Genomic DNA, 576,716 nt, shown 5'->3' with positions numbered 1-576,716 from the left:
AAGGGTTCTAAAAGAAGCATAGCCCAACAGTCACCCTGGACGCATACTTCAGAAAGCAACCTCTGTGTTTTCTTTTTAAATCTTTTCCAATCAAATTGTGTCTTTTCTCTTTAACACTTGTCACTTAGATCTTTATCTTAGTAGGTCATCTCAAAAGTCTCACATGCTAGAATCCAGAGAAAGAGAGAGAGAAGCATCGCGGACATTTATCGATGATACAACTACTTAATATCCTCCAGAGTGGCTCCCACGTACCCATTCACATGAAAACAGGACCCGACAGGAACTTTAAAAGGATCTCAAAGGAGAAGCCATGGCGGGTGTGTGTGTGCAATAACCCACAGTCATCACTGCCCTAATAGTATCTGATCTGAACCTGGCATAGCTTCAGAAAAAGCCATGTGTTCAGGCTAAAACAAGAATGAGAAAAAAGGAGAACGTTGCTTTCTTCTAATGTGGTAAATAGGGCATGAAGTTTTTATAGTTTGCTGGTAGAACCGGTTTTACAAGTTTTCTACTTACCCATAGGGCTTAGCCTTAAGGGAGTAAAAGATTTTTTATTCAGGAAATAGCTTAAGACTTCTGGTAGAGTGTTTAAACTCAGTATACAGAATAAAGATCTATATTAATGTGGTTGTGTCTACATTTATTGGGACGAAGTTTGAAACTGAAACTATTACATTTGAAAAGTTTTTCACGAGTGCCATACTTCCCACTTCTGTATTTGACATGAGGAAGTGCTAAAAGAAAGCTTCCTACTTTTGTATCCTTTTTACGGGCCCCCTTGTTATGAAGTTTTGGTGGATTCCTCAGATTCATTTCAATTGCTCTCCCAGATTGTTTAATATAAATGGCAGGAGATGATCATTTGATGGATCCAGGTCTTGATCAGTTTGAGAAGAAATGGCTTTAAGTAAGAAGCCCCCACACAGTATCAATGTGTGTGCACCTCTCGGTGAGTGTGTGTGAGAGAGAACCAGGCCAACAGCTAGGGACAGAGAATGTGACACAGGGAAAGGAGGCAAGGAGACCTTAAGGCAATGATATCTTAAGGCAATAAAATGTTCACCATGTTATATCTGTGCTTTTAAATTTCCTTTCCTCTCAAGTTTCAGTATCCCTCAACGGACTTGAGGTGTCTTCTGAGTGTGGCCGCCTTTGCAGACAGTACTGGGGGGAAAGCAGAGCAAGGGATAGATGAGGAGAAAAGGAATACACGTGTGTTTGTAGGTCAAGTTCATCTGTTCATACCTCTCTCCTAGTTCAGTTAGCGCGAAGCGTTCTTACACTGATTCTTTCATTTAACAACTTGTCTGCTTTGACGAAGACAAATCAGCTTTGGCTTTTGGTGACCCCTAGGGAAATATTCTATATCTAGTGGTGAAACTGATTGATTTTATTAAAACCACTGTGAAATCTCTGCTTCCTCAGGAAGAAAATTATATTTTTCTTCACTGGAGATTGAGTAAGAGAAAATAATCTGAATAAATATTATATATCATATTCAATTTATAAAGATATAAATAGAGTACAGAGATTGCCTTTAGAATTCAAGTTTGAAACTATATATTATATATATATATGTGTGTGCATATAGTGCACATATTCTTAGTGGAGAATACTAATACAATCATAAAAACTTAATAAGTGAGTCTTTTATTCACTCACAGATTAAGAGTTGTTTTGTTTTGTTGTGTGGTTTTATTTGTTTGTTTTCTTTTTTTTTTTTTTTACGTTTAAACAACTTTTTCTGAATCAGGAGGAAAGTGCTTTTGTTCCTTTTTTCATCTGAGGAGCTAAAATTTAATCTTGAAAATTTGGCTATGCAGCTGGCTAGCTGCTGGCTTAACAAAATCTCCCTCACTTCCTCTTCCACAAGGACCTCTCTGATACTTCAGTTCTATCCTGTCCAGCAGTTTTGAAGTTCTAAAACAATTACAAAATTTTCTTGTCTCTAACGATTTTTGGAGACTGGGAGAGCTCAGGTATGCCAGAAAGGCATTTGAAAGGAACAAGAAGTACAAGCGTTGGCTTTGTTCCATTCAAATTAGGGTAGCTGCCTTACTGCTGATTTTTTTTTTTTTCCTAGTAAAAGCTGTTTCTCTACATTTTTCCTATCCCCTAAGTCTTAGCCTTTTGGATCACAGAAAAATGTGACCACCCTATCAACAAACGACCCATATTTTTGTTAAGTCGGTGGAGGAGAGTAGAACTGATTTCTTACTACTGAAAAGAAGCCGTTGTCAAAATAAGGGATGTGAGCAAGACGGGGAAATCAGCCCGTTGCTACCATCACTCAAGCCAGGCTTGTCCTCGGCATCAAAACTAAAGGGAGACGCGGCTGGAAATGAAAACTCTTTACATACTTCGTTTTACTCAGCTCTTCTTTCAACCTCTTCTTGGAAGGAGAGCTTGTTTTGTGTTTCGTTTTGTTCTGTTTTTCTAAGCAAGGAGCCGCGGGGGTTATCTTTTCTTGGGCAAGCTACGATCTGTCACGTTGTCAGAGCAGACAGATGAGGCTGAAGAGGACTCTGCCTCCCAGAACCAGAGAGCAGGGCTGTGATTTTTTGCTCACGACAAGACCAACAGGTACTCCTTGGGGGGAGCAAGCAAATAAGTTCCCATGTCTTTTGCTGAACCAGAAATTAAAGCACTGATTTTAAAATTATACATATGACTTCTGGAGCCATGCCAAGAACCCTTTTCTCATTTTAGTGTCGCTCATGGTTAGTTTGCTTGTTATGTGACATTTTTTAAAAGCCATGAAACCAGGCAAAGAATGGAAAGTCCATAATGTGGTCCTGTGGGGATACCGCTGCTTCAAAAGCAAAGATGTGTATTAAATATCTATCAGCAGGGATTAGAAGGAGTCAACTATTTAAAGCAGAAGGCGTATAATCGGAAGTGTTTCTATGTGTCTTTTCTCTCCAACTTCTTATTTTGAAAATTTAAAAACATTACAGAAAATCTCAAGTATGGTACAATAAAATGCATATATAGATCTGAGCTAAGAGGGTAGCCACTTCCCATATATGGCTATTGGCTACTTCAAAATTTGGCTAACCCATGGGCTCCTGGGTGGCTCAGTGGGTTAAGCCGCTGCCTTCGGCTCAGGTCATGATCTCAGGGTCCTGGGATCGAGTCCCACATCGGGCTCTCTGCTCGGCAGGGAGCCTGCTTCCTTCTCTCTCTCTCTGCCTGCCTCTCAGTGTACTTGTAATTTCTCTCTGTCAAATAAATAAATAAAATCTTTAAAAAAAAACAAAAACAAAACAAAAAAAAACACAAAATTTGGCTAACCCAGATTATGGTGTATTGTTTTATACGCCTTTCCCAAAATAAACACCTCCTAAAGTTTTCTGAAAAGTGAATAGATACCTGGGTTCTAAACCAAGAAGATAAAAAGCACACACACACATAGAACATATAAATTATACACACACACACACACAATATAAATTCATACTAATATTTGTGAAGAACACATATTTGTGTATCACTGTGTACGTATGTTTAACTGTGGATCTAGACTTCAAAGCATGGAGAAGAAAGTGATTGTTTGGAGAGCTTTGAGATGAGGGTTTATGTATCCAGCTTCTAAAAGGTGCTTGATATTTCTCCTAAAGAGTGGACCCAGGCCCAGTACATTTATTTATTCTCACATGAAATAGAATATGTCAGAAATAATAGAGTCTCTGTTTTTTTGGTAAAATAAAATAAAAGTAAAAGTTAAAAACCAGAAATCTTAAACATTAAGATGTCTATTTTTGGTGCTTATGATTTTATAAGACAGCTTATCTCTAACACTTGCCTCTTTGAAGGCTTCTTTGTTTTTCTACCTATTCCAATGAAAGCTAAAATATAGGATTATTAACATTTATTTGGGATCAATTCTAAATTTAATAATCAATATCCAAAGATTCACCATTGGCAAATCAATGAAGTCACTAAAGAAAGGTCAGTCAGTGATTTTGAACCTCTTTTAAGCTGTTCCCATATAAAATGGAATTAGAGTGTTTAATAAGTAAATAGAATATACCCAAATGATGGATGGCCTTCCCTTCTGAGTAGTCTCTTCCCTTGTAAGATGATTCTTTCAAGCAAGTGTTTTTTGTGGGGTTTTTGTTGCTTTGTTTTGTTTACTTTTTTTTTGTTTTTGTTTTATTTATTTTTTATTTTTTTTCCAATTTATTTATTTTCAGAAAAACAGTATTCATTATTTTTGCACCACACCCAGTGCTCCATGCAATCCGTGCCCTCTATAATACCCACCACCTGGTACCCCAACCTCCCACCCTTCCGCCACTTCAAATCCCTCAGATTGTTTTTCAGAGTCCATAGTCTCTCGTGATTCACCTCCCCTTCCAATTTACCCCAACTCCCTTCTCCTCTCTAACATCCCTTGTCCTCCATGATATTTGTTATGCTCCACAAATAAGTGAAACCATATGTTTTGTTTTCTTAAGTAGGCTCCACACCCAGCTCAAAGCCCAGCTCAACATTCAATGCAGGGCTTGAACTCATGACCCCGAGATTAAGACCTGGACTGAAATCAAGAGTCAGCTGCTTACCCAACTGAGTCACTTAGGCACCCCTGAAAGTGCCTTTTTCTCCCTCAAAAAGCACATTGCTATTATTACCCATAAAAGTGCTGTACCATGCTTCTTGGTAACTGGCTTTGAATCTTGCAAACTGGCAGACTTGGTTAAAACCAAGTAGGATGATAAGATTGATAAAACTTCCTGTATTAGTCAGCTCAGGCTGCCATAATAAAACAGCATAGACTGGGTAGCTTAAACCACAGACATTTATTTCTCACAAACCTAGAAGTTGGGAAGTCCAAGATCAAGGTGCTGGCAAGTCAGGTTTCATTCAGAGGCAGAGAGAGAGAGGGCTCTCACTCTTCGTTTTAAAGACCGCCGGTCCTATTGAATTAGGACCCCACTCTTGTGACCCCATTTAACCTTAATTTCCTCCTAAAGGACCTATCTCTAAGAATAGTTACATTGGGGGTTAGAATGTCAATATATTAATTCTTTGAGGGACACAGTTCAGTCCATAGCACTATCTGAATTTTCAACCCCTGAAAGGCAGTAATTATACAAAGGCTACTTTTATGCCTGTGTGCTTCTGGCTTAAATAGTCCAGAATATACTTCTAAATAAAAGCTTTAAAAATTTGTTATGTTGTGCCAGCCTTGTTTGAAGAAATAGGTAAACCACTTCTTTGTTTTTTTAGTTAACAAAGAAATATATTTCCTTTGCAGAAAACTGGGAAAATGAAAAAAAGAATGAAGAAAATTGAAACAATTGTATGTTACTAAAATTCTCAGAGAATCGCATCTTCCCAGTATCTTTTTTTTCTTTTTTTAAAGATGTATTTATTTATTTGAGAGAGAGAGAGAGGGCTAGAGAGCAAGAATGTGTGCAAGCTGGGGGAGGGGCAGAGGGAGAGAGAGAATTCTCAAGCAGACTCCTCATTGAGCATGGAGCCTGACCCAGGGCTCGATCCAGGACCTTGAGATCATGAGCTGAGCTGAAATCAAGAGTTGGTTGCCTGAATGATTGAGCTACCCAGGTGCCCCTCCCAGTACATTAAAAAAAAAAAAAAATACAGAAACTTGGAATCAGAGGCTCCTGGGTGGCTCAGTCAGTTGAGTGTCAGATTATTGATTTCAGCTCAGGTCTTGATTTCAGGGTCATGATTTCAAGCCCCATATTGGGCTCCATAATGGAGCTTACTTTAAAAATAAATAAATAAATAAATAAATAAAAAGAAAAACAAAAAACAAACAAGACCAAAAACATCTTGGTATCATATAGATGAGAAATGTTATGTGTCCTGATCTTTTCCATTTAAAATTACATCATGAGCATATTCCAAATTAAATAATTACAAAAGCAATAATTCCAAATCTCTTTGAGGGATTTTTGTTACTTTCACTTCTCATTGTTGTATATAAGAGTCCATTAATCTTTGCTTTTATTTATTCATCCTTGTACATAAATATTTGCTGCTGGTCTGTGTATTTCCTTAGGATAATTCTCAAAGAGAGAAATTACTAGGTCAGAAGATATTAATAATTGTTAGACACTTGATTCATATTGCTGAATAGCTCTCCTACAAAACTGTATCACATGAAACTCTCACATGATATTTGAGAAGAACAAGTTCATTTGCCAACACTAGCCATTTTGCTTAAAAACATCTTTCTCAATTTGTAAAGGAATCTGCATCGGGCTTTATTTGGCAAGTAAGAATGGACTATTTTTTTGAATCTGCTTATTCATTCTTTTCTCCTTTTTGTGAATTGCCTATTCCCATCCTTTACCTGCTTTTCCTTTGAGAAAGTCCTTTTTCTCACTGATTTGTTTTTTTGTTGATGTCTTCTTTTTCAACCCTTTGTTCTGTAACATTGTAATATACTTTTTTTTTTTTTTTTTGGCCATGTTTTCTTTGACTCTTGATTTTGTGTGCTTTATAAAAATATCTATATCGGGGTGCCTGGGTGGCTCAGTTGGTTGAGCAACTGCGTTCGGCTCAGGTCATGATCCCAGACTTCCAGGATCGAGTCCCGCATCGGGCTCCCAGCTCCTTGGGGAGTCTGCTTTTCCCTCTGACCTTCTTCTCTCTCATGCTCTCTCTCATTCATTCTCCCTCAAATAAAAAAATAAAATCTTTTTAAAAAATCTATATCTGTGTAGTAAATCTATCCATCTTATTTTGCCTGGAGTGGTTCTTGAATTTTCTACAGAATGTCTCAGTGTGTTCATTAAAACACAGATTCCTGGGCCCTGTCAATTGGGGTTATTATTCACTGATCCTCTCGGGTAGCCCTGGCAACTGTTGTTTCCAAGTAACCCAGCTGATTCTAAATGAATTGGTTAATAAACCACACTGTGAAGCACTGCTTTGCAGGTTCTTGCTTTGTATTGATACTTAGTTTCTCTCAGTCATGTCATATAACTAGCTAGGTATATTTTCTTCTATTTCCTCACGTTTTCATTTTTCTACATCTGTCTGTTTGATTCAGCTGGAATGTACTTTACTATAAGCTTTACGACAAAATAGTGAAGCATTTTTCCTAGCACAATTTATTTACTAACAACCCAACATTTCCCCAATAATTTACAATTCCAAATTTACCGCTTTCTACAATTTTATAGATATTTGATTGTATTGCTGAGCTTGTTTTTTCTCCATTGATTGATCTCTCTATTCCAGCATACTGTTTTAATTATTCTATCCTTTAAGTAGTTCTGGTACTATGAGAAAATGTCCTCTTCCATTACTCTTCTCATTCAGAAATATTTTGGCAATTCTCACCTGTATAATTAAAAAAAAATAGTTTGGCAAATTAAAATAATAAAACATTTTTTCTGGACTTGTAGTTAATCTGTAAAATAATTTGAGGAAACATCACATTTTTTCAACACTGTAGCTTCCCTAAAACGTATATTTCTATTTATTTATAGCTCTTTTTTTTTTTTTGCTATGGTCTGAATGTTTGTGTCCCCTCCAAAAGTCATCTGTTGAAATCCTAACCCCTAAAGTTGATAGTAGTAGGAAGTGAGACTTTGGGAGGTGCTTAGGTCATGAGGGAGAATAGTGCCTCATGAAGAAGAATAGTGCTTTAAGAAGAAGGGCTTATGAAGAGAGAGATCCCTTCGCATCATGGGAGTATATACCAAGCCAGCTCTGAATCAGGAAGGGACTTCCCACCAGAAGGCATGGTATACATATGTAATATTCAGATACTTATCCAATGGGTAAAGATGGGGCTCATTACTTTAAAGCTGTACCATTTTGATATCCTAGTAATGATAAAAAGTATCAGTAACTTAAAAAAAAAATTCAATAGTAGTTTAATGATCTGTTTTTTTCCTTCATAAAATTCATGTTAGTCTTTGTTCAGATACTGAATTTACCAGTTCTCCTGATGTATAGGACTCAGAAAGAATGCTTCTGTTTTTACCTAAAACGCTATTTTCTAGATACCAAAACATAGGAAAAAATTTTTTTTTTTTTTTTAAATTTTTTTTTTTTTTAGTTTTAGCTGGTTTGGGAAACCCTCCTAATAGAGAGCTGGATTATATTTCAATGTTCTAGTTTTGAAAAATTGTCATGGTTGGCACTGCCCTTAAATCGAAAACTGGTCATTGCTTTCCCTCTATCCATTTATGGAAAAAAGGGTTCACTTAAAAAATTGTAAATAAATACATACAATAAGATGTGTTTCTTAATAGTTCAGAACTTCATTATACTGTTAAAGTTCTTCCAAAGCAGGATAAAATTTAGTTTAAAGCTGCAAAAAGAAAAAAAGAGAGAGAGGAATTTGGGATGCTGAACAGAGGTGGATCCCTTCCTGGTGGCCTTCACAGCAGACACTCCCTGCTTTGTTCTGTTTCCTCGTCTTAGTCTGATCTGTAGCCTTCCCATGGGCATCTTCGTCTGACTGGTTTCCTACCCTTCACCTGTGGCCAAAGGAAGAGGAAGAAAGGCTTATTCTCAGATTGAGGACTCTTGGGAAGTAATCCTGGACTGTAGGTGATGTCAGACTTCACCGCCAGGCAATGACAGCAATGGAAGAAGTGAAAGGAAAACATGCCAAAATGGAGTGTTCAGGGATTTTCCAACTCATCTTTGGGATGGGGATTTACAAAGAGATTTTCTTATTCCTAAGGATATTATAAAAACAAGAGGAGGTAAGAAGCCTCATTGCAGACCTCCAAGGGAACATTAGCCTTAGGAACATGGATGAAAGAATGGTTAACTCTGAAAGGGTAAGTGAGGCTTCTGAATATTGTTGAGTTTCTGTGTGGCAAGGAAAGATGGCCAGTAGGTTGGCCCATGGAGCTTTCAAGAGGTTCCCACTGGAGACATGAACTAGAGAGGCTCTGACAAGGAACATTAGAATGTGAGAAACAGTGTGAAGGGTCCTGAAAAGTGTGTGGGAGGAGTCCTGGAATAATACGGGGTGTTAAAAACCCCTGGACAAGAGCATTTTAAGAAAATGTTGAGTGAAGACTAACGGTTTGCTTGATAGCATCTAGATTAGTTTCCTATGGCCGCCAACACAAAGTACTGGGAAATGGGTGACTTCAAACAACAGAAATGTATTATGTCAAGGGTCTGGAGGCTGGAAGTCTGAAAACAAGGTGTTGGCAGGGCTGTGCTCCCCCAGCAACCTGAAGCAGATTCCTCTCTGGTATCTTCCTGGCTTCTGGTGGTTCACTGGAGATCTTTGGTGGTCCTTGGCTTATAGCTCTATAATTTTAATTTCTGCCTTTGTTGTCATGTAACATTATCCCTATTTATGTGTATGTGAATATGTGTGTGTGTGTATGTGTGTGTGTATTAGTATTTATGTCTGTATCTGTATTTATATATAGGGAGAAACACACACATATATATGTGTATGTCTATATATAGACGTAAATACCAAATTTTTAGTAAATCAAGATTGTTTTCTATTAATATAAACTCCTAAGCTATTAATATAAACTCCTAAGCTATTCCAATCAGTGTGAAGACACTGACTTGATATAGGCTAATTAGATTCTCTGTATATAGGTTTACATATATGTATATATGGAAATATAAAAATTTTCCCATGTTTTATGCTATTTCCTCTTAATATTATGCAGTTACTAAGGCAGACAATATTGTCATAAGATGAAGGTCTGAAATGAGGAAGGCATCTGCAATTTATAGTCTAATATATCTTTTTCCTTCAGAGTTTAGAAAATCATCTTATTTGCTTTTTCTATGACTAAGTAAATCTGTTTTATTAAAATCCTATTTCTCCCCCTGAACTTTCCAGCATAATGAAAACCTCTGAGAAATTTAAGGTTTTCTCTGCCAAATGTAGTGCCTGTATTTAAATATTTGTGAGTATATACAGTCTATGTACCCTCTAAAACACGCATAGAATGTGTTTTATTATTTATTAATGACTATTTTGATTAATTAAACAGATTCTCGAATTGTGCATCACTTTAAGGTTGTTTGATTTACAATAGTATTTGGTTTCACTGATAACGTGCATCATGAAAACACTTGAAAATGTGATCTTATTTCCTTCTTGTAATCTCTCCTCAGGAAAGTAAACAGGAACTGTCAAAGACATACCCAGTGTGTCTCAGAGGCTACATCACTGGCTCCGTCCAACTCTCAAGTGTGCCGGGCATTTTTCCTTTTAAGGACAGTGAAGTCATCTCCATAAAGGCCACGGTGTCAGGCACAGGGAAGCCACTGCCAGGAGGAAGGAAGCCATTCCCTGACCAGGGTCAATATTGCCCCCAGCAGGAGCATCTCTGCAATGGAAGGTTTCACTTAACCACCCAGCAGTTTGAACAACAGGGACGCGGTCCATCCGGAGACAGAAACTCTGTTTTCACAAACAAGTGAACAAAACAACAGAAGGATAGAACAAAATCCTTATCCTTTGTTAGGAGACTCCAACAAATCCTCTCGGATTTGACTTGCAGATTCTAGCTTGACTTGCACGTTCTTCCTTGATGTCCTTTCCACGGGGCCATGAGGCATTTTCTGTTACCCTGTGAGCTGGCTGCTGGGACTTTTCCACATGTCTCATGACTCTTAGCGAACCTTCGTTTTCATTTGGCTTTGAGCTGGGCAGGCTATGGTTTCTCAGGTTTAGCTTTGGGAAGGTGCCCCCTACTGGGCTTTGGGTGATGGAAGAACTTGAGGACCCCGGAAGGGGAGCTGCAGTAGCTGCCCGTGAATGTAACCTGGACTTTGGAACCTTCTGGATGACACAGTTGCTTACCCGTCTTGTTATCAATCTGGAAATCTAGTCAAGCGCTACATTTCCAGTCCCCTGACTATCTCATGACCAGCTTGTCGGTGTTAGGTAAAGTTTTGTCCAGAAGACTGCTATAAAGTTGTTGACTGGACCCAGTGTTGGGAAAAGTCAAGCGCGTTCTGGCAGCTTTCATCACACGCCACCAACTCCGAGAAGTCAAGGGTATTATGGAGAATAGTAATGTTTTAAAAATTGACTCATGAGGGGCACCAGGGCGGCTCAGTGGGTAAAGTCACTGCCTTTGGCTCAGGTCATGATCTCAGGGTCCTGGGATCGAGCCCCACATCGGGCTCTATGCTCATCAGGGAGCCTGCTTCTCCCCCCACCCCCCCCCCCCTCTCTGCCTGCTGATCTGCCTACCTGTGATCTCTCTTTCACTCTATCAAATAAATAAAATGGACCCATGAGCTTGCCTGTGAGTAACCAACTCGTCTCTGATCTAACAGAGGATGTCAAATGGCCCAAAAGGCCCTTCCTGAGAGTTAGTGACAAGAGGGATGGAGAAGGGGTCAGTCATGTAAGAGAAAGTCTGGACAAAGGCCAGATCAGTACCAATGAAACGATCAGTCTCTCTGCCCTTTTCCTACTTGCCCCAACATTTCACTCAGCAGAGATTGGAGCAAAATGCAGATAAGTGATATAGATAGTTTGTTCTGAAATCACTGTCTGTCACTGTCACAGGGCCCAAGCTTGCCATGAGAATCCTTGCGTATCATTCATCGTGCTTTCTTTTGAAAATGTAACTCAGTGTAAGTGATGTCATTTCTACTGCTGCACTTACAAATGGGCTTTGAGTATTTAATTGCATAGGCTAGATGTTAATATTTCTGTGTGGCTTGTAAGAGAGGTCATTATGATATGCAATGTAGCAAAATATTTGTTTTATGTTAAGAGAGAAATACTCCATCATTTTTATTTACATTCTTGTGCAACTTGGGTCAGGCTGCCCTAAGGAGTTCTATTTTCTAAAGAATAAGACTGTGGAATGACTTCATCAGAGATTCCAGTTCAGGAGTGAAACAAATATAGCCTTAGGACTTCTGCTAGCATACCACCCTTAATTTTCTAGAACACGGGAAAAAAAAGTTATTATATATAATATTGAATAAAACTCTGATCTATTATTTTATTTTTAAAGACATCCATGAGTTTGAAATAATCAACAAAAACCTTTTGCTCTGATAAGACACACATAACAAAAATAAATCTATTCGTGATGTAATTTTAAATGCAAGTTTAAAACAAGTAATATATTTTTTTAAATATTTGTTATGAACAAAGAACAATAAGTTACCAAATTGCCTTTAGGAATTTATGTTGCTATGTGTGTATTTATTCCAATTAAAGGGAGATATAATACATCAAAAATAATGATAGGAAGCTAAATTATGTCTTAAATATAAGTAAGGAAAAAGATGTTTCTTTTTTTTCCTTTTTTTTTTAACATTTTATTTATTTATTTTAGAGAGAGACAATGAGTGAGAAAGAACACAAGCGGGGAGGGGGGGCATCAGAGGGAGAGGGAGAAGCTGACTCCCCACTGAGCAGGGCTGTATCCCAGGACCCTGAAATCATGACCTGAGCCAAAGGCAGATGCTTAACCAACTCAGCCACCCAGGCACCCCAGGAAAGAGGTTTTTCTTCCTTTTTTTTTTTTTTTTTTTTTTTTAAGAAGCAAAAAGGAGAGAAAGCAAACAGGCTTTCAGTTCTGAAATGGATAAGTCATAGGCATGAAAGGCAGAGCATAAGGAATAGAGTCAATGTTATCGTAATAGTGTTGTATGGTGACAGATGGTAGCCACACGTGTAATGAGCACAGCTTAATGAACAAAGATGTCGAATCTCTGTGTTGTACACCTGAAACACATTGGGTGTCAACTACACTTCAGAAATTAAAACAGAAACAAATCCAAATAGGGTAGAAATTAGAGTGGCCAGCAGGGGGCTACTTTTAGGTTTCTTTTTTCCTTAAAGAGCTAGCCAAAAATAAATTTTACTCTTTAATTTTATAAATCAGGTATAAAGTCTAAACAAAACAACTTTTTCTTCTCTTTCGTGTACTCCTCTCTTCTACTTCCTTTCCCACCACCAAGACCGGTAACATGGGATCCCAGAGTCCTGGCTACTGCTGCCTCTGAACCCACCAATTAAAATTCTATCTTTGAAAACTGCCCAGGGGAGGATGATGGGCTTCCCACCAGACAAAAATTACAATTAAATTAAGAACAAAGGAGCATATTCTGGTTTGATGATTTAAATGGTAGTGACAGAAACCTGGTATCACCCCGAACCATTTGGGAAGAACTTTCTGGAACGATGGGCTTCAACAATAGTATAAAAAGGCAGTGAAATGGCCATGTGATATGACATTTTATAGTGCATGTTTTCCCAGGAATTTGAGAGTGTGTGAAAGGCCTCCAGGACCAGCAGGCAAATTTTGACCCATTTTGGAATATAGTTTCAAATCATCTTCCATTTCTTTGATTTGTGTGAAGCCTATCCTCCTATTTACCTCCTTCTTTGGGCCCATTTCTTAAAGGTAAGAAATGTAGGCTCAGTGAGTTTAACAACAGTGCAGAATAATTCTCCAGGTAGCGAACTGAAAGGTAAAATTTTGGCATTTGTGTTATCCAGGTGAAATCTCAAGAGAAATTGAAAGTGACCTCATGTAACATTTCTAATAAAAATTGGGTTCTAACAGAGGAGGCAAGCAAGACAGTCATAATAACCTTGAAGTCAGTGATTCCCGATTCAACACCCAATACATGAAATCATGTTAGGATTTTGTTTTAAGTCCAAGAAATTGAAACTTTGACTGTAATGATAACTCACAACAGACTGATTTAGAGTCATGTTTCCCAAACTGGGATACACAGCAGTGAGACATGGGTTACTGAAACCCCAGGAAGGCCTGCAGCTTCTCATTGTGCCAATTTACATGAGGACTTGGAATAAAAGATGAGTGATTTTGCTGGCAAAAAGATATTCAAATATTCTTATGCTACCTTGATAGGGCTATATTATGAAAGAGAGTATAAAATTCAAGTGATTCATCTAAGATAAAATATACCCTTCAAGAGATTTTGAAAATGCAAAGGCATTTATAGTTTGAACCCCCACTCCCAACCCCATCCTAGATACATTAATTAGATAAAGGCTTTAGAAACCAAACTACCAGATTTATCATCATGGCTTAGTGGTTGATTGATGTCATTTAAGTTTTCACATATCAGTACAATTGGTCCCAGCTTTGAACACAATTGAAGAATTCTTAGAAAATAAGGATTATAGAGTTGAATATTGCCTTAAACCATTCATGTAGATAAAGCTATGAACACCACTATTGATGTGTTTGTTCAAAGTCTTTGGATCTGAGAGGAAAAGGCGGAGGTGTTGGAAGCAGAGATCTCACAACAATGATGAGAACATAACTGTGAATTATATGTGCTTGCATAGCTTTGTCTTTCATCAGACCTTACTTTTCAGGGTTAGCCGTCAAAACAGGGAAGAAATGTATTTTTATTACTGGATGATTTAACCAGTGTCCAAGATTATGACTTATAACCTTGAATTTTAAGACTGTCTAGAGGCATAATTGAGCCTAAAATGTAGTCATTTCCTTCTCTGGTTCTAAAAGAAGTCAGTCAGAAAAGAACTCTGTTATCTAGTTATGGTTTATAAAATAATTCCTGGGAATGGTATCACAATACAATTTATTTGATCCAAATTAGTCCTCAGTAGCTATCACTACAACTGTCCTAAGGAAAAGATGCCCTTTGGTATTATAAGGAGACCCTGATGAGCATTGAAGGAAATGTGCAAAAATAAAGTCCCCTTTCTTTTAAAAAATGCTATCTCATTCTCCCCTTCTTTTAATTTTTTTTCTTTGCTCTTTTTATTCCTTTTCTTTTGTGAGTGGGGATAAAGAGTGTAAGTTAATGTATGTAATCATGCATTCATTGAACATGGCTGTCTCTCGAATTTTTCTTGCCTTGTTATTATATTGTTCTGGAAAACTTTGACAGAAAATATTAAGAGGAAAATGAATGAAAGATCAGTTAGTTGCATGGGACTAACTTTTTCTTTTTTTAAAAAAGACTTTATTTATTTATTTGACAGACAGAGATCCCAAGTAGGCAGAGAGGCAGGCAGAGAGAGGAAGGGGAAGCAGGCTCCCTGCTGAGCAGAGAGCCTGATGCAGGGCTCCATCCCAGGACCCTGAGTTCATGACCTGAGCTGAAGACAGAGGCTTAACCACTTGAGCCACCCCGGCACCCTATGGTACTAACTTTTAATTAAAACATTTGTGGGCTATTCATATACAGATACACAAAGACTTAGTGTCAATGAAGAGGTAGCTAGTTTTCTTCCTTCCATATTCCCTCATCACCCTTGGTATATTTCCTAGCAGTTTGTCCTGGAAACCTCTTAAAAAAACAAACAACTCTATACTCAATCAATTACATGCTGAAAAAGAGCCTTAGAGATTAATGATAAATTGATTATATTAGTGACTCGAACTTTTTGTGGAAAATTATTTCATGCCTTTTGGAAGTAACCTCCCACCCCAATCCTAACTTGGCTGGATGACTTACTTTGACCAATAGACTTACAGCTGACTTGATGCAAGCAGAGGTTTGAAACACACCTGTGCATTTCTGCTTCCTTTAGTGAAACCCTGCCACTGCCATGAGAATATGACCTGGCTCTCCTGCAGGAGAGATGTGAGAGGAGTCCAATGAAGGAAAGCCAAGTTTTCCCAGTGATGCCATCAAGATCGGCTAACTGCATTGATACAGTTGCATGAATAGGCCTAGCTGGTATCAGCCAACCCCTTAGTTGAAAGAAAGGAATAAGTGAAGTTTGCTTCAGCCATTAAATTTGGAGGAGTTCCTAAGCAACATTAGCAGAGCCATACAGGACATTTTGCTTCAGCCTTCCATTGTAGAGGTGAGAAAATTGAGGCTTGGGTTTACATTTTCTCCAGCTTTACAGCGCTATTAAATCCCCCATGTGTTAGAGTTGATGGTGTGAACTCTAGCCCCACATTACGTAAAAGCCCAAATACCTAATAATTGATGGACTATTCAGTCCTCACCAGATAATTCCAGTTAATAGCATAGTAAACAATGCTGCCTAGAATAGTTATGGCCAATATTATATGTAAGATTAAAGATTCTGTCAAGACTAAGTGATGTCTTTCTTTGCGGAAATTGTGATTTCTGTGGAGGTATTCTCTTGTACAATGGAACAGTCTGTTAGTGTGCACAACTGCATTTGTGCTTAAGGGGTAAACCCTCTGAAGCACGTTACAGCTGTCATCTAGACTGGACTGGTTTCCAATTGATTTTAAGTTGCAATTCAAATTGCTGTCTTTCATGTATAGCAACTATATTGTTTTAACTCTTGACTCTCGAAAGCTACTGGAAATAAATTTCTAAACTTTGGTACTGGAAGAAATGTTACCCTGGAATATTTGTAAAGGTAACAGCATATGAGTTAGGATGGTTCTTTTCAGTTATAACTCAAGTTTTCAGATTTAAACTATGAAGCATTCTACTGAGTTATAGCTCTTTTATGTCAATATATTTGGATTGAGAAGGATAGATTCAGAATGGTTTTCTCTTCTGATAGTTTGATGTTTAATGTCATTTCCTTTTATTAAATGTATCCTTATTTTCTTTAATATTCTTAATATTTTGATCTAGTATATTATTAACTACATAATTTTTCTTCTTTTTGGTTCGGGAGGTAAGAGATGATACTGCCATGCCTTTGAGGACTAGGTTTTTAAAACTTACAGCACTGGAATTGATTCACTCTGATTTTCATTTATTTGTTGAGTGTGTGCCTTTGTCCCAATATTGCAGAACTCCTTAGTATACCACAATAAATCTGTATTTATGCTTTATATTAAATGTATAAATTAAATTGATTTCTCTAATCTTTCTCTGTGCTAGCTTAGGTTAGTTTTTTATGTGTGTGATAATATTTAAAGAATTTAAAGGGAAAACATGTAAAAAAAAATTCAATCAAGAGGAAATGTGGGGGCACCTGTGTGGCTCAGTGGGTTAAGCCTCTGCCTTCAGCTCAGGTCATGGTCTCAGGGTCCTGGGATTGAACCCCACATTGGGCTCTCTGCTTGCAGGGAGCCTGCTTCCTCCTCTCTCTCTGCCTGCCTCTCTGCCCACTTGTGATCTCTCTATCTGTCAAATAAATAAATAAATAAGATCTTTTTAAAAAAAGGAGAAGAACAAGAAATGTGCCTAAAAGTTAAAAGACCAATGCTTTCTATCACCAAAATTCAGAGAAGACCACATTAATATCACTGTAGTTATTACATTCTTCCTAATAAGTTATTGAGCACTTCCAACATAAAAGATGAGAAAAAAAACCCATAGAATACTAATTATCTAATAAATACAATAAATTATAATATGTATAAAATATACAATAAATTACCTAAAACTTTTTAAAAAAGATTTTATTATTTATTTGACAGACAGAGATCACAAGCAGGCAGAGAGGCAGGCAGGGGTGGGGGGTGGTGGGGAAGCAGGCTCCTTGCTGAGCAGAGTGCCTGATGTGGGGCTCGATCACTAGGACCCTGAGATCATGACCCGAGCCAAAGGCAGGGGCTTTAACCCACTGAGCCACCCAGGCACCCTACTTAAAACTTTTAACAACACAAATTTAGTATCTCAATTTCTGCAGGTCAGGAATCAGAAGAACTTAACTGGGTCCTCAGCTTAGCATATCTCACAAGCCACTGTTATGGTGTCATCTGGGGCTATGGTCTAATCTTGAAAGTCACCTGAAGAAGGACCCATTTCCAAGCTTAGTCATGTGGTTGCAAGCAGAATTTAATGGCTTACAAGCTCTTGGCAGAGGGTTTCATTTCCTCACTGACTATTGGCCAGAGGTCAGCCTCAGTTTCTTAAACCCATGGGCCTCTTCAACATGGGTCTTACTTTGTCAAAGCCCGCTAGAGAGAGAATCTGCAACCAAATCACTTAAGTGACATCTCATCACCTTTGTTATGCTATATATGAGAGCAGGTCACTAGGTCCAGCCCACATTCACAGAGTTCACACAAGAGCATGAGATTATATAGGTGATAGGAATCATTGAAGAACTTCTTAGAAGTCTGCCTAGCATTACTGGAGCATCCAATTGTCTTAAGATTGTTTCCCTTTCATATATCCATCTTTAAACTTAATTTTTCTTAACTACAACATTGAATTACATATACTCTAACATCACGGACAATGTGATCATCATATTATACCAAAAAAATTATATAAAATTTTCATGAAGTGGTCGAGCATTTAGTTCTGGAGTAATCTAGCAGCATTAGTGAAAATGCAGAGTGTTCAATAGTGTGCTAGGATGCTGATTTCAAGTTTCATTTTACCTGTGAGTTGTTCACTTCTATAAAAAGAGTGATTTCTATCTTTTTGTTCTGCTCCAGTGTGTGTCCAATAAAATACAGAAAATAATACTGAAAAATAGAGAGATGCAAAAGACCAGCGTGATCTGCACTTACACTGCTATTTCACACAATGTTGGAGAAATAAGTTTCTTAAATTCTCACTTGTGTATCACTTTGCAACAGCTGGAACTACAGAGTTAATAAAGTTTTTTTTATATGACATTTAGATGTGAACAGTTTCAGATATTGAGATTTCTCTGTAATTAACTATATAGGTTCTGATAATATAAGGAGCTAGTCATTCCAACATAAACTGGCACAGAAAAGCAGAGCAGAGTCTATATTATGAAGGAATCTAAACCAGGCTAGGCAAGATATATTTTTCTTCTCCTTACTTGATTAGGGTTTTTCATAAACTCCCTAGTATAAGGTTGAGGCAGACATTACTAATCCTCATAAATATCCAGTTCTTTCCCTCCAACCTCATGGAAAATTAGAACTTATAAAAGTTTGTTCAGTTATGCAGGATCATGTGACTTTATGGCCAAAGGACCATAAATCTGAAGTGATATGTGTCACTTTCTAAGCCAAAGTATAGAAGAGTAGGTCTGAAATATTCATGTATTCTCTTCCTTCTGCTGTAGCAATCGGTGATTTTCAAATGCTGCAGTCTCTGTCAATGTGAGTCCTTGACTGACCATATAAAGGAAAGCTTATGCACCATCCAGTGATGGACATGTGCTATGTCTAAAATGATAACTTTCTTTTCATGTTAAGAACCTTTTTCTTAATGTTCTATTGTTGCCGTAGCAGATTACTAAGCAATGCAATTTATTATCAGATACTTCTAGAGGTAAGAAGTCTTAAAACCAATGTTTTGTTAGGGTTGTGTTCTATTTTTTTTTTTAAGATTTTATTTATTTATTTATTTGACACACACACACAGAGATCACATGTATCCAGAGAGGCAGGCAGAGAGAGAGAGGAGGAAGCAGGCTCCCCTCTGAGCAGGGAGCCCAAAGCGGGGTTCGATCCCAGGACCCTGAGATCATGACCTAAGCCAAAGGTAGAGGCTAACCCACTGAGCCATCCAGGCATCCTTAGGGTTGTGTTCTTATCAGATGATCTGGGGAAGCATCCATATCCATGCCTTTTCCATATTTTAGGGGACACTTACATTCCTGGCCTTGTGGTCCCTTTCTCTACCTTCAAAGCTATCAATAGAACATCTTCAAATCTCTGGTCTCTGTCTCTGTTTCTTTTTTTCTTTTTCTCCCCCTGTTTCTGCTTCCATTTTCACATTTCCTTATTTGACTCTTATCCTCCTGCCTTCATATTATAAGAACTCTTGTGATTACATTGCCACATTGAGATAATCCTGTGTAATTTTCCCATCTCAAAATCCTTAACTTAATCTGCAAAGTCCCTTTTGCACATAAAGCAACATATGCATGGGTTCTGGAAATTAGGATATGTACATAATTGAAGACATTTAGCCTACCATATCTTTGAATTTAGTGGTTTATGTGTTACTGTAGCATAGCTTAGTGTATGCTGAGTAACGCAGAAGCCAGTGGAAGTTAATAACAGAACTTCATTGTGCATTAACTGTAGTATGAGTATACTTAAATTAGCTATTTAGTGGATTCAACTAGTCTCAATTTTTCTCTATGAGCTTGCAAATGACACAACTAGCTTATAAAAATAGGTATAAAATATACGACACTGATAATTGTGTATCACTTTTAGATTTCTGGTTTCTAGAGTTGCGAGAAGAGATAAACACCAAATACAGAAAAACAAACTTTATTCCTATTTGTATTTTTATATTACACATTATTTTTTATATAACTATATTTGAAGGAATTATAATGTAACTTAGGATATTATGTAAGTGATCTGAAATGATAGTGAAAATATGGTTCTAAAGTCTATTTCATAGACTTTAGATCATAAAGTCCATGATTGCAATAACCACATTTTGTTTATTAGGTTGTTCTCCTATCTGGACAAAAAGGCTTTTTAGTCTGCGTATGATATCTTATGATTTGCTCCCCATTGTGTAATTACTTTCAGTTGTATTATTATTTCTGTTCTGGTAGGTGGAATATTATGATATGAAAGGCCTCATTAATTTTTTTTTTTGCATGTGTGGGCAGTTATGTTTAAGACACAGGTACATCAGGCATGTGATTAGGGTACATGCAGCAAGACTGCAAATGGAATTTTATGGGCTCAGACCTTATCTCATGTAAGAGAGGAACTCAGTGGGAATGTAGCTTGCCTCAATTTTTATCATTTCAACTCCAGAAGATGTTACTATATTTTTTGAAGATCTATTTATTTATTAAAGAGAGAGAGAGAGTGAGTGCGAGTACCAGTGAGGGGAGGGGCAGAGGGAGTTGGGGAGAGAGAGAATCTCAAGCCGGCTCCATGCTAAGTGCAGAGCCTGATGCGGGACTTGATGCCATGACATAGAGATCATGACCTGAGCCAAAACCGAGAGTCAGACACTTAGCCAACTGAGCCACCCAGGTGCTCCCCAATTCCAGAAGATTATTAATTCAATGATTCATTTATTAATTAATTCACCCATTTATCCTTTTGACATTCCTTCAGTATCCACTAGGAAAACACTGTAGTTTATTTGTAAGGATATAGGTTTTAGAGACAGACTGACACTTAAGTTTTAATTTCAGCTTCACTACTTACAAATTGTATCCACTTGGGTAAATGTGGTCCCTCTGACCCTTAGTTTTGCCATTTGCAATTATGATAATAATGTCTATACTTAAGGATGAATGTGAAATTAGAGATAATGTACATCCACACTTGGTAAATTATAGGCATTCAACAGGTGGTAATAGGTTGTTGAAACAATGGTTGTAATCAGCCAGAAACTGGGATGCAAAGATGAGAACCACATAATCCCTACCTTCAAAAAACTACAGAAGGAGCAAATAACCACAGTGCAGAATACGGGTACGATCAAGCTATGTATCAGAGAGAAGAGAGTGATTTAGTCTTTGGGAATGTCATAAAAGGGCTCACATGATAGGTTACATTTGCGATGGTTAAGAGATGTGAATTAGGCATCTGAGAGAATAGACATAAGAGCAATATGTGTAGTTACAGCAAATGCAAAAGAGCAGGGAACATACAAGAAACCTCAAGTGATTTGGTTTGTCTAGAGAATAGGACTCTCCAAAACTCCTCCTTCACCATCTTGCTCTTTCAAAATTCAGGTGTAGCATCACCTGTCTATGAATCTTTTCCTAATATAAATGGACTCAGAAAAATCACCTACTCTTTCTCTCATGCTCCCACTGTACTGAATAGATACCCCAAACACATAGTCCCTTCCATTTTTAAAAAATTCTGTTTGTTTATTTGTCTTTCCTCTTTACTAGATGATAAATATCACAAGTTCATTGAAAAAAAAATAAAGATTAAGTAATTATAATATTACTGGAGTCAATGAATAAATTAATAGTGGGGCAATGGTAGGAGACTAGAATAAGACTGAACAAGTGTGCTAAGCTAGGAATTTTAGATTTCTTCCTATGGGTAACAAGAGGCATGTAAGGGAGGAGAATAAATTGAGGAGGGAAAGAATGGGTTTTAGGGCATTGTAATTGTTCAAGACAAGAGTTATGGGAGAATGAGAAAAGAGACATATTCAAGGGGAAGAGACATATTCAAGACACATTTATAACTTAGAATGACAAATCTTGGGAGCTGTTTGGTAATGGACATAATGCAAATTCATGCCAGAGGAGAATATTTGGATAAGTTCTCCATATGAAACATGTTGGGTTTGGAGTTTCCATGGAACTCTGGTCAAGAAGCAGTTGTAAATATTTTATAGTACATAGTCAAGAGAATGGCTAGTGCTAGAGAGAAACATTAGGGAACATAGATGAAATGAAACTAGAAAGATAGTTGAGATCATCAAAGAAAGTGTAAGGACTGGGAAGAGAAAGTAATCGAGCAAGGAACCACAAGGAACATCAACATGTAGGCAGTGAAAGGAGAAAACAGCTAGAAGAGCAGACTGAGGGAAAAACAAATAGCAGGAAGCGAAGAAAATTTGCAGGATTTTGTATAACTAAAATTAAGTGAGTTTTGGGAAGGTGGATGTCACTAAACAAAAGTAAAAAGGAAAGAACATAATATTTTGGAAAACATCTCCCAAAATTAACAACTAAGAAGCTGGTGATGACCTTTGTTGCCACATTTTCTTTTTTTGTAGTTGTAAAGGTGAAGCCAAATTAAAATGTTTGAATAGACTCTTTTTCAAAGAAGGATTCTGCATAAAGGGTCTTCTTTAAAGAACACTCTGATCTGGAGGATGAAGATAGGATAGTTATTATAAGATGAGATAGGGCCAAATACAGGCCACTTTAGTACATGTGAGAGACTTGAGCATAATTTTTGGCCTAAGAGAAAAAAAAAAACAAAACAGTACAGAACAACTGATTGAAAATACAAGATAAATACAGGATTACTGATAGATTAAGTTTTATGAGGAAATGGAGCAAGATAAGTGGATACGCTGGACTTCTCCACACGCCTAAGGGCATGGGGAAGAGATTATACAATCAACATTGATTATGAAATGGTCATTAAATGTTAACTCTGTAATATTATTTAGGGCATTTACTTGGAAGTATCGCTCATTTTTTTAGTAAACATTTAGTGAGGTTGTACTATGTGACCAACACTGGAATAGAAGTTCTCACATTTATACCATCATTTAATCTGAAGATAGATCTTTGATCCAAAATAGAAGTCTAACAGAGAGTTTGGAAAGCAAATATAGGAATAACTTTTTGGAAGAAAAGTTCTTAGAATTTCTTCAAACTAAACCTTCTAGAGTTGCTTCTTGGCCTATGCGTAGACTGGCCTGTCTTCTGACATTAGGAAATAACACACCCAGGGTTATTTTTACATATGATGTGGTGGTGGTGGAGGACTGTGTGGAATATTACTGTTTTGTGGCCTTCAGGTCACAATAATTGCCTTTGCTTCAGGAATTTTAGATTTACCATTTTTGGAAGCCCACTGTGTTGACCTTTTCAAGTTGGTTCTGGAAAGCCACCCATGCTGTCAAAATGCATTAGAAAATAGACATTTAAGTTGAATGATGCTTGTACTGTAAAAATAAGGACCAAGGTTTCTTATTCCAGGTTGATAATTCTTTCCAAGAGGTCATAGTCATCTTCATATGAGATGTAGTTTGAACTTGAAATCAGAAAATTTAATTTGTATGGGAATTTTATTCTGATCGTGTAAGAACAGTAATAAATACTTATAAACTTTCTCTTTCATACTCTTTTGAAAGGAATTAAGTACAAATTAACTAAATAATGTATTTAATAGATGAGAATTCTATTCCCTTAATAATGTTTGGTTAACATAAATTCTCATTTCAATGGTCTGTGTAAGATAAATTAATTTATTTTCATTTACTGAGCCTTATCCTGCCATATTTATTTATGTAATGGCTAATCTATAATCTCATTTTAATATCAACCAGAGTGCTCTGTTTCTATTAATCTTTTGCCTTTTCTTCATTCCTTCCCTGTTCCTGTTCCTCTATTTCTTCCAGTAGACATCCTATTTATTTGCTACCTTTAAATCTGTTGACCCTGAATTAAAGGTTTAGCAACTGTGGTGGGCAGTGGGTTGGGGGGGAGCGGTGAGGGATGATGAGGTCTCACTTTCTTCACTTAGGTAAATGGCTGAAGTTAGGGACTCATCTGCCTAACTTAAAAGGAAAAAGGGAGGGGAAGAAAATAATTCTATGAGAAGAAAAAATGAATTTCTTTAGAAAACATAAATGGAGTCTTTGAGAAACAAGTGGAAAATAAGAAAGTTTGTTGTGATAATGTTTATTTAGACAGGTGTGAGTGGTCTTTTTCTGTCTTCTTCATGGCCATAAAACTCCCCTAGAGAAGGGATTTATGACAGCTTCATTCTTTTGGAAGGCTCTGCTTTTAAGCAGATAAGAGGAATTCAGGAAAAGATTCTTTACATTGCCATATTCTGGATCCCTTAATTTCTGTTGTCTGAAACTTTCTTGTAAGTTTCACAAATAAAACAGCTAGAAGAAAAAAAAATTGTCCCACATCCCATTGAACCCAGTCTCCCAGTCCTAGGTCTAGCCCACTCTATTTAAATGGTTATGTTTCATTGGCAGCGGTGCAGATGGTGATTGGGCATCCACCAAAGTTAGGGCTTTATAGGGGGCTAACAGTTAGGCATTTGATGAGTGATATTTCTACAGAAACAAAAGAAAAATGAAGATTAAAGGCTGGAATACACTATAAAACAAGGTTGTTGGGGTTTCTGTTTCTGTTTTTGTTGATTTATTTTTCAGTCCATTTGAAGTGTCTTTAGATGATAGAGTGAGGACGATCATGACTGTGTCACAGTCATGGCTATTTCCTAGAGCCAAGTATGAAAGATGTAGGTGTTCCAGTAAAGTTTCTGGGTGATCCACATTGTTATGGTGATAAATCCTTTGCACTAAGTCATCCAGCTTACACTGAACTTAAGCAAATAACTATCATCGTCCTGTCACAGTCCTTTCCGAAAGTCTCTAAGGCAGTATTTTTGGTTGAGGATGAAGTACTTTGATAGCTGATTGTAAGAGCTTTCAGAAAAGCATTAGAGTAAAATAATAAGTACCTGTAAATGACAAAAGACTTAAAATAGCTGTGGTTAAAGATCTAATGAGAGTTCATTATAATGTAATTGAAAAGGAAACTTGGTTATCTATTACATACAACATTTTATCATGACTGATAAAATTATACCAAGATATATGATGGATAACAAAGACATTGTCAAATTTCTAGGAACTTTATATATAATTTCTGAAATACCTATATTGATAAGATATACACATACAAATATAACCCAGGAAGTTTAAGAATCTCTACTTATTTGACAATGCTTCTTATGTAATTTAGCATATCAAATTTAATCCTAATTAGTTTGACATCTTTCTTTTTACAAAGTGAATGAACAACTCCTTGACACTTTTTTTGGGTCCCCCTGGGAAATCTCAAATTCATTTCAAGGTCAAGAAGATTCATTTAAAATTTGATTTGAGGAAGTTGTCAAAATGTCAGAAGGTTTGAATACTTGATTTAACAGGATCATAGATCACTAGGAAATGATACCTAGTTATCTATTTAACCAAAGTGATAATAAGAGATTTTAAAAGTAAATATAGGAGGTAACATAATTTAAAAACATAGACAGAGGTCAAAAAGATTTGGTCAAGGACAACATGATAAAGATGACATAAAGCCCAGGAAATTATTCAACAAAACACAGAACCTTTGTTTCCGAGGTAGATTACTAAAAAGGTAAAGAAAACATTTTGCAATCTCTTCTTAGGAGCAGAACAATAACCCAAGAAATCTTTGTCCCTTTAACAGAAAAAAGAAACTAAACTTTAGCTTTGCATTGGCACACTATTAATATTAAAGCTCATTTAAAAACCTTTATAATAAATCCATTCAATCTTGGCTAGTCTGACCCCATGAGGTATTCTCACTTGCTTTCTTTTCTGTCCTATTTCTTTTCTACTAACGCTTTATCACTTTCTATATCCATTCAGGCTTTTGTCCTTCATTTTCCTCTTTCTCATTTTGGAACAACCTTTTAAAAACCTCAAAACAATGATTTTAGGACAAGATTCCCCTCCTTTTTTATTTAATAAAAACATTCTACTTTCTTTGAGTACTTTGCATGGAGTTTTTCCTGCCTTCAATCTTATTATTCTTAGTAGTTTCATTTACATATACTGATTAAAATTCTTAAACTTCAGTAACTTTAATTTGTAGAAGAAAAGAGGAAGTAGACAATATGAACTGTCTGTCATAAATCAGCCCTCTCTGCAGCAGATTGGAACATTTATGAATATATCATTTCATAACTACTTTACTGTAAAAATTTTTAATGTAGCAAAAAGAAAAAAAGAACCTGTTTATTAATAGGCCCAAATATCTCTATTCTCTCTGTAAAAATAGGAAGCCAAAAGTAGATAAATTTAAACTTTTATTTAATAATTAATTAATTTAATAATTAATGTTTCAGTATTTTATCTTGTATAGAAATGTAGATATTCGAGGGTGCCGGGTGGCTCAGTTGGTTAATCATCTGCTTTCCCCTCAGCTCATGGTCCCAGGGTCCTGGGATCAAGCCCTGCATTAAGGCTCAAGCCCTGGGATCAAGCCCTCCCTCAGCAGCAAGTCTGCTTCCCCCTCTCCCTCTGCCCCTCCACCAGCTCATGCTCTCTCTCTCATTTCTCTCAAATAAATAAAATTCTTTTTTTAAAAAAAGAAGTGTAGGTACTCAATAGATATCAATAGTTTAACTTAACCTACTATAACTTTAAGTTTCCAATTTACCAAAAAGAATTTGGAAACTACTTCTTAGCAGCTATATTATAAAATGTAATTATTGTTGAAATAAAGTCTGAGAGATCACTGACTCAGTTTTATTAAAATCAAATCTGTAATCTTAAACATCTAATAGATATAAATAAGCTTACTTGACTAGTAAGCCCAGGCAGAATAAGAGTTGTATTTCTGCATGTACATAATGCTGACACTTCTGAAGGCAAGCAATTTTTATTAAGTCAATATTACCAAACTAGTCTTATTTAAAATTTTTCCAAATCATGGGGCACCTGGGTGGCTCAGTGGGTTAAAGCCACTGCCTTCGGCTCAGGTCATGGTCCCAGGGTCCTGGGATCGAGCCCCACATCGGGCTTCCTGCTCGGCGGGGAGCCTGCTTCCTCCTCTCTCTCTATCTGCCTGCCTCTCTGCCTACTTGTAATCTGTCTGTCAAACAAATAAATAAAAATTAAAAAAAAATTTTTTTCCAAATCATGAGAACTTCATAAACATTTGCGTTAGTTTCCATTTGTGAGAGTTTTAGGAATATTTAATTTATAAGTACTTTTTTTTTTTTAAGTAGGCATAGATGGAGTGGGAGAAGAAATCTTTTGTGTTGGGTGTCTGCAGTTTTTATAGTTCAAGATTGAGACCTAGCTGAGAAGACTTAGAAGAGCTCGATTGAAAAAGCTGAGGCCTACTGGGTTACTGTTTAAATTTTCCTTTCTCTTAAGTGCAAGATAGTCCTTTTCTCAAGGTCCTAGCTTTTTACACTATCTACAGTATCTTGAGATGAATGGGGAAGGGTTTCTGGTTGGTAAGAAAAATGAGTGGGTTTTGTTACTCCTAGAGTTATATTTCTGTTTCTACAAAGACTCGATTTATATGGTAAAGATTATTGATTTTAATTTCTCATTTTTATTGCTTTCTTGCAAGCAATTTTCAAAGACTCGGTTGGCAGTCTCAACAATAACACAAAGGGGCTGACCTGCCCATCCAGAATTATTATAATTATTACTAGATTTTTTTTTTTTTTAAATTTCAGGAAGAAGATTTCCAACTATTACCGAAATTAAAAGATTTCTGTGTTCTGAGGCTTCTGAATTTAGAGGTGTGTGTCTTTGGAATGTTTGTATATGTCATTACAACAAAGGCTCTAAAATATATTTTCTCCTTTTGCATACATAATTCTACTTTCTCCCAACTAACATTTGAAGGGAAAGCTTATAAAATAGCTCTTGTCAAGGCCTCAATATTGCCTATAACTAGGTCAACTACTGATTTACAGAGGTTCTGGAAGAGAGTCTGACTATTTGTTATTTTGGTGAGGAGAGTTTTTGGCTTGTTACATAACTACAGTAAAACTGTGGGTGGGAGGGTTTATGGTGGGTTTGGATTTAAATTTTTGTTCTAAATCTGATTTCTGCTCTTTAATTTTGTCAAGAGAGTATTTTAGGCCAGACATGGTACTTTTGTCCTTCTTTCAATTTGATCTTCTCTTAAGTACCAGTAAAACATTGGTATAGCATAAGAGATCTTTGCCCTTTAAAAATTCTTTTAAATATAAAAGTTTCGGGGCCCCTGGGTGTCTCAGTTAGTGAAGCAGCTGCCTTCAGCTCAGAGTATGATCTCAGGGTACTGAGATCAAGCCTCCACATCAGGTTCCCTGTTCAGTGGGAGGTCTGCTTCTCCTTCTCCCTCTGCTGTCCCCAGATTTTGCCCCCCACCAAAAAAATAAATAAACAAAATCTTTAGAAGTTTTTCTAAATTAAATGGTATGTTATCTGGCCATTGATGATTTAGGGTCTCCAAAGGTATAAGTGTTCCAAAATGTGACTCAAACCAATAAGACTTTTACTTAACCATGGACACAATACGCATCTTCCACAAGGATGCAGAAGGCACAATCCTCATGATTCAAAGTCACTCCCAAAGATAATTTAAGAATAAGAAAGAGACTTAGATGAACTTGAGAGCCAGCAATAGTCTGTCCGACACCAACTGCAAATGGAATGCCCAGGCCACCCATATTTCTGGGCAGCCAACTATAAATTCTTAGGGCTTCCCAATCCCTTTGCGCACAGCCCCAGGATGCAGAAAGTCACAGGGAGAGTGCTCTCATGGATCCAAGTCAAGCTATCAGGACACAAAATAAGACACAGAGAACACAATAGCTGTATCTGGGTGGAAAAGGATCAGTAACAAAAGAGTACTCAAACCAAGAGTCAAAATGCCCAAAGTACTAGTTCCTTCAAGTGTTTTCTCTTGCTAATTGAAAGCCTGGAAAGAAAAGACAAAGAGAGGCTCTTACTGCCCTACCCTGACTTGACCTTAACAGAGTTCCAGAAGTCTAACTATTAAGGAAATTTACCTTTTCTGACTTAGAGATCCCAAGGTCTCGGCTGCAGTCTCCAGAGTAACTGATAAATCCCAATCATCCAATCCTCATTACCAAACTATCAGAGAGGAAGAACTTTTCCTCTACTCAACTATGTGCCTGAAAATTAACCTGACAAAAGACAGACTGGCAAGGAAAAAAAAAAAAAAGTTTATTTGTATTGATATGGAAGCACATACAAAAAGTGGCTCACTAAATGACTGAAGTTAGTGGCATATATATTTAAATTAAAATATGAGAGGGAGGGGTGAGAAAAGGATTCTGGGATGAACAGATGAATTTCTTTAGGAAAAACAAAATGGTGCTTGGAAGAACAAATAGCAGATAAGAAAACTTACGATATTGTTTGTTCATGCCAGTGCAAGTGGTCTTTTTTCATCATCTTCATGGCCATAAAGACACCCTGGAGAAAGGATTTATGATGGTTAAATTCTTTTAGGAGGCTCTGCCATTAGGCAGATAAGAGGATTGTAGAACAAGGTTCTTCACGGTGCTATATTCTGGATTTCTACCACAAACCCATTACAGCTACTGCCCACCTGGACTCCCATGATTGTCCTGTTCTATAATGCAAGACAGAATTCCCTAAAGTCTCATACCTAATGACAGTGAAGTCTAATGTATTAAATATAACTTATACTATGTATATTTTAAACTACTGGGTAGTTGACCTAACTAGATTTTTCAGTTATATATATTTATTTTTAAACCGTTATGTGCTGCAGGAAATACAGAAAAGACAAAGCAGTTCAGTTTAGAGTTTCTTCCTTGAAATGTGTTTCTTCTTTTTCTTATGTAAAGAGAGGATAACAATACCATTCTTAGAGGATTGATAGAAGATCATGAGATAAAGAAGGATGAAAGAACTTGGCACAGTGCCTGGTAGGTAGTAGGCATTCAATCCATTTTCAGCTGAATCTAGATCTAGTTGAACCCAACTTCTCATCATGGCAATAAAATAATCCGTTATGTTTTGTTTTTGTGTCCATCCGTGCCTTGGTTTACTTTTAACATAGTTTTAATTACAGCAGAGATATAATAGTGCATTAGTATATTCTAATTTTTTCACTTAACATTATTTGATATATGTTTACACTGCATTAGCACCATGTTATCCCTTTTAAGGTCATTACCCTATGTTGTCACTAAAACTCAGTCAAGTGGAATCACAGTCATTTGCAAGTGCTAGTTATTTGTTTGGCAAGGTGGAAGCTTATACTTTTAGACCATAAATTAATGACTAAGTTAATCTCCCTTTTTTAATTAAGAAAAGTCAACTAAGCATAAATGCTGATTAAACAGACAATGGTACTAAAAGCAGCATATAGATAATATATGTTACACTAATTACTTAGCCTGTGTCTTTCCAGGAAGAGTAAAGAACGAATCAAGGTGATTGTCCGAAATGTACAGGCATAAAGTCTAACAAAACAATATTTGCCTCAACCATATCTGTGAGTTTTTGCAGGAATTATCCATTTAACTGGTTCAATAATCCGCTCATCTCCTTAGAGTTTTAACCTTTTTTTTTTTTTTAAGATTTTATTTTTTTATTTGACAGACAGCGATTACAAGTAGGCAGAAAGGCAGGCAGAGACAGAGGGGGAGGCAGGCTCCCTGATGAGCAGAGAACCTGATGCCAGCTTGACCCCAGGACCCTGGGATCATGACCTGAGCCCAAGGCAGATGTTTTAACCCACTGAGCCATCCAGGCACCCCCTTAAAATTTTATCTAAACCCTCTTTGTTCAGTTACTTAAAAAAAAAAAATCATGTTTTTCCTTCGCTATTTTATACATGTAAACATTGAGAAGATAAATAACAAAGAGTTGACTACTAAGCTCTTTATAGGAGATGCTGAGAAGAAAGGCAAAACACAAAAAGAAAATTTCAAATTGCTCACATTATTTTGGGTGGAAATTCTTTAATTATTCTTGGTCAATATTTCTCAGTCTTGAAACAAACCTTAAGGAATCAGCATCCTAAATTATTTCTGTAGGGTGTAAATTCATCTGCTGTTCCTTCACATAAGTTATTTATTTTTAGAAAAAAATCAATTTTGAAGTTGAGATTTTATCAGGCCAAAAGGCAGTTTAAATCCAGTGATGAAAGTGCTATGTCTCATTCGCACTCTCTATCAGTTTGAATTCAGGTATCTGTGAACCTCTAGAATCTTCGCTTTTTCCCTCATATCCCAGCACCCTTATGGTCAAAAAGGAAAGGGATATAACGTTTGTTGTCTAAATGCCAAACATTAATTGAATCATTTAATGGGTATTGATACTAAAGAAAAAGAATAAAGAGAAGGCATTTCAATCCTCTCAAAGAATAAAATAGCGTATACTCCATTCATTTGGTATTCGACTACATTTGGCACTTACTCTTTTTCTTCTTGCTCTCACTGTTTATGTTCGAACATCTAAATGCATTTATCAGATTGCCTTTGGAGACTGCCTGTGAGGATAGGGATTTGCAATCCGTTTCAAAGATCACAGCATCTTGTTACAGAAAACATTCATACTGTTATGAAAAGAAGTAGTCTATGCTAAAAATATACAAGTGTCACTTGAAATCTAAGCTTTTAAATAAGAACGAGGATATCTGGCCATTCTCCTGGTCCCTAAACTACCACAAGTCTGGAAATGAAGAAATCTTCCTTAGCAAGTAACCAAAAAAGTATGCAGTATAATAAAACCTAGCTAACTTACCCTCCATTGATTAAAAAATGTAAAACCATCTTCAAGAGCTGAAGTTTAGTTTATAGTCATTGATTTTGTAATACAAACTTGTAAGAGTTTAGAAACTATAAATAAGGGTTAAGTGAACAATATCTTCAGAGGACTTTTGCAAAATTTCTTCAAATATGAAATAGGACACAGTATTTTCAAGGATTTATCTATTCTGACCTGCTCATTACCTGGGATATATGTCTCCTTCAACCCAGTCTTGATCAGCTCATATTATGAAGGATTTTATTATACATTCTATCTTCTGCCAGGAATGTTCTTTTCCCAGATACTCATGTGACTTGATTCTTTATTTTCCTTTAAGTCTTCACACAAATATCACCTAGATCAAATAGCATCCCTGCTGTCTCCAGGGCACATTCTAGCTCTCACCCTGTCTTATTATATTTTTTTCTCCTTTGCTCTTATCACGTATTTGTCATTTTGTGCATTTGTTTATTGCCTCTCAACTTCCACTAAACTGTAAACTTTATAAGAGCAGGGACTTCACTGGTTTTGTTCATTCTTTGTTCCCACTGCCTACAGTAACTCCTGGCACAGAGGAGGTACACAACGAGTATTTGTGGAATGAAGGAACAAATAGAATTTGCTTGACTCTGATGCAAAAAAATTGACTAAAGAAAAGACACCCATTCATAAATAACTGATAGAACATTAACACAGAAAAAGACCCTTTCTATTTGTGCCTGATGTTCTTAAATCTATTTGTTGTTTGTTTTTTGCTGGACTTGAAATGTAGGCATCCAGCCAGGAGCCTGCATGCTGACTAATGAGAAAGAGATACAGATCTAGCCCAGCAATATTCATACATTCTATATGCATTCATTTTTCTCTAGTGACATTTTAATATATTTTGGTGAAGATATTCCCAAGATAATGAAGATATGTCGAGGGAACATTGAAAGTGATGAGTCTTTTTTTCCATTATCAAAGACAAATACAGGTGTGTAATATATGCAGAGCATTGAAAGTAGGGAAAGAAAATGAGAGAATCCCAAGTAATGAAAAGAAATTAAAGCTCTCCAGTAATGAAAAGGAAGGCCAAACTGAAAACATAAATCTCTAGACTCAGCAAGGATTTATGCTGATGTGGAGTGAGTGGACCAATGGCTTTCATGATGTGATTCATTTTGAAAAAATGTCATTTCCACTGCCAAGTAGAGTTCATGGTTTAGTGAAAATTTCATCTTCGGTCTAATCACACGAGCCAAATTCTGGCCCCATTTATTCTGATATGAGGAATGAACTAATTCTTGGGCTTATTTGTGAGATTCTAGGAATAATAACAAGGAGGGGTGGTCACAGCTAAGGTTAAGATCTTAGTATATTTATTTGTATTAGGCCTTACGCTATACACTGGAACTTGTGTGCAATATGACATTAATAACACAAAACCCACTTAATCCAAGACTATTTTATACTTTTTCTAAATGACTGAGAAAGATATCAACTCACTTACATTGCAGTCCTGATGGTCAGCCTGTAGGATATATGACCATGCATTATTTATAGCAGAAGCTCGTAGAATAGCAGCGTAGGGGAGAATGTAGACAGGTCATTTTCAAGCAAGACCAAATCTGTGTCAATTTAGAGAGATTTTGCCAGATTTTGGGATTGGATTTTAAAGAACCACTATCATTGATCCAAAAAAATTTTTTTAATTGATCATGTTATAGTAAATTAAATAGGACATATCCTCTAATACTGGATATATAATAGCAAAATTAGGGCAAGTAGTTCACACAGTTTATACCTGAGGGTATTGATGATTAAAATGAATCCAGCTATTTTCTTGAAAGGAGGGGAAATCTCTCTGGTTGGTAAATTAGGTAGTAGTAGCTAATAAAAAAAAGGACGAATGGATAAGGAAGATGTGGTCCATATACACTATGGAGTATTATGCCTCCATCAGAAAGGATGAATACCCAACTTTTATAGAACATGGACGGGACTGGAAGAGATTATGCTGAGTGAAATAAGTCAAGCATAGAGAGTCAATTATCATATGGTTTCACTTCATAACAAATATCATGGAGGACAAGGGGTGTTAGAGAGGAGAAGAGAGTTGGGGTAAATTGGAAGGGGAGGTGAATCATGAGAGACTATGGACTCTGAAAAACAATCTGAGGGGATTGAAGTGGCGGGGATGTGGGAGGTCAGGATACCAGGTGGTGGGTATCACAGAGGGCACAGATTGCATGGAGCACTGGGTCTGGTGAAAAAATAACGAATACTGTTTTTTGGAAAATAAATACATTGAAAAAATTAAAAAAAAAAGTCATATAGTGTAGGCCATCCTACACTGGTCTGCTCTATCTTGGGTGTCACATATTATGCAGTAAAATTTGACTTCAGTATTTTTCCAAAAATTAGGAATTGGCTATTTAATTCGGTCACTAATAAACTGATGTCTGATTCTTGTGGCTGGAATAAGTAAATATTCACAGAAGTAAAGAAGAAAAAATGGAAGCCAAAGAGTAGATGTAAATATATATGTACAGGACTGCAATAATGTTGGTTGTTTTTGAACTGAGATCTAGGTCAGAATTGGGACTGCTTAGTACAGTCCCAGATGACAACAGCCATTCAAAACGTCTTCTGCTGAAAAATTGTCTACCCTATCATCTGTGGGAAAGAACTAAAAGCTATAAAGTTGACTCAGCAGGTATTTCGAAACTCAGTAGGTAAAGTTATTATACTCAATATTTTAACACTGTTATAAACCAAAATGTCCTTCTCTGGAGAGACCCTCTATATGTATATCTGCCAATAAGTCTCTCAATTATTATTGTAGATTTACCCAGGTTTTGTTTGTTTACAGAAAATGGTACACATTGATTTAGGAAGACATCTCTTGTTTCAAGCTTTAATCAGTATTTCCATTTTCTCTAGTTTGAATTCTCCCAAAGTGCTCAAATTCCAAAAGCAAACATAGAGTATGAAAGAATGAATCCGGATCTAAAATGCAATATATGTTTGAAATCTTATTCTTCTTATCAAATGATAAGAAGAATCAAATTCATCTTATCAAATGAGTAGAACTTCGGCTAACATAAATAGAATGTCTTCCAGTATGATATTTGATCAATATAATATTCTTTCCTTTCTAAAGCTAAAATTAATTTAGCTATATTGTTATTGGAATGAAATATGCAGAATAGAAAACAAAATATAATTAAGCCTCAATAAACTTTCAACACGACTTTCTCTAACAGTTGCATATGAAAAGAAAAAAAAAAGCAATATAAAGGCTTGTTTTCCTGAAACACCATCTGTTATTTTTGTTTGAATCAAGCTCAATGCTCAAAAGGTTGTGGATACTGTGCAGTAATTAGCACCATTATGGGAAATGTTGTTACTTCTATGTATTGGACTTTCCCAATTATACAAATACAGAATTCCAAAATGATCTCTTTTATCAGAGGCATAACTAAATTCCTTGCTTGCACTGTAATATCAGCAAAGTTAATATTGGATTGTCAGTTTGTGCGCTCTGAGATGCAAATAAAATACAAGCTTGTTTTGCATATTTTCCATCTAATTGTTGTTTTCTTTATGTCATATATAGGGAGACTGAAGAAAGTGGTCATGAAATTGCTATCAAATACCTATAAATTATATTGATTTCTCTACCTTAGGGAAATTAGTTTTCTTATAACTAATAAGAAAATTAGATTCCTTTCCCCAAGGGGAGGCCAACAAATTTCAAGTACTTTTATATATCGCATAAATATCAGTAAATGCTTTGTAATGTCATCTCCCCTCTGTTCTTTGGGAACGGTAGTCCAGAAATATTTAGTTCATGGCATGTGGTTATAGATATTATACATGAAGGCTATATCTGTTCTTTAGCTTACAATTCAAATGACGAATTTAAGATTCATCGTTCTCAAGCATTGCTCTTGTGATATTTTTTAAAAAATTAATCTTGAATCAAAACCAGATAGAAAACTAAATGGGGTTTAAACATAGGCCGAAACCACTCAGATTAGGGCTTTTACCCTATGAATTCCGAGAGTTGAACGTTTGAAAGTTCTCAAGGCTCTTTAGAGTGCAGCAGGAGTCTGGCCATGAGTTTCATCAGGACCACTGCTATATCCGAGATTGCCACCTGGTTAAGTCATCTCACGATAATGATGAGAGCTAATGTAAGTGTAGACTTGGCATGTACTGAATGCTTTATTTAAGTAACTCATTCAATTATGATAACAGATTCCTTAAGGGAAGGTGCCATTGTTATCTCCATCTCAAAGGTGAGAAAAAGGAAATTCTCTGTGGTCCCAGGATGTAAGTGGTAGATCAGAGCCATGGCAACCTGGCCTCAAGGTGAGTCTGTGCTCTTGGCACCTACCGGAGATGGCGGTTAGCAGCTGAGGTTTGCCTTATGGCCATCTTCATGGGCAGACATCATGAAGGAAGGCCAGCGTGTAAGTCAGGGCCATCTCTACAACAGTAGTAAGCCCTTAGATGGCACTAGTTCTACATTGAACACTTTACATACATCAGTTTAATCTTCAAAACACTCCCCCCATTAAGAGTAAGGAATTCCCTTAATTTTTACTTTATAGTTGTAGAAAGTGAGACGCAAAGAGATGGAAGAGCTCGGTTATCTCTGCACTATAGTGGCAGAGACAGGCTTTGAATTCAGGCAGTTTGATTCTACACTGTATATATTCTTTGTCGTTATGGGATATTGTATCATGTCTTGGACATTTCAGACCTTCAGTAAATAATGGGTAAAATTCAATTTGTGGGAGTTAAATTTAGAAGAAAGAGGAGGAAACATGAACTGCCTTTTAAAAATTAATATTGAAGAAGCACCTGGGGGCTCAGTTAGTTAAGTGTCAGCCTTCGGCTCAGGTCGTGATCTCAGGGTTCTGGGATCAAACCCCACAACTGAACCCCATAATCAGGCCCCAGTCATCAGCTCCACATCTGGCTCTGCATGGCTCCCTGCTCAGCAGGGAGTCTGCTTCTCCCTATCCTTCTGTACCCCTCCCCCAGCTATTGTGGTAGCGCCCTCAAAAATAAATAAATAAAATCTTTAAAAATAAACAAAATAAAATTTAAATTTAAGGAAAAAAAAGGAAGAAATACATACAGAAAATCAATGAGAGTAATATACGGGCACTCTATAATTTAATCTACATTTACCCTCATTTTAGTACTTGTTACAGGTTGAATTGTATCTTCCACAAAGTTGTATGTTGAAAGCCTAACCCTGAGGACCTCCGAATGTGACCTTATTTGGAGACAGGGTCTTTGCAGAGGTAATCAAGTTAAGGTGAGCTTTGTAGGATGGGCCATGATCCAATATGACTGTTCTACGTTAAGAGAAGGAAATCTGGACACAGATACACACTGAGGGAAGACAATATGAAGACATCTAGAGAGAAGATAGCTATTTACAGTAGAAAGAAAGAAGTGTGGAACACAAAAAGCCCTCAGAAGGAACCAACCTTGTTGATTAAGTTTGTTTCAGACTCCTCCTCCCTGGAACTGTGAGACAATAAATTTCCATTGTTTAAGCCACCCAGCTTGTGGTACATTGTTAAAGCAGCCCTAGCAAACTGGTGCAGTACTCTTGGATCAAAATGAGCAGAAAATCATTTCAAACAGCTTAGCTAAAAGATAGAATTTCAGGAAGGATACTAGGACATCTCATGGACTCCAAGAAAGTCTGACACCCAGCCTCCAGTGTACAGAGACTGGAGGGTCCCAGAACTCTGGCAGCATTTCTGAGTCTCATTCTCCCTGCCTCACAGGCTATAGCATCTCTAATTTTTCTATTTTTTCCTTTTTACACACACATGACTGCACCAAAACCTACAATGGGTATCTGTCCCCCCAAATTAACAAAAATATTTATTAATAAGTTGAAATCTCGATTCTGAACTCAGAAGAGATAGACTCTGATAGGCCTGAACTGAGTAAAGTGTCCATCACTATTTCAATTCACTATAGTCAGGTAGTAGGGCTGTGTAGGGTAAACATGGCTTTTGGGAGCAGGGCCCTATTATGTTTCTTATGGGGTCTAGTCACTTTTATCATCCCTAAAAAATTTTATTAAAAATTGTGTTTTATGATCATAGCGAGGTGGAGATTATTGCCAATTAAACATTTTCTTTGACATGAAATTAATTTTTTTCTTTTTGATTTTAAAGAATGAAGACATTTTCATAGTCCCCTAAAAGTGTTGTGGTCCCTAAACAGTAGGGCTATTCTGCCTAATATTGCTTTTTCGATGAAGTCTTCTTAGAGAAAGAGGAATCTAGATAATTACACGTTCCTATTTAGCTAGTCTTTCTTTTTTTTCTCCTTTTTTAAAAGATTTTTTTTCTTTTGTTATTTTTTATTTCACAGGGAGAGAGATCGCAAGAGAGAGCCAGCACAAGCAAGGGGAGCAACAGGCAGAGGCAGAGAGAGAAGCCGACTTTCCACAGAGCAAGGATCCCAGGATCCCAATGCAGAGCTTGATCCCTGGATTCTAGGATCATGACCTGAGCCGAAGGCAGATGCTTATTTGACAGAGCCACCCAGGCACCCCCAGCGAGGCTTTTCAAAGTCTTTCCCAACACTTTTTCAATAAGACACTTTTAACTTGTGTTGTTGATTATGATGCAACCAATACTAATGTTGGAGAGGATATTTTCCTTGTATGTTCCTCAATGTAAATGCCTTTCAGATTTATAACCAAAAGTTTTTAACTTCCAACACCTGATTCCTATATGGTCTCAAGGGTGTAGAATAATCTTGATGCTTATGAATGGAAAAGACTTGGGGTAAATTATTTAAGCTCTTGGACAAAGCTGAGTATTTTCAAATCCCTTCTCCAATACACAGGGTTATATTTTATTAGCTATATGCATGATAACAATTCACTGAAGCATATGCCATTAGTCCATCTTTCATAAGTAAAATAAATCAAGAAGTCTACTTATTCACTAGGAAATACATATATCTTGCCTTTAAGATGACATTTAATTATGGGTCAAATTGAACAACTGTAGAGGTATATTTTCTATACTAGAGGCATGAAGAGGCTTCTAAAACTTGTTCAACTTCTCTAACTATTATGTGTCACTTTCGAGTCCTTTCATCTATGCTAGCGATAATGATAGAAATGAAATAACAAAGACAGGATGATAAGTGGGCAATTATTTTCTGAGTTTCAAATCTAATAGGTTGCTCGTATGACTTGATTGAGAATAAGCATTTCACCTAAGTGACTATTTCAAGAGGGACTACTATCATGTGACTTGAAATACCAGGGAAGCACATTTTGAAATACCCAGGAAAACCATCACAGCTCTTATAGAGTTGTGGGTTACAGAAGAAACAATAGTTTCACAGAAACTGGGTGGCCTATTTTGAGAAATCAAATCAAAGTAAGGTTCTGTAAAATGCCATTAGAGTTATACCTTGGAGCCATTGTAGGTGTTAGCAGGTGTTGGTTACTCAGTGCCTTTTTAGGCTATATGCACAAATGTACACTGCATTCACCTTGACAGCAGAGGATCATCCTCTACAATAATAAGTATGAAAAGGTAGAGCAGAATTATTGTTGCCTTGAAGTCTTACTCAGTCTGGCACCATGATGAATTATGAGGGTTAATTTTATATGTGAACTTGACTGGGCCACAAGCTCCCGGGATATTTTTTCAAATATTATTTTGGGTGTGTCTGTGAGGGTGCTTTTGAATGTGAGTAATGCTTGAGTTGGTAGACTGAATAAAGTAGATTATCCCCTTTAACGTGGATGGACTTCATCCAATCGGTTGAAAGCCTGAATCGAACAAAAAGTCTAAGTCTAACCCTCCCTCCCACCGGACTGTTTTGTGCGGGGGCATCAGTCTTTCGTTGGCCTTCAGCTTCAACTAAAACACTGGTCTTTCATGGGTCTTGAGCCTGCCAGGTTTTATACTGGAACTGAAGCATCAACTATGCCATCAGCTGTCCTGGGTCTTCAGCTTGCAGTCTGCAGATCTTGGGACTTCTCAGCTTCGGTAATCACATGAGCTAATTCTATATAACACATTTCTTCATACATAGATAAGATATATGTCTGTCCGTCTGTCTATCATCTCCTATTGGTTCTGTTTCTCTGGAGACCCCTAATATAATAAGTACATATTGAGGAAAGCTCAGTCTAAATTCCTGCCTTGTAACCTACAAAATATTCACTCTTTATAACTTGGCCAAAGTGAGACTAGCCTATTGTAGGCTATCGAAAGGATTTATTAAGAAAAAAAAAAAGTTGTTATGACTCCCATGATCAGGCATCATTTCAGAGCAGCAGCTTTTGCTTCAACCTAGTCATCCCGTTCAAAACTGAACTAGATTAGAGCTTTCAACCTAGTGGGTTGCAGCACACTTCTGCATTGTTTATAGGATACCATGAAAAGATGAAACTCCAAGGGTGCAGCTGAGAGGCAGCGGAGAAGGTGGGTCAGGGAAGGCGCACCTGCTCTGAAGGCGTCCACCGGAAGCAGCGCCCTCCTGCGTCCACCGGAAGTGGGCCCTGTGCAGACAGGGAGGCGCCATTGAATGGCGCCACAGCTGAGGGAGACGTGTGTGTTAACCAAGGTAAAGCTGGAAAGCGAGCTGAATGAGTGGGAGGCTGACCGTGCCCTGGCTGGCATGTAAGGCGCCATGGCACTTCGGCTACGAGGGCAGCGCCTGGATCTTGCTGGGAGTGTCTTCTCAGGAACTGACCAAAGGAGATAGCGTCTTTGGGTTCTCCCAGTATGGCGAGATTGTTAACATGAATCTCACGCGGGCCCGGAAGACAGACAAGTTTCAAGTTCAGTTTTACCCGCTACGAAGACCAGTCGAGTACAATTTTGGCCGTTGACAATTTTAATGGACGCAGGTCCCTCACGTGTTCCGTTAACAGCCCCCCTCAGCTTCAGAGGGTGCGGGTGACGTGACCAGAGAGCTCTGGGGGAAGGGCTCTGGGGCTCAGACCGCCCTCATCGAGTCCATCTGAAATCCCCAGTGACGAAACACTCTCAGAACAGCATAAATTAGAAAAACAGAAAAGAAAGAAGACCAGAAAGGAGGTCGCTGTGTGAGGGAAAGATGAAGTGGGACAGACTGAGCAACCAGCGTTCCTGCTGCCAGAGGCCACATTAAAATGAAGAAAAGCGTCCCAGGTTCCTTCTTAAGCCTGCCCCGGTGAAGTTGGGGTCTATGGCAAGTCAGAAGCCCCAGTCCAGGTGCTCTGAGGCCGCGGGCAGCTTAGAGCAGTGTGCGGAGTGGGGGGCTGAGGGAGGAGAAGCCGGCGTGGGAGTCCAGCCGCTTTCCACAGGTGGAGGAAGTGGGGAGAGAGCCCAGGTAGGGGCAGAGATGGAAGCTCAGAGGCATTCTAGGAGGAAGCACAGCCCCAAACATTCTCCAATCCCCGGGACTTAACTGCCAGACCAAAGCTGTGGCCTGCTCAGTTCTTCATATTTTTAAAGAAAACATGACATTTAAAATACTATGGGCTGGAAGTCGTTATTAATTTTATAACTGCTGTAAATAAAGTAACTGGGACAGAATTTTCTTAAATTTTGAACCACCCCCCACCCTTTTTTTTTTTTTTTATCCTGGAGCCATGTAGAATTTTACAATAGTTGTGAAATTACCTTACTGAATTTGTATGGCTTCTTTTGTAAGCTCCTCAAGATTTTTTTTTTTTTTTTAAGATTTTATTTATTTATTTGAGAAAGAGAGAGTGAGAGACAGCAGGGGCAGAGGGAGGGGCTGAGGGAGAAGCAGGCTCCCTGCTGAGCAGGGATTGTGGGGGGCGCCCGACAGGGGACTCAATCCCAGGATCCTGGGACCATGACCCTAGCCTAAGGCAGATGGTTAACTGTCTGAGCCACCCAGGCACCCGCTCCTGTAGATTTTGCTGCCTAAGATTTTTAAGAGTGGTGACCTATAGTTGTTCACCATGCAGGAACCACTCCCATGGTATCCTGCTAACATACTACTATTTTCTGCCAAACAGGATTTGCAAAAGGTTAAAAGCACTGAACCAGATAACCTCTATAGTCTGTTATAGTTCAAGCTTCTCGGGCTACAGTGGGAGAATTTCAGCCAATGTAGAGGGGATTTACTGCTATCATACAGTTTTTCTTGTAAGTAGTAAAAAATATTTAAAATATTTAGGGTCCTGCTTTTATATGATTTTATGTTTTTAATAGTAATAGTAGGGTTTTGTTTTTCCCCACTGTAACTTTAGCTAATGATAAAGGGCAAAGGATATTCTTATGGGAAGGAGTATCAGTTGAAGTACATAATTAATCATGGGGGATTGAAAGTAGATATCTGTCATGGCACATTCTTGCTATTTTCTACTTCATATGTATATATACATGTATATACATACCATCTATCTATCTATCTATATATATATATATATAAAATTCAAGAAAGTATATTTTATTCTGTCTCGCAAGAAGTTGTTTTATCTGCTAGAGAGCTTGGGATATGTAAAATGATAAAGCATAATTGGAAATGCAAAATGTTTCCTGGATTCTGTTAGTATTTGATGTTTGATTGATGAGTGTTTCATTCCCATTTGCAATTTCATATTCTGCATATGGACAGAACTCCGTGTATGAACTTGCAGAGGTTGCTACTGCAGATGGAAACCTTAAGCTAACCTTTTGGAAATTGCCTGTCCATTTTAAATAAGAAAAAAATCCCCAAATTCTTATATATCTTGAATGATTTTGAATATTGCAAATTTGGGTCCATCATTCTTTATACAGGCATACCTAATTGTGTTCGTAAATACTGTGCTTTTTAAAAATTGAAGGTTTGTGGCAATCCTGCACTGAGCAAGTCTAGTAGCACCGTTTTTTCAATAGCATTTGCTCACTTTGTGTCTCTGTGTCAAATTTGGAAATTCTCACAATATTTTAAACCTTTTCATTATTATTGTATTTGTTATGATCTGTGACAGTGATTACATCTTGCTGAAAGCTCAGAGGATGGTTAGCATTTTTAGCACTAAAGTATTTTTAATTAAAATATGTGCATTTTTTAGACATAATGTTATTGTATTTTTAATAGACTACAGTATAGGGTGAACTCGCGTTTATATGTACTAGGCAACCAAAGAATTTATTTGACTTGCTTTATTGCAATATTTGCTTTCTTGCTGTGGTCTGGGGACCCACAATATCTCTGAATTGTGCCAGTTTAAGAAATGTGTTTGGCCTACAGATTTTCTTTAAAAAACTCTTAATAATTTTGCATTACTCTATTCAGAAGTTACCAGTACTATAAGCAATGGCAGCATTGCTAATCCACATTTACTCATGAATAGAAATTTCTGTAGTAGACATTTACTATGGATTTTAAAGATCTTTTGTTTTTATTTAATTTTTTCATAAAACTAACTAAAAATAGAAAGATCAGAACTCTTTTCATATTTCCACATTTACTTCTAGTATTTGCCCACATATGTGAGTATTTTATATAGTTGCTCATCCTTCATTTGTTTATTTATTTGTTCATTTGTTCATTCAAGAAATATTTAAGTTTCTATGAAATACCAGGGGCTATAATGTAGTTGTGGATATGAAAATAAATGTGACACAGTGCCTGGCTGCAGGGGGTCAAAATACAGTGGAAGAAGTGTACATGCAAGCAATAAAATTAGAAGTATGTGAAGAATGTGCTAGAATTGTGAAAGGGAACACAGATGAGTGACTGGGGCAAATTAGGTGAGAAAAGACATTGTGGGCAGGGATTCTAATATGTGTAGAATCCAGGGAAGTTACAAAGTTCAGTGTAAGTGGTAACATGGAATCCTACACATAACAGTGAGAAATGAGGCTGTTGAAAAAGGGATACAAGAAAGTTCTTGCATGCTACCCATGCTATTTGAGCTTATCTTACTTTGAAGAAATCGATGATTTTAAAGAGAGTAACATGATGAGTAGATTTCTGAAAAAAAAAAAACACATGGTGGGAAGGTGGAGCAAGAATTAGGTTGGGGGAGGAACTGGAAGAAGAAAAAGGAGTAGGAAGGCAATTGCTATAGTTTAAGGGAGAAATCATGAGGGTCTCAACTGTGGCAGTGTGGTACAAGAGAGAGAGGAACTGGGGACTAATACAGATTCTAGGAGATAATATTGCAAAGAAGGGGAAGACTCCCACATTTATGTGATATACAAGCAAAGTATGTGTGGTAGCGAGGGAGTGGAGGCATGCGGGGTGATGACAGAGAAGGTCATGTTCATTTTGCTTCTTGTTGAACTCAGCGAAAATAATGGCTTGATAGTTGGCACAGACTTAGGTGTGCTGGGTGGCTCAGTCTGTTAGGCATCTAACTTTGGCTCTAGTCATGTTCTCAGGTTCATGGGATCAAGCCCTGAATGGGGCTTCATGCTCAGTGGGGCAGTCTGCTTCTCCCTGTTCCTCTCTCTCTGCCCCTCCCCGCAGTGTGTGTGTGTTCTTTCTCTCAAATAAATAAATCAAATTCCAAAAAAAAAGAAATAAAGAAAGAAAAGAAAAGGTGAGAGGTAATCAAATATAACAGCAACTTCAAGTAGTATCTTTTGGTTGAGATATATATATATATGGTGGTATAGTACATGTTACCATAACTTTAATAACTACATAATATGCCATCTAGTAAATGCAGAATAATTTAGCAAACATGTAAAAGTATTTTTGCCCTAAAATAGCAGAGCATTGAATGCATTTGTGCATATGGGTTTTTGGTGGTGTTATGCTATTTTTATAGGATAAATTCTTAGGAACTGCATCATTGGGTCAAAGAAAATGAGTGGTTTGAACTTTTTGGTTTTTCTAAGCCATTTAGCATCATTTATGTGATATTAGGGAATGGATTCAGAAATAAAGAATTTAGCAGGTGAAATAAAATAACAAAATTCTGAACTGAAATTCATAACCTTGGTGAATGTGCCTAAGTTTACTGCATCTTTTGATTCAAGGTTAATCATTTTTCTCAAATATTCTTTCAAAATAGAGGTGGTTCTAGAGTTTGACTTCCAGCAAAAGACATTTTTTTGACCTTATAATATTCCTGCTTGGGCAGTATACTTATTTATCTTGTTATTTAAAGTCTTTTTTTAAAGATATTTATTTGAGAGAGAGAAAGACTGATTAAAAGAACTAGTGGGGCAGAGAGAGAGAAGCAGACTCAGTGTGGGTCTGGATCCTAGGACCCTGGGATCATGAACTGAGCTGAAGGCAGATGCTTAACCGACTTGAGCCACCTAGGCACCCTATTTAAAGTCTTAATAGAAGGAAGCAAAATACTGGTAAACTAATTTTATTCTTAAACCTGTAAGATGAGAATAAAATTGACTATCATTTGAATCTTCATGTGTGGAGTCTTTGGTAGCTACCCAGATCACTTCATCAGGAGCTGCCTCTGGTTAGAAGAGCGAGCAGGTTATATTTTTGGAGCTTTGTATTCAAATGGAGGAGTCCATTCATTGTCTAAAATATGTAACATTAAGTAACCATAGATACTAAACAGAAGATAATCCATGAGTTAAGTAACAATATTTGTTATCAAAAATGGCCACTTTATAGAATACATAATCTAGGGCAACTCTGTTGCATAAAATTCAGTAATTTGTGCTGAAGTAATCAAGTTACCTTGACAGGCCTATTGTTGATTTTACTGTCTTCTTGCCTCCAGTATTTTGCTTTTCATTTGTAAAAGATGAAGAAGACACATAATATGAGTTTGGCTCATGTGTCTGAATATGGCTCCACAGGGAAGACTTGATACAGCTGAAGCTATTGCTTTTTAGAGACCTTTTATTTTGAGCAGCTGCCTTAACAGCTTTCATCTTGTTATATGAGCTATATCTCTGCAATGGGAAGAGATAGATACGACTGAGCAATACTTTTGGACTAAAACTTAAAATTGCAAAATCAAAAACAGCGATGGATGTCCCTGAAGTTATATTTTTATAATATGTGACAGATACACAATTTTCTTATCCAGTTTTAAAGCATTCCCTTAATCCCCAGAGATTTTTGTTTTGTCTCATTCACACAAACTATTTGCCATAAACTATTGCATTTTGGTTTAGTATTTTGAGTCCTTATCCAGAAGGCATCTCAAAGGGCTCATCTACAAAAATAGATTCCAGAGCCACTCACGCTGAAGGACAATTCAGTACTTCCTTTCCTCTTGTGCCCCAGTATATACATGAAAAACCTCAGTTCATAAGCTGTTCTTGTAATATGAGAAATGAATTATGCTTGTTTATCTAATCGTGCTTAACCAGAGGACTAGAATGGAGTCAACCGTAGCTTTATTTGTGAGATGTGGCAAGAATGGCTTTTAGTTTATAATATCTAAGCTAGATTCCAGCACCTAGAGGTGCTGGCAGTGTCAGCACCTCTCAGACATTCTTCATGCCTGTGAGTTTAGAAATGTATATATTCTCTAAAAGTACCAGTAACATACAAAAATATCACATATCACTCCAGGCCACCTTTACAGAGTTGCAGTGGGTATAATTAATAACAGTTACATTAGTGTTTGTTTGACCCCTTATGGCTGATGGACTCAATTTACTAGTTGCTTTGGTATATTCAAGCAATAATCCAAATTTTCTTCTCACTTTAGTTAAGGAACTAGTCAGGGAAATACACTTTGATTTTTTGGGAGGCAGAAGTTCTCTCTTAAGTGACAGTCTGCTTGGCCTTCTAAACTAAAGCCTAAATTGAACTGCAATATATTTTCTGGATACTTGGCCTCATTTGATCTTTTACTCTTTAATTGATGGTCAGTTTTTGACTATAAATGCATAGAAGATAAAAATATATCGAACTTGAGTTTGGTCTGTTGAATGAGTGAGGACTTCAGATTTTCCCTTAAAAAGTTTTGAAAGAATAGCAGGCTGTATAGAAGCCAATACAGAGGATATCTGGACTGCAACTCTGAATAGATATTAATGATACCCTGTTGTCCAACACAAATGGCTAAGCAATATTTCAGGGATGTGGGCCTTTTTTGGGGGGCTTATTCATTCCAGCAAGATGGATTAAGAAGATAAGAGGGCTTAGAGAATTCCCCTCTGACAGGGCTTGTCTTTGGGGTCTGCTTGAAACCAGGTTTGTTGGTAGGAAAAGCTTGAGTGACAGGATTAAATGTCAGGGCTATTTCATATTTAAACTCTGAAAAATTTGATATGTTTAAATAGGCTTGAACATAGATTGGACTTGTACAGGGAACCATGTTGGAGGAATAAAAGCACAGAACAGAAACAGATTTGGCTGTGGTATTTTTATATTTTATATATATTTTTATAAGAAGTAGTCACTTCTCAGGGTTTGTATTCTATTTCATTTGATTAAATATGTAATAACTAATATTAAGAATAAAGGTCTTATATTTTTAAACTCCTTAACTGAATGTTTTTATAGGAATGGGCCATCATTTTTGTCCTTAGCAGTTTTAATTAGTAAGTAATGGTTAGCAGACACCGTGGTAATTGTTGAAATATTGTGGGAGTGTCGGTAACAAAGCCTTCTCTTAAAATGCTAGGAATTTATTGTGTAAAGGGTTCTACATTCATTATTGTAGTTTTCTTTCCCATAGTGTTTTTGAGACGTTTCTGGCATGTTACTTCATCTTTTTGTTTGATTTCTGTCTAACAGGACTTTTTTAGTATTTCTCTTACCAGTCATAAGAAAAAGCAAATCATTGTTAACATTAAAATGTTACTTGATTTCAAAGGTGGAAGCCATTATCTTTTCCTATTTTTCCTTATGCTGCAGTGTTTGTAATGTAGTGTTCCCAAAATAATAAGCAACTTTTGGGAAATAAATTTAGAAAAATAGCCAACTAATTTCTCACATAAAATAAACAAAGAAAGGTAGTGCTATCAGATTATGCTATTAAACTGTATTTACATAGTCTATATCTATAAACTATAAACTATTAAGCTCTATCAGTACAACAGTAACTATGCATTATATTGACCAACCAGAATCTATCCATTTTTGCTCATACTGATCTTGCTTTCAGGATGGAGTGAGATAGAGAGAGATTTTCTTCCTTTTTCTGTTGGTTGTGAATGGAAGTCATCAATTTTTTTTCCTGACTTTCATCTTAATGGTTTGAAATAAAGAGTCAGATGCATGGCTTTTCAATTTCTTTTACTACTTTATTTTATTACTTGGTTATTTTAAGGTCAAAAGATTTCCATTTCCAAAATACATAATAGAAATAATAAAGCAGTAAAATTTGGACTTAGATAGTATGGACATTTTTCTTAAAAGTGTCAACATGATTTACAAATGATTAAAAAGGCAGTAAAATTTGAACTTACATAGCATAAACTTTACCTTAAACTGTCAGATACATGATTTTAATGTTACTTTTTTAATCTATCACTAATAATTATTTTTCTTATCAAGAGAGAAAGTGAAATCTAGTTACCTAAGAAGTCGTTAGAATTGGAAACATTAGATATTCATGTGTTAATTCAGTTTCATTTATCTGAAGTTTATATTTCTGCTGTGTTACTGGAGATCAATTGTATATAATCAAATACCTGAAGGAAAGGTGAGGGTTTTCTAGTTGAATCAGGCTCCAAACATCATTTTTATATAAGTTACCTGGAGAATTGACAAAAGTGGTTTCATTTAAAGGCTATTTGTAGGAGATAATTGCTTCAGTTTTCCATTTAGCTAGAATGATCCTGACCATACTGTCCTCTTCTGTTGAATTTTCTTCAAAGTAGGATTCCAGAGTCCCTACAAAATCTGAAATAGTTCTCATTTGGGTAACTTAGCATCCTTACAGAAATCCTGTCATAATTAATTTGTAAAACAATACCTTTACATATCTAAAATAGTTTTTATGAGAAGAATATTCCATAGGAAAAATAGTTCCAAGTGAAAATAATTGGCCTGTCCCTTGGAGAAAATGCTATTAAATAGTATATTAAGAGTACAGATAACATTTTCCTTGTCGTTGTGATCTTTTTTCAATATAAATTTTGGTTTAAGAGATCACTATAAAACAGAATATACCAGAAATAATCAGTCTATAAATGCTTCTTTTGAGGACTATTAAATGAAAAGATACCAAAGGAAGCACTCCTCCGTGTTTATAGAACTGTTTTCCTCCTGAGGAGGCTTGCAACATTGGTTATTTAAGAAGGTATGGCATAAGGTGCTAGAATTGTGATTTTTGCCAGCTAATATTCCCTAATGGCAGTAGACCCTCCAGAAATTGAAAATTAAAAGTGATAATAATATGTTCTATATATCATCAGTATTTCTCTAATATTTATTGTTAAGTATACATAAAGTGTAGCCAGTTGTGATAATCACTACCTTATTTGATACCTGTTATCAAAGATCTTTGAAAACAAAGCTTGTAAGATTACGGACCAACAGGAAGATATTCCTTAAAATGATGGGATTATTTTAAAAATATCCTCCACCAGTCCATCCCAGTGGAAGAGTATCTACATGGGTATGAATATTTGGGCAAAGTGGGTGAAACATTAGAACATAGCAAAATGGTTTTGAAATGTTTTCTTGTTCAAAATGCATTTGTTGCCAGGACATTACTTGTTGATCATTTTATATCCCATTCCCAAGAGTGTTTAAAACACCATATTACAGGCTTCTGATTCCATGTTGGACAACTTTTAAATCCATGTGTAGGTAGTGAATGAGCTGATGAGTAGCATGGATGACTTCTGGATCTCCCCATCCTTAATGGACAGTTCCTTTGTAAAGCAAAGCTAGTCCTGTAGTCTGGTAATAAAGACAGGAACTTCTCTGTTCATGAGGCAGTACAATGGGTAAGGTAGCTATGGAAAGGTATTTGCAATATATTCTCTTTGCTCAGTACTCCTACAAATACTGCTATCCTTATGTACTCCTACAAATACTGCTATCCCTATGTACTTGAATCAGTAGTGTATAATAGAATACTTAGAGTCTTCAGTAGGTTCCTGTGACCTTAAATTGGTGCTTATGTCAGATAATAATTGCCATATTAGATATTGCCATCCTCATCTTTTGCAATTACTTTAATTTTCAAAGTTACCATCCTAGTACTTTTAATATTTTGACATTTCTTTTTTTTTTTTTTAACTTCACTTTTTAGTTGAATATCATTATTCATCCCTGGAGGATTCCTCATGTTGGGGGTTTCCAACTACTCCCCTAAAATGAATGCTTTGCTGGAATAGTTTCATACCATTAAGAATATGGGAAAACAAGCAGCCACTTATCTCTTTTGGCTTTAGCCAAAAGAACTTAAATGGAAGAAATAAACACAAACTAATCTGGTGATACTTTCAGAAAATGCACTAATGACATGAATGCTTATAGGTTGTTGTCATCACCATCACCATCATCACCATCACCACCATCACCATCTCCATCACCATCACCATCATTATCACATGTAGTACTTCCTATGTGCTCAGCACTGTTCTAAGAGCCTACCCATATTAACCTAAAAAGAAGCCTTTGAGGTGGGTACTGTTACTATCCTTTCTTGGGATAAGAGAGACCAGGAGAACAAGGAGGCAAGACTGGTTATGAAACTTCCCCTAATCACCCACTTAGAAGGTGCTAGAGCTAGAATTTGACTTCAGGCAGTTAGGCTTCAGAATCAACCCTCAGTAGTTATGCATGTTACAATGTCTTATCTCCAGGTTTTTTATTTTGTATAACTTTGGGTGGGCAAACATTCATTTGAACTTCCCTATTTTTTAATCCTTTATTAGGGCTTTGAAATTATTTTTTTTATTAATAAAACGTTAGAGTTGCTATAAAACTCCCAGAGCTCCTAACTTTTGAGTTGTTCCAAGCCTTCATTTGTTTCTGCTTGACTCTTCTGAATCCTCACTCACAAAATGAATAAAGCTGGTCGTATAATACTGCCATGTTCAGCTCTCCAAAAATAACCGTTGTGGCACATGACCTATCATTCTTATGGATCTTATTGAATGATGAGCTCAGCTGCTTGTACAAATCATTTTATTTTCCTTCTCCTTTAATACTGTCTATCAGCAAATCAGGAAGCACTATTTCCTTTTGTGGTGTTGCTCAAAATAGGAGGATTTTTTTTTAAAAAAGATTTTATTTATTCATTTGACAGACAGAGATCACAAGTAGGTGGAGAGGCAGGCAGAGAAGAGGAAGCAGACTCCTTGCTGAGCAGAGAGCCCAATGTGGGGCTCGATCTCAGGACCTGGGATCATGACCTGAGCCAAAGGCAGAGGCTTTAACCCATTGAGCCACCCAGGTGGCCCAAAATAGGAGAATTTTGCACTTGTAAAATGTGCTTTCATATCTTAGCCCACTGTTTATTATAAACAAACCCAATAAAAACATGCCATGTTATAACTATTTCTAAATCAGAATTATTTTCCAGATCAGTAAATGCCATGTTATCATTGTCATCGCCTTAACAATATTTTAAAAATCTGAGTTAAGGAAGCCTGGGTGGATAGAATTTAACAAGTGGTAAGAAGAAAAAAGTGACCTCTTGATTGTTAGATCAAATGCAGTTGAATTTTGACCTGCATGTGGTGGCCTTGTCCACAGTTAATAACTAAATTGATCTATTCTTTGTTGATTTGGTCTTTTCTTGTCAGCTTTAATGATCAGTTGTTGCCTTATTGCTCAGGTTGTCATGTAGTTTATTTGTTTTTGTCATTGAAAGATAAAGAATTACCCATCTATCAATCAGGGATATGTCTCAGGTAAAGACAGACAATAAGGAAGATCACTGAGATGAAGAAATCACTGATGTTGAGGAATACAATTTTTTAGTATTTTGTTTAACCAGGTTGGCTACTGATGTTTATCAAATTTCATAGATAATAAATGAGTTGCACATTACTTATCAAGTGCCTCTTCGTATATGGTGATCATCTAGACTGTCTACCAAATCAGGCAAAGAACATGATAGCTTTTGGTTTATAATCTGGAACAGAAAAAAAGCAAAATTTTAAAATATAAAGGATATTTAAATAATGGGTATATTTCTGTGTGGAACAGGAAAGAGATAAATCCATTTTGTGATATCAAAGATCAATTGAGAGGGTTCTAGAGAAGGTCACTTTGCCATATTGTTAGTCAGAGATAATTCATCGATGGGGTATATTTTCAAGAGGAGTTGGAAACAGAGGGACGCGGCTGGTGGTAGGCTTTATTTGGGATAATAAAGACATTCTAGGAATGGACTTTAACATGCGAAGATACAGATGTGGAATGATAGCCCTAGAGGCAAGGTAAAAAGTGGGCCTGGCAATAGACATAAGTAAATAGAAGGTGGAACTCAAAATTGAAGACTTTCCTTAATTCTCTGAAAGAAAGTGGTGTTTTAATGAAGCCAGAGTGCTATGAAGACCCTGTTCACACCTGGAAAATATGTACAGAATGTGTTACATTTAAATTAAAGTTTACATTAAAGTCTCATCCTATAAGAAATTAGTCATTAAGTATATTCTAGAACACTTTCTTAACTGGTGTCTGAAATACCTGGAAAACAATCATTAAAATTTCATTTATATTTGGTTATAGGCAGATCATTTCCTAGAACATTGTCTAAATGCTGCTGAGAGATGTAATTTGACTAGTAAATTAATGGTTTCTGGTGATCTTAATGTTAACATAACATTTGGAGGCATTGCTCATCAGGGGTGCAATACTGTGTTTTACAAGATGCATGAGACAAAGGCACTTAATGAGTTTTGGCTGCACTGCACATATTGTGCACAACTCTGTTCAAACTGTTTCAGGCTTCCTGCCAAGATATGTGGGAGAAATTGCCTAGAAGATTAGTGGAAGAAACGGTCCCATCCCCTGCTGTGTACCCTTGTGATTGGTTTGTCAACAGTTGGAGAAAATTTTGGTATAGACAGTAAACAATTAGTGTCAGTTCAGAGAAATGCTGGACCTCTGCATAAGATTTATGAGAAGAGAAATAGTGACTCCAGTATAGTATTTTCTTCTTTGTGATGAGTGGGGGTTTTAACAGGTAATGGCTACTCCTGATATTCATTATTCATGTCCATTCACATTTTTAATAAAAATTTTCTGTGATAAATTCCATCTGATGTATACTTCTAGAAAATGAATGGCTAGATAGCATTGCAAGTTTAATATTCCTTTTTTGTGTACAATAGCAAGAATTTAAAATTATTCACATCCTTATTAAATTTTACACATAAATAAATAACAATTAAAGTTGTTCCCCATTAATAGTCTACAAATGAAAGTGGCAAATGCTGTTTGTTATCCTACATGGTCTGCTGCTTAGAGGACACACATACATAAACATTATTCCTGAGCTGTAGAATCATTGTACAATTGAAGAATAAATTATCTATAAAATTTGAAACATACACAACTGCAATAGTTTTATTTAATTTTTTTTTTGCAAATTATTTAGTGTATTCTCTTTGTTGGTTATCAACATTTCTTCTTATATGTTATCTTAAAAATATCCATTCTTTATCAGCTTATAAATGTTTTACATAGTAACAAAGCTTAAATTTTTTGTTATGCCATTACAAAATATATTAGCCAACATTTATTGAGTATTTTCTACATACCAGGAACTGTTCAAAGTGCTTTATATGTATTAACTCATATCAACTACAGAGTAATCCTAAGATGTAATTACTGTTACCAACATCACTTTATAGAAAAGTGAGGTACTGAGTAATCAGGCAGTTTTTCCAGCCTCATACCTGGGAAGTGGTGCAGTGAGGATTCAGTCCAGGTAGCCTGACTGGGTCAGACTGGGTCAGTCCTGTTGGTATATTATCGCTTTCAGATTACCGGGAAATAAATGTTTGTGGTAGATAAAATTGAACTGTAGAATGGTTTTAAATTAGAGGCTCCTTCTAAGGAGTACTTATGTTTAGCTTTAAAAAATATAATAGCCAAAATAAGATTTGAAATGATTGTTTGCATTCAGTAGTACTATTACTATTTTTACTATATTAACTATTTTAAGTATATGGTTCAGTAGCATTAATACATTCATACTGTTGTGCAGTTATCACCACTGTCCTTCTGCAAAACTTTTTCTTCATCCCAAAATGAAGCTCTGCACCCATTAAATAATACCTTCCCCCATCTCCTTTTCTTAGCCTTTGGCAAACACTATTCTACTTCATGTCTTTGTATCTCACTTTTCCCTTCTATAAAGTGATGCTGATAATAGTAATTACCTCTTAGGATTATTGTGAGTTAATAATAGGCTTAGCATAGCATGGTCTCTCTTCAGAGCTATGTCAGACTGCAAGGGGGGCACTTGGATGGTGAAGTTCTTCTAAGATGAACCCAACATCATTTGAATTGCTGGCTCTTTCACTATTGTTTTCTGCCCAAAGAGAAACACTTTCATGGTATGGGTGTGGGGTGGGGTGGTGGGGGCTGTTGGTGGGAAAGATGGGAAGGAAGGAAGTTTGAATGAATGAAGGAACGAAACAGATAATTGGTTTATATCAGGATTCCAGGGAGGGGTGTGTATGTGTGTGTGCATGCATGTGCATGTATGTTTGTATGTTGGCAGAGCTTGAGGAGTGAGGGATAGATATATCAGAATCAAATGTGAATTGTTTTCAAACTATTCTTTGCTGCTTTGCAGTTCTTCAGGATCCAAACTAGAGTCTTTGGTGGGGTGGGAGTCTGTCATTTATAGAAGCCCTTTCGTTGGTGTTGGTAGCCCCCAAAGCCCGCCTCCATACAGTTTTACACATTACTGCACAGGCACTTCCATGTCAGTTAAGAACTACTGTACTGACTACATCATCTAAAAAGGAGAAAAAGGGAAAAGCTAGTTCATAGCAGGGTTGTCCATAGCTGGTTACTTTGCAATGCATTTGGGAACATGGAGGCAAGCAGAACTGGGAATTTCAGGTATATCTGAGCTAACAATTTTGGATAGTAATGCCAATAAACAGAGAAAGTGGTGGTAGCTATGAAACATGAACAAACAAAATGAGATTAAAAAACCAAAAAGATGACAGAGATGCACAGAGCTGGTCTAGGAAGCATCCATGGGCCCAGGACTGAGGCCGTGAAGCATAACCCGTGAATTTATGAATAGACACATAGCTAGATACCATGAAAATAAGCAGAAAATCAATTTAACATGTGTTTTAAGACAAACATTGTAATACTTTGCTTTTAAGGATATGATCATTTTACTTTTAGAAGTGTTAAAATAGATTCCTGTGGCTCATCAGAGATGTATGCCTAATTCACTAATCCTTTTAGATGTCTTAAACATGTCTTGAGTATAGTTCAAGCAGAATCACCAGCTTGTCTTGGTTTCCCCAGGACTTTCTCAGTTTCAGCACCGGAAGACCCATGTTTCCAGAATTCCTTTAGTGTTGCGCAGTTGATGATGATTGGTCACCGGAAGTTCAAGACACATTATTTATAACTGTATCTTTATCATTTTATGATGTACATATTAATTATGTTTTCCTACTGTTTTTCTGTTTTCATATTTATCTGTAAGAATAATAAATAATATACAATAAGGTCAACTTTTCTTTGAATTACAATACTGTAGTTTTTGAAGTAGACATTTTTGCTTTCAAAGGAAGAAGGTGGCAAAATGTTACTGAAAGCAATTGCATTTAATGTTTAAAGTGATTCTTCCTAAATTGGATACCTGGCTGGTGACCAGATGTTTTAGGAATGCATCTTAATTAATTATAATGTCTGGCTTCAAAATGCGCATGCATATGTTTGGAAAATCTGTCTGTTGGGCGTATGTATCTTTCTTAAGATAATTCACTCTGATGGAAGGGAAGAGAGCACAGGTGTTAGGATTCTTCTTCTCAGATACAGTTTTGTTCTCAGATAATCATTCAAAACTGTTTGTTTTTTCCTAATACAAGCATTTCCCACTATATATTTACCTCCAAGCTTTGTTTTAGCACCTTCCCACACCTTTTTATACATGTGTTTTTATTTTCATTAAGTTCAAAACATGTTCTCATTTTCCTTTCAACTTGCTCATTGACACATAGGCTATTTAGAAGTATGTTGTTTAATCTCCAAATATTTGGGAGCTTTATAGATCTGTTTCTTGATACTTGATAATTTTGTTATGAATGGAGAAGACACTTGGTATGGTATCAGTTATTTTCATTTGATTGTGGTTGGTTTTGTGGCACAGATTAAGGTCCATCTTGCTGAACGTTCCATGTCGACTTGAAAAAAATGTTGAATTTGCCATTAGATTAAATCAGTTGATACTAAGGTCTTCTAGATCCTTAATGATTTTCTGTCTACTTGTTCTATCAATTACTCAGAGAGTTGTTTTGGAATCTGCATTTATAGTTACAGATTTTTGTATTTTTCCTTTTAGTTCTATCAATTTGCACTTCAGCTCTGTTGCTAGTGTGTACATACTTAGGAATTTTATGTCTTTTTGGTGAATCTAACCCTTTATCATTATGTAAATCTCCCCTTTCTACCACATAATGATCCTTCTTCTGAAGTCCACTTTGATATTAATACAGCTATTTCAGCTTTATTTTGATTTGTGTTCCCATAGTGTGTTTTCCCCATCCTTTTTCTTTAAACCTGTTGGGGTCGATTCCACGTTAAAACATGTTAACCCCCTAGGGCCTGCCTGGGCCTACTTAGCCCAGAATCCATGTTGCCTTGGTAGACATTTTGTTGTTTAATAAATGCCTCAACAGTTATTGATATCAGTTCCAGGTAACTGTTACTAAAACACACACCTAAAATAAGGCCATTTTGTTTATATCAGTTCCAAGTAACTATTACTAAAACACATACCTAAAACAGGCCATTTTGTTGTTTAATAAATGCCTCAACATTTACTAGTATCTATTCCAGGTAACTATTACTAAAACACACAGGTAGGAGACATCCAATCAGCCAAAGCCACATATGCAGATGTCTGCGATTGTGTCCTATAAAAACTAGCCTGTAAGACCAAGGGGCGTCGCTCTCTTCAGAGGCGGTCCTGGCCGGTCAGTCTGACTTCTAATGCTTGGCATAGAATAAAGCTTTATATAACTTTTACTTTGTCTCAGCCTCGTTTCCTTGGCGGGTCAGTCTAACTTCTAATGCTTGACATAGAAAAAGGCTTTGCCTAACTTTGTCTCCAGTCTCCTTCCTTTGATAACGGACCCAACAAACCTATCTTTGTCTTTATTTATATGTAAAGTGGGTTTCTTATAAACAGCATGTATTTGGATTCTGCTTTATCAGTTTAATCATCTCTGCATTTTCATTAGTATGTTTTGATCATTTACCTTTAATGTAACTATTTTATGTAGTTTAATTGAAAGATGCCCAACTTGCTAGTTGTTTTCTATGTGCATCCACTTGTTTTTCTCTTCCAATTTTTTTTTTTCCAATTTTTTGAATTGTTTACTATGATTCAGTTTTAAGTTAGGGTTTCCCTCTGGCTTACAATATGTACCTTGGATTAATCATGATTTACCTTTAAGTAACATTGTAACACTTCATGTATAATGTCAGAAACCATTATAGTATACTTCCAATTCATCCCTCTCAATTTTTTGCTATTGTTGCTACAAATTTTTCAAGCCTAAGAAAAATACAACCCTTGGGACAAAGCTAGTCATACTCATTTATTTATAATGTATAATTTATGGCCACTTTCAAGCTACAAAGGATAGTTGAGTAATTGCAACAGAGACCTTATGGCCCACAAAGCATAAGATATTTACTACCTGATCTTTTAAAGAAAAAGTTTGACAATTCCTGCTTTAGACAGTTATCCTTTTTAGTGTGATTAAGAAAAGAAGATCTTTTATATTTACCTTTATTTTAACCAGTTTCAGCAATCTTCATTTTTTTCCAGGAGATCCAAGTTTTTGTTTTGTGTCATAATCTTTCTTGCTGAAGAACTTCTCTTTAATATTGTAGTTCAGATCTGTTGCATATGAATTCTCTCAGTTTTGTTTAATCTGAAAAAATACTCTTTATTTTTTCATTATTTTTGATGAACATATTTTTCTGGCTTCACATTTATTTTTTTATCTGTCACTCCATAGTCTGGCTTCTATAGTTTTTATCAAAATTTCTGCTCTAATTCTTTCTTTTATTTATTTGTGTATAATTTGGATTCTCCTGGCCCCCTGGTTGTGTTTGGTAATTTTTTTAAGACTTTATTTATTTATTTGACAGGGAAAGGGAGGTCACAAGTAGGCAGAGAGGCAGGCCGAGAGAGAGGGGGAAGCAGGCTCCCTGCTGGGCAGAGAGATGCAGTACTCCATCCCAGGACTCTGAGGTCATGACCTGAGGCAAAGGTAGAGGCTTTAACCCCCTGAGCCACCCAGGTACCCCTAGTAATTTTTCTGTCTTTACTGTTCAGTCATTTGAATTTGATGTGCCTACAGGCAGTTCTTTTATTTTCTCCTGTCTCTTTGTCTCTTTGTTCTCCTTCTGGGATTCCAGTTTTGCTTATGTTAGATTATTTGATATATTCTCATGGTTTTCAGTGCTTTCTTATATCTTTTTTTTTTTCTGTTTCTCTTTTTCTTTGTGTTTTAGTTGGGGTAATTTCTATTGACCTATCTTCAGATTCATTGGTTCTTTTCTTGATTATGTCAAATCTAATGAGTCTCTCAGTCACATTACCATTGACTTTTATTTTTAGCATTTCTTTCAACTCTCATATAATTTCCATTTTTCTGCTGAAATTCCCAATGTTTTTCACCTTTTTTTTTCTTTTTAAGATTTATTTATTTATTTAGTTGACAGACAGAGATTACAAGTAGGCAGAGAGGCAGTCAGAGAGGGGAGGAAGCAGGCTCCCCGCTGAGCAGAGAGCCCGATGCAGGGCTCCATCCCAGGGCCCTGGGATCATGACCTGAGCTGAAGGCAGTGGCTTTAACCCACTGAGCCACCCAGGCGCCCCTGTTTTTCACCTTTTGCACTAGATCTTCTGACATATTAATCATAGTTTTAAAAAAAATTCCCGGTCCAACAATTATAGTCCATCTGTTTGGTTAGTTTCTCATGCCCTATTTTTAAATTTACTGATATTTTCTCTATCAGTGTCTAATCTGCTAAACCTATTCTATGGAATAATTTTCATTTCTCTCTTGATATTTTCTATTTGTTTCCTCATTATGTGTATGTTTTACTTTAAATCTTTCTATACATATATATTTTTTTAATTTTATTTTTATTTTTATTATTCTCAAAATGTTTTTAATCTCTGCTTTACTGTCTGGTAATTCCATTTTTTTTTTTTTTTCATTTTGGGAACTATACCTATTTACTGATTTTCCTTGTATTTCCTTCTTTACATAGCTAGTAACTTCTTATTGGATGATGCCATTATTGAGCTCACATTGTTCAGTCTGGATTTTATGGTCTGTTAATAGAATGCTGAATTTTGTTCAGGTAGACAGGAAATTTTCTAGAGCATGTGGTTAAACATTTGAGACTTGATTTTAAGATTTATTAGGAAAATTCTATAGTGGATGTTTTTTGTAGGACAATATTAGCTACTTTTCATGTATGGTTTTTCTTAATTTTAGAGAATATCTAGCAAGTTTAAAAAGAGAAATATGGTATATGTTAACATATTATAAGGGTTTGCCATCAGAAATTCTCAGTAAAGTACCTATTTAGAAGAGCCACGAGATCTTCATTCATTCATTCCTCTATAAATTATTATTCTCATGAGGACTAGGAAGATATTAACAAGAAGAGGTAAGGCTCATGGATTTTAGAGAAGGAAATGTGCAAAGAGTTGTAGGAATTCTGAAGAGAGTACAGAGTTGGTTTCGGGAGGTGTTAGGAAGTCAGATTCATGAAGGAAGTGCCATTTTAATTGGATCTTGAAGGAAGGAAGGATTTAAATTATAAGCTTTGATGGAGGAAAGAGATTTCAGGCATAGCTAACACATATAAACAATTTTAGAAAAGTGATAAAAATCAGCATGTTGAAGTTGTCAAAAATGTTAGGTGGGGTTATAATAGTACTTAATATGGTTATTGTACATGTAAAGTGAAATAATGCATGTAAAATGCTTACCAAAATATTTAACATGCAGTATATACTAAAATATTGTTTATTTTGCACATATTTGGGAGGGAATATTTGATATTTTTTTAAACTGGAGATGATAAGCTTGTGTATATTCATTTAAAAAATGTGAGTATCTCATCTTTTTAAAGAGGTATTTAAAACCATTGTTACTTTTGCTTCTTAAATTATTAATTTTTTGTTGTCATATTTTCAGGTTAATCATTATTTATTGTGGGCCCTATAAAGAGACATTTTTATCTTAATTTTTAAATTCTGGTTATTACTCAATAATACATGTCATAGCAGTAGACAAACATGCTTTGAACTTGACCTTGAAAGGCTTAGATCAATAATTTTTGAATAATCATATAAAAATAAGTTTATACTTTTTCAGGTATTTATGATTTGCATTTGAAACTTATAATTGATATTTGTCATGTTTGGTGACCTTGACTTTTTGACATCATTTCCAAATATTCAATCACTATTATATAGATTCATGTTCTTGTCATATATCTAGTAATTGATCTGTTCTTTATTATGTTAAACCTATTTGGATTTAGAAGGATGGGCTTCTTCCTAATTAACCTTAGCTGTTATGATAAGATTATATTGCAGATTGACACTGGCAGTTTATTTTATGACACTGTTTATTTGTTGTTCAGGAAAGCACTTAATCATTTAGCTAATAAACTGTCAAATAGATTGTATTGGAAGCCAGAATTTGGCTTTGACAGTGTTTCAAAAACACGTGTTTTGACACAAAATTAGAGAAATAATCATGAAAATCATTAAGTACCTAGGAACCAAATCACATTTAAATCACATATAAAAAACTACATAAGTTTCTTGGACCTTAATATTATGTAATATTAGCAATAAATCAGTGAAGAAGATGCATTACTGTGGTGAAAGAAATACTGTTCATAGGGATTGAGATATCGTAAGAGACATCCATGTGTTCAAGAACACCAGGAAAGGGGACTTGTGATTGATACAAGCTTCTAATAGGGAGGCTAACCTTTTTTCGTTCCTTTAAAGGTAGAGTTCATACATTCTGTAGTATTTGTTGAGCCACTTCTACTTTTGTAGGTAATGAGAAAACAGATATATTAAATAAAACTGTAGATTTCAGGATGCTTATAATTAGAGAAGATGTATTTGTATGAGTAATAAAATGAAAAAATTATCTTGTTCAACCATCTTTATAAGCATAGAAATTTTATGTTATTTTAGCAATTCATAGATCTGGGATTTTATGGTAGAGTTGGGGGCACAATCACAGGTTTTTAAATGTTTTCTTTTTTTTCTACAAAATAAAATATGGTTGTGTCTCTTTTTCTCCTTCTGTGAAATGGGCATTATTAGCATGCCTTTAACTGACTAAATACTTGCAAAGCAAATATTAAGAACATATTTAGGACTCAATATCTGAAGCTCTTAGCAGCATTATTTTAAGTTTTGTGCTATCTGGTGAAGACTGTATTTAATGCTGTAGGAATTTAGACAAGAACATAATTAATGGGGAATGGGTAAACAGATTCTTAGCCACATGGTGGAAGACCACAGAGTACAGCATAGTAGTAAAACTAGGAAATCTAGAGCAAGACGAGTTGCATGTAAATCTTTTGTCACTTACTAACAGTGGAACCATGTACAACTTAGTTATAATTTTAGAAGCTTTAGCTTCCTCCAGTTTATAGTAACAAAACCTATGCTTAAATGTGTCAAGTGCTCAAACTTGGTGTATTATCAATATGCATTATGTGTTAGCTTTTATTACTAACCAAACAATTTGACAGAATCAGCAATTAAATAATGAAGTCAGTATAGCCAGAGGAAAAGTACATTTAAACTAACTTGTACTGACTATATAAAGTTTAATTCTCAAATCTTAGTAATATCAAGGCTAGATTTGCCAAGGCTATAACTGAAATACTAAGGTTTCTTAGTAACAACTAAACATATTCATTCTGACATTTCCTTTCCATTTTACTTTTAACTTTTTCTTTTATATAAAAATATCTAAATGAAATGTTTTTAATAAGAACTTTTTGCTTTGAAAAGTTACCAGTGTGACTAGTATTGAAATAATGTCAATAAGTAACATATGGTAATGGTATAAATATTACACTAGTTTTTTTTTCTATGTTATAATTGTTAAAGAATTGGAAATGTGTGGTGCCTATTGTGTTAGTCTAACAGAAGCAATGGGAACTCAATTTTTTTTTTTAAGATTTCATTTATTTATTTGGCAGAAGGAGAGATCACAAGTATGCAGAGAGGCAGGCAGATAGAGAGAGGGAAGCAGGATCCCCACTGAGCAAATAGCCTGATGCGGGCCTGGATCCCAGGAACCTGAGATCATGATCTGAGCCAAAGGACAGAGGCTCAACCCACGGAGCCACCCAGGCACCCAATGGGAACTCAATTTTATCATTCAATATTGCATTACTCCTTGCCAGCAAAGTAAATTATGTATTACTAGAAATGGAATTTTAACCTCTCACTGTACAAAGGAAAAATTTACATTAATAGATATTGACACTGGTATTGACCTGATATATATGTGTATGTAAATATATATGTATGTGTATATATAAAATTTCTAATGCTTTTAGAAATTATAAAGTATATATTATAAGATATTGATATAAATTTAACACTAAAGAAAAATTGGAAATGAGTAAGGAACAAAGTAAAAACGTTTATCTTTTTGTCCTTTGTCCTTTGAAGAATAAGATCTAATAGATAAAACTTTGAACAATGTGGTATATTAAATATCTATAGCTACATAACAAGTTACTACTTAGCAGCTTATAACACCAAACATTTATTATCTCACAGATTGTGAGTTAGAATCTGGGAGTAGCTTAGCTGGGAGATTCTGCTTTAAGGTCTCTAGTAGTTGCTGTTAAGCAGTTGCCAGGGCTGCATTCTCATCTGAGGGCTTGACTAAGGGAAAAGTCCGTTTCTGATCTCATTCACATGGTTGTTGGCAGGCCTCAGTCTTCATAGAATGTTGCATTGAGGGCCTCATTTCCTTTGTGGCTGTTGGCCAGAGACCTTTCTTGGTTTCCTGTCATATTCCTTGCCTCTCTATAGGGCGGCTTACAACATAGAAGCTGACTTTCCCTAGGGTGAGTGATGGGAGAGACAGAGGGCCCTAGGCAGAAGCCACAGGGTTTTATAAATGAATCCTGGAAATCACTTCTAGTGTATCCTGTTAGTTATACATAACAACTTTGGTATGAAGTAGGAAGGGGCTTCACAGGGGTGTAATAACAGGAGCCAGAAACACTGGGATCCATTTCAAAGACTAGATATCACAGATGGAAAGTGGTGCTCCTTATTAACAAAGAAAGAGTTGTTACCCTACCTTATTTCTGAGGCTCTTGGGGCTATATACTCTGCTTTGGATGGTGATTTCTGTGACAGTAGCCCATATATTCATTAAAATTCTTATCTTACTGATTACTTAGTATAAAAGACAGAAAAGGTTGCTGGTCTGAGCAGACATGTGCTTATTTTTTCTCGTGGCTTTTTCCATAGAACATTTACTCTGTTTGGCCAGTCCTTCAAGGTTCTGAATCTCTCTATAAAGCAAATTGGAAAGACTCCTTATTGTGGATATTTACATAAAGCACTGAAATTCCTTTTATGCCATTTCACCTCTAGAGTGCACCTTTACAGAGCTATTCATCTGCATCCAAGGCTGGACTTTAAAACAGTTCTTTTGCAATTTAGGACCCTTTAGCTCTCTTTTGTGAACAAAAGAGGAATTGGCTAAAACTAGGATCATTTCCAATAGACTGTTTAAGGAAGGTCACAGTTGGGTTATCTCTGTGACCAGTTGACATGTATAATAAGACTTAATGATAAGTTTAACATATCAATCAGTGACTTATCAAAGTGATCATCACACTTTGCTAGCTGGAGGAATTTTGTTTCATTTAAATTGTATATATTTTTCACTTAGAACAGATGAACCAAAGAGTATTTAGGCTTTCCTCCTGATTCAACCAGATTTTTATTTTAATTTCATTTTATTTATTTATTTATTTTTTTGTTCATCCAGGCTCCAGTGCTTACTGTGTAATTGATTCTGGGCATCTGATGCAAGCAAGCCACAACCCCATGGTCTCTTTCCACAAACTGCCTTATTATCTCTCTTCATACGTATTTAGCCTGCATTTTGGAGTTGAATTTAAGTGCTTATGCAAATATATCAAGAGAGTGATGATTGCTTTCTCTATTGCTTTAAGGGATAGATGGCTTGAGAAGAGTGGCAAGAGAGGGCATTCCTTGCCTCTAAAAAATGGGGCTACTCTTTCAGCTTATTTAACTCCATGTGATGGATTTTATTATTGTTCCTAACTATGTGCTTCCTCCCCAAGAGGCATATATCCATTCCTTTTGCCATGCGGCTGCCAGTACCTTCCAATAGGCAGAATATACTTTCCCTACCATTGTTAAGTTTGGCCATCTGACTTTATATGTGTAATAGCAGAAGTAGCCCTCCATCATCAGCCTGGGTTCCAGAATGAGAAAAATCTGGAGCACAACTGAACAGAGTTGCAGCAACTCTCAGACCTGTGAGTGAGAAATGCAGGTTTATTGTTGCAAATTATTTTTAGACGTTAGGGTTGTTTTTTCCCATAACCAAAGCTGATTAATACACCATATATACTATGGAATGATCATGTACTATAATGGACCATGTGGATATGTCATGGCTGCCAACCATAGAACAGCCTGTCTCTTATAAAGAAAGGACTGCTGGCACCATCCATCATTTCACACATTTGAAAGTAATAAGGAACAGCATTTTCAACTGTGAAGAATATTTATAAATGTACATGTTTTCTATCTCTGTATAAAAGAGGATTCAACAGACTAGTTGGTGGTAAGCAGCTTAAGTTCAAAAAGAGAAGTGTGGTATATGTTAATCTACTCTAAGTGTTTGACATTATAAAGTTCTCGGCAAGTACCTATTTAGAAGAACTATGGGATCTTCATTTTTTTCATCCAACAATTATTCCCATGAGAGCTAAGAAGATATTAACGGAAACAGGCAGTTTCACAGATTTTAGAGCAGGAAATTGGTACAAAGGATTGTCAGAATTCTGAGGAAAGAACACAGATTTCAGGCTTCAGGAGGTGCTGGGAAGTCAGATTCACGGAGGAAGGACATTTTAATGGGACCTTGAAGGGAGGAAGGGAGGAAACAGGAATGAAAGGACTGATTGCAGTTATGAAGTTTGTTGGAGGAAAAGATATTTAAGATCAGATCTCTGAGTGTAATGTCAGAGTTGAAAAAATATGGGATGTTTATGAGAAATAATTAGCAGTTTAATTTTAATGCAGCATAAAGCACATGGAAGAAAATAGGTCCAGATGAGAGTGTGAAAAGCCTTGAATGTCAAATGCTTGAGTTCAGGTTTTGATTTCTAGGAAATGAGGAAGCATCAAAGATTTTCGAGTAGGGGTTTTAATGGCTATTGTTATTTCTCATATATATGTGTGTGTGTGTATTTGACTCCATTATCCATTTTTTCTCTGTCCCCTTTTCTAAAAAACATAATATGAAAATTGTTACTTGGGAGACTTATTGAATGGAATAATTGTTGGAGATTTCTGATCCCTGGCAAAGTAATGTTACTGAGTTTTGTTATCATTATTTGCCTATCTATGTAGAAACATTCCTTACTTCCTGTTTGTCGATTCTAAATCTGCCACCTGGTTGCAATCCTCTCTATAATATGATGTCAAACTTTGTGGTTGGACTTGCAGCATGAAGACATGAAATCCTGCAGTGAATAAGAGTAGGTGATGACAGGAAGGGCATAATGGATATTCTGAACTTCTAGTAGCTGTGAAAGGTAATTTTGCTTTCCTCTAAGAAGGCAGCCCAGCCATTTTACGTTTCAAACTAATTGCCTATGGACCATACACATAAGTGATAGAACTGATGTTTAATCTCAGGTATGTTTCTCTCTAAAGTAATTTAAAACCTTACTACTTGCTGATATTGGAGGGAATGGGAATTTAACAGACATAGCAGAACATACCATACATCAGAGTAAGACCAAGATTTTAGTAATTTGTTCTAACATCTAGGGCACTCTGAGTTTTGTAGACTGATTCCAAAGGCAAAATTTAGCATTTTGCTTCCTTAAATCATTTAAGATAAAACTTAGAATGGATAGTATATTCTAGTCTTCTAGGAAATTTTGCTGACTATATAATTTTCTTCATTCTTGGTTATCATTATTTACTTTTCTTTTCCCGTAATTAAGCCTAGTAAAACTGGGAAAACAAAGCAAATATGGGAAAACAAAAAGTATCTCTGAGTCTCTTTCAGAGTTAGCAAGGACAAAATTGAAAAGTGTATATGCCAGTTTCCAAAAGGATCTGGGGTCAGTAGTGATGGTAGTACTAAGAATATCCCAGGTTGGAGGCAGGTAATGGCTTTTCAAGAAAGTAAGTTTCAAGAACAAATATCAAGAACATGTGAGGAAAAAATAGGAGTTTTCTGGGAACTGAACTGAGAACAGGGGATTAGATGATCACATAGGCTGCAGAAAGGCCTCCAGGGTTTTTTTTTCCCCTTTCAAATTTTATTAAAATATAACTTACATACAGTAAGGTGTATCCATTTTAAGTATACAAGTACGATGAGTTTTAGGACATTTATAACTCCTATATACAAAAAAATCAAGACTTGGAACACTTCCATTACCAAATTTCCCCCCACCCCAAAGTAACCATATATCCCTTCCAGTCAGTTCCTCCTACCTGTGGCTCCAGGAGACCAATTAACTTATAACTCACAGTAAAATAGCTTTGCCTCTTTTAGACTTTCATGTAAATGAGGCTATAATACATGCAATCTTTTGTGTGTGTCTTTTGCTCACCATAATATTTTTAAGATTCATCTGTTTTTGCTGCATCAGTTTTTTGGGTGTGTTTTTTAAATTTTGCTTAGGCTTATATTACATTGTATTGATAGACCATAGTCTATTTATCTATTCACCTCTAACTAGTTGTTTCTAGTTTGGGGAAACTGTGAGAATAATATCAGGAACAAGTCTTGGTGGATATATGTTTTCATTTCTGTTAAATAAATACCTAAGAATGGAATTTCTGGGTCACAGCTTTTTCAAGAAACTCTCAAACCATTTTCCAAAGAAGTTGTACATACCATGTTCCTGCTAGCAATGTGAAACAATTCCAGTTGCTGTGCAGCCTCTTCATTACTTGGTATTATCTTTTAAATTTAGCTATTCTAGTTTGCCTGTGTAGCCTGACTTAACATTGAACATCTTTTCATGTGCTATTGGCCATTTGTTTATTTTCAAGTGTCTGTTCAAACCTTTTGGGCATTTAAAATTATGGGTGTATGTATGTGTTCTTATTTTTAGTTTAAGAGCACTTTGTTCTACATTAAAGGTCTTTGTCAAGTATGTGTATCACCTAATCTCCAACTTGTCCTTTTTTTGAAGAGCAGTTTTTATTTTTATGAAGTCAATATATCCACATACGTCAACATTTTCTTGTATCTCATGCTTGTGTCCTGTCATGACATCTTTGCTTTCTCCAAATTTCAAAAATTTCTCTGTTTTTTCCCCTAGAAATTTCAAAGACTGATAAGCTATTTTGACTTATTATTTGTGTATGGTGCCAGGTGATGGTTGAGTTTCAGTTGTTTCCAATGGATATCAGCATCATTTGTTGAAGAGTTCCTTTACCCTATTCATTACTTTGTCATTTATGTTGAAAATCAAGACTATGTATGCATGAGTCTGTATCTGAGTTTTATATTCTATTCTATTGATCTGTATATTTCTTTTTACTATGGTACTATACTTTCTTAATTACTATAGATTTAATCTTTTAACTTCCATCTTTTTACAAAATTGTTTGGCCATTCTAATTTCTTTCCATTTCCATAACAATTATCAGGGTATCTTGTCAATATCTACAAATCAGCCTTCTGGGGTTTTGACTAGGATTTGTTGAATATATAGGTGAGTTTGAACAGAACTAACAATTTAACAATCTTAAGTATTCTGCTTAACGTACATAGCTTATAGCTCCCTTTATTCTCCCTTTACTTCGGTTTCCTTTAATGTTTCTGTTTTATAGTTTTCACTGTACAGGTCTTATGTATCTTTTGGTAGTTTTTTTTTTCCTAAGTACTTTATATTTTTGGATGCTATACTGGTATAATGTTTTTTTCCAACTGTTCATTGCTAGCATACAGAAATGTCATATATATATATATATATATATATATATATATATATTTTCACCTTGCATCTTGTTAAATTCATTTATTTGCTTTTTAGGTGATTCCTCAGAATATTCTGCATAGAGATTATGTCATGTACAAATAGAGCCCTGTATGTCCTATGTTATTGTTCCTTCTAGAACTATGGATGTCTAGAACTACACCATCAAACTGAAATAGCAAAAGTGGATATTCTTACTTTTGCCTTGTTTCAGTGTCATGGGGAAAGCATTTAGTTTTTTCCATTAAGTATATGTTTGCTATAGGTTTTTCAAAAATTCCATTTATTGGGTTTAATAAATTCCTTGCTATTCCTAGTTTGCAGAGGCTTTTTTTTTTTTTTTTTTTTTTGGTAGGGGTATTGGATTTTGTCAAGTACTTTCAGATGACTGAATTTTTTTTTTTTCGCTTATTTTAATCAACCTTACATTCTTGGATGAATTATCGTTGGTTGTTATTATTTGCTTAATTTGGTTTGCTTATATTTTCTCCAGGATTTTTTGGGAGCTAGAATTCTCTTTGTGGGAAAATTTTAAAAATATAAACTCTTGCTTCTATAAATGACATAAGTATACTCAGTTTATTATTTCTTTTTGAGTCAGTTTTGGTAATTTGAGTCTTTCAAATAATTTCCTCACTTATGTTGTCAAATTTATTGTGATAAATTATTCGTAATATTCCCTCATATTTCCCTTTTAACATTAGTAGCTTCTGCATTGATATTCTTTTGATTTTAAAAAATTGGTAATTTATATATTTTCTCTATTTTTCTTGCTAATTGGTCTAGCCGGATCAATTTAATTGATCTTTTCAAGATCTAGTATTTGCTTTTATGGATTTTCCCAATTGATGGTTCATTTAATGTGTTATTGATCTTCACCCTTTAATTCTTTCCTCTTTTTATCTCTTTGGCTTTACTTTTCCTTACTAGCTTCTTAAGACAGAAGCTCTGATCATGAATATTAGAGATTTCTTCTTTTCTTATCTAAGCATTTATAGCTACATATTTCCCTCTAAGCATTGCTTTAGCTGCAACTGAGGTTTTAATAAGTTATACTTTCATTGTTTTTTTTTAGTTCTGATATCTTTTAAATTCCCTTGTGTCCTGAAAAGTGTTTTATTTACTTTTCTCATATTAGGGGACTTTCTAGATCTCTTTTTGTTATTTATGTCTTATTTAAATCTATTGCAGTCAGAGAACATATTTTGATTTATTTTAATATTCTAAAATTTGAACAATGAAAACTGAATTACACACTTGAAAGTGGTTAAAATAGTAAATTTTATTTTATGTATGTTTACTACAGTGAAAAATGTTAGGTATAATTACTGAGTACAATAGTTTTTGAAATTGTTTATTAAGAAAATTGTTGAGATTTGCTTTGTATCTCAGGTCCACTTGGTCTGTGGTAAGTTCCTAGTGTCAGTGTATATGCTGCTGCTGCTAGCTTGACTGTTTGATAACTACTAATTAGGTCCAGTATATGGAAAATGTGTTGTTCATATCTTTTGTATCCTTAGTGATATTCTGCATGAATTCCTAAAAAAGGAATGAAATCAACTCTAATTGGAAATTTTTCTGTTTCTCCTTTCAACTCTATTCTTACCTAGTGTTATTTTGTTTGTGTTTTTGTTTTTAGTTCTGTGCATGGGTGCATGTCCATTTGGCGTTATATATTATTCACGATTGACCCCATTATCATCAAGAAAGGTCCTTTTTTTCCGCGAATGATAATTGTTGTTCTGAAGTCTACCATGAATGGTATTTATAAAACTACTCCAACTCTCTTATACTTAGTAATTGCATGTCTTTCTCCCTATTCTTTTATTTGAATCTATCTGTGCTTTTACATTTAAAGTATGATTCTTTTTTTTTTTAAAGTATGATTCTTAATAGGTCTTTTTTGGTGTGTTTTCTTTAGTCCCATAAGCCCACTTACCTTTATTGTATTAATGTGACTGGGTTAATCTTGTTCTATGTTTTTCTATTTGTTTCAGGGTTTTTTTCATTTCGGGGGGTTTTTGGTTGTTTTCTTTCTTTTCCTATTATTTTTTGGGCTGAGTATTTTTGGTATCACTTTATCTCCACTCAATCTATTACTTGCACCTTTGTATTTTTTTTAGTGCTTTCTTTGTGTTTTAGTTTTCATCATGAGTATTAAAGTCATATTATTATATGTTGTTAGTTATATCTCTTCTCCACATTATGACAATCTACTGCTTTTCCTCCCTCCTGTTCTTTGTACTATTTGTGTTATACATAATTATAAACTATTATACATTTATAACTTCATCATATTGTGGATTTTTTTGCTTTAAACAATTATCTTTATTATACAGTATACTATATTGATGGTATGTGACAACATAGGGCTCTCTAAGACACTCTGTCTAGGGAATCTATGATGCCAATTGTTGAAGAGAGATTCTGACCGTGTTAGACTGAGTTAAGGCAGGGAATCCCCAGCAGCTGGAGAACTCTCTGTTCCTGTTTTGCTATTATTGGGACTAGTGGTCCAGGGCAGTCTTACTCCTTGGGAACAAAGCAGATTATAAGGAATACCACCTTGTTTCTGTAGCCAAATTCATTATTATATCAGGAAAGAAGAGTTTGTAAAAGTGATCATGAGGGGGAGTGTCAGCCCCAGCATCAAAGGTAAAAAAGTAGGTTTCATTGTTAAAGTAACAAGATATCCTGGTTCTTAGGGGGCCCTCTAACCCATTTTTTTTTATGACCTCATACCTGGCAGTTTTCTTCAGACAGAGGTCTGATCCATAACCAGCAGATTTAGGGGTGGAGACACAGAAAGCCATGCTAGTGAACTTCTCATTCCACTCTGGGATGATCTTGCCCACAACACTGGAAGCTCCAGTAGATATAAGGATGATGTTCTGGGCATCTTCATACTGTTATGCCAGTTTCCCAGATTGGCCATCCACAGTCTGTCAGTGATGGTATAGACTGTTATCCCCTTACAATGTCAAAGTCATCCTGGATGACTTTTGTTCAGGAGGCAATGCAGTTGGTGGTGCAGGAAGCTTTGATGATAAGCTTGAGAAAGTTGTCATAATTCTCATGGTTCTGCTATGGAAGCTGGGTTGAGGATGGGAGCATCACAAGTATGGAAGCATCAGTAGAAGGCTTAGAGATGATGACCCTTTTGGTTCTAGCCTTCAAGTGAGCCCCAGGCCTAATAAACTCCACAACATATTCAGCACTGGCACCATTTCATATAATTTTGGTGGCATCTTGCTTCTGGAAGATTAAGATGGCCTTCTTATTGGTGACAGGCTTCTTGTTCTCAGCCTTGATTATGCCACTGAAGTTGCCATGTGTGAAATCATACTGGGACATGTTAGATCATGTAGTTCATGCTCTAAAGGAGATGATGATGATAATTTCCTATTTGTTGAAGTTAAAAAAAGCCCTGGCATACCTGTAATTAATATGGACAAATTTGACCTTAGCCATCACATCTCAGGGATGTGACTGACACTGTACACAACATATGGCTGTTTGTGGACTAGGGGGAGGCAAAGAACATATCATCTTTTAAATAACTTAAAAATAAGAATAATTTTCTTATCTATTTACTGATACTTATTTATTTTTGGTGCTCTTCATTCCTTTGTGTAGATTCAAGTCTGTAACTGGTATAATTTTTCTGTTCCCAAAAGTTTTCTTTAACATTCCTTCTATAGCTGATCTGCTGGTGGAAAATTTTTTAGAGTACATGTTTAGCTGGAATCTTATTTTACCTTTGGAAGGTATTTATGCTGTGGCCCAGGGTTTTAGCCAGCAGAGAGCTGTAGTTTGGGATGAGAATAGAAGCTGGGGCACTTTAGTAGACCTCCAAGCTTTCAGTGATGGTGGAGTCTGATCATGGCACTAATTCAGCTGAGATCTGCTTCAGTTTAAGGTTTGACAAGAAAAAGAACAGCTGCTCCCAATGGTCTACTAGATAAATAAAAATATTACTAGAAAATGGTAATAGTTTACTTAAAATAGGTCAGCAGGAATTTGTAGTATCATTCAAATATTGAATTTTTTTTTTTCCTAGTAAGAAGTTTAGTAGTGTGAATCAGAGCTTAGTTTTCATTCCTGGAGGAGAGCTGGTCTATGTCTGCTTTTCACTTAGGGCTTTCTGTCCTCTCCAAATCAGTGCTTGATGTTCAGGTTTTTCCTCTTAGAAATGCCCATTTCCTTTTAATGTTTTCTCAGAAGTAGGTAGTCATAGCCATTAATGTTTTTTACCTGGGTACCAGGGTAATTTGTCAGTTGTCTGAAGATTATATTCTATTACTAATTTCATTTTAGATATATGAGGGTAATGGTTTATTTATAAAGAATCTTATAATTTATTATGAAAGAGAAGGAGTTTCCCACCTATGCAAGCCCATGAAATGTTCCACTTGCAGAACCACTCAAACTTTATAATGATAAGTTGATGGCCAGAGCTCATGTTATAAAGGAGTATAGTGAGAGACGATGCCACTTTCCTTCATTCTGTGATAGAAGTTTTGCCTATTATAGTTTGAAACTAATCACCATCAGAGAGGCAGTTGGACAGACCCTGGTAGACCCAGCTCTGTTACATACTGGTTGTAAGACTTTTGACAAGATATTAAAGCTCCTAAACCTCAGCTCCCTTTTCTAACATTAGGAGAACCATAGTATTTAGCTCATAGGATTATTGTGAGTTTAATGAGATAACACATGTAAACCACTGAATACAGTGTATGCCAGATTAAGGTAATAAATGTCAATGATTATTTTAATTAGCTTTAATGTTCAGTGAAGGAAATACATGAAATTAAATAAAATTGAATTATATCCATTGTATGAATATCTCAGAAGCATGGAGGGAATACAGGAGAGATAAACAGTTAAATGGACAAATGCTAATGGTTTTCTAATTTAATGGATCATCCTGCTAACTCTAATATAAACAGAATGTGTATGGTTTTTGAGAACTTTTCCTCTATAAACCAGTACTAATGGTACAATGCAATAGAAAGGCCACTGGGCTTTGTGTCAGTAGACTTTGCTTTATCATGTCTCTATCACATCCTGTTACCTAATTTTTGCACATAATCCTGTTACCCTCTTTGGCCATACATGGTAGATAAACCTCTTCTAAAACCTCTTGACAAAAGTGAGAAAGTTTCTGATGCCTTGTCTGGAGGGACCACTGGTAGCCAAGAATAGATGAGGCTACACTTCAGAAGTAAGTAACTGGATGCCACCTATTATGGACTGAATTAAGTCTCCCCAGAATTCATATACTAAAGTTCTACCCAACCTCCAGTACCACCTGAATATAACTATTTAGAGCTAAGTTCTTTAAAGAAGTAATAAAGGTTAAATGAGGTCATCAGAGTGGGCTCTAATCCAGTATGACTGCTATGTCCTCATAAGAAATGAAGATTAGGGCACAGACACACACAGAGCAAAGACCTTGTGAAGACACTGACAGAAGATAGCTCTTTATAAGCCAAGGAGAAAGGCCTTCAAAAAATACCAACCCTGCTGACACCTTGATCTTGGACTTCTAGCTTCCAGAACTATGTGGAAATAATTTCCTGTTGTTTAAACCACACAGTCTGTGGTACTTTGTGATAGCAGCCCTAGCAAATGAATATACCACCTGTTTGCTCCAAGTCTCCTTGGTAGGGCGTTTCTTCAAGAACTTGGGGACTCTATATGGGTAGTGTCACAAACTTATGAGAAATCATCTTCATCCTTCCCTTAAAAAAATAATTAAATGTTTGCAAAGTGGAAAATAGCTGAACTGAACTCACATTTCAAAGGCTCTAAATTTTCCTTTAAGTGCAGAGGTCTGACAATATGTCACAGATTAAAGTCCATCAAGATACGGCAGTGGGGCTACCTTGTGGCTCTTCTCTGAATCTTGTGAACTATGTTTCCTTTATATAGAAAGTTCCCTCTGAAGGAGAACAAAGTAAAGACAGAGACCCTTCTTTCTGGCTTTCAGAGACTGATGTATGAATATTAGATGTTGCTGTATAGCAAACAAGGAAAGTGAGTGTGCCCTCAAGACAAATGTACTGGGGAAGACCTCATGTTCTGAATGTTAAATTGCCAGTTGGTTCTTCTGCTGCCAAAAACAGCAGGTTCATTGCAAAATGTGGTTTGATTGTAATAGCATTTTAAGTTAACACCCAGTTATTTGTTTGCTGTTGCTGCCATGAAAAATTACCACAAATTTTGCAGCTTAAAACAACACTTATTCATTATATCTTAGTCTATGAAGTCAGAATCTGAGATCAGCATGGCTCAGCAAAGTTGTCTCAGCTCAACATCTTACAAAGGCTGAAATCAAGGTATCAGCTAGCCTGGGTTCTTACCTAAAGGTTCTGGAAAGAATGTTCTTTCAAGTTCTTTGTGGTGTTCACAATCCAGGTTCTTGTAGTTGTGGGACTATCCCTGTTTCCTTGACACAGCCTCCTTCATTTTTAAGCCAACAATAGTGGCTCAAGTCCTATTTATGAGCTAAAGAAAGACCTCTGATTTTAAGGGTGCATATGATTAGATTAAGTCCACCTGAATAATCTCCCTCTTTTAAAGTCAGCTGATTAGTAACCTTAATTACATCTTCAAAAAAAGAAAAACATGATCTATTATGTTATGTGTATAATCTAATATATTACTGGGAATAATGAACAAGTTATTGCAGAGACCAAAATTGTATCATACATCACATAAATGATACCCTTTTAGTTTACCTAAGTGAACTTTTATTTCATTTTGGAGTAGTTATACACACATAGGTAACATTTAAATAATGACATTTGATTTCCAGGGATGTACTTGTCTTTGTGTTTTTATTTTTTACAATAAATTCTTTATTTTTCTCTCTGTCTTACAAATCCAGGTCCAATTCAGTTTTTGTCTACAGTTGGACAACTTCACGGTTATCTCTGGGCTAGTCTAGTAATTTGGGCTTGGTCATGAAATACCCGTCTTTAAAGAATTTCAAATATGAATACAGGTAAAGACAATACAATAATCCTTATTAGAAAAACCTTTGTGTCAGTGGTTCTCAAACTTTAGGATACATCAGAATCAACTGGAGAACTTGTTAAAAGCATGGATTGCTGGGCTGCATTCCTGAGTTTCTGATTCAGTATCTATGAGATGGAGCCATTTTTAACAAATTCCTAATGATGTTATTACTACCAGTCTAAGGGCCACACTTTGGAAACCACTTCCTTAGTTTGCTTTATTTCTATTTATCCTACTTATAAAAATCATAAATTTGGGGTACCTGGGTGGCTCAGAGGGTTAAGCCGCTGCCTTCAGCTCAGGTCATGATTCCAGAGCCCTGGGATCGAGTCCCGCATCGGGCTCTCTGCTCAATGGGGTGCCTGCTTTCCTCTTTCTCTCTCTGCCTGCCTCTTTGTCTACTTTTGATCTCTGTCTGTCAAATAAACAAATAAAATCTTTTAAAAAATCATAAATTTGGTGCTTCATGTCTTTGAGGATGCCTGTATTTAATTTACTATAATTACTGTATTTATTTTACACTTACCTCATCAAATGCTGTGCATAGAGTAGAAACCTGGGGAAAAAATGTAACATGGAAAGAAGGGTACCTGGTCATTAATGCTATTTAGGGTATTTTTCCTTATATATGTCATGTGATGATGAGTTTGTTTTTAATCTGTTATTTATTTTCTTGCTTCATCTAAATATGGCTCTATAAATAACAAGCATAAAACAATTAGAGGGTCTGATACCAAGGAACATTTAAGGAAGAAAGTGAATTGTTAGCATTCAAATGTTTCCATGGGAAGTGTGTCCAGAAAAATTTTTTTTTGAATCTTGATTTAAATTTCATTCCTCAACTACTGAACCAATACTCAAAGGAAATATTTACTATAACATTCTCTCAAACTAAAGTTCTTTTGTCAGTGATATAGTTGTCCACATTGAGTAGGGTCACATTTATTCTAAAAAGGTTTTATGGGGGAGAGTTTGCCATAAGATGTTTCATGATGAAAGTGGAGAATCTTCAGCAAATTAGGATACCAATTTTTGCAGATGATAGCTGTTTTTTTCACATTACAAAATTCCAGTGAATGGTAATTATCACTAATTCTGATGAAGATAATATTGATGAAGTGTTTACCATAAAATTGGTTCTCTTAATATATAGTATACTCCCATATAAGAGTAAATGTCAAAATTTGAATCTGTAAATGGAAACAATTAAAATCTATTCTCTGTCCAGTTTGGTGAAGGTGAGGAATGTGCGAGGGCCCTGTAATACGCTAGACACGGACTTTGGAGGACCAGAAGCACAGAAGCAAATGGAAGGGTAGAAGGGGAGAATTCTGACAAAAGAAGGGGGGAAAAGATGATAAAGTCAGTGAAAAGGATTAATTTCCCCTTGCCCAAAGATGTCGTAGTGGATTTCTAATTCTCTTCTCCGACCTATTTCTTCAATATTGCTTTAGCCAATCTGTTCGAACCCTAGTTAGGAAAAGCAGGGATATATATTTGACAAAACCTCTAATATGCCACCTAGAGTTCTTTGAAATCCAGGAAATTTGACTCTGAGAAAATTCTCTACCCTTCCTCTGAGCATGTCTGCTTAGAAGGAAGCAGCACAAAAGGTCATGGGAAAAGGCAAATGGGTTTCATACATCAAGATTGCTAAGGAATTTCTAGTGTCTACATGCAATTTTAATACTTAATTTTTATGTATGTTTTAATAAACTGAAAATGATTTATAATACGAGCTTGTAGCAACAGTAGATCTGGGAGCAATGTTAAAAATTAATCTGTAGCCCAGCCATAGGGTAGATCATTTTTATATAATAGTGACAATGAATTGTCAAGCAGATGAACAAAACCTTGGGTTTACCTCACATCCTACTGATTTGTAAATTCTGGAATAATAACCATAGGAATGTTCCCTTACGTCAGCAAATGTATTGGGTTTTTTTTTTTGGTCAAGGATACTTCTTTGGGAGCTTAGAAGTTTTAAGCAACTCCAAAAGTCACAGAGAGTCTTGCCATCCAGGAAGCCAGAGACAAATCCCTGCTAAGTGCTGCTGTTCATTTTCTTTATCCAAGTTAAAAATTGCTACTATGGATCTTGGAACTAGATAACAGTCATATGCCAAATTTTACCAATAAGTGACCGATCTATGAATGAGAGTGAATTTATATGTGTAGAAATATCTTTCTAATCAAAGTGTAGCAACAGCATAAGGATCTGTGAGGTGAAATAGAAGAGCGCAGAATAGGTATTAAAGTCCTGCCTGATCAATTTGGGATTAATTTGTTTGTTTTATATATGATATAGCACAATTCCTAGTTACATCAGAGGCCTATTCCAGTTTGAAGGTTGTTATGTTTGGGGAGAAGCTGACTTAGCTTCTAAGAGATGTGGTAAAAGAAAGGGAAGAATGAAAGGAGGAAATAAATATGCTATGGCCTTGTGGAATATTCTGGAGAAGATGAGCAATGCTCTTGTTCACCAGCTTCATGAAATACAAAAGCTGGTACTAACACAGTAGAAATACTAGTTTAAAGTGCATGAGATTAGCCAGGTACTGGGCTAGATGTTTACATTTGATTCTAATATCAAGTAATTTGGGGACTCTGAAGCTCAGAGTGGCAGAAAGATTGTGAATGGATTGCAAATATGGTGTATTGGCTTCACAACCCAATCTACATACTTGAGGTGCTGCTGAAATCTGATTGGAATAGTGACCAATGACCTGGATGACTTTTGCAAAAGTCATAGTATTCTTATATGTAAAACAATAGATCATCTCTAAACCTTGTTCAAAAAGGCCTAAAAACATGATTGCATTCCCAGGAAATTAAAAGGATTTCACAAGGGCATTGGAAAAATTTCCTCCACCATTTTCAGGTCTAGAAGTACTTTCCCTGACTTTGTAAAAGCACTCATTCATTTAACTTCAGTTTATGTAAAGACCTTTGGGTCTAAATAGATGAGACATATTAACAAGGTATTATTTTTTTAATTTATTTTGAAAATAATATAACAATAGAAAAATTGGCAGGAGTAATAAATTTCTTGATTTTACTCATCCTAGTTGGCTTATTTATTTTCATTTCCCAGGGGTGTAAGGAGCATTGAGCACGATCCTAATGAAAATCCTGTCACAAATGTCACAGTAACTACCTACACTGAAGTCTCCACTCCAATTATAAGTCTCTAACTGATTTGGGCCCTGCCCACCTCTCCAGTTCATCTCCTGCCTCTCAGATTGAGCCACACTGGCCCTCTTGCTTTGAATACTCCAGGCTCCACTGCCCCAGGACCTCCCTGTTCTCTTTGCCTGTAATGTTCTTCCCATGGAAACTTTCATGGCTTATTCTTTCACTTTATTCAGATACAGACACAAAAGTTTTCTTACTATAGTGGAGTTGTTTGACCATACCAGCTAAAAGAGTGTGTTATATCCACCCCCAATGGCTTTTCTGTCCTTTTGCTCTGCTCTTTCTTCACAGCACTTACTTTTATACTGTATTACACATTTTTTCCTCCTCCTCCCCAACAAACCCCAGACTATAAGCTTCAAGAGGGCAAGGAACATGCTTATCTTATTTTATCAGTGCACTCTAGACCCCAGGACAATCCTGAACAAGCAGTGGCCAATAAATATTGTATATGCTGAACGATTCAACTGAATGGTTGTAACTAATTTTTGTTTAATAACATTTGAGCTGAATAAAAATAAAGCTTTTCATGGGAATGAAAACCCAAGCAAAGGGCTAATCAGATTAATTTTCCCCCCCACTGTCTTTAACTTAAGTAGCCGGCAGAAAAATCTTGGGATCGGGCAACCCGGAGAAGCTGGCATCAATTTAATTACAGAGGAGCCATTTTAAATAGCTGAGTCATTTTGACCCAGTGTTAATGAGGGAAAACTGACATCGCAGCTGGGGCTCCTCTCCTGGTTGTGCTGCTGCTGCCCTGCAAATGTGGTGGGAGCACGTTCCACTGCACCCAGGCTGCCATGCGACAGCAGGTGGTGCCACTTGTTTGGGCAAGCAGGGCATCTCCTGCGGGAAGGTCAGCCACACGGTACCATTATTATGAAAATGTGTAGGAGCCTGTTCTTCTACAGCAGGTCTTTGAGAGGAGAAATGTGTGAGGATCTCAGAGTCAGGAATTTGGGATAAAGCCTGCTTCCTAGGATGTCAGTGCATAGAGTCACTAAATTTATGAGTGATAAAAAAGAGTAAGAGGAGAAAGGCGAGGGAAAGGCCAGGTAACATATGTTCTGTCCCATTATTAACTTATTATCCCTGCATGCTCACATACCTCTGGAGAGGGGGGCTCTTGGGATGCTTCGGCGAGCCTTAGATGCACTCCTAGCATACAGGTTTACTCTCACAATTTTAGAGTGTACTGTGGAAAAAAAATGTTCATTTCTATTAATGACATTTATTTCACAATAGAGTATTTAGCCTATGTTATCGAATGCCTAGTATATGAGAATCTGTGTACTAGAAACTGAGGCCACAAATCATCAGAAAGCACGATTCCTCTTGACAAGGTAAGGTCACGTGAATGATGTTATAAATACCATGTAAGAGATAGGAACAGGATGGTATGGTGTCCCCAAGGAAAGTGTGTCAATGACTGGGGGAATTAGGGAAGGCCTCCGTTAGAAGGTGATACTTGAATATGAAAAATGAGCAAGAATTTTTTCAGTCAGAAATGTCAGGGAAAGGGCATGCTGTGTGGAGAAGGCAGCATGGATCAAAAACAATGAATTAGATTTTGTAAAGGCAAGAATTTTGGTTTGGCTGGAGCATAGGGTATGTGTGTGTGTGTGTGTGTGTGTGTGTGTGTGTGTGTGTTTGTGTGTGTGTGTGTTTGTGTGTGTGTGTGTCCATCCATCCATTTGAGTGGGTTTATCTGCCAGGTTTGTTCATGAAAACCTCAGCACACTTTATACTGCTGGTTTCAAATGTTTGTTTAGGGACTTAGAAGCTTAAACTCATTGGAAGGCTTTGGGGAGATAAAGACTATTTTAGTATGGGATGAGCCCACTCAGAAGGCACTTCAAATCTCATGACCACCCAAGCATCAGCTTGCAATATCAGAAATAATGCTCTCTTTTTCTCTTTACCTTTCCAATTATGGGTGATACCTATCAATGGTAGATTCTAACTCAGAATCACATGGGAGAAGAATATTCTCAGCATCATCTTTGTTCTTAGCTCCTTCAAACCTTCGTGAGGATATAGTGATGATGAATAAATGGGAGAGAAGAAAGTTCACTGAGAGGTAAAGTTGGCAAGAGTCTTACTATAAGACTTACGTGATAAAATATGTGCTTGTACTTCATCTTAGAATCATTGGGGAAATTGGTGAATATCCTAACAGGGAATGAAATGATTAACTAAATTTTAGAAAAAATAATCTATTACTTTTATTGCCAGAAAACTTAATTTATAAATTCAAAGAGGAAAATATAAGGGGTAAAACAAAAACATAACATTTTGGTAATTTTTGTGAAATATGGATTAAAGGAAAAAGAGATAAGAGGCAGAGAGGCCCATTGCTTCCTAAGTTCTTACTTTCCCTTAATAGCCAAATTTTGGTTCTGGGAACATTAATACATCACCAGTATGCTTATGGAAAGAAGAGCACTCTGATAGTTTCCCCTTTCATACTTTTTCAATCCTATTCACCAAACTAGAAACAGAAGTTTATCTCTGCGAAGGTCACCCATGACGAATGCTGGCTGTCTACTAGAAATCTGCATTGCCCTTCCATAGTGTAGAAGTTGCTGTGAAGGAGCTGCTTAACCATGGACTATCCTTCCCAACTCCTTCCCAGTTTACATGGGACAATATGACTGAATTTCTGTTCAATGGAATGTGGGTAAAAGTGAAGTATATCACTTCCAGAATGGGTGCATAAAATCCTTCCACACCATCCGGTGAACTGTTATCTCATCTGCTAGTTGGATGAAACATTGCCAGAATATCTTGGAAACCACATAATAAAAAAAGGTAGAGTCTCCCATGAATTTAGGTCTTAGAACCACCTTAACCCCATTCCAACCGCTGCCACCACCACCAGCTGAACCAGGTGAGAAGATGACAAATATTTCTGTTTTATTAAACCACTGAAATTGTGGAGCTTTTCTGTCACCATAGTTAGTAATACTTTTCTTTTTGCTACTCTGTGGCAATAAGTACCATCCCTTTTGTACTTGATGCTGGTAGCCATTGAAATGAAAATGTCTTTGGGGATTATCAAAAGTGAAGATAAAAAAAACTCAGGATGGTCTGAATATAAGAATTTTGGAGTCATTAGCACATAGGTAGGAGGTAAAATCTTGGGCAGGGGTAGGATGTTTCAGGGAAAATGGGTAGAATGAGAAAGGAAGGCCAATGCAGGAATCTTTAGGAGAAAAGCAGTAAGGGTACAGGCAGAGAAAAGTGGAAGCAAGAAGTGTGGTAAACTACACTCCTTCCTAGAATTTATGAGAACTCAAAGGAAGGAAGACTATGTCAAAACCTGAGTATAAACAATATTTAACTGGAATATAGAGAGCAAAAGTAAAATTGCTGTGCAGTTAGGAATGAAAAATGTGGTGAAGGTAGAAACAAATTACAGCTGATTCTAGAATTTTATCAGAAAGCATGTTCACATGCTTTCGAGGTCAGCAAAATTAGTTCATTCTTTTTTTAAATATGTATTATATGTATTTTTAATTTTTTAAAATTGTAATTTTAGTACAGTTAACATAGTATTATATTACTTTCATGTGTATGATATAGTTATTCAGCAATTCTATACATTACTCAGTACTTATCATGGCAAGAGTACTCTTAATCTCCTTAATCTTTTTCACCCATCCCCCACCCCACTCATCTTTCCCCTGGTAGCCACCAGTTTGTTCTCTATAGCTAAGAGTCTGTTTCTTGGTTTGTCTTTACCTCTCTCTTTTTTTCCTTGCCTGTTTCTTAAATTCTACATTTGAGTGAAATCATGTGGTATTTGTTTTTCTGTGACTGATTTCATTTAGCATTATAATCTCTAGCTCCATCAGGGTTGCAAATGGCAAGATTTTATTCTTTTTTATGGCTAAATAATACTCCATTGTGTATCTATATCTATTCTTATTCACATGTTGTTTATCCATTCATGAATTGAGGGAAACAGGCTTCCATATTTTTGCTATTATAAGTAATGCTGCAGTAAACATAGGGGTATATATACTTTTTGAATTAGTATTTTATATTCTTTGTATAAATTATCAATAGTGTAATTACTGGAACATATGATAGTACTATTTTTAATTTTGGGGGGGACACTTCATACTGTTTCCACAGTGACTATACCAGTTTGCATTCCCACCAACAGTGCACAAGGATTCCCTTTTCTCCATGTCCTCACCAATACTTGTTGTTTATTGTGTTTTTTATTTTATCCATTCTGACAGGTGTGAAGTGACATCTCATTGTGGTTTTGATGTACATTTCCCTGGTGATGAGTGATGTTGAACATCTTTTCATGTGTGTTGGTCATCTGTATGTCTTCTTTGGAGAAATATCTTGTCTTCTGGCCATTTCTTAACTGATGATTTGATTTTTAGGTGTTGAGTTGAATAGTTCTTTATATATTTTGGATACTGATCCTTTATTGGATATATACATTCTCCCACTCAGTAAGTTGTCTTTTAGTTTTATTGATTATTTCCTTTGCTGTACAGAAGCCTTTTATTTCAATGTAGTCCCAATAGTTTATTTTTACTTTATTCCCCCTTGTCTCAGGAGATATATATAGAAAAATGTTGCTATGGCCAATGTCAGAGAACTTACTGCTTGGAATTGTTTGTCTTCTAGGATTTTTATGGTTTCTTATCTCACATTTAGGTTCTTATTCCATTTTGAGTTTATTTTTGTATATGACGTAAAAAAGTGGTTCAGTGTCATTCTTTTGCATATAGCTGTCCAATTGACTTAACACCATTTGTTGAAGAGACTATCTTTTTTACCTTTGCATATTCTTGCCTCTTTTGTTGTAGATTAATTGACCATACAATATTGGGCCTGTTCCTGGGTTTTCTGTTCTATTCTATTCATATGTGTCTGTTTTTGTGTTAGTACCATATTGTTTTGTTTTGTTTTTCTTTTTTTTAAATTTTATTTATTTATTTGACAGAGAGAGAGATCACAAGTAGGCAGAGAGGCAGGCAGAGAAAGAGGAGGAAGCAGGCTCCCCACTGAGCAGAGAGCCCGATGCGGGGCTCGATCCCAGGACCCCGAGATCACGACCCGAGCCGAAGCAGAGGCCCAACCCACTGAGCCACCCAGGCGCCCCAGTACCATATTGTTTTGATTATTACAGTTTTGTAATATAACTTGAAATCTGGAATTGTTACACCTCAGCTTAGTTCTTCTAAGCTTGCTTTATCTATTTGGAGTCTTTAGTGGTTCCATCCAAATTTTAGGAATGTTTGTTCCAGTTCTGTGAAAATGCTGTTGGTATTTTGATAAGAATTGCATTAAATCTATAGCTTACTTTGTGTTATACGGGCATTTCAATGATATTGGTTCTTCTAATTGGTTCTTCCATGAGCATGAAATATCTTTCTGTTTGTGTTTTCTTCAATTTTTTTTTTATCAACATTTTATAGTTTTCAGAGTATAGGTCTTTTACCTCTTTGGTTGTGTCTGTTCTTTGGTATTTTATTATTTTTGGTCTAATTGTAAATGGGATTGTCTTTTCAATTTCTCTTTCTTGAACAGATGCGTTTTAAATATGAGGATGAGTGAAATAGGCTTGTAAGCTGAAAAGGAAGGGCCAATGAGAGGGGATTTTTTGATGATAATAAAGGATGTGGATGTTCAAAAGGCATTGGAGGACACAATAGAATAGTAAACCCACGAGGAGAAGGGCTTTGTCTTGTTTAACACTGTATCCCCAGGCTTAGACTATCCGGCACTAGAAGGCAGTCAAAAAGCATTTATTGAAGGAACATAAAGAGAGGAAGAAGGGAAGGGTGGGAAAGATGAAATCAAGAATACAGATAAAGGTGTTATCTTTAGAAGAAAGGCAAGGCATATACAGAAGGGAATGAGGGAAATCTGGGGAACATGCAGATAATATAGGAGGTGGAGTATGTGACTGATGATTGCTATTTTCTCTGTGAGGTAGGAGGCTATGCCATCTGTTAAAACATGAGTGGGTGAGTCCAGTTGACTGATTTAAAGTAGAATGGTAAAGGTTTATAACAGCTACTGGCATGAATAAATACAGTTATTTACCTGAGTTGAAAATATTAGACAGTCCTAACAACACACAAATTGTGAGCGTTAATTCATTTATAGGAGATTGTTTAAGCACACGTTTATAGACTATAAACCACAGGACAACTGGATACATTTAATCTTTGATAAGATTTGATTTTAGGCTTAAAACCTGAAAATAAATTTGCTTGCATATTATCTAGAAGGAAATTGTATATTATACAATCTCGGACTCTGTGGTGGTCATTATGAAGTTTAGGGTCTGTCTTATTATGATATTATTAGGTGTAGCCTTGTGCAATGATTGCTTTATCATTTTGGGTAAAATTATAGAAAAAATAAATTATCCTTAATTCTTTGAGCAAACAAGTCCTAATGTCTTTTATGAAGAAAACATAAGTAAATAAATTCTATGTGAGTACTTAAATTTTATAGACTGACACTGGCTCTGAATATGTGGATTTCACAATATTGAACATCATGAAGACTTTTATGGCAGTAAAGAGCTTTTATTATTTTAATATACTATCAGGGCATATGCTTTTGGTATACTTTTAATATACTATCAGGGCATATAATTTTAATATACTATCAGGGCATATACTTTTTGATTACCCTTATATATACTGATCTGTATAAAGTTGGACATTCCTTCACTCCCTCATTCAAGGAATTTTTAGTAAACACTTTCAGAGCACTGGGGACATAGTGAAGACCAGAATGACTTGGTTTTTCTGAAGTCATGGAGATGAATACATGAATATTTTCATCAGCTTCAACATGAACTCTTCTCAGATTTTCCCCATAAACAACAGACTCCTACCTCTTCATAATTTATTGAGTCCAGGTTGAAATGGGCTCACTGGTTATGTATGTGCCCATGTCTCATTTTGTTGTGATCGTATGTGAAAAGCAGGGATGTGAGCAAGTCCCAATTTTATTTGGATGGAATATTCTACTAATGTCAATATTAAAGGCTTCATGTTGCGTGATAGACTGTGAGAAGTGGACAATGGAACCTATGTTTGGAGGGCCAGTAGTAACATTTTAAAAGAGGAGGGAAACATAATTGACTAATTTAATGATCTGCAGTGCATATACACTTTTGGGCTGCTGCCCATTAGGCTGGGGAAGTTCAGAGGTAAGACAGTATCACTATCTGTGGAAGTCCCTTTGACTAGCATTGTATTATGATTTTTTGGTGCGTTCTCTCTGAGGACAGAAGATACTCCAGGAAGATAAATTATTAATCTTATCTTGAAGCATATACTTCCCCCCACACCCAATATGGAATGGCTCTGGAACTTAATGCTTCAGCTGAGAGTTGAAAGTTTGAATTTGTAATTTTGTATTTTTATTAGAGAGTTATGAGTTGAGATTAAGAAATCTTTATTTTACACTTAGTATGTGATGATCAATATTTCCTACTATAAACAGCCATGTTTACCAATATAATTTAATTTTATAATGATTACTTTTTGTCACTGAACTGTGTATATAAATAAAAAACCCATTATAGGTTAAAAGATTCTTTCATATCTATAAATAAAGAAATCCATTTTTGGTAAATGCTATAAATTACTAATTTGGGTTTTTTTATAATTTTATTTTATTTTATTTTTCAGTGTTCTAAGATTCATTGTTTATGCATCACACCAGTGCTCCATGCAATATGTGCCCTCCTTAATGTCCACCACCAGGCAGGCTCACCCAACCCCCCAACCCCCTCCCCTCCCAAATCTTCAGTTTGTTTCTCAGAGTCCACAGTCTCTCATGGTTTGTCTCCCCCTCTGATATCCCCTAACTCTCTTATCCTCTCCATCTCCAAATTACTATTTTTAAATAATAATGTGGTTAAAAAACACATAACATGAGATCACCCTCTTCACAGAATTTTAAGTATAATACAATGCTGTTCATATTGTATTGCTAATGATAAGCACAATGTGATATGGTAGATCTCTAGAACTTTTCCATCCTGCATGACTCAAACTCTAAACACATTGAGCAGCAATTTCTCCTGCCATCAGCACCTGGCAGCCACCATTCTACTTTCTGTTTCTAAGAATTTGGTTATTTTACTCATGTATAAGTGACTCCACTGCATATACATGGAATCATGTATTATTTGCCTTCTGTGACTGGCTTATTTCACTTAGAATAATGTCCTTAAGATTCATCCACATTGTTGCAAGTGACAGGATTTCTTTCTGTCTTTGTGGCTCAGTAATGCTCCATTTTATATGTATACCACATTTTAAAAATTTAATCTGGCAATGTATATTTAGGTTACGTTTACCTCTTGGCTATTATGAATACTATTGCAATAAACCCAGGAGTGCAAATATCTCTTCAGATTACTTATTTTGGTTAAATATCCAGTGGTGGGATTATTGGAATCATATGGTAGTTCTATTTTTAATCTTTTGCTTAAATATCCGGTGGTGGGATTATTGGAATCATATGGCAGTTCTATTTTTAATCTTTTGAGGAATGTTCACAGTATTTTCCATAGCAGCTTACAATTTTACATATTCCCACCACTAATGCATAAGGGTCAAGATTTCTCCATATCCTTACAGCAATGTGTGTGTGTGTGTGTGTGTGTGTGTGTGTGTGTGTATCTCCTTTGGAGAAATGTCTATTCAAGTTCTCTGCTCAGGTTATTTTATTGATTGAATGGCTGATTTCTGTTGAATTGTAGGGATTCTTTGTGTTCTTTGGATAGTGACTTCTTATCAGACATATGGTCTGAAAATACATTCTTCTATTTTAAAGGTTGTCTTTTTCACTCTCTTGATTATTTTCTTTGCTGTGAAGAAGCTTTTTAGCCTGATGTAGTCCCATTTATTTTTGTTTTTATTGTTTATGCTTTGGTTGTCATATTCATAAAATCATGCTAAGATCAATGTCATGAAAATGACATTCACATTTTTTAAGGAGTTATATTGTTTTAAGATAGGTTTATGTTTAAGTCTTTGATCCATTTGGAGTTGATTTTTGTGTAGTATAAGGTAAAAGTTCCATTGGTCCATGTGTTTATTTTTTGCTGGTAGCATACTTTTTTATTTACTATTGCTTTGTAGTGTAGTTTGAAATCAAAAGGGCGATGCCTCCAGCTTTCTTCTTCTTCAGGGTTTCTTTAGCTGTTCAAAGTGTAGTTCCATAAAAATTTTAGAATTTCTTCTATATCTGTGAAAAATACCTTTGGAATTTTGGTAAGAATTGCATTGAATCTAGAGATAATTTTGGATAGTATGGGCATTCTAACATTAAGTCTTTGAATCCATGAACGTGGTGTATCTTTCCATTTGTTTGTGTGTTTCAACAAAGTATTACAGTTTTCATTGTAGAGATCTTTCATTTCCTTGGTTAAATTCATTCCTAAATATTTACTGGTTTTGATGCTATTATGTATAGGATAGCTTTCTTTGTTTCTTTTTAGATGTTGGTGTATAGAAATGCCACTGATTTCTGTATGTTGATTTTATATCCTGCAATTTTAATGAATTTCTTCATCAGTTCCAACAGTTTTTTTGCTTGAGTTCTTAGGATTTTCTCTATATAAGATGATATCTACAAATAACAACTGTTTTATGATGCCTTTTATTTTTTTGCCTTGCCTAATTGCCTATAGCTAAGATTTCCAGGACCATGTTGAGTATTAGTGGTGAGAGTGGACACCCTTGTCTTGTTCCTGATCTTAGAGGCAAGCTCTCCATTTTCCACCATTGTTTATGATATTTGATTTGGGTTTGTTGTATATGGCCTTTATTATGTTGAGGTATATTCCTTCTATATTCAATTTTTCAGGTATAGTTTTTTTTTTAAGTTTGTCATTTAACCTTTATGCCAGAATTAAAAGTGATTTACACACCATCATTGCAGTATTACAGTATTCTCTATTTGTCCATATATTTATACTTGCCAGCAGTTTTTCTATGTTTGTATTCCTGTTTAATGCCCTCTTATTTCAATTTGAAAGACTTTCTTTAGCATTCTTGTAAGGCAGGTCCAGTGGTGATAAACTTCTTCAGATTTTGTTTGTCTGAGAATGTCTTTATCTCTCCTTCAGTTTTAAAGAATAGCTTTGTAAGACATAATGTTCTTGTTGGGTTAATTTTCATTGAGCTCTTTGTATATTTCATACCATTTTCTCCCTAGCTTACAGAACTTCTGCTTGGAAATTCACTTATAATCTTTTGGTTCTACTTGCAATTCTGTTGTGTGTATGTGTTGGATGGGGAGTCAAGGAGTTCTGACAGAACACCAAGTAGTTCTCTAGACACTAACAGTCTAGAATTCAACTCAGTTTTGACATTATCTATCTGAAGAAGGCATCAGATACTACAGGTTAAAGTTCAGACCTACTACACCCTCCCCACCCCAACTTCAGATGCCAGTCACAAGTCTAGATTATTACTTATGCTTTTGACAAACCAACTATAGATTTGAGGGTTCTAGTGACCCCCTTCTTGGGTTATGCCAGTTGTAATCCAGGTTGTTACTTGTCTTTCTGACTGACTGGCTATAAATCAGAGGTTCCCCAACCTCCTCCTCAGGTTCAGTTAGTTTGATAGAGCAGCTCACAGAACTGAGAGAAGCATTTTACTTGTTAGATCACTGATTTATAATAAAAGAATATAACTCAAGATTAGTCAAATGGAAGAGATGCATAATGCAAAGTATGGGGAAAGGGCATTTAGGTGTGCCCCTCTCCTCAAATCTCCTTATGTTCAACAATCTGGAAGCTCTCTGAACCCCATTATTGGGGGGTTTTGTGGAGGCTTCATTATAAAGCATGATTGATTAACTCATTGGCCATTGTTGATAGACTGAACCTCTATTTCTCTCCTCTCCCTGGAGTTTGGGGAGTAGAGCTGAAAGTTCCAGCCCTCTAATCACATGATTGACTTCCACTGGCAACCAACCCATCTTCAGGGATCCAAATTTACATCATTAACACAACAAAAGATGCCTCTAGGATTTTCATCACTTGGGACATTTCAAGAATTTTAAGAGCTCTGTGCCAGAAATGGGGACAAACCCAAACATATATTTCTTATTAATTACAGTATCACAAGTCTTGTGGGAGTTCTTTTGTACATGATGAGTCTCTTTGCTGCTTTCAAAATTCCTTCTTAGTCTTTGACTATTGACAATTTGATTAAAAATACACATTTGGTTGGATTTCTTTGGATTCCTTCTAGTTGGGGTCACTTGGGCTTTTTGGATCTTGATGTCTTTTCCCTTTTATATTTAGGGTGTTTTCAATCATTATTTGTTTAAATTGCTTTCTACCATTTCTGTCTTATTCTGGAACTCCCAAAATGGGTATAATTGGTCTCTTTGATAGTATTATTATATATCTCATAGATGGTTGGATAATTTCAAATGACCAATCTTCAGGTGTGCTTATACTTTTATCTGATTGATGAAATCTGATGTTGAACCCTCCAGTAAAATTTTAAGTGCAGTCATTCAGTTCTTCAGCTTTAAGATTTTTGTTTGGTACTTTCAAAATATTTTCTGTCCATGTTTATACTCTTATTCATTCACTCATTGTTTTCTTGAGCTCATCAAGCTTCTTTATGATGCTTATTTTGATGCTTATTTTGAATTCCTATTCAGTTAATTCATGTAACTCTGTTTCTATAGGTTTGTTTTCTGAAGATTGCTTTTGTTCTTTTGATTGGGCCATGTTTCCTTCTTTCTTCATATGTTTTGTAACTTTTTATTGGGATTTTTGTGTTTGAAAAAGCATCCACCAATCCCCGTCTTTAAAGGCTGACTTTGTACTATGAAGGACCTTCACCAATCAGTCCAGCTAGGAATTCTAAAGGCCTCTGAAACCTTTTTGGCAGACAGTACAACTTCTCTGGGCCTATGTGCATAGTTTCTCAAATGCTAGTTTCTATTTCAGGAGCTTGTAATCTTTTGCTCCCTTTAATATCTGTCTGTGGAACTCAGTTCTCTAGTTCTACAGAAGCAAGCTGCCCAGCTTTCCCTTGTTCTCAGTGGCCACTAGGCATCCACGGTATACCAGCTCCCTGTTAGTACCTGAGTTAGATACCAGTCCCCAGACAGCCCACTGAAAAGCCAGAATGCTGGACACTCTACTCTCTTCCTGCCCTCCTGATGGAGTAGCATCAAGTTGTATACCTCCTTTTGAACATGCTGAATTATACCAACCATAGCAAGCCTCCTATCTTTTTCCTATCTTCTGAGCAATCACTGGACATACAAACTATGTTGGTTCTCTCAGTGCTCCAAATGAAGTAAAACAGAAACCACTCCCTTGGGCAGCCTTTTAAGGAGCTGGAATGGCAGATACACATTCCACTCCTCTCCCTCCTTTCTAAGGGAGAATTTTCAGGTTATGCTGTTTCTACCAATGGTGCTGAACTATGGTGACTGCAGCAAGGCACCCACTGCTTTTCTTTGTTTTCAAGCATGCAAAGTATACTAGTTTTGTCAGTTATTTATGTGAGGTGAGACAGAAACCAGTTCCTCAGGTGGCTCTCCAAAAAGCCAGAATATTGAAGGGATGCTCCACTCTTCACTTTCCTCTCTCCTAGTATTGAGTTGTGCTGGCTTGGGATACAGGTTGAAGCAGGTTAAGTGAAATTACTCTCTTACCTATTTAAAAACAGCTGTCTTCAGATTTATTCTTACCTTGGGACTTGAGACTTCTTAATTGGATTCTGGAATTCTCATAAAGGTATATTGGTCCATATGTCATTGTTAAATCAGTGTTTTTGTAAAACCTCTGTAAAACAAGGACTGAGTCATCCTACTAACATTAGTCCTATTACATATTATTTTGAAATATTTCAGTATGTTAAAGCTAATAATTAACTTTAGCCAGATTGCCTATGTCATCAAGTAGCTATCTATCAATCAGACTCTTAACTCTAAAACATGTGGCTAGCCATTGGCATCAAAAGTTCAAGAACCTTCTCTTAGAACAAAAATAATTTATTATTGATTATCAGTTTCTAGCTGTGCAGTCTCTCACTTGATACTGTGAAAGTCTTGTTGGCATTGAAATACAGCTCATAAATAGGAGGTTAGGAGGTAAACACTCTGGGCTCTTCATTTGGAAGCTTTAATCTCACCAGTTTGGATTGACTATTCATTGCCCTGAAGCATCCCTTCCCCAGAAGAAGATGGTTGGAGATTGATATAAAGAAGACATATTCTGGAAAGAGGAATTTTACTTAAGGATGGTGTAGATAAGATTTCAGCAACATATTTCCAAACTCTCTTTAATGTGCAACATGGGATTTTTGCCAGAATTTTAATGGAAAAATTTGATTTTATATCCAGATAATAAGTATAGGAGGGAATTTTAAAGTTAGTTTTTTCTTCTTTCTCCTTTGTTCTGCTTCTAGTAGTCTCTATATTTATTTTCCTTTATATATATTAGTCTACCTTGTTGCCATCTCTTCCTTTGAATGTTTTTATGCATTTTATATTGTCCCTTGTAGACTGTCATGCATGCTCATTGATTCTATTCATTAATTCTAGTTTATCTTACTTCAACGACCAGTGAAGAAGTTCTCCCTTTTTCTCCTTTATCTGACTATCCCTTTTTTCTCTTTGGAATAATTACTTAATACTTACAAGGAATGTCTTGAACGGTAAATCTATAATTCAGACACTGATTTTTAAACAGAATCCAAAGGTTGCATTTGAGGCTGACCCAACTACATATCAGCCATATGCCACTGAAATAACCTATTGTTTATCACTGTTTTACTGTGTTCTTATACAGTTTTATACTGCTTGGGTGTGATCTGGCACTGTTAGCTTATCCACTTCAAAATTAATCAAGCCTGCTGGAAGAGTGTAATTTAGAGAAGTAGCACATGGGTTTGTAAATGCTAACATCTTTAATGTGCTCTGAGGGTGTCTTTTATGTTTTTTTTCTACCCTAGTTTCACCCAAATAAACCGTGAATATGAAAACATGTATCCAAACCCACTCATTTATATGTGGACAAAAATCATTGTATTGTTCAGGTTTCACTGAAATAGCAAGAAAATTAAAACAATAGTTTGTGAATTTCCTTAAAATCAAAGCAAGTCTGTGGCATTTACAAATATTTAAGAATGGTGTGGCATCTAACGTAATGTCTTGATGGTTATTTCCAATATACTTTTCCCTATTTTTTTCATTTTATTGTCAAATAGTTTATTTATTCAGTTCCCTTCTTTCCTTTTTCCCTCTCTGCCTTTCCTTTCTTTCTTCCGTGTTCTCTTCTCTGCTTCAAATACTTATAGAGCATTACCATGTGCCAGAGATTTCATTGATGAATAAGATTCTCATGGAGATGTTTTATAATATACACAAACACTTAGTGAAAAATATATGGTTTTCAGTGGTCATAACTTTTATAAAAGAAAAGTCATAATTACATAATAGAGACAGACAGATGAGGGTAGGGTAACTATTTTCCTATAGAAAACCAAGTAAGACATCTCCAAGGAAGTGATATCTGAGATGTCACTTAACTGACAAGAAATAGCCAACCACAGGAGAACCTGGTCTCACTGTTCTAGACTGATATCAAATAGGAGCTTTTTAGAGTTTAAGGAATACAAAGCAGACCATGAAGAGTGAATGAGGGAGACACTGGAAAGATTAGTTCAGAGATAACCAGGGTTCTGTTCGTGTCAGCTGATAAAGGTTTGAGGAATGGGTTAGATTTTATTCCAGTTGTAAAAGAAACTAGTGAAGAGTTTTAAGTAAGGATATGAGATAGTTTGATTTATATTTTTAAAAGATCACTATGGCTTCCACATAGCTAGTAAGGGAGGTAAAGAATGGAAGCAAGAACTAGGAAACACAACTACCAATATATTAAAATGTTTGTCCTAGAATACAAAGAGAGCCACAGAACTAGAACACTTGTTTCCTGATTCAAAGTACAATCCTTTTTATTGTTTTATTAAATTGAAGGTACACCTATGAGTCATCATCTTTATTTATTTTTCTATCATTTTGTCCTCCAGACACAATATTTCGTCCTACCTTCTCATGTTATTCTAGGAATTATCCAATTATCTTTTAATTTATTCTTTAATGGCTTTACCTCACTAGGTTATAGATGTTTTACTGTTTTTATTAAAGTATCCCTTTTAGTGAGGATAGGCTTAGTGCATGTGCTATATGTTTATTTAAATGTAAAAATATGATTATAGGATAAAACTGAACAGATTAATACCTTCTGTGTTGAGAGAAAACACTGGGAAATAGGACAGTGATGGAAGAAAACGAATTCTTAGTGTTTATGAGTGCTTTTCATAAATGGTTCCTCTTGGTTCTATTTAATTTTCCAGGAGAAAAAGGATTACTTGGTAAAGTAACTCTTGTCTAGAGAGATTAAGGTGTATGTGAGATAATTCATGCACAGTTTTAAAAGGTTGAAGTTTTAGATAAAGAGTGGATACTACGTAACCAGCTTGATGTAAAGTTGAACAGAATAAAACTGTTACAAATCTTCTCATTAATTTTTTTTTCTGTTAACTTGTTTATTCATTAATTTCTCCATTCAGCAAATCTTTATGGAGTAATTTGTGTGTTAAGGGATGGATGCTCTCACATATCTTTGACTTCTGAAGTGCTGATCTTTCTTGGTTTGTCCTTTTCTTATTCCTTGGGATAATGTACTTTCCAGACTTCTTCATGTGTTCCTAGTAATGTAGTTATAGTGTCCTTGAATATTTCTCCCAGACTGAGCATTTCATCATATTTCTTGATCTTGCTTGCACATTATAACTTGGCCCATTTTCTGGAACATGACCTGTCCTGTTTGCTAGTATTTGAGGAATTTTTTCCTGGGTAATTGGCAAGATACATCAAATGTCAACCGTACTGCTAATAATTTTTGTAGTTTCTTTGCTTCTGATTTCTAATGATTGTCTTTTTCTTTTTCCACTGACCAGTTCTCTACTTGAAATCCTGTCTTTCTCCTGAGTAAGAACATTTTATTAGGCCTTGGACCCTAATTCTGTATCTGAGCCAGACTTTTCTGTCTATTCTCTGTACATCACTTACTTTAGACACTTCTGTGTCTTCTTGCTTCACCTCATAAGATGTGACCTTAGGTGGTGGGACATTACCTTCTGCCAAATTATCCAAGAGAGATTCTAAGGTCTTTTCAGACTGTATCACGTTTTCAAAGGAACTCACTATAATCTGTTGTCCCAGTCCTCTACAATACATAAACTGACATCTCTAAGGTCACATATAGCTTTCTGTTTGGTGTATCCAATGGGCATTCATTAGAGGTTGCCATTTGTTTTGATCCTTGATACATTTGTCTTCTCTAACCCAGTTTTTTGTTTTGTTTTGTTTTGTTTTTTTGCTGGTTCTCACATAACTTCTCTGCTTCCTTCATGGTTTCTTCCACATGACGCATCCTTTAAATGTTAGATTTTCTCAGTATTCTATCTTTAAATCATCTATCATTTTAAAGACTCAGTGGGCAATATTGTCCACTCTTATTCAATAGCTATATCCCCCAGCCATAATCCTATGCTTTGGATACATATACCCAACGTTTTGTCAACCATATATCATTACCTTGATCCTAATATTTTGAAAGCTGAATGTGTCATCTTCTCTTCCTAAACTTTCTGTTTAATCATCTTTCTTTTCCACAGTTCCTTTTATCTATCCAGCCATAAATTCTAATAATTTTAATATATAAGTACTTCTTGAAATTTTCTGATCCTTTCACTTTTATCTTCATTACCTCAATTCACAATCACAATCACAAGACAATCACAAGAGTGTCCTTATTGATCTATCTGCCTCTAGTTTTGTCATCTTCAAGCACATCCTTTATAGAACTGCCAGAGAGATCTATTTAAGATGTCAATAACACTACCTCAGGCTGCTACAGAACCTTTTTACAACTTCCCTTTATCTACAGACTAAATTTCAAACTCTTTTGACAGTATATACAATCATCCATGATCTTACATACCCAGTTTCATCTCTTACGATCCACTACCTAAAACTCCGGGCTTACAACATGGAACTACTTGTAGTTTTTTTGCAGGTTTTGCATATTGGTACCTTTTGGTTCTGTGGTCCCATTAACTTCTCCTGCCTGGCTGATTTCCCCCTCTTACCACTCCCCATTACCAGTCATTTACTGTTGATCTTTAGCTTAATATTAATTTCTGTATTTCTTCTGGAATGACTACTCTAACACAGGTATTCCTGTCCATGCTTCCTCTGCCATGGTGAGTTAGATGTCCTTCAGCTATTTCCCAAGGTATATAGTATATAGTCTTAAGTATCTGTTTAGTTATCATAACTTCTTTTGCATTTCCAATGGCCTACTACTAATCACAAATTCTGTTCAGTAAACGTTTGTGGGTTGTTTGATTTTCAAGTAAGTTTATTTCAGTAGGGAAGCAAGATGAATGCTGTTAGTCTCTTGGTACTTATTTTTCTCATTCTTAAGCATTTTACTAAATATTTTTGGAATAGTTATATTGGGAGATTTATTTTCTATGTGGAAGATGCAGTTTGAAAAAACTCAAGTAAAACTGAAATATTCCAAATAATATAAATTTGGTTTCTTTTTAAAGCCCATTTTCCACCTGTTAAAAGTAATAAATATTCATCATAATAGATGACCAGTCTTCTTTCCAACCATTATTTTAATTTCAAAGGAATCAAAAGGATATTCCTTTTCTTGAAAAGTTTGCTTTTATTTTTTATTATACTATCAACTCATTGTATGATTCTGGATGACTTGCTTAACGTTTCTATTTGTTTTTTGTTAAATACTAATATCTCCTAATAATTATTACAGTTATCATGATGCGCAACTTAGAAATTCTGCTATTAAAGCTATTTTTTAGTAGTGTAGCATGATTAATATATACAATGTCCGTGTAATCCTTTAATTTTTTAATGTGATGCTATTTATTTATTAAATACCATTTGCTAAGCACAGCTCTCAAATGCCTTACGTATAACGCATTTAATCTCATGTTAGCCAATAAAGTATTATTATCTTCATTTTACAAATGAGCTAACTCAGATATGCAGTCATCAGGTTACTTGGTCAGACTTACCTCTTTTGAACTGAATTGTGTCCCCCCACCTTCCAAATTAATGTGTTGATGCTTTAACCTCAGGGTAAATGTACTTGGAAATAAGGAAATAAGTAAGGCTAATAAGTCATAAGGTCAGAGCCTTCATCCAGTAGGACTGGGACCCTTGTAAGAAGAGGAAGAGACACCTAGGGATATGTGCATGCAGAAAGAAGGCCAGTGAGGACACAGCAAGAAGGCAGCCATCAACAAACCAGAGAGAGAGAGAAAGAGAGAGAGAGAGATTGCACCAGAAACCAACTCTGCTTGCAGCAAGATTATAGGCTTTCAGCCTCTAGAACTATGAGAAAAGAAATTTCTGTTGTGTAAGCCACCCAGAATATCCTGTGTTAGTCTGCTATGGCAGCACTAACAGGCTAATATAATACCTGGCTAGCAAATAGCAGAGTAGAATTAAACCCATACAGGATGGCTTCAGAGTACATTCTCGGCTATTATACTGTCTTACAAAATTGCCTTGGCATTTCAAGTTCAATTAAAGAAAGTTCATAGTGGTTGTGTGTCAATAAATTTATTTGTTTATTTTCATATTTCTATTTCAAATGCATATTTTCTTTTCAATAATTATTTAGTGTTTCCTGAAAAGCAATTTTGTACTATTTAGTAAATTCTTAAAGAAATCTATACCTTTTATAAGAATATTTTTACCTTTGATATTATTTCTAAAATTAAATCCTTAATAAATAATCAAAAAGTTTGAAAAAAGTAACAGTGAATATCCCAGAAATACAAAGGATTATAAAGCAAATACCATAAAAATTATATTTAATAAATTGGATAATCTAGAAGAAATTGATACACTCCTAGAAATATATAATCTTTCAAAACTGAATCAGGAAGAAATAAAAAGTCTAAACAGACGAATTGCTAGTAATAAAATTGAAGAAGTATCAAAAAACTCCCAACAAACAAAAGTCTAAGACAACATCAAAATAACAAATAATCTCACTTACTTTAAAAGCTCAGGAAAAGGGGAGGAGTCAAGATGGCGGAGAAGTAGCAAGCTGAGACTGCTTCAGCTAGCCGGAGATCAGCTAGATAGCTTATCTAAAGATTGCAAACACCTGAAAATCCATCGGCAGATCGAAGAGAAGAAGAACAGCAATTCTGGAAACAGAAAAACAACCACTTTCTGAAAGGTAGGACCGGCGGAGAAGTGAATCCAAAGCGACGGGAAGATAGACCCCGGGGGGAGGGGCCGGCTCCCGGCAAGCGGCGGAGCAACCGCGCACAAAATCAGGACTTTTAAAAGTCTGTTCCGCTGAGGGACATCGCTCCAGAGGCTAAACCGGGGCGAAGCCCACGCGGGGTCAGCGTGGCCTCAGGTCCCGCAGGGTTACAGAAGGATCGGGGGTGTCTGAGTGTCGCAGAGCTTGCGGGTATTGGAACGGGAAAGCCGGCTACAGAGACAGAGCCGACAGTAAGCTCGCAGCTCCGTGTTACCTTGAACCGGTCGCAGGCACGGTGAGCTCGGAGCGCGGCCGGAGGTCAGGCAGACGGGAGTAACTGGGCGCTGTTCTCTGAGGGCGCACTGAGGAGTGGGGCCCTGGGCTCTCGGCTCCTCCGGGCCGGAGACCAGGAGGCCGCCATTTGTATTCCCGTCCTCTGGAACTCTACGGAAAGCGCTCAGGGAACAAAAGCTCCTGAAAGCAAACCCGAGCGGATTACTCACCCCGGCCCCGGGTAAGGGCGGTGTAATTCCGCCTGGGGCAAAGACACTTGAGAATCACTACAACAGGCCCCTCCCCCAGAAGATCAACAAGAAATCCAGCCGAGACCAAGTTCACCTACCAAGGAGTGCGGTTTCAATACCAAGGAGAGCAGCAGAATTCCAGAGGAGGAGAAAGCCAAGCACGGAACTCGTGGCTTTTTTCCTGTGATTTTTTTTAGTCTTGCAGTTAATTTAATTTTTTCTTTTTCATTTTTTTTTTTTTCTCGCCTTCGGGTAAAATTTTTTTTTTTTTTAACTGTTACCTTTTTCTTTTTTAACGATTTTTTACTAGTTTATCTAATATATATATATATTTTTTTACATTTTTCTTAGGTGTTTTCTTTTTTAAAAAAAAATTCTTTTCTTTTCTTTTCTTTTTTTTTTTTTTTCTTTTTTCTTTCTTCCTTTTTGAACCTCTTTTTATCCCCTTTCTCCCCACTCACGATTTTGGATCTCTTCTAATTTGGCTAAAGCATATTTTCCTGGGGTTGTTGCCACCCTTTTAGTATTTTACTTGCCCCTTCATTTACTCTTATCTGGACAAAATGACAAGACGTAAAAATTCACCACAAAAAAAAGAACAAGAGGCAGTACCGAAGGCTAGGGACCTAATCAATACAGACATCGGTAATATGTCAGATCTAGAGTTCAGAATGACAATTCTCAAGGTTCTAGCCGGGCTCGAAAAAGGCATGGAAGATATTAGAGAAACCCTCTCGAGAGATATAAAAGCCCTTTCTGGAGAAATAAAAGAACTAAAATCTAACCAAGTTGAAATCAAAAAAGCTATTAATGAGGTGCAATCAAAAATGGAGGCTCTCACTGCTAGGATAAATGAGGCAGAAGAAAGAATTAGTGATATAGAAGACCAAATGACAGAGAATAAAGAAGCTGATCAAAAGAGGGACAAACAGCTACTGGACCACGAGGGGAGAATTCGAGAAATAAGTGACACCATAAGACGAAACAACATTAGAATAATTGGGATTCCAGAAGAAGAAGAAAGTGAGAGGGGAGCAGAAGGTATACTGGAGAGAATTATTGGGGAGAATTTCCCCAATATGGCAAAGGGAACAAGCATCAAAATTCAGGAGGTTCAGAGAATGCCCCTCAAAATCAATAAGAATAGGCCCACACCCCGTCACATAATAGTAAAATTTACAAGTCTCAATGACAAAGAGAAAATCCTGAAAGCAGCCCGGGAAAAGAAGTCTGTAACATACAATGGTAAAAATATTAGATTGGCAGCTGACTTATCCACAGAGACCTGGCAGGCCAGAAAGAGCTGGCATGATATTTTCAGAGCACTAAACGAGAAAAACATGCAGCCAAGAATACTATATCCAGCTAGGCTATCATTGAAAATAGAAGGAGAGATTAAAAGCTTCCAGGACAAACAACAACTGAAAGAATTTGCAAATACCAAACCAGCTCTACAGGAAATATTGAAAGGGGTCCTCTAAGCAAAGAGAGAGCCTACAAGTGGTAGATCAGAAAGGAACAGAGACCATATACAGTAACAGTCACCTTACAGGCAATACAATGGCACTAAATTCATATCTCTCAATAGTTACCCTGAATGTGAATGGGCTAAATGCCCCTGTCAAAAGACACAGGGTATCAGAATGGATAAAAAAACAAAGCCCATCTATATGTTGCCTCCAAGAAACACATTTTAAGCCCGAAGACACCTCCAGATTTAAAGTGAGGGGGTGGAAAAGAATTTACCATGCTAATGGACATCAGAAGAAAGCAGGAGTGGCAATCCTTATATCAGATCAATTAGATTTTAAGCCAAAGACTGTAATAAGAGATGAGGAAGGACACTATATCATACTCAAAGGGTCTGTCCAACAAGAAGATTTAACAATTTTAAATATCTATGCCCCCAACGTGGGAGCAGCCAACTATATAAACCAATTAATAACAAAATCAAAGAAACACATAAACAACAATACAATAATAGTAGGGGACTTTAACATTCCCCTCACTGAAATGGACAGGTCATCCAAGCAAAAGATCAGCAAGGAAATAAAGGCCTTAAATGACACACTGGACCAGATGGACATCACAGATATATTCAGAATATTTCATCCCAAAGCCACAGAATACACATTCTTCTCTAGTGCACATGGAACATTCTCCAGAATAGATCACATCCTCGGTCCTAAATCAGGACTCAACCGGTATCAAAAGATTGGGATCATTCCCTGCATATTTTCAGACCACAATGCTCTAAAGCTAGAACTCAACCACAAAAGGAAGTTTGGAAAGAACCCAAATACATGGAGACTAAACAGTATCCTTCTAAAGAATGAATGGGTCAACCGGGAAATTAAAGAAGAATTGAAAAAAATCATGGAAACAAATGATAATGAAAATACAACGGTTCAAAATCTGTGGGACACAACAAAGGCAGTCCTGAGAGGAAAATATATAGCGGTACAAGCCTTTCTCAAGAAACAAGAAAGGTCTCAGGTACACAACCTAACCCTACACCTAAAGGAGCTGGAGAAAGAACAAGAAAGAAACCCTAAGCCCAGCAGGAGAAGAGAAATCATAAAGATCAGAGCAGAAATCAATGAAATAGAAACCAAAAAAACAATAGAACAAATCAACGAAACTAGGAGCTGGTTCTTTGAAAGAATTAATAAAATTGATAAACCCCTGGCCCGACTTATCAAAAAGAAAAGAGAAAAGACCCAAATAAATAAAATCATGAATGAAAGAGGAGAGATCACAACTAACACCAAGGAAATACAAACTATTATAAGAACATACTATGAGCAACTCTACGGCAATAAATTTGACAATCTGGAAGAAATGGATGCATTCCTAGAAACATATAAACTACCACAACTGAACCATGAAGAAATAGAAAGCCTGAACAGACCCATAACCAGTAAGGAGATTGAAACAGTCATTAAAAATCTCCAAACAAACAAAAGCCCAGGGCCAGACGGCTTCCCGGGGGAATTCTACCAAACATTTAAAGAAGAACTAATTCCTATTCTCCTGAAACTGTTCCAAAAAATAGAAATGGAAGGAAAACTTCCAAACTCATTTTATGAGGCCAGCATCACCTTGATCCCAAAACCAGACAAGGATCCCACCAAAAAAGAGAGCTATAGACCGATATCCTTGATGAACACAGATGCGAAAATACTCAACAAAATACTAGCCAATCGGATTCAACAGTACATTAAAAAGATTATTCACCACGACCAAGTGGGATTTATTCCAGGGCTGCAAGGTTGGTTCAACATCCGCAAATCAGTCAATGTGATACAACACATCAATAAAAGTAAGAACAAGAACCATATGATACTCTCAATAGATGCTGAAAAAGCATTTGACAAAGTACAACATCCCTTCCTGATCAAAACTCTTCAAAGTGTAGGGATAGAGGGCACATACCTCAATATCATCAAAGCCATCTATGAAAAACCCACCGCAAATATCATTCTCAATGGAGAAAAACTGAAAGCTTTTCCGCTAAGGTCAGGAACACGGCAGGGATGTCCATTATCACCACTGCTATTCAACATCGTACTAGAGGTCCTAGCCTCAGCAATCAGACAACAAAAGGAAATTAAAGGCATCCAAATCGGCAAAGAAGAAGTCAAATTATCACTCTTCGCAGATGATATGATACTATATGTGGAAAACCCAAAAGACTCCACTCCAAAACTGCTAGAACTTATACAGGAATTCAGTAAAGTGTCAGGATATAAAATCAATGCACAGAAATCAGTTGCATTTCTCTACACCAACAGCAAGACAGAAGAAAGAGATATTAAGGAGTCAATCCCATTTACAATTGCATCCAAAACCATAAGATACCTAGGAATAAACCTAACCAAAGAGACACAGAATCTATACTCAGAAAACTATAAAGTACTCATGAAAGAAATTGAGGAAGACACAAAGAAATGGAAAAATGTGCCATGCTCCTGGATTGGAAGAATAAATATTGTGAAAATGTCTATGCTACCTAAAGCAATCTACACATTTAATGCAATTCCTATCAAAGTACCATCCATCTTTTTCAAAGAAATGGAACAAATAATTCTAAAATTTATATGGAACCAGAAAAGACCTCGAATAGCCAAAGGGATATTGAAAAAGAAAGCCAACGTTGGTGGCATCACAATTCCGGACTTCAAGCTCTATTACAAAGCTGTCATCATCAAGACAGCATGGTACTGGCACAAAAACAGACACATAGATCAATGGAACAGAATAGAGAGCCCAGAAATAGACCCTCAACTCTATGGTCAACTAATCTTCGACAAAGCAGGAAAGAATGTCCAATGGAAAAAAGACAGCCTTTTCAATAAATGGTGCTGGGAAAATTGGACAGCCACATGCAGAAAAATGAAATTGGACCATTTCCTTACACCACACACAAAAATAGACTCAAAATGGATGAAGGACCTCAATGTACGAAAGGAATCCATCAAAATCCTTGAGGAGAACACGGGCAGCAACCTCTTCGACCTCTGCCGCAGCAACATCTTCCTAGGAACAACGCAAAAGGCAAGGGAAGCAAGGGAAAAAATGAACTACTGGGATTTCATCAAGATCAAAAGCTTTTGCACAGCAAAGGAAACAGTTAACAAAATCAAAAGACAACTGACAGAATGGGAGAAGATATTTGCAAACGACATATCAGATAAAGGACTAGTGTCCAGAATCTATAAAGAACTTAGCAAACTCAACACCCAAAGAACAATTAATCCAATCAAGAAATGGGCAGAAGACATGAACAGAAATTTCTGCAAAGAAGACATCCAGATGGCCAACAGACACATGAAAAAGTGCTCCATATCACTCGGCATCAGGGAAATACAAATCAAAACCACAATGAGATATCACCTCACACCAGTCAGAATGGCTAAAATCAACAAGTCAGGAAATGACAGATGCTGGCGAGGATGCGGAGAAAGGGGAACCCTCCTACACTGTTGGTGGGAATGCAAGCTGGTGCAGCCACTCTGGAAAACAGCATGGAGGTTCCTCAAAATGTTGAAAATAGAACTGCCCTATGACCCAGCAATTGCACTATTGGGTATTTACCCTAAAGATACAAATGTAGTGATCCAAAGGGACACATGCACCCGAATGTTTATAGCAGCAATATCCACAATAGCCAAACTATGGAAAGAACCTAGATGTCCATCAACAGATGAATGGATCAAGAAGATGTGGTATATATACACAATGGAATACTATGCAGCCATTAAAAGAAATGAAATCTTGCCATTTGCAACAACATGGATGGAACTAGAGCGTATCATGCTTAGCGAAATAAGTCAAGCAGAGAAAGACAACTATCATATGATCTCCCTGATATGAGGAAGTGGTGATGCAACATGGAGGCTTAAGTGGGTAGAAGAATAAATGAAACAAGATGGGATTGGGAGGGAGACAAACCATAAGTGACTCTTAATCTCACAAAACAAACTGAGGGTTGCTGGGGGGAGGGGGTTGGGGAGAAGGGGGTGGGATTATGGACATTGGGGAGGGTATGTGATTTGGTGAGTGCTGTGAAGTGTGTAAACCTGGTGATTCACAGACCTGGGAATAAAAATATATGTATATAAAAAATATATGTTTATAAAAAATAAAAAATTAAAAAAAAAATTAAAAAAAAAAATAAAAAAAAAATAACAAATAATCTGATTGAAAATGGGCAAAAGATCTGCATAGACATTTTTCCAAAAAAGGCATACAGATAGCCAACATGAAAATATGCACATCACTAATCATGAGGGAAATATGAATCAAAACTATAAGATACCCCCCTTTAGCTGTCCAAATGGCTAGAATCAGAAAGACTAGAAATGACAAGTGTTGGTGAGGTTGTGTAGAAAAAGGAACCCTCATGCACTCTTGGTGAGAATGTAAATTGGGATAGGTACTACGCAAACATGGAGGTTCCACAAAAATTTAAAATAGAGGTATCATATGATCTAGTAATTTTACTACTGGATATTTACCCAAAGAAAATGCAAACATTAATTTGAAAAGATGTATGCACCCTATGTTTATTGCATCATTATTTCCAATAGGCAAGATAAAGAAGTAACCTATGTCCATTGATAGATGAATAGATAAAGACGTGTGTATATATATAGATATTGCAAAAATAAATATTATACATTATTGTATAATATACAACAATATAGCATATGCTGTAATAATATGTAATTATATATATATAATATAATATTACTCAGCCATTAAAAGGGTGAGATCTTGCCATTTGTGACAACATGGATGGACCTAGAAGGTAAAATGTTAAGTAAAATAAGTCAGACTGTGAAAGACAATTACCATATGATTTCATTTATATGTGGAATCTAAAACACAAAACAATTAATAAACAAAAAGCACAGACACTTAAATACAGAGACCAAACTGGTGGTTGTCAAAGGGGAGAAGGGTAGGGAGAGAATGGGAGTGAAGGGGTGAAGGGGAATGGGAGATACATGGTTACAGTTATGGAATTAATAGGTCACAGAGATGAAAAGCACAGCACAGGGAATATAGTTAGTGGTTTTGTAGTAGCATTGCATGGTGACAGATGGTAGCTACACTTGTGGTGAGCATAGAATTACGTATAGACTTGTCAAATCACTATATTGTACACCTGAAACTAATGTAACATTGTTTATCAACTATACTTCAATAAGAGATTTTGAAAGATAGTATTTAATTATCTAAATAATTAAATAGTTATTCAATGAATATACTGTAACTACTAAAAACCATTTTTGGAGACTTTTATTATATGAGAAATGCTTAGAATTTTGTATTTAAAAGGTTGCAGTATTATAAGGGCAGGGGGTTATGGGGGGTAGAGGGGAAAAATGATACAAGATGGGATAAGAAGGGAGACAAACCATAAGAGACTCTTCAGCTCAGAAAACAAACTGAGGGTTGCTGGGGGGAGAAAGGGGAGGGGTAGGGTGACTGGGATATGGACACTGGGGAGGGTATGTGCTATGGTGAGTGCTGTAAAATGTGTAAGACTGATGATTCACAGACCTGTACCCTTGAAACAAATAATACATTATGTGTTAATAGAAAAAAAAAAGTTGCAATATTATATATAGAACCACCCTAATTTTTTAAATTAACCATATATGTATGTAATATATGTACCTACACATACTATATACATATATGTGTATGTATGTATACTATATACTATATATATGTGTGTGTGTAGGTAAGTATGGATGTATGTATCCATATATCCATACACAGATACATGGTAAAAAGAATGACAGGAAATATATTAACAGTTGTTATCTCTGGTGGTGATTTATGGGTGAATTTTATTTTTCTTCTTTATATTATATATATTTTTTACATATTTTTAATTTCTTATGAATATAAAATAGCATGCTTATATTGTTTATTTAAAAAAATCCCAAGTCATATTATTTGAAAAATTTATTAGCTAGTTCAGTGGCTTTTCTGAGTAAATTTTCATTCCTCCAATTACACCACCCAGTTTATTGTCAGACAGCATCAGGCTAGTTTATGTTCTTAAGTTCTGGAACACTGATAGTTCCTTATTATTTCCAGTCAATGTTGTTTTTAAAACTAAACTCAAGGGGGCACTTCTGTGTTATTTGCTTCCTAAAACTGTACAGACTACAGGTGACAGAATCAGTGTTATCTACTTGGAAGGCCCTCTGTTACCTAGAAATCCTAGTTGCCATGATGCTAATGATGACCAAGAGTGTCTTAAATCATGGATGCCTACAAAAACCTATTTTCCTTTGTTCTCTCTGAGTATGATAGTGTTAGCCATTTAGCTTCTTAATAGGCACTGACTCCGTTGGAAGAGCGTGCTGCTCTTGTTCTCAGAATTGTGAGTTTGAGCCCTACATGGGGTGTAGAGATTACCTAAATAAATAAAACCTTAAAAAATAACAACTTAATAGGCTAAATAGCTAATTATTTGAATATTTGGGTTAAATTTGGCTATTTGGATAAAGTAGCTATGAAGAAGAACAAATACATTGCATTTAGAAATACAATTTTCATGATTCTGAACCCTAGAAAACAAGTTCTATATATATCAATAAAAATATCGTCCCTAAAATAAAAATATAAAAATATTTTACTCCTTGCTTCTTCTGTATGGTATGTATATAAGTAAGTACTTTATTAAAATTTTGTAGTTCTGTATATTACTTACCTCCAGCATTCTAAATCCACAAACTCAATGCTACCTTATTACAGTTTTTAAAAATTCTAGAGCACTGTAAAAAAGAGAATATGAAAGCAAAAAAAAAAAAAGAAAAAAAAGAACAATATAAAATAGGGAAGGAAATGAAAATAGGTTGGAGAGAAAATGGTGTGTGGGTGTGGTATATGTAAGATTAATCTCTAAGAATCTAACTAAAATTGCACAATTTAGTGTAATATGTACAGGTGATTGGAAATATCACTTATCTTGCATTAACTACGAAAATTCAATATGGATATGGAATCAGTTTTTCTTCCTTCCTTTTCCTCCCAATAGATGTATATATCTGTAGAGTTTATTTGGGAAGAGAAAGAAAAGGAAGAAAAACTTATCCACATTTTAATACTCTGTGTTTCTAGGTATTCTAATCATGACTCTTTAAGTTAAAAAAAAAATCAAGAGATCATCTAACCATTTCACAGCTCAGTTATAGAAATGGGTTTTCTTCCTAAATTTATTGACTAGAGAGTACACATTCAAGAAAAACATAATGTATCAGATCTCTTCACGAAAACCGCAGGTTAACTGCATGGTTTTGAGCTTTTTGGAAACTTGTCAAAATAAATATCTTGGACATATCACATTATCAGTTGGAAATATTGACCATTAAGGAGTTGCCCCTTTGAAGTGAATTTTCACATAAAAACATGATTAAAATAGAAAGGGATAGGAGAGGGAAATGCTGAACCTGTTTGTACTCTATCTTCAAATTTGTTTCATTCAGTCATTCATATTTACTTGAGTGTTTATTAGTTATTAATCACCTTTTATTCTGATTTTGTTTGGGTATATTAATGTTTAAAATGGATTTTCCTTCATTACTTCAAATATTTGAGGTAGGATGTGTTACTTGGATTTAAGAGGATTTAAGTATGATAACTGGATGCATCACTTATTAACTTCCCAAATATAGCTCACCCAGTATGCAGTGAAGACATATACAATAAAATATTTCAATCAATGAAAGTGACTTATATTAAGAGAGGTTGGAGAAAAAAAACATATGGAATTATTATATAAAAAGTATATAATCAAAGCAAGCATTTTTCAATGGAATATATGTTAAGACCTAAGGCTGCTTTTACTGTATGGAATTATCCTTTCCAATGGGAATTTTAAGGAGATTTTAACTGGAACACAAGAAGAAAGGTAGCAGAAACTTCCAGGAACTTGGAACTAATAAGAATACCTTTTCTTTACAAAATGAGTTCACACTCATGTTAACAACACTATGAGATAGGCAATAAGAAAGCTAAACCAGAGATTTTAATTAGGGGGAGCAGCATGGGGTAGTGGTTTTTAAATTGTATTCTAGATCAGCGCTTCTCAAGTTTATTATGCACACATACCACCTCGGGATCTCTTCAGATGGTAGATACTATTCAGTTAGCCTGGCGTGGGGCCTGGGATTCTTCACTGCTGCTGTGCTCCCAGGTGATGCTGATGACCACTTTGAGGAAGGGCTTCAAAGGTTCTAGGACTGAGTTGTTACTGCTCTGGGTCTGGAAAGGAAGAAGTCCAATGGAAGTCCTTAAGGCTCTGGCATCACTTTGATTAGGCCATATATTGAATTGGCACATCGGATTTTATTTGAAGAATATTTTGCTGCTATTTTTTTTTTTCCTTATCGGTTGGTTTCAGAGTACTGGGAGAGGGGGGACTAAGTTTCTATCATGACTGCAGCAGTATGTCTCTTCAGTCTCACAGGATGTGTTTAGTCTTCAGTAAAGTAAATGAAATCAAAGACAAAAATCTCCAGGATAACTGCCAATACTGTCCATTTGATATTGTTTTTACTGTAAAACTGCTAATGAATGGTAGATTCAGTGGTTAGACCCACGTCTTCCAGGTTTGGGGTTCTTCTCAACATACCACATGTTTATTCATCGATTTCTGGAGGTCAGAAAACAAATACGGCCTATTTGTTCATAGTGAGTAATGAAAGAATCATTGGCTTTGCCAGAGGATTCCATTAAAAATATTAGAGATTAATAGCACATACTGGCAATGAGGGTATGATGAGAGAGGAGAAAAAACTCTTTTCTCTTTATAGCTGATTCTTGAGTGAAAATTCAGGGTCAATGAATCATTAAAATTTTAAACTAGAAGGGATCTGGAAGATTTTCTAATTTGAACATATTTTTGCCCTCACAGAAGTAACTTGTTCCAAGGTCACCCAGATAGTAGAAAAGTTTGAATTAGGCTTTAGGTCTCCTGATATATGAATATTTCTGTACTTCTTTTAGTCCTGTAACAAACCTCCTGCTAGTACTGGTGATGTGAAGCCATTGTGGAAAGTTTCATACATTTGGTTTCTTCCATTATCGCCTCCCAGCTCCAACTCTCCTGCTAGACCTATTATTTGATAAAAATGATATAAATAGAAGCAAAGCAGCAGATACCAGCACCAACAGAAGCCAAAGAATACACAATGGGGAACTGAACATTGATCAGATTACAGAAGTCCTATTTCTTCTTCACAGTAGAAATCGACATCATCATGCCTGCTTCAGATTCTCTGGGGTTAGTGCATTCTGGTGCGGCACCCCTCACTGAGATACTGGGTCAAGGGTAGAATTTTATGATAAGGTAATGTGAAGCCACTGTTAACATAAGAGATGGCATTGAAGGAGACTGAATGAATGCAATCAAAATTTTTTCCAATCCAGTAACAAAAATATTATTATTATACTAATGTACCAAAGTAGTCCATATTTACTGAGAGCATAGTATATAGTGAACTTTCTAAGTGTTTTATACATCTTATATCTTTTATTTCTGAAGTGCATGGAATTTCAAGTCCGTGGGTTGCTAGAGTGATAGTAAAAAGAGATGAAAAGGCCCACAATTAAGCTTTTACCAGATTGATTTTTTGTTGAATTTGCAGTTATTTGACTTAATGCTTCATATCATCTGGTTTCTTGGGCATCTGATGGACACACATCTTGGCCAGGTCACTTTAGACCTCTCACTTTTTATTTGATCTTGTAATGTAGAGTCTGCGAATGATTCTGGTGTCTTTTTCTCTTTAAGACACATAGAACCATTTAAAACATTCAGTATTTTCTGTTTCTGTTCTTTTTCCATCCCACTTCAAGAACGAATATAAACTAAGAAATCTTATTTTAGGTTTACTCATTCTCAATTCAGTACTTTTGACATTAATGCTTGAGATGGTCCAGATTTTGTTGTTATGGCCATCCCATTTTTTTATTGTTTTTTTTTAAATTTTAATTCTAGTGTAGTTAACATACAGTGTTATTTTAGGTGCAGGTGTACAACAATAGTGTGCAATCAAGAGTGATTCAACAATTCTGTATATTACTCAGTATGAAGATTCCTCAGAAATTAAAAATAGGGACACCAGAGTGGTTCAGTTGGGTAAGTGTCAACTCTTGGTTTTGGCTCAGGTCATGATCTCAGGGCAGTGGGATTGAGTTCCATGTCCAGTTCCGTGCTCAGCACAGAGTCTACTTTTCCCTCTCCCTCTTTTCTTCCCCTGCTCTCTTTCTGTCTCTCGAATAAATAAATAAAATCTAAAAAAAAAAAATCAAAAACAAAACTGCCTTATGATCTGGTAATCACTCTACTGGGTATTCATCCCCCTAATTACAAAAACACTAATTAAAAGGGATATATGCACGCCTATGTTTATTTCAGCATTATTTATAATAGCCAAATTATGGAAGCAACCCAAGTGTCCATCAACAGATGAATGGATAAAGAAGATACGGTATACATATTGTCATTGAATTTTAATTTTTTTATAGGAACACTAAGTGTCACTTTAACATATCAAAATAATTGCTTTGCATATATAGTCCCCTCCATTTTTAAATTTGAGTATCATTGACACACAGGATTTCATTAGGTTCAGGTATACAAATAAGTGATTTGACAACTTTATACATTATGCTATGTTCACAAATCTGTTCATACATCTGCTCCATTTCATTGCTATTATGATATTGTTGACTGTTTCTTATACTCTGCTTTTTATTTCCATAACTTACTTGCTTCATAACTGGAGGCCTGTATCTCCCTCCTACTCATTTTGCTAAGGCCCCCCCACCCCTCTCCCTCTGGAAACCATCAAATTTGTTCACTATATTTATAGCTCTGATTCTGCTTTTTGTTTGTTTATTTATTTTTTAAAGATTCCATTTGTGAGTAGAATCATATGGTATATGTCTTTCTCAGTCTGATTTATTTCATTTAGTTTAACACCCTCTGGATCTATCTATGTTGTCTCAAATGGCATGATCTCATCCTTTCTATGCCTGTGTAATATTCCTCTGTGTGTGGGTGTGTGTGTGTGTGTGTGTACACAACATTTTCCTTATCCATTTGTGTATCGATGGACACATAAGTTATTTCCTTGTCTCGGTTATTATAAATAATGCTGCAATTATCATAGAGATGCATGTATCTTTTCAAGTTAGTGTTCTTGTTTGCTGTGGGTAAATACCCAATAGTGCAATTATTGGATCATATGATATTTCTATTTTTAATTTTTTGAGGAATCCCATACATTTTCCATAGTGGCTATACCAATTTACATTCCTACCAACAGTGCATGAGCGTTCTCATTTCTCTACATCCTCACTAACACTTGTGCTTTCTTGTCTTCTTGATTTTAGCCATTCTAACAGATTGTGGTTTTGATTTGCATTTCCCTGATGAGTGATGTTTAGCATCTTTTCATGTGTCTGTTGTCCATATGTATTTTTTGGAAAAATGTCTATTCAGGTCCTCTGCCCATTTTTTAGCTGGATTGTTTTGTTTTGTCTTTTGCTATTAAATTGTATATGTTATTTATTTATTTTGAATTTTAACCCCTTATCAGAAGTATCATTTGAAAATATCTTCTCCTACTTAGTAGGTTGTCCCCCGCTTCCTTTTAAATAGGCTCTATGCCCAATGTGGTTAAAACTTATGACCCTGAGATCAAGAGTCATGTGCTTCACTACCTGAGCCAGTCAGCCACCCTCAGTTGGTTGTCCTTTTGTTTTCTTGATGGTTTCTGTTGTTGTTCAAAAACCTTTTACTTTGATGTAGTCCAGATAGTTTATTTTTTCTTTTGTTTCCTTTCCCTTAGAAGACATATCTAGAAAAATGTTGCTATGGCTGATGTCAAAGCAGCTACTGCCTTTTCTAGAATTTTTATGGCTACATGTCTTACATTTAGGTCTTTAATCCACTTTGAGTTTATTTTTGTGTATGGTGTTTAGAAAGTAGTCCAGTTTCATTATTTTATAGGTAGCTGTCCAGTCTTCCCCGCACCATTGATTTAAAGACTATTTCTTCCTCATTGTGTATTCTTGTCTGCTTTGTCATAGATTAATTGACCGTATAAATGTGGGTTTATTTCTGCTGTCTCTATTCTGTTCTTAACATATAGAACTAAATTCTCTTTTTAATCCATTGTTTATTTGTTGGCTACAAATGCTAAACCTCAAATACCTCCTATATGTGTCCTCTGAAGGAAAGAGTTCTATGACATTGATAACCACTGTGTAAAGTCTATTACTAACCTGTCAATACATCTATGTGCTCCCTATGTCTGGTATCCTGAGTGTTAGAGAATTTTGTCACTAACTACTCAGAGATCACACTTACCTCACAGATTAATGACTAAGTTCCATAAGACTATTCCATTTCAGATATCCATGGCAAGTCTCAGGTTTCCATCTATATTTCTGAGCAGCCAGTTATAAATTCAGGGGATTCTCACAACCCCTCCTGAGATTTGATAATTTGCTAGAAGGGCTCACAAAATGCAGGGAAAAAAATACTATTATTGGTCTATTATCAAAAAAGAACTCAGTAACAGCCAAATGGAAGGGATGTATAGGGCAAGGTATAGGAGAAAAGACACAAAACTTCTGTGCCCTCTCCATGTATGCCACCCTTCTCGCACTGTGATGTGTTTGCCAACCCAGAAGCTCTTTGAACCCCATTGTTTACAGGTTTTTAGGGGTCCCATTAAATACCATTTAGAGGTATGATTGACTAAGTCATTGTCCATAGGTGATGCACTCAGTCTCTTAAATCCAAGGGTGGGGCTGAAAGTTTCAACTCTCTAATCACATGATTGGTGTATCTGGCAACCAGTCCCCATCCTGAAGCTGTGTAAGAACATACCAAAAGTCACCTTCTTAGCATAAACTCAGGTTTGCTTGAAAGGAGATTTTTTATGAATTATAAAAGATAATGCTATTATCCCTATCACTAAGGAAATTCTAAAGATCTTAGAAAATCTGTGCCAGGAGCTATGGACAAGATTTCTTTTTTTTTTTTTTTTTAAAGATTTTATTTACTTATTTGAAAGAGCACAAGAGGCGGAGGGTCCGAGGGAGAAGCAGAGTTCTTGCTGAGCAGGGAGTCCAATGTGGGACTTGATTCTGAGACTCCAGATCATGACCTGAGCTGAAGGCAGATACCCAACCAACTGAGCCACCCAGGTGCTACTGTGGACAAAATTTCTTATCATAGGATAAGATAAGATTTCTTATCACACTAGAGTTTTAAGTTTCTAGGGTCAAGGGTCACTGCATACTTTTTTATTGTTAAATTTTATTTTGCAAATATTCACATACACAAAAAAATACAAAGTTAATGAATGCAGCCACCATGCAGATTAACAAATGAAGTATCTGTGTATTTGAAGTCCTCTGTGTTTTCTGCTCTGATCATGGCCCACTTCTTTGCCTCTTCAGGGAGATCATTGGTGTTAACCTTCCAGTGCACTTGCAACACATGAACTACATATACCCCTAAGCAATATGTGATCATATTCTCTTGTATGTTTTAAGAGCTTATGTAACCAATCTTATACCAGTGTGTTCTGTTATCTTGCTTTTTTCCCTTAACATTTATGTTCCTGAAAATTTTTCACATTGATATGTATAACTGTATTTTATTCCTTTTCTTTGCTGTATAGTATTATACTGTTTGAACATACCACAATTTATTCATACCTTTATTTGTGGATTTTTTTTCTAATTTTCTACTCTTCTAAGTCTTTATACCCCATAATTTATTATGAATGAAAGGTAAACAGTACATACACTATTTAAGAATTTGATTAGGAATTTAATGATAGTAATTAACTTGGGGTGGAACATGGCTCCTGAATGCCCTTTTTCAGCACACAAACACTACTGTTTTGCAGAGTCTCTGCATTACCATCTAGGACAGGACTTAACTCATATTTATATTTGAGTAATTTATTAATGAGTCACAACTTTAATGGTTCATCTCCTATAGGAAAAACTTTGAGAATTGCTTTAAATACAGCAGTTGGCTTGTCGCTGTTATTACTCAGTGCTCCAAAAGACAGGCTCCCCATGGGTGCTGAAGGGCAAAGAAGACTTGTTGTCACTCCACTGTCCTGTATATGGGTATATGTTTTGCTTTTCTGGCATGGCTTAATTTAACCTACTAGAAAACCCACCCAATTGACTTAGATCTATTGGAGTCTCAATATTGAGTACAGACTGTGTGGAAAATACAAAACTGCCAATAAACAAAACAAAACTTCATCAGTGACTAGTTTCCTCCTTTCCCTATGTTTCTAAATTGTGCTGTAAATCAAATAGACAAATGTAGAAATTCAAATGCCTGTGATTTTTTTGTTATTTGGCATTTATCTCAGCAAATGAGGAGATGATGTCATATCACAAGAGAGGTGTGATGATAAGTGCGAAGAGAAGTCATCCCTTAACAAGGGAAGATTAATGTGCTCTTCTAAAATGGAACTATTATATGTGCTGTTTACTCAAAAGGAGTATGAAAAGTGAACAAATGGAGCTGTCAGACAAAGTGCTGATGACATACAAAATATTGAAATAAACAGCTGATGATGCATGAAGCATTGGAAAACACGTTGATACCCCTGTTGGCTTCATTGCTCATTTATTTCCATGTGATTGTCCTCTTCTGAATGTGTTAGAGGTTTTGCTCTGTTAATAGTCTTCCAGATTGGGTCTTCAGGGTGGCAAGGAGTCAAGGAGTTGGGCAATTTTCCATTGACTATAAATTAATAGAGTTAAGAAAGTAAAAGAACTCAAAAAAGACAAATAAGTTTTCATAGTTTACAAGGAATTGTTTTTGACTGAAAATTAATTATATCAGTCATCATGATTATGGAAGTGACTGTGTAGCTACTCAGAAATCTGTTTCTTTTTCTGTATACACGTGATGAACACATCGCTCAACATTCTTTGTAGTTGAGTTAGGTCCATGTGCCTAGTTTAAACAAAGATGATGTGAAAGTAGGTGCTGAAAGTCAACTTTAGAGTCCGTGCCTAAAATCTGCTGTGAGGTCCTCCATTTGCTTGCTATGTGTGTCTGGAAGTGAAAGATCCCCAAAATGGCAAAACCACATAATGGAGGGAACTCAGATCCATGAGTCATCACTTGAAGAAGAAGACAGCCATGAAAGCTGCTCAATACGTTAGAACTCTATGCCTGAGAAACAAAACTTCATATGGATGTTTGTTCGAGCAGTTAGCATTTCTGTCATAATATAGTAAACAAGTTTCATTCAAATTAACATTTTTGTTTTAGATTATTTGTATGATCTACTAGTTTTTAGATTTCTTTAGTTAATATAACTTTAGTTGGATCTTCCCACAACTAAGTTGATAGTTTTAAAACTTTTCTTATAGATATAGGACAAAATCATGAGACTTTAAAATGAACCAAAAAGATTGTCTAAGCACATTCTTCTGGGTTATCTTATTCCATGATTCCATGGATCTCTCTGTGCCTTTTGTTGTCTTTGAGCTAGTTTATAACGCTTGCAGTTGCAGATCACTAATAGCAATGCAAATGATTCTTGTCCATATACATACAAATGAATTTTGCCAGTGAAAATACAACCAATCTCTCTCACATTACATCCATTCCTCCCACAGAATAAGGCAGTTTTGTATCTATTTACAAATGTATTTCAATACCACTGCTTTATATTCGTGGTTTAATAATTTAGTAAATTCGACTAAAAAGTCTCTTAAAGGAGCTCTATGCAAATTAAATTATTAACAAACCAAAAATTGAGCATTACTAAAATTTGTAGAAAAATAATACATTTTAAACTCCTAATACTTTAAGTGTACTTGACTTTAAAAGTTCTTATGGAAGCTAACTTAGAGGGGCATCTGGGTGACTCAGTCAGTTAAGCATCTGCCTTTGGCTCAGGTCATGATCCTGGGATTCTGGGGTTGAGCACCTCATCAGGCTCCCCATGTGATGGAAAGTCTGCTGCTCCTTCTCCCTGTCGCTGATGCTTCACCTGCTTATTCTCTCTCTGTCTCTCTCTCTGTTAAATAAATAAATAAAATCTTAAAAAAATAAAAATCTAACTTAGAAATGTTTTAAGAATTCAAGTTTATATAATAAAGATGAATCTTTTATAATTGAGAGTAGATCAATAATTTTGGCTTAAAAAGAGCTGTGTCTTCTCTGATTTACCATTGTTAAGTAAAGTAAGGTATTCTATCCTATTTAGGTTTTTTTTTTTCTATGCTTTTTCTTTTATTGATCACATAAACCAACATGATTATTATGTGAGGTTTAAGATTATAGAAAAGGTAAATTGGTGTTCACCTGGAGTAATTTTTCTGACAAAAATTTATTTTGACAGTAATTATGTTTTATAACATGTCAGCTTGAAGAAAATTTCCAGGATCTGATACTAGATTGGATGTATGATTATTGGAGGCCTAGAAAATTTCCAAGTGATCTTGTTACTAGTTACTAAGCATATTTGAAGTTCATATTCTTTATTCTCACTTGTATATGCTATCGAGAAGCCATATCTTTTGTGCTTATTATTGGTATGTTCATTTTTGCCCTTTAACGAAAGTATCTAAGATAATTATGTGACGTTAGAAAGTTGTATGATGTGTGTCCATGTGCTTTACTCACCTGCTAAAAGGCTTCCATATGACATTTATGAGCCATCCTCTACCCCAGTTTTTTTCTGTGATTATTTGTTAAGCAGTTTAATTAATATGAATGATTGAAACTACACTGGGAGTATGATAACAGAGAAATGTAACTCTGTGTACTTTATAGAAAAAAGAGGGCTTTTGTTTTAAAGTAGCAGTGTTCAGGCTTTTTTTTTTTTTTCTATTTCCCAAACTCGTTTCATTGAGTTTCATTGAAGATCCCAAGGAGCTTTAGCTTATGTGAGTTATATAGACCAGTATTTACATGTTAGGAATTAAAACAAATATATATAATACTTGCATCTAAGAAAAGCTATGAAATGTGTTACAGTTTTAGCAAAGTTTACTCAATGAGTTTGCTTCTTTGGCTTATCAATTTGTCTTCACCTACAGTATGACTACCTTCTCTGTAGTCTACATAAATTAGCAGAGATTCTGTATTTTTCCTGAATAATTTTCTGTGTGTTCATTGACTTATTTCTCCATTAGGCAAAATGAAAAAAGGAAGAACAAAGATTCCTCATTGTGAAAGAGGTAAGGTTTCTACAAGCATCCCACTTTCCATGTTTATTTTTATTTATTTTGAATTATTTATTTATTCATTTATTCATTTATTTTAAGATGTTATTTATTATTTTCCAGAGAGAGAGCGCCCAAAAGCAGGGGGAGTGGCAGGCAGCGGGAGAGGGAGAAGCGGGCTCTCCACTGAGCAGGGAGCCCAGTGTGGGACTCAATCCCAGGACCCTAGGAACATGACCCAAGCTGAAGACAGATGCTTGACTGAGCCACTCAGGCATCCCTCCATGTTTATTTTTAAGTGTTTTATTGTCACCGTACTTAAATAGGTAACTAAGTGAATGCTCCAGATCACCTCTTAAATATTTTGATTTTTGCTTTCCAAATTCAGGTCCTAAATGTAGAAAAAAATAAAATAAAAATTTCGGTATATTGTGTACTCCCGAACTATCTTTGGGATTTCCCAGAGGGTTCTTGAAAAAGCATAAATATTTATTCTTTTGCTTACAAAGAGGCTAGAACTAATTAGTTCTTTTTGCTACCCTGTTATAAGAGTTATGTGGGAAAAGCTGTTAAATTAGAAGGGACACTCAGTCTTCTCTAGGTTAAACTTGCAAAGGTAAAATGTTATTAATATCAATATTTCAGAAATATATGCTTTATTCGAAGTCTCTGGAAATTTGTCAGTGTTTTGTTTTCCATAATATACTTTAACCTCTCATGAAGCACGGATCAAATTTCTTATGAAATAGTCTGTCAGGTTTTGTATAATTATCAGAGCTCTAGGCTGCTTTATGTGATGATAGAAAGCAACAATGCTATATAGCATTATCTGTCACATTTCAGTTTTTACTTAAAATGTTTACTTCACCACAGCCTTCCTTTTATCCTACGAGTATGTTAAAAATGACAGCTGTCCAAGGGTTTCCCATGCCCTGTGTGTCTTTCTGGGAATGGGGAGATTTCAAGGCCTGACTGATCTTTGACCTCTTCCAGATCTCAGGGCCATGTTCTCATGATGAACTTCGAGGGATGAGCAATGTTTCTTTCTGAAACAAAAATTAAGCCTTACTTACTGCTTTCTATAGAAGCGATGGATTGTCCCAAACACAGTGTTCCTCAGACTGTGACATAAACTCTCTGTGTGCACAGCTTCCATCTGGGCTCTGTCACCCCAGTGGGATCTGGGGACGAGGGGAACTAATGCAATTTTATGTTCACATGCTTGCTGTGATATGAGTAGTAGAGCTCTTTGCCTCCGAACAAGGAGTCGCAGGTCTTCTGCCAGCATGCATAGGACAGTAACAGGGTATCTCAGTAGCTTATAAGTAGAGTGAAATCAAATCCCACCCTCAACAAAAAGTTAGCATCTTCTAAGCCAGTGGCGTTCAACTGGAGATGAACATCACACTTAGGGAAGAAATTTTACACATAGTTAGGCCCTACTCCAGACTTGCTGAATCTTCTTACTTGCTATTGCTGTAATCTTCATATGTTATATGTTTTATCCCTCAAGAACATTATATGTTACATCACAGCTCTAGTTGTATAAATCAGACATAACATTTAATGACATTTTTGAAAACTTAATCATTACTGTTAAGGACCTGTTTTTCGGAATGGTTTTATCATCTTTGTTTTTCATGTCATAGAAACAGTCAGTACTGCTGTCAGTTGCATTATTCATATCCAAAACCTCATCATATTTTCAAATTTGAAGATTGTGTGATTGTGTGTAATAAATTAACCCCAGTCATTAAGTATCTGTTATCTACAAACATGGAGGCTCAGCTATAAAGGATGGGGAAGAGTTTGTGTCTTCACCAAAGGAGAATTTCACCACCTCTGGGACCAGGACTGTTCTTCAAACTGTTGATGTCTGAGAGCTGATTTTACATTGCTTAGAGCAAGGGTTAGCAATCTATGGCCTGCTGGCTGGCCCAAAATATCCACTGTCAGTTTCTGTAAATAATATTTTATTGAAATACAGTCATAAACAGTTATTTATGTTTTGTCTCTGGCTGATTTTTTTTGCTACAATGATGGAATTGAATAGTTAAAATAGAGAACATCTGGCTTGAAAACCTTAAAATATTTACTATGTGAGATTTTATAGAAAAAGTTTGCTCTCAATCTGTACCCATGGATGGGGCTGGATTTTCATGACTGCTTTTTGTTCAAGGTGGTTGGCTTAATGAAACTAGTAATGTAAGATTAAGCAGATCAAGAATTAATTAAATAGCTCTAAATGAAATGATAAAGAAGTTTTTATTATAGTAAATTTTTGTAATATTGTTTTTCAACTTTCTGGATAGATGAAGTCCTATCTTTTTTTTTTTTTTAAGTTATTTGTAGCCCACAATAATTTAGTAAATGCTGTTTTTGTAAACTAAAGTGAAAGATTTTAAATAATAGCTGATTCTCACAAACTTCCTGGAATTCCAAAGTTCCTAGTCTTTACCTTTGATGGTAATATAGTTATGTGTATTGATAGATTCAGTAAAAATCTGTGCTCTGTTTTACATGATTATAATTGGACAAATCAATTACACAGCCAATGCCTTGCTGGAAATATTTTTTTGAGAATTTTTGAGAATAATATACATTTAATCAAATATAATAAATCGCCTTTAAAGAACTAAAGTTGATTCTGTGTATGGAACCAATGACTATTAAGCCTTCTTAGGAATATTGACTCACAGGGTTCCAACCCTACAGGTAGTAAGATGGTCACTTCCTTGCAAGGCATGGACCTTGAAAAATTTGGGGGCCCTTAGAATAGAGGAATTCATTTAAATTTACAAAGTATTACACATGAAATCTGGAGTAGATATTTTTTTGGGTTTGAGTTTCTAGTCTTGAAGAACAAATGAGATGTTTATAAAGGTCAAATCAGAAATTCCTTATGGAAACTCTAGGACAGAAGTTAAGTTTAAAGCCTCAGTGGTTGCTTGATAATGTACAGCTCTAGGTTGGTAAAACAAGCTCGAAGAGGTTTATTACCACTCTTACTGCACCTGTGTAAGTAATGGGACCAGTGCTTTTTTGGTGATCAAGTATAATCCTTCTCTTAGATAATTATGATCTTAAAGTAGAAGGTAATTAGAGACTGTAGTAATGTCTTATTGCCTCTGTAAAAAAAAAAAATCACAAATTTAGTGGCTATAAGCAAAAAAAGTTATGATTCTGAAGTTTTAAGTTCAGAAGTCATAAATGGGTCTCAGTGGGCTAAGATGAAAATGTTAACAGGTCTGCATTTCTACCGGAGGCCTTAGGTAATAATCTGCGTCCTTGTCTCCTGTAGAGGCTTCCTAGGTTCCTTGGCTCATGGCCTCCTTCTTCCTTACATATCTTTTTGTTTTAATTTACTTTTTAAGATTTTATTTATTTATTTATTTGAAAAAGAGAGAGAGAGAGAGAGCAAGCAGGAGGAGGAAGCAAGGGAGAGGGAGTGGGGAGGGAGAGGTAGGGAGAGGGTTAGGAAGAGGAGTGGTAAAGAATCTCAACCCCTGGGGATAAAAATATATGTTTATAAAAAATAAAAAAAATAAAAATAAATAAAAAATAAAAAAAATGTAAATGGAAAAAAAAAAAAAAAAAGAATCTCAAACAGACTTCATGCTGAGTACAGAGCCTGATGTGGGGCTTGATCTCAAGACCCTGAGATCATGACCTGAGTCAAAACTGAGAGTCAGATGCCCAACCAAGCTGAGCCACCCAGGTGCCCCTATTTTGTTCTTATAGTTTGTTTAAAATAATCAGGTTTGCCTATAGAGTTTTCCAGAGTATGTATTTGGCTGATTGCAGCCCTCTGGTACAATTTAATACAAGCTTTGGTCTTCTGCTCATTCTGTAAATTAGTATTTGGTTGTCAGTGTCTTGTTCCATTAGTTTATTAGAGTTCACAAAATTGTGAAATTCTAATTGATCATTCATTTCTTATTTATTAGCTAGAATATTTCTATACAGAGAAATGTCTCCTGATCTTTTATTTGATTATCCAGTTGTATAATTCATGTAGGAGAGAGAGAAAAATACTTAATCTTTTCTCTTTATTTACTGGTTTCTAAAACATATCAATAGATGCCAAAAATCTTTCTGGTAGAATTTAATACTTAATTAGTTAATAAGTTAAAAGCAAATAATTAAAAATACAACAACAAAAATACTTTTAAAATATTAGAAATAGAAGTGTGCTTCTTAGATCAAAGAATATGTATCTCAAACAGAGAGCTAACAAAATACTTAAAGGTGCAAACATAGGTGAATTTCCCTGTTGCATGTAATAAGACAACTTTCTCCAGATTAAAAAAGGGGGGGGGTGCAGGCAAGCAAACAAGATTGTTCACCATTATTATTGTTTTGAAATTCCTAGCCAACACAGTAAGATCTAAAACTGAAATCATCATTTATGTAATGGTATAAAGATTACTCTTCAAGATTAGTATTTTTTTAAAAAATATTTTGTGAATAACTTTCAGTGACATGCATATAAAGTCAATGGCTTTTCTACTTAACAATGAAATATATATGAAATATGTAGATTGTAACATATCTACATGAAAATAAATTGAGAATACATTCTGTTTATAGTAGCATGAAAAGCATTACATATATACTAACAACTTCAACAAAATACATAAAGAAAACCGCAGGATTTACTAGGAAATATAAAAATAAGTCTTAAATTATTTCATACTGCAAAGATACAAATACTATAAGTTTAATGTAATGTTTAATGTTTAACATAATAGATATAAAAAGCTCACTGGGCTTTTTTAACAGGCTGAACCATTATAAAGTTACCTAGAAGAAATAACTTACAAAGATTTAAGAAAACAACAGAGAATTACCTCCTAGATATTGAAATTAATTATAATGGGGCATATATTATAATAGAAAGTTACTGCCCTGACAGTAGGCAGATAGATCAATAGAAAAAGCTAAATGGGCACCAACAGATCCCTACATTTATTAAAATTTAATATTTGCGGAAGATGACATTGTACATTAGGTTGGGAGGAGAGAGATTTTGAAAAAGAGAGATTGACTAAAGTTTTGGGGAAAAAAAATTATAGATTCTTTCCTCATATTGTAGGTCAAAGTAAATTCAGGTGGTTTAAATAATTAAATGTAAAATGAAAATGAGAAAAGTTGGTGAAGGAATGGGAAAAAGATCCACAGATTTAATCATAAAAAATGTAGTACTTCTGAAAATTAACAACTTTATAATCATATATTTGCAACATATTAACAAAGGGTTATAGACTCAACTTACAAAATACTTATAAAAATTAATTAGAAAAATCATGAGCAATGACAATAGACAAATGACAAAGTTATTGAAAAGACATTTTTCAAAGATAGAAATACAAATTGATAACTGGTACACTTAAAAGTGTTATCCAATTGAGAACTATACATTCAGAAAAAAAGGTTACCAAATTAAGAAGGCTGCTTTAAAATAATAATACTCCACATTGGCAATAGTACGGTGAGATATTCATTCCTCATTCTTTGTGGGTATATAAATTGATACAGGTTTTTTGGACATAATTTGGCAATATTTATCAAGAGCCTTAGAAATGTACACATATACCCTTTGACTCAGAATTTCACTTCTGGGAATCTAAAGATTAATGAAGAAGAGCAAAAAAGAGAAAGTGAATTTCTAGATTGGAGAATAATTATATAAAATATTATTATGCTACATAAAATATTATCTCCTACCAGCTTGCAAGAATTGTATGTAACTCTTCCCAACTCTGCATTCAGAGGTATCATATTGACAACTTGAAATTTCCTACAAAGGGAGTCTTTGCTTCATGTATATTAGAAAATGCTAATGTAAGGGCTTTTTTTCCCTCCCTCAGAGATCTACTTGTTAACTATTTACAAGCATGTTACTGATTACAACCGGCCTAGCCCTTTAGAATAATAATCTAATTTTCTTGTTTTATTAATTGGTATATAATTTCCTGTCCAAATTTGCACAATGCATTACTAGCAGAATTAGCATCTTGTTGGGGCAGTGGGTGGCTCAGTGGTCTTGGTTTCAGCAGAGGACATGTTCTCAGGGTTGTGAAATCGGACTATGCACTCAGTGTAAAGTCTGCTTGAGATTCTCTCTCCCTCTGCTCTCCCCACTCCAACTCACTGTCTCTCTCTCTCTCTCTCTCTCTCAAAAATAAATAAATAAATAAATAAATAAATAAATAAATGAATAATAAATAATAAATGGATTAGCGTCTTGTTCTCCAAATGCTTAGGCTAAGAACTTTTCAACTTTAACATTTTACCAAGGGAAGTTTTCTCTAACCTGTTTTAAATCCTCAGACTGAAATAATACTTTTGACTTGTATACCAAGTTCTAGATGAACTTCAGGTGAAATGATGCCTATCTGATCAATTCTGTCAATAGTCCCTGTCAAGTAAAGCACAAATTAATCACAGGTATCTATTTATACTTGGAAATTTTGCTTCAGATTGGCCCTGACACAAAGCATCCATATTACTTGCTGTGTCTCCTATAGGTGTCCAGAAAAATGCTCTATGAGACAATCTTAACATATTGCCCTTGAAGGTATTCTAAGAGTAAATCACAATTGTATTTGCAGAATATGTTTGTGATCAAAATACATGAAGTTCCATTTTCTTAGAATCTCTATAATTGTAGTGCTTATTACATTGACACATCAAAAAGGAGACCAGAGTTTCCATCCATCCGCTCATTCCACAAAAATCTCTTGAGGATGGATGTTGTACTGACCCAGGGCTTGAGTGAACCCTGCAGAACTCCAGAGGCTCACTCGTTTTTCCTAATGACTTCTCGTGGCTGTTGACTCCATCTTTCAGTGAGCTGCAGTTCTTACTGAGCACTGTTGCATCTTAGTTCCAAACAAACAAACAATCTCTTCCTTCTTGTCACAATTGTGGTCTCTGGCAGTCTCTCTGGATGTTACCAGAGGTTTGTTTTTTTGTTTTTTGTTTCTTGTTTTTTTCTTTTGAATTTTTTGAGTTTTTCCATTATTTTCACAATCCTAGTCAACAGGGAAATTGAGGTTTTTTTGGCTTCACTTCAGGGTTTCATGTTTTGAAGACTTACCTTCTATCCTGTTTCACCATTTAAAAAACTGAAATGTGCATTAAGATTACTTTTGTTAATTTCATTGTTGTTAAAATTTACTTTCCTAAGCCCTCCCCCTTGATTCTGATCCAGCAGACCTGGCATGGGTCCAGAATTATGCATTTCATAAACCCAGACTCTGCAGGTGATTCTGATGCAGTAAGTCTCTAACCAGAGTTTAGAAGTTTGGAAGTTTGACATTTTGATTGGTAATAAAAAATTTGAGATGTGCCTGGTTTTCTAATTCCTAACATATTTAAGGCAGAAATTGAAAGAAGATTTGAGAAAAAGAGGTCTTTGAAATGTTCAAAAATAACCTTTTAGATTTTACTTGTTGCCTTACTGTTGAGTTTAGTGTCATTTAGTGTCTTCATTATTTTTATTATTTTTAGTTACAATCTAAAGAATGTAAATATTTTTATCCATAGCAGTTTAATATACTCCCACTATATTTAACTTCATGATATCAGAATTTTTTTTTCACTCTGACTCTAATAAGTCCTGGAAGTCTTTAAGCCCTAAGATGGTGGTAATACCAATAAGTATTTAAATTTACATGGTAACATTTGACCTACTTGGTAGACATATGTACAAAAAGAAATCATAAGGAAATAAAGACTTGGATACTCATCAGCTATTTAGAAAGTGTCAAACACTTGGTAAAATCAACTGTTCTTATTATTTATTTGAAATATGAAAATATGTGTATGTTAATGAAGAACCTATATTCAAATATTAGAACATATGGATCTACAAAATGAAGTCATCTGGTAGGTGTAGCTCTCCTATTTATACACTTTTTTTTCCCTAATCTTCTATTCATCCTTCAGGTTTTAGTTTAGATCACACTTCCTTCTTTCCATTCCCTACTTACTCCTTTTGGAACATTTCTCCTATTCAATTGTATCTGCCTCTTTCCCCATCAGTGGTCCCTTAGATGGAACTGTACCTTGTTTACTACTGCATCTCTGTACCTCTTTACAGGCCCTGGCAGTAATTGTTGCTCTATAAATAATCATTGGACAACAATCAGTCAGCACTTTTCAGCGTTTTTAACAGATAAGCCTCCTGAGGATAGATATTCCATTCCTAGTACTTAGCTCCTCATAAGAGGCACTGTGCAAATATTCCGGAATGAATGAAAAAATATATATATAAGGGCAGCTAACTGTGACATCCCCCAGGGGGTGCTAAAGGTCCAAGTCGTGTTCACTTAGGACTTGAACCTCAGTAAACTTGCTCTGTACCGTTTCGGTTGAATCCAACATTTCTTGAGTGCTGTGGGTTTCCTTAGAATTAAAAGATAACCAAGACTCAGTTCTTGCTCTTAGGGCCTTTAGAAGCTGGTGTGGCAACTAGTGCAGTTGACAGATTACATCAAGATTATCCACTAAAGGCAAACAGCAGGCCTTTTAGGTCATGGAAATTTAAAGGATATTGCAGCACCCAAGACTTTTACTTCTAGGCTCTGCCAACTACTACCACAGACCACCCTGGATCATTTGCAACCATGCCTTGGGATTCCCTCCTTGTTAGGAATTCCACCGCAGGTTGGGACAATTCCTTACCCAAGAATAGATCTAGGATTGATGAAAAATTCAAAATCTCTCTAAAAGCAACTTCCTGTCTTGACTTAGAATCAGTTTCAGAATTGACCAGACCTAATTAGCATAGAAACCTCACCCATCTTGGTCCTATAAGACAAATTATGTATCATTTGATGGTCAGTAGATACATTTGAATTAATGGTCACATGCATTTGGCCATATGCCCAGAAATTTGGGCACCACCCGAGGTGCCTGTGGGGATAATGACCTCTTCCTTGCCATGGCTTTTAATTGCAAATGGCTGTAATACCATAATCTGAACTGAGGTCAGAGGACTGCTGGGTGAAGTTTTCCATAGTGCAATTGCATTTTTGTTTTTCCTGGCAATGATCAAAGGCTTCCAGTTGTGCCTAATTAGAGAGTATGATTTTTGAGTGACCAAGGCTTTAAGTTTATTACCAACAAAACACATACCACATATGCCCTAAACTGAGTTGGAACCTGTAATTCTGGGCAAGAAACTAGTTTGCAAACTTATTTTAAGTGGTAGAAAATTTACAACAGATTTTTTTTTTTTTTTTAATGTTAAAGTGGGAATTAGGTAGAGTAGTAATTCTTAATAGGAATTGCTTGGCTAACTCCCTGTGTCTCACTGGAAATTTATATTGTAATATTAGCTTTTGGCTAATGTATATTCAGTGAACAAGATCTAACCACTGTTTTAGTAAGGACCCCTGTTGAGAGGTAGAAATGGCCATGGGAAATAGCCAATTCTTATCCACCCTTTAGGTACTATATACAAACTGAAATATAACCTAAAGAGCCCAAATGATAAAGGATTAGGAAAGAGAGAGAAGTTAATGCATAATGCTACCTGTGTGAGAAACAGGATATTTGCCTTTTTCATTATGCAAAGAACAACACAGGTGTTTCTAAATAATGGCTGGTTCAACAAAGAATGTGTTCCTTTAATAGGAAGAGCCATATTTTTGTGTTATGCTGGCTCACCACACATTTAAATTTGACATACATTGGAGCACTTCAAATTTATATCTTCATTTCAGCCATTCATTTAGTAGGTCAAATCATCATTATATTTCACCAGTATGGCGGATTTTAATTCATTTAACATTTTAATCTTTCATCAGTTTTTCATTTAAGAGGATTTCACAGCATATACGGGATTTGTATAAATTTGTGTGCAGTAAATTTATTCTTTTAACAGTTTTATTCTTTCATCAGAAATTCATTTAAATGGATTCCACTATATATCACTTCCACTTCCAGTGCAGCTTTAGGTCAGGCTGTAATTGATGCAAAAGCAATGAGGTATTAAAAGAGATAGGAAATATCTGAAATTGGAAAGAGTTCAAGAAGTGGGCTGTTGTAAGGGCATTACACTCCTCAGATAAGGTGGGGAGGGAGAATAATATGGCATTTTGATCTGAAGCCTTCCATGCTTTATAATTTCAATTCTCAACAAAGTCAAAAAGATCTATTTTATCTAAGCTTGTGTCTTTAAAACAAAATTAACTGCTTCAGTGCCCTAAAACAGCCCCCATATGGCCATGTGAATGTGCATGCTTGTCTTTACCATCCATTTGAATTAATGGCACAGCTTCTTTCAGTGAACATTCTATCTCCTCCCTCCCCCCTACCGACATTCATTAAATGACATCCAAGTGATAAACATTAATATAATAAATACAGTAGCTATGGAAATAACCCAGAGAAGAGGTGCATTCTATCATGTTCTCATATGGAAGTAGCTGAAAATCACCAGTAGTGCATTATTGTTGGTGGAAAGAAGCTGCAGTATGAGCGATGCCTTTACCAAAGAGCAGAGGTGCTGGGGCTTGAATTGTGTGCACTGGAAGAGTAAAAGGTGACCTTGAGAAAGTCCTTCTTGCTCATCAGGTCTCTGCAAAGGGAGTGACTGCTTTTATGGCACCTACTGTTATGAGGGCATTATTGTCTTTGATTGGAGAGTGAAAGATGCTAGAGAAATGATAGGTGGCATTCAATATTTATATTGTTAATGTCTCTTTGGGAAGACAGTACCTCAGGAAGAAATGTTCCTAACACACACACACACAAAATGGTAATTTTGTGAGATGATGGGTGTGTTAAATTAACTCTGTTGTGGTAATCATTTCATGAATAAATGTGTATGTGTATCAAATACACAATATACATGTATCAAAACATCATGTTGTACACCTTATCTTATACCATGTTTTATGTCAGTTAAATTTCAATGAAGCTGGGAGAAAAAAAGTGAAAGAAGGAAGGAAGGAAAGGGAAAAGAGGAAAAAGGAGGGAAGAAGGCAGAGTTTTACCTTGTGATATTGTTGTTGTATTTAATTTACTTCTTCATGAGACTGACAGCTGCTTCTGTCTTCCTCTGGTTTTATTGGCACTATAGAGTTCCTTTCACATCAAATGGCTAATAACTGTTTATGGAACTGAATTGAATTGTTCTGAATTGAAGGAAGAAAATCTTAAATGCTAGAAAGATGATCTAAGCCCATCATACCCTACCCGCCATCCCCCCACTAGGTCACAGCATAATCGGATGTTACAAGTGTGAAATCAATTTACTTATCACTGTTTCATAGAGTATGTCCCCTTACTCCATCTGACTAGGGACAGAATGTGGCTGAGAGAAAAAAGTGTTGCACTCAGACTCAACATCGAAATGAGTATTTCTAACAAAAATGATGATTGGTCATGAAAGATTGTGGGAGAGGATCATACCTTATGTCCACGCTGATGTCATGCTGAGCTGTCCTGTGGCTCCTTTCATCATGTTATGGAAGTGTCTAGTTCAGGGCCGGCCATCTGTAGACCTATGGCAGTTCTTATATGGGCATTTACACGTAAGTTTGGGGCAATCACTGGATTTCTCTGTAGTTTCAGGGTAGCTTTCATTGGTTCTAGAACCCACAGGACATTTTAGAATTGATTGAAATACAGAAAGTCTAGTATATTTTCATCTATGTTAAAAAAAAATACAGCTTTACTTTCTATAGTGGTCTAAAGGAAAAAAGTGAGGCAAGGGACAATTTCTACCCCCCACTCCCACCCCCACCCCTCTTACCCCCTACACCACTCCTCCACCCCCTACCCCCCCGGCTTCCAGCACTTCAGTGGACTGCATGCTGCCAGGTCTAGTCAACAGGTTTTCTGGTCCATTTGGGTGAGGACTCTGGTCCTCTAAAAGGTATATATGTGCCAGGAAGTTTATTACAGTAATGTGAAAGCATCTTATTGAAGACTAATTTTATTTGGATCTAACTTATCAAACTTGCTGTCAAACTACAACTGAGAAGGTGAATTTCACTGTCTGGACAATTTTATAACCTTTCAAATGATAATTGCCTGAATTTTTATGCAGGCATATATTGATAGAGACTGACAGATGTTGAAAAGAACAGAGCCACAAGCCACACCATAGAACTGAGGATAAAAATCATCTTTTCAGTCATCCCTCTTCTATTGCTATTTTTGTAATGCTTTAAAACTCTTTCAAATGCAAACCATGAGGCTGGGACCTCATTTATCTAACTGATCTTGCATATGTATTTCCTTTAACTTTGGTGGCTTTTCTGACCAGCATTTTCAGATCAGTGTGCTCATCTAGATGGTTTTCTAGTTCTTACTGTTTTAAAAAAGTATAGATTAGTAAGATCTTTACTTAATACCTGAGTGGTTTGGTTCAGGAAGAGCTAAGATACTCTGCAAATCTGTAGTCATCAACAATTTCACAAACATGGAGCCCATGTCTTAGAGCATTTGAACATCATGAGTGTGTTAATAAAGAATTCTGATTTTTACTTTTAAATTCATGTTTACATGGTGTTATCTTTGCCCCTTCTTTTAGGTTCAGCTTACCTATTTTTTTTTATTTAATTTAATTTTTTTTTCAGTGATCCAAAATTCATTGTTTATGCACCACACCCAGTGCTCCATGCAATATGTGCCCTCCTTAATAACCACCACCAGGCTCACCCAACCTCCCCAGCCCCCTCCCCTCCAAAACCCTCAGTTTATTTCTCAGAGTCTATAGTCTCTCATGGCTTGTTTCCCCCTCCGATTTCCCCTAATTCACTTCTCCTCTCCATCTCCCAGTGTCTTCTGGGTTATTTCTTATGCTCCACAAGTAAGTGAAACCATATAATAATTGACTCTCTCTGCTTCACTTATTTCACTCAGCATAATCTCTTCCAGTGCTGTCCATGTTGATACAAAAGTTGGGTATTCATCCTTTCTGATGGAGGCATAATAGTTCATTGTATATATGGACCATATCTTCTTGATCTATTCATCCGTTGAAGAGCATCTTGGTTCTTTCCACAGTTTTGCGACCATGGCCATTGCTGCTATGAACATTGGGGTACAGATGGCCCTTCTTTTCACTACACCTTTATCTTTGGGGTAAATACCCAGTAGTGCAATTGCAGGGTCATAGAGTAGCTCTATTTTTAATTTCTTAAGGAATCTTCACACTGTTTTCTAAAGTGGCTGCACCAACTTGCATTCTCACCAACAGTGTAAGAGGGTTCCTCTTTCTCCACATCCTCTCCAACACTTGTTGTTCACTGTCTTGTTAATTTTGGCCATTCTAACTGGTGTAAGGTGTTATCTCAATGTCGTTTTGATTTGAATCTCCCTTATGGCTAATGATGATGAACATTTTTTCCTGTGTCTGTTAGCTATTGAACCCTCAACTTTATGGTCAAATAATCTTTGACAAAGCAGGAAAAAATATACAGTGGGAAAAAGACACTCTCTTCAATAAATTGTGCTGCGAAAATTGGACAGCTATGTATAGAAGAATGAAACTTGACTGTTCTCTTACTCCATACATAAAAATAAACTCAAAATGGATAAAAGACCTCAACCTGAGGCAGGAATCTATCAAAATCCTATAGGAGAACATAGGCAGTAACCTCTTTGACATGGGCCACAGCAACTTCTTTCAAGACATGTCTCCAAACGCAAAGGAAACAAAAGCAAAAATGAACTTCTGGGACTTCATCAAGATCAAAAGCTTCTGCTCAGCAAAGGAAACAGTCAACAAAACAAAGAGGCAACCCACGGAATAAGAGAAGATATTTGCAAATGACACTACAGAAAAAGGGCTGATATCCAAGATCTATAAAGAACTCCTCAAATTCAACACACACAAAACACATAATCACGTCACAAAATGGGCAGAAGACATGAACAGACACTTCTCCAAAGACATACTTACTTTGTTTTTGAGTAAGTATGTTCTTGTAGACAGCCTATAGTTGCGTCATGTTTTTTAAATCCACTCTGCCAACTCTGTTTTCTAATTGGTATATTTAGATCACTCATATTGAAGGTAATTATTGATATGACAAGGCTTAAGTCTACCATAGTTTTTCGGTTTATTCTGTTTAGTTTCATACCTCTCTCTGTTCTCGCCCTTCTATGAGTTACTTAACCATTTTAATTCTTAATGGTTTTGAGAACACTTTTTCTATAGTTTTCTTAGTAGTTGCTCTAGCTATTATAGTGTACCTATATAAGTTATCACAATGTGTTAGTTTTGGCATTCTACTACTTCCAGTGAAGTGTGGAAACCTTATTTCATTTAGGTCTCTTTATATTTCAACTCTGAAAATACAATTATCTTAAATATTTTCTATACACATGTTGAATAGATGGTCTTATAATTTTTGCCTCAATGATCAAATGTGATTTTTAAAAAATCATGAAGAGAAGAATGGTCTGCTTAACATTATTTACACCCATTGCATGGTTTGTCCTTCCTTTCTAGAATTTCAAATATTATCTTGCTGCCATTTTTTTCTGTTTAGAGATCTTCTTTATTCTTAAAGATAAGTCTGCTGGTGACAAATTTTCTTAAATTTTCTTTGTCTTTACTTTTTCCTCTATCCCTAAAGGATATATTTGGGGTTGACAGTTCTTTATTTTAAGATGAAAATAATATTGTCCCCCATAGGTAGTATCTTCTTCTTCTTTTTCTTCTTTTTTTTTTTCTTTTTTTTTTTTTTAAGATTTCATTTATTTATTTGGCAGACAGAGATCACAAGTAGGCAGAGAGGCAGACAGAGAGAGGGGAAGCAGGCTCCCTGGTTAGTAGAGAGCCCGATGTGGGGCTCGATCCCAGGACTCTGGGATCATCACCTGAGTTGAAGGCAGAGGCTTTAACCCACTGAGCCACCCAGGCGCCCCTATAGGTAGTATCTTCTTGGCTGCTTTTTTCTCTGACTGCTTTCAGAATTTTGTCTTTGTCTTTAAAATTTTAATTTCAATGTTTCTTGGTGTGGATTTCTTTATGTTTATTCAATTTGAGGTTTGCTCAACTTTTTGAATCTGTAGGTGCATGTCTTTGACCAAATTTAGGAACTTTATAGCCATTATTTCTTCAATATGTTTTTAGCCCCATTCTCTTTCTCTTTTTCTTCTTGCACTCTGATGAAATGAACATTTTTTTCTTTTATTAGTGCACATGTATGCATTGAGTGTGTGTGTTTGTGTGCGTGTGTGTTTTCTTTCTGTTGTTCAGATTGAGTAATTTGTTATTCTAACTTCAAGTTTACTGATTCCTTCCTTTGCCATATTCATTCTGCTATTGAGCCCCTCCATTGAATTTATTTTTAAATTTCAGCTATTGTATTTCTTAGTTCTATGACATTCATTTGGTCTTTTTTATTTTTGGTGAGATTTTTTTTTTCAAGGGTATTTATAATTCTTTGTTGAAGCAGTTTTATGATGGCTATGATAAAATTCTTGTTAAATAATTTTAGTATAGCCTATTTACCTTAGTATTGGTATCTGTTGTGTTTTCTCATTCAAGTTGTAATTTTCCTATCTCTTGTTGTGGCAAATGATTTTCAAATGTATCCTAGAAATTTTTATTATTATTTTGGGTACTCTGGATCCCGTTTAAGTTTTCTGCTTTATCGCACAGTCACCTTCTTCATGTTTTCTATATGTTCTGTGTTTAGCATGCAGGTCCTGATCTACATTTCATGGCCTACAGTTGTACTGACAATTTATCTTTATGAGCCTTTATAGTCTGTTTTTGTCTCTTTGGTTTACCTGCCTGGTGCTGGTTGGTCCCAGATTTTTTGTTTGTTTGTTTGTATTTGTTTGTTTGTTTTTTGATGCCAACCACAAGGCTAGGGACTTAGAATCTTTAGGTTTTTAAGGGAAGGGACATTCCTGTTTATGGGGTAGAGATGGTTCCATGAACTTCCTATTGTTGGAAGGGTTCCCACTCAATTGAGGCTGCCTTGTGAGTTTGGAGGTCAGGGATAATCTTGGCCATGGGGCAAAGAACAATAATCCAGGCTGATTGTTCAATCTGGAAAAGGAACTCAGTTTTCTAGACCATATTCTGCTATTTAGTTGGTGACCAGAAGATGCTGGGCCCAGTTCTCCTTCTACTGGTGCAAATAGGGACAAGGGAAGGTCAGAAGATGCCAGATTGCTATGTTTCCTCTTCTGAGATTTCTAGCTAATTCACCTTCCTCTTTTCAACTTTCAGAGCTGATTTGGGTTATTTTCAGAGTTTTTAGCTGTATTGGGAGAAAAACAGAGAAAGATGAGTCTGTGCCATCTTCTTCCCTTCTGTCTTGTTAAGTGTTCTTAAGTACATATTTTGGTAAGAAGTAATCTTCTATGTTTTAATTTCTGTGCTTTTATGTACTTAGTAACTTTGAATTAAATATTAAGAATGAACTTGTTGGAAAAAAATAAGAAAACTCATCAAAAATGTTTAGTTATTTTCATTTGGATGGTGGGATTATGGGTGATTCTTATTTTCTGCTTTATATTCTGTTATAATTTTTAATTTTTTGAAAACAGTGAACAATATTACTTATTAGTAAAAATATTATTTTTCAAAGAAATTAAAAATCGTGAAAAGGGAATATGTGTTAAGCATTGCTAGACTATAAAGCACTGAGGAAAGTAGAAACAATAGCATCAATATTTTTTATTTTCAAGAACTGGACTCTTGATTTTTTGTGCATCAATATTTACTGGATAACATCTTCAAAACTCTTATTAGCTAGGTAAAAGAGGGGGAGGGGAAAAAAAGATCTTCAAAGCCACAACAAATCTAGCCATAGGGGGTAATGGAGAAAGGATGGTCATTTTAATAAGTTGCTAGGTGAATTGGATATTCATCCATTGGGGGGGGGATATATATCTCCTAATTCATATCTCATTTCTCCCAATTACACAGAAAAGCCAACTGCAGTTAAAGTATAGATCTTCATATTAAAGGTAAAACAGTAAGTCTTTAGAAGCATAGAAGAATATCTTCAAGATCTTAAAGTAGAGAAGTATTTCTTAATGGAATTAAAAATAAAATCAAAACAACTGTATTTTAGACAGAGTTTGTAATCACCTCTAGTTTTTTTATGCAATTTCTGTTTCTGTAGGCCACAGAAAAGGAGAGGACAATAATTAAGAGATGGTAATTGGTGGTAGATGCTCCTTACTTTCTAAACCAATACCCTAGAGTGAGGCAATTAATGGCCTAGGAATCTCATGCTTCTCTTTGACTTTGAATGGCCTCAAAATAAAGATTATTTTGTTTTATATTAGTATACGACTCTAGCTTTCTTCTGGTTACTATTTGCATAGTATATATTTTTCCATCCTTTTATTTTCAATCTGTTTGTGTCTTTGAACCTAAAATGTCTCTCTTGTAGAGAGCAGATAGTTGGATCTTTTTTTTTTTAATTCCATCTACCAATGTGCCTTTGATTGGAGGGCTTTATCCAGCTATAAGGTAGCATTTACATCTACATTTTGATGTTAGTTTCCTAAAGCTTGTGGGTTTTGTTTTTTTTTTTTTTTTGCTCCTCTATTTCTCCATTATTGCCTTTTTTGTGTTATTTTCTAGTGTACTATTTTAATTCTCTTCTCATTTCTTTTTACTATACTTTTTTGAATGGTTGCCCTGGGATTACAGTGAACACTTAGTTTATATCAATCTAGTTCAGATTGATGCCATATTAATTTCAATTCTGTAAAAAAACTTTGGTCCTATTTAGCTGTGTTTCTTCACCTTCCTTTGTGTTATTATTGTCATACAACTCACATTTTTATCCACTATAAGCCCATCAACATAGTTTTATATTATTGCTTTATGCAGTTGCCTTTAAATCAGATAAAAGAGTCAAAATCCAAAATATATGCTTTTTATTTACCTATATAGTTACAGTAATAAGTTCTTGTTCTACTTTTTTTTTTTTTTTTTTTTATCACCACAACCACCAACAAAAACTCTTTTAGCCTGTCATTAAAATACATATTTTGTAAAGATTGGCCCAAGATCAACTTTAGAATTGTCAGAGATAGGAGAATGTAAATCTTAAAGGCTAGCCTATTTCTGGTACAGTCTAGCTCAGTAGTGAAGACAATGTAGTATTTGATGGCTCTCACATTTCCTGTGGCTCCTCTCATATCACTTAAACCTAATTGCATTTGAACTGGAATCTCGACCCATGGCCTGTAACATGAGGATATTATATGTGTGTCGTGAGAAAAGTATTTGATGTGCTGTTCTACATCGTAACAAGCTACTAAAGATTAGAGCCAAGGGAACCAAAGAAACCAAGATCTATAATTATTGTCATTTGTGGGAATTGTTTTAAGAACATTTAGCTATTTTAATCCAATTTTTTTTCTTTATGGTCCTTAATGAAAAGGGTAATATACACAGAGGGCTTCGATCTGCAGCCCTCCTTTCTAATGAATGACTCTTTTTTTTAAATGAGCTTTTATGAGCTTTTTTTCCCCTGTATTTTTTCATGTGGATTCAAGTTGCTGTTTAGTATTCTTTTATTTCAACTTGAAGGACTCTCTTTAATATTTCTTGTAGCAGTAGTGATGAATTATCTTAGTTTTTCTTTATCTAGGAGTGTCTTATTTTTGAAATATAGTTTTGTTGGATATAGAATTCTTGATTGACAGTCCTTTTCTTTTGCACTTCAGATATGTCATCCCACTGCCCTTCTGACCTCAGTGGTTTCTGATAAGAAGTCAGCTGTTAATCTTAATGAAGCTCTCTTTCACATAAGTTATTTATTTCATGTCACTTCCAAGAATCTGTCATGGAGCTCCTGGGGGTGCAGTTAGTTAAGGATCTGACTCTTGATTTTGGCTCAAGTCCTGATCTAAGTGGGTGATATCGAGCCCTGCATGGGGCTGGTGCTCAGCATGGAGTCTGCTTGATATTCTCTCTCCCCTTTCCTCTGCCCCTCCCATTCTCTCTCTCTCTCTTTCTCTCTCTCTCTCTCTAAAATAAATAACTAAATATTAAACAAACAAACAAAAACTCTATCTTTCAACAGTTTGATTATGATATATGTAAGTATGGATATCTAACATTGCCAATAATACTTGTACTAATTTTACTGATTTTACTATGGAAATAATGTCTATTACCAACAAAGTACCAGGTCTTTTCATTAAGTTTCCTAAACAGTGACCTTATATTCCCTAAAGCCTAAGTAAAGATACACATCTGTATCTTCCCTCATATCTAAATGGTATCTGTCTGATCTGACCATACCTGTTGTCAGATGAAGACCAATCCCTTTGACTTTTTGTTTACCATCTGGGTTAGTCTCCTTGTAGGATTAGGACTGCTTTTGTTTTGTTTTCTTTTCTTTTCTTTTTTTTTTTTTAGTTTAAATAAGCTATTCTTCAAACCATTCTTTACCATTCTTCTTACAGTCAGTTGTCCTTGTGCGAATAAAACTGTTGCTGTCATGCATAGCATTATAGGTAACTTGACTTTCCTTCTTCTCATTGACCACCTGTTTTCACATTATCCCTTACTTGCAAGTAGATGGTAACTTCAAGAGCTAAAGGAGCTATTGAAGTGATTGAGAATGCTGAGTAGGATGTAATTACTTAGTGGAAGAGTTGAAAATGTATCACAGTAGTAAAGAGACATGAACTAGGAAGGACAGACCATCTGTTTTCAGCCTTCATTGACTGGATCCCTTTCCTCTCTTCTTACCAATGGCGAATTTCAGTGAGGTCATAATCTGAACCATCTTTCAAAATAACTCTGCTAAGTGACACATCTAGCTCTAAAGTAGACCCTTCCATTTGGAAGGAGATTGATTGTAGCAAGACAGTTTCATCAGGCTTTAGGCAAAACTGAGTCTCACATATGGAAAAATAAACAGATTTCAATGAACTTCACACTAAGCCCCTGATCCTAGTCATTGGTTTACAGAGCATATAATTCTTTTTCACTTTCCTTAGGGAAACTAGAGAATTTCAGATCACAAGTATTCTCATATATAAATAAATTGTTAGTACAAGGGAGAACAAGCAACAGTCAGGCAAGTGAATGAAGTGTGTGTCATAGTATTCTCATATTTGACTCTTTTGTGGTTTGTTTTGAATTGGTTTTGTTTTAGCTATAATGAGGGCTATTTCCAGGAACACTAGTTAGCCAAATTATTGACAAGCTTGATAAAAATAGGCTAGTATGAAGTACCAAGCAGAGGCTACCACACCAACACCAAAACATAAAGCACAGTGATCTTATGTTCTTTTATTAGATTCAGTATTCTTTTGCAGATAGATGTAATTACTGAGGGAAAAGCCTGATATGACTGGTCACCAATAGTTGTTCTCAGACCTGAAAGACTTGTATATATGTTTTTATAGTCCTACTGCAGTGGTCATCAATATTGCTGCATTACTTCTTGTGGTGATTGAAATGCTTTGGTGTCAAAACTAATCACAGCATCGTTCGTAAGTTGGTGTATTAACCAGAGAGGTTTTTATTATTACTGGCTAGAATGGTTACCCATACTTGCAATTTGTCATTATAGAAACTATAGATCTGCCATTTATAAAGTTGTCATGGTTTTGTTATGAGATTAGGCTAACATTTGAAAGTATAGGCAAGAAGGAGCACGTCACATGATCATTGAATATATTCTAGTCCTTCATCAGGTTAGTATTAGGGGTTAGAACATTGATAAAGATGTGGATAAACTGAGAAGGACATTGAAAAGACCAATGAAGGTAATTAAAAGGATGAAAACAGATCTTTTATATAAAGATTAAAGGAATAGGGAATATTTAGTGTAGAGGTGAGAAACCCAAGGGAAGTCTTGATCACTACCTTAAAATTTATTAAAGATTTTTATAAGGAACACACCTAATAGTTATTCTTTCTGTCCATGGGAGACCAAATGAAAAACACATTTAATTCTTTATTTATTACCATTATTATTTCACCTTCTGATTAACTGCTTCGAGAGGTATTAATGGAATTTATATCTCATTACCTAAATCACTCCCTGGCAATAATTTGGACCCTAAGGGTTGTACATTAATTTTTTCAGACCCCAGGGGCACCATTTAGTATTCTTGAGCAGTAATGACTATGTACTAAATGGTATAGAATAACCTGATGATGGCTCATTGATCGTTTAGTTATAGATCAGAAAACAACTAGAGATCATCTGGCCCAGGCTCCTAAGGGGAATACTGCATCATATTAAAAAACATAGGTTTTATTTACTTCTCAAAGCTTTCAAGGGAGGATACTCTATACCCTGTCTCACTGAAGAGAAAGAAACACATACATAGAACTAACAGGCACATAAATTCATTATATACATTTACTGAACATATAAGAGCATGTGATAGATGCTGCTGGTGAGAGAATGGGGAGTGGAGGGAGTTGAGTACAAGAAAAACCCATGATTCTTTTTAAAAATGGACACATTAATGAATAGTGAATGAGAGGAAATGGTTTATGAAGTTCTTAAGTCTAATTTTAGTTCTTCTCACATGATCCAAATTACTGTAGGTGCTTTAAGAAACTTTAATTCATAATTAGTTAAAAATCAAAGTTATATGCTGTGCCTACATAACTCCTTAAAACGGTCAAAGGGACAGATTGAAGTTCAAATAGTAAAAATAACTAGTGTTATCAAGATTAGTGGTAGAGCTTTAAGGAAATAGTAGACCTCTCTCTGTAGAGAGGTTAACCATTATATTTCATTTTATAAACCATTCATATTTCTGTTTTTCCAATAAGATAAATGGGATATTAATTTATGGTGCAAGAGGGAAATGAGTCCTGGTGAATTTTCATATCTTTAGTCATAGATCAATTTTTTTAAATTTAAATATTATTTAGAATCTTTTGCACTATGTCTTGAAAATCACTGTTCTGTGCCATCATTATTTCTTCTATTTGTGAATGAATGTAGGTGGTATCTATAATTCTAGCTTTCTGTTTTGGGAATTACACCTCCAGGCTGATATGCCATCTCAGGATGTCAGAGAACTAGTTCCCGGCTTGCTGCACTCAATTTCTTTCTGACAGCCAAGAAATTTGATTTTTATAATGAGGTGTAAATCATAGAAAGGGGTTGTCTATAAAAGACTTTGGTAGAGATAAGAACAGGAGTATAAGCATTTATGTCAACGGTGCTGTAGGTTAAAAGAGAACATCAGAATTAAGAACACCATCAGAGATTAAGGGGACTTCAGTTTACATGGGTATTCTATACTTATACTGAATATACAGTGAAGGTAAAAATTAGCAGTGGTGTATTTCATGTTCAAATCAACTTTTCCTACAATGGTAGTCAAATGGGCTGTCTAATGAACATAGGAACAGAGGCATGGCACAATCCACATGATAATATTTCACATCCTGCTATAACTTCCCACAAGGCAAGGAGAAAGTAATAGGGGAATAGTCTCCTTTCCTAATCACCCACACTTGAGCATAATTATAGTGTGACATTGCAAAAGACCCTAGACATGTAGAGTGCAAAAGGAGAATTTAGAATTGTGGCATGAAGGGTAATTTTCTTTACTGAGTTGAAAAATTTGCTTGGGTCCGAACTGATAGAGAAGAAGAAGTTTTATTTCAGGATTTAAATGTGATATTGGTATTTTTAGCATTTACTCAACTTTTTATTTTATTATTATCCTTGCATACTTTTTTTTGTATTCAGTATCTCAGGTAGTAGTTAGAAAGGAAATGAATAAATGAGATGTACACCTGGTCATTGTTCTCGTCCTGCCTCCTTCCCTAGCCCCTGTGAACTATTATTAGTTCTTAGTTTAATTTACCAATCAAAAATTGTAGCATTTATTCATAAAAATAAATGTGACATTACTGTGGATACATAATGTTATAGCTATATAATCCCAAAAAGCTAGATAAGATATGATCCAAAATACATATTTAGGTATTTGTATACAAAGTATAAAACACTCACATGAGAATGATAAATTTCAGCTAGTTATTTGGATATTTTATTTATATAACATGAAATATTCAGATATTTAAGAAATATCCAGCTAACTGATTAGAGGTCTCTATATTCCATGCAGCTACTTGGCAATATTTATTGATGTATTGATGTATATATGATGCTCATGTAACAATTACATAGAGATATTTTATGAGCTGAGATAAGTTTGGGTGACAAGAGGAAAATATCTCTTGGGAAATTCTATGTATTTTCTTTTTCCATTCTATGTCTCATGTCAATTTTTCTTTCACCATGGTTAAGGTTTTTTTAAAATTATATTATTTATTTGAGAGAGAGAGACCAAGCACTAGCAGAGGGAGGGGCAGAGGGAGAAGCAGACTCCCCGCTAAGCAGGGAATGTGATGGGGGGCTCAATACCCAGGACCCTGGGATTACTACGTGAGAGGAAGGCAGACTTAACTGACTGAGCCACTCAGATGCCCCCACCATGGTCAAGTTTTAAGGTTAACGTTCCATCAGCCAAGGTTAAGGCTAGGTATGAGAAGTGGGTGTGGATCATGGTTATAAAAGTATCTGAGTTAATATCATTACTTGGACAAATTTCAAGCTCATTGGCTGGGATGCTCTAACTGTAGATTTATTTGACTCTTAAATAACAGTTTGAGAAACTCTAATGTTGCTGACGAGGCTTACAATGATGATTCGCAAGAACAACCTATTTGTTTCTCTATGTTTGCTTGTTGCACATCATTCCTCTGGTTGGATTAGTGAGCAGAAGGAATTGTAAAACCACAGGGGAACAGTTTAAATGGGATAATGCAGACATTAGAGAATGATTAACAGTAATTTTACAAAGGTGGAAGGTAAGTTGCTCATTTTTATGGAAGGGAACAAATGTGTTTGGATGATTAACAAAATAAGACATGAAAAAAATAGAAAAATGTAGCCACTCAATTCTATTTGGGTAACAAACCATATGAGATATAAATGCAAATTCTCCCCCAAATTCACATACTTAACATTATTTAATGTTAAACTTCAGCTAGACTGTGGCAGACAACCAGCACAGAACATAAAAACCACAGTGCTTAAATGCCAGCCATCCTACTCAGTTAAAAGGCAGTTTATGTAATGTGTACTTTTCTTAAAAGTTTTTTTTTTAACCTACATAAGCCAGCTTAATTCAATGCTTAACAATAGCATTTCGATAAAACCTAAACTGCCTTCTGTAACAAATAGGTCAGATAAGTCGCTTAAATTCTGAAAGCTTGTAACATAAAGAACAATATTTTTTTCAGTCATTCATTCCACGTACGTTTAACCTGTATTCTATGCAGAGCACTGTCTTATGGGGGAAATGGCAACGGAATCTATACAAAAGCAGTTTCTTAAGGAAGCTGGACAAGGGCATGCCTATTTAAAATAAGTTTGTTACTATCCAGAGGCACTTGTTTCTCCATCATTTAGGCTAGGTTGGGACCAGCTTTAATTTCTAGAGAGCTGCCACTGCAACTTTCAGAAACAATTTCCCATATCATTCAACTACCTTTTCCTCTTTTCTTCCTTGCCTCTGTTTAGGAGCAGATGAACCCTAAGGACTTCTTTGGAAGCCCTGTCTCTAAACCTCCCTAGCACAGCACCCTACATGGTTAGCCTAGCTCTGTCTTTATTTAATCCATTCTGAGCCATGGTTCTGAAGAACACAGTGATGGTGCTCTGGAGGTTTGGTATTATGAGAGAGGTTCATTCCTAGGAAGGATCAGTATTGTTCTGGAACTGTAAGCCTTTGCTTAAAAAAAAAAAGCGGGGGATGGGGGAGGTGCGGCTGTATGGTCCACTGATGTTAACATCACTTGAGAGCTTTTTAAAAAAGCAGGATATCAGGTTCACATCAGATGTAATGAATCAGAATCTGCATTCACATGCACTTTGAGATTTGAGAAGCACCATAATAAACTATGGAAAGATAAGTGAATTGGAGGAGCCCTCATTTATAGTCTTACTTTGACTTTAATTTAATTAAGGCACAGTTGGTCAGAGTATGGTTTAATGAAGTCTTGTATTCTATACTGTGCAGGCAATTTAGGATAAGGATTATATCTCTCAGCAATGTCTCCCAAATGCCCGGAAGAGTGTTGACATGCACTAAATAGAAACATGTTGAATGAGTTTATATGTCCTGCCCAGCATCAAGTATAGAGTCCTGTCTATGCACAGTATATGCTTGTGGACTACAGATTTGCAGGTAGAATTTGGTATTTCAAGCCCCATTTCCCAATGCCTAAAAATCCATTACCTTTGATCAGATGTATGATTATATATAAATGAAGCCTATTCAGTCAATCTGTAATATTCATTGAGAACTACAACTATTCCCTTTACCAGGAATTTGGAATTAAAGAATTAAAAGACTTTCCTTGTGCTCAAGGTGTTTATAGTCTAGCTCATTGACAGGCATGAAGATATATACTATGGATCTATTTGGATGGACATAAAGAGTACAGTGGAAATGTGAGAAGACAATGTAATTTTTCTGGAGTACACCAAGAATGGCTTCACCTAAAGTGGTTTGACTGAGGACTTGATGGATGTATAGTACATAAAGTTAGAAAAATTTGACAACATTCTAGGTGAAGGAATCAAGGTATAAGAGAGCTTATGAAGTATCTTATTTCTGGTGTTTATGCAAAAAAAGGAGAAGGAAGGAGACATTATACTGCACAAAAAGGCAAGGGCCTGACCCAGCAAACCCATGCATGACTTATAAGTGAATCTGTATATCACCAAGCAGACAGTGCGGGGCCCACTGAAGCATTTTTAACAGAATGTGATGTGGTCAGATGTATATTTTAGAAGGCATCCAGAGCAAAGAGGAAGGATTGCAACTAGAGTCAGAGAGACTAATTAGGAGACGATTGCAGTAGTCTGCATTAGAAATGATAAGAACTCAGACTATGACACAGCAATGATGGGAATAGAGAGAAAGGAAAGAGACCATGCTCAGGAGGTATAAAGGTGAGGAGGACCATAGAGTTCCCAAATTCTTTCAGCATGGGCAAAGTAAGAGTAAATTGTTCTTGGCAGATTTATTTTCACTGCCATAACGAATAGTTACTTGTCATTTTTATCAAGTAAAAGGAAAAACTGAAGGGGTGCCTGGGTGGCTCAGTGGGTTAAAGCCTCTGCCTCTGGCTCGGGTCATGATCTCAGGGTCCTGGGATTGAGCTCCATGGCGGGCTCTCTGCTCGGCAGGGAGCCTGCTTCCCCCTCTCTCTCTGCCTGTCTCTCTGCCTACTTGTTATCTCTCTGTCAAATAAATAAAATCTTTAAAAAATAAAATCAAATAAAAGGAAAAACTGATCTTCTGAGGATCAAAGTTATATTTGGTCTAAGGACCAAAGAAGAAAATTCTACCAAAAATTTCAGAATCAACACAAAATGGAGAGACCCAAGCTACTCTTCATAAAAAGCTAGGCAGAAAAATCATCCTAAAATGCAACATGGTTAGCCTATAATAAGCAGCTAATTGGCTACGAGTTATGATTGATTTCATTTCCTTTACAAGGTGAACAAATATGAACAAGACTTTCCTCACATGTAAGTAGATTTGACTATTGCCTATATAGGATTTAAAGAACAACTTAAAAATCCTCCCCACCCCTGTCCTTACTGGTATCCAAAAGTCTCATCATCAAGTCATAGAACTCCTCCCTTTTCTAAGAGTACGTCTAAAAGCACAGATCGCTCTGCCACACATGATCAGTTTGTAAACCAAATGTCTCAAGATGGTTTTAAAAGGCTCTGCAGCCAGATTTACCAATCCACAAACTGTAGAAAATAAAAATGAAGAGAAGCTACCTACAAAAGTAAGAGAGAAAACTGGAGGTGTTTCTGTAGAATTCTCATCGCCACAATACCTCAGTCTGCACTACTCACTCGCATATTTTTAGCTGAACTTGCTCTTTTTTTTTGAACAATCTAAATAATTGTTCACATTTTCCACTTCCGATAGACACATGCTTATTATAATTAAAGGAAAAAAATGTATTTGGTTGAATATAATCCAAAGCTTACAGCTAACGTACAGACATTCGATACAGGGGACAGAACATTGTAAGATACAATTAAAAGATTGGCTCTGGTTATATTTATCATTGTCTTCTTTTGCATAAAAATAGCCTTTCATTTTTAATGAAAGATTAAAATTTTACTAAACATTGACACTTTGGATAACAGCAACACTAACAAATGGAAATTTTATCTGGCCTGAATTCAGCCTGCAAAAGCCTCTTATTTGTTGTTAAAGTATAACAATTACTCTATCTGGATCAGTTTATTTAGTTATTTTATATTTTAAATATATTAAAAATATGTGACTACCTAATATTACCTGGCTTTGAAAGTTAAGCCTGTGGCTCTGTTCCTTCTATATATCAATTCTGTGAACTTGTTTCACAGACAGGCAGGCATAGTATAAAAAGAGGATTAAGACTGTTTTCTGTATCCTCAACTTTATCAGGGATGACACAGAAATCTCCATCATTCATACAGCCTAGGGAATTCTAAAGCATTAACAATTTATCTGGTTTATATGTCATAAAAGCTAGAAAGTGTATATTTTTAAACCAATCACCAAATCCAACCATAATGCAAAAAGTTGCATTCCAAGTTTGACTAGTACAATTCATGCAGAATAAAAATAGAGGGCATGCTCTTGGAAAAGCTGGTGTCCAATAAATTTGACAATAAAAATCTCATCCCATGGGACGCCTGGGTGGCTCAGTTGGTTAAGCAGCTGCCTTCGGCTCAGGTCATGATCCCAGCGTCCTGGGATCGAGTCCCACATCGGGCTCCTTGCTCCGCAGGGAGTCTGCTTCTCCCTCTGACTCTGCCTTCCACTCTGTCTGCCTGTGCTCGATCTCGCTCGCTTTCTCTCTGACAAATAAATAAATAAAATCTTTAAAAAAAAAAAAAAATCTCATCCCAAGTGGTTTAAAAAGGTATTTGGGGAAACACACTGCTGTACAAGAATGGTACTATCTTTGATGTGTAAATACTTTCTTTCTTTTTTTTTTTTAAATTTGTCTGGATGAACAACATAAGGCATTGGCTTTTGCAAGAAAAAAGTTGTTAACAGCTGCTGATAGATAGATAGATAGATAGACAGACAGATAGATAGACAGACAGACAGATAGATAGTTGATTACCATGGTTTTGGAGTTCTCTCACCTTCCCTTATCATTGGTCCAGAAGATCTGCTCTTAATAGCTGAGTCCAAGCAGGGCTCTAAGGGCTGGCCCTAGTCAAGAAGGAAGGTTTGTTGTTCAGGAATCTGCAGCTCCTCCCCACCTTTTCCTTCTCTTCCTTCTTGCTAACCCTTAATGTATACCTGATGTAGGAAACCTGGTTTCCTTTGTTTCTTACACAAAGTCGAAGGTTTGCTACAGGAAAGGAAAACACATCATTCATAAAATACAGAAAATTAGGTAAGGTGAATTCTATCTTTCCTTCCCTTTCTTTCTCTATTGTTTTTAAAATCCTTAAGGTATCAAAAAGATGCAAAAAAAAAAAAGCCAAATAAATATAAAAATAGTCAAAAGGAAGTTGAGTTTTGGATGAAAAGGGCATTGAAGAAATTGTCCAGTAGTAGAAATGGTTTTAGGTAACTAGACTTTAGATGTCATCTTGGATTCTAAGGGCATGGTCAGGGATTCTTTTGCCAACTTATTTCACAGGCAGATGCCTGAGCCCTGCCATAGACCTCTGAATCAGTCTTTGGATGTTGGGCCTTTAATCAGTGTTGTGAATAAGCCCTTCTGAAACTTTTGTGTACTTCGTAGTTTGAAAACTTCTACATGATTGGAATCAACTGACCTTGTGTGCTTGACAATGACAGTGTCTAAGGCTAACAGTCTTCTTTTCCCTCCATTGTAAATGTCCAACAATTCCATGCAACTTTACAAAGTACCAGACAATTGTTTATCTATTCTCAAATTATCTGTTCCTGAAAATTCTTTCTGAACAAAGAAGGTACAACTCAGTTCTCAACAAAAAATTATCAGTTTCCTGAATTTGTCCCCATTTTTTTATGGTATTCCTTAAATCAACTATCAGGTATCAACTCTCTAAAAAATCAACACAAAATATTTTTACAAAACTGTTCCTTAACCTCCTAGAGTAAGGGAGAACCCTACCTAAGTCTTAGTAGTGTCTGAAAAAGGTTAGTGTTATTTATAGGACATTTATAGGGCTTTAAGTATGGTTTAAGTAGGTCTTAGAGTGGGTGGTTCAAGGTAGGGAACTGATTGGACATGGGCAACATACTAAACTGACATAGCAGTTTAGTATTGGTGTACTTAAGAGGACAAGGTCTTTAAGTGAATCTTGATAAAATAAGCTGAAGTTTGATAAGTGAGTTGTTTGCCCAGGTGAGCAATCTGTTGCCCTGAGAGGAGAGCAAAATAATTGCCCAGACATGTTGGTTTTTAGGAATTTTCTTAAAGCAAACAGCTCAGTTATTTTTTGATTTATTACCCTAAGTTCTTGGACAGGAATTTCCCACAACAGATAGTTGAGTCATGCTAACCCAGGTAGCTTTTGTTTTCACTAACACTTGCTATCTATGGATAGAGGTGGTCTCATTTCTCCAACCAGCAAGGATATAAGAGATCTTTTCTGAGATTTCTTTATTCTAAATTCTTAGTGAACTTGATTCAACAAATATTAATTGAATATTCAGAAAGAACTGGAAAGTGCGAGGTACAGTTACTGTTATTTCCCCCTCCTTCCACACAGATACACACTGACCATTATAAACATTAATAATCAATACAACATTCCTTCCCATTCATCCTGAACTTGACCTCATGCTCTTTTTCAAAGTAGCATTTAAGGCAATCATTTTCAATTCATCAGAGTAGTCCCTCAAATTACAACCTAAGGGACTATGTTAATCATTTGGGGACTATGAAGATGAATTTGGCATACATTGTATTCTTAAGGAGTTTGAAATTAAGAAATCATTGGGTACCCTAAGAACATCACTGTGTGTTTCGGTTAGAGGTAAAGCAAACATGAATGTGTGTAGTATAAAATAAGTACAGATAGAGAGGTGGAGGCCATTCATCCTTGAGGTGAAAATAAGAGTGTGTGACACTTAAAAAGAATGGAGAATAACTAAATCAGGAAAGGCTGGGCATGAAAGAATCACAATGTGCTTCAAGAAGATTATTCATCTGGAAATAGACAAGAGATTCTATAAATGCAGAGAACAAGTACGAAGCTATTGCAAGAACCTCGAAATAACATAATTTAAGAACGGATTAGATCAGTTATAGGTAGATGGAAAGGAAGGGAGAGGCAGGAAGAACTTGCCATAGAGATAGAACTGGTAAGCGTTGACTGCCAGTAGTTAACTGTAAGGAAGTAATCAGAAGACATAAATGACTATTTTATTTTGTTTTATTTTATTTTATTTATTGTATTTATTGTATTTTAAAAATGCAAACTTTGTATTTTGAGGAACAACAAAAATTTAGTTGTTAAATTTGAACAACAGTGAAAAGAAACAGTTTCAGTCAAAACTTAGTACTTACAAAAATTATTTATACTCTTCTCCATGTGACTTTTATGAAATATAAAATTACAGACCTATCCCACAGGGTTATCACATATCCTACACTAGACCAACTATTGGCACTCTGTTGGGAATTCAGTCCTTAAGGTGAAACACTCAGGAATGAAAGGTGGTAGGAGCACTCAAGAAATTTTTGTGTGTTAATACCATTGAATTCCCCAAGATAACCTAGTTCTTTTCTTTTTGGAGAGCTAGTTGTTTAATTCTTCTTAAGCCTATTAGTTATTCAAGGAGAGCTGAAGCCATCATAATTCGTTTTCCCTGTGTTAGGCAATACTGAGATCCAGCAAATATTACTTAGCTTCTTGCTCCAGGATATACTTGTTCCTGGAAGATAAGATTGTGAACCAGTTAAAATTAGGACCAATAGATTGCACATCAAAACTCATTTCAAGGCTCTTGCCTCACTGTGCTCACTTAACCCAAGACTACCATATTATAAATTCTGCCCAGGTAGTTGCTTGACTTGCTGACTTCCTTTATAATCACTATATCCAGACCCTACAACTCTATAAATGTTGACCTCCTTTAGTGTAGTAGGTCTAATAAAGTTATCTTTGCTGGATCAATGGGTTTTTCTGGTAGTCATTTGGGGAACCAAAAGTCAATAGTAAACAGCCAATAAATTCTTTTTTATTTCCTGGACAAACCAGATAAAATTAAATGATATTGCCTGCAAGTGAAAAATTGCTAATTATTTCATGCATTATCATACCTGCTAATAGAATGTCATTTTGTGTACAGCTTGACCCATAAAATTAGACTGTCAATTTCTGGAAGGCAAAAAAAAATAAAAAATAAAGAAATCAAATTGAAGTATAATGGTATATAATGTTAAATCACATAAAATATAAAGAAATAGACCAACTTACTACTTGTGCCATCCCATCAGTCACTAGCATATTGTCTTAGTAAAAGTAGATCCCCAATATCTGTTTGATGATAGCTGTACCTATTGTGCTAAATTTATAAGGTCCCTAACTTTAGATAGAACACTGCAGTAAGCCTTGTTGGAGTGTCACCCATTTCCTCTTGGATTCTCTTTTCATTTCAGTGGAAGGCACCCCATGATTCCTAAATCACACCCTTTGTTCCAGAACTGCCTCAGGGAATTTGCTGCAGAGACAGCCCTTAACTAGTAACTGATGAGCATAGAGGGGTAATTGGCCGGTGTAGTTCCGAGTTCCCCAGGGGGTTGAATTTTAGTGATCCAGTGTGGTACCTCGTTTAAGAACATCCCCTTTATAGACTGCTTTCCCTCTACCACCTTTCCACGCTCCAGTTATGCGGGGAGAGTTATACACAAAAATGACGTTCCTCAAACATGTACACTAACAGCCATGATACTTGCAACTTTTTTTTTTTTTTTTTTTTTTTTTTTTTTTTTTTTTTTTTTTTTTTTTTTTACAGCTCAAAGGCCTCACGTTTATTACCAAACCAACCCACTAGTGCAGAGCTATAGTAACAGAAAAATCTTTCGCTGATAAATGGTATCTATTGGCCAGGCAGAAAGGTGTTTACAGGGTGATGGAATAGAACACATGATCCTCAAGTAGCTTAATTAAATACGTGGTGCCAATTAGGTGTGTCATCACATGATGTGGGACGCCTTAGAGACCCAGCTTGGTTCTCCTCCAGTGCCTCCTCTTGGAGTTGTACCTGATTTTATTACCAGTTTTCATCCGAATCCACTGGGGAATGGGACGATTCTGCTTTTGTTTCTTGGCCAGGAATCGCTTGATCCTGAAAGTCTTGTGAGAAGACATGGTCAATTAACAGCGCGCAGCACACAGCAGGATGGCGGCGAAAAAGAGAAAGGAAGCGATACTTGCAACTTTTTATTTATAGGTAATGGAAATTGATTTTGCCTTAAGTATCTAAATAAGAGGGATTTATTAGTGGGTTATTGGTGTTTACTCCTCAAATGACCAGTAGAGAGATCTCTTGATCAAGCACACCTAAGATTACACATAATTCTTGCTTCAGGTCTGCTTTTGGAGAGATCTCAATGGAAACATGGACCTCTTAAGAAAGTGAGTTATCTTTATCCTTTCATGGCAAAACAGTTCATAGAATTGTACCAAGGATAACTTCTAGTGAAGAGTCTGCTGGACTGTACACTCCCAGCAAGAATGATGTCTGATCAGTCTGATCTGTTGAGTGGCTTGCACAGTGCCTATCACAGAGTAGGTAATCAGTATACACCTGCTAAATAAATCTTCATAATCCAAGTAGCCTGGCCACAGGGCCTGACAATTGCAGGGGCATGGCCATCACAGTAGACTAGAACTGAACCATGCTGAGGAATGAAGGAGGCATTTGTTCAAGAAGTGTTTTAGCCAGTCCACACCTTATAACCAGGATGGATGCTTAGGCAACATGTATTGGGATGTTTGAACCAGTTGTCCGTAGTTGTCCATTCTAACTCTTGCTTTGTCTGTTCTGATCTGTATGGTCTATGCTCTCCTAGGTGTTAACCATTTTCATATGACCCATGCTCCTAACCTTTTTATCAATTACTTTATCTCAGGTGTGCTTAAATCTTACTCTTGAAAGCTGAAGAGAATGCTCTCAATACTTTCATATGTTCTTTATTTTATATCTCTTCTCACTAGTTCCTTAGCATTTCAAAGAGAGCCAGTGCCTTGGCCAAAGTTGTTGCTTGTTTCTGAAGCAATATACCTGATCATACATCCATGCATGTATTTGTTTTTCTCCTTAGGAATTATGTTTCTTATCACTGACTGCATTGGCCTAGTGCCAGTCTACTCTGCGCCATGTTAGGCAGCATAAATACTAGTTTTGGTTGATACTGTAGAAACTTATTTAATGATAACCTGGACAGTTTTAAGTCAGTGCTTAAAGCCAATCATAAGAAAATAATATTTTTGTATCTAATAAGGTAAAGCACTGTGAAAATGGCAAAGGGGACATACAAGAATTCCAACAGTGATCTTTGCCTTCTAAATATATAAGATTCCAATCCAGGTCTGGTACACAGTATTTATGTAACCCCAGGCAAGTAATTTAATCCTTGTGTCTCTTTTACTTACATGTAAAATGAGGGTAGTAACTACTGTGCAGGCTTGTAAATATAAAATTTCAAACACATAAATTCTCCTTAACACATAATAGGCATTGAAAAATGGCAACTGAGAGAATCATCAGTCTAATTGCAAAATTGAGATGTAAAACACATGTAACGGTGTAAAATATCACCTGATAGATATCAAAAGGCAGCTACATTTTTCACATGTACAGAATTAATAGTACTGTGAATTCAGGGGAAGCAGCCATTCTGGGCTGGAGAAATCTGGGGAGGTCTTTTGGAGTAAGTGACACCAGAACTGAGTCTTGAAGAAGGGGATGCTCTTTAAGATAAGACCATGCGAGGTGTGCAAGACTGCCTGGGCCAGGTACCCTTACCACACTGTATTAGGTTTTGGGGCTCAGGGGCTGGGGCCAGGGGCAAAATGAGCCTGTGACTCCCCTCTTTGATCATGAAGAAATTAGATTAAGGTCGCCAAAATTTAACTATAATCATAGTGTAATAAAGTTAAAAAAATAAGAGAGTAATAGGCTAACTTTCATGAGGAAGCAAGCAGGGTAGTAGCAGAGGCTGGGAACTTTGCTGATGAGGTGAAGGCTTATTTAAAGATGAGATGAATATACTCTGTCTACTTTTTGAGAATCAACATTTCTCTATTTATTTTCCTTCTCCTGAGAATAAGCATATATAGAGTGGTCAAAACGAACATTAAAAATAATTTGTTTTCTTATTTTTAATTTTATTTTAAAATAAGACATGATGTCATATCTATTTCACAAATGAGGACTCATTTTCCAGTTCTTTTACCCATTTTATGCAGGACTTTATTTTTTTCCTACCTTAATTGTATGTATTAGTAAGAATGATATTATAAATTATAACTTCATGGAACAGAGAAAATATTTCATGTTTTATATTTTTCATTTGTCTTAAAATTGATCATATTTTTTAGAAATATATTCATACAGAGTCCACTTGAGAGAAACTTCTAGAAATGAGAGTAAATGTGAAAAAACAAATATGTTCTAAACTTATTCTTACAATCTTCATGTGCTATGTAGAGACGAAGGTGTTAACTTTGGTCTTCAGGTCCATTTATATGTTACGGATGTGTCCACTGAATTATAGGTGTGAGAGCCATTATCTCTCAGGAGCACCTTGAAAAAGAGATGTCTAATCTCAATAATGTGACTTTCTGCATTAAATAAATCCACCATGTTCTGCAGTTCTTCGTTCTTAAGGGAAAAAATGTCACCCCCATTCACCTCTTCTGATCTTAAAAAGAAAAGAATATCAAAGAAGTTTGAATTTTTCCTAACCACAATTGATTTTGTTTCATCCTACTTGGTATTCTATATTACACGGTATATGCGTGTGTGTGTTTGTGTGTACACACATGCACGCGTGTGTGTGTGAGTGTGCGTGGTATAATGGGTGAATAAACTCAGGAGAACCCATTTACTGGCCAATGTTTACCATAGAAACTATTTTCCTTCACACTGACTTTACTCTCTATTTCTTATACTAGAGTATATGCTTATTTAAAAAAAAAAAAGCGATTAGCCTGAGAAGTCTAGTTTAATGAACACAACCCTGAGGTAATACTTGGGCAATGCCTAAGAAAGTACTTAACTGGGATTTTGAAAGGCTCAGGAGGCTTCCACTTTTGCCCTGCAGATGAGCTACATTAGAGGAGCATCCTACAGAGGCTGTATTTTTCTTTAAAAAAAAAAACAAACCACCCACTGTTCTACATACTTTAAACTAGTTCTACACTAACAATAATGTGTGCCTTGGCATTTGCAGAAAAGATTCTGACCAACATCTATTCAATTTTGGCATCAGGTCTGTGTCTTCTCCTTTATAATTGCATGCGATACGGTTGATGGATTATATTGAATGATCGTTTGAGCAATGGAAAGTAAAGAGAAAGTGATTTTTTTCTTTAAATTTAACTTTAGCTGACTTCTTTCTCTCTTATACAAACCGGTATTTCCACCGCTACTATGAATTCAGGGGAAGCAGCCATTCTGGGCTGGAGAAATCGGGGGAGGTCTTTTGGAGTAAGTGACACCAGAACTGAGTCTTGAAGAAGGGGATGCTCCTTAAGATAAGACCTTGCGAGGTGTGCAAGACTGCCTGGGCCAGGTACCCTCACCACACTGTATTAGTCTAGTCTAGCACAATCTCTTCAATGAAATGGAAATAAATTCTAGAAAAAGAAGAAAGGTAAAATGACATGTTCACATTAGTGCCCCCAACCAGTCTCTTGGTTTACTGGGTAACAATAAGTTTTTATTTTTCTTTTATGTGTTTATATTTTTACTATTATGGGGAGGAATGTAATTCACAAACCAATAGAGCAGTAGAACAAACAGTTAAACATTACTGATAATAGAGTATTTTCAGACACAAGTCTTATGTGAATAATATATACCTTATTTCATATTTTAATGTAGATATTAAATGATTTAGCTTGAGAAATCCAGAGAAAGTTCCCTAGAGTCAGAATTTTAGAGCTAGAAGTAAATATCGGTATTACTTAGTCTGACTCTATATCAAAACAGAGGACTACAGAGATAACTAGCACTTGGTTCTCATTAAGGGTAGAGATAAGACTAGAGTTTGTATCTTCAGTAAACCATAAAATGATCTTCCTTTCCCTTTAATCACTATCAAAATAATGTAACACTTTCCTTGTTACACTTGTAACACTTTCCTTGTAAACACAGCACTACAAAGTCTTAAATATTGAACACTAAAGGATTTGACCAGTTGGCGTGATCACCCTTGTCTGTGTTTACCAGCTGAATGCTGATTCTTCTTGATATCTGTGAATGAAGATTTCTTCACATTTCCTGACACACTGTTCTTCTATTAATACAGCTAAGAATCGTGCTTCTCTTAGTTACAGTGTCACGTTACTATGCCAGGTTTCAAGTGGGGTCAGCTCTGACCTCAAATGCCTCTCTGGCTTAGACAAGCCAGTCTAGCTCTCTTTGGATATTTTCTTTTTTCTTACCTAATGGGTGTGGGCTGCACCTGGCACTGTATTATTACTTCATCCTATGTAGACCCACAGGCTATTTCAGCTTATAAAGGTCATGTCTTATTTTAGCTAGTTCCAGCTAATTCGTAACCATCAGAAAATGATTTTGAGAGCAGGTTCACTGAAGACCGTATCTATACCACGGCCAAACTTCCAGTGGATTCGGTCAAATTGGTAAAAATCAGTGCAGACGGTTGTTTGGCTTTTTTGAATTAAACAACAGATTAATGTATTGTCTTACCTTTCCATAGTTGTGCTGGATTGTTAGTGAACAACATATGAATATTGTATAAGGGTCTAACATAGGTGGAATGCCACCAGAATTTTGACTGCTTGGATCAAAAATATCCACTAGTAGAACTCCTCCTTGGGAATGACCCCTAGCAGTTTTACAGTCACCTGCTGATAATTTGATTTAAATCACATTTCCTCAATCTGTTGGTGAGGACCATATGCCATTTAGGACAGGATGAAGAGATGCATTTTGGTGAGACATACTGTGTCTCTTTCCTTTTCCAACCTAGCGAGTTTGTCGATGTAATAGAAAAGGATTATTTTTATAGCTTTTAGAACTTGGTGTTTGAAAGCTTTTCTTAATTGGGTTCCATAATTTTAAACAGAAGCCACATGGTAGACAGAAAACTGTAGTGACTAACCTGAGCATGATAGAAAGTAACGCTCTTTTAAATAATTAATAGCTGCTAAAAGGTCCCATGCATTATGGAGCGAGGAGGGAGAAGACTAGATTTAATCAGAAGATTCAGGAAGGAGGGTTGATGAGAGAGATTAATCAAACCAGAGCATGGTCATGCAAGGGACAGGATCAGATGATTCACTCACAGAAATGAGTAAGAGCAAAGAAAGCAGAGAGTAGGGGGAGGGTGACATGATGGAGAAAGTCGCATATGTGGTGGTAGTCAAATGTCAAACCTCATTAAAGAAGTTGTCCACAACATCTCTAATGAGCTGGAAACAATGTGTGACAAACCTGGTTAGAGGCTTTTTTGCACAAATTCAAACTCAGGCCAGGTTGCTCAATGGGTCTTCAGAGAAATTACAAACACTGGAGTGAATCCTAGCCAAGGAGAGCTGTGTTAGCAGACTTCCCCCAACCGCATAACTTTGGCAATTGAGACAAAGATAAAGCTACGTTACCTCCTTGAGGTAATGCTGAATTGGCCTCACCTATTTGTTGCCCCCTGAGAATTGTGACAGAAGACACTAGGGTTAGAGAAACTAAAATAAGCGCAACAACAAAGACCGCAACACGGTTTTTCTAAAATGTCAGGATCGAGCAAGGCCAGGGGCCAGATATCAGTGAGCAGGAGAAGGATTTGATGGAAATCTGTGTTCCTCTGCCAAAAGAGTTAACTACACTGAGCCACCTAAGCCATCTGTATATGCAGAATGACCTTGGCAGAAGTGGAACACATTATTTGTTTCCATGGAAGGTTTGTTTTCTGTTTTTTTGTTTTTTCCCCCTAAGTCAGGCTACATGGTCTAGTGCAGAGGTGTCCTCACTGTTCCTGCCAAGAACTCCTGGGCATCTGGTGAAATGTTGTGAACTTCTTTTGAGTTTTTGATCTAAGTTGGTACTCCATATAAGTTTTAGATTAAGGGATTAAGAAATTCATCAGCGTTCAACTCATTTTTTTTCTTTTCTCTCTCCAACCATAAGTAGAAGGAATGATCTTCTGCCATCAACTTTCAATTATGTCCCTCTCTTTAAGGAAGCCATTAAAAGAACGCCCAGTTTTAATTTACATCAAAATAAAACGTTCCCACTTTCTTGCTTTGTCCATCCTGTACTTTGCTATTCTTTTGTTTCCCACACTACTCTTTCCTCCCTTCCACAGCCAGACAGAAACTCTTTGCTCTCTTGCTTCCCATACCATTTTCCTCCTTTAAGATTTCCTATTGTTCTCACTTAAAGAGGCACACACACCACTTTCTGTTAAAGCAGTTCACTTCTTTCCATCCAAACTTGTTTTTAGAACTTTCGCGCAACTGTCTTCTGTTGTGTGTGTACACCTGTTTCTATAAGTTAAAAATTTATGTGCATTTATATTGTTCTTTGCTCCACCGGTAGTTCGTAAGTTCCTTATGGACAAGAGCGTGATACCCTTCTTTTCTGCCATTGTCTTAGTGGAAGCCTTCTCAATGTTAGTTGATGACTGATCCTGTCTATATACCAGAAATACCATGCTCCTTTGCTCTCCATTCAAGCTTGGGCAGACTCTATTGCTTTGTTCTCAGATTAATCCTTTTTTATTTTTTAGTTCTTCAGGTTTCTATCTCAAGTCTTAAAATGTTTTCCTTGAAATATTCACAAGAGTGATCTCTGTGAGCACACTGTACATGAATTCAGAGTGCCGGGTCATGCTTTGGAAGGTGAAGAGAGTGTCAGACAAGTAACAAACCCGCAGCTCTCTCTTCCACCCAAAAGTTACCTGTGTTTGTGTGCATAACGTTAATTTCTTACTCACATAGTCATCAGTAGCCTGTGTGCCTGTTATTTTGTTTATACTTCTAATGATACCAGAGTATCACTTTTCTGTTGATTAATTATATTGTCTAATTCCTAGCATGTTGCTGCATTCCCAGTCTCTCTTAATGACTTATTGATGACAATTATGCCACCAAACACATTTTCTTTAGCAAATATTTCCAGAGCACAACACACACACACACACACACACACACACACACACACACACACTGTAAATGATGCCATTTTCCACCCAAGCCTCTCTTGAGTCCTAGCCATGATGATGTTGTTATGACAGCCAGATCTCTTGGCCAAAAAGCTCTGAGTACAGTGCACTGAGACTATGTAGACATTTAAATGTGAAGAATTTGGGCCCAAACATGTATCCGTGGGCATGGGAAATATCCACTTCTTTTCAGAATGTCTCAGACTGACCCCAAACAACATTTTTGTGGAATCCTAGCCTCGAGGACCAGTATTAGTTATGTAATTGCTCTACAATCGATAACCCGATCTCTCAGGGTGTAAGCTTAATTCTGAGACCATGGTACTAATTTAAAATACTTGGAAACCTGCAGATAGACAGACTTGAGGATGTATTGACTAAGTTCCTGTTCCAGGAGACCATACGTGTTCCACTGTGCTGAAACTGTCAAACTTAGCCCCTCAACATCTCTCAACTCTTTTCTAATCAAATCTCAACAGCAAAAATAACCAATAATTGAGAGAAAGAAATGAGAATACTGCTCTGAAGTTTTAGTACACTTCTGGTGAGGCAAGAGATAGAAATATTGCTCTTGGGATCCCTGTGGCATGTGAGCTAGAGAACATGTACAAGAGAGCTGTGCGAGATACACCTGCAGAGGGAAGTTTGGATAAAATAATGAAGGAAGATGACAAGTTGATCCAGGCTATTACTTGTATTTTTAATTTGAACGTTATGTGAAGCTGCCTCCCTCAGATGCGGGAGGAGCCTGTTAACAATGCCCCCCAGGCCTTCTGAGTTAGCTTCACTGGGGGTTGTGTTTACCTTCTAACAGGCTGTGGTTCAGGGAAGTTTGAGGACCACCCAATATGCTAAAATAGCAAATAGAAATTTTCACTGAGTGCTGTGTGCTGTACCGGGTGGTGAAATACAAGAGTAAATAAGGAAGACCCACTTCCAGAATTCCCAAAGGCAAGTTATAACACCAAAGAAAGTGAACACAGCTATGTACGCCTATAGAATTTATTTCAACTGTACACCCAAAGACCAAGTTTTTAAGTAGGTCACTTTTAACTTTTTTAAATGGAAATGGATTTTCTTATCAATTAGCTTAATCTAAATAATTTATTAAAAATGTTCTAACTGTTACAGTCAGAATGTTTGGAAAACTTCTTTGCCTAAGCCAGTCTAAGGTGTTGGGGCAGAACTGGTGGGCAACGTTGTGTCTCTGGGACCTCAGATTCTCCTTTCTTTGTTTCTAGCATCTCTCTTGTGTTTCTTCAAGGGTCGCCTGACCTCCTGGCCCTTCCTTTGCTCTCCTGCCAAAATTGCTCACACGATACGGATAGAGTGAGAGTGCTAAGCTGGTAGTCAAGAGAAATGGGGTTGCACTGTGGCTCTGGTACTAAATAAATTATATGGCCTTGAGCAAGTTCCTTGAACTCTCTCTGTGTTTCCTATCTGAAAAAAACAAAGGGTTGGGTTTTAGGAGGGGCAGAGGGAAGTGGAGAAAGAGAGTCTCAAGCAGACTCCCTGCTGAGCACAGAGGCCAACATGGGGCTGGATCTCATAATCCTGGGATCATGACCTGAGCTGAAACCAAGAGTCTGACACTCAACCTACCAAGTCACCCAGGTGGCACCATAAACGTTTCTTTATTTGTGGTAAAGGTGCAATTTATTCAGTGCCTCATTTTACTTTCCAAGAGTTAAGCTGTTTATTTAATAAGCCTATACAGAGATCAGGATGTTCCAGGAACTAATCTAAGAGCTTCACTTTTAAAACTCATAATAAGGCTGCAAAGAACTATTATGATGCCATTAGACAGATAAGAAATTTAAGACACATAACCTGCCCATGGTCACCCACAGAGCAAGCCTGGGTCCACTGTCTGTGCTCTCTATCATTATTCTACTGGCTTATACAGAAGGTCCGAGAACAAGAAATGAAGCAGAATGTGGGCAAGCCGACTCTATTATTTGTCAAAGTCTGCTTAAATTTGGTATACCAGAAAGATATCATAGTAATTTAGAACATTTCTAAAATTATAATTATAATTATATTCTAAAATTTCTGTGAACCTACAGATAGTCCAAACCCTCAGGTGTTGCTTTTGAAGAAACATTAGTCTGTTATCAGGAATATTTACAAAGCATTTTAAATATGTATGGCAATCCTTCACAGAAAAAGCAAAGGGTGAGGACATTCCGAATCTTGAAATAGGAGTTGCAACATTTCTTAAACACCCTCTTTCCCACATGTCTTCCTGTCACACTTCTCCTAGGAATCCTACTCACAAGGAAGGTCTCCCCTGCTCTTCTTATATCTCCTAAATCTCTTCCCCAGCTCCACAGAAATAACACCCCACCAGCAGCCTCAGGATGCTAGCCTTATTTTCTCTCCCTGTATTATTTAGATCATTATACAGTATCTTATTTTCTTACATCCCTTTTAAGAGATCTAAGGGGTACTCTGAGAGAGTACAAATGTAACATGTTGTAGGGATAAATCTTTTTACAGAAGTAATCACTAAGGCCTGTGGCTTACCTGGTTTCCCTTACTGTAGTGCCTAGAATCTTGATTATGATAGGTTTTCTTTAAATTGGAGATTTTATAAAGCAATGAAATGATGAGTTAAGAATAACTCTGATGTGGGAACTACTTTATCTACAACTTAAAAATCTAATAAAATCCAGCACAATTCTTCACAGTAAATTGAATGACAGTTGTTTCTAATGTCAATTACAAGTCTTGCCTTGTGAGTAAATGGCCCCATTTAGCCAATTAGAACTAAGAAAAGAATTTTGTTCAGGGTTGGTTTCAATTGTTAAAATTTTCTACTGCTCAAATTCTACCAAACTTCTTGGGTAACACGAAATTCCGCCCTGAGAGGTTACTTCCTTATTTCAGGTGCCTTTTGCTGTAAGCAGTCCATTCTTGGCCTCTGCTTGTGTAATTGCTCAGAGCGTACTTTTAGTAAAAACTTTCTATCATTCACATTTCTAAAGAGGTTTACTCCCAGAGACATGTTCTGCCAAATACCTGCTATTAATTACTTATTGCCCGGGGTTCAATTTCCCTTGATTGAAACACGGTGTCGAAGCTTTCCATCTCCATCTGAGTTCTCCATCGTCTTGCTCAGATACCTTATGCCTTATGCTTTTCATTCTTCAAGCTTTGACTGAGCACCTATTTATGCTAGACACCTTTGGGCACTGAGATGACCAACACAGATGAAATACAACCTCAGTGTTCTGGAACCTCACCCTTCACATTGGGACAGCTGTACAGACAGACTTCTGTGAAATTATTTGATAAGGGCCATGATGTATTTTCAGGTACCGTGCCAAGATATCAATTACACACTAGCAAGGTGGTAATAAGGGAGGCTTCAAAATAAAAGTGACCTTTAAGTCAAGTTTTGAAAAGGGGGTTGAGATTAGGTAATGAATGGTGTTTTAGAGGCCAGAGCACTCTAGAAGAAGCAGCATGTGTAAAAACATGAAAAAGTTAGACAGTTGGTGCATTTATGACACTAAAAGATATTTTCTGTGGCTGGGCATAAAGTGTGCAGGACAGATGGTGACACTGGGATGACAGAAGCTATTGGGCTAGGTCATGAGGGGTCTTGGACTTCATGCTAAGGTTTATGGCTTTGTCCTGAAGGTATTAACCTTGATTGTACTTCAGGCCTATTTCAGAATCTGAAGGAAACAGAGCAACTTTTCCTAAAAAAAAAGGAATACTCAAACAGAAAAGCTCAAATTCATACAGATTTCAGAACCTTTCAAGTCTCCAGATTAAAATCCAATACTTTAGATGAAGAAGCATTGACTTAGGTGGGAGAGAGGTATGTCCAAAACTCTCAGCAAAGGAAGGAGTTTTATGGTGCTATAGAGAGTGGCATACACAGGATACCTTGGGCACAGACACAATTAAGAGATGGTTGCAGAGAGCCTGGTGAACAATTATGGAGACATACACTGAAACACTGGTCATTGACACTGAGCAGAAGTGACCGTGGCTTTAGAGGGGAGCCCTATTATGGATGTAGTATTGTTAGAAAGTATTAATAAATTAGATGTAGTGGAGAGCAAAGTGGCCCAGAAAAAAAAGTGTAGAAGTACTTGACGCAAAGGCCCCACAAGAAGTCAGTTCAATGTAGCCCGGCTGAAAACTTAGGTAGGTCAGAAGCCCAGAATTTTCCCTTTTGCATTTTTTTTAGATTTCTGCCCTTGCTGAATGTAAGGAGTGGATTCCTTCCTTTTTTCCTTTCTTCCCTTACTTCCTCCCTTCCTTCTTTACCCATTTTAATTAGTCTTGGATGAGTCCAAGTGTCTTCAGGCTTTAAAAGTTCCTCAGGTCCTTCTAATGTGCAGTGAGAATTGCATAGCATTGCTTTAAACTCTCCTTGTGGAAGGTAAGTATTCTCCCCATTCAACATTCAGTACTCGGTTTAGTGGACTTAGGGCCATGGACTGATAAAAGACAACTAAAAAACTGAGATCCTTGGCCACATCTTAAAATGGCAGGTGTTATACCATCTACTGGAAGAAGATGCCAGGTACGTAGGTGCCAAGGTCTTCCACTGCAGGTTTCATGTTCTTTCTATTATACCTCAGAAGGCCCGACAGTCTATAGATTAGCTCAAAATATGCCCTACCAACACACAAATGAGGTAATTCAATGAAGAAAGTATTTCTACTTTATTGCCCAGTTTTTTCAAATTGATGATTTTGATTTTGGCTTTAAGAGGTCATGTGATCTATTTGCTCTGATGGTAACGAGCTGACAGACCCCCCAGAGATGGCTCCTTCCTCTGCTCCAAATGCTCCTTGCTGTTGAAACATTCCATTTTTGCATGACCTCTGTTTTTATACGTGTTACCTGGATGCTCCAAATCCATCTTTGATCTGACAGGTACAGACTGTTGCCATCATCTAACTAAGGAATATCACCAACCCCTGTTAGGTGGGGCTAACCCAGGATCACGAGTTCCTTTTGGGCTATATTACTATTTTGGTCTGTGTAGTGTTGGTGTGTAGGGGTGGGGATGGGGGCTGGCCAATTATCTCAACATTTTCTATTGTTGGAATTTCCCTACTATTTCATGAAAGTAAGTGTTTACAAAAGGCAAGATAGAATTAGAAATTTTATTAAATGTTTTAACTCTCAGAATGGGACTCCTCTTATCAAGTCCAAGCCTATTGCTTGACATTTATATCTTTGAACTTTACGCAGATATTCAGGAATTATTTTTGCTAAACAAGGTAAGTCTGCATAGTGAGCAACTTCATGACAAATAGTTATGGAAGTACTTACCTAAAATGAATTATTTTATGTTTGTAGTTTTGTGACCTGAGTTCACTGCTCTGGTTCAAACTGCTTTATTTAGGACCAAAGACAAACAGGTGCCCTGCAGAGAGGTGTTCAAGGTTGTAGGATTGATAAGTGTACAGCTCACAGTGGGGATTCAGAAGAAGCACCGGTTAGTAGCTGTGGGAGTGTCAGGACAGGATTAGTGACAGAGATAACAACTGAGGCCATTGTTAAACTATCAGGTGTCAATCAGCAAAGAGAGAAGGACACTCTAGAGGAGCATAGACCAGAACAACACATCACACAAGATCAAAGTTCTTCCTGATGGTGTGAGCATTGTGTGTAAGAAGAAGGAAAGACAGCGTGCCACAAGAGGTAAGTTAGGGAGATGTAAAGAAAGCAAAAGACCTTTGTAAGCCATCTGTAGCAGATGCTGTCAGAACTTCACCCATATCCCTTGTACCATAATGAATTCACTGTGTCCTAGTGCTGACTTCAAGCTGTGTATAGGGTTTTACTAGATAACAGAAGGTCATTCTGGCCACTCCTAGTGGGCCAAAAGTGCCGAGGAAAGTGAGACCTCCCTCCCAAGAACATTCTGACTGGAGCTGATATGTATATATCCCAGCAAATGTACCCCCATAGCGGGATAACTAAGACATGGGTTTTGCAGCATGTCTCAGTATTTCAGCAGGATTCAGCTTCAGGCACTCTGCCTTCCTGTCTCGGTATCGGTTCCTCATTCCCTTACTGGCCTTCCTTGTCTTCCCAAATAAACTACGAGCACATAAACCTTTATGTCAAGGTCTGCTTCTGGGAAAATTTAAGCTAACACAACATGATAAGGAGTGCTAGGAAGGGGTTCAGATGTTTTAGATAAAAGTAATTTTGTGACTGATCACCTTGACCAGAAGGGAAAAAATGAAGGGGAGGTGGGAGAGAGTAGAGGCAGCAACACCAGAGAGGAGAGACTTGCTAGAGTCTAAAGAACAATGATAAAGACTGAACTAAGGCACCAGGGGTTCGGAGGATGGAGATAGGTTTGGAGGTACTGCAGAGATTTTATGGGAGTAGATGGGGAGGCAGTAGGATTGAGGTTGGGGGTGGTGGGCTGAGAGGGAATGGTTAAAGGAACAACAGAAGACCAGGAGAAGGGGTTATCCATTCCAGGAGGGAAGAATTAATCAACTGTGCCAAGAGCTTCAGAGATGACACCACAGTCAGTGCCTCTATTGGATTGGGAAACTTTGAATCATAATAACCTTCTGCAAAATCACCTTTCATCCAGAATGATGGGGCTAAAACTCCGATTGTAGCAAAATTAGAAATAGATGATATGAACAAGTGATTATAAGCCAGTCTTTGGAAGAACTTGGCTGTGAGAGGAAGGAGGAGCAAGAAAGTGATGGTTCATGGAAGGAGGCTTAAAGTCACAGAGGACATTTTTAAAGGCAAGGACGGGTTGAGCTGTTGTATAGACTCCAGTGATAGAACAAGTACAGGCAAAAAGGCTGAAAATACACCATTCGTAGTATAATGTCTTTGTTCTGGAAGAGATAGAGGGGGTGAAGGCATGAACACAGCAAGGAGTTTAACCTCACCCTGTCAAGTTAAAGAGAAATTGTTCATATGCCAGATACATGAGAGAATGGAGGAAGTCAGGAAGCTAGTGTAAGAGAAATGGCATCTTCAAAATCGTTCTTCTGGTATTTCGATAGGCATCCCTGAGAACTCTCATTTATGATGGTAGTCAGTGTCTTTGTAGATGCAACCCTAGGTCTGTGTGCTGTGTGCTGCAGAAACAGAAGGGGGATATAACCAAAGATTGGGAGTAGAAAAAGAAGGAAGCCAATTTAGAAAATGGGTCTGTAAAGTTTATGATGCTAACGATTTTTAAACATTTTTGGAAGCAATGGAAAGAAGAATGCAAAGAAAATGAGTTTATTTTCTAAAATGCTTTTTTTGTTGTTGTTTTGAAATTACCATTTGCTAATTTCATCTAAATTGTGTCACCTAAATTTCCCATATTTTGAAAATATGAAGACCACGTTATATATGTAGATTACTACTTAGCACTCCAGCAGCAAACAAGTCAATGAATGTTCTAAGTTTTAATGAAGCAGGTCATTACTTTACATCAACTTACTATCTTCTCTACATTCTACCTAAGATGTGCACACTGATCACCCTAATATCCACCCCTCCTGCAAAAACAGACCCAGAGCTCTCAATATTAATCCTAAATATAGCTCTGCCTGACCTCTGTCTGCTATGGATAGGCTTAGTAGATTTTAGTTTTTCAGATCTTCTTTTTGGTATCTAATTTCCTAAAGTCCAAGAGACAGCTGTCTGGGGCCTGAGAGCTAAGGTGATGAACATGCAGATATCAAGGAAATGGTCTTCTTACAGCAACAGCTCCGTTTAGATCTGAGCATTTCCTCATTCTTGTCTGACAGTAGAGCTTCGTGAGTTACAATATGTGCTGAATTCAGACATGTTCTTTCTTACCGATGGGGGTGGTTAGGGTTAACTTCCTTAGCCTGCTTAAATTTAAGTAAGACAAAATCTAATTGAAGTAATTTCCAGGTTCTAGTAGTCTGACATTTTGACTCTGTATCCTGTAGAAAAACAGGACATACAGATATTTGTAAATTACAATAATGGAAACTAGTAAAACCTTTTTTTTTTTTTTAAGCATTCAGAGAGGGGTTGCTTTTATTTCTGGGCAATGATGCTTTCTATTTTAGCCATTGTTTCCTCATCAGTCTAAGAAAAGTAAGCGTTTTGTCTTCTCTTGCAGTTGGGGTTTCTCATATGAGTATGCTCCTTTTCTGCATTGTAGAACAGGAAGCACAGTTGACTGGTTGACTTCCTTCATTCAGCATCTGCTTGGCTAAAGTTTGGACTTCATAAAACGGGTTGAATCTTTGTGATCCTAGTGATATTGAAGATGAAGCAATTAACCACTTACTTCAAACTATGTTAACGGTGAATCCCAGCAATTTTAACACTGGACACTTTCCCACCCTGAATGAGGGAGGAAGACAAATCTACACAGTAGAATATTGGTGATGAGCCAGGGTCAAATTGGGTCATTTAGGACACGAAGTGGACAGCTCAATTTCTAGCACAGAGTATTTGTAATAACACTGGGTGCCTTATATCAATGTTGTCGAGTGACTAAACTAGCAATTTGCAATGATTTCCAACTTGGAGTACTATAATGTTGTTTGATTTTCTGACCTGCTCTGTCACTTCTACATTGCATGTGGCATTTTTGCGTTTTACTAAGTGACTTTATACTTACAAGTGAGTTTAGCTAAGCAACTACATACCACTGTACTTGCAGATTTTCTTTTTCTTTAAGTTACCTAAAAACCCTCTAATTTGCCTTAAAGGCAGTTTTGGAAATCATTGCATTAGAAATAGAGAACTGTGAGGAGTCCTAGGGACCATCTGGTCCTCGTTCTTATTTTAGAGATAAGGAAACAGGCCAAAAGAGGTGAAATGAACTGCCTAAAATCAAACATCTAGTTACTTGTTGTACTGATTTTGAAATGGTTGTCAATGTTCTTGCCCCGTGTGTCCACATCCATTGCAATGTGACTTTGGAGCTTCTTCCATTAAAAGGAGGCATCTCCTTCCCCACACCTTGAACCTGGGCTTGCATTTTGACTTCTTTTGGCTGACAGAATGCAGAAGAAATAAGGTGTCGGTTCTGCTACAATAGATAACTAACACATAATTTATTTTATTTTACTCTTTGTTTAGCTCCCTGAGTAGTCCAGAAAATCAGCAGTACTCAAAAAAAATTTTTTTTCTCCACTCTGGCTTCCAGCTACTTGGCAAATTTTCAAATATTTGCTTTCTTTGCTTGTATATTGTATAATTTCTCTTACATCTTCTACCTCATGAAGCTTTTTAAGTTTATTCTTTTCTGGTTTGAGTTTTTAGGAACATCTTTAGCTGAGGTGAAATTTTTGACTATACTTTGGGCATTACTTTATGGCACAAAATTTTAATCCACTTAACAGCTTTCAGCACATGTATTTTGTTGGCAGGCAGGTGATGCTGTCAGCTATGTCCATACCAGCTGGCAAATTGCAGCAAGCAAGTAACTCTTGAAATGAATGAGAAAATATCTTTAACCAACGGGGAGGTCAACTAGCTGTGTCTGATAAATTTCAGTTCTTTGTTACCTGAAGCTATTCACATTAGCATAAGACATTATCATATGCTTGGCCTGAATAGAATCATATTATCTGAAATCTTCTGTTTTGGGTGGCTTACTCATTCTTATCTGGGGGGCAGTATGATGTAATAAAATGAGCACTGAACTTTATGATTAGGACTCCCGCGTTCATATTCTAGATCATCTGCACATTAGCTGTGTCACTTTGGGAAAGTCACTTCTCTTAAATCCAGTTCTTTTAATTATAGTTTCCAATTTACTTAGGTTTTTTGTTTGTTTGTATGAGAATAAGGTGAGGCATGCAAACCATTTTGTAAGCTGCAAACTGCAACCTCTCATCTCTAGTCCTCTGAGCTCTACACATTTTTCTTCTGCATATTGGACATTCTCTGCTGGGTGTCCCACATCTAAGATCCATCTCCACATGCACTGCTCAAGCTTTTATTTTCTCCTGACTTCTGAAATTCTATTACTTGGTACTCACATCTTGCCGTTATCCAGGTTTCAAATCTCCAAATAAGTTTTTGGTGACTCTCTCTTATTTATTCCTTGTAAGGAATGTATTCATTTATTTATCCAGCAAATGTTATTTATCTTTACTGCTTACATATATTATGTTATTATGTTATTTATCTTTACTATTTATATATATCTTTACTGCTCCTGCATACTTTCCTTCTTCCAGTCTCATCCCAGTGTTTCAAACCAGAGTTTGCTCCGTCTTATCTGTTTCAAACTCTACTCGTCTTGATTTGGCATCCATCTTGGATCTCTCAGCCTAAACCTTGACCAGATTTGATTCCTTCTCTCTTAGTCTTTTCTTTAGCTCCAGTCACTCCTGTCTCTTGTCTCTGGTAAGAACACCTTGTTCCCAGTCTGTCCTTTGGGACCTATCTCCTACCCCCAATAGCTAGCGGATACTCTAAGCCAATTTGTTCCCACTCCCATCTCCCTGATAGAAGAAGAGACTCCGACATTCTACGTGACACTGAAGGTGTTACCTAATTTTAATCAACATGTTTTCATTTATAAAATCAGAGAGATTCTGACTACCTCACTAGCCCACCATGAAATGAGGTAACACATATGACTGACAGAGCGGAAGCCATCACAACCTAAGAGTTCTTCCCAAGGACCTGGTTGTGATTGCACAATGCCAGATACAATGCTCCTTATCTAACGAATCAAAATAAAAGCAGCTTAGAATCGAATTAGGGAGATGAGAATGAAATGTTTAATGCCATTTGTGTGTATAGATAAAATACGAAATGCAGCGTAGGTGGTTAAGTACAAAGTGGAAAGGTAAGTGTGAAATAGGGTTACTCAAGGAAGACAAGCAGGCAGTGACTTGAAAAGAAACTAATAGATGTGAACTGGTGAAAAGACAGCAGGAAGATGTGGTAGGGGTGGAGAATGACATAGGAAAATACTGGAGAACAAAACAGTGTGACATTGTGCTGCTAGCCTGATAAAATGAGAGGATGGGTTTTATGTTAAAGATCATGTTCAGAGCTGTAGAGTCTTACCAGTCACAGCCGCCTTAAATTCCTGTCCTAGTAACTGAAATATGTGTGAGCCAGTGTTTCCATGAATATCCAAATTTTATTTCTAATAAAAGCTGTGCATTTTGTTGTGTCCTTAGGAACTTAATGAATTTGTAAATTCTTTGACTTATATTAAACAAGTGGTCTCTAAGCCCACTTTCAAATGCATTATTTTAAGTGTGAAATAATTTTGTGGAGAGAAAATTTGACTGCATTTAAGCAACTATCCTTCCAAGGGAAGTTTCCTGTGTTTTATTTATGAACATTAATTGCCTTCCCTTTCTGTGTGAATTGGGCTAGAAAATCGCAAATGTAAAAGTCTTTGGGTTTGTCTAATCCAAGCCCTGCATATTTTACAAATGAGGAGCAGAGAGAGAGAGAGGTTAAATGCCTTTCACAAGGTCATAGTTAGACAGTAGCCAAGATGAAATTTAAACTTCTGTCTAGATTTTCAAACTAATGCTTTAAAAAATTACTGAAGGACCTCGGAGACCCAAGGCAATATCAAAGACAAAGAGCACTGCTGGAGTATATTCACCACCAAATAACAAGACTTGCTCTAAAGCTATCGTAATTAAGAAAGTATAAATATTGGCACAAAGACCAATGGAATGTGATAAAGATTCCGGAAGCGTATCCCCACTGAAATAGTGCCTTGATAAGAGATGGTATGGATGCCACTGTATATCAATAGGGAATCGATGATCTTCCCAATAGACAGTGCTAGATCTATTGGCTATAGCAATGGAAAGCAAACCAAACAAAAAAACAAAACAAAACAAAAAAACCCTCCTTGACTCCTACCTTACACCCAGCACAGAAATTAACTTGAGATAGATCACAAACAATAGATATGAAAACTAAATCAATCAAACTTCCGGAATAAAACATGATGAATATTCTCTTAACCAAGATACCAAAGTCACTAATCAAAAAATGATTATAATGAACAAACTAAATTTAATTGCTTAATTAATTAATAACCTAAGAACTTCTATTTATTAACTGATAGCATTAAAAGGATAAAAAGTCAAGCCACAGGCTGGTAAAAGATTTTTTTTAATATTACATCTCTATATATTTGTCAAAGTTCTCATTAACAGAGGATAAAGAATGCTTACAAATAAATAAGAAAAAAGCAGGTAACTTATGAATGGCTTAAAATTTGGGCAGATATGTCAGCATCAAAATGGCTAACAAACATGAAAAATAGCTCATCCTTGTTAAAAACGCAATTGAAACCCATACACCGGCACAGCTGAATAAGAAAACTAACAATGCCAAGTTTTGAGGATGATATAAAAGGGCTGAAATTCTTCACTGCTGATAGGAGTATAAATGGGTACAATCACTTTAGAAAATTATTTGCTAGTATCTACCAAAACTAATCATATACCTAACCTATGACCCAATTTTCCACTCTTAGTTGTATATCAAAGAGGAATGCATGCAGATAACCACCAAAAGACCACTGTATGCATGTTCAGAGGAGCTTCATTCGTAACAGTGGAAATGAAAAACAAAAAACAAAAAACCACCCATTGCCCATCAATAGTACATGGATCAATAAATTATAGCATATTTACATAATGGAAGACCACACCATAATGAAGAAGAACAAATTACAGCATGGAAGAATGTCCCAGACATAATGTTGAATAATAAGTCAGATCTACATTAAAACTTAAAAAAAAAAAAGCGGAACTAATATATGATGATAGAAGTTAGAATAGTAGTTACCTTGGAAAGGGGTGAAGAGGGTATTCCCTTGGTGGGGGAAGTGGATATGAGGTAGCCTTCTGAACACTGGGGGCTTGATCTGATCCTGGTAGCTGTTGCATTAGTGTGCGTATGCAAAAATGTATTGAGCTCTATTATAGACTTAGAGCTTACCATGTGAATGCTATATCTTAGTTTTTCAAGATCGGCAATGATGTTATTCCCTGAACCAAATAATTCACCATTAAGAAATCTTGGAGAACATTTGCCTTATTTCTTTCGGGCTAGTAAATGCTTGAAATATTTGCTGTTGTCATCCCACCACCATAGCTCCCAATCCTTGACTCGTCATGGTACACATAGGTCATAATGATATTTTAAAGGTTTTTTTTGTTTGTTTTTGTTTTTGTTTTTGTAGATTTTATTTATTTATTTGACAGACAGAGATCACAAGTAGTCAGAGAGGCAGGCAGAGAGAGAGGAAGGGAAGCAGGCTCCACGCAGAGCAGAGAGCCTAATGTGGGACTCGATCCCAGGACCCTGGGATCGTGACCTGAGCCAAAGGCAGAGGCTTTAACCCACTGAGCCACTCAGGCGCCCCCATAATGATATTTTTATGGCAGACTAACACTGTCCATAGCCAGAGGATACAGGCCCAGAATCACTAGACCCTCTAGGGCCTGTCTGGTGGCCTGGAAGTATATCAGTATTTTGGTTTGGCCAAGTCTATGAAAATCTAGGCTGTTTTAGCATTATCAAACCACCCATTGGCATAAAGGCAAATACAGTCAGATTGTTCTCAATAACAATACACAAAGGCTACATAAGCAAAAGGAGAAGTTCAATAGGCAGGCACTGACAGCCCTTTCATGACATGTATTTTTCTTGATCCTAAATTTGAACTATGCCTAAAGCAAAGAGATATGATGTTAAACAGGCATGTGCACTTCCTAGTGTCACCACATCTTATAATGGAAAAGTATTTCAATTTGGGTTGGACAAAAGCAGTCTTCCAGAGTCATCAGTGCCACGTACCTAGTATGGAGTGCTCTCTGAGGCTAGTGATCAGAGCTGCTCTGGAAATCTGTTGCACAGAAGATAAGACTTGTATTTGCTTTTCCCTATCTATATCTTTTCTATTAAATTAAAACTCTAAAAACTACTAATTTTTAAAAAATGACAATTTTATTGTAGTCATAAAGCATTTTTTAAATTGGTTACATTTTTTTTTCATTGAGTTTACTTTTGTCTGTTATTTTTAAACTCTAATTTATTCCAGTTTGCTTACAAAGTTTGTTTTTTTCATTTTATTTTATTTTGTTTTATTTCTTTTCAGTGTTCCAGAATTCATTGTTTATGCACCACACCCAGTGCTCCATGCAATACGTGCCCTCCATAATACCCTCCACCAGGCTCACCCAGCCCCCTACCCCTCACCCCTCCAAAACCCTCAGTTTGTTTCTCTCCCTCTCCAATCACAAAGTTTTAAAGTTGTCTTTCTTTTTTTTCTTTTTTTTTTTTTTTAAAGATTTTATTTATTTATTTGACAGAGAGAAATCACAAGTAGATGGAGAGGCAGGCAGAGAGAGAGAGAGAGAGAGAGGGAAGCAGGCTCCCTGCTGAGCAGAGAGCCCGATGCGGGACTCGATCCCAGGACCCTGAGATCATGACCTGAGCCGAAGGCAGCGGCTTAACGCACTGAGCCACCCAGGCGCCCTAAAGTTGTCTTTCATTCATTACCGTTTTCTACAGAAATTTGAAAAAAAAAGATGAAGAATCTTAAGATTATCCAACTCTAGGACATATGCTCTTTTGAACTTTCTAAAAGCTTATTCCTTGTCAAATTCTACTTTGGTAGCGAGAAACATTAAAAACCTTTACCAAATAAAGGTTGAAGTCTCAGCACTGCAAAATCAACACACTTCTGTAAACCTTTATCTAATATACATGGCTTTCCCTAGCTTTCCTTGACAATCAGTCCCTGAAAAGGCAAAATACTTTATTGTCTATAACAAAAGTGTGTATACTGTTAGAGTTTTCACTCTCCTTCTCTTCTCTCTCTCTTACTGTCTCCCCCTTTCTTTCATTGATACTGGATGCTTACAATTGGGAAAACAATGTTATCTCAGTTGACTAGCTAAGAGATATGACAAATAAATAATTTCTGTGAATGATTTCCAAAATGTAGGTATTTGCATGTTCTACTATTCTAATTATGCCTCCTTAAAATGTGTCACTTTAAGTTTGTGCTTTGTTTATGAAATTTTAGAAATAGGTGAGATAATAAATGATTATTTATTAAGCTAAGACACTTCTTTGCAATGCAAGGACTGTATGATTTATAATTATTTCCATTTCATTTAAGGAAGTGCCTCCTGGAGATAACGTTGGGGTCTCAGAATTGTCTGTAGGATAATTTCATGCAGCAGTCCACAAGATTTGAATATAAACATTGGATTTGCCTCTCTAGCTTGAAGGATTTTTCCTCCCCGCCCCCCCAAGTCTAGTTTAACCATTTTCCCTGCTCTGAAGCATCTATCCCAAGTGTCATGAGCCAGAGAGACTTTAGAATCCTCCAGATCAGAGCTTCCCAGCTGGCGTGCGGTGACATGCTGAGACGCCAGGCAGGGCTATGGATGTGCTGAGATATCATCTCCTTGGAACCTGAAGTGACTGGAGGAGACTTGAAGAAACTTCCATGTGCTTTTGTGTGTGTGCTGTTCTATGAAATATGGTTAGAAAACCTTATTCTACCTCTTTTGTTTTGTAGATGAAGAATTGAAAACCCTTTGAGTTTTGAAGGCTTTGTGAGAGGGTTCCTTCATTCTAAGGCTAGGTGCAGAATCCAAATCTTGTGGCTTTTGCTCTGATGCACTTTGGCCATGACACACTTCCTTTCTTTCTTTTTGGGTGAGACAGTAAAATTTAGTGGCTGCTCTTGGTAAGCACTTGTATTGGAAGGAGCAACCAAACTAATTCATAACAGTTTGCTGAATTCTTCCTGAAATTCACTTTATATACATTGGTATCAACTCATGTAAGAAGACGTTAGGACAGATTCTATTATCACTTTTTTATAGAAGTGGAAATTGGCATTCAGAGAAGTTAAGTGACTTGTCAACGATTTCATAGTAAGTTACTGAATTCAACTGCAGATCTGTCTGGCTCCGGAGCTTATGGTCTTTGCACACTATCATGATAACTACCTGTTGGAATAAAAAGTAATTGTCATCTCTATAACCTAACAGAAATTCTGCCTGCAGAGGAGATAGATAAAAGATAGTTAATTTTCAGTATATGAGAAGAGAAGGAGAGGAGAGTAGAAAATAGGTGCATTCCCTGTGCCTACCAGGACTTAATCTTCTCTCTTACTTGGCGGTGACTTTTGGGGAGTGCATGTCCTGGTACAATTCCTTGAAGATCTTTTACAAAAAGAATCTTAGGATATTTTATTGTTTTTATTGCTTCTTCCAGGCCCATGAATCGGGAAATTTTCAAGTTGAAGGAAAGTATAGAGAGACAAATTTTTACAGTATTATCTTTAGAATCTGCCTATGGTAACAAGTTAGTGGCAAAGAAGAGAGAAAGAAGAAAAGAAGAGAAAGAGAAGTTCTAGACTAAAGAGACTTAAGAGACATGAAACCCAAAGTGACATGTGATCTTTTTTTATTTGGATCCTGATTCAAATGGTGCAAATATAAGAAAAGATTCTTTGTTCTTCTTCTTAAGATTATTGGAGCATTTAATTATGGAAAATGTTTTGGCTATCTTGGCACATAGTAGACCACTTAGTGGCTTAAAACAATTTATTTTCTCACAATTCTGGAGTGAGGTCAGGTCTTTCGGAGATGTCTCTCTACCCCATCGCTATAACTAGGGTGCCTCATCTGGGACTTGAGGACTTACTTCCAGGATTGGCCTCACCCATAGGAGTAGCTAGCACCTGGGTGCTGGTCGTCAACTTGGAGAGCAGCTGTTCTTGGTTCGAGAAGAACCAAGAACTTCGTTCGAGCTGTTGCTAGAACCCCTTATGTTCCTTCATAGAGGTCTCTTCTCTGCTGCTTGGGCTTCCTCACAATAGGACAGCTGGCAGTCCTCCTAAAGGCTAAGTTTAGATCTGGCGCAGTGATATCTCTCCCATACTCCATTAATCAGTGTAGTCACAGCTTCAGGCCACATTCAAGGAATTGGAGAAATAGACTCCATCTCTCTATGGGGGGAATGACATGGGGAGGTATTTGAAGTTATCAAGGAATAATTTTAAAGTGTAGCAATGGTGCTCTGATTGTCTAAGAAAATGTCAAAAAAATCTTAGAGATACAAAGTGAATTGTGTAGGAATGAAATGACATGATGTCTGAGGTTTCAAATACTTGCACAGGAAGGAAAAATGGTTAAGAATAAATGAGATTGATTTTGCAACTGTTGTAATATCTTGATAATTTTTAAATATAGGTGATAGGAATATGGAGGGATTAGTGAACTCCACTTTTGAGTTCATATGAAAAGCTCATCATCAATTTTGTTAAATACCCAGATTTGAAATAGTGTTATAGTTCCTAAAAGAGATTCAAAGTTCTATTCTCATCTGGTTTCGATTTTGATTAAATTTTAATATCTCATCTTCTCAGAACACACTGTAAATAATACTCCTCCAAAGTACTAACTTGGGAAAGCATGCAGAATGGAGACTCTTATAGGGCTGCCGTGGAAGCTATTGGGAAGAATAATAGAGGGCAGTCAAACACAGAAGACTGCTTGACAATGGTGCTGATAGTTGACTTTTTTCATCTAAAAGTCACCATGTGAGAACTTTGTGATTTGAGGTCCTGCATCCGTCTTCAGAACACGAAGGGAAGGCAGTGAAACTGTAGAAAGTTACCATGGCTGACCTCACTGACCCTTGGCATCAATTGTCAATGCACAGACCAGTCCTTTTATGAGAAGAGTAACTCTTCTTGAGGAAGCATTCTCAGATATGTAGTCTGTTTCTTGGAATTCAAAGCATTTTTAACTCACAGCACTCTAAGAGCTGGAGGTGCCAATGTAGTTCTCTAGGCTTTCCTGATTAAAGAACAAGGGACAACTGGAGATGCCTTTTCTGAGGGTATTAGAAATAAATGTAATTTAAAGAAAAATAAGCCCAGGACTGGCTGAAGAAGCAGCATATTTGCAAGGTGAAAATTGAACTTCCCAGCAATTCCACGTCTGGATATGTGCTCAAAAGAATTGAAAGCAGGGATACAAATAGAGATTTGTGTAGCCTTGTTTATTGAGGCATTATTTACAAAAGCCAAAAGGTAGAAGCAACCCAAGTGTCCATCAACAGATGAATGGATAAACAAAAGGTGGTATATACATACAATGAATATTAAAAGTCTTAAAAAGGAAGGAAATTCTGTCATATCCTACAACATGGGCGAGCCTCAAAGACATTATGCTAAGAGAAATAAACTAGTCACTAAAGGACAGATATTGTCTGATTTTACTTCAATGAAGTGCCTAGTAGAAAAGCAAAATTCATAGAGAAAGAATGAAGAATGGCAGATGCCCAGGGGCTGGTGGGGAGGGAGGAGTGGGAAGTTAGTGTTTAATATGTCCAGAGTTTCACTTGTTCCAAGACGAAAGAGTTCTGGTGATGGATGGTGGTGATGGTTAATGACAATGTGAATGTATTTAATGCCACCAAACTGTACATTGTGAAACAGTTACAATGGTAAATTGTTATGTCTAGTTTACCACTATAAAAAGTACTTATTGGGGCACCTGGGTCGCTCAGTGGGTTAAAGCCTCTGCCATAGGCTCAGGTCATGATCCCAGGGTCCTGGGATCGAGTCTCTGCTCAGCAGGGAGCCTGCTTCCTCCTCTCTCTCTACCTGCCTCTCTGTCTACCTGTGATCTCTGTCAGGTAAATGAATAAAAATCTTAAAAAAAAAAAAAAGTACTTATTTCACTATCTTGCCTTATTAAAAAAAAAAAAAACTTTTTTTTTTTTTTTTTTTTTAAATTAATGGAAGGAAATAGAGGGATGGAGAGACACATGGGACACAGCCTCAACCTACCACCTTTGGAGGGAAGGTGATATTTTATATTGAAGGATGGTCTTTTCTTTTTTGTTTTTCCCGAGATTTGCTTTATCTTTTCAATTTAGTTAGCTACGTCTATGATGGTTTTCACTGCAGTTTTCCTTCAGACTTTAGCACTATCATTGCCACCTGTGAAATCTGTTTCCACAGAACATGGTATGTCTCATCCTCTCATTTGAGTAGCAGACTTCCTCGTTAATTTAGAAAATTGTTTGTTCAATAAAGACCTATCTCATTTGATCCTGGTCTCTGAATCCCCTGGATTATGGCAGGGATTTTACTCTATAATCATCTCCCATGAGAACTGCCCCTACAGCTGTGAAGCCAAGAGAGAGCTACAAGGGGTGATCATATTCTCGTAGGCACAGCAACAAGGGACCGGAGCCTACCAAAATGAATCTCTTCTGCTTTTCACTGGTGAGTTTCTTTTCATGCATCATTGATATCTTCATTTTTATTTTACTATATCAATGAAAAGGAATGGAGTTCAGGTATACTCTAAACTTCCTATGTGGTAATTAATTAATACATTTAGGGTTTCATAAAAAAGTCCACATCAAAAAGAAGAAAAGGGTGTTTTTATTAAAGCACTTAAGCCAACTCTATTCAGATGCAAGTAACTTAACTATATATACATATATACGTATACATATATATATTTATCAAAACAATGACTAGTTATTTAACATTTTGATGCTGAATGCCTTTTTATGCTGAATTTCTAAGAATGATATGTAAACAGTATTTTTGAGGAACTATTTTCTTCTATTTATTGTAAATATGAGAAAAATTTTTGCAAAATATGCTGCATTTGGGTTACTTGCTTTGCTTTGAGACATCCTAGGAATCAAAATTTCTTCTTTACTGTGTGAGTAATGAATTCCGTCTAAAGTTGGCTTTGTCAAACTACCATGGAGGCAGCTTCCTGAGTTACACAGTACTGTAAATACGAGGTACAATAGATTATTCCAGTCCTGCAAATGTGCTCATTCAAGGGTAAAAGCACTTCTCAAATTCTTTTTTACATTATTGCTTTTTTTTTTTTTTTAAGCTTAGCCTGAAGTGGATCAGTGGAAGTTAACAGGTAGTCATAGATCTGGAACTACTTTATAACTCTAACCTGCAATTATGACCATCTGCCAATGCTAAAAATGGATTTCAAAAATAATTTTATTCATTTCTCTCTGTGTTTACAGCAGGACATTATGCCTATTCGTTGGTTTTTCAAGATGTGGATGGGAGATCCCTGTCATTTGTGGGAATAAAATGGTTTACTTTGATGTTTGTTTTCCTTCCAAATTGCAAATAAGATTAACATAAATGCCGGAGATGGTGCTGACATAGGTTGTAATACCTAAACAGGAGGCGTTTTAAGCCAAGATAAGGGATTTAATGTTGGAGCATCTTGAAAAATAAAATGCAGTTGTGAGTTGTGACAAGCTGAATCATCAAGTTCTGATTGCCTCTATAGTCCCAATTTACAAAATAATTGCCGGTGCTCAACTTCACTTTGTGCCATATAAATCTGACTGGAGAAATCCCATTTCAGGTGATTTAAGTGGTATTGTGCATTCTTTTCTAGTCCATCTAAAAGAGCTATATGGGGTTTATATGAATATACTTCCCATGGAAATAGGCAGTGTTGTAGCAGAGACGACTGCATTCCAGAATCACTCTGAATGGCTCTATAATCAGTATGCTAATGTTTCTATAACATAGCGTGGCTCAGCAGAGTGTGGCAGACTTTCCTAATCCTGCGATGGAAGCCGTCTAACCATCTAATGAGCATCATTGTCTTTCTCTGTAATATAGGGAAAGGGGCACGTACTCAAAAAGGATTGCTTCAAAGCCATGCCGTGCGGACTCAATCTGACTGCAACACTTTTGTTGTAAAGTTGTCCTTAAACATTTCCTTTTTTGGAAACATATTTGATTAGACGGAACCATCCTGAACACGGAAATATTTTGTTCAAGCATTCCAAAGTTTGTCAAAATTAATTGCTTTCATAATAAAATGTCCACAAGTGACTTGGAAAAACCTCAGAACTATTTTAGGTGCTTTTTATTTCTTCCTGTGGGCTAAATAAATAAAATTGTTCAGTGTATGGGCTCTCCACCAGGGTGCTGTGACACCCTACTGTGTTGTTACGAGCTGCGAAAACGGGGAGAGGTTACAGCTTTCGCCAGGAATTTGTGCATAATTCAAAACATATTTTATCTGCGCCTGTAGGAATGTGACCATATGGGACAGGCATTTAAAATAAAGAGAATAAAAGTCACTGATTTAGTGGAAAGAACAATTTCAAAATCACAAACTAGAGGTGTATATTTATATATTGATCTTTAATTCTGTGGGAAGGAGGTGGTTTAAATATTAAGGTCCACATAAAGATTACCACTAAAGAAAGCCAGAGAAAGAGTTAAACATTCTCTTATTTAAGTGGACGGGGAAATTGTAAATCTTTTACTAAATGGGGTTTTTAAGAGAAATATAAAGCAAACTTAATGAACTACCCATTCTGAACCAAGGATCCTATAAATAATCCATTAAAGGGGATTGCTATTATTTTGGATCTATAAACTCGAAATGGGGTCTATCTTTCAAAAGGGAGGCAGGGATATCCTTTTATGTATGCCACTCTGACTCCAGAATTTTTCTTACGGTTTTAACATTGTGATAAGGCTTTTAGAAGACTTGCTCATTAGAAACAGGATGATTTTCTTGTTGAGCTCATCACATAGTTATTGAGTTTAACATGACTTTGTAACCCAGTAAGGTTACAAATCAATTATCCCTGCACCATTTCTTCAGTGATTTGTAATAATGCTGCTTCTATTTTATTTGGACTTTATTCTATCCCTTTGGTTTCTCTCTACCCCTTTCCTTATAACCGTTCTTTTATATACCTATTAAGGTAATTCTAAGGCTAAGGGAGATATCTTATTCAAAGGAATACCCTCTCCTTGTCCTTCTTCAAAATTTGGACTTCTTAAGTCTTTGTGCTTCTAGGTAAATCTCAAATAATATGAAAACCTTTGATACGATCTTGGTTAAAACAGATTTAATTCCCCATCATCTTTAGGGGAAATTGACTTAATCATGGAGTTGAGCCCTCCCACCCACAAACATGTGTAGCTTTCCATTGATTCAAGTCTTCTCCTATGGACTATTAATATATTCTATGATTTGCTCTATAAAATTCATGCACATCTTTTACTAAATTTCCTGCTAGGGGTCTAAGAATTTTGGTGGCCATTGTGATTATTTGTTCCTAATTTGTTTCTGCTGATTTATAGATGCATTATCGACTTCCTGATACTGATATTGCAAGCAAACAATTTGGCTGAATTTAAAAAATTCTGATAGTCTATGTTTTCCCATACAGATAATCTGTAAGTTTTTCTCTTCTTTAGTAATTATATCATTCTCAAGTTTTGTCTCTCTTCTGTTACATTACAGTCATAATGCTGTAACAGCAGACACCCCAAACTTGTTTCTCACATTCATGTAGTTACTCCTAATTGAGTCTTTCTGAGGCTTTTGATTAATAATCCTAGTGAGATTAAGGAAATCCTGTCTTTTCCTAATTCGCTAAGATTTTATCACAGATGAAGAAGAAATTTTTCAAATTTATTGAAATAATAAGTTTTCTGTTAAATATTTTAAAAAGGCATCTAAACGTTGAAACACCCTTGTATTTCCATATTAAATACTGATTGACCATGGTGTATTTTTATGGAAGCTACTAAATTGAATTAAATTTAAGTGTGTGCATTTCCTTTAGAATTTCTTAAAACTATTTTATAAGTAAAATTGGTCTATAGGTTTTCTTTTTTTTTTTTTTTCAAGATTTTATTTATTTATTTGACAGATCACAAGTAGGCAGAGAGGCAGGCAGAGAGAGAGAGGAAGGGAAGCAGGCTCCCTGCTGAGCAGAGAGCCTGATGTGGGGCTCGATCCCAGGACCCTGGAATCATGACTGGAGCTGAAGGCTTTTAACCCACTGAGCCACCCGGGCACCCTATAGTTTTTCTTTAATTGACGGGAAAATTCTGTCATTTTTATTTTTCTAGAATTCCTGTTAATCTTTTTTTGTCACATCCCTCCACACTTCTACCTGAATGTTCCATATGTTTTCTATTTATCCTTCTATGCTGCACCATGGGTAGACTCTTCAGTATTTCTTAATCTTTTTCAGATTTCTAGACTCAGGTCCAGAGTTAATCCTCATTTTTTAATTTTTTCATATAAATTTATTTGATTATATTATTCATTCTCAAGATGTTGTAATTGTTTATTTTTGTTGCTCTTGAGTGATACTTGTTTCATTGCTGCCTGTTTGGTTTCATCATAGACTATTTATAGTCGGATATTACTTTTTTATTTTACTGTATGAAGATCACATTCTTTCTTAAATTGTTTCTCCATCTATTTTGATTTTAATTTTCTCTGGAACGAAATGCCTTGATTTTCAGATTGTCAGTTCAGTTGGCTCTCTTTCTCAGCATTTAATCCCCTCCCGTGTTTTGGTTAATGTTGAATGCTAAAACTCTTTCTGTTCGCTCTCTCTGTGTCTCTGTCACTGCCTCTCCCTCACCCTCCTTTCCCTTCAACCTACACCCTCCTCCCCCTCTTTCTCTTTCCTCTCCGCCCTCTTCACCTCTCTCCATTTGGTTGTGAGGCAGAGACCTCAAGTGTCTCTGAGTCTCCAGGTTAGAGAGAAGACATATTGCTGGTCCAGGGATTTTTTTTTTTTTTTTACATTTTTTTTTAAGACTTTATTTATTTGTCAGAGAGAGAGAGTGAGTGAGCACAAGCAGGGGGAGCATAGGCAGAGGGAGAAGTAGACTCCCCACTGAGCAGAGAGACCGATGGGAGACACAATCCCAGGATCCCAGGATCATGATCTGAGCCGAAGGCAGATGCTTAACTGACTGAGCCACCCAGGCATCCCTGGTCCGGGAATTTATCCCAAAGTGATAGTTGGTGTATGACTGAGCCAGTGACTGCACCAGCTGGCTGCTTGCTTGTTTCGGGTCCCATTTTGCTGGCTGTGTTGATAAAATTTCGCTCTTCTGAGGGCCCCAGCAGCTATTGGAAGGAGCTTTATTCCCAGCCTCTTTTCTAACTATGAGTTTTGCTGTAGTCCCTGGAGTTCAGCATGGAGTTGCTTTATGTGGTTGATGTCTACTGCACATTACCCCACAGAGCCCAAAATCTGGTCACTACTACCTGTTTGTGGATGGGCACCCAACAGGTTAAAGCTTTACATTCACCCACCGCACTGTGTTTCAGTTCGATTTTCAGTCTCCCTACACGTTTAGGTATCTTAGGGCATATGCGACTTAGTTCTTACTTAAGTCTTTCCCAGTAATTTGCCATGTGATTTGAGGAGAGGTTGTTTAAAATATAAAACTGTAGAGCATTTTAGTTTAAAGTTCTAAAGGTAGATGATGCAAATGCCATTCAATCTTAGCTTATATATTTAAAAAATTCATTTTTAAGAATGAGAACATTTTCAGGACCACACTATCTCACTATCTCTTTTATTATCCTTTCAAGCAAGAAAACTTTCTCATAATCAACAGACATTTATATTAATGACACCATTATCAGCATCCCTAGTTACTAAAGAAATTTCCATATACTGTCTACCTCTCTCCCTTAAGACTTTTCCAAATGACATCACAACTAGAACAATTTTGTCTCAAAAGGAGAAAATACAAGTCAGTTCAGTTAGTAAGTTGGCTTCCCAAATACAAAGAAAATTTAGAGTATAGTTCATAATGGTTTTAAGTGCAAACCATTCAGTTTAAAATTCATTATTCTGTAAAAGAATAAACACAAGTAAATAATATTATTTATTAATATAAATACTGTGAACATTAATGTCAAAGCCTTTATCATGCTTGTGAAATACTTTTGCTATTTCAAAGCGTGTCCTGTGTTTTCATTTTACCCTGATGATTCCTCTGTAACGTGGATGAAACTGCTCCTTCACTGTTAAGGAAGCCGTACAACAGATTGTGTTTCTCCTACAAGGACATAGGACTAATTAGAGGGATATGTGTCTCTAAAATCTGTGACCTGAGAGCCAACACGGTTTAATGTTATCCAAATCGTCCTTCATTTAGTAGTACCTTGAACTTGATGTCTTCATTACGCTTCTTGAGAAACTGCCTCCTTTTGTGCATTGCTCTTCACCACTTGAGTCTTGTTTGAATTGCTGGCTCTGTAGTGAGTGGTGAGAATGCCTTCCTTTACGGTCTTGTTCACTGTTGTAAAATGGTGTACCATTAACTCTTAGTCTTTATGCCCAGGATGATTTAGATAGGATACTTTACGAAAGTGGGTAGATAGGTTCGGAGGCTGTTTAAGGAGGGACCCTGGGTGGCTTAGCCAGGTGGGCAGCTGACTCTTGACTTCAGCTTGGATTGTGATCTCAGGGTCTTGAGATGGAGCCTGACGTCCAGCCTCATGCCCAGTGGGGAGTCTCCTTGGGATTCTCTCCCTCTCCCTCTCCCTCTCCCCTTCCCTCTGCCTGTGTGCTCACTTGCTCTCTAAAATAAATAAATATTTTTTTAAAAAAAAGACTTTTCAAGGAAAATATTTTATTATTTTGTGCCTTATAAATCTCTTTTATTGCAGGAAGGCTCCACGGACAGCTTGTATGAGCCAGTCCCAGAGCAGCAGACTAATCAAGAAAGCACCTCTGTTGGGACTGGTTTTGTTATCTCACCTTTTGGAGAGAGTGGAAAAGCACACGACAATTTCTTCATGGTGAGTGAAGCCCCAAGTCTCATGGATTGCTTCTCTATTATATATTTCAAATCATTTGCTTCATGACACCTGTTAATAAAGCAAAAACCTCTGTTCTCAGAAAGTTCTGCATTTACTTTTGGTTTCTGAGTTTCTCTTCATTGTTGTCTCTTGATGATTTTAGCTTCTTAATATAAACTACCATTTACAGAGTATCTATTACATAAGTTAACTCAGTTAATCATCAAAACAACCTTAGGACAAAGAAATAATTATATCTTTTTTGAGATTAGGAAATTGCAGGAGAGAAAGCAAAATAACTTTTTTATTTTTTATTTTAGTTGTTATTTATTTATATTATTATTTATTTTTATTTATAACTAAAGGCTATAAACTGTGAAGTAGTAAAGCTGGCAGTTAAAGATATATGGGTTTGCCTCAGCAGTTCATCAGTAATGTATTGGTAAACCAGGTCTTTGGGATGGATAGAGGGAACCCCAGATCTGTATGTAGCATTTGCCAATTGCCTTGGTGTAAATGCTCCTACCATGGTCATGTTCAAGCTATCAGTGGTTTAATAACAGACTTACAACACCTGAATATTTATTTGTTCCTTATCTCCAGTGCCAACTGCTGCACACCGCTGGTGGCTTTATAGTCTGTGCTAGTCATTTTATTAAGCTTCTCCTTAAATTTATGGACACACATTGTGAACTTATAAAAACACGAGTATTACTAGAATGCAAATGCAGATAGTTTTTTGAATTATCTTTATAATTACAAGAGGCAGAGAGTTCTCAGTGCTCTGCAAAATTGGCCCTGTCCCTGTTTAACAGTGCTGGCTATTCTCATAGTTGATGGTGCTGTATTTAAATTAATCTCACACTAACAAACTTATTTCACTTCTATTGTGGCTTAGTACAATACAAAATGTCCATGTTTGCTACAAAAAAAGAACTTCCCTATACTTACAGATTTAAATGTCATCTCCTACCCCTACAACCATACTTTTCCCCAGTAACAACACAAAGATGAATATCCACTTCTTTTTTTGTACTAGGTGATGTTATATATGACATTATTTGTGCTGATCTTCACAATAATTTTAGAGAGATTTAGAACCATCAAGAAAGGGGGCACCTGGGTGGCTCAGTTGTTAAGTATCTGCCTTTGGCTCAGGTCATGATCCCAGAGTCCTGGGATTTAACCCAGTATCAGGCTCCCTGCTCAGCAGGAAGACTGCTTCTCTCTCTCCCACTCCCCCTTCTTGTGTTCTCTCTCTCATTGTCTCTCTCTCTCTCTCTGTGTGTCAAAAAAATAAGTAACATCTGAAAAAAAAAATGTAGAGAAAGGTTATATAACTTTCCCAATTAAAAAAAGGATGACCCAGGATTCAAATCCAGAAAAGTACCTTCATGTTTTATAACTACTTTCATACCTACCTATTTTATTCCTTGGGGATATTCTTTGAAACCCTTTTTTATATAGCTTACAGATCTAAGCAATGTCACATCAGTTAGCAACCAAGTTCAATGATAAGTCTCAGTAAGTAAAAATAATCCAAAAAAATTTAGTGTAGTGGAAACTCTTCCCTCAATCTATACCCTTTTCAATATCCATGAATGTGTTGATGTTGACAGATATGCAGAAGAGGAAGCAGCAGTACACTTTACATATTAATGTGAGAGGGTGAGACTTACATGGAGACTCTCAATTGACATTGCAAAATGTTTGTAAGCATTTTTACTGTATAATTAAAGAGAAAAATTGAATAGGCTGAAGAGCCTGAAGATATTTTCTTAAATGTGTTAGTTCCATAAATATGCATGAAAAATAAACAAGTTCATGGCCAAGCAGTCTACTAGAATTTTTATCAAACGTCTTTACATTACAAAGTAGATGAGAATAATGAAAACACGATTTAAATTGCTAGAACTCTCCCTCCATGTATATATACAACATTACACACATATACGTGAGTGTGCATATATATATGCATATCGTGTATATAGTTACATACATCTCTATTTAATTTAAAAATGTATGCATACATATAAGCATCAATGTGTGTGTGTGTGTATACACTTTTGAAAGGCAACCAGTTCAACCACTGATTCTATATTAATTGTTAAATTGTACCAGTCCTTTCACTGACCAGTCCTTCACTGACATTTTATTCCTAATGAAAATGATTCCATAGCTTGGATAAAATAAAATCAATCTTTTGACAAAAATGACATTTAGTGATTTAAAAATTTCCCTCTGAGCCTCTGAAGAGTGGATCAGTTTTTCCTCCTAGTATTCCCACTTCCTTTTTTCCCCCGCCTAATTCAAGGGGAAAAAAAAAAAAAGTTTTGGGCTAGTCTTGACAGTATCAGAAAAAAATTGTTCATTTTGGATTCATGTTCTAGAAATATTACAAAAACACCCCTACAGTTCATGGAGTTATACCTCAAGTTCCCAGTCCTCGATCCAATGTATCTGTAACACTTCCCAGAGAAGAGAGATGTTCTCATACTCAAACTCTTTGAAGCAACCAGACAGCGTAGCTGGTTGTAACAGTGGAAATGAATAGCCCATACCAAAAATACTATCACTTGTCACATGAATTGAAAAGAGAAATCAGCACCTGGGTGGCTCAGCCAGTTAAATGTCTGACTCTTGATTTCTACCCAGGTCATGATCTCAGGGTTATGATATCGAGGCTCTTATCAAGCTGTGCACTCTGTGTGGAGCCTACTTAAGATTCTCTCTCTCCCTCTCCTTGTGCTCCTCCCAACCACCCTTCTCTCTCTTTCTAAAAAACAAAAGAAAGAAAGAAAAGAAAAGAAAAATCAAAATGAAAAAAGCATCCTAGGCTTCCTGGATTCCCTTAAACTATTTTATTTATTCATATTTATTAGTTTTGTGATATAGAAAACACTGTTTTGGGGGGGCACCTGGGTGGCTCAGTGGGTTAAAGCCTCTGCCTTCAGCTCGGGTCATGATCTCGGGGTCCTGGGATGGAGCCCCACGTCAGGCCCTCTGCTTGATGGGGAGCCTGCTTCTCCCTCTGTCTCTGCCTACTGCTCTGCCTACTTGTGATCTCTGTCTGTCAAATAAATAAATATAATCTTAAAAAAAAAAAAAAAAAGAAAGAAAACACTGTTTTAAGCAAGGCATGGAGTTATATAGATGAATATAAAACAATCCAGACTCCGAGGAGATGTTCTGGTGTAGATCGACTCCAGATTTAAGGATTGAATAGGTATTAAAGGGAAAGAAGTTTATTTGGGGATTTTCAAAATATAAAAAAATTAATTGAAGTATAGTTCTCACATATATTATTAGTTTCGGGTGCACAACACAGTGATTTGACAATTATCTACATTACGATACCCTCACCATGGTAAGTATAATTACCATCTGTCACCACACAGAGTTATTACAATATTATTGACTACATTCCCTATATTCTACTTTCCATCCCTCTGACTGATTTTATGACTGGAAATGTATACCTCTTAATCCTCTTTACCTATTTTGTGTATCCCCTGTCCCCTTCCCCTCTGGTAACCTCTAGTTTATTCTTTATATTTATGAGTCTTTCTTTCTGTTATTGTTGTTATTTGTTTTATTTTCTAGATTCCACATTTAAGTAAAATCATATGGTATTTGTCTTCCTGTCTGACTTAATTCACTAACTATAATACATTTATTTATCACTGTTGTCACAAGTGGCAAGATTTTGTTCTTTTTATGGCTGAGTAATATTCCATTGTGTGTGTGTGTGTGTGTGTGTAAGACAGCTTCTTTATCCATTTATCTATCGATGGTCACTTAGGTTGTTTCCATATTTTGTCTATCATAAACAATGCTACAATAAACGTAGGTATGCATGTATCCTTTTGAATTAGTGTTTTCGTGTTCTTTGGGTAAATACTCAGAAGGGGCATTACTAGATCTCATGGTATTTCTATTTTCAATTTTTGGGGGAACCTACATACTGTTTTCCACAGTGGCTGTACCAATTTACATTCCTACTAACAGTGCAAGAGGAATCCCTTTTCTCCACATCCTCACCAGCAATTGCTATTTCTTGTCCTTTTGAGAATACCCATTCTGACTGGTGTAAGATGATATTTTATTGTGGTTTTGACTTGAAATTCACTGATGATGAGTGATGTTGAGCATCTTTTCATGGGTCTGTTGGCCATCTGCATGTCTTCTTTGGAAAAACATTCTTTCAGTATTTGGGATTTTAATGACGAACATCTGAAATATCCAGCTTCCATTTTAATTGCAGTTCCAGGAGGGGTTGGTAGTGGAGAACTGGTCCAAAGTTAAATAAATTTAAAATATAAAGCTTTATTAAATTCTGTGAAGAAGAGTAAGTGAGATCTACTTGTATCTTAGCAAAGCTAGAGAGTTTTGGAGGGCTATTGCCCCCCAAAAAGAAAAATATATGTGTGTGTGTGTGTATGTGTGTGTGTGTGTTTGTGTGTGTAAAAACGTTTTTGGAGTGAATAATTGTGCAACTAAGTAAATATGCTGAAAGAAACTATGCTAATATACCAGTCTAACTAAGATGTAGGCCATTAGGGCTTCATTCTGTACCTATTTTATTACTGCTTTATTATGTCTGAAGCTAATAAAATATCTTGATTTAGAAATAGAGTGAGAATATAAAATGTTTGTACCTCTGCCAACTGAGGGTTAACTGGATTGGTTCTGAATTACCTGGTTTGCCATCTGTATTGACTGAAGTAAGTAAATATTTGTCAATTTTTCCTTCCATTTTGTAACCCATAAATTAAGTTGGTAAGAAATTTAAGCCTTTTCCAAAAAAATGAGCTTTAATGTGAAGTAGGGGCAATGTCCCCATTATTTACATGTTGCACAACTATTCATTCGGTAAATTTTCATAAGCTAAATGAATGAATGAGCGAAGTTCCATTAATCAAGCTAAAGAAAGTCTTAATAACGAAAAATGTATTGAACAGACATTTCTCCAAAGAAGACATCCAGATGGCCAACAGACACATGAAAAAATGCTCCACATCACTTGGCATCAGGGAAATACAAATCAAAACCACAATGAGATACCACCTCATACCAATCAGAATGGCTAAACTTAACGAGACAGGAGACAACAAATGTTGGTGAGGATGAGGAGAAAAAGGAATGCTATTACACCATTGGTGGGAATGCAAGGTGGTGCAGCCACTCTGGAAAACGATACGGAGGTTCCTCAAGAAATTAGAAATAGAGTTACCCTATGACCCAGCAATTGCATTACTAGGTATTTACTTCAAAGATACAAACGTAGTGATCTGAAGTGGCACCGTACCCCAATGTTCGTAGCAACAGTGTCCACAATAGCCAAACTGTGGAAGGAGCTGAGGTGTCCATCAGCAGATGAACGGATAAAGATGTGGATCATACATACAATGGACTATTACACAGCCATCAGAAGGGATGAATACTTGCCATTTACATCTGGAAGGTATTATGCTACGTGAAATAAGTCAATCAGAGAAAGACAATTATATGGTTTCACTCACGTGTGGAATATAAGAAACAGTGCAGAGGATCATAAGGAAAGGGAGGGAAAACTGAAGAGGAAGTCATCAAAGAGGGAGACAAACCAGGAGAGATTCTTAACTAGAGGAAACAAATGGAGGGTTGCTGGAGAGGAGGTGTGGGAAAGGGGTAACTGGGTGATAGGCATTAAGGAGGGCACATGCTGTGTTAAGCACTGGATGTTATACGCAACTGATAAATTATAGAACACTGCATCTGAAACTAATGGTGTAGTATATGTTGGCTAATTAAGTTTGAATGAAAATTAAAAAAAAATAATAACGAGGTAGGTATGATGCAGTGTCAAAAAGCATGAGCTTTGGAATTAGACAAATACATGCTATTTGACCTGGAAAAATTGCTCAAATTCTCTAGACCTCAGTGTCCTTCTCTAGAGAATGGGAACAATCCCCTGAGTAGGTTCAGCTGAGTTTTGGTGCATGGAGACAATCTCCTCTTGATCTTCCTCCTCTCCACACGCAGGAAGGATTTAGCACAGGAGTTAAAGAACCACGAGAAGGACTCCAAACTGCAGCCCGAGGGGGGCCTATATTTTATGGCCATAAGCTAAGAGCCGCTTTTGCATTTTAAAAGATTTGCTTGAACACAAAAGCAAAAGTAAATAAGACTGTGCTGTAGAAGTTGTCTGTGACCTCCAGAGCCTGATATATTTCTATCTGGCTTTTCAGAGAAAAAGTTTACTGACCCCTAGAGCTATGCAGTCACAAACACAAGTGGCAATTGAGTGCTTGAAAAGGGGTTCATCCAAATGCTGGACGGCAGAAGGGGTAAAATACATGCCATTGTTTACAGACTGTCTGTGAAAAAAGTATAAAGCAGCTTATTAACAATTTTTACATTAACTACTTGTTGAAATGAGACTATTTTAGATATACCAGGATACATGGAATTTTACTCATCTCTTAACGTGGCTACTTGATGGTGGCCTCCACGTCTCATCCCACCTTTCAGATATTACACAGATGTTTATATTTGCTAGACTTAAATTACATCTGTTCTCCAGGCTTTAGGGAACTTGCAGAATGTGGTTTTTAGCTTTTTGGCTTCTGAAAGATGAAATCACACTAGAAGGAAGATGAGGGGATTTTAAGTTAATAATACTGTGTCCACCATCTTTCCCTCTGAGACTTTCCATACTTATTATAATTGGCATTACCATCCTCAAAGACCAAAACAAAATAAAACAAAACACAAAAACAGTGTCCTTCCACCTCTGGAACTCCTCTGCAGTGGACAGGGAAGCGGACCAGCTTTCTGAAGATGGCTCTCTTTTGTCTCTGTAGAAAGCAATTTGTATCATTCCTACCCCAGACTTACAGTATTATCCTAACATTTATAGTGAGTTACAACTCTTCTGTAATATTTGGATCTTATAAAGTGATGATAAATTAAGACTTCTGATTTTTTTCCAGTTAAGCTAGAGTGGAATGATTTAAAAAAAAAAAAAAAAGAAAGACTGTCTATTACTATTACATTAAAAACTAAATCACAGGGGCATCTGGGCGACTCAGTCAGTTAAGCATCTGATTCTTGATTTTGGCTTAGGTCATGATCTCAGGGTTGTGAGATCGAGCCCCACCGTGGAGCCTACCTTGAGATTCTCTCCCTCCACCCCTCCCCCAACTCATACAGAATCTCTAAAATACATTTTAAAATCTTTTTTTAAAAAGTCATAAACAAAAAAGCTGCTATAACAAGACTTTGGTACAACTTTTGGCAGTTGTTCTCAAGAGCAGCTGGACATTACCTGAAGACACATATATCTAGAGCCTACTCTGGATCTACCATACCAGTAAGAAGGAATTAAAAGAGCCCCATCCAGTAGAAATACAATGCAATCCATAGATATAATTTTAGGTTTTCTAGTAGTCACATTAAAAAAAAAAACCTTAAAAAATGTAATTAATACAAATATTAATGAGACATTTTACATTCTTGATTTTAAATTCTGACTTTTGTCTAATTTTATACATCTTAAGTCAGATGCTAAAGTGTCAATGTTTAAAGTGAAATCTTGCCCTAGTGAAATCATGAAGATTGTCTATCTTCTGCCCAGCATCAGTTTCTAAGTTAAAATTAATTTAAGTTCAATTAAAACTTAGTTCCTCAGTCACACCAGCCATCTATCAATTGCTCCATAGCCACATGGGGCTAGAAATGTCTTCTGTATTAGGGCAGGACGAGAGGCTTGGAACTGCTAATGGTACTGAAGAATCAAAATAACCACATAATATCATACTCCACTCCACTTAAGGAAGTATAGGTATTAAAGTATAAAAATACTTGATGATAAACATTTAATTCTATACTTGTAGAAGAAGATGAGACAATAGGGAACAGGTGTGTTACCCAAGGAGGAAGCTGAGATTAGTGACTTGTATGGAGAGACAGATGGAGTCAAGACTGGAGTTCTGGCTTCCCCAATACTAATCTCGTCCCTTGGCCACTCTGCCAGAAGTGAGCGTGAGAGAGAGAGAGAGAGAGTGTGTATATGGTATGAATGTGTGTATACACAAGAGTTAGAGAAGGCAGGAGACGGGTGAGTGGCGGAGTGCTTTTGGGAGATAAGTAAGAGGAGCGGAAGATAGGAGAATAAAGAATCTGACCTTATAATATATATGCTAAATATAATCTGATGATACAGAGAACATAGCAGAAAGAACTTGAGATGGGCAATGCAGTTAATAGACTCGAGTTTTATTCCTGCTCCCCAGGCGGCTGAGAAATGTGTGTCCTTGAAAGTGTTATTGCACTTCTCTGACCCTAAATTTCCTAAGCAATAGAATGTGGCTAAAAATGTCTGCCTCTTAGTTTGTAGTGAGGATCAAATGTTTTCACACACGTTAAGCACCTGGCATAATGCATGTTAATGTTCATTTTCCTTCCTTCTGCAAACCCATCACACCAGGGCAGAGTGATCCTTTGATTTAATATCCTTGATTAAATGACTTTAAGTCAAACTCTCACTTGAGCTAGGATGTCGTTTTAAAATAACTGCTCAAAAATAATTTGTAATCAACACTCCTTACCTAAAAGCATTGATTTTTACTGGGCTGGACAAGAAGAAGCAACAGGATTTATTGTTGATGTGCATTAGAACACCCAAGATTTTAATCTCCACAAATTGCCTCAAATCAGGAACACTCAGGTTGAGTGCAATGTTTGACAATTCAGCCCGAGATTTCCCATCATGTGTAGACAGCAGCGAACAAGAAAATCCATCACAGTGAGTCTTGTTTGCCTAATTCTTATCTCAGGGTGGTTTTTGTTTTGTTTTGTTTTTTGTGGGTTTTTTTTTTTTTTTTTTTTGGTTTGGTTTTGGTTTTGGTTTGGGGGATCCATTTTAATTTAAATATTATTTAAATGAGAGTTCAATTTTTTATATATTCACTCATCACCATTTAATACTGATAAAAAGCACTGTAGAAATCAATTAAATTGTTCCCAGCCACCAGATGTTAATGAGAAAGTAATATAGCAGATTCAAAGATAGGCTTTAAAGACAAACAATACAATACATGTCTAACTGTTGGTTAGAGCTCCGCACTAATGAGGCCAAGGTCAGGGGTTTAATCCCCATATGGCCAGTTATTTTTGCTGTGTTCCATAGCCACTGGCAGCATCCGTGACCCCAGGCCACAGTCTTGTCTGTGTGTGCCATTGATCATTAAGGAATCTGGGTTGGGGGACAAGGAGGCACAAGCACGAAACTATTGCCCACTTATGGGAAGAGCAACTCAAGGGATAAACCACCCTGCTGACTGACAGTTCATCTGCCCACAAACAAAGAGTTTCCTTCGCTATAATCAGTCTTCAGGCCAATTGCTTCAGTGCAATTCTCAGCCTTCATCTTGGGATAATTCCGGGGTCAGTGGTAAGAGCCTTATGAGAGAAAACTGATTTCTTGCCTCAGCTTTGTTCCTAAATAGTGTTGAATAAGTCCTTACACTATCTGGATCTCAGTCTCCACCTCTATAACGTAATAGGTTTAGACTAGGTGATCTCTAAGGCCCCTTGCTGCTCTAAAATGTTTCCTTGAATACCTGTTAAATTATTTTCGAGGAAGGGGCTCCTGGGTGTCTCAGTTTGTTAAGCATCTGCCTTTGGCTCAAGTCATGATCCCAGGATCCTGGGATCAAGTCTCACATCAGACTCCCTGCTGAGCAGTGACCCCCCGCTTCTCCCTTTGCCTCTCTGTCTCTCCCTGTCTCATGAATAAATAAATAAAATCTTTTTAAAAATTAAAAAATTAATTGTTTTGGAAGGGGAGTGTTGTCTAACATTAAACACTATTATTTTCCTTTTGGAACTGTGGAAGACAGACTTCTAAGATGTCCTTTAATGAACCTGGCTATCTTAGTCATTGTTCTCTAGAGAAATAGATCCAATAGGTTGTGGAAATATGAAGAAAGGAATTTATTTGAAGGAATTAGCTCATGTGATTATGAGGCTGGCAAGTCAGAAATTTTCAGGAGACGCTGGCAGGCTGGAGGCCCAGGAAAGAGGTGATGTTGTAACTAGAATCCAGATCGAGTCTAGAGGCACTACCTAGAAGATATATAGACTATCTAGAAATAGTCTTCCCCCGTGGGAGACCACAGTCTTTTTGTCTTAAGATCTTCAACTGATTGGATGAGACCCACCCATATTACGGAGGGTAGTATGCTTTACTCAAAGTCTACTGATTTAAATGTAGATCTCATCTCAAAAAAATACTTTCATAGTGGCTTCTAAGCTAGTGTTTGACCAAATATCTGGGTATTGTGGCCTAGCCAAGTTGATAGAAAATTAATCATCCTATCTGCCTTATGATATTTAAGTCCTCGTGTAATCCCCACACTTTTGTGTGATTTGATTCCTGTAGAATTTGGCAAAAGTAACAGGAAGTCGCTTCCATAATTAGGTTACAAAAGACCCTGATTTCTGTCTTGGTAACAGACTGGCTTCATTACCTTCTTGGCTTGAACATCACGATGAAGCAAGATCCCATCAACAGAGGCCCATGTGGTAAGGAACCTAGAGCAGCAGCCAGCCTACTGCCTAGATGCTGCCAACAATCATTCACTGAGCTTAGAAGAGGATTTTTCCCCAGCTAAGCTTTGGATGAGACCTCAGACTTTTAGACCAACAATTTGACTGCAACCCTGTGAGAGATGATGAAACAGAGCACCATCTAAGTCAAGGCCATATTCCTGATGCACAAAAATTGTGAGAGAATAAAAGCAACTGTTTTTGAAGTAATTTATTGCACAATATTTTTATTTATTTATTTGAGAGGGAGAGAGAGAGAGAGAGAGAGCACAAGTGCGGGGGAAGGGCAGGGAGGAGGGAGAAACAGGCTCCCTGTTTAGCCTCAGAACCCTGAGATCATGACCTGAGCTGAAGGCAAATGCTTAACCGACTGAGCCACCCGGTATCCCCACAGCAATATTTAACTAATATGGGGACTAAAATTAATTAGACAAGTTATTAATCAGAATTATTTGCCGATTAACAGATCCATGCTAACTAATTTCATCAGAACAGAATATAATACAAGTTAAAGAGAGCTCAGAATTATCGGGAGGTTGAAGACAGATACCTAGCTGACGATGTAGGAATTACTCTGAGAAGCATCCTACAAAATTTGCTACCCAAGAGAGGGGCTGCTCCTGTCATAATCAGGAAGTGGCCAAATCAAGAAGGCAGTGTCACTGTGGCAGGCTCCAGAGCCCCATTGTCTGTGCTGAGATTTGTTACATTAGAAAATGGATGCCCATAACTTATAATTTGCCCTTTGTCAGTCAGTTTTGTGTAAGTGCCTTAGGTTGGTGGATGTGGTGCGCAGGACCTAAACCCCCACGTCTTATTCAACAAGAGAAGTTTCTTTCTTTTCTTCTTTCTCTCTCTCTCTCTTTTATGCTCTTCCTTCCTTCCTTTCTTCATCCTCTCCTCTTCCCTTCTCCTTCTCCCTCCCTCCTCTTTTTCCTCCTCTTCTACACATTGATTTCAGCTTTCGTGAATGATAGGGATGTCAACTACAGCAGGAAATACACACGCCCAAAATATCTAGAGAGAGACATAAAGAGCTATGTAATTAAATGCTGTATTGGAAGCATCAAGCCCAACTCCTGTAAGAATTCTCAGAAGGAATTTCAAAAGAAAAAATAATATTGTTAAGTAGCCTGAAACTGGGGGATCAAATAAGCCTGAGAAAATTCTCAGCTTTGAAATTTACTAGCTATGTGATCTTGGACAGATTCCTTCGACTCTTCAAGCCCTGTCTCTTCTCTAAAACAAAAAAAAACTGTTATTCTTATTCATCACTTGAGAATAAAAAGTAACAGTACAATTAACATTATTAGCACAGTGGTTGGCACAAAAATAAATGATCACTAATAGGTGTTATCTCTAAGAACATAACTGTGGTTTGTGGTTTCACGGTGCCAGTCCCGCGGGGTTGAAATTTAATATTTAAAGGAAGAACTAGAGTTAAAAGTGGTGGAAGGAGGTGGTTAAGACATTATCATCGCACACTATTCTAGCATCTTTCACAAAAGAGCTTAAAAAGCACTTAAAGCCAAGTGTCTTATAAATGGATAAATGGACACATTGAAATGTGACATGTCATTTTAGAATAGGTGAGTAATGGAAAAGTCAAGGTAGGTGACTCTCGGGTTGGTATTCTAACCACTCAACTGCATTTCTTACTCGTCTCCAAACTATTAAAATTGGGAGTTTTTTGTTCTGTCTCCATATTAGCATCAGCATTGACAGAGCTATTAATAACATAGACACTAAAGGAAGAAAATGAGATTAACAATGGCATCCCATCAACTAGGTCTTCATCAAACGATGAATAAGAAGAGTCAGTGTCAAAACAGGGCATGTAATCCTTTCCTTGATTTCTGGATTGTAAAATGACTCCTAACAAGCTGACATATAAAACACAGATTACCTTCATTAAAAAGACGGCTCTGTTCTCTCATTTTTATTTTTTTACCCGTTATATCTATGATCACATACGGTGATTCTCCTGCCACCAATTCCTGTGCGAACACTTTCTGGTGGTTTTAATTAGTCTCCTCTAGTAAATAGAGACTTATTTTAAAATAAAATGAAATCAATAGATTAAGGTTAATTATGCCTTATTCTCTTTTTTATTTCCTAAGCTTATGATACAATTACTAATTGAATCTAATGAAAGCCATGGTTATCTCTTTAATCATGTTTTAAAGAAAAAGCTGTAAAGCAAAAAAGCCCATTCTCCCTTTAATTTTCTCTTAAAAGCTTTTGCCATCCCTACTGATTTTGGATTGAAATATTGTAGATTAGGAACCATGGCTTGTTTCCGCTGGAGGAGATTGTAAAGTTCTCAGCCACCAACCTTATTCTGCGGATGCAGGGACTGAAGCTCTGTGAAAATTTTTATTTCAGATTTTTACCCATCGTATGTCCTACCGGACTTCTCACAAGTTCCTTTGTCTTGCTGTCATTCCATTTGTGGCTTTGAGGATTAAATAAGATAATGATCGAAGTGTCAGCAAACTGGTGACTTAATAAGCAGTATTCCTTTTCCCCAAACCTGGTGTAAATATAATTTCAGAAATCATGACACATTTGAAGATACTTCAGGAAAGCTCTCTTTTTTAAGAAATCTGGAATGGAATCTTTTTGTAAAGGAAGAATCTTTTATAATGCAAATAACCATCCCCTAGGAAACTTGTTTTGTCATCCCGGATATTTATAGTGCTGTGAGAGGAGTTTGTTAGTTCGGGATTGATAGAAAGCTCGCTTAGCACACCAGTAGACAAATGGCAAAATTTTATGTGATTTACCAGCTCTGTTCCTGATGGATTCGATACGGGTACCTGTGCCTTCTCCAGGCACTACAAGCTCTGTGATCTGCCCTGAGGTGACGGGCCACATGGGGATGCTATCCACCACCTGCTTCTCTTGAGGAAGTCAGGATTCATTAGCTATATAGGGTTGTTACTCTTTGACAGGAGTCGGACAGGCTGGCAAGAAAGTCTACTTTTCCCATCAGGATGAGCTGACATTGCTGCTGCTTCTTCATTGCATTCTCATGGGGGGATGAAATCTGTTTTCCCCGAGAACCGTATCATTATTACAGTAATATACTGGGGGACCTCCAATGTACAGACTGTCATCTAAATTCAGTGGTTCCTGAGATGCCCACTTTTAATTAAATGTGCTTTCATAAATTACTGGGCATTCTTTGGTGATGACGGCAACATCCACAAAATGATTAGTGCCTTTATAACACGTGAGTGTGCTGTCTGTGCACTTGTCTTCAAATAATACTAAATTATTCATATTAATGCTTTGATTAGGGTGTATTTTCTGAGTTCTTTGTTTAGTAGTGGGAAATAACACTATATTTTCTCAGCTTTCTCATTGCCACTCTTCCCCTGGCCAATAGTGCTCATTTGTGAGATCTCTGATCTAAATGATAGGTAGATTTTGTATCTGTGCAGTCAAGCATATAGAAGTAGTATTGGGTGCTTGTTAAGATATCAGACATAAAGGGGATGCCTGGTGGCTCAGTGGGTTAAGCTTCTGCCTTCAGCTCCGGTCATGATCTCAGGGTCCTGGGATCAAGCTCTGCATCGGGCTCTCTGCTCGGCGGGGAGCCTGCTTCCCGTTCTCTCTCTGCCTGCCTCTCTGCCTGCTTGGGATCTCTGTCTGTCAAATAAATAAAATCTTTAAAAAAAAAAAAAAAGACATCAGACACAAAATATCAGTCTTACCACATACTAATTATGTCACCTTAGGCAAGAATCTCAACTGTTCTGTGCCTCAGTTTACTCATCTATAAATTGAGGATAATTATAATAGTATCTACCTCACAGGATTACTGTAAAGATTAAGTGAATTATGATATACAAAGCATTTAAAATTGTGCTTAATACGACATGACTGTTCTGCCATTATTATTCTGCAAATGTATTAAATCAAGAAATGGAAAAGCAATGTGATTTAAAGCCATATTGTTCTTAGCAACTTGCTTTAACCAACTGGGTTGAGACTAGCTACATCTGCTAACATGCGTGTCTTTTGTGAGATCTATTTGATAACTTAGGAAACTTCTCCATCATGGGACTTTTTCACATGTTTGCCCTAAGAGGTATAGGCAAGGAAGAAAAGCTTATGAGGAGTAGGACTCCTTCCCATGGGTGATGGTTTGTAATCCAGTCACACCAACCTCCTCTTTGTTTTGACAACAACTGATAGCTCATGTACCTGCCTGTGTGTGTTTATGTGTGTGTGTGCATGTGTTTGCATGTGTGCCTGTGTGCTCCTTGGTGGCCTTAGGGGCACTGCAAAACTACTCTATTTTATTAACTTTGAAGCATTATAATTATCTTTGCCAGATGTCTCTGAGAATTTTTTTTAAAAAGAAACTTCCATTAATTTCCATGTCTTTTTTGAACATCTGTGGGAACTTTAATGAAGCATAGGAACCTAAGAAATATCCAGAAACAGGCTCATTCAGTTTGGATGTGGCATTCTTAGAATTGCTATATTTTAATATTAGTAAATTGCCATATTTTAATATTAGTAAAGCCATTTTGGTTATGCAAGTGAAACCTCATTCTCTTGAAAGAACGAGTCAGACAAAATAGAAAGTGTGTTAACTTATTTTAATGAGAAGTTATGTATATACATATGTATGTGTGTATTTGTATTATGTTCAACTCTTGCTTTAATATTAGAATTTGATGTAACTAATAATGAATAATTAATTTAATGAGAAATAACATCTATAAGTTTCTTGAATGTGTTTGGCATTGGGTAAGGATTTTATGAAGGCCAGGTCATTTAATCTTCAAAATTAAGAAAGTCATAGACTCCAACAGGATCCTGAAATCCGTAGTCATTGATGGTTGAATATTGAAGAGAAGGACTACTTATAATTCTTCTTTGCATCTAAAACAGTGTCTGATACATAGTACATGCTCAATAAATGTCTGTTGGAACAACTGTGAATGTATGAATGAATTGATTATATAATTCTGAAAGAATATATTAGAATGAAAATATGACTAAGATTTAATCAAAGTAGAGCACTATATGCATGACCCTAGACAAGTCAATTTACCATTTGGGATCTCAGTTTATTCATCTGCAAATCAAAGGTCAGCTCTCTACAGTCTTAAAAGTTCACCATGAGATTTACATCATCACTTACTGCCAATCAATTTCCTCTGGTGCCCAAACACCTTTCACATTTCCATCAGTTAAGGCAACAACAATCCCTGACATATTCACTTCATTTTTCCTTTTTGACTTTGATTTGAAGGTAAGATTTAAGAACCAATAATGCAAGGAACAGACACATATTAGACTCAACCTCAAAGGACAGTCAACTGTAACCACTGCATGAGAACAGAAATGTAGCATTGGGTGTCCAAGATTTCTTTTAAGTGGCCTCTTCTCTTTATTCATTTTGAATTTTTTTTAATTTGACTTAATACGACCTTGTTGCATAACTATGTGAAAATGCTTTACCCCTACAGCCCACTCTCATCTACTTGAATAATAACACATGTTAGACATATTCTTTAGTTTCTGCTGGCCCGTTTATAATAATCTGCCTACATTTCATTTTTTATTTTCCTAACAATGGCCAGGGGTAAAAATTAAATTAAGCCACAAACTCCCTAGTGAATGAAAGGTAAGACTAATGATTAGTGCTTGATTTAGGGGATAATGAAATGAAGGCTAACAGGAGCAAGTTTTGCCTGGTATTTATGGCAAGTGTCAAATTAATGGACTAGACAGAATCATTTCATTGACTCTCTGAAATGGTATCTTCTTTTTGGAGCTCAGAGTAACACACACACACACACACACACACACACACACACACACATATACATACAGATGTAGCTCTAAAAATAAAGCTGTATCTAGTCTTTCCTTGACTTGCCCCTCTAGGAATACAGGGTCTGAACTGTGAATACATAACAGTCTGCTTATGTAAGCAGAAGTCAGAAAGGAAAGCAGCTGCTTTGAGTCTGGTACAAGCAGTACTAAAAATTGCTTAACCAATTCAGTAGTAATCTACAACTAGGCAACACCCAAGGAACAGACATATTATTAATTAAGTAGATGTTCCGCTGTTTGAATGTTCCCCTTCCCTCGTATAATCACACTTCAGACACACATTTAATGTGCTTGACTCTCTCTACCATTTTGCAAGAAGCAGGTTGCCAAAGGAAAACTACATTACTTCTTATATCTTATTAGGGATTAAAAGAAGTTTTAACCCAAAATCTTTTTCTTTTTTTTTTTTTTAATTTTATTTATTTAAGTAATCTCCATACCTAACACGGGGCTCGAACTCACAACCCTGAGATCACTACTCTTCATACTGAGCCAGCTAGGTATCCCTCAAAATCTTTTCAAAGTATCCATTACAAGAAAACTCTTTAACAAAAATCTCCAAACCAAAATGATTCATTACAAGTAAAAATTGGATAACCCAGAATCCTGTAAAACAGAACAGATAGGTAGGCCCTAGAGAACGTTGTGACAATGTATGCCCTAAAAATAACCAACCTCTATCCCCAGTCATATGAAATTCCTTCAGTCTTGTTCCAGATGTCTCTTTACCTCAACCCAGAGCTAACTATATCTCTTTTACCACAATGAGCAACCTCATGTGTTTGACCAGTTTTGTATGGGCTCAATACCTCCTTGTATTAACTTAGAGACTTCACCCAAGTGAAGCAGGAGACCATGCTTGAATAATACCCCTTCTGTCCCAGACTCAAACACTTAGAGCTCCATTGCGCACAAGTTGTGTGAGTCCTCTGGAATTAATCTCTTTGGTAGCATTTTTCATCCAGCACAAAATAAACTTTTCTGTGTAAAACAAAAACCAAAATAATGAGTTACTAATATAATAAGTTAATTTAAAAGAGTTAAAAGTAATGGGACTTGCATGATTGAAAATACAAAAGGTATCTGATGTTTCCCATCTTTCACATTGCAAGTTGACCTTTTGTACTGGTTGGTTGCCTCTAGACTAGGCACATCTTTCTCTGTACTCAAAACAGTTAGAAACTATTTTGAGCACTATGCGATTTGCAATCTGAAAAAAATTATCTACCTTCATACAACAAATTCATTAGACACAAAACAGTGGATTCTGATTATTAAGACATATTTGGCCCAGATTTTGAAGATTATGTAAACAGGTAACTTGCTCCTTCCCAGCTAAATTCCAAATATATGTGAGAGGTAAGTGTAACTAGAAAGATGGATGGCCATCCTCTTTCCTGATGACCCTCACAAAGCTGGTGCTGTTGCTGATGGTGGTGAAAGGAACACAGTTGGCTTCCAGGCTGAGGTGTGGAGCCATCCAGACCAACACTGAAGGAATTTTATAAAAATACAATGGATACAGATGAATTATTTTTAGGACACATAGAGAATTGAAGGAGTGGTCATAGACCATTAGCCCCTCAAAGGTCTGTTGATATCCAACCTCACCTCAGGGTTTGGTTCATGACTCCCAAGTATCCACCCTCACTCCCCCTGTTTCCTGCTAGACGTTGTCCTTTGGATGACTCAGGCATTTTAATTTGGCAAAACCCATTCCTCAAGTTCAGGAATGGAATGTTTCAGCATCTGGAATTTTCAGTGACACTCTACTCAACAGTGACACTCTACTCAACAGCTGGAAATAGGTAATTTAAATTGTCCTTGAGAGTTGAATCTTGACAGAAATTCAATAAATAAGGGTTACTCTGTAGGGGACGAGTTATGGTGGATTTGGCAGTGCTCCGACAGATACTGTCAGCCACTGGAATAATAAAAACAATTTTCCTTTTCCTGATTTTTCATTCACTACTCTTCCCCACTTTTGCGTTTCTGTTTTTCCCATGAATTCCTACCATACCAATCAAACCTCTCTACAGCAGGGTCTGTTGTCTATGATATAGTAGATGTTCAGAAAGCAATTGAACATCAAAAACATAAATGGTTTTGAATGAAGGAGAAGATGAATGATAACAAGAAAATCTGAAGGGTTCTTAAAAGTGCCTGGGAGCAGTTTAAGCTCTTTCAGTGATGGTGAAAGACGTGGCGACATATTCTTCCCCCAAAAGTGTAAGGGATTTTACACAACGTTCAGTTGCTCTGATGAGAAAGGCCAGATGAATCACAGGAGTATTTCGACACACTCGGGGTATTGTGATAGATTGAACTTTCTCAAAAGAAAGTACTATGTGATATAATTAGCATACTCTAGTGCATATCTCTGCCCTTGGTGTTGGTGGGTTGATGAGGAATGGAAACTGAGGTTATGAGGATTTAATTGCATGTTTTTATTTAAAACACTTGTGTTATTAACTGATCAGGGCTTAGAATAAGGAATAAACCCTAGTTAATAAAGGAAGCACTCTACACCTCTCAAAGTTAAAAAGAGAAAAAAAAAAAAAAAAACAAACTTGAACTGAGATTCTATGATATAGTACCAAAATACAGGGAGGAAACACCAGTTACCTTCCTGGGAAAAGGCAAAATGAACTACATTTAGGTTATCCTCGAAGATGAACCATTCTTGAATTCTCCTTCTGATTTCTTGGAGTGGTATTATTTTATTTCATTTTATTTTGTATTTTGTTTTCCAGGAAGTTTCTGACTTTGAGAATGCACAACCAGAAAGAAAGTAAGTCAAGTTCACTTTGTAAGTTTTATGTTGTTAGTTCTATCATGCTGAATGGAATATTTTCGTGGTTTTCCTATCAAAGTGCTTTTTTAAAAATTGTCATGTACAGATCTAGATATGTTTCACTCTGCTACCATTTATCTGTTTATGCTGATGCATTGGAAACCTGTTTTGTGACATTTCTGTCCACAGAGAGGTGAAAATTGAATTTCCAGAAAAAGAAACATGTGTTCAGACTAGGCTCAGATTAAAGTGGGAGCCTTCTCAAAAACATGCTTCTATCAGTGATCTATTAATCTTCTGAAGGGTTCTGCTAATCCAAATAAAAATGTGTTTGTAAAGAGATTTGGGTTATTTAGGTCAGACTTGGCTTTACATTCAGCACATCAAGCTGCCAGAGGATGTGGTACACACGTGTTGCTTAAAGTAATGGGATTTTAACTAATAAGCAGGAAATACATAGGGGCCGGAAGTTGGTTTGTGGGGAAATTTCCAGATTGGTTGCTGATGATACAGAATACCTTCCTTGCACTTTGAATGCTCTGAGACCAAACTGTTCCTTTGTGGAATTCTGTCTGGATGGAGTCTTTCCAGAGGGTCTTGCTCTCCTGCCCCCAAGACACTCTGTGCTTTTACATAGTTGTTTTCCTTACCTGCTCAAAGCTTTGTCCCAGTAAGGATATAAAACACAGCCATAGGAAGTAGGTAATTGGATTAACAGTTTAGAGCACCTGGCAGACAAGGGTAGTTGTCTTTTAGCCACAGTTAACTATTTAAATTACAACAGAGGCATTTTAAGCCTGAGCTGGAGTAAAAAAGGGGTTTTTTGGCACAGCTTATCTATTAATCTTCTGAAGATTAATCATCTGAAAAACTGTGGTGCCTATGCCGGGTCTCTTTCCAGCCCCGGATAAGGAATCACCGATTCCAAATAAAATCCTTATATGAAATGACAGCTATTGGCTTTTGATTGATGCTTCTATCAATCAGAGGATATCAAAACATGCACAGGAAAAAGGGGAATGGATGAGCGGGAAAGCACCTGATGCCGACTAATTAGGATTTTTCAAAACCAGTGAATGTGCTCTTCCGGTTGCGACCCATTAAAATAAAATTGAAGACTCTCCAGGTCCTTAATCCTTGTGGCCACCACTCCCCTGAAGAGATAACATCTCATGCTGTTCTCCACCTCCCTCACCTTACAATACTATAAATAGTTCTTTGGGAACACTTACTCTGCCAAGAGGTGTCCTAAGCCTTTGCATTAACAAATAAAAATAAGTAAATAAAATAAAATGGTAAAGACAAAAATTACATACACAGACTTTTTTTCTTAGAAACTTGAGCTTAAGGAAAAGTGAACGTGGCACTAATTTAATGACTATCAAGAATATAAATAGTGGAAAACGCTCAAGCTACCCCAAAGTTAATCATGGGTACAGGACACGTGTGTGTTCACCCAGCGTGTAAAATAATTAACATGATCGAGTCAGCACAGTCTTATTCTCTGTTTCTGTTTTGGACATTTTATTATGGGAATTTTCAATTATACACAATGGAGGAGATAATGATGAACTAACATCACCAAGCTTGAACAAGTGTCAACCTATAGTCAATCTTATTTTATTTCTACCCATTGACACCCTAGTGCTCCAACCTCCACAATTTTTTTAGAGCAGTTACGAGACACATAATTTTGTATTTGGAGATATATTGCTGAAAAGTAAGCATACACACACACACACACACACACACACACATATATATGTATACACACACACACACACACACTCACAGTGCCGCCACTGCAGTAGAACAAAATAAGAAAAATTGTATAATATGACCAAATATATAGTCACTGTTAAAATTTTTCTGATAGCCTCAAGTGCTTTTTTTTTTTTTAATAGTTAATTTGAATCAGGATCCAATCAGGATCATCGCAGTGCATTCAGTTCATGTCTCTTAATTCATAGGTCCTTCTCCATTGATTGGTTGAAGAAACTGGATTGTTTGTTCTGAGGAATTTTCCACATTTTTTAATCTTGCTGATTGCATCATTGTGGTATTTAAAAAAAGAAAAACAAAAAACATGTTCTTCTATCCTGTATGTTTCCTGTAAATTCTTTAGGTAGTCTCTGGGCTTGATAGTGTTCAAGTTTGATATGTGTGTATGTATTTTAAAAGTAGTTTATCAGTGACTGTAGGCTTCCTGCTGCATTACTTTGGAAGCCCATATATCTGGTTGTCTGTAGTTTTATGACTGTGAACGTGCTTAGTGGGTTCAGATGGTATCAGGCTCAGCTATCAGCATAAAGTTGCCCTTTTAGCCTTTCAATGAAAAGTTTTAACAGCAACTGTTGATTATTGCCCAGATCCATTGTTTCATTAGGGATTGTACATGATTATATTTAGTCATCCCTTCTGTATTTATTGAATGGAATTATTTTAAAAAGAGCTTTTCCATGTTAACTATTTATTATCTTGAGATACAGTCATGTAAAAATGGCCCACTGTTTTTTGTGTGTTTTATGAATGTTGCATGGAAAATTTTCCAAATTGTGTGGAAATTTCCAGGCCAAAGTTATACTTATATTAATTGTACTTTGCCATCTAGGGTCAGGAAAATTCAGGGCTATATATAGACCTTAGTTAGGGGTGGAATGTATTTCTACTCTCAAACGTAGTGCAAGCATGTCTAAGTAATCTAATTTCTGCTTGATTGAAAATATTATTTACTAGGTGTAGACTTAAATATCTGTTTCTTTTATTCTTCTAGGTCAATCCGGAGATCTATGTCTGAAAACGAAGGATTTGGTTAGTAATTTAGAAGATGATTCATGCAGATAATCTGTTCTGTTTCTCTAAAAGTTCTTTTTTTCTGCCACTTCCATACAGCAACAATAAGTGATTAATGAAATCAAATTGAGCGGTCTTTGAATTCTACAGAAGAAATTTTTTTTAAAGGAAGGTGGTTCCATTCTAACTGTAAATGGCTAAGACAAAGAAATCATTGATTTATTCAGAATAATTTCCTTTTACATTAAAAATATAATTCTCTTTGATGGTTTATTGGCTGATTATCCTCCGGCTTCTCAACGTTAGCTTGGCTGACCATGGTCAAGGTGACCTCTTCCGTATCTTTCAGATATATGAATCTAGGAGTGAATAAAAAGAAATAAAAAATATATTACAAAAGACTCTTCCACAGCCTTTCAAACATCAGACCTTTTCTTTCATTTCTGTGGTCATAGTTTTTGTAGTTACAATAAAGGCTTGATGTTTATTTAATTCTGAAGTAAATATCTAATTCTATTAATTACTTTTAGAAAGCTAACGGATAACATCTCTCCTTTTCTTACAGAATATAGTTCACTAAATATAAAGTAGTCATAATGGCAAAGCATCTGGATTAGGGGCCCCTGGGTGGCTCAGTTGGTTTAGTGTCTTCCTTCAGCTCGGGTCATGATCCCAGGGTCCTGGGATTGAACACCAAGTCAGGCTTGCTACTCGGCGGAGAGCCTGCTTCTCCCTCTCCTCCCTACTTCATGTTCTCTGTCAGTATCTTTGACTCACTCGCAAATAAATAAATAAAATCTTTTTAAATATCTGGATTATTGAGGCAATACTTTATTTTTTTAAAGATTTTGTTTATTGGGTCGTGGGTGGCTCAGTGGGTTAAAGCCTCTGCCTTCAGCTCAGGTCATGATCCCAGAGTCCTGGGGTAAAACCCCACATCTGGCTCTCGGCTTGGCAGGGAGCCTGCTTCCCCCTCTCTCTCTCTGCCTGCCTCTCTGCCTACTTGTGATCTCTGTCAAATAAATCAAATCTTAAAAAAAAAAATTATTTATTTATTTATTTGAGAGAGAGCAGGAAAGGGCAGAGGCAGAGGGAGAAGCAGGCTCCCCGCTGAGCGGGGATTCCCCCAATGTGGGGCTTGATTCCAGGACCCTGAGATCATGACCTGAACTGAAGGCAGATGCTTAACCAACTGAACCACCAAGGAGCCCAGGCAATAATTTATTTTTAGTGAAGCTTGTTAAATATGTGGGTGCCCTTTCTCTCTGGTAGAGTCTAGGAGTTGGATGCTCAAACTCAAACTCTTTTCAAAATCCAATCTCCTAGGTAGGATCTGAAAATCTCATTCAGACCCAGTGATGATCATCAAGGGATGCATCTTCAAGAGTGTCTGCATCTTAATGAGGGCCGATATTCCTCAGAGGGCAGCATCCACAGAGGCTGTGTCCTATCTCACTAGTCAAGGCCCTGTGGGCAAGTAGTTTTTAAATACTTTGCCTATCAACCCTGATTTAAATAATGCATAATCTTAGGTAAAAGGAAATAAGTCAAAGTTTTATTTTCCATCAGATTTCTTCTCAGAGCCTGCTATGCAGTTTGTACACACAAGCTATAGCGGTTTCCTTCCTAACATAATTCTTGATGCTCGAGTCCCTTCCTGTAGTCAAATAGGAGAGTAAACAGTGACCTTAAAAACAACACAGACGTGCTGACTTTGTTTCTCTGTGACGCTTTGGGTGTATTATCTCAAATTTGCTTTATCAATATGATGACAGGACGTGTGGAATGATCATCTTTGGTAAAGAGACGAGGAGGGATTCTAATGCGTCATGTTAGCGTGGTTTAGTTCTTCACCGCACGTCCAGGCCCTGCTCTGGGTGGTGGGAGGCCAGAGCCGAGCAAGTCATCGTTCTTCCACTCAAGATTTGAGAGTTTCTTGAAACCACTGCAGTTCGGTGTTCTCTCCACACACTTGATCATTTTGTTACAAATGATGAAGAATGCGGAGGGTGGGGAGACTTGAACTAAGCATGAAAACCTATACGTTCATTCAGGAAAAATCCTTTCAAGAATAATGTAATCACAGACTATCAACAGGTATTTCAATAACAGCATCCTACCGCGTATGCTTGGGTGCTTATGTAGTTTATGGGAAGACATGGGGGCCCGCAGGACACTTGGGGGTTGTCTGTCAGGCACTAGAACTCTCTAGGATGGACCACAGAGCTCTCCTATCTCTTACCAAGTTACAACTGTGTGCTGATCTTGTTTTGATTTCCTACTTCCTACATTTACTGGACAGATGTTACTGTGAATTCTGCTAACCAATCCTCTGCTTTATTTTAGAAAGGAAAACAGTGAGGGACACAATCTGGCAGGAACCCCGCAAGCCTGAGAATGATTCCCACATCAGAAAACTCTGTCAGCTAAAAGGTAATTGCTAAATTCAGTTCAGCTGACTTTGCATTTTCCCAAAGTAGCTTAAAGGGCAGGAAAGAAAAATTTACATCTTTCCCTATTAAAATAAGCAGGGCATTGTGGTCTACTTAAAAAAGGAAAAACAACTAGAATAGGAGGTATATATTATAATAGGATATATACGTGTGTCTGGGTGTGTATAGATACTCATAAACATATAGAAAGGAAGTAGAATCTAATTAGGTTGACTGTTGAAGCAAAGAATCAATTGCAAATAATATTTGAAAGTCTTTAATGTCTGTAAGAATTTTAACATGTGTTAAAAATCATCCCATAGAAAAACCCTCCAAAATAACATCAATATATTAATAGTTGTTAAAACATTTAAGTTTTCCTTAAAAATATAGAAGAGCACCCTTGATTATTAATACAAAATTATATCATTTCATAATTTAAAAATTCCCAAGAAGAGAAAATTAGCAGCCAGGTGTAGAAAACTGTATTAATAATAAATGACTTCAAAATTAAAATTACTTAACTTCGGGAAGGTAATGAATAAAACAAAAAGTCTTCAGAGTTCACAAACATGAACAACTGCATAAAAAGTTGCTTGGTATTCTCCCTTTAATGTTACTAGAACAAAAAAAATTATGTTAGTTATTGATTATTTAAGAGTTTCTAATTTTTAATTAAATATATTTTTAATACCCTGGGACAAAGGGAATTATAGTGCATATTTATCATTAGTTTAGTGATTTGGTTATACATTCTGTCCAGATTTTACCTTTTAAGAGTGCTCTTAGATTTATAAAATAATTATTTATGAAAATAATTTATTTTGAAATATTGCTGTTTTATTCAAGATTATGTAACATTTTGGGAAATAATTTTAATTGAATTTTTAAATAGTTATAATTTTTTCTATGTAAATAAATAGATGAAACATTTTGGAGTTTAGATATTTTCTTTAATCACAACATAGGAAATGTCTTAATAAGATCATGTTGCGATTGGACTGTATCTTTACCTCATGGATGCCAGCTATGTTCACTCACACACTCTACAGACTAGTCAGACATTCATCCACGCCGTCCATCCTCCATCCCTTTAATAAATACATGTGATTTTTAGATTATTGTATATCGATCTATGGATCAAGAAGTTATAACTGTACTATAGATTATTTTGTTATAAATTTTGCCATTTCTTAATAATTCAATTTGCAATTTTTCTTTTTTACAAATAATTTTCTCCGATTTTTTTTTTTTTTTAAATTTAGGAGTCATAGGAAGGTAATTCTATTATAGCCAAAAAAATCTTGGCTTTACAGTATGGTGTTTCTGATTAGAGATGTGCTTTTGTCAGAGGAAAAAAAAAGCAGGCCTTTACAGAAACATTCTCAGCTTTGGTTACTTCTGCATCTTAAGCTACCATATCTTCGCGCGCGCGCGCGTTTGTGTGTGTGTGTGTGTGTGCGCGCGTCTAAAAGTTCAGCTGGCATTTCAGCAGTAGCAGCTGAGTCACAGGACATTTCCTAGGGATTAATGCTGTGCAAGGAAGAGTTGATGGCCCGAGACCAAGGCCATCCGTGCCACTGTAAATTGAAGGGAGGGCCACAAGTTGTGGACTTGAATTTTATGGGTGGAGGAGCTTCATTTGGAAAGCTCAGAGTATTTCTAGGCAATTAGTGCCCTACCCATCAACCCACGATATTTCTTTCTCATTTTTAAACACTACTTTTCAACTGTTAATTGCAAAATTACCGAAGAGAGGTTTACTGTGTCTGAGGATAGGCAGTCTGTCAAGTTGCTATCACCAGAGCCCATTATTTTATTGAACCCATATGATGAAATTCTGAAGGCAGCCTCAATAGAATAGAAGAAAATATACAGGAAATTAAATGGTAGGAGTGGTACTAACTCCTACGGAATCTGTTACTAACTCCAAGACCAAAGGGGAAAACAAGGCCATTTCTCTCCATTTCAGTTTCAATTTCAAAAAGGTGTTTGTTGATGACACATATTAACAACAATTCAGGCCTAAAGAATATCAGGGCCTGATGAAAGAAATGTCCACGGATTATGTTTAGCAAGAATTTGTGCCTGGTGTTTGAATCTATAGATATCCACGTAGCACAATAATATGACTGTGTTATGTCAGTTAAGACAAAATTTACCAGAATACTGAGTGCCAGAAGCATAATATTTTTAGTTTATCTAGTCCATTTCCTTCTTCTAAGAAGAGTTTTATCGAAACCTCCATCTGTGCTGTTAAAAGAGACTACATCTGCAAAATAAATGCAAAATAAATTAAGTGCTCAGGACTTTACGACTAAAGCACGGGCATAGTTTACGTATCAAGGAAAATTAATCTGTAATTCGTGTCAGTTGTATGTTCAGCACCATCAAAGGCAGAATAGTCATAATATTCATTAGAGTAAATCAAGATCAATTTTAAAATTTTAAATTTATGATTTTAAAATTGATTTTGGCCTTAATTTTATGAAGAAACTAAATCAAGCCTGAAAAGAACAAACTTTGAAATCTGTGAATTGGAGTTTACCTAAGATCAAGGTTTGATTTAAGGAGAGATAGTGGTATCAGGAATAAGCTTTTTATATTTTATGCCAGAAAGTACAAAGAATAAAGGCAAAGCAAAATTAAAAAAATAATAATAATAAAAAGGAAGCAGAACGTATTTAGAGATTTTTCAAACAGTGTGACTATGACAGACTATTTCATAAAACAGAAAATAGGCAAAAAAATAGTAATAAAACTTGGCCTGTTAGTAATGCAAGTAAAGGGCTGGATAAGATCAGGAAACATGGTTAGTATTGAGGGGACTATTAATTTCACCCATACTGTCGTCAAATTATTTTAAAAATAAATACTCCTTACGTATGATTTTGATGAGATTCATTACCAAAAATCCTATTATAGGAGGGATGATACTAGGGCCTTCCGGTTTCACATTTGAATTGCCATTGGTCTGAAACCTTCTTTCCTAAATCCTAGTCAATATTATTATTTGGCCTGCCTCTTTGGAGTATGCATGTAAACATTCTGGCTTGATTTTTCCAGACCTTATTAGTTCTCTTCTTTTTTGGCTTGAAACCCTCACTTTCAGGATGGCAAATAGATAAAGTCACTAATGTATTTGCTATTCTGTTTAATTTTCAGGGACCTCCAATTAATTTAAAAATTGTTTCCCAAGACCATGTAATTTAACTTTGGTTAGACTGGATCACAGGAAGGCGTGAGAGAGAAAAGCCCTATTTCACACCTGAACATCCGCTTATCATCTAGGAAGAAACTCCCTGAGCACAGGCTGCCTGTGTGCAGGCCTCTTGCTTCCAAGAAGGACTTTTCTGAATCGAGTGACGAGAACACTCAGTACCTTCGTGTTTTGGACAAATGAGTCTACCTTCAGTTCCTTAGTGGATTTCTTCCTAGGGTTATAGTTTCCTGAGTGTGGTTAGGACTATCTTCATTAGAATCACCTGAAAGCTGATTAGAATTATTAGATTATTTTGCTTTTTAACCTTATCTCATTTCTTCCCCACATCTGCATTCGAGGGTCAGTTGTAGTCTGAACGTGTACGTTGGATGTGCATTCCTATGTATGCGGTCATTTGTGACTCACTTATGTAGTTTCTGCATGTTCTCATGATCTTGTTGCTGCAAAAAAAACCACCCCCAAATGTAATGGCATCAAACAGCATTGTATCAGGCTTGTGGATTTTGTGGGCCAGGAATTCTTTCAGGGCAGGGCTTCATGATATCTGAGGCTTCTCCTGGAAAGACTTGAATGACTGGGGAGGACTTAAATATTTGGTGGCTTGAATCATCTAGAGAGACTTTTTCACTTATATATTTGGCACCTGTTCTGGGATCACGTGCAGGACTCGGTGGAGACTTCCAGTATGTGGCCTCTCCAGGTGACGTAAGCCCTACCCTGGACAAGGACTGGGTTGCAAGAGGGAGGGGCACATGAGAGGGAGCTTCATGCACCACGGGAGGAATGTCTGGAGAGTGAGCATCCCGAATGAACGAGGCAGAAGCTGTAAGGCTGACCTAGTCTTGGCGCGGGGGTGGAGAGTCACAAAGCATCATTTCCACTGCATTGTCCTGTGATAAGTGAGTTACTAAGATCAGCTCAGTTGAATAAGAGGAGAATTGAACTCTGTTTCTTGATGGAGACATACCAAGTTCACATTGCGGAACGTGTGGTGTGAGGGATATTTCTGTGGCCATCTATGGAAAGTACAGCTGCATGTTGCCTAATTCAACTCTTGCAACTTCGTTACTACTCAGGAGCAAATTGCTTCTGTTTTCTAAATATTCTCTTGTAGGGCAATATTCGGGAGATTGCAAATAAATAAAAATGCGTAAGACCACAAGACAAACAGCTAATCTTCATAAAATACTATTTTTCTGATGTCTCTTCCTTAGTTCAAGATCCTCAAACGTCCTCTTTTTTCTACAGCAGAGGCCACAATCTGGTAGCTGTGTAACTGAGTTTAGTAGGTAGTATGCTACTCTTTTATTACTGAGAGGGAAACTGAGTCCCAGAGAGGTTCCATGCTTGCTCAGATACCCAGCTGGCCAGTGGCATTCTTCATTTTTTCTTTGTTAAATTTGTTAATTTGTTAAATTTGTATTTTATTTTGACCTGTTTCTTGTGAGAATAAGATTATCTTTAAGAAAATAAAGATTTATGATCTAGGCAATATAGTACCGTAATAGACTAACGAAAAGTATAAAGAGTATTAAATTGCCCTTAAACTTCTTAAGTCCTGTAGTTTCTGATAATCTACATAACATTTATCTCTTTTCATAGATCTAAATGAAGATGATTTTCTTTTGAGTAATAACATGCATACTTTTCAAGGGAAAAAACCACAAGGCATTTCCTGTCAGGTAATGTGAATAATCAGCGTTTGGCATGTGTTTTGTGAAAATCATCTTGTTACTGAGCTCTGTAGTGTTCTAGATGCTGTGTACAATACTTCGCCTCGTAGCTATTTTGTATTTATATATTGTAGGCTGTTTTTGTAATTGATATGCTTATATCTGTGAATTGGAATATAAATGAAAAAATCAAATGATGACTTGAGTTAATAAACCATTTGATTATGCAAAACATTATGCTCTACAGCCTTTTGATAAGTAACTCTGAGCCTATTAAATTAATGTACTGGGATTTTCTCTGACAAGACCCATGTTAAGTGCTTAGAACTATCTGGTAACCTTCAGTGAGGGGCACGTCCCTCATGTTTTTACGTTTGATATAAAAACATATACTATTATTCCTGACATATCCCTTATAAATTGCATTAATTAGCCCAGGAGTTCAGGCAATTAAGAATGTCTGAACCTTGGGCCTCCCTCATAATAATAACATAACATTAATTAACAGCCCAATAGTTGCTCTTCACCTTGTAATAGAAAAACAGTATATGAGCCAATCGGGCCAACTCAAGCATCACACTGATTTTTGATATTTTTCCGACAGCCCATCATGTTCTCTTTCATCATTCTGATAGTTTTATTAGGAAATTTAGAACCGGCCTTCCTCGGTGCAGTAGAATTAATCCGTTGGAAGACAGGATATAGCGTCTGAATCGGGAGGGACTGAATTGGTGAGGAAAGGAAGCTCGCCTTCCTAAATCCAGCCTGATTTCTGAGGCTGTCGGAGGCCTTCTAACGAGTTAGACAGTGGACCATAACCTGTGATCAGCCACAGTGTCTCCTGGCTGTTCCGATGCTGCCGGGGTGACAGTAGTGAGCTCCTGAGGGGGGCTGCCCCAAATTGCCTTCAACCGGCGTGGTGTCCCACAATGCGTGGTTCTGGAAACACACAGAGCTCTGTATCTTAGTTTGGTCCTTAGTACCTTTGTGATTTGGGGCACTTTACATAATTTCTCTCTGCCTCAGTTTTCATGATCTGTAGAGTCAGGCTATAAAGAACATTCATCTCCTGGCTTAATCAGGAGGTTTAAGTGAGGTACTTTATTAAAGCACTTCCCTTCATGGCTAGCATTTAGGAGATGCTTGAAAAATTCTACTGTGGTTGTCCCTGAGGCTCCTCTCTTCTCCTCTGCCTCCCTCTCCTCCTTTTCTTACTCTTTGCAAGAGCTTCAGGACACTTTCACCAGCACAGCTGGCAGATTATTTCTAAAATCTGCGGTCTCATTCTCCTAAATTTAGATGAGGCCTCAGATATAGTATCTAAGTGAAACATTGTCTGATAGCCAGGAAATAAATGAAGGCTGATTTACAGTAAGAGCTCCCCAGACATGTGTTGTGCCAAGAGAAGTCCTTCTTTAGGTTTTTAGAAGAAAAATAGAACCATCTCTGAGAATGAAGAAAAGGATGTAAAAACTTCTTAGCATAAAAGGGTTAGGGCGCCTGAGTGGCTCAGTGGGTTAAACCTCTGCCTTTGACTCAGGTCATGATCTCAGGGTCCTGGGACAGAACGTGCATTGAGCTCTCTGCTCAGCAGGGAGCCTGCTTCTCCCACCTCCCAAACTCTCCCAACCTCTTTGCCTGCCTCTCTGCCTACTTGTGATCTCTCTCTCTGTGCCAAATAAATAAAATCTTTTTTTTTTTTTAAAGGGGGGGTTAAAGGTAAATCTTTACTACACTAGTTGTTCTGGCATTTTCATTGGCTGAGAAATGATCCTTCTAGAATAGTAACCATCGACTTGTACTGTGTAGTTTATCACTAAAGATCAGTTGAGGGAATTCATAAGCAATGACAGACAAGCTGGAGATACCTAATCTAGAAATTTTCATTTGGGAGTAGAGGTTGGTCTTGTGTATCTTTAATATCTCTCTTCTCATTCATGGTGGGCATTCAGTTGAATTTAACTAATTAAGAAACACTTTTTCTGGTGTGCCTCGGTGGCTCAGTCAGGTAAACGTCTGCCTTCAGCTCAGGTCATGATCTCAGGGTCATGGGATCGAGTCCCACCCACATCAGGCTCTCTGCTCAGTGGTGAACCTGCTTCTCTCTCTCCCTTTTGCTCTCTCTTAAATAAGTAAAATCTTTAAAAGTAAAAAAAAAAAAAAAAAAAGAAACTTTTTCTGTATGACAGAATACTTTTGTATAATGAAGTATTATTTAGTATTAAGAAGTGTTCTGCAAATTATTAACCTATTAACTCCTTATGACTGAGGAAAAGTAAAAGCAGTTTATTTTTTGAAAGGTGGGGCAGAGGGGGCACCATTCTCTGGTGTGAAGGGGCAGACTAGCTTATCAGTGGGATCCATAAGAATGGACTTCGACATAGACTGTGGCCTCTCAATAAGTGAGCAAAAGACTTATCAGAGCAGTGTTTCTCTGGTGTAGCCTGGGGATTGTCTGTATCAGAACAAAGGGACTTAAAAAAAAAAAAAAGAAGAACGAAGAGAGTTGGGTGCTCCTGGCTAGCTCAGTTAAGTGCCCAACTCCTGTTTTCAGCTTAGGTCGTGATCTCAGGGTCATGAGATTGAGCCCTGTGTAGGGCTCCTTGCTGCGGGTGGAGTCTGCTTGAGATTCTCTCTCTCCCCCTCCCAGGCATTTTTATGAGTAAAAGGGTGACGCTAGGTACATGAGCCATGAGACTCTTTGGCATCCAGACAGTGGACAGGCACTGGTCTACAGACATGATGCCCCACACAGTTTCACTTTACAAGTCCAAACTTGGCTCCTGTCTGGTCTGATAAGACAATAACCTCATGGAAAAACCGAAGTTGGCATTTGTTTCCTATCTTGAGAATAATGTATATTCATTGTAGAACTTCTTAAAATCATGTAAAGGAAGAAAAGATTAAAATAATGCATAATATCTTAACAGGGTACATATTTTCACATGGTTGGCCATTTTTTTTTTTTTTAAAGATTTTATTTATTTATTTGTCAGAGAGAGAGAGGAAGAGCGAGCACAGGCAGAGAGGCAGGCAGAGTCAGAGGGAGAAGCAGGCTCCCTCTGCGGAGCAAGGAGCCCGATGTGGGACTCGATCCCAGGACGCTGGGATCATGACCTGAGCCGAAGGCAGCTGCTTAACCCACTGAGCCACCCAGGCGTCCCCATGGTTGGCCATTTTACTGAATATCATTAACATGGGATAAAGTTCATGGGATATAAGATATATTCATACTTCTGATTATCACAGGACTGTGCCTGAAAATATATTTTAGACAATAAAACCATTCATAATACAGAATTTAAACATTAACTGAATTCCCCATCAGGAACCCCTCGACTAGACAAGTTTCCTTCATGTTTTCAAAATAAGAGGAAAGATCTCAGGCCTAGAGAAAAGTGCAAGGAACCAAGGGGCAGGAGGTGGGGGCAGGAAGCGTTTATGGAATTCTCTCTCCAATACTCACTTAGTTCCATGAGTACTTCTGACTACTTGGCCTGGGATAAACTTGCTGGAGAACCCACCTCGCAGGACAAGTGCCGATGGGGAGAGTTTGAAGCAAAGCCAGATGCCCAGTACCGCGATCATTACACCGATTATAGAGAACATCTTGGGGTAACTTGACTCCCAGCATTTATGTTTGTATCCTTGTTCTTATTTGTTCTTTTCTGGCAGCATTCAGTTGATGGCTCAGACCTTTTGTAGCATATTGAAAAGGGTATAAAATATGCAGTAATACAGACTTTGGGCTAATATATTTTCAAAAATGTTTCATGCCTCATTTCTCACGTAAATTCTTAGGTTGCTTTCAGCCTTCAGAGCGTCATTCATATTCATGATAGAAAAGAGGGATAACATTTATTACTTTCAGTGCTGGTGATATTAAGACCTGTCAAGCACCCCCCGACCCAAGACTGCACCAAAACATTTCCTCCCTACACTCCTTCAGTGGAAAAAGTGTTGCTGCATGAATTAATTTTTAAAAATACGCGTGTATGTAAGCGTGGGTTAGGTTCTCTTCTAAAGGTTGGATGACTTCACCACCCATTTCAATCAATTTCGCCTTTGACCTCCTTTCCTATGGAGACTGCAAAGCTTAAGTAGTTGATTTCTCGGCCTCCCCAGTTAGGGTGGTCATGGGATCCAGTCCTGACCAGGGAATTATAGAAATGCCCGGGGAAGGTTTTCTTTTCGGGGGATGGGGAAAGCAAAGCTTCCTGAGGAGAAAGCTTTGTGCTTTGCCCTTTCCCTGCTGGAAGCTGGGACATGGTATTTGCTAAGTTAGAAGCTGTCCTTCCACCACAGGGCAAAAGGCATATGGTAAGAACGGTAGAGCAGTGCGGGGTGACTCAGTCAGTTAAGCGTCTGCTTTTGGCTCAGGTCTTGATCCTGGAGTCCTGGGATCGAGTCCCGCATCAGGCTCCCTGCTTGGTGGGAAGCCTGCTTCTCCCCTCTCCCTCAAAGCTGAACATATTCCTCATAGAAACACGTTATTTATATAACTGCCACTTTTGCTAGTGCCGAGCCCTAATGAGATATTTGACCAAGTCTTGGGCACAGAGTTAGAGGGTGACTCGACTCAGCCCCGACTGTGTGATCTAGACCAGCCTCCTTCTGGGTCATTGGCTTCTAGAGTTGAGAGTTGGTCATTTCGCCCTTAAGAAAAAAATTGGATTAATAAGAAAAACAACTCTTGGCTACATACAGCCCATTGGCAACGTAGAGACTTAAATTTAGAGACTTTAAATTGGTATCCAATTCAGCACACCATTGTTGGAAAATATACCTAGATTAGATCAAAGTGGAGCTGCTTTTTGGTGAGCTTAACTGAGGGGGCTTGTCATAAGGTGACCGGGAAAATACTTAAGGTTACAGTGTGATCCAGAAGAGACAGATCCCCTGTTAGGTTTCATCAGACAAATCTAGGGTGGTTCTAATCAAAGTTGTGAACCAACTGTAAGGCAGGAAAAAAACAGGCCAAAACGACAGATTGTTTACTTACTACTTGAAAGTGTCAACCAAAAAATTGTTAGTTTTTATGTATGATGGAATATAAAAATGAACCAATTATGTTGTGCATCATTCTTATTTCCAAGTTCTTTCTTATCCGCTGTATAACTTTGCTACTGGATTAGTTATCTGTTTTCAAAGTCCCTCTCCCTGCGCTAGGCAGGGCTTTCTGCTTCTTGCTGGAGGCCGTTCGGAGGAATCAGTACCTCATCTTGTTGGCCTTGGCATGTGGCTGCTTGAGTATATCAGAAGGTGGCATTTGGCTTCCCCCAGAATGTGTGACCCAAGGCACAGAGTAAGAAGGAGACCAGGAAGCCTTTTAAAACTTGGTCTCCAAAGTCATATGCCATCACTTCTCCCTTATTCTATTTGTTATAGACAAGTTATTAAATCCAGCTAATACTAGGGAGAGGGGCATTAAGACCCACCTTTTGAAGAGAGCAGTATAAAACAATTTATAAACATATTTTAAAACCACCCAAGCCACCCAATAATGTGACATTATAGATGGAGGAGTTTTCCTATATCCCAAGAGCAATATTATAACTCATTTTGCAGGTAGAAAGAATGTAGAGCTCTATTTGTTAGCTAGAAGAGAGACATAATCTCTTTTTTTTTTTTTATAATTTTTTTATTTTTTATAAACATATATTTTTATCCCCAGGGGTACAGGTCTGTGAATCACCAGGTTTACACACTTCACAGCACTCACCAAATCACATGCCCTCCCCAATGTCCATAATCCCAACCCCTTCTCCCAAACCCCCTCCCCTCGGCAACCCTCAGTTTGTTTTGTGAGATTAAGAGTCACTTATGGTTTCTCTCCCTCCCAATCCCATCTTGTTTCATTGATTCTTCTTCTACCCACTTAAGCCTCCATGTTGCATCACCACTTCCTCATATCAGGGAGATCATATGATAGTTGTCTTTCTCTGCTTGACTTATTTCGCTAAGCATGATACGCTCTAGTTCCATCCATGTTGTTGCAAATGGCAAGATTTCATTTCTTTTGATGGGTGCATAGTATTCCATTGTGTATATATACCACATCTTCTTGATCCATTCATCTGTTGATGGACATCTAGGTTCTTTCCATAGTTTGGCTATTGTGGACATTGCTGCTATAAACATTCGGGTGCATGTGCCCCTTTGGATCACTACATTTGTATCTTTAGGGTAAATACCCAATAGTGCAATTGCTGGGTCATAGGGCAGTTCTATTTTCAACATTTTGAGGAACCTCCATGCTGTTTTCCAGAGTGGCTGCACCAGCTTGCATTCCCACCAACAGTGTAGGAGGGTTCCCCTTTCTCCGCATCCTCGCCAGCATCTGTCATTTCCTGACTTGTTGATTTTAGCCATTCTGACTGGTGTGAGGTGATATCTCATTGTGGTTTTGATTTGTATTTCCCTGATGCCGAGTGATATGGAGCACTTTTTCATGTGTCTGTTGGCCATCTGGATGTCTTCTTTGCAGAAATGTCTGTTCATGTCCTCTGCCCATTTCTTGATTGGATTATTTGTTCTTTGGGTGTTGAGTTTGCTAAGTTCTTTATAGATTCTGGACACTAGTCCTTTATCTGATATGTCGTTTGCAAATATCTTCTCCCATTCTGTCAGTTGTCTTTTGATTTTGTTAACTGTTTCCTTTGCTGTGCAAAAGCTTTTGATCTTGATGAAATCCCAGTAGTTCATTTTTTCCCTTGCTTCCCTTGCCTTTTGCGTTGTTCCTAGGAAGATGTTGCTGCGGCAGAGGTCGAAGAGGTTGCTGCCCGTGTTCTCCTCAAGGATTTTGATGGATTCCTTTCGTACATTGAGGTCCTTCATCCATTTTGAGTCTATTTTTGTGTGTGGTGTAAGGAAATGGTCCAATTTCATTTTTCTGCATGTGGCTGTCCAATTTTCCCAGCACCATTTATTGAAAAGGCTGTCTTTTTTCCATTGGACATTCTTTCCTGCTTTGTCGAAGATTAGTTGACCATAGATTTGAGGGTCTATTTCTGGGCTCTCTATTCTGTTCCATTGATCTATGTGTCTGTTTTTGTGCCAGTACCATGCTGTCTTGATGATGACAGCTTTGTAATAGAGCTTGAAGTCCGGAATTGTGATGCCACCAACGTTGGCTTTCTTTTTCAATATCCCTTTGGCTATTCGAGGTCTTTTCTGGTTCCATATAAATTTTAGCATTATTTGTTCCATTTCTTTGAAAAAGATGGATGGTACTTTGATAGGAATTGCATTAAATGTGTAAATTGCTTTAGGTAGCATAGACATTTTCACAATATTTATTCTTCCAATCCAGGAGCATGGCACATTTTTCCATTTCTTTGTGTCTTCCTCAATTTCTTTCATGAGTACTTTATAGTTTTCTGAGTATAGATTCTGTGTCTCTTTGGTTAGGTTTATTCCTAGGTATCTTATGGTTTTGGATGCAATTGTAAATGGGATTGACTCCTTAATATCTCTTTCTTCTGTCTTGCTGTTGGTGTAGAGAAATGCAACTGATTTCTGTGCATTGATTTTATATCCTGACACTTTACTGAATTCCTGTATAAGTTCTAGCAGTTTTGGAGTGGAGTCTTTTGGGTTTTCCACATATAGTATCATATCATCTGCAAGAGTGATAATTTGACTTCTTCTTTGCCGATTTGGATGCCTTTAATTTCCTTTTGTTGTCTGATTGCTGAGGCTAGGACCTCTAGTACGATGTTGAATAGCAGTGGTGATAATGGACATCCCTGCCGTGTTCCTGACCTTAGCGGAAAAGCTTTCAGTTTTTCTCCATTGAGAATGATATTTGCGGTGGGTTTTTCATAGATGGCTTTGATGATATTGAGGTATGCGCCCTCTATCCCTACACTTTGAAGAGTTTTGATCAGGAAGGGATGTTGTACTTTGTCAAATGCTTTTTCAGCATCTATTGAGAGTATCATATGGTTCTTGTTCTTACTTTTATTGATGTGTTGTATCACATTGACTGATTTGCAGATGTTGAACCAACCTTGCAGCCCTGGAATAAATCCCACTTGGTCGTGGTGAATAATCCTTTTAATGTACTGTTGAATCCTATTGGCTAGTATTTTGTTGAGTATTTTCGCATCTGTGTTCATCAAGGATATCGGTCTATAGCTCTCTTTTTTGGTGGGATCCTTGTCTGGTTTTGGGATCAAGGTGATGCTGGCCTCATAAAATGAGTTTGGAAGTTTTCCTTCCATTTCTATTTTTTGGAACAGTTTCAGGAGAATAGGAATTAGTTCTTCTTTAAATGTTTGGTAGAATTCCCCCGGGAAGCCGTCTGGCCCTGGGCTTTTGTTTGTTTGGAGATTTTTAATGACTGTTTCAATCTCCTTACTGGTTATGGGTCTGTTCAGGCTTTCTATTTCTTCCTGGCTCAGTTGTGGTAGTTTATATGTTTCTAGGAATGCATCCATTTCTTCCAGATTGTCAAATTTATTGCCGTAGAGTTGCTCATAGTATGTTCTTATAATAGTTTGTATTTCTTTGGTGTTAGTTGTGATCTCTCCTCTTTCATTCATGATTTTATTTATTTGGGTCCTTTCTCTTTTCTTTTTGATAAGTCGGGCCAAGGGTTTATCAATTTTATTAATTCTTTCAAAGAACCAGCTCCTAGTTTCGTTGATTTGTTCTATTGTTTTTTTGGTTTCTATTTCATTGATTTCTGCTCTGATCTTTATGATTTCTCTTCTCCTGCTGGGCTTAGGGTTTCTTTCTTGTTCTTTCTCCAGCTCCTTTAGGTGTAGGGTTAGGTTGTGTACCTGAGACCTTTCTTGTTTCTTGAGAAAGGCTTGTACCGCTATATATTTTCCTCTCAGGACTGCCTTTGTTGTGTCCCACAGATTTTGAACCGTTGTATTTTCATTATCATTTGTTTCCATGATTTTTTTCAATTCTTCTTTAATTTCCCGGTTGACCCATTCATTCTTTAGAAGGATACTGTTTAGTCTCCATGTATTTGGGTTCTTTCCAAACTTCCTTTTGTGGTTGAGTTCTAGCTTTAGAGCATTGTGGTCTGAAAATATGCAGGGAATGATCCCAATCTTTTGATACCGGTTGAGTCCTGATTTAGGACCGAGGATGTGATCTATTCTGGAGAATGTTCCATGTGCACTAGAGAAGAATGTGTATTCTGTTGCTTTGGGATGAAATGTTCTGAATATATCTGTGATGTCCATCTGGTCCAGTGTGTCGTTTAAGGCCTTTATTTCCTTGCTGATCTTTTGCTTGGATGACCTGTCCATTTCAGTGAGGGGAGTGTTAAAGTCCCCTACTATTATTGTATTATTGTTGATGTGTTTCTTTGATTTTGTTATTAATTGGTTTATATAGTTGGCTGCTCCCACATTGGGGGCATAGATATTTAAAATTGTTAAATCTTCTTGTTGGACAGACCCTTTGAGTATGATATAGTGTCCTTCCTCATCTCTTATTATAGTCTTTGGCTTAAAATCTAATTGATCTGATATAAGGATTGCCACTCCTGCTTTCTTCTGATGTCCATTAGCATGGTAAATTCTTTTCCACCCCCTCACTTTAAATCTGGAGGTGTCTTCGGGCTTAAAATGTGTTTCTTGGAGGCAACATATAGATGGGCTTTGTTTTTTTATCCATTCTGATACCCTGTGTCTTTTGACAGGGGCATTTAGCCCATTCACATTCAGGGTAACTATTGAGAGATATGAATTTAGTGCCATTGTATTGCCTGTAAGGTGACTGTTACTGTATATGGTCTCTGTTCCTTTCTGATCTACCACTTGTAGGCTCTCTCTTTGCTTAGAGGACCCCTTTCAATATTTCCTGTAGAGCTGGTTTGGTATTTGCAAATTCTTTCAGTTGTTGTTTGTCCTGGAAGCTTTTAATCTCTCCTTCTATTTTCAATGATAGCCTAGCTGGATATAGTATTCTTGGCTGCATGTTTTTCTCGTTTAGTGCTCTGAAAATATCATGCCAGCTCTTTCTGGCCTGCCAGGTCTCTGTGGATAAGTCAGCTGCCAATCTAATATTTTTACCATTGTATGTTACAGACTTCTTTTCCCGGGATGCTTTCAGGATTTTCTCTTTGTCATTGAGACTTGTAAATTTTACTATTAGGTGACGGGGTGTGGGCCTATTCTTATTGATTTTGAGGGGCGTTCTCTGAACCTCCTGAATTTTGATGCTCGTTCCCTTTGCCATATTGGGGAAATTCTCCCCAATAATTCTCTCCAGTATACCTTCTGCTCCCCTCTCACTTTCTTCTTCTTCTGGAATCCCAATTATTCTAATGTTGTTTCGTCTTATGGTGTCACTTATCTCTCGAATTCTCCCCTCGTGGTCCAGTAGCTGTTTGTCCCTCTTTTGCTCACCTTCTTTATTCTCTGTCATTTGGTCTTCTATATCACTAATTTTTTCTTCTGCCTCATTTATCCTAGCAGTTAGAGCCTCCATTTTTGATTGCACCTCATTAATAGCTTTTTTGATTTCACCTTGGTTAGATTTTAGTTCTTTTATTTCTCCAGAAAGGGCTTTTATATCTCTTGAGAGGGTTTCTCTAATATCTTCCATGCCTTTTTCGAGCCCGGCTAGAACCTTGAGAATTGTCATTCTGAACTCTAGATCTGACATATTACCGATGTCTGTATTGATTAGGTCCCTAGCCTTCGGTACTGCCTCTTGTTCTTTTTTTTGTGTTGAATTTTTATGTCTTGTCATTTTGTCCAGATAAGAGTAAATGAAGGGGCAAGTAAAATACTAAAAGGGTGGCAACAACCCCAGGAAAATATGCTTTAACCAAATTAGAAGAGATCCAATATCGTGAGTGGGGAGAAAGGGGATAAAAAGAGGTTCAAAAAGGAAGAAAGAAAAAAAAAAAACAAAAAGAAAAAAAAAAAAAGAAAAGAAAAGAAAAGAATTTTTAAAAAAAGAAAACACCTAAGAAAAATGTAAAAAAGAAAAAAATATATATATTAGATAAACTAGTAAAAAATCGTTAAAAAAGAAAAAGGTAACAGTTAAAAAAAAAAAAATTTTACCCGAAGGCGAGAAAAAAAAAAAAAATGAAAAAGCAAAAATCAAATTAACTGCAAGACTAAAAAAAATCACAGGAAAAAAGCCATGAGTTCCGTGTTTGGCTTTCTCCTCCTCTGGAATTCTGCTGCTCTCCTTGGTATTGAAACCGCACTCCTTGGTAGGTGAACTTGGTCTCGCCTGGATTTCTTGTTGATCTTCTGGGGGAGGGGCCTGGTGTAGTGATTCTCAAGTGTCTTTGCCCCAGGCGGAATTACACCGCCCTTACCCGGGGCCGGGGTGAGTAATCCGCTCGGGTTTGCTTTCAGGAGCTTTTGTTCCCTGAGCGCTTTCCGTAGAGTTCCAGAGGACGGGAATACAAATGGCGGCCTCCTGGTCTCCGGCCAGGAGGAGCCGAGAGCCCAGGGCCCCACTCCTCAGTGCGCCCTCAGAGAACAGCGCCCAGTTACTCCCGTCTGCCTGACCTCCGGCCGCGCTCCGAGCTCACCGAGCCTGCGACCGGTTCAAGGTAACACGGAGCTGCGAGCTTACTGTCGGCTCTGTCTCTGTAGCCGGCTTTCCCGTTCCAATACCCGCAAGCTCTGCGACACTCAGACACCCCCGATCCTTCTGTGACCCTGCGGGACCTGAGGCCACGCTGACCCCGCGTGGGTTTCGCCCCGGTTTAGCCTCTGGAGCGATGTCTCTCAGCGGAACAGACTTTTAAAAGTCCTGATTTTGTGCACGGTTGCTCCGCTGCTTGCCGGGAGCCGGCCCCTCCCCCCGGGGTCTATCTTCCCGTCGCTTTGGATTCACTTCTCCGCCGGTCCTACCTTTCAGAAAGTGGTTGTTTTTCTGTTTCCAGAATTGCTGTTCTTCTTCTCTTCGATCTGCCGATGGATTTTCAGGTGTTTGCAATCTTTAGATAAGCTATCTAGCTGATCTCCGGCTAGCTGAAGCAGTCTCAGCTTGCTACTTCTCCGCCATCTTGACTCCTCCCCCAACATAATCTCTTTTAATAGAAGATTTTACAGAGTGGATTTAGTTGGTTCTTAAGGAACATGGAATGTTAATATGAAATCTACATCTTGGGCTCTGGTGAAATGAAATTAAAATCAGAATAGATTTTCTTACTTTAGTATCCAAAGTCATGCTCGCTGTGTCTGTCTATCTATCTACCTACCTACCTACCTACCTACCTATGTATCTATCTATCCATCTATCTATCCATCACCTTTTAAAGCAAGGAAAAGAGGTTAACTAGTCCCCATTCAACTTTAATTTATACACAGAAAAAGAAATGCCTGGTTCTAATAAATGAATTTTATGAATGAACTATATTCCTTAGCCAAGTTCTTATTTTATATATATATATATATATATATATATATATATATATATATATTATCCCATAATGATCATTTTAAAAAGTTGAAAGGAATTATTGGGGTATCCCTTAGCATTAGTCTCATGTTTAAAAGAATTATACAATTCAAAAAATGGCTTGAAAAAACATTCTGGGGACTTATACTGTGCCAAGCACCAAGTACTAGTTGACATCTTTAAAATGTAACACAAACCTGAAAATGGGGGCCTCCTCCCTCACAAATCCACATCGTACACCCAATGGCAAAGTAAAATTCCATCACTCAGTACTGGCTTCAGTCGTTTCAGCTATTCTGTTGATTTCCACTTTTTGCCTCCTGGTCCTTGGCTACAATTTGTGGGACTTCTGCTTAGCTTTGGCCTTTATAGTAATCAAACTTGCTTCACCTTGATAGAAGTGATAATTTTTGACTTTGAACTTGTTTAAATTCTGTGTCTCCAATTCCTTATGTGTAAAATGGTGATGAGAAAAATTTCTTATGATTGTTAGAAATATTAAATGAAACAGCATATGTATGTTACCCCCAGAAGAGGAGCAATGAGCACTTGTGTCCTCTCCCTAAACTCCTTGAAATTCCATTGTAGGCCTCACCCTCAGAATCAAGTTCAAAGTTCCCTTCTGTTCCGTTGTAAACTCCATCCAATGCCCTTTGCTTAATACCAGGTACATGAATTTTTCAAGTAGATGTAGACAGTAAGGATCTTGCATTGACCAGTACTAAACATAATAAAAAATATCTTATGCTATGATTCCAGATATTACTTAACTCAAATATATATTTGGTTTGAGTTTAAACTCTATCAGAGTTTCAAAAACGATGCCTATTATGTACCTGATAGTGAAGGGCAGGAAGGAAATAAGGTGTAGACGGCTTCATAAACCATTTTCTTGATCCTAACTCTCTTTCTACCAACTTCTGAGTTTGTGGATTTTTGGATCATGTGTTGTGGATTTTTGGATCATGTGTTGGGACTGTAGTAAGAGATGGATGGGGAGTGAATCCACTATATATTTAATGTGTGTGTGTGTGTGTGTCTATAGATATAGATATAGATATAGATATCTATATATATATACCTACACACAGATTTTCATCTTTATATGTATGTATTTGGTGAAATGGTAATCACTGTACTTTGTTAACTTGATGACTATTTAAATTGAGAGAAAAGGATCCTTTCTCCATTATTTTGGCACCTGTGTGGTTTTATTTTTATTTTATTATTATTATTTTTTAGAAGAATGTTAACATCAATCTTGTCCTTTTCTTTTTCTAATGCTAAAGATGGTAAACTTTTTTTAAAAGATTTTATTTTATTTATTTGACAGACAGAGATCACAAGTAGGCAGAGAGGCAGGCAGAGAGAGAGGGGGAAGCAGGCTCCCCGCTGAGCAGAGAGCCCCATGTGGGGCTCGATCCCAGGACCCTGGGATCATGACCTGAGCCAAAGGCAGAGGCTTTAACCCACTGAGCCACCCAGGCACCCCAAGTAAACTTTTTTTTGAAGATTTTATTTACTTATTTTGACAGAGAGAGAGAGCACAAGTAGGCAGGGAGGCAGGCAGAGAGTGAGGGGGAAGCAGGCTCCCTGCTGAGCAATCCCAGGGCCCTGGGATCATGACCTGAGCTGAAGGCAGAGGCTTTAACCCACTGAGCCACCCAGGTGACCAAGAGGGTAAACTTCTAATACTGGAGTCCATCTCATTACCAAAAACATGTAAAACCTGCTGCCTATGAAATGGAAGGAAACTTCTCCCCAAATAATACTATTTAACTGTTTTTTCTGTTTCCCAATAATTTTGATACAGTGAGCATTATTTTCTGTAGTTCTTTATTGCATTTGTCACATGGAAGTGTTTTTAGAGAACATAAAAGACTCATACTTATCGAGAAGCTTTCTGACTTAAGCATAAAGCAGTACCTCTAAAGAAGAATGAGTTTTTAATGTGAAAATGTTCCCCCAAATTCAGCAATTTCTTGTGAGATAAGGAAAATTTTATAGTGTTGAAAAGTGTATCGACTTTCTCTTACCATATTGAAATGCTCAGATCACCTTAACCATCCTCCTTCCCTGGTTGGGCCATTGCTAAACAGAAGTTCAGGGGAAGGACAGGTTTTAGGAGGTATGGAAAATTTCCAGGGCACTCATAGACATCCACACATCTTGTAGTATGTACCTGATAATGAAGGACAGAGATCTGAACCAACTAAGCCCTCTTTATAATTATTTTTCCAGACTTGCTTTTGGGACCATGGCTAACTAAATTAGACTGATTTATTTGATTATTATTTCCTAAAATGTAATATAAATACTTGCAGATTCTGTGGAAATGAGTACCTTCAGTAAATCTTGTTTCGTTATATAGGTTCAAATATGATCGTTTCCAGGTATCTCCATTCACAGGACTCTCTTCCCAAAGATAATTAACATGTTAACATCTAAGTTTCTACAATAGTTTTCTTCTCAACAGTAGTTTTTTGCCTAAGGGGTGATAGCTATTCTAGGTAGGAAGAGGTGATGAAAAGGTACTGTTTAAATATGACTTCTGTTTCCTGAAAAATTACTGTACTCTGCCCTTCGTGGTCCCATGCCTTCTAAGTTTTTAATAACTAGATAAATATCAAAGAGCTGTAAGGAAAAAAAAAAAAAAACCCTGAATCTTGATAAATACAAAAAGGACTTCCCAGGTGATAGTAAAGCTATGCATTTGGAAGGACTAAGAAATAACTTAATTAGAAACCGAATCAAGGAACCAGATCAAGAGACCCAGAGCTACCACTTCCTTTTCAAAGTAAGGTATTGGGCTAGATGAACACAGAAACTTGTTGGAATTCTAATTTAAATATGTGGTTATTAGTAGCCCATTCTTACTTTTCCCTTGATATTCTTCTGAGGTCCAACAGTCGGGTGTAAATAACAAAAATGAGACAGTTATCTAGTGTAATGTCCCTAAACTTGTTAGACAAACAAAGAATTCCTGTGATCAGGCTTATTTTATTGAAGCCCAGAGGTGCGCAGTGGCTCGCTCAAGTTCACGTGGCTCGTCACAAAGCAGAGTATCTCAGTAAGGCAGCCACGCGTCTGCAGACCAGGGCTGGTTCTATCAAACCAGATCATTATTCATTTATTGTATAGATTAAATTATAGCTCCTATATACAATGTTTGTATTCTTTTTTTCCTATGTTATTTCCTACATCCATAGCTTGTTGTATGCTAGGACTCTAGTAGACGCTTAATAAAGATTAATTAATTTGTATGCTGGCACTCAGATTTCCTACTGTGCACATTTTTGGGTCAGCTAGAGGATGTACCCAAAAAGAGAAGCAGTCTTACGAACTGTTCTAGAAACTTCTTCCAAATTTGAGAGCAGAGGATATTACACGGGAAGTAGTCTCTGACTTGTGTAATCCAGGCAGCTCCCAGCTGACTTTGCAAGTGTCTTCTAGAAGAGTGACCCCAACATATGGGTAAATGAGCAAACAGCAGTCTTGGCTCCCCCATACCGAAGTGGGGGAAAGATGACCATGGAGTTGTAACTTCCTGGTGCCATGGAAAATAGAGTCTGTGTGATGCATTATTCCAAGACAGAATTGCAAACACCAAAATCTACTTGAGAGAAAGCAAAAGGAGCCAGAAACCTGTATTAGAACTTGAGTAGGTGATTTGTATTTATATAGTGGGATAAGACTGTTACATAAAAGGCTTTGTTAGACATGCTAAATTACACTGTTCAAATGTGTCTTAATCCTCTAAGCAAGTGCTTTTCCCTTCCCCACATTACCTTATGCAATCTTCTCTCCTGTGAATAACCATCACATTTTATTTGTACTTCTCACATGACACACATTAACCTTTTCCTCCAGATGCTTGGGTTTTTTTTTTTTTTTTTAAGATTTTATTTATTGGGGCACGTGGATGGCTCAGTTGTTACGTGTCTGCCTTCGGCTCAGGTCCTTGGGAGGGAGCCCCGCTTCAGGCTCCCTGCTTGGAGGGAAGCCTGCTTCTCCCTCTCCCACTCCCCCTGCTTGTGTTCCTGCTCTCGCTGTGTCTCTCCCTGTCAAATAAATAAATAAAATCTTTAAAAAAAAAAAAAAAAGAAAGATTTTATTTATTTGAGAGAGAGAGTGAGTAAGAGAGCAGGAGTGGGGAGGGGCAGAGGAAGAGGGAGAACCAGACTCCCAAATTACAGGTGGAATCCAGAATCCTGAGATCATAGCCGGAGCCGGAGGAGATCATAACCTGAGATTATAACACTTAACTGACAGAGCCACCCGTGTGCCCCCCTCCAACTGTTCATTTCAGATATATTTATTGACATATTAAATACCAGGTTTGAGATGTGTAAAATCACTCTGGAGCCCCCCAAACTCATCCTTTTAGTGGAGAGAGCAGGCACAGGAACAGACTACTGTTAAGTTTGGTTTTTAATCAATTATACTAAGCAATGAACATCGCAAAGTAGACAAAATAGCTTATTCTCCTTTCTATCTCCCACAGATTAGGTGCTCAGTAAATGTGTGTTGAATGAATAAATAAATATTTTATAAGTCTTCTAGGAGAATATATTCTATTTCATTCATTCATTCATTCATTCATTCAATTGCCTGCTCAGTGGCCTTCTTTAAAATTATGCTTAACCTTATTTTAAGTATTGGTCCAGTGTTTGTTTAATTTTAATTTCTATTACTGAAAAAATAATAAATTTTATAATTATAATGATATAAGAATAACCAACATCAACATGGCAATTTTTCCACCAGTTATTTTTTCAATCAATTCATTTATATAAATGAATTCTTTTCAAATTGTCTTTTTAGTTAGTTTTAGTTCCAAGAAAGCATTAAAATAATTCACTGAAATGAGACTTGTTTTCATAGGTTCATTGATTGATTCTAGTTCATAATTCTTTTGGTTTTATTACTGCCATTGAGTTACTACAATGTTAACTGATCTTTGTGACCTTACAGATTATCTTTTTGGAGTATGTTTTAAGTCATAAAGAGTAGTCCCTTTTATATAGAAGAGAATGGATATACAGCTTTGGGGTTTTAATAATCTCAGCATTTAAAGCTAATTATTTTGTTTTACCATGAAAATAAATTTCCTCATTTTTATCCAGTCCCTGGGTATCCTTCTTGTCAAGTGGCTGGGAAAAATTCACCGTACAAAAGCTGGGTACTTCTGGTCTGCTTGGAAGAAATAGGTTTGATTATAAAAACCTGTATTCTAAACATATTTTTAAATTATAGAATTTCTTCTAATTATAGGAATAATATATGTTCATTGTAGAAAACTTGGAAAATGCAGAGTATTTAAAGAGAGGGAAAAAGCCACTTAGAGTGGTGTTTGTTCTTTTTATACAAATTTGCATACTGATTTTTCACTTAACAGTGTATTGTGAGCATTAAAAAGTTATTTCTAAAGCCTAAAATTGGTAAATCTTTAGTAATTAAGTGAAGAGTCAGAAGAGTTTGAAACTCAGAAAAACTGTCAATGCAAAACACATGAAACTATCTGAGGTTTCATTTCAGGGAGTTCATTATAGGCTTTCTTTAACATAAACCAAGATATTAATTTGAAAACATCTCTGTATCTCCTGTTGAAAAAATTATATGAAACAGACATCAAGTGAACAGGCTTTTTCTATTTGAATACTTGTTTAAGAGGTCACAAGAAAAGAACAGTTTTCTAATTCAGAAGAACAGAAGAACAAAGGGAAATGATTATACTTCATGCAAAGTCTATCATGTTATTTTCCAACTTCCTTTTCATTAGTGGGATAAAGAGTACACAATTCAGACAGTTAGGTGACCTGGATTTAGTTAGTTTCCGTAAGACTAAGATTCTCCTGTGTGAAAGAAAAGGGATACCATTGGAAAAAAATTAAATTCCCGAATAGTGAAATATATATGGGGAAGAAGATGTATGTGTGTCAATGAGGTATATATATTCATGTATTTGAGTAAATATGTATATGAGTAAATAATATATAAATAAGAAAAATAAAAAATATCTTTTTACATTCATATATATATGAAAGGGGAGATATGAAAATATATGTATGTATGTATGTTGTATATATATATACACATACACACACACACACGTTTCATATATATATGAAAGAGAATAAGCCTATAAATATGAGTGTTTATCTGATACTCATCCTCTATTGGAGAAGCATATTTAATATATAAATCAAAACCCTGGATTTGATTGGTCTTAATGTGGCTGTCATTCCTAGATAACTAGCAATTATGCTGGCTTCTAAAAATCTTGTGAGAAAGGACATTGGATTAAAAGTCAGAATACTTGATTCTCATCCTTGCTCTATTATTGAATTATCTTTCTCTGGGTAAGCCACTTAGCTTCTCTGGTTTTCTCATTTTTTAAATAGGCTGGTAGACTAGATGTCCAATAAGTTTCACCCCAGCTCATAAAATATGGTTGTAGAACTATTCCAATTCAATAATTCATTGATGCTATTTTCTAAAAATTATTCTATCATCCTAATAGTCAAGCAAAGTGTCAGAAAGTGAGGTATATTTAATTTAACACTTCTAACAAAATTTTTACATTATTTAAGGAAGGTGAGTGAAATGAACGAAAGGATAAGGTCACATTATATATGAAAGATGGTATATATGTAGTAAAATATACATATGAAAAATATTTAATTTATATTCATATATAATTGTCATTTTATTGGCAAGAAATTTTAAGTAAACTAAACACAATAATTTTCTCTCCTCTCATTCTCAATCCCTAATTCTGTTTTTCACATCATTACCAGATCAAGTCCCCATTCATTCATTCATTTTGTATTATTACTTCTAACTAATCATTTTATATCATTACTTCTAATACATTTTGTATCATTACTTCTAATTAATATAGAGTACCAACTGTCAAGAATATTATAGGTACTAAGGATACTGCATGGGACCTATATGGAAGGTTATGGTTTCTGCCTTCCTTCAGTTTAGAGTCTATGGGGAAAGAAGATGTTTAACCAATGACACAAAAATATAAATCTGAAGTTGTGGTGAAAGCCAATAAGGTAAAAAATGGGAACCTAATTTGGACTTGGGAGTCAGGAAAGAGCTGTCTGAAAAAACGACATTTAGGATGAAGCCCCAGGGGTGAGTAGGAATTAACCGGTTTAGGAGAATGAGAATAAGCATTCCAGGCTGAGAGAGCAGCACACATAAAAACACGGAGGAAAAAAAGTGCTCTGGAGATTGGTAATCTAAAAGTCATCACCTTGTGAGTATGAAGAGAGTCTAGAGCATAGGTGTTATAGACCCCATCAAGTATTTGGGATTTTATTTAAAGAAAACTGGGAAATTTTACAGTAATTTAAGCAAGATAGTAATATCATAAGATTTACATCTTTCAAAGAGAACTCTAGCATATATTGTGAATCAACCGAAGAAAGGCAAAAGTAAAAAGAAAACCATTTAGAGATTTCGCAGTAGTTTTAATGAGAGAAGTTTTTTTTTTTTTTTTTAAGATTTTATTTATTTATTTGACAGGCAGCACAAGTCAGCAGAGAGGCAGGCAGAGAGGGACGAGGAAGCAGGCTCCCTGCTGAGCAGAGAGCCGGATGCAGGGCTCTATCTCAGGATCCTGGGATCATGACCCGAGCCGAAGGCAGAGGCTTTAACCCACTGAGCCACCCAGGTGCTCCTCAATGAGAAGATTAAAATAGGGTGGTAATAAGGGAAATGGTGAAAAAGAAACAAGTTCAAGGTGTATTCTGGAGGACAAACCAAACTCAGTAATGGGACTAGACCAAATTTAGTAATGGAGAGGTATGTGGCAAAGGTGATAATCTGATTTATAGAATGTGCATGAGGGTAGATGAAGATGGCATTCACTAAGTGGAAGAAGCCCAGAAGAGAATCATGTTTGCGGGTATAGAGGTCAGTCTTGATAGTGCCCAGAAGTCGTTTTAGGTAGACAGTGGCATATTTGAGTCTGAAGCTCTGATGAAAACCTTGGAGAAATAAATTGGGCATCCATCAGCATGTAAGTGGCATTAAATGGAGTCTGTGCGTGTGTGTGTGCTGCGCGCACGAGCGCGCGTACGCGTATGTGTAAGTGAGTAAAGAATGATGGTAATATTAGATGAGGGCCCAGAGTTAGTTATAAAGGAATTGAAGCATTTGGTCTTGAGAGAAAAGGAGTTATCAGCATATAGGAGTTAGAGAAAGAATGGCCAGAAAGGGTGAAAGGAAAACCAGAGAAGCCAAGAAAATAAAGTGCTTCCTGCAGACCATCATGGTCAATCTTGCTGCATATCAAGCAGTAATGGAGTTTGAAATGGTTCATTGGAAAACAAAAGCAGTCTGAATGGAATAGTAGAAGCAAAAGCTGATTGACAGATGTGTGAACCGAGTTGAAAGGCTGAGAATTAGAGGAATTAAGGGAAGCACACACAATGAACTTTCTGAGAAGTATGCCCGGGAAAGGGAGAAGAAAGAGTGGTAAATAAAATATGGTGAATTAAAGATAGATAAGATCAGCGCATATTTGAATGTTTTGGGAGAAAGTCCTTTAAAAAGTAAGATGATCAAAATTCAATAAAAAGGCAAGAAGAATCAAATGGAAACCAAGTATGTCACTCCCTGATTAGAACAAATACATGTTCCTCAACCTGTTCTACAAAAGCGTCCTTGGAGGCCTCTCTTCAGGTTTCTGGCTGATTTTCCACCTTCTTCCCTCTGTTCTCTTCCTTGGGCATGCTGAGAATTCTTCCAGGACCTTCAGCTTTAGAACCTCTGCCCAAGACAGAGCCTCACAGGAGTTCTCTTCCCCCTGCTTTTCGATGAGCTCAACCTTCTCTGTCCTTCAGATCTTAGGGCCGGAAATAGCCTCTCTGGCCATGCACTGAATTCAAAGCAAACACCGTATCTTTACATCCGGTTCCTTATAATTCAGGCCTGGGCTTCTGTATCCTTAGAGAAACCACCCCTCATCACTCAATGTAAATTAGTAACCTCCCCCATCCACACTCAGTCATGCTGCTAATTGTTAGAGTAGCAGATGTCAGATTTTCTTGCTTCTGTATGTGATTATATGTTTATGGTATGCGACTTCCCTCTGGAATGTAGACCGTATGAAAGCAGGGGTCTCATTTTACTTGTTCAATGCCATAGCCTCAGAATGTGTGATAGTTAAAAAAAGAAAGAAAGAAAGAAAAAGAACTGTGATAGTGCCTGACATACAGTGGGGTGTTCAATAAAAGTTTGTTGATTGGTTGAACGGTGAGTTCAATTTATGAGTCAGTCTTCTTAGAAAACATCTAGAAATTTGGCTATTGTGGACATTGCTGCTATAAACATTCGGGTGCAAATATATGTTTATAAAAAATAAAAAATTAAATAAAAAAAAAGAAAACATCTAGAAATTAAAAGGTACATTATTATAAGTTTTAATCAAATTCAGCACAAATACACAGGTAACACATTAGGAGACTCTGGTGAATAACATTATAATTTTGAAAATATTCTAAAGGATTTATTTTTATCTTTTAAAGGGTTCCTTTTTAATTAGATCATCTTAATGATTCTATTGTGTCTTATTATAATATTTACTTTAACTTTCATCCCTCAGGTATGTACTACCTTAATAGCAAGAGAAGGTTTTTAGGAAATACTTTGCTATTAGAAAGTAGTATGCCTAGGGCACCCGGGTAGCTCAGTTGGTTAAGCATCGCCTTCAGCTCAGCTCATGATCCCAGGGTCCTGCGATCCAGCCCCACAACGGGCTCCCCGCTCAGTGGGGAGCCTGCTTCTCCCTCTCTAGCTCCCCCATGCTTGTGTTCCCTCTCTTGCTATCTCTATCAAATAAATAAATAATAACTTTTAAAATAATAATAAAAGAAAAAAAATAAAATAGTCCAGCGTAAAACTTTTACTATGGATAAGCCATTTGGTGGATAAAACATATGTACGAACTCAAGAGTGTATTTACATTCAGCAAAGACTTAACAAGCCAGGTACTATCCTAGATATATGGTATTCAAAAGTGAATAAAACGCAATAGATTGATCTCTATTAACTCAAAGATCTGTGAGTGATTAAAGATACAAAAGTTAATGAGTCTCTGCTTTGAAAAGACTGTAATACAGTTTGAACAAAATAATGAGAGGTCAGTTTGTTTTAACACCTCTGGGCCATGAGCTCTCACTTATATGAATTTAGACATTATACAAAAGCTTTCATTCCTCCTAGGGGCACATCATTAATATGAAATTCAGTTATCCTGGTCTGTAGCACATTTCTCCGTATCAAGTGAGAGTCATTTTCACAAAGAAGGCAGAAGGAGAAGGCAATTTCTGATTTTAGTGTTTCAACGGAGCAATTAAGCATCGGCTGTGATAGGAGGAGGTTGCCATACGAAAGAAGTACAACAAAGAAAATTATCGTGCTCAATGGTTGTGCCATGTCAGCTTATTATTTCTGGAAGGGCCTCAAGGTGAGAAAATGACTCGTCTTGAGTTACAGAGCCTGGGAAACCAAGTAAGTCAGAAAATACTGAAAAGGAATACAGAAGAAAATAATACAAAAATAAATAGCCATAGAAATTGTATGACATAGCTGAGTATGACATTTGGAGAGAGAGGGAAGATTTTTGCATATCTAAGAAAATCTCATCACCAGCCTCCCTGGAAGATGAAAATGATTTCAATATTTTCCCATTTATTTAAGGCAAACAGGTCTGGCTTGCTCTGACAAAACGTCACATTTCCTATTTAGGTGCTTTTATGCAGAGACACAACATCAAGTTTATACTGGTTGCTCAAAGTTATTCTTCAAGACCAAGAATCAGTGCTGAAAATAATGATTGGAAATGTTTGTGTGCCCAAGATCCCCTCTCGCAAACATTTCTTTGGGCTTAGTTTCTCTCAAAGGATTGGAGAGCACTATTATCAGTGTATCTCATTCAAACAGTAATGAGGAAGCATGTCATTCACCTTTTGAAAATTACGGTATTTATTCGGATGTCATTTCTCAGCTCTTCAATGAAAAAAATGAGGCAAAACCATAAGAAGAAATAGGTCGGCGTCCAGAGATTTCTGGATGAAAAGTATTCCTCTATGTATTACCTGATATCTAGTCAACAGCACAGGATACAACTATTTTACCAATTAGTATTCAACTTAACACATAAAGTATTAATTTCCACAATATTTTGAAATTGTTAAGAGTAAGCTATCCTAAATAGAGTAAGTCAAAGCAGTGTGAGTACAAATTTGCCAACTTAAGCTAGTGGGAAGTGTTTCTGTATCTTTCAGAGAAATCTGAGTCATTAAGCAGTATTAATTCTTCTATCCATTCTTTTTGCTATAATAAACCAGTGACACTTAGGTACTAAAACATAATATAGAATGCCCTGGATGTTTTTTTTGGTTTTTTTTTTTTGTTGTTTTGTTTTTTTCTCAGTGTCTATCTTCTAAAATGCAAAAGGCTAGAATAAAGAAAAGGATTTTATTTGAAAACATTTCATACTTGAAATAAAATGCTGTTTTATTGGAAATTTCCACAAGGAAAAATGAAAATCTCTGACTTTTGCTTCTTTGCCTCCCTCAGTCTGTTCCCACACTGTCAAGAAGCAACTTTAAACCTCTCGTTCCTTCTTTGTTACCCTGCAAAGACCTTGTTCCTTTCCACTATTTCACATTGAGCATGGGCGACTCATTTTTAGATGGCTCCAGATTCAATCCATTTTGCAGCATGCTGAAGTTAAAAAAAAAAAAAAAAAAAAGGTAAAGCAACACCCTGCTTTAGTATGACTGGTCAGTTGTAATATATTTTACAAGTTTGAGACCAAAAAATGGTCTGCTTTCAAATTATTGCTTAAAATTGTCCCAGGCTACAGGCTTTAAGGTCACATTATGAATTTTCCCACATTTATGATCTTGACACATTTTATATTTAATCTTTTGTGAAGAAGAATTTGTCTTTACCTTGAGCTGTGTTTGTGCTAGGCCGTAAAATCAGGCGGTGACCTAATGGAATCAACGGGGACGTTCAAGAGACTACAGAAACGAGTCTGGGCCAAGAAAGCCAGGGCCCCCAGTCTGAAGGAGATGAAACCTGCCTTCGTAAATCTCCGTAAGTAAGCAGTCAGAATGCTGCTAGATATTCTTCGAGAAAGAACTGGGGTAGTGCATAGGAAATGAAGGCCATTTTGATAAGGCCGTAGAATAATCATTAAAAGTTGAGGGGTTTTAAATTACCAACTTCTGGGGCGCCTGGGTGGCTCAGTGGGTTAAGCCGCTGCCTTCGGCTCAGATCATGATCTCAGGGTCCTGGGATGGAATCCCACATCGGGCTCTCTGCTCAGCAGGGAGCCTGCTTCCCTCTCTCTCTCTCTGCCTGCCTCTCCATCTGCTTGTGATTTCTCTCTCTGTCAAATAAATAAATAAAATCTTTAAAAAAAAAAATTACCAACTTATTTGTGAAACAGATATATCCTTACCCTACTTCTGAATTTTCCTTTATATACCTCGTATCTCCTTCCCTTCAAGACCAGACTCTGGGACAGAGTGGGAGAAAGAGATAGTCAGGGTCAGCACCGTCCACTGTCCCCATTCTTTGGCCAAAGGAAATGGTATCTTTCAATTTTGACTTGAGCGTGGCAAAATGGCATGTCATACAACTCAGATGTTCATTTATTTTTTTGTAATTGTGTTATGTTAGTCATCATACAATACATCATTAGTTTGTTTTTGTTTGGTTGGTTTTTTAAAGACTTATTTATTTATTTATTTGACAGAGAAATCACAAGTAGGCAGAGAGGCAGGCAGGGGGGCGGGGGGAAGCAGACTCCCTGCTGAGCAGAGAGCCCAATGCTGGGATCATGACATGAGCCGAAGGCAGAGGCTTAACCCACTGAGCCACCCAGGCGCCCTATCATTAGTTTTTGATGTAGTGTTCCATGATTCATTATTTACGTATGACACTCAGTGCTCCATGCAATGTGTGCCCTCCTTAATACCTACCACCAGGTTGTGACAAACACTGTATGCATAAATCTCTTTATACATTGATATTAGAAAAAAATTAGAATGCCAATAGGATTTCAGCCCATGTCCACTGAGATTTCATTTTCTTATGAAAGGAGAATATTTCATTTACTTCCTTATGATGCTCTCTATACACATTACCTCAAAAAATTAAAAAATTAAAAAATATGTAAGAATATAAGCACACCATATTATGTTAATATATATAGGGATTTTTTTAAATTTGTATTTTTCTTAAATATCTTTCAGTATACTATTTGTATGTGATTTTCGGTCATTGTAGTCAAATTGAATTTAATCATTATATACAGCTTCAAAATCTTTGAGGTAAACCTGTCTTTACAAAACAAATCATTTACTATACAAAAGATTACTCTTTAAAGAATTGCAATTGTAGGGGTGCCTGGGTGGCTCAGTGGGTTAAGCCTCTGCCTTCAGCTCAGGTCATGATCTCAGGGTCTTGGGATCAAGTCCCACATCAGGATCTCTACTCAGCGGGGAGCCTTCTTCCCCTCTCTCTCTGCCTGCTTCTCTGCCAACTTGTGATCTCTCTCTGTGTCAAATAAATAAATAAAATATTTTAAAAAATTTATTAAAAAAAAGTTGCAATTGTAAATTATTTTGTGAAATTAAATGATTTCCTGTTTTATCCTGTGGTGTTCGTTTCTACTATATAAAAGGAAATATAATAGGCATAATTTCTACCTGTGCAAAATCATTTGACTTACTTCTTATTTTTCTTTGTCATTCAGAAGATGAAGATGAAACATTGATTTCCTGTATGAAATTAGCCAGATACCAAGAAAAGAAAATTAGTAACGTTAGCACAAGAGGAAAGGAAGAAATGGAGATTGGATGGGATTCTATTTCTGCATCACGGGCTAGATCCAGCGCTTCAACTGGATGCAATTCAGCAGAAATGTTATCCCCCAACGAAGGTGAAGTTCAGATGTGGAACAGCTGGAAGCCGTTTCCAGAAAACCCTCTCTGGACATGTGTTGATTTCCCAATTGCCCAAATTGGACCCTGGAACAACTGTTTCCGCTGCCCTCACCACCCACAACTGAAGTCTTCTTATACAGATATGGATCTCCCACACTCTTGGGTAAGTTTGTAAATGAAAAGAAATGTATCGCCTCATCTGAATGTTTTTACCAGCAGGAAGGAAACAGATAATGAATATGCTAGTCAGTCAAATTTATCAGTGTCAAAAAAGTTTCTAGAACTAGAGTTGTCTTTCCAAAAAGCAATGCAGCTCTTGTGACTTTTGCTATCATGTTACGTGTGTATCTATGTGTGTGTATGTGTGTGTGTGTGTGTGTGTGTGTGTGTGTGCACCTTGTGTTCAAATAATCTACTGCACAATATTTTTTAGAGAATTTTTTTTTTTTTTTTTTAGTTGAAGGCTGTTCATTCAGATCAAGATGTGGATTGAATTCTGTAAATCATTGCTGAGGTCACCAAGTCTCACTGACCAATAGTAGCTAAGTTAAATGAGCATTTTCTATGGGCCTGCCATTCCTCAAAGCACTTTATCATTTTATTTCAATCTCAAAACAACCCTGTAAGGTAGGGAAAGTTATTCTAATACGGATTCCCCCATTTTACAGTTGACAAAAATGAGGCACAAAAAAGTTAGCAACAGGTTCAATGTCACAGAGCTAACAAAAAGTGGAGCCAAGATCTAGAACCTAGACAGTCATATGCTAAGGATCCTGCTTTTTGCTAATATATTATAGTGTTTCCCATATCCGAAACTAGGCCCTAAAGCCATATGACTCGAGAGAAAGAGTATAGACTCCAGAGTTACAAAAAATTGGGTTTGGATTCAAACTCTGCTACTTGTTTGGCTTGGGCAAATTAATTAAAAGCTTTTATCCTAATTTTTTCAATTGTAAAATGGAAATAGTAATATTAAATTCATGAGGTAGTTGAGAAACCAAAACTAGGTAACACGAATATCCTAGGACTTAAGAGTACTTTTTTTTTTCACCTCGATTATAAGTTACTTAAGGCATGTATTTTGTACCTTTATTTCTCTACAGTTCATGGTCATTTGTGCTTGTAGTGACTGTATGGAACAACTTTGTGTTTCTAGGATCCCTACTCTATGCCATTTTGCTCTGAGAATCCATCTCGTACTAGACAGAGGCTGTATTTCATGGTGCATTAGAGCTCTCTGAAGAGGCTTGGAGTCCTTTTCACCTTTTAAGACTTGTATATTAAGTTAGGTCTTTGCAGACTAGAGCTAAAGTAATCTGTGTTCAAAGTACCACATTAAATATTACAGGTGTCTAGTAGCAGACTTGGAACTGATAAAACTGTCCAACATTAGTTATTTTTAGGAAGGTCTGTGCCACTTCCTTAGTCTTCATCTTCTCTTTTGGGGCCACTGGGTTTTGCTGACGTCTTCTTGGAGGACTTTCTTAGAGAGCACCTGGTAATATAATTAGGAACCACTTCTGAAGACTCCCCTTGACAGCTTCAGTGTCAGGATCAAGAATAATGACTAGTTGGCAAGCAGCAAAGCTGTTGTATAAGTATCTAAATTCACATATTTAGAGCTTCTTTCAAGAGTAAATCTGGAATCCTTAATTTGGCAGTTCTGTATTTTAGCACTCTGACCTCAATCTAACCGTTCAGCGCTGTCTATAACTTTTTGTGGATTTCCTGGGCTGGGCTGCTGAACTGAATTATCTGCTTATTCCTAATGACTGTCTTGTACTCTCCTGCCTCTCTGTCTTGGTGTTTATGTATTGGCCTCTGCCTAGCATGTTATTCTTGCTTTTAACCATGACCCTAGCCCTTAAGACTTGGATTACTTTGTTGTCCTTTAGGAAATACTTTCTGGGTCATGCCAGATAGAAGTAATTGCACCTTCCTTTGAGCTTCTAGAGAACTTAAGGGCATTTTCTTTCATTATATATTTATCAAATACATATTGGCATCATTGTAGGCCAGTTTGCAATATTAGCACTGGGGATACAGAGTCAAAGAATACATACACTGCCCCCATCTTCACGTAACTTACCATACTCTACCTTATGGTAGGATGACTTCGGCATTTGTTTATTTGCTATAAGTATTTTATCTTTGTATCCTCCATAGTCCCTAGAATGTGATGGGTCTTAGATTAATATTTGAGTGGCACCTGCTGACTAAATGAATGAAGTTTGAGAAACCAATGGATTTTGTTTCCATAGATCTACATATTTGTGCTTATTTTTCTGTTTTTATTTCAATCCAATTATCCATAAACTCAGTTATTGTGTATGTGTGTCTGTGAATGTGTGTCTAGATTTAATTATATATACATAGTAATGTTTTTCTTTTCTTTTGGTGGTGGTTTTGTCGATTTTAGTACATAACTAAATGATTAAGTAAATGAGTTTTATCTGCAGAAGGTCAAACGTATCTGCAGAATACTCAGAATTTCAGATGATAATGCTCAGCATTTGTGACAGGAAAACCTCACTGGATTTGGAGCGAGAGTTCAAGAACATGCTAGAGTTAAATTGGTTTGGTAAACGTAATGAAACCACTTATACTCAGGGATTTGAGACACAGAATGAAAGAAGTTGGATGAGTGCAAATTATTATTTTTATATTCTACACATATATTCTATAATAATACCAAGTGAAAAATACCCAGTTTCATTTTAGCATAGCTGGTATTTTTTTTTTTCTGTAGTAATTGCGGGGTTATTATTTGGGTTATATTTTAACTTTCATTCTACAGAAGGTACTGAAGGCAAACAGTGTTGAGGGAAAAGTTGTGCTTCTGAAATGAGTGTTACTTACCATACATGACAGGTAGTCAGAGGTGACATTTTTGCAATTTTAAAGGGTAAAAGTGTGACCAGATTTTTTTTTTCTTAATGTACCAACATAAGCAGATATGCTGGAGCTGAGCCAAAACCCCACATTTCAGAGAAAATGAAACCAATCCACAAAGACACTAGATTCTTCTTGACTTCAGAAATTTAAGCAATAGTAGATTCCAGTGCCTTTGATCCTGTTACCAAAGCAGAGCTTTCAGGTGGCCTGCAACTAACTTGTCTTCCAGAAAGTTCTTATTCACCCTAGTCTGACTCCCTCTTATTCCCACTCAGGCTCATAGTCTCAAAGCTGGTTCTGATAGAACTGGGTTTAATACCAACCAATTCGGACCTTACCAGCCCAGGGAGCTTAGGCAAACTCCTCACCTTCTTTAACTCACTAATTCCAGTTCTGGACATTATTATCAGACCCTGCTCATCCCCTCTCTTCTGAGTGACTCTCTGTGTACTGAAAACACCCATTTGTAAATCAAGGTTATCAGCATCTACCATGTGGGGCTCTTGGGAAGGTGAAAGAAAATGGTGCCAGGACTCAGGTGACAGTAGATGATATTCATGCAAAAACGGAGGAATCAAGAGGCTTGTGCTGGACTTGGAAAGAAGCATCATTTTATTCAGTGGAGATACCATAAACAAACTGAAATCAGACAGGGGAATATATATTATTTGCGAAGGGCTTTTCACAGAAGTCAACAGGAGGACGATGAGACGCACACAGATATTTAATGTGCAGTTTAGTTGTTTGCAAGATCTGTGGGTTCTGGAGTGTGGGGAAAGATAAGTGATGATGGAACTGATATAAAAAGAGAAAGGTAAAGGCCCGATTTGTGAAAGTATACACTCCACGAGAGAAGTGTGAAAGGAAAAACTACTTAGGGATGCAGGGTTTTTTTCCATATCTGAGATGAACGGTTGTGGAGAGGGGGTTTCAGATACATTTAAGAAAGGTAATAGTGGAGGTAACCAAAAATAATATGTGAAGCCAAGTGTTTACAATCAGTTTAGGAGGAGAGTGATTGAAGGGTACTTATGACGAAGCTCTGCGTGCTAAGAACTTGAAACATCTTAACAAAAGAGGAAAGTGAGTCCAAAGACACTTGGTTGGGAAGAAGGGCAAGAAAGAATAAAATGGGTATGTTGCAAAGGAGACGAGACCGTCCTTTAATAGAATGTTATGATAATAGCAAACATACTTCAAAACCTGGGGCAATTTTTCAGATTTATAGGAAGGACAAACAACTTATTTTTTGTAATATAAAGAGATGGAAGTGATCTTGACATGAAAAGGGGGAGCAAATATATATTTTTTCCCTGTGTATGTCTAAAATATTTTATAAAAAATACACTTAAGAAGTGAGAATAGCAAAAGCTCTTTCAGGAAGAAGGAAAGACAAAGGCCTGAAAGAACAGAACAGAGACCCAAGTGCAGGATAATTCAAATACAATGCGAATAGAAAAGTAATAACAAGAATTGGATACAAATCAAGGAAAAACAAGTGAGGGTTATATACAGAATCTCAAGGTGAGAAAATAAACAGAGCTCTACTTAAAGCATCTTAAAGTACACAAGAAGAGGATGAGAGGAGTGGAGTCCTAAGGTCTTGTTGGAATAGTATGTGAACTTGCCACAACTATGCCAGAAGAGAAAGCATGGATAATGGAACATTAGTACAGGGAACTATTTGTTTCAGTGAGAGGAACAGGATGTAGGCTAAAGGTCATCAAGAAATAAAGGAACAAAATATTTTACAGTTAACCTTTTTTTTTTTTTTTTGAAGATTTTATTTGTTTATTTGACAGACAGAGAATGTAAGTAGGCAGAGAAGCAGGCAGAGAGAGAGAGGGAAGCCGGCTCCCTGTTGAGCAGAGAGCCCGATGCAGGGCTCGATCCCAGGACCCTGTGATCATGACCTGTGCCAGAGGCAGAGGCTTAACCCACTGAACCGCCCAGGTGCCCCTAGAGTTAGCATTTCAATTCAAATGGAGAGTAGGGGAAACTAATTATTGACATGGGAAAATGCTCCTGGGACCCCTAGACCCATCACTGAGTTGTGTAAGAATTTTTACACTGACCAAGAAAACTACTGATCTGTGGGAAAGAAGGGACCAAAGCAGGATAAGCTGTTTGTGTGCCTCTTCTACCTTCTCTATTCTCCACCTTGGCAATCTCTCCCAGTCTATCTGACCCTGGTCTGCTTCCTTCAATCAGCATGACGTGTCATTACCAGATTAATCTACCAGATTAATATACTTGACTAATCTACCTGATTAATGATTCCAAAGCTCAAATCTGACGTTACTGCTCCCCTCACAAACCTTTAAATATCTCCCCAACACTGACAGGGCCAAATACAAACTCATTCACCTAATCTGCCCTCTTAACTAAATCCCCACAAGTCTCTTTCACGGATACACTCTGCTGTCAGCAAGGTGGTACCAAACAATGATTTGTCTCCATCTCCATAGTTCTGTTTATACTGTTTCTTCATTTAGTCCCTCCTTTCTTCTCTACCTATTTGATGAATAGTATGGAAGTTTAAAGGTGTAGATGGAGAAGTAAGAATCCATGATGTACACTTTGAAGAAAAAAAAAGTAAAAAGACAATAAGAAAACATATGGTTCAGAAAGAAAAGACATGTTAATTTCATGGATTCCACCATTTCCTTTGTACATTAGTGATGTCAGTCTCCTACCAAAAAGCCTCTGTGGTCCCAAGGAATAAGACATTCTAAGAAGACTGCTCACAAATCCACCCAGAGGGAGGCAGGCTCTGAACCATCCATGCATAATTTCTCATTGTTCAATGCCCTTGTGTTCAACTGTGAAAGCAAAACCCATTTGTTAGAACGGCTTAAAACTTTTATCTGCTGACGCTGGAATTATGGTAGGATGGAAAATGAACATGGATTCAATGAATAGATCTGGACAACCCATGAAAAGGAAGGCAGAGTAAATGATAATCGAGACTGAGAAAATCAAAAGGAAAAATAGAAAAATGTGATACAAAAATACCAAAAGATAGCTATACTTACTACACGCCACACTGAAACTGATGAACTTGAGAATTGAGATTCTAAAAATAATTTTCAAAGCTTCAATGAACAAGAACGAATAATGAATTATGAATATTTTACATGACAGAATTTTAACTGCAGCCAGGATAATGTTTGGTGGAAAGAGAATTAACATTTACCCAAGAGAAGCATTTGAAAAACAGGAGATGTTGCAACGGCTTATTGATTCCTTTGTTCTTTCATTCATTCACTCATTCACTCCTGAGCAAATTCATGTTAAGTGCCTCCTGAGCTTCTTAGTGTATGTGGGGGGATGGCCAGCCCACTCTTTCATATTTATAATGAGAGCTTATGGGTTAAGAGGCACGTCAAAAAAGAAGGGAACAAATAATCACAATCCTTGGTATAAAAATTCACTAGGATAGCAAACACACTGCAACACTTACATACATAAAATGATCCTGGAGAAGGTCTTGCAAGACATACATTTCACATTTACATTTAAAAAAAGAGCTTATATTTCTTATGCTCCACAAATAAGTGAAACCACGGAGGACATGGGGAGATGGAGAAGAGAAGTGAGTTTGGGGGAATTGGAGGGGGAGATGAACCGTGAGAGACTGTGGACTCTGAAAAACAATCTGAGGGTATTGGAGAGGCGGGGGATGGGAGGTTGGGTGAGTCTGGTGGTGGGTATTACGGAGGGCACGGATTGCATGGAGCACTGGGTGTGGTGCATAAACAATGGATTCTGGTACACTGAAAAGAAATTTAAAAAATTAAAAATTTTTTAAAAAAGAGCTTATAGAAGAAATAAATTATGGGAGATTGTAAAGGTACAAGGTATCAAATTAATGGAAATTCTCTAGGTTGAGTTTAAGGAAAGAAAGTTGTCAATGTATATAAAATTATTAAATATTATTTCTAATAAAATTGTAAATAATAAGAATAAATATAAAATGAGAAAATGTAATTGCTCTGAAAGTGTGAAGTATTATTCTCCAAGTCCAGGATAACTAGAGATATTCTTCAGTTAGACTTTTGAGGCAGAATAATGAAGAATGAAAACCAGTCTGATCATTTGATTCGTGGGTGGCTTTTCCCAGTTACACTAACCGCATGCCTATCAATGAGAATAGCAGATCTGTGATCTGCTTCTAAAGCTGTTAGAGAAATGAAGAATCTTTCACCTTCATGAGTTGCCCTAGGGTTTTAGCCAGCTTTTCTCTTGGTTTTGTTTTGTTTTGTTATCCTGTGCTTGTTTACTGAAATGCATCAGATTAGGGGGAAAGTTGAATTGGCGCTTCTGACAATAAAACCTTTCTGTGTCATCATGAAATATTTGTCATTTAGAATAGTTCTTTTGATAATGAAATAGGATCCATGATAATCAGTTATAACTACATTTTAGTTTCCACAAGAAAGCTGAAATTTGTTTCACTGGATCCTCAAATGAGAGGACAAAAAACATCAGTCCGATGGGGATCCAGTTACGCTCATTGACCATGGGACACCCAAACCTCCTTCCTCATTAGAACCTACCTCTTGCTTGGTTCAAAAATAAAGAAATCGCTAAAGCAGAACATCAACATTTGGAAGTAGAGAAGCTGAATATTAGAACACTGTATATAATGAGCCTCAGAAAACACTCCAAAGTTTTTCTTTTGTGCCAGAGAAACAAGCTCAGAATTTGAATTTTTGCTAAGCAAACTAAAGACAAAAGTCATACTTGAGTGTATAGTGTGGTATGTTGGAGGCCATGTTAGACATCAGAGGAGCACAGGTTGAAGCCAAGAGCATCACATGGGAATTCAACTGTCACTTACTAGAATCACTGTGGGTCAGGTTGCTTAATCTCCATGGTCTTCTGCCTCCTCATCTTTAGAACGAAGGAGAGCTCTCTATTATTTTTAAGATCTTATTTTATTTTTATGTTCAATGTTTGGGCCTATGCGGACACACTAAGGATGAAGAATTCTATGTACAAAAAGGTCAGTGCATACAGATTTTCTCTCAGCTTTGTCAAACCAGCTCTTATTTCACTCTTCAGATGACCACTGGTGACCTTATTTCTATCATTTTTTTTTCCCTAAGCTATTTTAGGTGTGGGTTTGTTTTCTTTTCCCTACCCATACTTCCTCTGTCCCAGCTACTTCCTCTCTCTCTCCCTCATGTTCTGAATCAGTAACTGTGTATGTGAATGTAAACTTCACTTGAGACTCAGCCAAGTTCTCCTGGCCATTCAAATTTCTTCATGAACCCAAATGTCGACATTTCCATTCTCAGAAGCTAAGAAGTCTTCTGCCATCCACAAAGAACATTTTCAACGTCATTTCAGAGGACTGAATTTTGCTTTGTAAAATAGGTGGGAGAAGTTGAAGTAAGACTGTAGAGAGGGGAGCAGAAGGGCAGGGGCTGTGGTGCCTGGGTGGCTCAGTCAGTTAAGCATCAGTCTTCAGCTCAGGTCATGATCCTTGGATCCTAGGATGGAGCCTTGCATCAGGCTCACCATTCAGTGGGGAGTCTGCTTCTCCCTCTGCCTCTCCCCCTCCCCCTCCACCAGCAACTTATGCACTCTCTGTCACTCACTCTCTCTCTCTCTCAAATAGATAAATAAAATCTTTAAAGGGAGAAAGAAGAACAGGGGCTATGCAGAGTAAAGGAGTGCTGGGTTGGAATGAGATATCCTCTGTTGTCACCACCACTTACCACACACACACACATGCCCTAGGTGCCACCTTGAGTGGTTCATGCCTTTGAGATCTTGTTCTGACCAGACAGGCACGTCCATTTAATGATGGCCATGGTTTCCATGGACTTAGCACTTGACCATGTTTCAGGTGCTTTTATGTATGTGAGCTTTCTGTCTTGATTCATTAAGGTGGTATTATTGCTCCCATTTTTATGATTAAAAATCTGAAGCTCAGGGCGCCTGGGTGGCTCAGTGGGTTAAGCCGCTGCCTTCGGCTCAGGTCATGATCTCAGGGTCCTGGGATCAAATCCAGCATCAGGCTCTCTGCTCAGCGGGGAGCCTGCTTCCTCCTCCCTCTCTCTCTCTGCCTGCCTCTCCATCTACTTGTGATTTCTCTCTGTCAAATAAATAAATAAAATCTTTAAAAAAAAAATCTGAAGCTCAAAGAGGTTAAATAATTCCTGCAATGTAATAGCAGGTGGCAGAGCTGGATTTTTAGGCTGTTATCTGTAAGAGTCCAAAGTTTTCCTGCAAAGATCATGGCTTTGTAAGGTTTGAGACTAGGCTGATCACTTACCTATGCTTTTCTCATTTGTGAAAACGAAGACATTAATTCCTACCTTGCCGTATAAAATGAAATGATCCGTGTGAAAGTGTCAATTCAAGGTAGGGGCTTAATAGCTTAATAAATAGAATCCCTGCCTTCAAGGTACAATATAACTTTTCTCATATTTTACTTTATACTAGCTCTGTGAATAGGCAAAGCATTACTGTCATTTTACACATGAAGTAATTGAGGGACAAGAAGGGTTAAGTGAGTTACCTGAGGTCCCACAGCAGGGGATGGCAAATACGGAACATCAACCTTCTAACTCTTAGTCCAGACTTTCCTTATCAGTAAGTTGTCTTTAAGTTTTTTTTTTTTTTTTTTTTTTCAGCAGAAAAAAATCAAAAGAAAGAAACAGTACAGGGAAGGAATTCTATGTGTGCTGGAGCCAAATAAGCCTGCTCTTGACTTGTAGCTTTACTGCTTACCATGTGACTAAGCCCCTTGATTTCTCTGAGTTTCAGTTTCTCATCTATTAAATAAACAGAATGAAGATTTCTTTGGGGAGTTCTTGTGAGAATTGGATGTAAAGAGTTTCATTGTACTGGATACCCAGTTGGGACTTAATAAAGAAGAACTACTACTTTTAGTGACAAATACTACTATTTAATTATAATGTACAATTATGTGTTTATAGCTATTTATCCTTTGCTCAATGAATATAGTATAATGTCCATGGTATCAGGTATTGCCTGGGCTGTGGGGCCACAAAGATGGCTAAGACACATACTTGGCCTTAGAGTCCCACAGTCGATCATTCTCTGTGATAGCATATGAGATAATGTATTAAATGTACATTACTAGCTTTCACTGATTTTTTAGATTTTTTTACACCATTTGCCCAAATTTCTCCCTGGAGATAAGAAAGCCAGAAGTGCCTAGTTCAAATGGATCCAGTATGGGTAGGATGAACCTCTACTTTTAGCTTTCCGGGGCTGCCCTAGTGACCTCCACCATGCAGACAAAAAGAAAGGGTGGGAGTGCCTGGGTGGCTCAGTCAGTGAAGCATCTGACTTCAGCTCAGATCGTGATCTCAGGGTCCTTGGGCTCCTCAATCAGCAGGGAGTCTGCTTGTCCCTCTGCCCTCCCCTACCCATTCTCTCTCTCTCTCTCTCTAATAAATAAATAAAACTTGAAAAAAAAAGAAAAAGAAGGTGGGCCTGGGGATGTTTGTGCTGTGCTTACCATTGCCCTTTTCTGTCTTCCCAAATTATCACCATTATTAGCAGCATGTTACTTACATAAAATTATTTTAGTTTTAAAGGCCCCTTTCATATATTTATCATAGCCACATCACATATGCATTTCATGATATTTTATTTCAGAGTCAGAATATCACTCTCAGGCATAATTCACCTTTTTAATATGAGAATGAAAAGTGAAGGAAAAGAAATTCATGCTCCCTCTCCTTCCTAGGAAGTTGTAAAGCAACTGGTTGAATTCACTCAAAAAACCCATATGCATGTCCAGTGTAAGATCCTTCTGCATCTTGGTTCCTAGCTATTAAATACAACTGTGCTGATAAATGGTTGGGTTAGAAATACAGCCTTATTTCAGCCTACCTTAAACCCAACTGGAACTGAAGCCTACATCTCATTCATAGAAAGGGATTTTTAGCCAGGGCACAAAATGGATTAAGTTCAAGAACTTATTCTTTCTCTGAACATTTGGAATATTTACGTTAAGGAGGATAAAATGTTGGGTGGAAACAGGTACTATGAACCTCATGAGTCCAGTGAGAGACAAACCGTAGAAATAATCAGACAAACATGAAGTGAAAACTTGGACAAGGGCTGTGAGAGCTCCACGGGTCAGTGAAGGCCTATGATAAACAGATTTGCTCTCGTCAAGGAGTCGGGAAAAAGTTACAGGGGTAGTGATGGTTGGACTGAAATCTGATGAAAACAGTGGGAGTTAATTAGCCCAAGTTAGCGAGGTTGCGGCATGGGTGAGGAGAGCTGGGAGAGAGCATGGAGACGTGGCACAAGGTAAGTCTGAGGGAGGAGTCAAGCCACTATGGCTTAATTGCTTACCCCAAGTTTTGTCTTCTGTGCCCCCAAAAGCAGCAGGAAACACTACAAGAAGTGTTTTAAGCCAAAGGCTTGTTTTTGTTGTTTGTTGGTCCTTCTTTGTTGAAGGTGGGAGATGTGTGCTGAAGCTTGTATTTTGAAAAGATCCTTCTCCATAGTGATGGGACTAGACTGGGGCGGAAATAGGGGCAAGATGATGGTGACGTGAACTGTGACGGTGGAAAGAAGACCTCAATGAAAAGCTCTTGGGCTCATAGACGTATGTACCTAATGTACACCGTTCTCCAAACGAAAGAAATGACCCTTTTGAAAGTCACCTTTTGTGATGCAAACTGAAAAGTTTGCCACAGATGACAGCAGAGATGCGACAGAGTGACATGATGACTGTACATTCCAAATCTGTCCTTTAATTTTTAAAACTCAGAAGCTCAGAGCCACCACGGTGACTTAATGGAATCATTACCAATGGATAAGGACATGTCATCCATCTGCTTCCCCTCATTCCACTTGGACATAGGCCATTGTTTCTACAAAGAGTGGCTTGGAGCCATGCAAGGTTTCAAGGGAAATTGGCCTTTCGGGGGGGCATACGAATAGATAATGCATATTGCCACCATAAAATCTCTAATGAATATTAAGGGTGGCTTTCATTTGTGGTGATTGAAAGGAACTCATAAATTCTCTCTCTAGGATGCGGGAATTTTTTCCTCCCTGTGGAGAGATTTAATGGATTTGCGGCATTCTGAATGATTTGGCAAGAAATCAGAGGTACCTGCGCAGTCACCCACAAAGGGCACTTAGCTTCTTGCATGTGATAGTTACCCCCACAAAATATTTTCTGCAAGAACCCAGAGTGATTGATGCAACCCGCCGTAAGTCATGACAAGGTGTCAACTGAAAAACTGGAAAAAGAAGTGGTTAAAGACACCGCAGCTTTAAAAACAAATTTGACTTTTAGAGAAGGGTTATTTCCTTTTAGAAAAAAAAAAAAAAAAAAAAAGTTAGACCTGCCACCTGCAAGAAATTTAGATTAGTTGTTTGTGGCAAGGGCCATCATACTTTGAGGCCACTGAGAGCTCCTACTGCTCTCTGTGTGGAGTAGATTAAACTGTTCCCACACAATGATAAATATATTGCAAAGGGCTGTAACAGGAATACAGTAAGTTGTAGCACTTAATGGTACAACTTCCAGTTAAAACAATATTCTTAGGGTTTCTTTGGCCAGTTCCCATTTTATGTGTGCTATTTTTGATAAGTTAATTTTTTACATTTGCAGAATCAATATCTTTCAAAGCTTTATAGGATTGAGGAAGGGAATTAGAGGCATGAGTTCCAGAGAGATTTGCTAGCTGTGTGGCCCTGGGGTAACAGACCCCGTTCTGGAAAAGGTAAAGATAATCTATTAAAAAAAAAAAAAGCGGATGAGGATTATGATTATTATGATTAAAAATACCACCAGCTCTAAACATTCCGTGTGTGTGGAAGGAAAATGGGGGAAATGCCCAAAACATCAAGGACTCCAAAGGCATTCAGATTGTGCTATGGAATGTGACAGAAGATCTATTTTTAGAGAAAGTGATTTTTAATCTTTTTAATGCTGGAATTTCAATACTTGAAGTAAAAAGAGTTCTAGGTAATTTTGTTTTGATGGAATAGTGTATTTCTTTGCGAAATGAATCAAGGATCTTGCTTTCTCATCCCATGAATTAGATGCTCTGAAGGAAGTTAACCCAAATGCCCTGTGTCCTACTTACATGAAGAAATTGTTACTATGATTTAAGACACTGATTCCTTTTTGATGCTGGCTCACAAAGCTTGGCTCAGTGGGAAAATTTTTCTAAGTGTGGAATTAGTTCTCAATTAGGCTTCCCTTGGGTGGGAAATGTCTTCATTTTTGAAGATTCCGGTTTAGAAGACAAGCCAGATGGTGTAGGCTATAATTTCCTTAGCTGTAAAAAGTAAATGGATAAGACTAGGTAACCACTAAGATCTCTTTCAGGGACAAATATTTATGAATCAACTTTGTGAAGGAATAAATAACTGTTGAAGATTATATTAAGTCATCGTCTTGGGGATGGGACTTAATTCCCATGAACATATTCCTGAACTTAGAACCTTATATTTTAAAAGATAAGACGGTAAAAACCTATTACCCAGTTTTATATAACTGGGTAATGTATAGCTTGGGTGTCTTGTTATTGCTCACTTACTAGAATTCAATGTTATTTGGGTCTGAAAGGCTGATACAGTTTCATTTATGAGAGGGACTTAGGGAGCTCATTCTAGATGAGAATCAGAGGCCTTGGAAAACTGAAGGTTTAAAGGAGAAAAATGATACTGGAAGAAGGAAGCACAGCACATGTGATGATTTCAAGTAAAATGTGTTTCACAATTTTGCTAGAATATTATGTCCTAAAACTGTATTTCTTGATGTGTGGTTCCATGAACCAAGGGCATCAGAATCACCTAAGGCATTTGTTACTAAGGTCTCCCTATGCCAGAATTACTGAATTGGATTTTCTAGGATGGGCATTCTTTGATAAGCTTCACAGGTGATAGTTTTATGCTCACCAAACTTTGAGAATCACCTCTGAGTAGAAGAAAACAATTCATGGTGCCCTGATTTTCCAATTTAATCTTCACCTAACCAAGAGTATTTTTGAGCGATGACAGTTAGATAAAAATAGATATTTAACTTAATTTAATTTAGTAAGAAGACTACCCTGTAAAGTAGATAATTCAGTTTTCCAAAAGAGACAGTAGGGCTCTGAGGATTGAGGAATTTGCCCAAGCTCTGTTCCAGGGCTAGGAGTTCGAAGCCTTTGGAATCCCCTTCCTATAAGATAGTTACATCACTTTAGGGACCTCATGCTCGGAACCCAGCAAAGGAATGCACTGGGCAGCCCTTGGGAACTCTCAGTACTCAAAGCCCATGTAATCATCCTGCTTAAAAATGTACAGAGCCTCTAATGGGTGCACCTGATAAATCCCCAGTAGTGGTTCAGTGCTTTCCAAAGTAACTTGGTGAAAACTCCCATCAGAGAGTGTTGGGGCTTTTGATAAATCATAGAACAGAAAAATCCCCAGATAAAGGATAACAAACCACAAGGCCACTTACCCTGTATCTTCCAGATTTTGTAAAATGCTTTTGAATATAAATAACGTTTTGATTATGATACATTTTTCCTTAGTAACTGTGTAAATGGAATCTGATTTTCTTAATTAGATCATAGTTCTGTTCTTTCAAGCTTAACATCCAAGATGAATTAAAAACCATTTGCCCAATTCATTTTTGCAACTTTCTTAAAATTATGGGTAACTCTTTCTTTCCTATGCTGCCATTTTCCAACTGTCTTTTCTGCCAACTCCTCCTTAGTATGGATGTTATAGTGGGTTACTTCCCTATGGTTCTAGTACTCATGGAACGCTCTCCCAACACTTCTGTATGACCTAACGCCCCAAACACAACACTCTATCCAGTCACTGAGGAGAAAAAGTCATCCCCTGTCAGAGGGTTAAAGAAAATGTCCCAGGACTATGAAACATGCAACCCACTTACTTTAGTATTTCCAGTATAATTTGGTGATGATCTCGAAATCCTATGATGTTTGGGCCAAGGTGATGGGATTGGAAGGGATCTCAAGGTAGTGTGTGCATGTATATCAGAGTGTGTGTTGCTTTGCATCAAATGACATTAGCAAAACTCAAAAAGAAATGTGTGAAAAAGGTTTCATTTGGTTTACCATAGCGAACCCCCATCTGTCTTTATCTTTATTTTAAACCAGTAAATTGTAAGTGGCGTTATACGGTGGTAGTCATATATGATGCAATGGGCTTTTTTTTTTTTTTTTTAAGTGTTCCTTTAAATGTCAGAATAGGTTGTGGGAAATGAAACTCACTGGTGTTAAATGGTAACAAAACTGATGATTTTGAAATATTTATGTTAAAAGGCTTTTTGAAATTGAGTACTTAGCTTCTGTAATGTGCTTTTCCTGACAGTCTGCAACCCTTGGATATCTTTATTCACCACAATTAGTAAATTTGATGGCTGTATTTATTGTGCATTAATTCAGTTCTGATGAAAGTGGAGAAAAGTCTCCCTTGACTAAAATACAATTGAATTCAAATTCAACCAAAGGAACCGCAGTACAAATGTGGTTACTGCCAATGAGTTGTCAACCAAAGCAACAGTGTGGCCTTTGTATCTGAGAAAATTGTTAGAAAGGTGAGGTTACAGCTTTATCAGTAACAAAAACAGGACTAATTAAAAAGTCAGTACGCATATATGAAACTGGAAGTAAGTAAATTATGGTATGTCGCTATTCTTTCCATTGTCTAGACACATGCCCCATGCCCCACCTCACTGATAACGAGACATAGTACAATGGCTTGCCTTTGGAAATTAAACTTATCAGCCCTTCACCAATATTTATTAAGCCCCTACTATCCATAGAATGCTTTTGCATTTTTAGTGTGGCTAGCTTGTACTTAGAAGTTTTGCAGCATTATAAGGGGAACACATTAGACTATAACAGAAGGGACCCTGGGCTTAAATTTGGGATCCACGGCATCCACATTCACATTACTGCCTGATACCCAGTTGCTGCTTCTGCATGATGGGGAGAATAGAGCCCTTATCCCAGACTTATTGCTAAGATGATAAGAGAGATTTTGTATGAAGGTGCTCAGCTCTCTGGCTGGCATAGAGGTCGTGACCCAAAACCCCAAGAACGAATGTTAAGAGGAAACATGTATTTTGGAAAGCTGCATCTCAGCACCAGTGTGGCAATTACAGATTCAGGTGTAAATGAAGCATTTTGTTGAGCTCTTTGACAGCCTTTTGAACTTTAATACTGTCTCTAAACTTCTCAGTATGGCTGCTGGTGTACATGTTAACATTATCAATAGAGGATCAAACTATTGATCAAACTATTGATCCTCTATTGGATGTGTGAATATTTTCCATACATCTTGAAGACTTCTGTATGATACACACAAAGCAAAATGTGTTTCTCTTCTTAGCTTTACATGGTTCATTGTGCATCCCTTCTGTTTTTCTCCCCTTTACTTCTGCTCAGTTTCAGGGACTTCTCCAGTTGCATTTCCATCCCTTCCAAGCTTGCATACTATCTGGTAAGTTTGTGCTTGCTACAACTTCCTCTCTTGGCTTGGTTTCAAGTTCACCCTCCTCTGCCTTCAATTTCCTTCCCTAACTGCTCCTGAAAAATACTCCATTATGGTCTTAGGAGGAAGTAATATTGTACCAAGGCTTTGGAAAAGAATTACAACATAGGAAGTGGGGAAAGGAAAGAGACCAGAAGAAGGGGCAGAGGACAAAGGTGATGAGGAGTCCCATTCTCTAGTTATAAAACCAAAGTTTATGTGCATAGCTGATTGCTGAAGAAGTGAGTGGTGCTGCTTTGGGCTTGCAATTTTCTCCCTTAATTTGCTTTGAACCTTATTCTGTATAAAGAATTTGGCTCTGAGGTACAGTGGAGTCAGACTGGTCTGGGTTCAGTCCTCATTAGCTTTTTGACTTTAAGTGAGTTCACTCCTTTGTTCTCCAATTTCTTCCTTATAAATGAGGAGATGATAATACTTTATACAGTTGTTCAAAAGATTAAATGAGATACCCATTAAATGAGATACTGAGACACATCCATATGTTTGCTCATTTTCCTCTTTCAAGCAATTGCTCTTCTTGCCTATTCTGTACTTAAATAAGAAACTACACTGAATATGTAAGTATGGGGCATGGTGGCTTTTTAACTATAAACACTATTTCTCTGTCCATATATCCATCTAACTCTTCTTTCAAGTCAGTATTTTAGAGGCATCTAAGTTCCTCTCTTAGATGATCTGATCTGAAATCAATTTCATAGGTTCAGAACTAACCATCTCTTTCTTTCTGAAGTCCAGATAGTATATGCAAATTAAACATTGTTTTAAATGGAGATATTCTCCCATGCTAGGTACATAATAAGTACTAAAAAATTGTGTTTGGAGAAAGGAGTGGAAAAAATGAATGGATACCAGTGGGTAAGCATAACTAACTCAATCACCCAATGGAGATACAAGGTATTTTTGGTTTACTTCCATTACTATTCTTAATTGCGCCTATACCACTTGTCAATTCTTTCCCTATGTAAGTATTCTGACCACTACTGGTACTGACACAAATATCAATCACAGAGAGACTGGACACCCCTTTATCCATATCCATGTCCATGGCCCCTCCCAAATATCCTAGATCTATTCTTTCCTTGGATAAAATGTGTTTTGTGGGATGAGAAATTATCACACAATACTGATGAAGGCTTCCAACCTTTTTAAAAAGCCATTTTGTAGGAATCACTAAGTATAGATCTTTACGCAAACCTGATTTTACACAAACCCTGTTGTTTGTGTACCCAGAGCTTATCACTGTGGGAGATGGTCACAGGACAACAGCATGGCGCCGCCTCTGTACCACAATGAAGGGACTCAGTGTAGGGCAGGCTGTAGGTCAGTGTTGCCCTTAGTTATCTCTGCTTCCCTCAGTCAAGCCTCACCATCTCTCTGAGCTTTAACTTTCCCAAAGGGGTATTAGAATTCTACATATCAATGTTCAAAACATATGACCGTGTACACAAGTTTTTCCATGTTTGTTTAGGAAGAGTCTTAACAATCTCATGACTTTTAAACTTATTATTATACTGTATACCTCCTGTTTAAAACCAAGGGAAATCATGTTAATGACTCCTTCAATATCATACAATCTAAGACATATAATTTACATGTCAGGTTATGTTATAAAATTAATGTATATTCTTTAAGTAATTTCCATGTCCAGTGTGGGGCTAAAACCCAAAAACCCCAAGATCAAGAGTCACATGCTCTACCAAATAACCAGCTCAGTTGTCCACAAATTAATATTTCTATAACATCAGTTGTGATATTCAGTAAGTGGAAGTTATTGAGACATGTTTTATATTCACTAAATTATTTACTCATATATGCAAGTACAACACGCTGTGTCTCAGGAGGTTATGATGAAATGGCAGAATGTGAATCAGAATGCCTTAACAGAGCCTTCTTGCTCTCTAGTGAATTCTATCACTTTAGTAAAGATATATCACTTGTAAAGTGTGTATGTGTGTGCATTTATGTTGCTTGAAATACTGAAAACATACTCAAGTCTTCTGTATTTGTAACAGGATCTATTTAAACCATTTAAGATTAGAAACAGCTAGAGGATATATAGCCTTGCAAGTGTCAGAGGCTTGGATGCCACCTACTCCAATTAAAAAGTCATTTGCTTGCATCAGAGCTGCCAATTATCATCACAATTCATGATATTTCTAGGAAATACACCTAACAGAAATAACAGCTGTACTCCAGCTTCCCTAGTATTGATCTTAGTGACAGTATGTTTCTTAACAAGTTTTTTTACTTGCCTCAGAATAGACATTTCAAAATGTGGATATAAATTAGTTTCTCCAATTAAGATAAAGATCAAGGAAAAGCATTCTGGGAAGTCAGATGGCTTGCTACTGGAAAATTAATTTTATTCATTTCATGGTCATGAGATCTTCAACTGAATTATATATTTTTATCAATATCAAAATATCAATATCGAAATCACTTGAAGTGTCTGTATCATAGTATTAGTACTGTCATTTTTCATCATGACCTTCCCATCACTAAACAAGGGAGTCTGGAAGGATTGAATGCCAAAGTATGCCCCTTTATCCAAGTAACATTATACAGACAGGAGAGCTCTACTGTAATCTTTTGAGCCAAACAAAGAGAAGGAGAAGAGTGATTCTTTCTCCATCCTTTTTGTATATTTCAGAGACGAGGGGATCCTAACTAAGTATAGTGATCAAGGAGCTTTGGGAATTTTAGAAATTCTCTCCATTCCACATCTCCATCTAAGGTCCACATTTCAGCCAGAACCTTTTGTCTAACAACACACCTCTGGTTGTGTCGCTCTCTTGTTTCAGCAATGGTTCTTCAGTAACTTCCATCCCATAGAGATGTATACCCCCATTATATTCAAATCCATAGTCTTTAGTATAATGCGTTCGTTCCCTCGGGTGGCCATCATAAAGTAGCACAAACTTGGGTGGCTGTCTCACTGTCCTGGAGGTTAGTAGCCCCAAGTCAAAGTCTTGTCCCCCAAAGCATTTAGAAAAGGATTCTTCCTTGACTCTTCCAGCTTTTTGTAGCTCCAAGCAAGTTCCTGGCCTGTGGTAGAATAGCTCCAAATTCTGCTTCCATCTTCATGTGACCAGCCTCTGTGTGTTTCTCCTTAAACTTCCCTCTATGCATGGATGTGTCCAAGTTCACTCTTCTTTTAGGGACACTGGTCATATAGGATTAAGAGCTCATCCTACTCCAGTTTTCAACTGCAGCAACCCCATTTCCAAATAAGGTCACATTTCAAAGTACTGGAGGTTAGGATTACAACATAGAATTTTCGGGGGAAGACACAATTCAACTCATAACACATGCCCTCCAAACCATTCATAGTCTGGCTTTAAATCATCTGGCAGCCCCATCACCTACTTTTCTCTTTGTTTACCATACACACTTGCTGTAAGAAATTACTCCCACTTCCCAATCACAACACATTCTCTCATACCTCTGATACTATCATACACTCTTCTCACTGATAGAATGTTCTTTTCCCTTGTCTGCCCAGCAAATTCCCATTGGCTCACTCTTAACCTCAAGCATTGCTTTCTTAGTGAATTATTTCCCTACTTCTCCAAACAAATAAGCAACTTCTATTTTTTTTTCCACACATTGCAACCTGGATTGATACAGACTATGTTACATTGGGTTCTCCTTGTGTCTGGATCTGCCTGTCTTCTCACTAAACTGTAAAGTCTTGGAAGGGAGTGCCCATGCTTTTCCATCTTTGGACACCTGGCAGAATGCCAGGCCCACAGGAGATATTCAATAAATTCTTATTAAACAAATAAGATAGGAGGGGCTGTCTGCTATATCTTAGAGCACAAGAATGATGAGAGAAGCCCAAAAGCAACATTTTTTGCCTGAGGGAGATTCAAATCCCACTCAGTTTTCTCTCTGTCTACCTAGTAGGGGGTTTCTGCCAAGTCCTCCTCACCAGTACAAGAGTCAGTCATAGGAAACACACGCCTTGAGTGTATTAAGGGTTTCCAAGCTGGTAACCAGAGCTGCAGTGACTTAAAGACCAGCAGCAGATGTCTACAGTTTCTAGAATGGTGCCTTCTCAAAGTAGTGCTGTGTAGTTTCTGTTCACCTACTGACTGCCAGGAGAGCTGACCTTTCCTGGCTGTTACAAAGAAGGTGGCTTTGCATGAACCATATGACATGCTTATCAACTGCACTAAGAACTAGAAACAAAATCCACGTTTTTCCCCTAAATGTTTATCTTGTAAATAAGTTTCTTTTCTCTTTTAAAAGAGAAGTGTTCGTTTTCAAAAGAACCATCTTCACAGGATGAGTTGATAAGTTTAAGTCAGGTTCTAACGTTCAGAGAATTATAGGACCAGGATTTTAGTAGAGATGGGACCAATACAATTTCTCTCAATAGCTTGTAAGGAGGTATTTCATTTCAATGAATGTTTTGCAGGAAAGCTCACGGGCTCAGTAAGAAGTCCTAGAATCAGGGGCTGACTTGGTAGAAGAGGAAATTCAAATAATCAGTTTCCCATATGCATAAAATCAGGATAAGTTCTTCATAGGAAAGCTGTTAAGATAAAATAATTTATGTTAAAAGGTGCTCAAGCCTTGGAAAGAACGTTATAAAATCAATAATAGATCATTATCAGCATTAGGAAGTATGTTGACATATCTTATGCATTTCTCCATGAAAGAGAAAGCATTTTATGAAGTGGTCTATAGTCTGTATGTTTCAAAATTTTTGCAAGATCTTTTTATGATAATGTTTAATTAAGCATTTATTCTGCCTGCTATAACCCCTTTGGTTTTGAGGGTTATGAATTGACATTTTGATCCTGATACTTGTCAGTCCAAGGAGATGGCAAAAGTGTGCAAAGCTATAGAGTTTAGTGTGTTCATCTATTCAACAAATGCTTCCTAAGCCTCTCTGTGTGCCAGGCTCTATGCTAGTGCCAGCAGTAGGCCTGGCCTCTGCCTTCTGGTAACTAAAGCAAACAAATTGAATCATGTCCAAACACAATGAGAAGACCAACATGACCAGGTCAGAGAAAAGAGGAGAGTGACATAGATAGGCAAAGGCCAGAGATGTTCAGGGGAACACCCCCATGTTTGGTCATGGGAAAGAGCATGGAATTTGTTTGAAGTGCATTTGCAAATCCACAGTTAAATGCTTATCCCCAAATGTAAGTGAAAGTAGAACTGAATTCCCCTGTCGAAATTTCCCCTGGTCAGTGGCAGAGGAGAAATAGCATATTCAAATATCATTAGAGCATGTGACAGTGAGAGTTCAACTAGCAACGACATCATGCGCGGACTTTGGAAATCAGAGGCTGAACAGGTTACTAAGAAGTTGGGTCACACTGTGACCGCATCCCAGAATGAGGTTGGGGTTGAATCCCTAGGGAGTTTATGTTTTTCTACTTTTCCATTTGAAGGAGAAGGAGTGAAACTAGCATTTGTTAAGAACTTCTTTGTGTGAGGCATTTTATAGATGTTTTCTGACTTAAACTCAACTCTCAAGAAGAAATATTTTCCCCTTTTACCAAGGTGGAAACTGAAACTTGGAAAGGTCAAATGTTCGGCCCCAGTTACATAGCTTGTCTGAATTCTGACCTATATCAGTCCTCCAAAGCACACTTGTTCTCATCACACCCCAGGGCCTCCAAGGATGAGTGGCATGCAGAAAAGCAGACCCCAAGGCAGGCTTACTCAACAGAGGACTAGTCACCAAAATTCATAACTGCTGTAGGGGCCACTTTGGGTGGCCTGGAAATCCTGTGCCCTGGAAAAGGAACAGGGAATCCAACAGGAAATTCCAACTAGCTATTAGTTTTTCAGTTAGTTAGTTTTTTTGGGCTTCTGGGCGCAGATATTAACTTGGTTATTTGGTTCACTGTACTACAGATCAACAAAGAAAACCAGACTTTCATTTCTCAAAAGTATAGCTGAAAAAGTTATGGAAAATTTTCTTGTTAGAAAGGAAAATAGAATTGAGTTGTGAGTAACATACTTGTAAAGACCTGTAAACGATCAAGTAATTTTTCTCTTCCCAGAAATGACAAATACGGATGCTTTAAAATTAGAATGCAGGGGGCTTTCTGAAGAGCTGTGCTGCACTGTGGCTTCACACTCTATGTGGAAACCTTATTTGGTATGTTTTGGGTCAGGGAGAATAATGTATATATTTTTTTACAATGTACCTGACCTGCGAAGAGGCTCTTCCATTACTCTTTTTATTAAAAGGAAAAGAAGGAATTCCATCCGAACAAACATAAACATGTATATACACATTCATACCACATATAGACATAAACAAATTAATTACATACATATATACATATATATACACATATGCATATGATGTGTGTGTATCTATATATATGACCCTATAAAATTTGGTTTTGCTATGATAAACATTTTTACTTTAAAAACACCCACCACTGGGACACCTAGGTGGTTCAGTCAGCTGGGTGGGTACCTGCTTTCAGCTTGGGTTATGATCCCAGAGCCCTGGGATCAAGTCCCAAACTGAGTTCCCTGCTCAGCAGGGAGTCTGCTTCTCCCTCTGCCTGCTGCTCTTTCACTCTCTCCCTCTCTCTCTGATGAAGAAGTAAATAAAATCTTAAAAGAATAAAATAAAATAATAAAATAAAATAAAAACATCCACCACCATCATAGTCTATTTATTTCTTTTGTAATTAAACTAACATGTAATTAAAGTATGTCTAATTGCATATTAGTTTAATCATAATTAAACTAATTATGCTGTAGCCAAGGTTGAGGGAATGAAGATCCCATAAAGGATTCTGATTATTTAAATAGATTAGGGTATACAATTACTGTCTCCTATAGCTTTATAGTTTTAGTACAGTTTCAAATGGTCAGGTCTGAAAAACAGTCTGATCACTCTTCAGTCTGCTGTAAATTTTTCCGACGAATGAAGGTAGAAAGGAAATAGAAATGATTTTGTTCTTCCAGTTTAAGAATAGCTTTTCTGAGGAAAGGAACTCATATGTATCTCTTCAACAATACTTTATTAATTGCATTTTTCCTCAATAGGTAAAGACAGGAAATCATGGTCTATTGATCAGAGCAGCCTCCCTTCCTCTTGTGCTTCTGGGGAAAGAAGTATGAATTAAGCAGGGGATTTTAATAGTACATGTAAAGTACTTTTTACATGTGCTCAGATCAAAGTTAATTAGAAAGCACTTCTGTGCAAAGTTAGTTCAATTTGTTTAGTCAGTATTGTACTATGGACAGACCTTTCAGCCTAATGAAATATGATTCAGGTAACACTGAATTATTTTCTTAGTTGAAAAAGTACTTTGAAGACTTTCAATGAAATGTGATTTTTTATTGTTTTCTTATATTCTCTATGAAGAATTAAAAGGCAAACTATTTCACAAAATTGTGCTCATGAAAAGCCTCTGAAAATGTCTGGAGAACACAAATACTTAAACGTGAGAATGGACTTGCCCTGGAAAAGCTTTGTGTTCATGGCTTGGCTTTTCCCTACCATACCATGCCAATAGCCATGTCCGATGTCAAGTTTAAAAATTATAAGGTTGGAGTAGACGTGACAAGGATCAGTTTTGTTTTGTTTGGGGCTTCTTTGTTGTTGTTATTAGATGTATATTCCCTATGATGAGTTGCTTACCAAAACAAGATAAAGAGACACAAATATTTTAAAGGACAGAATGAGAATCAGAGGTGATACAAATGTGAAGAAACAGAGTTGGCAAAACTAGTGTTTAAATATAGTATATTATCTGCATACATTTTCCAAAAAGATGAAGACCCGCATCAACAAAAACACTTGGTTAAAGGAGGTAAGGAGAGATGCTGGCTCATGTTAGGGTTGATGGAAGGTGCAGGAAGGATTGGAGCCAGTGGCAGTCACAGAACCTGCAGGAAAGCATACATCAGTGCAATGAATCATCAGTGTGCATAGAAGACCTCTTGAGATCTCCAGCATTCGTAACCTGCAGGGAAGCTACTTCCTCTCCCCCACAGCCCTCCCAGGACACGGGACGATTATTATCCACCAAACCTGAATGGCCTCTGAGAATAGAACTCCAGAAACTGCCATTTGGGGGTTTTCTGCTGGGAAGGCTTCTTTGCTGTCTGATGACCTAATAAGCCCACCCATTTACAGAGCTACTAGTGAGGATTTTCATAACATACTCTTAGTGATGTACCAACAGCCAAAGACAGCTAGACATTTGAAGAAAGCCTCAAAGGTAAAGACAGAGATCAAAGCAAACAGAAGAAAGAAAGCAGAGAAAAACAAAGACAATGAAAGGGACAAAAGGAAAAGAAAATTAATGATAATTAATAACCACAGAAAGAGAACATATTCCATTATGTATTTAGCTCTTAGTGTCTAGTGCATACCAGACACTTTTGTACTGATTTTTAATAATATCTCACTTAATCATCATAGTATTCCCTTTGAGGTATGCACTACCACCAAGTTCATTTTATAGTTCAAGTAACTTGTCAAGAGCATCCTATTAAATGGCAGAGCCAGGATTTGAACTCAGGTAGTCTACTGGGTTCACAAGTGCACCCTCTTACCCAGTACATTTTACTGCCTTGCCAAGAATTAAGAACAGAATATTTTTCAAGACCCACTTCCTTTAGTTTTAATAATATACTCTTATTCAAATAAACCCCTGAAAGAAAATCTCAAAATAGGACCTCAGAAATAACTATCTATCTATGCTGCATCCCCTCCCCCGAGTGAATTATTATACCAAATGCTATGTTCCTTACTCTTCCCTTTTTAAAACTGTGTATATGTGCTTTTTGTTTTTGTTTTTTAAAGAGTATCATGCTACATGTAATTCTTTTGGGAATGGTTCCTTTCACTTAAGATTATCCATATCATTGAATGACAGTTGACATCAATAATTTTTAATGCTTTGTTAAAAAATAAAAAGAACAGAAAGTTATGAAAAGAGAATGATCAGAACATTTACAAAATAAAATATTATAGTTAAAAATCTTTATTACATAATGAGTAGAAAAAGTAATGGAATTTCCTAGACGGCTAAAAAAAAGAACAAAAAAGAAAAAAATGGAAAACAGAGAAATATAAAAGAATCATAGTATCAATCCAGGATGTCTAAAACTGGATTAACTATAGATTTCCACAAAGAGAGAACAGAGAAAAAGAGGTGAAGAATTTATTAATAAAACACAGACCAGAAAGTTGTGTTTCCATTTTGAAAGGGCCACTGAATGAACATTAGGAGATGTAAAAATAACCCCTATAAAGACACATCATATGAGAGTTTAGGACATACCAAGGATAAAGGGGAAACGCAGAGAGAGACAGAGAGTCCATATACAGTAAACCAGGAATCACAATGGCATTAGACATCTCAATAACAACTCTAGAAGTCAGAGGACAGTGGAGAGCCCATCTAAATCCTAAGGAAAAATGAGGCTAGAATTCTATTTCCAGTCAAAATAGCATTCACATGTGAAGGATCTACAAGGACCTAGAACACTTCCATTTGGGAAAGTGTGCTTCTGCAAATGAGAAAATAGACAACATTGATGATGTGGGATTTAGGCCATCGAGTATCCAACTCAAGAGAAGACCGAGAAGTTCCATTTCAGCCTCAGCCCTCTATACTTAGAAAATAACCAGACCACGTTGGAACAGAGGGAAAAATAAGCCTACACTTGAGTATTTGACATTACAAGTATGATGGCTGTATTTAAATATTCAAAACTAATCAGGTGAGGGGTACCTCAGTCATTTAAGCATCCAAGCTGTGATTTCAGGTCAGGTCATGATCTCATGGGTGTGAGATAGAACCCCATGTCAGGCTCTGTGCTGGACATGGAGCATACTTAAGATTTCCTCTCCCTCTCATTCTTCCCTGCTCCCCACTGCCCCTGCACAGGTGCTCACTCTCTCTTTCTTTCTCCAAAAGACAAACAATAATACATAGAGAACCAACCATAAAAAAGGAAAGTAATCAAAAGCTCTAAAAATGAACGGAAAGAGGAAGCATAAAGCACTAAACACAATTTGACTTAGCCACAGGCAATATTTACAAAATAATGATGACTAATGATTTAACTAAATAATTATAAGGGAGCTGAGGAGTGAAAAGAGTACAAAATCCTCAAGAATAAAAACAGGAATCAATAGGTAACATCTCATACATAAATCAAGAAAGTATAGGCCTATCATTGAAAAACCTGAATCTAAACAATGAGAAAAATGGTTTTAATAGTGCAGGGAGTCAGGAAAATAATTACTAGGAAGTCTGGGAGTAGAAAGGAAAGCTTTTTTTTTTTTTTTTTTTTTAAATTTTTTAGGGTAAGCATTTTAATTTTTACAAAACTTAAGATGATGTTAAGATATGTTGATATGTTGAAAGGAAAAGTGTTGTAGAAATATGAAAATTATGACCATAATTGGGATGTGACTTTGGGGCAAGCAAAAACAGGTGAGATTAAGAGTAAAAAATTAAGAGAATAATAAAGTTTTGGAACATAAATTTGGGAGCTATAGCTCCAGATCAAAGAAGAAATAGAATGTGCCCATGATAGTAACTTCACAGGTAGTGTCAGTTTATAGATGAATAGTTTATCAAAAGCCATCCTCAGGGCACTTCGGAACCTAGGGAATTTCATAAAGTGTGGACAAGTCTAATTTGTGCTCCCAACCTGAATTTTATAAGCATGAAATTATTATTAAAGATAGCATTGAGGGGCTCTTAACCCTTCTTAGAGTCACAACAAGGTGGTTTGGGTTGGAGAAGGAAATTAGGTGGTATCAGGCGTTCCTGTGGTGCTGACTCTTAAAGAGGGTTCAAGATGGGTTGCACACTTCCTGGTTTCGAATTCTTTCATACATACAATCACTGAAACACTGTGTCCAACCAGTAGCTCAGCAATACCCTCCTCCCAGTCTCTACTCTTTGGAACCTAGCCCCCAAACAAATTATTTCCATTTTAGAGCAGGTCTTTAAATATGCCAAAGTGTAACTATGATAGAGAATGGTGGCTGCGAGCTAAGGCTTTGGATTGAATCCTGACTTTATCACTTCCTAGCTATGCAAACTGGACACAAAACCTAACTTCACCTGGAAGTTGAGGATGGTAGCATTAGACCAGCTCACAGAGATTTTGTGAGGATTACATGGGAAGTATGGGTAAAGTATTAAGCATAATGCTAAGCATATAATAAGCACTCAAAGTTGATTCTTGTTATTATCATTAACTTTAAGAATAATATTGCTTCATGAGTATTGTAACTTTGAATCGTAAATAGATGAAATTTTATTTTATTACTTATGGCAACCACTTAGAAATATATTTACAAAGTTTATATATATGTGTATATATATATATATATATATTTACAAATTATTGAATAATCTGAATAAATTGCACTTATTTTGAACTTAGGTCTCCTAATTATTTTTGTTACTTTGGAACTGGCATACCTCATTTTTTGTTTACTAAGTCTTCCCTTACATTGTTTTCCACATCTTGCCATGCTTTATAGACATGATCTTAGAAGTTCTTTGTCTCTTTCAAGACAGTTTCTTCCTGTATGATTCTTTAGGTTCCCCATTTATTTTAGACAGTTGGTCCTTTTTATTTATTTCAATTCTCTATCTTCTACAATTGAGATAATGAGATAAGGTTCTCCATTATTTGAGGGAAATTTAAAATATGCAATAGTATCACAAAGCACTAGACTCTCTCTCTCTAGAGGCTTCCCAAGATATCTACCACATCTCAGAAGGATAATATTTTGAGGATACCAAGAATGGATCCCTTTTTTGGGATATACTCCAATTAACCACCATGACAGTTCATTAATTTATAGTAAGAAATAAATTGCAGTATTTCAGGTACTTGATGTCCATTTGAACAATGCATTTGTCGCCTGTAGATGACCTACCCAAGGAACTAAATCATCATTAGAAGGTTACTTATTGAGCTTAAAATCAAAATAAAATAAGGAGAAGTAGTTAGACAAATATGCTGTTTACCGAAATCCAGCTAACATTGCTTGAAGCATCCATCTCCACAAGATGGATTATCTTGTCAGAGAATTAAGATACTTGAAGTTCTTTGAAGTTCTCTTTCTTGAACACAAATATTTGGGTTCTACCAAGTATTTGCCTCTGTTGCACTCTTTTCCCTATGTGAGGCCAAATGAATTAAGTTTTCCTCTTACCGGGGCGCCTAGGTAGCTCAGTGGGTTAAAGCCTCTGCCTTTGGCTTGGGTCATCATCCCAGAGTCCTGGGATTGAGACCCGCATCAGGCTCTCCACTCGGCCGGAAGCCTGCTTCCTCCTCCTCTCCCTCTCTGCCTGCCTCTCTGCCTACTTGTGATCTCTGTCTGTCAAATAAATAAATACAGCTTTTAAAAAATAAAAAGATTTCCTCCTACCTTCCTAAGTGGTTTGGTCATGATCCCATGTTAATGTGTGAGAACTCTGATAAAACTCAGGCAAGGCACCATATCACAAAGAGAAATTAATAGATAAAATATTAATTTCTCATATAGACCTGATACGGCTTCTTGGAAAAAAATAATCCTCATGATCCATATGCTTAATTGCAGGCCTTGTTGGGAAAAACAAACCTCTATAGCTCCCATCTTAATACTTCCTGTTAGTAGGATCAGAATTTTCTCTCAATTATCTCCTCAAAAACTTTTCTTCGTTCCGTAAAGCAAGTCATTGGGCAAAGAACAAAAGCTGCTGGAGGGGCACCTGGGTGGCTCAATGGGTTAAGCCGCTGCCTTCAGCTCAGGTCATGATCTCAGGGTCCTGGGATCGAGTCCCACATCGGGCTCTCTGCTCAGCAGGGAGCCTGCTTCCCTCTCTCTCTCTCTCTCTCTCTGCCTGCCTCTCTGCCTACTTGTGATCTGTCTCTGTCAAATAAATAAATAAAATCTTAAAAAAAAAAATAAGCTGCTGGAAAGCTTTTCAATCAGTAAAACATTAGAAGGAATCTCAAGAGCTTAGGAAAGGGAGGGGGTCCTTTATGGAAAAGGGTCAGTAAATAGGGACTCCAGAGACAGAATGGGTAAATGATATCAGAGAGCTAGGAAATGTAAGAGAGTCGCAGAGAATTCACCATTTCTTCCCCACTCCACCACTGTAAATCTGGTGGAATGTCCATACCACCATTTCTCTATAAACCCTCAAGTCTAAACAAGGAGGTGTTTTATCCATCATTTTGTAAGAGTAAGCTAGATATGTGGAGGGTACACCTCATATGTTGCATACGGCCAAATGACTTTGAAACTACCAACTGAATTATTGAGTAAAGAACTACAAGAACTCCAAATCAATATGTGTATCTGCTTCTAGAAATCTTGAGTAGAGTTAAGATTTGTATGATAGTGTAGGATCTCCACTTCCAACAACTAGAAATAGGCAAGGACACAGCAGCCCCACTGAGCTTCTTTCTATAAATTTCCCTTCCCCATTCTGTAGAGAAAAACCTGCTCTGTGGAGCCAGAAAGAAAAACAGAACTATCAAGTTTAAGTTATTTTTATGATTGACTCCTTCTTTTCTTTATCACAAGTGACTACATTCTGTAGTTCTAAATGAAATATAATCCATTCTTTTCTATAAGATAATCTATCTTACATTAAATATTAATTTCAGAGTTGCACTCCATGATTACAATCTTATTTCTCTTATTTTTCAAGTTCTTGGAAGCTGTTTATTTGTATTTTAGGTTATAGTTACTCAAACAGCTTTTGGTCATGGTCACCTCAGTAATACATGACACATTAGATTTACTGTGACCAAGTCCAAATGTTGGAGGTGTACAGATTAAGGTTGATGTGGGGATCATAGTCCCATTTTAAAAGATGTGACTTGAAAACCCTCCTTCTTTGGACATATGTGTTTAAAGTATAGAGTATGATTAATCCAAACATTATTAATTTCAGTCTTCAACCTAATGGCAGGAAGCAAAGGAGGTCTTCCGGCAATCAAGATATCAGAATCAAAGACATCAGACCCCATTTTCTTTAACCTATACTTTTCTGATTTGAATTTGATAATTCAGTTACTAGCAACCCACTAACAAATATTTGTTAAACTGCTAAAAAAAACTCTTCTGTGCCCTCTTCATTTTCTCATAAAAAACAACCCAAAGGCTGTTATTTGATTGCTATTTCTTCAAAATTTTGACTCAGCCTCTATGACGCAGAAATAGTGACCAGTACATATGCCACAAAGTCCCAGCCTTGTTTCACCATGCTGAGGTTCTAGGGCCATTAAGGTAATTTGTGAAAACAAAGCACCCGGACTGCTGTTTTGCAATTTTCCTCCTTCATAACATGTCTTAAGAAACATGTGGGTTAGTGGTTTAATCATGATAGGAAGTTAGGTATGTTCAATAATCTTGACCCCATTCTTGTCCTACCTTTGACTTTTGAATTTGCTGGGTTATTCTGGTCACTCATTAAGTATCCTGGTGGCCCCAGAATTCCATAACATAGTACATAACTGATTTAAAAAAAAAAAAAAAGAGAGAGAGAGAGACAGACAGACAGAGAAAACATTTGCTACCTTACAACCTGAGATTTTTGAGGACTAGGTCATTTAACATAGATTGTGACAGGACTTCAAATGTCTTTGAATATCTCCAGAAAATATTTTTTTCCTGAGTAGTAGAGAAGGTTAGAAAATTGCTTCTCCCATCTGTGATTCTGAAGGAAAAGATTTCAGTTTTACTTATATTTTAAAGTATTTCTTGAGCAACTGGGTGTCTCAGTTGTTTAAGGGACTGCCTTCATCTCAGATCATGATCTCGGGGTCCCAGAATCGAGTCCCGCATTGGGTTCCCTGATCAGCTGGAAACCTGCTTATCCCTCTTCCACTCTCCTTGCTTGTGCTCTCTCTCTCTGTGTCAAATAATTAAATAAAATCTTTAAAAAATAAAAAAAATAAGAAAATAAAACATTTCTTAAAGTGTTAATGATGGTAAAGTGCCTAGAGCCTAGAATTCATAAATTGTGATTTTGGACGAATTGCTCAAGTGTAACACTTTTGAAAACTGTAGATAGTCTAGTCCATGTATGTCCTCATGAATGTGAGTGTTCTCTATTCCTTAGTTGTCATTGTAGAAGTATAACTTATATCAAGCACCACCCCAACCTAAATATTTGAAATCTCTGACTTTTTTAAGATCCCCAAACAATTCTTGTCATTAGACATTCTATAAATGCTAAAGTCATATAATAAGTATGACCTTTACTGATAATTCCTCTTATTCTCCCTAAAGCTCTATGACTGTAGTAAGTGCAGGTACTATCATTCTCCTGTTGTTGATTAAACTCAACAATTGAATTAAATTTCTATTCACAGGTAAAGAAGGGAGGGCATGAGGGTGCAAATGTTTCTGTTAAGAAATACATTTTTTTTTTCATGACTTTCAATTCCTGAAAAGATGAAACTAAGATATACTTAGGTCACTGCCTGAACCTAAGCCATGCTTCTAGGGAATTACCCAACCTCAGAATCCTCAGTGTTATTTTGAAAATACCAGAGTGATCATTCCTAAAAATATAATTGCTCTTAATATCTAGTAGAAGAAGCATATTAGCCAGAATCTTAAGTGTATGTCTTTAATTCTATTATAGAGCATAAACAATTTTTAAGCTAGTCAAGAGGCATGATATACTGTCAAACAGTACACAACATGTAATTTAATATTCATTAAATGATTAGTGAAATTTGAACACTTAGAACTGGGCCTCAGGGAGGAACAGCTCTGAGGTCTGAGGAAAGACTGAGAAATGAAGTCAGCTGGTCTTGACCTAGAGAAGCTGCTCGTTAACAACATGGCACCTCTGCTTTTCAACCTAGAAGTTTGATAAATGAAAATCTGGGTTGATTTTCTTAACAATCCTCTTTTAATAGAGATGGAATTTTAGATGCTCCACAGTCTCCCTTTGGTAAATCCCTTATTAACAAGAAGCTTGAACTTGTTGCTTTTACTTTCTGGGTGTCTTGGTTTTGACATTATAATAAAAATGTTAAACCCTTCAGTTGGATGAGAAAAGTCTTTTTAAACCACATTAGCTCTATTCCAGGCCTATTAAATAGAGACTCTGGGTGTTTCATGTGAAGGTACCATTGATCCATTGGCTCATCACTGGAATAACAATTATCTGTAGATGGCATTGCCTTTGCAGCAGCAAAGACACCCAGCGAAGGCAGGGTTCTGTTTCATTGCTTTCCACGTTGGTCAGGGCTTGACAACATAGTTAATGGATTTAAAAGGTAAAAATATGTATAATCATTGAATTCTGAAGTCATACTCTTCTTTATATTTATTTGAATCTCACCCACACTCTGTTTTTTAAGTATATGCATTTGTACTTTAAGGAGGATTAGTATTCCTCCTTACTATAAAGTCTAGTTCATTTTGTCTTATGACAAAGTTTATTTGGAAGTATAAAATTGACTGACCTGAGTATTCTCTGCATTTTTAAATAGTAAAATGCCCACATCTCAAGTTTTATTTCATTTATGGGTTCAGATATTTTCCTCCCTCTATCCACAGAATGTGTGATAGATTTCTATTTTCATATAAACTAAAAAAAGGAAAAAAAATCTTTATTCTGCATCCTTATGGCCTTAAGGGTAACTACAGGCATGTAAAAGTGTAAGATTTAGGAATCTACCTCATAGAGGTAGACACAGACACAGAACATGAGTTACCAAAAATTACCGTTTAAAAAAAAAAAAAACAACAAAAGACAAAAAAAACTTTACCCATGTAGATGTGAAGTCATATCCTGACCAAAGGAGGAAGTGGCAGGTCACTGAGCTCAAACTTATCTGCTATACATCATTGACGGCACAGTGCTGACAGCCTTCAGTTGTTTCTTTAACAACAGAAAGCACACTTGCTTGGAGTACTGTGAATTCAAAATGCTGAAGCGAAAACCATCCAATGTTTCAGAGAAGGAGAAACATCAAAAACCAAAGGTAAGGTAATTTCATACACAAACAAAATAAAACCATTTAAAGGAATACACACACACACACACACCACACATTGTTCTTCTCTTGTTAGTCGTAAATCAATTCAACCCTAGGGTGAATGCCTCATGGCAAGCATGAAAAATGTTGAACTGCCAAAAAAAAAAAAAAAAAAGAAATAAAAAAAAGAAAAATATTGAATTGCAAATTTAGGTGTTAAATAATACCTGACAATTACTGTCTCTGTAATTTTATTTTATAGTGTATATTTGATCATTTACATATGTAACTCAAGTTAAAGTAAAGTTGGAGCTCAGATCCAACTTCATGGAAATCAATTTGGTGGTCTCTGGAAGGTTGATATTATGAAACAGTCTTGAACATTTTTAATAACCATAAAGTTGTCAATGTCTATTTAACTGAATGAATTTTATCCCTCACATGTTCAGCTCTCATAATACTTGTAATTATGAGAAAATTGTGAAATAGAGATGTTTTGGCTCAAATATTTGCTTTTTGGGGTTTTTTGTATTAAAATATGATAGTTTGCTGAGAAGATTATTTTTCCTACTATCACTTGAACTAACACTTTACTAGAGAGAGGATTGGGTTATATTTTTAAGAAGCATCAAAACCGCATATATTGATAGATTTATCAAATCGGTTCTATTTGGAATGTTATGCTGTTCTTGTCTTGACAATAAGTGCCGCTTTAAAAAAAAAAGTACAGCAGGAGATAACAAAGTTTAGATTCTATTGTAGAACTCTAAATTGGTTTCATTAATAACATGAGAGAAGCTATGAAATACTGGGTTCAAAGGTTTTTGCCAATACTTATGCATTTCTTGAGTTCCCCAGATAAAAAATATTTTTAATCTATTTGTGAATGAACTATAGCTGAGGTCAGATGTCTTTTTAGAGGACTGACTTATTATCTATTATTGGTCTTTATTTGTTTGGCACCCATTCTGAGAGAAAGGAGTTGAGAATTGATTGTGAACTTCTAAATTGATGTGGCATTGAACAATGGTCAATATTTTATAAGTCTTTGCAAGTTACTATACAACCTGTCTGAAGGAAACTAAAAAATAAAAGATTTCCTATCTTTAAAAACTAAGTCAAGCATCTTTAGTTAAAAATGCAACTGGATAATATATCATGATTTCTGGTTTTTTTTTTTTTTCCTAATACAATAAAAACTCACAGCAATGTTTCTCAAAGAGAAAGAAAAATTTCTCAAACCATCACTTCTATACTTAAGATTAATTTTATATAGAATTTACTAAATTAAATGTAACTAATATTGAGTTGACAATAGTAGGTTTTAGGAAGATCATAGAAGTTAATATGAAACAGAGGTTTTCCTTTAAGTACTTAAAATCTGAAGTGGAAGTATTTGACAAGGACTGCATTATGTAGTGAGTTACTATCATATTTATGTCATTGAACTGTTTTCAAAATAATACTGTAGTCTATCATCATCATTTGCCTTAATTGCAGGAACCATTGAAATGTAAGTGGAGTATTGTTAATCTTTTTGACTTCTTTATTTCTTTAAATAATAATATATTTGGTAACACCTATCTGGGAATAAAACACATCACAGAGAATAATCACATTGGGACATACTAACTTTTGTTGTGAATGAAGTCCCATTTTCTGTAGATGAGTGGTTTCATTCTCCGTGAATTTGAAGAAATATGTGAGTGCATATGTACAAGTGTGTTTTTTGGATATTCCAGGTCCACAAAGGCCTTTCTTTTTATATATATATTTCCTTTCCTTTTCTAACCATTATAATTATGTCTTAGAAACAAATCATCTTCTATTCACATTTACTTACTTTATTGGGTAATTTCCTTTGTGAATTTTATGGAAAAATTGCAGAGTCCCTAAAAGTTGAAAGATCTGCGTGTCATGACGATCTCTACAAATAAATGGCTAGTAGAATGAAGAGTGCAAATTCCTTCATCTACTGGAAGGGATCATATGGCCCGTGTCTAGAAAGATGGAATAGAACCATCAAGATATCAGCCTGAATTATGGGGAATAACACAGCCTATGCTGATTAACTATGGGACCAAATAGTATTTCACATCTCCTGACCCAGAAAGACATACTCCTTGCGCTATACTCTTTCAAAATATCTGAGAGAAATTTTCTTGTCTTTTACTGGGAACGCTACAGTAGGTAAAGAACAACAGCATTAAAAATGAGGGAACCATTACTGAACCATGTAGTTTGTGTTAACTCCTGTGCTAATTATAGTTCAGGTGACCTAGTACCCAATTCGAAGGGTGAATGCATATTATACCTAATGTTGCCTCAGATAAAAATTATGGAACTGTTCATTTGAAAAGGAAATCAATGGAGAAGGACTTTGTTACGAGTATTTTTAAGTAGGTACCACAATTGTGAGAGAATTCAAAACATTCATGGATATAAAATGTGGCAATAGATTTTATGAGCCTATAATACAAAATGATTTATTATTTTCTTAAATTCACAAGTCTTATCAATAGACATGTCCACAACTCAGAAAAATAATGAAAACGCATGTTAAAATATGGTTTTACTGTCTTTAATTTTATCATTAACATGTCATAAATAGGACCAATAGTATTCATGTCTGTTATAAGGGATTCATAGTGTAGGTTAAGGGAGTAACCAGAGATATGCTATCAGGAAAACTGGGAGGGCCTTGGAGAATTATTACCAGAAAACCCCACTATGTATATTGGAATGTTAATAAATTCCAGAAAGTTTCATTTGTGTCTCAGAACTCTCTATGGTGGATATAGCTAAATTCCAAATTAATAAAGAAATTTGATGAATAGCAGCTAAGAATTCTACATTTAGATTAATCACTCAAAAATAGCCTTGCTTTACATACATGCAAGGTTCTGTACTTTGGTTTTTGAAGTTTGGTTTTGCTTTCTCATCCCTACTTCCCACTGCTGATAGTGATTTTTAAAAATTTTAAGCATATCTAGGATTTGGATTTGATAAGATACGATCTCATTACACTCTATAAATGCTTAAATTATAGAACATGATTTTTTGTGACTTTTTCCAGCTGAAATGTTTTATTTTATGTTTCTATATTTATTGTGAGCTTTTTATACATTATTTAATATTTAATTTTTTTTTCAAGATTTTATTTATTTGAGAGAGAGAGCACATGAACAGGGGAGGTGCAGAGGAAGAAGCAGACTCCCCTCTGAGCGGGGAGCCCAATGCGGGGTTTGATCCCAGAACCTTGAGATCATGGCATGAGCTGAAGGCAGATTCTTAACTTACTGAGCCCCCAAGGTGTCCCTAGTATTTAATATTTTTAGCAACTCTGTGAATCACTATTACACACCTGCATAGATGAGAAGGCATAGAGAATATGAATTAACTTGAGCAGAGACAGTCAGATGAAAAATAAAACTGTGTGACGTGGAATATATATGTCAGTTTCCAGTACTCCTGTTCTTAATTATTATGCTGCCATTACTAGCATAGGAACTGTAGATATGACTCCTATTTCTGTCTTAATTACCAAATACATTTTATGGAAACCAGGGAGAACATATGTTTAAGAGCCTCTGTAAGCTGGAAAGGAATTGAGAAGTCCTCCATTCCTATCTCTGATTAGATACAAGAATTCCACCAACAAAACCCCTCCAGGTGTCCAGTCAAGCTTCAAAACTTACAAATCTAAAACAATAACAACTTTTCAATTTTTCAAATGTTCAAATTGCCAAAAAAAAAAAATCATGACCTAATAATGAGATTAAGTTAACCACAAATTGCCCTCCTGTCCTCAGCATACCACCATCAGTGTAGTAGGTCCCTAACAAACATGTGTGGAGTGAATGGGTTTTCTTGCACCTACTCTGTGTATCCTGGTTCAAGTATAGATACCCATGAACTCAGTGCACTTTCATTTCCTTTGGTCCTAAGTCTGTTGAGTGTGTCCCTAAGTTTATATGTATATGTATAAATGCAACTGTAATTCATTTTCAAGCTTTATTTTAAGGACCCTAAGATAGCAAATGTTTTACAAAATTCTCTGGAGAGGCCGACCTTTACATAACCATAGACCTTTGTTCCAGGTCAGGGATTATGGTGGAAACTTCGAAAATAGAAAAAGAATAGATAAATGAAACTTTGCAACTGTAATTAGAACAACTTGGCCTTTATTTGGCTGGAATTAATGATCTGTGTTAATAAATTTTAATAGCTTTTTTTTTCAAATAAAGGAGATTCAAATACCACTGTTATTTTAAAGGGAAACACTGGAATAATGGCAGTTCTGGAAATAGCTTTTTTTTTTTTTTTACCATATTTTTAAATCTAAAGTACATACTAAATGAGACACCATTAGTGTCACAGATGCTAATTTTCACTAGCAATGACTGAAGTGGCATTCTTTCCATTTGCATTTGATCCTAGCAATGATGAGAGGTGATGAGTTGATTATGAGCTGTTTTCACTGCACTGCCCGCTGTGCAAATTTATGCTCCTAGACAAGGATGACACATAGTTGTGGCATTAAAGAGCTTTCTTCATTGCTTTTCCTATCAGGACTGCTGAGATACATTTTTAACTCTTCTCTAACCAGGTATAAGAAAAGGGAAGAAATGTTCACATGTACGGGTGTTTACTTTAGGCCAGGCACTTACACAAGGGGCTTATTGCATTGTCCCTCCAGTTTACAGGAAAGAAAATAGTCCTGTATATGTGAAATATTGTCCTCAAGGTGTCATAGCTAGTAAAAAAAAAAAAAATATATATATATATATATATTTATATATTCAATATTATAGGAACAGCTTTTCTTCATCTAAACTTGTGGGTTTCCCCCCATTACTTCTTTTTGCTCCTTCATCTGGTGTGTAATTTCGGACTTTAATTTAGATAAATTCAGTCGAATGTTTTGGCTTATCAAACAAAGTGATCCCAAATAAGATATATGATATACAATGGAAAAAGTACTTTAAATTTACTTTTTCCACTTAAAAATGATGGGTGTAAATTAATGTTTATTTTTATTTTTGGTTAATATTCCTCTCCACAAATGAAAAAAACTCCCAAAAGGTTCTCTTCATTTATGTATTTAGTTAATATTTACGTCACCTTCGTTTTCCAAGAAATGGCTAAATTATGATCCAAAACCAAAACAAAAAAACTCCGGAAAGAACTGAGTATAGATCATGTTAAAATGTATCACAGGACCACCAAGGTCAAGTTGAACGTGGATCTAAGTGCCTGCTGCTCAGTGTGGTCATACAGACCAGGAGCTCTGGCATTTTAGGAGTCAGCTACAAGTGCCGACTCTCTGGCCTTCCCCAAACTTATTAAATCAGAATACATATTGTAACAAGACACCTATGAGTTCTCTGAGAACTTTAAAGTTCGGAAATGATGTTTGCATCGATGGTTCTCAAACTAGGTTGCACATTTGAATCACTGAAGAACTTTAAGAAATACTAACAATGGGATTCCATCTTCAGATGGAATCTGAATGTGCCTGAGCATCAAGAATTTTAAGTTACACAATCTGGAAACATTTTTTCTATTAATCTTTTCAAAAGACTTAGAAGGTAATTGATTAATCCATTTATTCCTTCCTTCCTTCCTTCATTCATTCCTTCATTCATTCTTTGATACAACAAATATCTCTTGAGTGTTGACTGTAGACAATATAGAACTTATGCTGGGAATGCAGTGGTGAATAAAACAAAGATCCCTGCCCTCGTAGAACTGACATTTACTGGGGATGATACACAGCAAGCCAGATAAATATGTTAAATATACAGTATGCTAGGTATCGGTAAGTGCTAAAAAGGGGAGGGATACAAACCACGGGGAAAGATTTGGTGAGAATGAGACATTTGAAAAAGGACCAGAAGGAAATGAAAGAGCTGCGTACGAGTTTGACTGATGTAATTATATTCCAGGCAGAAGGAAGAGCACGTTCGACAGCCTTGAGGCTTGAGTGTGTTTGAGAAACAGTGGAACAGAGTGCACAAGGGGAAGAGTGTTCCCAAAGAGCAGAGTCATAGAGGGCTTCTAGGTCTTTATAAGGATTTGGGCTAAAATTGAAAACTTTGGAGAAAAGAAGGATCTGGATTACACGTTAGTGGGTTTATTCCATCTTTTGGTTTTCAAATACACTGACAAGACTTGGAAAATAGGGAGAAGAGACCTGTTAGGAGGCTCTTATTGAAACCAGGCAAGAGATGGTGGTGGTTCACACAAGGGGAGTGGCAGGGTGGTTGTTGAGAAGATGAGTTTGGGACCTATTTGTACATACTGTGTCCCTTTGAATATGTACAGGAAACTTAACCACACCACCTATGCTGAAGAGATGGTGAACAGAAAGGCCACCACTGCCCTACACTGCTCTTTGCTTCTAATAATTGGTGCCCACGCTCCCAGGAGGAATGCCTATATGTCTCTGTCATGGCCACCAGAAACTCACACCAGAATTGATGTGCCACTTCCCCAAATTTTCTTCTCTTTCTCCAAACTACAATTTCTTGTTGAGCTTAATTCTCATTTCTAGTACATCTCAAAATCAGAAGAGATGAACAAATAATTTGTTCATTTCATCATGTTTAATTGTTTGAAAGAGTCTAATAATTTTAGCTTTGAAAACTTTTCTCCCAACAAAGCACTACTTCATTCTCACTTTCCCATTTTAGAGAATATGAATCTATAATCAAGTTGTATTGCAAGCAAGTAGCCAAAAAAGTAGGGCCAAATAGGTTGGCTAAACATGAAAAAACAAAAACAAAAACAAAACAGTGTCCACACAAGCATACAGGAAGTTCAAAAGACAAATGCCTGAGAGAATGACAGAAGTTGTAGCCTCTCTTTCTTTGGAAATTTAGATATTATATCCTATGGGAAGAGTATCAAGTCACTACTTTGACTACCAATGCACTGGATTTGTTAAAAATCAATTTAATGAAACACATCTCTTTAATCTTTCTTTGCCTGCTTTGGAGACAAATGGCTTCATTATCCCTGAAGATTGTGTTTTTTTTTCCCTAATGGAATCAACTCCATACTCTACATATCCAAGTTTCCCAATTTAGCATTACCAAACTGATCCATTTCTCTTCCTTTCTAGTGTTAAGGATTTAGGTGAACTTTTAGAAACAAGACATTCATAATTAGCTTCTTAGCTGAGAACAAAAATGTCCTACATTAAGAATTGATTAATAAGAACAGAAGAGGTTTTTAAGCTGTCTCTAGTGGTAGACGAAGTGATTCTTCTATACATAGAGAGAGCCATTTGTCAGCACAGCTGGCCGTGTCTCCTTTCTCCCCTCACATGATGAGCCTTAGAAGTTTTCACCTCATGGGCAGGAGTTTGCTGGGGTTGCCATTGCAAAACACAATGGGCTGAGAGGCTTAAAAAACAGAAACATATCCTCTCACAAACTGAGGTTGGAAGTCCAAGATCAGGGTCTGTGGGGTTGTTTTCCTATGTGGGTCATGAGGGGACGATCTGTTCCAGGCCTCTCTTAGTGGCGTAGAGATGGCCATCCATTACTCCTCTTCACTTAGTCACTCCTCTGGCCATGTACACTCTGGTAGACATCTCTCTTTATGCACCCAAGTCTCATTTTCTTATAAGGATACCAGTAGGATTGGATTAGGGCCTACCTTAACAACCCCATTTTACCATAATCACCTCTTTAAAGGCCCCATGTCTGAACGTAGTCATAATCCGAGGTACAATATAGGAAGAAGAATTAGATTAGGTCTTAAACATACACATTTGGGGAAACTCAAAATTCAGTTCATTATATAGTCCGTGAAATTCTACTAATTCAAAGTAAGGATTTGATTTTTGGCTGCTTCCTTCCTTCCAATGACCCTAGATCCCTCTTTACATCCAGTTGGCCAGTCCCCTCATTCAGCCAGCCCCACTGACCTTATGACAGTGGTTCCCTTTTACCCACACTGTCCAGTTTTTTTCCTTGTTCTTTCCTTCCATCCAAACCTACCTCTGCTACATCCCACAAGGCCTCTACTAAGAATCACTGAAAATTAATAAAAGTAAAACTTCTCCTCTGCCCTCTTGGCCAGTGGCTTTCTGGCTACAGATTAAAATCACCTTTCTAGCTGGACTGTTAAACCCTCAACAAAGCCTCCACCAAGTAGCCCAAGGCAATGTCCTAGAGGAAATCATGGCAGAGCAGTAGGGAACGTAAACTAAAGTCACATAGACTTAGATTTGAAGTCCTATTTTGATTATCTTCTCACCAGGGGACGTTGAACATTTTATTAAGCCCCTTTTGAGTCTCAGTGTGCTTATCTGAAGAAGGGGTGTATTAAAGTCATGTAGGATGGATGAGTGGATTTTGCTAATTATCATATGGAAATTTTCTAGCACATAGAACATGGTCCATTAATAATCTCACTCTCCTTTCTGTTTTTCACAGTGACTGTTCCACATTTCTATTGTTTCTTGTAACACAGTTTATTCCAATATGCCCTCCCAACCAGAGTTATCATCAAGAACAGGGGATGTACCTTATGCATATTTGCATCCCTGGATTTTTTGCTGGGGCACAAGGGGGACTAAACTCAATCCGCCTGACTTTCAGACTCCACGTGCTTCCTATTATACTTCGGCTACTGCCAAAAATATTTATCATACAGAACAGTCAGGATTTCTCAATGTGTGTACAATGAGTGTGAAATGACTAATGGATAATATTAGTCATCTAAAAAGTACTCTACTCCAGGACATAGTTTACAAAGGGTTTGCTGACAAAGATCTGGGCAACACCCACGTGAAGCAAAGGAACCATACTTAGAATCAGAATGTAATGAAACAAAATAATCAAACATGGCAATTTAATATAGCTGATGAGTTAAAAAAGAAAAAATAGCAAAGGGGCTTGCTTTGCTGGAAGCCTAGAAAAGAGTGGAAGAATAGAAATGTGTCAATATCAGCAGAACAACATAGATCAACCAAAGCAAACATTCCATTTGGCTCAGTGGACTTGCTCACTTAGTAAGATAAGTAATTCAGGATTTGTAGCTTCCTGTGTCTAGCCCTGGGTGCCACCTAGTTACTGTAGCTTTACTCCACTAAGGAAGCAAACTTCCAACAATGACCTTGTGTCTTCTATAGTGTTTCCTCCAGGGGAGAAAATTCTTTGATAAGTCAACAAGAACATGTATTCTTCTTGACGGTTGAATTTCCAATACTCTACCAATACTTGCCATTGCCATTTTTGGTGTCTTATTAGTTTGGTTTATGAGTCAGTCCCTCAGAGATTATTTCAGAAAGATTAAAAGACAAAGTTTCTATACCTATGAAGTGAGGGCCTGCCATTGGGCATGGAGACCTAACCAAGAAACAGGCTTCCTAGCTAGGAAGGATGAACCTGAGTGGCCACTTGGCCCTACCTTTTCTCTACATACATACAACGGAGACAACTAAATATAAAATAATGAAGTTCCCTTTCTATGTTTTTCATAAGTTAAATAATTAAAATTCCTGACACAAGATTTAAGGCAGCTTTACCTTGTAGCAAATTCTATTTTATACCATACATAGTGATATGTCTAGGCATTAATCTGGATATTTGGTTTAAATTTTTTTTTCTGAATACTTCACATAGTTACAGCTATACAACTTTGATTTTTTTTCATTAAGTAAAAGTAACAAAATGAGTAATTAAATATACAAATTATACACTGCTAGTTATTATACAGCTATCATCTTCTAAGGCCATCTACGTTTCAAGTGACTTTAAGATTAAGAATATCTCACTATAATTAGTTATCAATCTTAAAGCAGGCCACTACCTATAAAACAAATAATTATACCAGATTTCTAATTTTGAGAGAAATTTCCTTCCAAGATAAATGGTCTCGTCAGATATTGTAAGTTAAAGAATTATCAACAGAGTTCATTCCTATCTATCGTTACATTTCAACATGACTGTTCCCCCGCGGTATAATGAACTGTTTAAATAGCCGAATCAGATTTGCTGAAAGGCAACTGGGGACTGATCATAAGGAAGCTACACAACCCTAACATCTCTTCCAAATATCCTAGCATGAACTTACTATTTTTTTCCCACCTATTCTTTCCTTGTTTGGGATTACAGACTGTATATTTGCCCCACATAAACATGTCTGTTCTTACTAAGGAAAAAACGTTTAAATTCCTAACCAAAGTGGCAGCGGGTACTGCCTGAGATGGGAATGTTTATAAGCTTTATGATATTAACTGCAGCACTCCACCTCAGGTGGCATAAAGCATGCAAAAAAGAACTTTCTGTCAGTTTTATTATTTCTAAAAAGGTTCCCCTTGAAGCAGAAGAGTGACCTTGCTCTGCTGAGCTGACATATGCCACTGGATTAATGGTCGAGCTCTGCTGGAGGGAAGCTCACGGAAACATTACAACTCTAGAAGCTGGGCTGGCGGTGACCATTAATCAGGGGGACCAAAATCATGCATCAAACACACTCATTTAAAAGTAGTAAAAATGACTTAAAAAAAAAAACTTTTTGAGAATTAGCTTATTGTTTGTCATTACTTGTGTTCAAGGAGATCACTGCATGACTAAAATATCCCTTGAGGAGACCTTTAGAAAGGTTATTATGTACCCAGAGGCCACATGAAGACAGAGGACATAGAAAACTAATGGAAGTGACTGAGTTTTTGTTCCAGAGAATTTGAGGGGAAAGTTTATTCAATTCTGGATTCTGTTTTCCCAGCTTAATTTTCACTCCTTTATTTAAACATGATTTCAAAACAATGATTATTTTGGTTCTTTGTGATGAGTTTATTTTTTAAACTGGAGTAACTGGGTTTCATGGTATAAACATTTGACTGGTAAATATGTTGGGATATTGTTCAGGAACCTAAAGTTTAGTCAACAACCAATTGTCATGTTCAAAAGTATCTTAACAGACTAAAAATAAAAAGTACATTCTTCCACCATGTGTCAACTAATGAAGCATTTTCATGACTTTTCCTCTCTCTGATTATTGAAAAGAAAAAAAGAAAACTAAGTCTAAGTTTATTAAAAGGTAGAAGAACGGAAGAGGCCTTTGTTAAGAAAACCAGAATTGTGGGTGCCTGGGTGGCTCAGTGGGTTGGTTAAACCTCTGTCTTCAGCTCAGGTTATGATCTCAGGATCCTGGGATCGAGTCCCGCATTGGGCTCTCTGCTCAGCGGAGAGCCTGCTTCCCTCTCTTCCCTCTCTCTCTGCCTACTTGTGATTTCTCTCTCTGTGTGTCAAATAAATAAATAAAATCTAAAAACAAACAAACAGACAAACAAACCAGAATTTTGATACTTAAGACAATGGTCAATATAGGGAGACCTGTTAATTATTCTTCTCCAGGGTACCTGGGTGGCTCTGCTGGTTAGGCCTCCAACTTTTGATCTCAGCTCAAGTCTTGATCTCAGGGCTGTGAGTTCAAGCCCTAGTGTGGAGCCTACTTAAAAAGACAAACCAACCAAAATAACAACAACAACAATGCAAATTATTCTCCTGGGGTACCTGGCTGGAACATGTGACTCCTGATCCCAGGGTTGTGAGTTGAAGCCCCACATTGGGCATGGAGCCTAGTTTAAAAAAAAAAAAAAAAAAAGGTAAGAAAATTGTTCTCCTAAATAACTTTCTTTTTTTTTTTTTTTAAGATTTTATTTATTTATTTGACAGACAAAGATCACAAGCAGGCAGAGAGAGAGAGGAGGAAGCAGGCTCCCTGCTGAGCAGAGAGCCCGATGCAGGACTCGATCACAGGACCCTGAGATCATGACCTGAGCTGAAGGCAGCGGCTTAACCCACTGAGCCACCCAGGCGCCCCTAAATAACTTTCTTTTACCATCATACTCACTATTACGTTCATTAGCCATACCCTACACAGGAGGATTATTTATACAGTTATTTATATATGTATTTATTTCTATAAAGATTATTTACATAATTTGCAAGATTATTTGTTTTTGAAGTTTAGTTATAGAACGAAAATAGTAGATAATTATGGGTCAACAATTAAAATATTTAATATTTGGTTATAAGTAGGAAAAACCTAATATGCACACAATAGAAAGCCAATTTCTTAATTTATGGAAGAATAATACTTATTTTTTTCATTGGAAATTTGAATCATCTCTATTTGGTTATCATCTGCTCTCTCTCAAGCTACTAGAGAACAAAATTAGTAATGAGAAATTTGTGCAGGCAAGTTACTTAGAGTAGGGATGGTAAATACATCAAACATGTTACCTGTAATTCCTACTCCTATCCCCACCACCTTCCCTAAAACACACTATCTTCTGTAACAATTGTTGACACAGTTGATCATGACCTCTTTCATTCTAACCCTGAAAATGGCCTCAGAACCCTTCTCAATACAGCTCTTCATTAAATTTTCAACAAACTATCTGTGCTGGTGCAAGAATTGAAAACTTATTGGTTCTGAGAGATAGTTCTTCCAGATAATGGAAAAATCCTAAACAAATATTTCTGTACTGAATACACAACACTTATAGTGACCAAAATTATTATGTTCCTAGAAACAGCCTTTCTCTCCCTTGAAGAGATCAGGAAATAACTAGACACATTTTTGTTACCCAGTGTTTCATTTAATATAAGTGAGTAGTCCATCACTTTTGTGTTATTTTGTCATCATTTTGGCAATCACCATCTTTGGGTTTGGAGATTTCTATAGAGTCCCTCGGATAACAACTACATAATCTCTTAGGATAAATAACTTTTGAGACAAATTCGAACTGTATTGATTTCAATTGATTTTTTAAAATTTCTCAACGTTTTAATGACCCTTTCTTTAGACTGACTATAAATAAGACTGATTTCAATTGATTTTTTAAAATTTCTCAACGTTTTAATGCCCCTTTCTTTAAACTGACTATAAATAATAAAGGTTCAGACATGTGTCTACAAAATGCCATCCATGTACTAAGTAGTCAGTGCAAATAACTATTCATAAATAGATGAACATAAATTTCGAAGTTGATGTCTATTATACGTTATTAAGTTCATTTATTCTGTGAATAAATATAATCTGCTTTAGGAACTGCTTCTATATTTGTATACCATGCATTTAAATATGGTTTTACTTAGCTCTTAGGGATTGAAGTTATTTGGTTGATGGCAACCATAAAGTACAAATTCCTCCAGGATAGATTCTTGTCTTATTCAAAGAGACAGCCTGACCCCAAGCATAAAGTTTAGCCAAAGAAGCCACTTAATATATTTACATTGAGTAGTGTAATGCAACACTTTATAGTCTGCAATTAAACACCAGTAAATTATGTTCCTTGGCTATAACATGATCAAGTTATCATTTGTTTTTGGGTTAACCATGAAAAATATGACTTTTGGACAGTTAACTTGAAAAGGAATGTGGGATTTGTAATCTGCTGTGGTTTTCCTAAGAACTCACAACTGTAGGATTTTTCTGCAGAGATGCTCTAGCACTTAAGAATGGGAGCATTCAGCGTGTGCTAACTGAGGGACACACTGGCATGTGATCTCCTAGGGAAGGAGGGACTGGACTGCTCTTGAAGAACAGACTGGATCTGAGTGGGTGGATGAAAGACATTTCTTGGAAAACAACAAACAAAATAGAAACAAAAAAACAAAAACAAAATGAAAACAAAAAACCAGCAGGAGCAACAGCTTAGAAAAATAAGTGAATGTGATCTGTCTGCCAGTTCTGCCAAATCAGACTGACCTCCTTACCTGATGCCATGGGGAATCATGAAAGTGCAGCACGCTGAGTTCAAGCTTTATTTTATTGACTACAAGAGCTACTTAAACTCTCTGAGCCTCAGTTTTCCTAGCCATCAGTTTTCCTAGCTCAGAGGGTGATTATGTTTACTTAATGAAATAATCAGAGACAGATCCCTTGACATGGAAGAAATCCTCAGTAACCATCATAATAATGGGGAGCAAGCTGTTACATTTTGAGAGGAACGAAATGTTAAGAATTTTTGAAAATTAATTCAATGGGTGGTGTTAGATAACTGGAAAGGCAAGAGTTTAGGGACTAAGAAGCTAAATGTTAGCGCCTTGGCTCGGGACTCAGGTTAGAAGGACATATTTGACTAGCAGTAATGAAAATAAATGCCTACAGTAGAGATTTCAAGAAAGAACTGAGCAGATGTGGAGGCTCAAAGAATGTGTGTGCTGTATACTGCGTTTTGCATTATGTGTCCGAACTCCTCAAAGTGAGGAAACACAGATTTCCACGAGGGCAGGCTCAGAAGACAGAATCAGATCAGATCCTCAGGGGCCACTGGATATATAAGCAGAGAGAGCCTTTGGTGGGCACATCTGCCTTCCAGCATGAAAGCAGGCAGAGAGGCCACTGTGGGCTTAGAGCGGCTATGAACATGGGTTCCCTGGAGAAACTCTTGAAGATTGCAAGGAAGCCATGGTATAATGAAACAATTCCAGGAGGATCAAGAGGGACCATTTAGTAGTTAGAGAAAGAGGAAGAAGGAATAAACCGTGAGCTGTAACAATAGTCTAGCGGTGAGTGAGCCAAGCAGAAGTTTTGCAATAGAGAGGATAAGAAGCTGAGCAGTCCACGTTAGCCTGATCATGGTCACATTTTTTTTAAGTTTTTTTTTTTTTTTCAATCTTCTTTTTATTCTATAGGGTTTTGTAGGAATCGGTGATACCAAGTGACTGAACTTTTGCCACATTAAGCCTTTTACCTGAAAACAAGATATTTAAGATGTAGCACTACTACATCTTTTAAAACCTCTTTTCAGCTCAAATAGAATATCCTAATTTCTATTCAGTTCTTAAAACTGCAACCTGACTTACTGTCTATGGATGTAAGTAAATTGTGGCATACAGCAATAAATCCTGCAGAGAAGCAATTGAGAATTTTAAACATCCGAGTCTTTTTTATTCACAAAACTTGTTTTGTTACATTAAACAGGCAGATGTGAATAACCACTCTTCTAGGTTATGGATCATTTTGCATTGATTTTTTTATTGTTGTTCTAGTTTCTTTCTTTTGAGGCAGTTTCAATTTGCACAAAAACATCTCTCGGGGCACATCAGCTTTTGAAAGTAGAGCTTTCACTTGGAAATTTTGACACAACTTTCAACTATTTGGGTGGAATCAGAATCTGCACTTCCTTTAGGTATTTTGCAGTTGACAGAAAAGATACTGAACCAGAGAGATCAAGTGAACTCATTTGGTCCGGAGTCCAGATCTACATTAACAATACGCAGAGCACCGCCATATGTTTGAGATTGGGTGGCCTTGACTCCAGGTTAAGTTGTGGCTGTTGAAGGTTATGTCTCACAGTTCCAGTTGTCTCTTACTTTTCAACCCCCTGACACAAAACCATCTCCCATCGACACCACATGAGTGTCATTATTTAACACTGAGGCAATCCTAACAGGTTATTTTAAGTGAGTTAAATTTGTTTCACACTCTCGAAAAGATCTCAGCACCTGAGTTAAGTTAGAACAATTAAATCCTCGAATGTCTTTGGATAAAAGCTGACAATTTATTGACATTTAACATACTATTATTATAGAATATTCATACAAGCGCATGTTGAAACAATTCTGATTTTCAAGAGCATATTACTAACCATCGCTCTATGTGCAATATTTAGAAGATGTGAGAACTCATTGGCAGAGAGTGTGTAATCCTTAATTTGCCAGTGTATTTCAAAATACTGCGGATGTCTGACTCAGATATGTAAATTTTTTCTTTGAAATAGACTGTGAAACTTTTCCACCAGTGCCTTACCAGTCATGCTGGAGATAAGATTTTACTTGAAGACCCCCGAAGTTGACAGCTGGTTAAGAAATGAAAATAAGGGTCACGTTGTCTTGGTTTTGGTCAAAAAGTTGATTTGTGTTTCCAAAAAGAGATCTCCAAGTGCTCTTCATGTTGATAAATTTAGGTTGGCCGTTGTTCTAAGAATCCAATTCAGTTCCGATCGTTCGATCAAGATAACTTTCCAAATTTCCATCCTGCTCAGATAGCAAGTTTCTTTGAAAATAGAAGACAAGATCGAAACTTTGGAATGGGATGGCATAGTTGAGAGTACATCCGGGTGGAGAAGTGAAAAAAAAAAAAAAAGAATTTATTTTTGCAAGTTCTGGTTCCTGTAAGTTTCCTCACTGAGAAGGTCTAGATCATTTCTAAGAACACTGTCAGCTTTATATCATGACATGACATTCTGTAATAATTAGAGTTGTTATACAAAACTGGGGGGGAAAATGTGACTAACAAAACAATGAATCGTCTTAAGTTCTTTTTTTTTTTTTTTTAAGATTTTATTTATTTATTTGACAGAGATAACAAATAGGCAGAGAGGCAGGCAGAGAGAGAAAGGAGGAAGCAGGCTCTCCGCGGAGCAGAGAGCCCGATGCCGGGCTCCATCCCAGGACCTGGGATCATGACCTGAGCCAAAGGCAGAGGCTTTAACCCACGGAGCCACCCAGGCACCCCCAAGTTTTTTTTATTTTATTCATTGCATTGTTTAGGGACACATATGTGTTCAAAGACCCCCACTGATTCTACTCAGCCTTTTTTTTTTTTTTTTTTAAGATTTTATCCATTTATTAAACAGACAGAGATCACAAGTAGGCAGAGGCAGGCAGGGGGAGAGGAGCAAGCAGGCTCCCTGCTGAGCAGAGAGCCCAATATGGGGCTTGATCCCAGGACCCTGAGACCATGACCTGAGCCGAAGGCAGAGGCTCAACCCACTGAGCCACCCAGGTGCCCCTACTCAGCCTTTTTTTGGTGGAAGCCAAGTAGAGTAAGTAGAAGAAAGTAATCTGTATCCTCTAATTGTAGAGAATCGTGCAATCTAATAACGAGCATCTATATCAGAAAGTTGATTGTTCTAAAATCAACTTGGAAAGCAAAACTTTATTTTCTCCTTCAGTGTGTCTGTACTTTCAAACAACTATGATAAAATCAATATGAATATTTTTACACATTGATTCCTTAGAAAGTTGTATAACCATTACCTTTTGTTTAAAGACTATTTTTTAGACAGTTTTAGAGTCACAGCAAAATTAAGAGAAAAGTCGATTCTCCGTGTACCTCCCAGCCCCTGCACATGATTAACTCTTATTTATTACATACTACGTAGGTATGCTTCTCTTTCCTTTTTTTTTTTCTTTTAGCCCAACATTATACTATGGGAAACTTCAAGCATATACAAAAACAGAGTAGTACAGGGGTGCCTGGGTGGCTGTGGTTAAGCGTCTGCCTTCCACTCAGGTCATGATCCCAGGGTCCTGAAATCGAGCCCCATATCTTGCTCTCTGCTCAGTGGGGAGCCAGCTTCTCCCCTCCCGCTGCTGTTCCCCCCATTTGTGTGGGCGTGCGCTCTCTCTCTCTTTCTCTCTCTCGAGACATCAAATAAATAAATAAATATTTTTTTTAAAAAAAAGAGTAATAAAATCTACCTCATATCTCCATCACCCAGTTAACCATTAGATAATGGCCAGTCATGTTTCTTCTTCATGCCCACACACTGGCATTAGGATATCTTGAATTATAAGTATAAAATAATAGTAGTTTTTCAATATCATCAAATAGCTAGTATTTAAAAAATTTCCTCAGTTGTGTCCTGGCTGCTTTTGCTACAGTGGTTTCTTTGATCTATATCTAAACAAGATCCATGGGTTGTATTTGGTAAGACGACTCTTAGAGGTTCTTAGTCTTTCTATCGATCAGTCAAGGAAACCTAGTTATTTGTCCTGTAGATTTTCTTACTGTCTAGATTTTTCCGATTGACTGCATCCTCTTGGTGCCATTTAAAATGTTCCTTTGTTTCCTATATTTCCTATAATCTAGTAGTTACATACAGAAGTTTGGTGTGATTGTGCTTTTTTTTTCCCCCTAAGACTGCCTCACTGGTGATATTAGGTCCTACTCTAGGGAGCACATATTCTAGTTGTTTCTTTTTGTAATTCTTGTAGCCATCAAGGATCATCACAGAGATCCTTTATTGCCATCAGGGGTTTATGAAACAGTAACTTCGTCATTTCATCATTCCCGATTAGCTTGAATATACACACACACACAGAAAAAAGATAATTTTTCCTCATTAACTATTTACTCTGAAAATAAATGCATATGTTTCATAAAAGAAGAGCACCTCAAATGCTTATGTCCTTTCCTTTATTTGCCAGTTTTCATGATATAACTGTAATGTTTCCAAAAGTGATCACTGATTTTTTTTTTTTCCTCTAGGTATCATGAACTCACCAACTTTGATATATTAGTTGCATTTCAATATTCATTTATTATTCTTATTGATATGAAAGTTATCCCACCTTTGGATACAATCTACTCCAGTGAGAATAGTTTCAATATGGCCCCTGTGTTGTTCTGAGATGGGCTTAGTAGTCTTTAGTAGTATTAGTACTACTACTCGCACTTAGTAGTACTAAGTTCAAAGACTTAGTAGTCTTTGAAAGATCACTTGCTCTATGCCATGAACAATATGAGAATTTTGGCTGAGAACCTTAACTCCAATGTCATTAACATCATTACTTATTTTTATGGTCCCTCAACATATGCATTTATTTATATATATCAGTATTATTAATAACAATATGATTACTGAAAACAGGTTAAAATTTAATTTGTCATTGTTTTTTGTGCTTGGGATAATCAGATCATGGTTCTTAAAAGTCATTTAAAATAATTCCTCTCTCTAAACCACAAATTCAATATAGGATTAGGTTCATTTGTTTGATTTTTATTTAGAATTTTTAGGGATCATTTTTTATTTTTGTTTAATTCTGTTAAAAATAAGTAAAAGTTACATGGTTTTAAAGCCAAATCTAGAAAAGGAGGTCTATTCAAAGAAGTTTCCTCTCCTTTTTCACTTTGCTCATTTTGTCCCATATGTATTCACCTATATTAAAACACAAACATCTATTTCCACCCTTAGATAAATGGCATCCTACTATGCACATTTTTCTCTATATACATTGGGCTTTTTTCACTTCTACCATATCCTGGAGATCATTCTGTAGAAGTATAAAGAGATGCATTTCAACTTTATGTAGCTACACACTGTTTCAGTGTTTGGATTTACCACGCATTATTCAATCAGCCCCCTCAATGAACATTAGGGTTTACAGATTTTTTATAATATAGAAGTTTTATAGTGAATGTGGATTCATAAGTGAGTTTACAGCCAAGTATGTGTCTCTGGTACAGATGTGTGGGAATGGAATTGCTGGGTCAAAGGGCAAATACATATGTAATTTTTCTAGTTTCACCAAATTACCCTCCACAAATGTGCTATTTCACAAATGCACATTTAATTGCACAAGGAAAGGCTGTATAAATATAGACAGAGTAGAATTAAAGACTAAATATGATATAATGTCAACAGATACAAAGAATTATCTAAAATACTAATTGCATTTTTATTTAAGTTACCCTTCCCGTTGATAGCTATTCATTCATATAACAGCTCTGTCTTGATGAGAGCTTCTGTCACAAGATAGTATTTGCCAAATCTAATCCATTATGATTATATGATGCAAAATTACTGATATTTAACCACACTCTCTTTTATAAAGGGGTAATATCTAGGAAGCCAGCTTGCTTCCACATGATTCACCTTTTTTTTTTTTTTTTAATTTTTTATTTTTTATAATCATATATTTTTTATATACATATATTTTTATCCCCAGGTCTGTGAATCACCAGGTTTACACACTTCACAGCACTCACCAAATCACATACCCTCCCCAATGTCCATAATCCCACCCCCTTCTCCCCAACCCCCTCCCCCCGGCAACGCTCAGTTTGTTTTGTGAGATTAAGAGTCACTTATGGTTTGTCTCCCTCCCAATCCCATCTTGTTTCATTTATTCTTCTACCCACTTAAGCCTCCATGTTGCATCACCACTTCCTCATATCAGGGAGATCATATGATAGTTGTCTTTCTCTGCTTGACTTATTTCGCTAAGCATGATACGCTCTAGTTCCATCCACGTTGTTGCAAATGGCAAGATTTCATTTCTTTTGATGGCTGCATAGTATTCCATTGTGTATATATACCACATCTTCTTGATCCATTCATCTGTTGATGGACATCTAGGTTCTTTCCATAGTTTGGCTATTGTGGACATTGCTGCTATAAACATTCGGGTGCATGTGTCCCTTTGGATCACTACATTTGTATCTTTAGGGTAAATACCCAATAGTGCAATTGCTGGGTCATAGGGCAGTTCTATTTTCAACATTTTGAGGAACCTCCATGCTGTTTTCCAGAGTGGCTGCACCAGCTTGCATTCCCACCAACAGTGTAGGAGGGTTCCCCTTTCTCCGCATCCTCGCCAGCATCTGTCATTTCCTGACTTGTTGATTTTAGCCATTCTGACTGGTGTGAGGTGATATCTCATTGTGGTTTTGATTTGTATTTCCCTGATGCCGAGTGATATGGAGCACTTTTTCATGTGTCTGTTCGCCATCTGGATGTCTTCTTTGCAGAAATGTCTGTTCATGTCTTCTGCCCATTTCTTGATTGGATTATTTGTTCTTTGGGTGTTGAGTTTGCTAAGTTCTTTATAGATTCTGGACACTAGTCCTTTATCTGATATGTCGTTTGCAAATATCTTCTCCCATTCTGTCAGTTGTCTTTTGATTTTGTTAACTGTTTCCTTTGCTGTGCAAAAGCTTTTGATCTTGATGAAATCCCAGTAGTTCATTTTTTCCCTTGCTTCCCTTGCCTTTTGCGTTGTTCCTAGGAAGATGTTGCTGCGGCAGAGGTCGAAGAGGTTGCTGCCCGTGTTCTCCTCAAGGATTTTGATGGACTCCTTTCGTACATTGAGGTCCTTCATCCATTTTGAGTCTATTTTTGTGTGTGGTGTAAGGAAATGGTCCAATTTCATTTTTCTGCATGTGGCTGTCCAATTTTCCCAGCACCATTTATTGAAAAGGCTGTCTTTTTTCCATTGGACATTCTTTCCTGCTTTGTCGAAGATTAGTTGACCATAGAGTTGAGGGTCTATTTCTGGGCTCTCTATTCTGTTCCATTGATCTATGTGTCTGTTTTTGTGCCAGTACCATGCTGTCTTGATGATGACAGCTTTGTAATAGAGCTTGAAGTCCGGAATTGTGATGCCACCAACGTTGGCTTTCTTTTTCAATATCCCTTTGGCTATTCGAGGTCTTTTCTGGTTCCATATAAATTTTAGAATTATTTGTTCCATTTCTTTGAAAAAGATGGATGGTACTTTGATAGGAATTGCATTAAATGTGTAGATTGCTTTAGGTAGCATAGACATTTTCACAATATTTATTCTTCCAATCCAGGAGCATGGAACATTTTTCCATTTCTTTGTGTCTTCCTCAATTTCTTTCATGAGTACTTATACAGGAATTCAGTAAAGTGTCAGGATATAAAATCAATGCACAGAAATCAGTTGCATTTCTCTACACCAACAGCAAGACAGAAGAAAGAGATATTAAGGAGTCAATCCCATTTACAATTGCATCCAAAACCATAAGATACCTAGGAATAAACCTAACCAAAGAGACACAGAATCTATACTCAGAAAACTATAAAGTACTCATGATTCACCTTTTCATTGAAAACTTAACAGGGGTAAAATTATAAATTTGTTCGTTGTGCGTACCTCACAGTAGACATTAGTTCTTTTCATCATAAGCCATAACCTATACATTATGAAACCATCTCAGAGAGTCACTAACTTTTAGACTAGAGAATAATGAAATTTTAAATACTTAGATTTGCTTTTTAACGGTGTCTTATCTTGGATTGATATTACACTCCTTTGGTTTAAAGCTGTTGAGCGATTCGCAGCGAGATGACTGAGAAAACCCAAAGTAATAGTCTAAAGACTTCTTAAACCACTGCTTCTCTTTATTGATATAATGAGGGGAGAATTAATTTTAAGAGGTGGTGACTATTGATTACTTAATGGCAGAAGATAGTGTTGAGAAATGCTGAAGTGAGCCTATTCTGTGCCCTCCTGGGCAATAGGACCCATTATCCAGTGGTGAAAATCATGCCGTAACCCTCATTAATATTTAATAGCAGGACGTAGGCGGGATGCAAGCGGTCAAATTGCCCTAGGCATAGGCTCCAATAGGCCATCAGAATGTTTTGAGTATATAAAAGAGTAACGGATTTCCCTGGGTTCAGATTGTTTAGAAGCAGGACAACAGTACACTCAATTCCCTGTTGTGATCTCTGGGCCATGATGGCCCCATGGAAATGCCTACTAGGCGAGCTAAAGCGGTTAATGCTCTCGGAAGTCATTCTAGGTTAGTAAGCCCTGCCTGGGAAGACTTAGTATTTTCCAGTGTGGTTCTCAGTTTCAGCCCTACTCTTTCTGTCTTCTTGCCACAAGCTGAAGGGCTTGTTCAGCAGGGGAGGCGAGTCAGCAAAAGGCGTTAATTGTGTCTAACACAGCCATCATCCTTGGGGCGATATTACGTATCACACCGTCTATCAAGCTAACCCCTTGTCACACGTCAGGATCTTTTTATTTCGGCTCATTTAAAAAGGAAACAAGGAGTTTTAAAGATAGCTGGTGGAGAAACAAGACTGTAGGGTGCTTGTAAGCTGACTTGCACTAAACGGGGCTGTGGCTTCTGAAAGGACAAGACATGGTTTTATAAATTACTGGCTCCCTTTGTTAACTTTTCAAATTACCAGGTTATTTCTCAGTACCAGCAGCTTATTCTGAAAATATTGTAAGCTTGGAATGAAATTAAGTTATTGAGCTAGAACATATTCTTGGGATTTATGGCTACATAAAGGACACAACATCAAGATATCCACCACTCCAAACAATGTATAAAATTAAACAGATAGTGAAGAAATAGGCTTTTTTTTTTTTCTCTCAATGACTCTAAAGATTATTGAGAATGTACTTAGGAGAATCATTTACTGTAACATAAGAGGAATTATTTATAATTACCTGCCTAGAATGAGTTACATAAGAATAAAAATTTAGCTTTGTAGGCAGAAAGTATCCAAGGGAACAAGTCTTCTATTAACATATTGAGCTTTTTCTCAAAACCAGTGAATGAAATTGACCCAGAGGTCTCATTGCAATTCTATGCTAAGTGTGGACAAATTCAGTTTTACTTCCAACCTTAGACTGGGCATTGCCTAAATGCTGCTTTCAATTTATTAATAGCTCTGTGTGTATGCCTTCTCTGACACCAAGTAGAGAGTCTCAAATTATTACGTTATTAATGATAAATGCATTTGTGTTCATTTTTGGTTTTTTGGCAAATACGATCTTTATGCAGCATACTGTGGTGGCTCTACTCAGATTTTTTGTTTGTTTCATTGTTATTTATTACTTGGTTGGTTAGTAATACATGTCATCCTGTTGTGGAAATTAGTTTGGGGCTAGCTCACTTCAAGAAGGCTTAGCTTAGAATTCATAGATTCTTCAGCTGCCATTCCCAAGAGCAGACGTAACACTATAAATTGAAAATAATTTAATAGATTTTCTTCAAGGTTCTAAACACTATAACATAAAACCTATGAAGGCATTTTGTCAACTGTAAATATTGTAATGTTAATAATAGTTATACCTTCAATGCCTTTAGATATTCCAGAGAGAAGAGCTCTTTTAATCCTATATTTGCAATATACTGATGCTTATGGAACCATAATCTAATATATTTAGCAATTTTTTCAGTGAAAGTCACAAATCCTAAATGTCCTGTCCTTTCCTTTCCTATTTTATAGCGCAGCAGCAGTTTTGGGAATTTTGATCGTTTTCGGAATAATTCCATTTCAAAACCAGATGATTCAACTGAGGTTAGTATTTTATTACAATTTTATGAATGTTATGCAAGTACATTAGGAAAATTTATGAAGTCAATATCACTTTTGCAAAATACTGTAAGAAAAATAAGTATATTTAAAAATCACAGTCTTGCCTATATTTTTGTAATAAAGGAACAAAGAACTACTTAGTACCGAGTTACCCTTCTGGGTATTAAAAGTAAAAAGCTCTCTAAGAAGCCTAACATTAGGAAAGCAGAACATGAGCTTAAGAAGAGAGTTAAGATTTAAAGGAACACAAATAACCCCAAATTTTCTGAGCAGTTCCACCATAAAAGAATATATATGTTAAATTTTATGTAAATGGTAATTGCATTAATTTAATTTAATGATTAAATGGCTTAGTTGTAAATTTGTCAAGGACAGCATATGGTCGCTCAATTGCACTCGCACTTCTGCCATGTGCATTGAAATGCCTCATAGGTAACTATTACACCCACGTTTGTAAACCAGGAATACTTCAAATGTAGCTTAAGGAAAGCTTCCCATAAAATGAAGTCTATATAAAAATAATGGTAATAATAATAGTATCTAGATTTAATTGAACACTTACGATGATACAGGAACAACACTAAACACTTTACCTACCTCTAATGTAGGAACTATTAGTGTTATTATTTTACCAATGAAGAAATACAATTACTTCTAAGTCACACAGTTAATAAATGACAAAGGCAGAACTCAACATCTTGTCTGACTCCAAGTTTGCATTTCTGTTACACTATCTCACAAACCACAGGCCAACTGTGACATGATTAATGAAAGGTTTGACACCTGATCAAATAGTAGAAAGGAGGGATATATATATACACACACATATATATGTATATATGTATATACATATATATATAGACAAAATTAAAACTACGTGTTTATCATTGAACCTGATTCAGCAACTCCACATGTGATACATTTTAGACCAATAGGTTTTAGATCTCATGTATTTCTTAATTATTCATTCTCATTATTATATGTTTTATTTTTTATAAAGAATTTTTCCTGGTATAATTTCTCAATATACTTTTCAGATTCCTGTGTGTATATACCTATAATATTTTTAAATATTGGTATTTCAGTAATGGCTATTCTAAACAAAAGAAATGAAAATAAAATGACATCTAGTATTACTTTATAAATACATCCATTAGTACACTTACATGTGTGTGTGTATAATACATCCCCTTTTATACATATGCATATCATTTATATCCCCTTTTATCCATTTACATATTTATATACACATGTTTAAACTTGTAAATAGCTATATAGTCTATCCACATTTATTTCATTTTAAATAGGATAATATATGTATATAGTGAGAAACCCTATATAATTTTCAATTAACATCTTATATAAATCCTTACCTTTCCATAATCACATATAGTTTGTAGATTCTACACAGTAGAATCTGTTATTTAGTTTATAATTCAGGCTTAACCTGTAAAAGTAGCTCAGGTTCGCTCAGGCTCCTTTATTAGTAATGGTGGCTTAGTAATTTGTGAAAGAATTCAGCGAACCTGAAAAGGTAGTTCACACATTTTTCAGCAATGCATCATTCATTCATCCAACTAGTATTTCTTGAGGACCTACTCTATGACAGGGTTTCCATGAGGCACTCAGAAATTACTGTTGTAATAATTGATGAAAATCCCTACTTCATGAAGCCGAGAGTATAGAGGGAGAGACAGATTATGAAAGAGAACAGAATAGAAAAATGTGAAAGTTGAAAATATGCTGAGGTAGTTTCTTTGAAATGTCTGTAAAAAATGATAGAGCAACTTAAAATATAAAATATTTGTGATATGGGGCGCCTGGGTGGCTCTGTTAAGCCTCTGCCTTTAACTCAGGTCACGATCCCAGAGACCTGGGATCCATTCCCGCATTGGGCTCCCTGCTCAGCGGGGAGCCTGTTTCTCCGTCTCCCTCTACGTGCCCACCCACCACCCCCGCCTTGTTCTCTCTGTCTCTGTCAAATAAATAAATAAAAATCTTTTTAAAAATATTTGTGATACGTTTTTGAAGCTTAGGCAATGGTAATTTAACACAGATTATAATAAAATAATATACTTTCTTTTCAGGGGGATTTAGTTTATAATTTTACAGGAAAGATAGAGCTTAAATAGAGAGAAGAGAGAAGAAAAAGGCTAACTTTAAACATTTAAAGGGTTTCCAAGTTATATTTTATTCAGGGCTTTTGAATTAAGCAAAGAATCTTTGCCTTTTATAACCTTAAATGTAGAAATGAATAAAGTTCAATGAGGACTTAAATCAGCTGTCCCTTCATATTTATCATAGGCAATTTGGGATAAGATATGAAGTAAAAAATAATGTTGATTAATAATTTTGTTAACTATGTGGTTAAACCTTCATATTAAAATATTCAAGGAGAGCCTGGGTGGTTCGGTCAGTTAAGCGTCTGACTTGACTTCGACTCATGTCACAATCTGAGGTTTGTGAGGTTGAGTCCATGCTGGGCCTGTGGGGAGTCTGCTTGAGACTCCCCCTGTCCTCCCATGCATGCTCTCTTTCTCTAAAATAAATAAGTAATCTTTAATATAACAACAATAAAAATAAATTATTCAAGTTAACTGAATAGAAGTTTCCCCTGATTTTTTTTTTTTTTTTTAATATTCTGGAAATGTCTGTCTGTCCACCCATCAAGATGACCCTTAAGAGTACTTTCTTAAATTCTAAGATATTAAGGATATAGAATCCAAGTAAGTCCTTTAAGAAAAAGAAATCACTCCAAATTTCTATATGAGAAGTTTTGCTTATTCAAAAAAAAAAATCAAGTGTCAGTGATATTCCTGGAAGTGTTCTAGACATGCAGAATAAATAAAAATATAAAATCTCTAAGCTCATGGAGCATACCTTATCATGGGGGATGCAGGCAATAATCAAACAAACAAACAAACTTTGTATCAGGTAATGTTAAATACTTAGAATACATTACATGTGAATTACATGCCCATTTCTATACTAATGGCTAGACCATGTTCATAATTACTGTTGTTTGAGAATGTGGGAAATATGCATAGGATACTCACTGGCAAGAAGAAAACATTGCACTTCCTCAATGGATTTACTTAACTCCAAAACTTTTTAAAAAATGACCATTTCAATTTATATAAGAAGATATTTTAATGCCCCTTCAGCATGAATACATGCTATATAGCCTTTCTAAAGCCCCCAATAAAATATCTCCCATCTATGTAGACTTAATCACTCATTATGCTTATGATTTATTTCTATTTTGCCCATCCAAAAATGGGGAAAACTGGAGCGCCTGAGTGGCTCAGATGGTTAAGTGTCTGCCTTCGGCTCAGGTCATGATTCTAGAGTCATGGGGTGGACTCACACTTTGGGCTCCCTGCTCAGTGGGGAGCCTGCTTTTTCTCTCTCTCCAGCTCTGTCTCTCTCTCTAATTAATAAATAAAGTCTTTTTTTTATTTAATGGGAAAAGTGGCTCTACTGTACAGCTATTTAAAGAATAACTAAAATTCTCTTAAAAATTTTTAGATGTGAAGCTCAGGTCCTTCAACATCACAAGTTTTATTTTCCACGTTTTAACACATGGCACCAGGCTTGGACAATTCTATCCAGATTGAAGTTTGGAGGCTGCTATACACAATACATAGGAAGCCCACAAATTCAGAATCTTCACTATAATAATGTTTTCAGAACAATGATTTTTATTGCTTTATTATTCTGTCTTTTGTAAACAATTCTAACTAGGTATATGAAGGGAAACCCATAAATGAAAGTGGAGAACACAATAAAACTTCAAATAATGGAGGAGGATTAGGGAAAAAAATGAGAGTTATTTCCTGGACAATGAAGAAAAAAGTGGGCAAAAAGTACGTCAAAGCCCTTTCTGAGGAAAAGGTAAGTGAACTCTGCCAATCATTTGTATTTTTCTATTAATTTTTTTTCTTATAATAGCCAACAGATTCTTCTAGACATAGAATTACTTGGTCCTTTAGGAAGGACTTCAATGTCTACTTTCTCCCTCAATAATTGTGCCCAGGAACTAGATAGAAAAAAAAAAAAAAAAAGCATTATTACTCCTATGTTAATAGAGGAAATGGAGGCTCAGAAAGATCACACATGTAGTATGTGAAGAATGGTATGTCATATGTTGTAACAAACATCAGTACTTCATTTCTTTTTATTGCCAAATAATATTCCATTTTATACATAAACTGTATTTTATTTTTCCTTTCGTCAGTTGATAGACATTTGAGTTGTTTTCACTTTCTGGCTATTGTAAATAATGCTGCTATAAATATTTAGGAGTTTTTGTGTGGAAATACTCTTGTTTCTCTCTGATATATGGTAACTATCTGATGTTTTGAGAACTTGGCAACCTGCTTCCCAAAGCAGTTGCATCATTTTACATTCCCACTAGCAAAGGGTGAGGGTTCCAATTTTTCCATTACTGTCTTTTTGATGCTCCCTTCCTATTCCTAGTGGGTGTGAATTTCAATGCGGCTTTGATTTGCACTTCCCTAATGACTAATGATGTTGAGAATCTTGTTGTGTTCTTATGAACCATTTGTATATCTTCTTTAAAGAAATGTTTACTCAGGAGAACCTGGGTGGCTCAGGTCATGATCCCAGAGTCCTGGGATCGAGCCCTGTGTAGGGCTGGCTCCCTGTTCAGCAAGGAAGCCCACTTCTCTCTCTCCCTCTGCCTCCAGCTCTCCATGCTTGTGCTTGCACTCTCTCTGTCATTAAAAAAAAAAAAAAAAAAAAGTCTACTCGAACCTTTTGCCCACTGTTTAATTAGGTTATTTGGGTTTTTATTATTATTATTATTATTACTGACTTTTAAGCTTTTTAAAAATATATCCTGGATGTAAGTACCTATCAGATATATGATTTGCAATATGATATATTTTCTCCCATTCTGTGGATTGTATTTTCACTTTTTTGATGGTGTCATTTGCAGCACAGATGTTTATAATTTGATGCAGCCTGATTTATCTATTTTTTGTCATTTGAGCTTTTAATATTGCAGTTTTAAAATTATTGTTTAATCTCAATTCACAAAGATTTACTCCTGTGTTTTCTTCTAAGAGTTCACAGTTGTAACTCTTACATTTTGGTGTATGATCTACTAATTTTTCTATGGAGTATAGTAGGAGTCCATCTTCATTCTTTTGAATATGGATATAAAGTTGTCAAAAAAGTTGTTAAAAGGTCAATTATTTTACTATTGTCTTTTCTTGGCACCCTTGCTGAAAATCAATTAATAATAAGTACATGGTCATAATTATATGGGTCATAAATACATGGGTTTATTTCTGACTCTCAATTCTGCTACATTGATATGTAAGTCTTAGTCCATTCACTTTTTAACCCACTAGGACTTCCATCCCCAATAACTCATTAAAACAGGAGTCATAATTGGTATTAACCTCTGTGTTGCTGAATTTACTGGTCACTTCTCTTACTTCTTACCTTACTTTTCAACGTATTTGACACAAGTGATGATTTCAGTACATTTGAAACATTCTTTCCTGGTTTCTTTAATGGGCATTCTTCTGGCTTTCTTCCTCAGAGTTTCCTTTCTCGGCTTTGCCTTCTTTCTTGTCTCTAAACATTGAGTCCTTCCAAGGCTTATTCCTAGATGCTCTACTCAGTCTACTCTTCCCCTCAGTGATCTCATCTAGTCCCATCACTTTGTTTTTTGCAATTACATCTCTAGCTATGATATCTTATCCATTGTACTTGAACAACCAGTTGTGTATTCATTATCATCACTTATATGTACAATAGTTATCTGGAACCCAGTATATCCCAAACTGAATTATTAATTCTCTATGCTCTCTACCAAAAACACATGTTTCTTGTCTAGTCTTCCCAGTAGCAATAGACAACAATTGCCATAACTCTAGATGCAAGGAAGGAAGGAAGAGAAGAGAAAAAGAAAGAATAGAACAGAGAAGAAAAGGAATGAAAAGAAGGAAGGTAGGAAGGAAGGAAGTAAAGAAAGAGGAAAGCCTAAGAATCATTCCAAATTGCTTTTTTCTCTCACGTTTCACACCAATTCATCAGCATATTCTATTGGCTCAAACTCCAAAATCTTATCTAGAACCCATAATTGCTCTATGTAAACTATTCCTGCTTTTAGATCAATCAACCAACCAACCAAAAACAACTTCTCTTGCCTAGACTGCCATAATAACCACCTAACTGGTCATCTTTCTTCCACCCTTTCCTCCATAACCATTCTCCACACAGAAGCTGGAAAGATCTTAAGTGGAATTTCAGAACATATCATGCCCCTTGCTTAAAATTTTACAGTGCCTTCACAATGCCTTCACTTACTACAGTATGTTCATTCCAGTCCTCTGAGAAACAGATCCTAAGAAAGCAAAGGACACACCAAAGATTATTGGGGGAAATTAACGTGAAGGATAGATAAAGAACTGAATAGGGAAAGCCTTCTGACAGCAGTGCAAGTTTGACACCTGGGAAAGGAGAAGAAGAAAGCTTTAGCCAGATTGGCAAATAGTCCTTGAACTAAAGTTTTCCATTAGAGGAACCCTATATCCCACCAGAATGGACTCAAATGGTGCCCTCACTGTTTCAGTCATTGGCAGAGAGCATGGCTTCCATGCACAGTGGTGGATTTAGTAGCTGGGGATGTCCATAAAGAAGGGTCTCACAGCAAAATATCTGAGTGACACATTCCATGACCACCACACATGGTCTATAAAGCTCTTACTAATCCGGCTCCAGTCTACTCTGAGCTTATATTTTTTCTTTTTTTTTTTTAAGATTTTATTTATTTATTTGACAGAGAGAGAGATAGAACAAGCAGGGGGAGCAGCAAAGGGAGAAGCAGGCTCCCCACTGAGCAGGGAGCCTGATATGGGGCTCGATGCCAGGACCCCAGGATCACGACCCAAGCTGAAGGCAGATACTTAGCCAACTGAGCCACCCAAGCACCCCTCTGAGCTCATTTTATAACACTTTCCTTGATCTCATTCAGCTCCAGCTACCTTGACTTGGTCTTCCCACTCATAAGTCAAGCTAATTCTGAGTTATTTTGTTCTTGCTATTCCTTTTGCTTGGAAAACTGCCTCCAATTCTTCCTATAAGTTACTTCTTAAGGTCAGAATTCAGAGTCAAGAAGTCAGAGCATATATTACCCTATAGAGAAGATCTTTGGAGACTACTCCATCGAAATCAACCAACCTTCCCCCCACCCTAATCCCAGCAGCTAATCCTCTCACATCGCTCAGTTTTATCTCCTTCATAGCACTTGTTCCCTGAAATTTCCTTTTACATTTGTTTACACACACATCTCCAAACATTAACACACACACACACACACACACACCATAACACACTAAAATGTTTATCTTATTAGAGCAGGGACCTTGTGATCTTGTTTACCAAGGCATTCCCAGTTCCCAAAACAGTGTCAGGTACTTACATGGTGTTCTCTAAACTTGTGTTGAATGACTGAACAAATGAATAAAGGAATGGATAAATGGAGAGAATCAAACTGAGTGTATATCATGTATGTATTCTGAAGTTTTATTAATGCTTAGAAATGCTCATAAATGAGGAATATTGAATTACATTTTGATGAATATTAAGGAATTTATAGGTTTTGTCCAAACTGTCTAAATATGGAAGACATCTGAGATGTTTTCAAGCAGATGTAATTTGTTTTGAAATTGTCTGTCTTTCCTAATTTTATGCAGGATTTGCTTTTCACTTGACTAGGTGTGCAAGCTTGGTATGAGATTTGTAAAGCTTCTTAGATAAGCTTTGCTTTAGAATTGCAAAATGTGCATGTTTTATTCATATCTGGTGATCTGGTAAGGTGCAAATAACTGACATGAAATAACGATGCAGAATTTAAACTTGTAATATCAGATCTCAAAGGATTAGTAATGGTGGTAAATAGATGATAAGGAGAACATGAAGAAATGAAAATGCTTCAACAGATAAAGATATTAATAAATCTAACACTTCTGATTAAGTAGTATCAATATAATATTCATCCTAACTTATAAAATGAATTATGATGATTTCACTTGAATTCCATAATGTGGAATGTTTCGTCTAAAAAATTTTTCCAAGTATAACGTGTTTTGCTAGAAATTGAACTAAAGATTAATGACTCTCATATTTTATGCTGATGGAATCCTGAGTATTTTATTGCTAAAATATGTCTTGTTTGTTAAATCAATGCACACAGTGAATATCTCCATGGAAATCAGTTCTCTGCACTTAACCTCTGATATGTTTTTTCTGAAGGATGAGGAGGATGGAGAGACTACTCTCCCATATCGGAACAGTGACCCAGTGATTGGATCTCACACAGAGAAGGTCTCCCTCAAAGCCAGTGACTCCATGGATAGTCTCTACAGTGGGCAGAGTTCATCAAGTAAGCCTACAGAATAAGGGACGAAATCGTACCTGGGAGGGTTGAGTTAAGTGGGTGGGGAGATGGGGGATATCCGTGAGGGGGATTAAAGAGTGCACTTACCATGATCCACACCGTGTAATGCACTGAAGGGTTGAATCACTATACTGAACACTTGAACCTGACATAACACTATGTTAATAATACCGGAATTAACATTTTAAAAACAATTAAAAAAGAAAAAAGAAATTCAAATGAAAACCAACAACAGATTTGCTTCTCTGGGGCTTTCAAATTAGCAAAAAGTTTCCAGATACTTGATAAGAAAAATAGTGAAAATGTAGGATTGCTGAATCCGTAGAGTTGCTGTTGTTTCAAATGATACACAAGATATTTGATAGAATTATGTATTATTTTGAAACTTCTAACACTGTAGTTGGCAGGGCTCTTGGGGATATGCCTCAAAAAAATCATCTTGGGTGACTAAATCTGCATCCCTAAAATAAAATTGTTTGCTTAGGAGAACTAGCATTATCTTGAGTCAAAATCTTAAATGACTTGACATATTCAGATAAATGAAATCCTGTTCTCTGTCTCTCGGTCCATCCACCCCTTCCTCCTTCCTTTCCTTTTCTCTTTATTCCTCCTTTTTTTCTCCTTCTTCTTCTTCCTTCCTTCTCTCTTCCCTCCCTCCTTTCCTTTCTTTCTTCTCTTTGTTTTTTCTCTCTCCTGTCCCCTCTCACTTTTGTCCTTCCTTTCTGTTCCCTTTTGCCTGAAGTATTCTGAAAAGAGAGGGACATATGCATCATTTCTCACATTCACTTTTTAGGGGTCCCTCCAGTATGAGGGAGTCAAGAATGAAATACTGTGTAAATACTAAATAGAAGGAATATAGCCAGTCAGGTGACAGGAAGGAAGCAGCATGTGTTCAACAAGGATTTTCTAAAACCATTGTTTCTAAGAAGGAAGTCATTCAGGTTTTAGTCACATATCCTGCTATCTGGAAGAAACTACTGATACCGCAGGGGGCCTTTTAACTTTTTTATGTATACACTGTTGTACATTCCTCTGATCTTTTCAGGGCTTTTAAATGTTTTTCTTTTTTGCAAGGTTTATTTGCCATTTCCTTTTTAATCAACTGCTTCTGTTACTTGAAGATAGATCGCAAATACCAGATGTTTCAGATATCCTGAATTCTATTCCTACTTTTCCTATTGGCTGAAGAAGAGTTATTTTGTGAAGAAAGGAGAAAAAAAAAAACTAATGTAGAAACATTTGAAGGATATATTTTTGCATGTGTGAAATTCAGATTTCATTAGTATTCACTTCTGCTGGAAGTTTTAAAATTCTAAATTGTAATGCTGAATGTGGGTAGAATTTTATTAACTGGGATATACCATGAAAAGCCAAGGCCAGGGGTGGGCATGGAAGGAAGGTGTAAGGAGATAGTGGCCCACTTATCTGTTGTCATATACAACTTAATTGTTGCGGTTACATGCAACTCACCCTTTCTTACAATGGTTCATATTCAATACGTTAAGGTTCTTTACCTCGTTTCCATAATTATTTGATTAAATAGTAGAGAAGCCGGGACTGTTTCATCATTGAACAGAGCACGGAGAGGGCTCACTTCAGGAGAAAGTGGAAGTAGGGGAGCGTGGTGAGAGTGCTGGAGAAACTGGAGCTACTTCCGCTGGAAGCCATTCTTACCCCACCCCCGCCTCTTGCGGGCAGCAAGAAATGGAATCTCTTCTTTCTCTCCCTTGAGGTTCAAACTCAGAAGGAAAAGGACCAGAGAACAAGGATTCGGAGTAATTTAAAAAGCCCAGTTTAGAAAGTTTAGAACCACACGGAAGGATAGACACGGGAACACACTTTCTCTTTGCTTCAAATTCACACAAGCAAAAGTGCTACCTTTTATGCATAGAGATGTTGCTTCAAAATGGCTTTTGGTACATAATAGCATGTTTGGGAGAGCGTTCTAGCTACATTGTGATAAGAATAGGGAACCCTGTAGTCTGATGCTTTGACCATTTGTGATCTGTAGTACATAAGGATCAGACTGTTGCTATAGGTTTTTGTCTTTGTTTACAGGTACAAAATTAATTGTCTGGCCTGCACAAGGAGTTAAATTTGTATCATTTGTCTCTTTAGCAAGTAGCAAAACAATTTGCTACTGGGTCAGATCACAGAGACTGAAGTGAGAGGGTGTTTGGGTTAGTGGTTGAGGAAGGAATGGTCAGATTGGCTCGAGAAAGTACAGAAGTGGCTCAGAGGACAAAGGCCATTGAGGGAGAGTGACTGGGAGTCAGAAAAAAATAGGAATCCATCATTTAGAACTCCCTCAAAAGGTTGGTGTCCAGTGCTTCAACATGATCCCCACTTAGCTCTATCCAGATGATGGTTCAGAATGTTACGAACCTTCGGTGAGAACTGTTAACCTCTGCTTTGCTTTCATCAGGTGGAATAACAAGCTGTTCAGACGGTACGAGTAACCGGGATAGCTTTCGACTTGATGATGATGGCCCCTACTCTGGACCATTCTGTGGCCGAGCCAGAGTACATACTGATTTTACACCAAGCCCCTATGACACTGACTCCCTCAAAATCAAGGTGTGTGCATGTCATAGCTGCATTCTGTCTGGTTTGCCTAGCACTGGTTGTATGGTCTGTGTCAGGAAGTGCAAGCAGTGGGAACGGGGTGGGGGGTGGGGGGTGGGCGGTGAGTGTGTTCTCCCCAGCACTAGAATGCAGGAATGGGTTACTGTGCAAGAATATGAACAAAACACTGGAGGTGGACTAGGGGAATTGGTGTGTTGAGGCTATAGCATGAGTTGCTGTTATGTAGATAATGCAGATTCTGAGCCTGTCTGGGGAGAAGAAATTGTCTACATTTTTCTGAAAACCAGAAGCCTCACAGGTTACTGGAGGTGCCCAGCTCTGCCTGCTACTTCCTGGATTAGAAGGAGAGAGAGAAAAGATGGCGCTATCAGGCAAGAGCCCCTCACAGCAACTCCCTTGGGAACCACCCTTGGCTGGGCAACTTCAGTACTTAAGTTGGGGGTTTTGAATAACCAGACATCTTTCTCCCAGTGATATTCCCTCCTGAATTCCCTCTTCTTACCTCTGATTCTCTATATTCGTTTTCTATTGCCGTGTAACAAATTTCCACAAACTCAGGGACTTTAAACAACACAAATGCATTACTGCACAGTTCTCTAGGTCAAACATTGAGTCATGGCCCAGCTGCATTCCCTGCTTAAGGTCTCACGGGGCTAAAATCAAGGTGACAGCTGGGGCCGTAAACTTATCTGGGGCTCAGGGTCCTCTTCCAAACTCAAAACTATTGGCAGAATTCAGTTGCTTGAAGTTGTAGGACGGAGGCTCCTGCTTTCTTGCCAGATGTTGCCTGGGAGCCACTCTCGGACCCTGGAGGTGGCCAGCCATGGTCCTCTCTACAAAAGTTCACTCATGTTTCAAATCTCTTTTTTTTTTAAGAGCTCCTACCTAATAAAGTCAGAAACACCCAGATAATCTCCCTCTTAATTACAAAATTAACTAATTTGGGACATTAATTACATCTGCACAGTCCCTTGTGCCATATAATACAACATAATCATGGGTGTGAAATCCATTGTTTTCAAGTCCTACTCACACAAGAGGGGATGTGCTGTTGCAATCATATAACTAGAAGGTTTGGTGGTGAAGTATTTTATACATGTTAAATTCTTCCTTTTAGTAATACAAACTGGTATAGCTAAAGGGACAGAAATTATGACTTTTCTCTACTATCATCACCAAGCCAATGTTAACCAGTAATTATGACAAGTTATGAAGCACTGATGTTATTATTTAACATTCAAGAGACTCTGCTCTTCTCTTTATCCCTTCTTTTGTAACAAATCAGACTAAGCTCAGCGGGAGAATGAGGAAAACGTTATTTTCCATAGTTAGCTCCTTAGTCATTTCTATGAATGCTTTGAAATCTAAGTTTAAGTCTTGGGGAAGGAACATTTGCATCCTAGTAACCACTGTTGGGGGAGGGTGTAGAAGGGAATAAATTGAACACATTTAGGCTCGGGAGAGCTTTTCGCCTTTCCTATAATACCATGCCAGTGCCCCACCGCTTGGGGTGCCTAAGGTGATATGTGTAGAGCTCTTGTGGGACACAATAAGAATCCCACAGTTACCACTGGGGATTGAATGCCATTGTTTATATCAAGGGTCTTATCCGCAATGAAATTGGGTCTTCGCTGGTGACCTGTGGGCTTTCCTGGAATGTATACATTTTTTAAAAGTTTAGAGGATAATAGGAAGGATGCAGCAGAGAGATCCTATGCTTAGAAACTTCCCCTAGAGCTTCTGGGGATTTTCTAGGTCTGCTAAGCGGATCCCACCTAGCCCAGATGCAACTCTCCACAGTTAAAGGCAGGAAGAACTAGACGAATAGCTTATAGGGTCAGACAGGCAGATGATCACAAATCAGAAAGATCAAATCTTTTAATCACACTGAATCCTACTATTAAAAATACATTGTGTGTTTTCGTTGGAAGAATACACATTCGTAGAAAGTGAGGAAAAAACATTTTTAGTAGCCGACTTAATGTTTTGTTTATTTGAGGGTAGTCCCCTGAAAAGGCAACAATATCAGAATCTATAATGTTCTCTCTGGGGTAGAAATTATTAAGTCTCAAAGGAGGAAATATGACTGTTATTTGGGTAGAAATCAATTTTCTTTACAAAGAAGTACTGCGGGGTTTTTTTACTCTTGCCAGTAACTGGCAGCCTATAGCCAATTAGAGTCTTAGATGTGAAGAAAGAAAAAGACCAACTGGTTTGTCCATCCTAATGTGCTTCATTCATCCTGCGACCCAAACATTGTTGTGAAGCTCAGACTAAGTATTATCTTCTCTAAAATAATTCAGTAGCATAATTTGTCCTTGGTGCACACACACATACTTTTGTTACATATTTAGATGTATGAAGGTCTAATAGTTTTGTTATTTTATTTTATTTTTTTAAAGATTTTATTTATTTATTTGACAGACAGAGATCACAGGTAGGCAGAGAGAGAGGAGGAAGCAGGCTCCCCGCTGAGCAGAGAGCCCGATGTGGGGCTCGATCCCAGGACCCTGAGATCATGACCTGAGCTGAAGGCAGAGGCTTTAACCCACTGAGCCACCCAGGCGCCCAGTTTTGTTATTTTAGAGGAATGCAATACTTTAGATGGTTTCTTTTTTACTGTACATAAGTTTTTCAGATGAACTAGAATCATGGACAGAGATAGACTTCTTTTTCTTTCCCTTCCCCATGTGGGAACCCCTCCAGGAATGATGGCTTGAGCTTTGCTATCCGTCTATTGCTTTGACAAGATGAATGAAGAGAGCAACATATTTTAGTTCAGACAACTGATTACCAGTTGCTCTGGGAAGTTATTTAATGTTACATTCCTATTCTATAGTAGTTAGAATTATAAATATACCTTGTATATGTACCTAAGTAATGTGTCATGGGCATTAAATGATTCTCTATATGCAAAAGTACTTTGTAAATTCCATTGTGCTGTACAATTACAAGTTCAGAAATTGATATACCAAAACCATAAGGATGTCATCGAATGCATGTAGGACCTTTTCTTCAAACTTGTTGAAGTGCTCTTCGTTATTACTAGCAAATAATTCCCTTGAACTTTTAAAGTAAATTTTCTCTTAGATTTATTTCTGCTATCAGTGACTTCCCTTATCATATTCCCTCATTATTTGAATTTCTGTGATTCCATTCTTTCTACTAATTGTCATAGCAACAAAGTTCTCTGTAAACTGATTGGTATATTTCTCTGTCTTTAGAAAGGAGACATCATAGACATTATCTGCAAAACGCCAATGGGGATGTGGACAGGGATGTTGAACAATAAGGTGGGAAACTTCAAATTTATTTATGTGGATGTCATCTCCGAAGAGGAAGCAGCCCCCAAGAAAATAAAGGCACACCGAAAGACCGGAAAGGAAAGACCCAAGACTCTGCAGGAGTTCCTAGAGAAGATTCACCTTCAGGTTAGCAAACCTGTGACCTATTTGATTCTGGTGGCATCTGCATGGGATAAATAAGAAGAAAGGATCAGTGTTAAAAAAATATAGGGCTTACAGCAAAGGAAAATCTGCTTTCCAAGAAGACTTCTTATTTCTCCTTTATTACTTTTATTACACAAGGTCAGGTCTTGATATAACCTCTTTTGGACTAAACTCTAATGGTACTTAGCGGTGACAGTAGAGATTAATGTTGAGAAAGTACTGTGAAAAATGAGAAATACCTAGGGGAATAAGAGGTCCAGAGAAAACATGTAAATGAGAATGATGCAGAGAGTATTAGAGTAAAGGTAAAAATCCAGAGAATTGAAAGGAAAATATGGAAAGAAAATTACATTTTCTGTAGGGCAAAGATCAAAAGCAAGTCAAGAGAAGATAACTAAATATAATTGTTTCAAAAGCAATTTGTTAGGAAATAGTGGTCATTAAGTCCCCATGATGATTATGTTAAGGAAATTGTGTTGTCTGTATTTATAATCCAATTATTTTCTTGTTATATTAGCAAAATTTTTATGAAATATCTACCTTGTTCAATGGTGTGTACATGCAATTTACCTAGCCTCACTCAATTTACTGTTTCGCAATCCATTTCTAATATTAATGCAGCAGTACTTTGAGAGTTTTCAAAACTCATCAAGGCAATAACCAATTAAACTTTCCTTAATTGTTTCTCCTGAATTATCTAGTTATACTCGACACACGACCTAGGCCTTCCTATATTACTTTTGGTGCCCCCACCCCAGATGGGGTACTTCTTGGATGAAGTAGAAGTTTCAAACCTGCTTCTTCTTTTTGTGTGTTCTGTGCCCTATGAGAAAACCAAGGTCTAAGGAAGTGAAATAACTTACTCAAGAACCCATAATCAAATGGTTATGTCAGAATGGGGACTTTGGTTTCTCGGTTCTAATTCTAATTCTCCTAAGAGACATCATTTTTAAAAGAAGTGGTACTTTTTCTTTCTCTCTCTTTCTCACTTAGATTTGGCGGGGCGGGGGGCGGGGGGGGGGGAGTAAAAGGGGCTGGCAGTTATTCCTGATTACTTAAAACTAAGGGTATTGAAATGATGATCAAGTAAAATGGAAGGAAGTTTTGAGGAAGTTGTAGAGCATTCAACTTCCCTTTGCATTTTTATTCTGTTAGAGAGAACAGAGGTTACATAAATAACGTACAGACTCAGAAATCAGAAGCCTGTGAATTTTAAATTAATACATATTGATGCAAATGATGGACAAACTATACATGCTGAGAAGAGAAAACTTTAGGGAAAATATTTTTCCCAACCACAGTGCTTTTATAACCATAGTGGTTAATAAAAACTTCTAATTAAATAGAAAGTCTGGAATTCCTTAGGTTTATATAATGACATTCACCAAATGCTAAGTCTATTGTTCTGTGCCTGTTTCAAATTCATTTTTTAAACTTTCCCAAGACATTAGTGGGGGTAAATTATTTTTGCAAGCCAGCAAACAAGAAAAGATGTAGATTCAGAAATATTACTACAATTACTCTTTTAGAAGCATTTTATTGATAGACGTAAGGACACGCTAGCTTTGTCGATTGAGCTGTTTGAGAAGTGAAGAAATGCCAAGTGGGATGAATGATTCCGCTCTTTAATTGATCCATGATTTAGCACTGCACGGCTTAAGGTAATTATTTCTTCTTTACATTTGTCCTTCCAGAAGGTGGCAATTCTCCAGCATACTCTTATAAATGCCCTAGAGTTCATATGTGGAGAACTAGCACAGAGTAAAATAAAGTTAAGCAAAAGTTCTGTCGGTGCCTTCGGTGTCCATATGCACTTCTACACTTTCTTTAAACCTAAAGAGAACTCAAAATAAAATATTTGAATCTGACTAGTTTATATTATACATATTTTTCTCCCCCATAGGAATATACCTCAACACTTTTACTCAACGGTTATGAGACCCTAGAAGATTTAAAAGATATAAAAGAGAGTCATCTCATTGAATTAAATATTAAAAACCCGGAAGACAGGATGAGATTACTATCAGCTGCTGAAAATCTCCTTGATGAAGAAAGTAAGTGTGCACCCCTACTTTTCTTCTTAGCTGAAAATCGCAGTTCAATGTAAATAGGAAAATTATTAAAAACAAAGCCCCAGTTTTGTTTACGGAGAATCCTATCCAGCATTCTTTTCCATAAAATAAGTATTTTCTTACTTATTTGGAAACAACAACTCTGGTCAAGTCTATAATTAGGAAGAGGACTTTTTTCCCTTCCTGGACTCAGAAAATGGAGAGACTTCTCTGGGCATCTCATTTAGAGTCTGCAGAGGTATTAATTTATCCAAAAGAGGATGTCTGCATTCCCAAAGACTGAGGGACTTAGAGACAAATATTTAGTGACAGTATGAGCCATTAGTGAGAAATGTCATATGCAACTTTTGTAGAACAGCGCCGAGCATGGCTCTAGCTAATGAGCCTTCGCCCCACACAGGAAAATTCATTTCATTACCATATAGTCACATCTTGTATGTGTTTATAGTATGCTTTCAAAACGTTATAATAGCTTGCAAAAATATTCAGCACTCACTTTTATTATCTGAGATGGTTCTCTGTATTTTTAAGTATGAACTGAAGGTAGAGTAATGCGTGCACATTCACTTACCAACTGGGTCTGTAAAGAAAGGATAGCTTTTGGCACTACCATTGCCCAATCTGAACACTCTTCTCCCTGAATCTGGTCCGGCTTCTGAAACCCTGAGCTCAGGACGTACCAAACTCCTCAAGGAATATTTTGTAAGGAAGAAAGAGGAATGTAGGGACTTTTTTTTTTTTTTAAAGAATTTATTTATTTATTTGACAGAGAGAGATCACAAGTAGGCAGAGAGGCAGGCAGAGAGAGGAGGAAGCAGGCTTCCCGCTGAGCAGAGAGCCTGATGCGGGACTCGATCCCAAGACCCTGAGATCATGACCTGAGCCAAAGGGAGAGGCTTAACCCACTGAGTCACCCAGGTGCCCCGGGATGTAGGGAATTTTAAAGAAGAAAAACAACTCAGATCATCTCATCCAGCTTTCTCGTTCAAAAATAATATTACTCATAATCATTAACTACTTTTTGGAACCTGTTCTCCAAGTCAAACGTTGAGCCAAGATCTTTACATGTATGATCTTGTTTAATGTGCTCCACGGTTTGGCGGGTTAAGAGAGCGCTGTCCCGTGTTTATAATGAGAAATGGAGATATAAGTGACTCGTCCAAGCTCACACACGGTAGTGAATTGTGGAGAGCCAGGACTGGTGTTTGTGATGCTACTCTACTTTCTACAAATAACAGCCCAGATGGAGAGCAAGGAGGAAAGTTGTATTTAGGACCCAGGCCTCCTGACTGTCTCTCGGTAGGTTTTCCCACATCCAGTCTCAGATGCTCCAAAATGGGCATAGTTACACAACACGTGTTTCTACACTGGCCTTTTATCTAGCAGGAATAAATTTACTTTTTTGGAAACCGCATCGCACTTTATTCTTGCTGTCTTGAGCTTGCACAGAGCTTTGTCCTTCCCAAAGAGCTTCCGCACGTAAGGCTAATTTGACTCCTGCAGAAGTTACCCCATTTTAGGCCCAGGCGTTCACGGGCATTCTTTGATGTTGTGGGGAGAGGCAAGGGGCATGAGGTCACAGAGGCAGACAAAGGTCACGCGTAAGAAGGCAGCCAGTTTCCTCAAAAGAACAAGCCAAACAGTCCTGATCCGTGTAAACTGACGTAGCAGAATCTCTGGGGTAAAGGAGGCGGTGTCTTTCACATCTTGTCGTTTCAAAATGTGGTTCCACACTAAGTTGTGTCAGGCTAAGAAACAGATCCTGTAGATTTCTTGGAATTGGTAATGTGCAGTATCATTGTCAAGACCCTCCAGAATAATTTGATGTTGAAGTGAAGGGAGATCAAGGGGTATTTTTCGAGCACTTGTAAAGACATTGCTTTTCTTCGATAATACCATCAATAGAGGGATTTTGTCCATTTCACAGATGAGAAAACATTTCAGAGATGAATTTCAAAGAGGCCAAAAACAGCTAGCTAAGTAGCAGAGCTGAAGTTTTAATCAGAGGCAGTCTGCTATAAAAATCCAAGTTCTTTCTTCCACACATGCAAACTGGCAAATATAGAAAGAACAATGAATATCTGAAAATTGAAGTTTTCTACTGTGCCAGCTTTCTCAGGAGCTTCAGTTCAGTTTTCCATCTCAGCAAGTGGAAGTTCATACGTAAGTGAAAACAGAAACCTTGCAACAACATTACTGCCTGCAAGGTTCAAGACAACTATGGCTGCATTGCAACAGGGCTGGTGGATAGGAAGGGCCAGAGAGCCTGGGTGAGAAAGGATTTTAGCCATGAAAAGAGTGCTCAGTCTGGACCCACAGTGGGAAGATCGGTCCAGGGCCGGAGGCTGGGTCCATGTGTGGTGTCCACTTAATTTCTTCATTCCCCCTCTCTCATCCCCCCTCTCCTTTCTATGTTAGTGAAAAAATAATGACGTATACATAAGAACATATATGAGAGCTAGGTGCAGTTCGAAAAACCATCTGACCCAAGATGGGGAAACCAAAACCAGAGTAGCTAAGTAGCATTCTCAAGGTCACAAGTCTAAACCCAGGCCCCCACATCTATTAAAAACACACTCTACTGTACCCTGGAAACAAAACACAGTATCTCCAAAGCGCGATATAAAAAAGTACGAGTCCCCCGAATTATTTCCCTCATAAGACATTGGAAAATGGTATTTGAAGGTCACTAAATGTTGATCATTTAACAATAGCCCGTAATGTACACATGGACACACACTGAGCCCAATGCTAGGGGATGAAAAATAGAAGAAAATGCCGATGCAACCAGCGTTCCTTGTCAACACACAACCCTGAGATTTTTCTTATTTTCATCTTACGGTCTAAAGTAGTATTAGAATATACATGTCAAAAAGATGCATATTGCATGTTAGGCTATCCTGACTGAAAGCTATTTATCTTATATGAAACTGCTTTGCTCAAGAAATAAAGAAGAATGACTTCTATTTGTTGATAAGATGGTGAGTTCTGATGATTTGGCCCCATGCTGCTGCCATGCATGCTTATTTTTATCTATTCTCTACTCTGTGAATCATATCTCCTACAACCATGCTCAAGATTAAATGCACAACCTTCATGTACCTTGAATGATAAAGACCTTGAATATATGGTTATATAAAACTAAGATATTATTAAAAACAAATGCATGTCACAGTCATGGGTTAAAAATAGTTTTGTGGTGTGTATGTGTATGTGTATTAAGAATGGAGCATGCAAATTGGCCAGGATTTTATGTATGCATTTGATCTTGATCATTGAAGATAGTTTGGGGAAGATCCATAAATTCCTAGTTTAAAGCTTCAGTGCCTCTTAGATTGGGAACTGGAAAGTTTTGCTTTACCAACCCTCCAGTATAAAAATTGAGGAGAGTGGACACCTGTTTGCCAGGCAAGAGTTAAAACTTTGACATAATGGAGGGAAAACTGCAAGCCCCAGGTGAGCCTTTAATATATCTGGAGGGACCAAGAGGGTGGGACAGGGACCAAAACAGAAACCTACTACTTAGGGCAAGCAACTTTCCTTTTCCCTTAGGCCACAACAGATAGCATTGTACCCACTCTGACCTTGAACACGAAAACTGGATTAAACTTTTTAGGCCACAGCTTGACAGGAGGTCAAGTTGTTTCTCCTAGAAGCTGATAGAAGTGCTGGTGAGTGGTGTTAGCCCTGATTACAGGATTACCTCTGGAGGAGGATAAGGACTTTGGGGTTCTGCAATCCCGCCAAGGCCAATACCTAAACTTGAACTTGCTGAACTTGCTCCCGTGTTGCCTTAGAAGAGAGCAGAATTAGGTCACAGGCTTCCCCAGCTGGGAATCTAGATGAGGCTACATGGAGAAGAAAAATTGGGGTGACACTCAGCTTTTGAAGGAGCAAAAGAGCAGAATCTATTTATTTGGTGCACGTTAGGCTTTCTCTATTTATCACCTGAATTTTAAAATGATTTGTGAATTTTAAACAATTTTAAAATCGTTTGATTAAAGATTCCCAGTAAGAAAAGAGAATGTGTGGTGTGTCTGTGTGTGTTCGTGCGTGTGTTGTTCATAAACACAACCTTCGGGACACCTTTGCCTTGCTAATAAATGCTTCTTGAGAATAATCAGAGAGTTAACTGCTATTAATAGTAAATATTTTCTCTTTATTCTGAACTCTTTCCTCTTTTCCCACATTTAGAGGCACTTTGATGTGTCTTAAAAGTGTGTCTATGAGAATGCGTGCTGTTGTCCTCAGGGAAAACGTGTGATGGAAATATCTTGTTCTCCATCGAAGCACAAGAATAATTACATTTTAAATCGGAGGGGGAAAAAAGAAAAACTTAGTAACTGAAGGAGCAAACTGTCCTAGAAGCCACGGATCACGTATTTGAGGGAGCTGCAACCTTTGTTTGCGGCGCTCAGTGAAGAGGAGGGGGGACGGGCGGCCTGTGTGCCAGGCTGTTGGCACCAGCTGTGGTCACAGCAGCTCGGCTTGCTCAACTATCCCCAGTTGTGCCTTCCTGCCTGCCTACCTGCCTAAAATGACTCAGGGCAAGAGGCAGGTCCCAGCCAGGAGCCTGGAGCACGAGCTGCCCGCAGGGGAGATTTGCAGCTACGCCAAGCAGCAGTCCAGCAGTTGGCCTGACAGCGTGCCAGGGTAGCCTGGTGCCCCAGCCCCTGACATGCAGGCCTGGTGTTTCCAACCCACCTGCCATATGATTGGAATCTAGATTCCAGAAGCGTGCAGCTTTGAAGAAATGCAGGCTAATCATCCGCATACACGCAGTAGAGAAGGCACACAGGCATCTGACGTTTATGTATTTATAAATATGTATTTTATATATATCTCTAGTTGTAGCCATTTAGCTTTATGCAATTCAGTTTCTTCAGATTTCTTTTTCGTTTTACCTAAATTAAATCTTGGGGGGGGGTAGGGCATGCAAAATTTCATTTACGATTAATGCCGTATTCCATATAATACAAAAAATAAAATGAATTGTAAACATTTTTAATCTTCTATCAGAGAACAGTGCCCAGAGTGGAGAGGCCATAGAACTGTCACCTCAGTCACCTAAGGCACTTGTAATGCACTTGTTTTTATATTGCACTCTGATGGTGGGCTAGGGTATTTTGTAATGATAACCCTGGTCAAACAAGATTGAATCTGCTGTTACCAGTGCCTTCCCCAAGGCCCCTCTCACTGTGCTTTGCATTGAGTAGGTGGTTTACAGATGCTTGTAGGATGAAAAACAGCAAGGACAACAACAACAAACAAAAACACCCAGCAACAGCAAAACAACAAAATCTTGCAGAATGAATTAACAGGGAGGGAATAAAGAGATTTGTAAGTCATAAGGAAGCTTTTTTCTGATTATAAACCTGAAGTCCCTAGCCATCCCGCCTCACGGATAAAAGTTTTTGTAGTAGGCAGATGGGTGTTGGTCTGGGTTGTCAAGATCTATGTCGCGTGTATGCTCACTGTGCTGCCTGTGTATATGCAAGAGTGTAAATGAGTACCTGTCTAGAGGACAATAATGTAAACCCTGTCAAAGTTTGAGATGTGCACACTTTTATATCCAGAAATTCCAGTTTTAGGAATTTGATGAATTTCAACATACAAACGCTAAAACTGCGAGTTACACTATTACTACTTTTAAAGCATGAACTTCCCTCAGTAACTGATTTGTTAAATTAATTAGTATATGCAAACAAGGTCCTACAAAGATACTAAGCGAATATAATGTGTACTGACATAAAAATATGTTTAAAACGGGGCACCTGCATGGTTTAGTCAGTTAAGTGTCTTGCCTTTGGCTCAGGTCATGATCCCAGGGTCCTGAGATCCAGCCCCGCATCAGACTCTCTGCTCAGCAGGGAGTCTGCTTCTCCCTCTCCCGCATCTCTTGCTTATGCTCTCTCTCTCTAATATATAAACTTTAAAAAAAAATACATTTTTTTAAAAATGTATTTAAAATGTATTACCATTGAATGGTAATACCATTTAACATTAAATGGTAAAGGCAAATGATAGATCAGAAACATGCAGGATAACCCTATTTTTGTCAAATAATAGTTTTTTTTTTAAATCATGAAATCAGGTTGTTTCCCACCAGCTCAATAGTTTATTCTATAAGAAAAATGAAACTGATTTCCCACAGCTCCTAAAGAGGCAATATATAATTATAGTTTTTAATCTTACTTAAAATAGTTTTATCCATATGGGTCCAATATGACAACGTAACCAATGGTCAAAATTTCCTGGGACCAAAGCCTTCCATAGGGGTGTCTAGCTGGGCAGAGTGGCACCCGTGCTGGTGCTGAACAGTTAGATCTCAGATGAGTGTGCCTCTGCCCTTACCAAAGCAGTCGGCATGATACAGTGGGAGGCTGCTGTGAATGAGAGTGCAAAGATTCACTCCCTGGCCCGTATCTCATCAGACTCTGCTGTTACAGCACAAAGAGAGGGGCACCTGGATGGTTAAGCCTCTGCCTTCGGCTCAGGTCATGATCTCAGGGTCCTGGGATCGAGCCCCGCATTGGGCTCTCTGCTCAGTAGGGAGCCTGCTTCCCCTTCTCTCTCTGCCTGCCTCTTTGCCTACGTATGATCTCCCTCTCTGTGTCATATAAATAAATAAAATCTTAAAAAAAGAAAAAAAGGATGCAAAGAGAGATGTTCAAAAACAGGGAGCGGCATTTCAACTCCTATTCTCTCATGGCCTCGGGAAAACAAGAGCAACTGGTTGTTATTCCATGCAGGGATTCCTGTTTTCCATTTGTTGTTTTTCCAAATGACATGAATACCAAAAAGTCATTATTATAAAACTAACACGTTCAGGTGATTTAAGGATGTGCTTAAGATGAAATCAGAAATAACTTAGAGTTGTGCCATATTGTCTACTGGATGGTCCTCCTTGAACAACATTGCCTCTGGACAAATAAATACAGCCATAGTTACCTAGAGAATGTCTGAGTTTTGTTCTCAGTGACCCAAGTGGGGCTCCAACATGAAGCTACGGTTTTGTGCAATTCTCAGAGAGGATGACATAGGCTTGGTTTTGCCTCTTTGAACATGGCACCAGGAGAGAAGAAGGGGACAGTAATTCAAAGATCCAAGAGATATCTTCATTTGAATTTCAACAAAATTTCTTATTTGATCTTTAATACCTATTTCCTTTAATTAACCCAAACATCACAATCTTTTTATTTAAAAAACTGCTTACTGAGCACTTGCATTGGCCAGGCATTTTCTTATGCCCTGTAGATTGCATTATTTTATAGTTTCCCCAAAGAAACAGGAGCCTAAAGAAACAAAAGCTTCATACATAAGGCACAAAAGACAGTAAAGTCAAAATCTGGAATATTTGCGTGAAGAAAGTTGAGAAAAACCTATGTGAATATAGGACAGATTTCTCTCTTTTGGATATGAGAACTTTTCCCAGAATTAGGATTTAGTTTGAATTCTTTAAAGCTTTCTTCACATTTAATATAATTGAGATTGCCTATACTTAATTAATTAAATGTCACAATTCCAATATAATTATTTTATGAATAATTATATTAGCTGTCTTCTGTTTTAATCACCATGCCACTTTTTATCTTTATCGATGACTATCTTAAAATGTTGAGCCACGGGCTTTACATGATTCCATAAAAATCTGGGTAAGAAATAAAATATTTTAATATTCAAATGAGTTCTTTATGACAAAATATCTCCTAAATAATCTCCTCTTAACCTGATTATTCTTAACCTTAACTTAACCTAATTTTATTATCATTATATAGAGTACAGAAATGTTTGGGGCTGCTTTCTGGCCTTCTGATGATGTTTGCTCTTAGCTGCCAGCAACAAGAGACACACTTTTTCAAATTATTTAATATTTTCCAATATACCTAGATTTGAAAATGTATAGCCTTTGGAAGATTTGCAAACCATGCAGGGGCTTTACTGAAAAACTATATTGTCTTAATTTTTTGTTGTTTTTTAATTGAAATATAAGACATTATAGGTGATGTGAGAAATATAGAGAAAATCTAAAATGTTAACACTTTCATTTGTGAATTATAAGCATAAGTCCGTTGGTCTTCACATAATTTTAGTAATAGAATACTTAATCATATAGATTGTTCTTTCTAACTTAACATTTTATCAGAAACATTTTGATATTTAAAAAATGCATTCATATCTCACATGGTAAGTCTGTAATTTTGGAGGCAAACTGTTTCTTATTCCAGTGTGTTATTTGCCTGGTTAGCTCAGATGATTGGACCATGGGCCAAAACTGATGAAGGTTATAGTTTCAATTTCTAGGTAGGTCAGTTAGCTTTACTCTGTTTCATGGCCACATGAAGGGGCTAAATGACTTAGAAAGAAAATGTGGACATAATGGCCTGAATTTATCCCCTGTGCTGGGAAAAGTACCCATAGTACAAGACCTAGGTTTGTGCCAATCTGGAAGTCATTAGCATCAGGACGGAAAAAACAACAACAAAAAATAAAGCAAAAGAAGGAAAACCCTGAGCCTCCCCAAACACAAAAACTGAATGCTATATAGCTTTTATTTCCTTAATATAACATAATGACCTGCCTTTTCTTTTTATAGTTAGAGTCGAGGGGCTCCAGCTGATCACCTGCCTAAAATTATTGCAAGCCTGGCGGGAAGCATTCAAGGAGGCAGAGTCATGTTTTCATTTCACTAGGAAATCATTTAGCAAATTACTGCTGTCCTGTAAATTGCTGCGCTGCGTAACTTTCATACTGAGAAACTATTTCCCTTTTTTCATAAAAATTGCAGATAAGAGGTTCCTATAATAAATAACCTGTATTTAAAACAAACCAATTCCCAGAATTTGGGGACGGTGATAGAGCACTTCTCAGGTGAAAATAAAAACAAATATATTTTATTACCAATAATTAAAACCTATATATTCTCTGTTAAAGTCAGATTTTCATTTATTGTTTGTTTACTTTGTTACTCTTTGAGGGGAATGGAGAGAGGCTTCTGAAGACAAAATAACAAGCTAAGTACTTATTTTTGGAAAGAAAAAGAACTAAGTTTGGAAATCAGAGCTCTTTAAGCCCAAGTCTTATATCTTGAAGAGAGTCCCACAATCAGTAATCAGCCTAAATAGAACACGGTATTGGGAGCAATTTTTACTATGCCAAGTTCTGTCTAAAATGTCGGTCTGAAGGGAAATAACTTAGTTCTTTTAATTTTATGTCGAGGTGATAGGCCCAAATATAATCTGGGGCAAGATGGCCTAGGATCACATTCCAAGTATGGTGAACCCTGCTGATGGAGCAGTAAGCATTACAAAAGGACTAATTTCTCTGGCCTTTTCCAGAAGCACTTGGATAATGAAACACAGAGCTGGTTCTTCCACTTCAGTGGCAAGAAGACAGAAAAGCAGAGGCAGGGGAGAAATCTTTCCGTCAGAGAAAGAGGTCCCATTTCAGTGCTGTCTTTTTGTAACAGAAGGCTTTGGAAACAAAATTGAATGACTGATATTCACAAACATTAATGGATAGTAAGAAGTTTCACCCTACACTTAAAGATTGCTAAGACTAATAAAGAGGAAATGCTTCATGGTGGCTAACATTTTTAAACAGTCACATTCAATGCATAGTAAAAGTAAAGGTCTTGATATCTAGAACTTGTTATAACATCACTGGACTTAAATATCTGATACTTGAGTCCAAAACGTTAAAAATGTTGTGCAAACAGGGAGAAGATTCAGAAGAATGGCCCAAGCGTGGTTTTATTGGTGCAAATTAAAGCTTTGAGGAAAAGAGTAAAAGAACTGTTATGATTCTGTTTGAAGATGAGTCGACGAAAATGATCTTTATCATTTTTTCCCAACCTTTCTCAACCAGTGTTCCTCATCGAAACCACAGAGTCCCAAAACTAATGTGACTCTTTTCTCAGTTCTTCTGTGGGTGGTGCATAAGAGAGTACCATTCTAGATCCATTGAGGAGATGTGAGTTCATTACATACAAGGCTGCCTTCAGGCAGCACGGTTCAATTCTCTCTCGTAAAGTATGTTGATAACAATTGGATACACAGTAGAACATGATGTTGGCAAGATATCTGAAGCCTAGAAAATGCAGTTAAAGAAGCAGGGTATCTGTAGACAAGATAAAGGGTGGATTTCCTAAAGCTAAATGACTTAGCATTTTACTTTCATAGAGTCTGTTGAGGAAAAGTACAGTTTCCTTCTCCCAGGATTTTGGAGCTGGGATTTATTTTCTTCTCACCAGAATAGGATGAAGCACGTAGTCTCTGAAGGCGGAGGTCTTGTCCCGCCTGCAGTGGGTGCGTTTGGTTCTTCCCAAGTGGAGTTATTCAAATGTCTAACGTGGAGAAGCTCTGAGGGTAGAAGGGGGAAAGAACTAGATATGCTGATAGGGCTGATGGGTGGTGGCCTGAGATACATCTCCTCCCCGAGGAACCCATCTCATGATGTGGGGAAGCACACATTTACCCAAGTCAGGGAAGTCTTGACATTGACCAAGAGAACTCTGACGGTAAAGGCTTCTTGAGAAGATTAGAACTTCATAGTGCTGCCTAGGTTCTTCAAAATATCTTTTGTGACATCTCTAGTATTAATTTCTTTTCAAAGAAAATGTCTGTTGAATCTAGAATACTGACTTGATAACACAGTTACCAATCTGAATATAAATAATTGTTCTTCAGAATTACAAAGATGTAGAAAGACTAAATAAGGCAGAGTCAATGAAAATGGTGGTGTTTTACTATCTAAAAGCAACCTGGTTTCTATGTTAATTTTTATGGTGAACGCAGACATAGGAAAATTTTGAGTACTTTTAAAGTTTTTTTTAGTTAAATTCCAAGTAATTGAAGTCCTACTATCTGTTGTTGCCCAGAGAGATATTTTATTCATGACTCCACGTTATCATGATTCTAGAACTGTCCACAAAGATCACTATTGAGTTAGATTATACATTTAAACTACAAGTGACTTTTTCTAATGTTACTTTAAGGAGTATTTGGACAAGGCATCAGTCAAACTGTGGATACAATCTGCTTTCTCTGGCAACTTATCATTAATGTAAAATGAGAGTCCATATTGATCTTCGCTTATGCAAGCAGTTCACATGAATTCCATGAAACTGCAAGTGAGCAAAAAAAAAAAAAAAAAAGGCAAACTTTGTCTTCTAGGAAAGCAGGGCTTGAATATTTGAGTGCAAATATCTCTGTTATAATAAACAAATACATTGTTTACTCACGGAAGTTTCAAATGTAACGAAGTCAAGGTTGGTACAGTTAAAATAGCTCAAAGACGAATGAGTACATGAATAAAACTTGTTTTGCCTTCTCTTAACTGCTGCCCTCTTTTCCATTTACAGCTATTCAAGAGCAAGAAGATGAATCTGTGCCCCTATCCTTAAGCCCAGACAACTCCCTAAATAAGTCACAGTTAGACGACTGCCCAAGGGACTCTGGTTGTTATATCTCATCAGAAAATTCAGATAATGGCAAAGAAGATCTGGAGTCTGAAAATCTCTCTGACATGGTACGGAAGATTACTATCACAGAGCCAAGTGACTGAACACACATTCTCAACTATATATCTACAAACGCATTCCATTTTAACTCTACTTGAACTAAAAGATCAAATAAATGGGAGAGAAAGAAAATATTTGGTGATACAACCTAAGGAGAAAGTGTTTTAATCTGAATGATTTTATATAAAAGTTCATGTCTCTAACATTCCCAATTATTGTAAATAGTATGTATATTTATTATTTTAAATGCTACATGTTAATATTTCACTTGCCTGTATTAGAAAAGGCATAGTATAAGTCTTTGATATGTGTGACATAAGCTATAGTCAGCTTTGTTTAAGTGTGAAATGATAAATTCTGCAGGAAAAATCTTTTTTTCATACTTGTTGGTTTTGCATTTGTGTCTGTTATTCAATAAATAGTAATGAAGCATGTGTCTGTTTAACCAACTGTCCAAGCAGCATTCACACTCATTTTTATACTTAATAGGAAAGCGTGAGTTAATACTGGAGGCATTTTATCCTGATCCACAGTGGAGTTTCAGAAATTATTTTTTGTTAATTTCTTCACTGTTATCTGGTATAAAAGTATAGATAACAAGATGTTGTTGACTCTCGTTGAGTAAAATGAATTTTAATAATTGTACAGATGTTTCATCTTTAATTGTAAATATTTTTAATTGTGAAACACCTTAATTTTAAATAATAAAAAGAACTATGTGCATTTGCTATTTTCCAGACTACTAGTACTTAAATGTATTTTTATATTAGACCTCTAGACAAAATATCTATTACCAGAAGTTTTATAGTCTGTCTGATATACAGCATATATATGTGTATATGCATATACACATATATATACGATTCCCAAATGAATTACCTCACTTCCATCTGTCTCCTTAACCCCAGGTCTGTGTTATCCAACTTCCTGAACACTTCTATGTATTAGTCAGCTCAGGCTTCCATAATAAAATATCATAGACTGGGTGGCTTAAACAACAGAAACTTATTTTCTTAGAATTCTGAAGGCCAAAAGTTCAGGATCATGTTGCAGCACGGCTGGATTCTAATGAGAGCTCTTCCTGGCTCACAGATAGCTGCCTTCTCACCGTGTCCTCACATGTCAGAGATAGCAAGCTTTCTGGTGATTTTTTCTTAGAAGGGCACTGATCCAATCACGAAGGCCCCACCTTCACATCCTCATTTAAACCTAATTATCTCCCCAAAACACCATCTACAAATACCATATATGGGGTGGGGGCTAATGCTTCAACATTCAAATTTGTGGGGAAAGGAGTCCAACATAGGACTCTAGAAGCTTCAGATCGACATACCCAAATCTCTGACTTTTCTCTACAAATTTGTCTCTGCTTTTTTATTCCAAACAAAGCTCTTTCTTTAATGATGCCAGTGCCCAACCAGTTACCCCAAACAGAAAATCATTTCTCATATCATCTCATATAGACCCTTCTCCTAGATCTAATTCTCACAGATTCAGTATGTAATCAAGTCCTACCTCTAGAAGTCCTTTGCCATTCATGACTTTCTATCCCTTCCCATGGCTGTTGTCTTGCTTTGGAACCTCAGGAGCTCATTTATGAAATAGTGCAATAGCTTTCCAACTGACCCCTATTCTACCAGGGCCCTACCTTTTAATCCATCCTCCACACAACCTCCAGAAAGGTCCAACATTTGAATCAAATCATGACTTCCAGCTTGAGGTTGTTTTTTTGCTTTGTTTTGTTTTATAGCTCCTCACTATCTTCAGTATAATATTTGAACTTTCTTCCAGGATATATAAGGTTCTTCTCAACCACTTATTACCTACTCTATGAATCAGATCTTTCGTCCCCCTCCTCTCACTCTACACTCTCTATAATCTACTTGCAATTCCACAAATTCACAATTTCTTTTGTGACTTTTCTTATGCTATTTATTTTTCTGGAGTGGCTTCTGCTTTTTTTTTTTTTTTTTTACACATCCAAGAGTCTCCCTTTGTTTTCTGTTTTAAGATTGATCACAAAAGTCACTTACTCTGTGAAGCCTTCCATGATTTCCTTTGGTTTTCTCCTCTGGGTTTCCTTAGCAACTTGTATTTCTGTTTATAGCATTTTATTAAACTTTATCTATTTCAGAGGCACTTATCTTTCCACAAGACCACGATCTCCTTGTGACAGAGGCTACTTTGTTTAGCTTTGTAATCTCTGATGCCTGGTACTAGATCTGTACAGAGTGGGCATTTAGGAAGCATTTGCTGGAGGGCAACGAATATAATAATTTTTCCCATATAACCTATTCTGTATTTACATCTAAATCAATGTACTTAGTCTATAGGTAAATACTATAGTGATATAGTGATATATAGTGATACTATATATCATTCCAAAGTGATCTAAACATTTCTCTAATAAATAAAACACAATACCTTAGAAAGAATCAGGAAACACAAAGTGTTATTTTGAATGCTGGGAGACATTATTACACTGTTAATTTCGAGTATATTTTTCCAGATCCATGAGATTTACTCCCATATGCAGTGCTCAGGTCTGGAGTAAATCACATGCCTACTCTTATTCTTCCCCCTCCACAGCAGGAAATAGTGTTTTAAGTTCAAATTTCCAACATGCTGCCTCCATCATGGTCCTGCTCCTGACTATGGCTACAACTCTAAATAGATTATTCTAGGATCTCCTTGGACACAGCACAGCCTCTGACCATAATTTTTAAACTTTAATCAACCTGCTGCCTCAGGGAATTCTAGAGAGTACAGCTTCTTTATGAGGACAGCAAGAAATTTGTAGGTTAGGAAGCATGTAAGGAACTGTTTGATTGTAAAATGGCAGAAATCGCTGGTGAAGCTTACCCAGCCGCAACTTCTTTTCCTTCAGAATAAAGATCTGGTACCCAGTTCGAGGATTTAGGGAAATGCTTTTGAGCAGAAGTGCTGCAAAGGCCTTGAGGAGGCTGAGGAAGAGAGACTGGATTCCTACAAAGAGAGAAGGAGGGAGAAGTGGAAACACCATGAGGTTCAAGTTGCCAGAAGGACGGCCCCATCACATAGCACAATGTGAAAAGGACACCTGTAGCAAAAGCATATCTCAGATTAAAGGAGTCCTGAGGCCCTGGATTTTACCTGTTGGATCCCTGCGGCTCGCTTTCCTTGGGTTTTTCTCTCGACCGTGCAAGCTGGATAAAGAGAAGTAAAAAGGCTAGACGTAGTTTAGTCAAGGTTGTAAGGTAGTTGAAAGACTTAGACTTTTGGCTGCCTTCGACTAGGAGACAGACAGGAGTCTTAGCCTTTCAAGAGTGGATGGGAAGGTGGTTAGAATGTGACATTTTCATGGTTCCCAGATGGCTTTGTGTTTCCAGGTTGCAATGTGGTGAGAGTCCTGGCCTCAGTCATTTCTTTATTCACACAACAATTCTGAGACATGGAACGCATATGCTGCCCAAGACTATGCCAATGAAGGCCTCTGGATCATAGAATCTGCACGAGAATCTTGCCATAGCCTGTCACTGGAATAAGCTGTCTCTCGGTACAGAAAGATTGTAAAAACTGTTCTGGGATGACGTGATTGCTCTGATCCCAAGAACATCTTATGTTTACAAATTCAAGTGTATGGTGAAAGTATGCCTAGTTAGAGAAATTTTAATCCAGATAAACGGATAAAATCTCCATAATACTTTTTTTGTTAAGAACAAAAATGAACTCTTTTCAATTCTACCCCCTCGATTCTATTGCCGATATAAGTACCAATATACTTTCACTCTGAAATTTGTTATCAGAAGCTTTTCTTTTTTATCAATTAAATTTCCAAGATAGTTACTAAAATAACTCTTAAAACTTCTAAAATGATAGCTCAAGATTGTCAGGTTTTAGACAACATCTAATTCACTGAGGTTAGTCAAGTGCCTTGCAACTTCCTGAGTGAGGCCAAATTGATGACATGATGACATTTCATGTTGAGAAACTTCCGTTACAAACCTAAGTTCTGAGAAAAATAGTATGAAGAAATTGTAGATACTCTGTCACACCACACACGCACACCCTTCCATCCCCTCCACACCAACAAAGAAAACCGTTCGACTAATCAGGACGCACAGGATGTCATGCTAGAATTATGTAAAGGTTGAGAGAAAAATGAATAGGAACTAAATATAGGTAAAAGAACAGCAGTTTCTAAATATGACCAGGTTTCCTGGTTACCGAAATAAGATCAAAGGAACCCTTACTTTAGGCTACCCCCTGTCCTACCATTGAATTCATCTGATCACATCCAATGTTGACCTAGAGGTCCTGGTTTGAGCACTGTGTGACTTTGTGTAAGTCACTTAGCCTCTGAGCTTAGGTTTTTTGGGTTTTCTTATCCTCTATTAAATACGATACTAACATTTCATATTTCTGTGCTGGTTAAATGAGATAATGTACACAAAACATTCGGCACAGTGCATGTCACGTGAATAAAAACTGATATCTGAACACAAAATGAAAGCAGTGCACATGTTACCATAATACAGGCCTGGGCTTGTAGTTATTTGAAATTCTTCAGACACTGATTGTCTGAGGGCTAGGACAACCATGTTGTGCCACAGCAGTGAGAATCTGCGGATTTAACAGAACCTCACAGATAATGACCATTTTGTTATGACAGAATATTTCTTTGTCAGGTTCTGATAGATTAGAAAGAGGCCATGTTGCATTTAGCTTTGATTCCTCACACTTGGCACATAATAGGAATAATCATTTTTTTAAAGATTTTATTTATTTATCTGACAGACAGAGATCACAAGTAGGCAGAGAGGCAGGCAGAGAAACAGGGGGAAGCAGGCTCCCTGCCAAGCAGAGAGCCTGATGCGGGACTTGATCCCAGGACTCTGAGATCAAAGACTGGGCCAAAGGCAGAGTCTTTAAACTACTGAGCCACCCAGGCACCCCAGGAATAATCATTTTTAAAGACCAAACGATTTGAGTATATAAGTAACTGCTTATATTCATGAATAAAATTAAATCAATGAAAGATGTGGGGTTATTACTCTTAATACTGCACCTTGGGCCCTCCCTGGTCTTTATAATATGGAGTTGCAGCTCATTGTGCTGTAGCCCACACAGAAGCCCTTAGAAGGACACCCTAAATGCAGATTTTTACATATTTACAAAGTTAATGGCACTTAGGCAAATGATCTGCTGTGGGAAAATCACAGTGCAGAGGAAAATACAAGCTTTTCATCACTCTCCCTTTCTTTCTTCATCATGCAAACTTCTCACATTTGAATCACCAACAGTCTGAGTATTAGTGCATCTGCGTGATGTCTATTATAAATTAAGAAGCCATGATGGAAAAATCTTTAAAATGGCATTAGGGTGTTCAGAGATCTCCTTAGACCTCCTGGGATCCCTGGTGGGCCTGAAATGCAGGGCACTGTTCCCTCAGAGGGACGGAGTGGAATCCTGATGCAGAAGGCGAACGGGATCGCTTTCCTCTCCGACTTTTTGGGCGCCACGCCAAGTGAATGGGCAGGAATCATTCCATTTGCAGAGTAAAATGGGGCGAAAAGCACTTCTGGCACACTTTGTCCATATAAATTATACTTGTTTGCAATTCATCAACTCCTCCTCTACTTTATATCCATATGTAATGTAAATGATCGTCTTTCTCTGAAGCTCCGTAATGATGCGCAGCTCCAAAATGTGATATAATCAGCTAAAAGAGAGCAGATGGAAGTTTTTTCCCCAATATGCATATTCATAAAAAAATTAGAGAACTCAACAAAAGGAGATACATAAGTACTTGTACCCGGAGGGCTGCGGCATGGACTTATGTACAAAAGTAAGTGGGTTTTCTGCAACTATTTCATTCTTGAAGCCTTTACTCATTCATTCCTGCAACAATCATTGAAAATGCTCTGGGGGAAAAAAAAAAACCTGCCCTTCCATAGAGCATTTTCCTTAAGATTTTTTGTTTTGTTTTGTTTTGTTTTTTACTGCACCTTAGAACTCATGGTTCAGGAAATAATGGTTAGAATATTTTACTAGAGGAAATATGATTAAAATGGTAAACCATGAAAAAAGCAAAGACTTCACTGTCCCTTTAGTAACACAAACTACAGAAATTAAAATTCGCACTGTTATACTAGAAAAAGCTGTATAGAGAGAATAATGAACTGTCTGGATATCATTAACTATACATGTATGTATTTTAAATATCTGAGTCCTCATAGGGTAAGGTGGTTCATACTAGAAATTTTGTTAATGAAAACGGCAGTAGGAGATATCGTGAAGGAAAGCAACCATGAAAGAAAATTTAGGAACGGAGTGAAACAACAAAGAGACGGCAAGAAAATCATTCAAAGTGTGGCTACGAGTTTTGGTCTTGTAACCAAAGAAGTGGTATTTAGACCAAAATTAGAGGTTTCTGACCATGTATGTCTTCTTCCAGAGCCCCTCTCCATATGTGAAGCCCTGGTGTTCATTGAGAGAGGCTCCGCTATGGACTACTGTATCCTTGATCTGTGCCCTCAGGTTCCTGTTGGGAACAATGAGTGGGAAGCCCCATTAGGAGACCTGGGGGGTTGGGGGGAAGGAGACTGTGGGGAAAGAGGAATAAGGTCAGTGTCTTTATTTGCTCCATGACATCACCTTGTGTTACCTGTCTCAGTCAAAGGTCACTAGTCACCCAAAATTGTCATTCTGTATCTGACTCTCTGACCTTCAGATTTTGCTAACTGCTCCTTTCTCTCATCTCCAAAAGCTTAGATTTAACAACAGCTCTGTGGCTTGCTAGCTCACTCTCTGTACAGACTTGAATGGTTCCCTTACCCTCCACCCTGCCCATATCTTTGCAACTCAGCCGGCCTTGAATTATCCTAATTTGGTCATGCCATCGACTTCCTGTTGGTAGCCAGACTAGTGCCCTGATCCCCCACCGCTCATGATTTTAAGTTACTTAGGTCATGTTCTTGAGTCAAATGAGCACTGCTCTGTGACTCCAGCATAACTTTATTTACATGGTCTCAGGACATTACTATCTGTCTCGCTATTAGCCCCCACCCTTCCTGACCAAAGCTTCAGGGTAAAGCATTTCCACTAACACTAGCGAAACTCATGCCCTTTTCCCCCTTTCAATTCCTCATCCACCTGTCTCATGAGTCCACACACATACTTCTTTTTTCTACACAGCTAAGAATCCCTGGAATAGGGATCAATGACAGCATGGAGGTTTTCGTGGTGCAACTGAGCCATCTAACTGCATGGAACACATGTTCTATCTTTTACTAGTAACCAAGCTCACAGTATTTTGCTATGAAACATGGGGTCATTTCCATTGGGACAATATGCCATCTACCAACATTAATATCCATCCATCAACTATGTAATAAAACAGAATGAACTTTGCTGCTTTTAGCTGCTTGCTACCTAATCAGAAAAACTTGACATTAATAACATTTGGGGTTTTTTTGTGAATGTGATGGCACATAGATACTGGAATTTTACTAGCAACTTTTTGTTGCTGAAATTCTTAATTCTAAGTTATATTTCACCTACTGTATCACTCACTAACATGGGTCTCTCAGACACAAAGCCTTGGGCTTCTTGATCTCAAAAGAGGTTATTGTAAAATATGGATGCCCAGATAATTTGCATGATTAATGAAAATATGTTTTAGAATATTAAACATTTAAGATGTTAGCATTTAGTAGGCTTTCTGACAGAAGTTAAAAGACTATTAGAATGACTGATGAATTGCTACAGTACATTAGCCCTCAGAACAGGGAATGTGCTAGAGGACATTTATGTAACTTCTTAGTGTTCTTGGTGTTTCCCCCCCCCCTCTCTTTTTTTTTTTCTTTCCCTTTCCAACTAAGCTATCCTTTTTTGACCTTGGATCAGTTGTAAATGACCAGGCAGGGGACTTTGCAAAGTTTGGAGAATCTTGAAAATTACACGGAAACCCAATGACAGAGGGACAAAGAAAGCAATTGTATTAGCCAGGGCTTTATACCTAATAGCTGGTACATAGTAGGAGATGAATAAAAATGTATCAAAGAAATGAAACATCTTCTTTCACGGTTCAAATACCTTACCTCAACACAGTGGAAAAAATGAAACAGAAAATTCTTCCCTGTTCAGTGACAAGGTCACTGGCAGTTTAGTGGTTCATAACCAGGGAATATAGATACACTTGGCTCTTTCCACCTGTTAGGAACTGGCTTTCAGAATGAAGCTCCACCAACTGATCTCTTTCTGGAGCCTTTTGTTTTTTGATTGCTGCAGAGCTCATCAGAACCTCTTTAGTCATTTATGTCTTCCTCTTGTTATCCTTACAGATGAAATATGTCAGGAAGGACTCTCATGGAGGTGTTCATCTCCCCACTGGGTAAAAAGTGAAATACCATTGAAAAGGTAGGACCACAAAAAATACCAAAATAAATCTTTAAGGTAGGAGCAATAAACTGCTTAATGGCCTTGCTTTGGGAGAGACAATTAACATTACTTTAATTTATGTGAAGTATTATCATGAAGTTATGAGCTCCCTCTCTGAGCCCTACTTGCCAAAGCCTGCTTCTTTAGGCAGCATTTCCCTTATAGCATTATTTACATTATAGTTTCTCCAGCACTCACTAATTATAGGGTACCTCATTCCTGTGTCAGTGAGCATAGAGAGAAATACACTATTATATATCATCTAGAATGCCACTACTTAGTAACATAAAAATGGGCAGCACAAAAATGCAGTAGGCTGAATAATTCCCCCCCCACCTCTGCAAAAGACAGAAGATCCTAGTCTAACAGAACCTCTTAAGTGTTACCTTATTTGGGAAAAGGGTCTTTGCAGATGTGATTAAACGTGGGATATTGAGACAGGGAGATTCTCCTGAATTATCTTGGTGGGCCCTAAATATAATTACAGGTGTCCTTATAAAAGAGAGAAAGAGATTTCTTTCACAATGAAGAGAAGGCAGTATGAAGACAGAGCAAAGAAGACTGAAAGTGCTGCCTTTGACGATTCAACTGATGGGGCCATAAACCGAGGAATGTGGACAGCTTTCAGAAACTGCAAGAAGCAAGGAATGGATCCTCTTCTACAGACTCTACATGTGTGGCCCAGCAGACATATCGGAATTTTGGTCCAGTGATAACTGATTCTGAACTCTGACTTCCAGAATAAGGAGAAAATAAAATTCTATTGTTTGAAGCCATCCAGTTTGTGATCACTTTTTTTTGAAGTCTTTATTTATTTATTTGACAGACAGAGACACAGCAAGAGAGGGAACACAAGCAGGGGGACTGGAAGAGGAAGAAGCATTCTTCCCCCCCCCACCCCCCAACCCCTGAGCAGGGAGCTGGATGTGGGAGGCTCTATCCCATGACCCTAGGATCATGACCTGAGTCAAAGGCAAAAGCTTAATGACTGAACCAACCAGGCATCCCAAGTTTGTGATAATTTGTTATGGCAGCCACAGAAAACTCATACAGTAAGTTAAACAATCCCAGCCTTAAACAAAAGGTTAGTGACCCCTACTCATGGTCCTTATAGCAGACCATGAGAAAAAATTATATTATTAACAACCAGTTTAATGCAAAAGAATATTGACATTATCTGTTGAAACCTATGTATATTGTTCTTCACTTATACGTGTGTTATGAGAATATATTCAAGCAACTCAGTTTTTTTAAACAGGAAAAAAGGTTCTTTCAACAAAATAATGAATTTATAAATATGAAAGTCAAATATATACTATTTTTATCCTTCAGATGTTTCAAAATTTCATTTACTAAGAGTACACTTTTTTCCATCCCCTCCTAGAACATAGCTATTATGGGCTAAAAGATAATGCAAATTTAAAACATTCTTTTTTTTTTAGACTTTATTTATTTACTTGACAGAGACAAAGAGATCACAAGTAGGCAGATAGAGAGAGGAAAGCAGACTCCCCGCTGAACAGAGAGCCCAACGCAGGGCTCGATCCCAGGACCCTGAGATCATGACCTGGGCCAAAGGCAGAGGCTTAACCCACTGAGCCACCCATGCTCCCCTAAAACATTCCATTAAAGCAAAAACACCCTGATTTTGGCCTTACTAAGAATAGAAGCTTCCTTTGAGATTTGGAAATATGTTTTGCTGAAAGAAAAATGACTTTTTTTTTTTTACCATGACTTATTTATTCCTTCATCAAATATTTATTGAACATGTTCTAGGCACCTGGAAACTATACTAGGCTCTGGAAATAGCAAGATGAACAGCCATAGCACCTATTCTCAAGGAGCTGGGAGTTCAGTGTGCTCCTTTGGCAAATGTATAAATAAATAAATTCTTATGAAGTGTGAAAAGCTAAAGTAGTTACCTAAGCAAGTGAAAATAGATTTAAAAATAAATCATTCATTTTAGAACCAGATGATTCTTTTTTTCCCCCTTTTTCAGTCACATCTTTATTTCCCTTTCTTTCTTTCTCTCTCTCTTTCTTTCTTTCTTTGTTAACATTTAATGTATTATTTGCCCCAGGGGTACAGGTCTGTGAATCACCAGGTTTACACACTTCACAGCACTCACCATAGCACATACCTTCCCCAATGTCCATAACCCCACCACCCTCTCTCTACCCTCCCTTCCGCCAGCAACCCTCAGTTTGTTTTGTGAGACTAAGAGTCTCTTACGGTTGGTCTCCCTCCCTAACCCATCTTATTTTATTTTTTCCCTCCCTACCCCCCATGACTCCCCGCCCTGCCTCTCAAATGCCTCATATCAGAGAAATTGTATGATAATTGTCTTTCTCAGAACCAGATAATTCTATGAGTTGGAGAAGAGGTCAGTTGTGTCCGGGTATTTGCAAGAGAGGTAAAAAAAAAATCAAACAATACATTGGAAAAGTTTCTTATTCCTTATTTGGGACATTTATAGCCAAAATTGTACTCAAGGTTATAGTAGCCAAGATTCAACATCTTCAAATTCTGGAGAGCAGAATTAGCAAATTACAGTAGCTTTCTTCTGGTTTCAAAAATGACTACTTGTACAATAAAGGTTGCTTAATTAAAACTTATCCAACTGAAACGCCCATTTATCTGAAACAAATGTTTATGCTACAGACATCAACCAACTCTTCACATGAGTAGCTAACAATAAGCAACGGATGATGAATATCAATTAAAACACAATTGCTCCCAATGAACTCTTTCCTGAAAAAAATACATTCCTGCATGGACGTATATTCATACGCACACACCCATGTGCGCGCATGCGCGCGCGCGCGCGCACACACACACACACACACACAAACTTGTCTTCTTTTAAAAGTTAATTGGCATTAACTTTATTTTGAAGACTGGCTCTTCATTTTATCATTGAGCCCAGGGTTGGTCTCTGATAAGGCATGAGTTTCAGGTGGGACAAGCTACATAATGGGGGATGTCCAGAGAGCTTAGAATAATGGCCCAGTGCAAAATGAAATGCAGAGCCCCACGTTCAAAGTTATTAGGACTCTTAAGACAGCAATAGCAGAGAATTAACACAAATATGGAGCCTTGGTGAGAGCAGAGCCCTGTGCAACAAGACAGGCTGTATGTCCCTAAAACAGGCCCTGGTTTCATGTATCCTTTATCAATTGTCCCCATTTGGGTTGTCCCAAGCACCATTCTACAGATTATGAAAATGAAAATACCCTGCCTAAAAGTCACATTATGATCATATATTCTTTGCACAGGGCTGTATTAATTCTAAAGGCATTGTTGGGCACCCATTAAAATTCTATTATGATCAAAATTTTTCATGCTTACTTGATTTTGCTTTTCTGTGCTTTATATAGACTTAACATGAATGATGAAGCAGAAAAAAATGCTGTGTTCACTGAACTGTGTCTATTAGCCACCTGGGTATGTTATCAGCCCTCCTGCATTCGGTTGTGTCTATGTGACCAGGTCTAGCCAAAAATCTCCTTTGAGGCTCATGTTCTCACCTCACTAGGTTTTCCTTACTCTGCCCTGTGCTTACCCACCCCTTTATCTAAAGGGTTGGAAACAATAGACACTGAACTATGGAGCCCACGATAGGAAAAGCCTTAATCCCTGAGTCATTTGTGGAGGAGAGCCATTCAGGAATGCTGCTTGACCAAATGAGTGCCACACAGAATTAAACTTTATTGCCTTAAGGTGCTTATATTACCCTAATACTCTATGTTTGGTAGAAAGATAGTCTGAAGCAGTGAGCATAGACCCGGAGCAGTAGCTAACTCATTGAGCATTTCTGATATTCCTTTTGATAATCGTGACTGAAGTCATCTTTTCTGCAGACTATAAATCAATGTACTAGTCAATAGCTACGGTGTTCTCTCATGGAGTTGTTCACATTGTCCTAATAACACGAACCTATCATTTTCTTTTTTTTTTTAATTTATAATTTTCAAAGCACTTTTTCCTATGTATTTTTAGAGGATTCCATTGTAAAGACTTCAAAATCTATAGGAGTGAATCATCAGGGATAGAATAACGAATAGCAACAATGACACTTTGCCAAACATTGTCTCAAATCTCACAAATAGTCCCCCATCAGCTTATAGGGTTTACAGACCTCAGAAATTCAGATTACCCAAGAAAGCATTTGATAGGAACCCTGGAATCTGGGCTGAGTCTAAGTAAGCATCTGGGAACACTGTTCTTAGGAAACTCAGCTTGGTGTTGCTGGGAGGGACAAGGGGAGATGGCCAGAGTGCTTAGAATAATGGCAAGTGTTCTTTTCCCTTTGGCTGCAGAATGTCAGCATTTATGGGAAAAAGTCGATCAAGTACTTACTGGATCTGCTTAATCAAGCATAATTGTCACCATGTGACTGGCAGTTATTGGAAGCTCCTATGAGAGACAGTGCCAGAAACATTATGCAAAGAACTACCTATATTTTAGAGAGTAAAAGGAAAAATAACTTTTCCTCAACACAGGAAATCAACATGATGCGATTTAAGAGCAGGAATTTTTGGAATGGGAATCAGACTTAGTTTCAGCACTTATTTCCTTCAAGTTCTTAAGCATTTAAGCTCTAGTTTATTTCAGTGTAAAAGAAATGTTAATGCCTACATTGCAGAGTTGCCTACATTGTGGCTTAAACAAACTTAAACAAGTAAGAGATGCCTACATTGTGGCTTCAACAAGCTTAAACAAGTAAGGCACGTAGCATGATTTCTGCAATATTTTACCTCTGTCGGGTCCATTTTTTGTATTAGTGATATTATTTTTAATACTAATATTTTAAGGAGCACCTGGGTGTCTCTGTTGGTTAAGCTTCTGACTCTTGATCAAACTGGGGTCCATCTCCACACTCAGTAGGAGATTTGCTTGAGATTCTCTCTCCCTATCTCCCTCTGTGCTGTCTCCCCCCCGCCCCCCCCCCCCCCCCCCCCGTCGCATGCCCTGGTGCTCTCTTTCTCTCTAAATAAATAAAGCTTTAATAATAATACTACTTTAAGAATTAAGGACAAAGAAGCACTCACAGGCATTTTCAAATTTATACTATAAAGAATCTTACCAAACATCCTTCCTGCCCTCTCTAAAACTTAGAAACTATTTTTCCCCAATTTTTTTTAAGACATACAATGTCAAGCATTTATAATCACACATTTCCCCACACAGCCAGACATATACTCATATTTCAAACAATTCTTTCAATTGCCCAAACACTCGTAGATTGTAGGAAATAATAATTCATTAAATATTTATGAAATATTGAACTATCATATTCACACCAAGGGAGTTTAATGAGAGAAATTACTTTCTTATCCTGAATCTTAAAAAGGACTCTAGGGACTCTGATTAATATAGATTTTCCTAGAGTGTTCCTTTTATACTGCCTTTATAAATGTTTTATTTACTGTGTTTTAAGAGGTCTAGCATAGTTTTCTTCTAAACAAAACCCCCAAATTCTTCAAAATCTAGGCAAAATATGTAAATTTAAGGACTCTTTACAGTGCATTTCTGAGATAGGTATCAGACAGCACATAAATTTCTATTAACAAATATTTACTATCTTCTTTCAGATTTTAATGTGTACTACATGTTGATAAAGGGGGGAAAACTCAGTTATCCAATAAATTGTTATTTTAGTTGAATTAAAGGTATTTTAAATTTTGAAATACCCAATACCTACAAAAGATCCCAGGCTAAACTCTATGGCAGTAACCAAAAGATCTAAATATATCTTCTGACATTAGAAAAACAGAATAACAAAAATCTGAGTAGTTAAATTCTATAATAGAAAAATGACTATTTCTGTATTAAGGTTGTTTCATGAATTAGGAAGTTCAATAAGTAGACTAATGTTTGTTGATTTTATGGTGAGCTTGCAATGGCATCTTGCCCTACTTATAAGATTCCAGAAAATATTAATTGAACATTTTTTTAGATAAGGAAACTCTGTTAGACACTTGGAATACAGGATTCATGAGATACATGGTATTTTCTCTCAACAAGTTTACAATCTAGCTGAGGAGGCAGACCAAGTATCAAACACTACCTATGGTAACAGCATGTTACTGTAAGAAAAGATACTTCACAGTTCCAAACCTATAGAGTTCAAAGAGGAAAGACATCCCTAAATGTTGTGAGATTGAGATATTTGTCTTCAAACTGAAAAATTCTGGTCCTCAATTTATAGTGGGGGGGGGAGGTTTCGTGGGGGGGGGGGGGGTAGAACCAGACAGATACCTAGTATATAACTATATACTAGGTAAGCTATTTTGGAAGTAGCAACTATTTATTTGTATACAATATGATAGTATATCTTATGAGTGCTATTGTCAATTAAAAACCAAATAACCACTAATCACTCCAAAGTGAATTTCAGTTTCCCAAAATAGATCAAATTATTCATTTCTACGTTCCTTTTTCATTGATTTCTGTAGAAAATCATTCACATTTCAGTGATTAAAAGGAAATCTTTAGCCCACATAGTTTTTCCATAAGCATTTTTTATATATATACAAAAAAATCATGTTATATAACATATTAAGTGATTAGTTATGGGACTAAATGTTAAATGACAGGTGCTAGGGATATTTAGAACTGATATTTAGAACTCCCAGATCTTCAGGGACTTATCATTTGGCTGGGAAGTCAAGATTTATATATATATATATATATATATATATATTTTACATAAGTGTCTCAGTGGTCATAACATTCCCCAAACCAAAAGAAGCTATTCTCATTCTAACCCTGAATCCATGAATGTAGGAATGATGCTGTTATAGCCTTCTTTTATTTCAAACTCCCCAAATTTCCATTATCTGCAATAATACAAGACAGGTGGGGTGACATCAAAGGAGAAAGGATATATCAGTCACGAGTGTCATGAATAATTTGTTAAGAAATTATATACTAAATATATACATGGATACTAATGGTTAATTCCTTAAGAAGAGGGATCCTTGTCTTGATGGAATCATAGATGTCAGACATGGAGGCCCGGGAGACAGTCTGTTCCAAGGCTGCCATATTGTAGAAGAGATCTGACTGACGCCTAGAGGAATAGAGATATATCCATGGTCACACTTACACACAAATAAGAAGAGTTCATATTTTCAATGAGATCATCAGGAATTAAGCCCAGGTCTCTTTCCTTCATACCACATGGCTTCACCCTGGATGGAACACAGGGCACTGGGCAAAGTTGAATATTTAATATAATATTGCTGACTGAAATTATGTCTTATCAAGAAAAAGCAACTTCTCTCACACATACAAATCCTCTAAAATCTGCAGTATCTAAAATCTAAAATCTACAATAACATATTATCCCTAACTAGGAAAAAAGTAGAATGATTAGTCTAAATATCTCTGACTCAAAATAACAACAAACTAGAAAATATCAGCAATATAACATTTGCCTTGTAGAATCCTGATAAAAATCTATGAGAATGCTAGCCCAGAATAAGAGAATTTATAAGCCAAAGGAGGCTTTACAAATCTTTCCCACAACTGCATATAAAATATGAAATCTATGCCAGCCAACTTAGAGAAAAGCCATACCTCCTGTAAGATGTCTTGAACACCATCAGAACCTTATGAAACACATTTTGATAAGCAAAGTGAAAATGAATCACAATTATTGGCAAAGAGTTGTGCTACAATTTTTCTCAAACCAATAACAATTGTTTGAAAAAAGGTGAAACATCAAGAAGAAAGATATATTCTATGGACTGCATTTTGATTAGGCTCCTGGATCTCCACACTTAAGACTTACACTTTTCCCAGGACTCATCACCATCTGGTGATAATTACAAAGGTATGGTAATAGAGGGCCTTAAATCAAATATGCATGGTAGATCTGCTGTCACTGCAGGAACCATCTCATTGCAAGTTGGCAGGGAAGGATGTGCTTGCCTTTCGACTGGCAGAGCAGGCCTCTTGGCTGGCACAGCTACCAGCTCTGCCTTAAATCTTCCTGAGATATGCCCTGTTAGAGTAATTTGGCTAATTTAAAATGTCTGTCTTTGGAGAAATCTTTCATAACATTAGTTTCATTTGCAGGTTGCTGAGGAAGATCTCTAGGGCTAGCTGCCTACAAAGCCCTGGTTCATCAATAGTCCCATCCAAAGGGTCCACTCAGACAAGGGCCAGGCAGTGACCTGACAGTCATCCTCTCTTGCCAGAAGTTATATGTGAACAAAGTTTTTTTTTTTTTTTTTTTTTTGAAGAATTTATTTATTTGTTAGAGAGAGCTTGAGAGACAGAACACAGACAAGGGCGGGGGGCAAAAGAAGAGGGAAAAGCAGACTCCCCACTGAGCAGGGAGTCCCACTCAGGACTTTGATCCCAAGACCCTGACATCATGACCTGAGCCAAAGGCAGATGCTTAACTGAAAGACACCCCGGTGCCCTGTGAGCAAAGTTTCTTGAGCGGCTATGAAACCCCCAGTAAAGCAGACAACATAGATGGGGGATTCCTAGTCTACCCTTGACAATTCTTATTATCTCAAGTAGTAGTACGAAATTGGAACACTCCCAAGGGAAAACCTGCCCACCGTCTTTAATTTTAAAAATAAATGAATGCACCATCAGTTGGGAAGAATAAGCAGAGGGAGGAGAAAGAATCGAAGTAGAAATTCTTTCACAATTCAGAAAGAAACTGTAGTTGAGACACTGTATTACGTTTCATGAAAAGTGAATAAATAATAAAATCTCAATAAATATGGTGCTGTTTTTCAGTATTCTTATTTCATAGTCATTTCGCCTTCGAAATCACAGAGCATATTTTCTTAATCCTTCAAGTACTAATCTGCAAATAGAAAATGAGCAATTTCTCAATTGTTGGTTATCCTTCACACTAGGTCTACCCAAATAAAGTTCTACCAAAGTACGTCAATGAACTCAACAAAACAAGCTGAGAGCATTGGTTGGAAAAAGAAATCAGTCTCTGAGGAAGCAAATCATTTTTGTTTTGTTCTTCCTGTTCTAGCCCAGTTCAGCCTCAATGGGCCTCTAGCTCCTCCTTTTCCTGTGTCTCTGAGTCCCTTATCTAATCCTGGTCTCATTCTGCTCTGTTGGTCTCACCGATCCTCCTATATCCATTGAGTCCTTCATTCTTGCTTCACCTCTTTACCTCTTTTCCTGCACACTGTCTGGCTGGTTTCAAGCCTGCCTTTCTTCCTCATCTGGGTAATTGCTTTAAGGTCTCCTCAACCACCCAAAACTAGCAGTTACAAACTTTCACGAACACTTAAAATATTTCAAGTAGAACAATCAATCTAGAGGCTCCCAAAACATAGCTTTGATTTCTTTGGGATCTGGTATCATGCCAGGTGTATATCTGCTCAAGGCTCCTTTCTAAAGGATCTAAAATATGCCTTGCTGAGTGCTTTCTATTATATGTCCTGGGATGAGCTCATTTATTTAAAAGTACACTCCAGCTCAGCAAAGCTATCCTTCAAATTTATTTGTAAGTCAATCCCTTGGAATTCTAAATGTCTTTTCTAATGGAAACTATCTTACACAGAATGGTGAAAGTCATCAACAAATTCCAAGTGTCTATCTAGTCCACAAAGTACATAAAGAATAGTACTAACGGAAAGATATTGGAGGCCCATTTGGTTAAAGCTGGAAGGCAGCATGGAGGTTACGTAATACAACTCTTATATTATAGGTGAGAAAACTGAGATTAAAAGGGTAATTTTCCATCCTCATATAGCATTCTCTCCTTTATTATGAAACCTAGGTACTATCTAAATTAATCTACACAACAATCGTGACAGATTAGTAGTACTATCCCTAGGAGAGGAGTGAGGCTGAAAGAGCCAACTAATTTTGCCGAGGTCGTGCTTCGGGTACCAGTAAAGTGATGGACGTGGGATTTCATCTCAGTTTTCTCAGACTTAATATATGTTCCAGGCCACTGCTCCTCACAAAGCCACAGTCATACACTGTCATTTAGAATCTGCATAAAGGTACAATTTATCTGTGGTGGAGCCACATTTCTTTCCCATACAATGGAAGAAAAGTAGTCATCTTTCTTATTCCCAAATACAAGCCACTAGTGATGACCCTATGGTCTAGGAGGGGGACCAAAAGAAAACTTTGTAAATAGAGAATAAAGTGGTTAAAATGATTCCTGGGACAAAGCCACTTTTTTTTTTTTTGAATGTTCTGTGAGTCACCGTACAGTACATCATTAGTTTTGGATGTAGTGTCCCATGCTTCATCGTTTGTGAAAAGCAACTTTTGTTACTCCACATTCTATTCCAAAGACTGGCCTATATTATCTCTCCTTTCATTCATAGCCCAGTTTCTTTGGCCTAAACTGTTTCTCTCTTTTTGGCTTCCCACTTATGTCACAACATACTGCAGTTAAGATTCCACCTTGCCGTCCCATTGCAATTGCTCTAATAAAAATCACAGTGACCTTTTAGGAGATCATTCAAATCAGTAGTTTTCAAAGCGTTTTCTCAACTACATAGGCAGCATTCAATGACTTTTGGCTATTCTCTTCCTAAAACTCTTTTCTCTCTCTCTCTCTTTTTATAAACCCCATCTATCTCTGAACTGGTCCTTATCTGACTCATTCATAAACCCCTTGTTCTTCTCCTGGTCTTAAATGCTTCTGTTTCCTAGAACCTGGCCCTTGAACATTTTCTAAAAACCAGTGGGTTTCAATTTTTCCTGAATATTAGAAACTATCCATGAGGAGTTTCCAAAATTCTCATAGAAAACACTTCTGACCTCCATATATCTACCCCTTGATAAAAGGAATGAGAATACTAAGAAAAATGGCCAAAATGATTTTTGTCAGAACTCTGGAAATTAACCAAAGATTTGCAAAAATATGGGGAGAGTTTATTTAAGAAAAAAATAGCTGAACCTTGGTAAAGACAAAGTTTTATGGCATTTCAACTTGTCTTAGATCCAACCCCAACCATCCAGTCTCTGTAGTAACCTTCAAACCCAAAGCTACACAATGACTGTGAAAACCAGCAGCCTAGAGGCCAGTGGAAGGAACAGAATCAGTTTGGAGTCACCTTCCAAATTCCATCCCTAGAGAACTGTCACTTTTTTTTTTTTTTTAAGATTGTATTTATTTATTTGAAAGAGAGTCAGAGAGCACAAGCAGGGGAAGAGGCAGAGGGGGAGGGAGAATTAGGCTCCCGACATGGGATTCGATCCCAGGACTCTAGGATCACGACCTGAGCCAAAGGCAGTGGCTTACCCAACTGAGCCACCCAGGTGCCCCGAGAACTGTCACTTTTTAACCTGTCTGGAATCTCTATTCTTCAGACTTATTTTTATTTAAACTAAGTGACTACTGAATCAAACCTGACACAGCTCAGTCAGTGTGAACAGTCATGTCCCTCAGGCATTTATCAAAAGAAAATTAATATCAATTGTTTAATAATGCAGCTGCCTGAGGTAGCAATACCAGTTGAGTTAAGTAAGAAACTTACTAAAGTATTATAAAGGAAAAGCAACTTTTATGAAATTTTTATGTGGGGTGTTGAAAATATCCAGCATAATCCTGGAAAACTAAAAGACCATATGCATGTGCACATTTGCTCAGGAAAGACACTGACGAGGGTCTAATCACCCACCTGGAGATGACTCTGAGTCTCTGCACAAGCAAGAAGTGAAGGCTAAAGTAATGTTTTAAACTCCCTACTGGAGTATTGAAATACTCCTCCCAAACATGCACAAACCTCTAACAAAATCAGGGAGACTTACTGGTTCAATGAATTCAAGGAAATCTCTGTCCAACAATTAGCTGACTACTAAACTAATTGAGAAAAGATGATAAGTGGTGTATTTTAAAAAAATGAATTCAGACTGTACAGAATTCACTCAGGAAATTCACTAAATAAACAAACAAACATCCATAACAGAAGAGCAGCACCAAACACCAAAACCAAAACTCAAAGGAATGTGGGAGGGGGGGAGAGGAAGGTGATTTCCAGAGTTGGAGAGATCTAGTTTTCAAGGGAGAAAAACAAAACTATAACACATGCAAGGAAACAGGAAGTTATAGACCATATACATGGGGGAAAAAAATCAAAGAGAGTTCAGGGGCACCTGGGTGGCTCAGTTGGTTGATCAACTGCCTTCAGCTCAGGTCATGATCCTGGAGTGCTGGGATCGAGTCCCACATCAGGCTTGCTGCTCAGCAGGGAGTCTGCTTCTCCTTCTGACCTTCCCCCCTCATGCTCGCTCTCTCTCATTCTCTCTCTCTCAAATAAATAAATAAAATATTTTTTAAAAGGGAGTGAGAGAGCTCAGATATCAGACTTACTAGAAAAAGACACTTAAAAAGTTCTTATAAATATGTTCAAAGAATTAAGTAAAACCATGTCCAAAGAATTAAAGGAAAATTTAAGAACTGTATCTTAACAAATAGAGAATATCAATAAAGAGAAAAATTGTCTAAAAAAAAGAACCAGGGGTACCTGTTTGGTTCAGTTTGTTGAGCAGTCAGCTCTTTGATAAATGGCCAACTCTTAGTTTTGGCTTAGGTCATGATCTCAGGCAGGCTCCACACTCAGCAGGGAGTGTGCTGGAGATTCTCTCTCCCTCCATTTACTTCTCCCCCTGACCCTCCTCCAACGTGCTCTCTTTGTACCTCTCTAAAATTGAAAGAAAGAAACAAAGAAAGAAAGGAACCCAATAAAAATTCTGGAGTTGAGAAATATTAAAACTGAAATGAATAAATTAAATGGGTTTAACAGCAGATTTGAAATAGCAGAATTTGAAGATAGATCAACTTGGATTATCCAGGCTAAAGAACAGAAAGTTAATGAAGTAAAATTAATAGAGCCTCAGAAAAATATGTGATACCAACAAGCACACAAATATATGCATGATGTATGTCCAGAAGAAGAAAAGAGAACGAATAGGTAAAAAGACTATTTGAGGAAACAATGGCCGGAAACCTCTCGATTTGATGAAATAAACACACACACACACACACACACATATTAATATGCTCATCCAAGAAGTTACATAAATTCCAAGTGAGATAAATTAAAAGAGATCCATATCTAAACAAATTAGAAAAAAAAATTGTCAAAGACCAGGAAAAGAGAATCATGAAAGTACCAAACATAAAAGTATTGTCTAATGTACAAAGTTTCCTCAAAGATGAACAGGTAGTTTCTTATCAAAAACCATGGATTCCAAAAGAAGTGGGATGACATGTCCAGGATACTGAAAGAAAAACAACCAATACTCTTAAGCTTCTTTGTTCAGCAAAACTATCCTGCAAAAATGGAGAAACAAAAACATTCTCAGTAATCATAAACTGAAATATATTGCTAATAGACCTGCCCTGTAAGTAATAGTAATGTTTCAGGCTATGAGAGGCACTAAACAATAACTAAAATATGGAAGAAGAAATAAAGATCACTGGCAAAGATAACTGCATATATTAATATAAAAACATTATAAATGTATTTTGTTTATAACTTTTTTCTACTATTTGATTTGAAAGACAATTACATAAAATAATTATATAGCTATTTTATGTAAAAATATAATTTGTATAATAAAAGCACAAAAAAGGGGGGCTTTTAAGAGCTAAATGGATTGGGGCGCCTGGGTGGCTCAATGGATTAAAGCCTCTGCCTTCGGCTCAGGTCATGATGCCAGGTCCTGGTATCGAGCCCCACATCAGGCTCTCTGCTCTGTAGGGAGCCTGCTTCCTCCTCTCTCTCTCTCTCTGTCTGCCTCTCTGCCTACTTGTGATCTCTGTCTGTCAAATAAATAAAATCTTAAAAAAAAAAAAAGAGCTAAATGGAATTTTTTTTTTTAAATTTTTTATTTTTATAAACATATATTTTTATCCCAGCAATTGCACTATTGGGTATTTACCCTAAAGATACAAATGGAATTTTTTTTTAATCTGCACATTTTTTTAAAGATTTTATTTATTTATTTGACAGAGAGAGAGAGAGATCACAAGTAGGCAGAGAGTCAGGCAGAGAAAGAGAGGGAAGCAGGTCCCTGCTGAGCAGAGAGCCTGATGCAGGGTTCACTTGATCCCAGGACCCTGAGATCATGACCTCAGCTGAAGGCAGAGGCTTAACCCACTGAGCCACTCAGGCATCCCTGGAATGTTTTTATATACTATTTGAATTAAATTTCTATTAATAAAAATGAAATATTTAAAATTTTCAGGCATTGTAATCTTCAAAGCCATTATTTAGAAAATCTTTAAAAATAGTAAAGGAAACAGAGAAATTATAATGGCCTGAATTAAAATATCTATATATCACAAAAGAAGGAAGTAATGGAGAAATACATGAACACAAAGACAGTAACATTCAGAAATCCTACCTTACCAATAATTAAGTTAAATGTAAATGGTTTAAATATTCTAATTAAGAGATAGAATTTCCCAGAACCCCCAAGAAGGTTTAAAGAAGATATACAACACTATAAAGGCATTGTCTGAAAAACCAATAGTAACTACCATACTCAATAGGGAAAAACCAAGAACTTTCCTCTAAAGTCAAAAACAAAGACAAGGATGTCCACTCTCGACACTTTTTTTTTTTTTAATTTTTTTTGACAGACGGAGATCACAAGTAGGCAGAGAAGCAGGCAGAGCGAGAGGAGGAAGCAGGCTCCCCTCTGAGCAGAGATCCTGATGCGGGGCTCAATTCCAGAACCCCAGGATTATGACCCAGGACCCCAAGATCATGACCCGTACCTAAGGCTGAGGCTTTAACCCACTAGTCACCCAGGTGCCCCTCACTCTCAACACTTATTCAACTTAGTACAGGACTACTGACTATACAGAAATAAAAAGGATTGTAAAAGAATATTATAGACTATTGTATGCCAACAAACTAGGTAACTTTGATGAAACAGGAAAATCCCCACAAAGAAACAAATTATTGATACTGACTCAAGAAGAAACAAAATCTAAATAAAACTACAGCACAATAAAAGATTGAATATTCAAAACCTTCTCACGAAAAAAAAAAGCACACAACCAGATAGCTCCACCAGTGAATTCTATCAAACATTTAAAAAATAATTAACATCAATAATTTGTAAATCTCTCAAAAAATAGAAGAGTGGAATACTTCCAAACCCATTCTCTATAGGTAGTGTTATTGTGATATAAAAGGTTAAAAAATACTATAAGAAAAAGAAAACTACAGATCAATTTCTTTATAAATATAGAGGTAATAACCCTCCACAAAATACTAGCAAAACAAATACAGCAACACGTAAAAAGGATTGTGCATCATGACCTTGTGGGATTTATCACAAGAATGCAAGGATGTTTCAACATTTTTTTTTAAAAAGGCCATTTATGTAATACATCACATTAATAGAATAAAGAAAAAAATCTCATCATCTCTATAATCTCAACAGATGTAGAAAAAACATTTTACAAAACTCAACACCCTTTCATGACAAAAGACTGGAAGCAGAAAGGAACTTCCTTAATATTATAAGGAACATATATTAAAATATCAAAGCTAACATCATACTTAATGATGTAGTTTTTGAATGTAAGTGAGGTCCGGAGCCAACATCCAAGAAAGAATTCTTGAGACCTCTTTGGTGCAAAAAGATGGTTTTATTAAAGCATCTGATCCATGGGCAGAAGAAAGAGCTGCTACACTAGGGTTGTGAGGGGTGGCTGATTATATACTTGGGAGTTGGGGATAAGGAAAAAGGGGGTTTTTTAAAGAACTTTTTTTTTTTTAATATTTTATTTATTTATTTGACAGACAGAGATAACAAGTAGGCAGAGAGGCAGGCAGAGAGAGAAGTGGAAGCAGGCTCCCTTTTGTTTGCTAATGAGGACCTACAAAGTATTAGAGAATGTGCCTTTGTCAAGTTAAGGTTTGGTTTCACCTTCAGTAAAGCATTAAGACAGTTGGGAGTTTCCTGGAGAAATGTTATACTCTGCTTATCACAAGTCCTCACCAATGGGCTGCAGCTTATAAGGAAATTTTGTTTTATTTACATTTCCTTCTTCTTTTGTTTCCCACATCACTCTAGATGGGTGGGTGATATTAGGGCTCCAGGAAACTGAGTCTATGGGTCTCTGGACATTTCTTTATTGATAAGAATGCTTTTTTCTTGTAAATCATTAAGATATTTGTAAAATGAGGGAGACTCCTCCCTTGCTGGACTGTGATCTCTATTAGTTAACCATTCGTTTTTCCCTTCCCTTAGCTCCCCAAGGGAGCCAGGAGTGCCTGAGTCACTCATACCCCACCTGGAGGGGAGAGGGGGCACTGCAGGGTGTCAGCTTGTTCTTTGTCCTCAGCTTACCTTCTGCTCCCTCATCATTTAATGGTAAAAGAGTGAATGCTTTATCCCCAGGGTCAGAAGCAAAGCAAGGGTATTTGCTGTTGTTATGTTGTGCCTAAGTTTCATGTCCAAGAGACCACCAAGGAGCCAACACTGATGCAATCACACGAGGGTTTATTCAGCAAGCTCGAGCGTGGGTCCAAGTATACCTGGTGCAGCAGAGCAGGGACTTGGACCCCCAATCTGGTTACAGCATGGTATTTATGTGTTGTTTCGGGGGATTTCCAATAAGGGGCATGGACTCTGTGTCTCTGGGTTCAGTTTCTAATAGCATACTGGGCGTGTCGGTCCTGTGGTTGAGCCTGGCCACACACAGGTGGCCAATGAGATTGCAACACACAGAGAAAGCTGCACAGTCATGCTATGTCCCACACAGGTGGCTAATTGAACTACAATTCACCCCACAGTAGCTATTTGAACTAGCCTATCACCTTGGTCAGAACTGGTGCCCAAAAGGTGGGGCCCACACTCCTTGGTAGCTAGGGAGACAATATGCATACTCCACTGATTGGATGTCTCCACCTGACCTGACCCATCCCTGCATTTGGGCTGTTATCTCCACCTGAGACTGGTTTCCCAGACTTGCTTTTAAGTAAGTTCCCTGGAGGGGCAGGGTCACTTTAAGTTTTACTGCATAAACAACAAAATGGCTGTTCAACCGAGGTGGGGCTGCTCTGGCTAAATAGGCCCTTACAGTTATTTCTGTTCAATACTTACTAGAGGTTTGAGCCAGGGTAATTAGGTAAGAAAAAGAAGAAAAAGGCATCTAGTTCAGAAAAAAATAAGCAAAATTATATGAATTTGTGATGGCACAATCTTGTATATAGACAAGCCTAAGAAATCCATATTTAAAAAACAGAACTAATAAATGAGTTCAATAAAGTAGAAGGATATAAGATCAATATTTAAAAATCAATTACATTCCTATACAATAGCAACGAACAATCGAAAAAGGAAATCAAGAAAACTATTCCATTTGTGAAATGTATGAAAAATGATAAAATACTTGGGAATTAATTTTAAACAAGAAAAACCGCAAGCCACCTCCGCTGAAAACCACAAAACATAACTGAAAGAAACTGAAGACCTAAGTAAATGGATTTCAGTGTTCACGGAGTAGAAGACAACATGGTTAACATGGTTAAGATGGTTAACATGGTAAGAAATGCCTTACACGTCCAACACAGCCATATGAATATTTCTAATGCCATTTTTGTGGAAAATGACCCACTGATCCTAAAAGTCATGTTGAAGAACACAGAACAAATTTGGAGCATTCATGATGTGGGAAACAAAAGCATAAGGAAATGTAGATAAAATTATTTTTTCCTTATAATCTGCAGCCCATTGACAAATACTTGAGATAGGCAGAGTATCATTCCTCCAGGAATGCCCAACTGCCTTAATGTTAATGCCTTGCTACAGGAGAAAAATAACATTAGCTTGACAATATCTAGGCCACCAGGATCCTGTGAGTCTTCCTTAGCATATGAAATTCTTTGGAAACTTCCTTTGTCTCTACCCACCCCCAGGATATCTGCTGGCAGTCATCCCCCAAGCATATGACCCACTGATACACACCTGAGGAGTCTCATGACTAAGATTTTCTTAGACAGTAATAAATGACTTTTTCCTAACACTCGCCACCCCCCTCAAGGTCCTGGAAACCTTGCTTTCAAAATTCCTTACAGACTTAGGCTATCCGTAACCCCCTCCCAACTTGAAAGTATATAATCAGTCACTCCTCACACTTACAGTGCAGCTTACTGCCCACAGGTCCTGTCCCTACGCTTTAATAAAACCGCCTTGTGTAAGATTACACGTATAGATAACTAAAATGGAATTGAGAATCCCAAAATAAACCTTTACATTTATGGCCACTTGGTTTTCACCAAGCATGCCAAGATAATACAGTGAGGAAAAAAGTCGTATTTTTAACAAATGGTGCTGGTAACAAAAGATACTCAGAAGGCAGTCAGGGACAAGGGCCCTCCTCCCCATCCAGGAGGAAACTACCCTTAAAAAGATTTTACACCTCTCGGGAAGGTGTCCTCCACCCTTTCCTATGTGAACAACTACCTGATAGGCAGATGAGCTCAAGGACAAAAACCTGATTGGTTGACAGGTGCACAGAGGGCTAATCAGATTAAACCACCAGTCAACATTGTCTTAAAAACCCCTAGACTTAGAAACTGGTGACAACTGTCTTTGGGAGCTTCATACTATTGCTCAAAAAACATTGTTTTGTGGCAGGGGGTGAGGGAGAGTCTGGGTGGCTCAGTTGGTAAAGAGACTGCCTTCAGCTCAGGTCATGATCCTGGAGTCCCTAGATCTAGTCCTGCATTGGGAGTGCTTTTTTTTTTTTTGCAGTTTACAAAAACCTATTTTTTTTAATTTATTTTTTATTTACTTTCAGCATAACTGTATTCATTCTTTTTGCACCACACCCAGTGCTCCATGCAAGCAGTGCCCTCTATAATACCCACAACCTGGTACCGCAACCTCCCAACCCCCCGCCCCTTCAAAACCCTCAGATTGTTTTTCAGAGTCCATAGTCTCTCATGGTTCAGCTCCTGCTCAGCAGGGAGTCTGCTTCTCCCTTTGACCCTCTCCCCTCTCATGCTCTCTCTCTCTCAAGTAAATAAATAAAATCTTAAAAATCATAAATAAACATTGTTTTGCTACCCAGCACTCTTAATCTGATCCCCCTGATGTGGGAAACAAAGGCAGAAGAAAAATTATTAAATTTCCTTACTACAGCCCATTAACGAATCCTTGAATCAGGCAGAGTGACATTCCTTTAGGGACTCACCTGCTTAGCTAAGGGCAAAAGGGAGTCCTAGCCCAACCCACCCCCATTCCCCACCTCTTTCCCAGAATACTGTAAGCCTACTTTAACATAAATAAAAATTATTTGGGGAACTTCCTTTATCTCTACCCCCTAAGTTATTGAGCTCGCTTCGGCAGCACATATACCCCCTAAGTTACCTGTTGGTGATCATTCCCCAAGCCCACTGATACACATCTGAAGGGTCTCCTGGCTAAAGTTTTATTAGTGTTGGGTCCATGGTCAAAGGAGTGAGACTGATACAAAGCAAAGGTCAAGCAAAGCTTTTTTTCGAGCCAAGCATCAAGAATCAAACTGACCAGCCAGGGACATCTCTGGCAAAGAGGCGATGACTCTCTGCCTTACAGACTAGCTTTTATAGAGCAAAGGCCATGTGGTTGGGCCTGGCCACACATAGGTGGCCAATGAGATTGTAACACACAGAGAAAGCTGCACAGTCATGCTAGGTCCCACAGGGGTGGCCAATTGAATTACAATTCACCCCATAGTAGATATTTGAATTAGCCTATCACCTTGGTCAGAATGGACGCCCAAAAGGCACCCAAAGGGCAGGACCCATACTCCTTGGTAGCTAGGAGACAGTATGTGCCCCCACTGATTGAATACCTGCACCTGGCCTGACCCGCCCTTGTATTTGGGCTTTGTTACCTGGGACTGGTTTCTGGATCTTGTTTTTAAGTAAGTTCCCTGAAGGGGGGGCAGGGTCAGGATGGAGCTGCTCTGGCTAAATAAACCCTTACAACTAGTTGGTAATAAATGACCTTTTCCCAACAATAGCTAGCCCTCTCAAGGTCCTGGAAAACTTGCTTTCGAAATTCCTTACAGACTTTTGCTATCCCTAACCCCTTTCCAACTTGAAAGTATAGAATTAAATGTAGAGTTACTATATTACTCAGTAATTCCACTCCCAGGTAAGTATCCAAGATTAACTAAAAATATATTTTCACTACTTCAGTGATCCAATCCATTCTAAGTTTTCCACCCAGCCCTGCCATTCAATGATTTGTTTTCCATGTCTCACATGAATTTCCAACTCAGCTTTTTCAAAATTAAACTCACCATCTTCTTTGCAAAACTGTATCCCCTACTAGTACTCCATCATCCACCCAGATTTCAAATAGAAATCCAAAAATAAAAAAAAGAAAGGAAGGAAGGAAATCCACAATGACCATATTTTTTTCCCTCTCTCATCAATATTATGCAGAGTATCACATTCCTCCGGGAATCCCCAATCTTAATGTTAATATGCTTTGCTAGAGAGAAAAATAACCTTAGCTTGACAATTGCCAAGACTCCAGGATCCTGTGAGTCTTCTTCGACATTTAAAAGTCCTTTTGGAAACTTCCCTGGTCTTTACTTCCCCACCTTGAAAGTATATATAGTCAGCCACTCCTCACTACCCCAAGCGCAGGTCTTTTTGCCCACAGGTCCTGTCTCCATGCATTAATAAGACCACATCTTTGCAGCATGGAGGGCTCAAGAATTTGATCCCCAACATTTCCACATCATTATTAGCCAAAATGTTACTCTCCAAACTCCTCCTCAGTCTCCAAGATTTAGCTCAGGTATTAACATTTTCTGAAAGAACACCCTGGATATCCTCATCATGAAACAAGGTTTCCTGATACATGCTCCCATATAATTCTGGGAATTCTTCTACTACAAAATTTATCATGGTCACGAAATTGTCTGTTTACACACTCTCTTATTAATTTGATTGCTCTCCAGGGCAAAAATTGTATCTTCAGCAATGAGTAGAGAATCAATATATAGTAAATGAGTAATAACCTAAAATAAACAATGGAGAAACAGCTTATTTGTTTGCTTTTGGGGGGAGGGGTGTGTGGATTGTATATAACAGCATTAGAAAAATCTGCCATTTATTATCAACTCATTAAAATTATAAAATACAATGCATAGCTGTATTAATGTACATATGTGTATATATGCACATATATATATTTATATGAGAAATACATATATATTGTAGTGTCTCTCCCAATTGGATGGGGGCCCCCAACTGTGTGGTGATCCCATCAGGTGGAAGACAGCAACAAGGGCAGTAAAAGAATTTCCTTCAGGCAGAACAAAGCAGACAGAAGTTTACTGAATACATCACAGGTAAGCAAGAGGCAGGACAGCGAAGAAGAGACTGTCAGCAATGGGGCAGTTTGGAGGGACCACATTTAAAAACAGAAAGTGAAGAGGTATGGGGAGTGATAGAATTTTTCCTTTTCTGGTAACTATTCCTGGTTGTAGGTAGCCCATTGCTCAGCGACAGTTTATGGATATTCTGAGGTGAGTCACCTAATGGGCCTGTTTGTATTCATCCGGGGGTTTGAGGTCACTATAGGTCCTTTTGCCTTCATCAAGTTTCCGTTGCTCAGGCCTGTTGCCTACAAGTGGCGTCTACATATATTGTATACTATGTGTACATACATACAAGAAAAAATGACACAGAAATGGAAAAAATATTAATAGCGGTTCTCTAGGACATGGGAGTAGAGATGTTTTATTATTTTTAAAAATGATTTTATTTATTTGAGAGAAAGTGAGTGACAGAGTGAGAGAGAGAATTCACGGCAGGGGACAGGAGGGGCAGAGGGAGAAGCAAGCTCCCCGCTGAGCAGAGAGCTGGATGTGGGGCTTGATCCCAGGACACTGGATCATGACCTGAGCTGAAGGAAGACACCTATCAGACTGAGACAACCAGGTGCCCCAAGATATTTTATTTTCTTTTAAAAATTCTTCAGGATTGAGGTGCCTGGATGGCTCAGTGGGTTAAAGCCTCTGCCTTCAGCTCAGGTCATGATCCCAGAGTCCTGGAATTGAGCCCCACATTGGGCTCTCTGCTTCCCCCTCTTTCTCTCTCTACCTGCCTCTCTGCCTACTTGTGATCTCTCTGTCAAATAAATAAATAAAATCTTTAAAAAAAAAAAAACCTGTTAGTTCCCTTTTCTTTTATAAAACCGTGACTCCCAAACCATTTTAGATGAGGGATGGAACAAAAGAAACAAAGCACACTAGGGCCGAACCACATATCTCTTTGTTCTAATTCTCTTAAGCCATTGCCTCATAGTCTTTAAACCCCTCTCTTGAGATTTCCTAGCTCAGAAATACGGTTAAATTCAGGCTATCTCTTAAGAGTCTGGAGCAAACCCAGCCTGAGCAGGAACATAGGCTGAAGACAACAGATCTGGGGGATCAAGGAAAATTTTAAAGGGGAAAATAAGAAACCAAAGAACAATCTGGAGCTCGAGAAAAGAGGAACTTAGAACAGAAATAAAAGGGCAATGGCCCTTGCCTTCTGATAATTGTATGATATTTAGGTGGGTTTTTTGTCCGAGTATAGACTCGAGTATATTTGCAGGAGTATAAACTTATTTACATGAGTATAAAACTCAGGTCTTTAAAAGTATCCGGTGGTCTCCCCGCCTCCTCATTTTTAACTGCCCTCTCTCATCCCACCTCCTAAGCATTCCCAACCTCATCCCAAATTAAGACATGTATTCTCTATGCTTTCCCTATTACCATGTCCTATCAGGTACTTGTACTTAAATATAAATTGGAGGATGATGTTTTAAAATCCAAGGATACCTGTGGTGGGATGACTAGAGCAATAGACCTCTGTATTTGACCTCCTTCCACATCTCTCACCCTACCTGTACTTTGTGCTTTTGGCATAGGAGAGGTCAGGGAACTTCTAGAATTCTGAATAATAAATGCATTCATATGTAGAGGATTGGTTCCTTTCAAACAAACCTTAGTCTATGCATACTTATTAGATATTATAACATGATATTAAGACCACATATCCAAAGGTAACATAGTGTAAGGCAAAGTATCCCTTCCCACTTCTTTCCACTCCCCCTTCCCCGCCCTCTGCCACCCCTATAATGAAACTCCCATTGGTGTCTCATCTCACCAGCAGGTGAAAAAATTTTCCTAAGAAGGCTCCTTTTAAAACATATTTAACGGATTCCTATGTTGGCCATCTGGATGTCTTCTTTGCAGAAATGTCTGAAGGACCTCAATGTGAGAAAGGAATCCATCAAAATCCTTGAGGAGAACACAGGCAGCAACCTCTTTGACCTCAGCCGCAGCAACATCTTCCTAGGAACATCACCAAAGGCAAGGGAAGCAAGGGCAAAAATGAACTATTGGGATTTTATCAAGATCAAAAGCTTTCGCACCGCAAAGGAAACAGTTAACAAAATCAAAAGACAACTGACAGAATGGGAGAAGATATTTGCAAACGACATATCAGATAAAGGGCTAGTGTCCAAAATCTATAAAGAACTTATCAAACTCAACACCCAAAGAACAAATAATCCAATCAAGAAATGGGCAGAGGACATGAACAGACATTTCTGCAAAGAAGACATCCAGATGGCCAGAAGACACATGAAAAAGTGCTCCATATCACTCGGTATCAGGGAAATACAAATCAAAACCACAATGAGGTATCATCTCACATCAGTCAGAATGGCTAAAATTAACAAGTCAGGAAATGACAGATGCTGGCAAGGATGCAGAGAAAGGGGAACCCTCCTCACTGTTGGTGGAAATGCAAGCTGGTGCAGCCACTCTGGAAAACAACCTGGAGGTTCCTCAAAATGTTGAAAATAGAACTACCCTATGACCCGGCCATTGCACTACTGGGTATTTACCCTAAAGATACAAACGTAGTGATCCGAAGGCGCACGTGCACCTGAATGTTTATAGCAGCAATGTCTACAATAGCCAAACTATGGAAAGAACCTAGATGTCCATCAACAGATGAATGGATAAAAAAGATGTGGTATATATACAGAATGGAATACTATGCAGCCATCAAAAGAAATGAAATCTTGCCATTTGCAACGACGTGGATGGAACTAGAGCATATCATGCTTAGTGAAATAAGAAGAGAAAGACAACTATCATATGATCTCCCTGATATGAGGAAGTGGAGATGCGACATGGGAGGTTAAGGGGGTAGGAGAAGAATCAATGAAACAAGATGGGATTGGGAGGGCGACAAATCATAAGTGACTCTTAATCTCACAAAACAAACTGAGGGTTTCTGGGGGGAGGGGGGTTGGCATAAGAGGGGTGGGGTTATGGACATTGGGGAGGGTATGGGCTATGGTGAGTGCTGTGAAGTGTGTAAACCTGGTGATTCACAGACCTGTACCCCTGGGGATAAAAATATATTATATGGTTATGACAAAGGACAGCTAAGTTATCCTGTTGGTTTATTTTTTTTTTCCCAGTAAGTCTGAAATTACCTGTTCAATACTTCATTATGATCCCCTGAAGTTAAATAAGATAATTTACTTGAGAGTTCTCTGCAAATTGCTGGATACTGTACAAATAAAGAGTATCAGTAGTGTTCTTATACAAATATAGTCTAGAGATTGGTTTGCTTCATGTATTTTGGACAGAGTGGGATTTATTTTAAGCCAGTTGGTTTCTTTTGAAACTTTAGTTAACACATTGTATATATTCAGAAAAATGCACAGATCAGTGGACAACTTGAGGAATTAGCAAGACATGAACACACCCATGAAATCCCCATTCAGGTCAAGACATAGAACATTGACACCACCTGAAGTCTGACTGTGCTCATTCCAGTCGTCCGCTCCTCACCTCCTCACCTCCTCCCCCAAGGTATATATTGTATTAGTATTAGTATATTAGTATTTTAATATATTATTATATACTATATAGTATATTAGTTTTAGTATACTATAGTATAGTATTAGTATACTATATAGTAGATACTATATAGTATATTAGTATATACTAATACATGAGTATTTACAATCTATTTATACATTTTATGATGATGAACATTAGGTTGTTTGCAGTTTGGAATGACTGAAAACAATCCTGCTATGAGCATTGTCTGAAATGTCTTTTGGTGTTCTTGTAAATGTGTTTCTATTGGATATACATCTAGAAGTGAATTTTCCAGACCATGGGTTTTAGTAGATAATGTTAGTTTCCCCAACGGTTTAACCAGTTTTTATTCCTGCCATTTGGTAAAGGGGTTCTAGTTGCCTTGCATCTAGCCAATCCTTAATAATACAAATCTTGGGACACCTGGGTGGCTCAGTCGTTAAGCATCTGCCTTTGGCTAGGGTCATGATCCCAGGGTCCTGAGATTGAGCCCTGAGTAGGGCTCCCTGCTTGGCGGGAAGCCTGCTTCTCCCTCTCCCGCTCCCCTGCCTGTGTTCCTTCTCCTGCTGTCTCTCTCTCTGTCAAATAAATAAATTTTAAAATAATAATAATACAAATCTTTTTCATTTGAGCCATTCTGCTGAATGTGTAGTGGCAATTCACTTTTATTTGCATCTTCCTAAATCATGTCAGTTTTTTCTGCCTTGCTAGAAGTTCTCTAGTTTTCTGGTGGAACTGCACCTTATAAGCATAAAGAATCAACCCATGTTTCTGGGGACAACTTGTCTTTTTCTTTGGTTGAGGAATTTTAGCAGGTATGGTTTAGGCCTGACTGTGTACAACTGTTGTCACATTCTCTATTCAGTAGATATTTTCCACTGGAAAATTGTCTCTACAAGTTTTTAGGAAAGTAGATTTTATTTTTTTTTAAGTGAGAAAAACAGGCAAGTATTTCAAGAATCTATAACAAGAAGAAAAAAGACACAAGGCTCTCCCTCAAGATGTCTTACCAAACACTCATGAGTTTAGCTTCTCCACTTCTTCAAATCCCTCTTCCATTGACTCAAGAAATAAAACAATAAAAATAAAGCTATAACAATACTTGAAAGCTAGGTGGTATGCAAACCAGAACAGTGAAGAGTTCCTGGAAGAAACCCCACAAAGACAGGGAACTATAAATCCATACAGTGACAGAAGAACCCAAAATGATGACTTTTTTAGGCATCAAATCATGTAAAGAACAAAAGTAGTCTCTGGGAGATGGTGCTGGCCATAGGGAGCTGCCCAGGTAATTAATTTAAAAATTATAAAACAGCTGTGCCAGGAATCCTCTCCACGCCCAAATTACTGAATCTCACATTTCCCCTCAAATATAGGGATGTAAAATGAGAATGTCCAATGCCCAGACTGAACTTCTGAACTGAAAATTTGAGCAATGTCTTGGAGAACAAGCTACACACATTATAAAGTCACCTAGCTATGCAATCCCTCAATCAAATATAGGGAAACCAGCAGAAACAGTAATCCTTCTGAGCCCATTTTTTAAAAGTAAAGACTTTTGAGGACTTAAGAGTTGTAGAGAAAAATAATTAAAGGATTGCAACTCCTTATGAGTTTCTCCTTTGGTGGTAGAAACTGTTCCTGTGCTTAGGGTAACGACAATTTCTTGTCCAAACCGGACACTTCTGAGCATGACCAGGGCACTGTTAAGAATTTTGCTTAGAGGGGTGCCTGGGTGGCTCAGTGGGTTAAGCCGCTGCCTTTGGCTCAGGTCATGATCTCGGGGTCCTGGGATCAAGTCCCGCATCGGGCTCTCTGCTCAGCGGGGGGCCAGCTTCCCTCTATCTCTCTCTGCCTGCCTCTCCATCTACTTGTGATTTCTCTCTGCCAAATAAATAAGTAAAATCTTAAAAAAAAAAAAAAAAAAAAAAGAATTTTGCTTAGAGGACCCCTGGGTAGCTTAGTGGGTTAAAGCCTCTGCCTTCGACTCGGGTCATGATCTCAGGATCCTGGAATCGAGTCCCGCATTGGGCTCTCTGCTCAGCAGGGAGCCTGCTTCCTCCTCTCTCTCTGCCTGCCTCTCTGCCTACTTGTGATCTCTCTCTCTGTCAAATAAAAAAATAAATAAAGAAAGAATTTTGCTTAGAAAAAAGTCTTAAATCAAAGCTGTCTAAAGTGATCATGGATATGTAGTCATGCCTGTCTGTGCCACTCCTCCACAGAAATGGACAAAAATGGTGCAGGAAAGAGGAAAAGAGATGGTTGATATTTTCAGAGAAAAAAGAGGAGTTATTTCATCCTTGACATAATGAGTGTCAACTATAAAGAAAAATAATCAGAGAATAAAAAAGAGACCTTTAAAATTTTAAATGCTAAAGTAAAAATTAAAAAATTAATAAAATATTAAAGGACAATATTTTAAAAACTAGATATAAAATTTAAAAAGATAAAATTATAGGACCAGAATAGGAGGTACAATTTATTGTGTGGATGCCACAATATTTGGTGGATACCAAATAAGAGATACCAAAAGCCTAACAGAGAAAAAGAAAAGAACTAAACTTAAAATTTTTTTTCAATAAAATTTTCTGAGTTGAAAGATCTAAGATTCCACTTAAAGGGAACTACTGAGTGGCCAACACAATAAATAAATATATATGCACATTACATATCACCATGAACTTTCAGAATACTAAGAAAAAAGAAAAAAATTTACAAGAATTCCAGAAGGAAAAAAGATGACATAAAAAAATGAGAATAAAATGTTCTATAATCTTCTCCACAGCAGCACTAGATACAAGAAAACAAAAGGACAATGCCTTTAAAATTATGAGAAAATTATTTCCAAACTAGATTGGTAAATCTAAACAAATTATCAATAAAATGAAGTAAAATAAAGACATTTTAGACATACAGATATTTAAATTCTCTTTCTCAGGCAATCACTGGAAGACAAGTTCTACTAGAATGAGGACTTAAACCAAAAACAAAAAACAAAAAACACTAAAGTGATCATCAAAAGAATTTCAGGGAAAAAAATTGTAAAACTATTGTAGAAAATGGGTACCATTTGGAGTTGGTCAAAATGGTAAAAAAGAAATACTGTCAAGAAGGTGAAACTAGGGAGGTGCCTGAGTGGCTCAGTGGGTTAAGTCTCTGCCTTGAGCTCAGGTCATGATCTCAGGGTCCTGGGATTGAGCCCCACATCAGGCTCTCTGCTCACTGGGGAGCCTGCTTCCCCATCTCTCTATCTGCCTCTCTGCTTACTTGTGATCTCTCTCCCTCTGTCAAATAAATAAATGAAATCTTAAAAAAAAAAAAAAAAAGGTGAAACTAGGGGCACCTGGGGGCTCAGTGGGTTAAGCCTCTGCCTTCAGCTCAGGTCATGATCTCAGGGTCCCCGGGATTGAGCCCTGAATAGGGCTCTCTGCTCAGGAGGGAGGCTGCTTTCCCCCACTCTCTCCCTGCTGCTCTGCCTACTTGTGATCCCTCTCTCTTTGTCAAATAAATTAATAAAATCTTAAAAAAAAAAAAAGAAGGTAAAACTAGCATACCCTATACATTAGCATATAAAATAACAAAACAAGTATAATATAAATTTCAGGAAGCTTAAAAAACCTTTAAAAGAGTAATCTTATATGCAATAGACATCACAAATATCACGTTCTCCTTTCGTTCTTGAGAATTCCACATCCCAATATCCTTGCAATTAGACAAAGCCATGTGACTAGTCTGGGTCAACAAAATGTGAGTAGGAGTGGCATATCACCATTTTTTACCTGAAGCAGTGAAAAGCCCCTGGTTTTTCCACTCCATTCTCTCTCTTCTGCCATAGAGATTGTTACTGAACCGGTACAGCCACAAGATCAGAGCCTTCTGAACCACTGGGTCAATGCATTAAGGGAAAACTGCCCAGGGGAGTCACTTGATCCTGGTGTGGACTTTGTATGAGCAAAAGCCACTGAGGTTCTGACGTTGTTCGTTTCTGTGCTATAGATTAGTCTATTCTGGCTAACACAGTATTACACACAGTTCTATTGTAGAGAACATTTACGTGTTCACAATAATAGAAAGAGTCCAAAATCATGACTATATGGTGGGCATAAGAAATGTGTTGTGCAAGGATGCTGCATGGGGTGAGGGAGCCAGGCCTGTATGTTGGTGTGATAGAGATGTGGGGGCGTCAATGAGAACAAAATCCTCTTCTTCCACGGTGGAAGGTCAATAAATAGTACCTAAAACTCAAAAGAAATGGTAATAGAAGTGTGACTGGGCATCAGCTTCGGACCTTACCTATTTGGCCACAGTGAAAAAACCCCTCTTGACACACAAAAGGCAGATCAGTTGAGAACATGTATTGGGTTTTCCTTTTGTAAGAGTCACTACAAGAGTTCAGGTCTTTAACAATGGTCAAATACCTTACAGGCAATTATACTTCATTGGCTGTCCTGATTCAGGGTGGTAGAGCAGGTGAAGAAGTGGTGGAAGGCACCCCCCGCAGCCCGGTGTGTGTTTCCTTCTCAAGGCCCCTAGCCATGGTTAATTCAAAAGACTGTACTCAACTGACTTGAGTAGAGAAAATAAATGCAGGCCCTAAATTTAGCGTTGAGGCTAAAAGACCCTCAGTTTAGTATAGTCTGGCTATTGTTGTTTGAAATAAGACAGTGGGATCCTAGGAGTTGGGACGAGTCTATCTTCCCCATGGTGTTGACTGAAGAACAAAAGCCAGTGTGCAACACGAGAAGAGGAAACAGATGTACAGGGAGATAACATCCTGGGTCCTTAAAAAAAGCTCAGTTCCCAGGCCTGGGAGCACCTCTTACATGTGTAAACTAGTTTAATTCCTTTTCTTACTTAGAGCCAGACAGTTCCGACTACCAAAATTAATACTGATCAATTCAGACCTAAAAAGGCAGCTTAATTCTCTCCTTTGCACCTAAAAATACACATTCCTTAGGTAGTTAGCGGGGAAGAGCTCATTCAGAGTCTCGCCTTTGCCTAGACACTTAGATTTCTCTGATGGCTATGTATGCCTTAGAACTGGCCACCGGTCCTTCCTTACAGGGCACAGAAAATTTTGTCTAGGGAACCCTGTGGAACTACAGAAGAATTAGAATCTTCAAGTGGGTGATTTCACCATCTCTTTCACTGTGGGCCACATACAACACAAAGTTTTATAGGATACCAAAAACCAAACCCACTGCCTAGAACATTTATATCTTTTAGTAGAGGAGACTAGCATTAATGATCTGTTTCCCCACCTCTAGAAACTGCTGGAGGCCTTTTGTTGATACTGTCAGCTTGAGTTTATAGCCTACCAGTCTCCTGGAAGACAGAAGGAGAGTCAAATGTGCTATGCTACTAGGAAGACATAAGCTAATGAAGAAAAATGATTAATCGATATTTGTGAGCAACACATCGAAGCAAGGAGAGAGTCTGCATTTAGCTCCAGAGTGTAAACCATTCTGTAGAGAGAGCACTTCTGAATCCACTTCGTCATTCTTGATTTAGCAAATGTGAGCTTTTCTTCCTCTCAGCTAACAGCCAAAATAATTAACACAGAGTTTACATGAACTGGGAAAGTGCTGTGTTGAGGGAAAAAAAGAGAAATTGTACAAACCCTGTGGCCAAGCAGTTCGCTGCAAGAAATAGAACTGTGAACATCAGTCTGATTGGAAATGCAACCGCGTAGAGCGAAGGTGACGGAAACTCAGATCAACATTTTCCATATTCACACCTTATGCAAGGTTCTCAGAGCATCTTGTCGGGAGACATAAGGAGAATGGGGACAGTTTTATGTCACAAATGTCAGATGAGAGAAAATAGTAATTTAATTCAACATTAAGGGGTACATCAAAATGAAAAGCATTTGAAGTGTTTCATTTGACACTGTCCATTCTAAATTCACACTAAAGCTGAAGAGTTTAAGCCTGTTACACTGAAAGAGACCCGCAAGATCACGTGGTTCTTCATTCTTGCTTTAAATGGCAGAGGAAGAGGACACGCAAAAGGTTGAGCGCAGGTGCAGTTTAAGCAGCTGGTGAAGAGCAGAAGAGACACCGAAGCCAGTCCTCCTGGCTGCTAATTAGTGCTCCTTCCGCCCCACTGGGCTTCAGGTAAAGTCTGTAAGGGTCCCAGTATGATAATGGGACTAATGTCACACATGAGAAGACGTGATCTCAAGCTTCCCACTTGTTAGAATGCATTTTTTCTTTTCCAAAATGGGAAGGACAGCCTTCTTTCTGAAAGCCATTCAAAGGTACAAATGTGTGGACTTTGAGCAAACTGCTAAGGGAAGTATATGGCCTAAGCATAAAAAGAAATGGCACAGGTAAAAATCAGGTGATTTCATGTACAAATTTTATACCTTGGAGTCTAACTATCTTGACAATTCTTAAGGGGGGGAAAAAATCGGGCTTCTTGTCACCACGATTGAACTGCGATTCCATTACTGAATCAATACTCCTGCTAGCAAATATCCCTTATGAAGTAGTCTTGTTACACAGATTGGAACACTTTTGGGAGGAGGGAGCGGCAATGCTGGGAAACTTGGGAAAAATAATGACTTCAAGACAGAATTTATTTTAATAGACAGAACTGGGGCTGGGTGAGTGGGGGTGTGGCAGAAGGGGGGTGTGAATGACTTACATTTTGATGCATTTTTTAATAAAAGCAGGGTATAGACATTTCGGTTTCAAGTCAGAGGATAAAAGGATCAAATGGATCTTTTCTCCAAATAAATACAGTTAGGCTACATTTTCATGGTCAGTAGTGCCCCATTTGTAGGTGTCCCTCGTTTCAAAAACCAATTTGGCTTATCTGTTTTCTCCTCCTTACATATATCTCAAAAGCTGTAACAGATTCAGGGAAATAGATGACCCAGTCACAAATGCTCACTTCTCCGGGGACCTGCCTTTAAACTGACTTTGAGCTTCACAAACCAAAAAGAGCATCTGTGTACCTCAGGACAGTATTCAATCTGGGAAAAAAAAAAAAACAAAAATTATGTAAAAAGGAAGGCAAGATAGGCTGAGTTGGCCAAAGCAAATAAATAAACTCATCCAAGCCAATAGATAAGAATGTAGAGCCCTCATTAAGTTGCTGATTCGTTAGGGGTATAAGTGGTTACAGGAAACGTCTGTTTAGATTAATGCCACATGATCCTTGGTCTTTTACAAGAAAATTTAAAATGTAAACTGGTCCAAATTTTTATATGGCTTTTTATTTCTGTCCTTTTAATTTGGAAGATTTTGTTGGTGTTGGGGGGAGAAAGAAGAGCCTGGGGTTCAGTCAAGTAGTATATGTGTCAAGGAAAATTTAATTGTTTACTAATGAATTTTGATGTACTTTTCTAAGTCCTTGGTTTCTGGAGAGGAACCACACACACAATTGTGTGGTGATATTAGCAGAATTACGGTTACCAATGAATAAACTGAAACCAAGTTCTGTATGACTTTTGACATAGATAAAAACCGTTGCTGTGGTGGGAGGGAAATTCCCCCAGCTAATCCTCAGTGGCCTGTGGTGGGGAAGGGGTAGTGGGGGAGGGGTGCCAGTTTTTAAATCTCCAACTGCCACCTATTAATGGGGGCTATTTTAAGAAGTATCAAAGGTTTTAAAAAAAGAAGAAGAAGAAGTAGTAGAAAAAGAAAAACAAAGTTAAAGTTTGATTTAGCTATGGCAATCTGAAATAAACAAAACCATGTTTTTGTAAGTTTTGGCAGGATACAAAAATTATGGCTTAGATATTTATCTAGTGCTTTCTAGGTGCAATGGATAGTGTGGCAGGTTAAAAATGGCTACAAGTTCTTTGGTATTTCTCCAATGTAAAGGTGGGGTCTATAACTCCTTCTTGAATCTGGGTTGATTCCATGATGACTTACACCAGTTGAATATGGCAGAAGTATCTCTGTGTTAAGTTTCTGGACCTAGCCCCTAAAAAGCCTTTAGCTACTATTTCCTCCTTCTTAGAACACTCTCTGGGAGCCCTGAACCTCTAAATAAGAAATGTTTATTCTAAGAAATCCTACTGCAACAGGTCACATGAAGAAGTTCTGGTCTTTCTGGTCTACCGTCCTACCTCTCCAGTCATCCCTACCACACGCACGGTATGTGAGTGAAGCCACGTGGAACTTCTCCAACTTCCCTCTGCCCTGCGTAGCTCATTGACCAACTAAAAACCACCAAGTGACTTCAGTTGATAAAGCAGAAGAATAAGGTAGAAAAACTGCTCCACTAAGATCTAACTTCCTGGTCCACAAAATTGTGAGATATAAAATGGTTGTTTTTCAAAGCCACTAAGGACCGGGATGGATATCAGAAAATGTAATATGCATGTTCTTTACATTTATTAACCTATTTAATCCTCATAACAGTCTAATCATGTAGGTAATGCTATTTGCCCCGTTTTAGAAATAAGTCCAAAGAAACCGAAGTTTAATGAGATTAAGTAACTTGTCCACAATCACATTGCTAGTAAAAGGGCAGAACAAGAATTCAAGCTCGGGCAGTCTAATGCCAGAATCTATACTTTCAGACATATTTTCTCCATCTATCCTGGAAAAAAATTTTAAAAAAACTACCAATCAATAAATATTCATGAAATTCTTTGAAATATTGTCAAACACTCTGGGAGGTGTACTGTAACAGGAGAAGCATCACCAGCGATATTAGTGTAACAATCCCAGCTAATAAAAGAGACACATTCTCTGGCGCCCAGACCAAAATAAACTACCTTCGTTAATTTCTCCCACTTCCTCTCCAGTTACTTCTATCTCATCCCCCCAATTTCTCCTGAGCACTTAACCCTGAAGCCAACCCTATTCATTTAGCTGTTGATTGCCTTTCTGACCCTTTGGAACTTTAGCTTGGGAGAGCTGGTGTGGTGTAGCTTGGACACCCTGTATCCAACAGCCTTATTTTATACAGCAAAGAGTTGCTAACTAAATACTGAATAACTTCTCTCATCTTCTTTAGGCTAGGCTCTTAGCTCTAAATTACCAGAGGTCAAATATGGAAATGTTGAGGAAAAGAGCCCAGAAGAATTCTCTAGTTGTGTGCATTTATAGTGGGAGAGAGATGATAATTTTTATCATATTATCAAGAGAATATTTAATTCAGAAAGTATAAAATGCTGTTTGTTTAAAAAAAGAGAGAGAGATCATTTTTTTCACTGCCATCTATCACAAAATACATTTATTTTGAAGGTTCCAGTATGTGGGCTTGCACACACGCAGAGAAAAATGGAAGCACAAGTTTCATGAAGCAGAATTTCCTCTAATTTCATGGAGTACACTCTGGTATTTTTCTATTTTATTTATTGTACTTCATATTTGAAACGATGGCCTGACTTCATAACTTACTAGTGGAAAACCTGTGCTAGTTCAGCCACTTTTTTTTTTTTTTTAAACTAATTCTAGTTCTTACAGATGAGACATTAGAATCAGGAGAAGCTTGTGTCATGTCTTGGCAGACAGGTGGAGGGTAGATGTGAGCTTATGAACTTCTCCAATATACTGCGTAACAGTTGTCCACCCCCCTCTAGGCAAGGTGCACCTCCAGAAAATACATTTCCATAAAAAGGACTTTCTCAGTGTGGATATGCATATCCATTTGTGTGCCCGTGGGCTTCAGGGGCGGGGCAGGGTAGATAGGGTGAGGAGTATGACAGTTTGATCTTTCAGAAAGGAAGTTCTTTGAGAGCATATCCTGTGGTGAATCTACAAATTACCTACAGAACTTCATACAGCATCCTGTGGGTACGCTGAATAGGAGGCAGCTAGTACAAGCAAAAGATCACTGCACTCTGAATCAAAAGAAGTGGGTTGGAGTCCTAGTTCTACCAGTTAGGCAAGTCACACAAACTCTTTGAGCTTCAACTCCTAATTCTTTAAAATGATAAAAATAAAGGAACTCTGTTCACCTAACAGGGTTATGGTGAAGAACAAATAAAACAATGACTAGATAGACTTAGGAACTTTTTTAAATTTTCTCTTTAAACTAGCTCCTACTAACTGAGAATAATTCCAATCAATTCAGTAATTATTTGCAAATAATTCACATCTGTTCAATAAATGTCTTTTTCAGACTAATAATTGTATGACCTTCTCACTCTATTTTTCAAGCATTTCACTACTCACTCACTGCTGCCTCTTTTCCTCACAGCCTGCCTATTCCATCTTCTCACAAGAGAAGGACTTTAATTTCCTCAGAACCTTACTAGCAAGTAGCAGCACCTTGGGATCGTGGGAAGGAGAGCTGATTAATGAGATGGAATAAAGTTAGTGGAGAAGAGAATTAATGACACAGTGGCAACGTGGGTGTGGTTGAAAAATTCTATACTCTGGAGTCAGAAAACCCATTTTTTAAACCCCAGACCCTTAATTCACTACTTATGTGCAGTGAATGGGCTGAATTGTGTCCCTTCCCTCAAATTCAAGTGCTAAAGTCATATATGACTGTATTTGGAGGTAGAATCCTTAAAGGGGTAATTAAGTTAAAATGAGGCCATTAGGATGAACCCTAATCTAATATTACTGATGTCTACATAAGAAGAGGAGATTAGAACACAGACATGAACAAAGGAATGACTGTATGAAGACACAGAAACAACAAGGCCATCTACAATCCAAGAAAAAGTCTCAGAATAAAGCGACCTCATCAATACCTCAGTCTTGGACTTTTGGACTCCAGAACTGTGAGAAAATAAATTTGTGTTGTCTAAGCCACACTGTCTATGGTACTTTCTTATGATAGTCTAAGCAGACTAATATACTATATAACCTTAGTTATGCTGTAGGAATAAAATTTGAGAAAAAAATATTCTTTATAAATCATTATGGGCCTTCCCAGTGTCTTTATTTTATCAAGATAGAAAAAATAGGACTTTCTTATAAGCAAAATCTGACAAAGCATTTATAGATTTTTGGAAATATGAGCTGCATCCCTGCACTAAGAAAATGAGGAACATCTTCATACCACTTGCTTAAATACCCTTTGGAAATCCTTCGTGGCAAGTATATCTTTGAATAAGAGAGAATCTGGTGATTGAAAAATAATGGCAAAAGTAAATTTTAACACTTGATTTCATAAATGGGCTCACAGTCTTGACCCTGGGGAAAGCAAGGAAGAATTGTCATGGTCCTTCTTCTTCCTGGACACTAACCTGGTAGTCCCAATGATGCTCAACTGTAAGCAATACCTCTGACATATCTTCCGTCACCAAGTGGACAGAACCAGCTTTGGGGAAGAGCACTTCTCCAACAATGAAAATTCCATCTATGCAATGAAAGACTGGGAGAATCCAGGTGATTTCTGTATGAAGATTGAGCATTGCACTTGACATAGAACAAAAAGCATGTGAAATTTTGTCCTAATATCCTAAAATTTCCTTCTATGTTCTATAGATGAGGATAGTCCCACTTCTTTTTTTTCTTTTTTATGACTTATAGCAGGAGTGTGTGTAAGCATTGAAATGCATATGCCCTTACACACATATACACACAAAAACTGTGTTTATCTATGGGCTTGGAGATTTTAAAAAGTAATCTTTTCCTTTCTTTTCAGTACTATCTCAATATCCTAAATTACATTAAATTTATAACCAGAAAGAGAAACATTAAACTGGTATGCAAGTATACATGATATTACTTGTGATTTAGTAAGTGATGCAGGGAATCATCATGAATAAACATATGAATAAATAAATGAATTAACATTGATAAATTGAGAATAAAAGCTAATTTTTAAAAAATGACTCTGCTCTCTCTTTTGTTTGATGAATACCTTGGGCCATTCAGAAACCACAGGGAGAGCCTCCTTCTAGGGCTCCCTTCTCAGCCGTGACTAGGCCAGGGCACTGCTGCCTGTTGTTATCCTGTTATGGTTCTTTCACCGATCATTCTGATAGTATAACTGCACACACACCTTAGAGGTCCTGTAACAGCTTCCCAAAGAGTTTGTGTACGTCTGTGTCCTTTAATCTTCTCTTGCTATGTCAGGGAATTGTCAATTAATTCTTTGAAAGAGAAATTTTACTAGGAATTCTATCTTATGAAGCCAGGGATTTCTTTTCACATTCTAGATTGTGAAAATGTGATAAGAGGAGGCAGGTGGTAGAGTGGTAAATGAGCAGCAGTTCCTTTTTAGGAAACACAAAAGTTAGAGCCACAGGTACAAGGTCGCATAATGGCCTCTCTCGTGCTTGTATCTCTTAAGCATCAATGAACTTAGAGCCATAGCACAAGACACAACAACCACATACATATCGTATACATACCCTTGATTGACAAAGAGTACGTATAAGACCATCCATCCATTGGCATACACATTGCACAACTGCATTGACTCTTATAGCATTGCTTTAAAAACAAAAAACGAAAAACAAAACACAAAACAAAACAAGCAAACAAAACAAAACAAAAAACCATGGTCTTTGGAATCAGGCACATATCTGGATTCAAATTTTGGCTTCACTACTTGCTGCTGTGGAATCTCATGCAAGTTATTCAATTCTCTCCTCCTGCCCCTCCCCCCACTCACACAGGTGCACTGGCTCTCTCTTGGTCTCTCTCTCAAATAAATAAACAAATCTTTAAAAAATGTTCTGCTTTTTTTTTTTTTAAGACATATTAAGTGATTTGGAACTTACAGAGCAAAACTGTGACAGGTCTAGGCCTACATCAAGGGTCTGAGATAAAATATATCCATGTAGATGAGAAGCCAGGAGATATGGCATAGATAGACACAGATAGAGAGAACACTACTATTGGAGTAAAGAGCAAAAGAACCCACTTTAGAGAGAAAGGGTTGAGGAAACTTTGGGAAGCAACGTTTTAACAGAGACCTCAATGAGGAGTAAGAGTAGCTCCTGAACACTTCAGGAGCCTGGCTGAAAACAGCTCATGTGAAGGTGAGACAAGAGTGCATGTTCTAGAAAAGAAAGACCTCCAAGAGCCTGGAGTGGCATGAGCAAGCATAACTCAGCAAAAGATGAGGCTGGAGAAGCAGGTGGAATCAAAAGAGCCAGGGTGTGGTGGGTCAGCTTCCACAGAGCTTTACAGAGCAGGATTTTACAGGGAGAAGCAATGTGAATCAATATGCATTTTAAAAAGGTAATTCTGGCTACTATGCAGATTGGACGGGTGCCAGAATAGAAAAGAGAACTGTTACTGCAGGAGGCTAAGTGAGGGAGGAGAGTGCCTTGAACTAGCAGGTTGACCCTATACAGAGCTAAGTAGATGGTTCAAGTTGTATTCTGGGGGTAGAATCAATAGGGCAGGTGATGTAAGTGGGAGTGAAGGGATGGTTGACTCACCAGTAAAATGAGGGGATTAAAAAAAAGGACCCACCATCCAGGCTCATGGTGAGCATTAAATAAGATAATGTATATTGGGGGCACCCAAGAAGCATTCAATGTGTGCAAGATGTTATTATCACCAAGACAGGTATAATAATAAGCCATTTTAAATGATTGGCAGTGAGTTTCTTTAAACTGGTGGAATACTAAAGAGTGAAAATTGGCTAATTTTGAACATCTTCCTATAGATGCATGTATCTTTGAAGGAACTCTTATTTTTTACTTGTTTAGAATGACTGCCTCATAATTTTACCATATACTTTTTTTTTTTTAAGATTTATTTATTTCATTGAAAGAACAGGCAAGCCAAGCAGAGTCGGGAGGGGCAGAGGGAAAGACGATCTCCAGTAGACTCCCTGCTAAGTATGGAGCCTGTACAGGGCTGTGACTCAGGACCCTGAGATCATGACGTGAAATGAAACCAAGAGTCAGACGCTTAACCAACTGAGCCACCCAGGTGCCCCATAACTTTACTATATACTGAAAACAACCTCAAGCAGGGGGACAATCTCTTAGGTTCCGAAGGTACTAAAGAATTAGAGAGTGTAAAGAAGGTTGAAAACTTTTATTAAAGATTTACCTCCTCATCAGTAATCCAAAGCATCCATAAAGTGGGTGTGTCCCTGATGATTCAAAGAGATACTCTCAATTGGAAGGCTTTAGTAACCCAACTTTTTGCTTCTGTGTCTTGAGATCATAATTCTGAGAATTTTCTTACATGACAAATACCTGACCTTTTGTAAAGATGTCATTTTCTCAACATGACTGCAGGAATGACAGGAGAGATGGAGGGTCAGAGAAGCCAATGAGTGCTATTTGCATCTTGAGAAAAGAAAAATGCAAATGGCAAAAGTGCATTGCAGGAGACAGAAAAATAGATCTTTCCTGGTCACTCTCCCAAACTGATAGACCGTCTCATCACCGGAGACCTCTGGTCATTTTCCTAAGCAAAATAAACATTAAAGGGTAAATTTTTTCCCCCTAAGGTTTCTACAGGTGTCTTTCTACTTGTCAGCCTTGTTGTTTTTAAGGTTTTCGTAACAAGCAAAGAAGGAGGCATAGGTCCTTCAAAAGAGTCCACACTTGGGTCACAACAGAGCAATAAAATTCCTCAAGGCTTCTGACAGGCACAACTGCAAATATACCATTATACCTGAACACAGAGGACTCAGGAGGACTTTTTAAAAAAAAAAAAAAACTGAACAGACTCATTGAGTTACCCAGATCTGTCTTCCCGATTTCCATTGATTTCTTTTCAAAATTTCTGTACCAATTAATTGGTCATGATTTACAATATCCTTCTGTGGAGAATCAATGCTATTATCCCTGGTGTCATTCAATAGTACAATAATATCTCAATAACTTTTCAGTCTACTTACTGTGTTTCCTGGTCTGCAAGGATGTCTTATTACCATGACAGCTTTTAATACAGTTTGCTCTTGGTATGTAAAAAAAGTCTTTGTAGTGGATTTTCTACTAACTAGTAAAATGGTTCCCTGCCAATCCACAACCTAAGAGGGTTAGACTTTTAATACCTTCAATGCCATTGGCCGCCAGCCACTCCAAGAGTCACAATCATTAGAACAATCCACCATTTCCCACCAGTTGTCCTAGTGTCCTGGAGCTACACAGAGGACTTAGAGTCTCACGCCATGTCCTAATGTAACAAAGGGGCTGAGAGTTCTAATGTGGATGGACAAGTGATTATCTCACTGGGGTGAGAAGACCCTTCCTCAAACTAGGGCTTATTAGTACATACAACTGAAAGTTCCCTAATCCCCGTATATTGTAAGCATCTGTCTCATCTGAAACAAACCCTTCTCATTTCTGTATGTCTTGTACCAGTCACAGAGTGTACTTTCAAAAATATGTGATGGATTGAACTGAATTCAGTTTAAATCAGGAATACTATGCCCATTTGGCTTTCTCCTTTTCCCCGGGTCAATAAAATGGCAGCGAACCTGGTTGTTATTTTTCAGGTGTTCTCAGTTGAAAGTGGCAAAAAGCCAGGTCGGTGTGATGAGAACTGATAGTGTATTTCTCCTGTTCCCAGGCTTCTGGGTCTTTGCCACGGGAGAAGGTGGCAGTAAGCCAGAAATGGAAGCCAGAATTGCATGGGGAGCAGTCTCTGCCCGATACTAAAGTGTCCATAATTAAAACCTAACTTAAAGCTAGAATGCTACTGCTAAGGAAATGAATTAGGTACATTCACAATTCTGGAATATTCTGACAGAATCATCATAGGTTCAGAAGTTAAACAGAAATGAGAGAAAAGTTAAAACATGGGAAGTTTCTGTTAGTGAATTCTGTAATGTTGCTAGGAAATCACTACAGATGACTTTTTTTCTTATCAGATCTACAGATGCTTTCAGTGATAAGAATGATACCTAATATAAGTTAGGACTTCTCCTTTGATTCCAAGCTTGCAACATCTGTACTGACAAAGTTAAATGAAAGACTACACGGGAGAGAGTCTGGGTGGCCTCTCAAATGGAAAGGGAGCACGTGGCAGGAGCTCAGGTACAGAAGAATAATGCCTGTGCCCCAGTTCCAGGTTAAGGAACCACTCTCAGCGTGGCAGCAAGGTGAGCATTAGGTTTCTGAAAAAGAAAGATGTTATTTTTGAGGTCTGAGGTTTGGAGTAAAAGGTATGAAGCAGTGGTTAATTTTGTTATTAAAAACACAAATCACATATACACACACTCAGACTGGGAATATTAGTTATACAAGTAATGGATATTCATAAATGCCCTCATTGGCATAATTTATATTATCTGCTTATAGCTTTAAAAATTAAATTTGGATTGAAGACCTATGACAACAGTTCCATTGAATGCCCAGAGGCAATCTAGGTGACACTACTCTCTCCAGCTCCTCCCTTGACTTTATTCTTTGCTTCTTAACTTCTATGACCATAATCATTCCATCTGCATTTGAGTGCTGCCGTTGATGCACCGTAGGGGTAGTTGTCTAAACTCGATGATGAAACAGAGTTAAAACAATAGCTAAAGTTTTCTTGCAGAGTAGTGTACTTGAACTATCAACTAAGTCAAAGGGCTTAAACACTAGCCTGAGTTCTGCGAATGCTATTCCTGTGATTATTCACATTTGCTAACTCATTAGACAGCTTCTTAAGCAACCTGAGCCTTGATTTTCCATCTGTGAAATGGAACACAGAATCCATTTCCTGTCCACCCCACGAAGCTCTAGGATCAAGTGAGAACATACACACGAAAGCTTTTTACAAACCGCAAAGTGCCATAAAATACCCTTGAATTTATACTTATGGCCAGGAATTATGAACTCATATCTACAATAAAAACAAAATGATAACATGAAATGATCATTTGGAAATGTAGAGATAAAAGCTAGAAAACAATCTGTAGGAATTAAGTCAAAATTATGATAACACCAGCAATAAGAATGTTTAATGTGATCGGATTTACATCACTGCTGATGACTGGTAGAGGCAGTGGCATTTGAATTGTGTATAATTGTCAATATATTGATGATTTAATACCCAAAGTTTGTTTGCCCAGCAAATATCACAAATGTTAAGCTAATTTTGAAAAACTGTAATACCACCTTCTTGCGACCCCCATCTCTGCCCTATGTTTCAAGTTTCATTTTCTGTGCACTATGTATTGCTCTCAAGGTTATAAGGAAAGGAATAGAAGAGATGAGTCAATAATGAATATTCTTGCCAGAAAAATAAACACTGAATTGGGACTGTTGTTAATAAGAGTGTTACATACAAAAACAAATGATTTTTCTTCCCTTTTTGGCATTTAAAAGCTCTCAGCATTCAGGGTTTTAGTTTTCTTTGTTAAAGCATATCAAAAAACTGGAAAAAATTCAGAGAACAGCAACCAAATTAAAAAGTTTAGTAAATAAAGAAGGATTGAAAGAATGGGGCAATCTTAGACATGAAAAAAACAAAACAGCTAGCGCAGTAAAAGGTCAAGGAAAGATAGATAGTAAATTTAGAGCCATTTTACATAGCAAGCAAAGGATAAAATAGGATTAAAGTTTTTAGGTAGGACCTACTGTTACAAAAGAAAATATACAGCAACGTATCAATTACCTAGTTTCATTTGAGTGTGAAAAAATTCCACTTTTAAGAATTAGCTTGAGGATTAGAATTGTAAGCATTCACAATGCCAACTTGTTTGATATGCCCAAGTCACTTTCATTCTTTCTTTTTCCATGAATGACAGAAATAAAGATGCAAATGACCTGGACACCATCCCTCAGTGCTAATAAAATGCTAGAGTGTAAACAGTGCAAAATAAAGATACACATTACAGAATAAATAATTTGTATTTTATTGCTAAATTATTCAAAATCTCATGGAAATGTGACCCCTATGGTATTGTAAATAGTAACACCCAAAACCATGACTGCTGGGAGACTATTAAAAGATGTTTCTTCGGGAATATCAAGACTTCCATGTTTTTGCACAGTGGGCAATTTATTTTCATATTGGATTCCAGGCAGGAAGTGTTTATTCCTGCCAAAGAGGATGTAAAATTTCCCCCACTCCTGTTGCCACTGAGGTTGTTGCTACCACAGAGAAAACGAAGTTAGTTGCCAAAGAGAGAACATAGTTCCAAATGGAAGACTGAGACATGAGAGGAGTCACAGCGTCATATGGCCACAGAGAGCATTTGGTGAGATTTTGGACAAAACTGGGTCTTCTAAAAGAAATTGAGAAAAAGTCAGTACCTTGTGCACTCATTAAATATCTATGTATAAAATAAAAGTTAATGATAAAAAAGTAGCAGACATTCTACTGCAGATCACATGAGACCAGACATGAAACTTACACAGAACAAGAATCCAGACCAGACCAGATGAATTTCCTCAGAGGATGTAGGCTTATTACTAGTCCCTCAAAGAGAAAACTTAATAAAATGTGGCAAATATTTCTCATTTAAAAAAAATGCTTCTCGTATATAAAAATAGAGAAGACAGTTTCTTAAACATCGTGAGCAATATTAAAAAACAAAAACAAAAAAAACAGAAAAGGGGTGCCTCACTGGTTCAGTCAGTAGAGCACAAGACTTTTTATGTCAAGGTTTGAATCTGAGCCCCAAGTTGGGTGTTGAGATTACTTAAAAAAAAAAAAAAAAAAAAAAAAAGTATATAGGGACACTTGGGTGGCTCAATCGGTTAAGTGCCTGCCTTCCGCTCAGGTCATAATCTCATGGTCCTGGGATCAAGCCCTATGACCAGCTCCCTGCTCAGCAGGGAGTCTGCTTCTCCCTCTCTCTCTCCCTACCTGCTCTCTCTCTCTCTCTCTTTCTCAAACAAATAAATAAAATCTTGAATAGAAAGGAAGTATATAAAAGAAACAACAAAAAAAAACATTAAAAATATGACACACTAAAATGATCCTCAATGAATCTAAGAGCAATACAAATTTAACTGAGGGTTACTAATAGTTTGGAGAGTTTTAGCTCATGCAACAAGTCTCAGAAAAGAGTTTGGGCACCTGAGTGGCTGAGTCATTGAGTGGCCCCTCTTGATTTCAGTTAGTGTCATGGTTTCAGGGTCCTGTGATCAAGCATGTGTCAGGCTCCTCTCAGCGGGGAATCCTCTTGACAATTCTCTCTCTCTGTCTCCCTCTTCCCCTTCCTATTCCCCCACCACCCCTGCTCATTCTTTCTCTCTCTATATAAAATAAATAAATCTTTTTTTTTTTAAGAGCTTCCCAATTGATTAAATTTTGTAAAAAAAAGAAAAAAAACTAGGGTGCCTGGGTGGCTCAGTCGGTTAAGCAACTGCCTTCAACTTGATTTCGGAGTCCTGGGATCAAACCCCAGGATGTTGGGCTCCCTGCTCAGCGTGGGGCCCACTTCTCCCTCTCCTCCCCACTCGTGCTCTCTCTCACTATCTCTCTCTCTCTCTCTCAAATAAAGAAATAAAATCTTTACAAAATAAATAAATAAAAATGTAAAAAAACTTTGAAAAGGAAAAAGCTATCATTATTTGCAGATGATATAATTTTATAAATAATTTTTTATTATTATCATCATTATTATTAGGAATAGGATGTCATGTCTAGATCCTATAAGCTTTCATGACTGATTACATGGTGGTAGCAAAGTAAAAGAATTATTGAAGTCCAATGTTTTAACTTGATTTGTGTTCTACTTCCCTCTGTCTCTAAAACAATGACCTTACAGCAGGTCACCATCTTTTCTGGCCTCGGTTACTGGACCAGCTACATTCTTTCCTCCCCAGTCAATGATCCCCACAGCTGTTGGAGTAATTTTTTTAAAGTTGAGATATAATTGGCAGAAAAAAATTATATGGGTTTCAGGGGTACAACATAATGTTTGATATTTATATATTTCAAAATGATCATTACACCAAGTCTAGCCACACATAGTTAAATTTTTTTCTTGTGATGAGAATTTTTAAGATCTACTCGTTTAGCAACTTTCAAATTTACAATATGTTATTATTAACTATAGTCACCATGCTGTCCCTTACATTCCCAGGACTTATTTATTTTATAACTTAAGTTTGTACCTTTTGACCATCTTCACACATTTAACCCACCCCAACAATGGCAAATCTGTTCTCAGTATCTATAAGTTTGGATTTATGGTTTTTTTAGATTCCACATATGAGGCTATATGGCATTTGTCTTTCTCTGTCTGGCTTATTTCACTTAGCATAATACCGTCTAGGTCCATCCATGTTGTCACAAATGACAAGATTTCATTATTTTTTATGGATGAATAGTATTCCATTGTATGTGTTTGTCATATTTTCCTTATCCATTCATCCATAAATGGACACTTAAGTTCCTTCTATGTCTTGGTTATTGCAAATAATGCTGTGATAGACATGGGGACACATATGACTGAGTTACTGCTTTCATTTCCTTCAGCTAAATACCCATAAGTAGATTGGCTGGATCATATGGTGGTTCTATTTTTAGTATTTTGAGGAGCCCTCATACTGTTTTTCACAATGACTACACCAATTTACACTCCTACCAGCAGAGCACAAGTGTTTTCACTTCTCCACATCGTCACCAACACTTGTTATTTCTTATATTTTTTATAATAACCATTCTAATAGGTGTGAGAGGATATCCAATTGTGATTTTGATTTACATTTCCATAATGATTAGGGGTGTTGAACAACTTTTTGTGCACCTATTGGCCATCTGTAAGTCTTCTTCGGAAAAATGTCTATTCAGATCCTCTGCCCATTTTTTAATTGGATTGTTTGGGGGTTTTTTGCTGTAATTGTATAAATTCTTTATATACTTTGAATCTTTACCCCTTATCAAATATATGATTTGTTAACATTTTTCTCCCATTCAGTAGGTTGCCTTTTCATTTTGTTTGTCACTTCTTTTGCTGTGTTAAAAAAATTTTCAAATAAGTGAGTTCTATAAAGTGGTTCTATAGAAGAAAATACATCAATAGGTTTCCTTTATGGGAACAAAATTAAATTTGGAAAATAAAGTGGAGAAAAAGAACAAATTTATATTAGCAACAAAATTTTGTAATGTCTTAGAATAATTTAACAAAAAAAGAATTTTAAAACTATGAAGAAGAAACTAGGGGCACCTGGGTGCCTCAGTCAGATAAGTGTCCAACTCTTGATTTTGGTTCCAGTCTTGATCTCAGGGTTGTGAGATTAAGCCCTGTATCGAACTCTGAGCTGGACATGGAACCTGCTTAAGATTCTCTCTATTCTCTCTCTCCCTCTGCTCCTCCCCACCCAGCACCCTCTGTCTCTCTCTTAAAAAGAAAGAAAGAAAGAAAGAAAGAAACCCATATAGCCTTACTAAAGAACAAACAAGAAGAAAAATGATTTTCCAAGATGAGAACACTTAATTTCATTTAGATATAATGGATTTATATTATTGGATAACTGCAGTGATGTTCCAAAAGAAGCATGGCCCTTTTTCTTTTTAAAACCTGACAAGTGGATACAAAACCTAAGAAAATTTTGAAAAAAAACAGGAAGATGTGGCCCACCAAATAACTGTAAATATAAAGTCTAATACAATATATAAGAACTAATATAAGAACAGAGAAATTCTAATTTCTAATATAAAAAATAAGAAATTCTAATGTTCTAATATAAGAACAGAGAAACTGGTCACTGGACTAGAAAAGAATTCAGAAACAATGCAAGTATATATTAGAAACTCTATATGATAAATTTGGCATTTCACATCACTGGAAAAAGGAAGTTTTATTCAATTAACTGGTATTGAGACAATTTGTTGTCATACAAAAAAGAATAGTTGAATTCTTATATTATGCTTATACTCTATTAAATGACAGATCATTTAAGATATGAATGTGAAAACAACAGAACTATAATCAAATTAGAAAGATAAATAGAAGAAAAATTTTATAATGTAGGTGATACAAGTCAAAATAAGTCAGATACCATTCTTCATGTATAAGCTTGACAAAATTAAAAGATTAAGTTGATTTAAAAGTGGAGAAACAGATCCTCTCCTATATTGCTAATGGGAGTATAAATCATTACAAATGTGCATACTCCACGACCCAGCAATCATATGTCTAAGACTCTATTTTGTGAAAATAATGAAAAGAATAGCCAGTCAAACTTTCATTTACTATTTACTATTGTATACAGGGCAAAACACTGGAAACAATTTTTTAAATCCCTAACGGGGTAATTCAAGAAATCATAACATGTCTATACAATGGAATACTGTGCAGTCATTAAAAACAATGAGGAGGATAACCTGGAAATATGTCCTGAATATATTGTTGAGTGTTAAAAGCAATCTTTCAACTATTACGCAGAGTGTGGTTCTAATGACGGGATTAATTGGTTACTGCGAGGAGAACATAGAAACTGACGGACTCTGCAACCCTCCACCCCTATTTATCAAGCCCCTGACATTACAGTAGGGTTTGTCTCCACGAATGAACAGTGTTTGGGTCAAAGAGACACGTTGCCACCCAAATAGGTGGTGACATCATTGAGGATTAGGCAGATGTTAGGGCCAGAAGACCAACTGCTGAGACATTATTCCCATCTCCTCACTTCAGCTGAAAACAGGTGAAGCATAAGACCTTGGAAGATGATTTCCCGTCTTCCTCCCAGGCTAGCTACTGACAGTTGGAATTCTCAACTATATGGATGAGTTTTGATGAAAACCAACTCACTGAGGGGAAAAAAAATGAAGAAGGAATTGATAAGTGAGGAAAAGTAACTAACTACACAATCAGAAAAGATATTTTGAAAAGATATTTAAAATGAAGTTTAAAAATCCTCAAAGTGATGCAGGCATGTATTTCATCTAGGAAGCAGGGGTAGGAAATTATGAAAAAGAAGTAATATATACTTATGAAAATTAAATGACAGAATAGCCATAGCTACACGGCAAATCAGTGAGTTGGAAAAGAAAAGAACATGTCACAAGTCCATAAAGTTTAAAAATAGAAAAAGAATCATCACTTAGAGACAGAGAGGAAATTCCCAAGAAGCCAACATTCATCTGGTATGGATTCCAGAAAAGGTTGGAGAGAATAAAAAGGAAGCCATCAAATAAAAAATCTGGAAGGATATAGTCATAAGATAATTTACAGAGACTATATACACAGTGAAGTAGAACTGAAAGGCAATGGGAAGAGGTAAGGGAAATTTTTTAATAATTATAAATGCTGAATGATTTAAAAATTTTGTGTTGGGGCACCTGGGTGGCTCAGTTAAGTTTCAGCTCAGTCATGATTCTAGGGTCCTGGGATCAAGTCACGCATTGAGCTCCCTGCTTCGCAGGGAACCTGCTTCTCCATCTCCCTCTGCTGTTCCCCCTACTTGTGCTTTCTCACTCTCTCTGTCAAATATATAAATAAAAAATCTTAAAAAAATAAAATACAAATTTTGTGTTGTAACAAAAGTATGTGTATATAAAGTGTGGACTCAGTTATTCATATAAAAATACTTTTATTATCTTACAATATCTTATAGAATATCTGCAATTATCTATTTAGATAGCTATGCAGATCAGGTAGACTTTTGCTAGCTCTGAAAATCACGATTCTATTGTCCAAAGAAAGCAAAAACCAAGCAAGCAGAATACCTTACGAAATGATTTTTTTAATAAAATTCTATCTTAATGAGACTTACTCTTATATACTATAAGCTAAATAAATTCATCACCATAATTCTACCTCTACTGATTTTAGTAAAACAGGGAACAATTGTAACAAAGGACTTGCTTCACTCTGCTATAATCATTCCAATGCCTGTTTGTTGAGTTTGGTGATAGTCTCAAATAGATGCAATGTGAGAGGCCACGTCATACCATTGTAACAAGAGGTGGACTCTTGAAGAGACTATCTGGATGATTCCAGAGAGACCTCCTACTTATCATCTTGGGCATTTATTCCAAATGGTTGATTTGCTAATATACTTTAACAATTTCCCAGTTCTTTTCAGTTCTTACAGCTGCAGTCTTATCTTAAATGAAGAATAAGAATCTCATCATCTTTTTAGAACACGAGGAGTCACATCCGGACAAAGAAATAGTGAAGAGGGTTTCCCCTTCTATCTAATAAGAGGATGAGGATGTTGATGGTGTATTTGTTGGAAGAGGGACAAGAGGCTCCATAGAGTTTCGCCTGCCACTTTCGCCACTATCATCAGCCTTTGCTTCAAAATTGGAATTTGGAATCCACAAATCAAATGTAATCATTCTCATTCCACGCCAAAGTATAAGAATACCACTGTTTCCCATATCTATTTACCAAGTGGAAAAAAGAAAAGCTACTTGGGAATGGTAGCCAAGATGGAACTGGTGCCAGGATGTAGGGGCCAGAGCAGATGGAAGCAACAGTATCTCCAAAAGCAGTGCTGACAAGGGAGGTCCGTGAGCACAGAAGACAATGTCCCTCAAATTTGGGGTCTAGTAATAGACTAAAACCCATCTTCTCTGTAAGAAAATGTTAGAAGAGGCCTGACCTAAAGCAGAAAGAGTTATAAGCTCAAATGAACTGTAATGTTTGCAGTTTTTAAAATTCTTTTATGAAATGGCAAATAGTGAGAGCAAATAATCATGAAAATGCTGGAGGTGAAACTTCAAGGTAAAGAATGAATATATGTTATTTCAAAAGCAGTTTCTTAGCATTGGCAGTTCCTCAGAAGCTTCTAGAAAGAAATGCCTGTGCTAATGTATGCAGGAGACTCAGATCTCCTTGAATTTCCCATAGAGTTCCTTCTTCATGTCTCTGCTTTCCTCCTGCTATGAAGACTTGATACCCCAAGTGACAGTCATTTGCCAACACCACCAAAACTGAAAAACAAAAAAGTAAATAATGTCAATCCTAACGTGATGTGAACAGTGACAGGAATTTGTTTGTGTGTATGTGTGTGTGTGTGTTTCCTTAAAACAACTCCAAAGCGTCAGTTACTCCATTGTTAGGTTTTGGAGACTTAGTCTTTTTAGAGAGTAAACCATCTATCCTGCTATTGCACTGCAGGCTATGGGACACTGTAAAGCTCTGTTACCTTGAAAGTACTTCTTCGCTAATTCCCAATACCTCATTTCTCAGTCCAGCAGTGTTGTTGAACAACTGCATGTGTTCTTCAGAATCAGAATTACTGTCCACAGTAAATGTGGTTCCCCCTGTCCCTTGAAAGTCCTTTTCTGTAGTTTGAGTAATTGACTAGTTTGAGACAGAACATTTGAAACACAGCCATGCAAAATGGCACATGACTCAGAAAAATCTTTTACTCATCCAAAGGTGGTTGTAGTAAGAAAGACCCAGTCTTGGTTTCCTTAAATATCTCTGTATCTTAAATATCTCTTAAATATCTCTGTGCCTTGTCTTGTTCAGATGTTGGGTGTTGTCCCTTTACTGCCCATCAGAAGTATAGAGATCTTTTTCTCCTACCATCATGTCAAAGACAAATTTTATATTAATCATTTACACTTTCGTATGAATGACTTTGTTATAATTACTTCTGGAAAATCTGCATTTAAGCCTTGCTACTAATTGTCTGAAAAAACATTTTGTCCCTCATTAAGTTTAGGCATCTTATAAAACTTGGCAATTATGAGTTCTCATCTTGATCCTTTACCAGTCTCTTTTGCAAGAGCCTAATATTTCAGTGATCAAAATCCATTTACCTTGTGCTTTCTTCCTCTCCGAGGTTTACCTAAATCCCCAGATGCTTAGAGAGTCCCACATCCACATGACCTAGAAGTTCTACTTCCTTAAGTCCTTTATCTCACAAAATTACCCATGCAGGAATTTCTGAATGTGGGAAAGGGTGAGGAAGATTTGAGAAGGAGAATAGTAAAATAAACAGGAAGAAGATAAGAACACTAGTGCCTTCAAAACTAAAAAGTGAAAGGTACCCATATATTCCCCCTCCTTTCTTTCCTTCCCACCACCTCCAAAGAGTCAGAGACAACCTGCATCAGGAGGCAGCAAAACTCAAGGCAGGGAAAGAGAAGAAAATCCAATGACAAAGCCCTCATCTCTTCCACATTGTCATTTCCAGGCAATACCAAGCCAGAACTGAGAGAAGTTAGTTGCTATAAATGAAGTAAGAATTTATACTACAACTCTGGCTTGAGTCTGTTATTAAAATGAGTCTGGTTTTGAGTTTGAAAGTGATCAGAGTTCTTTTATAATCAGAAAAAACAGAGAAGTTGTTAAGTCCAAAATATCAAATCAGGGAAAAAATAGAACCACCTGATTTGTTTAAAGACACAGTAGAAGAAACAAAAATAGTGTCTCTGACATGCACCCAAGGAGAGGTGCTCATACCATACACTTTGACATAAGCTGTATTTGTTTTCATGTAGGAGGAGTAACATTTGAAGCAGAATTGTCTATGAAGTAAGATGACAATGGCCCTGATACTTCAGTTCTTTAGTTTATCACTGGTCTGGGAGAGAGCAAATGCAATCCAGAGATTAACACATCAAGTATACTGAGTAACAAGGAGTCAAAAAGTGCTCAGAACAATAATTAGTAATACCAACAGTTTAAAATTAAAGCTTGATGAAAGATAAAAATACAGAAAACAAACAAAAACAATATCAGCACCCTTTATTGTGAAAATTCCATCTTGGGTGGAGACATCTTTGGGCTGATGAGGAAAAGTCCCTGGAGAGCTGCTGTAGCCTAGATGAGAGAAGAAGGATTTTGAGGAGTCAAAATGAGCACCCTTCCTCTTTAAGGAATTACAGAAGAGGAGATCATCTGTAGAATTATTTTTGAAAATGACCCCAATAAGGCAGCTGTCAGAAGTATAGGGCACTACTTAATTTCTTTCTTCAAATCAATGGACTCTTCAGTAGACTTTACCTCATAAAACAAAAGACCCTGGGACTGGAGATTTTAAAACTTGCCAGCAAGTTCTTTGACATTGTTCTCATTGAAAGTGTAAAGTCTAAGTCCCCTCCTTTTGGAAATACACTGACTTTGATGACTCTTTTAAATAACTAAATCAACAGTGGCAATACCTGAATTTTGAGTCTAGGTCATAAAAAGAGATAAAATTTCCACTTGGCCCTCTCTTAGAATGTGGCCTTGAAGATCTGAACTACCCTGTATGAATTCCAACTACCCTGAAACCACTGTGCTGGACAGAAACAAAGAGAACAGAGAGAGACAGAAATGGTATAAGGAGCCTCAGCTGTTGGCATCTGCACAGCCTAGGTGCAACAGGTGAATGTGCAAGCTCTCAGATGATTCTGGCCCATCAGTATGTGACCACAACCAGGAGAGATGCCCTGAGTATGAACCACCCAGCTGAGCCCACCCAAAACCATGCAAAATAATAATATAATGCTTTTAACCCCCAGATTGTTGTCTTGAGATGGGTTGTTACACATCAATAAATATTTGTAACACTGGTATTCAGCAGTACTTTACAAATGAGGCTGAACAGTCACCTGGTATATAAAAAAATACTATAGATTAATTTATATGCATGTTTTATTGAATCATCTTAATACTTAATCATTGGAATATAATTTATACTTTACCCAAATTAATTTAGCAGTACACGCACATGATTTATAAACATACAAACATATGCTTCTCCAAATATTTTACTGATAAGTACACACCATAAAAATATTTAGGGACCACCGTTACGGTAGACCAAATCTTCTGCCAGGAATCTGAAGACTGAGTTCAGGTTTCCATTCAGTCCTGCTAAATTTGTAACCTTGAGCATATCTCTTTATCTTGCAAGTAGAATTAATGATGACTACATCACATTCATAATGGCAAATTTCAAAACTAAAAAGTAATAGAAAAATATCTTACTATATCACATTTTCCCAGATTTTACTGTTTTAGGAAAAAGCTTTGTGATGTATCAGAAAGAGGGTAGATGTCATAATCATAAGCTTTTTTTTTTTTTAAGGCAAACTCAAATTAATTTTGTTCTGTAAAGCTAACTAAAATACAAGGCCTTAGAGACACTTTAACTTTTTTTCTGATATTATCTTCTGCACTCAGCTCAAAATGTTGTCATAATCCTTAGGTACAAAGTCTGATTTTGCGTTTTTGTTTTTAATAGCTTTTTTTTTTAAACAGATTTAGATTTACAGAAAAATTGAGAAAACAGTACACAGAGTTCCCGGACCCAGCTTCAACTTTTATTACCATCTTACTTTAGTATGGTACATTTGTTAAAATTAATGGATCAATACCTAATATCCCTTTTTAGTTCCAGGATTCTATCCAGAATACCACATTATATTTAGCTGTTATGTCTCTTCAGTCTCTCGGAGCCTGTGACAGTTTCTTAGACTTCGTTTTTGCTTGATAATCTGGACAACTTTGAGGAGTACTTGTCAGGATTTTTACAGTATCTCCCCCTACTCGAATTTGTCTGATATTTTTCTTATGATTTTACTGTGGTTATGGATTCTGGGAGAAGAATCATGGAATTATAGTGCCATCTGCATCAAGGTTACACGCATATCCAGGGTATGTACTATCAACATAATTTATATGACTGTTGCAGTTGATCTTAACCACCTGAGTTAGTGTTTATTAGGTTTCTCCACTATACAGTTACTCTCCCCACCCCTCTCCATATTCTTCTGTTTGGAAAGAAGTCATTATGTGCAGCCCACACTTAAGGAATGGGGAGTTATGTTCCTTGCCCTGAGAGCAGAGTATCTACATAAATTACTTGAAGTTCTTTTACATAGATTTGTTCTTTCTCCTACTATTATATATTTATTCAATCATTTGTTATATTGATATTATTAAGACAGCATGGACTCATGGATACTTATTTTATACTTTGAGTTATAATCCAATACTACTTTGTTTTCTTGCTTAAATTTCCCAGTTTGGGCAATGAAGAGCTCTTTTGGTTGGCTTCTGTTTCCCCTTGACACACTCTCATCAATACAGGTTTTATTTGTGAGCAGTTCCTTATTTTCTGGCGCTAAAAGCTGATCCAGACTCATCTTGTATATTTCCTATACCAGTTCTAGAATCGGGCACCTGGGTGGCTCAGTTGGTTAAGCAACTGCCTTTGGCTCAGGTCATGGTCCCAGAGTCCTGGCATCGAGTCCCACATTGGGCTCCCAGCTCCATGGGGAGTCTGCTTCCCCCCTGACCTCCCCTCTCATGCTCTCTCTCACTCTGTCTGTCTGTCTCTCTCTCTCAAAATAAATAAATAAAATCTTTTTAAATTTTTTTTTTAAAATTAAAAAAAAATAGAATCAATAATTCTCTGGGGAGTTCTAGCTACCGTGCTTTGTGTTATCAAGAAAATGTGCCGTGTATGTTACCTTATGCATCATTTAACCTACAATATCATTTAACCTACAATAAATATCATTTAACCTACATTTAAATATCATTTAACCTACAAATAAATATCATTTAACCTACAATAAAACCAAATGCATTGAGATTTTTTTTTTAATTTTTTTATTTTTTTTTAAATTTTTTATAAACATATATTTTTATCCCCAGGGGTACAGGTCTGTGAATCAAAATGCATTGAGATTTTTATAATTTATCATAATTGTGTGGAAAAGCTGGAATGGGGAGGATCTGATAGTAAAAGCACTGAACACATAAAGAGACTGTAATCATAGAAACAAACTAGAAACAAACTGGTGAGGTTAGAAGAGTTTACGTATACAAACTTAACAATATTTTACCAATAATGATCATAGAAAAGAGAAAGATCAGAAAAATCAACACATCAATCCTCACACATGGATTCTGAGTTGAAACACCAAATATACTAGCAAAGAAGTGTGAGAGTAAAGCTGAGGGAGTCAAGTTTTATCGTGCGAGATATTAGAATTCTAAACTGTCACGTAGTGAGATTCTACCAATTTGTAGCAAACATCTAGAGGCAGAGGAGGAAAGATAGACGAGCAAGACATAAGACCACCCCAAGCTTATCAGCATTACCTGCATTTGCTTAAGACTATCTAGAAAGAGAAGTCATCTTGTCATCTTTTAAAAACAACAGTAGAAATTTGGGTCTGGAAAAGCCATTAGCAGTGATATTATTATTATTATTGTATTACATTATTAGGACTGCCATAACAAAATGCCACAGATTAGGTTGTTAAAACAACAGAAATTTAATTTCTCACTGTCCTGGAGGATAAAAGACCAAGATTAAGGTGATGGCAGATTTGGTTTCTTCTGAGACTTCTCTCCTTGGCCATGCAGATGGCCACCTTCTGTGTGTCCTTCACATGGTCTTTTTTCAGTGCTCACACATCCCTGGTGTCTCTGTGTGTCCAGATTTCCTCTTTTCATAAGGACACCAGTCAGAATGGATTAGGACACATCCTAATGGCCTCCTTTTAAATCACCTCTTTAAAGGCCTGCCTCCAAATGTAGTCACGTCCTGAGGTACTTTGGGTTAAGAGTTTCAACATAGGAATTTTGAGGTAAAACAATTCAGCCTATAACAGAGTCCAAACTGATTATTCTGCAGAGGAGAAAACCAAGATTCAGTGAAGTAAACAGATTCATCTAGGATTATAAAAAACCCTGGGATTCAAAGCCAATTCCTTCTCCCAGGCCACAGCTTTTTCTCCACGGTACTGTCTCTAGAAGAAGCTATTCTAGGATTAAGATGACAGTGCAGGACATGGAGAATTTCTTACACTAATACTGCCTTAACTTTTGTAAAACTGTACTAGGACATACGATCAAATCCAAGACAAGGTAATTCATAGAATATTCAAGGTGTAGTCTAGTCCCATTCTTTTTGATTAAGACTTCTAATTATGAAGTAAATCCAAAGTAAGGAAAATAATACAATATCCTTCAAACAAATTTTATTTTAAATAAAAATGATAGCTACAGTAAAATTCCCACTCAGCCCCCATTAGTTATCTACTATCCGTGATGCATACTATTCTCATGAATAATTTTGTAATTGTATTACCTATGATATGTACACTAATACTATACTACTATACACTATTGTTTGTGTGCTTTAAATTTCACATAAGTAGTATCCCACCATATCTTATTTTTTAACTCATATTTGTGACAAATATACATGTTGACATAGGTTGATATATTCATTTATTTTAATCAAGAAATTATAGCATGTAGCATAAATAAAACACATTTAAAGTTTATTTATATCTCAGGTGACAAGTTTTTCCATTTTATTATAATCAGTCTAGACTTGAATTTTTCTTTTTTTCCTATAATTGTTTGGGGAAATGTTTCCAGGTTGTAGACATAGATACAAAATTGCTGGTTGGATGCTGTGCTCATCTTCAACTTTTCTAGAATTTCCAAATTGTCCTCCCAAGTATATCTGTATGTACACCCACCAGCAACCCTTCCGAGCTCCTAGCAATTGATATCTTGCCAAGATTTTTGTTATCCGAGCAATTAATTTTGCTTACCTAATGGGTATTAAATAAAACTTCAATATGATTTAATTTGCACTTCACTAATGACTAGTTAGCTTAAGCAGCTTTTCATCTTATTGTCCATTGGTTAATAATTGCTCATTTGTATCCTTGGCCTTTTTGTTCTGAAATGTTTATACTTTTTTTTTCTTTTATTAAGGTTTAGAAGTTCCTATAGAATTTGGATACTAAATCTTTGTTGATCATGTAGTTGCAAATATTATTAGCCTTTTTGTCTCTTGTATTTTCATTTTTTAAAAATACTTTACTTATTTGTCAGAGAGAGAGAGAGAGAGAGAGAGAATGAGAGAGAGCACAAGCAGGGGGAATGGCAGGCAAAAGGAGAAGCAGGCTTCCCACTGAACAAGGATCCCAATGCAGGACTCAATTCCTAGCTCCTGGGATCATGACCTGAGCTGACACTTAACCAACTGAGCCACCCAGGTGTCCCATATATTTTCATTTTTTAGTAAACCCATTGATAAATTCTTTAAATTTGTTCTTGAGGTATAAACTAACACTGAAGTGTGTAAGTTTCAAGTTTACATAAATTTATACATATTTATGTACCTGTGGACCCACCACACTCATCAAGGTATAGAACAATTCTAACACCACAGCTGACTTTCTGGTGTCCCCTCCCTGTCAATATTTTCTGCCAAAGCAACCAGTATTCTACCTCATAGAATTACAAAGATACAATGTCGACTCCTGTAACTGGTTTATTTTATCAACATTTTATTTGTGAGATTCATCCATGTTATGAGTAGCTTTAGTTCATTCTTTACTACAATTCATTCATTCTAAGGCTGGTAGCCATTTAGGTTGGGTCTAGTGATGGGAACACTAGAACCATGACTAGAAGTGCTGTAAATATTATCAAATATGTAGATATTCATGATCATGGGGTAGCATTTATTTAGAATCAGTAGAAACTAACAAAGTTTTACAAAATAGATATCTCAATTTACACTCCAATCAGCAGTGTATGAATGTTTCAAATGTCCCACACCAATATCAACACTTGGTATGTCAATCCTTTAAGTTTTAGTCTCCTAAAATTACCTACATACTACCTGTAGGAGATTAAAATCATCTAGGGGTGCCTGGGTGGCTCAGTCAATTGACTGTCTGCCTACGGCTTGAGTCATGATCCCAGGGTTTTGAGATAGAGCCCCACATTGGGCTTCCTGTGTGGCATGAAGTCGGCGTCTCCCTCTCCTTCTGTGCTCCCTCTATTTGTTCTCTCTCCCTCTTCTTCAAATAAATAAGTAAAATATTTTTCTAAAGTATCTCATTGTGGTTTTAATGTTTGCATTTCCTTAATGATGTTGAGCACGTTTGAATATATTTACTTGTTACTCTTTTATAATTTCAGTGTTTTTCTTGTTTACAAAAGTATTTCCTATTCCAGTAGCATAAAGATAAATTCTTTTAAAACGTTTTGTTTTCTTTTTATATTTAGTATATAATCTACACGGAATATAGTTTTATATTGGTAAGAGATAAGTGTCTAGTTTTACATATTTCCAAAGGAATAGCTACTCACACCGGTATCATTTACTGGATACTCTATCCTTGATCTACTGATTTTATAATACCTTCTCTGTCTTGATTACAATAGCTTTTAGAATAATGTGTTATAATTAAAACAATGTCAGAGATAGATCCCCCCCAAAAAAATGAAAAAGAAAAGAAAACATCAGAACACACAGAAACAGACCTGCATGGATCTAAGATCCAAGCTCTGGCTTTTGATGATCTTTACTATTCGTGATTCTATTTCATTTCACTAACTTCCTTATCTTCATTATATCCTTCCCTCTGGTTTCTATTTTTGTTCTTAATTTCTTTAGTCCAATGCCTTAATCATTATTCATCACTCTGACTTCTCTTCAAATGAATTTAAAGCTATACATTCCCTCTACTGCTTGAACGGAATCTGGTAAGTTTTCTTATAAAATATGTCGTTGCTGTCCAGTACTAAATTTTCTTTTAAAGATTTTATTTATTTATTTGACAAAGAGATAGCACAAGTAGGCAGAGGGGCAGGCAGAGGGAGAGGGAGAAGCAGGCTCCCTGCTGAGTAGGGAGACCGATGTGGGGCTCGATCCCAGGACCCCGAGATCATGCCCCCAGCCGGAGGCAGTCACTCAACCATCTAAGCCACCTAGGCACTCCTAAGTATTTTCTTTTTTTTTTTCTTTTTTAAGATTTTTATTTATTTATTTGACAGAGATTGCAAGTAGGCGGGGTGGGGGGTGTGCAGGGGAAGCAGGCTCTCCGCTGAGCAGAGAGCCCCGTGTGGGCTCAATCCCAGGACCCTGGGATCATGACCTGAGCCGAAGGTAAAGGCTTTAACTCACTGAGCCACCCAGGTGCCCCCCTAAATATTTTCTAATTTCCATCTTTATTTTTACTCTGACCCATGGATTATAGATATTAATTTTAATTTATTTAATTATTTCCATTTGTTTCCCTGGCCAGGGACTGTTGTCTGTGTAATACTGATTCATTTGTATTTTTTGAGGCTTTTTTCGGGTTGAGAACATAATTAATTTTGGTACATTCCATGAGTTCTTGAAAGGAACATGCATTTTATAAATACTGGGTACAGGGTCTACAAAGTCCGTGGGTTAAGAAGGTTAATTGAAATGTTCAAGTCTTCTACAGTCTTATTAATATTTCATTGGCTTAATCTATTTACTAACTGAAGAGGGTTTGCTATAATGATTTCTCATTATATATGAAACAAAAGTGGACACAAATACCTGTTTTTTGAGGCTGTATTAGTGCATACAAGTTTAAGATTGTTATATCCTTTTGGTGAAGTGTTTCTTTTACCTACTTGTTAGAAAAAAAGAAGCATTTCTTTTCCCTACACGTTCTATTTGGTTCTTTTAAAAACACAAAAAAATTCCTTCTTAATGTTTTAGTTCTTCTTTTATGTCTTAAAAAAGAAAAAAAAAATCTTCAGTGGTTAGATTGCTCTATTATACTAAGTTCTTAGGGTTCTATTCTTCCTGTTCGTTATTTCCTACTTTTCGTCATTTTTGTGTGGATTCCTGTATGACGTGGATTATGCATTCTAATTCCACCATGATTTTACAAAGTCTTCTGCAAGAGATTCAAGAGTATCCCAGCCAGGGACTATCTTTTATGCTAATCTCTCAGTTTGCAGTTTCAGTGTGGATCCCTAACCTGCCAGAGGAAGAACTGGGAGTTTTGACTTCTCAGAAGAGACCACTGTTGTGTTTCACTCCTGTTTTCACGTGGGTCCCAGCTAGAGAAAGTTCCCTTATTGCTAGAGATGGATTTCTTTTCCTTAGTATATTATTTCTTTCAACAGCATAGCTCTTCAGGGATCTTGGCTTTTGTATTGATCTTGGCTCCAAAGGCTGTCAAATCCCAGGCCTCATATTCAGCCCCTGCATAAGACTTAAAGTACAACTCCAGGACTGAGACCTCCATAAACTGCATGGTGAATTAATGCACTTAGTACTCCAGGGATCAGTTGTCTCTTCTTTTTTGGGACCTTGGCATTTCCCTTTCTTCTTCTGAGCCCATTGGTGTATTTAAAATTTATTACATTTTATCCATGTTTGCAGCAGGAGGATAATCACACCTTTGTTTGCTTTCATCAGGCATCTCACTGGAAGTATCCTACTTAATGTAAGCATCCTATATAATTTGTATATGGAAATTTAAGAGCGATTCATTTCCTGTTTTCACGTTGAACTACAGGCTATTAATACTCTGAGAAGACATTTCACATGGAGGCAAAGAACAAAAACTTGAGGAAATTACTAACAAAATACTTTGCAAATGATGTAAAATGGGAAAGTGTTCAAAATGTATTCTGTCCCAATATTGCCTTCACACTCAAAGCAGAGCAAATATTGGACTCATTATTTTAATACATTTATATACATATTAATTATGTACATGGGATAGAAACATATAGCTACACATTACTGGTTCAGTATCCTGAGAACTCTATTTATTGCTCTCAGGTATACAACATGATATGTGTTCTGTGATATCATTTTACCACATTCCTAGAACACCCCAATTTTTTATATAGGAAATATATACACTAAAAGGAGTGTAAACAGGGCTGCCTGGGTGGCTCACTTGGTTAAACAACCGACTCTTGATTTTGGCTCACGTCATGATCTCAGGATTGTGAGATGGAGCCCTGGGTTGGGTTCCTGCTGGATGGGGAGCCTGCTTAAGAGTCTCTCTCCTCCTACTCCCTCTGCTCCTGCTCTCCTCTCTTCTTCTCTTTAAAAAAAAAAAAAAAAAAAGGAGTGAAAATCAATCTCCTTTTCTTTTCATTACACTAATTACAATATTTCAAAACAAAACATTAATATAATTTTACTCTTCTGGAATCTGTGATTAGGGAAGATATGAACTCAGCATTATAAAGAAAGGCCAATTTTTCTGGGATGGTGAACTTTCTGTCTTGCTTCCAGGCAGACAAAGGAACTCAAGGCTCAAATGAAACCCCAGTCACTCCTAGCTTTTTGATTCCTTCATTCTTAAATCTCTTCCAATATGTGTAAAAATTCACTAGACTATTTAAATCACCATGTGTTAGCCCATGTTGCATTTTTCAAGAAAAATAAATTTTTTTTCAAAATTAATGAATAGTTTGTTTTATAATGTGCTTTGAGCTTCACATAAGGAAGATGGTGTGAATCTTGATTCCTTTTCTATTATAGGTACTAGATTTCCACTAATCCATAGATAAACTTCAACCCAGTTCTTCCAGGTATTTGACCAACAATGAAATTGTTGAAATTGAGGCACTGGGGCTAGAAATATAACAAAGATTACTGGCCTATAAAACCCATCCCCCTGACCTCATTATCACTGTAGTCTCACTTCAAAGTATGCTCAGTTGTGACTTCTAGAACAACTTATGATGCACGAAGGAAATCTGTGTGAATTAGATCATTCTCAGATGACCAGGGAAAGCAGGAAGGCTCATAATTACATTTAATCCAAACCAATAATTCTTTGCACTAATCAGACACCAAGACAACTACAAGCCACATGTTAGCACAGGCGAGGGTGATATTTAGATGAGGCATTTCAGTGGTTAATAGTTTGCACTGCCTTTAAAAAACCATTTGACAAATATCAGTAAAATCCCACATGCATTATCAGATTATCTCAAGCTCTTTTCAGATGTGTTTTCAAGACCAGATGATATTTCACAAAAACTGACTTTAGATTAGATGCTAGAAAATTAGCAATCTTTATAAATGGAAATTTATCATTATTATTTAATGCTTTTATAATAAAATTGCCTAAAACACTTAACACATTTTACAAATATTTTTATTCATTTTACCCAGTGCACACACCCCACTCCTCTTTCTCCCAGAGATTAACTGGAAATGATAAGTGATAGGAGACCTAGTAGAGAAGTCACAAGATAAGGAAGAGGAAACTTTTTTTTTTTAAGATTTTATTTATTTGAGAAAAAAAAAGATTTTATTTATTTGAGAGAGATAGAGAGCAAAGGAGCCCAAGTGGAGGGGTGGGGGGCTGGGGGTTGCAGAAGGAGAGGAAAAAGCAGGCGCCCCTTGAAGAAGAAACTATTCAGAAGAACAAAAAGCTGTCGGGAAATTTTAAGGAAGTACTCAGTTCTACTAAGAATAAGTGTTTCCAGGGGTGCCTGAGTGGCCAAGTTGGGGTTAAGAGGCTGGCTCATGATTTCAGTTCATGTCATGATCTCAGGGTCCTGAGATAGGAGTCCCACTTCATCCTTGGCTGGCCACTCATCTGGTAGTCTGCTTGAGGATTCGCTCTCCCTCTCTCTCTGCCCCTCCTTTCCACCTGCCCCACTCCCCTTCTCCTTACACCCCCCCATGCTCTCTTTCTCTCTCTAAATAAATGAATAAATTGTTATTTTTTTTTAAAGATTTTCAATTATTTATTTGAGAGAGAGATAATGTGTGTGAGGGAGAGAGAGCACAGAGGGAGAGGGAGAAGCAGACTCCCTACTGAGCAGAGAGCCCTAGGCTTGATCCCAGGACCCAGAGATCATGGTCTGAGCAGAAGGAAGACTCTTAGCCAACTGAGATACCCAGGTGCCCCATGAATAAATCTTTTAAAAAAAGAAAAAAGGAAAAGAAAAGAAAAGAATGAGTGTCTCTGAACTCCACATAAAAAAATGCATATTTGTGACTGTGTGTACTTAAAAGAAAGGACTCATACATTATATATGATTTTAAATTTACTTTAATTTTTAATTTATCAGCATATCATGATCATCTTCCAATGTAAAGAAATAGTTCTTCATTTTTAACTGTTCACTTGTATGCTATTAGATTGATGTGGCATAATCTATGATTAACCCATTAATCCTCCTTGCTGGATATTTCAATTTTAAAGTAGTCTAGTGGTCCCTTTTTCATTTTTGGTCTTCCAAGCTTCATCCCCTCTCCACAACAGCACCCTAATTTCTAGGGAAGTAACTCTTCCATTGTTTTAAGTCTTGGGGGAGAAAAATCTCAGAGACGGCTCTCTATTACAGAAACCAAAGGAAAGAAATGATCTCTTCTGGTTCAACAGCGAGATGTTGGCATGTAACCTAAATCTGGCCAGTTTGAGGCCTTCTCCTGGGACTTTGAATGTGGTGTTTTGAAGTACAGGAGGAAAATGTTAGAGGTTCTTCATCCCAACAGGGGTAGTGTCTGCCAAAGTTGTGAGGGCATCTGGACCAGATCTGCTAGCTATAGGACAGCGTGCTTCTTTCCTCTTCCTTCACGATAACCTGATAATTTCCGTTCTTCTGAAGACTCCCAGGAAGACTCATAATAAATAAACATCTGTGGAAGTCTGATTCTGTAGGATTAACTAAGAATTTCAGTATTATAAAAGTCTTCAATAAAAACCTCATAGATATATTTTTACTTATCCATTACTATTTCTTTAAATCTTAGAAGTGCTACGCCAGAAGTATGCAAAACTTTAATTAAAAAAATTAATTTCCTAAAAATATAGCTTGGAGGTCAGGAATGCTTGCCAACCTCCTACTGTGCAACCAGTGCAACTTATCTCTGGGTCTCGGTTTATTCATTTATGAGATTAACCATAGCACGAATTAGAGCTATAGTGAGGAAAAAATGAGAGAATATATACAATGCTTAGTACATCCTAAATTATCAATAAAATTAGATTTTTATTGGATAGAATGTTCAAATTACGCTCTCACTGGTAATGTCCAGGTGTACTCATTCACTCCTCTGCTTTCATTTGGCTCTCCATTGGTCCCCTTTATCCATTCCTATGTGTCTGCTCTACAAGTTAAATTCTTGGCAGGGGAATTTTGCATAGTTCTGCGTTTCATCTTGACCCTTCCTTTAACTCAGTGACAGATTCTACAAAAGGCAGAACAAATTTAGGAATCCCTCAATATAGATCATCAGATATTTTTTCTGGAGTTTTAAGAAAAAGAAAGTATTTGATATACTAAGGAAACTCTGCCATACTGCCATAGTTAATATTTAACTTTAGTTAAATTTTTTTTTAAAAAACTGTCAAATACCTTTATCATTACTTAGTTTACTATACTTTGATTTAATAATATAGGTGGAGGTGTGATATCACAACCTTTTCAGTGATACTGTCTTCTAAAGATCTTAAACCAGCTCTCCATCTCAAAGATGGTGCAAGATAAACTTAGAGAAAGAAGAGAAATGCCAAGCACTAAAAATTAATTCTGGGTAAAGCATCTTTAGGAAAATAAAAAGAAACACCATGATTAACAATATAAGAGTAATACACATTTCTTCACATGGCATGGAAGAAGAAAGGAAATTTAAACATAAAAACTGAAGAGAATTTAGTTAGGTGTAAAATAGGGTCAATGTAAGAAAAGGCTCCAGAATCTCAACTGCATTGTGTAACAGAGACACCTGCTGGTTATTATATATTTCACGGTTCAAATTCTCAAACACATTTTCTCTTTTTATTCTACATTCTGCTCCCCCAGAGAGTCTAAACCACTGAAAATTCTCTATATCCTGTTCCCCCAGATAGTCTCTAAACCACTGATAGATTCCCATAAAAGGATAATCAAAATCAATGGAGTGTATTTTTCACTTTGAATCTGAGAGAAAATCTGTGCAACAAGACAACTCTTCTAATGCCATTTTAATATAATTACATTAAGTCTGCTTTGTGTAATGTAATAATGCAGCTAAAAGTTAAAGTATACCATACAACTCTCCTTTACCAGAATAAAATAGCTACTGTTTGCTGTCTGAAAGTGCATGATAATACTATGGCTAATGATAAAGATAAAAATGATAAAAACAAATGAATCTAAGATACCAAGTTGGGGTTTCATCTTAGAAAAAGAATGTAAACCGTGATTATGTAGAATACTAATACTAAAAGCTTACCTTCTAATATAAACCAGTAAATGAAGCTGGTTTATCTTCTCTCACTGCTGTAAAGTTCTCAAGATAGATTTGTCTATACCAACTATACTGGTACTTAGAAGGTGTCAAACATAAATATTAATCAGCTGATTGTGACTGATAAATAGGGACTCCCATCCCTAAAGAGAACTTTAACTCAGTGAAAAATATTTTTTTAAATTCTGATTAAGATACTACGAATAATATACTTTCTGCAAACAAAATATAATTTTGCATTTTCTTTAACACCCTCAAATTTCTTGCTTTGAAAACAAAGATTTAAAAATTATTTCAAAACCAAGAATTACATTCAGATTCTAAAACTGCACATGGCACAAATTAACTCAGTAAGTTAGATATTGTTCATTAGTAAATTTACAATGTGAGTAAATTTTTGAAGTGCTAATTATAATCAACTAGTTCTCAATTGATATTCATTAACCCTCCGTGCTCAATACAAAGGAAGAGATGCAGAACTGTAGACAATTTATTTTCAAGGACTGGATAGATTACTTTACTTCACATGAACTATTTTATGAAAAAGTTAGCATTTAATTATGAGCTAAATCAAGTGATGATGACCCAATGTCATGTTACTCCCGCAAGAGTGTTAAGATAGTTAGAGACTAGTTAGGGAAATGTTTATGGTAGAAATGAACACTGAATGGGAATATGAATACTGTCCTCAATTTGAGTAGGTGGAAGTCTTAGTGAAAGATGTTGCAGGCAAAGAGGATAACAGGAGTAATGGGAAGGGAGCAAAGCCTGGTAAGAGTGTGCGGGCAGAGTGTGGGTCTCCCTAAAGCAGAGAGTGGAATGATGGAACAGTAAGAAATATTTGGCTTGAAAGTGAGGGGCCAGTGTAGGGAGATTCTTGAAAGGTTGGCAGAAAGTTTAGATTTGATGCATCAGGACATAGAAAGATGAATTTTGATAAATTCAAAGAGAATGACTTGATAAATTCACTGTTTAGGGAAGATTAGTCTGGCAGGAATCTTCCACCATAAGTGGTCTAAAATAGATTGGCTCCACTTGAGTTACTTTGCTAATAATATTTGGATTCGAACTTCAGCTACAGGGAAAGGAGTTCATACATAACTTCATACATTCTATATGATGATTAAGTTATTTACTTGGTATCTATGCCAATAATAAATGAGGAAGAAAGTTAAGCAATAAATTTGATTCATATTGATGACCAGCCTAGTAAATGAGACTCCCATGCTCACCTTCTTCTACTTCCCTTCCTCCACTCCCTGACTGAAAGATAAATACTGCTTAGGAGAAAGCAATAATTATCATTGTCTTTTATTACCTAATCCTCTTTAGGAAAAAGTAGGTTTTTCCTGAATTAGGTAAGACTCGAGTAAGTATACACCAATAATTGCAATAGGTAATATATGCCACTACTAATGAATGCCTATTATTTGTCAAACAATATTATCTCACTTCATTCTCACAATGGTTTTGCAAAGAAGGGACTGTGATCTCCATTTCTGCAGTTGGGTGGTCTGAGGCTCAGAGTCTGGAAGAGCTTCCCTCAGATTGTCTATACGGATGAGAAGTCAGGTCTGTCGAGCTCCAAAGATGGCGCTCTCAGTATGATCCTACTCAGTCTTTCCGAAGAGGACACTACTTGAAACACTGGAACTCTGAAATGATTCCTGTCCAGGCCTTATTCTCATAGAGCAAAACATCAGAGTTAAAGGCCATCTCAAACTACATCCAAGTTGTAGCATGCCAAAATGTTAGTGGGCTACTACTGCAGTCATCATGGAAAGTGTGAGTATCAGTACAGTAGCAAGGCCTGGCTAAGAACTCAAGTGGCAGACTTTCGGTTCACGATTTCAAAATTAATATGAAGTATCCTAGAGTCCTAATGAAACTTGGATGTTGAGTAACAGGTAAGGTAATAATCTAGTTTTGTTTGCTCGTTTCAGATACTTAGTTTTGGGGATACCATTCAGGCCTGCCTACATCCTAGCTTGTTTTTTGAAGTTCTGAAAATAAACCATGGACATTGAGATTTTCCACTATCATTGATTAGTGTAATCCTATTACAAATAATCTCTGATTTATAATTTTTAAATAAGAGAGAAAGAATAAGGGCTGCTAGCTATCTAGGTACACAGTTCTTTCCAATTTCAGTAATAATGTACAATAAAAAAAGAGGAAATGGGTCTGGGTCAATTGATTTTAATGCCAGAAGCTAAAGTGTTTTGTCACTTTCATTGACCCTTACTCACAAGTAAAAATTACCATTTCGGAGGTCATCAGTCAATTCAAAATATGACATTTTTGGCTCAAGAATTTTAAGGTTGCAACATAAGACTCTGGAGGACTGTAATTCTGGAATTGTATATTAAAGAGCCCCCTCACTAGGAAAATAAGTAGGGGTTTTCATAAAACATCATTTTTATTTCATGCTACTCTCCTGAAAATTTGAGGAAAATCTCTAAGAAACTAAAATGTTTAAAAAGTTTGCTGAAACTCGAAGGGAGGAAGCCACAGATACCCTAAAGGCAAATGCTAAAATCATTACTCCAAATCCTGGGCCATTAACAAGACAAAGATGAATCTGAGATTCCTAGATTTAGCCAGAGGCCTTGGACAAAGCTAAAGTGTCCAAATCAACTGTCCTCATCAAAGTGGATGTCTCAAGTCATTTTTTTTCTTTTTTTTGATACAAAAACTTTATTTTTTCAGCAGTTTTAGGTCCAAAGCAAAACTATAGGGAGGGCGTACTGAGATTTCCCATAAATCCTCTTCCCTCACAGATGCAGAGTTTCCACCATTTCCACCAACATTTTCCGCCACAGTGTAATTTTTGTTACAACTGCTGAACCTACAATGACACATCATAATTACTCAAAGTCCACAGTTTACCTTAGGGTTCACTCTTGGTGTTGCACATTCTATAGATTTGGATAAATATATAATGATATGTATCCATCATTAAAGTATCATACAGAATACTTCCATGACTCTAAACATGATCCTCTTCGTTCTGCCTATTTATTCCTCCCCTACACTCCAATCCTTGGCAACCATTGATCTTTTACTTTCTCCCATAGATTTGTCTTTTTCAGAATGTCATAAAAGACAGTTCAAATCAGACAGTATATAACTTTTTCAAATTGACTGCTTTTACTTAGTAATAGGCATTTAAGGTTCCTCCAGGTCTTTTCATGGCTTGATAGCACCTTTCTTTTTAGCACTGAATATTCCATTGTCCAACTGTACCACAATTTATTTATACATTCACCTCCTGAAGGACATCTTAGCTGCTTCCAAATTTTATTAATTATGAATAAAGCTGCTATAAATATTCAGGTACAGGTTTCTGGTAGATATAAGTTTTCAACTCCTTTAAGTAACTATCAAGGAGCATGATTATTGGAATGTATGGTAAGATTACATTTAGTTTTTCTAGAAACTGCAAAACTGTCTTCCAAAATGACTGTACCATTTTGCATTCCCACTACCAATGAATGGGAGCTCCTGTTGCTCCATAGCATCACCAGTTTTTGATGGTGTCAGTGTTCTAGATTTTGACCATTTTAGTAAGTAAGTGGCACTGCATAGTTGTTTAATGTGCATTTCCCTGATGACATATGATATACATCATCTTTTCATATGATTATTTGGCATCTGTGTATCATTTTATTGCAGTGTCTATTAAGGTCTTTGGCCCACTTTTTAATCTACTTTTTGTTGTTGAGTTTTAAGAGTCCTTTGTGTATTTTGGGTAACAATCCTTTATCAGGTGCGTCTTTTGCAAATATTTTCTCCTAGTCTTTGACTTGTTTTTTCATTCTCTTGATGTTGTCTTTTGCAGAACAGAAGTTTTTAATTTTATTGAAGTCCAACTTATCAATTATTTATTTCATAGAGCATGCCTTTAGTGTTGTATCTTAAAGATTATATCCATACCCCAAGTTCACCTAGGTTTTCTCCTGTGTCATCTTCTAGTTTTATGGTTTTGTGCTTTACACTTAGATCTATGATCCATTTGCAGCTAAGTTTTGTGAAAGATGGAAGGTCTGTATCTATATTTAGTTTTTTGCATTATTCCAACAACATTTGCTGAAAAGACTACTTGGCTCCATTGTATTGGCTCTGTCTCTTTAATAAAAATCAATTGATTGTATTTATTTGTGTCAGTTTCTGAGCTCTTTACTCTGTTCCATTGATCTACTTCTCTATTCTTTCACCCATATCACACTGTCTTCATTGGTGCAACTTTATAGTAAATCCTAAAGTTGGATAGCTTCAGTCCTCCAACAATTTTTCTATCAATATTATGTTGGCTATTCTTGGTCTTTTGTCTCCCTATAAACTTTAGAATCACTCTGTTGATATCCACAAAATAACTTCTTAGGATCTTGATTGGGATTGCACTGAATTTATAGATCAACTGGTATCTTTAGATAAACTGAATCTTCCTATCCATGATTAAAAATATCTATTTAGTTCTTTCTTGATTTCATTCGTTGGAGTTTGTAGTTTTCTATATATAGACCTTGTACATATTGTGTTAGATTTAGACCTAAATATTTTCATATTTTGAATGCTAATATAAATGGTTTTGTTTTGAATTCAAAATTCTATTTGTTCATTGTTAGTACACAGGAAAGCAGTTGATTTTTGCATATTAACCTTGAATTCAGCAAATGTGCTCTAATCACTAATTAGTTCCAGGAGCTTTTGTTGTTGTTCTTTTAGATTTTCTACATAAATTATCATGTCATCTATGAAGAAAGACAGTTTACTTTCTTTCTTCCCAATCGCTATACCATATACTTCCCTTTATTTTCTTTTGTTTTTAAGATTTTATTTATTTAATTGACAGACACAGAGAGAGAGAGAGGGAACACAAGCAGGGGGTGGTGGGAGAAGGAGAAGCAGGTTTCCCCCTAAGCAGGGAGCCCAGTGCAGGATCTTGGGATCATGACTTGAGCTGAAGGCAGACACTTAACTACTGAGTCACCCAAAGGCCCCTCTTCCTTTTCTTTTCTAATTGCATTGGCTAGGACTTCCAATACAATGTTGAAAATGAGTGGTGAGAGGGGACATCCCTGCTTTGTGTCTGGTCTTTGCAGGAAAGATTCAAGTTTCCTTCTAGTAAGTATCATGTTAGCTCAAGATTTTTGTGTAATATTCTGTACCAAATTGAGGGACTTCTATTCCTAGTTCACTGTGAATCTCTCTCTCTTTCTTTCATGAATGGATGTTAGATTTTATCAAATGCTTTTTCTGCCTCTATAGATATAATCATGTGGGTTTTGCCTATAGTCTATTGATGTGATGGATTTTTCAAAACCAGCCTTGCACACCTAGGATAAATGCCACTTGGTCATGACATACAATGCTTTCTATACATTGTTGGATCTGACTTGATACTCTTTTGCTGAGGATTTCTGCATCTATGCTCCTGAGATATATTGGTCTTTATTTTTCCTTTTCTTGTAATGTCTCTGATTTTGGCATTAGGATAATGTTGGCCTCATAGAGTGACTTAAGAAGTATTCCCTCTGCTTGCATACTCTGAAAGAGACTGTAGAGAACTGGAATAATTTTTTCCTTAAAATGTTTGGCAGAATTTACCAGTGAACCCTTCTGAGTCTATCATATTCTGGTTTTGAAGGTTATTATCTATCCATTTCCTTTAATAGATATAAATCTATTCAGGATTTCTATTTTTCTTGTGTGAGTTTTGGCAAATGTGTCTTTCAAAAAATTCGCCCATTTCATGTAGACTATAAAATATATGGACATAGAGCTGTTTATAATAGTCTTTATTATCTTTTTAATGTCCATTGGGTTGGTAGAAATGTCTCTTCTTTCGTTTCTGATATTAGCAGTTTAGTCTCCTTTCTCTCTTTCTCCCTCTCTTTCTCTCTCCTTACCTTACTCTCTCACCCCCAACACTCTCCACTTTTTTCTTAATAAGCCTGGCTAGACGCTTATTGATTTTACTGATTTTTTCAAAGAACTAGCTTTTAGGTTTATTTCTTTTCACTATTGATTTCTGCTCTAATTCTTATTATTTATTTTCTTCTGTATATTTTGGATTTAATTTTCTCTTCTTTTTCTACTTCCTAGGGTGGAAATTTAGATTTTTTAAAAAAATGTTTCTTCCTTTAACATACATGCATTCAATGTATAAATTTCTCTCTAAGGATTGTTTTCACTACATCTCACAAATTTTGATAAGGTGGGGAGACCTTATCAAAGCCACCTGAGGATGGCTCAGTCAGTTAGCATCTGCCTTTGGCTCAGGTAATGATCCCAGGGTCCTGGTATTGAACCCAGAATCATCAGACTTCCTGCTCAGTGGGGAGTCTGCTTCTCCTTCTCCTTCTGCCTGCTGCTTCCTCTGCTTGAGCATGTTCCTGCTCTCTCCCTCTCTCACACACACACACATAAATAAATAAAATCTTTTAAAAAATTTGATAAGATTATTTCTATTTTCATTTAGTATTTCCGTTCTCCCACACGGAAGGCTAGAACTGACTGTAGTTGGGTACTTCCCTTCCTCCAGGTCAACTGGGCTCTGATTATCTAGTTTCTCCTATGGGGAGACTTTGTTAAGAAGAGTACAGAGCTCTGGTGTATTTCTAAATGGTTCCTTTTCCCTTTCCCCTGCTGAAGTAAAAGGGGATTTTTTTCTGACATGTATTGTCCCCTTGGAGCTTCAAGCAGTTCACTAATTACAGATCAAGTTTTCATACCCCGGCAGTGGTTCTCACAGCAGTTTCCACTCCTGCGTGTCTGTTCTGGTAAGTCACAACACCCTATACCGACTGGTTTGTCTCTCTAATCTTAAGGGCAGCAGTTTGCTCTATGTCCTTATCTGACTTACGGATCCTAAAAGACTTGCTAATTTTTCAGTTCACCTTTCACCTGTTCACCTTTTCACTTGTCACTAGGACATAGTGAAGCCTTCTGAGAACCTTACGCACAGAACTGAAAGCTGGACAGTTTTTTCTAATTTTTTTTTTATGAATAATGGAAAGGAAAATGAACAACACACTCCTGAGGAAGAGGAATAAAGTGAAGGTATTTTCTCTGATAAATAGCATGATCTACTATGAAACAACAACAACAATAATAATAGGAATAAAACAGTATTAGATCAGCTGATTGGCAAAATAGATTTGACAACTCAGAAACAGATGCATGCATATTGAAATGATATGGCCATGCCAAACCTAAAAATTGTGGACCCTTCAATAAGCATTGGACAATTAGTTATATATATGGAAAAAAATAGTATAGAATTCCTTACTGCAAACCACACATCAATCAATTCTAGGTTGATTAAGGAACTTATCTCAAAGCTAACAGAAGCTAACCCAGGAGGATATAGATTAGTGACCTCAGAACAGGTTAAATGTTTTTAAAATAAGATACAATGTTAACCACAAAAGATTGATAAAATTGGTAACTTTATATAATTAAAAGTTATGCCATTAAATGGCACTATAAATGTATTAGAAAGATAAACTATAGAGATATTTGTGATATATATAATCTGTGAAATATTAGTATTCAAATATGTAAATAGTTTCTAAAAATTAGAAAGAAAAAACATATTAGAAAAAAATAAGTGAAGTTAAAGAAATAGGAATTTCCAGAAGACAAAAAAGAAATGGGAAATAAATGTGAAAATATATTCAATTTCATTGACAACCAGGAAAATGCAAATAAATATCACAGATATCATTCTACTTTCATCAGACTAGAAAATATTAACCAGTGTGATAATGCCGAGCATTAATAGGCAAGAATGTGGCTCCATTAAAACTCTATATGGCATGGGTAAGAGTATAAACTTGGTAAAAACACTCTGACAAGCAATTTGGAATTATTTTATAAAGCTGAACATTTATATATCCTACTTTCTCCTATTCTAAACCATGGAGGAATGTTTTTATAATTACATCAGGAAAAATGGAGAAGAATTTCCACAGCAGCATTCTTCACAATGCCAGTAGCTGAAAACAAGTGAAATGTCCATAAATAGAATGGATAAATAAACTTGAGACTTTTCCCATGATGAACTATTTATATACCAATGAAAATTAAGGATATGTAACTACAGAAAACAGCTTACAAAGTAAATACGGAGAGAAAAAAGTCACAGAAATCTATAAAGACTAGATACTTTTTCATCATGTCAATTCAAGTAATTTGAAACTACATGTCCTAGAATACTTCCATCTGCTACTTTTAGTTAAGTTTGGTTGTTTAAAAAAATTTATCTGAGCTTTTAAAAGGTGAAATTTTTAGCTCCCAGAAGATTGGAATCACTCATGTGTATTTGCAGCTCCTCATATGTTGTCACAGATCTTGGGAAAAGGACAGCAGCCAGGTCTGCCTGCAGCAACCCCAAGTCCCTCCAAATGTTCTCCCTCAGCTTCTCTGATTCTGGCCAGGTAAGGCTCAGAATGTCATCCTTAGGTCACCTCCACTAAAATGGGAGGCCACAAGAGATAAATGTGTTTCTAGTCTGTCCTTGGTTTCTCTCCCTTTATGTCCAGCTCCACAAAGGGATTCTGACTTGGCAGACTTTGAGCTGAGGGAGGCCAAAAAAAGATCTACATAGATGCCTGTTTCCATAATGATGGCTTCATAATTCCCTAAATGCTGATCTCTGTGATAAAGACCTTATTCCCTATCATTCATATGGGTTCTGCTTCCCTGAGCAAACCCTAACTGATACAATCAGCATGATGTCAGTGTGTGGCTAAATGTTTTAGGTAAAAAATGCATTGCTTTGGTATACATCTTATTTTTTTAAAACAGAAAATCAAAACGACGAAATTTGCCTCTGGGAGGGAAGCAGAAATAGGAAAGGCTTTGGTAGATTCAGAGGTATGTCAAATGCCATAGGTAAAGTTCTCCAGGCCAGAGGGGAGAGTCACTGTTGTTCATTTTATTATTTCGTTTCACATTAGCACAGAGATTATATTTATAATTTTTGTCTATCAAACATTATATAAGAAAAATAAAAAATAAATAACTAGGATAACAAAAGCTGGAAACAAAAGTTAAGAGTTGTTTTTTTTTTTTTTTTTTTAATTAACAGGAGAAGAATGTAGTGGTTAGTGCATAAATTGTAGCAGTTTTCTGAACCACCCTAGAAAAAACCCATCCTCAGAGAGAACAGCAGCTAGAAATATGAGCAGGCCTGGGTGTAAGCCTCAGGGTAATTTGAATTATTTAGGAGTAGTAATTTTAGTCCTCTGGGTGTACACCAGAATGGCTTGTCTGTCCAATGGACTAAGGCTGTAATCAGTGACAACTGCTTTTGGGACAAAGTTGCAGCAAGTTCGTAACTCTGTCCTCACAGCCAGAGAAGCAATGGAGGAGTATTCCCAATAACACCATTCCACACGGCGCACATGAAAAACATTTCCACACATTTGCAGGGAATTCCTTCTCAATTTTCTCATTCCACAACAGAAACCAATTATCATTTTTTGAAGATGATCGCTACTGAGCAAATCAGAAAAAAATCAAATGAAAACCAATTCAGTGGTTTAATGCATCAAAAACCATTAGTTTAAGCGTTTTTAACTGACAGTGTAATTCTAACAAAGACTGTAAAGCAATCCTAACAAAAGCAACAGAATACCTTGGAATAAACTGAACAGGGAATGTGTAAGACCTATTTGAGGAAAAATGAAACTGTACAACCAGACACAGAAGTCTTCATTAAATGTGTAAATATGTCTTGTTCCTAGATAGGAAATCTCATTTATTGTAAAGATGTCAATTCTCCTCCAACTAATATATAAAATTAAAGTTTTAATAAAAATCCTAGTAATATTTTTTAGAGGCAAGGGAACTAAGCTGATTCCTTTTTTTTTTTTTTTTAAGATTTTTATTTATTTATTTGTCAGAGAGAGCAGAAGCACAGACAGTTCCAGGCAGAACAGGCAGAAGGAGAAGCAGGCTCCCTGCTGAGCAAGGAGTCCGATGTGGGGCTCAATCCCAGGACCCAGGGAATGTGACCTCAGCCGAAGGCAGACGCTTAACCATCTAGGGGTCCCAACTAAGTTGATTCTTAAGTCCATGTAGAAAAGAAGGTCAATGAAGAGTGACAAGAAATTATCAAAATGAAGAATAATAAGCATACATTTTTCCAACCAGATATAAATATGTATGATAATGCTTCAGTTATTAAAAACACAATGTTAGTCACCCTGATAATCAGATTAATGAAACACAATAGTCAAGCAAAAGACCCATATGCATTTTATATATTTTATATATGGTAAATGAAGCATTTCAAACCAGTGGGGAAGGAACAGCTTATTCGGTAAATATTATTTTAGCCATTGTCTTATATCTAGGAATAAAGTTGGAAATCAATATTGAAACATATATTATAATAAAGTTAACTTTGATATTTGAATATTAAAAAACATAAATATGTAGTAATAAAATGTGGGAACATTATTTAAATCTTAATTTGGGAAGTTCTTTCGAAGTATGATACCAACCTTAAAAGCCATAAACGAAACTTAACTCTATAAAAATACACAATTTAACATAAAAAAGGTGATGTAAACAAAATTTAAAAAAATAAATGACATACTGGGAAAAACTACTACAACATACAATTGTGAGTTCTGCTGTGAATATTAACAGTAAGAATCTACAAAATAATAGGTAAAATAAGAAACTCAAACATAAGCAAAGTAAGTATGAATGAATTATAAACATTAACACAGACTTTCAACAGCATCAGTAAACATATAATTGCAAAAATTAAGCAACTGTAATGTAGTCCTCCCTATGAGATGAGCAAATATTGACAAAATGCAGCACTAGACAGAAGACAGAGAAGAGTAGGGGCACATGCACATATAGATACAAGAGTATAGCTTGTACACAGTCTGTTAGAGGGCGAAATAGCAATATCTATCAAAGTTCTGAATCTGTATAAATTTTAAATTCTAAGTAGTGATATACAAAAATAATTATAGAAAAAGGAAAAACCGACACAGAAGGATTTCATTTTGGAATTATAATAGTAAAAAGCTAGAAATAACACAAGTATCCAACACTATTGAAGTATCCCACTATTTCAATAAATTACAGTGCATTAGTGTGGTGGGAAATTGCATAATTATCAGAAGGAAACAATTACGTATAACAACATGGAAAAGTAGCCACTTGTGTGTGTGCACATGTGTACATGCCTGCGTGTGTAGTTATGGAAGATACACAAACTATAAAACTCTATCACATAAGCACATTTCTGTTAATAAAAATGTATAGCTATATTATGTATATCTATGCAGAAAAAAAAAATTCAAGAAAAGACACCATATGGGAAAGTTGGACTGTTTGAAGGGGAAAAGTTTTCTTTCTAATTTTATATACTACTGCATTGTTGAAATTTTTTACAAAAAGCTATATAAAGAGAATGTTTTCAGCTGGCCTAAAATTTAGAAAAAAAATTTCACATTAAAAAAGGAGAAATCTAGGGCACAGTATATTTCACCTAATCCTCTGAGCTCACCATCTTCATGAATAAAACAACTCATTGGCAACGTGTGTAATTCTTAAAGTAGAAGGCACTGAAATAGGCTTAAACCTATCTCCTAGAATAGTGCAAAAGAAAAATTTTTAGGAAATGGACAGTGAATTTTGCTAAAATGTATTTAAGAGTCCTACAGTTAGCCTCAAAGAATCCCGAGTAGATTGCATTGCAAGTATTATTTTCTTTATAGAACTTTTAGCTGATTATCAATTAAATTTCTCTTTCATTGCAGAAAAAAAAAGACAATGTTTCCCTTTAACACATGGAAGTTGAAGTATACATAAAGACATAAAATAATAATAATAATAATAATAATAATAAAAGCCTCCTCTCCACTAAGGTAAATCTATCTTTGAAGCAGTTATCGCACTTAAGATTATACGACTATTTTAGTAACTAGTTGCTAAATATCTGGGCTCTCCCAGCTCGGCTCTAAGCTCCCTGAGCTCAGGAATTCTTTCATTCTGGTTCCTTACTGTGCGCGCAGTGCTTAGGAAGTGTAGGTATAAAACAAATATTTATGGAAGGGAGAAAGGGAAGGAGGGAGGGAGAAAGGATGGAAGGAAAGAGGGAAGGAGAAAAGGAAATGGGTTACATTTTGGAAGAAAGAGGTACTCCAAGGCCATCTCTACAAAAGCGATACAATCAGTAGGTCATCAGTGTTACAGGGCTGGCTCTGGAACTGTCTTCTATGAGCTGGCCCAGAATTCTTTCTGTTCTACCAGACAACAGATGCTGTTTCAATTTAGTGTATTTCATCCCAATTTGAATACCTTGATGTGCTCAGTACAATAGATTTGGTAAAAAATTAGGAAAACCTTTCGACACTTATTACTAAAATTTCAGGTTGTTACATCCCTTCCTTTCTCTCCTTTGGCACCAGCCTGCCTGTAGTTAAGGCTAGAAGCTATTGAATTTTGCAACTGTATTGAGTTTCTTCTTTATGTTAGATAAAAATCTAAGGCCAAAAGTATGTGCGATAGAAAATCAATTAAATACTTTGAAAAGACTACTTTTCTTAAGGCAATTTTTGTTGAAGGAAAAAAAAAAGAAACAAGAAACGAAAGTCTGCCATATGCTCTACTCCATCTTAAGTCCCTACTGGTCCAGCTAAGTAAAATAATTTTTAAGTGTCAGGACAGTTTTCTTCATGTGTTTGGAAGCATACCTGAAATCTAATGATTTTCTATGACTGCATAAGATTTTGATGGGCTGAGGAGCAATGAAAATGGCAAAAAGGATTAGATACCTGAAGTGCCAAATTTAAGGCATAATCAAATTTAGGAGCCTAAAGCTGAGTTTAGGCTTTGAATTCTAGAGCTGCTAGCAAGAACAATTAAAGGCTGTGTCATTTGCATTGAAAATAATGTATAATCTACTCCTACTTTGGAGACAAAAAATTGAAAATCAGGTAAGAACACAAGTCTGTGCGACCATAAACTTGATCTTAGCTGGTGGAGTCCACTCATTATTTCATCAACTACTACTATGTGTCTAAGGGTTATTCATGGAGTTCATTGTAGGTCACAAAGTAAATCACATCCAGAAGACAAAGTAACTGAAAACTAACTCAAACTATTAAATTGTTACATCCTTATTTAAAAATTATAACAGTACTAATTTCCCCAAAATTCTTATTTTGAAGCTCCATGAGATTGTATGTAGAGATACAGGTTACATGGGTGGAGCCCTAATCTGAAAGGACTATGAATTTATAGGAGAAATCTCTCTCTTTTAAAACCATGTGAGAAGGCAATCATCTGTAAACCAGGAAGAGAACTTTCACCAGAAACTGAATCGGCTGGCACCTGATACTTTGATCTTGAACTTCACAGTCTCCAGAAATATTAGAAAGTACATTTCTATTGCTTACGTCACCCAATTTATGGTATTTTGTTATTATGACAGCCCAAATTGACTAAGACTAGAAGACAGGTTGTTTGTTGGTGTTTTTAATAAAAAGGCCTAGTTCCTTCCACCTTAACTAACTTTCAAAATTTTGAACTAAAGTTCAAAAAAAACTTTCCTGTTTGTAAAGAGTTATTAAGCTATCCCCAAACCCTTTTTTAGAAATAAAGCTTATAACACATATAAAGCAATTATTATAGAAGTAAATAAATATTATTATTTTATGTTTTAGTCATCATTTAAAGTGTTTAGCAAATTATAGGCTGTTATAACTTAAAGATAGCTTAAATAATACATATTTAAATACAAATTCACCATTAGTATTGGTTGTCCAGAAACCAGCAGAGTTTTGGGTGGTCACTGCCAATAGAATATAAAGAAGCCCCCAATATGAGTGCAGGGGTAGTGCAAAAATTCTTGCTTTTTTGCAAAGCTGAGGAGACGAAGCCCCTCTAGAGGGAGGGGGTCTGCAAAAACACAGGAAGTGTCTCTAACTTGAAATATATGAAATCTGAGGAGTACTAATTTTATCTTAGGCTACAATTAAGCACCTACCAAGCTAAGTTCCCATGTGAACTGAGATCTTTTGTCCTCAATGTGCATGAGTAACAGAGAAAAGGGCAAATACTGAGATAAAATAACATCAACCTCTCTCTTTATGGTTCTTTGGCATGCAAAAGTAAACATGAGACATGGGAAGAAGCAAGAAAATGTAACTGAAAAAAAAAGATGATAAAAGGAGACCACACCTCTTCCATGAATGTCATTAGAATGCACAGACAAGAGGTTTAAAATAAATAACCAGAATAATTTTAAATAAAATAATGTAAGGAATTAAAGATGGATATTTTCCACATATAATTAGAATCAATATAAAAATCAAATGAGACATTCTAGAACTGCAGAAATACATATATGAATTTAAGAACTCATGGAATGTGTTTAATACCAAGACAAGACACAGTAAAGAAACAATTAGTGAACAAAAAACCAGAAAAATATTCAAACTGAAGCACAGAGAGAAAAAAGAAAAAACAGAACAGAACTGAGTATTAATGAATATAAGACAAAAATTTCATATAGGACATGAGCTAATGTATGTGTAACTGGAATCTCAGAAGAAGAGAAAAGGGACAGAGAAAATATTTAAAAAGATACAGATGAGAATTTTTCCTAACCTGATGACAGGCATCAGCCAGATTCTTCAGAGACCAAAGAATCTCAGTCAACCCCAGAAAAGATAAATATAAAGAAACAATTTATGACAAAACATAGGTAAAATGTTCAAAAACAAATAGAGAAATTTTTTGATCAGGTAGAGAAAAAAGACACATTACCTTCAAAAAGCAATTAAAAGACATATGACTGACTTTCCAAAACTAACAATAGAAGACAATGGCAATGGAACAACATATTTAAAGCAATGAAACGAAAAAACTGAAATTGCCAACCAAAATCCTATATCCAATAGAAATATTTTTCAAAAATGAAGGTGAATAAATGATGTTTTCAGTCCCTCCTCAAGAAAATCTGAAAGAATGTGTTGTCAACAAACCAGCACTACAGGAAACATTAAAAGGAACTTTTTCAAGTTGAAGGGAAAGGGTTGTAGATGAAAACATGAAAGAAATAAAGAACAGTAGAGAAGTTAAATACTGGGGCACTGGGGTAGCTCAGTTGGTTGGGTGACTGCCTTCAGCTCAGGTTATGACCCTGGAGTTCCAGAATTGAGTCCTGCATCAGGCTCCCTGCTGAGCAGGTGGTTTGTTTCTCCCTCTGACACTTCCCATCTTATGCTCTCTCACTCTCTCTCTCTTAAATAAATAAATAAAATACATTTTTTTAAGAGTTAAATATATGGGTAAATTGAAAGAAAACTTATGGTTTAAAAATAGTAATAAGTATGATTTATGAGGTCTATAACACTATATGTATAAAATATGACATATCAATAATTCAAATGTGGGAATGTTAAATGGAATAAAAAGTACTCTAAGATTTCTGCAGTCTTCAAAACTGATAAGAGAACCAACTTATATAAATTAAGGATATTTGTTCAAATCACTACAGTAATCACAAAAGAATAAAATAAAAAGAGTTTTAGCTAATATATATAGTATATAAATAAAGGATTAAAAAATATTGGTTTATATCAAGGAAAGAGGAAAAGTAAGAAACAGGGATGTCTGGGTGGCTCAGTGGGTTAAGTGTCTGGCTTTTGATCTCAGCTCAGGACTTGCTCTCAGGGTCATGAGTTCAAGCCCTGCACTGGACTCCACACTGGGTGTGAAGTCTACTTAAAAAATAAAAAATATATGTAAAATAAGAGCAAAAAAATGAGAAAAGTTTTTTTTAAAAATTGGTAGACAACTTTACATATAGGTCTATATCCATAATTACATCTAATGAGAAGGGACTAAACGTTTCAGTTAAAAAACCCACTATTGCGGCACCTGGGTGGCTCAGTGGGTTAAGCCTCCACCTTCAGCTCAGGTCATGATCTCAGGGTCCTGGGATAGAGCCCTGCATTGGGCTCTCTGCTCAGCGGGGAGCTTGCTTCTTCTTCTCTCTCTGCCTACTTGTGATCTCTCTCTGTCAGATAAATAAATAAAATCTTTAAAAATAAATAAATAAAAGACCCAATATTGTCAAACTTCATTAAAACATAATACTACATATTATTTGAGACACTTTAAATATAAGGTCACAAAAGGGTGAAGAGATAAGCAATGGGAAAAAATGAACCAAGCAAACACCAACCCAAAGAATGCTGGAGTTGCTATATCAGTATTAGACAAAAGAGGACCGGAACCAGGGTAAGACAAGCCAGTACAAGTTATTAGGTTCATTGCATGGGAGAGTGAGTTCCTTTTGAGGAATGAAGCATCTAGGGCCCAAAATTTAAGGAGGCCCTTATCCTCAGGGCTGGAAAAGTACAGAGTCAGCAGCAGAGAATTTCCTTACATTTTGCATTCCAGTTCTAGCCCTATGGCAAAACAGACTTGCAAGCAAGAGGTATTATTAGACATAAAAAAGGTTATTTCCTGATAATAAAGGATGATAATAATCTCAAACTTGTATGTGCCTAAACAAAGAGCTTTAAAAAATATAAACCAATAATGGATACAGCTTCAAAACACACACACACACACACACACACACACACACACACATGAAAGAGTAACACATAATCATACATGGATATTTTAACATACCACTCTCAGTAACAGATAGCACATACCTTTGTCATTATATGGCATTCTTTCTGCATCTCTGTACCTTTAGATGACTGTTTTCTTTCACAGTATTATATTAACAGACTGTTCTATTCCAGTGTGACCTCATCTTACCTAATTACATGAGCTATGATCCTATTTCCAAATAAGATAAGGTGCTGAAGGTTATGGGATTCATATCGTTTTTGAGGGGGCATATAATTCAACTTAAACAGACAACTGAAAACGAAATGCTATTATTTGTATTTACATTTATTTAAATGTGATTAAAATTTCTTTTCATGTTTGCTGAGCATTTTCATTTTCTGTTAATTGCCTACTCATAGTATTTCTAATTTTTCAATTGGTTGTAAATATTTATACTTTCAGGGGTTCTCTATAAAATACAGAAGTTAATCTCTCTTGTACATCACGTGTGTTTAGTATTTCTTCAGTTTGTCATCTGTCTTGATTCATACATATTTAGATATAAATAATTTAAAATTCTATGGATCAAATTTCTCTCTTTTTTGTTTAGTTTAGTTTTGCTTTAGGATTTCTAGGTTTCAGGTTTTAATGTGAAATGCCCTTCCCACCTCCAGGTTAATGAATAAAGTCATCTATACTTTTCAAATTAAATCTTCCAACCATTTGGAATTTATTTCATGTTAATGTGTAATACCCCTTTTATGGATAATCATATAAATAGCCAGTTGTCTTAATAACACTCACTGAATAATTTGTCTCTCTTTTTCCCCTTAATTTTAAAGAAGTGCCACTTTCTGCTTTGGCCTATTTATTATTTCCTCTGTAGTAGAAAGTTGTTTGGATTTTTGTAGCTTTGTCTTTTGTTTTAGCATGTGGAAGGGCCATTCTCCCATTAAATTCTTTTTTTTTTTTTTAAGATTATTTATTGATTTTGACAGAGAGAGACACAGCGAGAGAAAGAACAGGAGCAGGGGGAATGGGAGAGAGAAAACAGGCTTCCCACGCAGCAGGGAGCCCAGACACGGGGCTTGATCCCAGGACCCCTGGATCCTGAGCTGAAGGCAGACGGTTAATGACTGAGCCACCCAGATGCCCTAAATTCTTATTCTTAAACCTTCCAAAAGATTTTTTTTGTCAATTGGTCAAATTATAAAATATACTGCTGGCATTTTATTTGCTATTTCATTTAATTAAAAAATATGTCAACTAGCATCTTTAAAAATAACAGTTCCCTAGCACACAAATTATGATCTCTAAATACTGCGTCCTAGTGAAAGAAAGTAGCGGTCCTTGGGGGCATGGCTAATTATAAGATCAAAACAAATCAAAAAACAAAAACCCCCAAAAACAAATTCGAGGATCCTGGGGCATATGTTCAGTAGCACAGAAAAAAGTGAAGCCTACTAGGGCTGTGTCAAAAGCACTCAAGAGTGAATTTTGAAATGTTTGCCACTGGCCAAAGTTAGGATATTCTATGTATTAAAAGGATAATAATTGTAATAGATTGGCATATATAACACTATAAGTGTTATATACATATATAGATTGGCACATATAACACCACATAACAACTGTAACAACAACAAATTGGTCATCATGGAATGATGCTAGAAAGTTGAATATTTTTAAAAGTAGAAAATAAAGAGAACAAATCAAGAATTAATCTTGTCCTTCTACATAAACTCTCCTATGGGTGATCAAATAGTAAATGAAAGAAGTTTCTCTTTATAAATATATTCCCGCTAACAGAGAAGGAAAAAGAGAATATCATTGTTTTTCAATACTTAATAAATTAATGCACTTGGACATTACTCATCAAAGAAAGAGGCAGCCACATGTTATTTGCCTTTTAATGGAAAAATACATGATCGGGGCGCCTGGGTGGGTTAAGCCTCTGCCTTCGGCTCAGGTCATGATCTCAGGGTCCTGGGATCGAGCCCCACTTCAGGCTCTTTGCTCAGTAGGGAGCCTGCTTCCTCCTCTCTCTCTGCCTGCGTCTCTGCCTACATGTAATGTCTATCTGTCAAATAAATAAACAAAATCTTAAAAAAAAAAAAAAGAAAAGAAAAATACATGATCAAAGACAAAGTCATCTTGCTATATTAAAAAAATAGCCTAAATTAGAGCAAACCTCCACATCCAACTAGCAATTTATACTAAATACACGAAAGAGACAAAAATGTCCCTACCATTAAGAAACAATCCACAAAATTCATACTGTAGGAAGCCTTGAAGGACAAATGGTTTATTTTTTTAAAAATGCAAATGGTAGATTTTGGATTCTAATTCAAAGGAGCAAAATGAAAAACAATATAATATTTATGAAGCAATTAGAAATTTGAGCACTGACTAGATTCTTAATAGTGGAGAATTACTTTAATATTTACATTTGACAATATTATTTTGTGTTTAAAATTTTTTTACAGGTACTTATTGAAATATTTAAGGATAAGAGGATTTATCTCCTATTTGCTTCAAAGTAATATGAGGTTGAGGAACAGGACAGATAGACATAAACCATGATCAGTCACTCACTGATAATTATTGAATCTGGATGAGGGGCATGGTAACTAACCATCTCTGCCTTATGCACGTTTAAAATTTTCTATAATAGGGCACGTGGGTGGCTCAGTGGGTTGAGCCTCTGCCTTCAGCTCAGGTCATGATCTCAGGGTCCTGGGATGGAGCCCTGCATTGGGCTCTCTGCTCAGCGGGGAACCTGCTTTCCTCCCTCTCTCTTCCTGCCTGCCTACTTGTGATCTCTCTCTGTGTGTCAAATAAATAAATAAAATCTTAAAAAAAAAATTCTATAATAAATTTCTTGAGTTTTCCTATCCAAAAAGGTATTGTCTTTTTATTTACTTCCGTATTTTGTTCTAGTCTTAGGAGAGATTGATTAATTGATTGATTGATTTCTTAGGAGATATTTAAAGGTTTCTTCTTTTATTCTTAAATGTACTTCTAAGGATTTTATTTGCTGCTGTAAATGGGATGTTTCCTGCCATATTTTTTTTGAGCTAGATATTCTTTGCATATAGAAAAGTTATTCTTGTACAGTATTATTAAAGGAGCCCTCTATTCAATTCTTACTGTTTCTCAGACATTTTCAGCATGTGTTTTTAATTTATATAATTGTTACAGACTGTGTCTCCACTCTTCCCCACCCCCCAAATCTATGTTGAACCCCAATCCTCAATATAATAGTATTAGAAGGTGAGCCCTTTGAGAGGTGTTTAAATCATGAGGGTAGAATCCTCGCGGGTGGGATTAGTGCCCTTATGAAAAGACCCCAGAGATTTCCTTTGTCACTTCCACCTGCGGAGACACAGAGAGAGGACAGCAGTCTATGAACTAGGAAGCAGGCTTTCACCAGACACCTAATCTGCCAGTGTCCTGGTCATGAATTTCACAGGCTACAGAACTGTGAGAAAGACATTTCTGCTGTTTAAGGGCTACCCAGCTTCTGTTATTTTGCTATAGTAGCCTGAACTAAGACAATAATCATATAATTATAAAAATGTTGATAAATTTGCCTTTTTATTTTCCCTAAATTTATACTTTCCATTGTGTTTTCTTACATAGGCTGTTAAGGCCAAAGCAATGTTATATTCTAGTTATAAAGGAGTATTCTTATCTCATTCTCAATTTTACTGGTAATAATTCTAAGTTTGGTACTGGTTTGTCGTTTGGGACATATTTTTTTTTTTTTAAGATTTTATTTATTTACTTGTCAGAGAGAGAGAGAGGGAGAGGGAAAGAGTGCGAGCGAGCACAGGCAGACAGAGTGGCAGGCAGAGAGGCACAGGGAGAAGCAGGCTTCCTGCCGAGCAAGGAGCTCGATGTGGGACTCCATCCCAGGATGCTGGGTTCATAACATGAGCCGAAAACAGCTGCTCAACCAACTGAGCCACCCAGGTATCCCTGGGACATATTTCTGATCATGTAAGAAGTACTAGTATGTTCATATGCCTTTTTTTTTTTTTAAGATTTTATTTATTTATTTATGAGAGAGAGAGACAGTGAGAGAGAGCATGAGCGAGGAGAAGGTCAGAGGGAGAAGCAGACTCCCCATGGAGCTGGGAGCCCGATGCAGGACTCGATCCTGGGACTCCGGGATCATGACCTGAGCCGAAGGCAGTTGTCCAACCAACTGAGCCACCCAGGCGTCCCTGCCTTTAAGTTTTTGTTATGTTTTGCTTTGATTGGAAATAAGATTTTTTAAAAAACAATGTTTCTTATTATAAACATATGTAATATACATTTCCACTTAAATTCATTTGAAACTTACAGAAAATAACCAGAATATAAGCTATTTTTAAAATAAAGGGCAAACATACTCATCTTTCAGAAGTTTGGAGTATAATAATAAGGTTCTGTGAAAAAGCAACAACACTGGTACCAGCATTTTGGTTACAAATCAGATTTCTTTCCCAATACCTTTACATGAAAAATCTTCATGCAATAAATTTTCAATTCCCAGAAAACAGAAATAGATGGAGCCATAACAGTCTAGCACAAGGGGGAAAAAAACCTGGTTCAATAAGTGAGATTTGTCCTGTTATGGCATAATTTTAATATAGTAGTAATTTTTTATGTTTAAATATTATAGTGTTCCGTAGAATCTAAAAATGTAACTCAAACTAATTTGTAATTTTATTTTATTTATTTTTTAAAAGATTTTATTTATTTATTTGATAGACAGAGATCACAAGTAGGCAGAGAGGCAGGCAGAGAGAGAGAGAGGAAGGGAAGCAGTCTCCCTGCTGAGCAGAGAGCCAGATGTGGGGCTTGATCCCAAGACCCTGAGATCATGACCTGAGCTGAAGGCAGAGACTTAACCCTCTGAGCCACCTAGGCGCCCCTAATTTGTAATTTTATTACACTTGTTCTTTTAATGAATGTGCAGAGAACTGGATCAATTCTCCATTCAATGAACTTTTCTTATATAGATGAAGGAAGAGAAAAAAGTGTGAGTTAAACAACAAGGAAAATATGTCCCCTGAATTGGACTGATATTTACTAAGATTTCTGTTATTTGGCAATGATTTTCCTAACAAAGCACATTTCTGAAATAATAATGAGAAATACTGGGATATATAATTAGATAATTTTTCACTCCAGCTTCTATTGTTAAAGATTACCTCTAATCACTAAATTGAAGGTGAAGTGTAATTTTTTAAGAGAATGAACACTAATTGAGATCATAATTTTCTTGACTTCTCTTGGCCTCTATTTTTCTCTCTATAAATAAGAGGGTGGGTCCAGATGCCCTCTAAGATATTTTTCAGCTACCAACTTCATTTCGCTATCTATTTTAAAAGTCTCTAATAAATAGTTACAACTGTATATTAAAAAAAGACAGTCTGGCAGTTTTTAGTCTATCCTGTTTGTATGTATGCATATAATAAAAATTGACCTTAAATCTGTCATCTGATATATATTTTTTGCCATAATGCTTCCTTTGTTCATATATTTTTGCTATATGGATTTTTAAACTTTAAATTGTATATATTGACACTTTTCTATGGAAAACTGAAAAAAAAAGTACACATTTAAATTTTGTCCCACTTATTCTTCTCTATAGCCTACTCTTTTATCTCTATGTTTTATCCTTTTTTAGTCCTTCAGAAAGTTGCCTTCAAAGTCTTGAATTACCTATTTAGGTTTCTATGTCTCAAACTCTTCATTCTAAGTATCTGTGAACTTCCTGCTAGGAAAAATGAAGAAAACAGTCTATCTACATTTCTTTTCCTATCCCGGCCCACACCCTTATTTCCCAACTCTCTTGCTGTTCTTTATAACATTAGTATAAACCCACATTCTTATCTAAGTATTTCATTGTTCCTTTTACTGTTAAGCAGGCAAGACGAAAGAAGTGATAACAGCTACAACCCAATTTAGATGATTTAGGACAGTTAGGACTTCTGAGCTGATGAGATTTAGAAGATCTTTTTGGACTTTGAATTGATGCTGTAATAGGATGAGACTTTGCATTGGGATGGATGTAAATCTTTGGGAACCAGAGAGCAAATTGTGGTAGGCTTACCTATTCTAATTGTGGTAAGCTTACACATTCTAATTCCTGGAACCTGTGAATATGTTATTTTACAAGACAGAATAGACTACAGATTTTTTTTTTTTTTTTAAGTTACAGGGCTTGAGATGGGGAGATTATCTTGGATTGTCTAAATTAGGTGGGTCCAATTTAATCACATGATGTCGTCTGAGCCTACTGTTGCCACGTAAGTAGAAAGTTTCTCGACTAAGTAATGTGGGTGGCCTCTAGAAGCTGGGAATGACCTTCAGTCATTAAAAATGACTTACAAAAAATAAGAACTTTGATCCTACAATCACAAGGAGAAAAAGATTCTGCCAGGAACTCCTATATAGCAGGAAACAATTCTCCCCTAGAAACTCCAGAAAAGAATCCAGCCACCTGCTTACTTGATCTGGTCCAGTGAGACCCACAAGAGATTTCTGATCTTATAGAAATGTAACATAATAAATTTGTGTTGATTTAAGACACCAAATTTATGGTAATTTGTTAAGGCAGTAAGGGAAAGGTAGAAACTGTTTTAGTTCATTTTAATTCCTTTCTTATATTAAGAGTATTCCACTCATGTAATCTCTATTTACTTCTTGACCATATCAGGATCCTATTAAGAGGAAGGAGTTGGTGGTAGGGATAATAGACAGCCATGACCAGTGTCTGCCACGGATAACTAGTCCCCCTGATTTGGTTTATGTCTCTAGTCCCACCTCTCAGACTTTCCCCTCATGCTTTATAATCCAGCACTTCTAATCTATGAGATTATCTTCAGTTTCTCGGCTCTTGGTAATTCAGTCCCCCCCTTTCTGGAACACCTTTAGCCAATTGCTTCATATTATCCTATTAACCCATCTCCTGGCTCCCTTTCACTCTCCTACTTCTTAATGCATATTCTTTCACTAAGTCTTCTTGACTTCAAGATTACATTACAGTGTTTATTCAGTTCTGCGTCTGCCCTTTATCCATACACAATTATGCTTTTGTTAAACCTAAAGCTAGCCAGTTATTTCACCAGCAGAATGAGTTTATTTGGGAATAGCAGAGGAATTACAATTCAGGACACGCAAACTATAGTGAATCATAGGCAAGTCCAGAGAACCAAATGAGAGAGGTTTATTTCTATGGAGGATAGGACAAAACTGTGAAGGACTTTCCTGAACAAAAGTGCATTGGAGTGGAGTGAGAGTTTGAACTTTTCTAAAAAAAAAAATTTGAACAATTTATTTGAGAGAGTGAGAGAGTGCGTGAGTGATGAAACGTGAGTGTGGAGTGGGCTGCAGACTGGGGGAGAGGCAGAGAGAGAAGCAGAGGGAGAGGCAGAAGCAGACTCCCCACTGCAGACCAGGGAGCCCAAGGTAGGGCGGGGGGTTCCATCCTATGACTCCAGGATCATGACCGGAGCCTGAACCAAAAGCAGATCTCAACTGACTGAACCACCTAGGTGTCCCTAAAGAGTCTGAACTTCTCATTGGCTATTCCTATTTCTGGGCAAGGAGAAAAGTTTACTGGGTCAGTAAATTAAGCTTCTTCCTCCTGAGGATGCAAGGTATGGCTGGCTCCCCCCTCCCTCCACCCCGCCACCCCTGCATGCAATTGACAACTGGTGGTAGTCCCAGAGAGCTCCCCCTTCAAGGCTTCTCCTGCTCCATTTGAGATGCTATTTCCTTTATTTTCACAGTATACACCATAATAAATTATGTTTGTGTTTACCTTCTGTCTCTCCTTCTGACTGTTACCAGTGGCTACCGCTATGGTCAAATGTTTGTTAATATGATCATTATACCTAATAATATTCACGACTTAAGTGTTTGAATTATGTGTTCTTCATAAAGAAGTTATACTGAACAGTACTCACTATAGACCTACACACACTTTTCATAGTTTACATTACGAAGGTTGTTTTCAATATACAAAAGCAGATTATAATTAATCCCCATTACCTACACTTCAACTTCAATAACCATCAATATTTTCATATACATTTTAAAATCAAAAAGTCAGTAGTATATATCCCAGCAGCATGACCTATTGTCAACAGGGATTGTTTGACTTACATCTAAAATGAGGAAACATATTTCAATTCTCCAGGATTATAGTTCTGGGGAACTTTAACAGCAATGACAGACAAAACACTCTCAAAAAGAACCATGAAGTACTACCAGTGACCAAGAAGAAAAAAAAAAAAAAAAAAAGGGTCTCTTACAGACTAGAATCTGAAAAACAAGTGTCCTGGATGGCCATCACGTGCTACAGGACTTGTCCATGAAAGCCATTCCTGCCAAATATGACTTAATTCAAGAGAAAGCTCAAGTATTTTTTTTTCGTTTCCGATTACAACAGCCGACTCCAGTATTAGCAATTGAGAAAACGCGTCCCTGCTCTCTTGGATAAATGACATTTCGCTGAAGATTGCTTGAACTCATTTATCCCAAAACAAAAGCTGCGGGCTGACGATGTCATTAGAAGTTAACATGGCTGGGGCGCCTGGGTGGCTCAGTGGGTTAGGTCGCTGCCTTCGGCTCGGGTCATGATCTCGGGGTCCTGGGATCGAGTCCCGCATTGGGCTCTCTGCTCAGCGGGGAGCCTGCTTCCCTCTCTCTCTCTGCCTGCCTCTCTGCCTACTTGTGATTTCTCTCTGTCAAATAAATAAATAAAATCTTTAAAAAAAAAAAAAAAAAAAGAAGTTAACACGGCCGTCCCTCCGGCCTTCCTCTGCGCCCGCAAGGAGGTAGGGGCCCTTGCAGGAAGGCTGGAGGAGAGGAACCCCATCCAGAACCCATCCAGATCCCAGGCAAAGGAGCATTCTTTAAAAGGTAGGAAAAACGAAAAGACAAAGGCTCTGAACCTAGGCTTGGGATAGGAACACGGCTTGACAAGGCGAGCACCTAAGGTTCCTCACTCTCCCTACCTCGAATGGAGGGTGGGGGGAATAGGCCCGAACTACACTTCCCAGAATGCAAAGCAGTGGGGCGGCGCTAAAGAAATGGTGTGTTTTTACCTTAACGTGGCTCCAGGAGCTTCGGGTTTGATTATAAACTGCAGTCGCTCTTCTTGGCTCTCCTTAACCTCAGCCTAATTGGCTCCGTAGTAGAGGCGTGGGCGGGCGCTCAGGCGTCACGGGCAGCGGTTGAATGGAGGCGCTCAGCCCCGCGACCTGACGGTAAATGAAGTCCCAACTCTGGTCAGAACTGTGGCTTCTCTAACTATGTTGGAGCAAGAGAACTACATTACCCAGTAAGCATCGGGCCTGGGAGACGCCGTGGGGGCGGCACCTCACGTCTGTACAGTCATCCCAAGCCTCTCCGGCGGGACTGTGATGGCTGGAGAGATGACGATCTTAGGTCAGTGACCAGGGGTTCCTTGTGGCGGTTGTGGGCACCGGCGCAGTTTGGGGAAGGCCGGGGTGGGCGTGGGTGGTTGTCACTTCCTGGATCCAATTGGCGCAATGGGAAGGATTCCGGAAAGGTGACTTAAGGGCGGTTTTTGGTTCTTCGGGGCGCAGGATTGAGGGTCGCGTCTAGAAACGGTCTGGGCCAGAGTAGGCCATGTGGGGCCGGCGGCGACCCTCTGCGTACATCCCAGGGACATCGGGCCTCGGGAAGGGTTCTTTTCGAAAGAGCGTTGATTTTGAATCGGTTGAATTTGGGCCTTTGGGAGGCTGCAAGAACGTGCGTCTCCAGGACCCCTTTGTAAGGAAGGGGGAGGAGCAGTACCGGCGGCCTGAGCTGTAGACGCGGGATGCTGCGTTTTGAGAGAGCCAGGCCTCTTGCAGGTATAGTCTGCTGCAGTCCGCCAGTCTGGGTTAGTAATCCACCCTCCCCGAGCGAGAAGATCAGGAAATGTTTCTGACGTTCTCCACGTAGGAGCTAGAGGAAAGGGGGGTTGGCACTTGATTTCTTTCTTTTCTTTTTTTTTTGAGTTATGTGTTGATGAGGATGAGCTCACAATTAGTCAAGCAGACTCCTGCCAATTGACGTTTTGGGTCGTATGTAACATGTATGGACATAGTCTCCTGAAACCAAATAACAGATGAGTTGTAAATCCGAAGTGGCATCTTTCTTCATCCCTAATGTTTACGGCCTGCGTGGCGTTTTTTCGAATTTGTGTATGTATGTGTGTGTGTGTGTTTCTTTAAATCATTATTTGTTGAGCATCTGCTATGTCCTAGGAGCCATTCCTAGTTTCAGGGGATACAACAGAGAATAAAACCTGCCTTCAGGGAGCTTTATGTCGCATTTAGGGTTAGACATTTATGGTTCTCCTTCCCTAAATGTTAACTTCTGCAAGACGCATTTGCTTAATTCGTATTTAAATACAGAAAACGTTAATTGTTTCTGTTAATTAATTCTGTTGTAAAGTAGCAGTTTCATATTTAAACAACTTTCAAAATAATTTCCCCAATTTATCCAGTTTATTCTTTTGAAAGGTAAAAGAACATGAGGGGTTAAAAAGTTTTAGCCCGGAGTGCCTCGGTGGCTCAGTGGGTTAAAGTCTCTGCCTTCGGCTCAAGTCATGGTCCCAGGGTTCTGAGATCGAGCCCCGTGTCTGGTCCTCTGCTCAGTAGGGAGCCTGCTTCCCCCTCTCTCTCTGCCTGCCTCCCTGCCTACTTGTGATCTCCATCTGTCAAATAAATAAATAAAATCTTAAAAAAAAAGTTTTAGCCCTTCAATAACAGAGTTCTTGCTGTCGAAATTCTAATAATGGAGTTTCTTTTTAATAATGATAAAGCTGTCTATAAAGCTATGAGATCTGAATATTAATTGATCAAGAAATTGAATTATATCTATATTACATTTGTCTAGTTTTTGGTAGAGATAAATGGCTTTTCCTGTCAGCATCAGCACAATTATTTATGTTTTTACTTTATCTTCACCCATAGATGAAGTACTCAGACATACAACTACAGGGTTTTTGTTTCTGTTTTTTGGGTTGTTCCTTCATTTTAACTGTATTATAGTCATTTTGCGTTATGAAAAACTTGATGTCTGAGGGAAGTGTTTATCTATAGTACTATAAAAGAAAATATTTCAGAGTGCATTAGTCTTGTTTCAAAGAGTGATATTAAAGAGACTTTGCTATAGTAATTTAGCATATTGTACTAGTTTAATAAAACATATATTTTAATTTGCCTATATTTCAGGATCAGCTGTTTTGACTCTCCTGTTGGCTGGCTATTTGGCACAACAGTATTTACCGTTGCCTACTCCTAAAGTGATTGGCATTGATCTTGGTACCACCTACTGTTCTGTTGGGGTGTTTTTTCCTGGTACGGGAAAAGTAAAGGTCATTCCGGATGAAAATGGGCATATCAGTATACCCAGCATGGTGTCATTTACTGACAGTGATGTATATGTGGGTTATGAAAGCTTAGAGCTGGCAGATTCAAATCCTCAGAACACAATATATGATGCCAAGAGATTCATAGGCAAGATTTTTACCCCAGAAGAGCTGGAGGCTGAAGTTGGCAGATACCCATTTAAGGTAAGTGATTAAGCTAAAATCTATTGTAATTTTAGTTTAGCATACTGTTTCAGTTGATGCCTTGGCCTCAAGTTAAAAACATTCCCTTTCAATTTACTTAATCTGCATGGAAGTTACATTATAACAAGCTGTCCTACAGCAGTTCCAGGATGAGTTAATTCATGGGCTCCACAGAGCTACTATGTTCTTGCTCTGCCATTTTTCGGAATATTTTCTCTCAGAATATCTGTTTAGCTCTTTTATCACTGTAGCAAGAAAACTGATGAAACCCCATGAAATATGGCTGGATGGAGGGATGATGGATGTCTGCTTGCCTGCCTGCTTAGCTCTTCCTTTGTAGCAAGAAAGCTAATGAAGCCCCATGTACTATGCATGGATGGTGGGTGGATGGATGGATGGACAGACAGGTGGATGGCTAGATAGGTTTATAGATGCTCTCTGTGTTAGGATAATCATATTTATATACTTGAAAAGAGATCATAGAGGCATGTGATTTTATGACTTGTTTGAAATTCAGCAATATGACATGGTTCCTTAGAATGATATTTGGAGTTTTTTAAGTTTCCGAGTGTTGTGATTTTTGTTGTTTATGTTTCATGTGGGATCTGATAGGATAGTGTCTTTGGGCCTCATTTTAATAGTGTCTGTAGCTTGTTTTTATTTTTCCCCAATAGGTTGGTAGATGGTCAAGTTTTCATCATTGAAACTGATGAAACCTAATTATGTAGTCTAGAATGATGGGGGTAAAATTCTTATAATTTCTTAGAAGACTAATTCCCTTTACTCTTGATATGAATAGTCTTTGATGAAAGTAGGGTAGTATGTTTTAGAATTAACCTAGTTTTTTAAATGCACAACCACATTAGCAGGGATAGTGACCTAATACATGTTTTCATGGAAATATGAATGTAAGTGATATTTGATTCTTTTTTTTTAATTTTTAAATTTTTTTAAATTTTTTTAATTAACATATAATGTATTATTAGTCCCAGGGGTACAGGTCTGTGAATTGCCAGGTTTATACATTTCACAGCATTCACCATAGCACATACCTTCCCCAGTGTCCATAACCCCACCACCCTCTCCTACCCCCCTCCCCCCGACAACCCTCAGTTTGTTTTATGAAATTAAGAGTCTCTTATGGTTTGTCTCCCTCCCGACCCCATCTTGTTTCAATTATTCTTTTCCTACCCCCCAAACCCCCCAAATTGCATCTCAACTTCCTCAAGTGATATTTGATTCTTGGATAAGAACATAATGAAGTACTAAATTATTCTTGTTAATATGTTCCAGAGCATTTTTTTCAGGTATCTATTATTTTTGGAATCAAGTTAACTAAATAAAAACGATCCTAAGTCAAATACATGATCCAGCAACTTTTATTCCTTATATATTTCATCTTTTTTTTTTTAATTCATTTAATATATATATATATATATATATATATATATAAAGAATCTTCTGTCTTGCCTTCATATGCTTGGTGATGGATTATTTTTATTCTGCTGTTATTGTAGATATCACTTTATGGATTTTTAAAATATAGCTTTTAATAACTTCTAATTTTAGTAAATGATAGATTACAAATAAATGACCTTATAAAGTTTTTGTTGTAAGTCCAGTGTGTGTGTATGTATTTAAGTATATGTGTGTATGTATGATTTTACTTTTCTTTTCTTTTCTTTTCTTTTTTTTTTTTTGGCAAATCCTATTCGCAGGTTTTAAACAAAAACGGAATGGTTGAGTTTTCTGTGACAAGTAATGAGACCATCACCGTTTCTCCAGAATACGTTGGCTCTAGACTATTGTTGAAGTTAAAGGAAATGGCAGAGGAGTATCTTGGAATGCCAGTTGCCAATGCTGTTATTTCTGTACCAGCAGAATTCGATCTAAAACAGAGAAATTCAACAATTGAAGCAGCTAACCTTGCAGGTAATATCACCCTTGCTTGAGCTTTATTTTTTTCAAAATGTTCTTGGGTTGAAAATCTTCTGTAGTAAGGTGTATCACTTTGAAAACCACCTAACTAGGCATATAAATAAACCTAAAGTGGGTAAATTAGGTGGATTTTGATATGTTTACAAACAAAAATTAAGAAAACTCTATAGCACAATGTGAGTTGCAACATACTGTGACAATTGCCAGTCAGGTAGGCCTCTAACAAAGTCTGAGAACATGGGTGCATGTTAGCAATGAGGAATTTTTTTCTACAAATTTTCTTTAATGTTCAGATGACTGAATTATTTTTTTGAAAATCTGAGGTAGAAGAGAATTCATTATTTGAAGCCATTCATTAAATATTGAGTGCCTTGGTAAATGAAACAAATAAATCTCTGTTCTCACGGAACTTATATTCCACTGGAGAGAAACAGAAGGTCTGTGTTAAAGATAAGTATATTCTGGGGTTTCCCACTCTTAGCATTATTGACATTTTGGGCTAGATAATTCTGTGTTGTGGGCAGCTGTCCTGTACAGTATAGGTCAGTTAGCTCACCCCTAACCTCTGCTCATTAGGTGCTAGCAGCCCTCTCCTCTCCAAGTAGTGACAACCTTTTGTCTTCAGATGCTGTCAGATACTCCCTGAGGGGCAAAATTCCTAAGGGCAAAATTGCCCTGGTTGAAAACCCTGATAGAACATATATCAGAAAGTAACATGCTATGGAAGAAAAAAAAGAACAGAACTGGAAGAGGATTGCTGGTGGTGATCAGGAAGTGGGGGAACTTGAAGGTTTTAGAGTGGTCGGGTAGGCCTCATTGAGAAAATAACGTTTAAGCATATTTGAAGGAGACGACGAGGTTGTTAGCCAAGCTGATGTATAGGGGAAGGATGTTGCAGGGGAGAGAACAGTCAGTGTAGCAGCCATAAAATGGGAATTTGCTAGTGCTTATGAAGATGGGAAGTTGGTCAGTATGACCAGAGCGGAGTGAGCGATGAAGTCAGAGAGCTAAGGGAAAAGGTATGAAAGGTTTTTAAATAAATTGTTCAGAATTGGAATAGTTTTTTATGGCTCCTGATACATAAATGCCATATTACTTTCCAAACCACTCATGACATGTGGCAGTTGGGTAAAGTAGGAAGTTTGTGCAAGGAAATCTGATTTTTTTTTTTTTGCCTAAACTTTCACTGTTTCGCATTACCTTCAAGATCAGATTTGCTATATATTTCAGATTTACATTTGAGAGTCTTAAATTTTTAAGTACTTTTTTAAGAGTCATTGTACTGATTGGAACCCTATATGGTCTGTGGTGTGAGTGGGAGGGATAGAGAGGAATCCATTTACATCTAAAATTTTTTTATGATCTCTTCTGTTTACTTACCTGCTTTTTTTCAAAGTCACTTTAAAAAAAAAGAAGAGCGTAGTAAGTTTATTTCATTTCCACAGCAATTTATTATAGTACATAATGATTAAAGTTTTATTACTCTTATATTCCCAAGTAAAATGAAAATTAAAGGGGGCTAGGATTTTTTAAATTAAATATTAAATAATACAGAACATAATGATATATTTCACTAAATCTGGGCTTTTCTCATATCAATAACTTTTAAGATGATTTTAATGATCCTATTTAGAAAAACCAATATTTATCATTCCCATTTCACTATTTTTGTTGGGTTTGTGACTGCTCCCATTGTTACACAGTGGAGTCCTTGTCACATAAAACACACTAACATGGTATGAGGTTAAGTGGGACGGAATTTTGATCATGCTGTCCTCTGATGACTTGTTCTTCCTTCCAACCAATCTTACAGGACTGAAGATCTTGAGAGTAATAAATGAACCCACAGCAGCAGCTATGGCCTATGGCCTCCACAAGGCTGATGTCTTTCATGTCTTGGTGATAGATTTGGGTGGAGGAACTCTAGATGTGTCATTGCTGAATAAACAAGGAGGAATGTTTCTAACCCGAGCAATGTCTGGTAAGAAAAATACATGGAGACTGAAAGAGGTTCAGACATGCTTTTCTTATTAGCCCACCTAATGTGTTGTGTTGATTTTAAAGCTTTTTTCAGGGGGTACCTGGGTGAGTTAGTTGGTCAAGCATCCAACTCTTGGTTTAGACTCAGGACAAATCTCAGGATTGTGAAATCGAGCCCCGTATGAGGCTCTGCATTTGGTGTGGATTTGCTTGAGATTCTTTACCCCTCTGTTCTTCTCTTTGCTCGCACGTGCATACGCTTGCTCTCTCCAAAATAAATCAATAGAAATAAACAAAATTTTTTTTCACTATACTTGGACTTCATTTTGGTGGTCTGTATATGTGATTTTATAACCACCATTTATATATATAATAACAACAAAAAGTGAAGTTTAAAGAAAATGAGCACCCTATCAAGCAAATAAATACATTGCCAGTTGTAGCTCACTGAGCCAGTAGGACTTCATGGCTGTGGTGAAGGGAACAGAAAGCAAGAAAAATCCTTTAAGTATTTACCCTAAAGATACAAACGTAGTGATCCGAAGGGGCACATGCACCCAAATGTTTATAGCAGCAATGTCCGCAATAGCCAAACTATGGAAAGAACCTAGATGTCCATCAACAAATGAATGGATAAAGAAGATGTGATATATATACACAATGGAATACTATGCAGCCATCAAAACCCCCGAACTCTTGCTATTTGCAGCAACGTGGATGGAACTAGAGGGTATTATGCTGAGTGAAATAAGTCAATCAGAGAGGAATTTGAGAGGCAGGACAGGGGGGTCATGGGGGGTAGGGAAGGAAAAAATGAAACAAGATGGGATCAGGAGGGAGATAAACCATATGAGACTCTTAATCTCACAAAACAAACTGAGGGTTGTTGTGGGATTGGGGGGAGGGTTAGGTTGGCTGGGTTATGGACATTGGGGAAGGTATGTGCTATGGTGAGTGCTGTGAAGAAATGTCACAGACCTGTACTCCTGGGGCAAATAATACATTATATGTCAATAAAAAAATGAAAAGAGAAAAATCCTTTAAAATGAAGAGTAATCAGTTTATTTCATTTGATAACATGTTTTACAAAATATGTTTAGAAAATCTAGTAATAGTGTTCTCTAGGAAATTATAATAGGATTTTGTATTCTAAATCTTTTTTTTTTTTTTTTTTTTTTTTTTTTTTAATTTCAAGAATGGAGGCTGTTTGAAAAGTGAAGCTATAAGTTATAGGTTGTCTAACTTTAGCATTTTTCTTTTTCCTACCTGGAGTCTTTAGAACCAAATTCAATGCCAGGGATTTGTATTAACATTAATCTTTTGCTTTTAAATCTTTCTCTCTTTTTTTAAAATTTTAGCTCTTAAGCAAGCGAAAGGATTGAAAGAAAAAGATAAAATGGCTACTGTTACTTTTTAATTATAAAGACTTTTTTTTCCTCTTGAGAGTAATAACATTCAGTGTTTTTAAATTGCTGTTAAAAGCTAATCTTTCGTCAGCTTTTATCTTCAGAAAAATTATTGGATATCATTAAGTGATAGTTCCTTTTTTATTAAAAATTTTTAACCAGGGACACCTGGGTAGCTCAGGTAGCTTAGTGGGTTAAAGCCTCTGCCTTCGGCTCAGGTCATGATCCCAGGGTCCTGGGATCGAGCCCCATGTGGGACTCTCTGCTCAGCAGGGAGCCTGCTTCCTCCTCTCTCTCTCTGCCTGCCTCTCTGTCTACTTGTAATCTCTGCCTGTCAAATAAAATAAATAAAATCTTCAAAAAAAAGTTTTTTTAACCAGATATCCATTGTTTTTAAACAATATACATTAGAGTTAAAATTATTTTAATCCAATTATTTTACATCAGTCTTTGTGTGAATAAAATCTAAATAGTTAAGTACGTTAAGCAAGAGATTTGTTATTCCTAGCATATTGTTTTCATACATGCTACACAGACATATATATGTATATATATATATACACACACGTACACATACAAATACATAAGTATAACATGCCTTTTTATTTCTAACTTAGGAAACAATAAACTTGGAGGACAGGACTTCAATCAAAGACTTCTTCAGTATTTATATAAACAGATTTATCAAACATACGGCTTTCTACCCTCTAGGAAAGAGGAAATTCACAGATTAAGACAAGCTGTGGAAATGGTCAAATTAAATCTGACTCTTCATCAGTCTGCTCAGTTGTCAGTATTACTAACAGTGGAGGAAAAGGACAAGAAGGAGCCTCAGAGTAGTGACACTGACCTGCCAAAGGACAGATTTTCTCCCGCTGATGGCCGCCATATGAACAGCGTGGTTGGAGCTGGGCTTTCTGAAAAGACAAGTGGAGAAAGTCAGGTGTTATTTGAAACAGAAATATCACGGAAGCTCTTTGACACCCTTAATGAAGATCTCTTCCAGAAAATACTTGTACCCATTCAGCAAGTATTAAAAGAAGGCCACCTGGAGAAGACTGAGATCGATGAGGTGGTTTTGGTTGGGGGTTCTACTCGTATTCCTCGAATCCGCCAAGTCATTCAGGAGTTCTTTGGAAAGGATCCCAACACTTCTGTAGACCCTGACCTGGCAGTGGTGACAGGAGTGGCTATCCAAGCAGGGATTGATGGGGGCTCCTGGCCTCTCCAAGTCAGTGCTTTAGAAATTCCCAATAAGCATTTACAAAAGACCAACTTCAACTGAATCATGGAGGGATGATGATTTGTGATTGTCTGATGAGTGCTTCCTCTTTATCAGACCACCTCCAATAAAGAAAAGTCTCTAAAATACTCATTTACCTGAAAGGTAGCATTTAGATACACAGAATTTTACATAGCATTTGGTTTTAGGATTAAATGTGACCAGATTGAACCTACGTGATTTTGGAGAGCTCTCATTCCAGCAAATACTTTTCACATGATAGAGTTGAAGTAAAACTGTTGCAGGAGCATGGGTGGTTTTGTTTTCTGGATTCTGTAAGTAGATAGCCACATGCACTTAAAGTGACATTCTATAAACATTGCCTAGTGCCGATATTACGATTCCCAGTTCTTACTAAATTGTATTAGCAGGAGCTGGTAATTGATTTACTTGGATATCACATGTAACTATTAGTTTGAACCATACTTGAAGGACAGTATTGCTGTCAGGTTTTTACATTGGCTGGGAGATAGCAGTATTAGGAATATAAGCTGCATATATAATGTTCAGTAGTGGCCATATTATGTAATAAATTTACTTTCACAAATTCCATTACGTGTCCTATTTACATAACCTGCATTCTTCAGATTTTTAAATTATTTATTGTATCAACTTTATTTTAAAATAGCTACAGATTTATTCAGGTGTTTCAATACCAGACAGTAAATGTAACCAATGTATATTCCAGTTCTTTGGTTGCCATCATCATCTTTCTCTGCTTGGATTTCCATGATTCTGCCTGATGAAACACAGGTGGGGGTTATTTATTTCATTTTACACATGTCTTAATGTCACAATAAAGCCATCATTACTATCTCTTCTTTGTTACCCAAGACCTTTGCAGACATTGATAAGTACCAGTAATTAGCCACAGTATTTATGGTTTTGTTTCTTTGTTTATTTTCAGTAAGCCCAGGAGCATGTAGCTTGCGTTTGAACTATCCAATCATACTTGATTCAGTTTTTACTGAGATTTTTTTCCCATATATTAGTTTTGAATGAGGAAAACATGCTCACTTTTATTTTTTTTTTATTTTTTTTTATTTTTTTTTTTTAAAGATTTTATTTATTTATTTGAGAGAGAGAGACAGTGAGAGAGAGCATGAGCGAGGAGAAGGTCAGAGGGAGAAGCAGACTCCCCATGGAGCTGGGAGCCTGATGTGGGATTCGATCCTGGGACTCCGGGATCATGACCTGAGCCGAAGGCAGTCGTCCAACCAACTGAGCCACCCAGGCATCCCACATGCTCACTTTTAAAATCTTTATTGTTTCCCACTATCGTTTTACAGTAGTCACAGTTGGACTGCTTTCAGCCTTAAGGTTAGTATGTGATGCGAGTAAAAAAAAAAAAAAAATTAAACACTGAAAGTAATGTGGCAATATAATGTGAAGGGCAATGTTGAAAAATTTCTACAAATCAGCAGTTGTAGCAGTTTTGTTTTGATTTTGTTTGTTTCCTTTTAGAAATGCTACAGGGACCAAGAAAGAAAATGTAGCAAGTAGTTGTTACTGTGATGCCCAAAGTTGAAGGTTTTTGTTCTTGTTTTTGTTTTTCCTTAATGCATGCTTCATACTACTGTTCAAAAATTATGCTCTGGTCAACATGTTTGTTAATGTAAAAAGTATGTCTGCTTTATCTATTGTTGAATTTAAAATTTACTCAATTTCCAATGACCGAAAAAGAGAACTAAGCAGACATTTCAGCAACATCGAACATTTCAGCTTCTGACAGTAAAAAGCTTAGTGTTAGTATTTTTTGCAGATCTAAAAAAAATTGTAAGCGATGAGATTGCTGTTAAAACACAATTTCAATCACATAGTTTTGTGTACAGATTGTCTAGTAAGTAGATAGAAAAGTAAAAAATGTTTGTTGACATATTTTATTTTATAACTAACGGAGAAATGCCAAAGATGAATCCTTCACTGCGTTATGAAAATATTCAAGTGTTCTCTTGGACTTGACATGAATCTTTAATAGATTTTAAAATTGGAAAAGATCTTTTTGCTTAGGTCTTAAGAGGAAAGTGTTCAATCTATCAAAATCTCCACATATATTATCAGCTTTAACTAACTAAAGCATTTTAACATTTTTTTAAAAAAATCTTGACTCTCTCAAATACATGAGATAGTTCAAGAAGATCTGTTACCACTTTTTAGTGGAAACAATTTGCAAAACAGGGCAGCTAATCTCATACTAATGTTAGAATTTAATTTGATCGTGTCCAAAAAAAGAGAATGGCAGTGCTGGAATTTGGGGGCAAGAGTTTAGCATATTCTCTAGTATAGTTATGCCTTTAAAAATACAAAGCAAATGTCTATCTTCAATCATATTTTAGGGGCCTCTGTATAAATGGTCTTCAAATCAATGTAGTTTATTTATTTAAAAAATCAAAATGCATCCCAAAAGGGATTGTTTATGCCTAATAATCTTGACATTTTCCGTAAAACAGTATGTTTTGGCTGTACATGTAACTAGTTTTTTGAAGTGCATTAATTTTTTAAATACTAACTGTTGTATGAGTAGAATATGTGAATGAGTAATTTATTTTGTATCAGGAATGTTTCAGTACTGTGTTTTCACTCCAGCCACTGACTTAACAGATGCTACCGTGTATAACATGTACGGAAATTTATATAGTTACTGTGCATAACAGATTGTGCCTCTTAAATTTGTGTGTGTACAGGTAATTCACATTTGAATGTAAATAAATATCACTTTGCAGTTTGTTTTTTAAACTGTGTACTTTCTTTGCCATGCACGGCTAGGCCAGAGTACATTTTTGAGGTTTATAAGTGAAAAGGGAAGCAGGGCCGGCTGATGTGACACTCATGGTGCGTGAGCTCTGTGGCTCTTGCCCTCTCCCCTGCATCCTGACGCTGGGGTTGCTTATGTCCTTTTCCACTTACCTTCCTAATTTAGAGGTGACAGTTCCTGTATCATAGAAGCAGCAGTTCCAGAATTCTGAATACCAATTCATGACCTTTGACTATAATGTAACAAAGACCTAAATTAATCTATAATTAGTGAATAATCCTACATAATAGACTACTGTAATCCTTTGGTGGATTCAGTAATACTTCATCATTTTCTAATAAAGTTTGGATAAAAACTATATATACATATTATATCTATTTAAAGAAATTCATTTGATTATTGTAGTCTTCATTTTCTAATGAAGTTTTCATCTTCATAATGTAGTCATCATTTTCTAATAAAGTTTGGATAAAACCTATTATACATATTTTATCTATTTAAAGAAATTCATATGATTAATGTAGTCTTTTCAGATGAGCCCTTGAAGATAGTAGACTTGACTTTTCCAATTGTTCTTGTGATTTCTTCATGGTTTTTCTAACCACCATTGCTGAGGGACTCAAATGAGGAAATACAGTGACACTCCCGTATTTAGTTTATTTAACCAACAAAAACACAGTAGCCCACTGAGATAGGCAGCCTACAGTGTAGCTTCCAATGACCCCTATTTTCTGGTATTCATCTCCTATTGTGATCTTCCTTTGAATGTGTGCAAGATTGGAGGACTCCCTGCTAATGATGGAAGGTAGGTACATGGAGGTGAATAAGCTCCCCAGCAGACAGCACCAACTTAACGGCTGTGAGAGCCTTCTCAAAAGTGAGCCCTCTCTTCCTTAGATAATGCGGTCACAGTTGAAATTCAAGTATAATCTCATGAGAGATTTAAACCAGAATAGTCCAGCTAAGTGGATTCCTGACCCAAGGAAGTTATATTTTTGTGGTTTTAAGCCATTGAGTTTTGGATTAATTTGTTGTTCAGCAATAGATAATAGAGTACTATGTACCAGTACTGCTCTAAATGTTTAATGGCAGGGGCACCTGGGTGGCTCAGTGGGTTAAGCGATTGCTTTTGGCTCAGGTCATAATCCTAGGGTCCTGGGATCAAGTCCTGTGTTGGGCTCCCTGCTCAGTGGGGAGTCTGCTTCTCCCTCTCCTGCCCCTCTCCCCACCACTCACTCTCTCTCAAATAAGTAAATAAATAAAAATCTTCAAAAAAATGTTTTAGTGATAACCACTTAAGTTTTGTTCCAGCAAACCAATGAGTAGGTACTATTATCTCCATTTTCAGATAGGGAAATTAAGGCACAGGTGTGTCAAGAAATTTCCCTAGGATTGATTATACAGCTAGTAAGTGGCACAGAGTCAGGATTCAAATCCAATCCATGCTCAAATGCAGTGCTGTGCTGCTTTTTCCATCACATAGTAAAACCCCATAGTACCGATTTTATTCAGTTACTTAACTACTGGATGGTATCCATAAAAGACTTATTTAGCAGATGATAGTAAAATTAAAGATTTTGGTAATGCTATTTAATCCTTTATACTTCTAACTAAATCACTGGTTTTTGAGAGTACCTAGAGCAAAGAAAGTACTTGATATTACAAATGGCTGTGGTAGATAAATAAGCAAAGAAGTTCAGTGACTGCCAATTTATGTGGGATTGTAAGAAAACGCCACAATAAAATAGGTTATTATTTTACCTATGGCTCTCAAGCCCCTGCCTGATTCTATAGTTCTCAAGTTTCTGCAAATTACTGAAAATTTTCCTGAAGTATGAAAGAAAATAAATTTGCCTTGGTAAAGCATTTATTTACTTTGTAATAGGAATTAATAGACATTAAGTAAAAAAATTTTTTTAATTGACATTATTTGTATGTTAAAGCAGGACCAAATGCTGTTTTATACCTTATTGAATTAATTATCTGGCTTATCTAAAATATCTCCTTGTGACTTTATTAACATATGTATATCACATAAACACACATAGATTTCTCCAGTTAAAGAGTTCATCCATTCACCTTAAATCATCTAATGTGGCCTATGTAGTATTGGAAATTGGGAATTGGATCTCAGTTAGTACTTATAATAACTGCTCTTCCTCTGTCTCCCACTTCGCTAAACTAAAGTTATTTTGCTGAGATTAGTTCTGGTTGAAAAAGACTCTGTGGCAGAGAGTAGTTATGGCAGATAATATGGCTATATTGCAGTATCTTTCCTATCGAAGATAGAAATATGTTTAAAGCAGCAACACCCACTGCTTTAAAACCTGTTTCCCATCTTCCTTTGCAGCTAGGGGTGGCTAGTGATTCAATTCTGACCACTGAGATGTAAGCATAAATCCCTAGGTAGAAACCCCACACTTTTTTTTTTTTTCTTTTAAGTTTACACATTTGTGCTATTAAATGTTTTGTTCCTCACCATTCCTTTCTTCTTGCAATACAGACAAAAGCAATGGGTTTTTCCAACTATCAACCAAGATGGGCTATGGATGATGTTTGAGCAAAAGATAGAAGCAGCCTGGTGGTATTATCGAACCACACTGGCCAACTTTGTCCTCTCCACCTTGAGACTTCGTTCTACTTAAGAACAATAAACCCCACAAGGGGGTGCCTGGCTGGCTCAGTTGGTAGAGCATACAACTCTTGATCTCAAGGCTGTGAGTTTGAGCCCCAGGTTAGGCATAGAAATTACTTTTAAAAATTAAAAATAAAATAAACCCCATGGGGCGCCTGGGTGGCTCAGTGGGTTAAAGCCTCTGCCTTCGGCTCAGGTCATGATCCCAGGGTCCTGGGATCGAGCCCCGCATTGGGTTCTCTGCTCAGCAGGAAGCCTGCTTCTTCCTCTCTCTCTGCCTGCCTCTCTGCCTACTTGTGATCTCTGTCTGTCAAACAAATAAAATAAAATCTAAAATAATAATAATAATAATAATAAATCCCTTATTTGTTTACCCTTTTGTTTTCCTTCTTTTCTTCCTTCTGCTTTTAAACTTATGACCCTTAACTGCGTGGCTAAACATTTGGTCCAAGTGTCATTTGTTGGACTTCTGGTTTTGGCCAAGATGCAATATGGAGTAACTCATTTGAGTAAATAATCAGACAAAATGTATGAAACAACAGGACTTTGTGCACATCACGGTCAACATTAATTCACATCCATTACATCTGTAAATCACTGATATGGCGGTACAGGGAAAACAGATGGCTCTTCTGTAATACCTGGAGATTGTTACACAAAGGTTGAGAACCGAGAGCCAAAAGCAAATGTTCAGAGGGAATTAGTGGCGACTGAAGTGTTATCAATACATACACCTAGTTCCTATTTGTGCTCCACTGCCCCTCATTCCAAATCATTTATTCCAGCCTTACTCTCTGATCACATTACATTTTCTGCTACATGTGTCGGCAAGAAACCAATGATCATTCTTAAGTATATTAAAGAGTTACATTTTTTTAAGCATGAATTCGAAAATCAATCCTCTATCACTTCCCTTGGTGCACACAAAGCAATGCATATGTGTTATTTTCATTCTAAACATTGTGGAGCAAATATTTTTCAAATCTTTCAGATTTTTTTAATATCACAAATATTTCTCAATCATGACCTATTTTTACATTTTACTCCTATGTCTGTCCATTTTCATTTTGTTCTTTGTGCCAGGAGATAAAACAAGATGCCTACCTTTGATCAACTACGTGACTAACTCTGTGCTCAGACGGCTCAATGTATGAATAACCAGTGGGCAACTCTGGGTACCTCGTCAGCCACCATCAAGAGAAGCCAGCCGGCCTTTTCCCAGTTCATACCTATTACCTTATTAATTTAGCCACAGAGCAGCCACACGAATTACCTAAATCTCTTCATCTCCATAAGCACATTTAGAGAAATGTAGCTTACAGTATAGGGGCAAGTCTTGATTTCCGTATTCTACAGATGGCCCACTCGCTTGCAAAATGACGGCTAGCAGAATATGAATCAGGAAAGCTAGAAGGAACTGGATCTGTCCTGATTGCCTCCTTCTCAAGTGACATAATATAATAACCCAACAAAAATAGGATATCATATTGTGTAGCACGGGGGACTGTATCTTATTTTAATCTCCAGTTATCCCAAGTTGCTGTGAATAGAGTAGACTTTCATAAACATTGGCTTGATTTTGCCCTTTTTATTTACTTAACGTGTATTCCATGATGTGGGTTTGTAAATGAGACTACAACCAAAGGGGCTGTGACTGTTGATATTTAAATAATAGCTAACATGTTATTGAGTATTTTCTACATGCCAGACACTGTCCTAAGTGTTACATGTTATGTGATTTAATTTTCAAAAACTTTAGCAGGTAAATAAAATTGTTACTCCCAAGTAAGCCCAGAGAAGTAAGTTAACTTGCGCCAGCTGACTCAACCCGAAAGTGGTGGGAGTGGGGTTTCACTCAGGCACTCTGTCCCAAGATCCTGAAATCTTTTTAACTAGTCACTATATTTTCTTATTTTTTCTTGGTTATTTTTCCTAAAAGGAAGTCCCTACAGATCAGTTATAACTATTTGTGTGTATTAAAATACAGCATGATGTCTTCTTTTTAAAAAATATTTTATTTTTTAATAAGAGAGAACAAGTAGAGAGAGCAGCAGAAGGAGAGAGAGAAGCAGGCTTTCCACTGAGCACAATGCAGAGCTCAATCCCACGATTCTGGGATCATGACCAAAGGCAGATGCTTAACGGACTGAGCCACCCAGATGCCCCAGCGTATGTCTTCTTAATACTGTTTGATATCAAAAAAGGTATATGAAATTTAATTTAAAAGTATATGAAATTGAGACGCCTGAGTGGCTCAGTGGGTTAAAGCCTCTGCCTTCGGCTAGGGTCATGATCCCAGGGTCCTGGGATCGAGTCTTGCATCCGGCTCTCTGCTCATCGGGGAGCCTTCTTCCTCCGTCTCTCTGCCTGCCTCTCTGCTTACTTGTGATCTCTGTCTGTCAAATAAATAAATAAATAAAATCTTTAAAAAAGAAAAAAAAAGTTTAAAAAATTTATATGAAATTGCCATTATTAAACCATTTTGATCTACAAAATGGCTATTTCGTATGGTTCAAACTTATATTTGTAAAAACAGCCTGCCCCCAAATTTTAATTTCATTCACTATGCTTACAAAGCTATTGGTTTAAAATCTTTCTCCCCCACTTCAACCACCAGACTCTTTAACTAGTTCTCCCAAGAATGAGACATTTAGTTGGAACTGGAAAAGACATGATTTTCTCACCATGTAGACCTGGATTCCACATACTATTGGCCCATTTCCCCTTGAAATCTTGTTTTTGATAAAATGAGTAGATAATAATACCTTTCTTATATTCTTTTTTTTTTTAAAGGCCTTTCTTATATTCTTTAGTGAAGACTGAAGTAATAAAAGGTCCCAATGCCTTGCACAGTACGAGGCATATGGTATGCTTTCAATAATAAATACCCTCATTATCCTTTAAAGAATTCAACTTAAGCCTCCTTAGGACTTTCCTTCTATCAGCTAAGGTAAATATTTCTACATATTGAAATTATAATCATTACTTTCTTAATTTACTTTATGGTTAAAATCTTTAAACAAATCAGACAATCATCGAATAAAGTTTTTTTTTTTTTTAATAAAATTCAAACTAGCTCTCTGTAATCCTGTCATATTGAGAACCCAGCTCTTTGCTTACAGTGGTCTTCAGTGACTGGATAAGCTTGGTGAACATAACTGTAATGAACATGTCATATTAATTTCTTAAAATACGGAAAAATTATCTTTGAGAACTTTGGGTTTAGTCTTTGTTTTTGTTTTTATTTAAATTCCAGTTAGCATATAGTGTAATACTGGTTTCAGGAGTAGAATTTAAATGATTCCATCACTTACTTTGTTTTTGTTTTTATTTAAATTCCAGTTAGCATATAGTGTAATACTGGTTTCAGGAGTAGAATTTAAATGATTCCATCACTTATATGTAACATTTTTTATATTTAATTTTGCTTTCTTTTTCTAAGTATACTATATATTTTAGATATATCTGCACATATGTTATACATATTTTGTTACAAATATATCTGTATATGTATATATAAAACTGAAAATATCCTAAATATACAGCTTGGTGAATTTTCATGAACTAAACCGATACTCAGGCCTGGATCAGGAAACAGAACTTCCCCGTTGTCCCAGAAGCCCATCTTGTGTACCCCTTCCATCTTTACCCCTCAATCCTTACCCAGAATAGCCAGTATCCTGACTTCTAATAGTACTTAGACTACTTCTTTTTTTTTTTTTTTAAGATTTTATTTATTTATTTGACAGACAGAGATCACAAGTAGGCAGAGAGACAGGCAGAGAGAGAGAGGAAGGGAAGCAGGCTCCCTGGTGGCAGAGAGCCCGATGCGGGACTCGATCCCAAGACCCTGGGATCATGACCTGAGCCAAAGGCAGAGGCTTTAACCCACTGAGCCACCCAGGAGCCCCTACTTCTCCTTTTTTTAAAAAAACTTTTGTATAAACAGAATTACAGCATCTCATACTAATATTCTTTTGTCATTGGCCTCTTTAACCCAACATACTTGTGAGAGTCATCCCTGCTGCTGTCTGTGCTGTGCACTCATTCTCATAGCCGTGTAGAGTTCCACTGTGTGACTCCACCGTAATTTATCCAGGCTACTGCTGATTTCCCATTAGATTTTTTTGAATTACAGAGGGTTTAAAAAAATAATAAAAAGTAATAAATTACGGAGGGTCTCTGGTTGATTTACTATAGGTGTAAAGAGGCTAAAACAAAATATTTTACAAAGAAATATCTAAATCGATTTTTTTAAATTAAAGTATACTTAACATGCAGTGTTATATTAATTTCAAGTGTACAGTAAAATCATTCAATAATGCGCTCTATGACTCAGGGCTCAACAAAGTAAGCATACTCTTAGTTCCCTTCATGTATATAAGCCACCGCCACCCCCCATCTTCCCTCCGGCAACCACCAGTTTGTTTTCTCTATTGGAGTCTTTTTTTTTTTTTTTTTCTTTAAATTTCTCATCTTTATTTCTTCACTTCTACATATGAGTGAAATCATATGGTTTTAGTCTTTTCTGACTTCTTTCACGTAGCATTATACCCTCTACATCCAACCATATTGTTGCACATGGTGGAGTCTCATTTTTTTATGGCAAGGTGATATTCCATTACAGAGATTTTCTTTATCCATTCATCTATCAATGGACACTGGGTTGCTTCTATATCTAGGCTATTGATAATGAAAACACTGGAAGAATATATGCTACAATAAACATTGGGGTGCATAGATCTTTTCAAATTAGCATTTTTCAGTTTTTTGAGTAAATACCCAGTAGCATAATTATGGAATGATATGGTAATTCTATTTTTAATTTTTCAAGGAAACTCCATTCTGTTTTCCACAGTGGCTGTACCAATTTGCATTCCCACCAACAGTGCATAAAGTTCCTTTTTTTCCACATGCTTGCCAACACTCATTATTTCCTGTCTTTTTGATGTTAACCATTCTGACAGATGTGAGGTGATATCGTACTGCAGTTTTGATTTGCATTTCCCTGATGATGAGTGATGTTGGGCCTCTTTTCATGCGTCTTTTGGTCACATCTATGTCCTTTTGGGGAAAATGTCTATTCAGGTCCTCTGCCCCTTTTTAATTGGATTACTTGACTTGAGTGTTGAGTTGTAAAAGTTCTTTATATATTTTGGATATTAATTTTTATGAGATATATCATTTGCAGATATCTTCTCCCGTTCAGTAGTTTGCTTTATCTACTCATTGATGGTTTCCTTCACTGTGCAGAGGCTTTTTATTTTGGTACAGCCCCAATAGTTCATTTTTGCTTTTGTTTCCCTGTCCGAGGAGACATATCCAGAGAAAATACTGATAGGCCAGTGTTCAAGAAAAGACTCTGTTTTCTTCCAGGAGTTTTATGGTTTCAGGTCTCTCCTTTAGATATTTTAAAAAATCCATTTAGAGTTTATTTTTGTGCTTAGTGTAAGAAAGTGGACCAGTTTCATTCTTTTGTAGGTAGCTGTCTGATTTTCCCAGCACCGTTTGCTGGGAGTCTAGATCTCTTTCTTAATGGAATTCAACAGATATTTATTCATTGTTAGGACTGAGTACAGAACATATTGATGGGCACTTCAGGGATTGTAAAGACAGGATAACACTTCTAGTGGCTTACATTCTCATGGGAGGAGGTTTTAGATAATATAGTGTTTTATAACTTTAGGCAACTTTTCGTAAATACCTGTAGGGAATGACGCTAGGTTGTACATGGTTTTGCATAGAAGGAGAAAAGGTAAATAAAAGAAATAGTTGGTAGGTCTTCAAGAACATGTTAAAATATTTTATTAAAATCATCTTAGAAGGAAAATACCATTAAAATTTGAATACTTCAAATCTGAAGGGCAATTCAAGAAATAATATTGCTTCTATTACAATAAAACTACTAAGTTAAAAAGTCCTTCAAAACATGATTAGTATTACAAGAAAACAATCTTCTTATGAATGTATACTATCTGATTTCGAAGTCACTGAGGTTAATCTAGTTAAAAAAATAATGTTGCATAGAAAGTAGTTTTTACTCAAAATCAATAGTAAGAAATATTATAAAATATTATTTTAAAATAAAGTACACCATAAAATACAGTTAATATATAGTTACTATTTCTAAAAAGTGACTGAATAACTCCTAATATTTTTTTCTGTGATTCCCCCATCATTTTATACATTGTACAGCAGCTCAACACAAATCACATCTGTCTATAAATACCTGCATTATATTACTTGAAAATGCCAAGTCATTAATTCTTCAAACATTGCTCGGGTATCAGCTAGATGAAAATGACTATGCTAGAACCCAACATATAAAGATGACTGACCTTGGGTACTTGCCTTTAAGTAGCTTTGATGGGAAGATAGACTAAAATAATTAAAATAGAGCACGGTCCCTGCCATGACACCAGTAGGCACATGGGGTTGGGGAGACGACAGAGAGGGACAGCTAGATCAGATCAGAGAGCAGGGAGGAAATCAAGGGACACTTCACAGAGAAGGGGACTCATGAACGAAGTCAGAGACTTAAAGGATATGTGGCATGTAGCACTTTGGGCAATGCGGAGAAAGCAGACATTCCAGAGGCACAAGTAGAAGAGAGAAGGTTGGGTGCATCCCAGGACAGCTGGAATGCCGATGCTCTTTGGTATTTATGCCAACATGTAGCCGGGGGCCTGCCTTTGTGCAGTTCCCCCCATTGCTATTTTTAAACATACTAATCTATTTTGTATTCAGTATAATCAATCTATAGCTAAAAGTATTTATTATTTTGTCACCGAGTCCTGTGTTATTCCAGCTTCTGTCAGCATTTCAAAGAAAAGTCCTTTCTGGCATATCAAATTCTGCGGTGTTTCAAATTCTGTAATCCTTCCAGAGTCTAGAACAAGTACCCTGCAATGTGAAAAGAATCCAATTAGGAACCTTTAGTCAATTTCCTGGTTTACCCCTTTTTGTTTTCTTGCTGATGTAAAATGTAGTTTACTGTGTGAGTTATGTCACTATCAAATACAGGTACCACTGAACTCAAGAAGTATATCCGTTTTCAAAATATTCTTTTGGCATGAATGTATCCTTTCAATTGTTTGAAAAATATGTTTCCTACTCTTAAGGAAAATTTTGTATCTCTCACCATGGATACAATCCTTTATGAGTGGCAATTAGTACATTTGGTATATTCAGTGGCTAACTCTGTAGAGATAGATAGATATGTTTTATTTCTGAAAAACAAGTAAAGCGTACCTATCTGAATCAATGATAGAGTGTAGTCTATGAGCAATCGTCAGGACGGTACAGTCGGAGAACTCTTTCCTGATTGTGGTCTGTACCAAGGTATCAGTCTCAAAATCAATGGAGGCTGTTGCCTCATCCAAAATGAGGATTTTTGTTTTTCGAAGCAAAGCACGAGCAAGACAGACAAGCTGCCTTTGTCCAACGCTGTTAAAAAAAAAAAAAAAAAAAGGTAAAATAATTTCAACAGTGGACTTCATGGTTACACCCTTTCTGTTCTAGAATTCCAATGATATCACTACTCCCTCTCTTTCTCAGCCACACATTCATTCATACTTTTATTCAAGAAACACTTGTTTTGTCGAAAGAGACAAAAATCTCTACGTGGAGTTTACATTCTCGTGGGAGCACAGAAACAAAATAAACATGATACATGAGTAAAATGCACAATGAGAAGAATTCAAGCACACAGAAGGGGAGGTTTAGAATGTAGGCCTGGGGTAGACATGGCAGACGGGCCTGCCAGAGAAACCTCACTGGACTGAAGGCACTGCCTTTTAATTCCAGACCCTTAGGAAGGGGAGAGTGAGCCACACAGATTTCCAGTGGAAACTTTTTCTTGGCAAAGGCAGCAGCAGATGCAAAATCCCTGAGGCAGGCAAGAGCTGGCCTGGTATATTCATGGAACAGCAAGGAGGTCTATGTGGCAGAAAGAGTGAGGCAGGGCGAGCATCAGAGAGACCGAGTGGTGCAGTGCAGGGCTGGAGCTCACTTTCCATAGGTCTCTGATAAATAGCTGCATTATATTACTCGAAATTACTCGAATGTCAAAGGAGCTACCATCAGGTATCAAGCAGCTACGAAGGAAAAAGGAGCCCCTAACAACCTTTTTAAGGAAGAAAGCTAGTCAAATAGGAGTCTTTACAAAAGAAGAGTCAATTAAATAGTAACTTTTCATACCAGATAGTTCCTTTTTCCCCCTTTCTTTCCTTCACCAGTGGTTTCCCAGCCAGTGGTTACCATTATATTCCTTGAGCAATCATGTGCTTCCATCAGACCAAAGGCGATCCCTGGTGACTCAGGCATGACTTCGCTTTGACGCTAACTCAAAGTTTCTAGGGAGCCTTGGAATGTGTAAGTTGGCCAAGCTTTGTTCTTAGCAGCTTACCTGAGGTTTTCACCTCCCTCTGAAATCTCATGCAGCAGCTTCTTGGGAAGGGACTGCACAAAGTCTTTTAAGTGACACAGTTCCAGCACCTCCCACAGCTCTCTATCAGAATACTTGTCTAGGGGATCCAGGTTCATTTGAAGGGTACCAGAAAATAAAACAGGATCCTAGAGAATAAAATCGTCACCAGTAATCTTACTTTCACATGAGGCAAAAGTACATTAAAAAAAAAAAATCAGATTCAGAAAGTAAAGAAAAAACAAAATGATCACACCTAAATAGTTATAAAATTCATTTTATATTGAAAATAAAAGAGAAGAGAATCAGGATAAGCTGTGAATGAGATCAAATCATTATAAATTTCATCATCTTTCCTTCTCATTAACAACATCAACATAAGCCACAATAATAATGATGATGATGATAGCTGCCATTTAGTAAAAGACGTAGAATAAATGCAAACTGCAGTACGGATGTAATAGTGTCAATCAGCACAGCAACTCCAAACGATGGCAGTCATTATCCCCGTTTCACGGAGACTGAGCTGGAGGGTCCACAGAGCTCTTGCTGCAACCACACAGATGGTGAGTGGCTGAACAGAATTGGAACAGGGCACGTCCCGCTCTTTCCAATATACCAACATGCCTGGTAAAACTGTAGTTTACTACCCTTTATTTATTTATAAGAAAGGAATGACTCATATCTCTTTTCTTCATTCAATGTTTTTCTCTGCCTAAATTCCCTTCAAATTGGCTTTTGAAGTAAATTCATGAATACGAGTGTATGAGTATATGTCTAAACAATATGAAAAAGAGATTGTATTTTAAGATTTTTATTAGAAGGTAATACAAAGACATCCCATAAATACTCAGCTTAAATCTCTCAAACTCAACTGAATAACTCATCTTTGACTGTAGATGCATGTTCTTGAGCCAATTTGCATATTTGTTAATGATCAAGTTCCTTTGATGCTGCAGACAGACAAATCAAAGCACTTAAAAAATGATCTAACTAAAATATTGTTCTTTTCATCTTTTTAAATGTTTTTAAACTTCAAATCAAAGAGGCAAAATTTTACACTCATTCTACCAATTAGGCAAAAGCCTCAGTAATCTTTTTTTAAATCTTAAAAAAAATTATTTATTTGACAAACAGAGATCACAAGTAGGCAGAGAGGCAGGCAGAGAGAGAGCGGGAAGCAGGGTCCCCACTGAGCAGAGAACCCAATGTGGGACTTGATCCCAGGACCCTGGGATCATGACCTGAGCCGAAGGAAGAGGCTTAAACCCACTGAGCCACCCAGGCACCCCAGTAATTTTTTTTCTTCCAAAAAACAGCAATGCATTTCAGTCTGATCTCTTCATTCAAATTTTATTATTTGCATTTACTATTATGAAGGAAACTTGTAAAGCAACCTACCAGTTTTTCAAATGCTTTTAGGAAAAACGTTTTAGAGTAAGAGTGCTTAATAGGATTTAGTTATGTAGTGATTTTTCATAACACATTTAAATGCACTGGCTTCTAAAAATGAATTTAGACACTTGGAAGGAACACACTTTAAAAAAAGAAAAAGAAGCAGCAGCAGCAGCAGCAGCAGCAGCAGCAGTAGAAGAAGAAGAAGAAGAAGAAGAAGAAGAAGAAGAAGAAGAAAAAGAAGATCACCTAAAGGGAGTCAAAAGAAAATCTACTGACAAAATAGGCTCTACCTGTGGAATAATATTAAGTCTGCCCCGAAGGTCATGAAGTCCAATAGTTGATATGTCAATACCATCGATAATAATTTTGCCTCCTGATCTTTCCACAATTCTAAACAGACAATTTGAAAGCGTTGATTTGCCTGCTCCAGTCCGTCCCACGATTCCAATCTGTAATGAAATGATCATAAACAGTTTGCACTGTGCTTTTGGTAAAGGACTGGGGCCTTTACCTTTGCACTGACAACAAATACATTAGGTGTTGGCTCAGTGGGATTTAATTTTGCCTAACAGAGTAACACTGCCTGACATGGAAGATGTAATGTGACTTCTAAGGTGCAGTTTTTATCCAATACTTATTACTCACTGGAAAAGCCCAGGGTAATTATGTAAGTTTTCTTTACTTTTGAGTAATTTAATAACCACCTAACTAGAGCACGCCAGCAGTCGCAGGAAGAGCAGACAATCCCTGAAACCATCCTGGGACTAGCTATTCAGAGTGTGGCCAAAGATGACTCTGATAATGGGGTAGTTTTCTTGGGACTTTCAAAATGAGGCTTCTCTACCCCCCCTTCCACAGATAAAACAAACTAACAAACAACAAAGGGGACAGGAACCCTTTGCCAGAAGGATAGAAAATCCAAAGGAATGTTTGGAGATTTCCTTGGTGTATCAAAACAACTCTGGCATTAGAACTACTGAGGATACCTATGGGTAACATCTGAGGATCCTGGATTCATAGACAAGATAATCAACTTGACATAAACATCAAGTGATTGCACATAGTCCTTTCACCACAAGGACTAAAGCAATCCCTAGAGGGACGCCTGGTGTCTCAGTTAGTTAAATGTCTGCCTTTGGCTCAGGTCATGATCCCAGGGTCCTGGGATCGAGTCCCATATTGGGCTCCTTGCTCAGCGGGGAGCCTGCCTCTCCCTCTTTCTCTGCCTGCTGCTCTGCCTGCTTGTGCTGTCTTCACTCCATCAAGTAAATAAATAAAATCTTAAAAAATAAATAAATAAAGCAATCCCTCTCGGTGTTGATTTGTATCTTGGTTTTAATGGGAACATTAAGCCAAGAAAACATTAAGGAGGTTGGTTTGCCCTAATAAAAGATCTTAAATCTTAAACCCGACACACATACTAGAAATATCAGGTTTTGTTGAATTAATTGGGATCATCAAAATTCTACAGTGACTTCCTTTGTTCCAAAGACATTGTTTGTTCTTGATGCTCCTGCAGTGGACATGGTTTAGACAGTTAGAAAAAGAGATGTTTGGGGTTATAAAAGTCAGTTCTCTGAAAAAGAAAAAGTGGGACATTACTGTCAATTTTTTTCTTCATTTTTTACTTTTTTCACTTGCAAAATCTTTCTAAGGAAATGATATATTTTCATAAAACATTTTGAAAAATGCAGGAAAAACTATAGTAGTAGAAATTATTTATAATCCTGTCACCTGAAGAGAACCACGATTTATGTTTTACAACTGTTTTCTAGGATTTTTGCTAATGTAGTCTACCCATTTGCTTTTTTAAAACAGAAAACTGGTATACTATCAACAGTTTTGTATATAGTTTTTATTAACCAATTACATCTCAAGTATTTTCCCTTTTCATTAATAATCCTGGAAAACATGGTATCAAGGACTACATAAATATTCTCTCCTATGGATTTGCTATATTTTGGGTAACTTAATTTTATTGTCTTCTTATTGCTCTTGACATAATAGAAGGAAGTAAAAATAAAGTATACTACTGGGTATATATCCAAAGGAAACAAAATTAGAAATATGCACTCCTGTGTTCATATTCACAATAGCCAGGACACCAAAGTGTCCGTCCATAGAACAATAATGAAAACGTGCATATATATGCACACATACATATGCACTGGAATAATTTAGACATAAAAAGGATGGAAATCCTGCCATTTGTGCAACACAGATGAACCTGGTGGACATTATGCTAAGCGGAATAAGCCAGAGGGAGAAAGATAAATACTGTACGATCTTCCTTATATTTGGAATCTAAAAAAGTCAAACCCATAGTACCACAGGGTCAACAGTGGTTACCAGGGACTGAGGGTGGGGAAAATGGGAAGATATGGGTCAAAGTGCATGAATTCTCAGATGAATAAGAAGAATGTGTTCTGGGGATCTAAAGTGAGGTGACTACAGTTAATAGTTCTGTATTGTATACTTGAAATTTGCTGAGATAGATCTGAGATGTTCCTACCACGTCCAAAAAAATCAAAACAACAAAAACAAAAACCTTGTAACTATGTGAGGTGATGGATATGTTAATTGATTGTGATAATCATTACTCTCTCTATATATGTATATATATCCCACCATCACGTTGTATACTTCAAATATATACAATATTTACTTGTTAATTATAACTCAATAAAGCTGAAAAAAATATGCTAAAATTAATGGGGCACCTGGTGGCTCAGTGGGTTAAAAGCCTTTGCCTTTGGCTCAGGTCATGATCTCAGGGTCCTGGGATCAAGCCCCGCATCGGGCTCTCTGCTCCTCAGGGAGCCTGCTTCTTCCTCTCTCTATGCCTGCTGCTCTGCTTACTTGTGATCTCTGTCAAATAAAATCTTAAAAAAAAAAAATAAAGTATGCTAAAATTATGTTTCATAATATGCACAATTTTAAAACACCTTTTGTTTTTAAAGAGGAAAAACTTGCTCTGTATATACCAATGACATGAGTTTATTACTTTTATATGAAATTTGAACAAAGACCATATTATATTCAATACCCTATCATAGTTAGACCTTAACAATGAATGAATTCAAACAAAAGGGAAAGTGAAACTTATAAAATATATACGGTACCTTCTCTTCACCATGAGTCTGGAAAGTGATATCTCGTAATGCTAAACCAAGATCATCACGGTATCGAGCCTGGTAATTAATAAATTCCACTATCCCTTTCTCGGGCCATTGTGATGGAGGCCTTTTAGACATTATCCAGGGTGCCTTAAAACAAATATTATAATAATCACAAAAAATACGTTTCCCTCCAAAAAATAATTATCCTGCATATAAATAAAAGTGATAGAAAACATCTGTGGATATTATGATCTGAAAATAGTTTTAAATATTACCAATGCAAAACTTCTCATGTAGTTACAAGAAAAGCTTAGAAATAAGTTTTTGAGGACACCTGGGTCACTCAATTGGTTGGGCGTCTGCCTTCGGCTCAGGTCATGATCCTGGAGTCCCATGTCAGGCTCCCTCCTCAGGGGGGAATCTGCTTCTCCCACTGACCCTTCCCCCTCTTTCACTCTCTCTGATTCTCTCTCAAATAAAGAAATAAAATCTTTAAAATAAAAAAAATTTAAAAAAAGTTTTTGGAGGTAACAAGGCTTTCATCTCCTATACAGTTATTAAGAAGAATCTTCTAGGGGCATCTGGGTGGCTCAGTCAGTGAAGCAGCTGCTTTCGACTCAGGTCATGATCCCAGGGTCCTGGGATGGAGCCCTGCACTGGGCTCCCTGCTCAGTGGGGTGTCTGCTTCTCCTTCTCCCACCCCCTCTGCTTATGTTCCCTTTCTCTCTCTGTCAAATAAATAAATAAAATCTCTTAAAAAAAAAAAAAAAAAAAGGAAGAATTTTCTAAGTACAAAGTCGCTGAAGGTTACCTATTGGAAATTTTAGCTGAGAAGAGGACTGTTTGTCATTCACTCATTGCCGAAATACTATTTCCTATGCTAGTCAGGACTTTAGCTGATGGGATTCATCCGTGAGCAAAACAGATACAAATTCTTGTCCTTACAGAGCATACAGGATGCCAGAGAGAGACAGAAAGAACCATACAGCGTATGTAGAATGTTAGATAGTGATAAAGCTTCAGAAGATGGCGGTAATTTTAAGTAGGGTGAATAGAGAAGTCTTGGTTGGGCAGGATATGGGAACAAGCCCTGTGGATACGGGCTGAAGTGCTTTCCAGGCAGACAACTAACTATACATGCTGAAGTCCTGAGACAGGGGCCTGCCTGAGACACTGCAGGAACAGCTGGAGGCAGAGCGTGTGGTGTTTGGGCAGCGAGAGGAAGCGTGAGGGCCGGGATGGTCCCTGGCGTCAGAAGATGGATTAGGTCAAGTGATGACAGACAGGAGACCACTGGTGATCTTGACAAAGGCAGGTTCAGTGGAGTGGTGGGGTTTAAAGCCCGTTTGGCCAGAGTCCAAAATAGAATGAGAGACGTATAGGCAATTCCAGAGAATTCTTTAAAATGGTGCAGAGAAATGGGGTTCCAGAAAGATAAATAGAATTATGTGAACAACTGACTTCTTCACATTAAAGCTTTTATAACAATACTTGTCACACCTGCATCATATTACATAAAGTCGACTTTTTTAAATGTGTGGGTGTAGGTGGTTTTTAATATGGAACGAATATATATTATAAATTTATACATACATAAATAAGAAGCTTATATACAAAGGTATATATACAAAAAATTAGAAGGTATATAAACCAATAAAGTTATACAGCGGTCATCACATGGCAATAGATTGAGCAAACTGAATGTTGATAATTGGAGGTGGTGAAGGTAGGTTAATCTTCCATGAAATTTGTGTCAAAAAGGAAGGTAAGACCTGGGGAAGAATCTAGGTGGGGAGGGCTTCAAAATTTAGGGAAGAGTTGGAAGATGCAGATAATATTTTAGCATGTTTATAGGTTGAGAGAGGCAAGGGGGTCAGGGTGCTGAGAGGTAGAAATGAAAGGAAGTGGTTAATGGAGCAACGTCTGACAGAAGACATGAACAGATATTACCAAAAATACAAGAGGAAACTCTGGTTTTCTCTTTGAAGGAGGGACACCTCTTCCTGAGAGTCATGAGCAAAAGAGGAACATTTCATGATTTAGATACCTCTATAGGTGGTTTGAAGAAGATACAGAAATTCAAGTCAACTTTAACATCTGCCTTGTTAATTCATGGAACTGGGAGGCAGAAGGAATGGAGATGAGTAACACACGCAGGTAACTCAAATATTCTACTCTGTCAACAGTGTAAACCTTCTCCTTTCTAATTATAATTAATTAAAAGGAAGAAAACAGACTGATGTATTCTCCTCCTTTCCATCCACAGAGATGTTAATGATGAGTAAATGGAACACAAAGAATAAACAATAAAAATGTAGTTAATTTAACAATTGCACAGACTTCCATTATGAGATGACTACACTAAGACACTTTTCACAATGTAAAATCCTCACAAAGTTATAATCGTAGGTTGCATATTTTACTCTACTTTGGTGGAAGACAAATCACTGTACCTTCTAAGAACAGGCACTCATATTTAATCTCTGCAATATAACATATCTTATAATTTGTATACTACTGCAATTCAGTTAACTGGTATTTTTTCTATTTTAGTGATATATAAAATAATGGTGTATTTAACAGTAGACTGGGTTTTAATTTCATTGAAATGCTGAGTATTACAACATGAATTTGGAAAAGCAGGTTGTGTTTAAAACTTATTTTTTTTAAATGTCAATTTAAGGTGCATTAAAATGTCTTAATCCTGCATCTACTTATTGGTTATTTGGGACTGCTTACCTCTTTATCCATATTTTCATATTCACAAACTCTTTCAATGGAAACTGCATTGGTTTCAATTTCACAAGCTTTCCTCACCCAAAAATTCAGAGATTGAGTAATCTGGAGGAAAAAAACCCCAGCTTCATGAATGGTTCTTTAGTCTTTTACATAATATGAGTAATACTTTATAAAGTTTCACTTTCCATCATTTTCATATATTTTATCTCTTCTGATTATTCAACAACTTTAGAAGTAAGCATATTTACACATAAACACACAAGTGTTTAAATATATTAAAATCATTCATATCATAAATAATGGTTTTTTGGCAGAAGAAATAGTTTAACATATGTTGAAGGAGTCCCTACTTGGGTGTAAGGAATGATGAATATTGATGAATCTGTTTCAAGAATGTACACCCCGGAGTGCCTCAGTGGCTCAGTTGGTTAAGCATCTGCTTTAGGCTCAGGTCACGATCCTGGAGTCCCAGAATCGAGTCCCTCATGGGGCTACCCGCTCAGCATGGAGTCTGCTTCTCTCTCCGATTTTCTCCCCTCTTATGCTTTCTCTCTTTCACTCTTACTCTCTCAAATAAATAAATAAAATATTAAAAAAAGAAACAAAGAAATATATACCCTGTGAGAAAAAAGTTGTGCACAGTATTACCTTTGACATTCCTCACTATCTTTCATCGGAAGGAGGATTCTCCTAAGTTTTGACCACTCTTGTCTCCCCTTTTCCTTTCTTTCTTTCTTTTTTTAACTCTACTTTCTTCTTACCATATCCACAAATATAGGCTGTAATCCACCCTAACTCTAAAAGTCAAAAAGCTCTGCCAATTCAGTGTTTTCTCAAATTTGGTGCCAAATAATTTGATGGCCAACCTGACTTGAAAACTAATATGGGGCTCTTTGAAGTCTTTATTTAACACACTTAGGGTAAAATACCCACATATTTCACTGCAGAACAAGTAGTCTGATTGTGGGGCTCTGCCCTAGACCTTGACTATGGTATGTATATCATATTTCCTTTCTATAAGCCCAAGTTCCGAATTCTGAAATGCAACTTGCCTTAAAGGTTTTGGATAAGTGATGAAGGGTAAGTACTCAAATCATCTAGACTTATCGTTTAAATAATGTATAAGTATATTTAGTAGTTTAGGGGATATTCTATTTAGAAAGAGGGCATGAACACACTGAAATAACTAGTACTTTTCAGTGTAATACAAAACAGGGGCTATCAGGGAAAAACTTAAAACACAGAAGAAGCAGAGCATATGTTCTCCCCAGAGTCTGTATTATCTCCTTGGTTAGGCTGGGCAAACTGGAAGCACGGGCCACGGCGCAGAGAGGCCTACAACGGTCACATAAATCTATAAGGCTACGAGAACAGGAAACTTCTAGGTAACGATGCCACGCCAGGCATTTCCGAGACTTCTAGCACTCAGCCTGTTCTTTTTGTGAGCTAACTTGGAATTGCTGAGCTAGCTTCCTGCTACAGAGGAAGAAATGAGCCTCCAGGGCCTCTCATTACTTAGCTAATACGATCTATAATTCAGACAGGCAAAGGAGAAGAGAGTTTAATTAACTGGATTATAAACATATCATATACCACAAAGTCATTATCACTTACATTTAGGGCATAGGATATGGACAAACCAACTATTGCTGAATCTATAGACTTGCCAGCCAGCACAGCGAGCAGGGCTGCAAAGAATACCATTAAGTTGCCAAGGAATTCCAGTCTGACAGACAGCCACCTGTGATAATGGAAAATATTCCTCAGCTGAGATGCAAAGGTTTTGGTACACTTGGTATGAAATCTCTCCTGGGACATGAAAATGTAAACATCAATAGCTGCTTCCTTTTTTCCTCACTTACTTACATCTCAATCACAATAGGATCATTGCAGTGACAAAAGACTAAAGGGTTCCTCTGCATAAAAGCACACTTTACTTTTGCAGAACTTTGCTTTAAGACTTAAACAGAATTAAAACTCAAAAGAAAAACACCAGTTATGCTGCATCATATTTTAAAATCCTCTCAGAAAATTAATCATCTTTTGGATTACTTGCCCTTTTTTACATGATAAAATTAGTCTCTAAAAGTTAAAAATGTGCCTAGGTACCATTTAATATTTCTTTTTTCTCCTTTATGTGAAATGATAAATTTAAAATATAAATTATTATATGCAAATAAAATATATTCTACAAATACAAAATATAACACAGAGTCATATTATTAGTAATTCCAATAGTATCCTATATAACCTTCAAAAACTTGGGACCTGAGGAGCCAGGGTAGCTCAGTCAGTTAAGCCTCCAACTCTTGGTTTCAGCCCAGGTCATGATCTCATGGGGGCATGGGATCGAGCCCCTGCATTGGGCTCCATGCTCAGTGGGGAATCTGCTTGAAGATTTTTACCTTCTGCCCCTCTCCTTGCTTGCTGTCTTTCTCTCTCTCTCTCTCAAATAAATAAATCTTAAAAACAAACAAACAAGCAAACAAAAAGGCGCCTGGATGGCTAGGTGTGTTGGGCCTCTGCCTTCAGCTCAGGTCATGATCTCAATATCTTGGGATCGAGGCCTGCACTGGGCTCTCTGTTCGGCAGGGAGTCGGCTTCCCTCTCTCTGCCTGCCTCTCCGCCTACTTGTGATTTCTCTCTCTGTCAAATAAATAAATAAGTAAAATACAAAAAAAAAAAAAAAAAAAAGCTTGGGACCTTATTTTTATGTAAAGTAGTGTATACTTTTCATTTGAGTATAAATAGATGCACCTTCACTTAAATGTGTATTAAATATTAGAAATATGTAAGGCTTTCTTCTTTTTTAAAATAATCTGATGAAATGCCAAAACTCTCTTTCTGTTCAAAAGTGCACAAGACATCTAAAAAGAGACTGGTCTTGAACTACGTATACTGATACGACTTACCTATTTGAAATTACATTATTGTAGAAGCAGACCAAGTTCTCATTCACTACCTCTTTGTTTTGCTGGATGAACCTCTGTTCATGTCCAAATGCCCGGATAGTGGACACCCCTGATAAGGTCTCACTAAAGTGTGAAATGATGGGAGAGCGAGAAGCTCCTGCCAACCGTCGAATTTGTCGAGAACTCGCCACGTAGTATCTCTAACCCGAAGACAGAAACAGGCAGTTGGAAAGATGTAGCAGAAATTGCTTCAATGGTTTGCCAGTGGCAAAACACTTGAGTGACCCAAAAAGTGAAGTTCAAGTTTTAACTCCAGCACCTGTGAATGTGGCCTTATGTGGAAGTGGAATCTTTGCAGCTGTCATTAAGTCATTAAGGATCTCAAGATGAGATCATCCTAGACTTAGAGTGGGTCCTAAATCCAGGGCTGGCTTTCCTTGTAGGAGACAGAAAAAGAGAAGACAAAAACACAGGGAGAAAGCCATATGAAGATGATATTGGAGGAATGTACACATCAGCCAAGGAAAATGCAAAGGATTGCGGACAGCTGCAGTTAGGAGAGAAGCATGAAATCAACGTTTCCTCAAAGGATCCAGAAAAGAACCAACCCTGCCTATACCTTGATTTTGGATTGTTAGCTCCCAGAACTGTGATAGAATAAAATTCCTGTTGTTTGAAGCTACCAAATTTGTTATCGGAGCTTTAAGAAACAACTACACCCTAACAGTAGAAAGCCCCAATTCTGTACAGCATGGCTAGAACAGCATTGGGTGAATCTCCACTTTGATAATCCTTTCAAGCAACCATTACTGAGAACCTACTACAGAAGAAGCTCTGTGTCACAGGTTGGCAATGTGACTAGGGTGTTAACCCATTAAACAAAGGAAGTCAACCAAGTGTACCAACAATAGTATTTTTGTACCCAGATATCATCATGAGAAAATTTTGTTGTTGCTGTTGATGAAAAACTACCAGTGCAACCACGCAAGTATTACTGGCTACTTCTCCTCTAACTCGGTTGAGACTGGTCGAGATGAGTGGAGACTGGAGAGCTGGAGGGAGAATGCCCTAGGTTAACCGGACCATCATTCACCAGCCCCAGGTAACTGCTACAAATAGAAACGCAAATCAAGAGTTGCCACATCCTGCAATTTTTTTCAAGGAAATCTTTGGATCTGGAGTTTTACATAAAATCCCTGATTAAAATGTCCTCATTTTGGTAAAAATCTTGAGCAAGCTGAGCAAAAACCTATTTGAAACTACCTGTCAAGCTGCAGCCTATGAGATCTACTCAGTGCAAGTGCCCTGGAGAACACAGAAGACTGTGGCATTCTGGGACTGCAAGGGGACTTAAGAGACTGTCATAAAGAAATTTTGACTCTGACTCTGGGCCTCACCCTAATAGATTCTTTATTTCCTCCCAGTTTTATAAAAATGTGATTAACAACAACAACAATACACACACACACACACATATACACACACAGACATTATAAAATGTGACTTTAAAAAAAAAAAAAGAGGTACAGGGGTGCCTGGGTGGCTCAGTGGATTAAGCCTCTGCCTTTGCCCCAGGTCATGATCTCAGGGTCCTGGGATCAAGCCCTACATTAGGCTCTCTGCTCAGCAGGGAGCCTGCTTCCCCTCTCTCTTTGCCTGCCTCTCTGCCTACTTGTGATCTCCCTCTCCATCAAATAAATAAAATCTTTTAAAAAACTAAAGAGGTACAATTAGAGATTCTGATTCAATAGGTCTGGGGTATGGCCCACAGATCCAAGGACCATCCTTTGAGTAGCACTGATATAAAGCAAACCTCCTATTTTATAGGGGGAAGCAAGGAAGCCTGGAAACACAAGTGATGTGCCAAGCATAGGAGTCAGGAAAGGAACTAGAATTTGAGTCTCCTAAATTCATATTCAGGGCTCACTCTATACTGTGTCCCTAACAAGATATGGTTTCTAGATTCATTTCCACTCCTGGTCATCCTATCCTAATTTACCAACCACAAAAGCATCACATACATTTTCATTTGTGATACGAGGGTTTGGATTTTTTTTTTTAAGCAGATATAATTGATTATCAATACTATCCCTCATATTCTAGATTTTTTCTTTTAGCTCTAAGACATAGTGTCTTCCCTGGAGGACTTACAATCTCATAAGCGAGACAACTTGTGGTCTAAAATAAAATAGCCTGTAATACCAGCAGTATAATAAATCCATAATACCTGGATGAGTCTGAGCTCTTTGCACTATTTTGGTAGAGGAGTTCACACAGAAAAGAAATATGACCTAGGCCATGAAGGGTAAGTCAGATCCAGTCAGGTGGAGAGAATAGGGAAAACATAGGAAGTAGGAGGAATAATAATAGCACAGGTGTAGAAATGAGAACATGATTAACATTCTGGTTTGGGAAGATTAAACTCCAATATGAATTTTTAAAACTTGAGTTTTGGGAAAGCGTCGAACTACAAGAACCACATCCTTTTCTATAAAGAGCCTCAAAATACTTTTGTTTTTAAATTAAATATGTGTTAAGAAATTTCCTTTTACAATGTAGCCTCCCGGTGATATAACCTTGGAATGTGGTTGACCGCATTTTAATTGGAATATAAAGATATGTATCACGAGAGATCTATTTAGTTCCTCTAGGAGTCCTTTGCTGATATTGGGGATAATGGGACAAGAAGGCAGTTACTGGTTTCTCTTTTGGATTTACAGAAAAACTTACTTTCTGCTAAAATGTAAATACAAGATAGATTCTGTGGTGGCCATAAAAATGCACAATTCTATTCTGCTGCAGCAGGAGCCACAGCTGACTTACAGCCCGGCTGCTGTCCCTCTGGATCCACTACTCTATGAGTTTGGAAGCCATGTTTCCCACAGGTGGCTTCCAGGCAATGACTGAGTACGGCAGGGGTGCCATAAAGCACCCTTGTGGGTGCATAAAGCAGGCCCACTTCAGGGACACGTGGGACACTCCAATGTGTGGCACTGATTGTAGACTTCCCATTCATGCAATAAATCTTTCATCAAACTGTCCTGTAATCCAAGATGTTTCCTACCCAATCCTCTTCTCTCCCTTGCAAGAATCAGACCTGCATCCCTGTCGGAGGGCTCACGCAGCCTTCTGCAGCTCCCTCTCCTTTATCTTCTACAGGCATTCCCCAGGAACTCTCTGCTATATGGAATTCTTTCTTGGAATCTGCTTTTTGGAGAACATGAACTAATGGGCCGTCGAAGTGGGTCTGAACCTGAAATCTGTGAACTTATGTTATTAATACACATAAAAATCCATGTACTTACCTGTATAGTGAGATAGAGGAACATCAAGGGAATAACCCCAAGAATGAAGAGTGGTAAAGCTCCCCCAATGACCAAAACTGTTCCAATAACATCCAATGTGCAGTTCACCCAGTTCCGCAAGTAGTAATGGAAGCGTATATCAATTATAAACATGTCCTGAAAAAATTGGTATCAGGTCACTTTATTTTTAACTTTTCATGTTTTAAAATGAAGAAAAGAACAAATATATCACTCAATGTAAATTTTTTTTTTTTAAAAATTACTCAGATGTAATAATCTGATGACTGAATAAGTCTAACTACATGGTCTTTTTCCTCCCCAATATACCCTTGTATATTCCTCCCCAATATTCCTCTCCAATATTCCCTTGTGGTCAGTTGTAATAGTTAACAAACTGTAATAGTTAACAAGATGTTAACTATTCTAGCAACAAGATGCCCATGGTCAAGCAATTTGGATTTCCCAATGAAAACTATGCAGCACTTAGTATATATGACTAATGGCAGACTCTGCTTAAAAAACATTTAACAAATGAAGTCTAAACCCCAGTAACTGGGTGTTCAGGAGCACTGGCATAACCACTATTTACTACTCTGTAAAATACTAGTGAGCCATTCTTAACCACTGAGAACATGTTCAGTGGCCTTTTGGATAGCTGGATCCTGTCAACATTCCAAGAGGCAGAAAAACAAAATAATCTCATCTGCAAAATTAGAAACTGAAAGATGGAAGTGGACAATGAACGAAAGAACACAGGAAGGCCATGCATCAATTCACAAATAACTTAAACAAATCTATGTTGTCAAATCTATGGCATAAGGTATGACCTAAGAAATTCCAGGAAGTAGGAAGATACCCAACACAGAGGCATGGACAACTACTCAGTTCATGACAAAACAGATACAAAGAGTGGAGATGGAATTTTATTAGTCTCAGTCTTGCTTTGGGATTTCTCTGTTTATCTCATATTCCGAATAGTGTAAGAGCATCATAGCCATATGAAGTTTCCTGCCTGTCTTTAGAAAACATCTTCCCATATTCTCACTTAAGTTTAAGACCCAAACATTTGACATGTTACTGTATAAAAGTGACATATTTTCATTAGGGTCCCAGACAAATGTCCACTGAGAGATAAAAATGCTAGAGATCAAGTTTTTCCATACATTTTCAAAAAGAGTGTGTACATTGGTATGACAAAGCAAGATTTACTATTCCACCACACGTTTATTATGTTAGGTACTTTCATTTAGATTTTCATGTTTTATTCTCACTTCCTTCCATATACATACCAAAAATCTTGTACATATACACACAATATATTGGCATATTTTATGGTTGTGGGTCTGTACTATCTTATTCAGGAAACACTAGTGATATGTGTCTACTGAGTGAGCACTTGAAATGTGGCTACTGCAAACTGAGAATGTGCCATAAATAATACAAATCAGTTTTTTTTTTTTTAAAGGTTTTATTTATTTATTTGACAGACAGAGATCACAAGTAGGCAGAGAGGCAGGCAGAGAGAGAGAGAAAGGGAAGCAGGCTCCCTGTGGAGCAGAGAGCCCGATGCGGGGCTCGATCCCAGGACGCTGAGATCATGACCTGAGCCGAAGGCAGCGGCTTAACCCACTGAGCCACCCAGGCACCCCTACAAATCAGTTTTTGAAGACTGTGTAGAAATTAAGAATGTGAAATATTTAGTTAATAATTTTAAACAACTTTAAGCAAGTTTGAAATGTTTTGGACATTCTCTGTTAAAATATATTATTATAATTATTATTTCCAGCTGTCTCTTTTTACTTATTTATTGCAACCATCAGAAAATTTAAAAATTACTTATGTGGCCTGCATTCTATTTCTTTTGGACAGTGTAATTTTAAGTGTTTGATAGAAAACGAGGAGGAAAACCCTGTAGGTAAGCAGAGACACTCTGGGAAGCCCCACCACCACCCCCATTCACCATAAGTGAGTTGACAGTTTTCTTAAAAGCAGAATGCTTGAAATCCAGTTATCATCATATCGACTTCTATTTTCTTTACTTTCTCACCCCAAACCAGTGATTCTCAAGCTAAATATATGTAAGAACTGGAGTTGTAGGCAACAGAGCACATATGCTTTTTGGATCCTTTCAGCGATTTTCAGGAGTTATTTTGATTATTGTATGAGATGTGGTACTGCTGTACATCAGTAATAAATGTTCCAAGAATTAGAAATAACAAGGAAATCTATACTACACATAACCCATATTTTCAGGATGATATATATGTATATATATATATATATGTATATATAAATATATACATATATATATACATATATATATATGTATATATAAATATATACATATATATATATATACATATTATAAATACTATTACAAGGTCCTAAATACGGGTCATCGTTTTTAGGTATGCTGTTCAATAAGGTGTGGCTTTACTGACCTTGGTGAAGCGGTTGATGATCTGGCCGATGGGATTGATTTCGAAAAACCTGAGCGGGAGGTGCAGCACATTATCTAGTAGTTGAGTATGCAAAGTTCGAGAGGCAGCCAGGGATCCTCTGGTGAGTATATAGGCTCCAGAGCAGACAAAGAAACCTAAACACAAAATGTTGCCAGGGGTAGGTTAACCTCTTAAAGGAATTTTGTACCTTAACTCTCAAAAAGTTGCTTATCATAGTATCTTTTAAATGGAAAACTCAAAGAGCAAACTTAATAATGTATAATTGTGGACCAAACCAAGTACAGATATACAAAGCGCATTGATAATAAATATACACTCCGATGGGTTGCCATCTCACCAAAGAAAGTCTCTCCTTATTCACAGGCACAGATTCTAGAGAAATGCACAAAACATAACAGGACAACCAGGTTCACAGAATACTAGCAACCTATTAAATTTTGTGATGTCCTATGGGACAATATGGTATTCACTGGTGCTGCTAGCCAAATAATTATAGCTCTCTTAGCTTCTAGGTCCATGACAGAATTGTTCTTTCTAGCCTCCTTGTGATTTATGGGACCTTGTAAAGAGTTCTGAGCAAGCTGAAGGAAAAATAACACATAATAACCGGTTACAGCAATTAATTGCTAATATTAGAACTGCTCAAGTTTACTAACTTTGTATAGTGCCTGCCAATATTTATAATGGTGGATGGATTACTTCTTCAACTTGGGTCCCAAGAATAAGGATAAACCTTTTATTATTAATTAATTAATTTATTTATTTATTTTGGTCTGTTAAACTACTGAGATTTGGTTGGTGGAAGGGCTGTTCTTGCAACAACTTGAAAAGGCAGACATATAAATAATAAACAAATAGCTGTATTGGAAGAGGTTGGAAATCACCAGCATCTAGTGATTCTATAACAATGTAACTATTGTTACGTGCATTTGACAAGCTATGACGGGAAAAAGACAAGTTCATAAAAGAGCTATCCATGTGTGAGATGAAATGAAAGGAGAACAAGTTGTCAAATTGGAGAACTTGTAGGGCTGGAAGAAGACATGCTTTGTTACAGTGATTGGTCAAAGATGGGTATGTGTTAAGGGGGTAGAAGAAGAATAAATGAAACAAGATGGGATTGGGAGGGAGACCAACCATAAGTGACTCTTAATCTCACAAAACAAACTGAGGGTTGCTGGGGGGAGGGGGTTTGGGCGAAGGGGGTGGGGTTATGGACATTGGGGAGGGTATGTGCTATGGTGAGTGCTGTGAAGTGTGTAAAACTGGCGATTCACAGACCTGTACCCCTGGGGATAAAAATATATTATATGTTTATAAAAAATAAAATAAAATAATTAAAAAAAACAAAGGAAAATATTGGTAGTTATGACATTTCTGTAGTTTTTTTCATCTTTAAATAAAAACGTGATTTTTTTCCTCCTGTTATACAACTTAAAAAAAAAAAAGATGGATATGTGATTCAAATTGTTTCAAGAAGAGTAACTTCTGGATTTCTATGGAAGGAAGTTCTTTGAGAGAGAACATTTCCAACACCATGTGAAGCCTGATAATTAAGGCGATGCAGAGCTGATAAATAAAGAGTAGTGAACACTTCATCTGAGCACAGGGACAGAGTGCCTATATATAGACGCATGCCTGGACTTTTTAGTTTGGGAAGTCAGTAAGTTTCCATGTTACTTAAGCTAGTTTGCTCTGAATCATAGGGGATACACAATTGCTCCATTGTTTCCAATACAGAAAATTGCTAATAAAAATGGATTGCCAGTATGGTTCTCATTCCTTTGTTAAGTATGTGTAAAACAAAACAATGACAGTTGACCCCGACCATCTTAAATTATTTCAGCTAACTGTATTATATTTTAAATATCACATGCTGCTGTTAAATGATTTCTTAGCTTTAAATATTTTCTTTTTTTTTCCTACTTCACGCTCCCCAAACTCCCTTTTTCCCTTTTCAATAACAGGTTGTCACCCTCTTTCCTCAAATAAACATTCAATATTTATATTGCCACCAAGCATACATTATGCATGAAGTTCACCACTCTTTTCCGTATTCTTAGTTTCCTATGCAACAAGCACTAATTTATTCCCAAACACTTCAACAGTCAGCGAATCTCTTCTGAATATATTCAAACTCATCAGATATTCTATTATTTCCTTCATCCTATGTAGCCCTCTTCTCTTAGCAACGTACACTACTCTCTGGGATCCCTCTTTCTTTCTCGAAACTGGAATGGTTGCAAGATCAGACCTATGCATTCTTCAGTTATGGGAAATGTTAAATATTATGAGTTTGATTATTTTCACTTGCATTTTCTGACTTATGTGAGTGTTGAACTTCCTGGATTATTCCTCTAATTTTCTTATTTATCACTTTTCATCTCTTTTTGATGTTATACATCTGGGATAATTTCTTCTAGTTTATCTTCTCACACTTGTACAATCCTTTTACATCCTTTAAATGTTTCAAGAATTTTTGGTCTAAGATTGAACTTATTTCATCACATTTTTGCACTTGCTTTGTGAATATAGTATTTTGAATCTCTGAAGACACCAATTTGACATTTTAAGTTTCTCTTTCAAATAAGATTATTTTACTTCTGGGCTCCATTGCTTTATTTGTTACCTCTTATTTATACTGTTGGTTTGATTAAAATGCAAGACCATCCATCATTGTCAGTGTCAACATATGAGATAAACATATGGTTAATTAACAGAGGTACCTGGTATGGCTTCCTTCTGCTATTGAACACTTTAATTTCCCCCAACATTGTTTCCCTCTAAATGGAAGGGATTGCTTCAAATTCCACTGGAGTGGGCAGATGTGACTCAGAAAGTCAGACTATTGGGATCCGGACATGGAGGCTGGAGCTTTTCCAAAAGCCATTTAAGGAGGATTTCTTTTATGTATGCCACACACACTAGGAATCCTAATTTCTTCTTTAGATATCAGCTTTCTAGTTTTCATTGAATTGCTGCAATGCCAGTTGGTGTGCACATGATGGTGGTGATGATTGCGGGAAGGACCAATGGGCCAGAAGAACAATGGTCTAGTGAATTATTTTAGTTCTTTCCATGCAACTTAATCCCACTCTTTACCTGTGACCATGAATTTAGTGTTTCTCTCCTGCTCAAATGAACATCTCCCTCTTGTGTTACAGCTTCTCCCCTATACATTTCTGGCTGCAGGTTCTTCTACCCTTGATTGACTATCAGTTTGATTGTTTATGTAGAAATTTATCACTCAGAAATCTTCTCAAGTCTTTCCTTTTATTCACTCTCATCTCATTGGAATTTTGTGAGGTAAGTAAAGTAGATGATCCAGTCACTCATCTTAAACTAGAAGCAGCTGTGTACTCATTAAACATTGTACTTTGAAAATAAGGTGCCTATATTGTTTACATTGAATTGGAGAAAGGAATTTCCTAACAATGAAGCATAAAAACATAATAGATTGGGGATGTTTAGAGTGCCCTAAAGATTCTAAGGGGAATAGCTGGGGCTTTGGAAAAAATGTGCAGAACTATTTCTTGTTTAGAAAGTGAGGTCAGAGTTTTACTACTGTTACAAAATATAACTCTAACATTGGACTGTGAATTCTAGTTTCTTTTAGAATATTGCTTTCTATATTATTCACAGTAGGTCTGTGGTATTAACAGGTGACAAACAATGTTGCTTATTCTTTAAAGCACTCCTGTCCTTTTTATTTTGTGACCTATGACAATGTAAATGAATAATAGCCTGCTTTTCATTGGACAAGATTCTGTAAGATGGAGCTGTGGTCTACTGAAAAAAAAACAGAAATTACACAATTTTTATTTCTTAGGCTTACCCACTTACAGAAAACTTATAATAGGATCTAATCAATAAGTCTTCAGAAAATGTTAAATTTTAATGCAAAAAAAATTTTTTAAATGAAAGAAAAATTAGGGAGGGTTCTTTTTCTTTAATTAATCTATTTGCTTATTTATTTTTTATTTATTTTTACCAACACGGGGCTTGAACTCATGATCAAAACCTGAGCTGAGATCAAGAGTTGGATGCTTAACTGACTGCCACCCAGGCACCCTGAGAAGATTCATATTTTAATAATTGAAGACCACTCTACATGAAAAGCCAATCAGAAAAAAATCCTTTGGTTAGACTGCATAATCTGTTGCCTCATTACAAAATATTTCCTATATCTACTGATAGCTAATTTTTTTCCCTTCTGATAGTTAATCAAAATAAGAGAATCTCTTCAACAAATGGTGTTGGGAAAAAGGGACAGCAACATGAAGAAGAATGAAACCAGACCACTTTCTTATACTGTACACAAAAATAAATTCTAAATAGATTAAAGACCTAAACTTAAGACCTGAAGCCATAAAAATCCTAGAGGAGAACACAGGCAGTAACCTTTTTGACATCAACCATAGCAACTTCTTGCTATATATGTCTCCTGAGGCAAGGGAAACAAAAGCAAAAACAAACTATTGGGCTTTCTTCAAAATCAAAAGCCTCCTCACAGTGAAGGAAACAATCAACAAAATGAAAAGGCAACCTATGGAATGGGACACGATATTTGCAAGTGACATATCTAATAAAGGGTTAATATCCAAAACATATGAAGAACTTATAAAACTCAACACCCAAAAAACAAATAACCCAATTTAAAAATGGGAAGAAGAAACAAATAGATATTTTTTTTCAAAGAAGACAGATGGCCAAGAGACATATGAAAAGATACTCATCACTCATCATCAGGGAAATAAAACTCAAAACTACAATTAAGATATCATCTCATGGGGCGCCTGGGTGGCCCAGTGGGTTAAGCCGCTGCCTTCTGCTCAGGTCATGATCCCAGGGTCCTGGGATGGAGCCCCGCATCGGGCTCTCTGCTCAGCAGGGAGCCTGCTTCCCACCCCTCCCACCTGCCCCTCTGCCTACTTGTGATCTCTGTCAAATAAATAAATTTTTAAAAAAATCTTTTAAAAAATATCACCTCACACCTGTCAGAATGGTTAAAATCAACAATACTAGAAACAACAGGTGTTGGGAAGGATGTGGAGAAAAGGAATCCCCTTTCACTGTTGGTGGGAATCCAGTGTGGTACAGCCACTCTGGGAAACAACATGGACGTTCCTCAAAAAGTTAAAAACAGAACGACCCTATGATGGAGGATTTGCATTAGTAAGTATTTACCCAAAGAATTCCAAAATACTAATTTGAAGGGATGTAAGCACCTTGCTGTTTATAGCACCATCACCTACAATAGCCAAATGTCCATCCACTGAAGAATGGATAAAGAAGTTGTGGTACACACACACACAGAAATAATAGCCATAAAAAAGAATGAAATCTTGCCATTTGCAATGACATGGATGGAGCTAGAGAGTATTATGCTAAGCAAAATAAGTCAGAGAAAGACAAATACCATATGATTTCTCTCATATGTGGAATTTAAGAACAAAACAGATGAATATAGAGAAAAAACAAAGAGAAACAGAAAACAGACTCATAACTGTAGAGAACAAAGTGGGAGTTACTGGAGGGGAGCTAGGTGGGGGGAATGGGCTAAATAAGTGATGGTGATTAAAGAGAGCACTTGTGATGAGCACTGGGTGTTGTACGTAAGTGATGAATCACTAAATTTTACACCTGAAACTAACGTCACACTATACATTAACAAAATGGAATTTAAATAAAAACTTGAAAAAGATAAAAAAAGATATATGGCAAATAAAAAAAAATGTGTACCTTAAACCAATATTACACTGTATATTAACTAACTGGAATTTAAATAAAAAGTCTAAAAATTCTGATAAAAATACAAGACTTTTTACAGGTAAAATTGCGAACAGTAAACTTACATACCTTGGCTAGTGTAGGAAATGATATTTGCTCACTTACAATACTCTTCAAAGAATACTGAATTTCCCCTAAAGTTCTTACATGAGCTCTTGAACTGGTATGAGTTTTACACAGTTTCTTTTGCTGCTCAGAATTCCAGACTGCTGTATCTATTCTTTCCTCAATGAGCTGCAAACTGTAAGCCAATAATCTTGACTCTCACTGATTCAAAACCAAACACATTGTATCTTTCATAGTATAGATATTCCTTACATCCCATTTTAATAATCAAAAATATCTCTTTCCCCAATGAGTATTGTTAACAGAATGGCAAAATAAACATAACTCTGTCTCATGATATTTGCATACTTTTGATGGAGACCCTTCTAAGCAATACAATGGTCACACAATAAAGATAAGAAAGGAGAAGAGAAGCAAAGCCCTAAGTTTCATACTTTTTATCTTCATTTTTCATTTTCTTAACCAAATTCATGTATCTCTTTGTGTTTTCCCTTATGAATATCCTTAGATAGCATGACTTCCCCTTATTTTTTTTTTCTTGTTTGAATTCTCCTTGAATATCATTCCCCCTCAAGGTACCTTTCTTTCCTCTTATAAACACACACAAAATGTCTGTACTTAAAAATCTTCTGTTTATTTGTATTGTACTTTTGAATATCCTTCTTTTTTTCTTTCAAATCACCTAACATCTTTGAAAAATAATACGTATCTACTCCTTAATTATCAATTGTTCAACTACCTACAATCTGTATTCTCTTCCTATCTCTTTCTTGGTGATGTATCCTTGACCACAATCCTGGGTCTTTCCTCAATTTTTTTTCTTCTTAACATTTCTGCAGCATTTCAGAATCACTGAGAACTTCTTTGAAGCACTCCTTTTCCTCCTTTCCTTTTTTTTCTTCTTCTTTTTTTTTTTCTTTTGGCTTTTGTTACATCACATTTTTCCCTTGGAAGGCACTGTGTCATCATTTAGAGTTTTCCAAAATATATTCTATGGAAAACAAGTTGCTCAAGAGATTAATGGACAACATACACAAAAAACCCATGTTTTCTATTGTTAAATGATTTGAGAAACATTGGGTTAGATAGAACTAAACAGGTCAGTTTGCTGAAGAATATCTCAAAACTTTTAGTGAAAGGAAAGAAAGATTTCAGATTCACAGAAAAATACAGTTCTCAGTTTTCCAGACCTACTGGAGTACAGAACCCTATACTTATGGAGCCTCTCTACTGCTTCATGTAAAACTTTTTGGGAAATGTTAATTTAGTGGCTAAGAATAATTCGGGGAACTGGTACACATGGATTCAAATCCTTGTTCTGAAACTTTTTATCCGCAGGACTTCATGCATAATATTCATTTTCTCTAGCGTTAAATAATACCTAACATTTACTGCACTCTTGCTATGTGCTCAGCACTTTTCTGTAAGCTCTATACGTATTAGCTGATTAATCATTAAAACAATATTTAGGTAGAAATTATCCACATTCTATAAATGGTAAAACTAAAAGTTTTAAGTAACATGCCCAAGCTTAAGGAGTCCCTCATTAGAATGTATGTTAAATGAATTGATAAATTAGTCTAGATCATATGAAATTACCATTTTTGTGCATCATAAAATTTCATGTATCTATCCTCTATAACTAAAATGCTTTGGGTTTCCAGGAACAGATCAAGCCTTCATATTATTGTGCTTTTGTGTCTTTTTGCATTTTTGTGTTTGCATTTTGTGTGTGTTTATCTGTTGATCAGGAACTTACCTCTGCTCAAATTCTCTGAAGCCAGTCCCCTAACCGGCTGTACATGCGCATTCCCCAAGTATCTATCATTCACCCTTGGAGCTCTTAATCCTCATTCATAGGGATCATAACTGCTCTGGGGCTCATTTGCTATCTCTATTAGAATAACTCAACATCTTGGAAGAACCACAGAGCTATAGAGTATTAGAGGTTGGAGGAAATGTAGAAATTATTGAATCTAAGCCCTCCATTTACAAATAAATGAAATCTGTTTCCCAAACTTCCAGATATGCATTTAAATTTGCCTACTGGGAGGAAAAAAAAAAAAAAAAAAGGTAGAAAAATGTATCTACACTTTCTATTTAATGTGTCGAAAATTGGATTCATTGTTGAATTGAGTTGAAGTCAATTGAATTCCCTGTCCCACCTATTAAGATTTCCCCCTGGTTTCCTTATTTTTGTCTTCATCATTCCCCAGTTACTCAAAATGAACTTCAAAACCATGAATGAGGCCCTCTTCTTAGCTTCAGATCACCCATTCTTACATATGTTTTCACTACAAGGTCTTCCTTCTTTCCTTCCAAATAGGTTTTATTTGAAATAAAATTATGCCATATGCTTGGATTTAAATAAATTAGGTCAGAAAGAGAAAAAAAGAAGCCCCTGGTCTTATTTTTTTACCTTGCATTAGTCCCAATAATCCATAGATGTTAAGTTTATTGCTTCTTATTTGCTTCCATTCTGTGAACTCATTCATGTGTCTTGCTTCTTTTACCCAGGCGCTAAGCCACAGGTTCTGTGCAACACCCACCAAATTCTGCCCAAGGTAAGCAGCCACACTCAACCACACCCAGAGCCAGCCAAAGGCTTGGAGGTACTTCAGAATGATTGAGAACTTCACCTAAAGGCAAAATTAATATAAAATTAGGTTGCTATATTTAAAAGTCACACAAGGTAGATTTAAATCCTACATGACATTTCTTAAGCTTTGTGATCTTGCTCAAGTTACGAACTCCTCTAACTCCCAGATAACTCATCTTTAAATTGGAATTTTAACAGCAGTCACCTTATAAGTACATGTAAAGTGTCCAGCATAGTCCTGAGCACTTAAAAATGAAGCATGTTCAAATAATATTGGTAAATATCATTAGTAAACAAAATATAGATAGCTAAGTAACATGTAATCCTAATTAAACACCACTATAATAAACCAACAGTTCCATTTAATGTAATTTCTTCAAACTATTTTATAGCAACCCTCCTCAAATGAAAAATATATGATATTTATTAATAATGCATGTAATCTTTTATATTTGTGTGGTTAATAACAAATAATACTAGGAATTCTGGTGCTTACCCCACCAACAGGAATCTTTTCTTTTTTCATTGAGAACTGTTTTCCTTGATTCAATGAGGGCCTAATAAAGTAAGACAATGCATTTTGTAGTCTTCAGAACAACCACTTTTTTAAAAGCTATACATTATCAACCATTTTACTGCATATTCTTCTGCCCCGATAACATTGTTCCTTTTCAAATGGAGATTGTTTACTCTCCGATATCCCATATATTTTAAAGTCAGAACATATAGTCTGATTTTTTACTGCTTCTTCTAGATAATTATCCTTGAGTCAATTCCCTAGGTTATTTAAGCTAATGCTACCCGACTGTACCATACTCTACGTCTTCTCATCTACTTGCCTCCTAGTCCATCAAGATTATCATCAAGGGGCACCTGGCTAGCCCAGTCAGTAGAGCAGGCAACTCTTGATCTCAGAGTTGTGAGTTTGAGCTCCAAAGTGGGCATGGAGCCTACTGAATAAATAAATAAATAAATAAATAAATAAATAAATAAATATTTTTAAAAGATTTTATTTATTTATTTGACAGAGAGAGAGAGATCACAAGTAGGCAGAGAGGCAGGCAGAGAGAGAGAGGATGAAGCAGGCTCCCCGCTGAGCAGAGAGCCCACCCGATGCAGGGCTCGATCCCAGGACCCTGAGATCATGACCTGAGCCGAAGGCAGAGGCTTTAACCCACTGAGCCATCCAGGCGCCCCAATAAATAAAATTTTTAGAAAAATTCTTTTTTTTTAGAAAAGGGGGCTCCTAGGTAGCTCAGTTCATTGAGCATCTAACTCTTGATTTTGGCTCAGTTCATGATCTCAGGGCCAAGGACTTAAGCCCCACAGTGGGCTCTGTGCTCAGTGTAGAGTCTGCTTGTCCCTCTCCCTCTGTTCCTCCCCCAGCTCATGTACTCTTTCTTTCTCTTTCTAAAATAAATAAACAAGCAAATAAATAATAAGACTGGAATCAGGCTCATCATCCTACTTTGTTCTGCCACCCTCCTGAGTGATGTCACAGTTTACACAGACAGCTTATTAAACTCAATGTCTTTTCAATCTCATGACCTTCCTACTTCCGGGTCCTTCATCTGCATTCTGCTTTGACCATCAACTGTAAGGACTTCAAGCCATGAATACCAGGAGCTAACCCACCTCAGAAAACTCAACTTTAAAGTTTCAACCTCTAGCCATAACCCCTTCTATTTCTTTTTCTTTCTTTCTTTCTTTTTTTTAAAGATTTTATTTACTTATTTGACAGAGAGAGAGATCACAAGTAGGCAGAGAGGCAGAGACAGAGAGAGAGAGGGGTAAGCAGGCTCCCAGCTGAGCAGAGAGCCCGATGCGGGGCTCGATCCCAGGACCCTGGGATCATGACCCGAGCCCAACGCAGAGGCTTAACCCACTGAGCCACCCAGGTGCTCCACCCCTTCTATTTCTAAGTTGTACATTCAATAACTCTCACTACATTTGGGTTTAGTTCGTCTAGACTTCCAGCTTCTAAATCCTTGTTCTCAGATGATTGATGATTCTGGTTTCCAGATATTCCTAATTTTAGCACTGACTACCCAATATTCCAGGAAAATCTCAGTCCCAGGAAAACCTATTACCTCTTTCTTTTGCCTTCATTTCTGGCCTGTACTCCATGATTATAGTATTATCCAAACTACGGTAATATTCTGAACTCCCAGACTCTGCTTTCTTTCCATTAAAACTCCATGTTAGAACTCACATGTCAGTCTTCATCACACTTGCTTCAAAAAAAATCATGCAGCTCTGTGAATTGGTTCCACCATGAATTAGCGTCTTCCCTCTACCTGGGCTCTCAACAGTGCCTAGAAATTCTTGCATGAGTCTCAGAAGGTGCCCCACATCCTACTTGATGGAGAAAGCAAGGGCAGACAGGAAAGTCAGCCAAAAAATCTCTATATTTATATGCATCTCTACATAGCCTTGTCTAACTCTCTTCTATAGAAAAAAAAGGAAAATTCTTTCCTCATATCTAAGAATAACCATATGATCTGAAGCCCATTCTGTCCCATTTCCTCAAAACACATTTATTAACTATAGTGTCTCTACACTGTCCTGTCAAGGAGTCACTTGATGGTGGTACTTGCTAGAAATACAGATTACAGGATTTCCCCCACTAGAAACTGCCTTTCAAACAAATGATCCAAGGGATTCTCATCTTAAGGCAAATCTAAGAAACCCTGAGTTGTTCCCAATTTTTCTAACCTTCATCTTCTCCTCCCTACACCGACTTTTTCCCATCACCCAACAGAGAAAAACACATTCTTCTCATCTTAAAACTAATACCATCACCACAAAAAAGATAACTACTCTCAACTCTGTGTCCCTAAGTCAGTTACTATCCAACTTCTTGCCTTCCTTTTAGAGCCAAACATTTTTCTGCTAAACAACTTTGTCTCCTTCCACTTTCTGGCTGGAAGTGTTTCCTTCAATGGTGTCCTGATGAAATGAGTAAAACACTTACTGTTATATCCAGGGGATACCTTAAAAAATATTTCACTTTAATTCTTCATGACATTTGAAAAATCATTGACCACTCTCTTGTTAAAGGAATGTTCCCTTTAATTTCCCTACCACCGTGCATTTGTATTTTCTCACACCTCTCTGGCCCTCCGTGAGTTTCTCTTTAGGCTCCTTTCCCTGTCTTCTCTTTAATGTTTACATCTCCTCAGAATCAGTTCTAGTCATGACAGTGGATCCTTGAACAGCACAGGCTTGAACTGCGCAGGTCCACTTACAGGCAGATTTTTTTCAATAAATATATATAGGGTACTGTAAATGTATTTTATTTCCTTTTTGATTTTCTTATTAAGATTCTCTTTCCTCTAGCTCACTTTACTGTAAGAATACCGTATATAATACATGTAACTTATAAAATACACGTTAATTGACTGATTGCTATCAATAAGGCTTCGGGTCAACTACGGCTATTAGTAGCTAAGCTTCTGCAAAGTCAAAAGTTATACTCAGATTTCCAGCTACGTGGGGAATTGAAGCCCTAAACCCTCACACTGTTCAAGCACCAACTCTATTTCCTTTATATGCTCCACACTCTTCTGAGTAATCTCATTCACTCAGTTTCAGTGACCTCCTTCTTCGTGGGTGACTCTCAAATTGATTGTTCTAGCCCATACCTCTCCCTTGAGTTCCAGATCTATACAGTAAAATGCTTACCTCATTGCTTTGCTGTTTATCTCTATACCACCCTAAATTGAACCAGATATTTCCCTACCTCCTTTAAAGCTTTCTCTGGCTTTGTAAAGGGCCACAAACACTTCCTCTGTCTCAATCTTGGCGCCTTTCTAACCAATCACCAGGTATGTGTCAATTCCTCCAGAACTGTATTATTGGAAAAACATTTGGAAAATGCCTAACAGGATGAAGAAAAGTAATGCCAAAGGAGGAGGGAGAAAAAGATGATAGAGAATACTGCCGTAGTCTTTTCTCTACATGTGTAGTATCATAATACACATGTTCTAAAATCATTCTTTAACTTTTAAACAATTTTGTATATGGTCTCTGTAACCCAGCATGCAAAGAACTTAAAATATTATTCTGTAACTGCATTATATTTTTCATTTTACTCTATTAAGATCCATTTAACAAATTCAGTAGTTATACTGGCTGTAGATTTTCCCCACTTTTTTGCTGTAATTGTCATTCTTTTTACACATCTCTCTCATCGTCCCTTGAAGGGACACAGGAGCATGTGGCATGCTAAGTTTCAAGTCATTTGATATACCTAGATCAAAGTGACCTCTGGAAATACTGAACTGAGTTTAACTTCCTCCATTTCTCCATGTTTTCCATTTTATTTACCAAAATAAGAAAGACTTCATTTGATCACTCCAGTGGCTCTTCCCTTTCTATCTCTGGCACTAGTGTCAAGAAACATTCTGTGGGAGGTTGCAATACATGGCCTTTGTAGAATCAGCTTCACCATCAGCAAAAGATACACTATTTAACAGACACTTTCATTGGAACAGTTCCTGGTATATAATTTGGGTTAATTACTGTCATCATCCTTCAAGCCCTTGGCATGGCTTCTGTTTGGATAAGCAAATTCAGCATTGGTGTCAAGCCAAAAAATTAATTCTTAATGTAGTTGGATATAAAACGCTATGAAACCCAACTGTTAAAAGGGAATTAAAGCATCCTAATTAGACACAACTAACAAAGACAAAGAATTTATTGGACACTATACAGGAGGGCATTGCTTTTGCAAACTATAATGTTATTGATTCTTTTTCCACAAAAATACTGCATTTGGTTCTGGAAACTTTGTAGTGAATAACAGGTTCCATCTGAATTTTAAAAGAGCAAATTATTTTATGCTAGTAGAGAAGTTTTAAAAATGAGTCTTGTGTTGTCCTTCAGAAACCCTCAGGAAAGTTGGCACAATACCCGTCTGCATATTTTTGTATAAAAGATATAAAATTAACATACTGAAACCATTATCCCTGAACTGAGCAAGCAGCTGCAAAGTATGGAATATGGATGGGAGGATTAAAGTGATTAAAAGAGTCTGACATGAAAGACAGAAGGGGGCAGTCTAGATACTGAGATCACAAGCCTGATTCACTTTATTCAAGGAAGACGTTAATAAAAATTAAAAAAAATAAAGTAATTAATGTGTACCATGTAAATTTAAACCAGGAAGTGAGAAGTAAAATGTAGAAACAGTTCGTATTATTTTAGTCCCTATTATAGAACTGAACGAACGTGTCATAAAGTAATTTTAAGTTGTAAATTTCAGACATTTATTTAGTCCAACTGCCTTGTCACCCTTCTCCTATAGGCAGTTAGCCACTTTCCCCATGAAATGCCTAACTTTCCCATGAAGAAGACTCACTGCATTCTATCTCTCAGTACATCCCATTGTAGAGCATCTCTAACATCCCACTGTAGAGAGTCTCTAACTGCCGTAAAGTTCCTGCCCATGTGTATCTTCCAGTCCCTTGTCTATCTTAATGCTGCACAAGATGGAAACAGGACAATTCAAAAAATAGAAAGTTAGGTTAAAAATTCAGGAAAGTTTTCTAGATGTAATATTATCTTACCAAACAGGGAAGCAGATAAAAAAATGAAAGCTAGAATGAGAAGTAGCACAGAAAATAATAAACCAGGAAATACACAGAAGTAGCCAAACATGCACATATTTTGGAAAAAATAGGTCTCTGGTCTCTCAAACACAAGATAAAAAATGATTTAAATACTCTGGTGACAAATAAGAAAAGATGAGCATGGGGGAATTCATGGACTGCCAATCAACATTTTTATCTCAGTTATTAAAGAGTAAGCTTGAAACTTGTTGTGTTGAGAAGAATGTAACATATTGGAATGGAGGCGATCTCCCCAGCCTACTAATCATTGGAGAAGTAAGTTTCAGAATGCTGGCTTCAGTCTGAGCCTCCACAACTTAAGAAATGTTTAGAAATCAATTCTGTAAATAAATTTTTATAGGGATTGGGACTCCTCTTTCAAGCAGAAACTTCCCAAAAGTGATTCACAAAAACTTCAAGGGGTTCAATTTAGGTATTATGACTGACAATGATTTTATAAATAAGGACAACTGATTTATTATAGAGAGAAGAGTATGATTAAGTTAACAACAATACTTACTGATTTTTAAGTTTTAAGATTTTTTTTTTTAATTTTTTTATTTTTTATAAACATATATTTTTATCCTCAGGGGTACAGGTCTGTGAATCACCAGGTTTACACACTTCACAGCACTCACCAAATCACATGCCCTCCCCAATGTCCATAATCCCACCCCCTTCTCCCAAACCCCCTCCCCCCGGCAACCCTCCGTTTGTTTTGTGAGATTAAGAGTCACTTATGGTTTGTCTCCCTCCCAATCCCATCTTGTTTCATTTATTCTTCTTCTACCCATTAAGCCTCCATGTTGCATCACCACTTCCTCATATCAGGGAGATCATATCATAGTTGTCTTTCTCTGCTTGACTTATTTCGCTAAGCATGATACGCTCTAGTTCCATCCATGTTGTTGCAAATGGCAAGATTTCATTTCTTTTGATGGCTGCATAGTATTCCATTGTGTATATATACCACATCTTCTTGATCCATTCATCTGTTGATGGACATCTAGGTTCTTTCCATAGTTTGGCTATTGTGGACATTGCTGCTATAAACATTCGGGTGCATGTGCCCCTTTGGATCACTACATTTGTATCTTTAGGGTAAATACCCAATAGTGCAATTGCTGGGTCATAGGGCAGTTCTATTTTCAACATTTTGAGGAACCTCCATGCTGTTTTCCAGAGTGGCTGCACCAGCTTGCATTCCCACCAACAGTGTAGGAGGGTTCCCCTTTCTCCGCATCCTCGCCAGCATCTGTCATTTCCTGACTTGTTGATTTTAGCCATTCTGACTGGTGTGAGGTGATATCTCATTGTGGTTTTGATTTGTATTTCCCTGATGCCGAGTGATATGGAGCACTTTTTCATGTGTCTGTTCGCCATCTGGATGTCTTCTTTGCAGAAATGTCTGTTCATGTCCTCTGCCCATTTCTTGATTGGATTATTTGTTCTTTGGGTGTTGAGTTTGCTAAGTTCTTTATAAATTCTGGACACTAGTCCTTTATCTGATATGTCGTTTGCAAATATCTTCTCCCATTCTGTCAGTTGTCTTTTGATTTTGTTAACTGTTTCCTTTGCTGTGCAAAAGCTTTTGGTCTTGATGAAATCCCAGTAGTTCATTTTTTCCCTTGCTTCCCTTGCCTTTTGCGTTGTTCCTAGGAAGATGTTGCTGCGGCAGAGGTCGAAGAGGTTGCTGCCCGTGTTCTCCTCAAGGATTTTGATGGATTCCTTTCGTACATTGAGGTCCTTCATCCATTTTGAGTCTATTTTTGTGTGTGGTGTAAAGAAATGGTCCAATTTCATTTTTCTGCATGTGGCTGTCCAATTTTCCCAGCACCATTTATTGAAAAGGCTGTCTTTTTTCCATTGGACATTCTTTCCTGCTTTGTCGAAGATTAGTTGACCATAGATTGGAGGGTCTATTTCTGGGCTCTCTATTCTGTTCCATTGATCTATGTGTCTGTTTTTGTGCCAGTACCATGCTGTCTTGATGATGACAGCTTTGTAATAGAGCTTGAAGTCCGGAATTGTGATGCCACCAACGTTGGCTTTCTTTTTCAATATCCCTTTGGCTATTTGAGGTCTTTTCTGGTTCCATATAAATTTTAGCATTATTTGTTCCATTTCTTTGAAAAAGATGGATGGTACTTTGATAGGAATTGCATTAAATGTGTAGATTGCTTTAGGTAGCATAGACATTTTCACAATATTTATTCTTCCAATCCAGGAGCATGGAACATTTTTCCATTTCTTTGTGTCTTCCTCAATTTCTTTCATGAGTACTTTATAGTTTTCTGAGTATAGATTCTGTGTCTCTTTGGTTAGGTTTATTCCTAGGTATCTTATGGTTTTGGATGCAATTGTAAATGGGATTGACTCCTTAATATCTCTTTCTTCTGTCTTGCTCTTGGTGTAGAGAAATGCAACTGATTTCTGTGCATTGATTTTATATCCTGACACTTTACTGAATTCCTGTATAAGTTCTAGCAGTTTTGGAGTGGAGTCTTTTGGGTTTTCCACATATAGTATCATATCATCTGCGAAGAGTGATAATTTGACTTCTTCTTTGCCGATTTGGATGCCTTTAATTTCCTTTTGTTGTCTGATTGCTGAGGCTAGGACCTCTAGTACGATGTTGAATAGCAGTGGTGATAATGGACATCCCTGCCGTGTTCCTGACCTTAGCAGAAAAGCTTTCAGTTTTTCTCCATTGAGAATGATATTTGCGGTGGGTTTTTCATAGATGGCTTTGATGATATTGAGGTATGTGCCCTCTATCCCTACACTTTGAAGAGTTTTGATCAGGAAGGGATGTTGTACTTTGTCAAATGCTTTTTCAGCATCTATTGAGAGTATCATATGGTTCTTGTTCTTTCTTTTATTGATGTGTTGTATCACATTGACTGATTTGCGGATGTTGAACCAACCTTGCAGCCCTGGAATAAATCCCACTTGGTCGTGGTGAATAATCTTTTTAATGTACTGTTGAATCCTATTGGCTAGTATTTTGTTGAGTATTTTCGCATCTGTGTTCATCAAGGATATCAGTCTATAGCTCTCTTTTTTGGTGGGATCCTTGTCTGGTTTGGGGATCAAGGTGATGCTGGCTTCATAAAATGAGTTTGGAAGTTTTCCTTCCATTTCTATTTTTTGGAACAGTTTCAGGAGAATAGGAATTAGTTCTTCTTTAAATGTTTGGTAGAATTCCCCCGGGAAGCCGTCTGGCCCTGGGCTTTTGTTTGTTTGGAGATTTTTAATGACTGTTTCAATCTCCTTACTGGTTATGGGTCTGTTCAGGCTTTCTATTTCTTCCTGGTTCATTTGTGGTAGTTTATATGTTTCTAGGAATGCATCCATTTCTTCCAGATTGTCAAATTTATTGCCATAGAGTTGCTCATAGTATGTTCTTATAATAGTTTGTATTTCTTTGGTGTTAGTTGTGATCTCTCCTCTTTCATTCATGATTTTATTTATTTGGGTCCTTTCTCTTTTCTTTTTGATAAGTCGGGCCAGGGGTTTATCAATTTTATTAATTCTTTCAAAGAACCAGCTCCTAGTTTCGTTGATTTGTTCTATTGTTTTTTTGGTTTCTATTTCATTGATTTCTGCTCTGATCTTTATGATTTCTCTTCTCCTGCTGGGCTTAGGGTTTCTTTCTTGTTCTTTCTCCAGCTCCTTTAGGTGTAGGGTTAGGTTGTGTACCTGAGACCTTTCTTGTTTCTTGAGAAAGGCTTGTACCGCTATATATTTTCCTCTCAGGACTGCCTTTGTTTTGTCCCACAGATTTTGAACCGTTGTATTTTCATTATCATTTGTTTCCATGATTTTTTTCAATTCTTCTTTAATTTCCCGGTTGACCCATTCATTCTTTAGAAGGATACTGTTTAGTCTCCATGTATTTGGGTTCTTTCCAAACTTCTTTTTGTGGTTGAGTTCTAGCTTTAGAGCATTGTGGTCTGAAAATATGCAGGGAATGATCCCAATCTTTTGATACCGGTTGAGTCCTGATTTAGGACCGAGGATGTGATCTATTCTGGAGAATGTTCCATGTGCACTAGAGAAGAATGTGTATTCTGTTGCTTTGGGATGAAATGCTCTGAATATATCTGTGATGTCCATCTGGTCCAGTGTGTCGTTTAAGGCCTTTATTTCCTTGCTGATCTTTTGCTTGGATGACCTGTCCATTTCAGTGAGGGGAGTGTTAAAGTCCCCTACTATTATTGTATTATTGTTGATGTGTTTCTTTGATTTTGTTATTAATTGGTTTATATAGTTGGCTGCTCCCACATTGGGGGCATAGATATTTAAAATTGTTAAATCTTCTTGTTGGACAGACCCTTTGAGTATGATATAGTGTCCTTCCTCATCTCTTATTATAGTCTTTGGCTTAAAATCTAATTGATCTGATATAAGGATTGCCACTCCTGCTTTCTTCTGATGTCCATTAGCATGGTAAATTCTTTTCCACCCCCTCACTTTAAATCTGGAGGTGTCTTCGGGCTTAAAATGTGTTTCTTGGAGGCAACATATAGATGGGTTTTGTTTTTTTATCCATTCTGATACCCTGTGTCTTTTGACAGGGGCATTTAGCCCATTCACATTCAGGGTAAGTATTGAGAGATATGAATTTAGTGCCATTGTATTGCCTGTAAGGTGACTGTTACTGTATATGGTCTCTGTTCCTTTCTGATCTACCACTTGTAGGCTCTCTCTTTGCTTAGAGGACCCCTTTCAATATTTCTTGTAGAGCTGGTTTGGTATTTGCAAATTCTTTCAGTTGTTGTTTGTCCTGGAAGCTTTTAATCTCTCCTTCTATTTTCAATGATAGCCTAGCTGGATATAGTATTCTTGGCTGCATGTTTTTCTCGTTTAGTGCTCTGAAAAGATCATGCCAGCTCTTTCTGGCCTGCCAGGTCTCTGTGGATAAGTCAGCTGCCAATCTAATATTTTTACCATTGTATGTTACAGACTTCTTTTCCCGGGCTGCTTTCAGGATTTTCTCTTTGTCATTGAGACTTGTAAATTTTACTATTAGGTGACGGGGTGTGGACCTATTCTTATTGATTTTGAGGGGCGTTCTCTGAACCTCCTGAATTTTGATGCTCGTTCCCTTTGCCATATTGGGGAAATTCTCCCCAATAATTCTCTCCAGTATACCTTCTGCTCCCCTCTCATTTTCTTCTTCTTCTGGAATCCCAATTATTCTAATGTTGTTTCGTCTTATGGTGTCATTTATCTCTCGAATTCTCCCCTCGTGGTCCAGTAGCTGTTTGTCCCTCTTTTGCTCAGCTTCTTTATTCTCTGTCATTTGGTCTTCTATATCACTAATTCTTTCTTCTGCCTCATTTATCCTAGCAGTGAGAGCCTCCATTTTTGATTGCACCTCATTAATAGCTTTTTTGATTTCACCTTGGTTAGATTTTAGTTCTTTTATTTCTCCAGAAAGGGCTTTTATATCTCTCGAGAGGGTTTCTCTAATATCTTCCATGCCTTTTTCGAGCCCAGCTAGAACCTTGAGAATTGTCATTCTGAACTCTAGATCTGACATATTACCGATGTCTGTATTGATTAGGTCCCTAGCCTTCGGTACTGCCTCTTGTTCTTTTTTTTGTGTTGAATTTTTATGTCTTGTCATTTTGTCCAGATAAGTGTAAATGAAGGGGCAAGTAAAATACTAAAAGGGTGGCAACAACCCCAGGAAAATATGCTTTAACCAAATTAGAAGAGATCCAAAATCGTGAGTGGGGAGAAAGGGGATAAAAAGAGGTTCAAAAAGGAAGAAAGAAAAAAAAAAACAAAAAGAAAAGAAAAAAAAAGAAAAGAATTTAAAAAAAAAGAAAACACCTAAAAAAAATGTAAAAAAGAAAAAATATATATATTAGATAAACTAGTAAAAAATCGTTAAAAAAGAAAAAGGTAACAGTTAAAAAAAAATTTTACCCGAAGACGAGAAAAAAAAAAAAATGAAAAAGAAAAAATTAAATTAACTGCAAGACTAAAAAAAATCACAGGAAAAAAGCCATGAGTTCCGTGTTTGGCTTTCTCCTCCTCTGGAATTCTGCTGCTCTCCTTGGTATTGAGACCGCACTCCTTGGTAGGTGAACTTGGTCTCGGCTGGATTTCTTGTTGATCTTCTGGGGGAGGGGCCTGGTGTAGTGATTCTCAAGTGTCTTTGCCCCAGGCGGAATTACACCGCCCTTACCCGGGGCCGGGGTGAGTAATCCGCTCGGGTTTGCTTTCAGGAGCTTTTGTTACCTGAGCGCTTTCCGTAGAGTTCCGGAGGACGGGAATACAAATGGCGGCCTCCTGGTCTCCGGCCCGGAGGAGCCGAGAGCCCAGGGCCCCACTCCTCAGTGCGCCCTCAGAGAACAGCGCCCAGTTACTCCCGTCTGCCTGACCTCCGGCCGCGCTCCGAGCTCACCGAGCCTGCGACCGGTTCAAGGTAACCCCGAGCTGCGAGCTTACTGTCGGCTCTGTCTCTGTAGCCGGCTTTCCCGTTCCAATACCCGCAAGCTCTGCGACACTCAGACACCCCCGATCCTTCTGTGACCCTGCGGGACCTGAGGCCACGCTGACCCCGCGTGGGCTTCGCCCCGGTTTAGCCTCTGGAGCGATGTCCCTCAGCGGAACAGACTTTTAAAAGTCCTGATTTTGTGCACGGTTGCTCCGCTGCTTGCCGGGAGCCGGCCCCTCCCCCCGGGGTCTATTTTCCCGTCGCTTTGGATTCACTTCTCCGCCGGTCCTACCTTTCAGAAAGTGGTTGTTTTTCTGTTTCCAGAATTGCTGTTCTTCTTCTCTTCGATCTGCCGATGGATTTTCAGGTGTTTGCAATCTTTAGATAAGCTATCTAGCTGATCTCCGGCTAGCTGAAGCAGTCTCAGCTTGCTACTTCTCCGCCATCTTGACTCCTCCTCCCCAAGTTTTAAGATTTTTAACAACTTACATATTGACGGCATGGTGAAACTATACACAACTGAAAATTCTCCTAATGATCAGACATATGTAGATCCTATAGCACATGAATTTCAAAGTCTGTTTCAATGCTTCTAGATTCACTTCTCTGGGGAATCCTTAAAAACTAACACTCATGTAAATGAAAGGCATTGTCATAATGTAAAAAAAAATAAAGTAGAATAAATAATGGATCAAAAGACCCTTTGGGCACCTGGGTGGCTCAGTGGGTTGAGCCGCTGCCTTAGGCTCAGGTCATGATCTCAGGGTCCTGGGATTTAATCCCACATTGGGCTCTCTGCTCTCTCTCTGCCTGCCTCTCTCTCTGCCTGCTTGTGATCTCTGTCAAATAAATAAGTAAAATCTTAAAAAAAAAAAAAAAAAAAGAAAAGACCCTTGAGTGTTCTTTTAGAATTCAGTTACTTATTCATCCGTTCAACAATTATTTGTTGAACATCAGCTTATATGTTATAATAACATAAAACACAGCTTTTTATTCAGTGTTTAGTTGAAACTTGTTATTTAGGTAGCAGTAAAGCAACGAACAAATGGACAAAAATTTAGGCTGCTATAAAGCTTAAAACTGGAAGTAAAAGATAAAATAAAAGGGAATAATTTTGCAGTATACTGAAAATTAATAAGAATTATAGGGGAAAAAAATAAGCCTGGAAGGAGTTGGGAAGTATTGTGATAAAATGGAGCAGCTAAAACAAGGAATTTTGGAACACTGAAAAGAAATAAAATAAAATAAAATAAAATAAAAAAGTAAAGAATAAAATAAATAATAATAAAAAACTAAAAAAAACAACAAAAAAAACAGAGTGGCCAAACCCAAAGTCTTCATCGATAAGGTAATATTTGAGCAAAGACCTGCAAAAGGTGGGTGAGCAAGTCACCTGGTCTCTGGGAGAATGAGTTAGTTGATCTGTTGACTCAGCTGAATCTGATGCAGAAGCAAAACTCAAACCAGCAGCATCCACATCATCCACACATCTTTAGGAATATCCACTCTTTTCAAAATAAATAAATAAATTCGAGGTCCATTTTTTAATTCAAGGTCCAATCTACAAAATTCTGAGCCAATGGATCTCTAAATGCTTGCTTCTTTATAATCCACCCCAATTCTCCACTTTAGCAATTCTGGTGAGTGGCTGCTCCTTGTAATTCTGGCACCAACTTCTTAATCAGTGTATTCCTACTATTTCTTTTTTTTTCTTTCAGTCTCCCATTTGCAACGACTGGGGGGGATATTGAGGCAAGTAATGGATCAGGGTAATTTGTTTTAATTACTGTTCATTTTAATCACTTTTGAAAAAAATAAGTATAACAAAATACAATCGGGGTTCATGTTTTATTATTTTTATTTCTCTCACTTTCTTCCGTCTGCCTTTCATTTCCTCCCTCCCTCCTTGCCTGCATACCCCCCCCCGACCCTCACCCCCCCACCCCCCCACACACCCCCTCCCGCTTCCTCCCTCACTTCCTCCCTTCCTCCATCTTTCCTTCCTTTCTCTTGCTTCATTTAACAGATTCTCCGATTCCTACACCTAGTCCCTATTTCTAGGTCATATATCCTGGCCTGATAACTATACCAGTCCACTGCAGAATTCTCACGTCTAAAGCTTATTTTCACATTCACATCAGCAGTGGATACAAATGTTACGAGTTGGGGATAGTACCCGCAGGCTCGCGCGCGTGCGCACACACACACACACACAAATTCTGCTGCTAGACTTTGTCTAGAAGTTAATGAGAGTCTAATGAGCATGTATTTCCCAAACTAAATCACATCCATCTCTCTTAAAACCTTAGGGGCATCCATATAACTGAAAGTTTAAAATTTGGAGACCACTAAGTAAGTACATTTAGTAGCCATTGTAATGTGTAGATCCTTTATAAAGGGAGCATTTTAAATGCTAAAAGGATTGTAATTAATTATTTGTAATCCCATTGAGCCTCTTATTATCCTAATACTCACCTATCATTTTGCTCCACGATTTGGTCTTTCAGTATAGTTCTGGAGTTGATTACACTGACTCGCTTTAAAGCATGAGCTGGAGAGGAAGATGGTGAGTGCTTTTATATACATATTGGCAAACAATGCATAAAATAAATGACGAATGATTAAATCAGTTGGGGAAATTTGGGAGTTCTGGGTCCACAGGTATACAGGGAGCCCTCTCATTTTTCCCATTATTTTCCCTTCACCTGAAGTATCTTCTCACATCTTCTAAAACTAAGACTTCATAATGAAAAAGCCTACAGAAATTCTTTTTTGGACATTAGAGAGGAGTGCTAACTTGTTTTGGACTTCCACAGAGGGGCCAGGTATTTGCCCAAGAGGAACCTGACTCTAGTCTTTAAAAGAAAAATGCAATTTAATGAAGCCTTATAGACAATTGTGATTATTTTGAAGATTACTACTGAAACACAATGGTAAACTCCCCAAATCTCTGTCATGTTCTTTCTAATGTCACAAATACTAATAACAAATTCCTATGTGGAAGATACTATAATTATCCCTTTATTCTAGAGATAAAAAGACTGAGGCACAGAGAAGTTAAGCAGGTCACCCAAACCAAGGTCTCACATCTAGAACTACAAGAGTGAGGTCAAGTTATTGCTTGTGAATTTGATGGGAAACACCTCAGAGCTTGGCTGAGTTTTGTCTTTTTTTCCTTACAGTAGAATACTTAAACTCCTTGAATTTCAGACTTCTCATCTTTAAAACAAAGGAACTGTTCTTGGGAATTTCTACAATCTCATATATGAATTCTGTTTTTTCTTATTTCTAGAAAATTCCATGTCTCACAGTATTCCATGTCTCACAGAATGAAAAGTTGATCTGGAGCTATTTCAGCTCCTCCTGCCTAAGGCATGTTTTCATTTCTATAGTTTATAATAATCATCTTAAAATTTATATATTTACAATTTATAGAGTGCTTTCACATACATAATTTTGAGTACCAAATGAGCTTATAAAATAAAGAATGTAGTTAAGCTTCTCCATATTTTGCAAGGGAAAAATAAAATGCAGGATAAGTGACTTGCCTGAAACCAACAGTCATTAAAGAGACGCAGTAAAAGGGAGAGAGACAAAGACAGAGCAAACAAGAGTGAGCTAAGACACACACTCCTTCCTGTCTCTTCACGCCAAGTTAATGTACTTGTTCTACATGTTTAATACAAAGTTTAAGAGTTTGGCTGGCCTCTGGCATGAAACAGAGGTAGTATTGGATTCAAAGTCTGCCACTTACAATCTGTCTTAACTTGTACAAGATATCTGATCTCTGTAAAATCATGACCATGTGGTCTCGGGAGGTTTCTGGGAAGATTAAGCAAAGGCAAAAGTTGTGAATATATTGACTTACTATCCATGACGTCCTAGCTATCACCAGGATTATTAGTGTGGGTAAGAAGTAGCCTACATTAAAGCTATTAATATGTAAATTTATGGTCAGGTCTCATATCTTTTTTCATTGACCTTTCTTCTCATCTCTGATTGATTCTCTAATATAATATTCCCTTAAGTTGAAATTTGTAGACTTTTCCAAGCTGGTTGGAGTCTTTGAGACCTGATGTATCCAAACCCGAATTGTACTATAAAAACTACTTTTTTCTGGGGTGCCTGGGTGGCTCAGTGGGTTAAGCTGCTGCCTTCGGCTCAGGTCATGATCTCAGAGTCCTGGGATCGAGTCCCACATCGGGCTCTCTGCTCAGCAGGGAGCCTGCTTCCTCCTCTCTCTCTGCCTGCCTCTCTGCCTACTTGTGATCTCTCTCTGTCAAATAAATAAATAAAATATTAAAAAACAAAAAAACAAAAAAAAAACTACTTTTTTCTAAGTTATCTGTTATTAACCCTAATAGTGAAGGTGAGGAAGACAGGAAAAGAAGTAAAAGTGGTTAAGTCATAAGCAGTTTTGAGGGCAAGGGAATGATAGAAATGTGCTTTGTGCAATTCCACATCAGCCACCAGGAGGAAAAAAGACTTAGTTCAAGTCCCATTTTTCATAAATGGGAAGAACCAGAGGTGTTAAGTCATCCTATGAAGACTCACTTAATTATTCAGAATCAGAACTAGAGTCTGCAGCAACATAAACTTGGCCCAGAGTGTTTTCCCACAAGATTGTGCTTCCTGTTGCTCCACCCTGGTGTCACCTAAGTTAACGCGAATTTTAAAATGGAAGGATTGTGTAACTTTTATAAAGATTCTTGAACAGACTCCAGATCAAAGAAGATAAAATATATAAATGATAGATCACAGGGTGTTTTAGAAGTGGGGATCATACGTCTCAAATTCCACTCCCTGTCCAGGGAACCCTTTGCTTCTAAATCCCAACAAAAATGCTCTCAGATATAATTTGAGTTTTTCTCTACTATTTACACAAATAAGAAAAAGAAATGCTGCATGGAAACAGGCCTGTGCCTCACATAGGTGGGTAACAGGGCAAGAATATAAATGAAGGCCCCACATACCATCGTCCTAATTATTTAACAGTAACAGATGGAACCAATCAACTATCATTAATAAGTTCTATGGCTTATCCTGACCAGAACACCTTCCCAACCACCTGAATGCTAAGGTCTATGTAAGAGTGTTAGGAACCCCAAGATCTCCTTGGAAACATGACAGTCCTAGGTGAGGTGGTCCTGGTTAAGGCCCCTGCCCCCTTCTCTCCCACCCTGACCCCATCCCGCACTATGTCTATGGACAGCTCAGCCCATCTGTCCCGGCTTTGTTTACCCTAACCCACCCCTCCAAGAAAGAAAAAATTCCTCGGGTCAAAGAGCGGCAAATGCCAGTAGATTAGCCAGGCTTCGGGAAGACACGACTGAGGAGCAAGTTTATGTCATCTGGGCAGAGAATTCTGGAATCCCAAATACCTGGAATGCTCAAAAAGTAGACGTTTGGAAGGGGATCCTGACAGGCACAAACCCTTGGGCTCTTGACTACAGAGCCAGCTAAAAAAGGCCAGAACGGGGACTCTCTAAAGCACACACTATAGTACTGAGTCATGCTAGTCCGGGTCTAAGGGCAGCATTGTAAGAACTTGATCCTGGGGGCGTGTGGGTAGCTTAGTCAGTAAAGCATCTGACTCTTGATCTCAGCTCACATCAAAATCTCAGGGTTGTGAGATGGAGAGCCCTGTGTAGGTCTCTGGGCTCCAGGCTCTGGGCTCAGTGCAGACTCAACTTGTCCCTCTCTCTCTGCTCCTCCTCCTCCTCCTGCCCGGCTGGTGTTCATGAACACTCTCTCATTCATAAATAAATAAATAAATAAATAAATAAATAAATGGTTTAAAAAATAAAAAAGAGCTTGACAGTGAATGTTATCTGGTTTGAAGCTATTGTTTAGTGAGGTGCTTTATATCATGAGAATCTCCTTCTGCCTTGCTCTGTGTGGCCCCTAAGGGATTACACTATACAGGGCTGACCTTTTACAAATACCTATCTAACATCCAGTATCGACATGTGTAATTTTATGGTTGCCTTTAAAAGAACTTTACATTTTTTTTTTATTCAGCATCCAAAAAAATAAAAATCCCAGAAATCTTATTTTTCAAAAAATATATTTTTAGTATAAAAATTATCTCTACTCATCACCTTCCTAAATTTTAAGAAAGAAGACACAATAGTGAAGTCATTAGAAAAAAAAACAGTTCAATTTGCATTTTTCTAACTTGGGCAAATTTCTGATAGAGGGAGTAACATCTATTAATGTCAGCCCAACTTCAAGAATAATACTGCTTTCCATTTGTTACCATAGAGGACTCATGTATGTAAGAAGGTATATAGAAATAAAAGAGAATGCATGAACCTTGTTTTCAAAACTGCGGTTTTTTTTTCTTTTTTTTTTTTTAATAATTTTTTTATTTTTTATAAACATCTATTTTTATCCCCAGGGGTATAGGTCTGTGAATCACCAGGTTTACACACTTCACAGCACTCACCAAAGCACATACCCTCCCCAATGTCCATAATCCCACCCCCTTCTCCCAAACCCCCTCCCCGCAGCAACCCTCAGTTTGTTTTGTGAGATTAAGAGTCACTTATGGTTTGTCTCCCTCCCAATCCCATCTTGTTTCATTGATTCTTCTCCTACCCACTTAAGCCCCCATGTTGCATCACCACTTCCTCATACAGAAGATTAGCATGGCCTCTGCGCAAAACTGCGGTTTTAAACAAGAGCAAGTTCCACAACTTTCAAAAGACACACTGTTTATATTTTATGGTAAACTAAATATTGAACATAAAACTTATGCGTTGCCTGTTTTTCGAGCTACATTCTCCAAAGTAATGCAACTTGTATTTCATGTGACCTTTAAAATAAATGGCTACATGAAAAAGATACTGGCTCATAGCATTCCAAATCATCCCATTAACTCCTGAGCAGACATACTTCCGGCAGATTCACTTGTTCAACAGCTACCGAGGACCGATAATGTGCCTAGCATGAGATTACCTAAGCGCTGAGAATACAGAAAAATGACAGAACACATTTTCATCCTAAGAGATGCTCACAGTCCCCTCTTTCCTATACATACTGTAAGCATGAATTTTTACTTAGTCTGGCCAAGAACGCAAGAGATCATTTCCAAAATTGCTAGCCATTAAGAGAAGAGAAGGTGTTTCTTTTATTAAGAATGACCATAGCCACCTAATGATGCATCAGAAATCTCTGAATGCATCTACAAACAAAATATTTGAATTTGAGAAAGGAATAAAGACAAGAAATATAAAAAACAGTAGTATATAACTAAAGTAGATTATTTATGTTCAAAAAAGAAACATATCAACACAAGCATTGTTTTTTTGATTCCATGATATTCAAATAATGAACTGTACTGATTCCATTATAAACTGGTTTCATATTTTCAATGACTGATCTCGTTATAAACTGGTTTCATATTTTCATGACTTTTATAACTATGTACAGTGTAAAGTGATCAGTGGATATGAGTTCATATAGGAAATACTGAGATAAAGCTCTATATTTCTTCTGTTACCCTGAAATTATGAAGTAGTTAACTGATTTTATAGTCATTTCTCAATGGTATTCTGGGAAGTTATAGGACAAGGATTATAGAGGTCTATCCGAGAAAGCATCTGTATTTGGAAAAAATGATGATGCACATTACACTTCCTTTCATTTCATTTCACTCCATTTCATTTTTGACAGAGAGACAGCGAGGGAGCACAAACAGGGGGAGCAGCAGAGGGAGAGAGAGAAGCAGACTCCCTGCTAAGCAGGGAGCCTGATGCAATGCAGGGCTTGATCCTAGGACTCTGGGATCATGACCTGAGCCAAAGGCAGATGCTTAACTGACTGAGTCACCCAGGTCCCGCTACGCTTTCAAAGATGGGAAATAACTGACCTTTAGAATATTAAGCTAATACTTGACTTTAAACATCCCTGTGTCTTAATTAGGTAAGGATCAAACTATTTACATAAACATTTATAATCTTAATTTAGAATGGTAGGAGTAGGAAAAATTAGTAAGTAAAGTAAGTAAGTAAGCAAAAATTAGTAAGTAAAGTCCATTGTTATCTCATAAAAGTTAGACAAGTATCATTCCCCTTTGTCTTTCCTCAGATTCCTTTTCTGTTTGTTCATTTCTCCTCCTTGGCATGCAACAATGTTTAAAATATTTATTACTTACTTGACATGGATTTATGCTCCCTGTTCTTAATTTTAAAGAAAGTAGAATGTTTAGACCCATTATATTCTAGACCCACTGTAGAGCTTATAAATCATCTAATCTCTCATTTCATAGATGAACAAACAGATCTTGGGGCATAACATTTTGCTTAAAAAAATCATAAAGGAGGTTATTTTTTAGATGATGTGTTCCCACGTATGTTTCTTTTTTAAAGAAATAAATTAAGCGGGATAACTTAAGCAGGATGAGTGAAGAAAAATGCATTGTAAGAAATCACATAATTAACGGACTTTCAGGATGGCTAGGCATACTGTTTCAAAGGCTTAGTTTTCACTGGGTCTTACCTTTTTCTTGTTCACTAAAGGCCTGAAGCAAATTTGTGAGGTTTCTGGTTTTAGACAGCAGCTCGTGGTATGTTCCCATGTGTGCAACTCTGCCACTCTCCATTACAACAATCAGATCCATCTCTGGCAGAAGTGTGAGGTTGTGTGTCACTAAAATACGAGTCTGAAAAACATAGTGTTTTATTCCTTGGGTTAAAAAAAAAGGTAAAAATACTTTATTTTAAAGAAAGATATAGGGTTGTTTGTTTGTTTACTAGTTCAGAGTGTAATTGTGAGTAGGTACCAGTTTAAGGCAGCATATGGCTATTTTGCAATGAATGACTATATGCTGTTAGACAAAAAACAGACAAACAAACAAACAAAAGATTGCAAGTGTTTTTACCATCTGGTTCAAGCATTCTTCATTCATTAAAAATGAATCAATTTCATAACAAATTAAAAAATTTCTCATCTGTTATTTGTGCTTTTTAAAGGTCCTATAGCATCACAATAAAGTATTTGATTGCAGTAATAATTCATAGTATTTCTTTTCAAGCCTTTCTATATTATTGTACACATTCACATAAGATTGAACCAGAAGTTTTTATCTTGGGCTCATTTTAATAAGTAAAGACATTTATCTATTATTCACTTAGATATATACTTTAACATTTTATACATTTATTTAATGTTTGCCAGGGTGCCTTATATTAACAAATCTATAAATGCGTACAATGAAGGAATGGGTATGGCTTTGTGGTCAGACAGACTTGTTAAAATCTCTGCTGTTCTTTTTTTTTTTTTTAATTAAAGTACAGTTGCACACAATGTTACATTAGTTTCAGGGATATAACATAATGAGTCAACAATTCCACATGTTGTTAAAACCTCTGTTGTTCTTGAGGTGCCTGGGTGGCTCAGTGGGTTAAGCCACTGCCTTTGGCTCAGGTCATGATCTCAGGGTCCTGGGATCGAGCCCCGAGTTGGGCTCTCTGCTCAGTGGGGAGACTGCTTCCCCCCAATCTCTCTCTGCTTGCCTCTCTGCCTGCTTGTGATCTCTGTCAAATAAATGAATGAAGTCTTAAAAAAAAAAAAAAAAAAAACCGCTCTGTTCTTAAGCTAAGCAACCTGTATCAAATCATTTTGAGGCTCAAGTTCCCTCATAGGTAAAACAGGAATAATGATAATACCTACTCAGAGACTTGCTATAAGAACTAAATGAACTAATTTAGTGTCAGACATGCTATGTTCTTTCACAAGAGAACTGAATCGTTACTGCTATATTAGTAATACCATAATTTTAAGTAAAAAAAATCAGTAAAATAATACTTTTTTATGCAAGTACTATGCATGAAAATACCATTTAAAAAAATCAAGTAAACAAAAACCAATTTATTTTGACATACAAATCCCCTTAGAGTATGATATCAGTCTATAAGGTAACAATTATATAATAAACTTGGAAGAAGAAACTTCAAAAAATATTCATTAAAATTTATCTATAAAAAGATCAACATGACATCCCCTTTTTCATATGAAATATCACTACTTTACTTCAACAAATGAACAAAATGTTGGAATTTAGGCACAGTGGTATGCAGAATATGCTTCCCTTTCCCCCCCAAAGCGTTAAGTGACACTATGGCTACCTTGTTTTTCAAAATCCCCGAGGACCCAATCACTTTCTCAAAAAGCTGCTTTCCAACATGAACGTCAACTGCAGCAAAGGGATCATCGAGGAGGTAGATGTCAGCCCCACTGTACACAGCTCTGGCCAGACTTACTCGGTGCTTCTGGCCCCCACTTATATTCACACCCTGAAAATGGAGGAGGAGGAAGAAACCGAGACCACAAATGTGTAAATCTCAAAGCACACACAGTGACATCCAATTTCTCTTCTGCAGCATGGACAGAAAACAATTCAAGATTAACCCTCAAACCTTTCTTTATCAGAAAATCCAAAGGCCTAGCCCCCATCCCCAATTTCCAAGTGCTACTAACTTGTGCAAATTAACAGCTATATACTTTCTGTTAACTGCTTACTCTCAAAAGTAGATGCTAACAATTGAGGAGAAAAGAATTTCCAATTCCCTAACTTTGAAAAGTCATGCCTTTGAAATATTAAATAAAACTTTTGGCTGCCAACCATATACTGACACCAGTGATCATTTTTAAATTGACACATGGAAAATGGAGAATAATAGCTAAATTGAGAATAATAGCTAAATTACCAAAGCAGTAATCACCATGTCCTATTTTATTCTGTAGAAAGATTAGTACAAGTCTTGTTGGCAAAAGTACAACTATAAGAAGCAGGAATAAGGAATATACATCATTCCATGTGAGAATTAAAGTTGACATGTACAGCCACATATAGAGAATTATGGGGCCAGGCCCAATTTACTTTATTGTTTACAAGTCTAGCTTAAAAGCCCTCCTTGCAACATAGAACTTAGCCAGTTATCTCTAATTGTAAAATGCCATTGTTTTTTTGCTTTTCTCATCCTCCACCTACTCAACAAATACCTCCTTTGTAGAACTATATTCTGGGTGCTACACCAACACTTGGCATTCAAACATAAATGAAACTGAGCCTCTATCATGAGGAGGTCACAGTTTAGCAGGGGAGACAGGCATGAAAACATATATAAAGTAATATGATACCTGTGCGTGTATGAATGTGTGTGTGATTATAACAGCCTCCAACTCATGGGTGTGTCAGGAACATCTAATAAGATGAATGTAAAATATTTACAACAAATCCAACATCAAGTCCCAATCCAATCAACCTCGCTATTATCACCCAATCACTCCTCTCTCCAACGTACCCCTTGCCTTGTCATTGCATAGCCTGGGATTATGTAATCACCTTGTTTAAAAACCTACAATGCCCACATCTCCTCTGCCATCATCCATGAGCAACAGCAAGTTCCTTAGTATAATACTCATGTTCTTGTATTAACTCGTATTTCCATGCTGTCCCCACGTGACTGCAGCCTGCCAACCAGACTAGCAGACGCTAGTCTCCTCTGCTAGGGAGCTCAAACAGCCCCTTTTCAACTCCTAAGCTATTCACTCTAGGAAGTCCTCTCTGAAAGCAATCTTCCACCCAGTGTTCCAAGTAAACTGACTCGTCCCCTCCGTCCCTGTCCTGGCGGTGCTCCATCCTATTGCCACATCAGTCTTCCTCACAAGACTACGAGCTAAATTCATCCTTGCGCTCCCAGCACACGGACTGTGTCTGATGATTAATAAGTATTAATAAAGACGGCTGATAATTTCATGGGCAGAGATCCACTACACTGAAAAAAGCAGGGTGACAGTCTCTTGCTCACCGTTGTGTACCCCACAGCACAATAAAGGCATATAATACAGTAATAAGTAATTGTGGTCGATTGAAGAATTCCAAAGGGAAAGATAAATGAAAGTGAAGAAAATTCTAAACAGCTGTAAGCAGACTGCCTTTTGAAATATTCAATTACATGTTTATTTTAAAGCATATTATCAGATTGGGAGGTATTTAATAATAAAAAGCAAAAGTTATAAATGGCAATAGTATTTATGCCTATATTAAATATATACTTTATATTTTGGAAATTTTTCTTCTTTAGATTCTTTTTAGTTACATACTATCAACTATTTCATATTATTAGAGATAGGCTTTATCAGCATAATATTCAATATATATTAACAAGTTTGAAGAAGTCACATTTCTGTGTAATTTTTGCTATGGAGCCATTTTTGCCTGCAGACAGGGAAGACACCAGAATAAAAACAAAGGTGTGGGGAGAAAAATTAAATCTGTTTAATAACTTGAGAAAATATATCTGCAAAGTAGCAGACCATGAGCGAAGCCAACATAAGTCTACTTGAAAGGTAAGTTTTACCTCATTCTAGATTTTTAAAATGTGCACTTGCTATAATTTTGTTCTCTATCAATTTATATCAGAGAACTAGAAACAACAGGGGGCCAGGGGTAAAAATGCCTAACAATGCTACACTGACGCTCTTTTCAGAAATGCAAAACACTTGGCAAGGATTATTTCCTCATCTTCACAGCACACATGAATCGCAGGCAGAGGCTGCTTTTGCATTCATGTTTAATTAATGGAGATTTTAGTCACGGGTCGGAGATAATCTCTCGGGGGTTCATGCTTTGGCTCACGCTATCTTGTTTTGTTTTAACTCCAAAACACTGGATAGCGTAATGACTATTCATTAATGCAATGAAAATAAAATAGAACAAAGACGATGGGAAACGAGATCCTCTTAAGCAAGAATGAGCCAACATGGAGAAGGCATAGTGATGACAGCATTGTCCCTGAGCCTTTTTAGAACCTGGCCTCGGAGCCACTGCTGGAGACTGGAACTCTGTTGCTGCTGTCCTAGGCTTGACTTTGTGCACAAGAGACACAGAGAAAAAAACAATAACAAAAACAAAACTTTCATTCACTCATTAGACAGGGAGCCAGCAACGAAAACAAAGTGCTGAGGATCCCGTTGGTGGGCTCTCATTCCCCCGCATGGATCCTAACGACAGAATTTCCTGCTGATTTTAAATCTGTTTTCCAAATAGTCAATTACAGATAATTATTTGTCCTTAATATTGCCATCTCTTTCATAGGAATTCTGTAATGATTTTTTAAAAAATTATAGTTGTGTGTGGCTCCCCAGGACCTCAGGAAAAAGACTATAAATATTTTATTAGCATGGCTGAATGGAGTTTTATTCTTGCATATGATAAATTATATATTCCTTACTCTTTCTCCAATCTCAGTTTGATCTCCATTTGGTAACTGCTCCAAATCAGGAAGGAGAGCACAGGCTTCCAATACTCGCTCATAAAACTGCTTCTGCATGATGGAGCCAAAGAGAATGTTTTCTTGTAAAATGCAATTCTGAATCCAGGCCTGCTGGGCAACATAAGCCACAGAACCCTAAAACGGGAAGAAATAAAAGAGATGCTCTTAACAAGGAAAAAGAAAAAGATGCATGTACCACATTAAAGGAACATATTCAGTCCATGGTTTTGCTTTCTTTAACTTTAAACTGAATTTCTTTAAAAAAAAAAAAACACAAAAAACTAGGTTATTTCTTAAATGTAACTATATCCTCTTGACATTTTAATTTTATATATGTTTGTTAGAGGCCTCTTCAAATGAGTTACTTTGTGCTTATTTGTTTTCACTGTAGTTTCTATCAAAGTTATCTGCCTCTGATAGAGTTTTCTGGAAGTAGAGGCTGAGTGTATTAGTTAGCTCCAGCTGCTGTAACAAGAGACCACAGACTAGCTTGCTTTAAACAACAGAAATTTCTTTTCTCACAGTTCTGGAGATTGGAAGTCTGACAAGTTGTCAGCAAGGTTGGTTTCTTCTGAGGCCTATCTCCTTCTGCTTGCTGATGACTGTCTTTTCTTGAGTCTCCACATGGCCCTCCCTTTGTGAGGGTGTATGTGTCTTAATTTTTTCTTCTCTTAAGAACATCAGTCATATTGGGTTAAGGCCCACCTTATTATATTTTAACTTAATTACCTCTTTAAAGACTCTATCTCCAAATATAGTCACATTCTTGGGATTAGGACTTTAACACATGAATTTGGGGGAAAACACAAACATACATAACACTGAGCCTGGAGTGTGAGTTTTTTATTTGGGATCAGTTCTGGGGGAAGGAAAAAGGGTAGGAGGATTGGGTGGATGAAGAAGTCATACCATAATCCAGATCCAACAAAGCTTTGACCAACGCTCTAGACAGACAGAGAGTATCACCCATCAGAACTGTTCCATGTTACTATAAATTGGCCTGGCTTTCTGCTGTGTGGCCTCAGCCAGGCTGTTCTCATCAGGCCAACACTGAAGGAGCTGACTTGCTGCATGAACTCCCACGGCTGGGAGGCAAGCCGTTTCTAGATGGGGTATTTGGGTGGCACATCTCTATTTCCACATACTCACTGTTCCTAAGATGATTTTATAACTCAAATGACTCCTGAATATATGGCACTCTATGGTATAACATATCCTTTTAAGTGACCCTTCTTTTCTTAGAAAGGACCTACAGTATTTGAACTAGAGTCTTACCTTTCAGTCTGCCCCAAGGACTCTACCTACACATTGATTTTAGAGAATTTATTTTAACTACTGTGCATTGTATAACAATATAAGACACTTAAAGTACTTTTTGACCTATGACCCTATGGATATGTATGTAACTATTAGCCTTTTGATTTCTTCAGATACTTTAAAGATCAACTTTTAATTCTTATCCCAAACAATATAATTCTGACCTGACTTGATTTTGAACACAAAAGTAATTGCTCTTGAATTGCTTTACCTAGTGAATAACCTTTTATTAAAATAGTATTAAATCAATTCTCAAGTGATAGAGATTTTGAACACTTACATATTTAGCAAGATAAGGGGAACAGAGGAAGAACAACAGAAAAAAGACTGGAGAACAGGAAAAATGGTGCAAAATATAAAACAGAAACTAAATACTACATTGAGAAGTACAGACTTGATGTGTTGGTATGAATGGAGCTGAAGAAGAGCTGATCCATTGTCACAGAGGTACAAATTTTTCGTTTAATTTTTAGAGTATTTATTACTTCAATTTCATATACAAATGACAATGTGTTAAATGTGTTGTTTCATTTTATTCTTGATAATGAAACTATAATAGAAGTTTTGCTAATTCAAAAACTATCTTCCAATCTCTAATGTTCCTGATGGACTGAATACTGAAAACTGCATGAATGGTGCCTGGTGTGAACCTTTGATATTGAGAACGAGGAGACTAAAGGCTGAATGTTGTGATATGATATGCTTTAAAAAAATGCTCACATGAAACCCTGAAGAACAGAAAGATAAAACATGAAAGCACCTTGTAAATACTAAGTTTTAATTTTGTTGTTGTTATTATTAAATTAGGGAGGATAAGAATGACAGTTATAAATTAAGGATTAAAAATGTTTTTAGGGGTGCCTGGGTGGCAATTGGTTAAGCATCTGACTCAGGGTTTCGGCTTGGGTCATGATCTCCTGGTTGTGAGACTGAGCCTTAAGATGGTCTCTACACTGGACAAGGAATCTGCTTAAGATTCTCAAGATTCTCTCTCTTCCTCTCCTTCTGCCTCTCCCCGTCCTTCTCTCCCTCTCTTAAAAAAAAAAAAAAAGAAAAAAAAAAAAACTAGTGGGAAATAATTCAGAGTGTGACACCTCATACCCTGCCATTGCTCCAGACCAAAGAACTTCCTGAAGGATGAAACTGTCCATTACACTGACAGATAATATCCTCTCTCTTCCACAACTCTTGCTTAATATACACAAAGGGTGTCCTCTCTGTCTTGTGACTAGTAACTGCATTGTTAGGATTTTTTGCATCACTATGAACAGTTTCTTAATTTCAAACCCTCAAAGGCATCAGAAATAATCTTTAAATCTTACCATGAGAGCTTTAACAATCATAATAAAGATAACAATAACCATAAAAATTCACAGGGAGCTAGCTGACTCTGTGCCAAGAGCCAGGCTAGGTTTTTGGACATTAATGCATTAGATGAAATCCAGAATTGATATTGTTTTTATCTTGATCAATTCCTAATTATTTTTCAAGATCAAGTGAAAGGCTACCATCTCTCTAATAATTTTTCTAACTCTTCAGTTTGTTGCTTTTTTTAATACTTTGATTCAGTTTTTTATATCTGATTTAAACATTTATCATAATTGATTTTAGTATTCCCCTCACTAGATTATAAACTGTAAAAAGATGGGGTATATCATATTCATGCCTGTTTCCCTGGTACTAAGGTCAGCCACCTAGTATGTGTGCAATAATTGCTCGGTAAAAATAGCTGAAGGCACTCAATAAACGAAAATAACGTCAATAGGACAATCATATTTTTAAAGGATACTCACTGGTCTAAGAGAAGTTACAGTCATCTTCAACTATAGACAAATGATTGACTACAATCATTATGAAGAATAGAATGGTACAAAGACAGTACACGTAAGGTGAAAAAGTCCTGTTATTCATTACCTATAATCTTATCAGAAAAAGTCCCAGATACCATAGTTGATTCTAAAATAAGTAACAGTAATGCTAAAAGAGAAAAGAAAAAAGCACTGATCATCAGAGGATTGGAATCAAGAAAGAGATAAGGATAAGAGGAAATACATATTATGAAGAAAAAATGATCGAGTTGGAGTTGATTCTTCCTAGAGAGAAAAACTGTGAAGAAACTGGCCTAACATCCATAGAATTCCACCATCTTGTCAGAAAGGAGGTGGGATTAGGTTAGTAGTTTACCTAAGAGCTAGTTAAATCTAAGGAAAAACTCATTAGTCTAGTGTTTCAAAAAAACAACAGCTGATTAAGAACTTGTAGAATTCTTATTTCTATTCACTTTTAAGAACAGAACAAAAGGCTTGGAGTAGTCCTCTATAGTCCAAGGGCTGAAATTTAGAAGTATTTAAAAATAATATTACTGGTTTTCTGATATTTTTTCTGGGTCAAAGATCCTACCCCTGAGCAACTATAAGTCTTCTTAGAAATGTGGCTGTAATTACTTAGGCAACTTTGCAATGAATGATAATTAGAAACCAAATCAAATTAAAATATAAATCATATTAGTTTCTCTATAATTGGCTGCAATTCAGTTAATATCATCAAACAATTACCATAAGCATTCAAACATGATTCACTAAAGTATTTGGAGGACAGAATGCTGTTACTAATCCATCCACAGCTAATCAATTTTTTGTGGAAATTGAAATGTTTGCTACAAACTAGAAATGCCCATTAAATACTTGCATCTTCAATTTGATTTGATAAATTCTTATTGACGCTAACCATGTGCTGGCCATAGTCTAGTACACTAGGAGATGTGGAATGAAAGCATTGTTGGCTTTACCTTTCTTTGAACAACTCCTGTAAGTTTCTCCATTTCCCCCAGAATGGCAGAAAGCACAGATGATTTTCCAGATCCCACTGGCCCTACAACAGCCACTAAAGCTCCTTCTGGAATCTTTATGTTCAAGCTGCATGACAAGAAAAGGACAGAGATGATGCAGGAAGTTCTTGTTACATTTTTAATGGTTTTTCCCAGATAAGTCAGAGCACTGAGGATCATCCTTGAGATGGCCGCTATTCAAATGATACTACATTATTCTAGCAATACCCAACCTTCCAAAATACAAACAACAAATGCTGCAGTGGAAACAGAGGAAATGAATAGAAAATGAATTGAAAACAAGAGAGTTAAAGAAAAAAAATCCATAGAAATAGAAGGTATCTTGAGAGGTTTAAAAAAAAAATAACAACCTTGTAAATTTCAATTTAATATCGTCATCTCCTTTAAAAATGGTAAGAAATAAAAATATGGAACACTATAGAATTAAATGCTAAAAAAATTTTGTTTTTAATTTTTCCCAAACTATGACTTACTTTTTTAGTACTGGAACCCCTGTTTTATCCCAGGAGAAGGAAGCATTTGTAAAACCAATGGCATGATCTGAGAAGAACAATAAATACAATGGTGCATTGTAGAGTCAATGATTTTCAACCTGGAAGTCAAATAAATATTGAATGCAGAGGAAATGCTGACCTCCTATATAGTTTGTTTCAATATTTTGAGGATGAAGCTCTTCAGTGTTGAGAAAGTCTTCCAAACGATCCAATGATACTCTTGTCTATCAAAATAAACACAGATGGAATTTATTTGGGGGTCAAGTAGAACTTCAATTAGAAAGACTTGCAGCATGATTAAAAATCTGCGATGCAAATTGAAGACAGTGATATAAATATTCAGCATTGTTCTAATGTTTATAAATAATTTCATTCCTGAAAGAAAAGAACGGCTTCAAGAATCAAAGATCAAAACAGATGTCATTTATGCAGGAAGGTATGAGAAAAAAGAAACAAAAATTCCTCCTTAACACTCTAGTAAAGACATAATAACTAATTAATAATTATAGAAAGATTAGTTTTTAAAAACAACATCAGAATTGTTGAATGAATTCAGCTTCTGAATATTAAACAATAGCTTTGGCAATAATAACACCGAGTTTCAGTAAAAAAGCTACAAAAGTGCTTAGCTACAATTAGGATAAATAAGATCAATTTTGTTTTCCTGAAACTGACTTACAAGAAATCTCTAGTGCATTTTTATTCACTCAATGCTAGAAGACATCTATTGTTAGTGAATAAGATGTAACTGGGCCATGGTTTGTTTACCAAGTGCACCATATTAGTATGCAGGACTCATTTTCTTTCCTTTCCTTCTCTTTCTTTCTTTTGATATTTGCTCTCTGTATTTATTTAGTGAAGGCTGAAGTGTACCATTAGGAGTTGGAGAACACTTTGAGATACCAGACCCCTAGCTAGATTCTAATTTCAAAAGCAAAACAAAACTTATTCTAAGAATGGCATCTTTCTTACAAGAAGAATGCTATGAATTAAGTGTTGTTACAAGCATCACATCAACAGTACTTCTATGCCCTCTGTTGGTCATTACTAGTAAAAGGACAACAACAAAAAAGGTATCCTGTAACAAAGGTGGATTATTTGGTATTCCCTACCTAATTAATTCTTTATTCAAATAATATACTATTATTACTACTATAATTTCAATATAATTAATACAATTTAATATCATTATTACTATTATAGTTACCATGAAGTAACTATAAGTTACTATTTATTCAAATAACATAAAAGTTTTAAAGGTAAAGTCCTTAATCAAAGAGCTGGTTCTAATAAGCCAAGCTTCACTTTGTTTATGAACTCAGACTTGAGAAAAAGGATCAGTGGCGGACACCAGGCAATCCAAACCAGACATTCAAAAAATTTTAACAGGAAATAGCAGGACAGAGGATTCAAGGAACTCACTTCTTCATATTCCCTGTGGTTTTAGCAGCTTTCTCCTCATTATAGTATTCAAAGCATCTCCAGAGACTGGAGATTACAGTGAAGGTAGGCTGAACCAAATACCTCATACAAGGCTAGTTGGCAGACTTGTATTAGCCACGCACGGGTCTCCCTGCTTTATTCATTCAGTGCAGAGGAAATGCTGCTGAACCTTGGGAAAACATTCATATCCAGTTCTATGCAAAGCACCTCACTAAAAATTTTTCAACTGAAAACAGACAATGAGCCTTCTGCTGGCACAGCATCTGACACCAGTTTTAAAAAGCTAAATAACAGAAATGAACACTTCGCAAAGAAAACGATATCCTATATTGAAATACTTAAAAGTCATTTTGATAGGAAAAAAGCATAGGCAAAGAAGACATGTCTCCTTCCATTCTTTAAAGTTTTCTATTACTCCTTAATGCAGGTAGATTAATTTTGAAAACAGCGTCAAACTACCACAAAAAGCAAAATAAATAATGAAAAAAAGAAAGAGAGAAAATGTGTAAAACCATAGACTCCAGTGGATGAATGATTCTTAGTTTAAACATATTTTGGATGTACCTGGACTACAGCTGAGATCACCATTGGTAAATCAAACAAAGGAAGCCTCAAAATATTAAACAAAGACATAGATGTAAACACTTTGGTGGCTGTTAAAATATTTCCTTCATCCAATAAGAAATAGATGCCAAATGTTGCCAGGGACACCTGAAAAATAGAGACATGTTCCTTCCTTCAGTTACTCAATGCTAAGAACAGGATGAGTTAAGGTTCCAAAAATAGGGGAAAAAATTTAAAACCTGTTTTATTGTTGTTTAAAAAAAATTCAGTGTCATCCAGTGTGATTGCTGAAGAATATAGAATAAACGTTCAGCACACTAAGATACACAGATCATATAATTATATATCTTAGACCATGGCATCCTTGGGACCATGCAGTCCAGCTCCTTTCTGTAAGACACTACGTTCTTAACTAGAGTCACCCGTCCCATTTAAGTTGTATACTACTGGAAGTCTGGGTGGTTCAGTTGGTTAGACATCTGCCTTCAGCTCAGGTCATGATTCTAGGGTTCTGGGATCAAGTCCTGCCTCAGGCTCCTTGCTCAATGAAGGGTCTGCTTCTCCCTCTGCCTTTCACATACCTTGCTTGCTCTCTCTCTCTCTCTCTCTCTCTCTGAAATAAATTTTAAAATAAAATAAAATGTATACGAATTGACCTTTTTTTCAAGATGGAGTATTACGTAAATTTACTTTCCAGTGGTATGTGTATATTCTGATTCATATATAGTGGCTATACTTTCTGTGAGTCATAAAATTAACTGAAGAAAGTATGAGTAAATTATGGTCCATACCATTTATATTTACTCTTGTTAAGTTTCATTTAGAAAAGGCAGAAAAGTGCATATATGCATGAGAAGTTACTGACAATCACGTACCTAAGACTTATCTTAAGCAAAATCTTCTTGGACAATTTTACCAAAGAATTCCAAATGTAAATATTGCTTTTATTTTCATAATACCAACATATATTTTTAAATAAAAAATGACAATATTTTAACTTACCAATGAAAGAGACATATAGAATTTCTCCTGACTCTCTGACCGTCAGGAATGGTAACTTTAATTAAATCTGATGCTTCAGTTCTATGTGGTTTCATTACCCTTTGGCTTTTACTCATTGCTTTATACCTCAAAGCAATTTATACTCTAGTTTATGTATCATGGGACTCCTAATGTGTACATGGTATGATAGAGAATGGCCTCCATTCGTATCAATTTGCCTTCAAATACTAATTCTATAACTTTGAGGATGTATCCCAAACTAGCATGGACTTCCAGTTCCTTTTCTGAAATGAGAAAAGTGAGGCCTTATTATTGCAAGAATGAAATAAGGCAATCTCTATAGCTTATCTGACATGCAGGAGTAACATTCAATAAATGTTTATTCTCTTCCCAACTCCATATAGTGTGTGTTGGGTTTTGCTTAAAAGGGATTAATCACACAAATAAAAATATTCTAGAGCTGAAACAAAACTCTGGAATGCAGGTTATATGGTTTAAGAATACAATAGCATAGGGGCGCCCAGGTGGCTCAGTGGGTGAAGCCTCTGCCTTCAGCTTGGGTCATGATCTCAGGGTCCTGGGATTGAGCCCTGCATCGGGCTCTCTGCTCAGTTGGGAGCCTGCTTCCTCCTCTCTCTCTGCCTGCCTCTCTGCCTCCTTGTGATCTCTCTCTCTGTCAAATAAATAAACAAAATCTTAAAAAAAAAAAAAAAAAAGAATAGAATAGCCTATGTTTGAGCTGTGAGACATTTACAAAGAAGTAAAATTTTATTATTTGAAAAAAATACAGACCAATGAGAAAGCACATATTTTCCCCTTCTTTAAAACTTCCATTCCCTAATCTACATAAATCAATGACTGCATTTCTTGAAAATTTTATTTCAAATATAGAACATTTCACTTTGGACACCTTAATTCCAGGTAACTTGGAGGTGAATCTACAAATCGAATTTGAAAATCAAAACGGGAAATATTATATACACTCACCAAGAATGGAATGCAAGTTAATGTCAGCATAGAAAACACAGCAAGATACCCAGCTGATTTTTGTACTTCCAATTCCTGTTCTCGAATTTTAATAATCTTCTTTTGATAGGAAGATTCCCATGCATAAAGCTTGAGAATCTGTAAAGGAATCAGACAATGACTATTTGATAATCAATATCATAGAAGAAATAAAAATATGCATACATGCAAATATACACAGCCTACCCCCTCCACATACGCAATTGTTAAAGTTAAAAAAAAAAAAAGCTGGTAAACTTATAAAGTAAAATGCCCCTATTTTTAGCTGAGTCAAAATATTTTCTTGAATTGTGATTTTTTTGGGAGGTAGTGGCTGGAAGAAGAAAATCACCATCTCTCTCTAGCCTTAGGTCCTTCTTACCCACCAATAGCTTATTCTTGAGTCAGACTTTGGCAACATCCCAGCTCTTGGCATAAGCTCCACAGCACATTCTGTTTAGCTTAATCTTGGTACTTTTCCTGCTGGTCCAACTCTCACTTCAATCCGCTCCTCATTTCTTAATAGCTACGCTCTTCTCCCTGGACTCCCAGTTTCTTGGAAACTGATGGCATGGGACTTGAAGCCATTTTTCAGAAAGATGACTGGTGTTTTGAGATTGTAAATTGGAATATAAATAATTTATTTTCCGTTCCTCTGGAGAACCCTAAAAATCTCTCACTGGCACTGTGAACTTAGACATGGCACTTAATTGCACAGAGACTTGGTTTCCTTGTATGAAAAATGAGAATGAGAAATTATTTTCTTGGGGTTTATAAGAATTATATGAGGAAACAGATATAAGTAGAGTGTAGGATCCATAGAAAATGTTCACTAAATGGTAGCTACCATCCTTATCAGAGAGAGGCCATGGCGTCTGTTATCCTTACTCCAGGGATACTGACCGCCCACACCTTTAAACTATGCTATACTTTCAACTTGCCTATACTTGGTCCTCTACAAGTATTCTCGTTAGTCACTACTGGGATTGCAATTCCAAATTTTAGACTTTGCTCAAATCTTCAGGAGATGTTCTTTATTTTATCTACACTGTCCTAGTCTTACTAATAATATAAATTTCCTTTTAAGAATATCAGTATTTAAAACCTATACACATACACTGCTGTACTTTTTATGAATACAGGGGTTATCAGTTAATCCACTGAGAGGTCCAAGATTCATTTGGAGCACATTACTTTGGGAATGTCTGACCTTAATCACATAATCTCAGTTATTCAATAATTTAATCTGAGTTAAATTTCAGTTACTTAAGGCTATTCTTAATTTCAGATATATAAATGAATTTATTTCTTTTATTTGTCTCTTTTCAGGGTATCCTTTATCTAACAATATCTTTCACTTTAGTGATTTTCAATGTTGTAAAAGTTCTACACGGCACAATACAGCATAATTTTTATTGATTCCTAAAGTGAATCAATGTATACATATCATGGGCATATCCTATGTTTACAGTGGTAGATGCACCAGACAGAGGAAAATTTCCTATGAAACTATCAGTACCAGAAGGAAATTCTATGTGGGCTTTGTAAATTTTGCCCTTTAGGAAAACTGTTAAGGCATAATCCAGATGCAACAGGATCTGAAATTGTCTATCTATCCATCTGAAAGTTCATGAGTTTGGTTTCACTGTTTTATCATTGAGAAAATATTAATGGCATGGGGCGTAACTTCCTTATAGAACAAGTAACTTCCTTATAATGTACCTTTTGCAGAATAACATTTGTTTGATCATTTCTATTCCACATAAAATGTGGATGACATGTCATCATTTCCTGCATATAAACCTGCCTTCACACTGAGGATGACATTATTGCCACTCGCCTGCTTCATTCCATCTCTTCTACCCAATCCCTTCAAACAAGCCATTTTTTGTGTCTCTTGGGGTATTTGTGTTCACTTTTTGGGTGAGAAACAAAAAGAAAAAACCTGCATTTTATTTGGTCTTATTTAAATACTATTTTAGCAGTAAGAATTCCTATGCATCTGAAATCTGAAATACTCTGCCAATAATTTTTTATACAATTATATAATTACTTTGATATTAAGAATGATAAAAAATTCATTTATTGACTAACATTGCTATATTCTAAATAGTGAAATTAAAGTCATATTCCTTGTATATTACCTTAATTCCGTGTAAGATTTCATTGAGTAGTTTTATCTGTTTATCTTTGTTCTTCGTTTGGCTTTTCTATTTAAGGGAATAAAATGATAGCATATTTGAGAAGGTTGCTAATAATTTAACTTACATGGCCACAGCTATTTAAAAAACACAGTCTATTTTTTCCATTCTATATAATATTTAGTTGAAAGTCATCTTAAAATATTCATATATTATTCTACTGATAATGTTAAAAACTACTTATAAATAGATATTTTAAAACCTAAAAGTAGTCAGCAGTAGATATAAGCAAGGTGTACATTTCACAAAATAGCACAAAATATAGTATTTAGATGTAATTTGTTTGAAATTGAATAATAAAATAATATCCATCTTCTATTAAAATGGGATCAAATTCCCCAAACTCTATCAATTATTTACATATATAATACATATATATCATAACAAAAGTATCACAGGAATAAAAATAAAGGTCTGTATATTGTACATACACTATCTTGAGTATTAATACTTGTGATTAAAATGTGTATTTTAAGACTCCTGGGTGGCTCAGTCAGTTAGACATCTGCCTTTGGCTCAGGTCATGATCCCAGGATCCTGGAATCAAGTCCCGTATTGGGCTCCTTGCTCAGCAGGGAGCCTGCTTCTCCCTCTGCCTGTGCCCTCTCTCTCTCTCTCACAATTAAATAAAAAAATGTCTTTTAAAAAAATGTGTATTTTTTTAATATTTGCTCTTTTTTGGCAAAGCCTATGTAATCACTGTATATTTATTCAAATATTTAACATTTATATTATTTTATCCTTATTATTGCTTGGATATTGCTTCTTAAGGGTTTCTTCTAATAATACTGTCACAATTATGATATAAATAATCATAAGTACAATATTTGTATAACAGTATTACACGTTAACATCCGTAATACTGTTTGCATGATTAAAGACCTATTTTCTGCTTAGCATATTTGTACATAATATTGCACTCTTTGAAAGTTTTAGGCCTCTACATTAAGTCCCCCAAATCTATTTCTAGTCCTAAATATCTGAATTTAAATTATTTAAAATATAAAATTTTTTAAAAAGCTAGCTTAAAAGTATTTATTAAAATTATAAACAAGCTTGTTATTCTAAACACTAATGTGTCAATGGTTCATAATTACTTCATAGTTACATGGTATTTTCTGATTCTCATCTTTAAAGACTAGTCATCTTTTTGATAATTATTTGGTAATTAATCTGAATTTTAAAAATTCAGAAAAATATAAAAGAAGGTATAAATCCTCATCACCTCAATGTATTAAGGTAATAAGTGAAAAATCTCCCCTCCTTCCATCTAATTCTACTTTCTAGGTAACATTTATTTATTTAAATGTAGGTTCCATGCTGAATCAATGACCCTGAGATCAAGAGCTGGCAACCTAACCAACTGAGCCACCCAAGCACCCCTATAGGTAGCTTTTCTTCAAAGACTGCTGTATCTCTAGATTCTTTCTATGCATATACAAATTCATTCATATCTGTATAACTTCATTTATGCATCTCTATCATACCCACATGCATTGGCATATTCACATTTTAAAAACTGGGTTAAGGATAGTTATATACCTATGTGCATAATATACACAAATACATACATACATGTGTTTCTTTCTTTTTTCCCCTAATATCTGATTGACATATTTCCAGGTCCATATATAGATATTATTCATCTTTGATCCACTTAAAATAATAAGTGCCATAAGCAATACAGCTGCACCTGTGTCATTACTTTAACACATGAAACCATTTGTCTCTCTCCTAATGGCGTGTGTGGCTCTCCAGGGCAGGGAACTGTGTCCTGTTTCTCCACTCCTACAGAATAGCACTGTGCACACTGTCTGGCACAAGGCAGGTGTCAAAAAATGTAAGATGAACGACTGAATGTAAAGGAAGAATATTCAAATGAATTCAGTTAAGCGCTTACTATCTCCTTGCTGTACGAGGTCACTCCTGGATCAGTGTAGCCCATTCTTTAGACACAATGAGCATTCGCTCACTGCCAGGCTGTGTACACAACGTTTCTTCTGCTTAGTAAGTCTTTTTCTCAGATACCCACATGGATTCCTCCCTTATCCTGCTGATATATCACTTCCTTCCTGAGGACTTCACTGCCCCTGTATGTGAAATGGCGCTCTTTGTTACTCTATCGCCCTAGTCTAAGTTCTATTTCTTTGTATACAAATTAACAGCAGGCATTATCTTCTTTATTTATTTCTTCATGCCTGTCTCCTCTAATGAAAGCAGGAACTGATCAGCTCTCCTCATTGCTGGACTTTGCACAAAACAGATATCCAATCAATACTGGCTGAATGAATGAATGAATGAATGATAAATCTGGATTATTTCCCCATGTACAGAATTAACTATGGTTACTGTCAACTCTAGTCAGAAAATTCAGCTTCTGTTTGACATATGTCAAAGGAGGCCATCTTTTTCTTACCTTCAGCTTTTTCACTCTAGTTGCAACTAAAGCATTTACTGGTATCACAAACACAAGGACTGCCACCCCTGCTAACACAGCTGGACCCAGCTCTTGCCAAAGAAGTGATATGGCCATCAGGATCTGAAAAGGGGCTGACCAGAGGAGACTGAGGTTTGCTGTCAAGTCCATGAGCTGCTGGGCATCTGCTGACATCAAGTTAGTAATTTCCCCAGTTGAAAACTTCTTTCGAGAAACATTAGATAGAAGGAGGGCCTGAGAAAAGAGAGGCAAAATATTTAAAGAGTTCTGTAGATGATGAGACATCTTTATCGCCAAATGATGGTAACTTTTAGTGTCAATTTTCAATACATTTAGGAAAATCTACAAGATTATTTATGTGTTAGGATTATGAAACACTGAAACATTTAAAAATGTTTTTAGATGAAGAAGATACAATTACTGATCAAAACACATAGTTCTAAACTTCACTGCATATTTGTAGAGAGTAACATTTGGATTCCCAAGCAAATATATTTATTCACCAAAACCCCTCCACAACTTGTCAATTACAAAATTGCAATCTAGCCTAGGGGTGCCTAGCCAGCTGTCAGAAAAGCAAAGCGACTCCTGATCTCCAGCTCATGAATTCAAGCCCCATATTAAACACAGGACTCACTAAAACAAAACAAATCTATTCTAGATTTCTGGCATTGAGGATCCCCTCCATTTGCTGCCACCCCTATAATGCTAAACCATCTAAATTTTATCAGTACAAAGTACATAAATGATTCAATAATTACCAAATGAATGCTGATGAAAAGTAGATGCTTGAAACTAGAAAGTTTAAAGATGACACTGTCCTAGTTCTCAAGAAGATTATAATTTGGTTGTGGAGTCCAGTCTCCACCACCCACATATACCTCCTACACAGGATGGTCGTAAGCATAAAAATAGTTAAGAAGGGCCATGGGAATTTGGAGAGAGAAAAATACTGGAAAGGCTTCTTGGAGCAGATGGACATACATCTTTTCTTCCAGAGCCCAATTCTCACTTTCTGTGCACATTATTTTAATATTTGTATATTGAATTCAATATCCCCAAGCTTAATTATTGGTAACTCTTACTAAGGTTGATCTTAGAAATTCATTTATTAAATTCTCCACCCATTTAAAATTCCCAGTGAAATGCATAAGTGAACTGTCAAAGTGGTTGAGAATTGGTATGTGTACTGGAAGCCAGGCAAAAAAGTCCATTCATATGCCAAGAATTTTAAGGAATTTCCACTACACTGATTTAAAGAGACAGAACAGAGAGGTGGAACTAACCAGAGTAAATGAGATACAGGAAGCACTCAAAGTCTGTATTTTCAATAAATGAATAAGACAAAGCCTCCCCAAAAAAGGCCCATGTGGAAAATAAGTAGTCAGGGCCTTCAGGGGACCTCTTCTGACATTCCCGAACTCAAAGCAGGAGGGCTTCATGCAAAAGGGGGAGGCCACAGGGCCCACTGGAGGGACTGCTCAGTCCTGAGACATTCACAAGGTGCAAGGATCCCCCAAGCTCTACGGGCTACTTTAGTGTCCAATCCTCATTTACATTTCTACACAGTGAATTGGAAACATTTCTGTTACTGATTAGTAAGAGCGGACAGTTGTGCTGATGATACAAGAGAATGACCACTACAGACACAAGTGAGGAAAAAGGAAAAATACTAGTCCCTATGACAGTCAAGCTTTAGCCATGTCTCCTCCAAGGTAGCTCTTTATTCCTGATTCGTTACTGACCACCTAATGCAGCCAAGTGAAACAACGAAAATCCAAGCACAGGAACTCTCATTTCATTAAGTCTCCAACATTTCTCCAAAGATGTTCACTATTCTCTCATAAAATCCACCAACAACTTAAAGTTATAAATAAATATACTTCTCTCATCCTTCTAGAAGGAAAAGATAAATAGTATTTAGTATTTATAAAAATACTAGCAGATTGAAGAGTTCAAAGTAGTTAAATTAGACAAGGAATCAAATAAATGACCTACTATTGAAAAAAACATATCACAAGAAACATAAATATATGGCTATCTCTTTGTAATCTTTATAATGGAAGAACATGATATCCATTAAAAATGAGTAAGAACAGAAAAATTACTTCAAATTGAAAGCATAAATGTCAAATTTAAAAAAATGTAACGGAGGCAACAAAAACCCAAATGGGTATTACAACAAATGGAATTCTTAAACTATGAGTAGATATGTCAAAAAACTTTCCCCAGAAATTAGAGAAAACATGTTTTTAAAAATGAAATGATTTTTTAAAAACACTTCAGGCATAGAGAAATTTCAAAATCACACACACACAAGATACAAATATATACACATTTATGTATATGGTACATAAACATATTATATTATACAAATATTAATATATTTATATTTCTTTATAAATTCAGAGTAATGAATAACACAACTTCTAGAGAATGCCTAGGTTCCAGGGCCAGTTACTCTGTTTCACATCTCTTTGACTATGAGTAAGTCACTTATTGTTGAGTTTAAGTTTCCTTAAACTAAGAACACACACACAATCATTATATCTACAGCAACCTCTGTATCTACAACTGATTGTATCTATTTCTATGCACATAACAGTGCTTAAAAGAGAGTGCAACAGATACATATGTTAATATGTGTTTATTATATATGTATTATTTATTACATATGTATATTACATATACAGAAAACACATAAAATACACACATATATTACACACATAAAACACAACACATAACATAATTTACATGCAAAGAATAAGAGGAAATAATTAAAAAAAAAATAGAAATCTCAGACGTCTGGGTGGCTCAGTGGGTTACTGCCTTGGGCTGCCTTGGGCTCAGGTCATGATCTCAGGGTCCAGGGATCGAGCCCAGCATCTCAGCAGGGAGCCTGCTTCCTCCTCTCTCTCTGGCTACTTGTGATCTCTCTCTCTCTTAAATAAATTAAATCTTTTTTTAAAAAAAGTAGAAATCTCTCTAAATGAAGGAAAGATTTTAAACCAAAAGCAGTCAGAAAATAGTAGTCTAATTAAAAAACAGTATACCTCCTCTTACCCTGTGAAATCTGTAAATTTTATAATGTTAAAATTATCCTGAAAAAGAAATACTTACGAGCACCCAAACACAGAAAAATCAAAACAAAACACGTTATCCTAAAATGGTGGGGTAAGAGGTAGAGGTTGGCAGGCACTTTGTTACGTACTGAGTGAACCATATGTATTACGAGTGAAGATGGGGATAGCAAGGTGGAAAGCAAAAGAGCAGAAAAACTGAAAATAGTAGGAAAAAAGTTTAAAATATATACGAAAGTTTCTGCTATGCAATTATTTAAATTAATGCTTAGATATAAGAATAAATGTACTTAAAAACAAAATCAGACAGATTATTTTTTTAAGATTTCATTTATTTATTTGAGAGAGAAAGAGAGAGAGCACATGAGCATACACTCACGAAGAACCTAAACAGGGGGCGGGGCAGAGGGAGAAGCAGACCCCCTGCTGAGCAGGGAGCAGGATCAGGACCTAAGCAAAGGCAAGCCCTTATAGGACTGAGCCACCCAGGCACCCCCTCAAATTGATTAATACAAAAAAAGAATCATAAAGAAATCCTATAACAATGTATTTTCTCAATATGTTTTGTCATGATATATTATGAAGCACTAGGTATTATATGTAAACAATGAATCTTGGAACACTACATCAAAAACTAATGACGTTCTGTATGGTGACTAACAAAATAAAAAATTTAAAAATGAAGTAAATAATATATTATAAAACACTGTATTACAAATATATATGTATGCAGGTAAAATAAATGTTAGGAGAAAAATAGACCAATGCTTATCTTTGCAATCTAGAATTATGAATGGTTGCCATTTTCTCTTTCCTATATATATTACGCATATTTTCTGCAATATACAAGAGAAAATTTGCCTTAAAAATTGTTTTCAAAATATTAAGGAAAAGCTAAAGAGCACTATATAACTGGATTTTGTTCTGCATGGCATTTTTAACATCAAGAGCACTGATTTCTCTTTCAGTATTTTTGACTGCCAAACAAACTTTTATGTTTCTGTAAAATTCACAAGCCATGAAGGGGAATTTTGTTACTGCTTATTGCTAAATTATACAATCTAAACTGCCTCTTTGTTATATGAAACAATTTGGAAAAATATTGTAATATGACAGCACAATTATACTGGATGATGCAACATGTTCTAGAATTGTCTGGTAAAAAGTATTTAAAAAGATAAAAGAGAGAAAGCCAGAGTGAGGTAAAGAGAAAACCAATGGTAAAATCTAAAACCATATAAAAAGTTGGGAGTTTATAAATACTCTTCAATCAAAATGATAATTAACCAATTTTCATTTACAATTACATTTTAATCATAATCACTTACACAAAATTCTGTTATTTTTAAATTCCATCCAATTTTGAGATTTCTTTTCTACAATATTTTCTTTAACTAGTCTACAGACAGACACACACACACACACACACACACACACACACAGCACAACGATGTAATTTCTCACTTCCTGAAATTTCATTGATTTCATTTGTTGAATTATACTCTAACAAGACCTGGATGAACCAGATAAGGCTCCAGCCTCAAAAACCTCTCTTGACTGGAAATATTGTGATTATCCCTGCCCTCAATTCACTAACATCTCACTTTATCATCTGATGATGAAGTTTGTTTGCAATTTCCCATTCTCCCTCTTGTAAATTTGCTCCTTTCTAGACTCATTGCCATGGGCCTGGTTCGTATCTTTTTTTCCGGAACTACTGAAATAGTTCTAAGGTACCCCTTATTTCCAATCCTCTCTATTTTCATTAGTTTCTCCGGTTCATCCATCTGCCCTATGACTCAAATGAGTCCCAATTTCCTCTAGAATTAAAGTCCGTTTTTACAACGTATCTTTCAAGTTTCTGAAAAAAGAGCCGCAGTCCCTTCTGTTCTACCATCCTACCCCTCCCCACCATCCTAATCATAAAAATATGATCTCTAGCTAAATTAATCTACTCATCGTTTTCTGAGCAAGCCATGTATTCATCTGTGTACTCCCTTCCACAACATATTCCCAACAGTAGAGTCTTTGCCTCATGCAACTCACCCTTCTGACTTAAACCATGCAATATTATGCAATATTAACCATGACACTTTCCTGACTATCCTAGCTATAAGTCATTGAAGTCACATAATTTAGAGCTGGAAGGGTTTTAAAAATTCCTCACCCAGTGATTCTAAACCAACAGTTACTACACTTCTAAAGAGATATGGTATACCTAAAGGTGGACCCTCATAACATTTATAGGAACTCATTCTTCTTCAGTTTTTTTTTAAATTTATTTATTTGACAAAGACAGACAGAGAACACAAGCAGGGGGAGTGGCAGGGGGAGAGGAAGACGCAACTTTTCCTCTGAGCAGGGAGCCCAATGCGGGGCTCGATTCCAGGACCCTGGGATCACGATCTGAGCCGAAGGCAGATGCTTAACCAAATGAGCCACCCAGGCTCAGTTCTTCTGTATGCAAAACGTATGCCAGGATTCTCTTTTTGACTCTAACTGCAGGATTTGGATTCTGCTTCTCCTCTTACTGACTACATTTAAGTGTTTTAATTTTTAACTTTAATTTTTATTTATTTTTTATTTTTTTAATTGTATTAAATTTTATTAATTTTCTTGCATTTTATAATTATCACAATTAAGGTTCAGAACAAATCTTTACATATAGACAGTGTAGGCACTGCACTATTGTCCAATAATGGTGCCCACTAGCTATGTGTTGTTATTAAATGTAATTAAAATTAAAAATTCACTTCCTTATGAGCCACAGTTCAAGGGCTCAACAATATGTAGCTAGTGGCTGCCAAACTGGGTAGTATGGATGTATTACTTTTGTTTAGTTAAAAAAAAGTTTTAGAAGTCAGTAAGTTTTTACTGTATTTTGGTTCTTTTACTTTATTTCATTTTTTCTTCAGATACCTCCTTCAACATAAAACAATACTTTGGTCTCTAACTCAAAGTTATTCTGTCAGCACCCCATGTTCCAAATCTCTCCATTTTTCCTCCCACACCTTTTTAAAAAATTGTGATATATTTAATTGACATATATTAGTTTCACGTGTGTAACAAAATTATTTGGTATTTGATACACTACAAAATGATCACAAGTCTAGTTACATTCATCATCACATATAGTTACAAAAATTTTATTTTTTGTGATTAGAACTTTTAAGATCTACTCTCTTAGCAGCTTTCAAATACACAATACAGTATTTTTTTTTTTTAAGGATTTTATTTATTTATTTGAGAGAGAGCAAGCACAAGCACGGGGAGAGGCAGAGGGAGAGAGAAAGGGAGAAGTAGACTCCCTGCTGAGCAGGGAGTCTGATGTGGGGCTTGATCCCAGGACCCCCTGATCATGGCCTGAGCTGAAGGCAGTGGCTTAACTGACCGGGCCACCCAAGTGCCCATCACAATACGATATAATTAACTATAATTGCCATGCTGCATGATACATCCTCACGACATTTATTTTTTAACTACAAGTTTTTTACCTTCTGATCACCTTAGCCCATTTTTAAAATCACAAAGATTATACTGGACAGTGTTTGGTGGCAGAATGCCCCCAGAATGCCCATATTAAACCCAGGACTAACTGATGCTGCTTTTGAAGCATATCCTGTTTCTTAGTCCTCAAGAGTTGTCATGGGGCCTGAACCTGTGAGCTAAGGGGTAACAAAATCTGAACTTTGAGACTCATTAACTCTTAAAGTGATCAAGTGGAATGGGGCCCATGTTTTTCCCACAAACCTTAAAAATGATATTCCTTGAACTTTATTTCAAACCATCAGCAGTCATGTGGATGGACAGAGAACAAGAAAGTCCTATCATTTCCCTTCCTTACCAAGAAAAGGATCTGAGACCATGTTTACCCCACTCTTACAGCAAGTCCCTAATGAAGTAGAGCCAATGTCAGATTAATATGGGTCCTCTGGTGCCACTATGAGAGCCATTTTGGATATTGAAGGTATCTAAATACGATGAAAGTCAGAATTCTACAACCCGTAAGGAGAATGGAAATCTGAGACGCCTGGGTGGCTCAGCTGGTTAAGCGGCTGCCTTCGGGTCTGGTCATGATCCCAATGCCCTGGGATCGAGTCCCACATCAGGCTACCTCCTTGGCGGGAGCCTCCTTCTCACTCAGCCTCTGCCTGCCACTCTGCCTGCTTGTGCGCTCGCTCTCTCTCTCTCTCTCTCTCTGAGACAAATAAATAAAAAAAATCTTAAAAAAGGGGAGAGGGGGATGGAAACCTAACTACCCTAATTAGTTCCACAGAGACGACTCTCTGGAAAGCGGGTGTAGGATATAACACTTAGAAACAAGGCGAGTCTTACATCACTGCCACATGCACATGCTATCTCAGTGCCTCAGTACAGGTTATAACGACACAGGGTATGCCTTCTGCTGCTTGTTGGATGGACTTGGCATTAAATCGTAATGCATACACCAAGCCCTACTGAGCTGGCTTGATTCCTGTACTCCTTTGATCTTGAGTTCTCTCTGTTCTTAAACCACCTCTAGGGAATTGGTGGTTTCCTCCCTGTAGTCAGGGTTACCTCTCCCGTTATTATCTCCGGGGTCTCTCTACCCTTGAAATAGACTCACCTACAATGCTTGATTTTCTTTTTTTATTTGACAGCTTGTTCTAATTTCTACTGCAGTCCACTCTTTTATATTTGTATATCCATCCAAATCCTGTTTCCAAACTCCAATGTGGTAATCACTGAATGAAATCCTGTTCCATATGGACTATAGATCAGAAACAAGTGTTAAGGTTTAAACTGATTCCTAGACTCTTTCTCAGAATTTACAGCTTCTAGAATTATGACCTTAACAGTATGTACTTGCATTTGGGCTAAGACCATTCCTTACCCCCATTTTGGCCCAATATGGCTAAATGGCCTATAAGCTTCATGCCCAGCTCAGCCCAAATTATAATACTTCCATCCGCTAATACAAATTCTACACCTTTCCCAAAGACCATATGAAGGCTTCCTTTCTGTGTGAAATCTTCTTTAACTGCACACAATCTTTGTAGATTTCCTGCTTATCTGACCTCTTATAAAACCTGCTTTTAGTTCCACATATTAATATGTATGCTAATGATTCCCCCCCAATTTCTTGAAGACAGTGGCTCAGTTATTCATTTACTCAGTCATCCAACTTTTATAAAAATACATTAAAGTCACTCTCCCAGATAATAAAAGTACAACAGGTAAATAGGTTTCTATTCCAAATCTTAAGGAGCCCACAATTTACAGAAGAGTACAGAGTAAGAAGGCAAAATACACTTGATTGACTAATTCAGGTGATAACTATGGGAAGGAAGAAACTCTTTAATTGTTTGTAACTATGAAGCCTAAGTAAAAGGCTCTGAATGGTAAAGAGGTGGTACTTAAAATTGCATTTTCAAGAAAGAACAAATTAAACTTCAGCATGATCACAGATACAAAGATCAGCCAGGTTGTTCTGGAGGTGGGTGGGCACAAAGGCAGAGCCTAGAATCAAAGAGAAGCAGATAATGATCGTCTAGAGGAAGATGGCTTTGCTGCACGAGAAAGCAAGTCGACCCAGCAGAGGAAGAAAAAGGTAGTATGAAGAATCAAAATGATCATGAAAAGAAGAAACTTTACTGATACATAAACACAGACAACCATGAAAACATTCATCACCTTCATTTTGGGAGGAGGAGTTTGGTGACGCAACAGTGACCGGGCTCACCGGAAGTTGCAGAGGCAGTAAGGACTACAGAGAAATTAATACAACCAACATGCATGAGTCAAAGCTCTTTTAAAGCAAAACAAATGTGAGTGCTGTGAAGTGTGTAAACCTAGCGATTCACAGACCTGTACTCCTGGGGCTAATAATACATTATATGTTAATAAAAAAAAAAAAGGCAAAACTAACATACACTCAAAAGGCACTCTAGGAATATTTTAATACTCTCCTATTTTAAACTATGCAAGTAAAGAAACCATTTAGAAATGGAGAATTTCAGGGCACCTGGGTGATTCAGTGGGTTAAGCCTCTGCTTTAAACTCAGGTCATGATCTCAGGGTCCTGGGATAGAGCCCCGCAATGGGCTCTCTGCTCGGCAGGGAGCCTGTTTCCTCCTCTTTCTGCCTACTTGTGATCTCTCTCGGTCAAAAAAATAAATAAAATCTTAAAAAAAAATTTTAAAAAAGGAAACGGAGAATTTCTTAATTTTTACCTTTTTGTAGAGGAGTCCAATTACAGCTGTCTTAATTTTTGCTGAAGTGAGCATGTTAAAACGCTGGTATTGCTGAAGGATCAAGGTTTGCAAAAAGACTACAACAAAAAGTGCCAAAGCATAACCATAGCCACTCCATCCAAAATCTGGGTGATGTTCACAGAAAACGATCATTTGCCTGGATGTCATACAGAAATTGAGAAAGGGGAAGAAAGGTTAAACACCTGAGGTAGTTGAATGCTTATAGGAGTTAAGTGTTGTCCAAATGTTAGACACACTCACATGTTTACCTGCTCTTTTTCTCTTCTTGCCAAGTTGCCTTCTTTTCTCCCCTCTTTATTTTTAATCCAAGTATTATATAATAAAGTAAACAGAATCAACAGTTTCTTTCAGAGGCTTTTGAGTACAAGGTTAATCTCTACTTTTCTTATGGTAATCTCACCAATGAACTGTTCTGGCCTAACTTCTTCATACAAATTGAGACACAAAGACCGTTAAAGCTTCTTTTTTTATCATTATCATGAATTTTGTTAAATACAGGGAAACATATGACAATTAGAATGTTAAGTAGTGGGGCGCCTGGGTGTCTCAGTGGGTTAAGCTGCTGCCTTCGGCTCAGGTAATGATCTCAGGGTCCTGGGATCGAGTCCCGCATCGGGCTCTCTGCTCAGCAGGGAGCCTGCTTCCCTCTCTCTCTCTCTCTGCCTGCCTCTCTGTCTACTTGTGATCTTTCTCTGTCAAATAAATAAATAAAATCTTTAAAAAAAAAGAATGTTAAGTAGTGAATCTCTCAGAATGGCACACAGTTTTTTCAAAGGCCTGAATTTTATCTCACCTCTTCTTACTTTTGTCCATATCCAGTTTCTCTCGACTCTATCTTCCCACATTTCCTCTTAAGTTTGGTGACAGCAAGGTCACGAAGATCACAGTCAGTGCCGGGGTACAGTGGGGCACAGTGGGGATGGTTCTAATCATAGCTTTCTTGGTTGCTTATTGTCCTTCAACTGTGAACACTGGTTACAACTCCAAACGCCTCATATCATAGTTAATAACTTTATATAGTGCTCTCAACTATTTAAAACTGTATCCATGTGACTAATAATGCAGATTTTAAAAGCCTACATATACTCTACGTCACGATGCAAACAACTTGGATATATTTTTCTCAGATACTACAGATTAATATGTCATTTTTTTTTTGCAGCCCCAATTCTTGGTTGACTTAAGTAGTTTCTGTTATTTTATAAGTAAAATGTATAATAATGTTTTAGAAATGTATACATATATATATATATATATTACTCTGAGTTCTGGAAATGCAGAAATGTACTTGTTATTGTAAATAGCCATTTTGAATTAACTTAAGATTATAACCAGAAGGAAGCCAAATGTGGTTAGGTAGAGTACCCCTCAATTTTTTTAAGAACATTGACTTAAAAACTCATTCTTTGTGTGAGTTTACATTTTTAAAGTTTATATTTTTAAAAACTAAAAAATTAATGTCTAAGCCTTAATCTGTTTTCTTTTGCAGTTTGGACAATTTATGGGTAAAAAAATTAAAGGCAATTTGTGCTTCCTGAATTGCTTTATAAACCAAGAACTGCAAAAGATTAACTTTATTGGAATTGTACTTTGCAATCAAATATATACTAGTGTTTCTAAAGTTACTATTAAAACCTCTAGTCACTAAAAATTATTTAGAGCACTGTGTATTAAATTATACCACAGCCCACCTAGATGAAATAATAGGAAGTTCTGTATTTCTGAGTGGATTTCTATCAGATGCCATCCACTGGAACACCAAATTATTTTTACAAGAGTAACTTACTGGGGCACCTCTGTGGCTCAGTGGGTTAAAGCCTCTGCCTTTGGCTAAGGTCATGAAACAATGGCAGCAAATAAACATATCTGATTTCTATCTCTAAGAACTGTAGGAAAGCAGAGCAGCTGTACCGTATCTCTCTTCACTGCCAGATGCCTGTGTGATCTTCCACTAACAATTCTAATATAAATACAGCTAAATGAATTATCTTCTAATATAAATAAACGTAGGTCATAACATCAGATTGCATGCCATATGTTATTTTTTAAATAAAAGGAATATACGGATTCTGTAAACTTGGTGCTTTACATTTCTATGAATTTCTTTTTTACTCTTGAGGAGCCTTGAAATTAATAACTAACTCCTACACATGAAGGTTAAATGCTTATTAAAGGGTTTGCTGGGCATCTCATGATGGCACTTAGGATATTTTAAATCCAATTCTAACAAAACTTGGTGAAATTACAAAAAAAAAGGGGGGGGCCAGAATCTGACCACTTGTTAGCCCCTTCATTGCCACAACCTGGCTGAGGCCCTACTGACCTTCACCTGGACTACCTCAGTCTTCCAACTGGTGACACTTCTACTTTTGCTCCTCTTTACATTATTTTCCACACAGCAGCAGAGTGATCCTTATAAAAGTTAAGTCTAATCACATCAAATCCTATTCAGAATCTTCCCAAGTTTTCCCTTCTAAAACAGAACAAGAGTCAATATCCCCCTCATAGTCCATAAGACCCTTTAAAATCTTTTTCATGCCCAGGCCTTCTTAACCTCAATCTATCACATTTCTTCCCAGCTACTTTGCTCGAGCCTCACTCACCTCCTGTGGGTCTTCAAAGACACCAAGCATGCACCTGCCTCGTGGTTTTTGCCCTTTCTGTTCTTCCTATTTGCAACGGGTATGGTCTTGTCTTCTTCCCCTAACTTCTTTTAGGACTTTTCTCAAACGACACCTTATCAACAATGTCTTCCCTAACCTCCTTAAATTAAACAGCACTTCCATCTCTCCCCAGAGTAGCATTTCCTACCCCCTCCCTTGTTGTACTTTTTTTTCCTTGCCACTGATTATTTCTTAATATCATTAATATTTTTTCATCTGTTTGCTATTTATCTCATCCCTTAAGGTCATCAGAGCAGGGACTCTTTGATTTTTGTCCACCCCAGGGTCTATGAAGAAGAGGGGTATGTAGTAGGTGCTCAATAAATATTGGATAAATACATTTCTGGATATTATCTAGATTTTAAGGAACTAAGGATTAATTCTCTTTTCATGAATTAAACAGTTCTTAAAATAGTTCCACAGGTTTCTTACAGGATACGTACCTAACTAAATAGTTCTCCCACAACTTGGGAATGTATTCAATATTAAAATATTATCATATAACTCGAAGGCGGTGAGGATAAGAAGAAACTAAAACTTATCCACAATCACCCAGATACACGTACTGCAAATTTTTTGGTGTATGTCCTTCCAGTATTTTTTCTCTGAATACATAAATATTTATATATGCATAAAATATTTTACTTGCTGACTTATAGCTTTCTATTTTGGCTTGTTAGGATATTCTGAACACTTTTCCATTTCTTGAAATATTGTTTTAATGGAATTATGTCTAATGACTAAAGAGGATATACCATAAAAAGTTATCATAGATTAATTTAAAAAACCTTATGTTTCCATAAACCATATAAGAGATAGGGCAATGACTTCTTGATGAAGATCCCACAGAGTCAAGGTCCCAATTTCATTGTCTGGCTGTAAATCCTTGCATATAGATACTAAAGTAATATCAAGAAAATTCTTCTAACAGTGTGTCTCTCTCTATGTATATGTGTGTGTATATAAACCCATACGCATTTACATTTATTTATATATTATTACCCTGGCTGATAATGTTCAACTCCCAAAAGGTCACAGCTAAGAAAAATAGTGAGGGTATGTACATTTCATTTTCTAAATATATATTCAAGACAGGCTTCCCAGGTTTTAATAATAATTCCTGCATTTTCTATCTATGTGAACTTAAGCAAATTACTTAAACTTTTGGTTCTGCATCATGATAATGAGTGTAACGATATTTTCTGTCTCATGGGATTGTTGTAAAGACTGAACAGGTTAATTAATACAAAAATTTTAGAACAGTACTTAGTATATGGTTGATTTCAGTGAATATTGACTGTATTACCATCATTCACATTTGCATTATAGCAAAGCTAACAGAATGTCCATATCCTAAATAAAATTTGCAATAAGGGCCTTCCATACTCTTTTTTAGTACAACTTTTAGGGTGGAACACTTGCTTATAATTTACCTATGGGGAGATTAAAAAAAAAAAAAAGAAAGAAATACACAAACAACAACAAAAAAACAAGACTACAACTTACTTCATTATGAGTGGGCTAGTGAATGACAAAATATCAGCAAACACTTTGAATACAGCAACTTGAATCAGGACAAACTTAAAGGTGTTCCACAATGCATAGACCAGAGACGGTTTCCTGGCATGTGTCTCTTTAGAAAAGGATGCCTACATAATGAAAGAGAATAAGAAGAAATGAGAAAATTGGACAGAATAGAAGCAAAAAATGAAATATATATACAAACTAACCATAAAACTAGTAATGTGCTCTAAAGATAAGGTAAGAAGAATGGGATAAATTCAGTTAAACTTGAAAATATGATCTATATCATTGGTATAGTATGTCTTCAGTTCACTGATATTATTTACACAATGTAATATAAATGGGCAAGAAAAACAGTTGTATTTTTTTACTTTTGTCAATGTTGAAACTGTTTTATTAATGTAACTAATATTAATATAGATACAGTGTTATCTTCAAATTATATTTTCTTTTTGAGAATTCTGAAAAGGACACATATGTATGTACATGACACTAGGTAGATATGGAGTACCTATCTGTCCCTGCCCCATTAACTTTGATCCTGGTCACCATATTATACTTGGAACAACAGACATAATAAGGCCATAGGGAGATACAGAAACCATCTCTGCCACAGCAGTTGAGCAAAAGATACTGGTGAAGAGCCAAAGATAACATATCAACACACTGTTCCTGATATTAAAGGGAGGGGTTGCTGAATAATTTGTTGAGAGAAATTAGTTACAATAACCAACTCTGCTTATGAAAATAGGTTGTCACTTCACATATTTTAGGGACTTTCTAAATTAATACTAATAATATCTCATGTTTGGAAAAAGGTCTTTCTAGTTTTAGGTAGTAATTAGGTACTTAGGATTTAATAATTAATTACCTTTGCTTCTTGCCTCTCTTGAGTCCTTAAGACTTCCTTCCTCCATTGTTTTTCAAAGATGGGACACACAATATAGGAAGAATCACTTTCATGTAGCTCACAAAGGTCCTCTCGTTCCAAAGGTTTCTTATAGCCTAAAACAATTACTCTAAAAATGAAAGAGTAAGGTAAACAATTCAGCAAAACTAATAATCAAGTTAAAAATACTTTCTGCATGCATTTATCTTATTCTTTGATGTATAAATTATTTTTTAAAATCAGGATGCAATGACTAGATTGTATTGTGGAAAGTCATACAACATATCCTGCAGTTCAGTAATGTGCAATGATCATTTGTAGCTTTCAGAATTACCTGGACTTCCAATTATTCAGTAAAATACTCACTTCATTTACTCATCTCATATTGGAGGCACCTACTATTTTACCTTTTACCTCTCTTATTGAAATTTAAATAACTAACTTTCACAGTAAGGTGTTCACTTCAAAACCGCAGCTCCTCTGTCTTATATCAGAGGAAAAATGGACCCAACCTCTGCATTTGCAACTCCTCCTATTCCACTTAGACATCATATTCCCTTTTGCACTTGACTTTACAAATTGTCCAACTAGATGTGGAATACCTGGCTCTGTCCCATAAACTTCAGCCTTGGCCATATTACCTCTGACCAACAGAATACAAGCCAGGGTGACAATGCTGTTTCTTAAGGTGCCTTAAGAAACATGGCAAGTTACTGTTAGCCTCAGTACCTCTACTCCCCCCCCATTCAGTGAGCTTACCCCAGGGGACAATGAATAATTATGCAAGAACAATGAGTCTAAATCAGGACTGTCCCAGGCAAACTACGAGGCATGGTCTAGTTATACCACAAATGTTGTTGTGGCAGACAGTAAGTTATACTTACCGTACAGCCTTCCTTCCATGTCATCTGACACCTATTCAGCTGAAAATCTTTTGAACTCAGGGTAACTCCTTATCTCAGCCACAGAGTCATAACGTGTGACTGGTCTAATGGAGTCCTGGTAAGCCCAGTACCTTTGGCTTGGCATTAGTAATTTAACTCAGCTATGGTTAAGGATACCGAAACAAAAGTCTGCTGAGGAGAACTTTCTTTTCCAAAAAGAGGCACAAAACTTCAAGAGGAGAAAATGTTTGCCTTCTTTTTTCTTTTCCTTCCTCCTTCCTGCCTGCCCTGGAGGCATAATGCTCTGACAGAAATCATCTCTGCCACCCTGGGTGAAAAGCCAAATAAAAAGGAAGGGAGGCGGAAAGAGAGAAAAAACTCTGGGCCCTTTACAACATAGTTTACCAGCTGGTTCCTAGCGTTCTGCCCAATAACAAGGAAATAAATACCTATTTGTTTCAACCCTTGGTTCTTTCTCTGTCGTTAAGAGTTTCTTATGGTTTGCTTCTCTCTCTCTCATTTTTTCTCCTTCCCACATGTTAATCTGTTTTGTTTCTTAAATTCTACACGAGTGAAATCATATGGTCTTGTATTTGTTTTTTCTCTGACTGACTTATTTCACTTAGCGAGGATGAGGAGAAAGGGGGACCCTCTTACACTGTTGCTGGGAATGCCAACTGGTGCAGCCACTCTGGAAAACAGTATGGAGGTTCTTCAAAAAGTTGAAAATAGAGCTACCCTAGGACCCAGCAACTGCACTACTAGGTATTTACCCAAAGGATACAAGTCCCTAAGTGATATAGTTCAGATATGCTCATTTGATGAGCCTGGCGACACGACTTGCTCAGGAAGAAATTAAACCCATGTTTAAACCCAGGCCTTCTGACTCCATAGTTTCTGTTCTTTCCATTATGAAATACGTTATTAGTCCAAGAGACCATAACAAAGTATTACACTACTCCAAATTGGGATGGCTTTCACTGTCATTATTATTGAACAATCTCTATCGATTGACCCTGAGATGGATTTAAAACCTACAGTAACCAGAGTCTGCACTGGATTCAATTTCACTTTTATTATACTACATAATACCATATTACAATTCATATTTAACAAAAAGGTTTAAATGTAGTAAGAAAGGAGCTTCAGTAATCATGTTTCTGTTGGCTCAAATACCCTGGACATTTTCCTGCAGTGCACTTTCAAAAACATATTAAGCAATAAACTACTTTTATGTCATATTAAGTCTTTCTATCCCATTCTACAAAATAAATATTCATTTTCAAAATAAGACTGCATTGATTTTCACAAAAGCATTTTTAATAATGTTTACTGCCTCAGCATTTTGAGTTAGAACAGTGCAAAACTCAGCGGTTTTGGTTCACGGGGCTAAGTGACCCCTGGCTTTCATGCTGAGTCTCCAAATAATGCAGCTTCGGAAAGTGACACTTGGACTGAATTGATTGTGATGCACATGGTTCAGTTGTTTAACTACTGTGACTTCCCTTTTCCCAGGTGTGTGCTCCTTTCTCCTCTCTTGGCTCTCTTTTGGTACATTTAAATAATGTCATCACCCTGGCTCGTCTTTCTACCACACAGAAGCATCCAGGAAAAGAGGAAGGAGTGTGTCTTTAAAGCAAATGATGAGGCAGCTTTTTGGGAAGAAACAAGGACCAAGAGCCGACCCTCCCAATAAGGGGATTGTAGTGTGCGTAAACTATCCATAAACTCTGGACCTGATTCGTAAGCATGTATCTTGTATTTTTTAGACTGATACTTCTTTTCAAAGGTCATTCAGTTTAGTTAATTTGATCCTCGCAGGTCTCTAAAGCAGGCGGAGCCGTATTAATTTCCCATTATTACAGGCCGTTAAACACCAGGAACTCCAGGGACTGGCCAGGTTTTTAAATGTGAAATAAACCATTGCTTTCAATTCTGTGATCTTAGAGAGAATTTCAAGCATGTTCAACATAAATGAGTGGGAGTAAGCATCTCATCCAACTGATGTTAAGAGCAGTAAACCAGTAGCAGTTTGCTAGGAAGATGAGATGAAATGTAAATTTTGTAGATGGATAATACTGGAAAACTTGGAAAGTAAAGATATATATGTAGTTGTATTATCAATTTCATTACTATTAATCATTTTTTTTTAAACAAAGGAGTGACTGTGATATGGGAAAAGGCAAAAGTCAGTTTGCCCAAAACTTGTAAGACAGGACAAAGTCAGGTAATATATAAATTTTATTAATATGTGAGGAAAGAGAGGACAAACTGAATAGTGTATCCCTGGTTAAAATAGTGATTCAACTGTGACCTATAAAAACGTTAACTAGATTTTTCCATGTTTGTCAAGGGGATTACTCTATGACAATGATTATTATACACTGATGACAGATTATATTTGCTAATAAAGGCTTCATAATTATTTGATCATCAAAACTATCTAGACAGCTCCTGCCTTAGGAATTAAGGCTCATAAGCATAGAATTCCCTAATTATTTGTATCATCTGAGCGTTGGTGGTATAGTGGTGAGCATAGCTGCCTTCCTAATTATTTGTATCATCTCAGCACATTTTAATTGAATTATTCATATAATTACGAGAGATTGACTTCGGCCTAGGAAATAATTTCTGACTTTATTCTGTAACTCAAAGAACAGATCTGAGAACACAATTAACCACTGTCTTCAAAGAGGCATTTTCTTAAACAACAGCTATATTTTAGCTGCAATCGTTTAATTACCAGATAAGAAATCAAATTAGATTCATGCCAATGACAGTTCCAGATAGCAGCATGTTATAAAAAATTTCCTATCTAGTTCTGGGATGTTAAATCTAAACAGAAAATAAATGTGATATTCAACAATTACAGCTTATTGGTTGATTTGATTGATCTAAGATATGGACTTCAAGACACTGAGGTGTTATATCTTAAAATCTGCTAAGCCTTATCTTGCTTATTAATTCAACTTCAGGTTATATTTTAGCCCTCCTAAAATGGTGTTTGTAGTAATTAAGATAAATGCATATAGTCTTTACAGTTTGATAAAGTTTTAAAAGTACATTCCCTTAAAATTAATTTTATTTGCATTATTTAAATTCCATGATATCCTGTGACTTAAAAATTATAGTCTAAAATTTTTTTTTTAAGATTTTATTTATTTATTAGACAGAGATCACAAGTAGGCAGAGAGGCAGGCAGAGAGAGAGAGGAGGAAGCAGGCTCCCTGCAGAGCAGAGAGCCCGATGCGGGACTTGATCCCAGGACCCTGGGATCATGACCTGAGCCGAAGGCAGAGGCTTTAACCCACTGAGCCACCCAGGCGCCCCTATAGTCTAAAATTTTTAAAGCCAGAACAGACATCACTCTTCCTCTCAACATGAATGAAATACAATGCAGTTTTGAAAAATGTATTTATACATATACAAATTTGAAAAATCAAAATCATCAAATGTAAATAACACATTTACATAATTCCCACATAACCATTCTTTTTTCTAATGTGTAATTTAATGTTTAAATTAATGTTTTTTTTTAAGATTTTATTTATTTGACAGACAGAGATCACAAGTAGGCAGAGAGGCAGGCAGAGAGAGGAGGAAGCGGGCTCCCCACTGAGCAGAGAGCCCGAAGCAGGGCTCGATCCCAGGACCCTGGGATCATGACCTGAGTCGAAGGCAGAGGCTTTAACCCACTGAGCCACCCAGGCGCCCCTAATGTAGCATACTGATATAAAACTCTTGCCATCCTCTGTAAGTGACTCCTAGATTTGTATTAACTTGGAATTCTTATAATTCAACCCAATTATTTGCTTCTGCTCAGTTATTTGCTCACCCAGTATATCAGTTTTCTACTTAAACTGCTTTCATAACAATCACCAACAAACTTTATTTACATTGCCAAATTCAATGAAGAATACTCAGTTCTTTTTAAAATCTACCCCTTTTCAGTACTGGGTGCAATGGACCACCTTATTTTCCTCCTGTTTCGACAGTTTCCTTAGCTTTCAAACACACTCTTTCCTTGGTCTGTCTCTTACACTCTGAATGCCTTTCCTTAGCTTCCTCGCTAATTCCCCTCCTTCCACCGTTGGAATACTGAGGATTCTCAATGTTCTTTTTGCTCATCCCATTCAGGAGTTCCTCTCTTTCTGGATGACCTCATTCACACTCATGGCTTCAGCTACTGACATACAGTCAATGACTCCCAAACCCATATCAAAAGCCTATATATCCAAACACCTATTAGATATTTTTCCTGAGGACGAGTCAGACATCTCCAACTGAAGCTTCTCCAAACTGAACATACTGTTCTTCCACGACACCTGAATCGGGCAGTTATCTGAGCCAGAAACTGATAACCTTTTTCCAGTTCTTCAATATCCTGATCTAATTAGCTCAATCTGTTCATGCGCCTTTGAATCTGGTCATTTCTCTGACCATAAGCCTAAATTTGCAGTGTAACTGAAGAACCTCCTAACCACCCTCTGTTTCCATTCTCACCTGATACACACCATCTGCACACACCTGCAGAGGGGATTTTCTGAGGTGCGAACATGAATTTCATGACACTCTGCTTGATCTCTGGCCCGATCGACACACCGTAGTGTAGGAGGGTCAGTCCATGCTTGTCTCTCTGGTTTGCATACAGTCTTTGCTCAACCTGGAATACCACTTGGCTCACTCTCGCACATTGTTACATGTTGGGTTCAAGCATTAATTTCTTGTAAAACATTCCCTAACTGTGCAAATGTGGTTAGATGGCATTCCTGAAAACTATGTTTCTCTTTCCTGCTTATACTGCCTTTCGCTTTTTTGGGTAACTGACAACATACTTTTTAATCTTTCTAAATCTACTATGAATTCCTAGAATATAGGAACTAGGGCACCTAGTTCTGCATTTTTAGAGGTTAGCATGATGCAGAGCATCCAGCCCACAATCAACCTTTTCTTTTTTTTCTTTTTTTAAGTATTCATCTACTCTTGAGAGCATATTTATAGATCATATTGGGCAATTTTGTTTCTACCAACTGTAAAGCAAGGGGCATAAGGTTAAGATAATAAATTTGGTTTCACGTATCATTACCTTTCTGTTATGGGGGAAAGAACTACACCTCTAAAGAAAGCTTCTGAATTTATAAAATTGGAAAACTCAATTCTCTTTTACTATGATTTAATTCTGTGTTAAAGCCCTCATCACACATTATAGATGAATTGTTCTGTGAGGTAAACCACAATATATGTCTTATAACAATGACTGTGTATGTGTTTTAATAGTTGTGTGTGTGTGTGTATGGCAGCATTCCTAGTAAAGAGTAGACTATCAAAGTGAAAAGAAAAGCATGAAACATGGACTCAAAAACTGACTTCCAGCACCAAGTTGGTGTACTTCTTCTTGGGTATCAATGGACAAGTTACTTCCTCTTCCTAAGCTTCAATATTCAATTTTCTCATATGTAAATGCCTATCTCATAAGACTTGGGGGAGAGAAACGCCTGGGTGGCTCAGTGGGTTAAGCCTCTGCCTTCAGCTCAGGTCATGATCTCAGGGTTCTGGGATTGAGCCCCGCATCGGACTCTCTGCTCAGCAGAGAGCCTGCTTCCCCTCTCTGCCTGCCTCTCTGCCTGCTTGTGATCTCTATCTGTCAAATAAATAAATAAAATCTTTAAAAAAAAAAACTTGAGGGAGAATTAAGTGAAATTATACATACATATATACTGGATGTTAAAAATAAATTCAAATTCTGGGACGCCTGGGTGGTCCAGTCAGTTAAGCACCTGACTCTCAGTGTTGGCTCAGGTCATGATCTCAGGGTTGTGAGACATACCCTACCCATGAGCTTCGCATGGAGTCTGCGAGATTCTTTGCCCATCCCTCTCCGTCTGCCCCTCCCCTTGCTTGCTCATGTGCTCTCTTTCTTTGTCTCTCTCAAATAAATAAATAGAACCTTAAAAAAACAAAATTAGATTTTTCTCCTTCCATAGTGCTAACAGGGTTATAGATATTATACAGGGACAGATATATTGCAGGAATATTGCAATCTTATCTGTGGAACTACTTAGCATGTTATTATCTAGCATTTCTCTGTAATAAAATGAGAAAAAAAAGTCTTTACAAACAAATTTTATAAAAATATTCATGCTTAGATTAGAGAAATAACATTTAGGTGTCATTTTCCTTGGAATCTTCCTCAGGATGGTATGCTACAAACGAAATAGTAAAATTCCTACCTGCTAAACCAGGAATATGTCATCCTGCTGAAGAATGAAGCATTTTTCTCTGGGTTGCATTTCTAAAAAGAAAAATATAACAAGTAGTGCATGAAGAATATGTCTTTACTTTAAATTTGATATATCTTCGTCAATAGGTGGAAAAGTAAACATGAAATAATTTCAACTACCAACAGCTTCAAGAATGTAGATATTATAATCCTTAAGGAATAAAATTATTAGAATGGTAGTTGGACTAGAGGCATTTTAAGATTTCTACCAACATTATCATTATGACTCTGTTTACATAACAAGAAACCATGTAAAAAAAAAACATTTCTGAAATTTCTACTTCTCATTCTCACACTCTGTACATATATCTCCTTGAATTTCTATGACTGTGTATATATGTATGTTTATGCATATGTATATATACATAATTTAGTATCTACATATAAGCTAAATTTAAAACACTTTAATCACTAAATTAAAGAAGTTTTGTCTCATTTTCTAAAAATATAAAAATAAGAGAGTATAATAGGCATTTGGCTCACTTCTGTGTGCTTAAATTACATATTTTAGGATAAAGGTATAAATACATAAACATCTATTTATCACAATTACATATTATTTTGGGAGTTTGTAACATTACCTGAAAATTCTTTCTGTTCACCTGGTGAGTTCAACAAAAAGAAGGGCTTAAAAAGAAGGCCTCAAAAGTAATCATTTTATGTTTTTAGAGTCGGAACCAATGCCTGTATTTTAAAAAGTGAGAACTGATCACTACAGTAAAGTTCATTTTTTAGAAACTGTCCCATATTTGACAATTTCAGCACCGATCCTCTCTAATCCAGTTCTGATTTCATACATAAAATATTAACTATGTTTTGAAAAATTATTGTCCTAGAAGGAATGTGTACAACAAAATTCCATCCTATACAGCAAAATGTCCTGAGTAGGGAGCAGAAAACATTATTCACTCCATATCTGTTCCCTGAGTTACAGCAAATGATATACTACAAATAATTTACTCAATTGCTATCTGTCCTTGTATTATTGTTGCAAAGAGTAAATGAAATGACAGATGTAAAACTGGGGCCTCAAATAACCACTCATACATGTGAACTCTAATGTGATCATCACTACTATTACCAAACATATTATTTGGAAAATAAGTGCACATATTGTGGAAAATGTTTTGAAAGTTCTTGAATTAACCCACAAGTCACGTTTTATTTCACAGAGAGTTGCCAATCTGATAATTTACCACCAATGTGAAGATCTGATTCACCCCCAAAACATGTGTATTTCTGTGGCAGACTGTAAATGGCTACAAATCCTTAGCAGCTTTTACCATCAAGAGGTAAACTCTATTCTCCACTCCCTGAACAATTTTGATCATGAAAACGCCATGAGTGACACCAAGAGAGCTCCAATTCTAAGCCTTGAGAGGCTTGCTGTGCTCAGAACCCTGAGCGTCACCATGTGTCTGATCCCAAGCTGACCTGCTAGAGGATGAGAGACCCCACAGAAAAGACATGATGTGCTCATATGACAATCTTTCATCCTGGCTTGGAAAGAGCCAGACACATGAGTAAATTAGTCCTAGATGATCCTGTCACCAGCCAGCTTTCCAGTGGACTATGGTGCCTAAAAGAGTTCAGCAGAGACCAGCAAAGCTGACCCAAACCAGGTCATGACCCAACTGATCCAAAGACTCAGGAGCTAAGTAAAAAAAGTGGTTGTTTTCAGTACCACATCTAGCAAAGCTACTAGAGAGGGTTATTTTAACAGTCCCAAACCTCAGTATTTGACTTAACATTCCCTCTAGGCCCCTTTTCCCGTATGAAAGCATCTCATAGGAGGCCCTTTGAGTCCTTTGGTAAATAGCCTCCTTAGATGTGGGCCAGGCATCTTACACTGAACTTATCACAATAAATTTCAGATTTACCTCCCAGAAAAAAATTACAGTGGACAGGTAAAATATCTGGTGAAGGGAATATGCCTTATCAAGCTCCAAGAACACACAAATGACTTTTCAATAAATACTGAATTTTTAGCATGGGTCTCACTGAGTTCATTATTGATACTTTGCTACAGAGTAACTTCTGTGTAGAAAAACAAACAGGACAATTCTAAGAGTATCTTTCAGTGTTCTAATGTACTCCGATCTTCTCCATTAAACATTTCTCAATCCTTCTAACTCACTATTTTCACTGTGACAGCACTTCTGGTCTGCAGATCTAACTGACCTCAAATGTTTCCCATTTCCCTTGTTGCCCTAAGCCCACTACAGGCCTTTGTTTCCTAAACCCTCTCCTTTTCTGTTGTACTTTTTTTTTTACCACTGAGTGTATAGCAGGAATCCCATAAACACACCTTACCATTGCTGACTTAAGGACGATTTTCATGTGAATGGAGGTCCTGTTATTTCTGGGTTTTGACAGAGAAGGAGGAGGAGGAATTTTGGGCCATGAGACCACAGCATAGCCAGGGTCCAGGATTAGTGAAGTGTTTTGCTTTCAGTCTTCCTTGGGTTCAACCTTGAGATGTGGTCCCAGGACGAAATGATTTGTGTGACTACTGCATCTCACAATAGCTCGTGACCCCTAACTTCAGGAGCTTCCTTTGTGGGCACTGGACAGAGTTCTGGGATTGGTGGAGGAAGTTAGGGGAAGTGAAGGACAGCCTCATGGAGAAGGGAAAACACCCAGAAATCAAAAATTTATGTTTCTTAATCACTTAGTATGTGCCGGATTCTGTACAAAGTATATTACCTCATTAAATACAACATGTCTTTGTGGGGTGACCGGGTGGCTTAGTCGGTAAAGCACTGCCTTTGGCTCAGGTCCCGGGATCAAGCCTCATCAGGCTCCCAGCTCAGTGGGGAACCTGCTTCTCCCTCTGCCTCTCCCCCCTGCTCATGCCTGCTGCCTCTCTCTCTCCTCTCAAATAAAATCTTTTTAAAAATGTGTATATAACATGTCTTTGTGGTGAAACTATTTTTGTCAACCCCATTTTACAGGAGAGGAAACTAAGGCCCAGAGTTTAAGAAACTTAAGGAAGTTCGAGAGATTGGATCTCATGCAGTTAGCCCATTCCATCTTCCAGTCATAATTCCACACTCTCAACTCTGTAACAGGCTGCTGCTACTTAGAGATACCTTTCCTCCTGTCCAAATCCTTCTACTTCACTTCTGGCTAATTCTCACTTGTACTTTCATCCTATTTAAGATCCATTGCCTTTGGAAAGGGAAAAGATTTATTGCTTTTGGTAATTCCTTTCCACCCAATCCCAGCCTTCAAGGCTTATATTCTTGTTCTGGGTTACCACAGCAATCTCAACATATTCCTCAGGGAGGATTTAAAGGGGCTCTTCACAGCTGTCTTTCCTGAATTTACCCTCCTTCTTTCCTGACTATGGAATCCTTTCCTGACAGGTGCTTCTCTCTTGCTAGATTTAGTTCTTCCAGAAGACAGAAAACTATATTTGATTTACCTTTATATTTTCAGTTTTAGCCTAGAGCCTAGCTAAACCTATTTTGCAGGGGAATGAATGAATGGCTGCCCACCAACCACAAGTATTTATTAGTATTCTAATCATAAGTCACTGTGCCAGGGCTAGAAACTACCAGAGAGTCATGTTCTTAGATTATAAGTAGAGGGGATTTCTGTCTGAGATCTATTATGTCAAAACATAAGGTCTCAGCAATGAAAGATAATCATATAAGGTCTTCCATAGGCTTTGAAGCCATCAACTCTTTCTTTCTTTTTTTTTTTTTTTTTTTAATTTGGCATCACAGAGATACCAAAAAGAAAATGCAATTAAAAACTAGTATTTTCAGGGGCGCCTGGGTGGCTCAGTGGGTTAAGCCGCTGCCTTCGGCTCAGGTCATGATCTCAGAGTCCTGGGATCGAGTCCCGCATCGGGCTCTCTGCTGAGCAGAGAGCCTGCTTCCCTCTCTCTCTCTCTGCCTGCCTCTCCATCTACTTGTGATTTCTCTCTGTCAAATAAATAAATAAAATCTTAAAAAAAAAAAAAAAAAAAAAAAAAAAACTAGTATTTTCAGGGCGCCTGAGTGGCTCAGTGGGTTAAAGCCTCTGCCTTTGGCTGGAGTCATAATCTCAAGGTCTTGGGATCGAGCCCCGGATCGGCCCCTCCATTCAGCGGGGAGCCTGCTTCTCCCCACCCCCCTGCCTGCCTCTCTGCCTACGTGTGATCTGTCTGTCAAGTAAATAAATAAATAAAATCTTTAAAAAAATAAAATAAAACTAGTATTTTCAATCCTGTATAAGTGGATAGCTAGCCAGGTTGAATTAATAATCAAGTATATAAATAATGTTGAAATCCTACAGGAAGAACTGCAATTTTGGGTGAGAAATTTGTTTGAGTTTTATAATTTTCCACCCTACAAGTTTGTGATTCAGTGCCTTTGGCGGCCACCTCTGTAGTTGTACCAATGATATTAAACCCGTTTCTCTGCTTAAGCCTGCCATCTCTCTTATAAAGTTAAAAAAAAAAGAAAAAAGAAAAAAAGAAAGAAAGAAAGAAGAGAAAGAGAGGAAGAAAGAGGGAAAGAAAGCGGGAAAGAAAGAAAAAAAAAAAAAAAAGGAATACTGTCCTGGTGGAGCTTTTTCACATTTTCAAAGGATTTATTCAGCATCTATATTTTATCGACTTTACATATAATTCGCTTTACTTTTAAAGACATTTATAGTTTCATTTTATAGGTACTTAGAAGAATGCTGTCATATTTATTTGACACTTGGAGTCACCTACAAGAACGAGGATTAAAGTAAGTTCCCTTGAACCTGATTTTGTTTTTGTTTTTGTTTTTTTGTCCTTTTTAGAATTACAGAGCTACTTACAGAAGGGTCTATTTCTAAGGCTTTGTCTCCTGGTGAAAAGCAAAGCCAGTGGAACTTGGGTTAGGGACAGTGCTGGAACACACCGCGGCAGGGATCGTCGCCCGGTACGACTGTCCCGGCATGTGACTTCCCCTGCGGAAGAAGCACGTGTCGTCACGAGGGCAGAGCAAGGCACCGTCAAGGGCCCGCAGTTTCTGGACTGCCCCGTCTCCCAACACCCCGGGGTTAACACCTGTCGGTCCTCGGGGTTACTGATCCCGCATCGCCCCCGCGGTGCCGGCGGGTTCTGCCACCGCCCGTGGAGCGCCACCCCAGCCTCTCCGCCTTCGGTGACGCCAGGGCCATGCACGCTCTTCTCACGCGCTCGTTTCTGGTGACCGGGCAGTTGTTCCCCCTTCAAAGAGGCCCCTTTCTCCTCCCGCCGCCACCTGGACGGAGATCTGGACGGCTCCGATCTCCCAGAGTCCCGGGGACCGGCGTCAGCTCCCCCGACTGCGCGCGCGTCCGTCCGTCTCTGTGGGTGGCGACTGCTGCGAACACGCGGCTCGAAGCCATCCGTGCCCCGGGCCGCGTGCCAACGGACGGCCTCCGTCTCCCCACCCGCAGCGGCGACGAGCGCCCGCCTCTCCCTCCGGGACCAACGAGCAGTACCTGCGCCTCGGGCCCCGCGGGGACCCGCTCGTAGCCGCTGCCGGCGCCCCACCTCCGCAGGCAGGAAAACATGGTGCGCGGGCGCCCGGCGACGGGAGGCGGAGGGAGGCACCGAGGCGCGGGGGTCCGACGCCGCGGCGCCCAGAAGTGGGCAGGACGCGCGCACTCGGCCAGACCTAGTTGGCAGCCGCCCCGCCCCGAGCCGGCCCTTCCGGCGGGCGCGCCCTGGGTGGGGCGGGGGCGGGCGGATCCGCGCAGGGCCGGGACGAGGTGGGGCAGGGGGGAGGGGGGAGCTGGGGGAGGGGGGAGCTGGGGGAGGGTTAGGGGGTGAGGGGTCGGGCGGAGAGGGGATGCGGGGAAGGGGAGGAAGGTGCAAAGGCGGGACCATCTGTAGAGTACGAAGATCTCTGCGGCTGGGGCAGTTTGCACTTGACCCCGTAGCTCTCCAAGCCTCGATTTGCAGGACTGCGCTGCTAGGAAAATGTTTCTTTACGATCGAAGCACGAAGCGCGTGTCTCCCGGATGTTTGTCAATAGCGTATTACAGCGGTCCCGGACCGAAAACTGTTAAGGACAACAGGTGGCAGTAGAACTTTATGGAGCGAATTTCATTGCGATGACTTTAAAATTAGAAACAAAGGAAATACTCCCCTTATTAGAAAACCATGGCAGTATATGAAATCTAAATTTTACTCTTCAAATTAATTATAAAGCAACATAATAAATGAAAAGCTAAGTAGTAACTAGAATCAGCAAAGGGCTAACCGAGAAACATGACACAAAGAAGGGAATATGAATATTAAGGATGGCATTTTGAGTTTTAATAACTTGACGAACCGTGAACCTTGTACAAAGAAATACTGATGTATACAATACTTTGAGGAAGATACGTTGATCCCTGAGTTGTGTCATTGGTCTGAGAAAATATTTTGTTTCAGTTAACTTAGAACCTGAAGCAACAGGAATAATTTATTTTATTTATTTGTTTATTTATTTATTTATTTATTTAAGTAGGCTCTCCCCACCCCCACATGGGGCTTGAACTCCTGATCCTGAAATCAAAACTGGCATGCAAGATTGAGCCAGCCAGGCATCCCAAGAGGGAGTAATTTTAGAAATTCTGAATAAGGAGATAAAGTTAAGACAATGTGATAATTTCACAAGGATGGGTAATTACATTTCAGGACTAAGCAAGATTCTGTCTGCTTCTTGACATTCATGTTAGAGGTACATGGAAAGAATGGAGATTTAGGATTGAAGAAAGCCTGTTTCCTGGAGAAAAAGGCCCAAAGATGGTACGCGAATGAAGTTTGGGTTTGCCCACGGAATGAGTCTAACTGTGAGGAACCAGACAACTTCCATGAAAGGATTAGACTAAATGATTCATCAGAGAATTAAAGTTCTGGGGGATGCTTACAATGCAGTTTATTGGGCTTTCGTCCTCTCTAGACCATATTGGTCTGGCCCTATGCAAAAAGGAAGTTGTAGATTTTAGTTTAAAACAAACCTGTCTGTAAAGAATTGAGGTTGCAGCTTGGGGTTTAGAAACTTTTTCTCACTTCTTCCAGAACTTTACACCAACTCCAGTGCAATCTGGGGACATTTCATATTCAGCAGCCGCAGCCTGAGAGGTCCCTTCTCCATCTGTACTTTTCAAATGCTCACTGTGTGGATTCCATGTGGAAAATACAAGATCTTGTGCAGTTAGTCCTTGCTTTTCAGATACAAGGAAAGAAGGAACTTGGAACCTGTGCCTTGAAAGAGGAAGCCAGGAAGAAGAGGCCTAAAAATAGCTCAGACTTTAAATTCAACATGTGTTTCCCTTCCTCTTCTTGGAATCAGTCCCCTCAGAAAAGGCTGGTGTTCTGGCAACCAAAAGCAGACAGATTTCCACACAGTCTCTGTATAGACACACAATTCACAAATCAGTGGGAAGAGATAGAGATCCCCAAGGTAATTTAGTAAAGGTGAGAGAGAGCTACAGGTGTATTGGGGAACTGGAATGATGAAGTCTCCACTCAAAGGAATTGGGGGAAAAATCTCTGGGAACCCCCACAGAATTCTATTTTAAATTTGTCCATTTTGAAGAAGGCTCGAGGTAAGACTGTGCTAATGAGATGGTAGACACGAGGGTTTTCAAGAAAGGAATGACCATTTCCATTGCCTCAGTGAAAAACAGTAAAATATTCAGATTTGCCTAGGCAACAGAAAGTATAAAATAAATGACCTTGACACAGGCAAAACACTGCTGCAAAATTAGCATTCTATCACTGAATTCTCACACAAGCTGGATTGTGAAATAAATATTTCCTCCTCAGGGGGGAAAAAAAATCATGGAGAGATGGAATAAAAGGGCATTGGGTTTAGTAACGGTGGAGCATGTTTTATGTCACAGTTCCCTTTTCTAGGTTCATTTTGAGGATTTTTTAAAAGATTTTTATTTATTTATTTGATAGAGAGGGGGAGCACAAAAGCAGGGAGAGCAGCAGAGGGAGAGAGAAGCAGAGCCCAATGCAAGGCTCCATCCCAGGACCGTGGGATCGTAACCTCAGCCAAAGGCAGACACTTAACTGGCTGAGCCACCCAGATGGGCCAATCTTGAGGATTCTTTTCCTCCCGGGGATTCTGTTCAACTTTACAAGCTCTGCAGGCGCTCAGCTCATCCTTTTCTTATTGGCTTCACAGATCGGTCTGAACCTCTGAGACTGATTAGAATAAGGCTGAAAGAAAGAGCTGCCTGTTTCCCATTGTTAAAGGAGCAAAGTATTGTCACCATGGCAGAAAGCAGAGAATTCTTTTCCTCAAGACAACTGTAGGTTGTGTTTTTATGGGGGTAGGGTCTGCAGTGGACTTTATTTTCATTGTTCTTGTTAACCTTGGTATTAAAAATACAATTAACAGTACTTTTCAGTTCATGGCATACTATCATCATTTTGTGAAGCACCATTTTTCTTTTTTTTTTTTAAATATTTATTTATTTATTTATTTGACAGAGAGAAACACAGCAAGAGACAGAACACAAGCAGGGGGAGTGGGAGAGGGAACAGCAGGCTTCCTGCCGAGCTGGGAGCCCAATAAAGGCTCGATCCCAGGACCCTGGGACCATGACCGGAGCCGAAGGGAGACACCCGGTGACTGAGCCACCCAGGCACCCCATGAAACACCATTTTTATTTTATTTTGTTTTCTTTTTATTTCCCCACTGACTCGATTTCCAATCCCTTTATTACCCACCATAGGTCATTTATCTGGAGTGGCACAAAAGTATACAAATGGCATTTTCCTAGAAGTCATTACAGTACAATTCCTTCCCTCCCCCCCCCCTTACTTATTAATTTGTTATTTGTAGAGATCTACTCATGTGAGGTCATGCAGTACTCGCTATTGTTCCTGAATTCTCTGTGGTGCTTTTTTCTATGCAAATACCACAATTTATAGGAACTTGAATGTGGTTAAGCACATAGACTCTGAGGTTAGACTTCGGGTTGAAGTTCAGCTCCACCATTTAACAGAAAGTCATTTAACTTCTCAGGGCTCACTTTCCCATCCATAAAATGGAACTGATAGAGATGCCTTCTTCATAGATTTGTTGTGAAGATGACACAATTTAATCATGTACTAAGTAAAGCACTTAGAACAGCATGAGCACATGGTGAATATTGAACGAATTCTTACGATGATTATGACTTATCTAGTCACCTAGTGAACGAGATGTAGGCTAAGTCCAGCTCCTTGCTCCCATGGTCAGTGCTGGGAGGACTACCTCTCTGAGGACTGTATGACTTTCTCCTAGATCAAGAGATCTAACTTAAACTTTCTGGACTCAGGAACCCTTTACATTCTTCAAAATTACTGGGTATGTAACTAACTTTTGTGTATATGGAGTATCTTGATGGATATTCACTATATTAAAAATTAAAATGAGATTTTTAGCTTATTTATTTATTAATTTATTTAAAGATAATAATAAACCCATTACATGTTTTCATTAATGATAGATTACTTATGAAAAATAGCTATATTTAAAGAACAAAAATTTTTTCTGAGACTACTGACATTGTTTTACATTTTAATGTCTGGTTTGGTAAAAGATGGTGGAACTCTCATACTGGCTTCTGCATCCGATCTATTGCAATATATGCTTTTGATCGAAGAAGATGAAGAAAATCTGGCTTCCCACGCATATGTAGTTAGAAGAGGTGGGTTAATTTGTGGCTTTCCAGGTAGTTCTGGGTATTTATTTTTCTTAGCTATAACAACAAAACTCTGTTAGTTTCTTAAAAGTTAGTTGCATTGTAGAAGCCAAAACCCTATCAGTAAACCTTCTGTGCTACATTTAAATTCATATTTTTTTTTTGTCTAGCATTTTGAATGAGCCTTTTATAACTGTATGATTTTGTAGCATGATTTATTGGTTATTTGGTTATATTGGTTCCCAGAGTGAATGAGTATCTTCCAAATGTTGACACTTATCATTATGTAAAATCAAAAAAAGTTTATTGATAACACCACCAATGTCATCAAAAAATTCTTTAAGTATTGGAAAGCTGTCAAGCTTGAAATGCTGGATACTGGTAGTCTTAAAATGTAACTTTCTCTAATAACCTTGAATTTTTCATTGGCCACAAACACTGTCAGTTACATTCCTTGAAATGGCAGAATCGCTTTATTTTCTCTTGAGCAAACTCTGCCAGACATCCAAGTCTGAATAGCCATAGTTTGTCTTCCGTCCTTCCTTCATGTGAAAACGGTGTTGCATCAAATAGTGGCCAATCCAGCTTCAGCTCAAACTACTGTATAAGTGTTTTTCCTTGAAGCTACCCTCGTACTTCAAAATGCAGCTGAAGTGCTTTGTGGGAACTTTGAAGTTCATCTCACAAAATGCGAGACATACATACTCAAGGGTCAAGACTGAATATTCGTCCTCATACCCATTTTAACTTAGTGTGAGTGCACAGTGGTAACGAATGTGATGACTATTTGTACTCAGCTCTGCTGCATGGACTTGTTTCAAGGAGCCAGCAGTTTCACCCATGATTACTTTTACATCACGGGTCCAAATATTAACAAAGTGAGAAAGACAAGTGAAAAAAGACTAGGTACCAACACTAGTTATATGTCTGTGGTACACAGCAAGACTACCATCCAGGAAAGTTCTGACGACGGTTTACATTAAATTTAAATGTAAATTTAGGCGCGCCTAGGTGGCTCAGTGGGTTAAGCATCTGCTTTCAGCTCAGGTCATGATTCCAGGGTCCTAGGATAGAGCCCCACATCAGGCTCCTGCTTGGTGGGGAGTCCGTTTCTCCCTCTGCTCCTTTTCCCTGTTCCTGCTTTCTCTCTCTCTCTCAAATACAAATTTAAAAAAAAATTTTAATGTAAATTTAAAATTTAATGTTAAATAATAGAATTCACCATTGATTCATATTCTATCCCAAGGAAATAAGCAGCAATGAAGTCAAATACTTCTTATTGATAAATATTTTCACTGAGTCATTATTTATGTATTTGGAGCAAAGAAAAAGTAAATTATAACAGTAGGATAACCTTTGAGTTAATTATACATACAACCACATACGGCAATATTATGCCATGATAAAAAATGACATTTATGATAAAAGTTAATATCTGAACATGCTAACAATATAATTATGTAATTTTTAAAGGATATAACCTTCATAGATGACACCAACTATAAAATATATGTAATTAATTAAATTACTACAGTACAAAAATATTAAATTATTTAAAATGTTAAATTAGGGTGCCTGGGTGGCTCAGTTAGTTTATTCTCTATATTTATCACTTTTTCACAATTCCCTATAGCAAACATGCATTAATTTTTAAAGTAGACAAAAATATATGTAAAATGAGGGAGCTTTCACCAATAGGTGATATGTTTTTAAACAGGTACATAATTCTTCAACACAAGCTTTGCACTTCCATGGCTCACGTTTCCCCAGATGATTTATCAGCATAGGAAAGGAGATGATTGAGGGCCGGCTTGAAAGCAGGGCTTGAGTGTGAGACCAGAGGCAGAGTCTCAGTCCGCATTTGCTAGCTGTGTGAAACTACGCAGATCACTTCACTTCTTGTCTCTTAGCCTCAGTTTTACAGCCTAATTTTTACCTCACAGGGTACCGGAAGTACTATACTAGAAACTGAATTAGAAACCAGGTTAAAATGTTAGGCATAGAACCTACACGCAGGTAAGCACTCAATAAACATTGCAATCATACTACATCTAGAGCCATACCTAAAAAGTGTAAAGGTTAGGGCCCTGCTCAGATTGGAAACCGGAAGTGTAAAGCAAGGCCAGTGAGCAGAATTATGAGGCTGGCTTTTCAGATCTGCTTCTCCACAGGAGAACAAGAGTGTTTCAAGGAATGATTGGATTCACTCAACGAAGAGAACCTGTGAAATATTAAGATGCAAGAACTGAAAAGGCTTGTGACAGTCACTGTGGCTGTCCAGATTGGATAGAAAAGTGATAGGCCGGGTGTCTGGGTGGCTTAGATGGTTGGGCGTCTGCCTTCAGCTCAAGTCATGATCTCCAGGTCCTGGATGGAGCCCCCCGCACCAGGCTCCCAGCTGGTTCGGGGGGCAGCCTGCTTCTCGCTCTCTCTCTCTGCTTATGTGCTCTCTCTGTCCCTCTCTCTCAAATGATGAATAAATAAAGTCTTAAAAAAAAGAAGTGATAGGCAACTGGAGACGGAAATATCTCAGAGTATAAACCTTTGTGAGTTATATTTAAACAATCAGTCACCAGATCAATTCCAAATATGCCCTAGGAGGGACAGACGGAACAAAGTTCCACCTGAGTCTGACAACAGATTGCTGCCTGTTAAGAGTGAACTTGGGGGCGCCTGGGTGGCTCTGTGGGTTGAACCTCTGCCTTAGGCTCAGGTCATGGTCTCGGCATCCTGGGATCTAGTTCCGCATCAGGCTCTTTGCTCCACAGAGAGCCTGCTCCCCCCCCCCCCTGCCTGCCTCTCTACCTACTTGTGATTTCTCTTTGTGTGTGTCAAATAAATAAATCATAAAAAAAAAAAAAAAGTGAACTTGGCTTTCTTTTACATACTTGGAACTGCATGTGCAGGTTAGTCATTTGGAGTTGGTAGCTTTATTCTTGATTGGACATGGCTGCTGGTTGCCCCCCCCCCCAGTAATAAGCATAAGCAAATTTCTTCAGAATTTCCATACTGATCACAATAGCACTTCGCAGCCAAAGGGCAGGTATTGATTTTGACAGGGAGGATCAAACAATTTTTTAAGTTAGAATGCCTTGGTTTATTTCTGCTAAATGTGCACAGGTTTTTCCTCTATGAAGCTCAAACCGAAGAATTTGACAGCATCGAGAAAATTGCCAACTTTCTAATCCCTGCCTTCTTCCTAAAATGACAGCCAATAGCAAAATGGAGTGAGAAGAACAAGTTGGCCTTCAAAACAAAAGAGCCAGTCATCTGACCAGCAATATGAGTTAATTCGAGAACAGCAAAGGAATTGCAATGAGGAAGAAGCAGAGGTTGGCACACCAGAGGGAGGTCTGGAGGGCGCAGGAGAGGGGCTGCTTTCATAGGAGGGAAGAAGCTGGGCGGGGCTGTTCTGCGGAGTTCGGAGAGGTGATGGCTTCTCATTGGCTCAGTCTGGCAGTTTCTCATTGGCTGGGCTATTGATGGGCAGAGAGAAATTCTTCCTTCTTGCTGGGTTTCTTCCAGTTGGGAAATGCGAGGTGCGCTTCTTCTACTGAGTTGTAGTGCGTGAGAGCGCACTTTTAAAAAAAAGAGTTTATTTATTTGACAGAGAGATGGCAAGTAGGCAGAGAGGCAGGCAGAGAGAGAGAGGGGAAATCAGGCTCCCTGCTGAGCAGGGAGCCCCATGCAGGGCTTGATCCCAGGACCCTGAGATCATGACCTGAGCCAAAGGCAGAGGCTTAACCCACTGAGCCACCCAGGTGCCCCTGTTTTCAAAAAATAGTCGAAAAAGCAAAGTCACTTATTAATTCCATGTAGTAAAAGCAAGTGCAAGTTGCTCTGATTTCGACTGCGTTACAAAAGCTAAAAGTCAACACCAGAGAAGCTAAAAACAAAGCAATCGTAGAAAAGATCTCGAGTTTTGAAGGATTTATTCTAAATCCGCCATGTCACAGAGGAGGAGAGGACAGAAGAGAGTTTAATGATTTTCCCACCATTACAGTTAGAGAGAAAACCAGGGCAAAGCATTTGATTTTCTTAAATCCAGGATTCTTTGTGTTTGCTTTTCCAGTACACCAATATGCCACCCTTTCATTTTTCTTCAAAACAAAACAAAACAAACAAAAACACAGTGATTTGCAAATGTGTGAGAGTAGCTACTAAGTCGGGTCATCTTCTGGTAACAATTTACTTGTGATCATTTTTGTGTGACCCCCTCTGAAGTTGTATGCACATCATTAGCAAAAAGAAATTTCCAAATTTTTCCAGAGAATCTCTTCAAATCTTCACTGCTTTATTTAATCAATTTATTTAACAAACCTTATATGACTATTTCTATGTGCTAGGCATTCTGGTAGGTCCTGGAAATGTAGTGACTTGTCCTTATCCTCATTGGATTATATGCCAGTGGGAGAGACCAAGAAGAAACAAGAACACCAGGTAGATAAATAACTAACGTATGGTGCTGGGGCACCTGGGTGGCTCAGTGGGTTAAGCCTCTGCCTTTGGCTCATGTCATGGTCTCAGGGTTCTGGGATCGAGTCCCGCATTGGGCTCTCTGCTCAGCGGGGAGCCTGCTTCGTCCTCTCTCTCTGCCTGCCTCTCTGCCTACTTGTGATCTCTGTCAAATAAATAAATAAAAATCTTTAAAAAAATGTATGGTGCTATGAAGAAAACGAATAAGATGCAATATTAGAGAACAATGAATCAAGATATGGATCACCTTCTAGTTAGTTGGGGAAGGCTCACAGGATAGAACTTAATGAACAAACTATAGCCAGTCACAAGAATAGCAGGAGGCAATCATTTTCAGATAAAGAAATACTGTGAGCAGAAACCTAAACACTTTTTCTTTGTGGATTTCTTTTTTCATGCTTTTTATGATGCGGTTACTTGAAAGCATATAAAACACATAATTTGCCCATGACTCAGTATTGCTAAATATGCAGCCGAACTGTATTTTTAAAAAAATTTTATTTATTTGAAAGAGAGGGAGCACAAGTGGGGTAGGGGGGTAGAGGGAGAGGGTGAAGCAGACACCCTGCCAAGCAGAGACTCGATCCTAGGACCCAGGATCTTAATCAGAGTCGAAGGCAAATACTTAACCAACTGAACCCCCAGGTACTCCCAGAATTGTATTCTTTATTTCTCTATCTTTCCCCATCGTTACCTGAATCATTATTTGATTTCCAAAGAGACATATGTGGGGGAAAATCCACATTTATTTTTTTTAAATGAACATTTATTGAGCCACATCACACATGTCTGTACATGTTTCTTTCTGTACATTCTGTGCATAATGCGAATCTATCTAGTTTTGATCGAACTCACGTAAGATGCTAGAACAGAGCCTTGAAGACTTTAAGCTCCAAGCTTAATAATAGCTAATATTTATAGCGCCTTTATTATGCCAGTCGGTATGCTATTTCCACTTAGAATCTGAAGAACTCCACACGACCACATCCGTGACTTTTTGAGAAAATAAGTCACTTGAAAAGAGTCATCTGGCTGATAAACTAAGAATTGACCAGTAGCAGTTTTACCACCAAACTCTTCAGAATAGAAAGTAACCATGCACGAAAACCCAAGGGCTGGGGCAGCTTGTGCCCACGGTGATATTAACACAGCGGGGGGATGGTAGTGTCAGCACAAAGGGGTGCAGTTGTGCTCATAGAAGGGGATTCAGAGAGGAAGACATTTTCTCAGTGTGTAAAGCCAGCATTTCAAAGGGAGGGCAGTTCCTGCAAACTATGAATACTGTTTCTAAATTTTCCCGTTCAGTTGAGTAGTCATTTAGTCATTCATCTGTTATTCATTAAATATCTATTTTGGAGTAGTCACTGTGTTAGGTGTTTGATAAAGTTTTCTAAGAAGTTAGAAGAGGAAGTAAAATCCTGCCCACATAAAACTTACACTCTCTTGTGTTTGAGGGGACGGTGAACACACACGTAAAGAAATCTTTTGATGTGGGATAATGTGCTGGGGGAAAAATACAGAAAGAAAGAAGCAAAAGACTATGAGTGATGTTGTAATTTATAGTGACAAGCAAAAGACTCTCTGAAAAAGGATTTTAAGCAAAAACCTAAGGGAAAAGGCAAACAGGGAATTTGTTATCTGGCAAAATTCAAGGAAACTACGATGAAAATTTGCAGAATGGATGTAAGCCGTTTGGAAGAAACTGGTCAAGAGTGGGACACTTTTCAGAATGTCCACGGATGGGACGCCTGCATGGCTCAGTTGGGTAAGCGGCTGCCTTGGCTCAGGTCATGATCCCAGTGTCCTGGAATCGAGTCCCACATCGGGCTCCTTGCTCGGCAGGGAAACCTTCTCCCTCTGCCTGCCACTTTGTCTGCCTGTGCTCATTTTCTCTCTCTCTCTCTCTCTCTAACAAATAAATAAATAAAATCTTTAAAAAAAAAAAAAAAAGAACGTCCACTGTCCCCAGTTATTGATGGTACAGGGGACCATAGCGTGGGGACAGAAAGGATCACATCAGCTCTGCCTGGAAGAGAGATTCATAAAAGTTGGATCTGAGTAGAAAGAAGTTTTAGACATGTGTCAGTTGATTTGGTTTACTTCTGTATATCATTTTCACGTAGGCACGGGCGTGATAAATAAAAACCTCTAACTAAAGCCTAAAAAAATTCTTTATGTCCATATAAAAGAAGACATATGCGAGTTTAAGAAAACATTGTTTCATAGTTTAGTTGATGATACTGTTTTTCCTTAGCGGCCCATGGAATAATGGTAAATCCTAATCATTGACATTTTAGAGCCAATGAATTACAGTATTTACAGTATTGGGAACAGCAGATAGTGGAATTCAATAAAGGATAAAGATTGGCAAACCAGGCTCCTTATTTAAAAAAAAAAAAATCTTTTCAAAATAAAGCTAATGTCTCTCAAGTACCTAGTAGTAGAAATGATAACATCACATGTATTTAAAAGCTTAAAAAGAGGTCTGCCTCTTTCCTTGTGCCCCGCTTGGTCAATATTCTCTTAACTTAGTTAGAATCACCATCAATCAGGGCGCCTGGGTGGCTCAGTGGTTTGGGCCGCTGCCTTTGGCTCGGGTCATGATCTCAGGGTCCTGGGATCGAGCCCCGCATCGGGCTCTCTGCTCCGCAGGAAGCCTGCTTCCCTCTCTCTCTCTCTCTGCCTGCCTCTCTGCCTACTTGTGATCTCTGTCAAATAAATAAATAAAATCTTAAAAAAAAAAAAAAGAATCACCATCAATCTTTATCTATTAAAGAAAAGGTGGTGGTTATGACACAGGAAAGCAGTCATTATCTTCCCATTAACATTAACAAGATGAATCTGTGGGATAACGATGAGCCACAGAAGCAAGAGTTTTATTAATTTGGCTTTTAAAAGGCACAGCAATAGGGGCACCTGGGTGGCTCAGTGGGTTAAGCCTCTGCCTTCGGCTCAGGTCATGATCCCAGGGTCCTGGGATCGAGCCCCGCATCGGGCTTTCTGCTCTGCAGGTAGCCTGCTTCCTCCTCTCTCTCTGCCTGCCTCTCTGCCTACTTGTGATCTCTGTCAGATAAATAAAGAAAAAATCTTTAAAAAAAAAAAAAAAAAAAAAAAAAAAAAAAAAGGCACAGCAATAAATAGAAGTCGAAAAAGCTTTAGATTCTTCCAAGACTACCAAAGTGATTATCTAGCCTTAATTGTAGTACACCTTACAAAGATTTAGACATGGGTTCTCCCTCCAATGATTAGTTGTTAATTGGGAGTTAATTTAAGGATTAAAAAGAAAGATAATTTTTATCCAATTTGGACAAAATGGAAGAGAAAATGAAAATATGTATTATTTAATATGTTAAATTTCTTTCTTCTTAATAGCTAAAACTGTCTAATTTAAAGGACACATTATTTTTAATTCAAATGTCAAATACACCTAAGTTCATATTTGAAATAATTATGCTTTTATTTTTATTTTTTTAAAGATTTTATTTATTTATTTGACAGAGAGAGAGATCACAAATAGGCAGAGAGACAGACAGAGAGAGAGATGAGGAGAAGCAGGCTCCCTGCTGAGCAGAGAGTCCTATGCGGGACTCGATCCCAGTCCCCTGGGATCATGACCTGAGCCGAAGGTAGAGGCTTAACCCACTGAGCCACCCAGGCGCCCGAAATAATCACGCTTTTAAATACATGAAGCAAATCACCTGAATGTATTATCTCACAATTTTATGAATTGAACAAACACAAAAAAAGATTTTTAAGAAGAGCAAAGAAAAGAATCACCCATATTCCATCGTCCTCTGATGGCCGCTCCCTATATGATTTCTTTTTATGTCCTAGTTCTTTCTATAAACCCCATTACTGCATTCAGTTGCAATTTTACCAGGATCACATTTATGTTCTTCCTTTTTGCTACCATGGTTTCCTTTTGCTGTATTTTCTACATAATTTTTTTTTGACTCCTTAATATTCTGTTGCTAATGAGGTATAATTTCATTAACGCAGTAACGGTGATTCTTCAAATTTTAGATTATTTTCAAATTTTTACTGTCACAAAGGACTCTTTGTGCAGAAGAGGTCCCCATCCACTTCTTTTCAGTACTTCCTTGAAGTGAGTTACCAAGAATTAGTCGTTCAGGAGGTTTAAACATTTCATGGCTCCGGTTAACTTTGGCAACATTATGCAAAAGTATATACTATGACATATACTTTTCCACCTGGTTCTGCAACACTCCTCCAGCTCTGTAGATCACAATGATTGTGATAGCGACACCACCACTAATGGTACTTAATCTAGTTCAAAATATGCCAGGCACTATACTAAGGACTTTATATAGAACTGTAATGGAAAATCACAGATTTTATATTCAAATGAACTTGTGTTTGATTCTTTATTCTTCTTCTAATGAGCTCAATGACCTTGGGTAGGTTACATAATCTCTTTGAGGTAAGTTTTCCCAGTCATGCTATCCAATTAGTACTTAAAAATCTTGCAGGATTTTTGAGAGAATTGGTTTTCTTAAGCCTTGAATTATTTTAAATCTACCCCTTTAATCTAACTGGCATTTATTTTTAATATGTTAAAATACATGAATATAATTCTTTTAAATAAATGTTTCATTTATCACAGCATTGCTAATTAAATACTATCCCTTTTGCCGTTAGTGTTATATACTTCCTTCTATTCTAAATTATCATGTATAATTGTACCTACTTCTAAAATATCTATTCTTTTTCACTGATCTATTTTTTTCATTGATCTATTTTTATTGGATCAAAATATGTTTCATTCTTTGGTAGGCTATATGTTCTTTGGTTTTGCAAATTTATTTTTACAATAAATAAATTTACAATTTATTTTACAAAATAAATTTGCAAATTTATTTTACTTATTGTAAAATAAGTTTACAAGTAAAGAAATGTATATGTATTAAATGCATATGCATTTAAATGCATATGTTAAATGTCAGGAATATCAATATGTTTTCAATACAATCAAAGTGAAATTGTTGAAGTTTTGTTGCTAGGGTCTAAGTATAACACAGGTGCAGCAATTTCCCTAAATGAGACTGTCGGGGAGAGAAGAACATTCCGGTGTTTTCATCAAAGTCACTTGAATAAACTTTTATAACTACAGAAGTTATATGATATGATTATGTGATTATAGTTTTAGAACTATATGATTGTAGCTATAGAATTAACTGAAACATATTAAATTGGGTACCTCATTTGAAATATATAAGGTGTGCATTCCAAACTGTTTATTAGATATAAGTATAAAATTTGAAAATATATTTAAATGATCAAGAATGTAAATATTGGTATAGTGAGCCAGCATGTGCCATTTATAAAATAGAAAGAGAGAATTAATTCTGATTCCTGAATTAAATCTGGATTTAATTGAAATTCATTTAAACTTTATTATATATACTCTGTCAGGCTACTTAAATGAAAGATAATAACATTGCATTCTATAAAGAAATTTGATTTGCATAAAATATTCCAATAAGAAATAAGGACACATTTACCCTAAGTGAGTGGTCCAAATTATACAGTAGAATTTTAATATTTTAGACACATGTTCACAAAATTTCAATTTGTTAAGTAATAGTGATAATATTATCAGCATTTATTTAGCGCTTCTTATATGCCAGGCATATTCTAAGTGCTTTATTTGTACTCATGTTATCTCAGAGCCATTCTATGAAGAAGAAGCTATAACTGCTTTCATTTTACAGCTGGGGAAACTGAGGCACAGAGTGAGTCTAAGAACCTTGCACCAAATTGTACAGAAGAAGTGTATGCACCCAGATCATCTCCTGAGCCTTTGCTTTCAACCATTTTGCCCCAAACAATTAAATCCTTTGTACAGTATAACTTCAACTTTGTTGAACAAGTGCTTTTCATTATCTATAGCTTTGCAAATTTAAATTAAAATCCCTTATTCATTTCAGCTGACGGGGGAATTCCTGTAAAAGATCAAATAAAGCTTAACAAGTGTTCTTGTTCAGGATTAAATACTAACCGTAGAACAAAATAGTATGCATGGTATGGATTAAAAATTGAGCGCATCTCTCAAATGTGACTTTTCAATTAAAATATATGATATATGGCTATAAAGTACGTCTTTATGCCCACACACTTCGGATTTCATTTCAAGAATGTTTTATGATTCTATAAAAACTGTATTAGTAAGTCTATAAAGGCTAGAAGATATTGGTTTAAACTTTATTCTTTCTACAGCCCAAGTAAAACAAGCAATTACAGGCAGCTTCTATATAGAGGCAGGAGGCTGGCTAGCTAGCATTTACAATTGCAAATACGGACTTTACCTTTCCAAGGCAAAGGACAGCCAGTTTGCAGTGGGATCAAATCAAATCTTGGACTAGCCTGCAGAGCCCCCGAATCAACTATACATGTTACTTTGGCGCCATCTGCTGGAAACTTTAAATAATGCTCCGTTTGCTGCGAACTTCAGAATGCTGAGATAATAATGCAGGGCGAACTCCTGAATTCCAGATCTGCTCATGCCTTGTGTAGTAGCAATCCATGTTCTCTACCTAATCAGAATTAATTGCCCGTTCAGAACATTTACCTCCCTTTTTGCCTATTGATTTACAGGCATGAGGAGCTCAAAGTGGCCAGATGGTAGGCTCAACTTCTCAACTTCCAATGTAATAGCACAAAATTACTGGGTCCCCTAGTGAAAGAATTACTCTACTGGGAACCAAGATGGCTAAGTTCGAAGCACAATCCTGAGGGCCCTGAGGACACACCCACTCAATGCGGCCATTGCCGTATGGAAGCAGCCACAGACAGGGTGTGGCTCGATTATGACAACAAACATATACTTTAGAAAAAATAAACAGCAAGCTGAATGTGGCCTGTGGTTCATAATTTCGAACCTCTGATATATATGACAGAAATCTTTACATTTTTTTTAATTTTTATTTTTTAAAGATTTTATTTATTTGACACACAGAGAGAGACACACACACACACAGGGAGAGGGAACACAAGGAGGGGGAGTGAGAGAGAGAGAAGTAGGCCTCTTGCTGAGCAGGAAGCCCAATGCGGGGCTCAATCCTAGGACCCTGGGTCATGACCTGAGCTGAAGGCAGACATTTAACAACTGAGGCACCCAAGCACCCCAAAATCTTTATAAATGTTAATGACTTGTTTTATGACCCAGATTAAGTTCAGCTTTCTTAATTGTTTAGTGTTCTTGTTGATGTGATGATAGACGGATACAGAGGTAGATAGAAATAAATAGTCAAATAATGGAATTATCAGTTAAATTGATATCAATAGCTAACATAGGGGCACCTGGGTGGCTCAGTGGGTTAAGCCGCTGCCTTCGGCTCAGGTCATGATCTCAGGGTCCTGGGGTCGAGTCCCGCATCGGGCTCTCTGCTCAGCAGGGAGCCTGCTTCCCCTCTCTCTCTCTGTCTGCCTCTCCGTCTACTTGTGATTTCTCTCTATCAAATAAATAAAATCTTTAAAAAAAAAATAGCTAACATAAATTATCAACATTTTGATATTAGTATCAATTAATTATAGTTTATAATTGCCTTGTTCGGCTTTTCTACATCCTTTATTGATTTGTGTATGTGCTTCTTTATATTATGTATGAAGATGTAAAAAAATCTCCCAGTATAACTGTGACTTTATTTCTCTTCGTATCTCTGGCAATGTTTTGCTTTATGTGTTTTGAGGATGGTATTAGGTACATACAATTTGAGATTTGTATCAAACTAATGAATTGAACCTTTGTTCAGGTACTTACTTTATCATGTGTAATAGTGTTTGCTTTAAAGTCCTTGTTTCTTGGGGCGCCTGGGTGGCTCAGTGGGTTAAGCCTCTGCCTTCAGCTCCAGTCATGATCTCAGGGTCCTGGGATGGAGCCCTACTTCGGGCTCTCTGCTCAGCGGGGAGCCTGCTTCTCCCCCGCCACCCCGCCCCGTCTCTCTGCCTGCCTCTCTGCCTACTTGTGATCTCTGTCTGTCAAATAAATAAATAAATAATAAAGTCCCTATTTCCTGATATTATTACATTTATGCCAGGTTTTTTCACATTTCCATGGTATATAATTTTCCATTCTATTACTTCCAGTGTTTCAGTATCCTTTCCCATTAGTTGGCTTTTTGTAAATAGCAAATAGGTGGGCTTTTAAAACAGTTGGTGTGAAAATGTCATTTATCTAGAGCTCTCATATTTCATGTTATTATTAATGTATTTGGGTTTAAATATACCATCTTATTGTGTGTTTTCTTCTTCTTCTTCTTCTTCTTCTTCTTCTTCTTCTTCTTCTTCTCCTCCTTCTTCTCCTTCTTCTCCTTCTTCTCCTTCTTCTCCTTCTTCTTCTCCTTCTTCTTCTTCTTCTTCTTCTCTCTTGTCCTGTGTTTCTTATTCAGTTTTTATGGCACCGCCCAAGGCCATGCACTCTGGGGTGGTCTACATCAAACGTAGTCTGATACAGTTTGGGGTATAAAGACCAGGCCATTTCAGTCCAAAAGAGGATAGCTCTGACTATGATAGGACGCTCAATGTCTCCCTCTGCCCATTACTGCTCACGTCTCCCTCCTTGGGTATTGATCCCAAGGCTACTCTCCTATAAGCCTCCTGTACACTAAACTCCATCTCAAAATTTACTTCTGGGAGGATCCAAACTGTGACACATCCTTTAAAAAGTAGGACAGCCATATCAAAGGATTGTATAAAGCCTGGGTAAATGTGAAAGTGGAAAGCAGGTAAAATCAGTATAATATACATAAACCATTATCAAGCGAATGCAGAGGTGATGGAGATTGCCCTGACGCTGAGAGATACGTTCCAGAATCTCAGGGAACAGTTTTCGAAGGGAAGACACAGTAGAGATGATACATGTTGAAGGGATCTGAGCAGAAGAGTCCAAGACGGGGCTAGATGTTGTTCTGATAAGAGAACAGTACTTTCTGGGTGACGCGATCCAGTTCAGTGAGTGCAGTTGGGATAGATCTGTACAATCCCTGTTTCTCACAGACACAGAATTTACTGTGCATGCTTTATAATTCTATCCCACTGTGGGCAGCCTTTCAAAACAAGACTAGGGTTGTTGCGGGGTTTTTACTCCGTCGGTGCCCACTGTTTTTGGTTACCGGCTTGGAAGAATGAAGAGGTAGACCAAACAGAGGGGTGGGTAGCAAAGCAAGGTTTACTGGGCGATAGCAAAGTGATAGTGAGAGGCTCCTGAGAGGGAAGGGAACCCAAGAGGGTTGCCACTGGGGTTTATAAATCTAGGGGTTCTTATGGGCTTGTTCTAATCTAACCCTTCCCCCTGCACCTGTCATCCAATCAGGTTTTTATCACCTCTCTATCACATGGGAAAGGGTGGAGGGCTCCTTCCAAGGTGCTGTAAAATCCTTTTAAGGGTGGTTTCCTCTCAGGGTGGGGCCCCTTGTCCCGGCTTCCCCCCCACCCCGCCCCGTATCTACCTGCCTTCCAATTACCTTTCATCAGTGTCAGGGGTACCTGGGTGGCTCAGTCAGTTAAGTACCTGCCTTCTGCTCAGGTCCGTGGGATCAAGCCCTGCATCAGGCTCCTGGCTCAGCGGGGAGTCTGCTTCTCCCTCTCCCTTTGTCCCTCCCCCAACTGTCCCCTCCAGGTGCTCTTTTGTGCACTCTCTCTCTCTCAAATAAATAAATAAAATCTTAAAAAAAAAAAAAAAAAAAGCAAACAAGACTAGAATCTGGACCAGAAAGTAAGAGAAAGCTAAAATGAAAGGAGCCCTAGGGTTCAGCTCACTTAAGGACAAGAACTATCCTCCAAGGTTAAATTCTCAGAAACTTCTGGAAACTCTTGAATAGCCCAGGAAAACTGCAGGCCACAGTATGTAGCAGATGCTGGGGATAGTCTTTCACTATAGGCATCCCCCTCCCCCAGATGCCCGAGCATCTGAGTTCCCTGGCAGTTAAACACAGTGCCCATAGCTCACAGCTTTCTCCCCGCAGGTGTCTTTTCTGATGTCTGCAGGTTCTGCAGGGCCCTAGAAAGGCTGGCATGGGCAGCTGGTGTGCCAGGGCAACTCTTAACTGGTGGGGGATGGGAGTCCAAAGATAAATGGCCACACTCCCCACCCTCCAGTGGGATGACTCTGAATTTGGATGTTGTGATTTGTAATAAGAAATAAATGTTCGGTCTGCATCTCCATTTCTGGCACAGGGCTTCTAAAACCCTTGGATTTTCCTAAGAGATGAGAGTTACAAAGGGGTCTCCTGTTAGGTTAGTGAGGTCACATTTGGAATCCACCTGAAGATGGAAGGTGTTGAGAGAAGACCTAACTAACCCTGTGGATTTGAAGGTTGGACCTTCTAATACTATCTCCCTGACCTCCAAAGAGGAGGGGGGGCCGGAGGTTGAATCCGTGGCAGATGGCCAAGGATTTAGTTATCCATGCCCAGGTTCTGAAGCTGCCATAAAACCCCAAAAGGATAGGCTCAGAGAGCTTCCAGATTGGTGAACCCATGGAGATCTGGGGAGAGTGATGTGTTTGGAAAGAGGTCATGGAAGCTCTGCCTGATTTTCCCATACCTTGCCCTAGGCATCTCTATTTGGCTGTTCCTTAGTATTTTTTATGTGTGTGTGTGTATATATATATATATATATATATATATATTTTATATATATTATATTTTGTATATTATATATATACATATATATTTATATTCTATATTTTATATTTATATTTTATATTTTTATATTATATATATATATATATTTAATAATAAACTGGTGCTCTAGTAAGTAAAATGTTTCTCTGAGTTCTGTGAGCAGCTCTAGCATATGAACTGAAGCAAGGAGGGAGCTCTTGGTATGGGATCCAGAGCCAGCTGGTCAGAAGCACAGAAGATAACGCAGACTTGTGAGTGGCATCTGAAGTGGGAGCATTGTAATTGGGGCTGGTGCAGGAGCACCTGGCCATGGCGGTCTCAAATAAGCCAGTTTCGGCCACTCACCACTGACAAAATCCAAAGGCAGACACGTGACTGGTGATGAAACGAGAAGAATTCATTTCAGTGAGGCCAGCACTGGGAAGACAGCAGACTGATGTCTCAAAGACTGTCTCCAAACTGCTGAAAATACTTTCTAGGGTTATGAAAGGAAAATGTGGGACAAAGGTCAGCAGGTATAGGCAGTGGGGCGGTAAAGGTTGGGTAGGTCTTAGGGTCAATCATGTGGGGTCTTGGAGTCTGAGCAGTCGTTATTGCTGGAGGCGGTAGTTCAGGTTCCCATCAAAGGATGCTTCGCCTGCCGGGTCTTCTGCCTAAATTAAGAGATAAGCTGGAAACAGGAACTTAATCACTAGAAAGTATAGGCTAAGGTCAAAATGGAGGTTGTTAAACTCCTCTTTGAGTCATGGGCTTAAGCCCTTACTCTCCACGCAGGCTTAGAGGATGAGTAATCAGGGTTGCAAGGGGGCAGGTGAAGTGATAAACTTTTGGATATTTGGGTGAGTGCCAAAATAAGGAACTTCAAAAAATCTGGGAGCTGGAGCTATTGCCCTAGGGAAATTCTAAATTTTATAAGGCAGCAATCTCTGAATATCTCTCAGAAAGGAAATGGGTGCACAGATCAACTTGTCCCTCCAGATGTGATAAAACACATTGCCATAGTAAACCCTTGGATGGGAGCACTCTCCAGTTGCTTTTATTGGATCTGGGAAACTTAGGGAGACTGTGAGGCAGAACCCAGATGCAGCCACCAAGGAAACCCAGCTCCATGACATGGAGAATTGCTCAGGCTGCTCCTGAGAAGAACACAAAACCATGAAATATTTAAATTTCCTTGGACTCTAACCTCAAATTTTTAGCGAGTTTTGGGACCTTCATTCACAAGGCAAGATTATTTGATTTCAGCTTTGGGACTTTAATTTCCTTTAATTTCTTTTAGGTTGTGAGGAGATAATTTTGTTAGCTAATTTCTCCCTGGGAACATGGTAAAGAATTATAGTAAAATAAAGAAATCTTATATTGGCATTTTATTACTGAGGCTTTCATGCATTTTCCTGTTGGGGTGTCTTCCTGGACTCATCACCTGTGGTCTGCATTAGCTATCATGGCTGGACGTAGTAGGAGTGCACGGTCAGAATTTGCTGTTCCAGTTTCAACTCCTTTACCCTAAGTGAAAAACAGAGCTTCAAATTCCAAGGTGAAAACACTATGAAACACAACAGAAAACCGCACAGTTTTTCTAAGGGTGGGGGGAACCACTGAAAGAACAAATGCCAACTGGGAAGACCTGTGAACACTGCCTCCCAGTGAGTGTAGACACTGATACAACCAAGCAATGAAAAGTTTCATTCTGCAGTGCTGACCTATGCTTCCAGGACTGTGGTCTCACGTTAGTCCAGGGAAGATGGGCAAGAAGATATGTGCTAAATCTCTAGGACATTCACCTTTTATCAATATATCCATATAATCAGAAAATGTGTATTAACAGGTTTTGTTTTGTTTTGTTTTGTTTCAGTGAAGAACCCCATACCTCCATAGGGTCAAATGAATAAGATTTAGAATAAAAACCTATGAAGAATTATTTTGGGGTGCACCTGGGTGGCTCAGTGGGTTAAAGCCTTTGCCTTTGGCTAAGGTCAGGATCTCAGGGTCCTGGGATCGAGCCCCGCGTCAGGATCTTTGCTCAGCAGGGAGCCTGTTCCCCTTCCTCTCTCTCTGCATGCCTCTCTGCCTACTTGTGATCTCTCTCTGTCGAATCTCTCAAATACATAAATAAAATCTTAAAAAAAAAAAAAGAATTATTTTGGGGATATCCACGGAATGGGAACATGAGGTGAATGAATAATGTATTTCCCTTTAACATCCCTAGGATTTTCATTCTCTAATCCGTTGGCTTTAACCCTTAGGTCCATACTGATGGGGGACAGGATATTTCCCTTTAGAGGGGGAGACTAGCTCCTATCAGGGCAAACAGCTTCCAACTTCAACAGCCAAATCCTTCAATGTCCTGTACTGCTCTCTTTCTAGATTTCTTCCTAGGCCGTTAAGAAGCAGTTTATAGTTACTCCCAACCAGCAGAATAGTAAAATCAAGTGAACCCAAAATGGAGTTTCAGGGTGCCCCAAATTTGAGACATATGGCCCAGAACTCTAAAGGAATAGTTTTCTAAGGTAAGGCACCAAATGTCACCTAGCGCTTTATGATATACTGACCTCCCTCTATTCTAACTATATTAACTACTCTTTACATATGTTAGGAATTTTGTAACATAAAACTGTTTTTGATTAAATTCATTTCTCAAGCCCACAGCATTGGAATTAGTACTTGTATTGATGTATTAACATTATAGCTTTATTTCTATCATAAAAATAAGAAAAATTTAATTTAATTTAATTTAATTTAATTTAAAAATTTTTTAAAATTTTTTTCTAAAGTAAACTTTGGATTCATGCAAAAAAAAAAAAAAAAGAATTGATAAAGTCATCGGTAGGTATGACACACCTTTCCAGAGTTACCAGGAGACACAGGCCTCAGGGCTGCTGTTCAAAGGAGGTGCTCACAGTGGACGGGGGTCACCCCATCTCGATGATCTTTCTGCAAATAACCCAACAGATCACGCTCTTAGTCACACTTGGACCTTCATTGGCTCTCTACAGACTCTGGGTCTAGAGTACTTTTACTGCTGCCCCACTATGAGGGGTAAGTGTTTGGGCTATGCTTTTCTTTCTTTGAAGTTTCCTTATGGGTTTTTATCCCTTACTTTTGGCAAATAAATAGATGTAAATACAGATACTTTTTTAAAAGATTTTTATTTATTTATTTATTTGACAGAGATCACAAGTAGGCAGAGAGGCAGGCAGAGAGGGAGAGGGGGAAGCAGTCTCCTCGACGAGTAGAGAGCCCGATGGACCCTGCAGGACCCTGGGATCATGACCTGAGCCAAAGGCAGAGGCTTTAACCCACTGAGCCACCCAGGTGCCCCTACAGATACATTTCTAGTAATTAGGAGAGTCTACTGGCCTCCTGAGACTATTTTATCTAACATTTTGAACCAGTCAACCCCTTAAAAGCTCTATGCTAATCTTTTTCTCAATAAAAAGGTGTGTGTACATGTATGTCATCTAGAATCTTCTGTAATAGCTGAACCCTTCCTACTATTTAAGATTGTAAGATTGATCCAAATCCCAAATCCATGTCTTATCAGGAATGCAGGGAGCTCCTCCAGATTTCTGGTAGTGCCATAGTCTTCTTTATCTTCAAATTCTTGCTTCCAGTAAACTAATACAGATAATACACGGGCGCTGCTGCACACCTTATTGACTCAAACACTGAACTCAATTTTCCTCATTTTCAACACACGTGCAGGTGTGCACCCGAACAGAAGGTCTTTACGGGTCTTGTTGACTTTATTGATAATCTAGATAGATGACCCAGGTTGACATTGCTGTGAAGTAATCTGAAATTGTAAATAACTTGAAATTGGAGTCTAAAACATTCTCTCGTGGTGCTTTCCACCAAGAAAGGGTTCCATCTCCCACTTTTTTGATCGTCTGTCTTCTCTCTTGCTCTCCTATTTTTCTCAATTTCCCTTCTTCACGCTCTCCCACACTGTCCTATTTGTTTCTATGCCGTGCTGGTATGTTTCCTAATTTCCCACGAAGCATCACCCTCTCAGGGCATCTCAAGGTATTCTAAACCAAGACTGACTCCTAATCACTCCTATCAGCTGTTCAGCTTAATTCATTTCCAACAGTTCACTTATAATAGATGAAGCCAGTTACCAGCACAATTTTTATATAACTGTATTTTGTAACTTATTTAAGTTTTTGAGGAATTGATTAGAAAGACATGAAATATTTTTCCACTTATTTTGCAAGAACATTGTTTCTCTGAAAAGAAATGATCTCTCAATGAACAATCTACAATAAAAATATCTTCCGGGAAGTAATTCACTAGGCCATATATCGGCGTGATTCATCATGTTTTGCAGAACAGAGGAAATCATTAAAATGAGAAGGTTTAAGGAGCCCTAGGGAGCGTTTTGTTTTTTGTTTGTTTTGTTTAATGGCACTGCCAACTGGCTTTTAGTACCCATATTACAACCCTCAGACACATGTAAGGTGTCACTTTTCTCTTTCCTATTTCTCATTGCAAAAATGAATTTTGTAAAGGACTTCATGATCATTTATCCAATAGGAGCAAAGGGGATGATGAGTCAAAGCACTCATGTTTTTGCATCAGTAAAACCATAGAATAAGTAAAGTTGTCTGGTGAACACTTGCACAATCTGGCCATGTCCCTATGATATCACTGCACTCTGGAATCCCCGAAGAGTTGCCTTGGATTGCTAAGAATTTTAACTCGCTTTCCTGCTGTGTCACATGGTAGCAATTTATCCCTTACAATCTAACTACACTAGTTAGATAATGGGTAAACCATTTTAGGAACTGAGATATCTTTCTTTCTAATCATGTTTTCTATAGGATAAGAAATATTAAAATTCATCCTTACACAGATAACTTGAATTGGAGAATTGTATCAATTATCTGACTCAGTGGATAAACATAACCAGAGATATGGAAACCTGTACATAGCTATAGCATACCCTTGTCTTAATATTGAAAGCTATTAAATGGTGCTGCTGTGTTGAGTGTTTTCTCACTGACGTGGAACAGAGCCTTGCTTTTAAGTGTTCATATGGAAAAAAATGCCAGTCCATTTCCACGCACCTCTTATGATTACAGACAGAACTCTTGCAATAAATATGATGCATTAGATTTTTTGGTAGTCCATAAGGAAAAATAATATTTGCTAAATATTTATAAGGTGTCTAAGACAGTCTTAGTTGCATTTATCCTTCACATGTGAAATAGATCATTGTTTTCCATTTAGCATATGAATCAACTGAGAACAGAAATGGTACAAGTTTCATGGCCTATGTTTCTATATTTGGTTTGGATTGGATATAGACTTTAGACATGCAGTTTCTTGAAGAAACGTTAAAGGATCTGTTATCCAGAGAATTTAGGACAACTGGCATATGGCAATTTCTGAAAATGTCTTAAGAAACGGTGTGTCAGTTAAAATGCATATGTTCTTGCAATCAAATTATTTACCAGGGCACACTGACTTAAGTATTAATAGACACTGATATTGTCAGATGAGTGCTAAGAAAAATCAATCTGCAACCCCATCTGCTTGATTCAAAGGCACTATGAAAGAATGTCCATCTAAAACAGAACCAGATAATATAAAGTGGAGAAATCTCATACATCTGCTTTCAGAGAAGCAAAACTTAAGGACTGAGAGATTGATTTCCCCCAAATACAAAATTTATAGAAAATTGGTAATAATATTTGGACTTTTTTTTGGATGACAGGGAAGTAATCAGGGACTGCTTCATACCGACTTTGGAAAATTTGGCTTATTTTCTAGAGTCTTTGAACAAAAAATGACCCAGGACAGGTTGGACTGGCAAAGGAGCAGAACTGAACTTTGTCTGCATGACTGGACTAGTTTTGTCTGCTCAGCAAATTTGTGAGGCTGGTCTCCATTTGTTTAGATTGTATCAGACTCTAACTGAACTCTCCCCTCTTTATATCCCCTGCCTGTAAATATAGCCTATCCCAAACCCTCAGTACATTTTCTTGCCTGTCCCAAATTATAATTATAATTCCTCTGTTATTCCCAAATAAACTCATTTTTTTTAAGAGAGGGAGAGGATTTTATTTTATTTATTTTTTTTTTTTAAAGAGAGAGAGGGATTGGATTTGGTGGCGGGGAGAGAGCCTTAAGCAGGTTCCATGCCGAGCACGGAACCCAACATGGGGCTCAATCCCACAACCCTGAGATCATGACCTGAGCAGAAATCGAGTAAACTCATCTTTTAAAAATGATTGCAAGGGACACCGGGGTGGCTCAGTGGTTTAAGGCTCTGCCTTTGGCTCAGGTCATGGTCTCAGGGTCCTGGAATGGAGCCCCATGTCGGGTTCTCTGCTCAGCAGGGAGCCTGCTTCCCCCAGCTCTCTGCCTGCCTCTCTGCCTACTTGTGATCTCTCTCTGTCAAATAAATAAATAAAATCTTTAAAAAAATAATTTCAAACTTGCCTCTTTATTTAGGTTGATGGTACTATATCTTCCTCAGAAGCTACGGGGACGGAACAGATGAACTTGCTTTCATGATATGACACTGCCATTAAGAGAACTAATGAGATTTTTACAACATATTTATTCATTCTGTTTAAATTAATTGTGCCCATAGCACGTATTTAAATGCTTTTTTCAGTTTGCATTTTCTTTCAGAATTCTTTGAAAATAAAATGTATCTTTCATATAGTATTTTTCCCCACATGCTTGTTGGGTTTCCTTTTTACATTTCACAAATAAAAGGTAGTTGGTTAATGACCTCTTGCCTTTTTAAGAAAATAGTTATAATTACTTTGCCTCACTCAGCTCCCGACTGAAATACTTGATTCTCGAAGCAGAAGAGAAGAAACACTCAAAAAGTCCACAGTAGCAAACTTGTCTGAATCATAGGAAATGTTCTGCCGGCTGCTAGAAGTGAGAAGCCAGTTAGCCATTCTCCTTCCATCCGGGCCTTTCACTTCCTGTTTCAAAGCTTGGAAATCAATAACAAATAGAAAATTGACAGCGATTCCTCTGTAGCTAATAGTAGATGCTAGTAGTAGATGATACTTTGTAATGTCAATATTAACATCTACATCCTACCAACTTCTTCTACACCTAATTAGATACCAAAATTACCATAATACCAGTGGGGTAGAACAAGGGGCCACCCAAAATCAAGACTGGTGGTGGCAGCTTACTACCCTCTGCAAAAGGCCATGCTCACAAATTCAGCATTAGAAATAGGGATGGGGTCGGGGAGCCGCTAGCCACGGTGCACACTGAGGGTTCTAGAGATCCACGTGCATTAATCTGTTCAGAATGTTAAAAACCCAGGTGGTGAATATAGAAAAGGCTCATCTCATTCCTGCAGGACAGAAATAGATAGAAGCCTTCTAAGTAATGAAAAAGCTTATGAACTCAGCACATGCTCCTGAAACAGTCTTCTGGATAAAGTCCCAACACAAGAATGGGAACTACACCCAAGTTGGCACGCGATGGACACAAACTCATTCCTCATTCCATGTAATTTGGTAAACACTGCTTGAGGAGAGCTCTCATTTAAAAATGAGTACATTTTAAGAGAGGAAAATTAAAATGTATGATAAAGCCACAGAGAAGAAGTTTCCAAAAAGTTTCCGAGGAGAAGAGGGAACTCCAAACATTGTTTACTTAAAGCAATGTAATAGTGAGCATGTTTATTTGCCTCGTGACATGAGAGATGTCCACATTAACTAAACATGCGGGGAGAACCACAAAGACATTGCAGGTTAGCATGAAGGTGAATAAGACATGATAAAAAGGAAGGTGCATGAGAAAAAGAGGGATTTTATATATTCCATAAATGGGGAAAAAAGAGCCAAATTGGAAGAAGAGCAAAGCATTTCTCAGGCAAAATCAACAAGAATACCTTCACACTTTTAAATATCCTGTAAATGAGATGAAAATAACACCTTGAATATACCTACAGATTAAAAAAAGAAGAAGAAGAAGAAGAAGAATGATAGAAAAATCCTGAAGATATAAAAAAGCAAAAACTAAATTTCTTACAAAAGATAATAGACTACTCACACTGGCTTCAAAGTTCATCTTTGGAACTTTTCTTTTTGCCTTTTGTCTTCTGTGAATCACTGGTGAATATTATCTTCTATTTTTAAAACTAAAATATCTTAGCTCTACCACTGATTCATAAATCCTTGTTCTTCTTTTAAAACTCAAGCAATATGGGCACCTGGGTGGCTCAGTGGGTTAAGCCTCTGCTTTCAGCTCAGGTCATGATCTCAGGGTCCTGGGATCGAGCCCCGCATCGGGCTCTCTGCTCAGCAGGGAGCCTGCTTCCCCTTCTCTCTCTGCCTGCCTCTCTGCCTACTTGTGATCTCTCTCTCTGTCAAATAAATAAATAAAATCTTAAAAAAAAAAAAAACCTTAAGCAATACAGAAGTATAAAAGAAAAGATTTCATATCTCTCAGTCCTCATTAAAACTCCTCTGAGCAAAGCTAGCCACTTTGAACTAATGCAGCAGGAGTATTAAAAGATTATCTTCCTGAATCTATGAACCTCTAGAAATTCATATAGTAAATAATTCATATAGTAAATAAACTCATTAATAATCAGCACTTTGGGGGCGCCTGGGTGGCTCAGTGGGTTGAGCCACTGCCTTCTGCTCGGGTCATGATCTCAGGGTCCTGGGATCGAGTCCCGCATCGGGCTCTCTGCTCAGCGGAGAGCCTGCTTCCTCCTCTCTCTCTCTCTCTGCCTGCCTCTCTGCCTACTTGTGATCTCTGTCTGTCAAATAAATAAAATCTTTAAAAAAAAATAATAATCAGCACTTTGTGCAAAGGTATCTGGCATAGTATTATCTACAATAGGGAAAAACAGTTCAAAGTCCTAATAGAGTCGTCAAGCAATATTATGAAATGAGTTCTATAGCCTACATTAGTTCTATAATTAGTTCTATAGCCTACATTAGCTCAAGGTTTAAAATGTGATTATATGAGCTCTTATAATCTCTATCTTCCTCACCTGTTAATGGAAAGACAGAAATTATTCAGTGAAGTGTAGAATTCTTGAAACTGAAAATACGGAGAAGTTGCATCTCTTGGTGATGGGGCAAAAGTCTAACATATGAGTGTGGGAGTGAGCGTATGAGTATAAGAGTTGAGAAGCTCCAAGAAGAGTTCGGGGAACTAAGAGACCAATGCTTTAGAAGGATCTGCTGGGTGTACATTGACATCACTGAAATTTTGATGCGAATTGTGTTAAAGACAATGGCAGTGAGCTGGGAGTTAGATTCAGGAAATGATGCAATGAAGAGGTATGGCAGGAGATATATTCGGAATGAGAGAAGAATGGAGAATGATCTTGAAGTGGCAATGTCAGGGAAAGAGACAACGATCCCTCTCCCAGGCTGAGCAGTAAAAGGCCAATGCATGAAGAGAGGAGCTGGTCGCCCCTTGAGAAGACTTCAAGGGAACCCGTGTCCTCAGAGGAGAATCTAGTTTTAGTTAGACAGGAAAGTATGGGGACAGGTTAGAGAGAGAGGATTTTTCTGTTGAAAGACTAAATTCTAAATGCACAGCAGGAAGGTTCGGAATTGGGAAGGGGTGGAATATGGGTCAGGAGGAGGGATGCTCCCCAAATTTCTGGTCCCAGTAGTCTGGGAGACGAGGAATAACTTAATGTGCTTTTTGTAGCCACTGAAGAAAATCAAGATGAACACCATAATAAGACTGATCTTAATGGTCTCGGGGAAAATAATGATGGGGAAGCTGTGGGGAGAGAGAATGGTGAGGCTCCCACCAGAACCTCACAGAACTATGGAGCCTTCCTTTGTTAGCACTGAGGAGACCCGAGGAAGAGACATCTTGTCAGTGCACAGCTGTTCCTTTGGATGGAATCTCAAAATAATCCAGTCTCCTGAGGGATTTGGAACTCTGATTGAATCACAAAACAGCTATAGAATCCAGATTCTTATTTATATAATACCTCATATTCTACACTATCTTAGATCTAGATTCTAATTTAATAGCTATTGGGAATATTGGGGCACCTAAAACCACTTAGATGTTTGGCGTTAGAAAGCTCGAGAATAGGAGCGCCTTCGGTGGCTCAGTGGGTTAAGCCTCTATCTTTGTCTCAGGACGTGTTCTCAGGGTCCTCCAAGCCCCACATCCGGCTCTCTGCTCAGGAAGCCTGCTCCCCCCCACCCCGCCCCCGCCTGCCTCTCTGCCTACCTGTGATCTCTCTCTCTGTCAAATAAATAAATAAAATCTTAAAAAAAAGAAAGCTTGAGAATAACAACAAGGCTGCATCTGCATGACAGTCACTGAGAATAAACGGGACAGATTTAGAAAAAAGACGGAAGGAGACTACTTTGTGAGACTGCTTTGTCTCCCTGAATGAAATGTGAAGAAATAGAAGACGTTCGGTGAGATGAACAGAGCTTTTGTAATCTTACTCCACCTGAGAAGATTAAAATGGATTTGAAGCTTTTCTAGGTTGTGTGGCTTGCCCCCACCATAGTTAGTTGTGAGGGAAGAAGGCTAAGAGACAGCTTCACTGGTGGCCAGCTCAGAGAAGACGCCAAAAGTCAACACCAAGCAGAATACGAAAATTCTTAGAACAGCTTTAAAGCGAGTGATTTCCCAAGACTCCTTAAGACTAGATTTTAAACATATCTGTTTATGGATATAGCATATGATTAAATAGGATTTTTTATGGTTTAGATTAAATGAGCATTAAAAATTTTTCAGATTAACTGTAGGGGTTGAAGTTCTGTAATTTTACTCATTCTCGAACCGTAAGGAGGGAGAGGTGCCACAGAGATCTCAATTCCCCAGTTAACAGATGTGTTGCCAAAAGATTCAAGGCAGGTTGACTGCAGAAATGCATTTAAATTGTTTGGTGAGCATATGGAAAGTTATTTGCATTGGTTAATGGAACATGACAAAAAAAAAAAAATCAGCTCTTTCCTCTCATCTCACTAGTATCTAAAAGCAAATAAAACCAATGTGATTGCATTAAAATTCTGAAAATTGGCCTTGGCAGAACTAATGTAGAGAGGGATGAAAAAATATCCCCCCAAAGCTCCATCTGAATTCCAAAGATACGAGAAGACAAGGAGTGACCAAAACATAACAATTTTTATTAATAAAGCTTGAAAGGAAAATGTAGAGTATTATATCTAAATAGTCCCCAATTATTGAACTCCAAAATTCGAAAAGCCTTCTAACCCAGTAAAGGTGGTGCCAGAAAAAAATGTATTGTCTGGGAACACATGATACCTGCACTCGAGGCCCCAACTTCACCCCAAGAAGACCAAGGGAAGGAGTTTCTCTTTTCCATATTAAAATGATATGAGTGCTTTCTCTCTGTGTTCTACCAGTGCAGACTGAGATGTCTCACACTGAAACATTGTTCCTATTGCCTACGGCAGTGCAATGAATGACCTCGAAGTGACTAAAACCTAAGGGGCTAAAAATCAAAACATTTTATGATATTTCATGATCCCGTTGGTCAGAGATGTAGGCAGGGTTCAACTGGAAAGTTCTTCTTCTCCCTACGGTGTTCACCAGAGTTATTTTGATGGTATTCAGCCGATGGGTCCAAAATGGATTCTTTCCTGGACTTTGCAGTGCCTGGACTTTGCAGGAATTGTAGGAAGGCTGGATTCAACTATGCTCTTTTCCCTCTCCGGGTATCTCAGGACCTCTCCACTTACCGGAAGTGTAAGTGCTTACAGGAAGATTCAACACTCCAAAGGTGAGTATTCAATGATACAGAAAGCGCAACCATTAGTCACTTAAGGCTTAGACCCAGAAACGGGCACTTAATCACTTTGTCCATATTCTCTGTGCCAAAGCATTCAGAGAGCCCATTCAGATTCAAAGGGAAGACACAAACACCCCCTAACTCAATGAGAAGAATGCCAAAGAACTTATGGTCACCTTTATTGGGTGGGAATCTGCGTGCTCTCTGACTACACAGAAAACACGTTTAGCCCCTCCTGTGACCCTTGGGGTTCTCATGGTACAGCATCAGGCTTAGGGGTTTGTCTTCTAAACCAGGTCCAGGCATGGGTGAGGTACTTTGGCTTCTGGGGCGTGGTTCTTCTCTCTCTCCAATAAGCTATAAACTAAAGAGAACTTTTTGGTTTCAAAGCCTTTTTTTTTTTTTAAAGATTTTATTTATTTATTTATTTACTTGAGAGAGAGCACAAGCAGTGGGAGGTAGAGGGGCAGAGAGAGAAGGAGAAGCAGACTCCCTGCCAAACGAAGAGCCCAAAGTGGGGTTCGATCCCAGGATCAGGACCTGAGCCGAAAGCAGAGGCTTAACCAACTAAGCCACCCAGGCGCACCCCTAAAGTTTTAAAGTTTTTCTAACAGCGCATGATGGGGAGCCAAAAATAAGTGCAGTAGGATCTCCAGTTCCAAGAGGGAAAGAATCAGAGGCAAACGGGAGTTAGTAATTGTGAGATCCAAAATTAGGGACAGTTTTCTCCTGGGAATGATTCTCCTTGGTTCTTGGCACTGCCTTCTAAGTTCTTGGTTTTGCGTTTTGGGTTTTTATCTAGATGGGACAGCCAAGTTTTGCAACAAAGTGAGGTTCTCAGCTTGCTTCTTGCCCATAGTAAATTGGGAAAATCCAAAGACTTCTTTTTACTTTGTAATTTTTAAATTCATGACATTAAGCATAAACCACACACACACACACACACACACACACGCAGAGTTTTTTCCTCCTTTCTTTTTCTTCTTTCTTTCTTTCTTTCTTTCTTTCTTTCTTTCTTTCTTTCTTCCTATTCCTTTCTTCCTCCCTCCCTCTCTTTCTTTCTTCCTTCCTTCCTTCCTTTTCTGAAACAGGCTCTTAAAGGAGAGACCTTGGGCCAAGAGCAACAATAGGAGGCTGTGGGATAACATCTACATGATCCTAGAGAGCCCTAAAAGAGATGCATTGTTTTTTTCCTGTTGTTTTATTTTGCTTCATTTTTAAGGTCTCAATAAGGGGATTTATGGAAGCTACACACTTGCAATCCTTACCCTGAATTTCTTGTAGTGTTCTAGATTTTATACATGCTAAAGCTATTTCTTTCTTTGAGAATCTTTTTCTGGGAATAGCTGAGGATGAAGACCAATTTTATTTTCAAACCTCAAATCCTCAGATCCTTTATATTTCATCTAAACTCTTAAAATCCAAATAAAATGGTACAGTTCCTTCTTTAGTTTCTCTTCCTCTTCCCATCCCCCCCTTTCCATCTTTTATTTAATTATAGGAAGCTAGAAGCCTGTTGAAATTTTCCACATTCTGTCTATAAATCTCTCCAGCTAGGTCCATGAATTCATTAAATACCCTCTTTATTCTTTACATTATGACAGGAAGCTATGTTACCAAACTTTTCAATAATTTTCTTATTGTTTTTCAAAGCCTTTTGGTCTTCTGAAGTCTCTTCCAGCTTGACTCTCTCCAATATCGCTAGTATTTCCTGCTCTTGGACTAGAGGTCATGTTATGTGAATTTCAGATTAGTCTCTTCCCGGGGAATATTAAAGGACAATGCCGTTGGAGGGCTATCCCCAGAGAAACGTCTCTCTAACACAGCTATACATGTTTAAGAACTATAAGATGTTTAGTCCCTTTTAAGTATTATGTGTCAATACCATTGAAATTAGAATTAACACATTTTTATAAATGGCAAAGAATTTGCTGAAGAAAGCTTTCATGATAGAAGAGCTATCAATTCAACAAAGATGAGAGAACAAAGAAAAGAAAGAAGAGAGCAACATTAGATTGTTCACTTTCTCTTATTATTTATTTCTTTTCTTAGAGATTTATTTCTGTATGGGGGAGGGGAAGAGAGGTAGAGAATCAAGCAGACTCTTTGCTGAACATGGAGTCCAGTGTGTGTGGGGTTCAGTCTCATGACCCTGAGATCATGACCTGAGTTGAAATCAAGAATTCTTTGCTCAACCATTGAAGCGACTAAGGTGTCCCATCTTATTATTTATTTCTAATGATACATTCAAATAAAATGTTCAAAAATATTGATTCTGTTTATCTCTTTCACCATAAATATCAGAGACTACTTAAAAGTAAAGTGATTGACAAAATGTAAATGACACTGACACAAGAGGGCAGCCTTTGCATGTATATTTTTCAAATAAATTACCAAGAATTTAATTCTTTGGAATTTAAGCTCGTATTAGAAAAGATGTGAAAAGAATCCCAAAGCAAAATTAATCCTTCAAGGTTATTATTTTACCAGTTTCCTTATTTAATCACTGGCAAGGAGTTCTTGAATTTAAACTATTTTACATCAATACAATAAAACTAGCACAAAAATTATTTTAACTGCAACAAAATTTTATTGATTTAAATGTTTTATGGAGAGGCAAAAGGCTGTGGAGATAAAATCTTATATTCTGAAGCTAGAGGAATTAATGTAATATTTATTGTAAAGCCTGATAGTTCAATGAAATAGAATAAAAAGCACAGAAACACAAATAAGTAAGGATTTATTACATGACAAAGGAGTCATTTTAATTAACCATTTGGAGAATGAATAAGTTTATATACTTAACTTAGACCAAAAGGGAGCATGAGTTGGAGAGGGTAGGGAGGGGCAGAGGGAGAAGGAGAAGCACAGTAGGGAGCCCAACTTAGGGCTCTATCCCAGGACTCTGAGATCATGACTCCAACTGAAGGCAGACACTTAACAGACTGAGCCACCTAGGTGCCACTTGATAATATATTTTAATATTAAGTATTAAATAAAATGCCAGAGGAAAACCCAGAAATAGTCACATAACTTAATAGTAAAAAAAAGCCTTCCTAAGAATGTCACGCAAAGACAGGTACTACCAAGGAGGAAATGGTAGACTTGAGCACAAGCTGAATTCTCCTAGCTTACAGGTACCTAAACAAACCTGAAAGCAAATGATACACAGGGAAGTATTTGCAACAATTATAAATGTTTTTTTTTTTTTTTTTTTTAAGATTTTTTATTTATTTATTAGACAGAGACCACAAGTAGGCAGAGAGGCAGGCAGAGAGAGAGGAGGAAGCAGGCTCCCTGCTGAGCAGAGAGCCCGATATGGGGCTCGATCCCAGGACCCTGGGATCATGACCAGAGCCGAAGGCAGAGGCTTTAACCCACTGAGCCACCCAGGCGCCCCAACAATTATAAATGTTTATCAATAATATTCCTCCTCTATAAGGACCCCCTAAAAAATAACTAAGAAAAATATGAGGGAAAAAATGGACAATGGACTTCATTCACATAGACTAGAAATGATCCATAAGTTAGAAAAAAAAGGTTCATGTTCTTTTTCTTCATAAATTTTATTTATAACAAAATACATGAAAATTTAAACAGGAAAGGTAGCATACTTGGCTTACTAGATTAGCCATTATAAAGAGAGTAAATACGGAATGATGGTGAGATTGTTGGGAAATGAGCTAGCTGTCTCACACCGTCATAGACAGTATGTTGAAACCTCACCCCTCAAGGTGATGGTATTAGGAGGTGGGATGTTTGGAAGATGGTTAGGAGTAGATGAGGTCGTTAGTGGGGAGCCCTCATGAATAGGATTAGTGCCCCGTAGAGTTGGGAGAGAGCTTGCTTCACCTTTGTGCTCTCTGCGGTGTGAAGATACACAGAGAAGTGTGCTGTCTGCAACCTGAAAGTGTGTTCTTACCAAAACTTTACCATACTGGCACTCTGGACATCCCAGCCTCCAGAAGTGTGAGAAATAAATTTCTTTTCTTTATGAGCCACCGGTCTACGCTACAGTATTTTGTTACAGCAGCCTGACCTAATACTGCTGCTAGAAGTATCAATTAGCATAATCTTTCTGAAGAGGAAACCAAGACAAGAACTGCTAAGCAATTTACCCCGAGTGACCCCTTCAGAAAGATTATGCAAATGTAAATCGAAGACCTGAGCAAAAGGAGGGAATTTATTATAAAATTACAGGGGGCATAGGTAGATCTGTTTGAATGAGGGTCTCAGATGTCTTTATTCCTCTCTTCTGTCTCTGCTTTTCTCCACGCATGTGTTGTTCTATTCTGTGCAGGACTTCATCTGTTTTCCTTACCCACAAGATGAAAAGCCGGCTAGAGGCACCTCCCAAATTTTCAGTTTTTTGCAAAATAAAGCCACTCTTTCCTTCCCTTTTTGTACTTTCCAGGGGAAGAGACCATGACTGAGCCACCTCAGTCACCTTGAGTGCCAATCCCAACCAAGTGCTTTTGACCACAAGTGGGAGGTAGCAAGGATTGGTCTGGGTTGGATTTTGTACTTATAGCTGCTCCAAACATCTGTGACTAAGGAAACAGAGTCCTTTTTTCAAAATGGCTTTTATATGTGATCGTGGTGAAGGAGGATTGGTCTTTAAATGAGATTATTTAATACGAGGCAATCCACAATGCGTGTGTGGACATGATCAGTTTCCTGAACTTCACAATGGAGGACCAGACTCTTTATAGACTCTTCATACTGAATTTAACAATTCCAGGGAGAACTTCCACATCCTTACTTACAGCGTGTTTTCCTTAGGACTAACATCTGACATGCAGTAACCTGAATAAATAGTGGTTATGACGATTATTAACCTCATACAACTCCATACTATGGGCAGCAACCCTGCTTTATATCATACCTTTCGACTCTCAATATAGTCGATATGACTCAATTTCAGGTTTCTTTAAGCTAGTGAGGTAAAAATTTAACCAAGCAAACACAAAAATTAAAGTATTTGAAATTTATTAAGAATGTGGCTTTTCATTGTCACTCAAATTTGTAGGAGGTGGATTTCTTGCATTTAAAAAAATGCTTTTAGGGACGCCTGGGTGGCTCAGTGGGTTAAGCCTCTGCCTTCAGCTCAGGTCATGATCTCAGGGTCCTGGGATTGAGCCCTACATTGGGCTCTCTGCTCAGCAGGGAGCCTGGTTCTTCCTCTTTCTCTGCCTGCCTCTCTGCCTACTTGTGATCTCTCTGTGTCAGATAAATAAATAAAATCCTTAAAAAAAATTCTTTTAAATTTTTTGCTACTGATGTCCATCTTCTTAAACACACACACACACAAACACTCAACCAGTCCATTTAACATTTCTCATGTTTATGGAGATAAACATGGCACGGAGAACATAGTCAATGATGTTGCAGTAACATTGTATGGTGAGCTTAGCAAAACATACAGAGTTTTTGAATCACTATGATGTTTACCTGAGACTAATGGAACATTGTGTGTCAGCTATACCTAAAAAAATTTTTTTAATAGAATTTCTCATGTTTATATTTCCTAAATGGTGCTTATTCTATGGAAAAAGGCAACTGAAACTTGGGACATAGAACTGAAATAGGATTGGGGTATCAAAGGATAAAAAAGCAGGTTAGTCATAAAATGGTTCACTTGCATAGAATAGTGTTGGAAAGCCGCCATTGAATTTACCCAGAGAAACTTCAATAGATTTGAAATTCATCCTAACTTAGGTTGGAGTCTTTATGTAGAGCTTCATTTTTAGTCATACTGACCATTGGGACCAGGTTTATATGTAGAAGTGACAATGACATCAATCCTAGCATGAGATAATTATGATATCTGTTTACAAATTTTCATTCAAAAGCACTAACCAGTTATTATAGATCCTATAAATAAATTTTTAGTACCAAAAGTGTGGTGATATATTTAGTGTACTGGAACAGGTCAGGCCTCACAATACTTACATTCTAGTTTTTCTCTGCTGAAAAAAGATGTGTGTTTTTGGACAAGTGAATGAACACTAGGTTCTTCATTTATAGGGTGTTCTCAGGACCGAGGTCTGGCATGCAATGGTCTGAGTACATAGTAGTTCTTATTAACCTTGTGCAGCTTTAGTTCCTCATTCATTCATTCATTCATTCATTCATTTCTACTCCCCAAACCCAGTAATGAATAGTAAACAAAGGAAGTTTGATTATTCAGTTAAGAACATTTTTTTAAATTTTTTTAAAAAGATTTTACTTATTCATTTAACAGACAGAGATCACAAGTAGGCAGAGGCAGACAGAGAGAGAGGAGGAAGCAGGTTCCCCGTGGAGCAGAGAGCCCGATGCGGGGCTTGATCCCAGGACCCTGAGATCACAACCCGAGTGGAAGGCAGAGGCTTTAACTCACTGAGACACCCAGGTGCCCCAAGAACTTTTTTTTTTTTTAAGAACTTTTTACTATTGCCTGAAAATTTAGTTCTGGAGTGTTCTTCAGAAACTCAGGTGTCTCAGGTATTCTGCACAATTCTTTCATAAGGTTCCCACTTGCTTCTGGTGGATCAGAATGATTGTCTTAGTCCTTTTTTGAGGGGGACAAGGAGGGAAGAAGCTGCTGTGTATGGACAGCTGGATAACCTATAGGTAGAAGGTGGAGGTTGTACCCTTTTGCGAGAAAGACAGACTGGAGATTTCCATCAAAGAAATGGCTTGTAACCGCCTCACTCCCAATTTTACATACAATGCGTAGGCTGATGTTTTTGAGTTTATCTTCTTATTTTCTGAACATGACATTTATTTTGATCAGATTCTTCCTGTATGCATGTGTTCTGAGGGAGGGACTGGGCCGTGTGACCCATCTAATTTGCCTTCCAAAATCTTGTGACATGGCCCTGAGCTTTGCCACTGCCTAGGAATGAGGTTTTGAGCTCAGGAGATCTTAATTAAATTTTAAAGCAATACAATCACTAATTTAAGTATCTCTGGCTAAGGAAACATGCCAATTTTTCAGACCGAAGTATTATACAGGCATTTGAACAATGAAGAAAAGGACGATATACGGATGTGCATACAGGGGCAGTCTAGTTGAACCCAAAAGGCAGTAAATACAGTTCAGGGTTACTGAGTTTTCACCATTTAAGAAAGTCTAATTTTTTTTTTTCTTAATGTAGTATTGGGTTCCTTACATAAATATAAACAAGCAAGCCTATTTGCTGTTAAAGGGACCGATAACCCACCAGAGTGGTGTGAAGATAGCTTTAGACTGAAAACATCTGAACAAATAGCGGCCCTTCTCAGGAAGAAATCTTATCTAACTTCCCTTTGCGGACTTAAGCGGAGCCATAAACCCTCCCCGCAGGGGATTTCCTGTTTGAAGGAAGACTGATCTTTAGCCCTGGTACATGAGGGTTCAACCGCCATAAATACCCCTCTGGGGGAGCTTCAAGCCAGGAAGGAGACCGCCCATCAGCACCTGGATGAAAGCATGTGTAAACGTATGTGGACAGTGGAACCTTCCAGACTTTCCCACAGAAGCCCTAAGCTACCACCCCCTCAACTGTTAAGCTGCCCCTTGCAGCCTGAGGAACCAGTCCTCATACGAGGCACCCACAATGCCTGTGAATTAAACTTTTCTTAAAGTCATTAATTCAGACAAATAATTCCAACAAAACTAATTAATTAACCTTTGCCAATTTCATTTTCAGGCCCCAGACTCCTTACAGCTAGGGTGGTAAGGGAAAAGTTTTCTTCCTAATCCTATCCAGCTTGGTAATGAAAGTGGTCCATCTTGAATATATACCACTTCTTCCCATGATGTTAAACTCAAATACTATAGTGTGATAGTTTGGAAAAGGGACATGTTTTCTCAATGTTGGTGTCCTTGTTTTCATAAAGTAGTTTACAGTTTGATGTCTTTTAGAAGGGTCACTTTGGAGTCACCAAGTGTCTTGCGGTAGGACTCAGGATGCATTTCTCACTGTCCCGTTGATGGGTTGAAGAAGAGATGCTACTGAAACACAGAGCAAGACAAGCAAAGGGATTGTTTGCCCTCTTCCCATATTCCCTCAGAGAAGCCAAAGTTGTATGCCTGTGAGTTTTTGTGGCCATTGCCGGTGATGCCCTGAGTTTGAAGACCTTGGGAAGTTGCAGTACCCCTTGTGGGGGTCGAGGAAGTGGGAGTTAGCCACTTGTCCAGGGAAACCGAGCTTGAGTTTAACCCTTATGCCGCGAAGAAGCACCAGGAAATACTTACTTCGCCCAGCTCCTCATCAAAGTAGGTATGTGGGTTATTTTCAGAAAATCCTGCTCCTTGTATAACAGCTGACAATTTAATACTTTCCTTAGGGGTTCATTCAACTATTTTCTTAACATTTTTGATGACAGCAGATCTATTTCCTAGGCTGTTTTAAAGTGAGTCATATTATTACTTAAGACTCGCCCGACTTAAATTTTAGTTGACTTAAAGTTTCTAAATGACATCAACTGTATCTTACTTTGGTTCCTTAAATTCCTCTACTTTTATTTGCCATATTCTGATTACGTTGTCATTTTCCTATCTCTAAACTGTTCATTTTGCTGAGAAATAACCTCCTCATTCTGGATGTTTCAAAACACCACACATTGTTTTAAATTTAAGTTTAATGTCACCACCTTCATAAACTTTACCTTGTCACCTCAAGTGGAAATGAAATCTACTTTATTCAAACCCTTTGCTGACTGCACTGTTTATTTTTTATTTTTATTTTTAAAATATTTTATTTATTTATTTATTTGATGGATAGAGAGATCACAGGTAGGAGGGAGGCAGGCGGAGAGAGAGGGTGGGGGGGAAGCAGACTCCCTGCTGAGCAGAGAGCCCAATGCGGTGCTCAATCCCAGGACCCTGGGATCATGACCTGAGCCGAAGGCAGAGGCTTAACCACTGAGCCACCCAGGCGCCCCTGTGCTGTTTATTTTATGTAAAAAGCTGGCATCTCTTCAACTTAATTTCTGTTTCACACTCCCATTACAATGGGTAGAGGCAGTAAATTCAGTTAGTGGGAGTAATCACTCCATCCCTCAGGACTGTATCCTCTTCAGGATTACCTAACATAAGAACACAATTGCTCTTTTAATAGCAATTAAATAATTTAAAAACCTTCAGGTTTTTTATTATTCAAATAATATTTATTTAATTATTATTATTTATTATAAAAACAATATTAAATATTATTAAAATAACATCTATTATAATATTGTTTATTTAATTATTAATTATTATTATAATCAAGCAATTAATTATTTATATTATTTAAATAATAAAAAACCTTCAGGCAAGCATTCAGAAAGAAACTAAAAATTGCTTATGTTGTACAAAAATCTTAAGATTTTATCTCTTCATATCCTAATAAAGCACTCCACAATCCAGGATTTATATGTAAAACTGAATTTGGCAAAATTCTTTTTTTTTTTTAGATTTTATTTCTTTATCTGAGAGAGAGAGAGAGAAAGAGACAAAGCATGAGTAGGTAAGAGGAGGTAGAGTGAGAGGGAGAAGTAGACTCCCCACTGAGCAGAGAGCCCAATGTGGGACTCAATCCCAGACCTGAGCCGAACAAAGGCAGATGCTTAGCCAACTAAGCCACCCAGATGCCCCTGAATTTGGCAAAATTCTAAAAGAAAAAACAACAGATTTTCTCTTAATCTTTGATTGTGAAAGGCTTTCTGGTAGAAACTCCCCAAACTGTAAGAAAGATTTATACGTTTGACAATATATTAGCCATATGAAAATTAAAATCTTCCGCTCTGGCAAGAAAACACAAAAAATAAACTGGGAAATTATATCTATCTATCTATCTATGATTGTGAATTTTCTTAAGAAAAAAAGATGATTTAAAAATCAGTAAAAAGAACTTTTTTAAAGCTGACACACTGACATGCTGAGACCAAATAGTTTTACCTCTTCTTCCTCCAAAAACTTGTTTAAAATAAGAGTAAGGATAAAAAAAGAAAGAAAAAAATTAAAAAAAAAAAACTAAGCAGAAGAGATTGGGAAAAGAGACAATAACAGAATTTTAGTCATTCCCTAGATCTTTAAGAAAACTACCAAGCCAACAAAAATCTCTCTTAATCATGTATCTTCCTTGAGTTATGGTCTTATTTTTCTTCTCCCTTTTAGAGCAAGAAACTCGAATAAGTTATCTCTGCTTGCTGCCCATCAGTTATTTCTTCTATCCTCACTTGAAATCATTCTGGTCATGCTTTTGCCAGAATCATTCATTGGAAAAATTGCCATTGCTAAGTCCAGTGACCAATTCTGAGTCCCTATCTTACCTGACCTATCAACAACATTCAACACAACTAATTATTTCTTCTGGAAATACTTCTTCTGGAAACACTTTGTTCACTTGGATTCCCAGACCCTACGTTCTGCTTGTCATTCTACTGGAGGTTCTTCTTCATCTCCGTAAGGTACAAAATCCTGGCAATACTAAAAGGGCACAGACCTTGGGGCTCATCTCCTTTATATCTACATACACTTCTTAGATGATCTTATCCAGTCTTGAGACTTGAAATATCATCAATATGCCAAATATGCTGATGTTTAGATCTTCAATCTCGACTTTGCTTCTGGACTCCAGACTTATATATACAAATGTCCTGATATCTCCTATTAGATTTCTGATACACAAATCATAATTAATATGCCCCAAATTCTGCTCAAGATCTTGCTCCAAAACTTGATTCTCCATAGTTTTGCCCATATCAGTAAATGATAACTTAGTTATTCCAGTTGCTTTGAGCAGATACCTTGGAGTCATTGTTCACCCTCCATTTCCCTCTTTCCCAGGATTAGAATGCTTAGCTTTACCTTTAAAATACATCAAGAATCTGATCACTTCTATTGCTACTGTTTCAAGCTAAACAACCAT

At 37.1% G+C, this 576,716-nt stretch overlaps 4 protein-coding genes and 1 long non-coding RNA gene across 19 annotated transcripts; 2 read left to right on the top strand and 3 right to left on the bottom strand.

The window, feature by feature from the left end:
• Positions 1-149,029: 149,029 nt before the first annotated feature.
• LOC131825960 (large ribosomal subunit protein eL39) lies at positions 149,030-149,442 on the bottom strand. Its single transcript, XM_059165272.1, has one exon. The coding sequence runs from the start codon at positions 149,382-149,384 to the stop codon at positions 149,229-149,231; it is 156 nt and encodes a 51-aa protein (XP_059021255.1). The 5' UTR covers positions 149,385-149,442; the 3' UTR covers positions 149,030-149,228.
• Positions 149,443-202,803: 53,361 nt separating this feature from the next.
• On the bottom strand, positions 202,804-421,968 carry LOC131825258 (uncharacterized). Of its 5 annotated transcripts, none has more exons than XR_009351171.1 (6): positions 421,811-421,968; positions 325,957-326,079; positions 282,722-282,786; positions 270,978-271,090; positions 214,883-215,112; positions 202,804-204,447 (listed from the first exon to the last, which is right to left on the bottom strand). It is a non-coding gene; the product is annotated as an uncharacterized LOC131825258 (long non-coding RNA). The 5 variants fall into 5 exon arrangements; XR_009351175.1 differs by having other exon boundaries at positions 214,941-215,112; XR_009351172.1 differs by lacking the exon at positions 214,883-215,112.
• On the top strand, positions 204,070-323,833 carry SAMSN1 (SAM domain, SH3 domain and nuclear localization signals 1). Of its 2 annotated transcripts, XM_059164483.1 has the most exons (10): positions 204,070-204,106; positions 206,435-206,521; positions 237,608-237,960; positions 294,943-295,014; positions 298,777-298,926; positions 303,322-303,451; positions 305,892-306,043; positions 309,277-309,483; positions 311,405-311,555; positions 322,936-323,833. In XM_059164483.1, the coding sequence occupies exons 1-10, from the start codon at positions 204,085-204,087 to the stop codon at positions 323,136-323,138; spliced, it is 1,527 nt and encodes a 508-aa protein (XP_059020466.1). In that variant the 5' UTR covers positions 204,070-204,084; the 3' UTR covers positions 323,139-323,833. The 2 variants fall into 2 exon arrangements, with proteins under 2 accessions (XP_059020466.1, XP_059020465.1); XM_059164482.1 differs by lacking the exons at positions 204,070-204,106; positions 206,435-206,521; positions 237,608-237,960 and adding an exon at positions 271,048-271,193.
• Positions 421,969-422,050: 82 nt separating the features above from the next.
• On the top strand, positions 422,051-431,451 carry HSPA13 (heat shock protein family A (Hsp70) member 13). 2 transcript variants are annotated; one of them, XM_059164480.1, is made up of 5 exons: positions 422,051-422,153; positions 423,953-424,293; positions 426,012-426,225; positions 428,045-428,212; positions 430,235-431,451. In XM_059164480.1, exons 1-5 carry the CDS (start codon positions 422,129-422,131, stop codon positions 430,900-430,902), a joined length of 1,416 nt encoding a protein of 471 aa, XP_059020463.1. In that variant the 5' UTR covers positions 422,051-422,128; the 3' UTR covers positions 430,903-431,451. The 2 variants fall into 2 exon arrangements, with proteins under 2 accessions (XP_059020463.1, XP_059020464.1); XM_059164481.1 differs by lacking the exon at positions 422,051-422,153 and adding an exon at positions 422,789-422,917.
• Positions 431,452-442,071: 10,620 nt separating this feature from the next.
• Positions 442,072-534,999, bottom strand: LOC131825254 (ATP-binding cassette sub-family C member 2-like). Of its 9 annotated transcripts, none has more exons than XM_059164472.1 (29): positions 534,787-534,939; positions 534,136-534,267; positions 529,289-529,350; positions 522,157-522,304; positions 521,268-521,410; positions 517,057-517,234; positions 507,744-507,998; positions 505,271-505,336; positions 503,109-503,246; positions 501,120-501,266; positions 499,252-499,336; positions 499,092-499,158; positions 498,559-498,685; positions 494,412-494,588; positions 491,301-491,468; positions 489,673-489,835; positions 483,646-483,721; positions 469,601-469,661; positions 468,925-469,144; positions 460,629-460,783; positions 458,188-458,343; positions 454,883-455,082; positions 453,585-453,711; positions 451,971-452,072; positions 449,235-449,378; positions 446,403-446,561; positions 444,697-444,863; positions 443,541-443,735; positions 442,072-443,192 (listed from the first exon to the last, which is right to left on the bottom strand). In XM_059164472.1, exons 3-29 carry the CDS (start codon positions 529,309-529,311, stop codon positions 443,066-443,068), a joined length of 3,774 nt encoding a protein of 1,257 aa, XP_059020455.1. In that variant the 5' UTR covers positions 529,312-529,350; positions 534,136-534,267; positions 534,787-534,939; the 3' UTR covers positions 442,072-443,065. The 9 variants fall into 9 exon arrangements, 8 of the variants coding, with proteins under 8 accessions (XP_059020455.1, XP_059020456.1, XP_059020454.1 ...); XM_059164473.1 differs by lacking the exon at positions 534,787-534,939 and adding an exon at positions 534,368-534,753; XM_059164471.1 differs by lacking the exon at positions 534,136-534,267 and having other exon boundaries at positions 534,787-534,999.
• Positions 535,000-576,716: the final 41,717 nt, after the last annotated feature.

The sequence above is a fragment of the Mustela lutreola genome, chromosome 2, assembly GCF_030435805.1.
Source record: "Mustela lutreola isolate mMusLut2 chromosome 2, mMusLut2.pri, whole genome shotgun sequence".
Taxonomy (NCBI): domain Eukaryota; kingdom Metazoa; phylum Chordata; class Mammalia; order Carnivora; family Mustelidae; genus Mustela; species Mustela lutreola.
This window is presented reverse-complemented; position numbering and strand designations above follow the sequence as displayed.

Coding starts and splice junctions, on each gene's coding strand:
- LOC131825960 (XM_059165272.1), bottom strand. CDS start 149,384: ATGTCTTCTCACAAGACTTTCAGGATCAAGCGATTCCTGGCCAAGAAA.
- SAMSN1 (XM_059164483.1), top strand. CDS start 204,085: ATGTCTGAAAACGAAGGATTTG. Junction 204,107..206,434: donor GTCTGAAAACGAAGGATTTG/GTTAGTAATTTA, acceptor GCTTTATTTTAG/AAAGGAAAACAGTGAGGGAC. Junction 295,015..298,776: donor AACCAGATGATTCAACTGAG/GTTAGTATTTTA, acceptor AATTCTAACTAG/GTATATGAAGGGAAACCCAT.
- HSPA13 (XM_059164480.1), top strand. CDS start 422,129: ATGGCTGGAGAGATGACGATCTTAG. Junction 424,294..426,011: donor TTGGCAGATACCCATTTAAG/GTAAGTGATTAA, acceptor TCCTATTCGCAG/GTTTTAAACAAAAACGGAAT. Junction 428,213..430,234: donor TCTAACCCGAGCAATGTCTG/GTAAGAAAAATA, acceptor TTTCTAACTTAG/GAAACAATAAACTTGGAGGA.
- LOC131825254 (XM_059164471.1), bottom strand. CDS start 534,858: ATGTTTTCCTGCCTGCGGAGGTGGGGCGCCGGCAGCGGCTACGAGCGG. Junction 503,247..505,270: donor AAATCTTACACGGAATTAAG/GTAATATACAAG, acceptor ATTCCTTTACAG/ATTCTCAAGCTTTATGCATG. Junction 501,267..503,108: donor TAACTTGCATTCCATTCTTG/GTGAGTGTATAT, acceptor TCTATTTTTCAG/GTGTCCCTGGCAACATTTGG.